The sequence below is a fragment of the Bos taurus genome, chromosome 2 (genome assembly GCF_002263795.3).
Source record: "Bos taurus isolate L1 Dominette 01449 registration number 42190680 breed Hereford chromosome 2, ARS-UCD2.0, whole genome shotgun sequence".
In the NCBI taxonomy this organism is placed as follows: Eukaryota; Metazoa; Chordata; class Mammalia; order Artiodactyla; family Bovidae; genus Bos; species Bos taurus.
This window is the reverse complement of record NC_037329.1, coordinates 23,587,704-24,090,178: the sequence shown is the minus strand read 5'-3', so window position 1 is coordinate 24,090,178 and position 502,475 is coordinate 23,587,704. Positions and strand designations below refer to the sequence as shown.

Genomic DNA, 502,475 nt, shown 5'->3' with positions numbered 1-502,475 from the left:
CCGGCAGTTGGTGCAGCAGCGGTTGGGCTGAAGTAGAAAAAAAAAAAAAAGCAGGAACGTGGAAGGGTTATTTGATGAGCTTAAAGCTGAAGTAAATGATTAAAGGCAGTTCCTCGAGCTCAAAGGATGAGTGGTCCGTCCTTTGGACTTCTGTAGTCCACCCTCTTGCATTGAGCCTCAAGGAGAGAAAATGAACTTCAGGATGATTTCAAGAGTGGCTACTGCAATGAAGCCAGGGGGCATCTGTTCCACCACTCGTTCTGATTGTGATCAAGTGGCAAATAACTTTTCTTTCTCTTAAAAATAGGTTTTGCCTTCTCTGGCCCAGCTCTCTGAGAGTGCTGTGAGCCAGTGGCTGAGGCCACGTCTGCAGAGGTGTTACCAACAGACCCATTTAGGAGGGAAATGTTACAAAGGGATTCCTGGTTAAATCCTGGACAGGTAGGTGAACTCTAAAACAAGTCAGGGAGAGAAAATGGGTCTAACACAGTTCAAAGTGGACCACAAAGGGAAAAGCTAACCGGGTGACGGTTGATGACTACACTGGAGTGAAGGAAAAGTGACTTTCATCAGATCAGATCAGTCGCTCAGTCGTGTCCAACTCTTTGTGACCCCATGAATCGCAGCACGCCAGGCCTCCCTGTCCATCACCAACTCCCAGAGTTCACTCAGACTCACATCCATCAAGTCAGTGATGCCATCCAGCCATCTCATCCTCTATCATCCCCTTCTCCTCCTGCCCCCAATCCCTCTCCCTCCGGCCCCCAATCTCTCCCAGCATCAGAGTCTTTTCCAATGAGTCAACTCTTCGCATGAGGTGGCCAAAGTACTGGAGTTTCAGCTTCAGCATCATTCCTTCCAAAGAAATCCCAGGGCTGATCTCCTTCAGAATGGACTGGTTGGATCTCCTTGCAGTCCAAGGGACTCTCAAGAGTCTTCTCCAACACCACAGTTCAAAAGCATCAATTCTTTGGCGCTCAGCCTCCTTCACAGTCCAACTCTCACATCCATACATGACCACAGGAAAAACCATAGCCTTGACTAGACGGACCTTTGTTGGCAAAGTAATGTCTCTGCTTTTCAATATGCTATCTAGGTTGGTCATAACTTTCCTTCCAAGGAGTAAGCGTCTTTTAATTTCATGGCTGCAGTCACCATCTGTAGTGATTTTGGAGCCCAGAAAAATAAAGTCTGACACTGTTTCCACTGTTTCCCCATTTATTTCCCATGAAGTGGTGGGACCGGATGCCATGATCTTCGTTTTCTGAATATTGAGCTTTAAGCCAACTTTTTCACTCTCCACTTTCACTTTCATCAAGAGGCTTTTGAGTTCCTCTTCACTTTCTGCCATAAGGGGGTGTCATCTGCATATCTGAGGTTATTGATATTTCTCCCAGCAATCTTGATTCCAGTTTGTGTTTCTTCCAGTCCAGCATTTCTCATGATGTACTCTGCATAGAAGTTAAATAAATAGGGTGACGATATACAGCCTTGACGTACTCCTTTTCCTATTTGGAACCAGTCTGTTGTTCCATGTCCAGTTCTAACTGTTGCTTCCTGACCTGCATACAGGTTTCTCAAGAGGCAGGTCAGGTGGTCTGCTATTCCCATCTCTTTCAGAATTTTCCACAGTTTAGTGTGATCCACACAGTCAAAGGCTTTGGCATAGTCAATAAAGCAGAAATAGATGTTTTTCTGGAACTCTCTTGCTTTTTCCATGATCCAGCGGATGTTGGCAATTTGATCTCTGGTTCCTCTGCCTTTTCTAAAACCAGCTTGAACATCAGGAAGTTCACGGTTCACATATTGCTGAAGCCTGGCTTGGAGAATTTTGAGCATTACTTTACTAGCGTGTGAGATGAGTGCAACTGTGTGGTAGTTTGAGCATTCTTTGGCATTGCCTTTCTTTGGGATTGGAATGAAAACTGATCTTTTCCAGTCCTGTGGCCACTGCTGAGTTTTCCACATTTGCTGGCATATTGAGTGACTTTCATCGTAGTCAGCAAAGCTTAAATGCCCTGACCCTGGAGCATCTCTTTATCAGGCTGCTTGTGCTGGAGTCATGAAGTGGGCAGAGACATATCCATGTTAGCAGGGGTCAGATAAAATTTCTCACACGCTATTGACACACTGTCCTTCTAGAACATCTCCAAGAAATCTCAAACTCTAGGAAGAGAGTACGCTTCTTTCCCTATCTCAAAGCCTAGCAGATAAGTATTCAGTTCAACAGTAACCAGCAGATTTAAGTGAGTGTTCTGTCAAGATCTTGTTATATGGAGATAGTTAGATGTGGTTTCATTATTTCCTTCCCAATTGGAAATAAAATTTATAGATATGTTCCCAGGCTCTGGGGACACACATACAAATAAGACACTGGCTCTGCCCTTTTACAGGAAGCTTATCCAAAACAACAGGTGGTACTGACGAACAGGTAATCTACTTTACATAAATGTGCTCAGTCAGTCAGTCATCTGACTCTGCAACTCCACGGACTGTAGCCCACCAGGCTCCTCTGTCATGGGATTTTCCAGGCAACAATACTGGAGTGGGTTGCCATTTCCTTCTCCATTACATAACTAGCAGAATTAAAAATCTTGTGTCAGGGTATCAGTGGTTGACTATCAGGTTAGTACCTGGTCCTACATGGGTAGAACTTGCCTCTAGAACCAACCCCATTCTTATAAAGTTGGGAGTAGTCTACTCTCAATCTGGGCTCCCTATTTAAATTCCTAAAAAACATTAAAAAAAAACAAAAACAAAACCCAGTGCCGAGAATTCATGTCAGACTGACTCCATCAGAAACTCTTCAGTGTGGAATCCAGGCATCCGTGCTATTTGAGGCTTCCCTGGTGACTCTTAATGTATAGCTAAGATTGAGAGCTGCTTCTAAAGCACTGGACGGCTTCTTCAATATTTATGGCAAGGGCTCTGCCCTCTGTGTGTAAATGCCTTATTGCTGCGTGTGAGGTTTCCAGTGCACCAGTAACAAGAGCTTGGAAGTTAGAGACATATTTGCCATAAAGTAGGAGGCAATGAATAGGATGCGTAAGAGTGAGGCTGCGGTCAGACTGCCAGGGTGTGAAACAGTTTCCCCTCTTATAACCCCCACGAGTGACTGACATGTCTGTGCCCCAGTTTCTCTATTTGTAAAGTAAGATTGATATTAGTACCAATCTCATGGGTTCTTAAAAGGAATGATGAGAGGATCAGAAAATGTTCACTAAATGTTAGTTTAATAATTACACTTGTTATGTAGAACCATAAAGTGTTAAAATAGGAAGGAAACATGGAAATCTAGTTCTACTTTCTCATTTCACAGATGGGGAAATATAGTTTACCTGTTGCTGACCTGTCTCCTCATCTAGGTTTTTCATACCCCTCGGTTTACCTGCTATAGCTACAGTCTGCAAGTGCGAGTAACCTTCACTAAAAAATGCTGTGAGCCTAACTCTTACGTTTAAACTGCTCGTCAACATAGGTCATTTTGTACAAGACTGACTTATGTCAAACTGTTTCAAACCCTTAATACAATGACCATAAGGCAGGCTTGGAGCATGCACACAAAGTCCATATGTAGGTATCTTGAAATTACTATGTACTGACTCATTGATTTTTTTTCTCCAGAAATGGAAGAGTGTAAAAAGAGAGGATTCTTTTTTGAACCATTCCTCAGTTCTTCACCCATACGATAGATTCTTTGGTTTCCTGCAGTGGGAAGGCATGTTGTAGTTTTGTTGCTTACGTACCTTTACTGCTGTGCAGAAGAGGAAGTGCTCGTAGGCCCATTCATGCTCAAGTTACATGACGTATATTAGACCAGATTTGTCAGTGCAAGAACAGTTGAAAAACTCCCTTTTCTTCTTTCCACGTGTCACACTGCACTGACCCAAAGACTCTAAAGTCCATAAAAGGGGAACCTTTCCCTAGAAAGATTGGGCGTCTGTTTGATTCCAAGGTGTCATCAAATTGCTGATGGAACTCAAGTTCTAGGGTGCTTACAGCCATAGCCACTTTGTTGTTGCTGCTGCTGCTAAGTCGCTTCAGTCGTGTCCGACTCTGTGTGACCCCACAGACGGCTTCCCACCAGGCTCCCCTGTCCCTGGGATTCTCCAGGCAAGAACACTGGAGTGGGTGGCCATTTCCTTCTCCAATGCATGAAAGTGAAAGTGAAGTCACTCAGTCGTGTCGGACTCTTAGCGACCTCATGAACTGCAGCCTACCAGGTTTCTCCGTCCATGGGATTCTCCAAGCAAGAACACTGGAGTGGGTTGCCATTTCCTTCTCCAGCCACTTTGTTCAGTTCAGTTCAGTTCAGTCGCTCAGTTGTGTCCAACTCTTTGCGACCCCATGAATCGCAGCACGCCAGGCCTCCCTGTCCATCACCAACTCCCCGAGTTCACCCAGGCTCAGTCCATCGAGTCAGTGATGCCATCCAGCCATCTCATCCTCTATCATCCCCTTCTCCTCCTGCCCCCAATCCCTCCCAGCATCAGAGTCTTTTCCAATGAGTCAACTCTTCACATGAGGTGGCCAAAGTACTGGAGTTTCAGCTTTAGCATCATTCCTTCCAAAGAAATCCCAGGGCTGATCTCTTTCAGAATGGACTGGTTGGATCTCCTTGCAGTCCAAGGGACTCTCAAGAGTCTTCTCCAACACCACAGTTCAAAAGCATCAATTCTTCGGCGCTCAGCCTTCTTCACAGTCCAACTCTCACATCCATACATGACCACTGGAAAAACGATAGCCTTGACTAGACGGACCTTTGTTGGCAAAGTGATGTCTCTGCTTTTCCATATGCTGTCAAGGTTGGTCATAACTTTCCTTCCAAGGAGTAAGCGTCTTTTAATTTCATGGCTGCATTCACCATCTACAGTGATTTTGGAGCCCAGAAAAATAAAGTCTGACACTGTTTCCCCATCTATTTGCCATGAAGTGATGAGACCAGATGCCATGATCTTCGTTTTCTGAATGCTGAGCTTTAAGCCAACTTTTTCACTCTCCACGTTCACTTTCATCAAGAGGCTTTTTAGTTCCTCTTCACTTTCTGCCATAAGGGTGGTGTCATCTGCATATCTGAGGTTATGGATATTTCTCCCAGCAATCTTGATTCCAGCTTGTGTTTCTTCCAGTCCAGCGTTTCTCATGATGTACTCTGCATATAAGTTAAATAAGCAGGGTGACAATATACAGCCTTGACAAACTCCTTTTCCTATTTGGAACCAGTCTGTTGTTCCATGTCCAGTTCTAACTGTTGCTTCCTGACCTGCACACAAATTTCTCAAGAGGCAGATCAGGTGGTCTGGTATTCCCATCTCTTTCAGAATTTTCCACAGTTTCTTGTGATCCACACAGTCAAAGGCTTTGGCATAGTCAATAAAGCAGAAATAGATGTTTTTCTGGAACTCTCTTGCTTTTTCTATGATCCAGCAGATGTTGGCAATTTGATCTCTGGTTCCTCTGCCTTTTCTAAAACCAGCTTGAACATCAGGAAGTTCACGGTTCACATATTGCTGAAGCCTGGCTTGGAGAATTTTGAGCATTACTTTACTAGCGTGTGAGATGAGTGCAACTGTGTGGTAGTTTGAGCATTCTTTGGCATTGCCTTTCTTTGGGATTGGAATGAAAACTGACCTTTTCCAGTCCTGTGGCCACTGCTGAGTTTTCCACATTTGCTGGCATATTGAGTGCAGCACTTTCACAGCATCATCTTTCAGGATTGGAAATAGCTCAACTGGAATTCCATCACCTCCACTAGCTTTGTTCGTAGTGATGCTTTCTAAGGCCCACTTGACTTCACATTCCAGGATGTCTGGCTCTAGGTCAGTGATCACACCATCGTGATTATCTGGGTTGTGAAGATCTTTTTTGTACAGTTCTTCTGTGTATTCTTGCCACCTCTTCTTGATACCTTCTGCTTGTTAGGTCCATACCATTTCTGTCCTTTATCGAGCCCATCTTTGCATGAAATGTTCCTTTGGTATCTCTAATTTTCTTGAAGAGATCTCTGGTCTTTCCCATTTTGTTGTTTTCCTCTATTTCTTTGCATTGATCGCTGAGGAAGGCTTTCTTATCTCTTCTTGCTATTCTTTGGAACTCTGCATTCAGATGCTTATATCTTTCCTTTTCTCCTTTGTTTTTCGCTTCTCTTAATTTCACAGCGATTTGTAAGGCCTCCCCAGAAAGCCATTTTGCTGTTTTACATTTCTTTTCCATGGGGATGTTCTTGATTCCGGTCTCCTGTACAATGTCACGAACCTCATTCCATAGTTCATCAGGCACTCTATATATCAGATCTAGGCCCTTAAATCTATTTCTCACTTCCACTGTATAATCATAAGGGATTTGATTTAGGTCATACCCAACACGGGCACATCATGGTTGAGAGATCTGACAGAATGTGGTCTGCTGGAAAAGGGAATGGCAAACCACTTCAGTATTCTTGCCTTGAGAACCCCATGAACAGTATGAAAAGGCAAAATGATAGGATACTGAAAGAGGAACTCCGTAGGTGCCCAATATGCTACTGGAGATCAGTGGAGAAATAACTCCAGAAAGAATGAAGGGATGGAGTCAAAGCAAAAACAATATCCAGCTGTGGATGTGACTGGTGATAGAAGCAAGGTCTGATGCTGTAAAGAGCAATATTGCATAGGAACCTGGAATGTCAGGTCCATGAATCAAGGCAAATTGGAAGTGGTCAAACAAGAGATGGCAAGAGTGAATGTTGACATTCTAGGAATCAGCGAACTGAAATGGACTGGAATGGGTGAATTTAACTCAGATGACCATTATATCTACTACTGCGGGCAGGAATCCCTCAGAAGAAATGGAGTAGCCATCATGGTCAACAAAAGAGTCCAAAATACAGTACTTGGATGCAATCTCAAAAACGACAGAATGATCTCTGTTTGTTTCCAAGGCATACCATTCAATATCACAGTAATCCAAGTCTATACCCCAACCAGTAACGCTGAAGAAGCTGAGGTTGAATGGTTCTATGAAGACCTACAAGACCTTTTAGAACTAACACCCAAAAAAGATGTCCTTTTCATTATAGGGGACTGGAATGCAAAAGTAGGAAGTCAAGAAACACCTGGAATAACAGGCAAATTTGGCCTTGGAATACGTAACGAAGCAGGGCAAAGACTAATAGAGTTTTGCCAAGAAAATGCACTGGTCATAGCAAACACCCTCTTTCAACAACATAAGAGAAGACGCTACACATGGACATCACCAGATGGTCAACACCGAAATCAGATTGATTATATTCTTTGTCACTTTGTTAGGAAGTCTTAAATCAACAAAGTGGTTAAAAGCCATCCTCCTCACACTTTAACATGCCTGAGAATCACCTGCAGACATTAAGCTTCAGGTGCTGCTTCAGAGAGCTTGGGAAAGAGCCTGAGAGTCAACTCTTCTAATGAGCTCCAGACGCTGCAGTCCACAGATTATACATTGGGTAGCAAGAGTCTGTGGAATCGATCTTCATTCAAGGTTCAAGTCACTTATCTGCCACTTTCTGTTTACCCCTAATGGTTTAATTTCTGCATCTGTAAAACAGTATATGGAAGGATTATAACCTAGGCTTCTAGAAAGGAGACACCTGTCTACTCACCTTTAACAACTTCCAATCCCTAACATCCTCAAATTTGCGCATAAAGAACAATCAGGGCACATTTTAGTCTTTGTTTTATGTGAGGATGACAGGATAGATAACATTCCTTTTAGGCTACTCTATGGGCCATGCCTTTAAGACCTGCTAGAAGCAAAATTCCATTTACAACTGAATGGGGAATAATCTGCCAGTTCTAGTAGCTGACCCACAGAAGCAGCGATATGTTGGTCTGGTTACAATAACTTCTTTAAGTCAGTAACAAAACATAAAGACTGCAGTAAAAGTCAGCCAAACTCTTAAACTTCTGCAATCTGACAATTTCTTTCTTAAGCAGCAACAGTTCTTCAGTTTCCCTTTGCCTGTTGCCACCGCAAAAAACCCAGCTACTCCTCCTAGGAAACAAATGAATAATGCCTAAGCCCACTGAGATAGATATCTGTGGATTGGCTTGCCAACTTCTATTCCACCCTTTTATTAGAAGGGCTGGAAAGCTAAAACTTCTCTTCCAGAGTCCCCTTGCAGCTAGGGGCTTTGCACATGAGCTGGATTCTGTGAATTATGTACCTTCATTTGCGATCTACAAGGTGGACTCAATGAGTGTTTCTACTAGCAAGCATGGCTGTGGAGACCTAAGGTTCAGTGTTGAGGGTCTTCTAGCTTTCTGAGTATTAGAAAGGGTTAACTGGTGGTGGTCTCATTCCCTGTTTTTGACTATGGATTGTAGCTACAAGTATTTTTCATCACCTAAATTTCCAGAAACCCCTAGATGAGTCATTGTTCTAGATACTATCCCCAGAGGCCCTGTCTAGAGCCTACTTTAGTCTGTGTTGTATACATGTAATTTCCTGAATTAAATCCCTTCATGGCAGTAATACCTAGAGTGGTTTTTACTTTACGCCCTGAACCCCAACTGATACGGCCACTCACCCAAAGAAAATGTTAAAAGATCTAGGAAATTAAAAGAGAAAATGCATGGGATGTAACTGCCTTCTAGCTAATGCTGGATTTAGAATATTTTTATTGCTTTTGACATCAACTTGATTCTCCAAGATATTAAATATATGTCATGTTAGGGTGAATCTTTTTTCTTTTTTAATTAATTTATTTATTTTAATTGGAGGCTAATTACTTTACAATATTGTAGTGTTTTTTGCCATACATTGATATGAATCAGCCATGGGGGTACATGTGTCCCCCATTCTGAACCCTGCTCCTATCTCCCTCTTCCCCATCCCATCCCTCAGGGTCATCCCAGTGCAACCGGTCCTGAATACCCTGTCTCATGCATTGAACCTGGACTGGCAATCTATTTCACATATAGTAATATACATGTTTCAATGCTATTCTCTCAAATCATCCTACCCTTGCCTTCTCCCACAGAGTCCAAAAGTCTGTTCATTACATCTGTGTCTCTTTTGCTGTCTCGCATATAGGGTCATTGTTTCCATCTTCTAAATTCCATATATATGTGTTAATATACTGTACTGGTGTTTTTCTTTATGACTTACTTCACTCTGTATAATAGGCTCCAGTTTCATCCACCTCATTAGAACTGATTCAAATATATTCTTTTTAATAGCTGAGTAACATTCCACTGTGTATATGTACCACAGCTTTCTTATCCATTCGTCTGCTGATGGACATCTAGGTTGCTTCCATAAAAATATGGAACACTTCATAAATTTGCATGTCATTCTTGTGCAGGGGCCATGCTAATCTTCTCTGTATCGTTCCAATTTTAGTATATGTGCTGCCGAAGTGAGCACTTGTTTCTTTTTTCTAAATCTCCTCTAAAAGAGAGTGGAAATGGATATGTACATGATCTGACTTAATCAGGAAATGAAGGGAATAAAAACATAAAAATGTGAAGAATCATTATTCTGTGAGAGAATGTCATATTTCATGGACTGTCTTCATTAAATATTACTGATTAATAGGAAAACATGCTACCAGTCTATAGAACATGGAAATAATGTGTTGTTTTTACCTCCAAGCATCCCTTTTTCAGGTGAAAGAAACTGCTGTTTCCTTGGGGATCCTTTCTTCTAATTCAGTCCCTGATGTTAGGTGTGTGTGTACCACCTCTCCACACCTACTCCCATTCTCCCAGCCTGGAAACATGGCCCCTGCCTGGCCAATCAGGGACAATCCCCTAGTGTTTTTCTGAAGCAATGAGAGGTGCTCATTAGAATTTTTTCCCATTGTAAACTAAAGCCTGCTGCTATTCTGTCCATTTCTGAAATAGGAAAGGAGCCAGCTTTGTGAAGTATATAAAGTGTCACAAGAAACCCCAACACAAAGAAAAGCAGAGCTGAAACATGGGGAGGAAGGAAGAGGGAGAGGAGAGCAGGACACACTGATGTTTTGGGTTTACGACTTGAAAAGTTTTTCAGTGACTTCAGAAAACAATGGTCTTTTACTTAAGGAAGTTTGAACTGGGTTTTCTGTACTTGAGTTGGCAAGAGTACTGCTTTGAGGCATAGAAGGAACATACCTCAACATAATAAAAGTCATATATGATAAACCCACAGCAAACATTATCCTCAATGGTGAAAAATTGAAAGCATTTCCCCTAAAGTCAGGAACAAGACAAGGGTGCCCACTCTCACCACTACTATTCAACACAGTTTTGGAAGTTTTAGCCACAGCAATCAGAGAAGAAAAATAAATAAAAGGAATCCAGATTGGAAAAGAAGAAGTAGAACTCTCACTGTTTGCAGATGACATGATCCTCTACATAGAAAACCCTAAAGACACCATCAGAAAATTACTAGAGCCAATCAATGAATATGTAAAGTTGCAGGATATAAAATTAATACACAGAAATCCCTTGCATTCCTATACACTAACAATGAGAAAACAGAGAAATTAAGGAAACAATCCCATTTACCATTGTGATAAAAAGAATAAAATAAAAAATAAAATTGTGATGAAAATGTAGGAATAAATCTACCTAAAGAAACAAAAGACCTATATGTAGAAAATTATAAAACAATGATGAAAGAAATCAAAGATGACACAAATAGATGGAGAAATATACCATGTTCATGGATCGGAAGAATCAACATAGTGAAACTGAGTATACTACCCAAAGCAATCTATAGATTCAATGCAATCCCTATCAAGCTACCAACAGTATTTTTCGGAGAACTCAAAGAAATAATTTCACAATTTGTATGGAAATGCAAAAAAACTCAAATAGCCAAAGCAATCTTGAGAAAGAAGACTAGAACTGGAGGAATCAACCTGCCTGACTTCAGACTATACTACAAAGCTACAGTCATCAAGACAGTATGGTCCTGGCACAAAAACAGAAATATAGACCAATGGAACAAAATAGAAAGCCCAGAGATAAATCCATGCACCTATGTACACCTTGTCTTTGACAAAGGAGGCAAAAATATACAATGGAGAAAAGATGATCTCTTTAACAAGTGGTGCTGGGAAAACTGGTCAACCACTTGTAAAAGAATGAAACTAGAACACTTTCTAGCACCATACACAAAAATAAACTCAAAATGGATTAAAGATCTAAATATAAGACCAGAAACTATAAAACTCCTAGAGGAAAACATAGGCAAAACACACTTTGACATAAATCACAGCAGGATCCTCTATGACCCACCTCCCAGAGTGGGACCTAATTAAACTTAGAAGCTTTTGCACAACAAAGGAAACTATAAGCAAGGTGAAAAGACAGCCTTCAGAATGGGAGAAAATAACAGCAAACAAAGCAACTGACAAAGAATTAATCTCAAAAATATACAAGCAGCTCATGCAGCTCAATTCCAGAAAAATAAACAACCCAATCAAAAAATGGGCCAAAGAACTAGACAGACATTTCTCCAAAGACATAACAGATGGCTAACAAACACATGAAAAGATGCTCAATATCACCCATTATCAGAGAAATGCAAATCAAAACCACAATGAGGTACCATCTCACGCTGGTCAGATGGCTGCTATCAGAAAGTCTACAAACAATAAATGCTGGAGAGGGTGTGGAGAAAAGGGAACCCTCTTTACACTGTTGGTGGGAATGCAAACTAGTACAGCCACTATGGAGAACAGTGTGGAGATTCCTTTAAAAACTGGAAATAGAACTGCCATGCGACCCAGCAATCCCACTGCTGGGCATACACACCGAGGGAACCAGAACTGAGACACATACCCCAGTGTTCATCACAGCACTGTTTACAATAGCCAGGACATGGAAGCAAACTAGATGTCCACCGGCAGATGAATGGATAAGAAAGCTGTGGTACATATACACAATGGAATATTACTCAGCTATTAAAAAGAATGCATTTGAATCAGTTCTAATGAGGTGGATGAAACTAGAATCTATTATAGAGAGTGAAGTAAGTCAGAAAGAAAAACACCAATACAGTATATTAATGCACATATATGGAATTTAGAAGATGGTAATGATGACCCTATATGCGAGACAGCAAAAGAGACACAGATGTAAAGAAGAGACTTTTGGACTCTGGGAGAAGGCAAGGATGGGACGATCGGAGAGAACAGCATTGAAATATGTATATTACCATATGTGAAACAGATCGCCAGTCCTGGTTCAATGCATGAGACGGCGCTCAGGGCTGGTGCACTGGGACAATCCAGAGAGATGGGATGGGGTGGGGGGAAGTAGGAGGGGGTTTCAGGATGGGGGACACATACCCCCATGGCTGATTCATGTCAATGTATGGCAAAAGCCACCACAATATTGTAATCAGCCTCCAATTAAAATAAATTGATTAAAAAAATAAACCAAAAATAGCCTTAGCCAACTTACAAAAAAAAAGAGTCCTGTTTTGTTGTTCTTCAGTCACTTAGTCATGTCCAACTCCTTGTGACCCTAAGGACTGCAGCAAGCCAGGTTTCCCTGTCCTTCACCATCTCCCGGAGCTTGCTCAAACTCATGTCCATTGAATCAGTGATGCTATCTAACTATCTCATCCTGTGCAGACCCCTTATCCTTTTGCCTTCAATCTTTCCCAGCCTCAGGGTCTTTTTCAAAGAGTCGGCTCTTTGCATCAGGTGGCCAAAGTATTGGAGTTTGAGCTTCAGCACTGATTCTTCCATTGAATATTCACAGTTGATTTCCTTTAGGAGCGACTGGTTTGATCTCCTTGCTGTCCAAGAGACTCTCAAGAGTCTTCTCCAGCACTAGACCTTGAAAGCATCAATTCAGCCTTCTTTACAATCCAGTTCTCATATCTGTACATAACTACTGGAAAAACCATCACTTTGACTATATGGACCTTTGTCTGCCAAGTGATGACTCTGCTTTTTAATACACTGTCTAGGTTTGTTATAGCTTTTCTTCCAAGGAGCAAGCATCTCCTAATTTCATGGCTGCAGTCACCGTCTGCAGTGATTTTTGGAGCCCAAGAAGATAAAGTCTGTCACGGTTTGAATAAGTAAAATCCGTCAACCCTAACACATCTCTAGAAGGATTATCAAAAGACATGTGGCTATTCAGATTTCCTTTCCTTAGATGGTTTATCCAATGAATTTCTCCCAACTTTTCCTTTAATTTCAAGCACACTTTACCTCCTACTTCACACACACAAATATGCAAATTATTACTGAAGAATTTTCTCAATTTCCTGCCTAGATTTGAGGCCTAATTTAACACATGTTCTCTTCATTAGGCTAACAGCTTCAGCATTGTCTATAAAAATAACCATTTCGTTGGTTAGTGCCTATCCCATAGAAAGTGCTCAGTACGATCATCAGTAAGAGTGAGCAACTTAGCCGAGGTGACGCATCTAGAAAGTGACGGAGCCTTGATTCCAGCCCAGGTCTGCCCACATCAATTGCACACATTTCTTTAACACACTGATAACACATCCCGGTCAGAGGAGTGTCCTTCCTCCCATCTGTGGGAGGAGAACTCTTCCAGTCCTCCAGGACCCTATTCTGGCACTTAACCTCTCCCTCTTCTTTACATCCAGCTTGCCTCGTAAGTTCTTCACCCCCAGCATTTAGACATACTCAAGACTTTCCCACTGTAAAACCTATAAATAAACCAGCTCCACCGTCGTCCTTTCCAACAACTGTATTCATAGTTGTCATCTCTACTTCCTCATCACTGTGCTCATGAAGCCCCTTGTTCCAAAGTCACGACCCACCTTTTGGCTATTAAGTCTAAAGCATACTTCTCAGTTCTCATTTTACTTGACTGCTGGAGGATATTTAATGATAGCCAATGCCCCTTCAATTTTGAAAGTGCTTTTTTCTTGGCTTCTACTATTGTCATCTCAAATATTTCTGCTGTGAGGGATTCTCTCTGGCCTCCAACACCCTTCCCAGGTGATCTCAACAATCCCAATTACCAGTAGAATTAGAGACAGTGGATTATCTCCCAACAGTCCTTCTAGTAAGAATTTTAAAAGATTGCCAATGACAGTGTCTTCTTATTCTTTGAAAATTTTATCTTAAGAGCTTGTCGATACCTTTAGATGGATGTTAATCATCTTATTCCTTGTGCATATAATAGGAAAATGTAAGTGAAATAAATTGGTTAAGATTCTCCAAGGACTTTTTCTTTATATTTTGAATCTTTCAAATTAACATTTAATTCAGAATAATATGCTTGCCCAAAAGTATTGTGGTGCAGCATTTCTGAGGAGAGCGCTCCACTGTTCAGGATTTTCTTCCAGACAATGGATACCCAGTCTGCAAGTTCTGATGATCAAACATCAGCAGTGTCAATACCCGTACTGATAGGAATTGAGGACCCTGACGATTTATGAAGTGTTAAAATGTGAAGGAAACAAAAAGGTATCAATGAAATATGGCAACTCACATTGCTCTGAAGAGGACATGAGCTTTTTACACAATTTCAGTTACAGGTTCCTGACAAACAGTGGGGGCACCCCCTCAGGCAGAACAAATGGAGAAGGACCTTTCCATGAAAACTTTCAGTTGGTCTCCTGACAGTGGTGGAGGCGGCTGGATGGACAGCGGCCAGGAAGCCAAAGACAAGCACTTCAGGCTTAACACTATGCATGCATGGCCTGTGGTTATTTGCAACTTGAGGTGATGACTGCAGTCAGCTCTCTGCTTTGAGGGAATCTTTAACAATCATAATCCAAAGTCCCACCTAAAGACTTTCTTGATGAGTTATGAATGAATGAAGGCCAACAAGCTTAGGGGCTTTGTGTCTTGCAGTAGGGAGGATAGGGTTTTTTGAGGCTTATGGTGGGAGGAGTCACATCTTTTTTCATTTTAGGGCCTCTGAAGGTCCTAATCTCAGAGTGACCTTTGCTGACCTCTGTAAAGTAGCCTCCATGCAACACACACACACACACACAGAGTGGTCTGTTTTATTATTGTTACAGCCTGTAGCACTCTCTGAAATAATTGTATACATTTATTCTGTCTTTAGCCATTAGAATGGACGCCCTGTAAGAGCTGCAACCTGGATGCCTTGTTCAGTGCTGTATGCCCAGAACCTAAAATCGTGCCTGCCCAGCACACAGCATGTTCAAGGAAACATTTACGGAATGAGTGAACCCCAGAAGTAGGTACCTAGAAAACCCAGAAGAAATGAAATGAAATAAATAAAGGGAAATTGATGGTGAAACTAGAAATTTGGACTTCCCACTCCAACAAAATTTTAAAGAGAACAACTTGAACTGTGCTGATGGCATATATAATTCAGACATCTGCAGACTTCTTGCCCCCAGAATTAGCTGAAATGGCAAATTCCAGCGTGTCCAGATCCAGAGACAGTGGACAGCGGACAATTCTCACTGTCCAGGTCTGTAAATTCTTAGGGGTTTTTGACCTCAGAGCCCCTTCAACCTAACCACTGCTTAGGCTCCTCAAGTGCAAATATTGCTCCAATTCTTATGCAAAATTCACCCTTTTTACCAGTTTGCACAAAGGCACAAAAGACCCAGTCTCAACAATCTTTTTTTTTTTTTTTTAAGTGAACCTTACTGAGGGTTCATGAAGCTCCCTCTTTTGAAACAGCCTTTGCAATCACCACCTCCCCTCTCCCTAAGCTCTGTAAAGTGGGTTCCTCTTCTAGATTCCTGCAAGTCTGTTCTAAAAGCGGTCCCTGGGGATCTCCCTCTCGACTCCAGCAGCTTATCAAATACCTTGTCCAGATAAATATAGGGTTTTCCTTGAAACAAGTCCTGGTAAGCAAGATGGCCTCCATGTCAAGGCACAGGTAATTACTTGAACGACGGTCTTCTTTAAACACAAAAGGCAAATGTAGGTAGAATACAATGCACTGTTCAGAGCACAAGTTTCTAGGGTGTCTGATTCTGATTCACTGTGCTTGAGCTATTTACAATGGTAAATTGTAGGTAATTCTTGCCTTATTCAGTTGCTAAGCTGTATCTGACTCTTTGCTGCAACCTCATGGACTGTAGCATGCCAGGCTCCTCTGTCCTCCACTATCTCTCGGAGTTTGCTCAAACTCATGTCCATTGAGTCAGTGATGCTATCCAACCATCTCATCCTCTGTCACCCCCTCCTCCTCTTGCCCTCAATCTTTCCCAGCATCAGGGTCTTTTCCAATGAGCTGACTCTTCACATCATCAGGTGGCCAAAGTATTGGAGCTTCAGCATCAGTCCTTCCAATGAATATTCAGGGTTGATTTCCTTTAGGATTGACTGGTTTGAGTTCCCTGCTGTCCAAGAGATTCTTAAGAGTCTTCTCCAGCACCACAATTCAAAAGCAATAATATTTTGACACTCAGCCTTCTTTATGGAGAAGGCACTGGTGACCCACTCCAGTACTCTTGCCTGGAAACTCCCATGGATGGAGAAGCCTGGTAGGCTGCAGTCCATGGGATCGCTAAGGGTCGGATATGACTGAGCGACTTCACTTTCACTTTTCACTTTCATGGATTGGAGAAGGAAATGGCAACCCACTCCAGTGTTCTTGCCTGGAGAATCCCAGGGACGGGGGAGCCTGGTGGGCTGCCGACTATGGGGTCACACAGAGTCGGACACGACTGACATGACTTAGCAGCAGCAGCAGCAGCAGCCTTCTTTATGGTTCAACTCTCACACCTGTACATGATTACTGGAAAAACCTATATTCTTGCCTATATCCATGCAAATATGTTCTATCAGTTAGAGGTGGAGGGTTCCTGACTCCTAAGGGGAAAAGCCAGTTTTATAGCCCTTTACAAATTCATTTCTGTAATCCTATGTTTTTTTGCCTTCCCCTTTGAACTGGTTGTAGTATCTTCTCTGAGTCTCTCATTTAATGAATTAAAATTTCAGTGTGTTCATTTTATTTTTTTCACCTTCTGCTGCTGCTGCTAAGTCACTTCAGTCGTGTCCGACTCTGTGTGACCCCAAAGATGGCAGCCCACCAGGCTCCCCTGTCCCTGGGATTCTCCAGGCAAGAACACTGGAGTGGGTTGCCATTTCCTTCTCCAAAGCTTCAATGAGATATAACTGATAAAATCATAAGATATTAAAAGTAGTACACACCGTGATAGAGATGTGTTCATTTTGTAGTTGCATGAAAGTCATGATTTTATCTCTTTTGAAAGTTACCTTTGTAAAGCAGCAGTTAGGGGTCTGGGGCAGGAAATGGTAGCACACTCAAAGGGGAAACTGAAGAGTGTTTTCAGGGACTATTTACAGAGGTGTGGGCAGAACAGAGATGGAGACAGTGAAGCACCCCAATCAACAGGAGAGGGAAACTGGTACCACCTCTAGGGCTCCCTGGGCACAGGAAGGGAGCTATGGCCATACTTAAAAGGGACACAAGTCATGGCCCAGCAGGAAGGAGCAGGAGAATGAATAATCACTTTTCTCTCCTCTTGTCCGCTGAGCCCCATGAAGCCACAGGATAAAGAAGACAGGGTGGCATAGTTCAGCTTGTTTTCTATTGCTTTCTACATGATTTTCAGTCAAATTAATCTGACAATAATCACAAAATCTCAGGGAATTTAGAGAATCCAGCCCAAGTCTGCTATAAAGAATTTTTTAGAGAGCCTTAAATTACAATTATACTTTATATGTACATAGTTAAATAATATAGCCCTTTGGTAAAAATTCATGAAAGATATACCACCCTTTGATCACTTTCTACCTTTGAATACATATCTTATGTATTCATATCACTTCATTCATATCTTATTCATTCATATCGCTTCCTCTAAAATATTTTTACCATAGTCTTAATAACCATCAAGTTAACAGATACCTGAAAAATATCTAACATTCTCTCCAGTTTCTGGATCCTCAGCCTTTGACCAAGAAGTGAAAAGCTGATGCAATTTTGTATCTGTTTTTATATACTCTTTCACTATAAGTTGGGTGGAAGTCTGGTGAATATACTTTGAAGAAAAGAAAACTTGGATTGGTTTCTGAGTGAACGAACCTTGACACAATAAACCCCAAGCTTCTGCCTGGCCTTTGCACTTTCACACAAGTTAATGTTCAGTTGAGCACCTCAACATGCTCGGGTGGAAAGCAGCAGAGTTGCAAAACGAGGCTGAGAAAGCCGATTATACTGTGCATGATAGTGTGAGGAGAATTCAGAGCTCAGGGAGTAATCTGGAAGGAAGGGGAGAAGGAGGAAGGCCACATGACTGGAGGCTGCAGGAGAGCTGCGGAACAGTTGACTATTTTAAGGATGGCTAATGTTCAGTTGTAAATTGTCTTCTACCAAACCTTTGGTAAAGTTGGCTTCATGAAAAATGTGTGTGAGCGGTTCTGATTAAACCTTAATAAGGAAATAATTTTTTTTAAAAACAGCAATAATGGTTTAAAAAAAAAAAAAAGACGGAATCTGAGTGTTTAGTATATCCTGGGCATTGTGCTAACAAAGGGCTACACTATCTATTCACAGTCACCTGCAATGAGACAGCCAGTATCCCCCCTTTCTAGGGAAGGAAGCTGATGCTCAGAAAGGTAATTCACTTGAGGTAACATATCCAGTAAATGAAAGAGGATCTGACACCAGAAACCAGGCTGTGTTCATAGCACCTCATGGCTTTGCAATCACCCTCCCCAGCCTCCTTAAAAAGCTGTCCTTTCGTCTCTGTCATTGACAAGAACCCCCTCCTCCTCTAAGGTCTCCCATTTCACAGTCAAAGGGCTGTAACCAAAGTTTTTCCACATGTGGGTGAGATCTGTCTCCCTACAGTTTCCATCCCCAAGTCTTCCATCTGCTGTCTGGGTCACTCAGAGCAAACATAATCCTTCCTTTATGGAGCAGGCTGTCTAATATTTGAAGATATGTGTAAAACTTCGACGGTGGTGGACTTTACATAATGTGCTTTCAACAAATATTCATAGTATAGATGAAGGAAGGCCACATTTGGAGGGTACAGAGTATGGCTGGTAGGACAGCAAATATATAAAAAAGATTTGATCACTTTCTCTGCTGCTGCTAAGTCACTTCAGTCGTGTCCAACTCTGTGCGACCCCATAGACGGCAGCCCACCAGGCTCCCCTGTCCCTGGGATTCTCCAGGCAAGAACACTGGAGTGGGTTGCCATTTCCTTCTCCAATGCATGAAAGTGAAAAGTGAAAGTGAAGTCGCTCAGTCACGTCCGACTCTTAGTGACCCCATGGACTGCAGCCTACCAGGCTCCTCTGTCCATGGGATTTTCCAGGCAAGAGTAGTGGAGTGGGGTGCCATTGTCTTCTCCGACTTTCTCTACCTATCTCATAGTCTTATGTTCATACTGCTTCCTCTAAGAAATTTTTACCAAAATGGTAACAACAACCAGGTTAACAGATATCTGAAAGAACTCTTAGAGGCACCACTTTTGGAAAATATGTTTAAGTGCTGCTTCTACCCCAACCCTCAACTACCTACACCTATAAAGGTGGTCAGTGTTTTTCTTCGAGCTAAACCTGTGGGACTAATGAAACTGAGGGCAGTCAACAGTTTGATCCCTTAAACTATAACTTTTGCTTAATCAGTAATATCAGTAACTTCACTGATGAAACTTGCCTTAACTGTTCCTGCACACTGCACACCCTTCGTCAGGTAGCTTAGACAATCATAAGACTCCTTTAGCTGTCCTCTAGAGGCAGTACCTCTGATGGGTGGATCACTATAGTAATGGTTTCAAAAGTTGTTTTTCAGGAACATGGAGCTAGTCTTGCCCAGTTCAGATCAGTTGAGACCACCAACCATTCAGCTGGGCCTGCTGAAGTGCTGGATGGAGAACCTCTTGACATCAGAAGGCCAAACACTCCACCCTTAGATGATACCACCCTGCCATTTTCTTCACCTTTTTCTTATCTCCAATCACCTTTCCCCAGGCCTCAGGTCACCCAACTTCTTTGTCCCATAAATATCCCAAGCTTTTTCTCTTAGGGAAGGTGAATTTAAGATTTGGTCTTCCTTCTCCTCTCTTGGCTGCCTCATGACTAATAAACCTTTCCCCTGCAAACCTTGGCATCTCAGAGTGTGGCATGCTGCATGCTGGGCAAATGAATGCAGTTTAGTAACACTGCTACTGCTGCTAAGTCATTTCAGTCGTGTGCGACTCTGTGCGACCCCATGGACTGCAGCCTATCAGGCTCCTCTGCCCGTGGGATTTTCCAGGCAAGAGTACTGGAGTGGGTTGCCATTGCCTTCTCTGTTAGTAACACTAATACACCCTAAAAAGACATTCATCTCATTCTTTACACATACATTTTTATACAATCCAAGATCCGAATATGGAGAATAGAACTGTTCTTCTAGACCAATAACTGCTGTAAATATTTATGTATATACATACACATATATATAAAATCTTAAAATTGTATAATATATAAAATATATATTTTAAATTAAACTACACACCCAAGGAAAAGTAATTTTGTTGGCATCTAAGACATAACAAACCACTGGGATTAGATATATGTAGAAGGAGCAGTGGCGAGAAGGGACAGTGGTGACTTTCACTGTAGACACCCTTTGCAGCTCTGAAAGATTAAATCGAAATTAGAAATTCTCTAGTCTTATATTCACTATTTGGAAACTACAAAGGTTGGAGCAATCAAACTGTGACGCTAAGACAGTTAAAGAGAAGGGCAGTCGGAGTTGTCGGAGCCTTTATATACAGTGCTGTCTAGGCCAAGAATGACAGTAGACAAAGCTTCAAGTTGAGCCGTCAATTCTCTTCTCTTGCGACGGGAGTCGTTGCGCTATTATTTAGGGCCACACTCTATAGTGCTCACCATGTGTACTTATGTATCACTGTTTGGCAAGGGTCTGCTCTGAAAATTTTGAGGGTCTCAGTTTGCTCCTCCGTAAAATATGGGCTTGTTTTTTGGAGCGTTTCTGGAACACGCTCTAAGCAAGACACTGTGGTGCCTGGAAGCGGATGTCGATCCTGTGCTAGAGGTTTTCGGCGGAGGACAGGAGACCTGAGGAAGCAGGAAAGTGGGCTTTGTTTCCAAAGGGCTGTGACTGTGCGCGCCACACCAGGAGAGGCTCGTAGCTGCCCGGCCTCCACGCGAAACCCCGCCCTCCCGCTCTTTCGGCCCCGCCCGGGGCGCGGGGGGCGGGACTTTGACTCGGGGGCGGTCCGCACGCGGTCCCCGCCTCCTTCTCCTCCCCAGGCCCCGCCCAGCGGCGCGGAGGGCCGGGCTCCGGCAAGGGGGGCGGTGGCCGCGGCGGTGACAGCCGCTCCCCGCCCCCGAGGCCGCCACGTCCCTCACGTACCACCCGGCCGAGCGGCGGAGCGGCGACCTGGCGCCCGGGGCTCCGGCTCCTCCGGCGCGGCTCGACATGAGGCTAGCGCGGCTGCTTCGCGTAGCCACCTCGGCCGGCCCGGGCCCCGAGCTGCGCGCCGCCGGCCCTAGCGTCAGCCGCAGCCTCACCTCGGACTCGGGCTCCGGCCCGGCGCCCGAACGCGGCGTTCCCGGCCAAGTGGACTTCTACGCGCGCTTCTCGCCATCCCCGCTCTCCATGAAGCAGTTCCTGGACTTCGGTGAGTAGGGCCCGGGCTTTGGGCCTTCCTGCGCAACCCTAGCCGGGATCTGCGGCCGCTAACCCGGGCCGGGCCCGGCCCGCGCGGGTACCCTTTCGTCTCCGGCGCGCCCCCTTCCTCAACGTCTCTCCTCCGGCGTTTCGGGCTCCTCCTCCGTCCCTCGCGGACGGATCCCTCTGCTCAGGTGCAGGCGTCCGCGCCCCCGAGAGATAACTGGGAGAGTGTGCCTTTTTCTCGTGTATTGTTGAAAAACAAGCCCGGGCCCAAGCTCGTTTCAGCGCACGTGTGCACCTCCGCGCTCGCAGCCAGGCCCTTTCGGAAGAGGCCAGCCCGAGTGAGAGGCGAGTGTGCTGACACCTCCGGGAGTCGCGTTCAGATTCTGCAGAGTGTTGATAAATGCTTAGTTTTGCATATGATGATTACATAAAAGTGGCGTGCTGATAGGGGAAGCAGGTTCTGACTGGCCCGGTGTTTCATAGAATGTTTTCCTTGCCACTGGCTTAAGAGTTTCCACCAACCGTACAATTCATTTCGTCAACAAGAGTTCGCAGCACGTGTAAAGTGCATGGGTACAGTATGCTGTGGGGTTTGTTTACCGAAGTGACTCTCCACTTTCCTCTTTCTCAAATGAGTGCTTCCTGGTTTTCTCTAGAAAAGATGCAGAGGAATTGCAAAGTCAGGCATTTAACTTTAACTTATCATAGCAGGGCGCTAAGATGAAATGGGAAAACTAGTCAAGTCAAAATTTCAAATAGACAAGAGTTATCTTCTGCATTGTGAGTGCGGTTTGGTCACCAACGGATCACTAGTGGCTTGAAAGATAGCAGCGTAGTTAGCCACTTAATCTTAAACTTGTGGTTTACAGTGTCGATTTTGTTTGGTTCAAAGCTCTTGGTTTTTGTTTTTACCTTAAAATGACTGTAGTGTTATTAAGAGGGTGAATTTGACCTCTTTCCCAACTATGCCATTAAACTTCCACAAGAAAATGTTTTCTTTTAATACGATTATTCCTATTGACAATCTCGTTTTTGCTATGGTTGTCTCTTGCTAAAAGAGCAAATCAGTGAGTTTAAAATGCATCACTGAAATAACATGACTTTTTAGTTTGACTTTAAATGGAACTGCTTGCCAAACGCGATTCTACAGCTGTTCTGCTTAGCATCTTGAGTAGGAGTGGAGGAAGGAGCAGATTGCTTTCCAGGAATCAGACAATTAAATAGAACCTACTGGGGGAGAAGCTTGAAGATGATCGCAGAGCAGGCATTGGCAGCTTTTGCTTTCTGTTGCCGGAAAGACTACTCTTCATTTACTCTTTGCGTATGGCAGTTAGTATAGTGGTTCTACCTGGACTCAGTGAATCTTCTCGTGAACATGTCAGAATTTCCACTGCTTCTTAGACAGGTTTTTCTTATAAACCTAAAGTTAGGAAACAAGTTTTTAAAACGATAGCAACAGGTTATATAGGATAGGCTTTTTACAGGTCCTACGTTAATCAGACTGCACCTTGCTCAGACTTGCCTAGCTTGTCTTAGTTCTAAGATGGGAGATGTGAATAATGGAGACAGGAAAATAACCTCACTGATGCTCTACAGTGTGGTTGGAAGGTGGTTCAGAATGTCGCACAGCCCTAGAGACTGGACTGTCTTGTCCCTTGCTCCTCTTCTTGCCTTGTCGTTATGGTGATGATATCACTTGACAAATAACTCTGTGTTTGTCTCTGCCTTATGGCTTCCACTTACTGCTGTTCACACTGTATTTGGTTTCAGGATCTGTGAATGCTTGTGAAAAGACCTCATTTATGTTTCTACGGCAAGAGTTGCCTGTGAGATTGGCAAATATAATGAAAGAAATAAGTCTTCTTCCAGATAATCTTCTCAGGACACCGTCAGTTCAGTTGGTACAGAGCTGGTAAGATTCACTGTTCTTGTGTTTGCAATTTGAGTAGTGTTGTAGACTTTACCCAGAGTTAAAGCAAGTACTTTTTTACTCTGCAGTGGTGTCTCAAGGTAGTAGCAGCATTCCTCCTCCTTTGTTGGGGTGTAGCTGGGCTTCAACCTGAATCCTGGACTGTACTACCTTTTGGTTTTGAAAAAACAATCAAATGCACAGAAATACAGACACTATATTTAAGATTTGTGTTATTAAATCTCCAAGGATGTTATTTTATAATGTAATAAAAATATCTACCATAAGTTGATAGTTACCTTTAATCCCTTCAATAACCTTGCCCAGTAGGCATCCGTTTTACAGATGAAGAAATGGAGGTACCTACAGATTAAGTCCTTTGCCTAAGGCAAAAACATTCCTGGTAAAGCTGGGATTCAAACTCAGATTTGTTTGTCAGAGAAGGCAATGGCACCCCACTCCAGTGCATTGGAGAAGGAAATGGCAACCCACTCCAGTGTTCTTGCCTGTAGAGTCCCAGGGACAGGAGAGCCTGGTGGGCTGCCGTCTATGGGTCACACAGAGTCGGACACAACTGAAGTGACTTAGCAGCAGCAGCAGCCAGTACTCTTGCCTGGGAAGTCCTATGGACGGAGGAGCCTGGTGGGCTGCAGTCCATGGGGTCGCTAAGAGTCAGACAGGACTGAGCGACTTCACTTTCACTTTTCACTTTCATGCATTGGAGAAGGAAATGGCAACCCACTCCAGTGTTCTTGCCTGGAGAATCCCAGGGACGGCAGAGCCTGGTGGGCTGCCATCAATGGGGTCGCACAGAGTCGGACACGACTGAAGCGACTTAGCAGCAGCTTAGCAGCAACTGCTTTATGTTGAAGTCAGATTAATAAAATGTGTTAAAGGGTATACATTTTTTTATAAACTAAATTTATCTTATTGAAGTATATCTTTATAAGTCACAGAAGTTAAAATATTTATTCTATCATTTAAAAACAGTTAGAAGTTATTAGTGGCAAGCCACTCCAGTACTCTTGCCTAGAAAATCCCATGGATGGGGGAGCCTGGTAGGCTGCAGTACATGGGGTTGCTACAAGTTGGACGCCACTGAGCGACTTCACTTTTACTTTTCACTTTCACACAATGGAGAAGGCAATGGCAACCCACTCCAGTGTTCTTGCCTGGAGAATCCCAGGGACGGCAGAGCCTGGTGGGCTCCCGTCTATGGGGTCGCACAGAGTCGGACACGACTGAAGCGACTTAGCAGCAGCAGCAGCAGAAGTTATTAGAATTGTGTAGAAACTATGATCTCTCTTCTAAAAATGACAGTGGAGCTATTAAGGGTGTGCATGCATGTGTGGCCACCTGTATACAGCCTTTCTTGTTAATGTTATTAAAAGTGTTACTCTGTTAACCACTATACATTTCAAACAAAAGAGTTTGCCAGAGTTCAGTCTTAAATGGAAAGAGTCTTAAATGTTGCAAGGCATTTCCCAATTATGATTTATGGAGATCCTAGCTTTCCTGTTGTAACCAATATAATTATGGGAGAAGCTGATATAATGTCAACTTTTTAAAATAAGTGAAAGAAATATGACTGCTCCATAATTGATAATCCGATACTCTCCAGTCCAAAAATGAAATAGTTAGAAATGTGGTTTAAGTAAGAGACATTTGTTTAGGAACTCTGATGCAGGGAGAACAGATAATTTTCTATGGAGGTTTATTCCTTTTTAAAAAAAAAATCATGAAAAGTAGAATATGTTATATTTTTTAAATATCGGTGCCTAACACATTGTAGATGTTGACAATTTGATGCCAAAAACTCTGCCTCTGTTCACTGGTGCTGAATTGAGCCTTGAAGCCAGTTTTAGGTGAAGTAGAAAAGAATAGCTTTATTGCTTTGCCAGGCAAAGGAGGACACAGCAGGATCTTGCCCTGAAAAACTGTGTGTCCCAACCCAGGGATGTTTGGTGAAGAGTTTTATAGCAGTGGTTCAAGGAAGAGGTTGCTGATAATGATCAGGGTACATGCAAGCCTTTAATCTGGCCTCAGGTGGTCTCCTGATGAGCTTCTTGAGATTATCAAACCTTCTGGAATGAAAAACGCTAATATCTTTCCTTTGTTGTGCATGTTAATGCTGTAAAAGAATTCAGAGATGTGTATCTCTTGAGGGGAAACCAGACTGACTCCAGGTTTGCACTGTTGTCTCTTGGCCGCTTCTCCCTTGTCTCTGCATCATCTCTCTTCCCTGATTAGCTCCTGTTTGAACCTGCCCTTTGGACCTCAAGGAAGGTCATGGAAACTGGAATCCTATTCCCTACAAATATGAAATGGGAGACATGGAAAGGCTTCTGTGCCCAGGAGCCCCACAAGGTCCTGCTTGGTTTCAGTATCTTCTGAATAAAAGCATAATTGTTCTTGCCAGTGAAGAGTAAGGGTTAAGTCATGACAGTAGACTCAGAATCACTAGACTTTGGAATGCCTTGGCATGCTGTAGGGCATATTGTTTGTCAGAAACAACTTTCCAAACCAACATGGGGATTTGCAGATTTTTAAAACACTTTCACTGCCCCTGGACGCCTACTAAAATATGGCAGCTGAAGGTCCGGCCAGAGCAGACCCTACACTAAAGAAGGTCATTGAATGATAGGTGTTTTGGCTCTGGCCCTCCACTGCCATTGTGCTCTGCTGCATGACCTTCAGAGAGGATTTGACTTTCCTCATTTTGCTCCTTTACCAGGTGATTTGCTCCATCGTATTTTTAGGTAAATTAAAAATGTGCATTTTCATGACTTTTGTGTTTTCAGTTGTTTAGAAGAACCATGTGTTAGATTGTAGACTTTCAATAAGCATCTGCTGACTGGACCTAACATCTAAAATTAAGGTTTTAAAACAAAGACATTTAAGTTAGATTCTTAGACCAGGGTAAGCTGGCCTCTGCATTTTACTGAGACTAAGACAAGTTAAAGTCATTTGCCCAAGATCACATAATTGTTGGTGACAGACTCAGTTCCCATGACCATCAGTATATTTATACTGTGATGTACAGTGGTAATTTTAAGAAATATAAAAACTACTTTGAGTAGAGAACTTTAAAAAAAGTAGGAAATTCTTAAATCAAATTTAACCTAAGCTTTTAGGAGAAAATGTACCTTCTAATTACTGGCAGGGACTTTGCTTGAATGTGAATGGGTATACAAATCCCACTTCAACCATAATTTGCTAAAAATTAATTAACAGTAAAGAAATGTTTAAAATGCCTCTTGATCATTTTCACAATATTAGACTTTCAAAATGTAAAAGAACAGTCTTACAAGGGGTTGATTTACATTTTAGGTATATCCAGAGTCTTCAAGAGCTTCTTGAGTTTAAGGACAAAAGTGCTGAAGATGCTAAAACTATTTATGAGTAAGTACAGTTGTTTTGCCTTATTTGAACATCATATAAAACATCGTCATATACTCTTTGAACATCATATAAAAATGTAAATGTATTGCTATTGGATCATTTTAGGGAAATTGATTAACTTTTGGTTTTTCACTGCTTTAGAACATATGATGGTATATGTTTCTTGTCACAGTCCATACAGGCCAGCCAGGTAACATAAATTCAGAAATTGGACTGGGCATAAGAAGAACTTCATGTTTCTCTTCACTCTAGTGTAAAGAAAGATGCAGTTCAAATCTGGTGATCTGATGTTGATGTGGTCTCAGGGCCACTTGGATGGTAGGAGACTGGTAAAGACTTGGTAATGAGCACTTGCTTCTAAAGGACAGCCTTTCAGCTCTACTGACCATTGCCGAGCAGAAACACTGCCCAGATCATATGATATGTGTGTGTGTTGGGGGGCGGGTATAAGAAAAGCTGCAAGTCTAGTTATTTTTGTTTTTTAAGTTAGATTTCCTAATTTTGAAAGATTGGAAACTAAACCTTCAACAAACACTGAAGGCCTGCAAGACAGAAACTTGTCTCTAGTTTATGAACTGTGGTCTGCGAGACAATGTAAGTAATGTGACCTATTAATAATCAACATACCAGGACTAATAAACCTCGTAATCCCCTAAGGCAAGTTACCTGCTTATTCCAGTGAATGTTACTCAGAACTTAAAGACTGTTTCTGTTGTTGTCCTCCAAGTCCATTACACATTTTTTTTTTACTGTCTTTAAAGGTGGTAGCAACATTTCACTTTTTAAACATGATTTTGGTTTGAAAATAACACCAAGAATTTGCGTAGGTATGCAGCAAAATTTACACAGATGATGTCACTTACTCTTTAAAATGACTCTACTGAAATAATACTATCTGTGCAAAAAGAGATGCTATCTGTGGACAAAAAGTCTTAAAATAGCATTAGGCTCACATGGACAGCAAATGGATTTAGACCCATCCAGTCTAACTTAAAAGTAAACCTTATGCTGAAAAACCTTCGGAAAATAGTCATTCAGACCTGAATTTTAAAAAAATATCGTGAGCAGCCAGGCAAAATAATACTACTTTGGTTTTGACAAAAAAAGAGAGATGTGAAATAAATGATTAAGAAGTAAATAGAAATGATGAATTGTTTTCAAGGAGTTTGTTGTTTGTATTTTGGATTAACAGTTTGGTTTTGAAACTAATCATAAACTAGGAATTCCAAAAATATTTTGAGCAATGAGAGCATCATTGGAATAGGTTAATAGTAGTCAAGATGATGTCTCTGAAGACTTTGAATGAGGAAGCAGTCATTTGGAAGTGTGAGTTCTGATGGCTGTATTACAAGGTAGATTTTGTTACTTCACAACTAAGACTTCTTTCCTCTTTTATTTACTTCTTTAAATTAGCCATGCAGTTCAGTGCACTTTAGTCACTGGGTTGTGTCCGACTCTTTGTGACTCCATGGACTGCAGCACACCAGGCTTCTCTGTTTATCACCAACTCCCAGAGCTTGCTCAAACTCATGTCCATTGAGTCAGTGATGCCATCCAACCATCTTATCCTCTGTCATCCCCTTCTCTTCCTGTCTTCAGTCTTTCCCAGCATCAGGGTCTTTTCCAGTGAGTTATTTCTTTGCATCAGGTGGCCAAAGTATTGGAGCTTCAGCTTTAGCATCAGTCCTTCCAAAGAATAGTCAGGACTGATTTCCTTTAGGATGGACTGGCCAGATATCCTTGCAGTCCAAGGGACTCTCTCAAGAGTCTTCTCCAACACCACAGTTCAAAAGCATCAGTTCTTCAGCGCTCAGCTTTCTTTATGGTCCAGGTCTCACATCCATACATGACTACTGGAAAAACCATAGTTTTGACTAGATGGATGTCTGTTGGCAAAGCCATGCAGTAGTGTCTTCAAATGACAGAAATAGAAAAGCTGGATGGCTTGAAGATTTTTCTATGAACACACATTCACCTTTTTTTCTCCCATTTTTTTAAACTCATAGAATGGAATTAGAATTCCTTTCTACTTTTCTTAGTGGCCCTTTCTCTCTTGAACCTGGGAAATGGTTCCAAAACACACAGCCTTTATTGGCTCATTCATCTTCATTCCTTACAGAGCATGTGTTCTCTAGAAGCAAGTGCTCTGTCTTCTCTTATGCTGGCTGTGCCTGGATCCCATCCTCATAGCAGGTGTTGAAATAATCTTAGTTGATGATAGTTAAAGAAAACCCTTCACATTTGTAGGATTGTGTTTTGTGGCAGCCTTACTTTTAGGAGTTCCAAGAAAATAATTACATTTTACAAGTTTTTTTTTTTGTTTTGGAGTTTCTTAACATCCCCATGGAAAAGAAATGCAAAAAAGCAAAATGACTGTCTGAGGAGGCCTTACAAATAGCTGTGAAAAGAAGAGAAGCGAAAAGCAAAGGAGAAAAAGAAAGATATAAGCATCGGAATGCACAGTTCCAAAAAATAGCAAGGAGAGATAAGAAAGCCTTCCTCAGAGATCAATGCAAAGAAATAGAGGAAAACAACAGAATGGGAAAGACTAGAGATCTTTTCAAGAAAATTAGAGATACTGAGGGAACATTTCATGCAAAGATGGGCTCGATAAAAGACAGAAATGGTATGGACCTAACAGAAGCAGAAGATATTAAGAAGAGGTGGCAAGAATACACAGAAGAACTGTACAAGAAAGATCTTCATGACCCAGATAATCACGATGATGTGATCACTGACCTAGAGCCAGACATCCTGGAATGTGAAGTCAAGTGGGCCTTAGAAAGCATCACTACGAACAAAGCTAGTGGAGGTGATGGAATTCCAGTTGAGCTATTCCAAATCCTGAAAGATGATGCTATGAAAGTGCATACTCAATATGCCAGCAAATTTGGAAAACTCAGCAGTGACCACAGGACTGGGAAAGGTCAGTTTTCATTTCAATCCCAAAGAAAGGCAATGCCAAAGAATGCTCAAACTACCACACAATTGCACTCATCTCACATGCTAGTAAAGTAATGCTCAAAATTCTCCAGGCCAGGCTTCAGCAATATGTGAACCGTGAACTTCCAGATGTTCAAGCTGGTTTTAGAAAAGGCAGAGGAACCAGAGATCAAATTGCCAATATCTGCTGGATCATAGAAAAAGCAAGAGAGTTCCAGAAAAACATCTATTTCTGCTTTATTGACTATGCCAAAGCCTTTGACTGTGTGGATCACAATAAACTATGGAAAATTCTGAAAGAAATGGGAATACCAGACCACCTGACCTGCCTCTTGAGAAACCTATATGCAGGTCAGGAAGCAACAGTTAGAACTGGACATGGAACAACAGACTGGTTCCAAATAGGAAAAGGAGTTTGTCAAGGCTGTATATTGTCACCCTGCTTATTTAACTTCTATGCAGAGTACATCATGAGAAACGCTGGACTGGAGGAAGCACAAGCTGGAATCAAGATTGCCTGGAGAAATATCAATAACCTCAGATATGCAGATGACACCACCCTTATGGCAGAAAATGAAGAGGAACTCAAAAGCCTCTTGATGAAAGTGAAAGAGGAGAGTGGAAAAAGTTGGCTTAAAGCTCAACATTCAGAAAACGAAGATCATGGCATCTGGTCCCATCACTTCATGGGAAATAGATGGGGAAACAGTGGAAACAGTGTCAGACTTTATTTTTTTGGGCTCCAAAATCACTGTAGATGGTGACTGCAGCCATGAAATGAAAAGACGCTTACTCCTTGGAAGGAAAGTTACAACCAACCTAGATAGCATATTCAAAAGCAGAGATATTACTTTGCCAACAAAGGTCTGTCTGGTCAAGGCTATGGTTTTTCCTGTGGTCATGTATGGATGTGAGAGTTGGACTGTGAAGAAAGCTGAGTGCCGAAGAATTGATGCTTTTGAACTGTGGTGTTGGAGAAGACTCTTGAGAGTCCCTTGGACTGCAAGGAGATCCAACCAGTCCATCCTCAAGGAGATCAGTCCCGGGTGTTCATTGGAAGGACTGATGCTGAAGCTGAAACTCCAGTACTTTGGCCACCTCATGCGAAGAGTTGATTCATTGGAAAAGACCCTGATGCTGGGAGGGACTGGGGGCAGGAGAAGGGGACGACAGAGGATGAGATGGCTGGATGGCATCACCGACTCGATAGACATGAATATTCGTGAGCTCTGGGAGGTGGTGATGGACAGGGAGGCCTGGCGTGCTGTAATTCATGGGGTCACAAAGAGTCGGACACGACTGAGCAACTGAACTGAACTAACATCTCTATAGAGATGGTATATTTTATTATCTGAAATATACTTAAATAAGTGTAAGAAAACATGCCTTGATGCTTCTTTTACTGAATTAGGCATTTCTTGTCTAGTATAATTGGCTAAATTTAGATTTTAGTATCACATTCACTTGCCAAAATATTTGGCTGTTTTGACAGACAGGTTTGTTTAGCTTTACAGACACTGTGATACGGATCAGGAACCGACACAATGACGTGATACCCACAATGGCTGAAGGTGTGGTTGAATACAAGGAGAGCTTCGGGGTGGATCCTGTCACCAGCCAGAATGTTCAGTATTTTTTGGATCGTTTCTACATGAGTCGAATTTCAATTAGAATGTTACTTAATCAGCACTGTAAGTGTCTGGAAGTCAAGAGAAGAAGCTAAATAATCTGTGTTGGTACATTTTACATTTATTTAGAAAACTTCCTTTTAGGGAGAATATTTACTTTTACTTTTTTTTTGTATTAAGGAAAGCAAATAGACTGCCATTGAAAGGAGGTTTTTAAATTTATGTTTAACGTTATGTAGAATGTTTATGTTTTAAGGAAAATACTTGTTCTACTGTTTGATACCAATTAGAGAAACAGTATTCAAATCCAGACAGCGGCATTATGTATTTTAGCATATTTTATTTGTTTTTTAATTTTTTATAGCTTTATTATTTGGTGGAAAAGGCAAAGGAAGCCTATCTCATCGGAAACACGTCGGAAGTATAAATCCCAACTGCAGTGTGGTTGAAGTTATTAAAGGTAAATGCGTTTCTCCTTTCAGGAAGAATGCCAATTCAGAACTGTTGAGTGCTATTAAAACAGTTATTTGAATCATGAGATAGAATGATATAACCCATGCATAGGTTTGAAAATGCCTTTATAATGCTAATTGTGCACTATGTATAGGATGAATGTTTTGTTGATGCCGTGCTTTATTAGGCAAAAGGTGAAGATATTATAAGAGTATCTATTTGACTTCAAAATATTTCCTTATTCCCTCCTTTCTAATAATTCATAATAGTTTGGCTTGTATCTTGCCACAGCTTTTTCTGTTTGAACCATATATGCTTGTGCACGCACATAATTGTTGGTCTTACATTGCTGTTTTTGGAACATGGGGTAGTTTGTGTATGTTTTTCTATAAATTTACAAACATCGTGCCATGTATAGTACACGTGGGTATACACCAGGTCTTTGAATGACTGTTAGGGATGTATCAGACTGTATTAATCCGTACTCCTATTGATGCATATTTCTGTTGTTTCTATCACCAACAATATTGCAGTAGACATCCTTATATATGTGCTGACTTTTGCTAGTATTTTAGAAGGCAGGGTTTCTAGAATTAAAAATATTTTAAATGTATTTAAAATTTTATAACTCCAAAAATGTATCAAACAATGAATGAAAGTGAGTATTCCCTAAACCCTTACCAACTCTAAATTTTATTTACATGTATTGTAAATATTTTCTTCAATCTGCTGGTTTTCTTTTTACTTTGTTTATGGTTTCTTTTTCCATACAGATATTTGAAAATTTTTTGGTAATCATATCTGTCACTTTTTGCTTTATACGGCCTTAGGCTTTGTCATGTCATACTTTAAAAAGACCGTCCCCAAACTAAGATTATTAAAGTATATTTTTTTCTGTAGAAAGCTTTAAAATTTCATTTGTCTATATATTATTGCCATCTTCATGAAGCAGAAGTAAATTTATTTAATGACTTTTTTGTTTTGATTCACACTAGATGGCTATGAAAATGCTAGGCGTCTGTGTGATTTGTATTATATTAACTCTCCCGAACTAGAACTTGAAGAACTAAATGGTAAGCCTGATGCCTTTTCCTAAATGATTAGTGTTATGATTACCTGAGAAGGAATGATAAGTTAGATGTGTTTTAATATAAAACAACTTGTTTATTGGATATGAAAGCTGAGGGAGAGAAATCATGTTAAAAATATTTGTATTTATGTGTTTGTACGTATATATGTATATTTTTTAATTTAGTTGGATTTTTTCTGAAAGACATTTTGCCTTTTTCTTTCCCATTTTCATTATTTTAATTGATAATATTGATTCTTTGCATATTTTTTATTTCCTGGTTAGTCACAGAAAAAAGTGATCCTCCTCTGGTGGCTCAGATGGTAAAGAATCTGCCTGCAATGCAGGAGACCTGGGTTTGATCCCTGGGTCGGGAAGACCCCTTGGAGAAGGGAATGGCTTACCCACTCCAGTAGTCTTGCCTGGAGAATTCCATGGACAGAGGAGCCTGAGCCTGGTGGGCTACAGTCCATGGGGTCGCAAAGAGTCAGACACGACTGAGCGACTAATGCTTTCAAGAAAATTACATCTGACTTTTATATGTACTTCATGGGGTCGCGAAGAGTCGGACACGACTGAGCGACTGAACTGAACTGAACTGAATGTAAGGTTTACCCTTTAAGATTTCTACTTCCTGAGTTTCAAACCAATTTTTTATTGTCGAGGAAGTAAAGACTGGAGATGTGAAAGAAGAAAGAAAGATGTCCATCTGTTGGAGACTCTGATTATTTCTGATGGTCTTCTTTTGGACACAAAAGGTTTAGATGCCTCGGAAGGAGATTGATGAGTCTCTCTCTGTCTTCCCTGGAGGTAGGGTAGTTTGACAGAGGGAGACATTACCTCAGTTAGAATGACTCTGTAAGAAGCATAAAATTAAATAGGCTTCTGCTGAGTTGTATTCTGGACCTTAGAGTGGGAGGGCAGTGGAAGAAGTTGCCCCATTGAAAATAGAGTTGCCTGGTTTTTCTAAAGCCATAATAGTACATTCAGTGAATAAGAACCACAAGGCACAAGTGACAGTTTGGGAACCTGAACTGCTGTGGGCAGTTTCCAGATGTACCATCTGTGTTTCCCAGAGCCAGTTTATTCATTGGAGAGTCTAGCTTATTGGCTGAATGAGAATTCTGAGGTATGGCGACTCTTACTCCTTTACTGAAAGTTCTGGTTTGCTTATTATCTGTTCTCTACCCCCAGCTAGGCTCCTCTTACATGTTTGAATGTAGAATTAGTGGCCCTTGATAAGTCAATGCTAGCTCAAAGTTTTTATTTGAATCTATATGCACAGAAATGCCCAAAATAAAACAAAGCATCCCACCTGGGTGAAACAATTAAAAAATGGCTTTTTAAAGAAAGAATGTATTTATGTGAGTTGGACCATGGAATTTAAAGACTTTAACACTTCTTTTTGGAAGGAAAAAATTCTGACCGTAAGACTGAGTGTCTTAAACAGACTCAACCATCATAGACAAGAATGGGAAGATGGGTTGGTAGATGGTTATGCAGGATTGCAAGAGTGACTGCAGGACTCATGTTGTCACAGGCAGGTATAAATTGTGTGAGCCTGGCATTCAAACACAGATACAGTAAAAAACTGGTGTAGCCCTTCTCCCCCCAGTAGTACTATCCTCCATAGTAAATGTTTTCTTTTCAGCACTACACAATATATTCTTTAAAATGCTTTAAGCACATCTCTCTGTACTTTCATATTTTTCTCTTCTGCTCTGTAGCAAAATCACCAGGACAGCCAATACAAGTGGTTTATGTACCATCCCACCTCTATCACATGGTGTTTGAACTTTTCAAGGTTTGTAACATAGTATTACATCACCTTTATCAGTCCTTTCCTAAGGTTAGGAATCTGCTTTGAAAGTTTAAATACTCTACCAGGTTTTCCTCAGTTTCATTAAAAGATGCCCTTTGGTGTTTCATGGCACATCAGTGCAGATAAGCTGTTGGTCAACACTGATGCCCTCAGTGTAGTGGTAAGCTCAGACCTGGGGCTCAGAAAGACCTGGATTTGAATTCCAGTTCTGCCACCTAAGATGTGTGTGACCTTGTGCAAGTCTCTCAACCCCAAGCCTCAGTTTCCTCCTCTGTCAAACAAGGATATTATTATTATCCAGGTTGTTACGAAGATTGAGAATAATATCCTAAATGTCTTATACAATGGCAGCACGTTATACGTGTTTGATACAATTTTATTTGTAGTTTTATAAAGCAAAATGTTTAGAAGAATGATTCTCCACCCCTAAAGGACCACAGTCCCACTGTCATACACATTGTTGTATGCATTTTTTTGGAGAAAGTCACTTACATTGACTTATGTGACTTCTGCTGTTATATTTGCTCTTTACAACAAAATTTGAAAACTAAATACAATTGTGCTCGTAATGTTGAGAGTACATTTTTTTCTCAGCACCATACCAAAGACAGTTGCTGGTAGACAGGAAAGTGTGTGATGAGGAGTATGGGTCCATGGGGCTGAAAATATTACCCCACATCAAGCCTGTAGTCTCTCTCAGTGTGGTTACCATGTCTTCAGCCAGGAGCAGGTGGAAGAGAGACGAGGTGGCTTTCAGCCTGATCATGAAAAAAGAAAAATACACTGAAACATAGAAAAACTGGCTGACTGTCTTAGAATAACAAAGATTGAAAAATGTTCTTGGTTCTAAGACAGCAAGAATGTATCTAATATTTTACAAAAATCTTTCTACCAAAGTGGTTAAATGAATAAATGATTTGCACTTAAAGGATTAAAAGTAATTTTTTCCTTGAAATTTCAGTCACCTAAAGATCTCATTCCCTATGATGCTTAATAAAAGAAACATTACCATATTATGTAACAGACTTTATATCATATCAGTAATAATGGCTTCCATCTGAAACCTGATCTTAAATGGCCTTCGGTAGAGATGACAGAATCTCTTCCTCGGGAGACTCTGTCCTGATTGGTGTTCCAGGGCTACACACTCCAAGTGCAGTCCAGCCTTTTGCCTTTTAAACTGTATCTAGTCTTGGCAGTTCCTGCTTCAACGCTACATGTCGTGTTATTGCTTAGTGCTTATGCTCTGTTGACATCGTGTACCCTGTGTCCTTTAGAAATTGGTCAAAACTGTTTTACTGTGTAAATAAATATTCTGGTTTCCAATTAGTAGAAATTAGATTTATTTCTACATCATAATAAGACTTGCTATTAGTACTAAATGAAAAAATCGCTTTTTCTTAATTTATGCAATTATGACAGCAGTTTATGACAATTAAAATGGTTCTTTAAAATAGAGATGAGACTGTTTTCAAAAATAAGATTTGCCCATTGTCTCCCAAATTATAAAAATATTTGGGTAGAATTTTCTGCTTTCATATAAAGCTGGTTAAAAATGTTGAGATTCTGATTTTAGAAAATATTCAGAATTTAGTTGGGATTTTTACCTACCAAGTCCTCCAAAACTGACTTATTTTTTAGAAGTAGTTCTTTAAATTTAGTTATGAATTACAATTCTTAGGCATGTTTTCATTAAAATTTTTAAAAATATCAAGGAGTGCATATATACTTGAAAATTGTACTTAATTTCTCTCCTTCTTTAAAGTTGTATCTTTAACATAACCCTTATGTATTTCAGAATGCAATGAGAGCAACGATGGAGCATCATGCTGACAAAGGTGTTTATCCGCCTATTCAGGTCCATGTCACACTGGGTAAAGAGGATTTGACTGTGAAGGTAAGTGCTGTTTTTTTAAATTTTTAAAAACTAATGTACAGACATGTACATGTTTTCCAGAAGACATAATTTATTCTTAGAAAGAAAGAAATCCTGTTCCTTCTAGATAATAAGCACATCATTTCATTTATCTGGCAGGTTATGAAATTTTCCCGTGAATCTGTTTCTGTTCTGACCCTTCATCCAGATGATTCAGGTTAAAGTAAACCCTGGAGACAGACAGTTTTGTAGAATCATGTCTGTCTAGTTTGATATCTACTTTGATAAGTAAAATCTAAAATATTTGGGTATTTACAGTATTATGTAGATAGTACATAATTTCTCCTTTTTAAACCATGTTTTAAAATCTGCTTTTAAGTGTTTCATTTGATTTTCCTAACAGCTCTTCAGTAAGGGGCAAAGGTAATTTTATTCTCAATTTTACAGAAACTAGACACAGTGATTAGCTCATTATTAAATAGCCAATAAATGACACAGGACAGGATGTCAGTCCTTTGACCCCTGTTAAGTTTCTGAGTCGTCCAACTCTTTGTGATGCCATGGACTCCTGCACGCCAGGCTCCTTTATCCTCCATAATCTCCCTGAGTTTGTTCAAATTCATGTTCATTGACTCTAGTCCCAAGCCTTTTCTACTACATTTTTCTTAGATAGCTCAGTTTCTTAGAGTATGATGATGTTTCTCTTTTTTAAATAATCATTTAAAATTTTGTATTGAATTAATAAATGCAGAGAGATGAAAATGAAATATGTCAGTTCCTTGCCACTTGTAGGTCACTACTCAGAGACAGTCTTTTTGTTATTTCTTTTCATATTGCTGTAGTTGAAAGACATTGTCTAATATTGCTGTTTATGAAATTAAAATTTTTTTAACAGCAAATATTGGCTTTTGGTTATGGTAGCTTAGGAGTTAGCTCTCTTAGAGCATCTCCCCTCTGAGTTGCCTAGCCTCAGTTGCCATTTTCCCAGTATTTAAGTCCATACGTGGAATTCCAGACTAGAAATAATCATCTTTCAGAGACTTTGAAGATATCTAGTGCTTTTTTTTAAATACACAATTCAGTGGTTTTTAGTGTGTTCACAAGGTTGTGTAACCATACCACTGTTTAATTTCAGAACATTTTTCTCAATCCCAAGAAAAAAACTAGTGCTCTTTAACAGTCACTCCTCATTACTCCCTCTCCCCACCCTTTGGCAACCACTAATCCACTTTCTTTGTATGGACTTCCCTATTTTGGACACTTCATAAAAATTCAGTCATACAATATGTAGTCTTTTGTGACTGACTTCTTTCACTCAATATAATGTTATAGCATGTAGCCATTCATTTTTTGTTGTTGTTGTTATTATAAATAATGCTGCCATTTGTGTATAAGTGAACATTGGTTTTCGGGTCTCTTATGTATATACCTAAAAGCTGAATTGTCTATAGGTAACTCTGTTTAACTTCTGAGGAATACCAAACTTATTCTAAAAGTGACTGTACCATTTTACATTTCCATCAGTAATGAGTGAAGATAGCAATATTTCCACATCCTTACCAACATTTGTTATTGTCAGTCTTTTTGATTATAGCCATTCTATTAGATGATAGCCATTCTAATATTTCATGGTATTTTTTTTTAAGTGTCAATTAAGATCCTTTGCTCAGTTTTTAAGTAGGTTGTCTTTTTATTGTTGAATTGTAAGAGTTTTCTCCATTTGTTTATTTTCTATTCTTGATACTAGTCCCTGATGAGATATATGATTTGCCAGTGTTCTCCCATTCTGTGGCTTACCTTTTCACTTTCTTGAGTGTTCTTTGAAACACAAAGATTTTAATTTTGAAGAATTTTAATTATTCTGTTTTTTTTCATTTATTGCTTGTGCTTTTAGTGTCACATGCAGGAAGCCATTGCCTAATTCAAAAGTCACAATAATATATGCCTTTGTTTCTAAGAGTTTTAAAGTTTCAGTTCTTACATTTAGGTCTTTGATCCATTTTGAGGTAATTTTTGTAAATGATTTGAAGTAGAGAATCCAGTTTCATTCTTTTGCCTGTAGATAATCTGGTTGTCCCAGTACCATTTGTAAAAAGACTATTTTTTCACATTCGAATTTTCTTGTCATCATTGTCAAAATTTAATTGCTTGTAAATGTATAGGTTTATTTCTAGATTCTCAATTCTATTCCATTGGTCTGCATATCTCTCCTTAGGAACATTTTGATTATTATTTCTTGGTTGTAAATTTTGAAATTGGCAAATTTCAAACTTTGTTGTTCTCTTTCAACGTTTTTTGGCTATTGTGGGTTCCACGCATTTTCATAAGAATTTTAGGTATCAGTGTGTTAGTTTCTGCAAAGAAACATCAGCTTGAGTTTTTATGGGGATCAAATTCATTGTTTAAATCAAGTAAGTCTTCCAGTTTGTGAACAACAGGATTTCTTTACACTTATTTAAATCTTTTTTCAAGCAATGTTTTCTGACTTTCAGTGCACAAGTCTTACACTTCATCTATTAAGTTTGTACTTAGATATTTCATTCTTTTCGGGGCTTTTTAAGTGGAATTGTTTTCTTAATTTAATTTTTGAATTATATATTGCCAGTATATAAGAATATAAGTGATTTTTGTGTATTGATCTTGTATCTTGCAACCTTGCCAAAGTCATTTATAAGTTCTTATAATATTTTTTGTGACCGCTTTAGGATTTTCTCTACACAAGATCATGTCATCTACAAATGGAGATAATTTTACTTCTTCCTTTCCAATCTGATTTTTTTTTCTTTGCCTAATTGGTGTGTCTAGAACCTCTAGTACAGTGCTGAATAGAACTGGTATCTTTTTCTTTTGCTGATCTTAGGAGAACTTTTAGTCTTTTTTTTCTTCTTCCATGTTTATTTTTGTTGTTCAGTCACTAAATCATGTCTAACTCTTCGATATAATGAGCTATTTTTTTATTATGCTATTAAGAACAAACATTTATTTACTTATTCAACTGAATTCATTAAGTATTTGATCTGGGCTTAATAACCCTCTCAATTCCCTGGCTTTTGGCACATTTTAGACACCACCCTTATAGCAGAAAACAAAGAATAACTAAAGAACCTCTTAGTGAATGTGAAAGAGGAGAGTGATAAAGAGGAGAGTGATAAAGTTGGCTTAAAATTCAATGTTCAGAAAACTAAGATCATGGGCATCTGGTCCCATCACTTGAACACAAATGGGAAAACAATGGAAACAGTGAGATACTTTATTTTTGGGGGCTCCAAAATCACTGCAGATGGTGACTGCAACCATGAAATCAAGACACTTGCTCCTTGAAAGAAAAGCTATGACCAACCTAGACAGCATATTGAAAAGCAGAGACATTACTTTGCCAACAAAAGTCTGTCTAGTCAAAGCTATGGTTTTTCCAGTAGTCATGTATAGATGTGAGAATTGGGACCATAAAGAAAGCTGAGTGCTAAAGAATTGATGCTTTTGAACGGTTGGAGAAGACTGTTGAGAGTCCCTTGGACAGCAAGGAGATCCAACCAGTCCATCCTAAAGGAAATCAGTCCTGAATATTCATTGGAAGGACTGATGCTGAAGCAGAAACTCCAATACTTTGGCCATCTGATGCGAAGAAGTGACTCATTGGAAAAGACCCTGATGCTAGAAAAGATTGAAGGCAGGAGGAGAGGAGAATGATAGAGGATGAGATGGCTGGATGGCATCACCAACTTGATGGACATGAGTTTGAGTAAACTCCGGGAGTTGGTGATGGACAGGAAAGCCTGGTGTGCTGCAGTCCATGGGGTCTCAAACAGTAGCACGTGACTGAGTGACTGAACTGAACTGATGCACACAGCTGGGGCTTCCCAGGCGGCACTAGTACAGAGAACTTGCCTGCCAGTGCAGGAGACTGAGAGACTCGCATCTGATCCCTGGGCAGGGAGGATCCCCTGGAGGAGGAAATGGCAATCCGCTCCTGTATTCTTGCCTGCAAAATTCCATGGACAGAGGAGCCTGGATGGCTGTAGTCCATGAGGTCGCAAAGAGTTGGACGCGACTGAAGGACTGAACATACAGCACATACATACAAGTTAGGTTTCCTTTAAAGTGAAAGCTTTCAGTCTTCATCACTAAGCGTGATATCAGCTGTGGGTTTTTTGTAAATACTGTTCATGAGGTTGAGAAAGCTTACTTTCATTCCTAGTTTGTTAAGTATATATCATGAAACTGGCTTCCCTGACTCAGTGGTTAAAGAATCCGCCTGCCAGTGCAGGAGACATGAGTTTGATCCCTGGGCTGGGAAGATCTCCTGGACGAGGAAATGGCAACCCACTCCAGTATTCTCGCTGGGAAATACCATGGACGGAGGAGCCTGGTGGGCTACAATTCATGAGGTCACAAAAGAGTCAGGCAGGACTTAGTGACTAAACAACAACTACAACAGTATCATGAGAGGATGTTGGATTTTATCAGATGCCTTCTCTGGGTAGATTGGGATGATTATGTGGTGTTTGTTCTGAAGTCTACCAGTTGGTGTATTAGAATGATTGATTTTTGTGTGTTGAACCAACCATGCATTTTGGGGATAGGCCTCACTTTCTACATTTTTTTGAGGATTTTCGCATTGATATTCATAAGAGATATTTATCAGTATGTAGTTTCTTGTGATATCTTTGTCTGCTTTTGATATCAGGTAATACTGGCCTTCTTGAATAAGTTGAGAAGTTCTCCTTCCTTGTCTGTATTTTAGAAGGTTTTGAAGGATTTGTATTCATTCTTTAAATGTTTGGTAGAATCCACCAGTGAAGCCATTTGGGCCTGTTCTTTTCTTTGTGAGAAGAGTTTTGATTACCAATTCAATCTCTTCATTTGTTATACATCTATTCGGATTTTCTATTTCTTTCTGAGTTACTTTCTGTAGTTTGTCTAAGAATTTGTCAATTTCACCTAGGTTTTCTTATTTATTGGTACACAGTTGTTCATGGTTTCCCATCATAATCCCTTTTATTTTCTGTAATTTTGGTAGTTGTTGTTGTTGTTGAGTTGCCAAATCATGTCCGACTCTTCGTGACCCCATGGACTGCAGCACACCAGGCTTCCTTGTCCCTCATCATCCCTGGAGGACACCCAAGTTCATGTCCATTCAGTCAATGATGCCATCCAACCATCTCATCCTCTATTACCCTCTTCTCCTCCTGCCTTCAATCTTTTCCAGCATCAGGGTCTTTTCCAAGTCAGCTGTTCACATCAGGTGGCCAAAGAATTGGAGCTTCAACTTCAGCATCAGTCCTTCCAATGAATATTCAGGATTGATTTCCTTTAAGATTGACTGGTTTGATCTCCATGCTTTCCAAGGGACTCTTAATAAGAGTCTTCTCTAGCACCACAATTCAAAAGCATCAATTCGTCAGTGCTCTACCTTCTTTATTGTCCAGCTTTCAAATCCATACATGACTACTGGAAAGACCATAGCCTTGACTCTGCGGACCTTTGTCAGCAAAGTGATATCTTTGCTTTTTAACACAGTCTAGGTTTCTCATAGCTTTCCTGTTTGGAAGGAATCATCTTTTAATTTCATGGCTACAGTCACCATCCACAGTGAATTTAGAGCCCAGTAAGAGGAAATCAGTCACTGCTTCCACCATTTCCCCTTCTGTTTGCCATGAAGTGATGGGACCAGATGCCATGATCTTCAATTCGGTTCAATTCAGTCGCTCAGTCATGTCCGACTCTTTGCAACCCCATGGACTGTAGCACGCCATGCCTCTCTATCACCAACTCCCAGAGTTTACACAAACTCATGCCCATTGAGTCGGTGATGCCACCCAACCATCTCATCCTCTGTCATCCCCTTCTCCTCCCACCTTCAATCTTTCCCAGCATTAGGATCTTTTCAAATGAGTCAGCTCTTCGCATCAGGTGGCCAAAGTATTGGAGTTTCAGCTTCAACACCAGTCCTTCCAGTGAATATTCAGGACTGATTTCCTTTAGGGTGGACTGATTGGATCTCCTTGGAGTCCAAAGGACTCTCAAGAGTCTTCTCTAATACCATAGTCACATGCATGGGGAGGCCATGATCTTAGATTTTTTTAATATTGAGTTTTAAGCTGGCTTTTTCACAATCCTCCTTCACCCTCATCTAGAGACTTTAGTTCTTCTTTGCTTTCTGCTGTTAGAGTGGTATCATCTGTATATCTGAGGTTGTTGATATTTCTCTTGGCAATCTTGATTCCAGCTTGTAACTCATCCAGCCCAGGGTTTTGCATAATATGCTCTGTGTATAAGTTAAGCAAACAGAGTGACAGTAAACAGCTTTGTGATACTCCTTTCTCAATCCTGAACCAGTCAGTTGTCCCATGTCCAGTTTTAACTTACGCTTTTTGACCTGTATACAGGTTTCTCAAGAGACAGGTAAGGTTGTCTGGTGTTCTCATCTCTTTAAGAGTTTTCCACAGTTTGTTATGATCCACACAGTCAATGAAACATAGGTAGATGTTTTTCTGCAATTCCCTTGCTTTTTCTATGATCCAGCGAATGTTTGATCTCTGGTTCCTCTGCCTTTTCTAAACCCAGCTTGAACATCTGGAAGTGCTCGTTTCATGTAATGCTGAAGCCTAGCTTGGTGGATTTTGAGCATAACCTTACTAGTATGGGGGTGCTTCTTTGGTGGCTCAGATGTTAAAGAATCTGCCTGCAATGCAGGAGACCCAGGTTTGCTCCCTAGGTCAAGAAGATCCCCTGGAGAAGGCCATGGCAACCCACTCCAATATTCTTGCCTGGAGAATTCCATGGACAGAGGAGCCTGTCCATGGAATCAAGAAAATCAGAGATACCAAAGGAACATTTCATGCAAAGATGAGCTCTATAAAGGACAGAAGTGTTATGGACGTAACAGAAGCAGAAGATATTAAGAAGAGATGGCAAGAATACACAGAAGAACTGTACAAAAATGATCTTCACGACCCAGAGAATCATGATGGTGTGATCACTGACCTAGAGCGAGACATCCTGGAATGTGAAGTCAAGTGGGCCTTAGAAAGCATCACTATGAACAAAGCTAGTGGAGGTGATGGAATTCCAGTTGAGCTATTCCAAATCCTGAAAGATGATGCTGTGAAAGTGCTGCACTCAATATGCCAGCAAATGTGGAAAACTCAGCAGTGACCACAGGACTGGAAAAGGTCAGTTTTCATTCCAATCCCAAAGAAAGGCAATGCCAAAGAATGCTCAAACTACCGCACAATTGCACTCATCTCACATGCTAGTAAAGTAATGCTCAAAATTCTCCAAGCCAGGCTTCAGCAATATGTGAACCGTGAACTTCCTGATGTTCAAGCTGGTTTTAGAAAAGGCAGAGGAACCAGAGATCAAATTGCCAACATCCGCTAGATCATAGAAAAAGCAAGAGAGTTCCAGAAAAACATCTATTTCTGCTTTATTGACTATGCCAAAGCCTTTGACTGTGTGGATCACAATAAACTATGGAAAATTCTGAAAGAGATGGAAATACCAGAACCACCTGACCTGCTCTTGAGAAACCTATATGCAGGTCAGGAAGCAACAGTTAGAACTGGACATGGAACAACAGATTGGTTCCAAATAGGAAAAGGAGTTTGTCAAGGCTGTATATTGTCACCCTGCTTATTTAACTTATATGCAGAGTACATCATGAGAAATGCTGGACTGGAAGAAACACAAGCTGGAATCAAGATTGCCGGGAGAAATATCAATCACCTCAGATATGCAGATGACACCACCCTTATGGCAGAAAGTGAAGAGGAACTCAAAAGCCTCTTGATGAAAGTGAAAGTGGAGAGTGAAAAAATTGGCTTAAAGCTCAACATTCAGAAAACAAAGATCATGGCATCCGGTCCCACCACTTCATGGGAAATAGATGGGTAAACAGTGGAAAGTGTCAGACTTTATTTTTCTGGGCTCCAAAATCACTACAGATGGTGACTGCAGCCATGAAATTAAAAGATGCTTACTCCTTGGAAGGAAAGTTATGACCAACCTAGATAGCATATTCAAAAGCAGAGACATTACTTTGCCAACAAAGGTTCGTCTAGTCAAGGCTATGGTTTTTCCTATGGTCATGTATGGATGTGAGAGTTGGACTGTGAAGAAGGCTGAGCGCCCAAGAATTGATGCTTTTGATCTGTGGTGTTGGAGAAGACTCTTGAGAGTCCCTTGGACTGCAAGGAGATTCAACCAGTCCATTCTGAAGGAGATCAGTCCTGGGATTTCTTTGGAAGGAATGATGCTAAAGCTGAAACTCTGGTCCTTTGGCCACCTCATGCGAAGAGTTGATTCATTGGAAAAGACCCTGATGCTGGGAGGGATTGGGGGCAGGAGGAGAAGGGGACGCCAGAGGATGAGATGGCTGGATGGCATCACTGACTCGATGGATGTGAGTCTCAGTGAACTCTGGGAGTTGGTGATGGACAGGGAGGCCTGGTGTGCTGCGATTCATGGGGTCGCAAAGAGTCAGACATGACTGAACAACTGATCTGATCTGATCTGATCTGAGGAGCCTGACGGGCTACAATCCATGGGGTCTCAAAGAGTCGGACGTGACTGAGCAACTAACACACACTTACTAGCATGGGAGATGAGTGCAGTTTTCTGGTGTTTGGACATTTTTTTAGTACTTCCCTTTTTGAGGATTGGGATGAGCATTGACCTTTTCCAGCCCTGTGGCCACTGCTGGGTTTTCCAAATTTGCTGACATACTGAGTACAGCAGTTTAATAGCATCATCATTTAGGATTTTAAATAGCTGTGCTGGAATTCCATCACGTCCACTAACTTTATTGGCAGCAGTGTCTCCCTAAGGCCCACTTGACTTCACGTTCCAACATGTCTGACTCTGAGTGAGAGACTGCACTGTCGTGGTTATCCGGATCATTAAGAACTTTTTTGTACAGTTGTTTTGTGTATTCTTTCATGGTTCACTTATTGCTGAAGCCTGGCCTGGAGAATTTGAGCATTACTTTACTAGCGTGTGCGATGAGTGGAGTTGTGCGGTAGTTTGAGCATTCTTTGGCATTGCCTTTCTTTGGGATTGGAATGAAAACTGACCTTTTCCAGTCCTTTGGCCTCTGCTGAGTTTTCCAAATTTGCTGGCATATTGAGTGCAGCACTTTCACAGCATCATCTTTTAGGATTGGAAATAGCTCAACTGGAATTCCATCACCTCCACTAGCTTTGTTCGTAGTGATGCTTCGTAAGGACCACTTGACTTTGCATTCCAGGATGTCTTGCTCTGGGTTGGTGATCACACCATTGTGATTATCTGGGTCGTGAAGATCTTTTTGTATAGTTCTTCTGTGTATTCTTGCCACCTCTTCTTAATATCTTCTGCTTCTGTTAGGTCCATACCATTTCTGTCCTTTATTGTGCCCATCTTTGCATGAAAAATTCCCTTGGTATCTCTGATTATCTTGAAGATATCTCTAGTCTTTCCCATTATATTGTTTTCCTCTATTTCTTTGCACTCATCACTGAGGAAGGCTTTCTTATCTCTCCTTGCTATTCTTTGGAACTCTGCATTCAAATGGGTATATCTTTCCTTTTCTCCTTTGCCTTTCACTTCTCTTCTTTTCTCAGCTATTTGTAAGGCCTCCTCAGACAACCATTTTGCCTTTTGGCATTGCTTTTCCTTGGGGATGGTCTTGATCCCTGCCTCCTGTATAATGTCTCCAACCTCTGTTCATAGTTCTTCAGGCACTCTATCAGAAATAATCCCTTGAATCTATTTGTCACTTCCACTGTATAATCGTAAGGGATTTGATTTAGGTCATACCTGAATGGTCTAGTGGTTTTCCCTACTTTCTTCAGTTTAAGTCTGAATGTGGCAATCAGGAGTTGATGGTCTGTGCCACAGTCAGCTCCCAGTCTTGTTTTTGCTGACTCTATGTAACTTCTCCATCTTTGGCTGCAAAGAATATAATCAGTATGATTTTGGTATTGACCATCTGATGATGTCCATGTGTAGAGTCTTCTCTTGTGTTGTTGGAATAGGGTGTTTGCTATGACAAGTGCGTTCTCTTGGCAAAACTCTATTAGCCTTTGCCCTGCTTCATTCTGTACTGCAAGGCCAATTTTGCCTTTTACTCCAGGTGTTTCTTGACTTCCTACTTTTGCATTCCAGTCCCTTATAATGAAAAGGACATCTTTTTTGGGTGTTAGTTCTAGAAGGTCTTGTAGGTCTTTATAGAACCATTCATCTTCAGCTTCTTCAGTGTTACTGGTTGGGGCATAGACTTGGATTACTGTGATATTGAATGGTTTGCCTTGGAAACAAACAGAGATCATTCTGTTATTTTTGCGATTGCGTCCAAGTACTACCTTTCAGACTCTCTTGTTGACTATGATGGCCACTCCATTTCTTGTAAGTGTTTCTTGCCCACAGTAGTAAATGTAATGGTCATCTGAGTTAAATTCACCTATTGCAATCCATTTTAGTTTGCTGATTCCTAAAATGTTGATGTTCACTGTTGCCATTTCCTCTTTGTCCACTTCCAGTTTGCCTTGATTCATGGACCTAACATTCCAGGTTCCTATGCATTATTGCTTTTTACAGCATTGGACTTTACTTCCATCACCAGTCACATCCACAACTGGGTGGTGTTTTTGCTTTGACTCCATCTCTTCATTCTTTCTGGAGTTACTTCTCCAGTGATCTCCAGTAGCATATTGGATACTGAATGATCTGGGGAGTTCATCTTTCACTGTTGTATCTTTTTGCCTTTTCATACTGTTCATGGGGTTCTCAAGGCAAGAATACTGAAGTGGTTTGCCATTCCCTTCTCCATTGGACCATATTTTGTCAGAACTCTCCACCATGACCCGTCCGTCTTGGGTGGCCCTACACGGCATGACTCATAGTTTCATTGAGTTAGACAAGGCTGTGGTCCATGTGATCAGATTGGTTAGTTTCCTGTGATTGTGGTTTTCAGTCTGTCTGCCCTCTGATGGAGAAGGGTAAGAGGCTTATGGAAGCTTCCTGATGGGAGAGATTGACTGAGGGGAAAGTTGGGTCTTGTTCTAATGTGCAGGGCCATGTTCAATCTTTAATCCAATTTTCTGTTGATGGGTGGGGCTGTGTTCCCTCCCTGTTATTTACCTGGGCCAAACTATGGTGAAGGTAGTGAAGATACGACCTTCTTTAAAAGGTCCCATGCATGCACTGCTACATTCATTGCCCCCAGCCCTGCATCAGGCCACTGCCAACCCACGCCTCTGCCAGAGACTCCTGAACACTTACAAGCAAATCTGGGTCAGTCTCTTGTGGAGTCACTGCCCCTTTCTCCTGGGTCCTGGTACGCAGAAAGTTCTGTTTATGCCCTCCAAGAGTTTGTTTCCCAGTTCTGTGTAAGTTCTGGCAGCTCTATGGTGGGGTTAATGGCAACCTCCTCCAAGAGGGGTTAAGTCATACCGAAGTCTGCTGCACCCAGAGCCCCTGCCCCTGCGGTAGTCCACTGCTGACCCACACCTCCATGGGAGCCATTCAAACAGTTCTGTCTCATCTCTGTGGGATCTCTGGGTCCTGGTGTACGCAAGGTTTGTTTGAGCCCTCTGAGCGTTTCTGGCAGGTATGGGGTTTGATTCTAGATGCACTTTAGCCCCCCGTGCCGTCTTGCTGGAGCTTCTCCTTTGTTCTTAGACATTGTTTGTTTACTAACTTTTTGAAACTAATTCTGTGAAGTCTATATTCTTTGTTGTGTGTGCTTTCTGCTTAGTGGTCAACTAATGATTGAACTGAAGTTTCCTTAAATGCCTTCGCCCAGTCTTTGTCAAGGGATTCTGTGTGCAGTTTGGAACACACCTTCAATGTTGAATCAGGTTGTTGACAATTCTCGACTTAACCTTTACATTCCGCTTGTACAGAGCTTCAAGGTCAGGTGGAGGTGAATGCTTAGACTCTCTCAGGTCCTTACTAAACATGGCCGTGAGCATGAGCATGACCATCTAGGTTCCCCGATATCCTTGAGTTTTTCTAAGCACCCATGGACATCTCATTCCTTAGCTTTTCCGACTAAGTTTTTTGGGTAGCCTGTTATTTGCCTTAACTGTTGTAGACTGCCTCAGGCAGCCATCAAATTAATCAGTTACCTCTAATTGTCTTTGATAGGTGTTTCTGAGGATGGGGAATAGGAACATGCAAGACTTTTTGCATTAAGGAGCTCAGAATCAGGTCAAAGGTCAAAGAACGAGTGTTTCCAGTGGCTGTCAGGCTGCTGGTTTCACTCTGATTGCAAGTTGTTGGTAGTGGGGATGGGAGGTCGGGAAAAGCCAAGTTAAAATACCGCAAAGCTCATTGTTGTTTTTCTTGAGTACATACTCCCCTTATTGCTACAAGCCTGTGGTTAATTTCCAGAGTTCTAACGATTTGTGCCTTTTTGCTTTGGTGCTTTGATGGGAGACTTTTTGGAGCTCCTTTCTCCACTGTTTCTGCTGACATTACTTCCGCTCTTCCTTTTGAGAAGACTTAACGCATTGGAGAAGGAAATGGCAACCCACTCCAGTGTTCTTGCTAGGAGGATCCCAGGGACGGGGGAGCCTGCTGGGCTGCCATCTGTGGGGTCGCACAGAGTCGGACACGACTGAAGTGACTTAGCAGCAGCAGGATTGCTTATTCAAATTCCTGTTTCTTTGTGTCTGACCAGTTTTAAGTGAAGTTTAAGTTCTTCAGCTCTGTTGTGAAATTTCATAATGATGTGACCTGAAGTGGCCTTTTTGTACCCATTGAGCTGGGACTTTTAGAATTTCCACTGTTTCCTTGGTACTTTCTTCTTTTCTGTTTATCTTTCTGATAGTTATATTTCAAAAATTCTGGGCTTCATGAAATGGCCCTCTAATTTATTCTTATCTTTTCCTCTTATTTTTATGTCTTTAACTTTTCATTCTACTCTGAGATTTCTTGACTTTGAATTCCCAACTCTTATTGAATTTTTATTTCTATTATTATAAATTTCCCAGGAACTATTATTTTTATTATCTTTTCATAGCATTCTGTCCTGGTTTCTTCTTTTATCACTCTGAGGATAGTAATACTAGTTGCTTTTTAAAAAATTAATATGCCTCAGCTCTCTCGACTAGTTCCTCTGAACTTTTTTCTATTTATCCCTCTTGGCTATTCATATAAAAGAATGGATCACAAATAAATATATGGCAGTATCATCTGTTAGCTAAAAAACTAATATGAATATGTCACTTTTTTCCAGTCCAGATGTTAATATGTGTATATTTTTTGGTTAGTTATGTGTCAGCTACTTGCCCATTAAGGTTTATTTGATTCAAAATAAGCCGCCTGTCTTCTGCTTTGGGACAACAGCTATGCTACAGCATGGTCTTTCTCATACCTTTTTCTGCTTCTGTTTCATGTGCTTTAGCATGCTGGTCTGCAGTTGCGTTCCATTACTTGTGGTCATCCATCACTTCCTGGATCAGTATTCACTGAGCTCTTAGGCTCTCAGAGACTCGTTCTGTGCTGGTAGACAGGCTTTGCTAAGGGAGTCTGCCTGTTTGCTGTAAAGAAATGTTCATGATAACCCAGCAGTGACACTCCTAGATATATACCCGCAAAGCTTGAAAACAGGTATTTAAGCAGTGAGTATTCATAGTAACATTATTCACAACAGCCAAGAGCTAAAAACAACCCAGATGTTCATCAGCTGAATAATAAATCAACAAAAATGTGGTATATAGTGGAATATTATTTGCCCATAAAAGGAGTGAGGTATTGGTGCATGCTACAACGTGAATGCTGCAACATTAAAAATATGTCGAGTAAAAAAAAACTAAACACAAAAGGCCGCACATTATATATGATTTCATTTATATGAAATGTCCAGAACAGACAAATATATAAGGACAAGAAATACATCAGTGGTTACTTAGTGTAATCAATAACGAGTCCCGGGTTTCTTTTTGAGGTAATGAAAATATTCTAAAATTGACTGGAGAAATGGTTGCACATACGTATGAATGCAGGCATACCTTGCCTTGTTTTACTTGATTGTGCTTTGCAGATACTGCATTTTTTACAAATGGAAGGTTTGTGGCAACCCTGCGTTGACCAAGTCTGTCAGTGTCGTTTTAACCAGCAGCATCTGCTCATTTCATTTCTCTGTGTCACATTTTGGCGATTCTTGCAATATTTCAAACTTTCTCATTATCATGTTTGTTATAGTGATCAATGATCTTTGATATTATTCTAATTGGTTTTTTGTTTTTTATTTTTAAATTAATGGATATGTACATTTTTTAGGCCTAATGCTTTGCACACTTAATAGACTACAGTATAAATGTAAACATAACTTTTATAGGTACTGGGAAACCAAAAAATTCAGGTGAATAGCTTTATTGCAATATTTGCTTTTTTGTGGTGTCTGGAACTGAACTTGCACTATCTCAGAAGTATGCCTGTTTGTTAAAAAGCCATGGAGTTGTACACTGTTTTGAAATTTTCATTGTTTATGTATATTTGGCTGTGCTGAGTCTTAATTGCAGCACATGGCATGCAAACTGTTAGCTGCGGCATTTGGGATCTAGTTCCCTGGCCAGGAATTGAACCCAGGCCCCCTGCATTGGGAGCGTAGAGTCTTAGCCACTGGCCCACCAGGGAAGCCCCTGAGTAGTACACTTTAAACAGGTGGATAGTATGGTATGTGAATTATATTTTCATCAAGCTGTTTTAAAAAAGCAAAGCTCATAAGGGTCTTAAACAGACTGTTCCAGAAGTGTTTGTAAATGGTCTTAGCTGCATTAGGCTCTACCTCTTCAAATCCAGTTTGCATGACTCATCTACCCTTGTTAGCTCTTTATATAGAGCTTTGAACCCCATCACTTACTGTAGACTTTCAGGATCAAGGCCTGGAATTTTTTTCCCCATTCTTTTCGCTGTTCAAATTACTGACATTTTTAACTTATTATGCCTCTGCTAAGTTAGAATTTTTTTTTCTAACTTACAAGTCTAACTGCTCTTTCAGACTTGTGTTTGGTCCAATTGCAGTAAGTGACATAAGTATTAGCACCACATATCTGATAAATTAAAACTTACACATCTTGGTTCATTCACTGTTGGCAATTTTTTTTTTACACACCTGACCTTGAAAAAGCTGTTGTATAAGAAACTTGGGGAGCTATGGGTGAGTTCAAGGTTAGTAAATTTCCTGCCTTCAGAACTGTCATCAGGTTAGTAATGATTCATTTCCCTTGGACCTGAAAATCCACATACATTAGCCAGGGAGCCTAGTGTTATGAGAAACAGGACATTAGGGATGGCAGGTCTCGGTTGGATGACATTGAGAAGTGGTGGTTTCATGCACCAAGGAGAAAACTTTAAAAGTAATTGGCAAACTTCTCTTCCTCCGCCTTCCTGTTGACATGACTCCACACCACCCTCCACTTTCACAATCTCTTCCCTTTCGCTTGGCATAGTCTTGTGTTTCTATGATTCTCACATTTTTCTTCAAATAGTCTTCAGAGGTTTTTAAATTTCCACATCTCTTTTACAATATATTTGTCATCAGAGTGCCGTTCTTGTCTTGAAGATACACAGACCAAATGTCTGTCTCTCTATTACTCCCTCCTTCCCTTTTCCCCAAAGAACTCAGGTTCTCTGGTATAAGATCTGTTAACAAGTTTCGTGGAAACACCTTTGACCACTTTAAAAACTGGCCCCAGGTTTGGTTGCAATGTATTATTACATTTTTGGCTACAGAGCAAAAGCAGTTACCTTTATCATTCTTTAACTATGCTCCTATGGCTTAGATGACCCCTTTACTTCTAATGAGATGACACTTTTCAAAGGCCCCTTTGGCCTTTCTGTTCCACTCTGCTTTTGTCCTACCGTCCCATGGCTAGAAATCACTTCTTGTGTCGTATCTGCTGGATTGCTGTACTGCTTCTGGCCAGAAGGTTAAGGAAAATCACTAAGTATTTATTGAACTGTACCTTCTTATCTTAGTATCTATTCTAATTTGTTTTTTATTTAATATTTGTAGAACCACGCTTCTGATTCATGTTACCAATAAATATGTAGCAGAGCATTAAATTGAAGGATGGATAATTAACAAATTGATGCATTTCAGAAAATACCCAGAGCCCTTTATTCACCTTACTAAAATAAAGCTCTTCACATGGCTTTGAATTCATAGCCAAGAACAATTTCAAGCATAATGCTACATACAAGTTCCTAATAATGTTCTTGTATATTTTTATAGTGTAATTATCTAATTATAGACATGTCAGAGGCCAGTCTTCAATGGCATTTCAAAGCAGATTTTTATTTTAAAAATTAAAATATCTGTGAATTTCTATTGTGAGACTAATATATATATGTGTGTGTGTATGTACACACACACACAGTTTTTTGACTCAACTGACATGAGTTTGAGCAAGCTCCAGGAGTTGGTAATGGACAGGGAAGCCTGGTGTGCTGTAGTCAATGGGGTTGCAAAGAGTTGGACATGACTGAGCGAGTGACTGAGCTGAACTGAAAGTTTTTGAGACTATAAAAACTCAACTATATGTTGTTACTGAGCAACTAACACTATAAGCCATTCAAATTGACTTTTTATTACATATAATTCAGTATGGTTTTTATCTATATGTCAGTACGTTAAAAGCAGGTTTATTTGAATATCACAACCATGTTAATATTATAGATAGTAGAATCAATTTAGATTTTGTGACTAGAAAATGGCTATAGTAGATTAGAAGATAAAGCTGTACAATGTGTTGTTGCTGTGTGGTTGCGAAGTCATGTCCAGCACTTTGTGATCCCATGGACTGCAGCACGCCAGGCTCCTCTGTCCTCCACTGTCTCCTGGAGTTTGCTCAAGTTCATGTCCAATGAGTTGGTGATGCCATCCAATCATCTCATCATCTGCCGCCCCCTTCTCCTGTCCTCAGTCTTTCTGAGCACCCATATCTTTTTCTGAGTTGACTCTTCGCCTCAGGTGGCCAAAGTATTGGAGCTTCAGCATCAGTCCTTCCAGTGAATATTCAGGGTTGATTTCCTTTAGGAATGATGGGCTTGATCTCCTTGCAGTCCAAGAGACTCTCAAGGCAAGCTAGGAAAATATGTTCCATGTTAATTGAAGAAAAACCTAATGAAGACAATCTGTAAATAAATTACCAAATTCAGTATAGCATATGATTTGAGTTGGAAAAGAACGTAAGAACAATACAAAGAACTATGTCCTTTATAACTCACCAGAAAGTTGTCTGGGAGACTATGCTGTGAAATTAGTTGTAGATGAGACTCTTAAAACACAATGAAATGGTTCTATTTTTTCCTCCCTGAAAATGAAAATTGTATTTTTTTTTACCATAATAGAAATAATTGTGGAAAAAAATTAAGAAACTAAAGCCCCTAAAGAAGAAAATCACTTATAATTCCATTGAAATAGAATTATATTTCAATATAGACTTCTGTCATTTTTATGGAATTAGAATGTTATAAATGCTTCTCCATCTTTTTGCTACTTAACAATATTTTATGACCATCCCATGCCAATACATACTAATATTTAATGGCAAAATAGTATTCTATTTTAGAATGTATATTAGTTTGATTAAATAGCCCGTTTAGGTGGTAATCCAGTTTTAGCTGTTCTACGCAGTGCTATGATGGATATTCTCATACATACTTTGCATGCTTTTCTCATAATTTTCTTAGGATAAGCATTAAGGGTCAAAGGGTACACGCATGTTTAATCAGATTGCCAAACTGCCTGCCAGAGAGGAATTACAAATTTGTTGTTATCCAAGATAAGCTAAACCTCTTCCCCATTGTGTGTTGCATCATTAGTGTACTGCAGGAATTACACAAAACCACAGCATTGAAAGCAGGCTTCGCAGGGGTCTCGGTGGTAGAGCATCTGCCTGCCAACCCAGGAGTCAAAAGAGATGCGGGTTTGATCCCTGGGCTGGGAAGATCCCCTGGAGAAGGAAATGGTAACCCACTCCAGTATTCTTACCCAGAGAAGCCCATGGACAGGGAAGCCTGGCAAGCTACAGTCCATGGGGTTGCAAAAGAGTCAAACATGATTTAGTCACTAAACAACAGCATTGAAAATCTATATCACAGTGGAGTTCTTTATGTCTTAAAGTTCCATGTATTAGAGGGATTAAGTCCAGCAGTGGGGGAAGTGTTTATGTTTGTAACTTGGATCGCATGGTATTCATTTTGAAAAGCAGGGCTCGTCAGCCACAGTTAAATGGTGACACAGCATGAATGGGTATTTTGCTGTTTCTGGGACTTGGTCCGAGGGCATAATCCTCTCTCTCCCTAGATGAGTGACCGAGGAGGTGGTGTTCCTCTGAGGAAAATCGACCGACTCTTTAACTACATGTACTCCACTGCACCCCGGCCTCGTGTCGAGACGTCCCGGGCAGTGCCCCTGGTATGTGATCAAAAAGCCGTGAAGTGGGTTTGTGTGACTTGCCAAAAAAGAGGTTACCACATAAATCAGTTAAGCCATTGTGTGGGGTTCACAAACAGGATGAAGGAAAGCTATTAGAGAAAAACAGCAACAAAACCTTCCCCTAAATTTATAGTTTTTGAAATGCTTTTTTTAAAAATGATGAGTTTTAGAGTTCTTATTGCCAAGCTTGATAGTGGTGTGTCAGTAGTTTCCATGTGGTAAACCACATTTTGATAAACTGTTATTAATGTGGAGTCTAAATTACCAGCTGTACTAGTATCTGGTCAACACTGATTGAATCTCTAGTAATTTTTTTTTCCCCTCAAGTACTTGTAATTAGAAAGACTACATATTTGAGGCTCAGAAGTGATACTAGAGTTCTAATCAATTTAATCGCCTGTGGCTCAAATAACAGTTGTGTTGATGGTTTAAAAAAAAAAAAAATCAGGCACCTCTTTTCAGGTTAATAAGATTAGCTTTTGAATGGACTCAGTCCTGCTCCTCCAACCCCCAGAAAAGTGCTTTGCCAAATCTCTCACCCAAATCTCTCGTTGCTCGAGGCTTTGAAGGTTCTCTGGCACATACCCTGGAGTTATTTTGTAGTGTGATGAAAAACAGTCTAAGATGGGTTTATTTTAGACTCTTTCCTAGGGAGTCACTGCAAGGACTTCATTCAAACTGCACAGCACATTCTAGTTAAACAGCACAGATTCTGTAACTATAGCTGCAATACGGTTCATGTCTTACCAAACCTTTTAAATGATTGCTCTAGTTGAGATATGGGTAGGCAGCCATGTGCCCGAGGACAGAAAAGGTCAAATAAACTTGAGTATCTTCTTAGATTCCAGTTTTACTGTAAGTGGAGAAAAGGGATATGCTCCTTTTGTAATAAACAAATTTCGTAGAATTTTTGTGGAGAGCAGCATAGCGTACTCATCCAGACTCTAAACTGTTCCATTCTCAGCTCTACCACACCCTAGCTGTTCAGCCTTGGGAATAGTATTGACCCCTCAGTACCACAATTTCCCCAGCCTTGAAGATTGAGTTATTGTGAAGATTGAGTTAATATATGTAAACACATTTTTTAATAGTACCTGGCGCGTAGTAAATGCTGTGTAAGAGTTGTTTGCAAGATTTATGTGAGTTTTTAAGAAAAACAGGAGGGTTGACATGACACAGGCTGCCCACACACCTACACAGCCTTCCCGAGGGTAAGCCTGTGGTGGTTGAGCTTTCACAGAGCTATTATGACCCCTGCTATTATGACCCCTTTGTAAGGGGACCAGTAAGCAAGCACTGGGGCAGCCATCCGGTCATGCTGATTACTGAGCTGCCTTCACGTGGGTGCCTTCAGGTGCGCATCTGCAGGGACGGAATGTCTTCATGCCGTAAGCCATTCAAAGAGGACTATCCACATTTCCCTCTTCCTCGTCAGTTATCCAGTTTTGTTCTTTCCAAGTCTCTGACCAGCCAGCCCATTTGCCGCTGCCCATGGGCCATGTAGGTGTTCCAGTTCGATTTCCACCCACTGGTAGGATTTGCTTTCAGTCCTGTCTTTTGGGCTTGGCCCCGAGAGAGGCTGTGGTGACAGGGCAGTCCATGTTTGGCTGGTGGGGGACACTGTGCAGACCCAGCAGTGGGCCAAGCCCACGATGTTAGTTAGCATTAGTTAAAGAAAGTTAGTTTCTTCTAACTACTTACAGGGAAGCCTGAGGGGTCCACAGGCGTGTGGCTGAGGGAGAGGCAGTGATGAAGTAGATTGGGTACTACGGGATCCTAAGCCACCTGCTCGTGCAGAAGTGGAACCAGTTAATGTACCCGTCAGAGTCTCACTTGGAAAGAGATAGTTCAAATTATGATGATTCATGAAAGGCTTATCTATAAAGAGACAAATTACAGAAAGAGGGATGGGATAGTATAGGAATCCAGGCTAGCAGCAGCAGAGCTGTCACCACCTGACTCAGGGAAGAGAAGTCATCAGAACCCGGAAGGGAGTGTTAGAGAGCAGCTGCTTACTCCCCAGGGCCTAGCCTGCCCAGGAGCAGGGGATGATGACCCTGAATGGCTCCCTGCAAGACTCCTGCTGGACTCCCCATTGGCTAGACACATAGGCAGAGGCCACAGAAGTCTGCTCCTGTCAACTCAGGCCAGCCTCCCAGGACAAGGGGAAATGTGGAGAATGGGTAGTTTATTTGGAGGGGCAAACAGAAACTCTGGTTTAAAAAGTCAAGTGAAAAATGGTGGCAATAGGTAAGGCCAGAGCCTGGATTTGTTACTAGCACCGATTCCTGAATCAACATACACTCTTCACTAAACTATTATATGAAATATCATTAAACACCTGAGTTGGTGATAAAAAAAATCTTTTTTTTTTACACTTATCCAAATGTTCTGCTTCATATTAAAGAACTGATAGGATTTATCCAGGTAAAGGCTATTCCAGATACCGGGAACAGAATGAGCAAAGACACAGCTTTAGCTGGACTGAAAAGTGGGAGGCACACACCTGGTCTTGTTGCATCTTGCGAGCTCTCTTTTAGAAGCTTGGATTTTTATCTCAAGGCAATGGGTTGGAGATGGTGAGGGTTGGTGGGTGTTGGGGTGCTTTGAAGATTTCTAACTGGGGGAGATGACCTGTCATTGAGTATTAAGAGAGTTGACCTATTAGGGATCTCTCCAGGTTCAGGACTCAGGCTGAGTATGGTATTCATGGTATGAAGTCGTGAGATGCATCTGTGAGGTTGCCACCAGGTCTTTCTACTCTTGCTCCTGAAAGAGAGAACATGTTTTAAATGATATCGCCGAAAGCAGTATAGGGATACTCTGGAGCAGGCCAGTAAAGAAGAGAGAAGCATCCTCTTTCTAGACCCCCACAGGTTGTTTTACAGGAAAAAGGAATTTCAAATGACCAGAGGGAAGCCATCTAATACAGTGCTCAGCTAGGCTGCAGCTTGATCACTTTCACTACTTAAGTACTAACGGGTCTTTTAGATGCAGGCCCTGATAGCCCTGGGATACTCCAGTAGCATTTATTTTAATTAGAGAAGTATTTCAGTGTGTGGGTTTCTGAATAAAATTTCATTTTTTCTCAAACAGGCTGGTTTTGGTTATGGATTGCCCATATCACGCCTTTATGCGCAGTATTTCCAAGGAGATCTAAAGCTCTATTCCCTAGAGGGCTATGGGACAGATGCAGTCATTTACATTAAGGTAAAGACCATAGTCTTCTGGACTTAATGGTACTTCTGGGACTTTTTGATTGTAAGATACCAGTATTTAACTGTAATGAGACTTTCTTCTACCTCATGCTATTAAAATACAAACATCTGTGTTTTCTCTTTTTTTTAAACAAGGATCTCATCTGTTTTGACAAATGATCTCTTTGTGGGAAAGAAATGCCCTTACCCATAGTGATCAGGACTATGATTGTTAGTAGAAGAAAAACTGGGTTAAAGTGGGCAGTCAAAAAGTTATGTTAAAATTAAATTTGTAGTTTAAGATACATGAATGGACGTTGATTGACCAGTCTTTGATATACTTGCTAAGGCCCTTCATTTGCATATGGGTCTTCAGATTGAAGTTTTAATTGTCTTTCTTACAGAAGCTATACCTACAGTACATTGTTTTGGTTTCTTTAATCAAAGAAACAGCCAAGTGCATAATCATTACTGATTTTTATGCAGTTCTTACAGTTGTCTTCTCTTTTTTGACAGCAGTTTTTATATAACTTTCCTTCACGAGTCTTTATGAAACGTCATCTTAGTTTTCAGAGAACCTTCCCCCCACACCACCCCTACATTTTTGTGTGCTTTGTTAAAAGCAATATTTAGATTAAATTACAGGGACAGATTTAAATATACTAACAAATTTAGGAACAGTTACAGGGGACCCTTGGTAGGCATATAGCTCACCTGGTGGAAGCAGACTTACCTGGGATGTTCCATGTGTTTATCTGACACATCAGTGTCTATTACAGGGACAGAAGGCCCTTAGCCCCACCAGCGTGCTGCATTGCTTCAGCCGTGGACTGGTGGAGGTGCCTCCGTTTTTAGTGACTCTAGTTACTCTTATTCTGGCCACTAGATGGCACCTATTTGATAGGAAATGCTGAAGACTACATTAGAAAAAGTAAATTTGTCTGAGAATGTTGTTCTTTGAAGATAAAAGTTTTCTTTCTCAACCATCTCAGTTGTGAGGAACTTAAAAATATTGCCTTCATGTTGCCTTTTTTATCATCAAATATAATGTTTTTATTTGTTTTGTTATAGATCAGGGGGTTATGGCAGTTGTGGCATAAAAAAAATATAAGTATAGGTGAAAGATTTTTAGCTCCATTTTGGAAAAAAATAGAATACAGGAGGTCTTACAGAATAATTAAAAATATTCTGTGTAATATTTTTATTATTTCCTCGGGTAAGAAAGGAGGATCTTGAGGCTGCGGGTGTATGGGGTTTGCCCGCAGCTGATTAGCTAATGTGACAGAACTTGGGAAAAGATCTTTGACCTATTACTCCTTAATTATGCATTTTATGAGAAACAATAGGATATGCCAGTGGATGATTTGTATTAGTTCAGTGTGTTACAATTTTTTAGCTTACAATTATACTTTTCTTGTAGTGATGAAATATTTTAAAATCCTCTGAATCAAAGTGTTTGCTTTCTTTCCTAAATGAAACATTTGTACAACTGACATAAATTTGATATTTTTATATATGAAACAACCCCCCCCCAACACACAGAATTAAATATTAAATTAAAATATCCTTCCTTACCATTACTGGAATTAAACTTCTAGTTTAATATTTTCTGCATCTTAGGGAATACCTTTTGCTTAAAGTTGAAATCTTAACAACATATCCTAATTTGAAGATAATGAGGAACATAGTTTATCTCAGTGATACACAGGAAGCCGAAATAGAACAGTGACTTAATGGCGATAATGTTGGAAACATGAAATTACAGTCTGCCCTCTATATCCCCGAGTTCTGCATCCATAGATCCAAGCATGAATCAAAAATATTTGAAGAAAAAAAATACCAGAACGTTGCAAAAAGCAAAACTTGCTTTTCTTGCACATCAGCAACTATTTACATATTTATCGTATTTGTATAGCATTTACATTGTATTAGCTATTGTAGTTAATCTTGAGGTGATTTAAAATCTGCAGGAGGATGTGTGTAGATGATATGCAGATACTGCAGCATTTTATATACGGGACTTGAGCATCGGCAGATTTTGGTATCCAGTGGGGTTGGGAGTGATGCCGAGGGTCAGCTGTGCATGATGTGGAAATCACATATGCTATAACTAAAATTGGTGACTTTAATGGTAGGAAAAGACACAGGCTCAAGCCCAGATTTCATTAAGTGCTTTTACATTACATATATTAAGGTACCTGTGTGAATTTTTGTGCTTTTACACTTAACTGACTTTTTAAACTTCTGTTGAAAATGAACTTCTGTTGATCAGATTTTATAAGAATGTCTATGACACTGTGTAAAACTCAAAACCAGCAACTTCTAGGCTGGTTAGAGAATACTGCATGCAATAAACTCAACATGCACGCTAAGCAGTTGCCATAAGCTTTTAGTAAGTAACACGTTTCAGATGTGTGCTCTAGTTTAAAATGTATGTAGATAGTTTTATGATTGATAAAATACAAATCCAATATAGAGTATGGTTTAATTTGTAGTAAAACTTTTTGCCATTGTAGATTTTTCTCAAATAATAGATTCCCCAAAAAGTGCCTGACGTAGTTCCTGCTTTTCCTCCCAGGCTCTGTCAACAGAATCGATAGAAAGACTCCCGGTGTATAACAAAGCGGCCTGGAAGCATTACAACACCAACCACGAGGCTGACGACTGGTGCGTCCCCAGCAGAGAGCCAAAAGACATGACGACATTCCGCAGTGCCTAGACGCACTGGGACCCCTGGGAAAATCCGGATGTGGCTTTTTATTAAATTTGGAAGGGGTGGTATCAGAACTACGTTATACCAAATACTTCATGCGTCGTGTTCGCAGTTAACTATTTGGATAGGTAGCATAGGTGGAAGATTAATTTCATTTACACTTGTTGAATCTCGTAAAGGACGAAGTTGTACCTATTTTACACCTATATTTTCACAGTTAACTGAACATATTTTTAAGCAACAGTAGTTTTGGTCAACTTTCTCTTTACGATAGACTTCAGAAGCGTGAAAGTCTGCATTTCTACAGGAAGCTGTGTGGTTGTTTTTTAAAAAATACTTTTATGTCTGCTAGAAACAGTTCCTTAATACTGAGTAGCCGGTTAGCCATCTTTCTGTTTTAGAGGAGTTCTGCCAGATTTTATTTAGTAACGACAAATGCGATACGAATGATCCTCAGACTGCGATTAAGGCAGCAAAAAGGCACCCTGTAAGTGTACAGCCAGCCACCTTTCAGCATCTACATGCATTGTCTTCACTCTGAAGTTAATTCATCATTTTTTAATTTTATTGCAAAGGATTGTAATGACTAGTTTCCTACGGAGTTAAGCCAAGATCATGGGCAGCGTACTTTGAATGTGCTTATGATTAATGCAGTGGGAAATTTTTGTACTAAAAACAACCAGCTGCTAAAATTCTAGATTGAATTTAAGAAATTGAGGGCAGAACATTGAGTCCTAGAAACTATACTAATGATTGTTGAGATTACCTGGGGGAGCTTTTGAGAAGGTTTTTCTGGGTCTTACTCTAGACATACAGAATCAGACTATAGCCGTAGCCCAGAAATCTCAATTTTTACAACACTTCCTAGATGAGTCTGATGCCTTGGCTAGTTAGAAAATCACACTTTTAAAGTGAGTAATGAAGATACCACATTTGCTAAAGCAACAGATCTGTAGGTTTTGGTATTCATCTATGGAAAGGTCAGACTTATGGACTCTAAGAGACACAAAATGTTGCAATTAGAAGCATAATTAGAAGCAGGAGACAGGTTGACAACAGGAGGAGAGTCACGGAACCAAAGGTTTAAAACCATAAATGCACAAGTATTGACGAAAAACATGTTATAAAACTTATCTATCTATACTTCCTCAGGATATCTGTACTTCCTCAGGAAAGAAAGTCACCTTGGGCTTATCACAAAAATCATTTGCATTCATATGGTAATTTGTAATATACAAATTTTTGGTATATCTGGTATATAATGATAACTCTGTCAGGCTTAAGAAATACCAAACAGGTGGTATCACCTTCATTTTGAGACTCAGAGTATGGCTCAAAGCTGCCCCGATAGAGTCAGGTCTCAAGCAATATCTGCCAATCACTGTCAGCCACCTAGCCGAGGAGACCAGCATGCCGCGAGACTTAAGTTGTTAGTCTTCCCTCATCTTTTAAGCTGACAGGGAAGTATATTGAGAATAAATTTTAAAGTAAGATTTTAAATGTTTAGAGAACAGCTATAATACTTAAATGGGGAAATTTATCTGGAAAAGACAAGTTGAGACACCTCATTCTCCAAAGGGTTATGTAAGCTTAACAATTCCACACAAATTTGTAAACGGGAAGGGACGTTAAAGGGCTGTTAGCCCTGGAGCCTCAGGTAAGAAGGAGGATCTTGAGGCTGCGGGTGTATGGGGTTTGCCCGGGGCTGATTAGCTAATGTGACCTATTACTCCTTAATTATGCATTTTATGAGAAACAATAGGATATGCCAGTGGATATTAGTTCAATGTGTTACAATTTTTTAGCTTAAAATTACACTTTTCTTGTAGTGATGAAATATTTTAAAATCCTCTGAATCAAAGTGTTTGCTTTGTTTCCTAAATGAAACATTTGTACAACTGACATAAATTTGATATTTTTATTTATGAAACAACCCCCCAACATACCCAAAGTGAAAATTTCTCTCTTTAAGAGGTAAGAAGTGGTGTTTTCAAAGGAGAAGTGAAATCTTTTCCTTTTTAGCTTCTTTTAAAGGTATAATGGTTTTTTACTTTGTTACTGTGGTTAAGGGACAGAAGATTACATACAGAAGTATTTGGGGAGGGGGTGCTTTCTCCTAGTTGGTTTTAAATTACTGTGCTAGTTTTTTAGAGTCTTACACTCTCTTTCCCACCAGCATTTAATATGATGCTTTGTAGATTTTTAAAATATACCGGAGGGTAAGAAGTGATACTAAGTGATTTTTGTAACCTGGGCATTTAATGAGTGTGCCAACATTTTTTAGGAAGAATCACAAAAAAATATTCTGCCCTATAATTAAAATATTAGCTGGCTTTAGATGTCTTCCTACTTAATCACTTTCTTGCACTGTGAAGTTTTTACATGAAGATGTTGAAGTGGCAGTCTACCCTATTTTTTTTAATAAAATGTTTTGTGTATGGTAATAAATTGAAAACATGGATCAACTCTTATCCTGAAAATAAAGTGACCCAATTTAGGTTTTTAAAAATATAATTGTTTTAAAAATAAAGGTCTCTTCTCATCAAGAGTCAGCATTTTGTAAATATACAAGAAGTAGCAGGTAGGTGGCTCATACTGCCCCTCACTACGCTTGGTAGAGGAAGTGTTTTGAACTGAGATTTCCAAATTCTGATGGCAAGAGCAAGTGGTAGAGTTTGTATTGTTTGAGTTATGTTAGATTTCCATTATCCACACATCTGCAGATGACTAACTTACTACATAAATGAACATCTTCTGCCATGTGATTTTTTAAGAGGTTAAGTGAGTGTACACTTTGAATAAGTTTTCACAGCATAAGTATACAGGAAAAGGCTTAATTTAACCAGCATTGCCCTCTGTTTGTACCAGCTGTATGTGAGTCAGAATTAAACTCCTTTAATCCAAGATAGCTCCCTGTCCTGTTCCTGATTGATGGGATGAGACCATCAATCTTCCCTTCATTGTTGAAACCAACAAGTTCCATAATAGGACTGTGTACGTAAAGACCAGGGAGAAGACTTCTAGCATTATGGGCCCGCTGTGGCCTTGTGAGCAGCCAGTTGGAGAGGAAGCCAAAGAACAAGTCAACCAACTTCAACTTGTACCTCCAATTACTGTGCCGTAACTGTGAAGTTCTAACAGATGAGTAATGAGAGTTGTGTTAGGCTGGTTTGCCCACAGCTTTTCTTGAAGAAACTTTTTTTCAGCATACTGTATGTGATTAATTTCTGGCCCCCAAATGAATTTTCTTATAGCTAAACCCAGTGCACTTGAAAAAATGTGGTGTGAAGAACTTTATATATATCAGAAAAGAACACACCACTGGTTGGTTGGTTCTGGCATTCTTAAACTACTGCACCTTTTCTTCTACTTTTTTGTTGTTGTTCTACATTTGGAGAGAATTAGGCATATCATACCACATACTCTGCACATTCCTTCAGCAGTCATTAACCATAGGCTTCTAACAGTAAGAGACAAGCATGCCAGTTTTTGAAAATTGTGTAACATGAGATTTAGTCTGTATTCATATATGCATGTGCTTGCCAAATAGTAAATAATATATTATCATCATTATTATTACTATTAACACTTTTCCTCACTGGTGCCAATATTATAATTAGTCCAACTATATTACCTTCAGAACAGAGGTTCCGTTTTAGTGGAGTTTGGAATGTGTTTCTAAGTCCTTTTATCCTGGAGCAAGATTGCCAGTTTTTGCTGCAGAACTTGTCTTGGAAAAGCTGTTATTTATACTGAGGAATAGTGGCAGCTATGTTTTACTTTGTTAGGAGATTTTTAAGCAAAACTATACAATGTTCATCCCAGTAAGGTCAACCAGAGAACTTCCATCTGAATGTTACATTCACTCAGTTAATTTTCTGCAAGTCTATGAGTCAAGACAAATCAAGACAATGTGCTACAGTTGTCACATAGAATATTGTCAGCACTTCAAAACTATAAAATTCCTATACCACAAAAAGTTTCAGGCCAATATCACCGATGAACATAGACACGAAAAGAATCAAAATACTAGCCAGTAAAAGCCAACAATGTGTTAAAAGGGTCATACACCATGATCACGTGGGCTTTATCCCAGGGGGCAGGAATTCTTCAGTACCCACAAATGAATCAGTATGGTACACCACATCAACAAACTAGAAGAATTAAAACCATATGATCATCTCAGTAGATGCAGGAAAATTTCCCAAAATTCAACACCCATCTATGATAAAACTCCAGAACATGGACATAGAGGGAACATACATCAACATGATTAAGACCATATATGACAAACCCACAGCTAACATCATTCTCAGTGGTGTGAAGCTAAAAGCATATCCTCTGAGATCAGGAACAAGACAAGAAGGTCTGCTGTTGCCACTTTTATTCAATATAGTTTTGGAAGTCCTAGCCACAGAAATTAGGAAAAGAAAGAAAGGGACTCCAAAGTGGAAAAGAAGTAAAACTCAATTTTCATAGATGACATGATGGTATACATAGAAAATTCTAAAGGTGCTAACAGGAAGCTATTAGAGCTCATCAATGAATCTGTTTGATAAAGCCAACCCTCTCTAGCTGTGGAGTGGCAAATTAAATTCTGGAGAAAAAGTTCCCTTTCATCTCAAAAAGGACCCTCAGTGACCAACCAAATAACCAGTAGGAACAATCATTAGATTGGTGATGGTTCATTTTCTGTGGTGCACAGCTGACCTTGATTATTGTTACTGGGTCCCAGTGTGTCTTCACAAGGACTTAGTTAACCAATGGGAAGGTAGAGCTAAGTCCTTGTAAGCAATGCCTGTCGAACTTTAATGTACACGTGAATCACCTGGAAATCTTGGTAAAACAGATTCTCATTCAGCAGGTCTGCAATGAAGTCTGAGATTCTACATTTCTAACAAGCTTCTAGGTGATACTGATGCTGCTGACCCATAGACCACACTTTGAATAGCAAGAGTTTTAAAGCCTGTGGGATAAACTGCTCAGCATCGAAAGGACCAACTGGAGAGGTTAAACTGGTTAAGTATGAGTAGGGAGTCAGATATAGCTAGTAATTTGATTATCTTAGAGTGTTAAGGGGTAGGAGTGATCCATTCCTGATATTTGGAGTACTTAGTGGGGTATACCCATGAGCTTGAAGTCCTATTTCTATTTGTTAACTTATTTTTGGTGAAATCTCAGTTTTAAGGATCTTACCCAGTGGAACATGTAAGTAATAAAAGTCCCAGTTAATACAAGGAAGTGATACGCGTGTGTAGTGTTTATCTTCATATCCACTTCACAGGAGGATCATGGGAGATAACAGCAAGTAATAGCAGCTCCACTAACATCCCATTATCTTCTGGTGGTGGGAAGCATGGACCCAATCCTGGGAGCTGTGGCACTTTTCAGCAATGATGGGGCAAAGAGAACTTGGGATGGCCCCTTAAGCAAGGTCCACGGGATACTTTCTCTGGTGATCCTAGATGGTGAACCAGTCTCCAGGATGTGTGTCCTGGAATAACACATCAAAGTCAGCTAGTAATAACCTCATATCAGTGACTGGAGCACTTCATTAGTGTTTTGCAATAATGCAGCAGATGATTGCAATGATTTAGCATAATACATGACTATCCTGTAAGTAGGGAACTGCTAAGGGTATAGTAAAGGAAATTTTGTTTATAATTTGGTTAGAAAACTGATGCCCTTATCACTATTAATGGAAAAAGATATTAAAATCAGTATCTGGGAAATTCCTACTGAGATTTTGGTTGTGATAAATTTATAGATCAATATGGGGAAATTTTACATCTTCACACTTTCAGTCTATGAACATAATATATCTCTATTTATTTAGATTGATTTTGGTTCCTTTCAGTTCCTACTACTGAAAGGAATAGTAGTTTTCAGCATACAGATTCTGAACATATTAGAATTAAACATAAGTATTTGATTTTTGGAGCTATTATCAGTTCATTTCAGTCGCTCAGTCACGTCTGACTCTTTGTGACCCCATGAATTGCAGCACACCAGGCCTCCCTGTCCATCACCAACACCTGGAGTCTATCAGTGATGCCATCCAGCCATCTCATCCTCTGTCGTCCCCTTCTCCTCCTGCCCCCAATCCCTCCCAGCATCAGTCTTTTCCAATGAGTCAACTCTTCACATGAGGTGGCCAAAGTATTGGAATTTCAGCTTTAGCATCAGTCCGTCCAATGAACACCCAGGGCTGATCTCCTTCAGAATGGACTGGTTGGATCTCCTTGCAGTCCAAGGGACTCTCAAGAGTCTTCTCCAACACCACAGTTCCAAAGCATCAATTCTTCAGCACTCAGCTTTCTTCACAGTCCAACTGTCACATCCATACATGACCACTGGAAAAACCATAGCCTTGACTAGACAGACATTTGTTGGCAAAGTAATGTCTCTGCTTTTCAATATGCTATCTAGGTTGATCATAACTTTCCTTCCAAGGAGTAAGCGTCTTTTAATTTCATGGCTGCAGTCACCATCTGCAGTGATTTTGGAGCCCAAAAAATAAAGTCTGACACTGTTTCCACTGTTTCCCCATCTATTTGCCATGAAGTGATGGGCCCAGATGCCATGATCTTCGTTTTCTGAATGTTGAGTTTTAAGCCAACTTTTTCACCCTCCTCTTTCACCTTCATCAAGAGGCTTTTTAGTTCCTCTTCACTTTCTGCCATAAGGGTGGTGTCATCTGCATATCTGAGGTTATTGATATTTCTCCCGGCAATCTTGATTCCAGATTGTGCTTTTTCCAGCCCAGCATTTCTCATGATGTACTTTGTATATAAGTTAAATTAGCAGGGTGACAGTGTACAGCCTTGACGTACTCCTTTTCCTATTTGGAACCAGTCTGCTGTTCCATGTCCAGTTCTAACTGTTGCTTCCTGACCTGCATATAAGTTTCTCAAGAGACAGGTCAGGTGGTCTAGTATTCCCATCTCTAAATATCCTTAAAAAATCTTTTTTTCCCAGTTGTTCATTGCTCATACATTTCACCCTTCAAATCTCAAGTATGTCTCCTCAAAAGAAATCGTGGCTTCTGGGGTTTTACTGAGGACTGGACATAGCAGAATAAGATAGTTCCATCTGTGTTGACTTGGTCCTCGATGTGGTTCATAATTGAGTAAATGTCCAGGCTAATGCTGGGCTGCCATGAACTTGACCATGCCTTTCCTTCTGGCCCTCTCCACCTAGACTACCCGTTGTTTACTTCACTTGGGAGGGATCAACAGTATCATTTTGCTTTTTCACCCCAGGGCTGTTTGAATTTTCTTGTCTTGTGCCACAATTTGGTGTGATCAGACTACTTTTCTAGTTCTGCTTTAACTGAGAATCTGGAGGTTTATCTTGATTATGTCCTTATCCAAGCATCATTTGGGGCACTCATCTCTGATACCCTCTGCCACTCATCTCCAAAATGACAGACAGGAGATGACATTATTAAGCAATTATAAGAGGTTCAAGATCAGCCCAGACCCTCTGAGCCAGATTATACTCTGTGTGAGCATAAAATTCTGTTATTATGGATATAAAACCACTTAGGGGAGGGAGCATCAAGATGGTGCAGTGGGAAGACCTAGAACTCACCTACCCCCATGAACCCATCAAAAATACACCTCCATGTAGAACAATTCTCCCATAAAACCAATTGAAAACCAGCAAAAGACCACTTACACAACCAAAGCTGAAAAAAGATTTTCGTGTAACTGGATAGGACCAAAAAATAAAAGGCATCAGGTTGGGATCCGCACCCCTGGAAGGGATCTGTGAAGCAGGGAAGGTCCACATGGGCAGGCTCTTGCCCTGGGGAGCCCCCTTGCCTGCTGGGAGGTCTGTGAGTCAGAGAAGCTGGAGTGGCCCGGACTCTGCTTGCAAGGCGTGTGTACATGTTGCCTTGCTAGCAATCAGAGTGGAGAGAGACCAGTGCTGACAGCTGCCACCTCACCACCCTTCTCAGTCCCAAAGGTGTGTGGAGCAGGGCAGCTAGAATGTAGAGCAGGTAGACATTAAATCTCCAGCATAGACGCCCTGGGATAGGACTCTGTCTAATTATGTGGAGACAACCTAGAGGGCCTGGGGTGTGGTTCAGGCTGAACCTCAGAGCCCCGTGTCAGCACAGGCAGAGGGGGACAGGTCCAGCATAGGAACCCACTGTCAGCGCACGTGGTGGGGGATTTTGTCAGCCCACACACAGGGCAGTGCCATGCATATCTCGGGGCAGACAGTCCCTGGAGAGGAATACGTAGTGGTTTGTTTCCCAGTGGGAGCTCTCCAGGGCCACCCACCCCACACTGTAACTTGAGGCCAGATCTGGGGTGGACAGGTCTTGGGAGAGGCCTGTGTGCAGGCAGCTTAAGTCCCAAGTGGTAGCACAGTCACCTCCATTCCCGCAGCCACAGCAGCCAGGCCCTAGCACCAGCCCACTCCACACCATAGCTGACAGGTTTTCAGCTTTTCTCTGTTGAGTATCATGTTGGCTATGTGTCTGAGGCCATATGACACCAAAGGAAACCATCAACAAAAAGACAACCTATGTAATGGGAGAGAATACTTGCAAATGATGCAACCAACAAGTGGTTAATATCCAAATAGCTCAAATGATTCAATATCAAAAAACCCAACCTATTCACAAAATGAGCAGAAGGCCCAAACAGCCATTTCTCCAAAGAAGACAGCCAACAGGCACGTGAAGACACTTGATATCACAAATTATTAGAGAAATGGAAGTCGAATCCACAATGATGCATCACATAACACTGACCTGAATGGCTATCAAAAAATCTACAAATAATTAGATGCTGGAGAGGGTATGTGGAAAAGGAACCCTTGTACATTGTTGGTTGGAATGTAAATCGGTGCAGCCATTGTGGAAAACAGCATGGACGTTCCTTAAAAAACTAAAAATAGAGCTACCATATTATCTAGCAATCCCAATCCCAGGCATACATCCAGAGAAAACTCTAATTCTCTAATTTGAAAAGATACATGCACCCCAATGTTCATAGCAGCACTATTTACAGTATCCAAGATAGGAAAAAAACCCAAGTACCCATCGACAGATGATTGGTTTAAGATGTGGTATACACGCAATGGAATATCACTCAGCCGTAAGAAAGAATGAAGTAATGCTATTTGCTGCAACATGAATGGACCTAGAGATTATCATACTAAGGGAAGAAAGAGAAAAATATAACACATGTAGGATATAAAAATAATACTTTTTAATTTTTAAAATTATTTTAATTAGAGGCTAATTGCTTTACAATATTGTGGTGATTTTTGCCATACATCAACATGAATCTGATGAATCTATATACAAAACCCAAAGAAACTAGAAACTAAACTTATGGTTACTGAAGGGCAAAGGGAAGTATGGATAAATTGTGAGTATGAGATTAACAGATATGATCTACTACACATAAAATAGATAAGCAACAAGGATTTACTGTATAGCACAGGGAACTCTATTCAATATCTTGTAATAACCTATCATGGAAAATAATCTGAAAATATATATAACAAATTACTTTGTTGTATGCCTAAAACTAATATTTTCAATCAGCTATATTTTCATTAAAAATACATAAAACATTTAATTTTGTGAATATCTTCATGGGTGGCATCTCTGGTGCCCCCTCTAAGGTAGGTCAATGGCTAAGCATACTTCCTGGGAAGTGATGCTGGGAAGAAGAACGCAGGCCAATTTAACAAGTGATGGAGTATATACTCCAAATAATATTGACTGTAGTATAATGACCCCCCAAAGATATGGTGTTGTTGTGAAACCAAGCTTTTGCTTGGTCTTCTGATAAAATGTGCCAAGGTCTCCTCTCTCTTAGGCTTAAATTCTCAGTCAGTATCCATGACATCCACATGGCAAGGAGGATGTAGTAAGTCATACAGTCATACCATCTCTTGAATGGCCTTCTATAGTTTACTAAATCTCCATATTATGAGTCGTGCTTCCTCAAGTCCTCTTTGCTGCTAGAAGACAGACCTGTGTGTTAGCAATTAGAAAACCTGCACTAAGAAACATGAAGAAACAAGTCCTACACAATGTCCCATATGCTACTGTGAATCATGGCAAGTCTGTCTGCCTTGCAGAGGGCGTCATGGTTGCAAGGAGCGTGTTTGTGAAATGGCATTGGTGTTCATGTGACAGGAAAGTCAATTTCCTAGATTTTAGTGCTCAGAGGTGGCAGAACACGGTGGTGATTTTTCCCTCTTTCCCTTTGTTGTTGTTGTTTTTACTTTTTTTTCTTGAGATGAAAGTCATGTAACCTAAAACTAACCATTTTAAAGTAATTCAGTGGCAACCAGTACAGCTGTACAAACACCACTTCTCTCTAGTTCCAGAACATTTTCATCACCCTTAAGGAAGCCCTGCACTATTAAGCAGTGGTGGTTTCTTTCTCATGTCAGTTTTGTAGTAAGATTTGGGATATTATTCCTGGGAGCTTATCCTAGAGTCATTTTCTGCAGTGGTAAATCACGTAAGATTGGAAGTATACAAGGGTAATCCTATAGAACAGTTTGGGTCTAGTTTTGTTTGTGGATGTTTTATCCCCCAGAGGAACGTTTTAAACCAGCCAAAGACTAAACCAATATGCTTACATTTTGGGTCCAATTTAAATTCAAAATCCAACATAGTGCATTTTTTTTTTTTAATTTTGTGTGTTTGGAAATACAATCAAACAACTGTGAAAATGTAATTGTGAAGAAAGCTAAGCGCTGAAGAATTGATGCTTTTGAACTGTGGTGTTGGAGAAGACTCTTGAGAGTCCCTTGGACTGCAAGGAGATCCAAGCAGTCCATTCTGAAGGAAAAGATCAGCCCTGGGATTTCTTTGGAAGGAATGATGCTCAAGCTGAAACTCCAGTACTTTGCCTACCTCATGCGAAGAGTTGACTCATTGGAAAAGACCCTGATGCTGGGAGGGATTGGGGGCAGGAGGAGAAGGGGACGACAGAGGATGAGATGGCTGGATGGCATCACCGACTTGATGGACATGAGTTTGAGTGAACTCCAGGAGTTGGTGATGGACAGGGAGGCCTGGCGTGCTGCGATTCATGGGGTCGCAAAGAGTTGGACACAACTGAGCGACTGAACTGAACTGAATTGGGTAAGTTATGTTTATAGATCTTTCTCAAATCCCTGCTGTTCATACTTTTCTCCAAGATGTAGTTTGACCCAGTCAAGAATGATGGCTTCAGCACACCCCTGGTTATCTTGGCATTCCTGGGTTTGCCTCAAACAAACATAAGATGCAGAGTTAGCCTGAGGCAAGCCAGCTCTCACTGCATTGGCAGTGTCATCACTGCGGCTACAGTCTGCCCCACGGTGCCAGACTACTGGAATGAAGAGAAGTGCGCTTCCCCAGCAGTCATGTGACGGTGAACCTAGGAGTATGGCACTTGGAATGAGGTTGGCCACACTCCAAGTAGAGGCTGATCCCACATCTAGCCATAGCAGGGCCAGCCCTAAATGAGCAGGTTGGGCAGCAGTCAACTTTAAGGACCTTGCAGGCAACAGGTGAGGGATGAGGAGCAGAAAGAAGGGGATCTCCCAGAAAGAGAATAAGAATTGGCAACTGACATTTGGAATCTGCAACTTACAGTTCAGGACAGCTTCCTCTCCAGTATGTTTCTTGGACAATTATCTAGAAAAAATTACTTTTGAAGGGAGCTATGTTCATAGTTGTCCAAGTCCTATGAGATGGTATGTAGTTTTCATAGTGTAAAGCAAAAATCTCAGTAATTATCTAAGGATTACTAATAGTAGCCTAGCTAATACTTGACTCACCTGAGGGTAAGATGCCTAAGGCAAAAAGGTCAATTAAAAAACTCCATAATACTTAATTGCATGTTTATGAGTCACTGTATTTTTAATCTGTCCATGTGAAACCAAATCCATATGTTTATCAAAGGCTGTTTTACCACCTCCAAACTTGTTTTTTTATTTATTTTGAATTTGTTTCTTTGCTTGTTCCATTTCCTTCTGTTTGATTAAAGTCATTAGTATTCTTTTGTATTATATAAGTCATCTGTATGTGAGGCACCTAGGCCTTTTGGGAAAAAATAAGAAGCTATTTGAATATGAAAGTGAAAGTGTTCATCGTGTTGGACTCTTTGTGACCCCCATGGGTTTTAGCTTGCCAGGCTCCTCTGTCCATGGAATCCTCCAGGCAAGAATACTAGAGTGGGTTACCATTTCCTTCTCCAGGAGATTTTCCCAACCCAGGGATCAAACCCGTGTCTCCCACATGTGTCGGCAGATTTTTTACTGTCTGAGCCACCACGGAAGCCAGGTGAATATGATTTGCTGTTTAATGAACATGTATTTTTTTGAGTGTCTGCTGTAGAGAAGGCTTAATGAAAGGCACTAGGCCTAAAAAGACAAGAAAAGTACCCTCCTCAGGCTTTTCTGCTGCTAAGTCGCTTCAGTCGTGTCCGACTCTGTGTGACCCCATAGACGGCAGCCCACCAGGCTCCCCCGCCCCTGGGATTCTCCAGGCAAGAACACTGGAGTGGGTTGCCATTTCCTTCTCCAATGCATGAAAGTGAAAAGTGAAAGTGAAGTCGCTCAGTCATGTCCGACTCTTAGTGACCCCATGGACTGCAGCCTACCAGGCTCCTCCGTCCATGGGATTTTCCAGGCAAGAGTACTGGAGTGGGGTGCCATTGCCTTCTCTGAGGCTTTCCTAGGTCATGGAATTAAATTTCTCTTTCCCAATATCATTGAATTGCCACTCAGTTGATTGGGTTCCTTTTTTAGTAGAACATTTGGAGGCTCATGGATAATTGGATATTTTCATAAACCACATTAAAGTGTATACTTTTAAATTTCTATAATGAAAAAAAAATATAAGTCCCAAATCATGGATTACTGTGAGTTATTATAAAAGCTGAAAATATTCTTGCCTCAGACCTATGTTTCTTCAAGTTAATAGTGGGAGCCTTTGAAAGCACCCTAAATGCACTTTTAATTTCCAATCAGCAGATAGCAGCAGTTGAATTCAAAACAAAGTTACAATAGTGTTCTGTTTAACACTATGATAAGTACACTCAGAATTTTTAGAAAATGATAAAGTGAAAACAACACATTCAAACTGAAGATTCTCCTATTTGTCTCAGAAGGGGGAACGCTGCAATTCTTTGATCAAGTATCTTTAATTGAACAAAGTAAAAGACTGATTTTACCACTCCTCAATGTACTCAAACAACTGGCCTTTTCCCTATTAAGTATCATATTAAACAATCCAAGATTTTCTTTTCAATAAAGGAAATAAAATTTACATTTTTGTCTGATTAACTTTTACCAGGAGCATTGTTATGAAGTTAATTTGATTTACTGCGATCTATAGTGTTACTGGAGAAGGCAATGGCAACCCACTCCAGTACTCTTGCCTGGAAAATCCAATGGACGGGAGCCTGGTAGGCTGCAGTCCATGGGGTTGCTAAGAGTCAGACACGACTGAATGACTTCACTTTCACTTTTCACTTTCATGCATTGGAGAAGGAAATGGCAACCCACTCCAGTGTTCTTGCCTGGAGAATCCCAGGGATGGCAGAGTCTGGTGGGCTGCCGTCTATGGGGTCACACAGAGTTAGACACAACTGAAGCGACTTAGCAGCAGCATAGTGTTACTGCTGCCAGCATTACACTAGCCAATGCACCCTATAAAATCAAGACCACACAGAAGAAATACTCCCAAATGATTCAGAGATGTAAAAAAGGAAACATTCTTGAATACTAGATTTATAAAATGAATATATGCATTTTCTTAAACGTTCATCATCATTGGAAGGCATGTTTATCTTGCTATTTGTATTTGTATATGAGACCAATACAACTGTAAAAATACAAACATGTATTATCTAGAGTGTTGGGGCTGCCCTGGTGGCTCAGTGGTAAAGAATCCACCTACCAACGCAGGAGACACAAGTTCAATCCCTGGTTGGGAAAATCCCCTGGAGAAGGAAATGGCAACCCACTCTAGTATTCTCGCCTGGGAAGCCCATGGACAGAGGAGCCTGGGGGGGCTACAGCCCATGAAGTTGCAAAGAGTCGGACGTGACTTAGTGACAAAACAACAACAACCTGGAGTATTATTTCAATAGCAGAAGATATTTCTATTTTCCAGACTCCATGTATGAAAGGACCTTGGGGTTTGAGTTGCATAAAAATTGAATCATTTACTCTCAATAATCTGAAAAGAGAACCAATAAAATCAGAAATTTGGGATGAAAGAAAGAAAAACAAGGCCCTCAATGTTACATTTAGCAATGGTTTAGATTCATGATTAACAAGTCCATGATAGTTAAATCCTGAGTAGAAGATACTTCACACTCTGCAAATGTCTCAAATTACTAGTAAAATCTGCATATTATATGTGACTCTCTTGTTTAATGTTTTCCTCTTTCCTTTAAAAACAGCCAGAGAAAAACTACAAAATATCAAAACTCAACTAGCATGAATTAATCTACATGATTCTTTAAACATGAAATTTGTAGCCTGAAAGCCAAAAAAGAATCTCCAGGCCCAGATTGTTCCACAGGAAAATTCTATCAAATGTTTAAGAAATTAATGTATGTTTTACATAAACAAATTAATGTTTTATATACTCTTCCAGAAAATAGAAGGAAAGGGGACACTTTCCAAATCATTTTATAAAGCCAGTATTATTCTGATACCAAAACCAGACAAAAACAGTACAAAAAGCAATCTACACACCAATTTCTCTCAAGAACTTAGATGCGGAACTTCCCTGGTGGTCCAGGGGTTGAAAGCCCACCTGCCAATACAGGGGAAACAGGTTTCACCGGTCCAGGAAGATCTTGTATGGCACAGGCAGGGCAACTAAGCCCATGTGCCACAACTGCTGAAGCCCAAGCACCCCAGAGCCTGTGCTGAACAATAAAAGAAGACACCGTAATGAGAAGCCTGTGTACTCCAACTAGAGTGTAGCCCCTGCTTGCCGCAGCTGGAGGAAGCCCATGTGCAGCAATGAAGAAACAAAAAAGAATTTAGATGCAAAATCCTCGATAAAATATTAGCAAAGCAAATCCAACAATTTGTTAAAAAAAAAAAAAAAGCATATACCATTACCAAGTGGCATTTATTCCACATAGGCAAGGATAGTTCAACATTAAAAAAACAAAAATCAACATAATCCACCATATAAAAAGGCTAAAGAAGAAAAATCAATGTTAGGAAAAGCATTTGAGTAAATCCAACCTCATTCCAAATAGTCAGGGATCCATACCTTGGGAGCTGGTAGTGTTGACTCCACTCTCAGGCAACTTTTCCTGTTCTTGATATACTCCCTATCGGGCTGCATCGCGAAGGCCTGCAAGCCTTGTAGTTGCCCAGCCTCAAGACCAAAGAAAGAGCCCAGAGATGGCAACCGAGACATCAATGGTTTATTGGATAGGGGATTTCACACCCACCTCTGAAGCAAAAGGTCCTGGAGCAACATCCCACTGTAGATGGCAGACAGGACATGGCATCTTCACTAGTGGGTGTGGGGGATAAGGAAGCTATCATTTACAGGCAGAATTGATGTCAGGTTGGCTCATCAGTTACCAGGGAAATCACCAGCTAGGGCATGTCCCTAAAATCTCCTCAGATTAACAACCCTCACAACCATCCCGAGGGCAGACATATCCCTTTAATAAACTAGCAGGTGGAGTCATTCTAGAACGATCGATAGGTGGCAGAGTGGGAGGGGAAATCATGTTCACCAGGCACTGGTCAAGCAGGGAATGTACAGAGAGCAAGAGAATAGCCATTCTGAGTATTCTACCTATATAGAATACATTTCTTATGTAGTACACTACATAAGAAAAATTTATTTCATATCCATTGACTCAGATTTCAAAAGAAATACATGAATGGAAATGGTATAAATCAAACACAGATTTATCATAATTTTCCAAGTCACGTGTTAGAAATGTGATTCTTTTCACCTAGAGAAAATAGTACTTTCTGTAAATAAATAAAGTAGTTACAAAGTTCATAATTACTCCTATGGTATACACTTTACTGGACTAAGCTACTGAGCACTGTAACATTTCTGTTCCCAAGATCCACCATTGTACATTAACATTTGAATGAACACATTCATTATATAGCCAGGATAGCAATTTCCAGATCTAGTACTAATGTACTTCCTGGCTAAAGCTGAAACTCTTAAGAGCAATTAACTAATTCATGAGTTAATATTGTTTAGACATCAGCCTTTAGAACTAAATGGGATAATGTATGTAAAATGCTTAGCACATTTCCTGCCATAGAGTCAGTACTCAATAAATGATAGCCACTAATATCAGTATTATCAAGTAATGATGCCGTGGGGTTTTCTACATTGAATATTACCACTTGTAAAAAAGTTTTTTTTTTTTTTTTTAATGTAAAGCATTTTCAAGCTATGGATACATTTCTCAAATCCATGGTCTTATATGATGGAAACATCTGCTTGCTTTCAAAAGCCCAATCACTAATCTATCAATCCAAAGTCAATTAAAATAGTTACTAATAATTTTTCCCTGTAGTGGACTTCAGTCATCTACATACTATATATGCATGTCACTAAAAACAAATGCCACTATCCAGCATTTTACTTAAAGATGCGTCAGTGGGTAGTAGGGGAAGCTGACATCAAGACAGAGTTAGGAGGGCAAAAGGCTGATTGAGGGGTAGCCAGAACAAAATTTAGAGATGAACTGGGGAGGAAACAGCACTGGGGAGAGAGCCTCAGACTATGACAGCGGGACTGATGGTCTTGGCTTAGAGCATAACGGGGAGCTCAAGAGCAGAGCTTGCCCGTGAGGATCCCCACTAACGGCAGAGATGGCCAGCACTTTCACCATGCCGAACCAGAGACCGAGGTCTATCCTGGGTGAGTGGCCTTGGTTTGAAGACTGAAGCAGAGTCTGAAGGCACCCACAGACGGAGCTTGTTGACTAACTGCACTTTTTACAGCTGATGAGAGATTCTTACATAATGAGGTATGGTGAAGTCATCCTGAGTTACACACAAGTTAACTTGAATTTTATGCTAACACATTCTGTTTGCAGCCTATCAAACATACATTGTACATCTGCTTTAATTATTAAAGAAAAAGGTGACTGATCAGCAGAGAAGAATGTCCATGTTGAAGACAAAGATTAAATGCCTCCTTTCCTGGCACGCCCATGCTGATTTTCGTTCAGTGATAAAACTCCCTTTCCAGGTGTCAAGGCCACACTGACTTGCTGTGTTTGTGCTGATCGGCTTTTTGTTTTTGTTTTTGTTTTTTAACATTTAAGGAACGTACCACTGACTCCTTTGATGTTCTTTGTTCTGACAAGATATACAACTGTACTGAAAAAAACATATTTCTCCAGAGTAGTTCTTCAGGGTTATCTAAGAGGCTGTCTCCTGGGCTATATTCTCCGTGTGGTTCAAATAAAACTCTTTCTTATTTCTGTTATAGATGGTTTGTTGATTATTTCTGTCGATCCAGCTAAGTGGTTAAGTTTTTTCTCTGGAGGGAGACCTGAACAGAACATTCCCGTAACATCCTTAGGAGACATACTGGAGAAGACATGTAGAAGTAAATCTCCTATTTGACTTTTTTTTTTTGGCTGTGCCAGGTCCCAGCTGCCAAATGCAGGATATTTAGTTGTGGCATGTGGAATCTAGCTCCCTGACCAGGTATTGAACCTGGGTCCCCTGCATTGGAAGCACAGAGTCCTAGCCACTGGACCACCAAGGAAATCCCAACTTTTTAAAATTTTTGCTGTCAAATGCCTTCCTTACTTAATTGGTTTCCCTAGAGAAAGGTAGTTTTTTCATCATGCTTCGGTGGAACACCTATCAGACAGAATTATGTAATAATCGCCTGTTTCTAATTTGGAAATATTTAGGAAAAAATCATAAAAATAAAGGTAATTGATAGAATTTTGTCAATATTGTTTTCTTCTAATGACATATCTGTTCACAAGAATTAGTACACAACAGTGACAGGAATAGCTATTTACACTTTTTCTTGAACATAGAATAAAATCACATCCACAAAACTATTTACTTAGAGTATTCATTTTATGTTAGAAAAAATCCTGCTAATTTGTTTGTTGGAATTAGATCCAATATTCATGTTTTTCTGAAAAAATGTTTAATTCTGAGAACAGAAGCACAATTTGCATTGTTTAGCTACTAGAACAAAATTTAGAACTCCTCTGTTGCTATTAAAAGTAAATAATAGAACTTTCCCAAAGATAATATGCAAAAATCATCTTTAACATAATCATATAAAGACTTTTTAAAATAAAAAATCCATCATGCAAAAGAATAACCTCAGTTATCAATCAGTCATATAACATTGACTATACAATGAAAGTAAAATACAATGTCATTGAAAAAGACTCTGATGCTGGGAGGGATTGGGGGCAGGAGGAGAAGGGGATGACAGAGGATGAGATGGCTGGATGGCATCACTGACTCAATGGACGTGAGTCTGAGTGAACTCCGGGAGTTGGTGATGGACAGGGAGGCCTGGCATGCTGCAGTTCATGGGGTCGCAAAGAGTCGGACACGACCGAGCGACTGAACTAAGCTGAACTGAAGGGAGTAGGGCCCATAGTTCTTTGTGATTAAACATCATTCTTAAATTAACAAGTACATCTCCTAAGTCTTATTTTGCTGTATGAGAATTCATCCATTTAGTCAACAAACATTTATGAAGTGCTTACAACGTAAGGGCATTGTAAGTAGACAACTATGAACAGGTGCTTTACAAAAGAAAAATGCAGGTAGCCAAATCACATACAAAAAAGTGAGCAATTTCTTTAGTAAATAAAATAGAAATTAAGACCCCATTTGAAATACTGTTGATATGTGGCTCAGATGGTAAAGAATCTGCCTGCAATGCAGGAGACCCTGGTTCGATCCCTCAGTCAAGAAGATCCCCTGGAGAAGGAAATGGCAATCCACTCCAGTACTCTTTCCTGGAGAATTCCATGGACAGAGGAGCCTGGCGGGCTACAGTCCCTAGGGTCGCACAGAGCTGGGCACTACTGAGCGATTAACATTACTACTAGATTAAACACTTGTCAAAGCCAAGGATGAGAATGGAAAAACATGAATTTTCAGTGTATATTATGATGTATAGTATGTGTAAATTTATAAGTCACTTTTAAAACTAATTTGGCAATTCCTTGTAAATCTACCTAGATTCCAAAATTCCACTCCTACATATACATTCTCGAGAAATTTGCACATATTTTGGAATGTTCATAGCAGCACTTTCTGTAGCAGCAGAAACAATTGGAAATATCCCCCAAATCCAATGACAGGAAATAAATGTTGATAGTCTATTTACTCAGTGAAGTAATACGCAGCAGTGAAAATCAGTGAACTACAGCTACCCATAAGGATGAGCCTTAGAAACATAATTTTGAGTGAAAAGCAATTCCCAGGAGATTCATACTATAATGAGACCACCACTCAAAAACAAACAAGACAAAATGTGTTCCTAAGGCATGTGTAAAACTATGTGTTTTCAAAAGTGAGAGGCTGATAAATGCAAAACTCAGGCAGATGGTTACATGGGCAGGATAGCAAGGGAGGAGAATGTGGGTTAATGTCAAATTTGAAGATTTTGTGCTGGATAACAAATTCATGGAGAGGCATAATATCATGCCACATAATTTACATATGTTACATATATGTTCTTTAATAACTTACAAATATTTTAAAATTATTTGGATACTTAAAAATATTTCTTTATCAAAGTATAGTTGATTTACAAGGTTGTTTTCATTTCGGGGTGCAATAAAGGACTCAGTTATACATATAAAAATTTGGAAAAAATTTAAAGCAATGAAATAATGCTACCTCTTGGATAGCCTATTTCTATATCTAAATTGGTTTATAGCAGAACTGACAGTGAAACCCAGATTTGTCTCCCAGGCTAGTTATCTTGAAAAGCCCACTTTAAACAGATTAGAACAGAATAGTTACACTACATGTTCTCACTGAAGTGCTCTTTTTTAAATTTATTAAAATGATGATTTGTTATTATAAAAATTCAAATACTTAAGAATATTAAATGAGAATAAATTCTTCTGTGCACTTCTCAAATCACACAATTCCATTCCCCAGATATGATTGCTGTTAATACACTAATGTTTTCCATGCATATATGAACATATGTGGATTTATATATATATATATATATATATATACACCAAACACATATCCTTTTAAAAATAAAAACACAAAACCTCTTTGCCTATAAATACTCTTCAATAACTTATTCTAATTTTATTTGACAATGACATTTTTCATGTCATGATTTTACCCATAAATCACCCTGAATATTTTTAAAGATTTTATGGTTTTCCTTTGTATTGGATACATTGGTTGAATTTAAACACTGACTTGACGACAGGTATGCCCCAACCAGTAACGCTGAAGAAGCTGAAGTTGAACGGTTCTATGAAGACCTACAAGACCTTCTAGAACTAACACCCAAAAAAGATGTCCTTTTCATTATAGGGGACTGGAATGCAAAAGTAGGAAGTCAAGAAACACCTGGAGTAACAGGCAAATTTGGTCTTGGAATACGGACTGAAGCAGGGCAAAGACTTATAGAGTTTTGCCAAGAAAATGCACTGGTCATAACAAACACCCTCTTCCAACAACACAAGAGAAGACTCTATACATGGACATCACCAGATGGTCAACACCGAAATCAGACTGATTATATTCTTTGCAGCCAAAGATGGAGAAGCTCTACACAGTCAGCAAAAACAAGACCAGGAGCTGACTGTGGCTCAGACCATGAACTCCTTATTGCCAAATTCAGACTTAAATTGAAGAAAGTAGGGAAAACCACTAGACCATTCAGGTATGACCTAAATCAAATCCCTTATGATTACACAGTGGAAGTGAGAAATAGATTTAAGGGCCCAGAACTGATAGATAGAGTGCCTGATGAACTGTGGAATGAGGTTTGTGACATTGTACAGGAGACAGGGATCAAGACCATTCCCATAGAAAAGAAATGCAAAAAAGCAAAATGGCTGTCTGGGGAGGCCTTACAAATAGCTGTGAAGAGAGGAGAAGCGAAAAGCAAAGGAGAAAAGGAAAGATATAAACATCTGAATGCAGAGTTCCAAAGAACAGCAAGAAGAGATAAGAAAGTCTTCTTCAGCGATCAATGCAAAGAAATAGAGGAAAACAACAGAATGGGAAAGACTAGGGATCTCTTCAAGAAAATCAGAGATACCAAAGGAACATTTCATGCAAAGGTGAGCTCGATAAAGGACAGAAATGGTATGGACCTAACAGAAGCAGAAGATATTAAGAAGAGATGGCAAGAATACACAGAAGAACTGTACAAAAAAGATCTTCATGACCCAGAGAATCATGATGGTGTGATCACTGACCTAGAGCCAGACATCCTGGAATGTGAAGTCAAGTGGGCCTTAGAAAGCATCACTACGAACAAAGCTAGTGGAGGTGATGGAATTCCAGTTGAACTATTCCAAATCCTGAAAGATGATGCTGTGAAAGTGCTGCACTCAATATGCCAGCAAATTTGGAAAACTCAGCAGTGGCCACAGGACTGGAAAAGGTCAGTTTTCATTCCAATCCCAAAGAAAGGCAATGCCAAAGAATGCTCAAACTACCGCACAATTGCACTCATCTCACACGCTAGTAAAGTAATGCTCAAAATTCTCCAAGCCAGGCTTCAGCAATATGTGAACCATGAACTTCCTGATGTTCAAGCTGGTTTTGGAAAAGGCAGAGGAACCAGAGATCAAATTGCCAACATCCACTGGATCATAGAAAAAGCAAGAGAGTTCCAGAAAAACATCTATTTCTGCTTTATTGACTATGCCAAAGCCTTTGACTGTGTGGATCACAAGAAACTGTGGAAAATTCTGAAAGAGATGGGACTACCAGACCACCTGATCTGCTTCTTGAGAAATCTGTATGCAGGTCAGGAAGCAACAGTTAGAACTGGACATGGAACAACAGACTGGTTCCAAATAGGAAAAGGAGTACGTCAAGGCCGTATACTGTCACCCTGTTTATTTAACTTATATGCAGAGTACATCATGAGAAGCTCTGGACTGGAAGAAACACAAGCTGGAATCAAGATTGCCAGGAGAAATATCAATAACCTCAGATTTGCAGATGACACCACCCTTATGGCAGAAAGTGAAGAGGAACTCTAAAAGCCTCTTGATGAAGGTGAAAGTGGAGAGTGAAAAAGTTGGCTTAAAGCTCAACATTCAGAAAACGAAGATCATGGCATCTGGTCCCATCAGTTCATTGGCAAATAAATGGGGAAACAGTGGAAACAGTGTCAGACTTTATTTTTGGGGGCTCCAAAATCACTGCAGATGGTGACTGCAGCCATGAAATTAAAAGACGCTTACTCCTTGGAAGGAAAGTTATGATCAACCTAGATAGCATATTCAAAAGCAGAGACATTACTTTGCCAAAAAAGGTTCGTCTAGTCAAGGCTATGGTTTTTCCTGTGGTCATGTATGGATGTGAGAGTTGGACTGTGAAGAAGGCTGAGCGCCCAAGAATTGATGCTTTTGAACTGTGGTGTTGCAGAAGACTCTTGAGAGTCCCTTGGACTGCAAGGAGATCCAACCAGTCCATTCTGAAGGAGATCAGCCCTGGGATTTCTTTGGAAGGAATGATGCTAAAGCTGAAACTCCAGTACTTTGGCCATCTCATGCGAAGAGTTGACTCATTGGAAAAGACTCTGATGCTGGGAGGGATTGGGGGCAGGAGGAGAAGGGGACGACAGAGGATGAGATGGCTGGTTGGCATCACTGACTCGATGGACGTGAGTCTGAGTGAACTCCGGGAGTTGGTGATGGACAGGGAGGCCTGGCGTGCTGCGATTCATGGGGTCACAAAGAGTCGGACGTGACTGAGCGACTGATCTGATCTGATCTAAGTTATTGCCTATTAGGGCATTAAATGAAACTTTTTTATGTCAGTTTCAGCTGAGGCTTTCAAGTCTGCAAATAAAACAGAAGGTGCCAACTACCCCTACAATCTGAAGTGATCTCCTAGAACTCTTAGGTGGGACTTGCAGAGGAGATCTCTATAAACTGGTTGGGGACCTGAAGTCATCATCCATCTTAAGATATAAAATTAGTGAAGTTTATATGATTGAAAAATAAAAGCTAAAACCTTAGTAGGAGATGACATTTTGAAAAACTATGAAGCAAGGAGTTGTTTTACTTTACTGAAAAGAAGATGGCCAAAAGGTACAAACTTCCAGCTAAAAAATAAATAAGACATGAGGATGCAATGCACAGCATGGTGACCCTAGTTAATACGGGATTGCATATGTAAAAACTGCCAAGAGAATAGATCTTAAAAAGAAAAATTGATGGCCAAGCAGACACTGGTCTAATATTTGGACAATGATGGTAACAAGCTATACAGTAAAGGTTAAAACACTCCATTCCTATTTTGCTTCAGTTTCATAATCATTATCAGACAGGAGAGAGTAGAAGTAAAATTGCTTCAAGAGAACTGAAGCCAAAAATGAGCAGAGTTAAAAAAGTGTATGCACCAGGAATCTCTAAAATAATGTATCTCCAAACCTGGAAAAATTATGTTTGATGCAGAATTATGAGTTCTCAAATTACAAGCTCAGTTATGTGGATGTCTTAGATTGGGTTTCCTGGAAACAGAATGAAATGGAGAACTGAGTTAGAAATTTTACTGGGGAGAGCTCATAGGAGATAAACTGGGAAGGAAGTGAGAGAGGGAGGAATGGGCAGAGCAGGAAGCTTTCCTGCAAAGTGGTTGCATTCAGCTGACTGGTTCTCAGAAAATCCTTCTGAGAATTCTAGAATTAGGCTGGCTCTTCAGAACTGTCTCAATCTGAGGTGAGATGGTGGGGCCATTTTATTCTTGCATCAGTTAGTACTGGACAGAGGTCACTTCCTGGAGTGGGGATGAGGGGCATAGGTTCTGAAGATGGTATTCCCAGCCGCTGGAGATTTGATGAACTGACACTAGGAAGGGAATCTGGGTGAAGTAACACAGTATCTACTTGTACTCACTAATTTCTGTTTAAGCCTCTATTTTAGTATCACTTTCAACTTCTGTGCTATGCTCAGGCTCAAGGGAAATCATTGTGCCATGTCCCAAGTTGCACTGGAAAGAGCAGGGCTTTGTGAGGCTATCTTTGGTTGCCTGGATACATCATTCAGATACTTCCACCCATTCTGCTCCTTCTGGGTAGGAGAAAACTCTCACGTCTTGCATCTTTCTCAGGGGCGCCCATGTTTTCTTCTGGTCTTGGATTTCCAAACATACAGAGGGTTTCTCCTTTCTCTTTCTAATCTGAACAAACTCATGTAGCTCAACAGACCACAGGTAGAGATGAAAAGAAGCAGGGGGTGTGACAGCAAGAAAAGCAGACTCTGACTACAGATAACACAACTTTCCCCATCTAATTTTTATGACCTGAGTTCCCTCTGGGCTGAGGGTTTTTTTTTTTTTTGAATGTCTAAAAGCATAAGCTTCAGAGATTTAAAAAGCTTTTTCTTTGCTTTTCTGCTGTAACAACCTGTCCTGGAGGCAATGAATGCATTGACTAAATGAATAAAGTCAAAAAGTAAAAGAAATTCAGGAAAGAAAATCTTAGGTAACATCTCAGAATATTATCCTGCCACAATTACATCCAAGGATCCTACCAGGACCTGTGGATGAGATCAATGAAACCTTGTAATAGTCTTTGATGGTTCAGGGAGAAAGAAAAAACGACCCAATGATCAAAGTCAGAGAAGAGTCTCCCTTAAAGTAGGAAGGAAGAGGATGCTGCAAACCATAGACTGATATTAATGTTCCACATAGAGAAAATGCCAGACAAAGCTCATCTTGGTTTTTTTTTTATTCTTTGTTTTGGTCCAGTGAAGGCCTTGAAATAAGGTATCTGGACTCCAGCAAATAACTGACTTGTCTCCTGAGATATCACTGTGAATAAGATGCATAAATGGGGACCAGAAAACAAAGGGCCTGACAAATTTATAACACAATGAACAACTATCCCCAGTGAAAACGGGAACATGGCCAAAGTCAAGTAGTCAAGATACAGTTGGTTAAGGCAACTATGACACACGCAGAGAGTTGGACAGAACAGAGGACATGATGCTTGAGGAAGTGGAACCCCAGGAAGCCAGGTCATCTGGAAGTGAGAAGCGTAGTGTCTGCCACGTGGAGGCTAATTGATTATCCAGGCAAGAACACTGGAGTGGGTGGCTGTGCCCTCCTCCAGGGGCCCTTCCTGACCCAGGGATCAAAGCTGTGTTTCTTACATTTCTTGCATTGACAGGTGGGTTCTTCATCACTAGCACCACCAGGGAAGCCCCAAAAGAAAAACAATCAGGGCAGATTTCTGACGGATAGAACTCTTCTTAAAAGCAAGCAAACAACAAAAGAAACCTAGGATGTTGTGAGGTGGTATGTTTACCAGCAGCATGGTGTCACGGAGATTCATTCATTCTACTAACAGTATCGATTGCCTGCGCTCCCCGTGGAAGAAATGGATAGGACCTGATGACTTCTAAGTGCCCCCTCAGCTGTGAGCAGCTCTGATTCGACTCTCAGAAAATGTGAATGCTAAACCAAAACCATCTGGGTTTTCACTCTTTTACAAAGATGTTTTACATGATTTACAGAAAAACTAGTGATTCAGAAAGAGTTTCATAAAAGCCTGTGGATACACTCAGAGTTGATTTTATGGCTCATGACTGGCAATATTAATGGAAGCACTAATAAAAGTTATGATATGTAGTCATAAAACACCTAAGCATGAATTCATAACTCATGTTCCAACAGGGTAAGGCAGGTCATTTCTCCTTTATGATTTAATGCCAAGTAGATTTTAAACTTAGCTTTCCACAGGAGACCTATAAACCTCAGTGTAGGTTAAGATCGAAGTCCAACTATGCTATTTCAAAGATAAAAGAGTAATGAACATATGGTTATGAGAAAAATCTGACATTCTAAACTTACAAAGTGGGAACGGTTTAGTCACCCCGTTCGATAGCATAAGTGTGCGGGAGGTTGCTCATTGGGTTCTCCTAACTTTGGTAAGTTGACTTTCCTTCAGCTCTACCAAGGGTCTAGACCAAAATTTGATGAGGAATTAAAACTTATACTAGCTTTGGTTACAGCTGTTAAATTTGGAGCTCACCTCCTTACACCGGTCATCTGGTATCAGGAGCTACTGATACCAGAAACTATTTCACTCAGGAGCTACTCCTGTGACACCTGTTGGGGAGGCAAATGCTAAGATCCTGGATCTTATGACTGAGGGTCCCTGCCAGAGGGTGACTCTGGCTGGCCAGAGTTCCCTTCCACCTTGCGACTGTTAAATTTGTATGCCAACCTGACTGGGCTAAGAGATGCCCAGATCGCTGGTGAAACACTATTTCTAGGTAAGTCTGTGAGCATCTTCAGAAGAGATTAGCATTTAAATTGGGAGACTAAGTGAAGAAGACCACCCTCACCAGCACAGGTGGGCAGCTTCCGATCAGTTAGGAATGGAGTAGATCAAAGAGGCAGAGGAAGGGCAAATTAGCTCACCCTGAGCTGAGACACCCATCTTCTCCTGCCCATGGACTTTGGTGCTTCTGGTTTTCAGGCTATTCGACTCATATTGGGATTTACATCATCACCCCAATCCTCAGATCTTTGGACTCAGAGGTAATTATAATATCTGGTTTAGTTAAACACCTGAGTTAATTAAAACACCTAGTTTTCCTGGTTTGTAGATGGCAGATGATGGGACTTCTGGGCCTCCATAACACATGAGCCAGTTCCTATATGAATCACCTTTTATGTCTCTATGTATATTACTGATTCTGTTTATCTGGAGAATCCTAATACATACCAGAACAGTGACTTCCCCCATCTGACCAAACAGGTCCAGAATCCTTTTCCAGGCATTATTAAGGATGCTAAGAGGAGGGTTGGGCTTCCCTGGTGGCTCAGTGGTAAAGAATCCACTTGCCAATGCAGGAGATGGGAGTTCAATCCCTGGGTGGGGAAGATCCCCTGGAGAAGGAAATGGTAACCCACTCCAGTACTCTTGCCTGGGAAATCCTATGGACAGAGGAGCCTGCTGGGTTACAGTTCATGGGGGCACAATAGAGTCAGACATGACCTAGTGACTAAACAACAATAACAAAGAGGAGGTGTAGAGGAGGCTTATCTCCTGAGATCATACAAGCACTCAAGTCAGTTTGAGTCTGGAGATGCTGGCAACCCATCTGTGTCACCACAAGGAAAGAACCTCCTTGGGAGTAAAGCAGGGGAGAGGAATCAAGAACTGAGAAATGGAAAGAGACAGGACTGAGAAGATCCTCTGAGTCTCTGAATCCAGCTATGACTGAGTCCATCTGAGCCACTGGACTTTTCAGATTCATGAAATAATGAATCTTTACCTATTTAAAATAGCTTGAATTCAGTTCTGTCACTTTGCCACTCAAAGGGTCCAATTAGCCGTATCAGAGTTACTTTTATGTTACTGGCTTATCCCTAGTACAATTTCTGGTAATTATCTTCAAAGAGTAACTTTGAGTAAGAGAAGAGATCTTTTCATTGACAACTTAGAGAGGACTGAAGATGTAGTCACTCATTTCATTTACCTATTTTAGAAGAGAGACCCAGACACACTAGTTTAAAAAGGATTAATGGTGAGCACCAAAACTGTCCTGAGATTTGTGCTTCTCTTTCAAATTAAAATGAATTGATCATTGTAGCATATTTTCCAAAAATGGCTGCACCAATATATTGGTCCCATCTCACATGTTCTTTGTGAGCTGTGGCTAACACCCCTCCCCACAAGAGAGGGCATGTAGGTACTCTTCTTTGCGTCTAGACAGGGCTTGCGACAGCCCTGGTCAGTGGGGAATGATGAAAGTGGTGATATGTGGCTTTGTAAGCTGAGCCACAAAAATGATGCAGCTTCAGGGACTTCCTTCGTAGTCTGGTGGTTAAGATTCCACATTTCCATGCAGGGAGGCTCGGGTTTGATCCCTGGTCAGGGAACTAGATCTCTCATGCTGCAACTGAAGATCTTGCATGCTGCAAGGAAGATCCCACACACAGCAAGAAAGATCCTGCATGCTGCAACTAAGACTCAGTGCAGCCAAATTAAAAAAAAAAAAAGATCCAGCTTCTGCCTGGCGCTCTCAGGACACTTGCCTTGGAACCCAGCTTCTATGCTGTGTGGGAAGTCAAACCAGATGTGGAGGCTCAAGTAAAGAGGACTGGAAAGCCTCAGCTGAAAGCCAGCATCAACTTCCAGATGCATGAATGAGCAAGCTTTTATATGGCTCCACTCCCAAGGCCTGGACTTCCAGCTGAAGTCCCAGACACAGTCACCATGCTTCCCACTATGCCCTGTTTGAATTCATGACCAATCCCCACACCCCCAAACTACAGGAGATAATAATAGGTGATTATTTAAGCCACTAAATTTTGGAGCAATTTTTAAAATAGTAATAGATAACTAATATGGTCATCTTGGTTGAGATGATATTTTGCTGAAAGAGAAAACATAGAAGTATCTAAGCATGGAAGTTAAAAATCTATTTTCTCAGAAAACGAAAGTGAAATGGAGCAGGACTCTGTGGTATTTGCCCCTCCCCACCCCCAAAGTCCTCTGCCCGCCTTAGTCTATGGGAAAAACTTAGCCAAAGAATAAGTTTAATCAGAGAAGTGAGAACATGCAGCAACAAAGGAAAACAGTCAAAGGAGACGAAATGATAATAATATAGTCATTAAGAATAGTCAAGGACTTTTAGTTCCTTCTCAAGGGCTATAGATAATTTTCTGAGTCACATTCTATGAGCTGCCTTGTAGATACTAAAACCCCCACCAGGTGGAGAAGTTAATTACATGATGACCAGACGGTAACCATGATGTAAGTTGCCACAATTCTGAGAACTGGCCTCAAGAAATGGAAACAAACTGACTCTGGAACTGAAGACTAACTGTACTTATAACAAGATGACGCTTTTCAGACCACCAATGACCAACTTCAAGATGACTGTCTGATTTGATTGCAGTTTCTGCAGGTAGCCCTACTCTGCCTACAAAGGCTCTAAAACCTCTTGCCCACTGATTGTCAGGAGGGGAGTCAGCCTCTGGACAGGCACCCCAGGCATCCCTACTTCTTACCCCTACTCCCACTGGTTGCTGGCATCCAAAATAAATCAAACTTTCCTTCCTACCAATCTGGCCTCTTTAATGGCTTTTGAGCGGCAAGCAGCTGGACCCTGCTTTCAGTAACAAAAGTAGGGGAAGAACTATTTGGGAAGCTGAACTAGACATTGTCAGGTAGAACAGAAAACATGGTATCTCCAAGTGATTGTTCAACCTTTAAATGCTCTTCCACCTAGAAAAATGGTGAAAACAAATGTATTAGTATTCAATTGCACCTAAGGATCTGGAGCTCAGCTTGGGAAGTTGAATCAATTTTGGCTGACACTAAAGCACAGATGATGCAATGTGCTCCTCAGCCCACTTCATTCTACTTATGGGCACATAGCCAACCCTCATTTCCCAACCTCCCCTGCATCTGGGTGGAGGTAACTGAGTGATTAATTGCTCACCACTGTGGCTAAAATTCAAGTAAGCCTTGGGGTCAAGTGTTCTCTCCCCACCCCACCCCCGACAGCTAATCAATCAGCCATCTTGGGGATTTACCTTTTCCATAAATCCTTTTTCTCTATCTTTGTGCTTTTATTTGGATTCCTGACAGATTTAATCGCTCTCCACACTTACCCTGCAGGCAGAATGTTGTTTGTGAAATGTTCATCTAATCATCCCATGCTTCTGTTTGTAACTTACTCCATCCAGTTTCATCTCCTGCTAGTCCCTGCTATAGCTCCCTGTGCCTGGAATGCATTCCTTTCACATTCTTTTTTCCACAGGATAGGGTCTGGCTCATCTTCCAGGGCTCTGCTTAAGTATCCCTTTATTCAGTAAGCCTGACTTGAATCGCTAGTCTAGCCTACTCTGGTTGCCTCTGCTATGAGCTCTCACAGTGTTCTTTATCTTAGAGGAGCATTTAATGACATCTTATTTAAATTCCTTAATTGTTTGTTTCCCCTCTCTGGATTATAAATGCAATAAGGGCTCAAGGGTATTGCATTCCCAGGGCCTAAAACAACTTATGGCATGTAGTAGGAGACATATACATACATATACATATATGTATACATATACATGTCCTATAAAGTGAAAGTGAAGCCACTCAGTCGTGTCGACTCATTGCAACCCCATGGACCATAGCCTACCAGGCTCCTCCAGCCATGGGATTTTCCAGGCAAGAATACTGGAGTAGGTTGCCATTTCCTTCTCCATATATATATATATATCATATATATGTGCTTAAATGACATGAATAAATCAGCAACGACAACAAAAAAACAAGACAAAGAACAAATACAAAACCCACAAAGATCTTCCTCCCTACAAGCTGTAGTAATTGACGTCAACTAGTTAGCAAGGCTGAAGCAGGTAAAAAATTTTCCTAAAATCTCTCAAATCTCAGTCATGTACTGAATTTGCTCCAACATTTTTTTCTTTTCCTGGCTTGGGAGAAGCGAAAGAATTATTTCAGTTAAGAAACCGGTTTTTTGTTTTTTTTTTCTTTAATTCTGAATTTGATTAATTGCTCAGGCTCTCTTGTCTGAAATGGAAATACTTAAAGTTTTCAATAGCCAGATATATGCTGAATTCCAGTTTGATTTTTATTTGGAAGTAGACTGATAACTGGGGCTTCCCTGGTGGCTCAGACAGTAAAGAATCTGCCTCCAATGCAAGAGACCTGGTTCAATCCCTGGGTCAGGAAGATCCCCTGGGGAAGGCAATGGCTACCCATGCCAGTATTCTTACCTGGAAAATTCCAGAGGAAGCTGATGGGCTACAGTGCATACGGTAGCAAAGAGTCAGATACAACTGAGCGACTAACACTTTCACTTTCAGACTGATAACTGGTAATAACGGTGGTGATGAATGAAATAAATTTGTATACCTAAAATTTCTACTAGCACATGATTGCCAGTATTCAAGGGGCATGCCTATTTTGAATAAGAGGAAAATAGTGAAAGAATGTTTAGAAATCCACAAAAACATTAATTTCCATTATTTTAAAGATCCAGTTTTAAAATTGAAGTGTCACTTCTGATTTCTGAGGTCATTAATTTATCAATATTTACACAATTTAAAAAATATTAGAAAGTAAGTTTACAAAGAGATCATGATAGTGCCTTAGGAAAGGTGCAGTAAAATACGAGTGTCCAATTATTTTCTTTTGCAGCTCTGAATATTCTTTAGTTCATGAAAGATTTACAAGATCAGCTTCCATAAAAAGCAAAAGAAATTTCCACAAACCCATTCCTACAAAGTTCTAAAGGAGGAAAAGGGAAAGAAAGAGGAGATAATCTTAAAAGCTTCACAATGTGGTAGGAATCAAATCCCAGGCCTGGCCACATGATTAGGTAAATCATTTCAGGTGCAGATGATTAACGGACACATTTGAGAAGCTTGTCTGAAAGTGTCTACACCTGCACCCGGAGCAGCCTCCTGGAATACCTGTGAAGTGCCACCAGCTCTCTTCTTCTTGGCCCTTTCTTCTCTCTGTTCTTACAGACTTAATTCAATATTCAGATATTTTCTGCAATACAGGTCTCATAAAGCATTATGTTCTTTTTTTTTATTTTTTATTTATTTATTTTTTTTAGCATTATGTTCTTTAGGGAAATATTGAACTGAAACACAAATCTGTTGTGTCAAAGTAATAGCAGAAATCAGCAGAGCCCAATATAATGAGTGATAAGCATGCCTCTGTTTAATTTGCATTTCTCTAATTGTGATTTTGGATCTTTTCATATACTTGCTAGCTGTTTAGGCTTCCTGATCTATTTATGTTTCTATTGGACTGTCTTGTATTTTTCTTATTAATTTTCTAGAATTCTTTTAACACTCTAGTTCTGCACTGTCCAGTAAGGTAGACACGAGCCATGTATGACTAAATTAAAATTAATTAAAAATTTAAACTGAGTTCTCAATTATGCTAGCCCCATTTTGAGTGTTCAATAACTCGAGGTGGGTGGTGGCTACCATATTAGAGAGTATAGATACAGAATATTTTCATCATCACAGAAAGTTCTATTTGACAGCACTGTTAAATATTAATCCCTGGTCAATTTTTAACATAGTATATATGTTCTTCCAAATGGTCATCAGGTATGAATATTATCTATTGCGTCCTTCACTGAATAGAACTTAATATTCATGTAGTCACATTTATTATGACTTAACTTTGTATATGCAGGTCTCTTACCCATTTGAAAGTCATCTTTATATGTGAGTAACAAAGTTTCAACTTTATTTTTCTCTATCCAATGGACCAAATAGCATCTTTTAAATAATCCATCCCTTTCAGACTGACTTGTGGAGTTACCTCTATCAAATAAGTTCCCATATATACCTGGGTCTATTTGGAGTATTCTGTTCTGTACATTCTGTCCCATTCCATTCCATCTTAATCGTATCCTCCTCTCTTATCCTGATCCATTCCTTGGTCAATTTGTCTGACTTGTGCCAGAAATACACTGAAGATTTGTTTGGTTGTTTATCATTAGAAGAGTATGTCCTCCTTAATACAGACTCTATGTATTCAATATCCATTCTCCCTTTCTTTTTTATAAATAGAATTCCAACTTTGTTCGGGATAGCAATATTCCCAGCAAAAATTATTTGTTTTCTCAGCCTCTCTTGCAGCAAGGATTAGCCGCATGGTATAGTTACAAATAATAAGATGGAGGCAAAATTCCCTTACGAATTTACTTTTCCAAGATAAAAGGGCTACCATTTAAAAGAGAAAACCATTAATCTCTTTTCCCCTTTTTCTTTTCTAGAATGTAGATATGAGGCCTGGAGGTACAATACTCTGAGGTGATAAGGGTAGGGAGAAATGTCTACACATTACAAACAGCAGGTCAGGAAAATGTAGAGTGACTTAGGGTCATTAATAGCATTGTTCAGTTTCAGTATCAACCCTTGCTGCCTCTGGATTCGATGCATGAGTTGAATCTTCCTCTGTGTAAGCCCCTTAAGAAGGGTGTTCTGATATTTGTAAATATAGTCATGAATCTATTTCTTACTGAATCTATTTTTACTGATGGTCTTCATTTCTCCTTCTTTTCCAAATTTCACTTAGACTTTTATGTTTTCATATACATTTTAGAATACATTTTCCAAGTTCCTTAAAAAGTTCCCTTGGATTTTGATTGGAATTGCATTAAACTTATAGATTAATAGAGGGAGAAATGGAACATTTACAATTTTAAGTCATACCAACCACAAAAAATGGTGCTGCTCTCCATTTATTTAAGTCTTCTTTCATAAAAAACTTATAAAGAGTTTTCCCAGTAAAACTCCTGTGCATTCTTTGCTGGGTTAATTTATGATGAATTTCTAGAACACCTGCTTATTGAGTGTTGTCAATTTGAAGATGTACTTTGTTTGGTTTTGCTCTATATTTAAATATCTTTGCAATCTGGTTTAATTTTCTTGGGCTCCAAAATCACTGCAGATGGTGATGGCAGCCATGTAATTAAAAGACATCTACTCCTTAGAAGAAAAGCTATGACCAACCTAGACAGCATATTAAAAAGCAGAGACATTACTTTGCCAACAAAGGTCCGTCTAGTCAAAGCTATGGTTTTTCCAGTGGTCATGTATGGATGTGAGAGTTGGACTATAAAGAAAGCTGAGTGCCAAAGAATTGATGCCTTTGAACTGTGGTGTTGGAGAAAACTCTTGAGAGTCTCTTGGACTGCGAGGAGATCCAACCAGTCCATCTAAAGGAAATCAGTCCTGATTATTCATTGGAAGAACTGAAGCTGAAGCTGAAACTCCAATCCTTTGGCCACCTAATGTGAAGAACTGACTCATTTGTAAAGACCCTGGTGCTGGGAAAGATTGAAGGCAGGAGGAGAAGGGGAAGAAAGAAGATAAGATGGTTGGATGGCATCACCGACTTAATGGACATGAGTTTGAGCAAGCTCCGGGAGTTGGTGATGGACAGGGAAGCCTGGTGTGCTGCACTCCATGAGGTCACAAAGAATAGCACACGACTGAGCAACTGAACTGAACAACCAAAACTGAAAATGTTCCCATCCACCTTGTCCCTTATTGGTGCATAAAAAATTGCTACATCAGACCATAGATTGTTTATCATTCAGAGAAATATAGTATATATTTTAATTTAATATTTTCTATTTGTTGCTTTCTTTCCCTTTGGTTTCTTTAGTCCATTCCCTTGAAACTTTTAATTGGTCAAAATAAAAGTAAAAATGGACTGCTGTTTGGAAATACTCATTAACTTTCCAAATTATTACAGGCACTACTTATTCTAACAATTCATAACATGAAGGACATATCTACATTTTTTGCAGATAGAACCAATCTATTTTCTTGTTTCACTTGTAGTTTTGTTAATCAAAAACATTTCAAAATAACAATAGATAAAAAAAAAGCTTCCATAAGCCAGCTTCCTAAGTTAACAAATACTGACATTTTATAATTGCTTTAATTAAATTTATTTTCCATTTAATAATAAAATTTGTTACTTAATTTATTTTGTTTAACAAAAAAATTATTATCACAAAGTTAAAGTTCCCCGTTTTTCCCTTACCATGCTCATTTCTCACCTTTCTCTGAGAAAACAAGTCTTGAATTGGAGTATAGCCAGGCCACATCTTGTTTGTCTGCTTCTGTTACATACAACTGGATTCACAAGCAATGTAAAGCATTGTTTTATAGATTTAAAACTTTTTCCTATATGACATTTATGGTACATGGTCTAATTTTCATCCAATATTGTTTTTTAGTTCTTACTGTGTTCATACATGTAGATTTAATCCATTTATTTAACCTCTGGATACTGTTTCATTTTATAAATCCTTTTGCTGAGAAACATTTGGGTTGCTTCCATTAACTCATTACAATGAATGCTGCAATGAACTTTAAACATATTTTCTTATTCATGTTCAGGTACAAAGAATTCCTTAACTACATCTGTTTCCTCAATAAAGGCAATCTGTTATTTAAAAGAAAAAAATAGATGTTACTTCATTCTTTTCAAAAAGTAAATATAATTGATAAAATCTTCAACAATATCTTTCCCTCTCCTTGTGTAAAATAACTGCTATGTGTTAGCATGTTATAATAAAAAGATGGTGATTGTTATTACATTCCATGAAAAAGCTCTTATCAGAATGTCAACTTTCTTTATTCTATTGGAAATAATAATAATAAAAGAAATTTCCCCTAGCCCCAAAGAAAGCACAACCTATCATTTTTATATATACTTCCTCTGGCAAATATAGAGTCGGATAATTGTTCCATCAGGAATATTGAAAATTCTTTATATATACTTACTGATGCTGCTGTTTAGTCACTTCAGTTGAGTCCAACTCTGTGTGACCCCATGGACAGTAGCCTGCCAGGCTCCTCTGTCCATGGAATTCTCCAGGCAAGAATACTGGAGTGGGTTGCCATGCCCTTCTCCAGGGGCTCTTTCCAATCAAGGGATAGAACCTGAGCCACCAGGGAAGCCCTTATATGTGCTTGCTGCTGCTGCTGCTAAGTCGCTTCAGTCGTGTTCAACTCTGTGCGACTCCATACACGGCAGCCCACCAGGCTCCCCCGTCCCTGGGATTCTCCAGGCAAGAACACTGGAGTGGGTTGGCATTTCCTTCTCCAATGCATGAAAGTGAAAAATGAAAGTGAAAGTGAAGTCGTGGCGACCCCATGGACTGCAGCCCACCAGGCTCCTCCATCCATAGGATTTTCCAGGCAAGAGTACTGGAGTGGGGTGCCATAGGTATACAATATTACTACATTGTTCAATATATAAACCTATTATGTATCTGAGTATTTCTATTATACCCATTTCTGTAGCAACAGGATAGATTTGCAAACTGTACATATACTTCATAGTAATGTTAAGTTGTACAAAAGTTATTACATTTCTAATCATCTGCAGAAGCTGTACTATAATATCTCCCCAACCATATATTAAAAAAAAATTTTTTTTAATGCAGCTCCTATCGTTTCCTCCTAGTCGGCTGTTAAATTCTCGAAATTTTTACAAGTCAGTTATTACCTACTGAATGGCATGAAATTAGCCATGGTGGGAGGATTTCTCCCACTGAGATCAGCAAACACTACCAATCAGGCTGTCTTCCCCCTAGAGAGGTATTTATCAGCACAACACTGATTACATGCAATAAACATTTGGAAGATGTAGCACTCTACGCAGCACAAAATAAGATGAAAATGAAGTTAAATATTTTAAATTGTTTACTGAGCTCTTAATATGTGTCTGTCTCTTTTAGGTGCTATATACTGTGCTACTAGAAGAAGACAGATTGGTACCTATGCTAAAAGATAGAAAAGCTTAGACAACGTCCAGAAGACCACGTAGGGTAAGCGTTTGTCACACCAGTGGTTAGTGTGACCATCTGTCTCTATCTGACTTTTATTTATCTTTAAGTACCTAGATTTTTCACAATACGTGGCAGAATGGATGTTTATTGGCTATATGATTGACTAGCTGTGTTCGATCATGCAATAATAAAATAAAATGTATAATTGGTTATATATCACATCAAAAAGTGATTTTTTAAAGGATTCATCTGACTGGTTGATTGAATCAGGCTACTGTGGATAAACTAGGCCAAAATACTCATGATTATCTTTTCTTTGTCTCTAAGCATGTACCTTTAATAATGAAGCAAATAATACCTAATTTTAAAACACTAAATAAAGTAGTGTGGCTGGAGGAAGCACAAGCTGGAATCAAGATTGCCGGGAGAAATATCAATAACCTCAGATATGCAGATGACACCACCCTTATGGCAGAAAGTGAAGAGGAACTAAAAAGCCTCTTGATGAAAGTGAAAGAGGAAAGTGAAAAAGTTGGCTTAAAGCTCAACATTCAGAAAACGAAGATCATGGCATCTGGTCCCATCGCTTCATGGGAAACAGATGGGGAAACAGTGGAACCAGTGTCAGACTTTATATTTTTGGGCTCCAAAATCACTGCAGATGGTGACTGCAGCCATGAAATGAAAAGATGCTTACTCCTTGGAAGGAAAGTTATGACCAACCTAGACAGCATATTAAAAAACAGAGACATTACTTTGCCAACAAAGGTCCATCTAATCAAGGCTATGGTTTTTCCAGTAGTCATGTATGGATGTGAGAGTTGGACTATAAAGAAAGCTGAGCACTGAAGAATGGATGCTTTTGAACTGTGGTGTTGGAGAAGACTCTTGAGTCCCTTGGACTGCAAGGAGATCCAACCAGTCCATTCTGAAGGAGATCAGTCCTGGGATTTCTTTGGAAGGAAGGATGCTAAAGCTGCAACTCCAATCCTTTGGCCACCTGATGCAAAAAGCTGACCTATTGAAAAGACTGATGCTGGAAAGATTGAGGGCAGGAGGAGAAGGGGACGACAGAGGATGAGATGGTTGGATGGCATCACTGACTCGATGGACATGGGTTTGGATGCACTCAGGGAGTTGGTGATGGACAGGGAGGCCTGGCGTGCTGTGGTTCATGGCGTCGCAAAGAGTCGAACACGACTGAGCAACTGAACTGAACTGAACTGAATCACACAATGAGTACTGCTTCAACTGGATTATTATAATTTATTGTGGGGTTTGCCATGGATAGATAATGTACTCAATTGATAAATTAAAACACAACAGGAAAGAACACTTCTTGTATATATCTATTGGAGAGTGATTATCATTGTACAAATACAGCTTAAATTACATGACAACTTAATTCCCACATACTCTATGTTTTTGTTTTTTGGCACTGTTTCTACTGTGAGGACACTGGGAATCAAAAGAAAAGGAAGTGGTGCTCTGTGTTGGAATATCTCTATCACTCTTTGTAAATAATAATCCACTTTTCCCCTCTAATTTGACAGCTTTATATGTGCACAGAATCACACGTTTGGAACAATTTGGATGATTCCCAAGAAGAAGATAGTAGTGGATGTGGGAATCTTTAGGTAAATACATCCCAGATGAAAAGCTTAGTCAACTTGGAGCAGCTGCTTCAGGCAGTATTTAGACCAAAGAGTTGAATTGTGATGGCCTGTCTGTGATTTTTACCAACTATAGTATACTGTGCTTCTCACATTTGAATGCCTAAGAATCCCCTGAAGACCTCATTAAAACGCTGATGCCTAAGTCCCAACCCAGAGGGTCTGCTTCCTTAAGTCTGAGGCCCAAGAATCTGCATTTCTAACATGCTCCCAGGTAATGCTGATGCTGCCAGCCTCAGATCTGACTTGGAGAAGCAGTTAGAGGCCAATAAAACATGATATTCCCTTAATCCATGGAATAGAAGTGATTTCTGTGCTCTAGGCTGCCATCTAGCAGGAATATCAAGGAGTGAGGACACTGTGATGCTGTGAGAAAGTTCCGCTGATTGTGGAGTCTGGTAACCATCCTGGGCAACCAGGGAAAATAGTGGAAACTGGGGCTGGGGGTGAGGGGAGGGGTTCCATGGGCTCAAGAGATGCCAGCACTGTTTAGCAGTGCTTTAATAGATTAACATGTGTGATCGGTGACTAACGGGTATCAATGCACCCATCTCAGTAAAATTGCTTTCTCTTGTATTGCTTATTTCTGAAAGCAATTGTGACCTTCTTAATCATGGCTCTTTCAAGTAGGCCAATGTCTCCTTTGAAATCTTATTTACACTGTTCATTTGTCACTGCCTCAGAGACACTCCTGACTCTGGCTCCAAACCGATGCCCCTGCTTAATGCGGCTGGCCCTGGCGGGAGCAGATACTTAGCTTCAGACCCAGGGACACCTTGGCCCTTTTTCTTGATGTCTGCCCAGCCTGCCTTTGCCCAGACACCCTCTTCAGTTCCTCTTTATTTCATACCCTGCAGTTGTGGGGGCTCTGCCCTGCTTCCCTAAACCCTTCCAAGCGAGGGTTTCAGCCTCACACTCATCCATGTGGAATGGGAGATAGAATAGGAATGAGTGGACTTTGCTTTCAAGGGCTCTAGAAAACGGTGATGTTAATAGACTTGATAATGGCATATGCGTGCCTGCGTGCTCAGTCACTTCAGCTTATCCGACTCTTTGCAACCCTATGGACTATAGCCCGCCAAGCTCCTCTGTTCACGGAATTCTCCAGGTAAGAACACTGGAGTGGGTTGCCATGCCCTTCTCCAGGGGATCTTCCCAACCCAGGGATCGAATCCAGGTCTCCTGCGTCTTCTGTATTGCAGGCAGATTCTTTGAAAAAAGACAAAAATGCGATTCAAACTGACCTTGGGGAAACAGTTGCAGAGATGATGGCCGTGCTCCTACAAGATGAGCAACGACAAGGGCAGGAACGGAAACTGACGTGTCATCAGGAACGTTCCACCGTTTTGACCAGCAGCTATGACTGGGCCTTATGGCGCTCAGCTTGATGCAGCTGTGCTCTTGCGGGTTCAACCCTCTTCCAACAGACCTCCAGGTGGCAGTGTGCTGGGGTCAGGCAACTGTTGCATTTTCAAGGATTCTTCAGTTTGGTTGTTCAACACAGCCACTATTCAAACTTTAACTATATACAATCTTACATAAATTATATAAAATGCTTATATTATATACAAGTTATACTATATTGTAATATATTAGATACAAATATCTAATACATAGCTGCAGTTAAATGAATTATATTAAAAACAAAGGTAATAAATAAAGTCAATCCCTTCCTGATTACCTTACCACATTGTATTACCACTCTTGAGGTTACTAAGTAACTGCAGGGAGAAAATACCATAGTATAATGTGTGCTGCACACCTCTGCCCGGTACCACATGTAGTGGCATCACATTGGCAACTTGAAATTGGCCATGGTTGGAGTATCTACACCATGGAAATCAGGAAGTTCTACGAATCAGGATTTGACTTGTTTTCTTTTTTGATTGTCTAGACTTAAGAACATGTCAGAGAAAATGATAATAAAGCAGATTAAACTAAAAGTGTATCCTGTCTATATCCATTACAATGCGAATGGCACAAAAAATTAAGAAAATATTCTTCCTATTATTTGATTCTGCAAAGAAGTCAATCACTTCACTGGTAAATGAGTGAAGTTCCAAAGTATGTCTACATTGTCCATCTTTTGCCTTACTCATTGTGCTGTGCTGTATTTAATCGCTCAGTCATGTCCGACTCTTTGCAACCCCATGGACTGTAGCCCACCAGCCTCCTCTGTCTAATGGGATTCTCCAGGCAAGAATGTTGGAGTGGGTTGCCATGCCCTCCTCCAGGGGATCTTCCTAACCCAGGGATTGAACCCAGGGATCGAACCCAGATCTCCCGCATTGCAGGAGGATTCTTTACCATCTGAGACATCAAGGAAGCCCTTCTTACTCATTAAAGTGCAAGAAAACATCAACTAACATTCATGGTAGAACTATTCTCAGAGCTGTAGTATTAAACATTTGCCAACACACCCCCAACAGGAGGCCACAACTCATTCTAAAAGTTCAATGTTAATCAACCAGTGGCACCTTCTGTGGATAGGTGGGAGCTTTTGTTCATTGAAGAAAATCTTAAAAATGTATAGATAAGCAGCAGATACACATTGAATGTGTACCCAGGTCAGGCACTGGGCCAGGGGTTGAGGCTATAAGGATGAACATGAGACACAGTTCTACCCACATGGAGTTTCCAGTTTATCAGGGGAGCTCTTTTAAAAGCTTACTAGTATGCATTCATTTCCTCTAGAAACTTCTCCTAGGAAGAACAAAAGGCATATTGCTGCTGTTGCTGCTGCTAAGTCGCTTCAGTTGTGTCCGACTCTGTGCGACCCCATAGACAGCAGCCCATGAGGCTCCCCTGTCCCTGGGATTCTCCAGGCAAGAACACTGGAGTGGGATGCCATTGCCTTCTCCAATGCAGGAAAGTGAAAAGTGAAAGTGAAGTCGCTGAGTCCTGCCTGACTCTTAGCGACCCCATGGACTGCAGTCCACCAGGCTCCTCCATCCATGGGACTCTCCAGGCAAGAGTATTACTGAGCTATAAAGAAGTACTTTGTAGAGTTATATTTGTGTTTTATTATTTTTCTTTTTTGTTTATTTTTCTTTTTAGTGGGGGTATTGTGTTTTTCATTGCAACAAATTGGGAACAAACCAAATAATTAACCATTGAAGACAGATAAAATAAACTATGATAATTTGTACAATGGCTTTATATGAAATCATTACAATTGAGATTTTAAAAGAATACTTAATGACAGTGGTATGATGCTCTCCAAGTGCTATTTTCCACACACATCTGTAAAAGATTGTGAAACAGCATTCCCTTATAACTTTACTCAATATGTATTTTATATATATATTTTATATATATATATATCAGCATTATTTCTGGGTGGGGAAAGTATACAGTTTCTATAAATCAGAATAAAATAATTGACATGAGTGCTCACTTTGGCAGCACATATACTAAAATTGGAACGATACAGAGAAGATTAGCATGGCACCTGCGCAAGGATGACATGCAAATTCATAAAGTGTTCCATATTTTTATACAAGCAACTCCTACAGCTCAATTCCAGAAAAATAAATGAGCCAATCAAAAAATGGGCCAAAGAACTAAATAGACATTTCTCCAAAGAAGACATACAGATGGCTAACAAACACATGAAAAGATGCTCAACATCACTCATTATCAGAGAAATGCAAATCAAAACCACACTGAGGTGCCATTTCATGACAGTCAGAATGGCTGCGATCCAAAGTCTACAAGCAATAAATGCTGGAGAGGGTGTGGAGAAAAGGGAACCCTCTTACACTGTTGGTGGGAATGCAAACTAGTACAGCCACTATGCAGAACAGTGTGGAGATTCCTTAAAAAACTGGAAATAGAACTGCCTTATGACCCAGCAATCCCACTGCTGGGCATACCCACTGAGGAAACCAGAAGGGAAAGAGACACGTGTACCCCAATGTTCATCACAGCACTGTGTATAATAGCCAGGACATGGAAGCAACCTAGATGTCCATCAGCAGATGAATGGATAAGAAAGCTGTGGTACATACACACAATGGAGTATTACTCAGCCATTAAAAAGAATACATTTGAATCAGTTCTAATGAGGTGGATAAAACTGGAGCCTATTATACAGAGTGAAGTAAGCCAGAAAGAAAAACACCAATACACTATACTAACGCATATATATGGACTTCAGAAAGATGGTAACAATAACCCTGTATATGAGACAGCAAAAGAGACACTGATGTATAGAACAGTCTTTTGGACTCTGTGGGAGAGGGAGAGGGTGGGATGATTTGGGAGAATGGCATTGAAACATGTATAATATCATATATGAAATGAGTCACCAGTCCAGGTTTGATGCACGATACTGGATGCTTGGGGCTGGTGCATTGGGACGACCCAGAGGGATGGTATGGGGAGGGAGGAGGGAGGAGGGTTCAGGATGGGGAACACGTGTATACCTGTGGCGGATTCATGTTGATATATGGCAAAACCAATATAATATTGTAAAGTTAAAAAAAATAATAATAAATAAATAAAATAATTGACATGAATGTGCTTATAATATGCCACAAAGTATCACAGTTTTATAGATTTTGATAAATTCTTTGTTTTATTATTAACATGAGTCTTTTTTTTAAGAGCAAAGCACAATGAACTAAAACAACACCCATGCCATATAGAATTATTCCTCTAAGAGAAAACCACTTACTATGGTTCTGAGAAAGAAGAATGGACTACATACCATTAATACTTATTTTATTCATGCTTTTGCTTGGTTTTATATTCATAGAAATCAATGTAATATCTTGCTAGTTACATATAATATGATGCTAGTTACACTTGTTTAAATGGTTTGTAACTGTAATAGTGTTTTGCTATTTAGGTCATGGGGAAGAAGCTATCTATATTGAGGTTATAAACCAAGAATTCTCCTGGTATAGAAGTAGCAATTTAAAATACAATTTCTTTCTTCTTCTGGCAACACAAATGACACAAGCCTGACTGGATGCCAACCAATGAAACTCTTTACCAAGGTTGGTTAACATCTAGTTGCAGCCTGTAGCGCAAACATCCAATGAGACCATAATTTCCGCCAAGGTGAGAGTAAGATGAGAGGTTAAAATAATTATTAAAGCAACATTAAGAAAACGTTAATACCTAAACTTCCGTCTCTAGCTAAGCAGCCAGAGTTGGCCACTTGAGTTCAAAATCAAATTGTGAAGGGTATATACAGTTTATTTAATTGGAGAAAATAATAATCACAGAGCTGAATCACAAGGTTTATGACTAACAGATAATTACTGTTTTGTTGTTCTAGGAAGTAGAGAAAAAAAAAAGTGGCACATCTGGGAAGTAATAAAGATATGACCTTGACGATTTCTCTGGGTCTCTTATGCTTTGTTTTATTGCCAAAAAGTGACGAGACCATCAGCTCAGGGTGTTGGAATTTTCCTAATTGCCTTAGCAGCAGCTGGCTTGCTGTGATTACTGATGCTTTGGAGACAACCAAATGTTGAGATTTCAGTCAGGCTTGCCATGATTCATCTTTGGGAAGGAAATTCAATAGGACTTTGAAAGTCCAGAAAGCAGAAGTGGGGAAAACTCTTCCTGGAACTTTCCTCAAATTCTCCAGAGTCAGTTGTTTTGAACAGGTTCCTGATTTCTGACTAGAAGTGAGATGCTTTACCTGAAGTTTATTATTTAGACTTTCTCAGGAGCAGCTGCACAGGCCTTTGCAGTGGTCAAAGCATGGTCTTACTGGATAACACAAAGCATTAGGAAACATGATGCCTATGGTCAAGTCCCAGTTTCATGACGGGTTATCTGTGCTGCCATTGGTTGCCTTTAATATTTTATTGAAAATCTCTATAGGATTCATTAGAACTTTCTTACTGAGGGCTTACAAGCCCAACACCAGGAGCTGTATTAGGATCTGTTGGTCTGTAGATTTTAGCATACGTACTAAGTGAAGAGCACTACAGAATATAGAATTACTTTATGAATTAGCTTGTATTTACCAAGAATACTTTATTAGATATTATTCACGGATGTCCCTGGTGGTCCAGCGGTGAAGAATCTGCCTGCCAATGCAGGAAACACAGGTTCAATTCCTAGTATGCCACAGGGCAACCAAGCCCATTCACCACAACTACTGAACCTGCGCCCTAGAGTCTGTGCTCCACAGGAGGAGAATCTGCCACAATAAGAAGCCTGTGCAACAAAGAGTAGCCCCTGCTTGCTGCAACTAGAGAAAGCCTGAGTGCAACAAGAAAGACCCAGCACACCCCAAAATAAATAAATAAATATGGAGAGGGTGTGGAGAAAAGGGAACCCTCTTACACTGTTGGTGGGATTGCAAACTAGTACAGCCACTATGCAGAACAGTGTGGAGATTCCTTAAAAAACTGGAAATAGAACTGCCTTATGATCCAGCAATCCCACTGCTGGGCATACAGACTGAGGAAACCAGAATTGAAAGAGACACGTGTACCCCAATGTTCATCTCAGCACTGTTTATAATAGCCAGGACATGGAAGCAACCTAGATGTCCATCAGCAGATGAATGGATAAGAAAGCTGTGGTACATATACACAATGGAGTATTACTCAGCCATTAAAAAGAATACATTTGAAGCAGTTCTAATGAGGTGGATGAAACTGGAGCCTATTATACAGAGTGAAGTAAGCCAGAAAGAAAAACACCAATACAGTATACTAACGCATATATATGGACTTTAGAAAGATGGTAACAATAACCCTGTGTACGAGACAGCAAAAGAGACACTGAGGTATAGAACAGTCTTATGGACTCCGTGGGAGAGGGAGAGGGTGGGAAGATTTGGGAGAATGGCATTGAAACATGTAAAATATCATGTATGAAACGAGATGCCAGTCCAGGTTCGATGCACGATACTGGATGCTTGGGGCTAGTGCACTGGGACGACCCAGAGGGATGGTATGGGGAGGGAGGAGGGAGGAGGGTTCAGGATGGGGAACACATGTATACCTGTGGTGGATTCATTTTGATATTTGGCACAACTAATACAATTACGTAAAGTTTAAAAACAAAATAAAATAAATAAATAAAATTTAAAAAGATGTTATTCACAGGAAACTAAAGTAAATGCAAAAATGTATATAATACCATTTTCTACTTTCTGGATTTGCTGCTTTGATGTCTGAGGCCTTGCTAACCCTGGAAGTATTGCTTCTCCCAGGGTTAGCTAACTCCTAGAGATAGCAGATAATTCACCTTTCATATGTAAACCACCCAATCCAGCCTGTACCCCAGCCTTCATTGGGCTCATAATTCTAGGCCACTAGTTCCCTGCCCTAATCACTCCAGGACGTGGTACCTGACAACAAGGTACAGCCCCTATGCCCCAGCACCTGCTAACATTATTCAAATTTGCCAGTCCTAATCCTGTTTACCCTGTCTCTCCCATTCCTCCCCACAGAAACCACAGTAAATACTCTTGCCCACATTTCTCCCTCGTTCTCTCTGTCTCCTGACCAACCCTGGTACTTCCCTATGCAGCCTTGCATGATGAGCTGTACCTCTATTTCTAGGGCTATGTGGGTATAAAAAGTCTTCCTGCCTGACAGTCATTTCTGTGTCTGCATCTCTTACCACACCCAATGAAAACAAATCCTGGGTACCTTTTTATAACAAAGGATTACTCAGAAATGAAGAAATCAAGCATAAACATCTAGACAGTCCAAGATCATAGATTTCATTAGAAAAAGAACTACACCCTACCTCAAAGTTTATCAAATTAATCCTTCATTCTGAGCACTCCCTATGTGTAAGGAATTCTCCTAGGGAATATAAACCCACATTGGGATAACAGAAGAAAAAGAGATTAAGCATAATACACCCCAAGCATTGTTCTATTTAACTTAGGCGTGACATTTTCTTTGAGGTTTCCTGTTTGGAGCCCTCTCATGGACCTCCTGTAACCTTCTTTCTGCTCCCCTGCCTTCTGTCTTCCCAAATTAGCACCGCCCTGTTCACCTCCCTCCGTCTGGAGCAGGTGTATGTCACACCATGGTGCGCCTGCTCCCACAGCTGGCATGCTCATGCCACGCACCCCTCACTGGTAGCATCACATGTCACCTAACGCCTGGATAAGCAAGCTTTGTAGTTCACATGGATGCATGCGTGCTCAGGTGCTTCAGTCATGTCTGACTCTTTGTGACCTCATGGACTATAGCCTGCCAGGCTTCTGTGTTCACGGGATTCTCCAGGCAAGAATACAGGAGTGGGTTGCCATTTCCTCTCCTGACCCAGGGTTCAAACTCTTGTCTCCTGCAGTGCAGGTGAATTCTTTACTGCTGAACCACTGGGGAAGTTCCTTGTAGTTCACCTAGTGAACTATGAATAAATAAGTGAATGGTAAACTTGGCTAGTGACTTGTTTTATGGGCGTAGCTTCCCTGGTGGATCAGATGGTAAAGCGTCTGTCTACAATGCGGGAGACTAGGGTTCGAGCCCTGGGTTGGGAAGATCCCCTGGAGAAAGAAATGGCAATCCACTCCAGGACTATTGCCTGGAAAATCCCATGGACAGAGGAGCCTGGTAGGCTACAGTCCCTGGGGTCGCAAAGAGTCGGACACGACTGAGCAACTTCACTTTCAAGCCTGGCTTATTTATAAATTATAGGTGAGATTATTATCAGGAGGAAGTACAAAATGAAGAAAAGTTCAGAGGCTATGAAAGAAAGGTATCTATGGGAATATTTATCATCTTCTCTGCATTCTTCTATGATGAAAACCTTGAGTCTCATTATATATAACTGATATACAAGGAATAGCAATATGCAACAAATTAGTGGATCTCTAGACAAGCTGAGCTGTGAAAATGACCATCTCCATAGCACAAAGGAGGAAATGCCTTAGTAAATCAAGATATTGGTCAACACATGTATCTCTGAACAGAGACTTGACAAATAGGGACTTAATCAAGAAAGACTTACATATCTTACATAAGCAGAAAGCTGAGAGTAAGCAATCCAGGGCTGATGCAGGCCCTCAAACTATCATCCTTAGCTTTTGACTTTTATCCTGTGGTCACAAGATAGCTATTCCCCTTTCAGGTATCATATCTAAATTCATGGAAGAAAAAAAGGAAAAGAATAGAAGGTACTTCCAGCTGAATCTGACCATTTTTACAAGGTTGAGACTTTCCTGCAAAGCCTACCCAGTAAATGTCTCCTTATAGCTCTTTGAATAAACCATGTCACCTTACCACAAGATTCTGGAAATCAAAAACTTTTTAATGTGTTTATTTACTTCCTCCACTGCAAACTGAACTTTTGTTAGCATGGAAGAATGAAAGATGGAAACTAGTAGTCAAAATCTCAGTGTTTGCCAAAGTCAATAAAAATTTAGTGGATGGACCTCCAGGTAGGTTCAGACAATGGCAGTAGTGTATCTATCTACTTTTTTCCTCATGGATTCTCCCCAAACAATACAAATAGCAAAAGAAAAGAGTGAATTTATACTCAAATCACATCTTCAGCACAACCAGAAGACAGAGAATGTCCTAACTTCAAAATAACTGTGGATAAAAAGAGAAAGATAAAACCCAGAGCCCAGTTTCTCACCCTCCCACCACCACCTTGCCCTGTCCTGAGGCTCTCGAGCAAGTGAAAGGAGAACCAGAAATGCAGGGAAGCAACATACAGGAGGTAGTGGGAAGCCTAAACTGGATTTTAATCCACAACCAGAAACACCACGTCTGCCCTCAGTCTGAAAATACTAAAAAAGTGTCCAGGCACAAGCATGGGCTTCAGGGAAGGAACTTTTGAAGTAAAAGTGATTTCAAGGGACAAGCGAGAATTAAAGGGGCAATTATTGAAACTCATAGCTCTGGAGAAGGAAAAAAGTACAAAAAAAAAAGGGGGGGGGTAAAAAATACCCTTTGGCAATTGGGTGGGGAGAGGAAAAGAAGAAAAGGGGGGAAAAAGAAAAAGGAGAAGCTTTAGGTTCCTGCAAGAGAAAAGAGAAACATAAGAGGACTCAGAGCCCTCCTTGCCCCAAGAAAACACCCCCTAAACCTAACAAAGTACCTTGACTTTGCTGTACTAACACGAGATGACGCCATTACGCCAAGAATCTTGAAAACACGCCAATACCGTAGAAATGAACACACGGAAAGTGAAACCCACATACAGCAAAAACAAGGAAATGGAATTTCATGCATATCAAACAGAGGAAAATTGTCCTCTGATAAAACAACCCATAAATACAAAGGAAACTATAAGGAAAGAAAATATAAAGAAACTGTAAGTTCACACATCAAGCAGAATGAAATATTCTCATATAAGCATTTGAAGATATGAACAACTATCTTAAATCAGAAATGTTGTTCATTGGCCAAGTTGTGTCTGACTCTTTAGGACCCAGTGGACTGCAGCATGGCAGGCCTCCCTGTCCATCACCAACTCCTGGAGTCTACTCAAACTCATGTCCATTGAGTTGGTGATGCCATCCAACCATCTCATCCTCTGTCGTCCCCTTCTCCTCCCGCCTTCAATCTTTCCCAGCATCAGGGTCTTTTCAAATGAGTCAGTTCTTTGCAACAGGTGGCCAAAGGATTGGAGTTTCAGCTTCAACATTAGTCCTTCCAATGAATATTCAGGACTCATTTCCTTTAGGATGGACTGGTTGGATCTCCTTGCAATCCAAGGGACTCTCAAGAGTCTTCTCCAACACCACTACTAAGCTGCTAAGTCACTTCAGTTGTGTCCGACTCTGTGCGACCCCATAGACAGCAGCCCACCAGGCTCCCCCATCCCTGGGATTCTCCAGGCAAGAACACTGGAGTGGGTTGCCATTGCCTTCTCTGCTCCAACACCACAGTTAGCATCAATTCTTTGGCCCTCAGCTTTCTTTATAGTCCAACTCTCACATCCATACATGACTACTGGAAAAACCATAGCTTTGGCTAGACGACCTTTGTTGGCAAAGTAATGTGTCTGTTTTTTAATATGCTGTCTAGGTTGGTCATAACTTTTCTTCCAAGGAACAAGCGTCTTTTAATTTCATGGCTGCAGTCACCATCTGCAGTGATTTTGAAGCCCCCCAAAATAAAATCTGTCATTGTTTCCATTGTTTCTCCATCTATTTGCCATGAAGTGATGGGACCAGATGCCATGATCTTAGTTTTCTGAATGTTGAGTTTTAAGCCAACTTTTTCACTCTCCTCTTTCACTTTCATCAAGAGGCTCTTTAGTTCTTCTTCACTTTCTGCCATAAGGGTGGCGTCATCTGCATATCTGAGGTTATTGATATTTTTTCCGGAAATCTTGATTCCAGCTTGTGCTTCATCCAGTCCAGCATTTCTCATGATGTACTCTGCATGTAAGTTAAATAAGCAGGGTGACAATATATAGCCTTGATGTACTCCTTTCCCGATTTGGAACCAGTCTGTGGTTCCATGTCCACTTCTAACTGTTGCTTCTTACCTGCATTCTCTGTTGCTCTCTTACAAAAACTAAATTTATTAAGCTAAATTTCTGTATATAAATATTGATGCTAAACAACATTTTTTTGATTCAACTGAAGCCACACGTCTAGTATATTAGATTTTCTTAAATATTTTAAACACATTTTTTAAAAAGAGAGAAAGAAACAATATTGCAGTGATTGCAACACTGATCAGTATATTTTTTTTAAGTGCGTATACAGTATATTTAGATTTTTAAGTTGTCTTTATTTCTGTTCTTATTATTTTTCAGATTTACTTCTCTAAGGTTATGGCAGGGATTGATAACCCTTTATTTGGGGCTTGAAGTGTTTGTGCCAAGGTGACTTACCTGAGTCCATCATCCAATTGGATACTCTTTGTGTAGCTGAACTTTATCCTTTGCCGTAGGAGTACAAATTGCTGAAATGATTGACTTTGATCCATCTTATGCACTTTGAATTTTTTTGTGTTACCTAATCTTTCTTTCCAAAAGGCTTATTTTCATAGTACAGGTAATAAAAACATACCTTTCTACCCTGTTTTGGGTATCATTTTTAAAAAACATAGATTTATATGTCTTCTTTCCAACTGTTGTTCTAAGTATCTTTCTTTTAAAATCATACAATGTAGGAGAAGTCTATTTTGTAACAATTTAGTCGTCCTAATCTTCATCAATTAAATCTAAAACTTTTGGACAAATTTGTTTTCTTTTTCACTAGTCATTATAATATTGAAGATTTTTTTCCAACTTTAGATAGCAATATATAAATAATTTTAAATTATAAATATTTGATATTTGATCACTGACTTTAATAGATAGTAGATATAATTGCAATTTTAGTTAGTTTCTGATCTTTAGGAATTTTCAAATCAAAATAGCCAAAAAAGATTGGATTACACTCCTAAGACAAGACCTTTTGAGTTTTTTCAAACTCAATATTTTTAGACCTCAGAGGATAATAATATTTCCTCCATCTGTTCTAGGGGGTCATTATAAATATTTATAACTTAAATTAGTGGCTGTAAAAAGGCTTTTTTAGACTAGGGTCTACATTATTATATTTGATATAAAAGCTATCCTTGATATAGTACATACTGATGATGTAATCAGACCAGTAAATCTGGACACAAATGAATAGCAAGGGGTAATTACATCTCTCCATGTCTGTGTGTCTATGATAAAAAACAACAGCAGAAGAGAAAGGGAAGAATCAATGTTTCTGTCTTAGAAGAAAATTCCGATAGCAGGAGTGGGCAAACTCTTTCTGTAAAAGTCCAGAAAAGAAATGTTTTAGGCTTTAAAAAAGAAAAAGAAAGAAAAGAAAAATTCCATTGTCATCCTCAGGAGATCCCCAGAAAATTAAAAGGAAAGTGAGGACAAATAACAGTTATTTGTAAAAAGTTAAATATATTTAAGAGGTGGAGATAAATGTAAACTTGAAGAAAGATGGATTCTCAAGAATTTTTATTCCTTGAATGAACAAATTAATTGAACAGAGTAGCAGAAAGTCAGGAGCATTTTTTTTTTTCTTTTACTATTTCTGTGGAAAACCTTGGGACTAAGATAAATACAATGAATTGGTTGAGGTTGGAGTATTGATAAAGAGAGTTTACCTGATTCTGAAAGAGATGGAAATTATTCTGTAGAGAGGAAGACAAATGTGGATCTTTTCTATAACTATTGATTTTACATTATTTATCTTTGAATCAGCTGAGACTTTCATACATTCCCCTGCCTTTTCAAGACGTTTAAAGTTTAAAACTAGCACCATTACATCAGAACAAAACCTCTTGCTAAGTTACCTTATGTGTTCAAGTTGTATTCTTAATCATAAATCACCAGATAACTCCTCTAGATGACATACCTTCTTTCCTCCACTCCTTACAAACTAAATTGGTTTTAGGTTTAAATGTTTGTTCTCTTCATAAATATAAATTTCAAGCATATTTCTATAATGCCACAACTATTAAGGCTTTGCAGTTTTAGATCATAACCCAGAAGGCTGCTTAAATCTCCTGATATTTTGCTTTTGTTTCCAAGTAATAAATGTTTTTCAGTTTTGGAGACCATATAGCATTTATATTTCCTCAGGCAGGAAGAAAAAATTCAGAGATTTTATTAGTTGGGGTATCAATATGCTATGCTTCTATCTTTCTATGCATTCTCCCTTTGTTTTCTGAAACCCATGACTCAGTGGTAAAGATTCAGTGAAAGAGACACAGGAGACATGGATTCCATCTCTGGGTCAGGAAGATCCCCTGGAGAGGGAAATGGCAACCCACTCCAATGGTTTTTCTGGAAAGCCCATGGACAGAGGAGCTTGGCGGGCTGCAGTCCATGGGGTAGCAAAAGAGCCGGACATGACTTACCAACTAAACAACAGTTCTGTCCTTACATTTCAACTGCTTGACTGGGTTTTGAATTCTATGGAAAAACTATCTTTTTAGGATTTGAAGAGAAGTCTCAGGATAACATCCGTGCAAAATATCCAGAGCAAATGGGTCTGAAATGGAACAGAAGGACAGAGGGTCTAGGAACAATGTTGCTATGGGGAAAGTCATCGGAAGAGTCTGAACATTTGGAAAAACTGTTGCTTATGCATTTCATAGCTCTGTTAAAGCACCTGGGGAAAAAAACTAAGGTACCCCCAAAATTAATTTTAAAGAGGCAATTATTTCAGAGAAAACAAAAAGTTATATAAGACAGTTAACAATGTCACAGTGAAGTACTTGGCTTAGCAATGCATGGTCAAAACAGGGTAAATATTGATTTTGAATTTAACCCCAAATTATATAACTGAGAAGAATGATTTTTTTCTTTAAGTAGCAGATTCAGTTACCATAAGTCTAAAGATAAGGAGCATAAGTCTAAATGCAGGAGCATTTAGGCAACAAATCATAACGATTCACTGTAAATATGGCAGTTAGATAATTTATCAGTAGAGATGCTTTTGACAGTGAAGAAAGCCACTGGTAATAATTATGCCAGGACAGCAGATATAAACTGTAACCTATGAGGAAACTGGGGATGTGGTCACCCTTATAGGCATATTATTTTAGGTGTAGCAGTAAATGCCAGATGAGACAGCTAATCAAGTTAAAAGTGGCTGTCTCTAGGGAGTAGATTGGTGCTGAGGAGAGAGTAGGATAGGAGATTGCTCACTTGTATTATGTTTTTAGTATTATTTAAAACAATGATTATGCATAATATTGACAAATTTAAATATTAAATTTTAGAGCAGATTAGTCTTGCTCTAAATGATAGGAATTAAAATGTATTTTTGTATGAATTAATATGTTCCTTACTGTCAGCAAGAGGCCATATCTGAGTTCTCCTGTAATACTTATTACCTATACTATTTATTTAATAGTATAGCTTCCCCCACCCACCACTACCCAAGAAAGACATGATTAGATAGTAGATAATAGATTCTACTTGTCTCTAAAATAAGGCCTCGGGCAGAAAGTAGGTGTTTAGTAAATACTTGTTAGTGAATAAAAGCAAGATTCTGTAATATTTTGAAAGGCAGAAGAACCTTCTAGATACTAGGTTCATTAGATGATATTTTCAAGTACAGGTGTATTGCCTAACGGGTGTAATTCCAGGCTTATTCTGAGTGTCTGGGATTCATCAGAAGGTAACCTGGAGGAGGGAGACCTTTTAATAAAACACAGCTCTACAGCGCAGAAAATAAAAATTTGACACTCTTGCAGAGATCCCCTTAAGACAATAGTACCTAAAATGTTAGTTAATAATAATATTATTAATTAATTATAATTAACAAATAATTAAACTTTCAGAAATCATAGGCTGTATTGTGTGCCTTTACAGATGAAAGTTTTTTGGTTTGTTTGTTGTGTTTTTACTGAAGAATCGATGCCTGTTAGTTTGTAAGTTGCCAAAATTTTCATACCCCAAGAGTCTTTTCTTTCTTGTCATTTAAATGACAAGATGAAATCTTGGAGAAAGCGGGGACTAAAAGCATTTTCAAAACCTAATGTACGATATTTACCAGGAGGGCTTGGATCAGTGACGACCACTAGAGGGTGAACAGCAGAGCGTTTGCAGTAGAAATATAACAGGTTGTGAAACTGCAGCTCATTGTTTCTCTACATATGAAATTATTATGGGAAAAATGGGGCAGGAGGCAAAAAGAAACAACAAAGAGGGCAGTAACACAGATACATGTGTTGGAAGCCAAATCTAATCTGATCTTAATTTTTAATTTGTTTAAAATTAATTTTTATTGAAGTATAGTTTCTTTACAATACTGTTAGTTTCTATTGTGTAGCAAAGTGAATCAGCTATATGCATACATATATCCCCATTTTTTAAAAAAATTTCTTTCCCATTTAGTTTACCACAGAGCAATAGGTAGAGTTCCCTGAGTTATACAGTAGGTGCTCATTAGTTATTTATTTTACACATAGTATCAATAGTGTATATATGTAGATTCCAATCTCTCCATCTGTCCCATTCAGCCCCCAATCGTCTTATTTTTTAAAAGCAAAATTCTCTGCCAGACACAAAAGTTACCAAGACGCACTCTCCTTAATCTGAACACATTTTTCCCCTCAACGCTTAAGGAAGCATTTACATCAGGTCCATTCTTCCTGGTGGAGTCTTCCTTGATGCCTCATGTCTACCCCAACATACAAAAATCTGGCCAGGTGCCTCTCACGTAGCACCCTCAGCCACAGCCTTTATCAGCCTCATATGTAATTGTCTGTTTACTTGTCAGCATCTTTCACTAAATTGCAGGCTCTGAGAAAAGGACCATTCTATTTTGTTCATCATTGAATGCCCTAGGCAGTGCTTGGCACATACTGGATGCTCGATCAATATTTGCTGAATAAATTTAATTATGCTATTCTTCTTTACTTTATATCTGCAGGAGCCACTGTCTGTGGCAACAACGTGGACTCGCTGAAGTCTTGACTCAGACAATAAATCTGTGAATTTGGCAACAGTCCAAGCTCTCCAGCCAGAGCGAACAAGACGGTCGGTATTATGACAGCCTGCAGGCATTTCTTCTGGCTTAGGAAGGCTTAAGGTAGGTCTCAGGAGCAACTGCAGAGGGCTCAGGGCCACTTAGCCAAAGAAAAAACCTTGGATTAACCTCAGGCGTTGACATTTCTCTTCCTTCAGTGACTGTTAGCTCACTGCCTAAACCATGAGCAACTCAGAGAAATATAAATTACGGCAAGAAACTGCATTCGATTCTTCTCCTGGCCACAGGCTTAGTGAGTCTGGCTTATTTCTGAGCTGGTATATGGTCCCTGGATATTGTGAGCTCTGTTGTTCCAGACTGTAATAACCATGAGAGTTTCTCCTTCTCTTTGGTAAGAGTTCTATAGCAGTCATTTAAATTAGCTACCATACTTAATTTATTGAGAGAGGAGGTGGGGACCACAGGGCAAAGGAACAATAGCCTTGAGTATTATGTAACGTGCCTCATTCCAATGAAAAAGACACTTCTGCTGCTGTACACCAGCAGACATTTACATTATGGGGTTTTACCTTATTAATTAGTTTTGATTTTGTGTTGTAATGGGAATAGAATTGTACCAAGCTATGGAGGTTGCTTTTTCTGATTCCCTTCGTGGGACTTGGCACACATTTAGGGGGTAGCAGTTCCTAGCCCCCTAACCATGGGATGGAGTCTGAATCAGCACTTACTAACACTAGGCCTTCCTCTCAGCTTCTGGCATTTATTCAACAAATGTTCAGCAGTTGTGATAGGGCCAGGCATTCTTTTAAGTATTGGGAAAGTAACAGTAAGTAAGAGAGATTGTATTTTAGTTGAGCAAAAAGACAGTGAACATTAAATAAGGAAATTACATAAACTATTTGAAGGCGGTAAGTGGTGGCAAAGAAGATGATCAAGGTAATGGGTAAGATGTAAGACAGCAGGATGTGGAGTTACAGTTTTAAATGGGGGAGTCAATGTCAGCCTTATTTCTTTCTTTTTTTTTTTTTATCAACTATCATGATCAAAATCTTTTTTTTTAATTTAATTTTATTTTTAAACTTTACATAATTGTATTAGTTTTGCCAAATATCAAAATGAATCCACCACAGGTATACATGTGTTTGCCATCCTGAACCCTCCTCCCTCCTCCCTCCCCATACAATCCCTCTGGGTCGTCCCAGTGCACTAGCCCCAAGCATCCAGTATCGTGCATCGAACCTGGACTGGCCACTCATTTCTTACATGATATTTTACATGTTTCAATGCCATTCTCCCAAATCTTCCCACCCTCTCCCTCTCCCACAGAGTCCATAAGACTGTTCTATACATCAGTGTCTCTTGCTGTCTCGTACACAGGGTTATTGTTACCATCTTTCTAAAGTCCATATATATGCGTTAGTATACTGTACTGGTGTTTTTCCTTCTGGCTTACTTCACTCTGTATAATAGGCTCCAGTTTCATCCACCTCATTAGAACTGATTCAAATGTATTCTTTTTAATGGCTGAGTAATACTCCATTGTGTATATGTACCATAGCTTTCTTATCCATTCATCTGCTGATGGACATCTAGGTTGCTTCCATATCCTGACTATTATAAACAGTGCTGCGATGAACATTGGGGTACATGTGTCTCTTTCAATTCTGGTTTCCTCAGTGTGTATGCCCAGCAGTGGGTTTGCTGGATCACAAGGCAGTTCTATTTCCAGTTTTTTAAGGAATCTCCACTCTGTTCTCCATAGTGGCTGTACTAGTTTGCATTCCCACCAACAGTGTAAGAGGGTTCCTTTTTCTCCACACCCTCTCCAGCATTTATTATTTGTAGACTTTTGGATCGCAGTCATTCTGACTGGTCAATGTCAGCCTTATTGAAGGCTGGCTCCGAGGAAAGTCTTGAAGGTGGTGAAAGAGTGAGTTCCCAAGGCATCCGGATGAAGAGACTCCAGCCACATGGAGGCTCTGAGGTGGGTGCATGGCTGGCACATTTGGGTAACACCAAGGCCACTGTGGTCCAAATGGAGAGAGTGAGGGGGAAAGAAAAAGGAGATGAGATGGAGAAGTAATGGGACTGAGATGGTGCAGAAGCACTGGGAGCCACTGTCAGAACTTTTACTGCGGGAGAAACGGGCATCTCCCTAGAGACAATGGGCAGAGGAATGACTTATTTTTGTTTGAAAGTCTGGCTGCTGTGGTGAGAACGAGCTCTTGGGAATATCACAGAGATGACCGGCAGGTGATCCAAACCTATTCTCCTTCTGCCACAGTATAGACTTGTCACTGGATGCAGATGGTCCCTTGCCCAGGGACCAGATTTGTTACCCCTCTTAACTTGCCGTATATGCTTAGGAGAGTAGGCAGCCTGAGTACAGGATGGCTGGCTGGCGAGAGCCGCTTTCAACACCTGGACCCAGCGCTTGACTGTTACAGAAGAAAGAAAGCAACTTGTTCTTTAAGCCAGCAGTCCCCAACATTTCTGGCACCAGGGATGAGGGCTTGGGGGATAGTTTTGGGATGATTCAAGCACATTATATTTCTTGGGCACTTTATTTCTATTGTTATTACATCGGCTCCACCTCAGATCATCATACATTAGATTCCAGAGGCTGGGGACCTCTGCTTTAAGCCACTGAGTTTGGTGGGGTGCGGGTGGAATATATCTGTTATGGCAAACTAGCTTATTCTAACTAAGACAAAGTGTTAGTTGCTCAGTCGTGTCTGACTCTTTGTGACCCTATGAACTATAACCCCCAGGCTCCTCTGTCCGTGGAAGTCTCCAGGAAAGAATACTGGAGTGGGTTGCCATTCCATTCTCCAGGAGACCTTCCCAACCCAGGGATAAAACCTAGGTCTCCTGCATTGCAGGCAGATTCTTTACTGTCTGAGCCACTAAGGAAGCCCCAACTAAGACAAAGGTTAAGGATAACAGCAGGAAGATCTATTAGGTAGCTACCGCACTAGTCCAGCTAAGAGACTGTGGTGGCCTGGAACAATGCAGTAGGAGTGAAGGGAACACAAAATGAAATCTTATTTTTGAAGGCAGAGCCCAGAGAATTTTATGACAGCTTGGCTGTGCAGTATAAGAGATAAGGGGGAAGCAAGTCTAACTTCATGGATTTGAGGCTGATTCACTGTAAGGTTAGAAGACAGCAGATGGAATCAATTTTAAGGGGTAAATTGGAGTGGAGTTACACATGTGTAAATCTGAGATGTTTACTGGCCTCTCAGTGAAGATATTGAATAGAAATGTGGATATATGAATTTGAGGCTCCAGGAAGATGTCTGGCCAGGGATATTAATTTGGATCATCAGTGTAGAGATTGTACTTAAATCATGGAATTGGATGAGATCAGTGTGGGAGTGAATATAGCTGCAGAGGTCAAAGGACTGAGCCCTGTGGTACTTTATCTGTAAGGTGAAGTTTAAGAGGTGGGAAAATGGGAAGAAACCAGCAAATGTGACTGAGTAGAAGCAACCAGTGAGCAACAAAGAGTGGAGAGTACAGTGTGCTGGAAATACTCACCTACTATGTGTGGAAGTGCAGAGCTCCATGCTAAAGATCAGGGCCCAGAAAATGGATCCTTGCCTCTCAGGAGCAGGAGAAAGACAAGTTAACCAGTGAGATTATTATGAGAGCAACTCTGGGAGGCCCATCAGAGGGCAGGAAAGTGCTCACAGGGCATAGAGTACGCTGGGGGCAGCCGTGGTAGGTTGGGAAACATTTGGATTCTATTCCTTGAAATGGAGGAGGGAGATAAAAATATTTTTTTGAGCAACAATGATAAGCAATTAATCCTATGTTTTAAGAGAGAACTGATGCCAGGGAGAAGAGTGTATTCTGGGGGGAAGATGAAAATTTTGTAGGTATTTCTGAGACCAGTAAACTAAGCTGAAGATGAACCCATCACTTCAAGTGGCCTTGGGAGTGACTCCCCAGTGATAGTAATCAAGCCAGAATTAAGGGGTTCACTGTGAATGCCACCTTCCCCTTCAGACCTAGTCCTTCACCTGTGTCCTTGATCTCAGCAAGTGGTATCATCAGGTACTCACTGGCTCACGCCAGATCCTAGTAGTTATTTTTAATACCTCCCGCTCCCTCACCCCAGGTCCAATCACTCACCTATTGCTGAAGATTTTGACTTCCTAAATATCTCTCAGCTTCATCTACTCTCCTCCATTGACTGCCACCTCTTCTTTTCACCTGAACCACTCCAAAAGCCTCCTCTTCAAAACGGTCCTGAGGGTTTCCTCTGTTCGCAGAGCCCATTAGAGGCAGAGGGGGGCCCTGTAAACCTTTTCACGACACTTCCCTGCGTAGCCCTTCCTGGGTTAAAATCCTGAGGCTGACCTTCAGAACGCTATGTGGTCTAATTTTGGCCAGCTGTGCCCAAAGAAACATTCACTAAGTGAATGAATGCACTATGCCTTGCTGTCAATAAGTTACTTAAATATCCTCTCAATTTCCTCGTCTGTAAAATGAGAATAATAATATTTTCCTTACTGCAATGATGCTAATTTAAACAACAAGGTACCACATGAATCACATGTGAGCATTTAGCTTTGCAGGATGCCTTTAATTATTGTGAATGAGTCAAACCAGCACTCAGTACAGAACCTAATGTGACACCCAACACATATTTGTTTGATAAGTCAGCGCTGTAGGGTTGTAATTATGTTGGGTGATTTTTATTTCCATACAAGTACCTATAAAGCTCCACACCCTTCATTTGATGCTGAACAGACAGCTGTATGTGGTTACTTGCAGCGTCTTACTGTTGCTCAGAAAATCTTCGTTGTCTCCAGTGACTATGAAGTCAAGTACAAATTCCTACCCTGGGTATTCACATTTCCAGGATGTAAATCTATGCTCCTGAGAAATTTGTCTCACAAAAAAAAAGTATTGGTTTTTTATACTATTTCTAGAGTTGTTAAGTACTAGATGCTGAAATTTAACTATGGAAGCCTTGTATGATGTAGAATACACAAATGCTGTTGCATTTAAAGAAGCAGGGTCCAAATTGGCCAAAATATCCTTCAAAAGGGATTTTGTTCTTTACACAAGTCTCTCGAAAGGTGTTGACAGGAATCCTGACCTTGGAATCACATCCCATCACCTATGGCAGCCACAGAGGCACATTGCTCAGATCTCCCTTTAACAGAGTGGGCTTCCCTGGTGGCTCAGTCAGTAAAGCATCTGCCTGCAGTGCAGGAGACTTGGGTTCAATCCCTGGGTTGGGAAGGTCCCCTGGAGAATGAAATGGCAACCTACTCCAGTACTCTTGCTTGGAAAATTCCATGGACTGAGGAGCCTGGTAGGCTACAGTCCATGGGGTCGCAAAGAGTTGGACATGACTGAGCGACTTCATGTTCACTTTCACTTTTCCCTTTAACAGAACCTGTGTCAGGGAGCAGAGTTGACCTACAGCCCTCAGCTGAAATAGCTCTGGAGTCTACACAGCTTTCTTGCAGAAGCCGTGCAGACAATGAATGGCCAGGTCAGTGCCCTGAGGGCGAAGACTCTTCCTCCCAATCTTTGCTTTCTCAGGTGTCAGATTTGCATCACCATCATGGTCTGAAGACTCTCTGCCTCCTCTACTCTCTCCTCCTTTGTCCTTCACTGGTACTTCCCCCAACAAACCTTTGGCATATCTGATCCCATCTTAGCATCTGCCTTCTAGAGAACCCAACCTAACACAGGCTGTACCAAGAGTGGTCCAAGACAACAATCTGTAACGTCTGAGGCAGGAATCCAACCAAGATCATGAACAGCTCCATCAAACACCGCCCATGGGTGTGGAAGAGTGAGCCGGAGGATAGGGTGACAATTATAGATGCTTTTGCAGCAGCATCAGTCTGGGATCTCTGAACCAACTTTGGGTAAGGGGATTCATCTCATCTCTGCAGGGTAACCACAGCAGAGAACTGTGAGGCCAGGAGACAGGGGAGGGCAGGGGATCTAGCTAACTGTTCTTTCTCTCTGCTTAGCTCTGTTTACCCTCAACTATAGGAAATGAGTTCTCCAGTCTCCAGAGTCAAAACTGTTCTTGATCCACAGTACTAATTTAAGAAAAATAGGGACTTCCTGGGCGGTCTAGTGGCTAAGACTCCACACTTCCAGTGCAGGGGACTTAAGTTTAATCTCCAGTCAGGGAATTAGATCCCACATGCCACAGCTAAAGATTCCACATGCCTTAACTAAGACCTAGCACAGCCAAAATAAAATAAATGAATAAATAAAAGTTTTTTTTAAAAAGAAAAGTATACTCTGCACTACCTTTAGGTAAGTATCCTTCATCATCCCAAAGCAATATTCTCAGAGTAGTAAGACCGAAAGAGACACCTGCCCTTGCCACCCTCCACACCCTACCCCACCCCCAACCAAGTAGTCAAGAATTTAGCATCCTGATTTTGTGTTTTGGCCAGGCATTATTAGGATCCTATTTCATCAAGGAACAAAACAAAAAGTGCAAAGATAGAAAACAAAAGAAGAACTACTCTATCCCACTGTGGAGGAAGGGGACAGAGAGCAGGACAGAGGTGTTAACTGTTGTGTGTTGAGGGCCATTATTTGTCAGGCTCTGCCTTATATTTATTTAAATGCACAGAACAATGCATTGTAGGGCTTAGGGGCTCATGGGCTCCTGCTTCATAGTTGGGGGAAATGAAATGCTGGCAGATTTTGTAAGTTACCTGTGTTGGACACTCTCTACAGTATCTCTCTTCCCCCCACCCCTCTGCCTCCATGATCCTGCTTCTGGTGTTCAAGCTTTTGTGTAACCCCCCTCTCCTTGAGTGTGGATGGGATCTAGGATTTTCTTCTAACCAACAGAATATGGCAGAAGTGATGGATGCTGCTCCTCCTCCTATGTGATGTTATGTGAGACTTCATTTTGTAGTTGACCTGTTCAAGAGACTCTCTTTGCTGGCTCAAGGAGTAAGCAGCCATATTGGGAATTAGTTAACTAAGAAATAACTAATATATTACCCATCACAAATAGGTTTTTAGCATGTTCTAATTTTCATTTTTTAGTGATATAAAATTCAACATAATAGCCTAAACTGTTGATAAAAGGCATTATTATAGAATATCCCTGGGACTTTGCTGGTGGTCCAGTTGCTAAGACTCTGTGGGGCTCCCCAGTTCAGGGGGCCAGGGGTTGATCCCTGGTCAGGGAACTAGATCCCACATGCCACAGCTAAAGATTCCACATGTCTTAGGGAAGATCGAAGTTCCTGTGTGCTACAACTAAGACCCGGTGAGCCAAAAAAATAAAAAGAATATCATTGACTGTGATCCATTTTGACTTAGCTGCTCTAATTATCTGCTTGAGAGGTTATTGTCGAGGAAAGCATGTGATGATCATAATATGCTTTAATATGATCACATAGGATGATTGACATATTAGGACTTAATATATTACTGATCTATTTCTTCCCATTTATACATTCCAACTATGTATAACATTCTTCACATTTCTATATAAAGAGTAGATTTAATTCTATTATTTTCTTTTATTTTTTTGTAGTCTTAACATTCTTCCAGTCAGTGACTTTCATAAGGAATCCTGTGGAGTTTCTCAATATCTACAAGATGATATATTCATGACATTTAAATATCCTTGTATGTATGAAACTTTTCTAGAATATTACATACCTTCAAATATAAATAATATATAAAGGAGAGGAAAAAGTGGTGATGTTTGTAGCAACCAATAAAAAATTCATGTTATGTAATATATCCTAATTTATTCCAATATCTCTACCCCAGTTAGCATTTTTCTGAGTTTCTCTACTAAAAGTACTTACTTAGAATTAAATATGTAGGCATAAATTTACCTAAGGAAAAAAAAGAATTGTACACAGAAAATTATAAGACACTAATGAAAGAACTCAAAGACAACATAAACAGATGGAGAGACAGTCCATGTTCCTGGGTAGGAAGAATCAATATTGTGAAAATGACTATACTACCAAATGCAATCTACAAATTCAATGTGATCCCTATCAAATTACCAATGACATTTTTCACAGAACTAGAACAAAAAATTTCACAATTCATATGGAAACACAAAAGACCCCGAATAGCCAAAGCAGTCTTGAAAAAGAAGAATGGAGCTGGAGGAATCAACTTTCCTGACTTCAGATTATACTACAAAGCTATAGTCATCAAGACAATATGGTACTGGCACAAAAACAGTAACATAGACCAATGGAACAAGACAGAAAGCCCAGAAAGAAACCCATGCACCTATGGGTACCTTATATTTGACAAAGGAGGCAAGAGTATACAATGCGGCAAAGACAGCCTCTTCAATAAATGGTGCTGGGAAAACTGGACAGCTACATGTAAAAGAATGAAATTAGAATACTTCCTAACACCATACACAAAGATAAACTCAAAATGGATTAAAGAACTAAATGTAAGACCAGAAACTATAAAACTCTTAGAGGAAAACTTAGGCAGAACACTTGAAGACGTAAATCAAAGCAAGATCCTCTATGACCCACCTCCTGCTGCTGCTGCTAAGTCACTTCAGTCGTGTCCGACTCTGTGCGACCCCATAGACGGCAGCCCACCAGGCTCCGCCATCCCTGGGATTCTCCAGGCAAGAACACTGGAGTGGGCTGCCATTTACTTCAGAGTAACGGAAATTAAAAACGAAAGTAAACAAGTGGGACCTGATTAAACTTAAAAGCTCTTGCACAGCAAAGGAAACTGTAAGCAAAGTGAAAAGACAACCCTCAGAATGGGAGAAAACAATAGAAAATGAAACAACTGACAGAGGATTAATTTCCAAAATATACAAGCAGCTCATACAACTCAATACCAGAAAAACAAAGAACTCAATCAAAAAGTGGGATAAAGACCTGAACAGACATTTCTCCAAAGAAGACATACATATGGCTAACAAACACATGAAAAGATGATCAACATTGCTCATTATTAGAGAAATGCAAATCAAAACTACAGTGAGTTATCACCTCACACCGGTCAGAATGGCCGTCATCAAAAAGTCTACAAACAATAAATGCTGGAGACTCTGTGGAGGAAAGGGAATGCTCTTGCACTGTTGGTGTGAATGTAAATTGATATAGCCACTATGGAAGATGGTATGGAGATTCCTTTTAAAACTAGGGATAAAACCACTATCCCAGCATGACCCAGCAATCCCACTCCTAGGCATATACCCTGAGGAAACCAGGATTGAAAAAGACACATGTATCCCATTGTTCATTGTAGCACTATTTACAATAGCTAGAACTTGGAAGCAACCTAGATGCCCATCAACAGATGAATGGATAAAGAAGTTGTGGTACATATACACAGTGCAATATTACTCAGCCATAAAAAGGAACACCTTTGAGTCAGTTTTAATGAACTGAATGAACCTAGAATGTATTATACAGAGTTAAGTAAGTCAGAAAGAGAGAGATAAATATCTTATTCTAATGCATATATACAGAATCTAGAAAAATGGTTCTGAAAAATTTACTTACAGGGCAGCAGTGGAGAAACAGACATAGAGAATAGACTATGGACATGGGGAGAGGGGAGAAGGTGAGATGTATGGAAAGAGTAACATGGAAACTTACATTACCATATGTAAAATAGATAGCCAACGGGAATTTGCTGTATGGCTAATAAATTCAAATAGGGGCTCTGTATCAACCTGGGCGGGTGGGATGGGGAGGGAGGTTCTACAAGGAGGGGATATATGTATACCTATTGCCGATTCAGGTTGAGGTTTGACAGAAAACAACAAAATTCTGTAAAGCAATTATCCTTCAATAAAAAAATTAAGTAAAAAAGCACTTATTTATTAAATAAGTAAATAATGGTCTATGTAAATTTGATAAACTTGTTACAGAAGATGTTTAAGAGCATATTTCCCAATTTATCATGACAATGATATTACCCTAAATAGGGAGGCTTCCTTGTATTAAATGTTACTCATTCCTGCCTTAAGGAAATCTAGTTCTCTCGCTTGCCAGCTCCAGCTGGGAAAACCTACTGGGCTAAAATCATTAAAGCAACAAATAATTCTGTGGCCAGTTCCCCAGACCTATGATTGGCCGGCCCTATCTGTACAGTCCCAGAAGGACACAACAGGATTAAATATTGCATTTAGTTTAAAATTTGCAGGCAAACTATCCAGGTAGAGTCCTACCCTTACTTTCTCCTGCTCATAAACAGCTTTAATGAGCCTCTGACATTTCCAGAAGAATATTTCCTCTGTAGATTTTGATTATAATGAGTATAGCACTCACCATATTAATCATGATGGATGGATTGAGCAGCTGTCTTCCCTATCTTTAGAATACGCTGCGCACTGATGCTCTAGATTCTAAACTCAACTCCAAATGTCCCTGCTAATAAATCTTCTAAGATGGTTAGAGATGTTAATTAACCCCAACAACTAAATTAGGTCCTCTCCAACATTGGAGATCCACTTAAAAATAATTAGTGTGACCTTACTCTTCCGATAAATATGTGTAATCCTCATCTTGAGACCACATGAAGGAAGAAATCTTCCCATTTCCAAGGTACTGGGTCCACTCAGCAGGAGTCGAACTACCTGCTTTCATTTATATTGTGTTACCACAGTTATTATTTTAGCAAAAACTGCATGGTGGAACCTCACCATATGCTCCTTGATAATGAGAAGAATCTAAAATACTGTTCAAAAAGGACTTATCATGGCAGCTCTTGGAGCACCTCATTGGAAAGTTGGAAACCTTATACAATGATCAGAAACTCAGCATTTGTTTATTCTGCAAGTACAATCCAGGGATGAGACGAATGGCCTTATCTTTGCCTCAGAAGACTTCCAGTTCAGTTCAGTCGCTCAGTCTTGTCCAACTTTTTGTGACCCCATGGACTGCAGCACGCCAGGCTTCCCTGTCCATCACCAACTCCTGAAGCTTGCTCAAACCCATGTCCATTGAGTCAGTGATGCCATCCAACCTCTGTCATCCCCTCTCCTTCTGCCTTTGATCTTTCCTAGCATCAGGGTCTTTTCCAGTGAGTCAGTTCTTCACACCAGGTGGCCAAAGTTTTGGAGTTTCAGCTTCAGCATCAGTCCTTCCAAAGAACATTCCTTTTCTCTCCCCAAGAATCTCCCTCATCTGATACAAAAAAGTATAACAGGTTCAGGCTAGTTTGCTAGTGTGACTCACTTCACCAAGGTGTGATCAGTACTGGGTCAGCTTATTATTAAGAAAAGCATCTTCATCAGCAAGGCCGGCACTTGTACCCACACTACAACAGAGCTTCCTACCCCCCAGGAAGAGAGCCCATCTAGCTCTATGCTCTCTCATTCCTAACTCCATTCTCCTGGCATTCTGGTTTTTAATATTCTTTTGAGTCTAATGGATCAAACTTGACTGTGCGAAAGTCACCTGGAGGGCTTGTTAAAATGCAGATTACTGGGCTCCACCCCAGAATTTGGATTCACTGGGGTGGAATGGGCCTGAGAATTTGCATTCGTAACTATTTCCTAGATGGTGCTGATGCTGCTGGCCCAGGGACCACACTTCAAGAGCCACTCGAAGTGATAGGTGATAGTGCTCAACCCTAATTACAAATTAGAACCATCTCTGGACATATTAAACAGATGCACATGACCAGGCTCCTCCCACAACTGAGTAAATCAGAATCTCACTGGGGTGTGTCCATGGTGCTGGGTTTTTAGAAGCTCCCAGCTGATGCTAATGTGGGGCCACATGAGAAGGGCTGCAAAAAGAGGGGCTGATAAATACATAAAAGTTGAAGTGAGATTTGACTCAAAACTCCTCTAGAGATTCTGTCTTTTCTCTTATGTGAGAAACATATTTTAATATTTTAGAACTGTTTAAAATATTTAAAAAGCCATTACACATCAGTATATGTCTCAAGTTCTCAGAATTTGTTGGTATTAAATACTAAAGAATTATAGTATGTAGTCATAATAACATAAGCCTTTCCTTTCTGTTTGCTGCAATGGGCAGGCATATATTCAATTAAGCATGATTTTGGCAAGATAAATGTTCCATTTTCTATGAGAGAATTAAAACTAGCAGGATATGAGCACAGCAAGAACTTAATAAATGCCAAGGAAAACTTACTCATCATCAAGAGAGTAATTGTCAGGAGACTCTACTGAGTAACACTAGAACTTCTCAGTGAATCTGAGCTATAAATAAATTTGGGCTTGGAAACACATCCCTTAGTTCTTGGATATCGTCAACGGAATCTTTCACGTTTTTTCCTGAGACACTGACTTTGCATACATACCTTGCCCGAATTGTTATTCTGACTATAAGAGTTAGAAGCACTACATTGGATTTCATTCCACGAGGCCACTAAGAGGCCACTTGAAGGATTCAGGTCACTGCGGCCTGTTTCCAGGCAGGTTCATTCTGTTCCGATTTGTTTTCCTCATGCCCAGCACAACACTTGGCATATAATAAGTGCTCCACAATTACTGATCTAATTTAATCAAATATTGTTACCCTATTTCAGAGGAAATAAACCTGCCTTTTTATTTCCCTTTTGAATTTTTGTTTGTAGCAAAGTAATAGATGTACATAATTAAAAAGTCATGGCTCATAACAAAAAAAACATCTCCTGCCTGTTCTATCCCCTTATCCCCACCCCCAAATTCTGCTCTACAGACACAGGCATCTTCTGGTTGGCCAGCTATTTCTTCTGATATTTCTATCCAAATTTGTATGTCAAAGTCCCCACAAAAAAATGTCTTGAGATGAAACTTTATTTTGATTAAAAAAAGGAAAAAAGCTGAGTTCAATAGAAACTTGACAGGCAGGTGGCAGCTACCGAAATGAGTTCAGTCCAGTGAGTTTCCCAAGGGTTTGAGCCCTTGGGGTGTGAAGGGTCAGTTGCAGAGGAGTTAGTCTTGGGTGGTTGGGCTGGGAGTCAGCAGGTGGTGTCTGGGCAGGGCTGGGAGGAGACTTGTAAATCCAAACACATTCAAGGCAATTGGTTTGGTACCTGAGGTGAGGCTAGTGGTTGAAACAGTGTGTAACCTATCTTTCCAGAGTTGCTGTTCAAGGAACTCTTGATGATACTGATACTGAAAGTGCAAAGGATGCCATGCTGCAGGCTGATTAGAATTTAGAGATGAGCCAAAACAGAAAAGACGCTTGTTTCTTATGGTCAGTTCTACAACAAGCGCTGTGTTCTTGATAATCTTTTTTTTACATAGAAATGAAACACTTTAACTCTCAATGTATCTAATGTTTCACATCATAATATACTAAATAAATACTACCTTTACTATTATTTCATTTCCCCACACATTTATAACTGATGGTGAGAAAGTTTAAATGTTCTGACAAAAATGTTGAAGGTCATGGAACAGTCATATTGTGAATATTAACGTATAGACAGTGAAGGTGGCTTTGCAGTTTCAGTTCTCACATTCATTTTTATGATCTCACCCTCCTGCTCAAGGCTAGGACACCAGTAAATGAAACCGAGCAAGGTCTGTTTCTTCTCTTTTCCCTATACCTGCCTGCCCTCTGCTGGAGGTGCCAAAGATTAATGAACTTGTCCAAAGACTGTCAAGTTATGCCTAGATGGTTAGCAACCTTTTTTTCTGCCCTGTCCTACCCTTCACTGTCACCCTTGAAAGATGGAAAGTGTTTCCCATCAGAAGCAAGGACATTCTAATTCTTGGCTGGATTAGTGGTTTTATGTACTGGTGGGGAAAGACTCTGACGCCAGTAAACAATCAGCAGTTACGTAACTGAATTCTCTTAATTCTGTGCTCAGAGTGTAGCCTTCCCATGCAAGCCTGTTGGAAGCAATGCCAGAAGTTATTCAATCCAAGGCTGGCTGATGCCAGCATCAACTAACATTTTTACTTTTACTGCATAACTAAGATATTGTGTTGTGTTGCAAATGTGAGCTCAAACACCATCATCATTAAGCAGAGATTGGATTTTTGACTTAGGCCAGATTTCACGTGACATTTTTTTCTCTTTGTTCTATTTCTGCGGTTGTCTTCACCACCTGGATAATTACTCCCAGAAATGTTTAGTGTTAATAGTCACTTAAAGACGTCTAGTGACTGATATAAATAGCTCTACAGCCGTTCAGTTTCTTTCCAGAATGTCCAGATCTGCTTCCAGACTGTATAAGTTCCAAGATATTGTATTAATCTCCTCTTTCACCCCCAATCCTGCACAGTTTATATTCCCATAGCAGCAATATCACTGCCCTACTCAGTGATTTAGCACAGGCTAAATCCATGAGAAATCCTGAATAAAATTTTTGTTAAATGTATGAATAAAATAATATTCCTTTTCTTTAGTGAAGGAACCAAGGTTAGTATCACTCAGTAATGAGAACAGAAACTGAAGTATGGGCAAATTGTATATCTATAAACTTACAGAAGACTATTAAAAACTCTCATCAAAAGAGGAGATTTAGGAATATAAACTTTAAAAAATTCTTATATCTGCTTGTCTCATATTTTTGTTGTTTTCAAAAGATGTGTTTATTTATGTAAAATATAGTCATGTTAAGACAACAAAGGGAATAGGCTTTTTAAAAGATAAAGTTAGAAAGTGTTGTCTTAAAGCTCTGAGATTTTTTTTTTTAATTAATTAAGTAATTAATTTTTGGCTGTGCTGGGTCTTTGCTGTTGCCTGGGCTTTCTCCAGTTGCAGGGAGTGGGCTCTACTCTTCCTTGTGGAGCTCGGGCTATTCATTGCGGTGGCTTCTCTAGGCTTCAGTAGTTGTGGCACACGATCTTGGTGGTTGCAACTCACCGGCTCTGGAGCATGGCTCAGTAGTTGTGGCACACGGGCTGAGTTGCCCTGAGGCATGTGGAATCTTCCTGGACCAGGGATCGAAACCGTGTCCCCTGCATTGGCAGGTAGATGCTTATCCACTGCGCTATGAGGGAAGTCCCGCTCTGAGAATCTGAATTATCTTTCTTGTTAGAACTCTTGGATACTGGGTGGTCATTTATTTTCAGATTCTTCTGCAATAACTTCTAACAAATATTAAAAAAGAACAAGGTAGTAAATGATTTTATTTCTAATCTGTCAGTAGTTTGCAAGTAAATTAACAATCAACGTGACTTTCTATTACACAGGGGATTTTTTTTTTGGCAAGAATTCTGCAGACATCTCTGACCATAAGGAGAGTTATTATTTCCATTTTATATTTAGAGAAATAAAGACAAATGAAGAAATTGAAAGAAATGCTTAGTTTTATAATAGATCTGGGAAGAGAACACTGGGGCCATTGATTTTATTTCGTTAGAGTGGTGAATTTTTTGGCTTATATACTCCCTAAAATAGTTTTCAAAAACAATGTGTCTTCTCAAACATTTTATGTTAACATCTGAAAGTTTTCCTCATAAATTTATATAGTAGCAAAGGCTGTAGTCCTATTATAATACTGAGGCTTTTAACAAAAACCTATTTATTGCTCTACTCTGTTGTAAAGAGGGGAATTTCCTTGCTACTCTTCTTGATTTTTTTTTTTTTTTGACTAATCTCGTAACTAAATTGACATAAGACAGATTAACAGGAGAATTTTTTAAAAAAACAGATATCACTCATACAAATGGAATCTTACAGAAACAGGACCTAAAAAGTGACCAAAGCAGACAGCTTTGATACTTTTTAGACAAAGAAACAACAAATTTGTAAGGAATGGACAGAACAAAGGAATTTAGGCTTGGATTCTTAATCAGTGAAGAATCTAAACAGAGTTTGGGTTTGGGGTAATAAATTAGCAAAAAAGCAACAAGGTTTATTTGTACAGGCTTCTCAGCTCTGAATTCCCTATCTCTAGCCATAAGGCTATGTCTCTACCTCCAGAGGCAGGGAGGGCACATTTCACAGGAGAGATTTATTTCCTGCTTCCAGGGAGACAGAGAGAAGGAAGGTCAGAGTGTTCTTGCACCAACTGTTTCTCAAACAATATAATTCAAAATAATCAATGTGCCATCATGGCGTATTTTGGGATGGCCTGCACTGAGACTTAACAACTCTTTTTAATGTAGACAATATAATCTAAATACCAAAGCAATTTTATATGCACTGTCAGTACTCCTAAAACCACATGAACATGCCATTTATGACACATGGATGGACCTTGAGGGCGTTATGCTAAGTGATAAAAGTCAGAGAAAAGGACAAACACTATGAAATCTCACTTTTATGTGGAATCTCTAAAAAACCTGAACTCATAGATACAGAGAACAGATTGGTAGCTGCCAGAGATGTGGAGCCAGGGTAAGACAAAATGTATGAGGTTGATCACAAGGTACAAACTTCCAGTTATGAAATAAGTCATGAGAATATAATGTATTGGAAGGACTGATGCTAAAGCTGAAACTCCAGTACTTTGGCCACCTCATGCAAAGAGTTGACTCATTGGAAAAGACTCTGATGCTGGGAGGGATTGGGGGCAAGAGGAGAAGGGGACGACAGAGGATGAGATGGCTGGATGGCATCACCAACTCGATGGATGTGAGTCTGGGTGAACTCCGGAAGTTGGTGATGGACAGGGAGGCCTGGCGTGCTGCGATTCATGGGGCCGCAAAGAGTCGGACACGACTGAGCGACTGAACTGAACTGAACTGATGGTGACTCTATTTAATAGTACTGTGCTGCATATTTGGAAGTTGCTAAAAGAGTAGATCTTAAAAGTTCTGAACAAAAGAAAACATTTCTAACTATGTATGGTGATGTTAGCTAGATTTGTTGTGGTGATCAGCTCACAAAATATGCAAATATCAAATTATGTTGTACACTTCAACCTAATATGTTATATGTCAATTATATCTCAATAAAAATATGAAGTCTCTTTTTCAACATTAGGAAAATTTACATTTCCTGTTCCCCCTTGAACTTGTATGTCTACTTTACTCATTGAATTTTTTGATATTTGAAAGTTTAAAAAGTGAATCATTTTATCATAATTTCCTGCAACAAAAATTATGTATATGCTGAAATTTAAAATATTTGCTTCCTGAAATGGTAAAGCCGAGTGTTAACTCTTTCTTCTAGATTAAATTATCATCACCATTATTGTAAGCAACTAAATATAATGACATAAATGCATTATTAAAATTGATACTGGTTATCATAATAAGTAAAATGTTACTGGAACTATATCTCTTAATGAGATGGATGGAGACTTTTTCCTTTTTAATTAGTCCATATATTAATAGATATGTATCACTTATTGCTAAAACATGACAAGATTCTGTGGAAATTGACAGCAAATCAAATGATTGGGTATTTTTACATGTTGAATTTATGAAAATCATATTAATGACTGTTTACAGTAGAATCCACAAATATTCTTGTTAAGCTGATATCTAACAAGTACATCATAGGGTAGAATAAACTGGTAGAAAGTGGCTAAGCAAGAAGAACCAGCAGGAAATGCATCCAAGTAAGAAATGAATATGCAGTGTCAAATTATGTTTATGCAGTAGCTTATCACAAATTTTCTCTTATGAGTCTGGATGACTGTACAAGAAGATATAAAACACTAATGCACTTCTGATACATGTTCTAGAGACTTGCAAATGTAATACTGATCAGCAGATAATCATGGAATGTTTATCTCTTCTTTCTTGAAATCACACAGCTGGGACACAAACCAGTGCTTTGATCAAGGCAGTGTCCCTGTAGGCACTCACAGCCTGAAATCAGGCCTGCTGGCAGGACTCCAGATGGGTGAGAGGTCTGCCTTATTTTAGGAAGTAGGATAGAAGTGACTGGGAGTGACGAGCCTGGAAAGACTAGGCACAATGCCTTGATCAAGCGTAAGTGCTCAGGCAGATCAGATTTAAGCAGAAGTAATACAGACTCTGAGCGGCTGGAAATCACTCCCCTTGAAACTGTCTAACATACTCTATTCCCGCAATTCCTGCACAAGCTCTAGTTTGAAGACCGCAGTAGAGACCTCTGAAATCCACAGTGTATTTTAAGTTTTAACTTTTTAGAGAGCCCAGAGACACAAAGTCTGGCTAGGAAGCTCACCAAGCTGCCCTGTGAGAGACCGTCACATAACCTTGAGTCATTGTATGACAATGGCCTTCCTCAGGGAACTGTGATCTTTCTGACTAAATACTGAGCTAGGATGGTAGGACATGGGGCAGATAAAGTCTGATGGATGACTATCCAGTGCTTTTAATAACTTTCTGTCTTTGGGTGATTGTTTATTTCCATAAGAAAAAAAAAAAAACTCGTTACATGTGAACTGGCTGCTCAAGTAGTATAATAAAAACCATAATGTAATGGATAAATTCAGACAAGGTCATAATCATGTTAAATATACATTTATTTTAAGATCCCTTGAAGGGCTGGAGTTTAACTGTTAAATGAACATTCTTTTAGTGTTCTAGAAATAAAACTATGATGCTATTTTTCTGTTATTAAATAAATGTGTATTTTACAATCTAGAGTATCATAATTGTGATTAATAATAGGTCATTAGAGAATATTTCATCACATTATAATGATTTTTAGCCTCTATTTTTAAATTGGCATAATTTATAAGGCATTTATAAAATTTTTGGAAAAAATTCAATCTGGTAGCAAAGGAACACAATGGACAACCTGCCCCTGAGATTTAGGAAATGAAGACAGATGGATGTGTAGATGGCACACTTATTAAGAAGAAGGTGGAATTATGTTGGAAACAAGACTTTGGTGAGTTCCCAAGATGGTGATATAGAAAGATCCTGAGCTCACCTCCTCTCATGGGCACATCAGAATTACAACTATTAACAGAAAAACTCCCAATTAAGAAGACTGGAACCTACCAGAAAAGATCTTCTACAACTAAAGGTGTACAGAGAGAACCACAGTGAGACGGGTAGGTGGGACGGAGCTGTGGCACAGTTGACTCATAGCTCCAGGTGGACCGCCCATAATTACAATTACAGAGAATAGTTATAATTGCAGAGGTTCTTCCTAAGGAGTTAGGGTCTGAGTCCCACTTCGCCCCTCTCTCCACCAGCCGCCCCCCTCCCCCGCCCATTAGAGCTTGCTTTTGGGAAACCCAGAAGGCTATGGGAAATAGAGACTCCATTCTTAAAAGATAGAGACCACATGGACACTGGGGCAGGCAGCCATCACTTTGGAGCCCTCCCTCTAGCTTACTAGCCTCACTGCTCACCAACCTGGGGACACCAGCATTGAGAGACACCTCAGGCCAAGCAATCAGATGATGAGACAGCCCCCTCTACCAACAGACAGGCTGAGCCCACAGCCGCACCTGGACATGGCCCTGCCCACCAGAGGGCACAAGACACAGCCCCACACACCAGCATGCAGGCACTAAACCCAGGACCCCCAGAACCCTGCAGCCAGAGACCCTGGGAACCAGTTCCACCCTCCAGCTGGCAGATGTCAGCCCCCATGTTCCCTGGGTCCTGGCCCTGCCCACCAGCAAGCCTGCTCGAAACTAGCCTCGACTACCAGCACTCAGACCCCAGCCCAGGACAACCACAGCCCCACAGCCTGCCAGAAGTCCAGCACCAGCTCTGGGTCTGGCTGGGCCCTGGCCCCTCTACCAGCAGGCCAACACCAGCCTTGAGACACTCTGGGCCCTTTAGATAGCTGCCGTGGGATCTGGCCCCACTCACCAGTAGACCAATGCAAGCTTTGGGGCGTCCCAGACCCTGCAGGCAGCTATGTCAGGAACCAGCCTGTCACCAGCTGTGGGACCACTGGGTCCTGCAGCCAGACCCCAGGACCCAGCTGTGCTTGCCAGTGGGCCAGCACTGCCCCAGCCTATATAAAATTTGAAAAACTATGTAATACATCTGAAACTAATATAATGTTGTAAATATTGTACATTAACTATGCCTCAATAAAAATTTTTTAAAAAAGAAACAAGTCTTTGTGTTTTTTTAAGTGTTTACTTTGCCCGTATATTCACCTTCATTTTCCTCAGTTTACACCATTTCCATACGCTTGGCTCAAATATACACTTATTACTCAAATAGCTGCTAGGTTGGCCAAAGTTGATTCAGTAAACAATTTTTTCCCCTATTTTCTAGAATTAATACAAAGTTGACCAGTTAACAATGCAGTGGTTGGGACACCCATGCCTGCACAATCAAAGCCTAGAAACAGGGACTTCCCCAGTGGTCCAGTGGTTAAGTCTATGTGCTTCCAATGTAAGGGACTTGGGTTAGATTCCTGGTCAGGGAATTAAGATTCCACATGCTGTGTGACAAGGCCAAGTATATGTTTGTATACAATTTTAAAATCATCTTTTTTAATGCACAGTTTTTAGTGTTCAGTTCATACAACATAAAGTTGTAGGACTACTATCATACTCAAGATATAGAATAGAATCATTTTCTCAAACATTTCTTTTGTAGTCAAGGAATCCCCAGTTATACTCAGCTCTTAGCAATCTTGGATCTGTTTTCTGTCTTCCTAGTTTAACCTTTTCCAGAATGTCCTATAAATGGAATCATACCATAGAATGAAGCTCACACACTCCCATCCCCCCAACCTGGAACCAATCTGGATTATTCCATGAGCAAGAAATAAACTTCTATTGTGATTCAGCTATTATACAGTTTGAGGCCAATATGTCACAGCAAATAGTCAACCCTAACTAATACACTCTCCTTTCCTTCCCTTGTTAGATCACCATGTCAATACTCTCTGATTACAAGTTTGTCAGTTATCTGTAGGTCATTCATAAGAAACATTGTTCCAGGTTCTTGCCATTCATGTGCAGATGAAGTTGAGAAGCCAAAAACTAGATGGGATTTCAAAAGAATTCTTCTTAAGTGTTGTAAAGATTTATCTTATGTACTGACTTCAAATTATTACTAATTTGCTTGTAGTGCTGTGCTGGGAAGTTTTCTGGGGTAGTGTCCAGGCTAATAGGAAAGAATACTGTGATTAATTATCAGTAGCCGTTACAAGCAAATGAGGTAAGAGTGATGGCACGGGTTCAAAAAATTTTGTCATCCCTGGGGTTAAGCCAATGCCTTGGATGCATTCAGAAGGCCTTTTCTAACAGTAGGTCCCAGACTTGTAAGTCTCAAGTAAGAGGAACTTATCATGAACTCAACATCTTTGCTATGACCCTTATGTATATGAATTTGTGTGATTTATTGGCAGCTGTAACACACGAACTTATTAAGAAAATTTAGTCTTTTCTCTGCCTAGATTCTGGTTGCTTAGTTCAGAAGTCAGGTATTTTCAGGACTTGAAAGTTCTAAAAACACTGTTGAAGGCACACGCACTGTTACCATTTGAACAGTGGCTAAGCAAATGATTTTATCCTCTAGGACTGTGCCTTAGTATCTTTAAATCTATGACCAACTGACTCCCTGTTTGGTTTACAGACCAACCTGGCAAATATAAGGAAATAAAGAATAGGAAACATTCCTTTTATATAGATCAGCCATGGGTGGTTAAGGGGCTTCCCAAGTGATGCTAGTGGTAAAGAACCTGCCTGCCAATGCTGGAGACATGAGACACAAGTTTGATCCCCGGGTAGGGAAGATCCCTTGGAGGAGGGCATGGCAACCCACTCCAGTATTCTTGCCTGGAGAATCCCATGGACAGAGAAGCCTGGTGGGCTATAGTCCATGGGGTTGCAAAGAGTTGGACACAACTGAAGTGACTTAGCACATGGGTGGTTAAAAAGCAGACGGACCCCTTCTTTCTGCTGCGGGACTTAGAGTTTACTTATAGTGGCTCTCAAGTGCTCGGATTTCTTAAGCTGCTTGTTCTTAGTTACTATTTTCTGGAGGACAAAATTATGAAATTCAGATATACATACCTGAGTGCAACAAATACTGCACCCAAACAAAATCTCAGCTTGATCTCTTTAACAAACACATTAAAGATTTTCCTATTTTCACAGGACATGAGAAAGAGTAAAATTTTTCTATGTAAAAGAAGATTGCTGAGTATAGCCAAGAAATTCAAGTCATTTCTAATCACGAGGAAAGAGTCAGACACATCTAAATTGAAGGATGTTATGCAAAATAACTGGCTTAGAGTCTTTAAAGTGGCCAATGCCATGAAAGAATTTAAAAAAAAATCACTGTTGAGGGGGTTGTTTTAGATCAAAAAAACTAAAGATGCATAACAACTAAATGCAATTTGTGACCCTTATTTGAATCTTGTAAAAATCAGAGACAAACAAGCAAAAGACAAAAATGACTCTTGCCTGGAGAATCTCAGGGACAGAGAGCCTGGTGGGCTGCCGTCTAAGGGGTCGCACAGAGTCCGACACGACTGAAGCGACTAAGCAGCAGCAGCAGGGAAATTTGAATATAAACTTTCCATTGGATAATAGGATGTAACAATGTTACATTTCTCAAATGTAGTAATTGTAGAAGGTAGAAGAATGTCATTGCTCTGAGATGATCCTTGTGATAGTATTTAGGACCATGGTGTTAAAGTGTCTGCCACTTACTCTCAAATGGTTGAAAATATGTGTGCATATTATACAAAGAGAGAAAAAAACAAATGGGGTGACAGTTGGTAAATCCAGGTGAAGAATATACAGGCATTTCTGTTCTAGTCCCCCAACTTTTCTGTAGGTTTGAACGTTTTCAAATGAGAAAGCTGAGGAAAATAAATAAATCAAGGAAAAATAAGGTAATTTGCTTTTATTTCATCAAATTCAATGTTTAAAATAGGGATGGCAATTGTTATTTTTAGATGTCTGAAATTTTAAAAATAAACAGAAAATTTGGGAAGTGGGGGGAATTACCCTATTATTTCTAACTCATGTACTATACTTTTCCTTTCCAATCTGTTCCTCTGTGCATAAATAAATAACATCACATTGTAATAATTTTCATCATTTTCCACCTAACATTACAATTTCAGCATTTCCTATAACATTACTACTTAAGCGCTTACAATGACTACTTTTAATTTGAGGGAATTCTTTTGAGGGAATAGGTATTTTCTTTAATAGTTCCACAATTTAGACTTCTAATAAACGTGCTTCAGTGGCATTTTTGTATGCAATTTTTTCTACATTGTGGATTCTAATTTTGATATAAATTTCCACAGGTGAAATTTCTGGATCAAATGACCATGTATAGAAGACTAGAAACACTTTGCTGTTATTCTTTTAAACTGCTAGTGAGAGTGGGAGCTTGATAAAAGTGACTCATTTCAGTTACATTTCTTTGAGCCTGAATATTTTTAGATTACTAACCCTCTTTCCTTGCCCCCATCCCACAACTAATTGGGGGAGCTTGAGTCTCTCTTCCCCACTATCTACTCCTTTAGATGTACTGTTTCAACCTAAGATCCTGGGCACCAAGAGGTCAGTGAGAGTGGTGGGGTGTCTTTAAGCTTTTCAATATTTTACCAGCCTAACAAAAATCATACATAAACTCACAATGAGGCTCAAGCGAGTGAGTTTAGAAGTGCAGTCTCGGGACTTCCCTTGCGGTCCAGTGGTTAAGACATGGGGCATTCAAGGCGGGGGCCATGGGCTCGATCTCTGCTTGAGGAAGTAAGATCCCACATGCCGCACAGCATGGCCTAAAAAAAAAAAAAGTGTAATATTTGGCCCCAGTCAATCCTGGTGATGACTACAACCCAGTTAACAGTTCATTGGCCATCTGAAGCCCTGAAGCAGAGCTCAGCTGAGCTGCTGTCAGGTTCCTCACAGATTATGCGAGATAATAAGTGTTTTTTGTTTTAGCTGTTGAGTTTTAGAGTAATTTGTTATGCTTCAATAGATAACCAATACAGACTTTGGAAATGGGATACGGCCTTAACAGAAACATAAAATATGGACAAAAGGATGTGAACAAGTACTTCAAGAAAGAAGATGTCTAAGTGATCAATGAGCAGATGAAAAGAAGCTTATCCTTTGTTGTCAGGACATAGCATGCTAAAACCGTGATTAAATAACTTTACACACACACCAGACAAGGCTGAAATGAGATCGACAATCTAAGTGTTGGTGAGGATATGGAGTAACGGGGACTATCACGCATCACTGGCAGGAGTATGAAGTTGGGGCAGTCACTTTGTAAAATTAATAAAGTTCATATCAACCTACCCCTATTAACCCAGAAAGTACACTCTTGGGTTTAGACCAAGAGAAATGATTGGATACGTTAAAAAAAAAAAAGTATATAAATATCCTTAGCAGCTTCATTCGATACAGACCTAAACTGCAAATAACCCAAATATTTATCAGCAGGAGAATATGTAACAAATTGTGATATATCCAGGAAATGAAATATTACCCAGCAATAAAATGTGAAATATATATATATCTCAATTTGGATGAATCTCAAAAGCATCATTTCAAGCAAAAGTAATTCACACTGTATGTTTCCATTTATTTAATATTCAAAAGCAGGGCAAACAAGTCTGCAGCGATAAAAATGAGAATAGCCATTGCCTCAGGATTGGTAAGTTGTATTGACTGGAAGACAGAAGGGAATTCTCTGGGGTGATAGAAATATTCCACATTTTGATATGGATGGTCACACAAAGCTAAACACATGTATCTTAGCCCATCTGGGGCTAACAAGGCACCAGAGACTGGGTAGCTTATATTGGGTTGGCCAAAAAGTTCGTTTGGGTTTTTGGTACACTACTGCAGACAACCCAAATGAATGTTTTGGCCAACCCAATTATTAATGGGGATTTATTTCTCACAGTTCTGGAGGCTGGATGTCTGCGATCAGAGTACAAACATGGCGAGTACCCTCTTCTGGATTACAGACTTCTTGGTGTATCCTCAAAAGGAAGAAGGTGACAAGGGAACTGTTCTGGACCTCATGTGTGTGTGTGTGTGTGTGTGTGTGTGTGGGCGCGCTCAGTTGCTCAGTGGTGCCCAGTTCTTTGTGATTCCATGGACTATAGCCCACCAGGCTACCCTGTCCATGGAATTTCCCAGGCAAGAATACTGGGTTGTCATTTCTTCCACCAGGGGATCTTTTTGACCCAGGGATTGAACCCACGTTTCTTGTGTCTCCTGCACTGGCAGGCAGATTCTTGGACATCATTTATAAATTAAATATCTGCCTTCATGACCTAAGCACTTCCCAAAGGCTCCACCTCCTAGTACCATCACCTTGGGAGTTATTTTAACGTATGTGTTCTGGGGGGTCGGGGGAGATACATTCAGACCATAGCAGTACATAAAAACATTCATGAAATTATACTCTAACGATTTATTAATTTTACTACCTAAATGTAAATTACAGTTCAATTATATATTGTTTTTTTTTTTTTTTAAAGCCTAAGTCTTTTCTATGGCCTATAAATTTCCAGGGATGGTGTCTTTGGCTTCCTCTTTGAGTTTATCCCTTGATACCCTTCCCCTATTCACTCCCCAAACCCACTGGCTTTCTTCTTGTTCCTCTAACACATCAAGTACATTGCCACCTCAGGGCATTTGCATCAACTCTTCTCTCTACTATAATCTCTGTCCTCAAATAACCTCTCAAATATCACCCTTCACTTTGTTCAGGTCTCTGATTGTCATAGTCATGTTTCTCTGGAAAACAGAGTCACAGGCAAGGACTGTTAGTGCTTTATTTGGGAGATACAACCCAACACAGCTGGTCACTCCGTGTATTAGTTTCCTAGAGCTGCTGTAACAAAATACCACAAACTGGACCCTGTAAAACAGCAGAAATAGATTATTTCACAGTTCTAAAGGCTAGTCATCAAAAATCAAGGATGTTGGCAGGGCCACCAGCCATCTGAAACCTGTAAGGGAGATCCTTTCTTGCCTCTTCTAGTTTCTGGTGTTGGCTGGCAATCCTCAATGTTCTTGTCTTATAGATGCATCGTTCCAATTTCTGATTCCACCAGCATATGACCATATTCTGTGCATCTCTGTCTTTTCTTCTTCTCACAAAGACATCAGTTGCATTGGAATGGGATCCACCCTAATAACCTCAGCTTGACCATTGACTACATCTGCAAAGACCCTATTTCCAAATAAGGTCGCATTCATGGGAGACTTCCACTTATCTTTTTGGAGAACATGATCCAGTCCATAGCACCCAGTAAGCGGGCTTAATCACACAGATTGACTCTAGATTGGCTGTATGGCAAAACCGTGCAGCCAAATAGTGCATCAGAGGGAGCAAGGGAGAGGGCTTATCTGCCTGGTATCCTCCAGTTTCCTGTCTACCACTGGTCAAAGTTCATTCAGGGGAATTAAAGGCTCTGCTTTTCTGGATGGCATCATTTGGCCCCACTGGCAGATGCTCAAGAAACAAGGCCCTGCAGTTTGGTTTTTCAGCTGAGTTTGGGGAGAGAAGCCATGTTCTAGGCCTGTGGCTGGGAAACCATGGGCTGTGGGGAACCACAGGGCTCTTCACCTGCTGTGGCAGCTGAGGAGGAGCAGCTGGCTGAGGATGAGACAGGTGGTGTGTAGATGGGTCCCATGCTCCGCTCAGATGCCACCTTGCCAGGGAGTTCTTCTTTGACTGCTTTATACTAAAGAGAAGTTCCATCTCCATCTCAGTATTCCTTTATTTTACTTAATTATTCTTCATAGCACTTCTTTCCGCTGGTCATACGATACATTTATGTGCTCGTTTACTCTCTTTCATGTTACCCACTGTAATTGCATTCATGAGAGCATTTGTTCCCTCAGTGCCCAGCACAGTGTGTGGCACATGGCAGGGACTCAACATATAGTTGCTGAATTGAATGACTAGGTGAATTGATGGGTGTAAAAAATGAAAAAGCCTCCACCTATCTCTCCAGTCTGTTGCAGGGTTACTGAGTGGGTGGGCATGGGGGCGATCTTGGCATAGTCAGGCCTGTTGTAAGCAGGTCAGGGCCTAGGTTCATGTGAAGGGAAGGCTCCATTTCCCGTGTTTAAATAGTGCAGCTTCCGGTGGAGGTGAGGAGTTGAGGGAACAAGGGCAGGGAGGTCTCTGGGTCATCAGGCAGGAAAGCAGACAGAGCTGGCACCTCCCTGGTGTGAACGTGGAGAGGGGAAGGTGTGTGGTGCCCTTGCCCTGCAGGTCATGCTGGGTAAAGAACCATGTCTTCACTTCTTGACCTCTTTCTCAACCTTCTGAGATATTTTCTGTTTCTGGAAGTGACTGATACTTTTAATCCAGAATTGCTGGTAAAAATCTTCTTGACTTGTATAGCACTACTAATTTTTGATGTGAATATTGGTGCCACCTAAGCAGAAGAGCTCAACTCATCATCAGGCTGTTGCCCAGTTAAGATGTGATGTGTACTGCTTTTAATGATAATGACAATTCTCTGTTTTATTTCTGTCAAGTTCCAGTGCTCTTGGTTTAATGTAACCAATAAGATGTTTAGTCACATTCTCTCTTTTCTATTCTTATTTTCTCTGTGGAATCTACAATATAAGTAATCTGGTTCTGAAATCTAAAGGAGCCCATACTGGGTTACAGATGAAGAAGAAATTACAACAAAAGCTAGGTGACTGTAATTCATTCAAAATTGCTTTTAATGGTAATTTTCTCTATTAATATGAAAATGTGTATAATAACACAGCTAGAAAATTTCCAAGCTGAACAATGTACCACACTTCTCTCACACAATATCAAGAGAGTAATATCAGCTCGTTAATTCACCAAAATTGTTATATTCCACTAGAAAATAGGCCTAAGATGAATGCAGTGATAATGTGACATTTTCCTCACCCCAAATTATTTATCCAAGTTCCTTAGTGTTACTTCACCACTCACCTTGAGGAAGTGGCACACAAAACACTTTCACATATAAAGGGACCTTCCTTTGGCCCACATGGAATGTTGCACAGATTGTAAGGTTATTCCTTACACCTAGTTTGGATCTGAGTGATGTGCATAACAGTGATTTTTGCTGGTCTTGGTTCCAGAGGAATAGTCTATTCTGGAAAGGTGGCCAGTTGGAGCATTCATGGTTTTTCACAGCTCTCTCCCACTAGGCAGGAAGTTCTTCTGTTGAATGAAATAACACAACAATGCCAGTCTTCTACATAGAAGTAAGTATGTTTCTCTAGTAGACAATTTTACTTCTGGAGCAAGAGATTTTTCTTCTTTTAGGACTTGCTTCCATAACTAAGTCACAAATTTTAACTGAATAATTTTTGAGACAGATGGTTCTTTTTAACTATACCTCTTGACTGTATACTTTATCTTTCTGTGAAGTGTGCGTTGTGTTAGACACTCAGTCATGTCCGACTCTTTGCAACCCCATGGACTGCAGCCTGTCAGGCTCCTCAGTTCATGGAATTTTCCAGGCAAGAATACTGGAGTGGGTAGCCATTCCCTTCTCCAGGGGATCTTCCCAACCCAGGGATCAAACCTAGGTCTCCTGCATTACAGGCAGATTTTTTTTTTTTTTTTTTACCATCTGAGCCATCAGGGAAGCCTGAAAAGCAGATCCACTTGTAGCAGAAGTGGGGTTCAAACCCACCATGATATAAATCCATTGGATCTTAAGGCCAATGCCTTAACCACTCTGCCTGGTACCTGCATCCTTCTGTGAAACAAGGGCCTAGAACCATATATAGACTCTTTACAGGGAGTGTAACCACTGCCAACTTAAACTTTTACATTGATCCTTTATGAATCTGGAAATTGAAGGCATATAATCCCAAGCTTATTTTTTCTTGATTTCATAATATTTTAATGTTTGCTTTAATTCCAGTGCCCCCCAAATTCACAAAGAAATGTAGTAGTACATAGTTTAGTAATGTAAATATTTGGGTCATTTGTGGTTTTGCCTTATGGATAAAATTTTTTAAAAATAATATTTGTTACTGTAGAAATTTTAGTCACTTTCCTATCCCCACTTATTGCTGTTTTGAGACTTTAATCCAAATATACTCCCCACCAAATTCACAAATCTTCAAAGTTTTAAATCAAAACCACAAAGTTCTTTATTATAACCCACAAATTGGGGCTTTCCTGATCAGATATTTTAAATCACACATTTCTTCTTTAGAAAACTCAGGGGACCAGTGAGCTGCACTTCCCTAATGAGTGTGGTATTCCTTACAACTCCCACATGGACAGCCTTGCCTGGAAAAGGCAATTGTCTTGGTTGAGTAGGCATTAATGTTGAAGGTATGAAAAAAGGAAGTTGACTCGATTCAGTTTTCACTGGCCTATCCAGATGCTAAATTCAAATTTCATTCGAGGCACCAAAATATAACAGATGTGAAATTCCAAAGTAAGGTGCCAAGAGGCAGAATTTCAATCAAATAACAAAGATCAGTTTCATGAGGCTAAACACCTCACCCAAAGGAGTAAATGAAAGTGTCTAGAAGTGGAAACGGAGGGAGGATTCCATGAGGAGTATTTTCTTGGTGAGAGCTGTGCTGTGATTCCCATCAAAGGATCAAGGGTAGGGAAGGGAGGGCTTCAATAGGCCACACATGAACAGTTCCCTACAGCTGAGGGTTGGTGGCAGTGGGGACAGGGGGCTGATGTCTGACTTGACTCTAGCCCTGGAAGTCTTAAAGATCAGGAGAGAGGGACTGGTGAGCATCTTTGGCAACGGTGAAGAGTGCTGTAATTAGGATTGGTCTGCATTCAATTTATTGGAGCCAAGTGGGCACGAGTGTTTCTATTGACCAGCTGGGGCCACACAAGAGAGAACCATCCTATAGCCACTTTAAGTCCTGCTCAGAGGACGCCTGGGATGTGAGTAGAGGATAAACTGGGACTCCTAGGGAGAAAGGGAGTTTGGAGGGGGCTTCAGGAGAGCCAGATCTGAATGGGGAGTTAGGTCTGTCACCAAATGAGTGACACCTGCTCATGTTCCAAGAGCCAGCAAGGAGGCTGCCCAAGAATACATGAAAGCATCTGAAAGACACCTTTGTCAGTCCCAGAAAATGTGATGACATCTTACAACTATCCCAGCCAAGTAACTGTTCCTTTCTTCACCTCCTCTCTTTACTCCTCTGTTCCTAGAAGAGTAAAAGCCAGCAGGTATTAAGTACGAACAGAGATGAGCAAGGAAAGAAGAAGCTGACCACATCCTCCTTCCTGAAGGCTGGACACCTGCTTGTGACCAGCTCTAGATGGTGGAGGAGGATAGAATTCTTATCTTTGAATAAAGACTGAGTGATAGTTGGTCAGTCATGCCTGACTCTTTGCAACCCCATGGACTGTAGCCTGCCAGGTTAGTAATACATTGGTTTGGATAGTCTCATAAAAGAATAATGCTTTATATTACCTATAAGGGAGAGAAAAAACTATATCCAGTGGCAAGGACAGAATTACCCTCATTGAGCAAGTTTAAAGGGACAGTGTCCCATGTCTGATTCTAACTGTTGCTTCTTGACCTGCATACAGATTTCTCAGGAGGCAGGTAAGGTGGTCTGGTATTCCCATCTCTTTCAGAATTTTCCACAGTTTATTGTGATCCACAAAGTCAAAGGCTTTGGCATAGTCAATAAAGCAGAAGTAGATCTTTTTCTGGAGCTCTTGCTTTTTTTATGATCCAGTGGATGTTGGCAATTTGATCTCTGGTTCCTCTGCCTTTTCTAAATCCAGCTTGAACAACTGGAAGTTCTTGGTTCACGTACTGTAGAAGTCTCACTTGGAGAATTTTAAACATTACTTTGCTAGCATGTGAGATGAGTGCAATTGTGTGGTAGTTTGAGCATTCTTTGGCATTGCCTTTCTTTGGGTTCAGGATGAAATCTGACCTTTTCCAGTCCTGTGGCCACTGCTGAGTTTTCCAAATTTGCTGACATAATGAGTGCAGCACTTTCACAGCATCATCTTTTAGGATCTGAAATAGTTCAACTGGAATTCCATCACCTCCACTAGCTTTGTTCATAGTGATGCTTTCTAAGGACCACTTGACTTCACATTCCAGGATGTCTGGCTCTAGGTAAGTGATCACATCATTGTGATTATCTGGGCCATTAAGATCTTTTTTGTACAGTTCTTCTGTGTATTCTTGCCACCTCTTTATATCTTCTGCTTCTGTTATGTTATACCATTTATGTCATTTATTGTGCCCATCTTTGCATGAAATTTTTCCTTGGTATCTCTGATTCTTGAAGAGAAATTTGGTTCCAAATTGGAAAGGAGTACATCAAGGCTGTATATTGTCACCCTGCTTATTTAACTTCTATGCAGGGTATATCAGGTGAAATGCTGGACTGGATGAAGCACAAGCTGGAATCAAGATTGCTGGGAGAAATATCAATAACCCCAGATATGCAGATGACACCACCCTTGTGGCAGAAAGTGAAGAAGAACTGAAGAGCCTCTTGATGAAAGTGAAGAAGAGAATGAAAAAGCTGGCTTAAAACTCAACATTCAAAAACTAAGATCATGGTATCTGATCCCATCACTTTATGGCAAATAGATGGGGAAAGAATGGAAACAGTGAGATACTTTATTTTCTTGGGCTCTAAAATCACTGCAGATGGTGACTATAGCCATGAAATTAAAAGATGTTTGTTCCTTTGAAGAAAAGCTATGACAAGCCTAGACAGTATATTAAAAAGCAGAGACATTACTTTGCCAACAAAGGTCCACCTAGTCAAAGCTGTGGTTTTTCCAGTAGTCACATATGGATGTGAGAGTTGAACTATAAAGAAAGCTGAGTGCCGAAGAATTGATGCTTTTGAACTGTGGTGTTGGAGAAGACTCTTGAGAGTCCCTTGGACTGCAAGGAGATCCAACCAGTCCATCCTAAAGGAAATGAGTCCTGGGTGTTCACTGGAAGGACTGATGTTGAATTGAAACTCCAATCCTTTGGCCACCTGATGCAAAGAGCTGACTCATTTGAAAATATCCTGATGCTGGGAAAGATTGAAGGCAGGAGGAGAAGGGGATGACAGAGGATGACATGGTTGGATGGCATCACCGACTCAATGCACATGAGTTTGAGTAAACTCCGGGAGTTACTGATGGACAGGGAAGCTTGGCATGCTACAGTCCATGGGGTCGCAGAGTCAGACATGACTGAGTAACTAAACTGAAATGAACTGAACTGAAAGGGACAGTAAGAGAAAACATTAAAACTGCTATTATAACTTCATCTGGAAAATACAGTTTCTTCCATGAATAGGTTATATCAACAGCCGGAGTGATGGTTAGATGTTTTTTAAATAACCCACCATCTATGAGGTACCTAAAACACGGTGAATCAGATTCTCCCCTTACATGGATAGGAGTGAATGTTCAATCTTCAATAGAATTCTCAGAATGGAATTGGTGGCTCAGATGGTAAAGAATCTGCTCACAATGCAGGAGACCCGGGTCGAACCCTGGATCAGGAAGATCTGGAGAAGCGAATGGCAGCCCACTCCAGTATTCTTGCCTGGAGAATTCCACGGACAGAGGAACCTGTCAGGCTACAGTCCATGGGGTCACAAAACGTTGGACACCACTGAGCGACTAACACTTTCACTTTCTTTTTTTCAATTACTGCGCTGTTGATCTATTAATACACATTGCAATAACCTATAGCTGTCCTATGGAAATAGTAGAGCTAGGCTTAGACTGAATGCAGGAAAGATTGTGAGATTAAGTTTAAAGAAGTCCTTGGAAAGCTTTGCTGTTTCTCTAGGAGGCACATTTATCCCTTGTTCTCTACACAGTGATCACTTGCAATTTACAAAGGTCAAGGCCCTTCAGTATAAGTGATCGCAATTGATAGTCACCAAATCCCTGTAAAATGCAGCAGGCAGATTCTATTTATCTTCATTGTACAGAGAATAATAATAATAATAGCTAAGAGTTATTGAGTGCATACCACATGGTTGGCACTTATGTTAAATGTTTTACAAGCAACATATTCATGTATAACATCATTAATTTCTCCACTTTACAGGTGATGAAATAGGGTCTTAGGCTAAGCAATTCATTTTAAGTGTTTACTTAGTAGAAGATGTGGAGAAGGCAAGGGCACCCCACTCCAGTATTCTTGCCTAGAAAATCCCATGGACGGAGGAGCCTGGTAGACTGCAGTCCATGGGATCTCGAAGAGCTGGACACGACTGAGCGACTTCACTTTCACTTTTCACTTTCATGCATTAGAGAAGGAAATGGCAACCCACTCCAATGTTCTTGCCTGGAGAATCCCAGGGATGGTGGAGCCTGGTGGGCTGCTGTCTATGGGGTCGCACAGAGTCGGACACGACTGAAGCGACTTAGCAGCAGCAGCAGCAGTAGAAGATGAAGCTGGAATTTGAACTCAGTTGTCTGTCCTCAAATTCCTAACTTTGAACCTCTTCTCAGATGAACAAAATGGAACTCAAACATTAAGGAACCCATTCAATGTTCTACAACTAGTAAAACAGCATTAACACCCCTGGGTCTTACCATTTCTCGGCTCATCTCCTTAGAGATCAACAGTGGAGATGTTTAGCTCTCTAATTGAAGGCTAAGCTATAGGAAGGAGATTAAGCAGATTTTTGCCAATCAAAATAATAGGCCTCAAAAGAAAGTGTTACTAAGGGAGTAAATTTTAAAAGTTTTCATCAAAAAAACCACAAAACTATAGCTGTGTGTGGTACTGTATGTTACTAGACACTGTGGCGATCATTTGCAATGAATACAGATATCAAATCATTATGTTGTATACTTGAAACTAATATGTCAATTATATCTCAGTTTTTAAAAAGTTTAATTACATCAATATGTTGGAATATTTCATAGCCAGTAAAAATTTTTAATGAAAATTTCATTTAAACACACAAAGCATTTTTCCATTCCAAGTAGAAAAAGTAGCCTATAAAATAATGCTTTCAAGTCTGTATGAATACATGTATTGATACACATGTATGGGCTTCCTAAGTGGCAGTAATAGTAAATAACCCACCTGCTAATGCAGGAGCTAGTAGAGACACTGGTTCGATTCCTGGGTGGGGAAGATCCCCTGGAGAAAGAAATGGCAACCCACTCCACTATTCTTGTCTGGAGAATCCCATGGACAGAGAAGCCTGGCAGGATGCAGTCCATAGGGTCACAAAAAGTTGGACATGACTGAAGAGACTTAGCATGCAGGCATACACTTATGTACATACTTTTTTTCATATATACATGCTTGAATGTAAGCAGCAAGTTATATGTATGTGTTTATGGGTGTATGTGTGATTTTATCTTTTAAAAATAGAAAATATAGAATGAAATGTGCTAAAACATTAGCAGTGTTATCTCTAGATGGTGACATTCTCAGTAATATTTACTTTTTATCTACACTTTTATTTATTTTCCGCCTACAGATCAATACATGTTCTTTTTTCCTTTCCCCTACTGGACAGGTTTATTATTTTTAAAATTATCATGAAAAACAATTTATAATCATTTTACTCTTATCCCCTGAGCAGTCATTTTTGACAAGTCTTCTACCCTTATGCTATAGACAAAACCAGTTACACCACTGCCCAGTGCAATGGGGGTGGAATCAGACAGACCCAAATCCGATTCAAGGCCTCCTGCTCCAGTAGCTAGGGTCTCACCAGCAAGGTATGAACCCCTCTCAAGGCTCAGTGTCTCAGTGAGTATATTGCAGTGACTGGAGCCTACATCCAGGGCTGGATAGGGACATGTGCCTGTTCAGGGAAGTCAGTGATTCTTGGTGCTCCTTCGAAAGGATCCTTTGAATGATCGTTTAATTTCTATTTAGAGGAAAGGCAGGGTCCCTGAAGGGCAAAACAAAGGCCTTGTAGTTCATCAGACCACAGTCCCTAACAAGCATAATAGGGGCCTTGGGCTTTCCCTCCCACTCCAAGTAGCTCATCAACATCTTCTTTCCAAGCCAGTCAACACTCTCCCTGGAAGTACTGATAAACAATTTTCTCCAGTTCGTTACATTTTCAAAGACGTTTGTCTCTCCTTGTAGAGTAATCCTGACATCTGTCCTTCTGACTGCTTCATAGAATGTTCCGAAGATTAAACAAGGTAACACATGTAGAGAACTCTGCACAGCACCTGACACTCAGCGGATGTTCAATAAACGATGACTATTATTAGTATCATAGCTAAAAATGATAGCAACTCCAAGCCTCCAATAATGATAGGTCATGCGCAGTCCTTTTTTCCTCTAGCTCCTTACCTTTAAATATTCTCTGAGTAAAGGCATTTTGAGAAAGCATTTGGTGACCTTGGAATGTTCTCAAGAGCTCTCTGATGCCTTTATAAGTGAATCTTAATAAATACAGGAGACTCATCTCCTTCTTCATACCTCTGTCATGAAAAAAAGCAACAACAAAAATACCTTTGGCATACTATAACATTGTATAGTATAACATTTTAAATGTTATTTACCTTCAACACAGTAGAAATCCACAGGATGGAGGTTACCTGAGGGATAAGCACTGAACCAGGCGATGTTGCTGAGGGAACAGAGGTAGGTCTGAGACCAGATCCTGGCTAGGGAGCAGAGGGGAAATGGTGATTCTTTGGAGGAGTTGTATTGGGATAAAATGCACCTGCTTTTATTAGGATGCCAGAATGCACCTGCTGTTTCATTCTCTTCAGTCCCCTTGAACATCCTTTGAGCAGAGGAATGAGAGGAGAGTAGGAGAGAAAAAAAATAACAGAGTGAGGTTAGCAACGCTCTGTCTCCTTCCTCATTGTCTGTTTCCAAATGCACCATCAGTATCAAAACACTGCTTGGTAGTAGTCTAAAAGATTTAACTTGTCCCCAAATTCCTAAGCAACCACTGGTGTGTAATTTGATTTTTGACAGAGTGCAACTGAACTTCTAAGCATATCATTAGTTTTGTACACCTACCAGAGACAGGTGTAGTGACCACCCCTTCCACACTCCAGACACGGAGTGAAGGACACGTGGGGCCAACCACTCAGGTTACCCCAAGGGTGGTGGGAACTTGGTCCCCGATCCGAACCACAGTTCTGCCCTGGCCCCACTGCTCGCCATTCTTAATTGTGTGCTTGTGTGTGTTTCATTGAGTAGGTGATGGGAGCCCCAGCAACTGCAAGGTTCAAGGCCTCAAACTTCAGTTTGTCAACCCTTCAGTCATGACTTGAAGGAAGGAAAGGACAACCCACTCCGGTATTCTTGCCTAGAAAATCCCACGGCCAGAGGAGCCTAGTCGGCAGCAGTCAATGGTGTCCGAAAGAGTCGGACACAACTTAGTGATTAAACAACCGTCACCGCTGGTCACCATTCTGGGCCCTGGCCTACCCTCTGGGCTTCCGGCCGTGCCTGCACTGCCTCTCCGTTCCATCCCAGGCCTCCCTCAGCTCCCAGGGGAGACTGGGACCCCTGACGGTGTCTCCAGGCCAAGTCAGATAGTCCTCCTCTCCATCCCTTTTTGAAGGAGAAACAGCAAAGGTGAGCAGGAAACCGCCAGCAAGTTTTGACAGCTGCTGAGGGAGACTAATGGGTTTCTAAGGAAACCGAGAGGCAGCAGCCATTTTAGTGGCATTTGCTGTATGAAAAATATATAGACATTGACATCCGTCCCCGTCCCACAACCCCCACCCGCGGCGCCTTCCTTCCCTCCCCGCTCCGGAGGCCCCGAGGTGAGGGGTGCGGCCCAGGTCTCCCGGAGACGCAGCAGCCACCTGTCGCAGGTGCCTGCCACCCGGCGTCGCCCCCCAGCCCCCTCCCCGCAGCGGGCGGGACCGCGGGACTCCCCACCCCCGGGCGCCGCAGTGCAGCGCGGTCCCCGCGGCCCGCCCCTCGGGTCCCCTCCCTTGCTGGCCCCCCGCCCGGCGGGCCGCGGGGAGGGCGGGCGCGTGGCCGCGGCGCTGGGCGCGAGGCGGGCGGGGAGGAGCGGGTCCGCGCGGCTGGCGAGGCGCGGGTGAGGCGCAGGCAGAGCGAGCGCGGGAGGTCGCCGCAGCCTGGGGACACCGCGCGCCGCTGCCCATCATGGTCGCTGCGCACGCTGCCCATTCTTCCTCCTCGGCCGAGTGGATCGCCTGTCTGGATAAAAGGTACCCGGGGAAGGGCCCCCGCCGGCCGGGGCTCCGCGCGCTGTCTCTGCCCGGAGACCGCCGCGGGGACGCCCGCCGGGGCCGCGGGAGGAGGGTCCCTGAGCGGGGAGGGAGCGGAGGATCCGCGCCTGGGACCAGGGGACGCAGACCCCGGTCTCTCTTGGGGCACCGGGTGCGCGAGATTTTCACACGTGGTGGAGAAATTGAGGCGCAGTGAGGGGAGCCCCAGCCCCTCCAGGTCCCCCTCGCCCCTCCTTCAAGGTCTCCTCGCCCCCTGCCCCTCTCGACTCCCGGCTCGGCGCTCGGGTCGGGGGTTTATTTTCCTAGGCATCACCGGAGAGACTAGATTCCTACCTCTTCTGGCTGTTTAGATCCTTAGGGGTAAATAAGTTTCAAGGAGGGTGGGTGGAGAGGCAGGTGCAGAGTAACGTGCTTTTTTTTTTGTTCCTGAAAGCCAAGTGTGAAGGACCCAGTTGAGCTGTCAAGTGCCTTCTGAAATTCTCAGCTTCTGCCCCCGCAGTCGCTCGCTCAAGGTCTGTGTTAGGAAGGTCACGCGGGAGACTGCTTTCGTCTTAATACCCTACCTCTCGGGAAGAGACCCTTACTCTAACAAAATTAAACCCGTAAAGCACTGTAACTCCCGACGACAGCCCTGTGTAAGGAGGGTGCAGTGTAACAGCGGACTGCAGTTGTTTGCAGGCTCTGACAGCATAATTTTCTGTTTGTCCAGATTGTGGGTTTAGCAGTAAACATTACCCAGGATGTTAGCAATTAGTTTATTACCCTGATTAAAAGGTGATGCATCTGAACTTTTAAGAACTGGATGAGAGATCTTGCAGAGTGAACTGCCTCTGATTTTTCCAGTTTGATGCAGCAGGGCAGTGATTCATGTCTTGCAGTTATCTGCATGACATCTCTATTTGCATTTGGGGGAAATATTTTGCACTCTGCCATATTGAAATTTTTACAATTAGCAGATTCGTAACCAGATCAAACTTGAAAATCTTAAGTGTGACGTGCTTTGCATACTTTACTATATAGGCCTTTGTTGAAAAAATTAAATAATTTGAAAAAAACTAAATGTGGCTCATTTGAATAACTTAATATATCTGAGAAATAATTTTGCCTTTCAATTACCACACAGTAGCAAGATTTTTTGGCAGGCACTGCCCTATTTACATCTAAGATGATATGTGCTAATATTAAAAGAGTTGTGTGCAATAAATAGTAAGAGAATTGAAGTGACGTTTAAATCATAGAGAATTATGTAGAGAAGCTAAGTGAAGAGACTGCTAATGTGATAAGTAATCTAAATTTAATAGTTTAGGAAAGACAAATTATCAAAGAAGAGAAAATCAAGCTCTTGTCCTTATAAATAATGGTACTTCCTCATGAGTGAATTGTTTAGATAATAGACTGCATATTTCCATTTGCAGAAATTCATGGCATGCCATTTTTTGAACAGTCAGTAATTCACTGGCAGCCCTCTAGTCAGTAAGTACTTGTGGCAAAAATCATAGAACAGTACTAACACAAGTGGGGCATATTTGACTCTGTCTTTTCATAATGTGTATTTGCCCAAATGATTTTTGTTTGGAATGGATTTTTAGAACATACTGTCACAATTTATTCTGATACTACAGAATGTTCAAGGGTAGAGTTGGGGGTAGAATCCTCCATAGATACCAAGCCTAATTTTCCTGGAGTGCTGGAGAGTAGACAGATCAATTTAAGATTTAACCCTTAATCAAATTAAGTGTTTTAGGCCTAGAGCTGTCACCAGCCACAAGCTCTGATCTTGGACATGTCACTTTTATTTCCTTGAGTGACTGAAAAATGAGGCTAATGCTATCTGTCTTACCAAGGATTAGTGGGCCAAATGGGAAAAAAAAATCGTGAAAGTAATGTGAAAACTGTGAGGTGCCATGTGGCATATTATTTTGTAGTGTTAAGAGAACCTTGCATTTTCCACGGTGTTGTTGCTAGAATTTCTTTGAAGAAGAGTTTAAGAGTGGCAGTCTCTTGATAAGAGGGCCTTGAGATACTTGTTTTGAAGTGTTTGTTTTTTTTTTTCCAATTTTTAAAAATCTAACCATTTTTACTTAGATTGTCTGCTGACTTTTTAGGGGAGGAGGGAGATTAAGGATGCTGATGGAAGTTGGCTGGGGAAGCCCCCTGAGTCCTTCCTTTTGGGACACTGCCCTCAATATTTCTGAGAAATGCAATCTTGATGCTCTATTCCAGGCACTGTGTTGGGCATGGGGGAGGCAGGGGAAAACAAGAAAAGATGAAAGTTGTTTATTGACTTAGTGGGGTGGGCAGGTGGGGGTGGGACAGTTACATAAACAAGCAAGCGCAATGCAGTCGTAAGTGCTTTAATGGAGATGTAGGAAATGCTTTGGGGATGCAGAGGAGAGCCTCGGCAGATCTGCCACAGATGCTTCCCACAGGTTCCTGTCCTTGGAGGTTGAGGGGAATTTTCTCAGGCAGAAAATTCTGGGAGCAGTGTGAACAAGGACACTTAGGTGTGGCAGATAAATATGCTCATTTCATCTCAACCTCAAATTCCTCTTGTGACCAAATCAAGAGTATAAAAACATATGCTCTGCTTTTCTAAAACTCTCGATTATGGACTTCTGCAAGCACACACAGAAGCAAAGAGGAAATGGTACAGTGATCCTTGATGTCCTGTCTGGGGAAATGATGCTGGGACCTTTTCCACAGCTGGGAAATATAGTTTAGATATATGTATCATTTAAGCATCAACTGTTGTGGACAGCTAGAAAAAGAGCAATGGAGGGTTGGAAATAAAAAGGGGAGTTAAAGTAGAAAGTCTGCAGGAGTAAAGGATGTGTAATGAAACAAATAAACAAAAACAAGGAAAATAATCCAGTAGAAATATTTGTTAAGTGTGCCTAGGAAGTTGTCATAGATAGGCAATGCTCTATAAGCTTATGTATGGGGAGGGAGGTTAAAAATATGTAGATATGTGGATTAGGTTGAAGAAACAAAATCTAAAGCTTTTTATGTATCACGCATCCAAGTTCTTGGACTATGGTACAACTCAGAAGGTGAGAGTGTATGAATACTAATTGTAAAAGTCAGAAAGCCATTGAACATTTGGATGAATAAAAATACATTGAAAAAAGTCTCAACAGAAAACATTGTCAAAGCAAAACAAGCTTAGCATTGCCTCATTTATCTTACGAATTTTTTTTGAGCAGGGATGGTAACTAGAAATGTATTACACAGTACCCCACTATTTGGCATTTAAGATATGTAAAATATATTTTTATAAAAGATATTTTATATGCAAAATGCCTTTTAAAAATGTGTTGACCATTTTTAAAAATATTAGTGAAAATATTTTTCCCACAAGCTTGTAAGTTTTGCCACTTGAGAATTTAAGAACTGTTATATATCATAATTCTCATGGTTGGTAAGGGCGTGTTATGAAGGGACCACACACATTCACAGTATGTGTAGTGAACTGTTGCCAGTATTCATCACTGTGGAGCAGGAATTGGCAAACTATGGCCCATGGGCCAGATCCGGCAGCTGCTCGTGTGTCTCCTGAGCTAAGAAGGTTTTTCACATTTCTGAGTGGTTGGAAATAAACCACAAGATTAATCTTTTGTGACCCATGAAATTTATATGAAATTCAAATGTCAATGTCCACAAGCAAAGTTTTGCTGAAACACAGCCATGCTCATTTGGCTACATATTGTCCATGGCTGCTTTCACAGCACAATAGCAGGACACTGTGGCTCACAGCTTTTGAAGTATTTGCTCTGTGGATATTTGAAGAAAAAGTTTGCCATCCCCTGTTACAGGTCAAAGAATCTACCTAAGTGATCAACAGAGAAATCACTGGAGATGAAAGTTGTTCTTTGTCTGGGAAGGAGTTGACAATGTTTGGTTTCTTGTTCTTCAGTTAAAAGTATAGTGTGGAGGGAGGTCCTTGGTTGATTAAATTGTGGACCACCTAAGCAGAAAAGGAAGTTAATATAGTATGACTATGTGAAAAATGTTGTCATCTTTCAAAACAGCCAAAGAGTTTTAAAATTATTAATTTTTCATTAAAAAATGCCCCTTACATAGTTCTTGCATTTGACTTGATTCCTGAATAGACGTTGAGTTAGCTATTTTTGATGGGGTTGAATGAGAGTGAAAGAAATCAAGAAACAAATTTGTTAAAAACGAGCATGCTTTTTAGCAGACATGGTGAAAGAGGATGACTCAGCTATCAAAGAAGCATCAGACACAGTCCCAGCCTTAAGGAATCTAGAAGATCAAAGAAGCATGCACAGCAGAAGGCAGGGGAACGCTGATGTCTACCTAGGCAGGTTCCAAGGGATGACATTACCCAGGATTCTGGGCTGGTCTTATAGTCTTGAAATTCTGATTAGTCAGCACATCAAGAATTAATGCATTTTTTCCAGGGATAGATATATAGGCACCAAACTCTCAGAACCTATAAAAACCAGAAAGTTTATTAATTTGATAATTCCAGTAGTCATGTACAGATGTGAGAGTTGGACTATAAAGAAAGCTGAGCACCAAAGAATTGATGCTTTTGAACTGTTGTGTTGGAGAAGACTCTTGAGAATTTCTTGGACTGCAAGGAGATCCAACCAGTCCATTCTAAAGGAGATCAGTCCTGAATATTCATTGGAAGAACTGATGCTGAAACTGAAACTCCAATACTTTGGCCACCTGATGCGAAGAACTGACTCACTTGAAAAGACCCTGATGCTGGGAAGGATTAAGGCAGGAGGAGAAGGGGACAACGGAGGATGAAGATGGTTGGATGGCATCACCGACTCGATGGACATGAGTTTGAGTAAGCTCCGGGAGTTGGTGATGGACAGGGAGGCCTGGTGTGCTGCAGTCCATGGGGTCATAAAGAGTCAGACATGACTGAGCAACTGAACTGAGCTGAACTGCACTGAACTGAGCATCAGAGAAGTGGATACTGCCATCCTTGGGCTAATATGTTCCTTCTCTAGGCAAGCTGTATGGAAATCCAATTGTTATTAGAAGGCCATGTTGTACATTTACGATGAGAGGCAAAGCTGCCAGGAGATCAGGACACTTACAACTTCTGGCCAGCTCATCCTCTTCCTAGAGCAACAGAGCTTGGGAATTGAATTATAATCAGAAGATAGTTCTGGGAATTCTTCAGGGCAGTTTGGTCATCACCTCTTCCAGTTAGAGGATCTTCTGAGTGCTCCCATAGGACTCTTTGTTACACTTTGTCCAACAATGTAATAGCACGACTCAGGCTTCATCACAGTTGCCTATCTACTCCTTTCTGTGCATCTCTTGATGTTGTATTGTATTGCTAGGTTGTATTGTAGTCATCATTTTACCTTCAGCTTCAGGGCAGCTCCCTAATTGTAGAAAGTACTTTTGGGACCAGGGTGAGATGTCCAGAGGCATCCTCTTCCTCAGGGATGAAATAGCCTCTGCAACTTTTAGGGCAAGTCTTCACACTGGGCCCCTCTGCCATAGAAAGGGCTTGACTGGGCACCAGCATCTGCCTCTGATTTTCCCTTATTTTCTTGGCTGATGTGAATACTTTAAAAAAATGATATGACATGGCATAGCTCTATTCTAATTTTTATTTTTTGAAGTTTATTATGGAAAATTTCAACATATGTAAAAGAAGAGAGAATAGTATAATAACTCTGTTGTTCCACCCCCTTTGCCTCCAACAGTCATCAACTCACATTCAATGTTGTTTTATTTATACCCACTTGTCCCCCAGACCTGTGGCCACTGCTGAGTTTTCCAAGTTTGCTGACATATTGAGTGCAGCACTTTCACAGCATCATCTTTTAGAATTTGAAATAGCTCAACTGGCATTCCATCACCTCCACTAGCTTTGTTCATAGTGATGCTTTCTAAGGCCTTGACTTCACATTCCAGGATGTCTGGCTCTAGATGAGTGATCACACCATCGTGATTATCTGGGTCATGAAGATCTTTTTTGTACAGTTCTTCTGTGTATTATTGCCACCTCTTCTTAATATCTTCTGCTTCTGTTAGGTCCATACCATTTCTGTCCTTTGTTGAGCCCATCTTTGCATGAAATGTTCCCTTGATATCTCTAGTTTTCTTGAAGAGATCTCTAGTCTTTCCCATTCTATTGTTTTCCTCTATTTCTTTGCCTTGAATGCTGAGGAAGGCTTTCTTATCTCTCCTTGCTATTCTTTGGAACTCTGCATTCAAATGGGTATATCTTTCCTTTTTTCCTTTGCTTTTCGCTTCTCTTCTTTTCACAGCTATTTGTAAGGCCTCCTCAGACAGCCATTTTGCTTTTTTGCATTTCTTTTTCTTGGGGATGATCTTGATCCCTGTCTCCTGTACAATGTCACGAACCTCTGTCCATAGTTCATCAGGCACTCTGTCAGATCTAGTCCCTTAAGTCTACTTCTCACTTCCACTGTATAATCATAAGGGATTTGATTTAGACCATACCTGAATGGTCTAGTAGTTTTCCCCACTTTCTTCAATTTAAGTCTGAATTTGGCAATAAGGAGTTCATGATCTGAGCCACAGTCAGCTCCTGGTTTTATTTTTGCTGACTGTATGGAGCTTCTCCATCTTTGCTGCAAAGAATATAATCAATCTGATTTTGGTATTGGCCATCTAGTGATGTCCATGTGTAGAGTGTTCTCTTGTGTTGTTGGAAGAGGGTGTTTGCTATGACCAGTGCGTTCCCTTGGCGAAACTCTATTAGCCTTTGCCCTGCTTCATTCTGTACTCCAAGGCCAAATTTGCCTGTTACTCCAGGTGTTTCTTGACTTCCTACTTTTGCATTCTAGTTCCCTATAATGAAAAGGACATCTTTTTTGGGTGTTAGTTCTAAAAGGTCTTGTAGGTCTTGATAGAACCATTCAACATCAGCTTCTTCAGCATTACTGGTCAGATATAGACTTCAATTACTGTGATATTGAATGGTTTGCCTTGAAAACGAACAGAGATCATTCTGTCGTTTTTGAGATAACATCCAAGTACTGCATTTCGGACTCTTTTGTTGACTATGATGGCTACTTCATCTCTTCTAAGGAATTCTTGCCCACAGTAGTAGATATAATGGTCATCTGAGTTAAATTCACCCATTCCAGTCCATTTTAGTTCGCTGATTGCTAGAATGTTGATGTTCATTCTTGCCATCTCCTGTTTGACCACTTCCAATTTGCTTCGATTCATGGACCTAACATTCCAGTGTCCTAACAATTCCTAACATTCCTGCAATATTGCTCTATACTTGTCAGACCTTGCTTCTATCACCAGTCACATCCATAAGTGGGTGTTGTTTTTGCTTTGGCTCCATCCTTTCATTCTTTCTGGAGTTATTTCTGCACTGATCTCCAGTAGCATACTGGGTACCTACTGACCTGGGGAGTTCATCTTTCAGTGTTCTGTCTTTTTGCCTTTTCATAATGTTCATGGGGTTCTCAAGGCAAGAATACTGAAGTGGTTTGCTGTTCCCTTCTCCAGTGGACCGCATTCTGTTAGACCTCTTCACCATGAACCACCCGTCTTGGGTGGCCCCACACAGCATGACTTAGTTTCATTGAGTTAGACAAGGCTGTGGTCCATGTGATCAGATTGGCTAGTTGTCTGTGATTATGGTTTCAGTGTGTCTGCCCTCTGATGCCCTCTCTCAGCGCCTATGGTCTTACTTGCATTTCTCTTACCTTGGACGTGGGGTATCTCTTCATGGCTGCTCCAACAAAGCGCAGCCCCTGCTCCTTATCTTGGACGTGGGGTATATCCTTATGGTCGCCGCTCCTGACCTTGGACATGGGGTAACTCCTCTCAGCCGCTGCTTCTGACCTTGAATGTGGGGTATCTCCTTTCGGCCACTCCCTTCTGCACTGTGCACCTGCTGCTCTGTGCTCCAGATGTTCAAGCTGGTTTTAGAAAAGGCAGAGGAACCAGAGATCAAATTGCCAACATCCGCTGGATCATCGAAAAAGCAAGATAGTTCCAGAAAAACATCTATTTCTGCTTTATTGACTATGCCAAAGCCTTTGACTGTGTGGATCACAATCAACTGTGGAAAATTCTGAAAGAGATGGGAATACCAGACCACCTGACCTGCCTCTTGAGAAACCTGTATGCAGGTCAGGAAGCAACAGTTAGAACTGGACATGGAACGACAGACTGGTTCCAAATAGGAAAAGGAGTACGTCAAGGCTGTATATTATCACCCTGCTTATTTAACTTATATGCAGGGTACATCATGAGAAACGCTGGGCTGGAAGAAGCACAAGCTGGGATCAAGATTGCCAGGAGAAATATCAATAACCTCACATATGCAGATGACACCACCCTTATGGCAGAAAGTGAACAACTGAAAAGCCTCTTGATGAAAGTGAAAGAGGAGAGTGAAAAAGTTGGCTTAAAGCTCAACATTCAGAAAACTAAGATCATGGCATCTGGTCCCATCATCACTTCATGAGAAATAGACATGGAAACAGTGGCTGACTTTATTTTTTGGGGTTCCAAAATCACTGCAGATGGTGATTGCAGCCATGAAATTAAAAGACACTTACTCCTTGGAAGGAAAGTTATAACCAACCTAGACAGCATATTAAAAAGCAGAGACCTTACTTTGTCAACAAAGGTCCATCTAGTCAAGGCTCTGTTTTTTCCAGTAGTCATGTATGGATGTGAGAGTCGGACTATAAAGAAAGCTGAGCGCCGAAGAATTGATGCTTTTGAGCTATGGTGTTGGAGAAGACTCTTGAGAGTCCCTTGGACTGCAAGGAGATCCAACCAGTCCATCCTAAAGCAGATCAGTCCTGGGTGTTCATTGGAAGGACTGATGTTGAAGCTGAAACTCCACTACTTTGGCCACCTGATGTGAAGAGCTGACTCATTTGAAAAGACCCTGATGCTAGGAAAGATTGAGGGCAGGAGGAGAAGGGGATGACGGAGGATGAGATGGTTGGATGGCATCACCTATTCAATGGACATGAGTTTGAGTAAATTCCAGGAGTTGGTGATGGACAGGAAGGCCTGGTGTGCTGTGGTTCATGGGGTCTCAAAGAGTGGACACGACTGAGTGACTAAACTGAACTGAACTGTCCCCCACCACTGCCAGGATTATTTTATCACAAGTCCCATATAGTATCATTTTATCTGTAAATATTTACATATATATCTCTAGTACCTAAGGACTCTAAGTATATTGTCACATATTTTAAAATTAACACTAATTTCCTAATATGATCAAATATCCAGTCACAGTGCAGACTTTCCCATTTCATCATCACTTTTTCTTTTTTGCAGTTTGTTTTTATTTGGATCCAAACAAGTTGTATTTAGTTGATATGTATCTAGGTCTTTTTTAATCTCTGGATTTTCCCTATAGCTCTCTCTTTTTATTCCTTGTAATATATTTGTTGAAGAAGCAGGTAGATTTTTACAGTCTGAATTTTAATTATACCTTCATGGTGTCTTTTAATATGTGCCTTTGGCCCTTGTATTTCCTGTAAATTGGTATTTGGCTCTAGGGCTTGATCAGTTTTATTAATTGATTTGATTTTTTTTTGACAACAGTCTTTCACAGAAGGGTTATATACTTGCATTATGAGTGCATGTCAAGTGATCTCTTTTTGTGATGTTAGAAAATATACTGTTCTTGAAATTTAAGTACTTGGCCACTATCTTATCTACAACTTCTTGAGGGACATCTCATGGTAGCTCCAAAACATGGGACCGTATGTGTGGAGCATTTAGAGAACATCACATCCTCATGTGTAATCAGGATTAAGTTCTGTGGTGCTTATTTTACCTGTGCTTTTAGGATTTAGGCAAGGAAAGGTTCAATAGGAACTGGACTCCCTCAGATCAGAGGCACATGGGGAATGGTGTGCTTGCAAAGCAGTAGCCCTGAGAAAAAGGTACCTGGTTCATCTCACCCTGGTCCTACAGTCTGGTCTCCTGAACACAGACTGGAAACCTAAAGAGTCATCAGGGAGAGTCATACTCAGCAAAGCAAATTTGTCTTGTCTTAGTTTGGCTTCCCCTAAATGGACTTCATGCTCCTCCAGTGAGGCTAGGATGGGCAGATGCTCTTTAGTTTGAATTTTCTATGGGCTTATAAGATTTCATAGCCCTTCTGGAGTAGCTGCTTCTTATCTTTTTTCATCTCCCTAAACCCAAGGCAGCTACTTTCTCTTTAGATAGATTTAGATCCATTTTTATGTACTTGAATGGTGGCAGTGAAGAGTGAGATTTTCTTCCAGTACTTTAATTCATGGGCTTCTCAGGTTGCTCAGTGGTAAAGAATCTGCCTGCCAATGCAGGAGATGTGGGCTCGATCCCTGACTTGGGGAGACCCCCTGGAGAAGGAAATGGCAACCCACTCCAGTATTCTTTCCTGGGAAATTCCATGGACAGAGGAGCCTGGTGGGCTACAGTCCATGGGGTGACAAAAGAATCGGACATGACTTAGCAACTAAACAACAACAACCTTTAATTGAAAATTGAAGGAAAGAGAAAGGAGAGACCGTCTTGGGAAAACTGAGAGACTGAGGAAAGAGAAAGAGGATGGAACTAACTGGGTGTAGAGGAGGACAGGGAAAGACCCAGTCACACATAGGAAAGCAAACAATCTGACTGGCTGGAGTAGAGGCGCTGGGTGCCGTGTTTACTCCTCCGCATCCATGTGTGTTACTTGCTTTCCCTGCATGGACAGAAAAACAAAGCACCGTCACTACCCTGTGTTCTCTTCATGCACATTCTTCTTAGAGCACCAATGCATTCCTGTGTTTTAACTGTGCACATTGCTTACATCCTGTATCCATGGTCTATCTTCTAGACTAGATGCCCTTTTGTTTCCCTGTCGGATATTCCCATATCAAATATCCCATTAATAATCTGGGGCAGATATTGTTTTCCTTCACCTACTTCTGCTAGAGAGGTTAGAAAAAGACAAAATACTTATCTTTCCAGCCTCTCTAGAGGCTTGGTGCCCATGGGATACACTTCTGGCCAATAAGACATAGTAAAACCCTGTTAGAGGCTTCTAGGATAGCTTTTGCCTTACTGATGAAAGATACAGATGTGTTTGACACTACTTTGTTCTCTTCCTTCCGCCTGAAATTACTACCTTAGGCCTATGGTAACCATATTATAATGCCAGAAGGAAGGGCCAGGAGAAGCACAGACTTCAGTTCTGACTTTGTACAGCTGCTGAATTTAAATCAATAGTTGCCTACCTTCAGCTCTCTTGTTTTGTGAAGAAAAACGTACTGTATTTCTGGAAACCACTCTGTTAGGTTTTCTATCATTTGCTGTCAAAACTATCCTTGGCCTAACAAGTTGATTTTCAGCTTGTCTAAAACTGATTTCATCTTTCTTAACTCTCTTCTCCATCAGTTTTTCCTCCTTGCTTTTCTGTTTTATTAATTAATCATTCTCAAAACTTTGCATTACCTCTGTCTTGCATTTCCTATGTCCCTAACCAGTCACCAGTTCTTCTCTTGGTCTTTGAATTCTACTGCTTTGTTTTAGGACCTTACCATCTAGATCTGGATCTTCTCGTTTCCTTATCCAATCTGGAAAATATGGTATTTTCAGTTCAACCTTGTTTTAAGGTCTGCCAGACCTGGATTCAAATTTTGCCACTTCCAACCCTTTAGCCCTGTGATCTTGGTGACATTATTAATTCTTCTGAACCTCTGTTTCCAAAGCATCAGATGAGGCTACAAATACATACTGTAGTGGTTGTGTTGAGGTTTGTGGCTAATAAAAATGTAGCTGCATGCTCTTCTCTAAGTAGAAAGTTTAATGTAGGGGTTAAGAGTTTGGGAGCCATACTGTTTGTGCTCAAATCCAGTTTTGATTTTATTAATGGTGCAACTTTAGGACAGTTATTCAGTTTTAGTAGTTGTTTTGTAGATTCCTCAGTATTTTTATCTGGACAATCTTATTGTCTGTGAATACTGGTACTTTTACTTATTCTTTCTGATCTTTATGTTTTTTATTATGTATTTTTCTTGCTTTGTTGCATTGGCTAGGATTGCCAGGACAAAGTTGAACACAAGGGGTAAGCATGGGTTTCCTTGAACCAGGAAACATTTCCTTTTTCTCTATTTCCTTTATTTTTAAAAGGGTGGTATAATATTGATGTTGTACTTCCCAGGTGGCACTAGTGGTAAAATAAACTGCCTGCCAGTGGAGCAGATATAAGAGACATGGGTTTGATCCTTGAGTAGCAAAGATCCCTGGAGAAGGAAATGGCAACCTGCTCCAGGATTCTTGCCTGGAGAATCCCATGGACAGAGGAGCCTGGTGGGCTACAGTCAGACATGACTGAAGCAACTTAGCATGCGTGCATATTGATGTTACTTCCTCTTAAAATGTTTTATAGATGTCTTCTGACTGGGAGTAGTCTTTGTGGGAAGCTTTTTGATGACATTCAATCTGTTTAATAGATAGAAGACTACTCATGTTTTCTGTTTCTTTTGTGTCCATTTTGAAAAGTTGTTTCAAGCAGTATGTCCATTTCATCGAAGTTACCAGACTCATGGGCATAGCATTGTTCCTAGTATTCTCTTATTATCCTTTCAATGTCCTTAGGATATATAGTGATGTTTCTTCCTTCATATCTCATACTAGTATTTTTTGTCTGCTCTCTCTTTTTCTTGACTGACTTTGCTAGGAGCTTCTCAATTTGTTAATCTTTTAAAGGAACCAATTTTTAGTTGATTTTCTTTATTATTTGAGAAATTCAATGATTTGTGCTTTTTTCCTCCTTTTAGCCTACTTGGTTTTGGTTTAACTTGCTCTCTTTTTCTGGCTTTTTAAAAAGGAAACTTAGATAATTAATTTTAAGCTTTTCTTCTTTTCTAATATGAGCATTAAAACTGTGATTTCTCATGGTCAGCACAAAAAAGGAAGCACAGTTATTTCATTATTCAGTATTTACAAATGAAAATTATTTCTGCCAGAGAAGAACAACTAAGTATATTACAATATAATAAGTAAGTATGGCTTCCTCGGTGGCTCAGATGGTAAAGAATCTGCCTGCAATGCAGAGATCTGGGTTCAATCCCTGGGTTGGAAAGATCCCCTGGAGAAGGAAATGGCAACCCACTCTAGTATTCTTGCCTGGAAAATGCCATGGACGGTGGAGCCTGGCATGCTGTAGTCAATGGGGTCACAAAGAATTGGACATGACTGAGCAACTAACACTTTCACTTTCATATTAAATAGGATGATACTGGAACCTGTTGATCTCCTCAACCTCATGGAGAAGATACTGTGCCGTGTGATGAACAATATCCCCCACAACATCCCAGTAGTGAATTCAGTAATGCGTTTCATAGGGCTCTCAATATATCTTGATAGCATAATGCCAAAGGGACATTAAAGGAGAGTATTTCTCTGAGGGAGCCAATATACAGCTTTTTGATTGTTTAAAACTTCCCAGGTGACACTGGTGGTAAATAATCCGCCTGCAATACAGAAGATATGAGAAATGGGTTCAGTCCCTGGGTTGGGAAGATCCCCTGGAGAAGGGCATGGCAATCCACTCTAATATTCTTACCTGGAAAATCCCAGGGACAGAGGAGCCTGGCAGGCTACAGTCCATAGGGTTGCAAAGAGTTGGACACAACTAAAGTAAGCACACACAATTTAATACCAGGATAGATTTTAGGCTGTTTTAAAAATAGGTGGAGTGCATCTCTTTCAGAAAATTTTCCACAAATATTGTTTTTCACATCTAATGATAATTAATAACATTGGATACCAACGACTTTGAAGTAATATTTTTCAGTAGATACCTGGAGTACTGCTGTTATGTATTGTTGGTTAAATGGAGAGTTTTATGACTTTGGACTTAGCCAAACATGGAAGATAATTACATCCTCATTTGATAGCCAAACAAGACTGTATGTCTTAATGGTGGTCCTGCCCTTCTCTGTGAAGTGGTAGGGGCAATGGTGTATTCTCAAGGAGGAATGTTGGTGCCTCTCTAACACACAAATGGTGGTCAAGAGCCTGGCCCGGTCATTGTTACCATGGAAACTAAGGAGCATGTGTTAATCATGCTGAAGCATTCTTAAAATGAGTAATATATCAAAAAAAGTGGGGTTATGTGTATATGTGGGCTTCCCTGATAGCTCAGTTCGTAAAGAACACATCTGCAATGCAGGCGACCCCATGGACTGTATAGGGTCTATGGGGTTGCAAAGAGTCAGACATGTCTGAGTGACTTTCACTTTCACTTTCATATATGTATGTATGACTGATTCACTTTGCTGTATAGCAAAAATTGGCATAGTAATGTAAAGCAACTATATGTCAAAAAATAATTTTAAAATGAGTAATATAATTTTCTGAAAATATTTTATGGGATACAATTATAAAACGTAAGCATATTAATTATGATCAGTTGCTCAATAGGATTATTACCTATAAATTGGCTGAAAGTTCAAGAGCCTCTCTCCTATTTAATTAAGTGGAGAAGTACTGTTAAAAGCCCTTGTTGTTGTTCAGTCCCGAAGTCATGTCTGACTCTTTGTGACCCCGTGGACTGCAGCATGCCAGGCTTCCCTCTCCATCACCATTTCCCAGAGTTTGTTCAAACTCATATCCATTGAGTCGGTGATGCCATCCAACCATCTCATCCTCTGTTGCCCTCTTCTCCTCCTGCCCTCAATCTTTCCCAGCATCAGAGTCTTTTACAATGTGTTGACTCACTGCCTCAGGTGGCCAAAGTATTGAAGCTTCAGCTTCAGCATCAGTCCTTCCAATGAATATTCAGGGTTGATTTCTTTTAGGATTAACTGGTTTGATCTGCTTGCTGTCCAAGGGCCTCTCAAGAGTCCTCTCTAGCTCCACAGTTCAAAAGCATCAATTCTTCAGTGCTCAGCCTTATTTATGGTCCAACTGTCACATCCATGCATGACTACTGGAAAAGTCTCTCCATAGCTTTGATATGGGCCTTTGTTGGCAAAGTGACGTCTCTGCTTTTTAATAATCTGTCTAGGTTTGTCATAGCTTTTCTTCCAAGGAGCAAGCATCTCTTAATTCTGTGGCTGTAGTCCCTGTCTGCAGTGATTTTGGAGCCCAAGAAAATAAAATCTGCCACTGTTTCCACTTTTTACCCATCTATTTGCCATGAAGTGAGGGACTGGATGCCATGATATTAGTTTTTTGAATGTTGACTTTTATGCCATCTTTTTCACTCTCCTCTTTCACCCTCATCAAGCGTCTCTTTAATTTCCTTCACTTTCTGCCATTAGAGTTGTATCATCTGTGTATCTGAGGTTGTTGACATTTTTCTTGGCAATCTTGATCCCAGCTTGTGATTCATCCAGCCCAGCATTTCACATGATGTACTCTGCATATAAGTTAAATAAGCAGGGTGACAATATACAACCTTGATATACTCTGTTCCCAGTTTGGAACCAGTCCATTGTTCCATGTCTGCTTCTAGCTGTTGCTTCTTGATCTGCATACAGGTTTCTCAGGAGGCAGGTGAGAAATCTCTTTTGGAATTTTATTGTCTGTTGTGATCCACAGTCAAAGGCTTTAGTGTAGTCAATGAAGCAGAAGTAGATGTTTTTCTGAAATTCCCTTGCTTTTTCTATGATTCAGCGGGTGTTGGCAATTTGACCTCTGGTTGCTCTGCCTTTTCTAAATCCAGCTTGTACATTTGGAATTTCTTGGTTCACATACTGTTGAAGCCTAGCCTGAAGGATTTTGAGCATTACTTTGCTGGCACATGAAATGAGTGCAAAGGCCCTTAGAAAAGGGTTAATTGTTAGACATGTTAAAAACAAACAAAAGACCTTTGATGGGAAGTTGACATTGCTTGGAACTTGATAATTTGATTCTTGATGTTGTATGTGGCATTTCAATTCTGTTTAAACCTCAAGTGAAGACATTAATGTCTTCCCTGGTGTTCAGGCTCTGACAGCCTTTTTCTTCTAGTCACTGATTGCTTACTTATTGAACATGTTACAGAAACAAGTTAAGTTCTTAAACTCTAGATGTTCTCTTTATACACTCTTTAAACAGCCATGCGATATAGGACAGTTCTATCTCCAGTGTCCCTTGCCACTCCTGTCACCACTCTAGCTTTCTCTTTTTCCCTGTTAATGCTCCTTTCCATCTTCCTCAGCCCAAATGTGTTCCTTAGGAAAAAGATACGATTTTAGTCCTCTCCTTTCCTACTATTCATTCATTCAGGGATTTTACTCTCCACTTTCCATGTGACATTCTTACTGGGGATAGGTTAGTAAGAAAATCTGACGTGGACTCTGACCTCACGAATTTAAATATTCATTGGGAAGACATTATTTAATTCAACCAGTCCTTCAAAAAGCTGTTGATATCTGTTGAGTACTTGCTATGTGCTGGATACTGTTCTAGGCAGTAAGGAATACAGTGGTGAACAAAACAGGAAAAGTTAGGTGGTAAAAAAAAGGTTGTTAGGCCAAAGGTAAAAGGATAAGGAGTGGTGGAGTAGGGCGACAGACAAATCTGTATCACAGTGTCAGAAAGTGATTAGACTAATGCAGGAAGACAAAGTAGAGAACAGGACAAGAAACTGAGGGTGCTCGTATTTTAGGGAGGGTGGGCAGGTTTTTGTAAAAGCCAGATATGATCAAAGGTCTTTAATGAACTGAGAGACCATGTGGTACGAATTGAAATCAGTATAATCCATTCTTTACTAAATAGGTGGTTGGTGGCTGAGGTATTGTAGAGAACATGGGTTAGGCTAGCGCCTGTGATGGGGGCTGAATACACGTGATAGTGCTCTTTTGTTTGGTTATGAGGCATTATTTTGTGAAAGTCACTGTAAGATTTATATACACTATCATCCCTGGCCCTGTTCCTGGCACTGAGCTCCTAAAACTCTTGTCAGTTCCTGAGTGATAAAAACATTGTCCTATTATTTGTCTTTGACCCTGTGTCGGACATAGGGCTCCTGAAACCCTTGTAAATTCCTAAGTGATAAAAGTACTAAGATCATCTTCTGTCCTAAAGAGGCAACTCTGGGTGGGCTCCTAGATGGGGTCTGGTCACCAGAAAGACCAAGCCATGATTAGAAGCTTAGAATTTTCAGTCCCACCCCCTCCATCCTCCAGGGAAGGGAGAGGCTCTGAAAATGGATTTAATAATTGACCATGGCACAAATAGCTGTGAAAAGAGAAGCAAAAAGCAAAGGAGAAAAGGAAAGATATAAGCATCTGAACACAGAGTTCCAAAGAATAGCAAGCAGAGATAAGAAAGCCTTCCTCAGCGATCAATGCAAAGAAATAGAGGAAAACAACAGAATGGGAAAGACTAGAGATCTCTTCAAGAAAATTAGAGATACCAAGGGAACATTTCATGCAAAGATGGGCTCGATAAAGGACAGGAATGGTATGGGCCTAACAGAAGCAGAAGATATTAAGAAGAGGTGGCAAGAATACACAGAAGAACTGTACAAAAAAGATCTTCATGACCCAGATAATCACGATGGTGTGATCACTCACCTAGAGCCAGACATCCTGGAATGTGAAGTCAAGTGGGCCTTAGAAAGCATCACTATGAAACAGAGCTAGTGGAGGTGATGGAATTCCAGTTTAACTATTTCAAATCCTAAAAGATGATGCTGTGAAATTGCTGCACTCAATATGCCAACAAATTGGGAAAACTCAGCAGTGGCCACAGGACTGGAAAAGATCAGTTTTCATTCCAATCCCAGGGAAAGGCAATGCCAAAGAATGCTCAAACTACCGCACAATTGTACTCATCTCACATGCTAGTAAAGTAATGCTCAAAATTCTCCAAGCCAGGCTTCAGCAATAAGTGAACCGTGAACTTCCAGATGTTCAAGCTGGTTTTAGAAAAGGCAGAGGAACCAGAGATCAAATTGCCAACATCCGCTGGATCATGGAAAAAGCAAGAGAGTTCCAGAAAAACATCTATTTCTGCTTTATTGACTATGCCAAAGCCTTTGACTGTGTGGATCACAATAAACTGTGGAAAATTCTGAAAGAGATGGGAATACCAGAGCACCTGACCTGCCTCTTGAGAAACCTGTATGCAGGTCAGGAAGCAACAGTTAGAACTGGACATGGAACAACAGACTGGTTCCAAATAGGAAAAGGAGTTTGTCAAGGCTGTATATTGTCACCCTGCTTATTTAACTTCTATGCAGAGTACATCATGAGAAACGCTGGGCTGGAAGAAGCACAAGCTGGGATCAAGATTGCCGGGAGAAATATCAATCACCTCAGATATGCAGATGACACCACCCTTATGGCAGAAAGTGAAGAGGGACTCAAAAGCCTCTTGATGAGAGTGAAAGAGGAGAGTGAAAAAGTTGGCTTAAAGCTCAACATTCAGGAACTAAGATCATGGCATCTGGTCCCTTCACTTCATGGGAAATAGATGGGGAAACAGTGTCAGACTTTATATTTTTTGGCTCCAAAATCACTGCAGATGATGATTGCAGCCATGAAATTAAAAGACGCTTACTCCTTGGAAGGAAAGTTATGACCAACCTAGATAGCATATTAAAAAGCAGAGACATTACTTTGCCAACAAAGGTCTGTCTTGTCAAGACTGTGGTTTTTCCAGTGGTCATGAATGGATGTGAGAGTTGGACTGTGAAGAAAGCTGAACACCAAAGAATTGATGCTTTTGAACTTTGGTATTGGAGAAGACTCTTGAGAGTCGCTTGGACTCCAAGGAGATCCAACCAGTCCATTCTGAAGAGATCAGCCCTGGGATTTCTTTGGAAGGAATGATGCTAAAGCTAAAAGTCCAGTACTTTGGCCACCTCATGCGAAGAATTGACTCATTGGAAAAGACTCTGGTGCTGGGAGGGATTGGGGACAGGAGGAGAAGGGGACGACAGAGGATGAGATGGCTGGATGACATCACCGACTCAATGGACGTGAGTCTGAGTGAACTCAGGGAGTTGGTGATGGACAGGGAGGCCTGGCGTGCCGCGATTCATGGGGTTGCAAAGAGTCGGACACGACTGAGCAACTGAACTGAACTGAATGTTAGGAAGCGTCATAAAATTCCGGTAGTGGGGGATTCAAACATATCTACACTGGAGCATGACACACCTCACCTCAATGGGGACCTTCCAGACTGTGCCGTATGTATCTCTTTATCTGGCTGTTCATCTATATCCTGCATCATATTCTTTAATAAGCTGGTAAATGTAAGTAAGTGTTTCCCTGAGTTCTGTGAGTTCCTTTAACTAATTAATCGAACCCAAGGAGAAGGTAGTTGGCACCTCTGACCTATAGCTTGATTGGTCAAAAGCAAAAGTGATAACCTGAGTTTGCCACTGGCATCTGGAGGAGGGGTGGGGGAGCACAGTCTTAAGGGACTGAACCCTGATCTGTGAGATCTGACCCTATCTCCAGGTAGATAGTGCCAGAATTGAGTTACATTGTAGGACATCCAGCTGTTATTGGAGACTTGCTTGTTGTTTTGGTGAAACCCACCCCACCACACAGGGTGACCAGAAATGTGAGAGTGAAGCATTCCACGTGAGTGTTAAAGGAAAACCACAGGAGAGAGAAACATGGCAGTGAAGAAGGACAAAAGCTGAGTTTTTCATTTATAGAACCTGCCTGGAAAATCCCATGGATGGAGGAACCTGGTAGGCTGCGGTCGCTAAGAGTCGGAGATGACTGAGCGGCTTCCCTTTCACTTTTCACTTTCATGCAATGGAGAAGGAAATGGCAGCCCACTCCAGTGTTCTTGCCTGGAGAATCCCAGGGATGGGGGAGCCTGGTGGGCTGCCGTCTATGGGGTTGCACAGAATCGGACACGACTGAAGCGACTTAGCAGCAGTTAGCAGCATAGCATATTATTGCTTTTGTGGATGTAATAGACAAAGGTTATTTCAGACAATGGTGGAAGGAATAAATCCTGAAATTTTGGTTTATCCTTCAAATATTACTATTTAAAGATATTTAAAGTGCTGTTCACTTTCATTCTTCATTATAATAATTGTTGAGAAAAAACAGAAAGCTGTCCCTAGAGAATTGACGAGCTGCATACAAATCAGGAAAAGTACTCTCATTTAAATGAGTTTCTAGAGAAACGGTGGGTGTACTTTTGACCATGGATGTTGATGGCTGACTCACGGTGTATCAGCATCCCATCCTACTCATGAACTTTTGAGTTTCATATTTAGCCAGTTTCGTTTTATCAGTGGTGAATTCACTTGGTACCTCTGTGGGGTCTGTGTTCTCTGACAGCAGGCCTTTCAGAAAAATGCACCTCTCAGAGCAAGATAATGTCCTGAGTACCTATAAACTCCAGTGCTTTTTCATGTTGAGGATTTGTTCACTATCCTAAGGAACTTTTCTATCATTAGTCTATCACTTGCCTTTTGATAATGTTTTTGTATTGATTCTTAAATTTTCCTCAGCTCATTAGATGATATAGCAAAATGCTTATACATTTTGTCATGTCAAAAATTAAAGCCAACTTGAGAGTAGTTAAGTGTCTGCTGATGTTAAGGTACCATGCATGCAGCAACCTCATTGTAAAATCTTCCTTGTTGGTATTTGAAGATCTGATTTGTGAGAGTTAGAGCCGTCTAATCAGTAACAAAGTTTTACATTTTATTTGTGGAAAATACTTAGACCAGGAGTCCCTGTTTAATTATCCAGGTAATCAGAGCATAATTGGGGAGCCCCCTATTGATACAAAAATGTGTGATTACAGAGAATACCAACAGGATCATATAAAAAGGCAGCTTTACTCTGAGGCAGATCTCCAAAGCATAGCCAAACGTAGAGACCAACTGGTTGACTGGGAAGAGAATACAATTTTATTGTGCTCTTTCATCTTCGGTACGTTATCAGCTTGTGAATGCACCTTATCTTTTCCTCAATTGAGTTTTACCTTATCTCTATTGCTTTGCTTCTACCTTTTCAGCACTTCATAGGATATTTATCTTAACAACCTAAGAGGTTCATTTTAGAATTCAACATTCAACAGATTATGGATATTAAAGTAAATCTCATTTTAAAAACACCCTTTGTATTTAGATGGTTAAGTTTTTTCTTCTTTGGTCTCTATCATTAGAAGTCCTAATCCAGAATATCCACAGGAGAAACAAGCAATGTCACTGCCCCTCATAGAAGCTTACATAAATCAAAAGTGGATGTTACTTAAGCTTGGTGTTATTTGGGTTTACCTGAAAGAGAACTGTAAAGCAGTCAAATTGCAAAATTGAAATAATTAAAAAATTTGTATACTTCATTCATCACTTTTAGGGAAGGAGTATAGGTATTAGGGAGAGTGAACAGTAATAAAGTAAAACAAGAGGATGGAATAATTTTTTCAATGCTGGAAAATTATCTAAAAGGGAGCTTCTCTTCTTTCCATTTTAGTTTGGCTAACCTTGATTTTCTTTTATTTATTTACCTACTATTGATTTTTACCTGCCTGTAAAGAATTTTGCAGTCAGATTCTGCAAGAAGAATGCCTGTACAAATAGAATAGCTTTGAATTTCTTTCCTTTGAATGAAAACAAGCAACACAGGCATAAAATTGTTTTGTGTGCTGAATTCTACTTATAAATATACAGTAGAAACTTAAACAATGGGAGTTTTATCTTACAGAATGAATTAAAAAGGGATTTTAAAAAGTGAGTAATAAAGGAAATTACAGGAGAAAAGAAAACAGACAACAGAAAGCCCCACTGACGCTTAGATGCTGAAGCAGGTATTTGAGACAGCAGCACGACTCCTCCGTGTGACACTTGAGCGGTGGCTCCCACTACATCCTTTTCTCTCTTGGTTTGCGAGAGCTGTTGCTGGCTTGCAGCTGAGCGCTGACAATAGGCGCACACACCCTGCTTCTCTGTGAGAATGTTACAAGTTGACATATACTGACACGTCTTTCTCCTTCCCAGAGGGAATGACAGGAGCTTATGAAAGGTAATGAACTGTGTTGAAGTACATTTTAATTGGGGCCAAATCAAAGCATTTCTGGCTTATAATTATTAATTTATTTCTACAAATCCTATCACCAGGAATACATGGTCATAAAATTTTAGTGTGTTTTCCTACAGGATTTTTGGCATGGGTATTTTTTAACCTGTTTGAGTTCGTACTTTAAGATTTCATGCCTCTTAAAATTAACCTTATAGGATGATCATTTTCCTAGATTATTAAAATTTCTTTGTAAATATAATTTTTATTGGCAGAAATCAAGTGGATCCTGTGGCATTGTTTTTTTCTTGTTGTTGAACGATTAAGACATTTAAGATGATTATTGCTGTTATCAGTGATGCCATCATCATTTATATGCAGTTGTTCCTTTGTTTGAGATTACTTCCTTAGGAATGAGATACCCATAGAACTAAGGTATGTGTGTGAAGAGGTTTAAGAGCTTTGATACATATCTTCAAATTAGTTTTCATAAAGACTGTAGTATAGCTGGTATTATTTGTATCTTACAGATAAGGAAACTGTGGTTTAGAAAAGTTAAATTATTCATCCGGGGCCACAAGGCTGGTATGTGCCATGGACCAAGATGGGATGAAATACCATTCCCTCTTCACTATACTGGTGTTTCAAATATGTTCCTTCTAATATTAGTAGCAAACTCAAGGGGAAAAGGCTTATGATAGAAAATGTGGGAAATGTTATTTGTGTCTTCTAACCTAGCCTATGGAGAAGGCAATGGCACCCCACTCCAGTACTCTTGCCTGGAGAATCCCATGGACGGAGGAGCCTGGTGGGCTGCAGTCCATGGAGTCTCGAAGGGTCAGACACGACTGAGCAGTTTCACTTTCACTTTTCACTTTCATGCATTGGAGAAGGAAATGGCAACCCACTCCAGTGTTCTTGCCTGGAGAATCCCAGGGATGGGGGAGCCTGGTGGGCTGCCGTCTGTGGGGTCGCACAGAGTCGGACACGACTGAAGCGACTTAGCAGCAGCAGCAACCTAGCCTACCTACCTAACCTAACCTAATCCTAGCATACCTCCCCAGGACTTATCATTCCCCAGATATTTTGGCCAATTAAGGATTTTCTGTCCATGTTTTGTAAATTGTGATAACCTCAAATTACCCAGAGTTCTACAAACCTGCTGAAATCTTTAAGTTGATCAGACTGCTCTGCTTTAGAACCCAAGATTTATTTCTGGATACCCAGCAATAAACAAATGGCCAAAAGCCAAATGGGATAGCTATGAACAGTGAGTCTTCAGTTATTCAGCATCACACAGAAGTTAATTTCAACTTTAATTGGGATGAATATCAAGTTTATTCCAATTAATCTTCCAAACTTGGCATAATTTAGTAATTCTGATAGAAATGGCATTTAATGGTATTTATAAGTGCTATTTAATGACTGCTTTCCTAAAGTATGCTGGGTATCATTTTCCTTTTAGTTAATGATTGAGGCTCAGTGCATTGAATGTGTTAGTATCCTGTATTGTAATATGATGATTTTGAAGTATGTGTATTATCTGTTTCAACATCAAGTGCCTCAGTTTTGCTTTTGTGTTTAAGTTCTGCCTCTTTTTATTTGCCCGACTCTTCCCGACCACCCGGAAGTGGTCACTCCTTGCTTGCTGCTCTCTAGGTGTCTGTCCTATCTTCATACATCCTTCTTCTGCCCCTTTGGACTTAGAATCCAAGTTAACCAAGTTTACTGGAGCTGTGTGTATGTATGATATGGACTTCCCTGCTGGCTCACTGGTAAAGGATCCACCTGCTGAGGCAGTAGATGCAGGTTCAATCCCTGGGTCGGGAAGATCCCCAGGAGAAAGAAATTGCAACCCATTCCAGTTTTCTTGCCTGGGGAATCCCACCGACAGAGGAGACTGGTGGGCTGCAGTCCATGGGGTCACAAAGACTAGACATGACTTAGCGACTAAGCAACAGTATGTATAATGTGACGAATGCACATTGCCCCTGAGGATTTCCCTTTTCTGAGTAAAGTGTATGAATTTCAGGGACTTCCCTGGTGATCTAGTCATTAAGACTCCATTTTTCCAATGCAGAGAGTGCTGGTTTGATCCCTGGTCAGGGAACTAATTAGATCCCGGGTGCTGGTTTGTGGGGCCAAAATTAAAAATTTAAGTAAAAAAAAAATAATTAAAAAATAAAATAGTCTACTTTTCATATAAATCAAATCCTATTAATTTTGGAAGTTGGCTTCTCTCCCCTAGTCCCACTAAAATGTATATGAATCTCAGAGTTTTTGTATATTTTAGGCCTCAATTTTGGTTATACACAGCCTTTTAAACTTAGGTACTAATGACTATGCCACAAAGACAGAAATATAGATCAATGGAACAAAATAGAAAGCCCAGAGATAAATCCACGCACATATGGACACCTTATCTTTGACAAAGGAGGCAAGAATATACAATGGATTAAAGACAATCTCTTTAACAAGTGGTGCTGGGAAAACTGGTCAACCACTTGTAAAAGAATGAAACTAGAACACTTTCTAACACCATACACAAAAATAAACTCAAAATGGATTAAAGATCTAAACATAAGACCAGAAACTATAAAACTCCTAGAGGAGAACATAGGCAAAACACTCTCTGACATACATCACAGCAGGATCCTCTATGACCCACCTCCCAGAATATCGGAAATAAAAGCAAAAATAAACAAATGGGACCTAATTAACCTTAAAAGCTTCTGCACATCAAAGGAAACTATCAGCAAGGTGAAAAGACAGCCTTCAGAATGGGAGAAAATAATAGCAAATGAAGCAACTGACAAACAATTAATCTCAAAAATATACAAGCAACTCCTACAGCTCAACTCCAGAAAAATAAATGACCCAATCAAAAAATGGGCCAAAGAACTAAATAGACATTTCTCCAAAGAAGACATACAGATGGCCAACAAACACATGAAAAGATGCTCAACATCACTCATTATCAGAGAAATGCAAATCAAGACCACTATGAGGTACCATTTCACACCAGTCAGAATGGCTGCGATCCAAAAGTCTACAAATAATAAATGCTGGAGAGGGTGTGGAGAAAAGGGAACCCTCTTACACTGTTGGTGGGAATGCAAACTAGTACAGCCACTATGGAGAACAGTGTGGAGATTCCTTAAAAAACTGGAAATAGAACTGCCTTATGATCCAGCAATCCCACTGCTGGGCATACACACTGAGGAAACCAGAAGGGAAAGAGACACGCGTACCCCAATGTTCATCGCAGCACTGTTTATAATAGCCAGGACATGGAAGCAACCTAGATGTCCATCAGCAGATGAATGGATAAGAAAGCTGTGGTACATATACACAATGGAGTATTACTCAGCCATTAAAAAGAATACATTTGAATCAGTTCTAATGAGGTGGATGAAACTGGAGCCTATTATACAGAGTGAAGTAAGCCAGAAGGAAAAACACCAATACAGTATACTAATGCATATATATGGAATTTAGAAAGATGGTAACGATAACCCTGTATACGAGACAGCAAAAGAGACACTGATGTATGGAACAGTCTTATGGACTCTGTGGGAGAGGGAGAGGGTGGGAAGATTTGGGAGAATGGCATTGAAACATGTAAAATATCATGTATGAAACAAGATGCCAGTCCAGGTTCAATGCACGATACTGGATGCTTGGGGCTAGTGCACTGGGACGACCCAGAGGGATTGTATGGGGAGGGAGGAGGGAGGAGGGTTCAGGATGGGGAGCACATGTATACCTGTGATGGATTCATTTTGATATTTGGCAAAACTAATACAATTATGTAAAGTTTAAAAATAAAATAAAATTAAAAAAAAATAATGACTATGCCAAATCCTTTGACTGTGTGGATCACAATAAACTGTGGAAAATTCTGAAAGAGATGGGAATACCAGAGCACCTGACCTGCCTCTTGAGAAACCTGTATGCAGGTCAGGAAGCAACAGTTAGAACTGGACATGGAACAACAGACTGGTTCCAAATAGGAAAAGGAGTACGTCAAGGCTGTATATTGTCACCCTGCTTATTTAACTTCTATGCAGAGTACATCATGAGAAACTCTGGGCTGGAAGAAGCACGAGCTGGAATCAAGATTGCCGGGAGAAATATCAATAACCTCAGATATGCAGATGACACCACCCTTATGGCAGAAAGTGAAGAGGAACTAAAAAGCCTCTTGATGAAAGTGAAAGAGGAGAGTGAAAAAGTTGACTTAAAGCTCAACATTCAGAAAACGAAGATCATGGCATCCAGTCCCATCACTTCATGGGAAATAGATGGGGAAACAGTGGAAACAGTGTCAGACTTTATTTTTTTGGGCTCCAAAACCACTGCAGATGGTGACTGCAGCCATGAAATTAAAAGACGCTTACTCCTTGGAAGGAAAGTTATGAGCAACCTAGATAGCATGTTCAAAAGCAGAGACATTACTTTGCCAACAAAGGTCTGTCTAGTCAAGGCTATGGTTTTTCCTGTGGTCATGTATGGATGTGAGAGTTGGACTGTGAAGAACGCTGAGCACCGAAGAATTGATGCTTCTGAAGTGTGGTGTTGGAGAAGACTCTTGAGAGTCCCTTGGACTGCAAGGAGATCCAGCCAGTCCATTCTGAAGGAGATCAGCCCTGGGATTTCTCTGAAGTGAATGATGCTGAAGCTGAAACTCCAGTACTTTGGCCACCTCATGCGAAGAGTTGACTCATTGGAAAAGACTCTGATGCTGGGAGGGATTGGGGGCAGGAGGAGAAGGGGACGACAGAGGGTGAGATGGCTGGATGTCATCACTGACTCAATGGACGTGAGTCTGAGTGAACTCTGGGAGTTGGTGATGGACAGGGAGGCCTGGCGTGCTGTGATTCTTGGGGTTACAAAGAGTCAGTCACAACTGAGCAACTGAACTGAACTGAACTGAACCAAATACACAGTTGGTACTCAAAGCTGAGAAATTGAAGAATATCAAGAAAATGACTGTTAAATAGAAGAGGACCAATTATTAAGTACTACTATCTTCCTACAAGGGTTCGGGGGAAAAGGTGTAACCAGCAAAAGAAACTGTGTAAGAACGACTAACCAGGTGGGAGAAAAACAAGAGAATATGGACTGTGTCTCAAAAGGCAAGTGGAGATGTTTCCAAAATGTTCATCATGTAGATCATATCAATTTGACAGAACACTGGAAAAAAGAAAGACCACAGTCTGGGTTTGCATTTGATGTTTTATATTTTACAAATGACATGGCTAATAGGCCTACTTTTCCAGCCTGGTTAACAGTTGGGTGAGTTGCATTCAGTGCTGGTTCTTGGAATGTTGTTGTTAGGAAGACAGCAGGACCGAAAACAAAAATAAAATATCTCACACACAAGGTGCAGGGCAAATGCTTAGCCTGTGGCTTAAACTCGAGTGAGATCATCCACCTAAAATGTAGGCAAATGGCAGTGTCCAAGGAAGGAAAGATGAAAAATCCAGGCACAGAGGTGCAGAGGACAAGTGGTAGGATAACACGAGTACAATTAGGAACACCTAGGGCGTTATTTCTCTGTAACAGATGGAGAGAAGAGCAGGGAGTCAATATCACTACGATAAATACTAAACAGCAAGGAAGCAAAGTCTCACAGCTGAGGCATGCAGGCTGCTGTGAAACCCAGAAGTGATATTATCAATAAAGCCAGAGTTGGCAAGTGATTAACAAATAAACAACATATGGCTCATTGGTTGCCATGTCCCTGGAAACATCTTGTCTCTGGAGATAGTGTGCCTCTGTAAATGAGTTCCTGGTTGGTGCACATTTGCTTCTGGTACAAAAGACAGTTGTGAAATTGTAACTACCTGGTTACAAATGCTGCTAAGTAGACAGCTATAAAGTTCTGGTTTTGGACAAATGGACTCAATTCTCCTCTTTTCTCCCACTAAGTGCAACTCTAAACCCTGGACATTATATGTGAAACAAACAGAGAAAAGACTCTGTGTGGTGGAGAGAAGGCAGACTGACACAGGACCTTTTTGTCTGAAGGTCTGAGCTGAAGTGGTGAGTTCCTTGAGTTTTCTTTTTTGCCTCATGTATCCCAGACTGGGTGCTGGAGGAGACAGTATTCCAGAAATACCACTTAATACAGACAAAAATAATTCCTCAAGAAAAGCCTGCTGTCTCCAGGACAAGGAAAGGGGGAGCCCAGTAAGGCAGAAAACGTTTAGATAATAACTTCTCACTTTAAACAAACACTCCAGAAAAACCTGCAGGCTTAGTCCCGTTCCTCTCAAGATCAAGTGTGCAACCTACACTTTCGCTCTTGTCTGACTGTGATGAAGCAGTCCTTCCCACCTAGATTTTAAAGTAGCGATCATAAAAATGCTTCAGTAAGCAATTATGAACATACAGGAGAAAAGAGAATGTCTAAGCAAAGAAATAGAAAGCCTTAGCAAAGAAATAAATACAGGAGACCCAAGTGGAAATTTGAGAACTGAAAGATATACTAACTGAAATTAAAAACGCAATGGATGGCTCAATAACAGAGTGACATGGCAACCAATGAGCTCAAAGACAGAGGGGAGCATTAGTGAACTTGGAGACAGAACAATAGAAATTACCCAATTTGAACAACAGAGAGAAAATAGACTGAAAAAAAGGAACAGAGACTCAGAGGTCTGTGGCAGAAGATCTAACATTTATGACCCTTAGACTGGAAGGAGAGAAAGAAAGATGGTGCTGAAAAATTGCTAGAAGAAATAATGGCTGAATGTTTACTAAATTTGGCAAAAAAAAAATAACCCTACTAATTTCAGAAACTGAGTGAACCTCAACCAGGGTAAACCCAAAGAAATCCATGCCAAGTTAATCAAAATTCTGAAAACTAAAGACAACGTGGGGAAGAAAAAGCATCAATACAGAAAGGATACCTTATAGGGCAAAAACAATTAGAACGACAGTAGATTGCTCGTGGAGCCCAGAATGAAGTAGAATAACATTTTTCAGGTGCTGAAAGGAAAGAACTGTCAACCCAGATTGCTATACCCTGTGAAAATAACCTTCAGGGATAGAGGGGAAATCAAGACAGTAGGATTGTCATTGTAGACCTATTCTGAAAAAGTGGCTAAAGGAAGCTGAGAAAGAAAGCAATCTTGGAATATGAGGAAGGAAGAAGGAAAAAATGGAAAGAGTAAAAATATGAGGCCCAGGAGAAAAGTGTTTGAGTTGAAGTTGAATGACCCGAAAACAGAAATGCATGAGATTGGTGGATACTAGGAAGATAACTCGGAGAAGGCAATGGCACCCCACTCCAGTACTCTTGCCTGGAAAATCCTATGGGCGGAGGAGCCTGGTAGGCTGCAGTCCATGGGGTTGCTAAGAGTCGGACACGACTGAGCGACTTCACTTTTCACTTTCATGCATTAGAGAAGGAAATGGCAACCCACTTCAGTATTCTTGCCTGGAGAATCCCAGGGACGGATGAGCCTGGTGGGCTGCCGTCTATGGGGTCACACAGAGTCGGACACAACTGAAGTGACTTAGCAGCAGCAGGAAGATAATTCTCAATGCAAGTGCCCTCCTGCTTCCACTGTTTTTTTTTTTTTTTTTAAGAACATGTAGAAGATAGGAATCTCATCTTTTAAAGAAGCCATCCAAAGATGCTCTTGCACTACCACTTAGGGTATATGAGTGATGTTAATGATAGATGTGTACAGCCTCTTCTGTTCCTTATCTTATATCCAGCAATCTTCCCTCTCTAGCAGTCCAGCCTCTCCACATGCAAGCTCACATGCTGAGACTACCCTTACCTTGGCTTCCCTTTTTCTTCTTCCAGACTGTCAGGATGGTTACACCTTCACTAGCAACCACACACTTACAGAGTCCCAAAAGTGGTTTAAAAAATGTTCTTTGGTCAAGGGGCCTCCTTCCAGTCAACCTTCATTCTCACTCAGCCACTTCAGGTGATAATTATTAATTACCTGGGGTTTTTGGAATCCCAGAGTCTGAATTTTTCTATAGAAAGAGGCCTTCTGTCTGGGACTGGGGCTCCACTTGTCCCACGTTAGAGACAGTGGACAGAAGAAGACAGGTGGCCAATAATAGATACTCCCAGCTGGCAAGTGACAACTCCAGCTACCCCATGGCTTCAGGCTTCCATTGTCCCCACCTTGTATATGCACCGTATCAGTGTCTAACACAAGATTGTAGATGCAAATCTCATGGTGTAAATTGGACAGTGGACATCTTTGCCTGTGTGTAGACCCACTGTCTTAGTTGATGCGCAGACAGAGAAAGAGCAAGTGGATCAGTGACAGAACCTTGGCTCTGTACCTGGGAAGCCTCTGCTCTGAGTGACCGTGGGCTATACAGGGAGGTAACTACATGCCTGGGAGCCATGGGGGCCAGGGTACTGAGTGTTGCTCTTGCCTTCTAGTTAGTAAAGAAAGAAAGGTTTTAACTTGTTTTTTCTTTTTTTTTTTGAAATTGAGATCTCCCAGAGGAGAGCCTGGTATGAGTGTGTGGATGGCAAGGTAAACTGTATTCTAACTGGATGACCCTATCTGTAGGAGAAGTCCTGGGAGAAGAAGGAGGCCTCGTATCCCAGAACTGCTCTTGGCCCCATGTCTTCCTCAGTGCACATCCTCTGCCATACCATCCATTCACCGTAAAAACCACTTAATCCTTATCTTGACTCACACGACAAGAAGGAAATAAATTTTGCAAGAACCCTTTATAAAAACCATTGTGCTATGCATATGAATCCATTGATCTTAGGAGCAATGCACTATGTGTGACCCTAATGCTTGGGGCTCATTCATGCAAAGGGAACAGAAAACATCAGGACCCAGACACCAAATGCGTAGCCAGAGGAGTATACAACGTATTTTCATACATGGTGTGAAGTACTCATCAGGCTCTGAGAACATGAACACAGGTCCTGAGTCTGAGAGATCAGACCAGATTTCCCCAGAGTGGGTGGTGTGAAAACAGTAAACATAAGCAGGAATAGACGAGAAAACAAAAGAGGGTCACATATATTCAACATGTTTGAGTATCATCTCATGCAGGTGATACATTCCCTGCTCCTGAGACCAGGTATACATAAATTGTGAATTGACTGGACTCAGTGAGATGTGGATTAAGAGAAAGTGACCCATTAATTTTTAGGGCTAGATGATACAGGCAGGTTGACTTGCAGGATCTGAGTTTCCTAGCCAGGGACTGAACCTGCATCCTTGGCAGTGAAAGCACAGAGTCCTACTCATTGGGCCGCCAGGGAATCCCCAAGCAGATATTTTGAAGGAATTTGTTTATAAATAATTAATGTCTACTTCTCCAGTTTTAATTTCCCTGGTGGCTCAGACGGTAAAGTGTCTGCCTACAATGCAGGAGACCCGGGTTCAATCCCTGGGTCAGGAAGATCTCCTGGAGAAGGAAATGGCAACCCACTCCAGTATTCTTGCCTGGAAAATCCCATGGACGGAGGATCCTGGCAGGCTACAGTCCATGGGGTCATAAAGAGTTGGACACGACTGAGCGACTTCACTTTCACTTTTCTCCAGTTTTAATGAATGAAACTCTAGTAACACATATATTATCTAGTTTGTCCTTTTCAAAAAATCTTTGTTTGATGATATATGTTACAACATTTTAAGTGTATACAATCACATTTCCTTTTGGGGGATGTGTTTTGATCATGCTAAGAAGGAAACTCTGTACATAATGTAAATACTACTCAACAATAGTAACTACCATTACATGATTCAAGTCTTTCTAATTCCCCATTAACGTCACTTTCTTTCCTTACATACTTACTCCACAAAGTAGGTGCCAAGTAAAACTTTACTTGATGGTTGAATAAACATGGAACCTGCAGAAATACCACCCCCCAAGTCCTACAGGACTACATAGGTTGTTGAATTCCCTACTTTTATTTTGTTTTGTATTTCACTGGGAACTCAAAGAGCAGACGTGATCTCATTTGTCCAATAAAAGGACAAGAGGGAGTGCTGCTGCTGAGTCACTTCAGTCGTGTCCAACTCTTCGCGACCCCATGGACTGCAGCCTACCAGGCTCCTCTGTCCTTGGGATTTTCCAGGCAAGAGTACTACAGGAGTGGGCAGATCCTGTGAAATACAGCAGGAAGTCTTCGTTTTGACTGCCTATGGAGAGGACCTAATTTATGACTTTGCTGAACTTGGGCTTCCCTGGTGGCTCAATAGTAAAGAATCTGCTGCAATGCAGGGGACACAGGTTTAATCCCTCAGTGGGGGAGAGCCCCTGGAGGAGGGCATGGCAACTCACTCCAGTATTCTTGCCTGGAGAATCCCATGGACAGAGAAGCCTGGCAGGCTACAGTCCATGAGATTGCAGAGAGTTGGACATGACTGAAGTGACTGAATTTAGGAATACACTGACCTGCCTTTTTTGTGGGAAGTCTTGGAGAATTATGCTGGACATAGCATCTGTCTAAGGTACTTCCTCCTTGGTCATGAAGGCTGACAAAAGGCTTATTACTTGTCCAGAGTGTTTTAAGTTTCATAAATAAATTGGCACCAGGCAGAGTTGGAGCCAGCCCTGGATGATGGCCTGTGAATTGAATTTGTGCTGAAATGGAGAATTTCTGTGTGACCATGTGTTAGTTTCCTCCAGCTGCTGTAGCAGATTACCAAAAACTGAGTGGCTTAAAACAGTAGGCGTTTGTCTTTTCACAATTCTGAAGGTTAGTAGTCCAAAATCAGGTGTCAGCATGGCCACGCCCCTTCTAAAGCAGCAGTCCCGAACCTTTTAGGCACTGGAGACTGATTTTGTGGAAGACAGTTTTTCCACAAATGGGGTTGGCAAGGATGGTTTTGGGGTGATTCGAGTGCATTTATTGTGCACTTTATTTCTAATCTAATGCTGCTGCTGATCTTATGGGAGGGGAGGTACCAGTCCATAGCCTGGAGGTGGGGGACCCCTGTAAAATTTCTGGGGGAGTTTGTTCCTTGCTTCTTTCTGACGGTTGCCAGCAGTCTTCTGCTTCCATCAGAAAATGGCCTTCTTTCCTCTGTGTCTGTCTCTATGTGTCTTTTCCTCTTATAAGGACAGCAATCATATTGGGTTTAGGGCCCACCCTAGTTCAGTACCACCTCATCCTAACTGATTGTATCTCCAAGGATACTATTTACAAAAAAAGTCACATTCTGAGTTCTGGTGGACATGAATTTTTGAGAGACACTATTCAACCTGGTATAGATAGTAATAGAAAAATTCAGAAAAGAATTTACCTGTTTTTGAAGACCTCTGTTTAATATTCTGCAAACCTAACTTCTATTCCACTCATGTAAGGAGAGGGAGAACTGAGATGATCTTTTTGTGCCCAGTGCCTTGCCATCTCTCAGAAACAGAGGATCCAGATCAAAGGATCAACATGGCACTGGGGAGGCTGGTTGTGAGATGAAAATGTTCAGCCCATTTGAGTATTCAGTGCTGGATGCTGAAGTTCTATGTGTGTGAGTCTGGGTCTAGCCACAGCCAATGACTTCCTCATATCTTTTCTTGATTTGAGGAGCATCAGATGTGGGCACGTCCAGCAGAGTTGACCAGAGAATCCGGAGATATTCCGTATTCCATGAACAGATATCCCTACTGTTCACGGGCCAGGTTCCCGTCTCTGTGTCTGGCTGCCACTGTTAGGAGGGAGGAGTGGAAGAGCCAGCTGAACAAGCTGTGGGTGTTTGTAGGGAATCTGCACGTTGTTAAGGAACTTTCCCTGTTTCTTCAGACCTTGGGTTCAGGTTGTGAGCCTAAGGGGAGGATGTGAAGTAGCTGTCAGTTCTGAACCCTGGCACAGCCAGCCTTGTGGAAGGTATTTTCCTGGACTGGGATCTGAAGGCTGTTTTATTTTCCAGTGCTCCATGTGAATTAGAGTTCTTATCCCTTTGCAGTGGGCTTATCATTTTAATGAAACAAGTTATTTTACAAATTTATTATATCCTAGAATATTTTTTAGTTCAGTTGAAGAACTGAATTCTTCACTTTTGTTTTAGTACGTGTTTATCAAAAGCAGATTTGTTGAGGTAGAAGTTCATAAAATAAAGTACACATATCTAAATTATACAACTTGTACATTGTGGCTTATGTATACACTCATGAAACCATCACTACCTTCAATATAAATCCATCACCCTAAATCCTCCCATGCCCCTTTATATTCTCTGCCTCCAACCCCTCCCCAGACCCCTCACCCCAAGCAACAGCTAATTTGCTTTTGTCACTACAGATTAGTTTGCATTTTCTAGAGATTTATTTAAGTGGAATTATTCAATCAGTAGTCTTTTGTGGATGGCTTTTTTCACTCAGCATAATTGTTTTGAGATTTACCAGTGTTGCAGTATGTATCAATAACTCATATCTTTTCATTTTTGAGTAGTACGCCATTGTGTGGATATACAGAATTGATTTCTCCAAACATCTGTTGGTGGACATTTGGATTATTTCCAGTTTAGGGGCTGATACAAGTTAAACTACTATGAACATTCATGTAAAAAAATACAACAGAGAGGTGTAAAAATAAAATATGTACATCAAAGAACCCATATAACTCTTATTTTCCCAGAGAAGCTACTCTGGCAAAGGTTCCCTATGAGCTTGTTACTGCTAAAACCAGGTAACATTTTTAGGTCCTTATGTTAATATTACTTCTGTAGCATAAAACTGCTTGACCGTTCCTTCCTGCTGACTCCTCCACCCACAGCTTCCGTCACTCTCTTTCTTCTGACTCTTCCCTAGCCAATGTTAACTCATTCTCTGTCTTCATTATAGTTCCTACATGTGCTTGTTCCTCTTCTTTTTTTTTTAATTTCCTTCTTTAGTGTTTCAGACTTCTTTTCACTGATTATTGTATTCCTTTTCTCTTTTTCTCAGTTTGTGTTTGAAATTCATTGATAGCTGACTTTGAGACAAAATTTTAAAAATTCATGTCTATAGACACTTATTTCCAAGATGTTGAAAAAAAAATTTTAAGACATTTAGTTTTGGTTGCACTGGGTCTTCCTTGCTGGGTGTGGGCCTTCTGTAGGTGGAGTCAGCCGGGGCTGCTCTCTAGCTGCAGTGCACTGGCTTCTCATCGCAGCAGCTTCTCTTGAGGAGCGCGGGCACCAGGTGCAGGGGCTTCAGCAGCTGCAGCTCATGGGCCCGAGAGCGCGGCTCAGTAGTTGTGCTGCACCAGCTTAGCTGTCCCATGGCATGTGGTTCTGCCTGGACTAGGGATAAAACCCATGTCGCCTGCACTGGCAGGCAAATTCTTCACCACTGAGCCTCCAGGAAAGCCTCTAAGGTGTTAAAATTTTTCTGAAAAAAACAAATTGGCAACCTGATCTTTGTTTTCTAAGAAAGCAAAAAAAAAAAAGTGTTTCATGGAGTTCCATTTTCAGCTTGTTTATCTCATTAGACAATTTTCTCTCTCTAAACAATCTCATCTTCCTCACGGATTTGGCTAACATGTGCCTGCTGATGACTCCCAAGTCTGAACCTCCAGCCCAGCTCTGCAGCTCTTCAGACTTCCTGGTAGTTCTGTTGTCTCTCGTTAAGATGTATGTTGTTGAAAATTCATAGCCAACTTTTTTTTTTTTTTGTATTTCTTTTTAAATTTTATTTTATTTTTAAACTTTACAATATTGTATTGGTTCTGCCATATATCGAAATGAATCCGCCACAGGCATACATGTGTTCCCCATCCTGAACCCTCCTCCCTCCTCCCTCCCCATACCATACCTCTGGGTCGTCCCAGTGCACCAGCCCCAAGCATCCAGTATCGTGCATCAAACCTGGACTGGCGACTCGTTTCATATACGATATTATACATGTTTCAGTGCCATTCTCCCAAATCATCCCACCCTCTCCCTCTCCCACAGAGTCCAAAAGACTGTTCTGGACTCTGATGCAGAGCCAACTTTTATGTGTTTGTTCATGTGTTTGTTTTTAACCCTCAGTCAGTGTCCATGTGAATATATGTTTCGTTTACATACGGATTTAGTTTATATACGGATTTGGGAAAAATCACTTATGTTCCTGTTTTTATCCAGCTGCTTTATCTTGTTAACCTCTGTCTTTCAGCCAAGGTTTTTTGAGCACAATTTGTTGTTTGATGGAATTGCTTGATAGGAACATCTTTTCACCTTGTCTGCCTCTTTTTCGGCCAAAAAGAGATTTGGGCAAAGCTGTTATGCAGTGTTTTTACCACATTTTCTTCTATCCTGTGAATTTTACCTTTCAAGATAATCCTGAAACCATTCACAAAGAAAGCTACAAGCAATTTCTGCATTCTCTTGTTTGGTTTTGGTTTTGATTGTACTGCTTTTAGCCAAATCTGCTGTCACGAGCTGCAACAATTCTGGCAACTTTCCTTCAAAATGTGCCTCATTGGCTTTTGGATTTTATTATGAGAGTCATAGTTTTGTACAGTTATAGCTCAGGATTTTTCCCACCTAAGATATAAAAAGGTTTGAGCTCGTTTGTATCTCCACAAAGATAAACCTTTTCTCTGAAACAAACATATAAATATATCCTCTGCTTTTTGGGTCTAGTTTTGTGTGTAGCACAAAATAACCGTGGTCCGGCTCTGCCGGCATCTTCACTGTTGAGTTCATTATGGAAAGTTATGGGGTGACGTGAGGTGGCATGGTCTTCAGTGATTCCTAGTTTTTTGATGCATGTGTTTCTTAATGGACTAGGACAAAATGTTTACACTCTGTGTACATAGACAGGTCCAGTTCTCTCCCGGGTAAAACTCTGGGAGCTCTTCAAGTCAGGGAGCTCAAGGTCATTGAAGGAATGAAATACACCAGCAGGCAGTCGTTCCTATCAAAATATGTAACGGCATTTTAAAATGTAAAGAAAAAATATCATTTTAAAAACTCTTGATTGGAGTTATCTTATTGGGACACTCACTAAACAGAAAATGGAGCTATTGTAGTCTTGTGTTTATAAACAAAATATTTGACTTACCACAATTCTGGTAGGAAGCTGCATTGATTTGAGAGAGCCAGTAGGTTATTTTTTTTTTGCAGCCAAAAGGGAAAAAAAATAAAAAGCTTCTATGGATTCATCAAGAAATCACACTTCCTGGCGTGAACATTCAGGCGGAAGAGTGCCAGCTGTACGAGCTGGTGACGTTAGCATAATCAGGTCCTGCCAGAGATGCTGCTTACTGTTCCTGCACCGCGGTGCTGATGCTGGGGATTCCCATCTAAATCTAAAGTACCAAATGTGCAGTATTTTTGCCGCACATAGAAATATTTATGGCCTACTGGTTTTCAAGAAAAAGCTTGACATTGGCCAGGACAAAAAGCCAGAAATCTACTACATATTCATGTGATAAGTCCTTTAAAAAATTTCAAAAATGCAACTTTTCTTCTCAGAAATCTTTCAGTAAAACTGATGCTCAGGGTAGAAGCATCCTCTTTGTCCTGCAGCTTTCTCTGTGCATCCTCACTTAGCATTGAAGGCCACCTGGGCTGATGAGCGCTGTCCAGAGAAGCACAAACAGCAGTGAGGGACACAGGCTTGGGTCACTATTTCCATTTCCTGTGTGTAATGTAGATGAATCTGCGTAAAATTTTATTGAAGCATGGTTGATTTACAAGTTGTGTTAATTTCTGCTGTACAGCAAAGTGGTTCAGTTATACATATATATTCTTTTTCATATTCTTTTCCATTATGGTTTATTACAAGATAATGAGTATCCTTCCCTGTGCTATACAGCTGAACCTTGTTTATTTGTGCTATATATAATAGTTTGTGTCTGCTGATCACTACTTCTCAATTCATCCCAATCCCACCCCCACCCCCTTGGCAACCACAAATCACAACACTTCCCTGATAAAATGCAAGATACCTAGTTAAACTTGAATTTCACAGGACAACACATTTTAAAATGTTTTGATCATCGCAATAAGACATACTAAAAATGTATCCATTGTTTATTTGAAATTCAAATGTAAGTGGGTGTCCTGTATTTTTATTTGCAGAATCTGGTAACTCTAGGCTTACCAAACTCCACACAAAGAATGTTGTTCAGTGGTGGGAAATTCACTTTAACAGGGTGCTCATGACTGACCACAGACAGTTTTACTCCCTTCTAAAGAAAGTGGCACTGATTAAATGTAAGCGTAATTTCTGTTGGTGTTGTTCTTGGCGGGGTGTGTGTGCCCGGCTACTTCTGTTTGTTGAGCAGGTGTGCAAATACGGGCCGTTGCCGAATTGCCTGAGGGAGCAGCGGTGAAGCTGAAGGCTGCTACCGGCTTGTCCTCCTCCTCTGCCCTCCTCGAAGCCATGCTAGGCCTTTCTGCTAAGCACACAGTTGACTCAACAGTCAGAGAAAGCACACAGTGTTATCAGTTATCGAGCAGCCTGGAGCAGTCACATGCTTCTGCGTGGCCCTGGTTGAAAATTTGGGGAAGAGTTTAGTCAATGGACCAAGTTCCAGGTCTCAGCTACCCCTACAGGCTGAGGTTTGGGGGGTTACTGAACACTTCCAAGCTCAGTCTCCCCATCTGCAGGATCATAATACTTACCTTATAAGGCTAATGGGAGGGTTACATGAGTTAATATATATAAAGCAAGTAAATTGATTGAATATACTTGCACATACCCTTCGTGGATCAGAGCCTTGTTGTGGCAAAGGAGCTTGCATAATTCAGTGAAGCTATGAGCCATGCCATGCAGGGCCCCCCAAGACGGGTGGGTCATAGTGAAGAGTTTGACAAAATGTGATCCACCGGAGAAGGAAATGGCAACCCATTCCAGTATTCTTGCCTGGAGAACCCCATGAACATTATGAAAAGGCAAAAAAGATTTGACATTGGAAGATGGGTCCCCCAGGTCAAAAGGTGTCCAACATGCTACAAGGGAAGAGTGGAGGGCAATTACTAACAGCCCCAGACAGAATGAAGTGACTAGGCTAAAGCAGAAATGATGTTCAGCTGTGGATATGTCTGCTGGTGAAAGTAAAATCTAATGCTGTAAAGAACAATGTTGCAAAGGAACCTGGAATGTTAGGTCCATACATCAAGGTAAATTGTAGCTGGTCAAGCAGGAGATGGCAGATTGAACATTGACATTGTAGGAATCAGTGAACTAAAATGGATGGGAATGGGTGAATTTAATTCAGATTACCATTATATCTATTGTTGTGGGCAAGAAAGGGAGAAGAAATGGAGTAGCCCTCATAGTCAACAGGAGTCTGAAATGCAGTACTTCTGTGCAATCTCAAAAACAACAGAATGATCTGGGTTCATTTCCAAGGTAAACCATTCAACATCATAGTCATCTAAGTCTGGGCCCTAACCACTGATGTTGAAGTTGAAGCTGATTAGTTCTATGAAGACCTACAACACTTTCTAGAACTAAAACCAAAAAAGATATCCTTTTCATCATACAGGATTGGAATGCAAAAGTAGGAAGTCAAGAGATATCCAGAATCACAGGCAAGTTTGACCTTGGAGTACATAGTGAAGCAGGGCAAAGGCCAGCAGAGTTTTGTCAAGAGAACACCCGTAGCAAACACTCTCTTTCAACAATACAAGAGACAGCTGTACACATAGACATCACCAGATGGTCAATACTGAAATCAGATTATTATATTCTTTGCAGCTAGAGATGAAGCAGCTCTGTGTGGGTGCTGTATGCTCAGTTGTGTCCAACTCTTTGTGACCCCATGGACTGTCACCTGCAGTCCCCTCTGTCCAAGATATTCTCCCAGCAAGAATACTGCAGTAGGGTGCCTTTTCCTCATCCAGGGGTATCTTCCCAACGTGGGGATCAAACCTGTGTCTTTTTAGTCTACTGCTTTGGCAGGCGTATTCTATACCACTAGGATTACCTGGGAAGCCCACAGTCAGTAAAAACAAGACCTGCAGCTAACTGTGGCTCAGACCATCAGCTCCTCATTGCAAAATTCAGGCTTAAATTGAAGAAAGTAGGGAAAACCACTAGGCCATTCAGGTATGACCTAAATCAAATCCCTTATGGTTATACAGTGGAAATGACAGATAGATACAAGGGATTAGATCTGATAGACAGAGTGCCTGAAGAACTATGGATGGAGATTTGTAACATTGTATAGGAGGCAGTGACCAAAACCATTCAAAGAAAAAGAAATGCAAGAAGGCAAAGTGATTGTCTGAGGAGACTTTACAAATGACTGAGAAAAGAAGAGAAGTGAAAGGCAAGGGAGAAAGGGAAAGCTATACCCAGCTGAATGCAGAGTTCCAGAGAATAGCAAAGAGAGATAAGAAGGTCTTCTTAAATGAACGGTGCAAAGAAGTAGAGGAAAACAATAGAATGGGAAAGACTAGAGAACTCTTCAAGAAAATTGGAGATATCAAGGGAACATTCCATGCAAGGATGGGCACGGTGAACGACAGAAATGGTAAGGACATAACAGAAGCAAGAGATTAAGAAGTGACAGGAATACACAGAACTATACAAAAAAAGGTTTTAATCAAATAACCACGATGGTGTGGTCACTCACCTAGAACAAGACATCCTGGAGTGGGAACGCAAGTGGGCCTTAGAAAGAATTACTATGAACAAAGCTAGTGGAGATGACAAAATTCCAGCTGAGCTACTTAAAATCCTAAAAGATGATGCTGTTAAAGTGCTGCACTCAATATGCCAGCAAATTTGGAAAACTCAGCAGTGGCCACAGGACTGAAAAAGGTCAGTTTTCATTTCAGTCTCACAGACGGGCAATGCCAAAGAATGTTCAAACTGTACAATTTACTCATTTCACATGCCTGTAAGGTTATGCTCAAAATCATTCAAGCTAGGCTTCAGCTGTATGGTGAACCAAAATTCAGAGGTACAAGCTGAGTTTTGAAGAGGTGGAGGAACCAGAGATCAAATTGCTAACATTCGTTGGATTGTGGAGAAAACAAGGGAGTTCCAGAAAAACATCTATTAATACTTCTGCTTTATTAACTACACTAAAGCCTTTAACTGTGTGGATCACAACAAACTGTGTTAAATCCTTACTGAGATGGGAGTACCAGACCACCTTACCTGTCTCTTAAAAAACCTGTATGCAGGTCAAGAAGCAGCATTAAGAACTGGACATGGAACAACTGACTGGTTCCAAACTGGGAAAGGAGTATGTCAAGGTTATATGTTGTCACCCTACTTATTTACCTTCTATGCAGACTATGTCATGCAAAATGGCGGTCTGGATTAATCATAAGCTGGAATCAAGATAGTCAGGAGAAATATCAACAACCTCAGGTTTGTAGATGATAACACTCTAATGGCAGAAAGCAAAGAGGAACTAAAGAGCCTTGTGATGAATGTGAGAGAGGAGAGTGAAAAAGCTGGCTTAAAACACAACATTAAATAAAAAACTAATATCATAGCATCTGGCCCAAATAGAAGGAGAAAAGTGGAAGCAATGACAATTTTATTTTCTTGGGCTCCAAAATCACTGTGGATGGGACTGCAGCTATGAAATTAAAAGCCACTTGCTGCTTAGAAGGAAAGCTATGACAAACCTAGACAACCTATTAAAAAACAGACACTCTTGCTGAGAGAAATCTGTATAGTCAGTGTTATGGTTTCTCCAATAGTCATGTACTGTGGATGTGAGCTTTGGTCCATAAAGAATGCTGAGCACCAAAGAATTGATGCTTTCTGATTGTGGTGCTAGAGAAGACTCTTGAGAGTCCTTTGGACTGCAAGGAGATCAAACCAGTCAATCCCAAAGGAGATCAACCCTGAATATTCATTGGAAGGACTCTTGCTGAAGCTGAAACTCCAATACTTTGGCCACCCAATGTGAAGAGCCAACTCATTAGAAGAGACCTTGATTCTGGGAAAGATTGAAGGCAAAAGGAGAAGTAGGCAGGAGAGATGAGATGATTAGATATGGTCTCCAAATCAATGGAAATGATTTTGAGCAAACTTGTAGAGATAGTGGTGAACAGAGGATTCTGGTGTGCTACAGTCCATGAGGTCGCAAAGAATTAGACACAACGTAGCGACTGAAGAACAACAGCAATATTGATTGGGCCATAATAAGAACACTAAATGCCAATTTTATTTAGGTGTTGTGAGAGGGCATCAGAGGGCAGACACACTGAAACCATAATCACAGAAAACTAGCCAATCTGATCACATGGACCACAGCCTTGTTTAGCTCAATGAAACTAAGCCATGCCATGGGGGGCCACCCAAGACGGGAGGGTCATGGTGGAGAGGTCTGACAGAATGTGGTCCTCTGGAGAAGGGAATGGCATTCCACTTCAGTTTTCTTGCCTTGAGAACCCCATGAACAGTATGAAAAGGCAAAATACTAGGATACTGAAAGGGGAACTCCCCGGGTCGGTAGGTGCCCAATATTGCTACTGGAGATCAGTGGAGAAATAACTTCAGAAAGAATGAAGGATGGAGCCAAAGCAAAAACAATACACAGTTGTGGATGTGACTGGTGATAGAGGCAAGGTCTGATGCTGTAAAGAGCAATATTGCATAGGAACCTGGAATGTCAGGTCCATGAATCAAGGCAAATTGGAAGTGATCAAACAAGAGATGGCAAGAGTGAATGTAGACATTCTAGGAATCAGCGAACTAAAATGGACTGGAAAGGGTGAATTTAACTCAGATGACCATTATATCTACTACTGTGGGCAGGGATCCCTTAGAAGAAAAGGAGTCGCCATCATGGTCAACAAAAGAGTCTGAAATGCAGTACTTGGATGCAATCTCAAAAACGACAGAATGATCTCTGTTCGTTTCCAAGGCAAACCATTCAATATCACGGTAATCCAAGCCTATGCCCCAACCAGTAATGCTGAAGAAGCTGAAGTTGAATGGTTCTATGAAGATCTACAAGACCTTTTAGAACTAACACCCAAAAAAGATATCCTTTTCATTATAGGGAACTGGAATGCAAAAGTAGGAAGTCAAGAAACACCTGGAGTAACAGGCAAATTTGGCCTTGGAGTATGGAATGAAGCAGAACAAAGGCTAATAGAGTTCTGCCAAGAGAATGCACTGGTCATAGCAAACACCCTCTTCCAACAACACAAGAGAAGACTGTACACATGGACATCACCAGATGGTCAACACCGAAATCAGATTGTTTATATTCTTTGCAGCCAAAGATGGAGAAGCTCTATACAATCAGCAAAAACAAGACCGGGAGCTGACTGTGGCTCAGATCATGAACTCCTTATTGCCAAATTCAGATTTAAATTGAAGAAAGTGGGGAAAACCACTAGACCATTCAGGTAGGTCTAAATCAAATCCCTTATGATTATACAGTGGAAGTGAGAAATAGACTTAAGGGACTAGATCTGATAGACAGAGTGCCTGATGAACTATGGACGGAGCTTTGTGACATTGTACAGGAGACAGGGATCAAGACCATCCCCAAGAAAAAGAAATGCAAAAAAGCAAAATGGCTGTCTGAGGAGGCCTTACAAATAGCTGTGAAAAGAAGAGAAGCAAAAAAGCTAGTAAAAAAGCAAAGGAGAAAAGGAAAGATATAAGCATCTGAATGCAGATTCCAAAGAATAGCAAGGAGAGATAAGAAAACCTTCCTCAGTGATCAATGCAAAGAAATAGAGGAAAACAACAGAATGGGAAAGACTAGAGATCTCTTCAAGAAAATTAGAGATACCAAGGGAACATTTCATGCAAAGATGGGCTCAATAAAGGACAGAAATGGTATGGACCTAACAGAAGCAGAAGATATTAAGAAGAAGTGGCAAGAATACACAGAACTGTACAAAAAAGAGCTTCACGACCCAGATAATCACAATGGTGTGATCACTCACCTAGAGCCAGACATCCTGGAATGTGAAGTCAAGTGGGCCTTAGGAAGCATCACTACGAACAAAGCTAGTGGAGGTGATGGAATTCCAGTTGAACTATTTCAAATCCTGAAAGATGATGCTGTGAAACTGCTGCACTCAATATGCCAGCAAATTTGGAAAACTCAGCAGTGGCCACAGGACTGGAAAAGGTCAGTTTTCATTCCAATCCCAAAGAAAGGCAATGCCAAAGAGTGCTCAAACTACCGCACAATTGCACTCGTCTCACACGCTAGTAAATAATGCTCAAAATTCTGCAAGCCAGGCTTCAACATTACGTGGATCGTGAACTTCCAGATGTTCAAGCTGGATTTCAAAAAGGCAGAGGAACCAGAGATCAAATTGCCAACATCCGCTGGATCATGGAAAAAAGAAGAGAGTTCCAGAAAAACATCTATTTCTGCTTTATTGACTATGCCAAAGCCTTTGACTGTGTAGATCACAATAAACTGTGGGAAAATCTGAAAGAGATGGGAATACCAGACCACCTACCTGCCTCTTGAGAGATCTGTATGCAGGCCAGGAAGCAACAGTTAGAGCTGGACATGGAACAACAGACTGGTTCCAAATAGGAAAAGGAGTACATCAAGGCTGTATATTGTCACCCTGCTTATTTAACTTCTATGCAGAGTACATCATGAGAAACGCTTGGCTGGAAGAAGCACAAGCTGGAATCAAGATTGCTGGGAGAAATATCAATCACCTCAGATATGCAGATGACACCACCCTTATGGCAGAAAGTGAAGAGGAACTAAAAAGCCTCTTGAAGAAAGTGAAAGAGGAGAGTGAAAAAGTTGGCTTAAAGATCAGTATTCAGAAAACGAAGATCATGGCATCTGGTCCCATCACCTCATGGCAGATAGATGGGGAAACAGTGGGAGCAGTGGCTGACTTTATTTTTGGGTGGTCCAAAATCACTGCAGATGGTGATTTCAGCCATGAAATTAAAAGACGCTTACTCCTTGGAAGGAAAGTTATGACCAACCTAGATAGCATATTCAAAAGCAGAGACATTACTTTGCCAACAAAGGTCCGTCTAGTCAAGGCTATGGTTTTTCCTGTGGTCATGTATGGATGCGAGAGTTGGACTGTGAAGAAAGCTGAGCGCCAAAGAATTGATGCTTTTGAACTGTGGTGTTGCAGAAGACTTTTGAGAGTCCCTTGGACTGCAAGGAGATCCAACCAGTCCATTCTGAAGGAGATCAGCCCTGGGATTTCTTTGGAAGGAATGATGCTAAAGCTGAAACTCCAGTCCTTTGGCCACCTCATGTGAAGAGTTGACTCATTGGAAAAGACTCTGATGCTGGGAGGGATTGGGGGCAGGAAGAGAAGGGGACGACAGAGGATGAGATGGCTGGATGGCATCACTGACTCAATGGACGTGAGTCTGAGTGAACTCCGGGAGTTGGTGATGGACAGGGAGGCCTGGCATGCTGCGATTCATGTGGTCACAACTGAGCGACTGAACTGAACTGAAGAATTTATTTTAAAATTCATTGCAAAGTGAATTTAATGAACCAATAATTCATTAACTATTTAGCATGTTTGCTGACTGAATAAGTGATAAGCAAGCACCTGTGATGTGTTAGGCACTGTGCATGTCATTTGTGGCCCCGCTGCTAAAGTTGCCCAGGGTGGGGGGAAGAGTTGTTTATTTTCTTATCATTTTGTGTTCTTTATTCACTTGTACTGGTTGAGTTCTAAACCCAGGATTGCTAGTAGTGAATTGCAAGGAACTGCTTTCTGAATCTGCTCAGCAACCAGGTTTCCTAGGAAATGTCAGCAAGCACCCTTTCGTCTCTTGGTTTAAACTCACTAGGTTGGCTTCCACTGGAATGGCTGGATTGTTCTTCCTTTCATTTAGTAATCTTGGCCCTCCCAGAAATGTAATGCCACATTTTGCACATTTACATTGGGTTCTTTTCAAATGCAGAAGTGAATTTATTCCTGATGTGATAATGTTACGCAGCCAGACCTGGACCCACTCACACACTTGCAGCAAAGTGGTCCTGCTGACACTGGGTTGCGGTGAAGGAAAGTTCAGTGTTCACCGCAGGGTACCAAGCAAGGAGAACGGACAGCTCATGCTCAAAAGACCTGAACTCCCTGATGGCTTTCAGGGGAGGGCTTTTAAAGGCAGTGTGAGGGAGGGGGCCGCAGAGTGTGTGATCAGCTTATGCACAGTTCTTGGATTGGTTGGCATGAAGGTGAAATTTAGAGCATCATCAACCTTCTGCTTCCAGCCAGTCTAGGATCTTTGTTCTTGTGGTCAGCAGTTTTTATCTGGTGGGGGTCTGCTTCCTGTAGAAACAACTCAGAAATGTGTGTCAGGCCTTCATCCATATCTTTCAGGGAACTGGGAGTTTGGTGTTTCTATGTGGTGGATTTTTAGTCTAAACTCTTACCAGCTTCCCTGCCCAACAGCTGTTCTTTATTTCTGCATTTTCATGTTTCCTAGTCATTAACTCTGAGTCAGCCTTTTACTTCAAAGGACTAGGACACAGGGGCTTGTACATGGTTTCAATAATTAGCCATCTTCTCTCTTATCCAGGTAGCAATTACTCTTTTAATATATAATACAGTATATGCAGTGTTTAAAAGGTGTAAGTTCACCTAAGTATTGTCAGAACTTTTAAGAAAAACAAATATTTCTTTTGAAAAAATGGAAGAATTAAAATGACAAGGGTAAACCAAATTACTAATGTACTCTAGGAAAGAGGCTACATTTGCATCCTGAACTGCTTACAGATCTGCACGAGGGGGACAACCATGTAAAACTCTGATAAAGACTAGTCCTAAAGGACAAGCAGAGGACCAAATTATGAAAAGAACTGAAGATTTCTTGATGAGAAGTCTGCCAACTGAAAAATTCATTTAAAATTCATTTAATCCTCACTTATTAATAACAGTGTTCTCTTACCTGTAAATACCTCCTTTATTCCTGCTTAGAAATGACCATAGCATTTCTAAGGGGAGGGAACCATATCCTTAGATTTATTTTAAGCTATATTAAATTTACTAAGCTATATTAAATAAATGTATTAAATTTATTTAAGATCCATGAAGATGCAGGATCTTGGAAACACAAAAAAAATCTGGACAAGTTAATAACTCTATTAGAAAGCCTGCAGTCGGTCTTAATGGAGATAGAACTGAAAGGTGATTATAAACAGAACTGTCCCAGCCACTAGGATTTCTCTGCTTTATGAGTCCATCACGCTTTGTCAGAGCACATGGCTCAGTGAAAGCAAGACCACAGGAAGCACAGAAGTGTGGTTTCTCTCCAGTACAAACCTGCTGAGAGGTTTGCAGGGGTTCCAGCCCAGTGAAGGTCCCTTCACATTCAACACAGGAGGAGGGGCGCCCAGCACAGTGTGCCCGTGTCTCTGTCAGGTGGACAAAGGCCATACCCCATTCTTGGCACTTGGATGGCGTGTCCTGTGGATAGATCACCTTATATTTGGGTAGAAGGTTTGGTATGCAGAAGTCTTTACAACAAACAGGGTGGATGTGTGGTTTGGATCCTTCCTTTTCTGGGTTTCCGTCATCTTAGCTGTGATGATTCAGACATGCAGAGGACCAAGGAGAGCACTCTGAGATGCCTTTTGAATTTTTCTCTAAAAGTTCACAGGTATCTGAAAAATCCAGATTTTTTTACTGCATACAATGGCATATTAGTATTAGAAGGAATTAATATTGTAAGCAAGTGATCATGCCACATGAATAACAAACCATAATTACATTATAAACACATACTGTAGAGAACTTACTATTTTAATTAAATAAAAACTACAATAAAAATGATCTGACACCTTTCATGATTTACATATTTGTTTCTGAACAGCATTGTAATTATGAGCAAATGGTTCATATGATGTTCAAATAAATGACTGTAATTAGGATGACTTTCCTGTGGTCAAGCTACATTTTTAGTTTTCCTTATTCAGTGTACCCTTTCATCATCTTCGCACACCCACTGACGCTTGCAGATGAGAAAAGTCATTCCGGAACCTTACTCATCAACAGCTGGAAGGGCCCTTGTTTTCCATGGCTCCCTGCCCCAGCCTTGAGGATCCTCATGTCGTCTTCCTGCACCTCCTCTGCCATCCCGCCTCCACTCTCCAACACCAGCATCTTTTCAGTCAGAGCTACCTCCTGCTCTGGCCCCTCCCTGCTGTCCAAGAGCTGGGGCACAAGACTGCAGAAGCTCTAAACCCAGAAGAATGAGGCTTCAGTGTCAGAACAGCCTTAAAAGCCAACTGTGTGTGTTTTGTCACTAAGTCACGTCCAAATCTTTAGACACGCCATGGACTATGGTCCGTTAGGCTCCTCTGTCCATGGGAGGGAGACAAACATCACATGATTGCTGATCAGTGAGTGTAGGAATTGGCTTTGCATCCCTGATATCTAGCAGAGCACCTGCTGAGAGGTGGAATGAGAAAGGCAATCCAAGAAAGGGGCGTGTATAATAACTTGTCCAAACTAGGACACTTGTGAGAGTGAATGGGGACACTGTTAATAGTTTCACTGGGCCTGTAGGTATATCTGTGACTGTCCCAGGAAAACCTGGACTTAGTGTCACCTTACTTCTAGGTGGGCATTACAGGGAGAAGGAGAAGAGAGTTATGGCTATTACACCTGAATGAAGGTGGCAAGTGGAACCCTAAAGCTCTGTTTAATTAGTCCCCTTAACTTTTATCCCTTTCTCCTCCAGTTCATTCCCTGCTCGCAGACTGATTTTTCAAAATGATAGCTCTGATTTCTTTAGTCTCCTTAAAATCTCTGCTGGTCCCCCCTGGTTAGCAGATTAAAGTCTGTAGACTCACTGGCTGGCATTCCAGCCCTGCCCTTAGTAGGGATCCAGTCCTGTTTCTTAGTTTTCCTCTTTGAGAGGCCATTGGAACTTCAGACCATTGAATCTGCTGGATACTCTTGGCTTATAATTTCTTACCTCCATGGCTTTGCTCATGCTTTATCATCTTGTTAGACTCTGTTAGATAAAGAATCTGCCTGCAATGCGGGAGAATCTGCCTAATGGGGAGACACAAGTTCAATCCCTGGGTCGGGAAGATCTCCTGGAGAAGGGAATGGCAACCCACTCCAGTACTCTTGCCTGAAGAATTCCATGGAGGGCTACAGTCCATGGGGTGGCAAAGAGTCAGACATGACTGAATGACTAACACTTTCAGTTTATCATCTTATTGCTTGGAAACCTTCTACCCTGTGTTTGTGCTTATACAATTTCTGTCCACTCTCAATGACCCAGCTCAAATTTCAGCTTAAATGCTGTGGGAAGCTGAAAGTTGGAAGGAAAAAGTTCTCTGTGAAGCCTTATCCACTCATTCCTGTTTCATCTAGCTCTGAACTCCTAGGAGTCACTATATAGACCTCTGTGGATCTTTATATGGACCCATATGACTGCTTTCATCCTTGCATTTTCATCATTTATATAGAGATTTTAGATCCTCTTGGAGATCAGAAGTGGTTTTAGGGCAGAATGAAAGTCTTATTCTTCCTGTAATTCTCAGAAAACTTTTCATTGTACTTTGCACTTGGTTAACATGCAGTAGATTTGTTGGATGAGAGATTAGAGTCTGAAATTCAGAATTCTCATGCCTTTTATCTCTGCTTGGGTGAAGAAAAGCTATAGAACAAAGGTACTTCGTGTTTTGCTTGCGTGGAGACTTGGGGCTGGGATGGTGTTAGCATCTGATTCTTGTTGGTTCTGAGGACTGGCTCCCTACCCTCCAAGGAGGACTAGATGAGGTAGACCAGCTTCTGGCATTTAGGAAATCTGTTATGATCTCTCCAGCTAGATCTGTCTTTGGCATAGATGGGGAGTCACAATATCCTATTACTAAATGGACCACACACAATTGTGACAAGATCCCTTTCTGATATTGGCCTTGTCCAGCTACTGGTTCTTTGGGAATTCAGTCTCCAGGCATCTTATTGCCTGAGTAGTCATAATGCTGGATGCAATAATTCAAATCTTGCCTGAAATGATATGCAAGGCCGGCTTTCTTTTTATTAAATCAGCGTTCTAGATACCCACCTACCTGGCCTGGACTATTAATTCTGATCACTTTGAAAACTGAAATGACTAACAACAAAAAGAAAACCTGTCAAATTGAATCTTCATCCCTAACTAATCATAATACCTGCCATATGCCCTTGGCACGAATCATGTTGCTGCCTGGGGCGTTTCATTCTCTACAGTGAAGCGTGCTGGAAATGTGTGTTCGTGTGGACTGCTCTGGCCATTTTACACTCTGAAGGGGGACCCAAAGCTGTTTCCCAAAAGAATGAAATTTAAGGCATCTGTTTTCCCTGGCATTTGTTGTGTTGAAACTGTGGAAATATGCTGTCTTAGACTTAGTGAGTATGACGAAAGGCTTTAGTCTAACAAAAACTTATTGTTAAATTTTATTCAGTATTTTCTCTACTATCCAACCCTAGATTTATTAAACAGTCTTCTCACTATTAAAGCCTGAGTACTGTGAAAGGAGTGTTTGACTCTATCTGTAAAAGCTATATCCTACCATGCCTTAGGGAATCTTTGGTTTACTAAGAACTTTAACTAATGGTACCCTCTACCCTTGTGTAGGCCATGGCCAACTAAACCATACAGAGAACATTATTCCAACCAAACTCCTGAGTGCATGGTGCCTTAGCCATAGATCTGGAAGGCCCAGTCTCATTTTGGTTAAGATATTTGGAGTCTGAGCCACAAAGTAATTATAGGGCAACACTTTTCATTTTACCCTGATTTATTTTTATGTATTTATTATTTGGGTTTTTCTGGTGGCTCAGTGGTAAAGAATCTGCCTGCGATGCAGGAGGCTTGGGTTCGATCCCTGGGTCAGGAAGATCCCCTGGAGGAGGAAATGGTAACCCACTCCAGTATTTTTGCCTGGGAAATCCCATGGACAGAAGAGCCTGGCGGGCTACAGTTTGTGGGGCTGCAAAAGTCAGACACGACTTAGTGACTAAACGACAGCAATTTATTTATTGTCTCAGTATATTACTCCTCTTAGAACATAGGCCTTTCTAAAGATGGACAGAATTTCCAAGATAATTTAGGCTTACAGCTCCCTTTTGGTTATGAAGAAGCCAAGGCCCAGAGAGGTTAAGCAACTTGCTGAAGGTAATGCAACTTGATAATATAAGTGACATAGTATCATTTCTACCACATTCTACTGGTCACAGGGTTAGCCTGGATTCATTAGGAAGGGAAATAAGTCCCACTTCTTCTTTTAAAAAATAATTTTATTTATTTATTTGACTGAACTGGGTCTTCATTTCTGTGTGGGCTTTTCTTTGGTTGTGGCGAGTGGGGGCTACTCTCTAGCTGCAGTGCACAGGCCTCTCATCGTGGCGGCTTCTCTCGTTGCGTTCGTGCTTCGGTTCTTGCGGTACATAGGCTTAGTTGTCCCATGGTGCATGGGATCTTTCCAGATCAGGAACCCGTGTATCCTGCATTGGCAGGCAGATTCTTTACCACTGAGCCACCAGGGAAGCCTGGTCCCACTTCTTGATGGAGATCATGACAAAGCTTTTGTGACCATCTTTACTACACTATCCTCATAAAGTAGAAATTTTGTTTCATAACAGTTTAGGCTCTCTGGAGGTATATGCTGTCACTTTAATTGGAAAAATTTCAGCCATTCTTTCTTAAAAAATATTTTTTTTCTTTCCTATCTTCTCTCTGTTTTTCTCCTGAGACTTCAGTTGTCGTTCAGTCACCCAGGTGTGTCTGACTCTTTGCGACTCCATGGGCTGCAGTAAGCCAGGCCTCCCTGTCCCTCACCATCTCCCATAGTTTGCCCACGTTCATGTCCATTGCATCAGTAATGCCATCCAGCCATCTCATCCTCTGATACCCTCTTCTCCTTCTGCCCTCAATCTTTCCCAGCATCAGGGACTTTTCCAGTGAGTCAGCTGTTCGCATCAGGTGACCAAAATGCTGGAGCTTCAGCTTCAACATCAGTCCTTCCAAAGAGTATTCAGACATATATATTAAACTTTTGTTATTATCCCCCATCTCATCAAGTCTCTGTTTAATTTTTATCCTTTTTTCTCGCCATGTTTCAGTTTTGGTCACTTTCTACTCTTTGCCTTAAGGTTCACTGATTTGTTTTCCCACAGGGCCCAACCTCCTCTTAAGCCCATCCAGTGAATATTTCTCTTTTTCATATTTTGTATTTTTCAGTTTTAGAATCTTCATCTGCTTCTTTTTAGATAGTGTCTGTTTCCTCTACTGATATTCTTCATCTCTTCACTCATGCTAATCTTTTCTTGTAAGTCCTTAAACATAATAGCTGTTTTAAAGTCCTTGTTTGGTATATTTGCCATCCCTATCATCTCTGGGTCTGTTTCTATTGACTTTTTTCCCCATTATGAGTCACATTTCCCTGTTTCCTCATATATGTGGTAATTTCTGATTGTATGCTAGACAGTATGATCCTCTCATATTAAAGAGTCTGGAGTTTGTTACTTTCTTTAAGTCATGTTACCTTCTGTTTCCATAGGCAGGTAACTCATTTACTGATCAGTAAGTTTCTATTGAGGCTTGTTTCTGCTGAGGTTTATTTTTCAGTCTTGTTAGGGTAATTCTAGGTTTGGGGCTAGAATGGTCTTTTTGAGTCTCAGTTGAATGTCCAGGGTGATCGGTGAGGTCTGACTCCTCTGGCTGGTCAGGGCTGCTATATCTCTCAGCACTGTGTGACCTCCAGAATCTCTGTTCAACTTTTACTTCCCAGAAGCTGTTGCCTGCTGGGCTTCTGCATGAGTATTGGACTGCACATTGGCAGCTAATGAGTCAAGAAGACCCCTCTGCTAAATTTTGGAGCCCTTTTTATGAACAACTTCCCTCTTTCGGGGTCACTTCACTGCAGATTTCAGCTACTTCAGCATCCCTGAATGCCAATAACTGCCCCACTAGCCCCGTGATACTGCTGTGCTCTACTTGGTCTCCCTCCATGTCTGTGTTCCAGAAAGTATTTCCAGGCAAAGCGTCAAAGTTATTGTGTGGATCACCTCTTGCATTTCCATCCGTCCTAGGATCGTAGTCCTGCATTACCTGTTATCTAATGCCTGAGAACAGTTGCTTCCTGTATTTTGTTCAACTTTTAAATTGTTTACTGTGCACCAGTTACTCCATCATAGCAGGAGTGGATGTTCTCTTCTCTTTGTATTGAAACAATAGATTTTTTAATAAATAGAAAATTCCATATATTTAAAAAAAATTACTGTTCTACATGTTGCTCAACTGATCAATCTGTGGCATCAGATATAGAGATGGTTTTGTTAGTGAACTAAAACCACCAATAAGGCTTTTGTTGACTGTTGTCTAAGTCTTTCTTTGACTGGGTGTTCTTCAGTAACAAGTTGATAAATTGATGAAATAAATTCTGGTTGAAAATTTTTGGTTCTAGGTCAAAATGTTGCCCACCTTGACATACTAAGTCCTTTTTCTGTCTCTTTTGAGCTCTTCACAGGAATTCTTATTATTTAGTCCTCCTGCCTGCATTCTAGTTCTTTATGAGAACTGAACACTCAAGCTTCCATGATCCCATCACTAATCTGGAGATGTGTCTTCACTCAGTGTGCCTAGAAACTTAATTTTCTACTCCTATCTGTTGTTTATCAATTAAAGTAAAATGCAGGCCTGCCCCCTCCAATTTAAATATCCTTATATCCATTACAAGTATTGTGGGGCAGGACAGATTAGTTACCACACGAGCAGCCTAATTACCTCCGCACAAGGATGATAAACTCTCTTGTAGTTGCTGGTGCTGTTCTGTATACTTCACTTTAGAACTATTTTCTGTTTGTGCCTACTTGAATGCATTTGAGTATATATCTCAAAAAATGGTACCAATCTCTGTTTCAGGGCTACAGCTTTAAACTACATTATTTCCATTCTCCATATGGTTTTTACATTCAGGAAAGGCTGAGTAATATCCCATTTTTTAATATTTAGATGTACTAAATTAGTCATGAAAATTAGCATGGGTTCACATGAAAAAAATATAAATGGATCCCACAAGAAACTTGGTCAATAATTAAGCTGCTGTTAATATAAAAAATGAAATGATTCTTTCTGTATTCTTTCACTGGGAACACTGAAAGTGTGAGGATTTATTATCACTCTAATTTGGTAAGTGTGATCAAGAAGAACAAATATTTTACTGATAGTTTCTTAACCAAAGTTAAAGTGAAAATGTTAGTCACTCGGTTGTGCCTGATTCTTTGTGACCCCATGGACTATAACCCACCAGGCTCCTCTGTCCGTGAAATTCTCCAGGCAAGATACTGGAGTGGGTAACTATTTCCTACTCCAGGGGAATCTTCTCCACCTGGGGATTGAACCCTGGTCTCCCACATTGCAGACAGATTCTTTACCGACTGAGCCACCAGGGAAGATGCTTCTTAACCAAAAAGTAATATAATTTTCTCTGAAATGTTCTTCATTTTCAATAATAAATAATAATACATTTACAAGTACAAATACAAAAGGCACAAAAGTGTATTTGTTCTTTCAACAGTGTTCCAGACACTGTTCAGGGTGCTGGAGATATGTTAATAGCTCAGCATGTCTGACTCTTTGTGACCCCATGGACTGTAGCAGGCTCCTCTGTCCATGGGATTCTCCAGGCAGGAATACTGGAATGGGTTGCCATTTCCTCCTCCAGGGAATCTTTATGACCCAGGGATCCAACCCACATTTCTTATGTCCCCTGCATTGGCAGGTGGGTTCTTTACCCCTAGAGCCACCTGGGAAGCCATCCCTGGCAGGAGTAATAGTTGTTGCAAGGCTCTCAGGTGGGGCAGAGGCTTTTAAGGGGCAACAAAGACACCTGTATGTCTGGAGGAGACTAGAAGAGGCAGTGTTGCAGAAACCAGTACTTGAGAAACCAAGAACCACACTCGGAGGGCTGGAGAACTCAGGTCTATTACGCCGGTGGGCCCAGAGAAGTTAACGCTCCAAGCTCTGAGCCCCGAACAAAGGAGTTACAGAGTTTTTATAGACAGACTATAGTGGGCAACACTGGCTGCTAATAGGCTGGTTTAAACTAAGGGCTTTGGGGCACGTGGGAACCGCAGTCAAGATGGGAAGGGGGATGCTTGACCTTTACACAGACAGGCATGATTAAGCAGGTTTGCAGGGGCTGGGGGAGAAGGCAATGGCACCCCACTCCAGTACTCTTGCCTGGAAAATCCCATGGACGGAGGAGCCTGGTAGGCTGCAGTCCATGGGGTCGCTAAAAGTCGGACACAACTGAGCGACTTCCCTTTCACTTTTCTCTTTCCTGCATTGGAGAAGGAAATGGCAACCCACTCCAGTGTTCTTGCCTGGAGAATCAATCCCAGGGACGGGGGAGCCTGGTGGGCTGCCGTCTACGGGGTCACACAGAGTTGGACATGACTGTAGTGACTTAGCAGCAGCAGCAGGGGCTGGGCAGTTGCAAAGAGCAGGACAAGGGTGAGTGAGATAAGCTTCAGTTCCTAGCATTGTAAGTCCCCACTTTCTGAGACTACGTGACCTACGTGATCCAGACTTTGCAAGGAGCAAGCTGAGTTACAGAGGCAGAAGGAGCAGGAGGTTATGTAAAATTTTAACTTTTCCTCTTCAGAAGGGCCAAAGGAAATAGGTAGCTAGAGTGGGGCATGGGGACCAGATTATCCACTATCATGGTAGCATACCCAATACCCTTTTTAAAGCCAGAGATTTTCAACCAGCTAATCCATAGAGGGGAAGGCATTTTCAAACTGCCTGCTCAAAACGCATTTCCCTCTGCTGCTGCCCATAGGTTGGAATGCATAAAAGCTTAAAAATAATGTCCTCCCCACTCCCCCATCCTCAGCCTTCCTTTTTTTTTCCACTTTGTTTCTCCTTCAAGAGTCTCCTTCTTGTTGCCCAGGAATAAAGAGCACTAAGAAAAGACTTATCAGAAAGATCTCAAGAGATTCCCATTTCCTTTTTTCTAATCCTCACAACCTAAGGGTCTTAGGTCTCTTCGGGTGGTTAGTTGTTGCAGTGGCAATTTTTTAAACAGCGTCATCTCAAAGTTGAATGTAGCACTAAGTATTGTGGAATGATTTTTGAGAGCATCTGTATCTTATGGTGCAAATTGCATGAGAAAAAATAAAAGCCGTCATTTCAGACTTCTCTACAAAGCATTTTTAAGGAGGCATCAGTTATGAGTCATCCCAGAAGCCATTTTAAAAGGTTAAGGAGCCAAAAGAAATTATTTTTAACATAAGGCTAATGGAGCAAGTGTATCATCTGAGGAAAATTAGGAAAGCATTCTACTTGATGTGATGCTTGGAGTCCAGTAAGCATCCGGTTTGGCTGGAATCCCCTGACTGCAGTGTGTAGTGGAGAGGTGTGTGCCCAGCTTGATTATTCCATCCTGAGGTCAGACACTCATGCAGTCAGAGAAGGTTTTTGAAAAGGGTCTGTTAAAATTGGGCCAGGCTGTACTTTGATTTTGTATTTGTCATGAGAGGACCTGTAGCACACTGAGCCTGGTCAAAAGGTTTCCCTTTCTCTTTTCACTAATAATTGCAGGGTTAGCCTTGTTTAGATATTAGCAAGACTGATCCTGCCCTCAGCCTGATGACAGGCTTTTTCAACTGTCCAAGCAGCCCTGGGCCCCAGAGCTGGCATCTCTCTCTCGTGAGACTGATGACACACTGGTTGGCAGTAAAGGAAGGTGGAGGCATTCTGCCCCCTCTATTGTCTGCTCAGGGCCACAGTGGTGCTCCTGGTGACCTCCAGTCCCAACTCTCTTATTTGGGACCCTTGGGGGGCCATTTGTTCTTCACTCTTTTATGGAGACATAGAAGCCAGGGGCATGATTTCTAAATAGAGAGGCATTAGACAAGGAATTTGCAGACTTAACACGTTCTGCTCCCCGGCGGCCGATGCGCAGGCCATATTTTGGGAGTGTCACAGAGGTCATGGTGTGCACTGTGACAGTCAGTCTCAGCTGTGGACATAAAAAGCTGCAGCTGCACCTGGGTCTTCAGAGCCATCAAGCGGTTTTTTTCTCAGAGTCACCCTGAACACAGGCAGACTCAAGAGACGAGAGAATTTTGGCCATTGGTTGAGCTGAGGGATGTGCTCAAGTGTATGTGTGTGTGTGTGTTGTTAATGAAAAAGGTGTTCACCGACGCTTATTAAAGGCAGTAAGCAGAGTTTATTTAGGACTGTTGTGGTAGCTATGAGGACCCCTGCCATAGGATTTTACAGTGGGGCAGAGGGATTGGGTTCAACTCTGAATGCAGCATGGACAAGTGGGAACTTATAGTCAAGGAGCAAGGTGTGTGTGTGTTAGGGAGCTGGTCAGTGGATGGAAAATTACCAAGAGAAAACATCAAGGGTAAGAGAGATTCTGGGTAAAGTGACCTGACTGGATTTTTACTGAAGACAAGGGTGGTTAGGTATCATCTGGGGGATGGTGGAGGATGTGAAACCCAATCAGATATGGAGGGTGGTCAGATATCAAGAACAGAGGGCTCTGGTTAAACTGACTTTTTAAGCAAGGTTCTTGCTAAAACTGCCTTTTACAAAGAAGTACACAGATGGGTCTAGGAAAAGATTCAGGAGTCCAACTCCAGTTTGGTCAACAAAGAATCTTTGTCATTGTGTATGTGTGTGCTTGTGTGTATGTGTTTGTACATATGTATATCTGTGTGTATACATATCTGTATCTGTGTGTGTGTGTGTGTGTGGTAGGGGGCTGGTGGGCAAGACATTCACAGACAGCAGAGTCGGTAGAGCGGGTCTCTAGGGAGAGGAGCCCTAGTGACTCACCACATTTTTAGGAATAAATGATGGAACAGTGGTGGTACAATAGAAATTAAAAGAGAAACAGGGAAGAACTGACTCGAGGAAGAGTTTGCAACTGTGCCTTCAGGAAGTCTTTGTAGAATTCGCATTCACCAGTGATACCTGTTCTTCTGAATTCATATTTCCTTCTTTCCTATGTTAATTGCCCTTCTTACCACATATCACCTTGATAATTGCTGGACATGTACAACTCCCGCTAACTCAGCTTGAACTTCCTCTGTGCAGGAGCCATGCTCTTTGTGTCACCGAGTCCTTTCTTCTCTTGTACAGACACTCAGTAAATGTTTGCAGATCAAATGAATGCATTTCAACACCTTCTTTCTGAATTTTGTTGATGTTGTTGGGAAAACTTGTAATTAGTAAAGAGTCAACATTTCACTTTCTAAGTGGTTAATAATCATATAATTAAAATGCTAACATGATAAGTGGTAAACATCTTGAGTTTCAAAGACTTTTGAAATATCCATGTCATCACTGGCTCTATAAACACATGATTTTAGTATACTAATACTTACCTAGTCTCTGTTATAATGTTTTTGCTGGAAAAATAGATTTCATAATACTTGCTTCATCTAACAAGGCTGTGATGATGAATATTTCAAAGCCCTTTAAGGAGTCAGTAGTGAAAGACTGATGTTATCAAGTACATTTGTTTGAGATTTTACTGTTGTTATAATAGAGAAAAATATCCATGTACACCTATCTATAAACCCTTCCAAAAACACAGGAGAATTTCAGTATATGTTTTTAAGCACCTTATTCATTCTTTTAAAAGGTCTTTGTGGCAATGATGACAATGAATCTGAAGGTACTCATAATAAGAATAGCTTCTGTAGCCCTTTATATAAAGCTCCATGTATTATCTCGGACTCAACAGTTCAGTAGGAATGGGGACAAGCTCTTTATAACCCTAAGTTACTGTTAAAGCACAAAGAATCAAAACAAACTGCAAAGTCATTTTAATGCAAATGTATTCATTTAGCTTTATCCCCAATGTTCTGAAATACGTTTATTTGATCTTCAGAAGGCATCTGGAAATTTAGAAAAAATATAAAGGAAGTAGTTATTAAGCATTCCATACGTTCCCACGAGATGACGGTCCTATTACAGCCTGTTATTGTCCGTTTCTTGGACGAGCCTTCTGTTCACGACTCTGGGAAGGCACCTTGGCAGAGAGCAGCCTTGCCTTCCCCTCCGCCCTTTCCTTTCCCTCTTCATCTACTTCCTGCACCCCTGCCCCAGGTCTGACTGCTGGGTGTTGGCACCCCCTGTCCTGGAAGGTCCCCCTGAGCTTCTATGGGATGTAGCCCAGGGTGGGGGTGTGCTTACTTAGCAGATTGGTGAAGAGGGGGGCCCTCCTCGAGGCAGAGGATTCACAAATGTCTATTATCATATAGTCAAACAACAGAAGTCATCTGAGAGGAGATGTTTTGCTGATTTTAAGGTTATTGTACATTTTCCCATGAAGATGCCTATGTGTTATTATCTTATGATCTGACTAATCCAGAAACTGGTTCATTGGTCCCTGCTGCTGCTGCTGCTGCTGCTAAGTCGCTTCAGTTGTATCCACCCTAGATGATCCCAAATTGACTGCATTAAGATTTAAAACCATATTAAAATTTCACATTGCATAATGAGTGTGGCCAGCAGGTGGAATCCAGAACCTTTGCTCTCCCTCATATACCTGACTTTGGTGTTTTCCATGTTTGTATTCTTTGTAGTAAAAGAAGGTCCAGCCCAGAACCTTGTGGGCACCATGTTCCCATGCTTACCATACAGTGTTCTAATTCTGGTTTTGGAGCGCCCTTCCCCACTGGAGTATGAGCTCCTTGTGGGTAGGGTTGGCTTCTTGTTCATCTCTGTTATTCCAGGGGAAGATATCTTATATAAGTAGGAAAGCAATATAGTTTAGTGAATGGATAATTAAAATGAATGTGCACTCATGAAAGCATGTGTTTGGCAGAGAGTCATTTAAAATTTCACATGCTAAGTTGCTTCAGTCATGTCTGACTCTGTGCAACTGTATGGACCACCGCCTGCCAGGCTCCTCTGTCCATGAGGATTCTCCAGGCAAGAATACTGGAATAGGTCGCCATGCCCTCCTCCAGGGGATCTTCCTGACCCAGGGATCAAACCCAGGTCTCTTATGTCTCCAGATTTTGATAACTCATATTGCAAAGTTAAGTCTTGTTTATTTGAATGCCATTAATTTGAAAGGTAGATATGGTAAAAAGTTATAAGTATTAAAACCACTCCTTTCAAGATCATAAACATATTCTAATAAAATGTTCTTTTGTGGTACTGCCAATAGGCATTATTTGCCATTATAATTTATGTAGTACTCAAAAGAATTTTATTTTATTGAAAATGTTTTTGGTTTGTGTCTTTTTAACTTTAGAGGAATTAACCTCTGTCTGACCTTGCTGTCTGATTTAGAAAGTTTTTAATAATGGACAGTGAAATTCATCTTGTAGAGCTGAAGAGCCACAAGAAGAGGAAAAAGCAGGAAAACAGTGACTCGGGAGATAATAAAGGGCTTTCCTGGTGGCTCAGCTGGTAAAGAATCTGCCCGCAATGTGGGAAACCTGAGTTCGATCCCTGGGTTGGGAAGATCCCCTGGAGAAGGGAAAGGCTACCCAACCCAGCATTCTTGCCTGGAGAATTCCATGGACTATATAGTCCATGGGGTCGCAAAGAGTCGGACACAGCTGAGCGACTTGCACTCACACTCACCTGTAGACAGTCCCACCTCTGCAGTTTGCAATTTGTCTTTGTTCTTACCGTTGTACTTCTGACTGACCAGCTGTAAACTGGAGATTCCCACGAGCCCCTCTTTGTGTGATGAACTTGATAGAGCTGTTCACAGAACTCAGGAAAACACTTACTTACTAGACTTCTTATAAAAGGGTATATAGTTCAGGAGCAGCCAGGTAGAAGAGAAGCACAGGCAAAGTATGAGAAGGGGCACAGAGAGGTCATGCCCTCTCCTGGTGCCACTCCCCACATTTCCAAGTGTTCACCAACCTCAGTCCCACCGTTGAGGGGTTTTTATGGAGGGTTCAGTACTTAGGCGTGCTTGATGAAACTGATTGGTCATTGGTGACTGAACTCAACCTCCCGCCCCCACAGTGCTGCTGAAATTTCCAACCCTCTAAGTCACATGACTGGTTCTCCAGGCAACCAGTCCCCATCCTTAGGTTACCTAGGAGTTTTCCAAAAGTCACTTTGTTAATATAAACTCAGTTGTGATGGAAAGGAGCTTGACACCCATTTCACCTTTATGACTGTTAAGCATTTCAGCATCTGAGGACAAAAGGCCAAATATAGCCAAAGATACACCTGTGATGCTTATATATGAAATAGCAAGAGTTTTAGCTCTGTGCAAGGAACAGGGAACAATTTCTTACAATTTTGTGTTTTTTATTATAAGTCACTATATCATACCATCTGCAGTCATTGTGACTTTTCACCTGCAGTCGTTTAGGGTGAGTAGTAGACAAAGGTCTGGAAATATTTTCTTTTTTTTATTGGGGTTTTACAGTGTTGTGTTAGTTTCTGCTGTGCAGCAAAGTGAATCAGCTGTGTGTATACATCCGTGCCCTCCCTCTTGGGCCTCAGTCAACCCTGCCACCCATCTCATCTGTCTGTCAGAGCACCAAGCTGAGCTTCCTGTGCTATACAGCACGTTCCCACTAGCTCTCTGTTTTATACATGGCTTGCACATATGTCAATCTGTTTCCCAGTTCATCCTCCCCTTCTGTGTCCACAAGTCTGCTCACTACATCTGTCTCTATTCCTGTCTTCCAAATAGGTTCATCTGTACTATTTTTCTAGATCCCACATATATATGTTAATATATATTTGTTTTTCTCTTTCTGACTTATTTCACTCTATATGACAGACTCTAGGCCTGGAAATATTTATAATGGTTGTAGAGGAATCAATATTTGCAGTAAAATACTTGCAATTCGTATATTTCCATTACTTTGTTTGTATTTAGAATAATAATGCATGTGGACTCAAGTAAGTTCTTTCTGATACAGCTTTGTGCCTTTTCTCCCCTTTATAGACCACTGGAACGATCCAGTGAAGATGTGGATATAATCTTCACACGGCTGAAAGAAGTTAAAGCTTTTGAGAAATTTCACCCAAATCTCCTTCATCAGATTTGTTTATGTGGTTATTATGAGAATCTGGAAAAAGGAATAACATGTAAGAAATGCAACTCCAGTGATGTGTTTTCATATATAAGTTTGTGATCATCTGTGGTTATGCTGTGGGGATGGATAGCAAATGGGGTATCTTTGTGCCAAACAGTTGAGCTCAATCAAAGGTATGAGGTTGACATTTCTCTCTCCTTGTTTATTCAGTTCTACACCAGCATTTCCTTAACTCCTTTGTCCATAGCATGTAAATGGTTCTTCCAGGGCAGCCTCCTTTTCAGATGGAGCCGGAAGGATTTATATATTCGGCAAGATCCTTGGAAGTTCTAATATACAATTATTTTCTGTAACCCTAGAAATATGGGAGCCAATAGGATATTAAATGGGCTTCCCTTGTGGCTCAGTGGTAAAGAATCCTCCTGCCAATGCAGGAGACACAGGAGTCTTAGGTTCAGTCCCTGGGTTGGGAAGAACCCCTGGAGAAGGAAATGGCAACCCTCTCCAGTATTCTTGCCTGGAGAATCCCATGGACAGAGGAGCCTGGTGTGCTATAGTCTATGGGGTCATAAAGAGTCGGACACGACTTAATAACTAAACAGCAACAGCAAAAGGATGTTAAATAAGATAAAAGGTCTCAAATAATGATAATAGTCATTTTAAAAATTAAAGCACAGCTGGTTTACAATAGTAATGTTTTGAATTAACCTCACTGATAACATCTATTCCAGATGTGACTAAGGGGTGGGGGGAGTAAAATGATAGGTTGACAGCTGCATTTAAAAAATATACAAGTACATTTTCATTAAAAAAGTAATGCTATTACCATCTGTTGGGATGCTTTATACTTCGGTAACAGAAAACTCCCATCCAACTGGTTTGACTATGTTTCCTATAAGGAGGGAACATCAGTTATCCACGTATAAGCAGTCCTGAGGTAGGATGGCTTCAGGACTGATTAAGTGGCTCAATGACGTTATTAAGGTCTCAAGTTTCTCTCATATTTTTGTTGGTTTATTTGTTTTTGCTGTTCAGCTTGAGGTGTCGGCTTTTGTACTCAGATTTGTCCCAAGTGGTTCTGAGGCAACTAGCTGCAGCCGTTGGAGGCACTGCATGCTGATACAAAACATTCCTGCTGAAGGACCTCTTTTTCAGAAGTCCCCCAGCAGACTTTCTGTATTGTTTCAATGAGAACTGCATCATGTGCCTCTGATTAAACCAATCACTGGCACAGAGTATGGGACCACATGATTGATTTAGACCAATCATGGTTACCCCGGTGGAGCTAGGGAAGAAACTCATATGCTCTGAGTATTTGGCCTTGTGGAGGAGAGTGGGAACTTGTATATAATCCATGTTCAGGGCATGATTTCAAGTGGGAAACTAGCAGGGTTTGTCACAACAGCATTGTAGAAAATTTAGAAGACAAAACGAATATCACCTACAATCCCCAAATCCAGAGATTGCTGTTTATGTTTTGTGTGCATCCTTCAAGATATCTGCCTATGTGCACACAAAGCACAGTCACACTTCTGTTTAAAAAATCATCCGTACATATTGTTTTCAAACCAATATTTTTTATTCTTACTTGGTAGGAACATTATTTTTTTAAGAGATAAGACTCTGTCTTCTATTTCTTACAGCCATTTTCAAAATGAGTCTTCTATGATGTGTAATGTGAATTTGATTGGCAAGTGATAATGTCTCTGGGGGCCAAGAAGTTCATGGAAGGCAAAGCCCTAAATCTAAAATAAGTCACTTACAAAGGCTAGGAATAGCAGAGTCACTGGCGAGGCCAGCTATAAACTCATCAGTCCCCCATCTTAAGCTTGTCTTCGCACCTGGTGGGACACCATTGTTGTCCTTGCCTTTCCCCAGCATGCTTTAGTCAGAGAGTTTAGAACAGCTTGTCATCATTAATTATGGCTCCCAGAAGCTTCCTCTTATGCAGTGAGCCCTAGCCTTGCCAGAACTCAACTTTCCCACTGAGTTGTCATGTGATTTTTCATTGAGCTACTTGACTTCTGAAGTAGGATTCTGTGAAAAGAATTTTAAAATATCAAATCATTCCATCTAGTTATTTAGCTAGAATATTTAAAAGGATAGTTGGGTTTGCATGAGATTTTTGAACCAGTGTTTCAAAATGACTTTCCAAACTGTTGGTCTTAACTAGGACATGGGAACTAAGATTCTCACTAAATAACTAAATGCTTTGTCTCTGAGATAACAAAAGTAAAGCAAAACTGAGTTCAGAAATTTCTGATGAGAATCATTTCCAAAGAGGTAACTCTTGATGCCTAAAAGCAGTGAATTTATACAAGAAACTAGCAAGTGGACAATGACAATATGGTAGTTAAAACTTTTTTAACCGATTTTATTTTTCTTAATCAGTCATTGGTTAGCTTGAAATGAGACATTCTATTCTGGAAAACATGTTGTTTTTTAATATAAATAGATTTGTGAAATTGAGGGTGGTGATCTGGTTTTGTTGAGTCACATAGTTTTTTAAACACATACCCCATCTAGAGTAATGATTTTCCAAGTATCACAACACAATGAAGTGCACTTAAGACAAATTACAGAGAATACCAGACAATTCTTCTTACATTCAAAGAATCTTATAGCCTTTAGGATTAACATCCCTTATTGCTACTGTATAAATATAAAAGAGTTCTGTTTAATAGAGTTCTGCTTCATGGAATGTTAAATAAATAGGATATTGCTTTGTTGATAGAAGAGGGAAAGAAAATTATGGTATGCTCTGGTGGGAATACATAGAGGAATCTCATCTAGGTCCAAGTTAGGCTCAGAACAGTCAGTGAGAAATTATCAGATTACGTGGTAAAACCAACTTACATTTGGCCTGCTTACCTGCCTGTTTCTTTTCCAGTATTTCGCCAAGGTGATATTGGAACCAACTGGTATGCTGTCCTGGCAGGGTCTTTGGATGTTAAAGTTTCTGAGACCAGCAGTCACCAGGTAAGATACCATATTCTTTTTATTTTCTTAAAGTAAGATTTAGTATTGTTATTTTTAATGATACATTATCCCTCTGTCTTGAATGCTATCAAAATTACATTTTCAAACCCATTTATCTTTCCCGTAGTTCAGAGTTCCATAGGTATGTGTTGAATTCTCAAGAAACATACATATTGAGTGTTTTCCACGATTTAAGTATGGTGCCAGGTGTGGAAATATGAAATGCAGAATGCCCTCCAGGAGCCTGCTGTCTGTTAGAAAAATGCAAACAAGTCCGCAGCAGTGGGAAACTGCCATTGTGTGAGGTGAAACGTGAGCAAAGGGGAAAGAGAAGCAAGTCTTCCGAGGTTCCTCCTTAGATCCTCCTGAATCTGGTTTCCTGGCTTTTCTCTGTCCTAAAAGTGACCCCCTTGTCAGCTTCAAAAATTTTTTATTTATTTTTGGCTGTGCTGGGTCTTCGTTGCAGCGTGGGCTTGTCTCTAGTTGGGGCGAGCAGGGGCTGCTCTCTGCTGTGGTTTCAGGCTTCTCATGGCAGTGGCTTCTCCTGCTGCAGAGCATAGGCTCCAGGGCACATGGGCTCAGTAGTTGCGGTTGCTGGGCTCCAGCGCATAGGCTCAATATCCGTGATGCATGCCATGGGCTTCATTGCCGTGTGGCGTGAGGGGTCTTTCCGGATCAGGGATTAAACTTGTGTCTACTTCATTGGCAGGCAGACTCTTTACCACTGAGCCACCAGGGAAGCCCCTCTTATCAGCCTTTCGTGAGCTCCAGCAATGCGGGAAACGTGGTCAAGGCAGTCTCCCGAATACCGCTCACTATTTAAGACAAATTACATCTCGTTGAATGTGGAGGGCCAAGAAACATGGGCTTACTTTATCTTCATTAGTCACCTCTGAGGAGCATGGTGTCCTAGTAGATAAAACTCATATTCTTGCTGCCTCCTCCATCATATTTGTGAGTTTGAAATGGGTCCTAGATTCTCCTTTCACATCTGCAGTGACCCTTTTGCCATCATTATTCCACATGGCCTATATGTACAGAACCTTCCTATGTAGAGCCAAGAACCTCTGGTCTCAAAAGGACACCCCTCTAGAGGCTGCCGTCCAGCTTCAGTATGAAAATGTTCTGAGTCTTATATTCACATGTATCAGAATTCAGATAAAAACTGAAGGAAGAGAATCGGCTAAGTACAAAATTGGAAAGAAATATCAAGAAAGGTCAAGGAATTAAAGGGACAAATAATCTCCAGCCAAATACCATGTTTAAGATAGTGCTTCTAAGCCTTTTCCACATGTGGCACACTTCAACTGTGAGAAACATCTATGACATACTCCATTTGAGGTTTAACTTTGTAGGAATTTGTGTGTATATTGGAGTTGTGGGCAGTTACCATCTAACAAGTGGATTGTTGGTTAGTGGACATTTGGAGTTTGGAGTACAGTAGCCTGTGTTCTGCCCATTGTCATGGAGGGTTAGGGTCTCAGGCCAGTACCCAAGTCCTCCTCACCTGAGAGTATACCTTTGCAGTGCATCCGTGCATCAAAAGTTCCATGAGGAACTGCCTGGAATCTGTGCCTGCTGGCCTCGATGGTACTGTCCTCCTGCCCTCTCTTGCAGGGCCAGTTCCCTCTTGAATTTCAGAGTGGCCCAAAGAGGGAGGTGAGTTTTTATTCTTATAAGTTGCCTCAGTTTTCCAGTGGGACTGAGAACAGCTAGCAGTTCTTGGATATTTGTTATGTGCTAGGCAATGTTCTCAGAGAAGGCAATGGCAACCTACTCCAGTACTCTTGCCTGGAAAATCCCATGGATGGAGGAGCCCTGTGGGCTGCAGTCCATGGGATCACTGAGGCGGACACGACTGAGCGCCTTCATTTTCACTTTTCACTTTCATGCATTGGAGAAGCAAATGGCAACCCACTCCAGTGTTCTTGCCTGGAGAATCCCAGGGACGGGAAGCCTGGTGGGCTGCCGTCTATGGGGTTGCACAGAGTCGGACACGACTGAGGTGACTTAGCAGCAGCAGCAGCAGGCAGTGTTCAAGCACTTAACTGTATTTACTTGCTCCTTTAACCCTGTGAGGTGGGTCACATTACTGTTTCATTTTACAAATGAGGAAACCAAGTCTTTGTGTGGCGAACTAACTAGTTTCAACTAACATATCTAGAAATTAGGGGGACCAGGATGAATAAGCAGTTAGGCATTTGAACATATGCTCTTAGCCAGCACTCTGTACTGTTTGACTCAGAAGAAATATGATGAAGCAATTCCCTCTCTCTTGGCTGTTTCTCATCCTTTCAGATCTTCTCATGCCCTGTACCTCCACATACCTTCTGCCTGCAGACTGCTGTCCAGGTGGGTCCCCTCCAGACCTTTTTGCTCAGAGTTGCTTCTGACGCTAACCTTCACCTGCTCTTACCTGCATGGATGTGCGGAGGGGACAGGGCCTAGAAAAGGATGATCTTCCTTCCTCCTCTGTCTGGTTGTTAATGAGTAATGAAGGTGATTCAGAAAAGCTGAATAAAGAAAGGTGAGGAAAGAGGAAAAGGAAGGAAGATGAAGATTAGGAAGGAGAAAAGTGAGAAGGGAAGAAAAGCAGGGAAGAGAGATGAGGAAAGAATTTGAAAAGGCAGAGGAAGTGTTCTTAAGGGAAGATAAAGATCAGCAGCAGCAATGTGCTGACACCTCAGATGCTAAGCTGGCATGAGATTTTGATGGTATTAATATAGTATTTGGCCAGGGGCTGCCAGAGTATTGCCCTTGACCAGTTATTTCTCAGTGTGGGGTGCTCCCCAAGAATAGCTGAGCAACAGTTGTGGATTTAAAAAAAAATTAGTAAACTTTAACTTTAGATTCTAGCTATGGCTTTGACCTCAGCCCCAATGAAGAGAACTTTCCTAAGTTGAGCTTTGTTGTTGTTCGGTCACTAAGTTGTGTCCAACTCTTTGTGAGCCCATGGACTGCAGCACACCAGGCTTCCTTGTTCTTCATTATCTCCCAGAGTTTGCTCAAACTCACGTCCATTGAGTTGGTGATGTTATCTAATTATCTCATCCTCTGTCGCTCACTTCTCCTTTTGCCTTCAATTTTTCCCAGCATCAGGGTCTTTTCCAGTGAGTTGCATCAGGTGGGCAAAGAATTGGAGCTTCAGCATCAGTCCTTCCAATGAATATTCAGGGTTGATTTCCTTTAGGACTGACTGGTTTGATCCCAGTTTGATCTGTAGTCCAAGGGACTCTTAAGAACCTTCTCTAGCATCACGATTTGGTAGCATCAGTTCTTTGGCATTCAGCCTTCTTTATGGTCCAAGTCTCACATCTGTACATGACTACTGAAAAAAACCATAGCTTTGACTACACAAACCTTTGTCAGCAAAGTGATATCTTTGCTTTTTAATATTCTGTCTAAGGTTTGTCATAGATTTTCTTCTAAGAGCAATAGTCTTTAAATTTTGTGGCTTCAATCACTGTCTGCAGTGATTTTGGAGCCCAAGAAAATAAAATCTGTCACTGGTTCCACTTTTTTCTCTTCTGTTTGGCATGAAGCTGGGCTTAGTCTTCTCATATTCTCATATTAGCTTTATACCAAAGCTGGCTTATCGCTTCTTCTTCTATGTACTTCACAGAATCCAACCACAGTCCCAGCCAGAGTTTTCTGAATTGATTTGTAGAGTCCCCAAGAAATAAGGAAGAGAAGACACATTGACCTCTATAGCCTCCAAACTTCCAGAGAAATAGACAGAAGACCAGCCTTCCAGCTAGCTCTGATGGACAAGATAGAATTCCAACCACATGAGAGGAAGGAGCTAAGGAGAATGAGTGAGATGGCTGACACTTCTCTCATGGCAAGTGACTCAAAAGACAAAAACAAAAAGGTCATTGCTATCTGCTCTGGCCTTGTAATGGACTCTGGGTCTCTTCCCAGTAGTGATGTGGCCAAATCAAGGCAGTGGGTTAGCCAATCAGAGTGGTACCCTGTATAAGTCAGGGTTCTCCAGATAACCAGTGTCAACAGGTGATAGATAGATATATAGATGGTAGACATTTCCTTTAAGAAATTGGCTTATGTGATTGTGGGCACTGCCATGTTGGAAATCCTCAGGGCAAGCTGGCAGGCTGAAATTCAGGTGAAAGCAGATGATGCAGACTTTACAGACTTTAATCTTAAAGTTGGAAATTCAGAGAGAATTTCTATGTTGCATTCTGGAAGCAGAATTCCATCTTTGGGAAACCTCAAGGGAGACATTGGCTTTTAAGACCTTCAACTGATTGGGTGAGGCCCACCCATGTTATGGAGAGTAATCTGTTTTAAAGTGCTGCTTGTAAATGTTCAGTTCAGTTCAGTTCAGTTCAGTCGCTCAGTCATGTCCGACTCTTTGCAACCCCATGAATCGCAGCACACCAAGCCTCCCTGTCCATCACCAACTCCCAGAGTTCACCCAAACCCACATCCATCGAGTCAGTGATGCCATCCAGCCATCTCATCCTCTGGCGTCCCCTTCTCCTCCTGCCCCCCAATCCCTCCCAGCATCAGAGTCTTTTCCAATGAATCAACTCTTCACATGAGGTGGCCAAAGTACTGGAGTTTCAGCTTTAGCATCATTCCTTCCAAAGAAATCCCAGGGCTGATCTCTTTCAGAATGGACTGGTTGGATCTCCTTGCAGTCCAAGGGACTCTCAAGAGTCTTCTCCAACACCACAGTTCAAAAGCATCAACTCTTCAGCGCTCAGCCTTCTTCACGGTCCAACTCTCACATCCATACATGACCACAGGAAAAACCATAGCCTTGACTAGACAGACCTTTGTTGGCAAAGTAACGTCTGTGCTTTTGAATATGCTATCTAGGTTGGTCATAACTTTCCTTCCAAGGAAATGTTAATCACACCTAAAAAATACTTTTACCTCAGAATCTAGGCTATTTGACTAAACAACTGGATACCATAGTCTAGCTAAGTTGACACATAAAATTAATTATCATATGCCCCTATCGTGGGGGGCAAAATGGGTTTGGGCAATGGGCCATGGGAGGAGAAGCCAGAAAAGACCTGGAATTCCCAGAGACCAGCACCGGCACTGCCCATTGCCTTCATATGCCACACTGTGCTGGGGTCCCCTGGGTATGCATTGACTTCATCTTTTATGCCCTGTTTTACAGGAGCTTGAAAACAAGGCTCAGTGACCTTAGGTATAACATTCCCAAACGTGTGGTCGCTCAGTTGTGTCCAACTCTTTGTGACCCCATGGACTGTACCCTACAAGGCTCCTCTGTCCATGGGATTTCCCAGGCAAGAGTACTGGAGTGGGTTGCCATTTCCTTCTCTAGGGGATCTTCCCGACCCAGGGATGAACCCGGGTCTCCTGCATTGCAGGAAGACACTTTACCCTCTAAGTCACCAGGGAAGCTGCAGGGCCACACAAATGTACATGGCTAAATTAAGATTTGAATTTCTATCAGACACACTCCCAATTTCACATTCTTCTTGCTTCTCATACGCAAATGAAAGGTGGGTGGGGGCCGAAAAAGAAGAAAAATTTAAAGAGACTAAGAGAGAATTAAGGAAATAGAAGTGAATTCTATTTAATTCCTTGAATTCCTTAATTAATAGAATTAAAGAAATAGAATTAAGCAAAGACTCAAATCTTTAAAAGTGGATAGAGCAGCGTTTCTTGCTAGCCTGCCCTCCACTTACTTGCCTCAAGTCTCACCCTGCCCTGCATGCCTCTCTTCTCATCTGAGAGTCAGGAGTCAGAGGAGATGGTGGAGATAAACTTCCAAACTTAAGCTCTGAGTTTCGGCTCCTCAGTGGGGTTTTAGCTGAGCCAGAATGGTGAGATGAGGGCTGAAATGGCTAATGGTGGCAGAGCGCTCACTATGAGCGGCTTTATGCAAAGCACTTTACAAGCTTTATTTCACTGGCTACACCCTACATCGCCTTCCCCCATTCAGTACTATGATTAGTCTCATTTCACAGATGCTCAATAACTTGCCCCAGGGCACACAGCCATTCAGTTTAGTTCAGTTGCTCACTCATGTCTGACTCTTTGCAACCCCATGGACTGCAGCACACCAGGCTTTCCTATTCATCACCAATTCCCAGAGCATGCTCAAATTCATGTCCATCAAGTCGGTGATGCCGTCCAACCATCTCATCCTCTGTCGTCCCCTTCTCCTCCTGCCATCAATTTTTCCCAGCATCAGGGTCTTTTCCTATGAGTCTGTTCTTTGCATCAGCTGGCCAAAGTATTGGAATTTCAGCTTCAGCATCAGTCCTTCCAATGAATATTCAGGACTGATCTCCTTTAGGATGGACTGGTTGGGTCTCCTTGCAGTCCAAGGGGCTCTCAAGAGTCTTCTCCAACACCACAGTTCAAAAGCATCAGTTCTTCAGCGCTCAGCTTTATAGTCCAACTCTCATGACTACTGGAAAAACCATAGCTTTGACTATATTGACCTTTGTCGGCAAAGTAATGTTCCTCCTTTTAAATATGCTGTCTAGGTTTGTCGTAGCTTTTCTTCCATTAGGTTGTTGTGATTCTAGGACTCAAGTTCTCGACCATTGTGCTTGTACAGGTGCCATCCAGAGGATGTGAGAGGGAAGGGATGGAGTGAGGGCTGAGCCATTTAGGAATGATGTGGGGAGGAGCAGCTTTTCCCCTGAAGCTCCTGCAGCCACCGTCCTGCATTTTGGATTCCAGCTCAGAGCTCCATGCCTCACCTCCAAGCTCCTCCTTTCAAGTGTTTGCACTCCCACCCCCCCGCCCCTCTACCCACCAAGGCCTACTGTTGGGGAACACCTGCTTTAGACCCAAAGACAAACAGTGAAATGAGCATGGCCCATCCCTTTAAAGGGTTTCTAAGTTGGAAGGTGGGATTGAGAAGTAGGGGTGATCAGGGAGGGAGATTTAGGTGTGGTATATACAAAGTAGAGGTGAAACGGGTATAATTGGTGTTGATGGGATGGGGGGGGATTGAGAGAAAGGGAGGAGCCTGACTTGGATGAAGAGGTGGGTGGTGATGCCACTGCTTGAAATAAGGAACATGGAAGAAAACGCATCACAGATTCTGGTACAGTATTTTCATATTATACATTTATTAGGTATTATTCATTGAATTTTTCTGAAAAAAAAAATCACTCTTCTACATGATACGAAGATATAACTTTCAAGAACACACAGAGCAGAAATATATTATCTTTGGCTCATAAATTCATATTACCTTCCTGCCTGTCTCAATATATTACTTTTTCTCCCCATCACCCTTTATATTAAACTTTTTTGCTCCCTAGGGTAAGAAAACATACGTCTCACTCTCTGTATGATTGGTTTGACAGATCCTCCTTGAATTTTTTGGACCCCACATGGAGGGTCATACTTATGTCTCATTGGCAATACCCTCTGAGCAGAGTAGTATTAAATCTCATCCTTTGCAAAGCATTTCACTTGCCCTCTTTCATTTGAGCTGCCCTGTTAGGTTGACCCAGCTGTGCTGCATCTTGCTAAGACACAGGTGAGTGAGTTGCCCACCCAGGATGACACAGTAGTAACCCGTAGCGCTGGAAATCACCTGACTTCCTTGCCCAATCCAGTGCTCTGCTGGTACCTCACTTAACATTAATCACACGTGCGGTGCATCCAGCTACCTGGGCGTAGGGGAGGGGCTATAGATACAAAGGGCGCATGCTCCCGGATACTGCCAGGATGCGTGGTGGTCACAGGGTGGTGGATCTTTCTGCACCCCCTTGGATCACACTGATGGCCAGCATTATAACAAAGAAAGCCACTGATTCCTCATTTGGGAGAACGATGAAAACACAAATGTTCAGTGAGTAGTAAGGTAAACTTCAGGCCCTTTCCGTGCAGGGGAGGGGGGAGGGGAAAAGCTACTGGGCTCGCCTCCCAGTTTTGCTTGGGATCAGCCCAGCAAAACACTTGCCAGTCAGTTTAGAAACAGTCTTTGCTAGCTGGGGAGGCAGGACCTTGTCTACTGACCACAGCCTCACCCTGTGGGTCCGTTCCTAGCTCAGGACCGGCAGATGAGGGTACAGAATCCTGCTGAGAATTGGTTGGAACCAGCTTCTCTGCTCTCATGCAGTAAGGCCAGTGCTCAATTCTGCTTCCTTGCCTTCTCCCAGTCCAAGGCCTCAAGCGTGGGCTGGAGGGGAGAAACCCCAAGCTCTGGATACAGAGAGGGATGTGGCCCGACCTCCCTGAGAGCCTCCCTGAGGAACTGGTCTCATGGTGCTTTCATTTCTTATGTTATAGCTGTGAAGCTGTGTGTGGGTAAGAACTTTGGGAAATACATGGATTATCCTGTTCCTATAACTATGGTGAACTTTTTAGAGTCTACCATCCTTGGAAATGCCTTCCTATCAACTATATCAATTGATATCCTTTATATTGACTCCACTGCTCCATAAAACAAAACCTACCTTGGAAGTACTTCTACCCTGTGTCCCTGAGCAGTTGTCGGAGGCATCTCTCCCAGCTTTGCAGACATTCTCCTGCCTGCTCACTCTGTCTTACCCCATGAAACTGAGAACGCCCAGCAAGGGGCCCTGCCTGCAGACCACTTCCCCATCCCAGACCAGAGCGTCCCAACTTGGCTCATGTGCTCATGTAGATTTCTACTCGGCATCCCAGGTTCTGTCAAGGATGAACCCTTCAGTTCCCAGCAAGACCTGCCCCCACTCTTGGTCTCTAACCTAAGTCTAAGCAGGACCTGTGGGCCTTCGGATATCCACAGCTGAACTCGTGTGCTCAACAGCCTGCCTGTCTCCAGTGCCTATTTAACTTAATGGGCTAAAAGCCAGAGATTTACATTCCTATTAGAATGAATAATACTGTGGGTGGACTATTCCTCATTAATATTTAGGTAGATTTCAGGTTAGAAGTGAGCATTAGAACAGGTTATAAACAAATATTAAGCTTTAAAACAATAGTTTTATAAAGCTCATTATCTCAGACAATATCCACTTCGTGTGAGTGGGAGAGGAGAGACAAGGTCCTGCTATTTTCTGCAGATTTTGTAAGTGGTATGGTAACTATTTTAATCTTGCTTTGGTAAGTATTTAAAATCTAAACATAAAGAAGGTTAAACTAATCTTTACACCAAAAAAGTATAACATTTCCCCAGTCACATGAAACGATTTCTGACGGCTGCAGAGCAAATACAAGTATATACTGAAAAATAGGGAATAGGATGGTTTAGTAATTAATATAACTCCTATCTATATTTCTGTAACAGATGTTTATTTAAAATGTTAATATTTACCTAATGCAATGCACGATCATGTAAATCTTTTGAAATTCTCAGAGCCACTTAATTACTATGTGACCACAAGCAAGTTAGAGTATGTGTAAATTGGAGATACTAGTCCTATCTTAAATAAGTTAATGTGTATAGAGCACTCAGTATGAAGCTTGACCAAGAGCAGGGGTTCCATGATTTTTTTCTTACTATTTTTAAGGAAAAGGTGATTGGCTAAAGTGGAGTGCTGTAGGTTGCAATGTTGCCATTTTACCACAGGAGGGCAGTGCTAGAATAGAAAAAGCAGGAAATGCGCATTGTATTCAAAATAGCAAGAAGTTTAACAGTGGTGTTCAGCCATTTCATGGGATCAGAGAATGGGGCTGTGTTTTGCCTTGGTCCTCACTTTATTCATCCTCTCCTCCATCTATAAAGTTCTATGGCAAGTTTTGGAAAATGATCTCTTACTGATTTCCCCCCTAAAGTAAAATGTGGGGTTTTTTTGGTTTGGTTTTTTTTTTTTTAAACCCTTTTTGTTTTAAAGATGTTTTTAAGTGTTGCATACTTGTAAAATTTGGAGGACAGGCATGTTTCTCTGTGTTGTTGCTTTATCTTTCCCCTTCTTTCTGTTTTTGCCAGATTCCTTAATACATTCTTTTGATCCATTATTTTCAGACATCGCTATCATCAGGAAACATTCTCTGAACCCATGTCTCAAGCCAGTAAAACCTGAAAGGTGCCTTGTCCACAGTGGTTGCTTGTAATCTTAATATTTGTCTATGCTCAGGTCACTGTCTTTGTTGAGACCTGATCAGAGTTTGTTTAGCATCCAGCCTGGGACCTTGGCGTACTGGGCTGAGTTTTGTTGCCGTGTAATTCTTGGTGTAGGCAGAGGCAAGAGAGAGCCCTGGTGCAGGACAGACTGGCTGCCCCTGAGACAAGGCTGGCCTCCCTGATTCGGTTATCAGATGCTAATACTGGGCCTCCCTGATTCGGTTATCAGATGCTAATACTGGGCCGTCTCATCAAACCTTCCTGCAGCCAGCTTGCCTGATCTTGTTAAGCTGTGTCTAATGCTGATTCCAGGGAAGAACTTGTCTTTGCTGTTTGTCAGGAAGAAAAGCACATTTGTCTTAGAAGTATTTTGCCTTCCTGCTTGGTAGTAAATCCTTTAGACTGCACATATACTCTAATGTCTTGACAAATTTAGAGATTAGGTTCCATTAAATTTTTATTTTCTAAAAGGACTTGGAACACTCCTTAAATTCAAGACTAAATTCAAGCTCATGAAACAAACCCTGCACAACAAAACTTAATGGAAAGTATTGCCTATAGGTCTAAAATATGTAAAAGTATTTGCTTTGTAAAAATTTATTTCAGGGTCTACAAACTTTAAGGACCAGTTTGTTCCTTGGCATGAACCCAACAAGTATCCAAAGCAATAAATATGTGGTAAGACAATTAACTCTTCTTGAGCCATTAATAAGGAATTGGTTAAATATACAAAATAAAATGGGCTTCCTAGGTGGCTCAGTGGTAAAGAATTTGCCTGCTGATGTAGGAGACTTGGTTCAAGCCCTGCATTGGTAAGATCCCCTGAAGGAGGAAATGGCAACCTGCACCAGTATTCTTGCCTGGAAAATTTCATGGACAGAGGAACCTGGTGAGCTACAGTCCGTGGGGTTGCAGAGAGTCAGACACAACTGAGTAACTGAGCATGTATGCAATGCATACATAATAAAATAACTGATACTCCTTAAAATTACAGGACAGTCAAAAATCGATGTAATTACCACAGAAAATCCTTCTATTTTATTTTAAATTTCATCAGAATGTCTAACTTGTGTAAATTGAATTTCTGTGGCTGCTTATAAATATCATTTGCAAGGTCCATGTGTATTAGCTTGAATTCCAGTGACACATAATCATGGCGTTTCTTAACGCCATTCCTATGTTCATACTGTAGCTATGTAGCTATGTTTGTAATGAAACAAACAAAATGCTTCATACGAGAATGCCTACTTTAAGAAAACCTAGTATACCATCTTCCAGACATACAAAGCAGATAAATACAGGGGTGATTAGTTGCAATACAAAAGGATTCTCTGATTTACAGCAGGATTCGTCAGAAGGGTTCCTTTGAATACATGCTCCCCCAGAGAGCTGAAGTGTTTTGCAGATCATTCAAACCACTTGACATCCAGATTGGGGGACAGAGAAACTTGGAATTTAAGCATTGAAAAAGCCATCATTAATTGGAGATTAACACAAAATGAATACGAGATTCTCTGTTACTTCAGTAGTAGAAAAACATAACTTGCTTTAGAAATGTAGATAGCCATATGTATATATATGCATAGATTAAGTTAGAAATAATATTTTCCTTTTTTTTTTTTTTTTGTGGAGCACCTGCGTGCCAGGAACCATGTAGGACTATCTATTATGTATATTGAATTCTACTACTAATCTTGTGAGAAAGATTGCACCATTTTGCAAATAAAAATACTGAGGCTCCTGGGAGCATTCTGCCCGAAGCCGGGGACTAGTAACTGACAGAAGTGAGTTTTGAATCTAGGTCTGCAAGGTGCACCGTCTTCTCCCTTTGCTGCCTCCAAGGGATTCCTACCCTCACTCTGCCCAACCCTTCCTATGCCTGATGCTCCCTGCCTTCCCCTCTACCCCGCCCCGGACCAGATTGTTGACATCTTTGATAACTCACCTAACACCAACTTTTATGAGTGAAGATAACCAGACTCCACCTATTCTGCTGAAACACATGCTGCTGCTGCTAAGTCGCTTCAGTCGTGTCCGACTCTGTGCGACCCTATGGACGGCAGCCCACCGGGCTCCTCTGTCCACGGGATTCTCTAGGCAAGAACACTGGAGTGGGTCGCGATTTTCCTCTCCGGCTGAAACACAGCAGTCCAAGACACTGTTCATGACTTCAGTTGGTGCCTTGCTGGGCAGGAGTGGGTAGAACCTCCTCTTCTAGATGACGGTGGGCGCCATCTAGAGGCGTATGCAGGCAGTGCTGGTCAGGAGGTAGGAAGCCAGCGATTGAAGCAGCACAGCCCAGCTTGTGACCCAAGCACAGGTCAGCTTGGTGAAGGATTGAGGCAGGCCGTTTAACGCGATGATAGGGCTGGGTGCTGGACAGGGAGGCAGGAAACAGGCTCCGTGATGGAGGTGGGTGGCCAGGCAGGCTGATGAACAGGCCGGGTGTCGGAAGGATGCCAGGAAGTGCTGTCAACAAGGCAGTCTGCCACTTTGAGAAGAATTAGGATACCAGATGCAGAAAGACAGAAACCCAGTTTCTCCAACTGAAATAGGAACTCCGTTAGAATGGGGCACCTGGTGCTCAGAGTGGGAAAAGCAGTAATGCAGACACGCTTCTCAGTTCTGGCTTTGATTGCCTCCCTTTCTCCTGATGAGGAAGAGAAGAGCTAAATGGATTGCATCCTCTAGGAGAGGGTCAAGTGAGCCCCAGTATTGGGGCCAGAAGGTGAGAGGGGGAGCACTGCCAAATGTTTTGTATTTTCCTGGTGATTTGGAATGATTAGGTAGTCAATAAATCTATCAATTGGCTGGTTGAAAAAAGAACCTGTATGGCTAAAATTAATACTTAATCAAAATTAATCAATTTTCCTACTGAGCCTTGGAAAGAGGTTCTTTTTTATTTTTAATTGATTGATTGCTTTACAGTTTTGAGAAGTATTTAAAACTATCATCAGTAAGAATAGCTTTATTCAGCGTTTCTTTTGAATCACCCATTGTGTAGAGCACTTAAATTATGTCCTTTAATTGTTGTGAAGAATTAATGAGACATCATAGTCAAGACGCCTGGGGCGGTGCATGGTGCATAGTGTTCCAGCCACACACGTGGAGATCCACATGCATACAGGATGCACAGGAGATTAGTACTGTTCAGGGTGAGTGGGTCATTAAGTGTTTAGAAGGTAGGAGAAGGACTGATTTAGTGGAGTGATAGATGAGAGAGAGCTAGGTCAGATAGGAGGGAGAAACCCTCCGATCGTCTCAGTATCATGCCACAGTTAATTCTTTTTCTGAGAGCCCATCACCACTAGTTACATCGTAGGACTGGGCTCAGAGACCCTGTATCCTCTACAGGAAACACAATGAGGTCTTCCCAGGTGACACGCAAGGGATATTGCTCTTCGGGTGCGTCTGATGCAAAGTAATCAGTGATAAGCTGGCCTCTGCTGCTATTACAGAATCTCTTTGGGGATGCAGCTTTGGCCCAGTACCTCTCCAGAGGTCTCAGTGTAACTTGGGACTCACAGGTCAAGATTGGTTTAGCTAATCCAATCTCGTGTTTATCCAGAAGCCTATCTGGAGACAAGGATTTGGCTGCAGTGGTTTTTATGGAGGACACCCCAGGAAGTGTTGTAAGGAAGTAGGGGAATTGAGACACGGAATGAGGAATGCCAATAAAAATGTGTAGATGAGGAGTTCAGCTGTGGGCAGCTGGGCTCACTCCTTCCAGGAACCCTCTAACAAATTGTGTCAGGTAGAAGCCAGGGTATTTATCTTCTACTGTCATGCCTCTTTGGAAGATGTACCCGGCAAGCTTTAACTTGTCCGGTGTCCAGCACTCTGCCCTTAAGCAGAGCAATGCAGATGAAGAGGGAAACTGCAAGTATGTGCCGGAACTGTCCAGAAACCTATGGATGCTTCTGAGGGTAAGGCTAGGGTGGGAGAAATGGGTGGGGAGGATCTGGTAGGACTCCAGCAGCATCTGCTAAACCCACCTTCATCCCTGAAAACACGCCAGTTTTTAAATCGTTTCATGTTTGAAAATCCTCAAAATAAATGGCCATCTTAATATAAAATGGGACATTTCTTCACTGTTGATGTTTCACAGTTTGTGCTGATTGCTTTCTTCAGTCTTTGTCACTGTATATATTTCCTTTCAGTAGCCTTTCTGAACATTAATTTGCAAATGAGCAGAAAATAAAAGTCTCAACAGTCCCTATTTAATAAGTAGAGAGACATGAACAGATCTCCAGTGGATGTGTGAGTTTAAAGGAATGGTAGTATCCTGCCTTTGAGTGTACATACTGAGCAATGCATATTGATTCTGCTGCATTGAGAACATTGGAATGGGAGAACATTGGAATGTAAATGTCTTTATTTGAGATTTATTTCCTAAGCACATTGCAGGTCCCGGCCTGGAATTCAGATATAAACAAGGCCTGACCCTCAGGGACTACAGAGACAGTGATTCATCTTTAGGGTGAAAATGTTCTTCTCAAGACTTCTTCCCTGTGCCCAGTTATCCCAGTGCCCAACCCACACTTCCCCAGTCCATTCAGATTTCTGAGTAAATTGGTCCTGAGCATACTTCGTCTGCTGAAAGTCGAGTTTGAATTTGCAAGCCGCCCTTGTTTCAGGTGAGGTTTTACAGTCCTACTTTCAAGACCGAATCTTGTATCTGTGACTCCCTGTCCTTACATGTGAGAGGATGGAGGATGAAGGAGGAGATGAAGGCGGGTTGGCTCCCACCCTCAGCCCTGGTGGGAGAGCCGGGGACACTGGGAATGAGCAAAGGTGCTGGATGGAATGACGGGGGCCGGTGCCCCTCTGTACAGAGGTCCTGACGCACAAGGCTTTGTTGAGGAGAGCGCTTGGCAGCACTAACATGACTAAACGTGTTATGTTTAGGAGGAGGCAGGGGTCACGTTAAACTCTCTGGGGAAGACCAAGAAAATGTTCAGTCTTTTGTCTTTCTCACAAGAGCTGCTCGCTAGCAAGAAGACGGACTCATGTGAGTGATTTTCACAGTTGGACTTTCAAAGCCTGTGTCTTTGTATTTGTTTTGGTGACACACGATGACAGGTGTCAGGGATAGGAGGTGAGAAATGGAGGAAACAACTTAGTCTGTAAAAATCTATAGCTGGCTCACAAATAACAGATCTTCAGATCTTCAGAGTTCTTTCGCATTATACTTTGTAGATAATCGTAGAAAATTAAGCTACAGGGATAGTGGCAGGAGTAATAGGTATGGTTCATCCCTGACAGGTTTTTAAATAGATATTTACACTGGAGAGTGTAAATTAGGCTAAAAGAGTTCTTTCTGAAAGATTCAGATGATTTTTTAAAAATGAAGTAGGCTAGTGGGATCTTTGAGAAAACCTAATAATCTAGAGAATTTGTGAAAGTCTGTGATTCATCATAATCCATCTTGTGTTTTTACTAGAATTTGAAAATTACTCAGAAGTATCTGACTTGCTGGGTATTAATATTTCAGTTCTGGGGATATTTTTCTGACTGAGTTTGTTTGTAGCTGCCTTTCTGGAAAATTTATTAGCAGGCCATTTTTGTTTCCCCTTGATCTCTCTTTCTCTTCTGAGGTATTATTTTATTTTCCTGAACACAGTTTTATATGATAATATCTGTGCAGAAGCAGTGTGCTATGGTTCAAGGAACTGGATTCATAGGGGCATTTGTCCTGCTAATGTGGTTAGAAGGTCACTAATTTGATCTTAATAACTTTCCTGTTACCATGTATTAGATGCATGAAAGGAAAACTACGCCTTCTAGCTCAGGATTGCCTATATGTATCGACCTTAGTTGATAATTCCTTGCAAAATGAATAGCCAGGTGATTTCAAGGGTTTGCATTGCTTGAGACTAGTTAGGATTAACCCAAGTATTATCACATATGGTGCATGCAGAGAGGAAATTACTTGTGTAGCACACCTTAAACTTTAAAATCATTGATTCAGAACATTTGATAAGCTTCCTGCACTGTACTTCGTTGGATGCTGTTTTTACTATGTTGTGGCTGCGGGAGGCAGCATAATACAAAAAGCTTGGAATCTGTAGTCAGAGAGTCACAACTAGAATCTGGCTGTGCGTTATTTGCTATCTGTGTACCAGGGCCTCACGAACCAACCATGGTCACCTTCATTTTCCTCGTCTCTTTAAGACAGAATGACATAACAGTATCCCTATTTTGGCTTTTTATTTAAATACTGTAATTGAACTCTCTCACTTGGGAAAAAAAGCAAGTTCATCTTCAAAAAATGTCCCACATTTTCTTAGAGATAGTAATGCTCAGTCACTCTGTCATGTCTGACTCTTTGCAACACCATGGACGGTAGCCCGCCAGGTTCCTCTGCCCATGAAATTTTCCAGGCAAGAATACAGAGTGGAGGGCCATTTCCTACTCCAGGGGATCTTCCCAAACCAAGGATCGAATCCATGTCTCTTGTGCCTCCAGTATTGGCAGGCAGATTCTTTACTACCAATGCCACGTGGGACACCTTGAGATAGTAGTCATATAGAAAGATAACCACGCACACAAAAAGGACATGTGCAAGATTGGCAGCAGCCTTATTCATAATATGCCCAAACCAGAAATAACCCAAATGTCCACCAGGAGGAGAATGGATAAGCAGACTGGGGCATATCCATGCAGTGGTCCACAGGTCAAGGAAGAAACAGCTGCTCCACATGACAACATGGATGAATCTTATAGACATTATGTTGAGCAAAAGAAGCCAGACACTAAAGAGGGCATATTGTCTGATTCCTTTTAGGTAAAATCTAAAACTGGCAAAATTCCTTTATGGTGATAGAAATCAGAAGATCAATTGCCTCTGAAAGGACGGTCTTGACTTGAAAGGGGCATGAGGGAAGTCACAGTAGTGACAGAAATGTTCTGTCTTGATTTGGGTGATGATTACAGGGTGTATATATTTGTCAAAGCTTGTTAAACTGTGCAATTGAACCGAGTGTTTTACTGTATAGAAATGAGTTGACCTATGAACAGGGCAAGTTTGTACTGTGGGGGTCCACTCATAGCAGAGTTTTTTCAGTAGTAAATACGACAGTATAAGAGAGTGTGTGGCTGGTTGAATCTGTTGATGTGTAGGAACCACGATATACTCCCGATTTTCTACTACATGAGGGGGTTGGCACCTCTAACTCCCACGTTGTTCAAGGGTCAGCTGTCCACTTCTGAGAAAACACAACTCATCCACTGATAAGATGTCGACTTTTCTAACAACTGGTTTTTGGGGTTCTCAGGACGCAGTGACCATCTGCACTCTGGGAATTGGGACGGCCTTTGGAGAGTCCATTCTGGACAACACCCCACGCCATGCGACCATCGTTACCAGGGAGAGCAGTGAGCTGCTCCGCATCGAGCAGAAGGACTTCAAGGCACTATGGGAGGTGAGCCTCAGGGCGGCTTTGTCAATTAACGTGGTTGCAGAGAAGAAAGGGAGTACCACGTGGATAATGGCATTTAGTCAAGCCTTAATGTGTTCTGTTCTCAGCCAGTGGATGGAATTTAATTTTCAAAACTTGTTTTTGAAATGAGTGAGTGAAAAAGGCATTTTGACACAAGACATCCTTCTTTTTTTTATTTTTTAATTTAGCGCTTGCTCAATTTCCTGTGGTTTGACATACATGATAATTATTTCTTGAATGACCATAGAGTGTTTTATGTATTTCCTCCCTCCCATTCCACAAATGTATTCTTAACCATAGAACAAAATACTTTGACATTTTCTTTGGCATTTTCAAAATCATCATTGACATGATCCCTGGAAAAGTGGGATGAATGGGGTTAACATCTGCTTCATTTAAATGCTTTTAAAAATGAAGTGCCCTGTAATAAGGTATGGGAAACGAGGGACATAAAGATGGCTGGTTACCTGCTAGCCTAAAATGCACGGGTGTCACAGCAGTGGCTGGAGCAGCCAGTCCTGGCGGCTGGTGCATTTCCTGCTGCTGACCAGCATCCCTTAGGGTACCACGCTCATTTACAAAAAAGGACGGGGAATAAATCTTATATGCAGTCATGGCAAATGGAGCACTTAGGCCCTCTCATCTTTTATGCTTATTCCTTTTCAGTTCTTGAAGCTTCTGATTTTTACCTGTGGGTTGTTCCCTATCTTTGTCCTGGGCTCAGTATGTCCAAGTGTTAACCCATCGAGCTGGCAGGCTTTACCACTTGTCCCAGTGTGGCTAAGATTTTAAACTTGATCTAAAAAGAATTTTGTGTAATCAAATTGCTTCCTCCAGAGCCAAACAAATGCCAGATGCATTAAGGGAGCAAGCCTGCAGGTGAGTGAGTGATGCTTTGCCTTGAAAGTCCTGCAAGCCTTGGAAGGCCCCGGTGGTGAAACCTGGTACTTTTATTCTTGGCAGTAGTGAATAAATTGCAGGGTTACTTGTTTGAAATGTTCCTCTTAGAAAATATTAAAGAGCTCCAACTGCTCTGTAAAGTTCAGAGACAAAAGCGAGTTTTAGGAAGGCAAAGCCAAAGTAGGTTTGCGTGAGGTTTGTGCGGAGAGGTTTTCTGTCAATTAAAAGGGCCCAGGCTTGAGGCAAATAAGCTGCTTTTTGGATCTTTAAAAGGTAAACCAAAAAGTCTTTTCCAAAAGAAAATTTGGAAGACTGGTTTAAGAACAAAAAATGACTCCTGCTTGCGGTATGTGTCATTATAACTGCTTTCATCTGTGATGACTTATTCAAGTTGTTGGTCGAGGATGGTTTGCGGGCAATAATTAAAAATTTATTTTAATTAGGAGGTCCTAGTGCTGTGAAAAGTTCCTGAGAAGTTGCTACCTGTGAACATTCTACAACATTTATTTAAAACATTTTCGAACATACAGGAAATCAAAAAGGATAATACAATGAAAGACTGCAATCTCACTTGGTCCAGCAGTTACTAGCATTTAGCCATATTTGCTTCATCTTTTTCTGCTGAACCACTTTAATATAAATGTCAGGCATCATGACATTTCATCCTAAACATCAGCATATATCTCCAGACAGTCAGAATATCCTGCTGCATACCCCTAATACTGTTATTTCACCTATAAAACTAAAGATAATATCCTAATCTGATACCCAGTGCACAGCTGAAATTTCCCCATAAATACCCATAAATTTATCCCATGGGTATTTTTATATCTGTTTTATTTCAAACGAGGCTCAAATCAAGAACTGTGCATTACATTTGATTGTTATATCTAAGTCAGTCTCTCTCCTCCTCATGGCTTCCCTGTCTCTGTCTCGCTATGGCATTGACTTGTTAAAAAGGCCAGATTAGTTTCCTCCAAATTCGAGGTTTGTCTGATTGTTTTCTCATGGTATCTTTTTTGTACCTCTACTCCAGGGTTTCCTGAAAATGAAAGTTGGTGCTGAGGGTTTGATTAGGTCAAGTCAAACCGTTTTGGCAAGGAGAAGCCAAAGATGATGCTGAGTACATTAAGGTGCTGCTAATGCCTGGATGCCTCACTGTTAGTGATGTGTTGATTTGACTCATTTGATCCCTCGGTTGGATTGTATTTGAGTATATTTTAGGGTGGGCTGTTTTTTGCAGAGATTTCCCTTAGAGGAAGATTGTTAAATGGGGGTATTGATGTAGAAGGTGGTCCTTGGTTTCCCAAACCTTGCCATGTGATTTTGTAATGCAGTGGGTCCAGCCCTTCACCTGTAACCTCACAGCATGATTCTGGTCTCCCCTGTCAGTGAGCAGAAAAGGATGGAGGGAGTATATAGTCTGACCTCTTATTTTACAGGTCAGGATGTGGAACCTCATAGTGAGCAAGAAGTTAATAAGATACTTTACTTACCTGTTCATGCAACCAAGTGCAAAGTACAAATTAGGTGCCTCTCCAGCATTTTAACTGACTGAAGTGAGAGTACAGGGGACTCCATTATCTAGCTGCCTGTGTGAATCAGAACTTTATTCATGGGCACACTTGTGCATTTATAGTGCACGATCATCCTAAGAAATTGTGAAACTCTAGATTACCTTCTGAGGAATAAAGATCAACTTCTGTTTATTCTACTGTTCGCTTATTCAGCAAACACTTAAGGAAGATCTCCTGTGTGTCAGGCCTGGCAAGAGCAGTGAGCAAGATTGACAGAACTTCTTTTTGCTGGGCCAGGGCTTCTGTTCTGCTTGGAGGAGACAGAAAATAAACTAGCAAGTCAATAATATTATTTCAGGGTATAATATATCATTATCGTTAAGTAAAATCTATTTCTATTATTTGAATTTGGGTGATCTATTAATGGCATATGTAACACTAATCTGCTAGCAAAATATTGGATAACCAGAACACCTTTTCCTTGATTATGTCAGATAACAGAGTTGGTAATTCAGCCATTCATTACACTGGTACATAGTATCTGTAAGCAACATTAAAACTGAAGCTCATAGTGCCAGCTGAAGTCTGAGTTCGATCTGATAGCCAAATATCAAAAGTGAAGGAGGACATAGCTTCAGGATTCAGGGAGAAGCCTCACTGAACCATGAAATGGCAGGAAGAAGGCAGTAGAATGGCCAGCTGGATGCTGCTGCTCCTGTCAGTGTGGCAAGAAGCTCACTGTTAGGCTCTAGTTCCCACACAGTAAAAATTAGTTTGTCTGAATCATGGGTCTAAAGTCACGTGTTCATCTCATCTGCCTGCTCACTTTTGAGGACTGGCATGGTGGGTCCATTGTGTGGCAGGCACTCTCGGAGACTTCCCTCCTTATCTATGGCTTTGATGCCGTTTAAAGCAGTGAGGGTTGGATGGTATCGCTGACTCAACGGACATGAGTTTGAGCAAACTCCAGGCGATGGTGAGGGACGGGGAAGCCTGGCGTATTGCAGTCCATGGGTCACAAAGAGACACAACTGAGAGACTGAGCAACAAAGTAATTGACAAGGACCAGGAGTCTGAGGTCCTTCTAACTAGGAAATTATGGTGTCTAACCAGTAACAGGTAGCCCAGTCTAAAGAAGCTGTTTAACAGGCTGAGTGAATTATGTTTTAAATCTTACAGTTGGGACTTTAATGCCAACAGAGAGCTTGGTAATCCTGCTTCCTTTCCTAATCAGAGGCAAGTGTTCTCAGTTCTCAGCAAATGCACACTCAGAGACCTACGTGTGAGATACTGAAATTCTACTTAATTTCATCAAATACTCTTGCTTTATATTATCATTAATGTTGTAGGTCAAACTGATAGCACCCAGAGTATTTTTAAAAATTATTATCATACTTTCAGAACAAAGTTACGGCTGCCAGGCAGTGGGGAGAATGTTGTAGGGGAGCAATAGTTAGGGAGTTTGGGATGGACGTGTACACACTGCTGTTTTTAAGATGGATAATCAACAGGGTCCTACTGTACAGCACATATGGATACATATTTATGTGTGGCTGAGTCCCTTCACTGTTAGCCTGAAACTATCACAACATTGTTAATTGTCTATACCCCAACACAAAATAAAAAGTTTTACAAAGTAAAAAATTTAAAAATCAGAAAATTCACATCAAAAAATTGTCATAAATGTGACCAGAGCATTCTCTCAGTCATTTATCAGTTCAGTTCAGTCACAGGGTTGTGTCCGACTCTTTGCCACCTCTTGGTCTGCAGCACGCCAGGCTTCCCTGTCCATCATCATCTCCCTGTCAATCATCTATACAAATATATAAAATCAAAAAAATATTCCCCAAGATATAACTGAGGTAGCAGCTTGATGCTTCTTTTGTACCCTATATCTTTCCTGATAGCTACTTTCCTAATGAAATCTTTAAATCTTTCAATCTTCCCTAATGAAAGCTACTTTCTTTCCTCTTTCCGTGCTTCAGTTGCCAATTTATGGTCATATCCGAGGGTGCTAGGTTGCTCCATCTCAAAGTCAGGTCATATTTTCTTAGCTTAGGTGAATTACAGTAGCTTTATTCAGAGTTGTCAATAACACATCCCTCTTTTTTCATGCTTCTTTGATATTAGAACTTAATACAAATATTAACTAGGTTATAAAACATCTCATTTTTTAATAGCATCTTGGAGGGGGGAGGGAAAAAGTAAGAGTGAAAGGAGAAAGTTATGTTTTTGAATTTCAGAATAAAATTTAAAAAGTTGAAGTACCATTTTTTAGTTCTTGAGAATTGTGATTTAAACTCTGACTCTAGAGGCATTGTATATCCTCGGTAAGGCAGTTAAATGGCAAAGCAGTTTAAATGTTGGTTTGGGAGTTCTAAGCCATTATTAATACTTGATCCAAGATTATGAGTATTTATGACTGCTGGTGGCTCTTGAAATAAATAAATACCAATTTACTGTCCAACTCCATGAATTCCTTCTGAGCACACACAGTCTAAGGTTGTCAGCGATTAGACCAATAACAAAGGGTTTTTTTATTTTCTTCCTGACTTTCCAGCTGATGTTTTGGATGAAGATGCTTTCAGGTTTACAGCGCATTTTGACATCTTTACAGGGAATATTCCAAATACATGGACTTGAATGAGGATATGAGTCCAATATGTTCAGAGAAGTAGACTGGGGAGTCACTCTCCATCAGACTCATAAAAGATGCCACTGAGAGGTACTTGCACTGGTCATCTACCAGCTGTGTTCCAACTGCATGAACATCATTCTGGGCAAAAACTCTCCTTCATTGCAAGCTATGTTTGAACATGTTCAGAGTAATACATACTAGTGAATAAATTATTTGACCTTTAAAGATAGCAATGAAACTAATTTTTATTTTATTTAAAATTTTTATTTTAATTTTTTAATTTTAATTTTATTTAAAAATAAAGCAGTATTTTAAATTTGTAGTCTGAGCCATGCCACCGTAAAAGTGGCTTTTTGGCTGTAATAGTTACCCAGAAGCTCTGTGATTTTATTCTAACCAAGACCTGCTGCTGCTGCTGCTAAGTCGCTTCAGTCGTGTCCGACTCTGTGTGACCCCATAGACGGCAGCCCACCAGGCTCCTCTGTCCCTGGGGTTCTCCAGGCAAGAATACTGGAGTGGGTTGCCATTTCCTTCTCCAGTGCATGAAAGTGAAAGTTAAGTCTCTCAGTCGTGTCCGACTCCTAGCCACCCCATGGACTGCAGCCCACCAGGCTGCTCCGTCCATGGGATTTTCCGTGCAAGAGTACTGGAGTACTTCTCCCAACCAAGACCTACAGTATCACAGAGAACTGTTGCTCAGATGCAGTGATTGATCCAGTAGAGTTTATTCGCCATACATGTCTGTGGCCTCAGTAAATATTGTTGGCTGATGATTTTTTATGCTTTCTGAGATATAAAATGGAATGGTGAAAATGAGAGAGATGTGCATGTTTCTTTCTTAGGAAGAGAATACAGCTTGTAAACAATATTTCTAAGAGTAATGAATATTGCCAAAGAAATATTTCTGTATCTGTCTCTATTCCCTAATTTTCAGTGTTTTATTTCTCGATTCTACCAGATATATTGGCAGTTGTGGGACTGAAAAGCTTTTTAGCCATTTCTGTTTACTGCCTCTTTTGGACTATGCAGAGAGAAAAAGCCCTTTTCCATTAGTAATCTTTCAAGCCACTATGAGAATAGGAATTATGGAAATAACAGCAGCTTAGTCTTTGCTGATGCACTTTAAAAACCATATTGGAATAATATACCTCTCAGAGGCATCCGCTCCAGCTTGAACAGATTTGATGTTCCTATCTGTCTTGGGCTGTCAGAAAAATTAAAGCCCAATACTTAAAACATAGTATCTTAGAACATAAAAATCTCAGAAGCCCTTTGTGTGGGTTTTAATACTTTATTTAGCATGCAAGAAAAATTCAGGTTGTTTTACTTTTGCATTAATGGTAGCCTTTCAAGGTAGACTGATATTTCAAATAAATGCATAGATGTTGAACTCTGGGTATAGCTGTTGAATTCTGCGACCCACCCTCAGGTAGGCCGCCCCTGACCTGCCTGTTAATATGCAGGGTCTCCCCCACCCCCAGCTGAGGATTAACCAGAGCCTAAAAGCCAAGTGACCTGCTTTCTCCCAAGTCAGAGGCCTGTACTGACTTTTTGGCAACTTCGGAGCTTGTACTGTAGGGTTGCTTCCCAGGCCAGAAATTTGCATCAAAGGACTAAGAAAAATACATCCAAAAATAAACATGAAAGCCAAGACTTCGTGCCAGGAACTCCAGCCACACACATCCTGTTGGTTCTCCCGCCTCTCTGCTCACAGTTCTGCTGCTTTTAAACTGAGCGGAAGCCTGCTCGGCTGACTAGGGCTTCATGTCTGCCCCAGGCTCTCACTCCTCTGTCCGCCAGCCTTTCCACGGGGTGGCAGAATGATTCAGATCCAGAGGGGAAGGGAGTGAAGTTACTAGGAGGTAACTAAAGTTAAAAAGATCTATATACACATAGGCAGTCAGAGGCAATCAGAAAAGACTTCCTGAGCTTTCCTAGAGAGGCACCAGCCCTGCTTCTCTCTCGGGACTAAGATCCTCTTAACAGTAACAGATCCTAACAGGAAATTATCGGCGATGAAGGTGCATTTTGCTGTCCGGATTCAGGACAGCTCTTCACTGGATGTCTGAGAACACTGAGAAAAAGGAAAAGAAGGACGCATGCCCTGCAAGGTCAGGATGGATTCTTATCTATTCTTTAGTGGGGAAATAATTACATGTCGCAGCTTGCAGTTTGGTTTTATACTCTAAGACATCTCTGGCTTTTCTAATGAAGTTCCACCAGACCTAAATATGTACCATGGCACTGACATAATTTGATTTCATCTTTATTTGTGGGGAGAGAGTGGTAGGGGGGAGTAGTGACTTGTGTTTCTGATGGTGAAGGATTTGTTTATTTAGCCGGATGATCTTAAATGTTTCTAGAAGATAAAAATATTTGTTCTTAATTAGGCAGAGTTACATTTATCACATTAATATTAAATACATGTATTTAGTGAATGGCATCTATTAAAAATGAATTTGGGGCAAGGAAACAGATTGAAAGTGATGGTATTTCACCCTCTGAATGCCTGCAGCTCTCAGACTATATGAAGTCCTTAGTGTTTATGGGAAACTCTGCTACATTATTGATGACTTGCAGTCCCACCAGCTCTGAAAGCTGTGATCTCACTGTTTCTCAGATGATGACCAGGGGGTCTGAACAGATCAAGGCTTGGCTGGCAGGTGCCAGAAGTGCCCAGATGTTGCTGGTAGGGCTGTTGGCAGGGTGCCGTAAGCAGTGTCATTCCTTCTTAGCCAGTGTTCCTTTGGGTGTTCTGAAATGAACAGTGTGCAGTGGACGTTCATGTCTTCTAGGAGTTGCTGTTGGTAGAGGCTTTGGAATCCTTCCTCTGGTTGTGCCTGTGCCAGCATGCCGTTGACAACTCCCCACCCTCTCCCTACACTTTAACCTAGCAGTATCCCTCTTCTCTCTCTCACCTGTCAGGCTGCATACTTGCTAAAGAGATGCTCAGGTCAATGTTAATTGATGCTTCTTGGGAATTTCTCTAGAAGTTTCTGTCATACTTAGCAAGCAGAGTTGGCTCGCACCATGGGGAGATACAAAATGCACCGTATCTGTCTTTCTGGCTTAGGATCTAGCATAGAAGACAGACAAACATGAACACAAATCACCCTGATACAAACTGAAAGGTACTACAGGAAAGATAGAGGGTTCTGAAGGGTGTATGGGGGCGGGCGGGGAGAGATTCATTTCCATGCAGGCTATCATTTCTTCCAAAGACAAAGAGATCTGGTGAATTCTTGTGTGGCTAACAAGGCCGTTTTTCAGCTTCCCTGAAGGACTGGGGTCAGTTAACCAAATTATAGTGTTTGAGGCAGCCTTGTCCCAAGGGACTGACCACACAGAAGAGGTTGGACTTACTCGCTTGTGTCGTGCTGGCCGGCCTTCTCCCGTCCTGGGCTGCTTGTGCCAGCTTGTTTAGGGGTCTGCCTGCTCCCTTGAGGGTGTCATGCGTTATACTTCCAAATGTCTGGCTTTGTGTTTTGTTCGTTGTTCAGTTATCACTGGAGAAATCTGTTCTGAAGTTTAATGGGTCCCCCAGGCAAAGGCAGTGTGAGTTGGGAGAACTTTTAAGACTTGAGATTTTCAGAAGGAACTCGTGGTGTGGGCTGGGGATATTGTTAAGCTCTTTATGTGTCAGGAGCCCTGTGGTCATGGGACTTTCCTACTCTCATCAGACCGAATTCCACTCCTGTGTAGTCTGCAGGCCCCCGTGGAGAGGTTAGGGCCCAGTCACCAGGGCAGGGTGTCTGACACTGAGGAAGGAGCAGCAGGAAATCCTGCCCCAAAGTCGGTAGCTCCAAATTCCTGCAGTCTTGCTTCAGTTGCTCTCACTGACCTCAGTGTTTTGAGCTGTCTAGCTCAAACCAATAAATGCAAGACAGACCTTCTGAAGGCTCTTGATGTGGTTGAGTGTTCTGGCCTGAAATTCTGAACTATTCCTGGTTTCACCCAAGTTTGCTGAATGCCTTTTTGGAAGGCTTCCTGGGCCACCTATTTGTAAGATAAATATACCTTTACTGAAATCCTGCCTTGCTGACAGCAATGGTCCAAGTTAATGTTGAATGTTAGGTGCCTTATAAGTTGAACAATTTAGCGCCTTCCACTTGTCTTTTGGTTTGCAAATTCAAGGTGGCACAGCCACAGATTATGTGAATGGAAAGAATAACGTATAGGCAGCAGTTGATATAATATCAGAATATGTGACTTGAAAAGCAAGAACTTTTTGGTTTCTTTCATCATTTATAATTGTAATTCATAAAACTAGTTTCATGTTAGAATTTCCTGGGAGTTGTTAGAAAATTCCCATGATGGGCCATCTCTAGACCAGTGAAACTAAGGCCTCTAGATGGTAGGGGCTAGGCATCAGAGCTCCTTAAAACTCCCCAGCTGGATCTACCGAGAACCCCTGTCTTCCAGCACCGGCCTTAGGTATCCACTCTGCAGCTCTGTGCTCGCTGCTCCTGTGTGACCCTGCCCTGTTGCTAAGGCTCTACGACTGAATGATATGTTGGTTCCTTACTAGTCTGTGCTAACTTTTCCAAGTGCTGTTATTCCTTCCCTTTTGCAGACATTCTGCTTCTAAATTAGGGTTTCTGCCAGATTTAAGTGATAATGGCCATCAGAACTTTAGAGACCGAGTGAGTGGCATTTGTTTGAGGCTTTTTGATTAGACGTTGCCTATGTGGTCTGGTTATTAAAAGTGCAAGAATTAGGTGCAAAATCACCACCAAATTCCAGTCCTACAAGCACATGTTTGCTTAGTTGTCAGAATAATGATATCTTCATATACCACGTAGCTGCTGGAAAATTTCACTGTGACCTTGTACGAGATAAGAGTGAAAAGGGCAAATTGTATCTTAGTGTTATTATGAAAAAAGTTTTGAACTCATGAACCCCTAGATCCCTGATCTGTCCCTGGACTATACATTGAGAATCACTTAAGATAAAGTCCCAGAAAAAGAAATACTAGTTGAAGGGTATGAAAACTTTTATGGCTCTTGATAAATATGATCACATTTATTTTCAGTGGTTTTTATTCTGCCACCAAGAGTATTTGAGCATTCCTATTACATCCGGCCTTGGTCAGGATGACCATTTTATATATGTTTATTTATATATATGTGTATATACTTATACACACACACACTCTCTTAGCTCAGCTGGTAAAGAATCTGCCTGCAGTGTAGGAGACCCCAGTTCAATTCCCGGGTCGGGAAGAGTCCCTGGAGAAGGGATAGGCTACCCACTCTAGTATTCTTGGGTTTCCCTGGTGGCTCAGATGGTAGAGAATCCACCTACAATGCAGGAGACCTGAGTTCGATCCCTGGGTTGGGAAGGTCCCTTGGAGGAGGGCATGGCAACCCACTCCCATATTCTTGCCTGGAGAATCCCCATGGACAGAGAAGTGTGGTGGGCTACAGTCTTTGTCATCTCAGAGTCAGACACAACTGAGCAACTAAGCACAGCACATGTGGGTTTTTATTTCCATCATATTGTTATTGTGTTTGATTACTGCTGAGATGGTAGAGATTTTCTTCAGTATTTCTTTACTGATTATACATACAGCCTCTTTCAGGACATGTTACTCATATATAGATTGGCATTTATTTATCCATTTATGTGAATGCTGTATTTTATCAAGACATTGACCCTTTCTGGTATTTCCTTCAAGTATTTTTTTCTTGGTCTGTTTTCATTTTTCATAATATTTAATGTATATAACTTCTAAATCCATTAAATCTACCACAGTTTTCCATAAATACCAAAGGTTTTGTCATAGGAGATGGAATATTAAGCAAGAGGACCATTAATAATTGAAAATTAATAAAGTAAAATCCTTACATGAATTCCTAATAATAATTGCACTACCTGGTGAGTCCTGGTATTGTTAATAATTTTTTGGAGATGTTTTAGCACAGCTGGGAATTAATCTCCTTCATATTCACTTTCTTGCTTTCTGCTTTTGCTTTATATTTTGTTATTCCTCATCCTGGCCTCTTTTACACACTTCTTTTAGGTCTGAAATGTCAAACTTGTCTCTTTCCTCTTCTAACTATTTATTCAAACTTTCAAACATTCAGAAAAACTGAGAGTTCACTGGGTCATGACGAAAGTCTTGGTCTTGCTTCCAACCAATTCTGTGTCTTCAGGAATGTCACAATCTTCCTAAACCTCCTTCATAAAAATAATTTTTAAAAAAGGGTGAGGAAGACAATAATCCTATCACAAATGGTTGGGAGGAAGAAATGAGGTGATGTAATCTATCTCTTAGCCCCAGAGAAGCATCCAGTAAATGGCCTGGGAAGCAGTGAAGGCTGAACACACAGATGGAGGAGCAGTTCAGACATGCGGGCCTGCTCAGTCACATGGTGCTGCTCTCACTGCTGCCTGGGGAGAGGTTCAAGCTATCTACCTTGGCATTCAAAGTTCTCTAAATTTGAAGGATGAGAATTCATCCTTTTCCAGCCATATTGCCTCTACTAATTTATACACATGCTCATATCAGCCTGAATCATGCCAGCAAGCATTAGCTGTGCATCCACTAAATGCCAGGGGCTGTGCTAGGCATGGGGACAAAGATCTGAACAGGCTGTGGCCCTCAAGGAGCTTGCAGTCTAATGAAGAGAAATATATGAAAATAAATCTTACAGTATGAATAGACATGAGCTCCAGCAGAGGCTCATGCAGGGGCTGGAGCTGGGAGGAGAACAGAGTATCTGCCAGGGACAGTTGGAGAGTTGCCAGAGTAAAACCTCCTCTGTGAGCTGCCATCGTGAGGCTGATACCAGTGTGATTGACAGAAAGATGCTGCCGGACACAGGCAAAGGATCCAGGTGCCACAGATGAAACACACCTGTGTTCTGATGGGACACAAGGGGGTCATAGCCGGTCTCTCGGTGAGAGGGCAAGCTTCTCTCATCCTCAAGTTCTTCATGGAGACAAGAGCCCATCAGAACCTCCTGGCCTTTCCTGAGAAGAGAACAGGGTTGTTTTGTTTTTTTTTCATTTAAGTATAGTTGATTTACAATGCTTCATTGATTTCTGCTGTACAGCAAAGTGATTTAGTTGTACATATATATACACTGTTTTTTATATTTTTGCATTATGGTTTATTATAAGATATTGAATATAGTTCTCTGTGCTATGCAGTAGGACTGCATTGTTTATCCATATGGCAGAAAGTGAAGAGGAACTCAAAAGCCTTTTGATGAAAGTGAAAGTGGAGAGTGAAAAAGTTGGCTTAAAGCTCAACATTCAGAAAACGAAGATCATGGCATCCGGTCCCATCACTTCATGGCAAATAGATGGGGAAACAGTGGAAACAGTGTCAGACTTTATTTTTCTGGGCTCCAAAATCACTTCAGATGGTGACTGCAGCCATGAAATTAAAAGACGCTTACTCCTTGGAAGGAAAGTTATGACAACCTAGATAGCGTATTCAAAAGCAGAGACATTACTTTGCCAACGAAGGTTTGTCTAGTCAAGGCTATGGTTTTTCCTGTGGTCATGTATGGATGTGAGAGTTGGACTGTGAAGAAGGCTGAGCGCCGAAGAATTGATGGTTTTGAACTGTGGTGTTGGAGAAGACTCTTGAGAGTCCCTTAGATTGCAAGGAGATCCAACCAGTCCATTCTGAAGGAGATCAGCGCTGGGATTTCTTTGGAAGGAATGATGCTAAAGCTGAAACTCCAGTACTTTGGCCACCTCATGCGAAGAGTTGACTGATTGGAAAAGACTCTGATGCTGGGAGGGATTGAGGGCAAGAGGAAAAGGGGACGCCAGAGGATGAGATGGCTGGATGGCATCACTGACTCAATGGATGTGAGTCTTGGTGAACTCGGGGAGTTGGTGATGGACAGGGAGGCCTGGCGTGCTGCGATTCATGGGGTCACAAAGAGTCAGACACGACTGAGTGACTGATCTGATCTGATCTGATATATAATAGTTTGCATGTACTAATCAAACTCCCAATTCATCACTCCCCAACTCTTCCTCCTATTGACAGCCACAAGTCTGTTCTATACCTGTGAGTCTGATTCCTAGATAAATTCATTTGTGCCATATTTTAGATTCCACATATAAGTGATATCACAGGGTATTTGTCTTTCTCTTTCCGATTTATTTCATGTAGTATGATAATCTCTGGGTCCATCCTTGTTGCTGCAAATGGCATTATTTCATTCTTTTTTATGGCTGAGTAGTATTCCGTTGATTATATGCACCACATCTGCCTTGTCCATCCACCTGTTGATGGACATTTAGATTGTTTCCATGTCTTAGCTGTTGTGAATAGTGTTGCTATGAACATAATGGTGCATATCAGAACACAGTTTTTTATTTCTTTCTTCACCTTCCTGAAGTCCTTCTCTAGCTTTTCCAGAGACTAGCTGTGTAACTGTTTGCTCCCTGGAGCAAAAACACATAACAAACCCAGAGACTGAAGGTAACATCTTCAGTGTAACAGCCCCTAACAGACCCCAACTTCAGGTTTACTAACTACTTCTCCAATCCTGCCTTCCCAGTCTCTTTGCTGAATGTTCCCTTTGCTTCCAACCACCTGTTTCTCCCGCTGTCCCATGATCCAGCCTGGACGATGTCTCCTCTGACATTTCCCAGCCCCCTCCCCTAGATCAAGTGAACAGCATCAAGAAGGAATGACAGCAGCCCCTTCACATAGGTGTTGTTTCTTGGCAGTTCATTTTCTAAATCAGATCTGTCTGTGACTGGATGGCTGGGAGCAGTCTGAGTGTCCTCCTGAGGAGCTGGGGATCCAGGTGATCAAAAAAACAAGGATGCTGAGAAGGACAGGTTGAGATCAGATCAGGGGCTGGGCATCAGGACAGCCAGCATCTGGGCTTGCTGAAGTTCATGGGAAATGAAGGCCCAGAGCATTGCCATTCTTCAAGCAGACCGAGAAACCTGGGAGCCGAGAGGCGCTGGGACCAAGAGACCCCTGAGCAAGAGGCCAAATGTGGCTTCAAGACTGACCCAGAGTGAACTAAGGACTATTATAGACACACTTAGGGGGTCCACTTGGCTTCTCCTGGGTTTGGAGGCCTGCAGGGCTTCATGAGTTAGGGCTTCCAGTGGGGGCTCTGCAGAACGGTGCAGCCAGGGTTCCTAGTGGCTATCAGGCCTGGGTTCTTGGGTCACAGAAGGTGGCAGTGAAGATAATAAACAATCAGTAATAAGAATAGAAGAGTTTTATTTGAACCAAACTGAAGACCAGCCCAGAAGCCAGCTCCTAGGTTACTCTGAGATGCTGCTCTGGAGATGCAGGGTTTTCAGCACAGTTTTATGTCTTGTCAGAACAAAGAACATTAAACAAGTCAGGGATATATTTCTTGTTCAAGGTTTCAAAATAAGCAAACCAGACTAGCACATGTACATCCAGTCAGTGTGGGCTTGGCACCTGGGAAGGGAGTCTTATCACTGAAGGAGAATCAGCATTAGCGTCCCAGGAAGGGATGCATTTAATCTTTATCTATAACATGGACATTCTCTTCTAGTTAATGCACCTTTTTATTTAATAATTAGAGCAGATATACGGTGTTTGATAGTCTGCAAACAGGCGATTTTAATTAGCATAAAATTCAACTTAAGTCGTGCGTAAACCAGAATGACTCCCCTATATCTCAACATGTGAAAACGTCTTTTATCAGAGGCATAGAATGCTCCACATCACTCCATGTGTTCTCTCCGGGGCTTGGGGGAGTCTTCTCCCATCTCATGTAGGAGGAAGGTGAGCCCCCTAGAGCATCCTATTTGAAGGGCCCATGGCATCTGTCAAAGGGGCAGATCTGCATGAAAAACATCGTGGTTATTAGTATTTTGCATTTGCGTGGTGGGTCTCTCTGTGTGAATAGTAACTAATGATAAAGGGTGAATTTTATTGACCATCAACTGAGTGCCAGCACTCAGTCTCATCTTTTTTACCTATTAATTATTTAGCATTAAATTAGTGCCAGCTTAGTCTCAAGAATATAGTTTAAGTATCCTGAATTCAGTTGTGGGGAATTCTGGCCTAAAAAGAGCTTTTCGTTTGCTTAGGAAAAATTTAGGGTTACACCCAAATGTTTGTGTTTTGTCCTGAAGTAGTAGAATACCTTTATTTAGTCCATTGGCACAGAGGTCTGTGGGTAGAGTCAGGAAAGAGGAATCGTCCGGAGCAGGTGCTTCTTCTCTGAAATTTGTGAGCCCCGGGAGTTTATGGAGCAGTTCCTGAGAAATCTGCAAACCTGATATTTTTTTGTGCGTACATTTTTCTGAAAAGGCCATCCTAACCTGAAAGAGTTCTGTTACTTCTAAAGAAATTAAGGACCAATTTCCACAGAGTCAGAATGATCCAGACCAGATTAGATAGCATGTTTATGTGGGAGAATGCAATGAACCTTTACTCTTAATTTAATGCATCTTTATAGACTTAGTGATGGTGCAATTGGAGATAGAAAAATAATTTTCACTGTGGCTCTAGGTTTTGCCATTGTTATCAAGAAACTTTTTGTAATGAAAAAGAAATAATTAGAAAAAATGCCAAGTTCTGTGGTCAAAACGAAAATGCTAATTTATGGATCCATTGTCCCTCTAAGTAGAGCATATTTGAATATTTTGTATTCAGTTCCAAAATGATTGAACTTTAATAATTTTTCATGTAAGTGTGGTTTTGAATTCTCAGTTCCATATAGCACCCCCCCCCCGCCCCCGCCCAATCCACATTTAATGATGCCCATAAAACTAACAGGACAATTTTAGACAATGGTACTTATATTTTTTTCTTTCCCTCATTCTTTTTAAAAAAAATTTTTTTTTGGGTATAGTTGATTTACAATGTGTAAGTTTCAGGTATACAACAAATTAAATCAGTTATGCATATATCCGCTCTTTTTTTTTCCCTTAAGATTCTGTCACATATAGGCCATATAGGTTATTCCCTGGTAACCACAAGCTTGTTTTCTATATCTGTACTTGTATTTTGTAAGTTAATTTGTACCCCCTTTTCTTAGATACAACATATAAGCGATATCATATGATATTTAACTTTCTGTGTCTGACTTACTTCGCTTCGTATGACAGTCTCTAGGCCCACCCATGTTGCTGCAAACAGCATTTCGTTCTTTTTTGTGGCTGAGTGATATTCTTTATCCTTTCCTCTGTTGATGGACATTTAGATTGCTTCCATGTCCTGGCTATTTTACATAGTGCTGCAGTGAACACTGGGGTACGTGTGTCTTTTCCAGTTATGGTTTTCTCCAGGTACATGCCAAGGAATCGGATTGTAGGTCATATGGTAGTTCTAGTTCCAGGTTTTTAGGAACCTCCATGCTGTTCTCCATAGTGGCTGTATACCGATTGACATTCCCATCAACAGTGTCAGAGTCTTCCCTTTTCTTCTCTCCAGCATTTATCGTTTGTAGATCTTTTGATGGCCATTCTGATGGATGTGAGGTGGTATGTCATTAGAGTCTTGATCTTCAGTTCTCTAATTAGTGATGTTGAGCCTCATTTCATGTGCTTTTTGGCCCTGTGTATGTCTTCTTTGGAGAAACGTCTATGTAGATCTCTTGCCCATTTTTTTATTGGGTGGGTTTTTTTTTCCTTTGATATTAAGCTGCATATGCAGTTTGTATATTTTGGAGAGTAATGCCTTGTCAGTTGCTTCATTTGCAAATATTTTCTCCTATTCTGATGGTCAGGCCGTGATACTTTTAAAAATTAGCTAAAGCATGGCCCATTATGCAAAGTAAAAAGACTATCTTATTTTTTTATTTTAGAGAAATTTAATTTATTGAGACTAGGGAACACATGCATTTGGTAAAAAAAAAAATAGTAATAATTCTAAAATTAGGGTAGGGTATCTATAATGAAAGTATAGTTTTCTCTCACCCCTGCCCCCAGCCACAGCTATCTTCTGCAGTAGCAACCCCCTGTTTTGGGGCATCTTCTATAGAATATTTTATGCAGAATATTCTTTGATTGATTACTGGGCAAGACTTACAAAGCTGATAATTGACTTTTTTCTCAACCCCTTAAAGAAAGAAAAAAAATTTTTTTAGTTCTAAAATTTCAGGATATTTTGTATCACATTCGTTACACAAATTGACCCTAGCATACCTGCCAGGGTTTTAGTTTACTGTCTCTGTTTGCTTTACTATTTCATTAAATTCCAACAACTTGAATCCCCTATCAGCATCATCTAATCTTTTAAATTTGAGAACTTAATTGCAAAGTGTAACCATGGTTCAATTCGAAAAATTCTAGCCAAGCATGTAATAGGCTTTGTGGTAGAATATTAGTTTTTCATTATTGAGAACTGAAAGTTTGAAAATTCAAACTAATACACATGTTTAGCAATATTAAACATATGAAAAGTGTAAAAATGATACTTCCTTCAATAGAGAGGTTTAATTATGATGACTCTAGGATATCAACATTGATATCTTGCTAGTAAATAAACCATGGGGAATTCTTTTGGTATTAATTTTATAAGAAGTTATTTCTGTTAATAACCTCTATTTTTGCATTTCCTGAGTTGTTGTATGCGTACCAATGAAGGCAAGCGTCCCCTGTGGTGTATATGACCTTGTATCCAGGGCCCTTGAGAGAGTAAATATTTATGTTGATAGTGCAGCTGTCATGAATTGAATTCATAAAATTGGGCTTGGGTTTTTTAATCTGACATATTATTCTTGCTTAATTTCTTTGTGCTGACTATGATTCAAGTGCTATAAATCAGTGAGTGTTTTGCCCACAAAAGAAAAAGAGAGTAGGAATAATATGAAATATGGCCTTTGTTTTTAGTAAAAACATTTCTTCATTTGGGTACCTGTTTTTTTTTTTCTCCAGCTGCTAGCCCCCAGATCTTGTCATGTTTTTTTAAAACAGGTCTATGATGATGATTTGAAGTAAGGGGTAGCATAAAACTCATAAAACTAAAATGTGAAAGAAGAGAGTGGTATGGTTTAAAAAAAAAAACTATTCTTTTAAAATGCAGAAGTAGGACATATGTATACAAAGTCAAAGAGTATAAACAAGGCTGACTACATAATTTGTGGGGCCCAGTGCAAAATAAATATGTAAGGTCTCTTTCCCCAGAGGAAAAAAAAGGGTACTAAAATATAAAGCTTTTTCCTTTCTTCTTTCTTCTTAATCTGAACTCATCATTTTTCTTGTTTACTCTATAATGTTGTTCTAAGTAAAGACAAATTTTGAATTTAAATTATTAGCACAGATTTACTCTTTATCTTCCTGCAGTGCAGTGCTAGAAAAGCAACACTAAGAATATTTAACTTGTATGTGGAATTAGTGAAATTACACAGTTAGTGTTTCCTAGTTCATACATGCATAGGTGTTTCATTTTTTAACCAGAAGAGTGGAAACCATGCACAAAGCTGACTCAGCCGTTTTCATTTCTTCAGTTGATGCACACACCTTCTGCCCACATTTGCCCCCTTTAGCTTATGGATAAGTAAGGGAAGACTGAAAGGAAAAGGACTGAGTTGTCCTAGCTTTCCTTTCTCCTCCTCATTATTTTCAGTGTAAGTGGCTGGCTAATCTAGGGAAGTAACACGAATAAGGAAGGCTAAGATAGCATTCCTTTGTCAGTGCTTTGGCATTCTTACTTGTTCAGAGCAAGTCTGGTTATCCCAGAAAACTGGGACTCTGGCTGTAGCACCAGGATTTGCTCATTGGAAGATGTAACATGCTTACCTTGTACTTAGACTTATGTTGAACTCCCGGGCAGCAAGAGTCCACCTCAATTCTGTCCTCGGGAGGCGTGTGAATGCTGTATGTAACAGGGCATCAGGGAACAGTAGGCATGCATACTGCACTGTCTCCTTCATCCACACACATGCCCCGCTGTCCCATTGGACTTCACTTACAAAGCACATGTTCAAAGACAAAATTATCAAGAACTTCAAGATGGTGACAGCAGAGCATTAAACTTTCCAGAGCCTGAGTGTGGGGCTCTGTGCCAGCTTCCTCACAGTTCTCATGCTCATGGAGCCAGCCCTGAGTATAGAAAGGCATGAAATAGAAAATAAGTTTCTTCCTTTTCCTTTCCCACGCACATTCCCAGCTCTTCTTACCAAAGGAAATCATCTTGTTTCTTTCTTTCTTTTTTTTTTTTGTTTGTAAAATTAAATCACTGTCACCCTTTAAGCACTGCATTAAAAAATTCCAGCTTTTCTATAATCATGACATAATGCCCACTATGATATTCAGTGAAAATAAAATAAAGATGCTAACTCCTTGAAACCTACAGGAATGTGCCACATTCACTTTTGCCTGACTTTTTTTTTTATTTATTTTTTTATTGAAGGATAATTGCCTTACGAATTTCGTTGTTTTCTGTTAAACCTCAACATGAATCAGCTATGGGTTTACATATACCCCCTCCCTTTTGAACGTCCCTTCCATCTCCCGCCCCATTCCACCCCTCTAGATTGATACAGAGCCCCTGTTTGAGTTTCCTGAGCCATACAGCAAATTCCTGTTGGCTATCTATTTTACATATGGTAATGTAATTTTCCATGTTACTCTTTCCATACATCTTACCCTCTCCTCCCGTCTCCCCATGTCCATAAATCTGTTCTCTATATCTGTTTCTTCATTGCTGCCCTGTAAATACATTCTTCGGTACCATTTTTCTAGATTCCATATATATGCATTAGAATATAATATTTATCTTTTTCTTTCTGATTCACTTCACTCTGTATAATAGGTTCTAGGTTTATCCACCTCATCAGAACGGACTCGAATTTATTCCTTTTTATGGGTGAGTAATATTCCACTGTGAATATGTACCACAACTTCTTTATCCATTCATCTGTCAATGGGCATCTAGGTTGCTTCCATGTTCTAGCTTTTGTAAATAGGGCTGCAATGAACAATGGGATACATGTGTCTTTTTCAATTTTGGTTTCCTCAGGGTATATGCCTCGGATTGGGAATGCTGGGTCATATGGTGGTTTTATTCCTAGTTTTTTAAGAAATCTCCATACCATCTTCCATAGTGGCTGTATCAAGTTACACTCCCACTAACAGTGCAGTACTCTTGTCCAGCGAATCCCATGGACGGAGGAGCCTGGTAGGCTGCACTCCATGGGGTCACTAGGAGTCGGACACGACTGAGCGACTTCACTTTCACTTTTCACTTTCATGTATTGGAGAAGGGAAATGGCAACCCACTCCAGTGTTCTTGCCTGGAGAATCCCAGGGATGGAGGAGCCTGGTGGGCTGCTGTCTATGGGGTCGCACAGAGTTGGACACGACTGAAGCAACTTAGCAGCAGCAGCAACAGTTCAGGAGTGTTCCCTTTTCTCCACACTGTCTCCAGCATTTATTGTTTGTAGACTTTTTGATGATGGCCATCCTGACTAGTGTGAGGTGATATCTCATTGTAGTTTTGAGGAAATCATCTTGTTTCTTCATGAACATTTCAGATACTTAAAGCTGGACATAGCTATAGATAGGTAGATGCATACATGTGAAGTGGTAGATTAAATATGACCACAGATTCTTTGCAGCTTTTCCAATCTAGAGATGGAGTTTGCTTTTCTCCTTTTGAATCCAGACTGGGACTGAGATGTGCTCTGACCAATAGAATGCTAGGGGAGTGATTTGACTTTGCATGTTGGCCTGTACAGACCCTATAGTTTCAGGCTTGTGCTCTGGGAGTGTTTCCTCCCTTGTGCAGAGATGCCCAAAATGAAGAACCACGTAGTCCAGTCTAGTCATTTCAGCCCCACCAGCTGAGGCCCCGGAGAAGTGAGTCCATTTTACCTCCTCCCTTCACCCCCACCCCAGCTGACTCCAACTACCTGAGTAAGCTCCAGTGATACCAACAGAAGAACCACCCAGAGAGCCCAACACAATTATAAGAAGTAAGTCATTGTTTTAAGCCATTAAATTTTGCAGTGGTTTGTAATGAGCAATAATGATATAATGATATATACATTAAAAACATTTAAATTTGCATACTTCCATAAACGGGATTACATCATTCACAGTGTCTATAGCTTGCTTTTTTCCACCGAGAGACCCTTCTGTCTCAGGCCATTCAGATTAACCACGTTATGCTTCAGAGTTTTCTACTGGCTGGATTATTCTAGTTATTTAACCTATCACCCTGTTGACAGACACTTATGTTGGTTTGTGTTCTTATAAACAGTGCTGCAATGTCCATGTGTATGGACATTCTTATACATATATCTGGATGTACTTTTGTGGGGTAAATACTTACCTGTGGAATTATATGGGCATTATGTGAAATTTAAAATCTGGTGAGTATTTTCTGATTACACTGCAGAAAATCTACACTAGTTTATACTCTTCTCAGTGTATAAGCATACTGTTTTACCATTTCTTCAACACTAATTTCAAAGTTTGAGAAATTTGCCAGGGAAAAAGGTGGAATCTTAATATTATTTTGTTTCCTTAATCATGGGTGAGGGAAAGCATCTTCGTTTTTAGCATTTTATTTATTTTTAATTGAAGGATAATTGCTTTACATTATTGTGTTGGTTTCTGCCATACATCAACGTGAATCAGCCAGAGGTGTACATATGTCCCCTCCCTCTTGAGCTTCCCTCCCACCCCACCCTTCTAGGTCACCCAGGTTTGAGCTCCCTGAGTCATTCAGCAAATTCCCACTGGCTATCTGTTTTACGTATGCATTTGGTACAAGGTCTCTCATTCTCTTTAAAGATCTGATACTTTTTGTGGAGTTGTAGAGTTGGAGTTAAAAATCTTGGATAAAGGGTTGAAGTAATTCTACTTTTGTTCCAGGATCTGATCATTCACAGGTGCTCAGTGCATTGCCCATTAGTCATTCCATTCTAGAAAAACAGGATCAAACCAAGTGTGGAAGACAGCAGAGGCAGCTTCAGAAACCTCAGAGGAAGGAGCATCTAAGACAGGGTGTATGGGGACTTCCCTGGTGCTCCAGCGGTTAAGACTCCATGCTTCCACTACAGGAGGTGCAGGTCAAATCCCTGGTTGAGGAATGGAGATCCTGCATGCTGCATAGTGCAGCCAAAAAGAAAAAGTGATTTATAGAATATCATTTCTACATTGTTCCTCAAGCTGCAATCACATTCTGTCCTAATAGGCAAGTTCATAAATGAATAGAGGGGACAGTTTTTCAGGTGGAAAGCACATGGCCTGGGTGTCAGACAGACTTGGGTCAAATGAGATTTTATCACTTGCTGGCTGTGTGATATTGAGCCAGAAATTTGCACCCCAGTTTTCTCACCTATTAATGAGATAAAACATAGCTTGTATTGTTGAGAGAGTCTGAGTGTCTAGTGCATAGGTAAACACTGAACAAAAGAATTTCATTAACTTTAGATATATAATTTGATTTACTATGTTTTATGAGCATAAATCATTAGAGTACATTCTCAGTGTCTGTGAGAAATTAAACATTGATAAATTGCTTTTTAAAAAACACACAATTCTATAATAATAAGATCTCTTAGCCATTGTCCATTTCTTCTTCTAAAGTCAGAGTCTCGGTGGCAGTGGAAGATTGGGGTCATGAAAGAGTTAAGGCTAGAGAGGTTTTCATTGTTCTAAGGTTTCCATTTTCAGACTGGAGTGTGGGTTGGGTCTACAGCTGGAAAGCGAATGAGATTGAACATCTTTCTTCCAGCTTTCTCTGACCTTGAATGAGGGTGATCTTTCTGGCCATTCTAGACCTTCTGAACAGCAGTGAAAAATGGGGTAACTCCTGACTTATATTATGGAAATATACTCTCTGTGCAATTAAAGATGTCACACCTGGGTGTAGACTTGACTTATTTGAAAAACGAGAATTGATAAAGAGCAAACAATCTTGGCAACAAAACTTTTCCTAGTAGCTTTCTTCAGGTGCCCAAAACTGCTCATGTTTGGACATGTACGTCTGCATAAATAGGTGCAAAATATACTCACTTCTGCCTCCCGGCACTGAGTTCTGCACCAGAGTAACTGTCACTTCCAAGAGATATGCCAGAATAAGCTGAACCTCTGTGCTTTGAGGTTGGAGGTTTGGTGCTTTGAAACCACCAGACATCACCTGGACAAGGGGTCAGTGGAACGGGCCCTTGGTTGTATTAATAGCTCTTTGTCACATGATGCCTGAAATGTGACACCAGGGTAAACTCACAGCCCGTCTTCCTTTCTGATGGGGTGATTAGACATGCTGTGTTTGGGTGTTGCCGGGTAGTTGAGAATAACAACACTGCTTTGGTAGGAAGGGTATTGTCCCAAGGTGTGGCATCCTTCTGACTTCCTCCCCCACCCCCACCCCCAGGGGAGTGCTTCCTGCTTCCCATCTGAATGATGAGTCATGCGAAGAGCTTGAGGACGTGACACACGAGATCACTCAGGCCATAATTAGTTGAGTGGCATGTATGACAAATTGCTTTTGTGTGCACATATCTCATCCAGGTAGAGCCAGGAAATGCATGAAGGGCTGAAAATAGCTCATGGCTACATGGGAGTGTCTTTGATGCTCGTGCTTTCAACATCCACAAATGTTGCATCAAAGCAGTCATGTTTCCTAGCATTCTCATTGCAGATCCAAAGATGCTGATGCTTTCTATGTCTTATGATTTCTGACAACCAGGAAACATTTTTAGAGTTAACACTGAGTGAGAGACTCATCAGGTGTTTGATGTATGCCTGAGATAGACCTAGGCATGAACTCCCATGGCACAAAAAACCATGTGGCCAGGAGAACTGTCATGTGAGAGAACTCCATGGGTTATGTAAGGAAGATGGCTCATGTGTATTAAACTGTGTCCTTCTAGAACTTGAGCATTAGCATTAATTATATGCCAAGAACGATGGTAAGTGCCTCTATGTATTATTTTGTCTAATCCTAACTCTGACAACAAGTCCATTCTGAAGGAGATCAGCCCTGGGATTTCTTGGGAAGGAATGATGCTAAAGCTGAAACTCCAGTACTTTGGCCACCTCATGCGAAGAGTTGACTCATTGGAAAAGACTCTGATGCTGGGAGGGATTGGGGGCAGGAGGAGAAGGGGACGACAGAGGATGAGATGGCTGGATGGCATCACTGACTCGATGGACGTGAGTCTGGGTGAACTCTGGGAGATGGTGATGAACAGGGAGGCCTGGCGTGCTGCGATTCATGGGGTCGCAAAAAGTCGGACACGACTGAGCAACCGAACTGAACTGAACTCTGACTTAATGAGGTAATAATAAACATAAGATTAGCTACATGCCTAATGTTTACTGTGAGTTTGTCAATATGCTAAGTAGGCATCATATATATTGTTGTCTCATTTAATCCTCCTAATAACCCTGGCCAGTAGGGATTATTAATCCATTTTATAAGTAAGAAGTCTGAGACTTGAAGAGATTAAGGAACTTGCCCAAGCTAGTACAGTGAAGAGGTAGGAGTTAAGCTAGTCTTCTCTGACTTCACACCTCATGATTTGGGCTGTACTGTTTCTCTCTTACTGTCCTGTGATCAAACAATGTCAGCAACAAACCAACCAACCAGACAGACAAGCCAATAAACAAATAAACCAACCCCCAAAAAAACACCCCAATTTCAACCCTGTTGCATGCAATATATGTAAGAAAAATACTTATATTTACTCAGCAGCGGCCTAAATATGGTGTAGTGTTTCATTCTCACTGACATTTATGAAGAAACTGGAATCTATAACATCAAGTTAAATTCAACAAATACGAAGTGGCTACTGTGCTGGTCATGCTTCTTAAAAGACCCTGAGGTGAAAAATCAAGAGATACTTCAGAAAAACCTAGAGATACTTTGTATAAGATATCTGGTTTTATTTTAGCCCTTCCTGTTATTTCCTACATACATATCATTGGAAGGTCTTCCTTCTGTTTTCCTGAGAGATGAGATATGTTTATGTCTCTGTAAAAATCATCATGTGAAAGACCATCCACCTCAGAAATGTCTTCCTCATTTCAACCTCAGCCTACTTTGTAGGGATCTCAAAGTCCTGGTTGGTCCATCGTACCAAGATGATCAAATAATCCAACCTCTAAATACACTGGGAAATTAGAGTGAAAGATAATCTACCATTTTCCACCTTTGTTTTGCCTGAAATGTGTTTTCATTCTAAAATGATCAATTTAGAGAAAATGAAGTAATATACCATTATATATCAGCTTTTGATTATTTGATTTACGACCAAAAGGAAGAATCCTGAGGCAGCTTTGTCTAAGGAATCTAATGCATAGTATAAAGCAAGTATTTAAACTTAAGGTCTTTCTGAACATGCTGGCGATGAGTACCATATTTAGTTTTTACTGCATGAAGTGAAGTGAAGTCGTTCAGTCGTGTCTGACTCTTTGCGACCCCGTAGACTGTAGCCCGCCAGGCTACTCTGTCCATGGGATTCTCCAGGCAATAATACTGGAGTGGGTTACCATTTCCTTCTCCAGGGGATCTTCCCGACCCAGGGATCGAACCTGGGTCTCCCGCATTGGAGGCAGACACTTTAACCTCTGAGCCACCAGGGAAGATATGCCTTTTTTAATTTTATCATAGGGTTGGCTTTGTCTGGAGGTGATTCCGGAAGACTTTATATACACATTTTTAATATAATTTGGAGATACGGGACACCCCAAATACTTTCTCTGCCCTAGGCGTTTTGTTCACACTTGTACAAATTTATCTCAAGTCTAGAAAGGTATGTCACATTTACCAAACACCCAGTCATGGGGGAGAACCAGGGGAAAGAATTGCATGAAACACGCACGTATTGGAGAAAACCAAACCCAATTTACTTGTACCTAATGTTGTTCTTTACTGCACTTATTTTTTCTTAAGCACAAATTAACCACAGCTCTTGAATGTGGGCAATCAAGAAGACTGTCTCTTAACCCCTACCCTGAGCCCCACACACCAAGCAGAGAAAAGCCCCTTCCTTGTGTAGAGCTCCATGCCCCAACCTCAACTTAGCAGCAACAAACTGAGAATCTCCATTTATACTTTTACTTTTAACGAAAGAAATATACTGAGGATATTATTTGTGATAATTTAGAAAAATGGTTCAGCTTCCTTATAAAGCCAGGTCCTTGATTTACTGACATTTTGGGCTTTAGTAGGAAACTTTATTTACTCATTCATAGAATATTACTGAATATTTAGTAGGGTCACATCATCGTTCAAATGACATCCAGAAAATATGACATATTAAGTCTTATATATACACACACACATATATATTTAAAAGTTTAAAAATACTAACATTAAAGGAGACAATGGATGGACCAAGAAATGATGAATAATGTCATATTTTCATCCTCGTAAGTGCTTAGAACCTACTTTTTGGGGGGTTTTGTTTTATCTGTAACTCAAAGTTTTTGTAAAGTCATACTTCCCCTATTGAAATCATTGAGCATGAGAAGAATTCTGTTCAGATTATCCTTGGGTCCAAATTACTCATTATATGTCTTCCGTTCCATTAAGCCTCTGTGTTTGCTTGCTTTTTGTTTCTGACTCTCTATTCCTATGAGAGCTGGTTCAGAGGTTCTGGGAAGGAGAGTATCTTCTTCTGTATGTCTAAAGAGTTTCCTCTAGGGAGGAAAGCTGTTCTCTTAACCGAGGATGCAAGTCTGGAAGGCAGAGGAGCAAGTGGGCCCTCACCTTGTAGTGCAGATTAGCCTAATCAGCCTGGTTCATGCGTAGTAAGTACCCTGTGTCTACTTGATCTTTTGCACGATCCCTATTCTACCCATTTAATGATGAATCCTTTGGTTTTGGGGTCTTTTGTGCTGTTAGTTTTTGATATTTTTATTGTCCACTTTATCTTCTAGAATTCTGTGCAGTGTTGGAGTGGTCTATTTAGTAATTTCCAAGTCTCAAAGACTGAGTGGGAAATTCATAACCAGTGATTGTCACATCATAGGCACTTAAAGTTTATTAAATAAACAGTTGTAAACACAGATACATATTTTAATCAAAATAGTATTGTTCTTTTATAGGAAAGAAAATACAGTGGAAAAACACCAAGTGAGGTAGCCCTCTCCTTCCACCTTAGGGCCTTTCTTGGAGAAACTGCCTTGAGATGTCCTGATGGCTCTAGTGCATCCCCCCATCTTTACAGTAGAGTAGATCCAGAAGCAGGTCCAAGGAGCTTATCAGGGTTTCCCCAAGGCCACCATGCTAGGCAGTGGCCCAGCCAAACCTGCTTTGGTATTTCCCCATTGCTTGCCTTAGAATACAAATACATACACAATTTTGTATGTAATTTTAGGCATGAACTTCATGAAGCCCATCCAGTGACAACCACGGAGGGTACATGATCCCCAATTTAAGAAGTCCTGATAACAGATCGTATTTGACAGGAAACATTCTGCCCATCTCTAAACCCTCCCGTATTCTAATTACGCTTGAGGAATTACACGACCATAGAACATGGATAGTTACTGCCACTTCTCAAAATTCCTGTATACAGTTTAATTATTAACAAAGGAACAGTTCCCAAAGAGACATATAAATCTACATACAAATCTACACCAACTTGGATGAAAACACATGCACATACTCCTGAACTTAAACAGTTAATTTAAAAAGCATCTACTTTACTCAGTAGAAAAGCAGTTTAAAGTCTTGAAAAGTTTGAATTTCCTACTGTTACCTGATCCTCCATTTAAAGATAATTTTTATTGTCTTTTTTCCTATTTTTTTAATATTAAACATGTGTCATGATATCATGTAAATACCTACTATGCGCATTTTACTCTGGAGACTAGAAAATTATCCATTGATATATATATATATATATATAGAGAGAGAGAGAGAGACCTCCTATTATGTGTAAGGTCTTCTGATAAGTGATAGCGAAGTGTTCTCAATAAACAGAGGCATGATCTTCTCTTTCAAGGAGAGTATGGTCCATTATGGTAGGTCTTTATTGAGTGCTGTTAAAGCTTCAAGCAAGAGAGAGACAGAGATCATTTGGGGTGAGCTTAAGATCATGAACAAGGTGAGATCTGTACTGGGCTTTTGAAAGCCAGGTAGGATTTGAGAAAGCCAAAAAGAAGGGGAGGGCATTTTAGTCTATTCCGGTTACCTATTGGTACATAACAAACCACCCCAACATAGTCACTTAAAACAATCATACTCTTTTCTTTTGCTCATGAATCTGCAACTTGGATCAAGCATAGTGGGTAGCTGGGCAGGGAGATGGGAGAGAACAGTTTGTTTCTGCTCCATGTAGGATCATCCAGGGCAATTCAGAGGATGGTTGGGGGCTGGAATCAACTGAAGACTGCATGTCTATGAGCTGATGCTGGTTTGTCATCTGGGATGAACTGGCACTTATGACCAGAGCGCCTACACATGGCCTTTCCACATGTCTGCTTGGCTCCCTCTTAGCATGAACGCTGGGTAACAAGAGCTAGTATCCCAAGAGAGCCAGGCAGAAGTGCTTTCAGTTTGATGACCTACCTTAAGTCATCCATTGCCACTTTGGTCATAGTTACAAATGCACCCAGATTCAAGTGGAGGGAATGTAGACTCAGCCTTTGACACATTAAAGTCGCAGTATGGGAAGAGTAAATGGTATGGAGATACTGTGGTGACGGTTTTGTAGAACAGTCTGCACCCAGCTCATGGCAATATATAGGGCTAAAGTTGCAGAGGTGGTTAAGTTAAAGGCATTTGAGGGTTATTTTGGGTGGAAGCAGAGAATTTGTGGATGGGAATGTGGGCAAGAATCTAAGCCAGTCTGGAATCTGGACTTGATCCCTTGGACACTGATGAGTCTTTAGAGTTTTGATGTCAACACAGTGATTATAAATGAGAAAGATCTGACAGAAAAAAAGTGCAGGATAGTTTGAGAGGGAGGCTGGAGGTTGTATGTGAACTGGGAATTTACGACAGTGGTCTCGCATGCCAGGATAAGCCTTACAAGGGTGACTGAAGACTAGAAAAAGGTGACAGGTATGAGAGGCATGGCCATGGAATATAGGATGGAAAATATAATTAGATAAGAGGAGTAAGGGCAAAGAATAAGATGGGTCATGTCACTCTTTTGAGCTAAGTAAAAATGTAGACTCAACTCTCAAGGACAGGAGGTCACTTTTTGTCTCTATTTATCCCACTTAGCATGATTGCATTGCTGGCTTTTCATGTGTTTGAGATTGTGGCTCTGAATACCCATTTTATAGATGATAATACTGATGCTCAGAAAGTTACACAAGGCTCCCACAGCAGGATCTATTTCCTGGCCAAAACATTGAGACCTTCTCTGTGACCACCAGATGGATCTCAAAATAGATACACATGAAATGTTTGCAGAAACAGACCTTGCTCTGACACCAACTGGTTGGTTAGCTTATCTCTGATGGCTGCTAGTATTTTTGCCATTAGCTTGTAAATCCTTTTCAGTCAGGGTCAGTGTGGCATCTTTAGATTTAATGCAGTTGGTATAAATGTAAGGCAGAAGCTTTCATGCACACTCCTCAAGGTAGGCTGTATCTTACAGTTGGTCATTGTGCACTGCCGGGACCGTCAGGTGCCCTGGGAGCCTCGGAGCAGGCACAGTCTACCAAGGCCTGAGTGCCGGTGGCCTCGCTCTGTCCTCTCCGGGAAACCTCATCCTAATGACCTGACCTGGAGCAGAGTCTGGGTTAAATCTCTTACACCTGTAGATGGTTTTCAGGTGCCACCTGGGAGTGTGGGTCCGAGCAGGGACGGACACTCAGGCAGTAAGGACAGGCTTCCATCGCTGGTTTGTCCACTGTGTGGGCAAGCTCTGCTCAACGTAGGAGGGAAAATTACTCCTGGGTTTCTGACCTCCTCTCATGCGCTTCCTTCGTCTCCTCCTCCTCACCGTGAATCAGCTGTGTGCTTCTCAAGCATGAGATTCAATTACTTTTATTGTTGGGTTTGGCTGTGATTATCTTTAATGGTCAGAAAATTATCCAGTGTCTAAAAAACACAATTTAAACATTCAGCCACAGTGTGTTCCTGTGATTTTGGGCTGGCAGTAAGGATTTCTTCTGAGGAGGTCTTTTAGACATTTGGCATTTAGTACTTGCTCTCCAAACACTGTTTCACAACTGGAAACCTGAAAGGTTTTTTTTTCTAGTTCATTCAATACCAGGCATATTTTAAGCAATTCTAAAATGAGAGTATCAGTTTAATGTCATCTTTGAGGTAGAAAATATTTTACAGCTCAACATTCTTACTTCCTATGCACAGCAATCAAATACATGAATCCCGAGCATGTTCAGACCCTGGTTCTAGCTCTAAATCAGTGGGCATCTATGGGCAACTGACTAAATTCTTTAGCAACTGTCATCCCATTGGGGAAAAAGGAAAGAATGTTTTAATACACCCTTCAGATTGTCTGATAGAAATCCTGCTGCTGCTGCTGCTAAGTGGCTTCAGTTGTGTCTGACTCTGTGCGACCCCATAGACAGCAGCCCACCAGGCTCCCCTGTCCCTGGGATTCTCCAGGCAAGAACACTGGAGTGGGTTGCCATTTCCTTCTCCAATGCATGAAAGTGAAGCGTGAAAGTGAAGTTGCTCAGTCGTGGCCAACTCTTAGCGGCCCCATGGACTGCAGCCTACCAGGCTTCTGCGTCCATGGGATTTTGCAGGCAAGAGTACTGGAGTGAGGTGCCATTGCCTTCTCCGGATAGAAATCCTAAGGCCAATGATATTGGTGAAAGAAGTAATCCAGGAATTATCATTGATCCCAGCGACCTAGGACATTTTCCATAGGAACCACATGGAAGTGATTCCAGGAGAGGCGGGCTTTTGGGTTCTGTGGAAACAGGCAGCCCTAGAGCCTTGTGGACCTGCAGAATTTTTGACTGAGCAGCAGGTATTTCATAATACGGTATGGTTAAATTCATGCCAGGAGGAGTCACTGCCTCCTACACTTTCAGGGAGTCAGGAAGCCTCAGGAGCAACACTTAATGACATGGTCTGACAGCTTGGGAACGTCCCTTCCTGTGTTGTTTTGAATGATGCCAGCCAGTTTCAACTGGGCAGGATTAAAATGCAAACCAAGCCCAGGTTTTTTTTTGTTTTTGTTTTTTTAATTAATATCTGATGTTTGCCAACCAGGAAAAAATGAGGAGAGCATGCAGCAAACAAATTGCTGAGAGCTATGTTGTCACCTGGACTAAGACATCCTGACACGAGGCGGCTGGGGACAGCAGCTGGCCCCTCTGTGGCTACTGGGGAATGCATTTGGCAGATGGAAAGGAAATGTGAAAATGTTCCTCAAACATGGCCTTTAAAAAAAAGGAGATGTATACCTGTGGCGGATCCATTTCGATATATGGCAAAACTAATACAATATTGTAAAGTTTAAAAATTAAATTTAAAAAAATTGAGGTAAAATACACATAACATGAAACTTACCGCTTTAGCCATTTGAAGGTGCAATTCAGTGGCATTAAGTACATTTATAATATTTTGCAACCATCACCACTATGTAGTTCCAGAACTGATTCAACACCTCATAAGGAAAGCATTCCCATTAAGCAGTCACTTCCCATCCCACTCCCTCCAGTCCTGGAACCACTAATCTGCTTTGTGTCTGCAAGCAGACTTTTTAGGAAGGGGGATGGAAGGCCCTGAGGGTGGGAATGAGCAGATGGGGTGGGGGTTCTTTCAAATCTGGGCTTTTTTGTTTTCGCAAACGTAGCAGCCCCTTCATACCAGCATGAATATAAATGTATAACTTATGACTCCTCTTATAAAACTTTTAAACAACTTTGAGGTATATTTTAAATATCATAAAATCCACCCATTTCAAGTATACAATTCAGTTTGTGTCCAGGGTGGTACAGCTGTCACCGTAGTCCAGTTTTAGAACAGTTTTATCCTTCTGGTAAGAACCCTCATACCTAGTTATAGTTCGTCTCATTCTACCCCCAGCCCCAGGCACCACTGGTCTACTTTCTCTCTCTCAAATTGCCTTTTCTGGATGTTTCTTATCAGGGGTACCAGATACCATGTGGTCTCTGTGTCTGGCTACTTGCCCTGAGAGTGAAGCTTTTGAAATTCATCCAAGGTGTAGTATGTGTCAGGAGTTCTTTTTTCTTGCCAAATAATATTTCATTGACTGGATATACACATCATATCTATCCATTCCACCTGCACACATTGCATGGACCCAGCACACTTCCTCTGTGCAGATATTTTAAAATAAGTCTTTTATCTATACATTCTAGAGGGGCGAATTATCAGATGACCTCTGAGATCCTCACTAGCCAAGATTCTGTCCCCAGATGTCCCAGGGGCAGGTCCAGATTCTTAAATCATTCATTTATTCAGCAAACACTTCTTGAGCCCTCACAGCACACCAAGCCCCCAGCACTCTTGGAATTTCTGCTCTAACTCGAGAGACAAAGCTCTTTCATGTCAGGCACTGCTCCCCTTCTGGTGGGTTGGAGGGGTGGACACGTTCCAATGGGACTGAGGTTCAGTCACAGGCGGTTCCCTCTGTCCCCTCCCCTGACTGTCTTGCTCCTCAGATGCGAGAATTCCATCCTCTTTCCAGCACACTATTTTGTAATTCTTGTTTGTGTGTGTTGCCTGTCTGTGGAATATGGGCAGCTTGAGAACAGCGACGATGTCTTGCTCTGTGCTCTGAGCACAGTGTAGGGCCCGACATGTTGACAGTGAAAGAGAGAAAGTGAAGTCGCTCAGTCGTGTCCAACTCTTTGAGACCCCATGGACTGTAGCCTACCAGGCTCCTCTGTCCATGGAATTTTCCAGGCAAGAGTGGGTTGCCATTTCCTTCTCCAGGGGATCTTCCCCACCCAGGGATCGAACCCGTGTCTCCCTCATTGCAGGCAGACACTTTACCATCTGCGCCACCAGGGAAGCCATGTTGACAGTGCCTGGTGGTTATTGGATGAATGAATCCCGCTTTGGCCAGGGGTGGGATCAGATAGGAGGAGAGGCCTCAGGTCAGTTCATGGCTGCCTCTCCAGAGAGAAGGCACAAGTCCAGAAGAGAAAATGGAGTCATCTGGAGTTCTCTCTGCTCCTTGGAACACAGGGTTGACACCAACTCCTTCCCACGGTCGTGAGTATTATAATAGTATACCTAGGGTCCCCCTGAGGGCAGACTCTTTAGCGAGACCGTGTGAAAATGGCCTTGTGTGGCAGGTGACTGGATCCAGGTGCCAGAGGCGGTGACTTAGAATGACTTCTCCAGGGCCCTCCCTGCTGTGCCTGGCCACCACCCGCTCCTACTCGTAGCTTCTTCCTTGACGATTGCCCTGGGTCACCCGGCCTGACCGGAAAGCCAGGAGCGGAGAGGACGGGACTCAGCTTGTGTGTTCCTGAGGAGCACTGGGCTGGAAGAGTGAAGACCCAGGAGGCTAAACCAGGAGAGGTGCTCCATGTGGAGAAGAAAACAGGTGGTTCTTTGAGGGCTTTTCTGCTTGCCAGTGCTGGTGGCTGGGGTCTAATCAGAGTCCCATTACAGATACTGGGACAAAGCATTAAAGAGAGAAGTGATGTACTTATGTCTAGTCTCAGAGAAGACTTGAAGCTTTCAAAATAGTCTGTAATTATTATATTGTTCTGTAGGAGCAAATACACAAGTATAATCTACTTTAATAGGATCATGCTTTAGCCTTGTCCATCTCAGGATAGTTCTGGAGATTTTCCTCCCTCTCTGGGCACCATTATTTCCATATTTATCGACTGGGGCCCATTGGTTTGCTCCATCGTACACATGTATGTTTGGTTGGTGGCTAGCATAGCTGTGGAGGCTCTCCTATGGGTCACCATGTTCCCCTAACCCCTAGGAAGAACTCTTAATCCGTGTGGGCTACAGTCTGCTGGTTTCCCTTTCTTAATGGTAGAAAAAATTTGAGATGCTAGTTGGAGAGAAATTACCTTTGGTTTGGGTTGGTTCTAATTTTGCTTAGCATCCTTACCATTTAAAATACATTAGTGCTTGAGGCACCCCAAATGCATTATATCAATACTAAATTCATGCACAGAAATATTTCTCTTTGAGCTTGTTCCAATGAGAATACAGTTATACCTGGTCCTAATCTGGTGAATCAAAAAGCAGAGCGTACGTTAGTTTTTTTCCCTTCTTGGCACTTTGCCTTTTAATTCACACAGGATGCCTTCTGTTGGGTTAGTAGTTTCATTTTAGTATAGAAATCAAGTTTAATTAAAGCTTACTTGCCATTTAAAGTAATAATTTGTTTGACTTAGCATTCTTAATTACCCCAAGTAAATTGCCTATAGAGGCTCACCTAATTCATTTGTTTGCTCAAATTATTACTGTCATTTGCATATTTTGAACGACACCACTTTAATGAAACACCAGGGTGGAGTCAGGGCAGATGATACTTTCTGTGGCAAATGCTAAGGAGATGATCTTTCTGCCCTAGTCTGTTTGTTCAGCTGGAAGGTTTTTATTATCCTACTGAATTTTCACAAAAGATCAAAGTTTTTAAAAGCTTTTGTGTTGGAAAATCATTAGTAATGAAGTGTCTAGGAGGGGGCAAGTAGCAGTATAATAAATGTGAGTAGCATTCGTGTCTAGCCAGGGACTGCTACTTATGTATCCTCATTTAGCTTCTTACAATGCACATAGGTATTCATCTCCTTAATCCCAAGATGTATTCTTGCAGATGTGAGGGTACACGTAAAGGAATCATATTTCTAATGTATTTGAGGAACTTACAATAATTTGTTGGAAAGCTTCTCTGCTATTAGTGGAAAAAATGTGATGTTGAATCCAGGCAACAGTTTTATTATTCTGTGATTATTGTAGCCAGAAATCAATGTTAATAAATAACCACCTCTAGGAGAGGTTTTAGAGAACTTGTCTTGATAAATAGTAAGAAATATTTCTTATAGCCTATCCATTATTTTAGATCTTACATACGGATTTTTATGTATGTAAAAGCCATGAGTGCTCTCGTGACTGTTCTTTGGGAGTTTTTCTTTTTTTTTTTTTAGTGGAGAGGAATGAGGGATACCTTTATGATTCTGGACAGGTTTGCAAGGCAATTTGATTAAATCAGTCTCAGATTTATTGATTCTAAGTAATTCCAGAACCTAATCATTGGTTTACCTATTAAACTTTAGAAACTGATTTATAACTCCCACTATAGAGGGGAAAAAAAACAATATGATAGATCATAGTAGTACACATTGCATTAATTTAAATTTCTCCAGGTTTCCTATTGCCTGACCAAAATGTGGAAAACATTCTAACAAGAGACCTTCATTAGTGTGAATTATATACTAAAAGCATCTCTGAGTGATGTGGCCAGAAAGCACATCTCGAATAGGAAACCTTCCCTCTTCTGTACTAATGGATTATTTGTAGAGAAAGTGTATCTGCGTCTTATGGAACACTAGTAATGAGAGTAAATGAATAACAGAGTCACTTTTTGGTGTTTGCAGTCCAGGTTGAAGGTCTGTGATAAAGGCAGGAAGATGACTCTCTTCCGCTCCTTGTCAAACCTACATCCTAGTATATACTCTGTTTATGAAGGCATATCCCCTGGTCCAGCACCAATAGGACCTTTTAGACCCTTTCTCCATCATCGTAAAAAGGATGCTACCCGGGGGCTCAAGAGACCTGCTGTGTTCACTTAGTAACCCTGCAATCTTGAGCAAAAAAGTTATGTCTGTAGACTTCTGTTTCCTTACCTGGAGAGTGGTTGGTTGTCTGTGGATGAATTAAACATTTTCTAAGGTCATTCTGCTTACAATTCTGTACCTCTTGAGATGATGGGTTGTCTCTGATCTGGATTCGTCTCCATGATCTCCACGCATGCAGGGGTAGGAGTAGGGGAAACCAGTTCCTGGATTGGTTCAGAAGTCAGAAAGCGTGAATTAGGGTGAAGTGGGCTCGCAGGAGCATCAGGACCTTCACTGTCTCAGTGCTGTCTATTCTAATGAGCCTACCTGAGAAGACAGACTGGAACTTTGACCTGACCGGGGTTTTTAATTCATCCCCATCAAGTGCGATGCTGGGAGGGATTTTAGGGGCAAAAACATCTGGAATATGCTCTTGATGTCTAAAATAAAACTACCTTTGTTTAAAGAACACAAAGGAAGGGTCCTTTTCATCTTACTTGACTTAGGAAACAAATACTCTAGTGTTGATGCATTTTTTGCTTCTGTAAGGAATTTATTTTTTTAATTACAAAGTAAAAATATCAATATTTTTAAAAATTCAAACTATGCCAAAGATATTAAGTAAAAAATTAAAGTCCTTTCTGCTCCCACTATCTAGGGCTCTCTACTACTAATTAACACTTTTATTTGGGTATTTCCAGAAATTTTTCTATGTACATCGCAATGCAGTTATCATATTTGCATATCTTTTTTGCATTGAAAATTATGTTATAGTGTAAATATACTATTATACAAACTGCCTTTTTTTCACTTCAAGTCTTTCATGGATATTCTGCCAGGAGAGTACTTACATAGGTCACAGCAAGTTATTTTCTCATTAGACACAACTGGATTAGTTTATATAATTTTATACACATAATAGATCACATATAAAATTGTAACTCTGTAGACAGTAACAAACTGTAACAAACAGTCTGACCTCCATAACAAACTTCATCTTCCTATTTTAGGAATGCCAGGACTGATCATTCTCTAGGCCTCCCAAGTATTATTTGCCCTGAACCCTTTCATAACCTTGGAGAAGGAAATGGCAACCCACTCCAGTATTCTTGCCTGGAGAATTCTATGGACGAGGAGCCTGGTGGGCTACAGTCCACGAGGTCGCAAACAGTCAGACACAACTGAGTGACTAACATTTTCATAACCTGGACCACCGACCAAAGATAATCTTTTTCCTTAAAGTAGCCTCTCTTTTAGCTATTCTGACAAATTAATCTGTACTTGTTGTCAATAAGCTAATATGTAACACTCCCAGATTTTATATTTAGATGTATTTAAAAAAATTTTTTAATGCATATAGTGCTTACTAGGTGTCAGGCACAGTTCTGAATTTAAAATTTAAATTCATTTGATTCTGATAACAACTTTATGAGATAGGTACTATTCACTAATTTCAGATTTCTTAACAATTTTTCTATGAGGGCTTCCCTGGTGGCTCAGCAGGTAAAGAATCTGCCTGCAGTGCAGGAGATGCAGGAGACTTGGGTTCTATTCCTGGGTCAGGAAGAACCCTGGGTTGGGAAGATCCCCTGAGGAGGAAATAGCAACCCACTCCAGTATTCTTGCCCGGGAAATCCCGTGAACAGAGGAGCCTGATGGGCTACAAAGGGTCAAAATCAATTAGACACGACTAGAAACAATTGTGTTATCTGCAAACAGTGGAAGCCTTCGTTGTCTAAGAAATTTTTTGCCTGATATAGACTTCTAGCTTGACAGTTTTTTCCCGTTGGTGCTTTAAAGGTTTCACTATGTTATCTTCTAGCTTCCATTACTTGTGATGAGAAATTAGTATTGTTTTCTCCTGTTTATGGCATTTTTCCCGGGTTGCTTTCAAGATTTTCTCTTTATCTTTGAATTTAAGCAGTTTGAATATGATGTCCCTTCACATGATTTTTTACTTTGTTTTGTTCTTTATTTATTCTATTTGAAGATTATAAGAATTTTTGAATTTGCAAACTTATGCTGTGTTTTAAACCAAATTTTGGCAAAATTGGATTATCTCTCCAAATTTTTTTTCTTGCCCATTCTTTCCTCTCCAATTTTTCTGGAATTTCAGTTAGAACATGAGGTTTTTTTCATTTTTAAAGTTTTTTTTTCACTTCAGATTGGATAATCTATATTTTTCTGTCTTCAAGTTCACTAATACTTATTACTTTCCTCTGTTTGTTAGGACTAGCCAGTGAAATTTTTTTCAGATATTGTATCTTTTAGTTATCAAATTTCCAATTGGTTCTTTTGTTTTTTGTAATTTACTTTTCTCTGCTGTGAATTTAAAAATATCCTTTAGCACGGTTATAATAACAGATTTAAACTCTGTTTGCTAATTCTAATATCTTCAACATCTCAGAGTTGGTCTCTATGAATTACCATTTCTTTTAAGGACAAGTTACATTTTTCTGATTCTTTGCATAACTAGTAATTTTGGAATGTACTGTGGATACTATGAGTGGAATGTTATAGAGCTTCTGAATTTGGTTATATACCCATCAAGAATACTAAATTTTTTATTTTAACAGGTAATTAACTTGATGGAACTTGAATTCCAAATTCCAAATATGTCTTCCCTGTGACAGATAGTAGCAGAATCTGGTTGGTTCTTTTCACCTTAGCTGGACTGCTTGAAATCTGTTCCACATATATCTAGTATTGGCATCAGCTGTAAATTTTATCAGATTTTATATATTGAGTTTGGAGCTTCCTTTTCTCTCTGTATTTCCTCCTTCATTTTGTCAGCTTCTGTCTTCTCTCTGAACTCTATCCTCTGATTCTCCAACCAGTAAGATGGCAAGTTCTACCTGAGATATAGCGACTCTGCAGAACTGACCAACTGGGCCCGCCCTTAGTTGTAAAGCAGTTTTTAAAAATGGGTAATTTATGGAGAACTGTTCTTCCAAGTGTCAGCCTCCCATGAGTTTCTGCCTGCTCGTGGTCACTCTCCAGTGCCTTCAAATAGTAGTTGTTTTTAATATTTTATTTGAAGTTTATAATTGTTATAAACTGAGGTGTTACATACATGACCAGAAGCAGAACTCTCATTATCCCACTTTACAGATAAATTTAACACACCCATGCTACAATAAGTTTAAGTATCTTACCTAAGATCATACAGCTGGTAAATGGCAGAGTTGTGAGTTGAACACAGTAATTTGGTTTCAGAGTCTTAGAATTTCTTCCAAGGGAGGTTTTAATGGTATAAATTATTTGAACAGTGGCGAGAAGAATAGCACATATTGTGGGATTCATGGGCCTTGTGGTGTCAATTCCTAACACACTGGACTATGTCAAGGCTTCATTAGTGGATGCTTCATATGTCTTTGGGACTTTACATTATTTTATGTATGAACATACATACAAGTTGCATGAAAGGATCATGTTGCTCTTGGTTAACTGCACAGTAGATCTTCAAGTTATGAAAAAGCCCATATTTTCATGGTTCTGTGTTGTTGGGCTCCTTGGCCATCTTATTTAGAAACTGATGAAGTTTATAGTTGTTTTGTGATGAAAATAAAGAGAACTTTTGAAAGAGAGTAATATCAACAGTAATATAATGAAAATCTAGGAATTATTTAGGAAGAATCCCATAAACACAGTCACGGAATAGCTGATTTTAAAAAACGTAAGTCTAATTTAGCTCATGTGAGCCACAGACCTTGGAAGCCTAAGAATACCAAGCTTGAGCAATACTTATTTTGGAGTTTCTTCTTAATTGTTTCTCCTTTTCTCCTGTAGCCTGTCAGTTTCAGTTAACATTCATCCAATGTTTAATTTCATCTTATTGTTTTTACTCTTGATTTTATCTTCACTTTGCATGTTTGAGTCTGACTTGCTTCATATTGATTTTGTCATAGTTTATAAGCTGATATGGAACTAATAAGATCTTATTCATGTATGTTACTTTCAAACTAAAAGAAAAGGTCCATATGTTTGCTTTTGGAGTTCTCTCAGCATCCCGTACTGGTGCTCGGATACCATGCTCAGAGCTGACTGGCCAGTAAAGAGCAGGGGTTCAATACTTGATTGATTGATGGTTCTGAATCCCAGCCAGTCAGTTCTGGGAAGGTGGGCTTATCTTCCGAGTGAAGTAAAACTGAGTCCTTGAAGGCTGTGATAAAGATTTTGGCTTTCATCCTAAGAATAATGGGAAGCTATGCAGAGTTTTAAATGACTGAGTGACAAGCCCAAATTTAAAATTTTAAATAATTACCCTGGATGTTTGTGGAGAAGTTCAATATAAACCAGTTCTAGAGTGTAGAAATTCATATAAATGTGAAAATTTTAACCCAGAGATACAATCTAGAATTGATACTCTGGATAGTCTTCAAGGAACCCTCCTGAGTGTGCTGTCTTGACTGCAACTCTGAAAAGAGCTGGGAAGCAGAAAGTTCGAGATTAAAAAATTTTTTGAAGGGGTTGGAGGGGACAAAAGGGCCCAGAATATGAGTATTTTGCGTTTCTGACAACAGACATAGTTTTAATAATGAAAAATTGAAGCAATGCAATTACCAAGGAACCTGAGAATTTAATATTCTAAATCTATGAAAAGTGGCAAGTCTATATGATATGTCTGTGTCATAGTTTATTAATTTTCAAAAGCAAAATTAAAGATGCAGTATACATGTTTAAAATTATTAAAACAATGTTTTAACAAAATATCCCAAAATAAAGATGAAACTTACTATAGTTACCCACAAATGCTGCTGCCTAACAGCTGTTGAAGTTTTGTTGCTTCAAATGTGAAAACAAGCCTGGTAGTATTCCAGTAGTTGTTGGAAACCTGAGTTAAAAGCACTGAGGTGCTGCTGAGATGTCAGCATTTTCAAGAGATCAAAAACCTTCCTATGAAAATTTATTGATATGTTTCCTCTTCCCAAACATTTGTGGAGCTGGAGAAAATTTTAAATGTATCTTACAGGAACTGACAACTCGTGAATTACATAGAGCATTGTGCTCCTGCTTCAGCTAGTTTGTTGATAGAAAGTTATAACAAGGTTAATAATTTGTTTGATTTTTTTCCCTTCCATTTTTTATAGGACTTCATGCTTCTTGTGTTCAACTTGCTAAATCATAGCACCCATATTCCACATTAAATTGAACGTTGAAGCATGTATAAAATAAACATTAGTGGGGAAAGGAAGAGATTTCTCAGGGGCAAAAAAAGGCACCGAAAGGTGTGCTGCACCCTGGGCAGTAAGTGGGGGATCAAGTTACTCTGTTGTGGTAAATAGTGTCGATTCTGTATTCTAGACTGAAAAACCAGCAAATGACAGCTTTCTCTAGTAAGTCCTGAGGCCATCGGCCCCGTTTTAGAGAATAAGTCATAAGTAAGCCTCTGAACTAAGACAGTCTCGCTGGTCCTCTCCTTTTGCAATTGTCTTCCAGTCTCAATGGGATACTGAAGAGAAGGCTCCATAGAATAAACAGTGGAATCCTTGTCCGGGAATGACTGCCTGGCAGTTGTTTCATGGAAAACAGGGAGGGGTGGGGGACAACAACCCTTTTCTGTTCACTGGCTCTTTAATTTAGATTACCAATGATAAAGCCCGGGCTACGGCTCAAGAAAGGTAGGATGCAGACGCAGGAACATTAGTGCTAATATGCTGCAGAAAGACGAGATAAATCAGCCCAGCTCTCATACATCACTGAGGGAGAAGCTGATTGCAACTTGACCATGTGCCTGAGTAGTCCCCTCAGTGAGAAGAGCAGAGCATGGATTAAAAAAATCTAGAATGTACCTTTAGGGGCTCCTGCTGAGCTGGACCTGGGAGGAGAGTCTGTTGTAAGTTTCAGCTTGTTTTATCCACGTATTTGCCAGTGTGTTCCCATGCAGGGAGCTTGTTTCTCTTTCTCTGTTTTCATGGAAGCCTCAAGCATGTTTATTTACAGTCCTAGACTTCATTTTGTATAAATGGAATACCAACCTAATAAAGTTCTTAACAGAGAACAGTTAAGCCCAGGGTTTATCCAGAAGAGAAATGTGAAAAAGTGATGTGATCATTACTGTCTATAGCAAGCCTGTGGGTGAGTTTTTGGGGTTTTGGTTTTGGTTTTGTGGGGAGGTGAGGGCTAGAGGGATAGATTTTAAACTGAAAACTCAGTTCTTTTGCCATTCATTTGAAAAGACGGATTGGTAACCCAGCTTTTTACTCCTCCTGTGGTCTTTTGTTTTGAATAACTGTTTGAATATGTAAACCAGACTGCTTGAAACGCATTATATTTTTATGACTGGGATGTTTGTATTGTTTCATATCTGTTATTAGACAAAATAATCATAAAGGGTGTTTTCTATGGACCTTTTTATATTCCAAAATTAAGTACAGATGGTAATTTCCAGCAGTTTTAAAAATTTGTCAATTATTTAATTTAGCATCACTTAAGCATCTGCACAGGGAGAAAGCTGAGATAGTACAGAAACTGAATAAGCATTGATTGCTCGTCTGAATTGCATCTTTAAAGTTTTTGCTTCAAATCTCTGATTTCACAGTTTATTTTTACCAAATTAGATTATCATATTTCATTATCAAGACTGTGAATGGGTGGAACTCTCTCAGATAGCCTACATTTCCCGTTAGAACAGCGCGGAAGGCACTCACTGATTGTTACTCAGAGGGAAATTCTCATGCCGGCTTCACCGAGGAGATTGCTTAAATAATGCATGGGCAAGAGCGAGGCAAGATGGAATTTATGGCCCAGACACTGAGTTCAGGCTTTTGTTCAGAGGAGAGACCACATAAGTGTGAGCTTATAGCATCCACCAAAGCTCCAGGGAAAGGGCGTAACTGAGTGAACTTAGTGGCCACATGGTGCTGTCCACGTTATTTTCAAAACAAGCCTTGAGACAGTCCATTCAAGCCTCCGTTGTGGTTTGAAGTGGGGAGGAAGGGGAAACTGGAAACGTCAGTTGCAAACAGAATCCCCTTCCTGCAAATTCTATGGGACAGACCCAGTGCATGTCATGCAGGGAATGGGGTGGCCCTGGGACTGAGGGGCTGTTGGAGTGATGGAAGACAACATGGCAGTCTTGTTAGGAAAGAATAAACCTTGACCAAACTGCAGCATTCTGTATGCTGTATCTTCCATCTTGTCCTAATTAGAGGAATATGTCTGCTGAATCCTAATCTCTTTAATTGTTGATAGAGCAGGCACGCGATTTGCTATAAATACACACGAGCATTCATTTCTGAAATAATGGCTGTTGCCAAATATATTAGACCAACAGGAGTCCTGGACTGGGGCAGGCTGTGCTGAATAGTTGAGTTTTGGAGGTAATGGACCAGTTGAGAATCATTGCACAGCTGGGCCAGCAGCTGCACCCAGTGCTCTGTCGAGTTCGGCCTCCAATTTCCTTGAACTTGTCCTTGTTTGCCAAAATGTGGAACGTAGCAAGAACTTGTTTCAAAGGAGCCCACCGCAAGTGAAAAAGACCCTTTCCAAGGGGTCTTTGTCGAGGTGTGTAGTCCACAGCAGCAGTGGTCAAATGAGGAATTGGTGAGGCAATGGGAAGTTTGAATAATCATAAAAATAAAAACCAAAGATAAAATTGTAGAGTGAGGTAAGCTGGCAGAAGCCCAGTGCACTTTAAAAGGCTGCAATGGGTCGTCACTGTCCTAACTAAATGATATATGGAAAAATCCCATAATAATATCCAGCAATAGTTATCTTGTTGTTAGGGAAAAATAAATAGGTCTGTGGCTGGAAGGCAGCCCAGTAATCTCCACGTCTTTTTTTTTCCCAACAGTGTATTGTTCTGATATTCTTTGGGACTGGGTTAGGAGGAAGTGCCAGAGCCCTTTATATTAAGAAGCATCCTACGACAAGCCAGAAAGAGACTAGCAAACTCCTTCCATTCCTTGGTCCTGGCTTGAGCAAGCATTTATTTAGCATGTGCTGTATATCCAGCATGTACTAGATGCATACTCTGACCAATTAGATTATAAATTCTTTGAGAGCAGGCTCTGATTTCTACTTGTCTGGTGTAAATCCCATCTCTTGCCAGTCATTGCCCTTGATGTAATAATAATTGTACATATGTCTAATTCTTTGACTTTAAAGAGAGTAAATATCAAATCTCCATTCTGTTAATGCTTTATTTTTCTGTTACGACACAGACAAGTCTTCCCTCTTCAAATTTAAGGGCCAGTGACTGGAACACTTACAAGTTGGGTGATTTGGGACAAGCTGCTTAACCTTTGGGCAAGTCAGCTTCCTCATTTATGACATGAGGAAAGTCACATTTATCATGCAGGACTGTGAGAATTAAGAGGTGTGCCTAAATGCATAGGAGATGCTTTCCCGCCCTCACAGGATATTTTAAGCAGGATAATGGACCATATGGACTGAGTGTGTGGCGGGGCATGGGGATGGGTGTGGAGAGGGGAGGAGGGTGCAGGAAAGCTGGCTGGGAGAGTGTAAAAGAACCTTCGATGGCCTGTGACAGGATAGTGCCAGTGGGAAGTCAGAGAAAAAGATGGACCTAAAATAGATTTTAAAGGGAAAATTGACAGAATGTGGCAGCTGATTATATTAAAGTAGGGTAAAGAGAAAGAAGGAAGATTATAAAGAAGAAATAGTCATGGTGCTGAAGGGGAAAAGATTATGGGTTTGTGATAATGGCAAGGTATCATGTGTGTGTGTTCTCCAAAACTCAAAAAGCTAAAACAGTGTAGTCCTTCAGGGACTTAAAAACTAAGAAAACAGAAGCGAGAAGAGAAAATTGGAGTGCCTAGTTAACTTATGTAAATGGAAGTGAAAAAAAATCAATAATAAACCAATAATACTGAACTATTGCTGATAATAGAGTGAGAATTCAAAGGAATTGCTTAAAATGGCAAATCTCTGTTTGGAGTTTTTCCCAGACAAGACCCACAATCATCAAATAATAAGGCTCTTCTGCAGTCTTGGAACTTATTTAAGTTTTCCTGAGTCAAAAAAAAAAAAAATGCCACTGAGGGGATACGAATAGTGTCAGGGTTGGGAAGAAAAAGAGCATGAGGAATGGAAATTCTCAAAATAGCTTGGTTTTAAAGAGGAGATGGGAGCCAAAAGATGGCTGGTTGATCTTTCAGAATTTAACCATTCATTGTGACTTTTCAGAAAGTTTGGCAACTGTTTTTCCTGAAATAACTTATTGTGATTTTTCAGGAAATTCAAGCAGGAATTGAGACTATGCCAAACCCCAGCAAATAGGTTGTAGTCCAAAAGTTCCTTTTCAAATCCTTCATCAGAACAGTACTGTAAACATCTTTGGGCTACTTTTCAAAAGTCGACCCAACTCATCCTGCTGTAGAAATCGTGTACCTTTGTAATAAAATATTAATAGCAGAAAGACTTATGTTAATAATTAAAATATAACCAATAGTCTAAGAATGGAAAATGTGTAGAATGCAAGTACTTGGGAAAATGCAGTTTGATTATAAGAAGGTATGGGCTGTGACTATTTTTAAATGTATCCATTTTCACTGACTGTAAGAGACTTTGACTTCTTTAGTTTTGAAATGTAAGGATTTCCTGGTCTTCGTTGCAGACATATCATGAATTTCATCTTTAGTGATATCTGCTATGGCCAGGATTATTTTCACCAATTGAAAATGGAAAGTGAATGAGGATGAGAGATAAAGGAGAAAGAAAGAAACCTATGGTAGCTAGGGCAAAAGTTTATAAACAAAGAGGAACAGCAGGTTTAAAGAATGAATGAGAAAGATATTACATGCAGGGAACTTTTTTTCTTTTTAAATTAGCTTTTATTGGCATATAGTTGCTGTACAGTGTTGTGTTCTCTATTAAGGGAGTTTTGAACATTGAAAAGAGGAATATGTGCAGCCCTCCAGGTTCCTTATCTGCAGATTTGGAAGGCTGACTCTACTTCACCGTTTTATATAAGGTATTTAAAGCATCTGCACATTTTGGAATCTGCAGAAAGTTGGGAGTGTCCTGGAACCAATCCCCCATGGATACTAAGGGATGAGAGTATATAAGGATGTGCTTGTTGCTCTTGGTAAGAACTAAAGGCCAATACTGGGCCTAATAGCTTCTTGGATCAGCTGCTGGGGGGTGCTTTAAGACTCAAAGTTTCTTGAGTGGTGATACTGCTCATGTGACTGGTAGACCTGAGAAATCTCCTAGGAACCTTTGGTCCCCTTGACTTTTCCCCTTTCAGCCCCCTCTTGTCTCCACTTCCTTCCCTATTAATTGTGGACACCATGGCCTGTTATTTCAACACCTTCTTACCAGTATTTTCAGTTTTCCTGTTCATCCAGTCAATAAAGGTCTATTGAGCAATTCCTATTTGTCAGGCATTATAGTATTGGATACTTAGACATGAACCTTTCTAGTACTGGGAAGTTAAAATCTTAACACTTACACGGCGGGATACCAATGCTTAATCCAGTTGAGTGCTTTCTCCTTCCAACCATACTGCTAAGCACTTTCAGAGAAAAACCACTGTCCAGATGGTTGCTATGGTAAAGTTTTGACCTCCAGTCTCAACTGGACCCCTCAGTATAGCTCAGTGATTCTTCAAGTGAAGTGAAGTCCCTCAGTCGTGTCCATCTCTTTGCGACCCCATGGACTGTAGCCTACAAGGCTTCTCTGTCCATGGAATTTTCCAGGCAAGAGTACTGGAGTAGGTTGCCATTTCCTTCTCCAGGGGATCTTCCCCACCCAGGGATCAAACCCAGGTCTCCCGCATTGCAGGCAGATGCTTTATCGTCTGAGCCACCAGGGAAGCCCCCAAAGTGATTCTTAGGTTTCCCTAAGACACTCCTGCCATTCTCCCCAACACTCATGTGAAAACTTCTCTACTTTCTCCCAATCTTTGACCAAACCACTTCCTTACCTCGCATTCAGCAGACAGTCTCACCTCTTACTATGCAAGATCTAAATTTCCTACCACCAAATCTTATTACCTACATAACCTGGAGTAAGGCCAGTTGCTTTGAGGACAGTTCAACATGGTGAAAGTGTAGCATGACCCAGAAAGCCTTGGAAGACAATGAAGGTCTTTACTGAAAGGTTCTTAAGGAGTTAACCAAGATGAAGAGGAGAACTAATCTCAGAACACATAGCTGGATTTTCTAACAATTGTTTTTACCACTCTTTCCCCCCAGAGTCGGCCCCTCACGGCAGCTGTCAGTTTTTTCTCTTCCTCTGTTCTCCCCAGCTTCACACAAATTCACCCCATCTTCTTACTCCTCTCTTCTCTCGTCCCTTCATAGGTGGAGCAGCTAGTCTCTGTGGTGTGGGTCATCTTCCTCCCACCTCTCACCACAGTCAGCACAAATCAGAGAGTTCAGCAGACCAGTTATCCTTTTATCCTTATGTATTCTAATATATATTAATTAAAACTGCCCATTTGTATTCATACATCCTACCTTTCCTCCAGTTAGAAGAGGTTTTCCTCTTCTCTTCCCTCCACATGTGTACAATTTCCTCTATTTCCTATATATCTTCCAGATTTTCATGTCTAGGGGGTCCTTCTTATCAGAGTGTAGAGGGCCAGTCCCATCTTAAAAAAAAAAAAAAAAGGACAAAACCTTTATCTTTGCCACATACTCTTTTATCTCTTCTCATCCTTTTCTCCCCCTTTATAGCCAAATGTCTTAAAAAGATTGTGTACATTTTTTGGGTCCGTTTCTTCCCTTTCTTAACACTCCCAAACCCACTGTGATTTAAATTCTACTCCAGCCACTTCATGGAAATCCCTCTAGGTAAAGCCATCCAGAGCCTACTTGTTCTGAATGTGCTGTCCTGTTTCTTGGTCTCTGTGGTCTTATCTTTCTTTATGTGCTATTAAAATATAGGTGATGTTTGGGATCACTGTTTGTTTCTGACTTTGGAAGGAATAGCGAGGGGTTTCTATCCATTCATGAGCCTTCTGTTAGTGTTTGCATGCTCTCGCATGCCTTCCTTCTTGGGTTATACTAACCCTCAACTCAGGATGCAAGATGGAGATTTGATGCCCCCTCACTCATCTGGGATTTGACCCCATAATGGAGTGGTCAGGGGCTGGGCCTCTTTCTTTCCCTGACCCATACCAATAATTTGCTGAATTGTTCTCTCCCCAAACACCTCCCTCAGACATGCCTTGCCACCACCATCAATTCTGTTGTATTGATCTCCTTTGGGGATGAAACACTAACTCTGAAATCATACATTCTTCCCTACTTTACTGTTTATAGTGTAAACCTCATAGAATTTGTCCTTCAAATTAAACCAAAGTTTGGGAACTCAAAAGCCTTTTCTGTCCCCAAAATGGTTAGTAAAACAAAAACTGCTTTGACTTTCTGTGCTTTGGATTAAAAAATTTTTTTATTTAGACACTCAGTTGGCTTTTTTGTTTCCCTCAGGTCTTCCTGTGTCCTTGGGGAAACACTGACTGATTCTGAGGCAGTTCAGCAAGGGAAGGGGGCAGAATGTCACAGCAGCAATAAGATACACACTCTTTAATATTTTAACCTACAACTGGAGTAAAAGTAAAACAAGTTGATTTTACTTGTAGCCCGAGGAATCACCAAGAGAAAAGACTCTTGAACCTAAACACAGAGATCCAAGAACATACCCCTTTGCTTCATCTCAACAGATTGCTCACCACCCACATGTACGTATATTACTTTAAAACCAGAAATGATTGGAAAATTCTGACTTTTCAGCACTTTGTGAGTAAAATGGATTTATGGGATTATGAGAATATAGCTATGTGTTGGGTCTTTATAATAAATTGTGGTGAGACAGGGAACTCAATCCATTGTCCTTTTCCGGTTTTGTCTTGATTAAATCGGCACAGACTAATGTCCCTCCCTGCCAATCTATAAAGGTAAAGGGGGTAACGTTTAAGAAATTGTATTGAACCTTTTAAGCTCTGACTACATTGGGGAAAGGTTTATGTGACATGGAATAACTTGGCTCAGAAAATTTTTTACATTTTTATTAAATATCTTGAAAGCCATTTTTGGCTTGAAGAATCTAGAATATATTTGAACTTCATAAGAAGGAAGATAGTGGAATATGTTTCATAAATTTGTATCATGTCATACCTAAGTTAATCCAAATTTTAAGTGGCAGTCAGTGACAGAGAAACCGGGGTGGGTGTGCCGTGCTTCAGTGGCCGGGCTCTTGTCCTGCAGCTTTGCAATTGCCTTGTGAACACATGAACAGATTATTGGACCACCTAACAAAACAAGCATCCCAGGAATCAATCCCTGAAATAATAAAAGCATAAATTAAATATTCTTTGATCAATATTACTCACAAAACTCATATCCTTAATGATAACACTTAACTGAAAGAAAGACCTGTGCTTCAAGGTTCATTTGCAATCTACAGAAAACTCTACATTTCTTTTGACATCCCAGTGCTTCTGGAAAATACGAATCTTGTATTTCATTTCGCAAGATTAGAGCAGACTGCCTAATAATATATGCCTACAGAGGGGAAGGAACCTTTGGGTGGGAGTAGGAGTCATGTGTATAATTCTCCCCCATTAACTGTGCTCCTACTTTCTTTAAAGGTGTGCCACTTATGCAGAGATCCAAACCATGGAGGCAGCTATTAATTTGAAGCTGACCCTTCCTGTTAATTCTGAGGACTAAGTTTATAGTTCCAGTTTCATCTTGACTAAGCGGGGTTCTATAGTTTTCCTGTTCCAGAAGGGGAACATAGGAAGAGCTTTGAACTCTTAAAAGCAAAAAATATAAATTTTAAAAATCAATGGTGGTCAAAACTGTGAGTGTCTGTTGAGCCACATTTGGAGCCCTGCAGAAGGAAAGATTTTCCCAGAATACTAGTGTCAGGACAAATCTATCAGCAGCCTCAGCTCTCTTTGCAGCCAAGTGGTGTGTTGAGCTACAAAGACAGGCAACTCTTCTCCAGTACTTACTGTTTCCAGCTAAATTTAGCAGGGTTGCAAAACGAGTCCTGTGGTCTTCAGACCATCCTATGAATGGGAGTTCTGCCAAAGACTTGAGCAATGCTATAATCATTCACAGGGCTTCCCTGGTGGCTCAGTGATAAAGAACCTGCCTACTGATGCAGGAGATAAGAGATATAAGAAACATGATTTTGAGCCCTGGATGGGGAAGATCCTCTGGAGAGGGAAATGTAGCCCACTCCAGTATGCTTGCATGGGAAATCCCATGGACAGAGGAGCCTGGCAAAAGACCATGGGATCTTTTGGACCATGGGGTCACAAAGACATGACTTAATGACTAAACAACAACAATAAATTATTGTTGTGAATTATTATTATTATTGTGAATAAATTATTCACACGTGTCATTCTGTCTTTAGACCTGTGTTCATCCACAGGAGTTTTTGATATGTTCAGAAATTGGATGGTAGCTGATTGGAGAAGCATTTCTCCAAATCCATACAACAGTTGAGAGCTGGTCCTAAGTTTGAATAAGACAGCGGCCACATTATCAACCACAGTTCATGGCATAAAGCAAAGATCTTTAATTTTCGAGCATAACAAGCACAGCATTCCTCAGCTAATTAGCATTAGCCAACTAACTTCTTTCAGGTGTGAGGAGAGGCTATGGCATCTTTGTTCTTTGAGATATTCCTCAGTCTTGGAGGGACTGGCCTTGGTTACCCCGTGTCTCTGTAAGCTACTCCTTTGCTTGTTTCCATTCATCCATTAACTCCTGTTTGGCTTATCCTAGGCATATCTTTTGGAGAAGGCAATGGCACCCCACTCCAGGACTCTTGCCTGGAAAATCCCATGGACGCAGGAGCCTGGTAGGCTGCAGTCCATGGGATCGCTAAGAATCAGACACAACTGAGCAACTTCACTTTCACTTTTCACTTTCATGCATTGGAGAAGGAAATGGCAATCCACTCCAGTGTTCTTGCCTGGAGAATCCCAGGGATGGGGGAGCCTGGTGGGCTGCCATCTATGGGGTCGCACAGAGTCGGACACGACTGAAGCGACTTAGCAGCAGCAGCAGCAGCAGGCATGTCTTTAGAGCAGTGGGTGAGACAGATTTGTGATGATGGTGAACTGTCCACCTGGAAAAGCCTCTTCAAAAGGCACTTTTACTAACAAATAACTCTATATCACCACTTTATATTGTCCTTAGCTTTTGTGGGCAAGGAAATTTTTCTTCATCTGAGTCACATAGCATAGAGGGAACCAGGAGGTTTAACCTTTGTTTAAAAAAAATCCCAGAAATGTTTCTTCAACTTGAGGCTACACAAGGACACTTAAGTGACACAGCCCAGGTCTCATTCTTGTTTCTCCTTCTTTAATATGAACAACAATTGAAGGAGCCTACATGGAGAAGAGCTTCTCTCCAGAGACTGTTTTCTAAAAGCTGAGCTATATTCTTTTGATGCAACTGAATATCGTGACTCCTGAGTTTTTGCACACTTAAAGAAAGGCTTGACTTCCTGGTCAAGTGTTTGCCAGAAGATGAACAGTACCACAAGGAAAACCCCCTAATCAAGGGCCTGGCATCTTGTACGTGCTTAATTAGCTGCTTGCACGTCAGAATCTGAAGCCAGTCAGAGTCTATCAGAAGCCAAAGGTTAGGTTGAAAAACAGAACCGGGTTTCCTCCCCTCTAAGCAAGCCTCTAGAACAATTCATTTCCTTTTCGGTAAAGTATGAATGCTAATTCTCACCTCATGATGTTTTTAGAAGCCTAAATAAGATAACACAGGAAAGTTCTTCAGAAACAGTCACATTCTCTTCACATAGAAAGTTTATCATGAAAAATAAGATGAGCTGGAGGCCTCGATAAATTCTTCTATATTGTGTTCTTGTTGAAAAGTGATGAGTTTAAAAATAAACACTAGAAGGTACTATTTTGAACCCCACAAAGTCACCATATTGAAAACCTTTTTGTTAAAATTTCTTTCCCTCTGGCTAATTTTATACTTGATTATTTTGAGGAAAATAGTAGAAAGCAAAGGAAATCCAAACTCTTGAACAAACTTAATGTTGGATTTTGTGTTGAAAATCATGAAAAATTGATTTCTAACGTTTAGATATCTTCACCCATCTTTACTAGGTGACGCTAGTGGTGGAGAAGCTGCCTGCTGATGCAGGAGACATAAGAGATTCAGGTTTGATCCCTGGGTCAGGAAGATCCCCTGGAGGAGGGCATGGCAACCCACTCCAGTATTCTTGCCTGGAAAACCCCATGGACAGAGGAGCCTGATGGGCTGCAGTCTATGGGGTTGCAAAGAGTCAGACACGACTGAAGCAACTTAGCTCCCATGTTGTTGTGGGTGGAATATGGGGTTAGGGAATGTACTTGAAACAATTTGCCTCAATCTTCAGGTTCTCAGCCCCGTCTCTAAGCTATTTGGCCCCTCACTGCATTTTGGTGATTTATATTAAGTTAAACATACAAAATGGCTGATGTTCAACCACTTCTGATTTCCAAACATGGTAATTTCGCATGTCCAGCCTAATATAATTTTATTGCTGTTATTGAATGGGTGCTCACTTGTTTATCCACTCAGTCTGATGTAGGCATCTGGAGGGCAGAGGTTGTATCTGATACCTAAAGGGAAGTCTAAGCTCAGATAGTGTATGATATGAAATGTACAAGTGAGGTGTCTTTACATGTGAGCTGCATATGCCATCACTGACACTGTTCATGGAGAAAATACAGAGGAAATCATAGGTGCTTAATAGTTGGGGATTCCCAAGGGTGAACTCTTCACTCCCGGGAAGGTGTTCAGCTCAAATCAAGAGGAGTCCCAGGAACTGCAGTGCCCTGGCTGTGCTGCATCGCCCTCAGGTCACCTCCTTCCTCACTCCTCTTCCTTCCCTATGGCCTCACTTCCCTCTGCTGTTGTTACCACTGTGCAGTAGCTGATGATTTTGCCTGCAGCTTACTTAATTTGCCTGTATATTGTCACCCTGCTTATTTAACTTCTATGCAGAGTACATCATGAGAAATGCTGGGCTGGAAGAAGCACAAGCTGGAATCAAGATTTCTGGGAGAAATATTAATAACCTCAGATATGCAGATGACACCACATTTATGTCAAAAAGTGAAGAGAAACTAAAGAGCTTCTTGATGAAAGTGAAAGAGGAGAGTGGACAAAGCTGGCTTAAAACATTCAAAAAACTAAGATCATGGCATCCTGTCCCATCACTTCATGGCAAATAGATGGGGAAATAATGGAAACAGTGACAGACTGTATTTTCTTGGGCTCCAAAATCACTGCAGATGGTGACTGCAGCCATGAAATTAAACGATACTTGCTTCTTGGAAGGAAAGCTATGACAAACCTAGATGGCATATTAAAAAGCAGAGACATTACTTTGCTGACAAAAGTCCGTCTAGTCAAAGCTATGGATTTTCCAGTAGTCATATATGGATGTGAGAGTTGGACCATAAAAAAAGCTGAGCACCAAAGAATTGATGCTATTGAACTGTGGTGTTGGAGAAGACTCTTGAGAGTCCCTTGGACTGCCAGGAGATCAAACCAGTCAGTCCTAAAGGAAATCAATCCTTAATATTCATTGGAAGGACTGATACTGAAGCTCCAATATTTTGGCCACCTGATGCAAAGAACTGACTCATTGGAAAAGACCCTGATGCTGGGAAAGATTAAGGGCAGGAGGAGAAGGGGACGACAGAGGATGAGATGGTTGCATAGTATTGCCAACTCGATGGAGATGAGTTTGAGCAAGCTCCAGGAGCTGGTGATGGATAGGGACCAGAGAAGCCTGGTGTGCTGCAGTCCATGGGGCTGCAAAGAGTTAGACACAACTGAGCCACTGAACTGAGCTACTTAATTAGAGGAATTTAGGGTATCTTCCTGCACTGCTTTTCCAGACTTTTAAAAATCATATTCCATGATATGATAACCCATAATAGGAATATAGTTCATATCATGACACTGTATGCTATAATCTATTATATATTCTGTATCTATCTATATAGATATATCTGTATCATATACATATACAGCCAAGCCAGTTCCCAGCTTTGAGAAGCTCTCCATCATGTCCTTTTTGAAATGAGGATCCAGTTAAACTTGTGAAGACTTTTGTGCCTCATGGGAGAGAAGAGAAAAAATGCCAGCTCAATCTTTAAGCTTTTTATCCGTCTTAAGCAGCTGTGTGGTCTGTATTAGTTTATGTCAGGATTTGTTTTCTTATTCCTGTTCTGGAATGGCTACAGCCTAGCAAATGAGCCCCAAGATGGGGCTATGGCTTCAGTAACGAAATTCTGAAACCATATAATTAATTCTAGGTGGTAATGGCTCATTTCAGTTGCTATGGAATGTTTTAGAATAACCACAGATATCACCAGCAATCTGCTGCTGCATTCATGGATATAGCTGGGTGAGGTTATTTCTCTTTATGCCTGTTTCTTATTCCTAAAATAACTTTATGGGTTTTGTCTTCTCTATAAGCTGAGATTTAAGTTTATCAAAAATCCTATGGAAAACCATCTAATTGAATGTAGCCTAGGGATTGTGCTAGCAGAATCAGCAGCTTGGAAATACTTAGGGTTTGATCAAAACTTTTGAAATGTTTTGAAAAGAGCTATAGCACCATTAACTCAATTTTAAAATTTGGTATAAAACTTGTGTATTATTCAAATTAAGAAAAATTCTATTAGAATTAAGGAAAATATATATTACTTGCTGACTTAAGATTCAGGTAACCTACTTATATGTGACTTTACTAGTGGCTCACTGCTTTTAATTCACAGAGAATCACATATTTCCTATGAGAAAAAAAGAGACAGTTACTGCTCTCTGTAGGGCTTTATCATGTTCAAACCAGCCTGTATGCTATCTGAAAACCTGCTAATCAGAAAGGAATGAGAGGCATGAATAAGACTTTCTTACTTCGGTGACTTCTGAATGGATTCAGAATTTTGCTCAAAAGAGAGACCTGTGAATTAGCCTGCCTTCCCCTGATTTTTGAGGTGTCAAGGCTGTCAGCAGAGTATTTTGATGGGTATTGGCATCCTGTCTGCTGGGGAGAGAGCTGACTCAAGGGAGATGTGGCAGTCACAGGAAATTTCTTTTCAAAACTTGGAGAAATGCCTCACAGAGTCCGGAGTAAGGTGGGGTGTAGTGGAGGGCAGGGCAAAACATCTAGGTGATTTATCTCAGCTTCTGACCTGTTTCATACCCTTCACCCAATCATTTAATTCCTCTGCGCCTCTGGTTTCAATTGTAAAATGGCAATAATTTTCCCATTTCAAAGACCACAAAAATGGATATTATACATTTTGACAAAAGGAAGAAACTAACTGCTTTTGGCACTGAAGGCAATTGTAACAGAGAGCTGCAACAAAATTTTGAAATAACCATATTACTGAAATCAGAAAATGGATATCCAAGGCAAGTATGTATTAAAACTAGGATAAATCCTTCAGATCCAAAAAGCTTTCATTGAGAAACTTCTGTCTTCCAGACACTTTGCGGTTTACTCTTACATGGTTGCTTAATCCTCCCAATAGTGCTGGATGGCAGCTGGTTATTGTCCTGTTTGCGATTTTTATGAATAAAGAAGCTGAGGCTCAGAGATGTGAATCTATTTGTTCTGAGTCACACAACTGGAAAGTAGCAGAACCCAAGTTCAAGTTCTCCAGTGTTGGGTCCAGCATCCTTCTCCTGTACATACCCTGTCTTTGATGAAGTATTAAAAGATGATAGAATTTCTCTATCTAAAATAAATCCCATTTCTGGGAAAAAACATAACTGAAGTACCTGTATTTAGTTTCTAAATGGTATCTGCTTCCAAATTCGCTTCATTCTCTGCTGAAGGCAGCTATTCTTCAATGTGTAGATTATTCTCTTGTTTCAACCTTATTGTTTCTATCAAATGCATTTGTTAATTGTTAAACAGTTTTTACTGGCACTTTTAAGCATCTGTTAACAAAACTCTTCAGGGACTTATGTGGACAATATTTTTATTCTTTTTTAAAATATGTGACTGCCTGACTTCTAGTGAGTAATCTTTGTTATGCCTATTTTAATAATTTACAGCTTTTAGGTTAAGGAGTGTTTCAAGCCAGCTGGATGGCCTTCTAGTTGCCAAGCCCTGGTTGCATATACTTACGATATATTATTTAATACTTAATGGGGGTTCTGTTGCAGTTATATTGTCCCCCACAAATTATTATATCACCAAATATGCCCTCCCGTTGTTGTGAGTTAGATGTCACATTTTTGAAATCTTGTTTGAGGGCATCAAGTACTAAGGCTGTTGTTGCTTTTCCTTCCAGCTTCACAAGCAGCAGTGATGTAAACCCTCTCACCCAGGCTCTCTTTGTCTAACAACAGTTCAGACTGACTGGAGCACATTTATTGAATGGCCATTACTTGGGTGCATTAGTCAAATGCAATTGATTGTTCTAATACACCACCAGCTCAGGCGAGGTAATTGGGCTCTTTAATTGAAGATGCTACTTTAGAGGACAGAGTGTAAATCACTGAATACAAAGTCCAATAATTTTTTCACGGTAAATACAATGTGTCTATGATTGAATCCTCAGTGCAGCCAGACAACAGAGAGATAGATGGCTGATATTCATGAGCAGGCTTTGGGAGATTCCTCAGAACTCTAAGAATGATCCTATTTTTCATATTGCCTTGAAATAGTCTCATGTTTTCTGCTAGAATTTTGAATTCAGAGGGATGTTGCTATGTGTGTGCATACAAGTATATTTAAAATTACATTTAAGATTGCAAGTAAAATATGAGAGAATTTATTTGAGGATACTTAGGAAGCCAAGACGTTTCTACTGTCATCCATTTGTTACAACCTTGGCAGAATTTTGAGACTGTACTTAGTAGAAACTATCAGAGTGCCTACAAGTCTTTCTCCTTGGCCCTTGAGCTGCTATCTTCTCTTTCCTAATCCACCCATAACATGCAGTGATTCAGCACGGAGTAAAGATATGTACAGATGCAATGGTTTAAAGTCTTCCTTATCATCACCATTGAGTTTAAAGAAAAGAACTCAAGACCTGGACTATGCGCTGCTCTTTACTCCAGCTGAGCCTTGCTCTTCCAGGCTTCGTCGTTCACCCTGATGGGCTATAGCAAATCCAGACACAACCTGCTCACCCACCTGGGACGGACCTCTCAGGTCAAAGACTTCTCCCTCTTTCCTGGCTACCTGCCCCCTGGGAAACATCCCGCCCAGCGCTGGTCTGCAGCCTTGTCTTCGTTGCTACTTTTCAGCCCCGGAGAGCATTAGCTCTGAGGGACCTTCCACCTTGATTTGAGAGCAGTGAATCTTTGACCCGTTCCAAAGTTGGTGCTATGTGATTCCAAACATGCTAGAGGTCTGAGATATGAATAGATTCCTGTTATTTATTGTTCTCTCACTCTACGATGATTACTAAGAATAGAGGCAGATAGACTTGAAGAAACATTGTCTGTGACCCCTCCGTGACTCAGCCAGCATTACTAATTTGCTGTGGGAGTTAGGCTTTGAATCTGTTAGAACAAATTACTGAAGTTAGTACTCTTTGCATTAGAATCTGCACTTCCAGTGAATTTATTATGCACCACCTTATGTGAAAAGCAAAGTGTAAGGTTAGAGAGGTGGTCACACAACTAGAGGCAGAAAAGTGACTGTGGTGATTTTGCCTCCGTCATATTTGTCTGGGTCCTTTTTGCCCAACCTCTTAGTGCCAGAGTGGTAAAGAATCCGCCTGCCAATGCAGGAGACACAGGAGATGCAGGTTCGATCCTGGGGTCGGGAAGATCCCCTGGAGGAGGAAATGGCAACCCACTCCAGTATTCTTGCCTGGAGAATTCCATGGACAGAGGAGCCTGGCGGGCTTTAGTTCATGGGTTAGCGAAGAGTTGGACAGGACCGAGCACAAGCACAAAGTTTATCAGCAACCTTTTCTCCCCCAATCATTTTCTTTTCCCTGGTCCCACTCACTCACAAAGTGATGCTGAGTGGTGCTGACAGACCCATTCACGTTCTCACCTGTTCCCTTACTTCAGGGCATTCTAATGTCCACGTGAGGTTGTATCCAGAAGGATTCTGTGTGTGCTGACTGCAGGGAATCTATTTTTAGTCTGTTCATTTCTAGGAAGGACTAAAATTACAGCTGGTGTATATGGTAACTTTCCAGATTGCAGTTTGATTATTTCTGTGGTTGACATTCAAGTTTGCATCACCTGGATGAGAAGGCTTACAAATTACATTCCCCTCTAAAATAAAGAAATCAAGTATCTTGTCAGTCAACAAGGAAAGGCCACTAGCTAGAAAAAATAGGTAACCAAAATGTACAGGCAGTTCAAAAAAAAAGAAGAAATGTAAATGGCCAATAAATATGTAAAGGGTTTCCCAGATGGCCCAGAAGTAAAAGAATCTACCTGCCATTGCAGGAGCCACAGGAGATGTGTGTTCGATCCCTGGGTCAGGAAGATCCCCTGGAGGAGGAAATAGCAACTGACTCTAGTATTCTTGCTTGGAAGATCCCATGGACAGAGCAGCCTGATGGGCTAAGTTCATAAGGTTGCAAAGAGTTGCACATGACTCAGCACACATGTATGCAAATATGTAAATACCGCTAGTAGTCAGGTAGCGCTAGAGGTGAAGAACCCGCCTGCTAATGCAGGAGATATATGTCACAGGGGTTTGATCTTTGGGTTGGAAAGATCCCCTGGAGAAGGGAATGGCAACCTGCTCCAGTATTCTTGCCTAGAGAATCCCCAGGGACAGAGAGGCCTGGTGGGCTATAGTCCATGGGGTTGCAAACAGTCAGACACGACTGAAGCCACTTAGCAGAGCACACAGCAGAGCACAATTAGAAAAACATAAAACAGCAATTAAATATGCTTTCTTTTCCCGACAGATTTGTAAAAAGAAACCGGAAATAACTGATAGATATTGAGGGTTGAGGAGGTTGTGGGAAAGCAGGTATTCTCACACTCTGTTGGCAGGGTTACAAGTATGAATCAAAATTTGTGGCTGAGTTGGCAGTATCTATAAAATTTGAAATAAAACCATTTGGGAGAACTGTTTCCAGATCTAGATACTTTCCTCCAAAAATACTTTAACATGATGGATAATCAGCCATTAAAAAAAAATGAAATTTTGCCATTTACAACCACAGGGATGGACTTGGAGGGTATTATGATTAGTCAAGTAAGTCAGAGAAAGACAAATACTGTATGTTTTCACTTACATGTGGAATCTAAAAATAAAAGATGAATGAATATAACATAACAGAAACAGACCCACAGATACAGAGAACAAACCAGTGGTTACAAGTGAAGAGGTGTGAGACAAAGGTAGGGGATTAAGAAGTTCAAGCTACTAGGTATAAAATAGGATACAAGGATATAATGTACAGTACAGGGAATATAGCCACTATTTTACAGTAACTTTCTATCAAGTGTATAGAAATAAAAATAAAATATTGAATCACTGTTCTAAACATGAAGCTAAAATAGTATTGTATGTTAAATATAATTCAGGAAAAGAAAAACAAAAACAAAAAAACACACATATTCACAAAGATATTTATTTGAGTCTTTTTTTCAGTATTGTTTGTAATAGTGCATCACTGGGAAAGCCCTAAGTGTCCAGCAGTGGAGGACTGGTTAACTAAATTAAAATTACCCATAACTTGAAATACTGTGGAGCAGTTTCAGAAGCTAAAGATCTGTATGTAGTGATATAGAAGGGTCTTCAGGCCATAGTGTTAATTTAAAAACAGGGAGCTGCAGGACAGTGCATGCTGATGTGATTCCATGTACTTTAAAAATGAGCCTAAAGCCATGGATTGGTATGGATACTTAGATATGTAAGCAAATGCACAAAGTTCTGGAATGATATATACTAGACTATTAACAGTGGAGCTGGCCAGAGGGGTTGGGGTGAGGAGGTAAAGTGATACTATTACTTTTTACTCTGCATACTTCTGATCATTTGATTTTTTAAATAATGAGAATGTATTATTTGTATAACTCATCAAACATACATAAAAATAGGGAGGTTGCAACTAGGATTTCTGGGAAAAGTACACTGAATTGCTTCCCAAAGAGGCTATTCAGGAAACCAAAGGTGGGTGTAATGGAAGTTTTTCCCTTTTTATTTTGGTAGTGGTTGGTTTATTTATATAACGAAGCGAGAGAGGTTTTTTGTTTGTTTTTCCATATACTTTTTTGGAAAACATACCTGCATAGCCTGAAGATGGGGGAAGGGCATTATACACAGCTGGTCAAGGCAGCTACATACCAGTATATTGAAGAGAGTGTGCGAAACTCATATTCCCTTGCTGACCAGAACCAGAGACTCCCATCGTTAAATATGGGAAACCTAAGGGTTACTCACGCTGTACTGTCTACCTCCCTGCCTGCCGCCCCCGGAGCTTTGCTGGACTTAGGGTTCAGGGAAGTTTAGGGAGGCTCAGGGGTCAGGGCTGTTGTTAGTTTCACTAGTGCTCACACTCTTTAAAAAGTACGGGTCTAGGCTGCTAACTACCAGGCATAACACTGCATCTTCCTTGACACCAGACTTTCCTTCCATAAGTGCACATTGTGCAGTAATTCACTGTTGATAAGTCTGTCTTCCTCCTTCCCCGTTAGCTTCTTCGGTGCAGGTGTTGTGTTTGTTCATCTTTGTGTCCTCAGCACCCTGTACAGTGTCTTGACACACAGCTGATGCTCAAGAAATGTTGGTGGAATGAATGATGGAAAGCCTGAATTCCAAATGACTAATTGATAAGTAAACTTTGGAAAAGTGAGGTTTCCTCTGGTTGGCTGTACGAGGCCAACAGTTAGAAACCAGCACAGTGGACTCTTAGCCAAATGGCCCCTTGGCTCCATGTGTTGACTTTGGACTGAATAGCCTATGTTCGAATCCTGAAACTACCCCTAACAAGCTGGTGACTTGGGCAAATTTCTTAAACTCCCCGTGTCTCAGTTTTCTCATCGGTGAAATCAAGAGACCAAAATAATCTACCTTGTGCTCTGGTTGTTAGGATTCAGTGAGACAATTAATGCAGAACTTCAACAGCAAAGCCTGGGCACACAGACAGATTCATGCATTGTTCATCTGTAGCAATTGATATTGTCCAGAACCTTTGAGACATGAGTCATTCTAGTTGGTCACATTGTCCAAATACCCCTTCTAAACACTCAGGTGTTTCTTATGTTGCTGCTGCTGCCGCTGCTAAGTCGCTTCAGTCGTGTCCAACTCTGTGCAACCCCATAGACAGCAGCCCACCAGGCTCCCCCGTCCCTGGGATTCTCCAGGCAAGAACACTGGAGTGGGTTGCCATTTCCTTCTCCAATGCATGAAAGTGAAAAGTGAAAGTGAAGTCGCTCAGTCGTGTCCGACTCTTCGCGACCCCATGGACTGCAGCCTACCAGGCTCCTCCATCCATGGATTTTCCAGGCAAGAGTACTGGAGTGGGGTGCCATTGCCTTCTCCATTCCTTATGTTACTAATTTTTAAATATATATTTTAAAAGTGGATTCTATTCCCGAAACACAGTGATGAGCATCTTGATGTTTACCTGGAGAGTGTGATCCTCGGCAGGCATTATTGTCCGGTGTGGAGCACAGAAGTACTGGGAGCTTGTGGATGGGTGTGTGGGTGTCATGGCTCCCAGCGGCTCTGCTCTTTGCTTCTGCTTCCTAAATGGTCAGCTGTCAATTCTTACTACTCACAATGGCCCGCTTTTAGCCTTTTCTCTCACCTTTATAATTTTCTTCTCTAATATGATGTGTTCTTGGGAATCAGACAACCAAGCATGTTTTACTTGTATAGGAGCTACTCGATGAGGCTTATTGAGCTCTTTAATGACTAAATTGAGTGACTTTTGTAACTTGTGTTATCTGGTTATCTCCTATTTGACATCAATAATCAGTAGATTTAAAACAGATGAAGTCCTTGCCATCCATGAAAACATTTCATTCTCTATCCTATTCTACAGTTTTAGCTGGAAAGCAACATAATGCCCTTGCACTGGACTAGAGCTTGTAGCACTTCTCCAAACAGAAGGAAGCAGCCTGTGCTGCTGGGTTCATGTCCTGAACCAGCCACTCAGTTTCTCCTTTTCTAACAAGGAGCGTAAGACTTGCTCTCAGTTGTCAGTGGGGTTTACATATGATACTATGTGTTAATATAAGTGAAAAGTGAAAGGGAAGTCGCTCAGTCGTGTCCGACTCTTAGCAACCCCATGGACTGCAGCCTTACCAGGCTCCTCCATCCATGGGATTTTCCAGGCAAGAGTACTGGAGTGGGTTGCCATTGCCTTCTCCCAATATAAGTGAAAGGGCTTTGTTATTCTAAAGTGCTGAAATTTTATAGCTAGCATTGCTATTACTCCAGCACATTTGCAGTTTATTTTTTTTAATTGTACTTCCGTGGATCTGGATTGAGAGAGAATACTGTGTGTGCCTTATCAGAGAAATTCATCAGTGGCCTCTCAATAAAGTACCTTCATTTAAAATATTTTATGAAACTTTGTGAAGCTGCTGTCTAATGGATCACGGAAAACGGTGGGCAAAAGGTAATGAAAATAGCCACCCTGTGGTGGTCAATGAACCGAGAAGAGGGGGAGAGATTCCTTATTCCAGTAGATTTTGCTGATAAACTCTTTGGTATATACAGATGGGAAAGTGTTAAAAATATGTTTGTGGTGTGTTCATGGGTTTCAATAAGGGGCTGTTGATAATTAAGTAGATCTAGTATTTTTCTTCTAAATGTATATTAAATTTCTCAAATTAGATTTATTAGATTGATTTCTGCCATGGTGTGCACAGTGTGAAATGCTTAGAGAACATTTAGCTAATATTCTTTTCCCCTCTATTTCAGATTTGTTTTAGCTGACACTTTTCTCCTCTCTCTCATATTTACTTCTTAGTCTCTTTCAACCTTTATGGGTATCCACCTGAAATGAATTCCTCTTTGCATTCCTGTGTTCTCTGCATGTGTGCTAAGTCACTTCAGTCATGTCCAATGCTTTTCAACCTTATGGCCTGTATCCTGCCAGGCTCCTCTGCCCATGGCATTCTCCAGGCCAGAATACTAAAGTGGGTTGCCATGCCCTCCTCCAGGGGATCTTCCCAACCCAGGGATTGAACCTGCATCTCTTATGTCTCCTGAGTTGGCAGGTGTGTTCTTTACCACAGGTGCCACCTGGGAAGCCCCCTGTGTCCTCTGGGGCTAGCTAAACCCATGGATACCTTGAGTATAGACCCAGTTTTGCCTTCTTTATATAGTTAATGAGGCTGGCTCAGGGCCTCTTTAACTGCTGTTTAATGGCGTGCAGGACTTTGGAGTGATTCTAAGGCTAAAATTCATGTATCTGAAAGATAAGGTTTAATTTCAACCACAAGGAAATTAATAAGTGCACTGCGAGAAGTTGCCAGAGGAGGAGGAAGTAGGAGGCCACGTGATATGAGGGAAGAATCTAGAATCTCAAGGTCTGCGCTTATATCTTCATCCTCTGGTTTATAACCGTGTGAGTCACTTAACAATGTGCAGGTCCCTTCTTCTCTGAGATGCGTTTTTCATCGGCAAAAATAAGGATATCTGTGCTGTTAATAACTGTATTGTAAGGTTGAGTAAAGTTTAAATGAGGTAACATGTGAAGGTGCTTTACAGATTATAAGGTTCTAGCAAATATTATCCTCATTGTCATCACCACTATCACCAGCTCCATCATCGTCATGGTAACTGTTGTTAGGAGCCATAAACTAGATCCAAGAGTTCTGAAGTGCTGCCTACTTGGAGCACCAGACTGTTTTCCTGCCTTTAGTTGCTCTGTGTCAAATTGTTGTACTTACTCATATTATATCATTAAATCTTGACTTTATTAACTGCTAATTATTTGATGACTTGGAAGGATGGAGTTGGGGCAGGGTAGCAGATGACCAAGCACATGGAGGAGGCCAGTTTTAAAAGCAGTGTGTTTAATATATCTAAATAATATGTTCAATATGTATATAAAGAAGTTAACCCAACCTTAAGATATATTTCCTCTGCCAAGAGGCCCAAAACATTCATATCAGAGATGGATGAAGACGCTTGAAAGACCAGCTCATTGGTCAAACATATAATAGAAGGAAAACAGGACTAGACATTAAGAAAAAAGTCTGCCAAGAAAACAGCAAACTTCTGTAAAGCAATTATCCTTCAATTAAAAAATAAATACATTTTTAAAAAAGAAAAAGTCTACCAGGTAAATACCTGGTGAAACTTTTAACCAAAAGATATTTGAATCCTCCTTAAGAAAAGGTGGGGTTGATTGGGCGCCTGCTCCCATTAGCAATGTCTGAATCAACTCACAGTTGGTTCTCAGGACCGTGGAAAACCTAACCCAGCTCTTACTTCAGGTGGTGTGAAATGAGATGCAAAATATGGTGTGGAAGAAGGCAGGAGTATTGAGTGCTTCCTTAACTTGTATTTAGGTTAGTAAAAAAGAACACACCATGTATGAGAGTCATTTTTGAGTCTAGAAGGGGAATGATGTATATATGGTCCGTGAAATAACTGGGCTCATGGAGTCAGACAGGAGCTGTGGCACCAGACCAATTTTTGTCTTCATCGATTAGGCTTCTTCTAGTAACTAAACTGCCACCACAGCAATTTTGCTTCAACAGTGACCTGTGATCACAGTGTTTAAATTCTCCTCTACCCGTGTAACTCTACCCCAGGACCAGGGAGCCAGCAGTGAGCTGTTAAAATGTATGAGGCTGTTCCTTGCTGGGATGACACTCCGAGAGCACTGTTTCCGAGTTGGAAGCCGTGAAAACGGTTTGAAATATTTTACCTTCAGATACAAGACCTTAATCTCAGGTTGACCTTGGACTGTAATTTGGATAACCAGTACTTTTATTCCCCATTTACAGTGGGGAGGTAGATTGGTTAGAAAACCTGTGTTTGCAGTCAGTAGATGGTGTTCAGATGCAGAATCCACATACCTGTCTGGGGTTCACATGTGCAATGTCAGTGCTCATCAGATATGCTTTTTCTTTAAGGAATTCACCCAAGATCACCTCTGACTTCCTCATGCCACTCTGTTGGGCAGCATTTTCTTATTCATACATTTCTTATCCATTATCTAACTGGAGACCCAGAAGCTTTCCCCCTTACATGGAAATTCTGTGCTTGCCTTTGAGCCGTGCCCACTCTGTTCCTACCAACAGAAGCGTCTTTAGGAAATGTGGCGGGACTGGTATTCAGCTAGTCCACGCCTGTGTGTGTTTTTAAGGTCAAGGTCCGTTCTAAACGGTCAGAGCCTTTGCTCTTCAGTTGTTAAATATTCCGAACATGGCCCCTGCGTCATGAAGGTAAAATATATATGAAATACATTTCAGTTTAGCATCCTTCAGTCTTTGATAGAAAGGGAGAGATTTATTTAAGAAATGTTGACAGAATTTGAAAATCATTTGTATTTTTCTTACCTACTCTGATGAAACGGAAAACTTACTTGTAGCAAAGGTAATTGACAGCTCACTCCATATACCCTTGGCCCATTTCTAAATTCATCTGCAGCTGCGGTGGCCTGTCTCCCGCGCTCCCTAACCCCCCCCACCCTCAACCCCCCACCCAGACTGTTGAGGAATCTTCACAGCTGATGAGCCAGCTCAAAAGTGTCAGGAATCTCATGCTCCCGGGGGCAAGTACCAGTGACAAATACCCCAGCTTCTACAGTCCTCCCTGGGACAGTGTTGACCTGTGTTCAGCTCACTTTCTCAATGGGCCCCCAGCAGTAATTCAATCACCAGTACACCCACTATTGGCTTTTCTGCCCCACCCCCGTCCCTGGCTCACTTTTCCCACTCTCAGACATGTGCTTCCTGAGATCACCTCCCAAATACATTCCTGGAAGCGAAGACCTTTCTCAGGGTCTGTTTTTGGTGGAAGCCAAACTAAGCCTGACCTAGTGATTTAGGCTCCCAGCTGGTCTCCAGGCGTGGCCTCTTGCCACCAACACCTCTGAATCTGTTAGAAATGCAGACTGTTCAAGTTCTGCCTGAGTTCCAAACCTTTGGTGGTTTCCTCTTGCCTTAGAATAGAATCCAAGATCCCTGACAGCCTGGCTGCTTTTCCACTTCAGCTGCATCTGAGATGTACCTTGTAAAGCATTTTCCAGATGTTCCCCACCCCTGACCCGGGGCTTCCCTGTATCGGTCATTCCCCACTCATCCCTGCTTCCCTGCAATGCTATTCCTCTGTCTGGGTTGTTCTTCCCTGCTCTCTTGTTTGGGCTTCCCAGGTGGCGCTAGCAGTAAAGAAACTTCCTGCCAATGCAGGAGACATAAGAGACAGGAGTTCAATCCCTGGATGGGGAGAAAAGATCTCCTGGAGGAGGAAATGGCAACCCACTCCAGTATTCTTGTCTGGAGAATCCCATGGACAGAGGAACCTGGTGTGCTACAGTCCACAGGGTCGCAGAGAGTCGGATACCACTGAAGTGACTTAGCATGCGTTCTCGTTTACCCATTCCTCCTCACTGGAGCCTTCTTGGACCTGTCCATCTAACCTGCCTTTCTAGAGAACCCTGTGCCTTTGAATATAGGGCTTTGCATATTTGCAACAATGTAACATATTTTCAATGATGCCTCTTTTTCTAAACTAGGGATGTGTAAACAATTACAGCTTTATTGGAACAGCCACACCCACTTGTTTGCCTGTTATCTGTGGCTTCTTTCCTGGTACAACCATATAGTTAAGTGTTTGCCACAGAGACCCCAAGGCTCACAGTCTAATATATTTACTATCTCAGTTCAGTTCAGTTCAGTCGCTCAGTCGTGTCCGACTCTTTGTGACCCCATGAATCGCAGCACGCCAGGCCTCCCTGTTCATCACCAACTCCCGGAGTTCACTCAAACTCACGTCTATTGAGTTGGTGATGCCATCCAGCCATCTCATCCTCTGTCGTCCCCTTCTCCTCCTGCCCCCAATCCCTCCCAGCATCAGAGTCTTTTCCAAGGAGTCAGCTCTTCGCATGAGGTGGCCAAAGTACTGGAGTTTCAGCTTCAGCATCAGTCCTTCCAAAGAAATCCCAGGGCTGATCTCCTTCAGAATGGACTGGTTGGATCTCCTTGCAGTCCAAGGGACTTTCAAGAGTCTTCTCTAACACCACAGTTCAAAAGCATCAATTCTTTGGCGCTCAGCTTTCTTCACAGTCCAACTCTCACATCCATACATGACCACAGGAAAAACCATAGCCTTGACTAGACGGACTATCTAGACCTTTACCAAACGTTTGCTGACCTCTTTTCTAGACTGTGGACTCTCTGACAGCAGTCTCTGTTTCACTTCTGTGACTTGGCGCCCAGCAGTCTCTGACAGAAAAAAGCCACAGTAATAGATGTGTACTTTTTTAAAAAACTGTATGACTTGAAACAAAGTTTCTGCAAGTGTTGCATTTCTTACTTCCTTATTATTTGCCCTTGTGAATTTTTTTTTGGGGGGGGAGGGGCAGTGCTTTGCCTACTAAATAAAACATTTCCTATGGAGGTATATAGTACCATTTTCCTATAACTCTTTATCAGACAGAAGTCAGATTCCTCTCCACTGTAATGGTTACTAGTTTTATAGGCAATGCTTTTACTAAAGAGGTAAAGCTGTTACTATTTTTTTTGGCCAGGTGTTTCAGACCAAGTGGGACATGTGCTATGTAAGTGTTTTCCAGATGCTTACTTGGTTGAAAAGAATCCCATTTCTATATATTCTTGGGAAAGCATGTCCCAGCTAGATTTAGGGCTTCCCTCGTAGCTCAGTCAGTCGAGTCTGCCTGCAATGCAGAGGACCTGGGTTCAATTCCTAGGGTGGGAAGATCCCCTGAAGAAGGAAATGGCGACCCACTCCAGTACTCTTGCATGGAGAATCCCATGGACAGAGGAGCCTGGCAGGGCTACAGTCTATTGGGTGGCAAGAGTCAGACACAACTGAGCAACTAAGCACACGCTAGATTTAATTTGAGGATGTCAAAGTACAGTGAAGTAAAGAAAGCTAATAGGTTTTATTTTAATAATACAAGATATGAAAACGTCCGTATACGATGATGCTATTATTGTTTTTAGCATACAAATGTTGTCATCTCATTCTTTTACTAAAAGTAAAAGTAAAAGTAAAAATGCTATTTCTCAAGCATCTCTGTAATGCCCATTGGAACTTCTTCAGTCTGGTTTCCAACTCGCCTTTGTATTCATATCTCCTGTTATGCTCTATGATAGGAGTTATAAAGCTATGGCCTCTGGGCCAAAGCCATACTGCTGCCAGTTTTTATAAAGTTTTATTGGAACATAGCCACATTCATTTATTCACATATTGTTTATGGCCGATTTTGTGTTATAGTGGTAGAGGAGTAATTGCAAAGGACACCGTATGGACTGCAGAGCCTAAGACATTTTTTTCTCTGTCTCTTCATGGAAAAAATTTTTTCTGCTGATCTTTGTTCTTGAAAACTCTTATATTAAGCATGGCCATCTGCTCTCATCATTTCTTCTGCTTACCAGATTTTGTCACGCCTCTGAGCCTTTGCACATGCCTTTCCTTCCGCCTGTGAGACCACTCTCCTCTTTCCTGCTTAGAAAACTCATACAAGCTATTAAGCCCCACCTGGTTTTTAATCTCTTTTGTAAAGCTTCTAAATTTTCCCCCATTTTTTGCTTTTCTGAGCTCCCAGGGCACTTTGTAGAAATATTCCTTAAAGCACTTATTATTGCTACATGTATCATAATTCCTGCTGCTAAGTCACTTCAGTCGTGTCCGACTCTGTGCGACCCCATAGACGGCAGCCCACTAGGCTGCCCCATCCCTGGGATTGTCCAGGCAAGAACACTGGAGTGGGTTGCCATTTCCTTCTCCAATGCATGAAAGTGAAAAGTAAAAGTGAAGTCACTCAGTCGTGTCCGACTCTTAGCGACCCCATGGACTGCAGCCTACCAGGCTCCTCCGCCCATGGGATTTTCCAGGCAAGAGCTTCATGTTAATCTCCTACTAGAGTATGAGGTGTAGAGGATGGGACTCTGTATCTTTGTTCAGTGCATCACCCAGGTGCCTGACCCTAAGTAGTTGCTCAAGAAGTGACTGGCTAATATTGAAATGTTGTGTGTTAAAACCCATGCACAGGAAAGGTGTGGGGTTAATCAGAAACATGTTCAGCAGTTGGAAGAATTATAGACTTTTATCTGTAAAGTTGTTCGGTCGCTCAGTTTTGTCTAACTCTTTACGACCGCGTGGACTACAGCACGCCAGGTTTCCCTGTCCTTCACTATCTCCTGGAGTTTGCTCAAAGTCATGTCTAGTGAGTCAGTGATGCCATCCAACCATCTCATCTTCTGTCACCCCATTCTCTTCCTGCCCTCAATATTTCCTAGCATCAGGGTTTTTTCCAGTGAGTCAGTTCTTTGCATCAGGTGGCCAAAGTATTGGAGCTTCAGCTTCAGTATCAGTCCATCCAGTGAATATTCAGGGTTGATTTCCTTTAGGATTGACTGGTTTGATCTCCTTGCAGTCCAAGGGACTCTCAAGAGTCTTCTCCAACACCACAGTTCAAAAGCATCAATTCTTTAGTAATAAGCCTTATTTATGGTCCAACTCTCACATCTGTACAACCGGGAATTACTTTGTCCCACTTTTCCCCAGTCATGCCCTTACAAATGGGCAAAAACCTAGGCTCAAAGAGGGGATGTTTCCAAGTTAACTGAGTTCTCCTACATCTCAGTGCACTGATTCTTCAACTGGGCAGCACCACCTTAGAGACCCTCCAGGGTAGGCTGACTAGACACCATGTGTAAATTGGAGAGTTAAATGCTTAGTAAAAATCATTAACATTTATTTCCATGGTGAAACAAGGAGGGTGTTTGGTGAACTGGCATCCAGCAGGAGGGAGCAGAATAGAGAATTTTAATATTAGCTCCACCTTTCACTTGCACACAAATAAGTTGATTCTCTCTTCAATTTTTCCTTTTGGAAAATAAGGATAATTCTCAGTCTTTGATGTTGCCTCTATCTTATCTATAAAATGTGAATGTTGTTACAGCTATTCTGAATCCATAATGGCCTTTGCAATATCAATTTAATGATCTTACTTGTTATGATCAGCCTGATATTTTCCCCCTTTTCTACGAAAGAGCGAATTAAAAATGGAAAACAGCCTTTTTCAAGAGTTCCCCATATTTATCTGAGTGATAGCGATTTCATGTTGCTAGAGCAGCTAACTGCTAGCTGCTTCATATTCTCCAGCTGCCTGATAGGGGAAATTTGATCTGGCAAAGAGCCTAGCTGTCCATCTTCCTGGGGCTGGTAACCACTTATGGGGTAATAAGCATGAGCATTTATCCACTTCCTAGATGCCTCCTCACTGAGGGGAAGGAGAGAGGAGGAAAAGAAAGAGTCAGTGCTGATGAGCAGTTTCTGAGATTGATAGGCAATTTGGACCTAGTTTTAAATACCAGGAAAATCATATGTATCATGTCAAAAGTCTATTTGAGAACTCACAAACTAGAATTTCTCCTTTAATATTTATAAAGTTAATGTTTTAAGGGTTGTGGCACTCCTTTTTTTTGCCTTACTACTTAGCTGGAAGAGATCATGTAACACTGTCTACTTTCAAGTTAATGGGCTTTTAACATCTTTGAGCATGTTTTATAACGAAAGAAGTCCATTTGTACTGGACTTCCATTGTTCAGGCTTTGGCAATAATACTTATGCATAGTAATAATGTCAGTAAAGAGGTCTTGTTTGCTTACAAACAGATTTCAATTGGTGAGAGACCAAATTGTGTCCTGTTGCTAGAAACATGGGCAGTATTTGGTCTCTGTTCATCCAGCTACTTTGTAATTAGGATCGCGTCCAAATACCAAGTGCCTCTTCTCCCATGGACGTCATTTCCACTTGCAATTTCCACTGACAGAACAAGGTTTCACAAGAGGACACGTCTATACACAAGGATGAGCTTTAATCAAATGGACGTGAATATACATATATTCAGGCTAACCAGTGTATCTCTGTTTCTATCTGCCTTACTTTTAAATGTTAATCAGCAAGGAAAAATTAAAAAGTATGGATAGACATTTTGTAAGATTCAGAGCCAAGCCATTTATTTAAACTTGTAGATAATGTGTCTTCTCTTAGCCAATTTTGAGAAGGAAAACATCCTACCGTGTGCAAAACCATTTCAGTTGGACTGTGCATCTGTGCAGTCTGGGGGGAATGCCCCCCAAGGGGCACTGGATATTTTTCTTTAGCCCTAGGAGAAAAAAAGGAATGCTGTCTTAGTGGTTTACAGCTGTCAAGTTAAAAAGCCACCAGGGTGAACTCCTGAGGACTGAAAGCAAGACTGGAAGACACATCCTGGTGGCAAACAGTGACTTGAGAACCGCGGGAGGAAGGAAGGTCCAGTCATCTAGAGAGTTTTTATTTTGGCAGCTGGAGTTCTGACGCCAGACTCCTGGATTTATCCGAGGAAAGCTGGTGGTGACATTTGCAGTGGCTCTATTTAAGGAGAGGAAGTTTGATGACTGATAAGAGTCAAGGCTCAGAGTCAGGAATTGGAAGCCTGGCGACAGCATTTCCACAGTGGTCCCGGGGGACCAGTGGGAGCTTGTTGCCTCTTGTGCTTTTTTTTTTTTTTTTTAAGAAAAGTAGATTTTTAATCAGGCGGTATTACAGATGACTTTTAAGGCATTTTCCTCAAGGTGAAGTTAGGCTGTAGATGAGTAAATCTTATTTTGAAGGGTAATCATCAGTTATTTGGGGGAGTATTATTTTCCCACTTCTGCCAATAAGGAAGCCAGGGAAGGGGGTTTAGAATCTCACCCATTTAGAATCTCATTCATTTAGAACTCTGTCCATTGAGACTTCCTGCGCTCAGCACGAATCAACCAGCGTACCAATTCTCTCCTGCATCTCTGCACCAATCCACTGGATGCGTGTGACAAGGAACATGGAGGTCTGAAATTCCTCCTGTCTTTAAACCAAGACAGGTTAATGTGGATCCATAAGAAGGGAGGGAATGCTTTGAGAATGTTCCTGCAAATATTTTCGTGCTGGGCTTTAGCCTACAAAGGAAAGATTTTGAAATCTCACAGTTCCTATTATTTTACTCAGGACTAGATACAAAATTTGTGGGGATCCAATGCAAAGAGAAAACGTGGGGCCTTTGTTTAAAAATTAAGAATTCCAGGATGGAAGCAGCAGAAATTAAAACCAAGGACAGAGCCTTTCTCAACACTGGGCCGTGTGTGACAGCGCTTGGTAGGACTTCCAAGAAATCAGCCCTGATTCTCTGTCCTCTGTTACCTTCTTCACTAACGTCTTCCATGACCTCAACAAATACTGCCCTGTGACATCTGACAGATATTAAATTTCAGGCATGTGTCCCTGGTCTTTTCTGATTTCTCTCATTCTTGATTTATATTTTTCTCCTTTTTTTTCTTCCTATTTTCTCCCTTCCTCTTTTTTTCTATTTATTTATTTTTGTAAAATAGATTTTTTTTTAAGAACAGTTTTAGTAGCTCTACAGCAAAATTGAACAGAATGTGCAGAGATTTCCTGTATACCCCCTGCCCTCCCCACACGCATTAAAGTTAAAGTTAGCTGCACAGTCGTGTCCGACTCTTTGCAATTCCACGGACTGCAGCCTATCCGGCTTCTCTGTCCATGGAATTATCCAGGCAAGAGAACTGGAGTGGGCTGCCATTTCCTTCTCCAGGGGATCTTCCTGACCTGAGGATCAAACCCGGGTCTCCTGCACTGCAGGCAGATTCTTTACCAACTGAGCCACTAGGAAAGCCCCCACATGCATGGCTTCCCCGTTATCAACATCTACACCAGAGTGTTACGTTTGTTTCAGCTGATGAACCTTCAGGGACATATCATAATCACTCAGAGTCCATAGCTCAACACATTGTGGTTCTCTCTTGGTGTTGTCCATTCCATAAACTTGGACAAATGTATCAACATGTATACATTATGATAAAGTATTTTGCACTGCCCCAAGCCCTCTCTGTGCTGCTGCTGCTTAGAAGACATTTTCTTTAGAAGCCAACTTCAATTTCTGGTTTTATATCCCTTTTCCTCATCTCACTGCCATGACATCTGTTTATCTCAAAATTCTGGGCCAGTATTAAGCTAAGAGGCTCATGTTGGAAAAGTGAGACTGATTGCAAGAAACAAAAGGGCCAAATTCATTGACAGTTGTTCTGCGTGGTGCTAGCAGAAGCAGATGGGCTGCATCAATGGAGGGTGCACGTGCGCTGGGGAGGGCTGGGTGGGTGCCTGACGTCACCTGCACCAAATAAAGAAACAGTGTGCTCAGAGGTTCAGGTAAAAAAGAACAAAGGCACTGCGGTTGGTCTGTCCTTTTTCTAACTGGCATAGAAAATTCTGATGACAGTGCCTACAAGGAGCTTTATCAGACATACTTGCAGAAAGCTAAGCAGTATGTGTTTACTGTCGTTTGCACATAGAAGGCAGCATATAAGGTAGATGGGAATTCTTTCTAATCAATTATCAGAGCCCAAGAGAGGAAAGGGGAAGCGATCTTTAAATGATTGAATTTAGTCCGATCAGCAAGCCCCTCCTCCTCTCTCCTTTGCTGCTACCTTCACTGCAAGGAGGTCCAACCAGTCCATTCTGAAGGAGATCAGCCCTGGGATTTCTTTGGAAGGAATGATGCTGAAGCTGAAACTCCAGTACTTTGGCCACCTTATGCGTAGAGTTGACTCATTGGAAAAGACTCTGATGCTGGGAGGGATTGGGGGCAGGAGGAGAAGGGGACGACAGAGGATGAGATGGCTGGATGGCATCACTGACTCGATGGACGTGAGTCTAAGTGAACTCCGGGAGTTGGTGATGGACAGGGAGGCCTGGCGTGCTGCGATTCATGGGGTCGCAAAGAGTCAGACACGACTAAGTGACTGATCTGATCTGATCACTTATGTTTATAAAATAGTCATGGAGACCAATTTACAAGGTGAAAAGAAGTCACAATGAGTGAGAGGAATGTTGGGCAATTCTCAGCCCTTGGCCCTGTGAATGACTGGGGATGAAAAGAAATGTGGAAGGTAAGAGTCAGGGCTGGTTGGGGTGGGGGGAGATTAGAAATCTTGAATATTACTAAGCATCAGCTGGAAGATTATCGGTTTTTTTGGGAACTCTGTCCCCAAGGCCCAGCTGGGACATCTTCATAGCCTCATTAAGCATTTTCTTTTTATCAGTTAAAGTTGCTCAGTCGTGTCCGACTCTTTGCACCCCCATGGACTGTATGTAGCCCACCAGGCTCCTCTGTCCATGGAATTCTCCAGGCCAGAATACAGGAGTGGGTAGCCATCCCTTCTCCAGGTGATCTTCCCAATCCAGGGATCGAACCCAGGTCTCTCACATTGCTGGAGGATTCTTTACCAGCTGAGACACCAGAGAGTTAATGAATTGTATTTTGGAATCAAGTTTTTAATTTAGCTTCATCATCCAGAAGTACATGATATAAGACCCTAACTATTTACTTATGCTGCCCTTCCCCTAGCCATGGTTAACCGTGAGCTGTGGCCCACCTTCCATGTCAGCTGCAGCTGGATGGACAGTTCCTGTACACATCCGTGCCCCACCTCAACTATGCCCTGCCTCACCGCTTCTTTCTAAACCACAAGAATTTGTACAACCTAACCTCTGGATAGTTCGGAAGTTTGGGGGCACAGAGTGCCTCTGGAAGTAGCCTTGAATTAATGGGGATGGGAATCTGCAGATAAATTCCCCAGACCGGTCTTTTGGAGGCAGGATTCTGAGATGCATTCTACATGGGTCCCCAGGGGGCTAACCAACCCAGTTACACAGCCTGTATTGTCTTTTCCTCCTTCCTGGTCTGTTTTCCTGCTCTTTCCTCCTGCTTCCTGGGATCACTTCCCAAATGAGCGGCATCCAAGTCCTCATTTCAGGCTCTGCTTTCAAAGGAATACAAATTAAAGAGGTGCATAGAATGAATGAGTAGGATGTGGTGTTGGCCAGGCTAGCATGCATGTATGCCAACATTCCATATGGCTTGGTTCAGCTGTGGCATTCTTTGGAGTACAACTGTGAACTGATAACTAAAAGAGAAAATTGGAAAATTAAAAATATTCTCATGATGAACATTCTCCCATGTATAGATGGCAATTCATTATAGATTCATCTATGCAATTGGTGACTCAGATGGTAAAGATCTGCCTGCGATGCAAGAGATCCCTGGAGGAAGATTCGATCCCTGGTTCAGGAAGATTCCCTGGAGAAGGGAATGGCAACCCATTCCAGTACTCTTGCCTGGAAAACCCCATGGACAAAGGAACCTGGTTGGTTACAGTCCATGGGGTCACAAAGAGTCGGACAGGACTGAGCTGACTAACACTTAATGTAATCAGCTTTACTGAGGTCGCAGCTTTTGTCAGTTACCATGCTGCAGGGTGGTGTCAGAGAAATAAGGTACTTTGCTGCTTAATGGGAATGTATGACCTCTCAGAGATGATGCTAGAAGTCTGCCCAGAGTATAATAGGACCCAATGGTGATGGTTGATCATACTTCTGTGATTAGAAGCTGTGACGGATAAATGGGTGAGACCCAGCAGGAGAGACCAAGTAAGGGCATGGCCCGGCAGGAGAAAGCCAGAGCACAGACACCAACAGCTCAGCCCTAGGGAAGAACGGCAAGGATTTTTTTCCTGTGGTCATGTATGGATGTGAGAGTTGGACTGTGAAGAAGGCTGAGCGCCGAAGAATTGATGCTTTTGAACTGTGGTGTTGGAGAAGACTCTTGAGAGTCCCTTGGACTGCAAGGAGATCCAACCAGTCCATTCTGAAGGAGATCAGCCCTGGGATTTCTTTGGAAGGAATGATGCTAAGGCTGAAACTCCAGTACTTTGGCTACCTCATTCGAAGAGTTGACTCTTTGGAAAAGACCCTGATGCTGGGAGGGATTGGGGGCAGGAGGAGAAGGGGACAACAGAGGATGAGATGGCTGGATGGCATCACTGACTCGGTGGACGTGAGTCTGAGTGAACTCCGGGAGTTGGTGATGGACAGGGAGGCCTGGTGTACTGCAATTCATGGGGTCGCAAAGAGTCGGACATGACTGAGCGACTGATCTGATCTGATCTGATTAGAAGATGAGAGCACTTCCCTGATGCCCCTTTCAAAGACAGTGGAAGCTGGTGGGGGACTAAGAAAACACTCCTGAAACCTTGTAACAAGAGCACCTGCATTCCTGCTGCCCTCTGCATCTTACAAAGCAGACCCACAGATTGCTGCCCCAAACCATGGGAGGTGAGCACAAGACTTTTGACTCAAGATTCTAGACTCTTTTTCTTTTTAATGTTAAGACAACTTTATTTCTATTTTTTAAAAATGTCTTTTTATTTAGCTAGTGTCTCAGGGCCATATTAGCCACTGTCATATTCAATATAATGCATTTCTTTGAGGCAAATCTTAACATCCTTGTCTTCTTCAGAAGAAAGTGTTCCAAGAATGCCTCAAAGACTTGAAGAAATATGCCTCTAAAGTACCTTTATTGAAACCTGATTCCTTTCATCATGGCCAGATTCCCTGCTACCACCAGTATGGTTTTCACTTCCAAGTGCTCCTCCAATCTTCACCTTCCTCAGTGGCACACTGCATTCACAATGCTACAGTCCGATCCTTGAGGTCCAAGGCAGAGAAAAGTTTGCTCAAATGCTTGGTAACAGTGCTGCTTATCTGTGTATCCATAGTACACATCATGGATAAGACTCATCACAATTGTCAGTTGTACATCGTTTCTAGGGTGATCCATAGCCTTGTCCCCATAAACGACTATGCTACCTTCTTGCTGCTGCTTCCACCGTTCAGGGAACATGCTTACTGCCTGTTTGGTGTAGAGTGATCTACAGAGAACGTTAGAGTCTGATGAATTCTATATATGGGTCTGTGGAGAGACGTTTTAAGTTCATTCATAACTTCCTCATGGATGAAAAATAGACACTTGACAATAGTTCACCTCTGATCAGCGATTTTAGGCATTTTGCACTATGTAATATTGCTTTCCTATTAAACTGACTTCCAGATTCTTTATGTAATTGTGATATAATTGACATACAACCATATGTATACAAGTGTGCACACTCACACCACATTTTCATTATCCATTCACTCATTGATGGACACATTGTTTCCACGACTTGGCTAATGTAAATAATGCTGCAATGAACATGGGCATGCAGGTAACTTTTTGAGTTAGAATTTTTATCTCTTTTGGATAAATACAAAAAGTAGAATTTCTGGATCATACCATAATTCTACTTTTAATTTTTTTGAGCAAACTCTGTGCTGTTTTCCATAGTGACTGCCTCAACTTAACATTCCCACCAAGAGTGGGAGTGCACAGGCGTTCCCTTTCCCCCACATCCTCAGTGATGTTGAGCACTTTTTCATGTACCTGTTGGCATCCAGATGTCTTCTTTGGAAAAATGTCCAAACCCTCTGCCCATGATTTAATTGAGTTATTTGGTTGTTTTGTATTGAGTTGCATGAGTTCTTTATAAATTTTGGGTGTTAACTCCTTATCAGATATAGTATTTGTGGATATTTTCTCCCAATCTGCAGGTTGCCTTTTCATTTTGCTGATGATTTCTTTTCCTGTGCAGAAGCTTTTCAGTTTGCTGCAGTACCACGTGTTGATTTTTGCTTTGCCTTTGCTTTGACTTTTGCTTTTGATATTAATTCCAAAAATTATCACCATGACCATGTCAAGGAGCTTGCTGCTTATATTTTCTTCTAAGAGTTCTGTGGTTTCATGTCTTACATTCAAGTCTTTAATCCATTTTGAGTTAATTTTTGTGAATGGTATAAGATAGTGATATAGTTTCATTCTTTTGCATGAGGCTGCCCAATTTTCCCAACACCATTTTTCTGAGAAGACTATCCTTTCTCCATTGTATAGTCTTGGTTCCTGTGTCATAAATTAATTGACCATATACATGTGGGTTTATTTCTAAGTTCTCTGTTTTGTTCCATTGATCATTGTGTCTGTTTTTATGCCAATACCATACTGTTTAAATTATCATAGCTTTTTAATATAGTTTGAAGGAGTATGATACCTACAGCTTTGTTCTTTCACAAGATTGCTTTGGCTATTCAGAGTCTCTATGATTTCAGATATATTTTAGGTTTGTTCTATTTCTGTGAAAAATGCCATTGGAATTTTGGTAGGGATTGCATTGAATCTGTATATTACTTACAGTAGTATGAACATTTTAACAATATTAATTCTTCTAATCCATGAGCTTGGACTGTCTTTCCATTTATTTCTGTCTTCTTCAATTTCTTTCATTATTTTCTAGTAGTTTTCAATATACAGATCTTTCAACTCTTTGGTTAAATTTATTCCTAGGTATTTTAGCTGCAATTGTAAACATGATTGTTTTCTTAGTTTTTCTGATACTTCATTATTAGTGTATAGAAATGCCACAGATTTCTGTGTATTGATTTTGTATCCTGCAACTTTACTGAATGTGTTTATTCTAACAGTTTTTTGGTGGCATTGTTAAGGTTATCAGTTCAGTTCAGTTCAGTCGCTCAGTTGTGTCTGACTCTTTGCAACCCCATGAATCGCAGCACACCAGGCCTCCCTGTCCATCACCAACTCCCAGAGTTCACTCAAACTCACGTCCATTGAGTTGGTGATGCCATCCAGCCATCTCATCCTCTGTTGTCCCCTTCTCCTCCTGCCCCTAATCCCTCCCAGCATCAGAGTCTTTTCCAATGAGTCAACTCTTCGCATGAGGTGGCCAAAGTACTGGAGTTCAGCTTTAGCATCATTCCTTCCAAAGAACACCCAGGGCTGATCTCCTTTAGAATGGACTGGTTGGATCTCCTTGCAGTCCAAAGGACTCTCAAGAGTCTTCTCCAACACCACACTTAAAAAGCATCAATTCTTCAGTGCTCAGCTTTCACAGTTCAACTCTCACATCCATACGTGACCACTGGAAAAACCATAGCCTTGACTAGACGGACCTTTGTTGGCAAAGTAATGTCTCTGCTTTTCAACATGCTATCTAGGTTGGTCATAACTTTTCTTCCAAGGAGTAAGTGTCTTTTAATTTCATGACTGAAGTAACCATCTGCAGTGATTTTGGAGCCCAAAAATATAAAGTCTGACACTGTTTCCACTGTTTCCCCATCTATTTCCCATGAAGTGGTGGGACCAGATGCCATGATCTTCATTTTCTGAATGTTGAGCTTTAAGCCAACTTTTTCACTCTCCTCTTTCACTTTCATCAAGAGGCTTTTTAGTTCCTCTTCACTTTCTGCCATAAGGGTGGTGTCATCTGCATATCTGAGGTTATTGATATTTCTCCCAGCATCTTGATTCCAGCTTGTGCTTCTTCCAGCCCAGTGTTTCTCATGATGTACTCTGCATAGAAGTTAAATAAGCAGGGTGACAATATACAGCCTTGACGTCCTCCTTTTCCTATTTGGAACCAGTCTGTTGTTCCATGTCCAGTTCTAACTGTTGCTTCCTGACCTGCATATAGGTTTCTCAAGAGGCAGGTCAGGTGGTCTGGTATTCCCATCTCTTTCAGAATTTTCCACAGTTTATTGTGATCCACATAATCAAAGGCTTTGGCATAGTCAATAAAGCAGGTGTTTTCTGGAACTCTCTTGCTTTTTCAATGATCCAGCATTATATATGTATATAAATGTATATCATATGTAAATAATAACAGTTTTACTTCTCTTTTAGGGTATGAATGCTTCTTTTATTTTTTTTCTTGCGTAATTGCTTTGACTAGGACTTCCAATACCATGTTTAATGAAAGTGGTGAGAATGGGCATTCTGATCATAGAGGAAAATATTTCAGCTTTTTATGTTGAATATGATATTAGCTGTGGGCTTGTCGTGTATGGCCTTTATATTGAGGTGTGTTTCCTCTATACCCACTTTGTTGAGAGTTTTTTATTTTGAAAGGATGATGAGTTTTTTCAAATGCTCTTTCTATATTTGTTGAGATGATAATATGATTTTTACCCTTCATTTTGTTAATGTGGTGTATTACATCAATTAACTTGCTAGTATTGAATCCGAATTTTAAACTACCTTTTACTATAAGGCTTACAGTAGAAAATCAGGGCTAAACTTTATCCTGGTTATAATTCTGGTTCTTATGTTTTTCTTCCTTGCCTTCCTTTCCTTCTGCACCCCTTCCCACTTCCCTTCCTTCTAGGGAAAAGGATTCAGTGAGACAGAGTAGAAGAGTCACTTTGTAAAAAGCCAAAGATTTATTTTGGAAGTGCACGTAAGTGACTCTGGAAAAGTAGGGGAAAAAATGATTCATTCATTTCAGTCTGAATAGGAATTTAGTCTGCCATGAGCTTTGAGACTGGCTGCAAGAATAAAATTTTAATGAGAAGAGAAAGCTCATCTGTGACATTGTGAGAGGTGGGTGCTGAAATCTTTGCTCCAAGGGGGCATTTCAGAGAAGCCCAAAATAATGGCATAGATGTCTTGCCATCTGTTTTCTTATACCAGTGTGTGCCAACCTTTTGAAAAAAGCTCCTACTTACTTAGGCATTTGCACACACTATTTTGGCCTCTAAAGTGGGCAATGAACATTATATAATAATTATCACAAAATTGGACTTGAACTGTCTTAAACTTTCTGTGTGTTCATTGACTGATTGATGCTTTGTCCTCTGAGCATCTTCAAAGTATACCAAACAGAAGAAGTGTGTTTTGAATTTTCTTTCGAGCTCTCCCTATGGCTTCTGGTATGTGAGGGAAGGTGGCAGAGAGGGGAGCGATTTGTTGTTACTTTCTGTGTCTGTTTTAAATGCTCCCTTGGCAGCATCCCTGCGACCATTTTGCTTTAATGTTTTCAATTCTTCTTTGTTTTTAATCTTTTTGAGACAACAGCTGGATTCTGCTTTTAGCACTTACTCTTGATTCCCTGTCCTGTTGTGAGCCACTCTGATTTTTTTTTAAGGGATGTGGCATCCTACTTTTCCACAGTATTTAATTAAAACTTCGGCTCTTTGGAACTTGTCACAGGCAACTGCTAGAAAACAGAGCCAGGGAATATTTTTTAAGGCATCTAAGACCCTTTTTCCACCTTTGCAGCCTCCCCTACCCAAGAGTTGAGTGTTCACTTACTCCTGGCTTTTGGTGAAACTTTACAATGCCTGCTCTACCTGAGATTAAACTGTATATATTGATTTGTGACCTATATGAACTTGCCAAAAAAGGTGTATTTCCTGAGTTCCATTCATAATTTTCTGTGATTTTAATTATCACTAAAATGGTTTAATTCTCTGAATAGCAAACCTACGTCTGACTCTGTTCTCTGAGACTGCCAATTCTGAACTTTATGCTGATGTAATTTGTCCCCAAGATATATATGCTTAGGTTACCAAGGGCATTCAGAGATGAATATCTTGTTTTGTATAGGGAAGGAGGGAGTTAGAAAGGCAAAGGATAAAAGTAACACTTTCTCCAAAAAAAACAAACAAACAGAATTTGCCCCAAAGCCATTTAGAATGATTGACTTGTCCAGATTTTGAATTTATAGAATGAGCTGTATATTTATGACAATTAAAAAAAATTAAGCCACTGTTGATCAGATTTCTCATGCTCCCCAAGGTCATGGTATTCCCTTCTATCATAGCTCTGTTTAGAAAAAATTATAGTGAAATGGAGCCCTTTCTTGGAAATATCCCAGTAGTGAGGAATAGATACCATTAAAACATTTTTTGAATAGCCAAGTTCTAAACTTTTTTTTTAAAACCCTCCATTTCATGCCAGATTATATGAACTGCTGAACTTCACACAGAATTTAACATACAATAAGAAAACAGCCTATTGAAGCCGTCAAGATTTATTAACCTTCCGTCTGAGGTCTTTGATTTGAAATGTCCTTATTGAGGCAGGACAGAATGAAATTACCCAGGGAATGAAGTGTTTTAGGATTTGTGAGAAAAGTTATCTTCATCAGTTTTTTAATCTTTCTTTTTGAGATAACATAATTTTCAGGATAAATTATTACGGCACACTGAATTATAATCTACAAATTAGAATATAATTGTGCAATTTGGGTATCATTCTCTTGCTCACATTTTATATTAGGCTTATTTCTTTGCAGACTTACAGTATTGTGAGTTTTTCATAAACAGCTATTTAAAGCCATTCACATAATCAAAATAATATTTATAGATATTCAGAAAATGATTAATCTTAAAACTGTGGCAAAGCAGAAAACCTCACTGTGTGGGTTTGCCACCTCCCCCAACAAAAATGCAAGTTTTGGTTAAGTTCCCTGAATGAGTGTAGTGAAAATTAGTTTCTTTTGGAACGATCATACAATTGAAAGACTGATTTAAATTAGGAGGGCACACCGGGCTTGGCAGAGGGCATTGTGTGAAAGCAAAGCATAATTTTCCTCTAAACAAAGACAAGCTTGTTGGAGAGCATGCTTTATTGCCTGGAAATTCTATATATATGCAAAGTTGCTCATCAATTCACTGTTGGGTTTTATGTGCTTGGTTTCTCCTTTTGTTTGGAAAAATCAAATGCTGAAAAAAGTGGGCGTAGCTCTGCATGCTATAGGCATCAAGAAACCTACACATGCCAATCCTCTTGGTGTGCAGTGTTCCTGCGTGGGGAGCTGCCTGCAGGAGGGACGGTCAGCCTGGGGCTTCATGCAGGTAAAATCAGGGTATATGCTTCAGCAGAGCCCACCCAGGATTTCTGGAAAATGACATCTTTGTCTGATCCCTCCCTCCGACAGCCAGGTGGATATAGTGGGTAAGTTAGGGTCACATCCTGTAGACCATTTAGGGTTTTCTTTCTTTTAAGCAGCATTAATGTGACACAATACACAGACATACCATTTGTCCACTTACAGTGTACGACTCAATAGCTTTTAGTATGTTGTACTACCATTACCACAATCAATTTTAGAACATTTTTGTCACCCCAAAAAGACAAACCACACCGCAGTTAGTGTTCTCTGCAGACTCAGCTTTGGGTAAACTAATGAAATGAAGGTGGACATTCTCTAGGATGCTTTTAAATAGAAATTCTCATCTTTGGATTTGCCTTCTCCAGTTTGTATCTTAGCTTCATGGCATAGCAACTGTATTTAATACTCAGAAATAGCATCTGTATGGCACTTTACAGTGTGCAGAGAACTCTCTTGTCAACTGCAGCTGAGAAGCATAAATGGCAGCGTGACAAGTTTGGGGCTGAGATGTTCAGAGGAACCATGTTATTTGGCAGCATCAGAGGAGTGGGCCTGCAGGCTGGAAGCTGGGCATTGGAGCAACCTGAGCCCAACTGTGTGGAGTCTGGTGTGGGATGGGGATAGCAGGAGAACCAGTGGCCAGAGGTGGATCCAAGCTGAGAATAGGGATGTAGGTACCAAGAGGATTTCCATATAGGAGATTGGGGGTTTAGAGGTCAAACATCAGGATGGAATATTGTCAAAACAAGATCATGACAAGGATCTGAAAGGGAGGTGGAGATCACCATAGATAACCAGATGGCAAGGAGGGCCACACTTGAGAAGGGAGGAGCTGGGGTCAGCGTAGAAAAGCCAGGAAATCCAGCATGGTTGCCAAGTCCTGTACCTCTGAGTGCACCCCACCAGCCACCCAGCACTCCCCCACACACACTCCCCATCACCTGGCTCTGAGTCACTCTGTTGGTGCTTTCTTCTCTCCACCCTCCCCCACAACTCCATACCTTTCTCCAGGCCCCCATCGCTCTGTGGGCCCATTTGGACAGGCCCCCTCCAGTCAGCATTTTCTTTTAGATTAATTTCCTTCCCTTTGACGGGCTCCCTACACCCATATGTGCAATGAAGAGGCACTTGGGCAGGAGTCCCAGCTCTTTGGGATGTAGACAGGCTGGACTGACCCATCTCTGCTTGGAGGAAAGAGCAAAGATGAACCAGAATGTCGTCATTTGGTAGGGGGTTGAGGGTGGGCAGAGAAGGTTCAGACAAGACTCTTTATGGGTCCCGGGGTCCAGATTCAAGGTCCCTCACTTGAGTGCCCTCCTCATGGGCTGTCCCCACATCTCTCCTTAAAGGTGCCATTTTCAGCTTGACATTTTCACTACAGGAAGAATCCTTTTTTGTCCACATCAGCTGTGTGCTGTGTGGAAATGTAGTTGGCAGTATCTCCTCTCCCAGTGAGGCGTATAAGGAATATTTAATAAGGTGCCCCTCTACCCCCTGAAGGTTTTCTTTCCAAATCGTTCTACATCTCTGATGCAATGTGCTTTAGTTTTTTTCTCCCAGCCTAAATATACCTCAGTGTATTCAATGAAAGTAGTGTGAAAGTTATTAGTTACTCAGTCATGTCTGACTCTTTGTAGCCCCATTGACTGTAGCCTGCCAGACTCCTCTGTCCATGGAATTCTCCAGGCAAGAATACTGGAGTGGGTAGACATTCCCTTCTCCAAGGGATCTACCTGACCCAGGAATCAGACCTGGGGTTTCCTGCATTGCATGCAGAGTCTTTACTGTTTGAGCCAAAAACCATGTCCGTATGTGCTGTGCTTAGTGGCTCAGTCGTGCCTGACTCTTTGCGACACCATGGACTGTAGCCCACCAGGCTCCTCTGTCCATGGGGATTCTCCAAGCAAGAATAGTGGAGTGGATTGCCATGCTCCCCTCCAGGGGATATTCCTGACCCAGGGATCGAACCCAGGTCTCCCACATTACAGGAAGATTCTTTACTTATCTGAGCCACCAGGGAAACCCCATATAGATTGGGGCAAAATATGATATTGTTAAATCATCAAGAATTTTATTTAAACCTGTAATAAAATCAAGAATATTTACATGTTACAAGTGTTGGAAAACACAAATTCGTGTTTTATACTTTGGGTTTTCATAAGCACAGCACGCTTGTATCATTGTTTAGATTTTGTGTTGATTGGTGGAAAGGTGGTTTCTTTCCTTGCAGTGCTAGAGAGAGAATTTATAGGGAAGTCCAGTGTAGCTATTTTCTGAGAGTTGACATTTGAAGTTGAGTTTCTAGATTGCAGCAGAAATCAGCCTGTGTTTGTGTGTGATCAGAGGTTACTCTGTGTGGGACAGCTGGACTCCTCAGCTCTGCCTGCACTGGAGAGGGAACAGCTGGTGTCCTCAGGCCCCAAGACAGCCCGGAGTGGAGAATACAAGGAAACAGAAGGCACTTCCCGGAAAACCTGGGCACAGAAGCTGGAAGGCTGACCCCTGAGGGCTGTGGCCAGCAATCAAAATGACTACTCGAAGAGCCCAGAAAAGACCCCCTTGATCCAGGATGGCATTGAGTCTGGTGGCTGGGGCCTAGAGGAAAGTTTGCCAGCAGAGGAAGAACAAACGAAAACTGGGCCAAGTGATTGCATTGCAGTTTAGGGTCGTCGGTCAAGGTTGGGCAGTATTCCAGCCTAGAATTAGAGATACAAGGGACAAGAAATACCTTCCAGGGAAGGGGCAGGCGAGGACAAGCAGGCTGCGGACTTCACCGAGGGGCGGACTTGAGTCCCAGCGAAGGAGTGAACACGTACGAAGTCAGGGTCAAAGCCCAGCAACGGGACCAAGCACACCCGGTGGGATTCTGGGGAGGCTGTGACTCTGTAGCCCTTTCCACCTCCTCACCCCTCCGCCCCACAGGCTACATACCTAGACACCCAGGGGCCGCCCCGAATTTCCCAGCTGGTAGGGACAGGGCTTCCGCTTCAGTAACCATCCGCGGGAGAGGCAGAGGCCGCTGGACCTACAAACTGGGGGCGGAGCCTGTAACTGAGCTGAGTTGGGGGAGGCTGATGTTGACAGAATAAAGGCACCAAGTGTGTCCGCTCGGGAGTGTCCGACTCTGTGGCCCCAGGGACTGTAGCCCGGCAGATTCCTCTGTCCATGGCATTCTCCAGACAAGAACAGTGGAGTGGGTAGCCATTCCCTGCTCCAGGAGATCTTCCAGACCCAGGGGTCGAACCCAGGTCTCCCGCATTGCAGGCAGATTCTTTACCATCTGAGTCACCAGGGATGCCCCCAAATGCCCTGAGAGTAATCATCTAGAGTTTCAACTCTGATTTCTTGTCATTTCTTGGAAACTTTTAATTTTATTATTATTTTAAATATACTCAGAATAATATGAAGTATTCCCCTAAGCCTTTTGTTTCAATTCTGCCAATTATTTACATTTTGCCCCATTTGCTTTATCATTCTTTGCCTCTTTACTTTTTTCTGAATCATTTGTAAGTTGAGACATTGTACTCCCTTTATTCCTAAATATTTCAGGGTATGTTCCAGTAGAACAAGGACATTTTCTTATATAACCCATAACACTGTTATCAAAATCAGTAAATCTGGTTCCTTTTAACACTAATAATATTCAGCCACCATCCATAATGTTTTATAATTTCTGTTCTATTATTTTAAACTGTCAGAGATTGAAATTTAATTAAATTTCTTTTTTTCTTCTGACAGTCTTGGGGGAGAGAGCACAGGCAATGTTTTTTCTTCAAATGTATGACATGGGAAGCCTTTGCCAAATTTACAAAAAAATGCAGTTGGCAGTCAATGGAGTTACAACATAATGACACCAATTAGATAAAGCCATCAGAAAGATCAAAGACATTTTCTGAGTGATATGCTTGCATATTTGTTGGCCTTGGAATTAAATTTTTACAGTTCTATCTCATTGTCAAGAATACAACTGAAATCACCATGTGATAAGATCTGTGTATATGATCTTTATCTTTTTGCCTGAAGCTCAGAGAAGATCTGTTGCCAATGCAGACTCAATTTATTTTCCAGATTTCCCCCAATTGGGCTAAATGGGAGTGTAGCCAAAAAAAATAAGGTGTCTAACAAGAAAGCAATAATAGTAAAATGTGTTCTGATAGCAAAAGCTATCCAAAATATAGTATTGGAGAGGGAAAAAAAGGACTAACTGTAATGTACCATATGATCCACAGAAGAAGTGAGTGTCAGCAGTGGTTAACTCAGCGGTAGCGGGGTAGGTCGGAGAAGGCAATGGCACCCTACTCCAGTACTCTTGCCTGGAAAATCCCATGGACGGAGGAGCCTGGTAGGCTGCAGTCCATGGGATCGCGAAGAGTGGGACACGACTGAGCGACTTCACTTTCACTTCTCACTTTCATGCATTGGAGAAGGAAATGGCAACCCACTCCAGCATTCTTGCCTGGAGAATCCCAGGGACAGGGGAGCCTGGTGGGCTGCCGTCTATGGGGTGGCACAGAGTCGGGCACGACTGAAGCGACTTAGCAGCAGCAGCAGCTGGGTAGGTCTGTAGGTGGAGGGGAGTGAAAGGGGAGAATCGTTTTTTTCATTTTACAAACTATGTAGTTTAAATTTTTTAGCACGGGCTTCCCTGGTGGCTCAGAGGTTAAAGCGTCTGCCCAAAATGTGGGAGACCTGGGTTTGATCCCTGGGTCGGGCAGATCCCCTGGAGAGGGAAATGGCAACCCACTCCAGTGTTCTTGCCTGGAGAATCCCATGGACGGAGGAGCCTGATGGGCTACAGCCCATGGGGTCGTAAAGAGTCGGACACGACTGAGTGACTTCACTTCACTTCACTTCACTTTGTAAATTTTATAGTAATAACAATTTTTATACTAGAGAGGAAGAGTGGGAGATAGAGATGGTAGTTAGAACGAAATCAAAAGGCAAACTTATTTAAAAATGTGGTTTAGAAAGCAACAGCAATAGGCAGAAATATGAAAAAAAAAATGTTGGATATATAAAATGAATCATTTTCTACCATCATCTATTTATATATGGCTGCCAGTTTTTTCCAGCTAGATTCATACATGGGTCTCTTAAAACTAAATTTTCACTAACGAGTGCATTTTGGTGCTAATTCTGGTAGAGCAGACTGGCTGCTCTATCCCACTGTATGTTCTTTTAAATAACAAAATTGATTAGTATTTAGAGATTTTTGATGAGTTGAGTTTAGGTCTTGTTTTATCAGCATCAACTGATCTTCATGCTTCTCCTGTCCCTTCTTTAAAAGCAAAAAGTTCAGGACGATCTAACATGGAGAGATGACAGGAACTAGGAACCACTCAAGGGATTCGAGGGGTACAGTATTCCATAAGAGACAGAAGCTTCCAGAACTACCAGGGCTGTATTACCATGATTCCCCAGATATAGGCAGTCAGAGTGTGTTGGATTAACAAGGATGTCTCAAGGTTGTGTACTACAACTTGGAGCAGAATAGAAATGTTACCTGTGAAGGGAGATGGAGAAAGTAAGGCACCGTGTGAGCAGAACGTTGCAGGAGTTAGGAGTAAGTTCAAATACAAAGGCTCCGAAGGTCTAGCGTATGTGAAGCTGGGAAGTGGCCGACTCCAGGCTGTGGAGCTCCGTCAACATCCGAAAGAGGAAAAAGGCACTGCTGTTGTCCATTCGTGAATGCGGCAAAAGCTGGAATCCTGTATGCCCCCTGGGCTTTCAGGGTAGGATTGGGATTAAGGAGATAGGACAGCTGGGAAGCTGGTGGATGCTTCAAGAGGAAATAAGCACAGAAATGCATAGTACCTGTGACCCAGTGGTTTCAAGTTTTGAGGGACAAAGTCAAAAACTAAAGAAGTGCCGCTCAATTGGGAAGTTAGGTATCTGTTTGGGCCAGGAAAAGTCCTCCTACCCCACTGTCTTAGTCTGTTCGGGCTGCAATAGCAAAATGGCACAGACGGGGTGGCTTTTAAACAACAGAAAATTATTCTTCCCAGTTGTGGAGGCTGGCAGTCTGAGGTCAGGGTGCCAGCCCTCTGCTGAGGGCCCTCTCGGGATGCACACTCCTCCTTGTGTCCCCATCTGGCGGGAGGGGCTAGGGAGCTCTCAGAAGAGCGCTGATCCTTCATTCTCACACTTAAACACCTCCCACAGGTCCTACCTCCTAACAGCATTACGTTGGGTGTTAGAATTTCAACATATGAATTTGAGGGGACGCATCCAGACCATAGCACCTTCTGAATCACTCCTCACCATCCGCCTCCTGCTCTGCCTGCTGCCCTTTATAAAGTACATTGTAGAGCAAGAAAGCAAACCAAAATGTTGGTAGCTTCTTCTGTGTTCTTATGACAGTCTCAGGCTATTACTTTCTGTGAAATGATCCTTTATTTTAGGTTTTTAAATTACTGATGCATCCTAATTCTGTGTCAACATTAAACACTTACTTAAACAGGAAATTTGCCTGTTCCCATGATATGTTTTACAATATTCTTGTTAGTTTCATAAGCACTGGGCTTGATCATTTTAATTAAGAATGACTATATATCCATCACTTTGAAGACAAATATGGTTAAATAAAATGTCAATCAGTAGGTTTTTCTATAAACAAGGAGGCAGCAGCTATGTAGAGACAGTGCTCATAATCTCATTTATACAGTAGATGGACTGTGGTAAGTTCGGGCTTAGCAAAAAGAGAGGTGAGGAGGATTTCCTGTGCAGTAACAGCTCCAGCAGAGAAGGCAATGGCACCCCAGTCCAGTACTCTCGCCTGGAAAATCCCATGGACGGAGGAGCCCTGGTAGGCTGTGGTCCATGGGGTTGCTAAGAGTCGGGCACGACTGAGCGACTTCACTTTCACTTTCCACTTTCATGCATTGGAGAAAGAAATGGCAACCCACTCCAGTGTTCTTGCCTGGAGAATCCCAGGGACAAAGGAGTCTAGTGGGGTGCCGTTTATGGGGTCGCACAGAGTCGGACACGACTGAAGCGACTTAGCAGTAGCAGCAGCAGTAACAGCTCCAGAGCCATTATTTTATGACTAAATTAAGTAGTATTGACCTACTGTGTGTATCTGCATCTCAGTTTGAATGTTTCTAAGAGAAGCTCATGGCTAACTCAAAGTTGAGTGGCTAACTGAATCACATGGCTAACTAAATCATACTCAAAGATGCAGGGTGTGCACTAACTTAGAATTATTAATATAATCATTCCAGTGAGCCCCCTGAAATCCCCCAATCTTTTAGTCATATTAAAAGTGCACGTGTGTTGAGCATGCCTCAACAAGAAATCTGAGTCTTTATTATCAGTAAGTCTAAGTGGTTGGAGATTGTTTGGCCTTGAGGAACAAAGCGTCTTTACCACCCTCTGTCCACGTTCCTCTGTCTTCCTTTTCCCCCAGACTCAGGCCCCTTTGAGGGGCCATATACAGGCCTGTCCTCCCTTTAAGGGCTTAATGCCTTTCTTGTTTTCCCATCAAAACCGTTCTCCACACAGCAGCCAGAATGATCTTTTAAAAACACATACCTGCCCTTGTCACTTCTCCACTTAAACTGCTTCCAGTTGTACGAGGATAATGTTCCAAACCTCCATCATGGCCTCCCAGCCTCGCCGTTTGGCCCGAGCACTGCTCTATCCACAGCGACTTCCCCTCTCTTGCCAGACACACTTCTCTGTCTCCGCAGCACCCCTGTTCCCTCTACCTGGAAGGCCCCCTGGTTCTGACCTCCAAGCCTCCTCAGTCTCATATTCCATGTCCTTGCCCGGAGCCCCATGTCTGAACTTGCCCCACGCTCCACCACCCAGCCACATTTTCAGTGTATTTTTTTCCTTCTAGCTCCTGCACTGAGATGACTGTATGATCAGATGAGAATGGCTGTCCCCTCACTAGATGCAAAGCCCATGAGGACCCCTCTATGAGGACCCCACTGTGCCTCTCTTGTCCCCTTGACTAAGTGAATGCATTTTCCCTTCCTTTCCTTCAGGGCTAATCTGACTTCATCTCTGTGATTGAGCGAGGGCTGCCTAACTGTATTCTTTGCAGCCCTGATCTCACCTGAGAGTACTTGAGGGTCCCTCCACCTTTTGGTTGGGATCTCTGCACCTTCACAGGCCAGTAGGAGAGAGAATTTCAAACAGATTTTGGAGGGAGACTGTATTTGCTCACTTGCAGTGTCATCTTACTCAGGCTTTACTCTAGGATTCCTAAGTGATTCAGGTTTGGAAAACTTCCTCCATTAGAGCTATTGTTGTCATTATCACCTCCAAACTATAGCTCTTGCAGGCTGCTTATGAATTTAAAATGGCCATGAGTTGGCAAGCAGAATTTTGCCTCCGTTTAGAAATAGGTGTACTAGAGCCAAAGGATGAATTAAACATCATTGAAGAAGAGGCGATGAAAGTTCTTTGTGCCCTGTGAGGTCAATGCCATAGAAATCAAGAAACAAGGAAACAAAAGAAGTTGGCATAAGAGGTGACCTGGTCCAGCCAGTGACCTGCTGTGAGAGCAGCAGTCCATACGGCTCTAAAAGGGTAAACGGGGAATTCTCCTGGGAGATTTCCCTTTACAACCGCTTTCTGTTTCCCCCCTCTCATCTGTGCTTCACACATTTAAAAATTCTCCAGACTCTGGGACTTTAGAGCAGTGTGCTATGTCCATTTCCCCACCATATCTTACATAGCATATGGAAGTTGTAAAGAAATAATCATTGCCAAGAAACAGACAAAAAGGGGGGAGCCTAAATTTTATATCCCTGTTCCAAGTTATTCTACCACATACTCAGGGCGTTTTCAGAGAAAGTCCAGGTGACCTGTTTGTCATTACATTTCATGAACTCAGCCTTAATACTTTGGGGGAACCTAGTACAGATGTAATGACTGGTACATGATGGCAGGACATATCCCCACACCACCGATGCAGTGCCCTCTATTCTTCCCCAACCCTGGACACTGCCCACCACGGGCTGTCAGGAGCGTGTCCCTGTTCTGAGCACACGCGAATCCCTCCTACCCTCAGGTGTTTATAGCCGGGCCTGTCCATAGTCCTCATGACTTCCTGTTTGTTATGTTTTTCTAGTGCTGATATCCCAACCTATGGACGGTATTTATGCTTTTCCTACAACTTGATGATCTCCTAGGTAGATGGAGTTGGTGGTGAAAGGGGACAGTTGCTGGGAAGGCCTGTATTGGAAGCCGAGGTCTCTGCCTGGCTGCTGGGAATGTGGTGACCGTGGCACACCGGCAGCCTAGATGCCTTGGCAGCGGGCAGCAGCTCAGAGAACATCTAGGAAAGGCCTCAGTGTGTTAGGAAGGTCTCGACCTCCAGGGTGGGGAGTTCTGCCCTACAGGGATACCTTCTTCTCTTGTCACAGAGGATTCAGCCAGGGTTCAAGCTGCCTGCCTTCCTTTATTCTCTGTGAGTCCGGTTTGGCAAATTTTTAAGTTGTTTTTTTTTTTTTTTAACATGAACCATTTTTAAAGGCTTTATAGAATTTGTGACAATATTGCTTCTGTTTTATGTTTTTTTTCTTTTGGCCACAAGGCCTGTAGGATCTTAACTCCCTGACCTGGGTTGCAACCTGCACCCCTTGCATTGGAAGGTGAAGTCTTAACCACTGATCTCCAGGGAGATCCCCTGCTTGGCAAATTGAGACTGGCCTTTAGAATGTGACGTGTCTCTACTATGCCTGCTCCTCCAGCACATGCCGCCCGACTTTTGTATCTGGCTGCTGGGCTACAGCTGGGCCATGTGGAGCCACTGTGTGGAGAAGTGTTCCCTGTTTGGGGATGGAGCAGCCCAGGCTGGGGCTCCAGACTCTGGAGCAGAGTTGGGTGACCCCCAGCCGCCCTTGGCCTGGTGGCTGCTCTGACAGCCTTCCAGCCAGCGTAGCTCAGTGGCCTTGACGGGATAGTGAAGGAGCTGAGACATGGACCAGGTTTTAACTTTCCTAAGACTGTCATACTTTGTCTTTTCTCAGCTTTCTCAGAAAACATTAAGATAGCCAGTGGCACATCTCTCCCCTCCATCTAGGACAGCCTTCTAGCCTCTCTAGCCTGAGAACTTCTTCCATGCACTGACTTTGCCTTATAAACTGGCCAATTGTAATTTAGAGAATTTTTTTTAAAGATTTGGTAAACCAAAAACTGTTCTGATGGCTATAAGGTTTCACTGATTTTTGTTCAGTTATTTCTGGGTTTACTCTCTTGTGCTCTTCCTTTCTCCTGGGACTAATTTACCATGTGGGTATGAAAACAGGCTGCTGCTGCTGCTAAGTCATTTCAGTCGTGTCCGACTCTGTGCGACCCCATAGACAGCAGCCCATTAGGTTCCTCTGTCCCTGGGATTCTCCAGGCAAGAACACTGGAGTGGGTTGCCATTTCCTTCTCCAATGCGTGAAAGTAAAAAGTGAAAGTGAAGTCGCTCAGTCGTGTCTGACTCTTAGTAACCCCATGGACTGCAGCCTACCAGGCTCCTCCGTCCATGGATTTTCCAGGCTAGAGTACTGGAGTGGGGTGCCATTGTCTTCTCCAATGAAAATAGGCGGTATATAGTAAAACGACTTAAGAACATCTACTCTTTAAGATGTTGTTTTTACAACTCCTTTTAGTAGACAGGTCAGTGGATGTATTGTGGGTCTTTATGTTGTGTGTGTATCAGCGGCCTCAGTAATAAGAAGTCACCCACAGAGTATTCTTCCCTAAAGCTGGAGACTCTGTCTGGGATATATCATCAAATATATTGGGATTTGTTTGATCAATTCTTGATTGTTGTTTTTTCTTCTCCTCTTCCTCATCATTATCATTATTATTTTTATTATCATCAGCAATCATTTAGTAAGTCCCTAATATATGCTGGGCACTTCTTTAGAGTTTTTTTCTCATCCCCCCACTGGCCCTGAAAGATAGATGATATTATCCCAAGTTCCTTACCCAGGAAACTGAGGTAACTTACTTAAGTTCACATAGGTAGCATGTGGCAGAATCAGAATTGCCTCCACTCTTGTGTGATTCCAGCATCTGCATGCTTTCCATTACATTAGAGGCACTTGAGTTTTTCCACTGAAGTTCTCTGAATGCAGAGGAAATCAATACATAATGCCCGGGGTCTAGACCCTTTGTAGCTAGAAGCAGCCAGCAGCAAGCTCAAATTTCTTTGAAGTTGCATGCTTTAATCTTTAAAATGTATGCAAATTTAGTTTTCTGCTCCATAATATAAAAGTATAAAAGTAGTCCTTTCAACTACTTGACATAGAATAAAATTTAAGCTCTAGGGAGAGCTTCTGTTAACCCCTGTCACACCTTCTCTTGTCCTGCTGGGTGCTACACTGGGGGTTTGTACACCTCACTTGGAGAAGGTCAGCATTGCACTATGATGCATCTTAGTTAAATTCTTAGTTCTTCCGATTCTGTTGGTAACTTGTCATTTGGCCAGTCTACAACCATAGATGTCTAACCCTTTTTTTTTCTTTTTTTAAATTTGGAGTATAGTTGATTTACAATGTTGTATTAGTTTATGCTGTGCAGAAAAGTGAATCCATTATACGTATACATATATCCACTCTTTTAAAAATTCTTATCCCATGTAGCCCATTACAGAGTATTGAGTAGCATTCCCTGTGCTCTACAGTAAGTCCTTATTAGTGATCTATTTTATGTATAGTGGTACGTATGTGTCAGTCCCAAATCTCCCAATTTATTCCTCTCCCCCCCCCAGCACTTCATAGGCAAATCCTAATTTGGTCTTTGCTGATTTCTTCATGGAAGAAGAAATGCCTTCTCTGAATAGCATCTTTCTGGCTGGGAGTTTAAAGATTATTTACTCTTGTTGTTTGTAGACTTTTAGTTTTCAGAAGCAAAAGTCATCTTTCAAATGAAATTACTCTTGGAACTCTAAATTCTATATCGGCTAAAAGTGAAGATACTCAAGTTGCCATAGGAGCTGAAGGCTCTGCTTATGTGTTACCTTGCCTGAGGGTCCTCTAGGAGCTCCGGGTTCTGCAGAAATAGGTTTTAAACCCCATTTCACCTATGCTTCACCCTCCACCTCTGGCAGTCACCAGTCTATTCTCTGTATCTATGAGTTTGGATTTTTTATATTCATTTATTTTGGATATTAACCCCTTATCAGATATATGATTTGTAAATATTTTCTGCCATTTAATACCTTGCCTTTTCGTTTGTTGATTGTTTCCTTTGCTGTGCAAATACTTTTCAGTTTAATGTAGTCCCACTTACTGATTTTTGGTCTGGTTGCCTTTGCATTTGGTGTTTTTAAAAAAAAAAAAAACTGTTGCCAAGACCAATGTCAAGGAGCCTACAGCCTATGATTTCTTCCAGGGGTTTTATGGCTTCAGGTCTTTGAGACTTTCATCCACTTTGAGTTAATTTTTGTGTAAGATTGTGGTCCAGTTGATGAAAGTGAAAGAAAAGAGTGAAAAAGTTGGCTTAAAGCTCAACATTCAGAAAACTAAGATTATGGCATCTGGTCCCATCACTTCATGACAAATAGATGGGGAAACAATGGAAACAGTAGCTGACTTTATTTTTCTGGGCTCCAAAATCACTGTAGATGGTGATTGCAGCCATGAAATTAAAAGATACTTACTCCTTGGAAGGAAAGTTATGACCAACCTAGACAGCATACTGAAAAGCAGAGACATTCCTTTGTCAACAAAGGTCCTTCTAGACAAGGCTACGGTTTTTCCACTGGTCACGTATGGATGTGAGAGTTGGACTACAAAGAAAGCTGAGTGCCGAAGAATTGATGCTTTTGAACTGTGGTGTTGGAGAAGACTCTTGAGAGTCCCTTGGCCTGCAAGGAGATCCAACCAGTCCATGCTAAAGGAAATCAGTCCTGAATATTCATTGGTAGAACTGATGCTGAAGGTGAAACTTCAATACTTTGGCCACCTGATGCGAAGAGCTGACTCATTTGAAAAGACCCTGATGCTGGGAAAGATTGAAGGCAGGAGGAGAAGGGGACGACAGAGGATGAGATGATTGGATGGCATCACCAACTCAATGGAGATAGGTTTGGGTGGACTCCAGGAGTTAGTGATGGACAGGGAGGCCTGGCGTGCTGCTGTTCATGGGGTCGCAAAGAGTCGGACACGACTGAGCATTCTTTTGCAAGTGGCTGTCCAGTTTGCCCAACACCTCACATTTATTGAGGAGTCTGTCCTTTCCCCACTGTATATTCTTGGCTCCTTTTTTGTAAATTAAGTGGCCATGTATGTAGGCCTGGGTTTATTTTGGGGCAGTCTTTTCCGTTCCATTCGTCTATGTATCTAATAAGTTATTTATAAATTCAATTCAGCAATGACATATATAAAGCAATTAGACATTTGAACCTGACTGAATATTATGGAGATATTACATTTCTTAGTTGAGATAATGGTATTATGGTTTTGTTTTGGGGGAAAAAAAGAATCCTTACCTTTTAGAGATTTCTATTGAAATATATGTGGATTAAATGATATGATATCTGGAATTGCTTCAAAATAACTCTGGAAGGGGCAAGTGGATCGGATTGTAGATGAAATAACATTAGTCATGAGTTAACAGTTATTGAGGCTGTATGTTAAGTATGTGGTGTGATACTCTATTTTTATATATGTATGAAAATTTCCATTCACATTCCAAAAGCCAACAGATATATATTAATTTTCTATTATGTGCAAGACAGAGTACCCTGTACTGAGTACAACAGTACTGCTGTCCTTAGGAGATTGATGCTTTCGAAGTGCAAAGGGCCCTGCCCATTCTCTGCAGGGAGCCCAGTGTCGAGGGCACAGTGAGGGCACAGTGGGTGCTCAGTGCATCTACATGCTGAAACGCAGCCCGTACTCTGCTCCCTGAATGGCTGCTCTGTCTTCCCTTCCCAGGAGTGACTGCTCTGGTATCACGCTCCATGAGCAAACCCTAGACCCCATGCTATGGAGCTGAAGGGAGGCAAAGTCCTGTTCACTTAGGAGTCAGGAATGTGCTTCCGTGGAGTTCATGGAACTTGATTTTGAGGTGCCCAAGACAAATGCATTCGCTGCATCCAAAACAGCATTTCTAAGCCAAGCAAAATTGCTCCTTTAATTTAACATGAATTATTTCTTTCAGGAGCCTGTTAATGGAGTTGCTAACAGTGAGAGGAATACCTCAAAAGACTGTGCGGGGTCATAGAACCTTCTTTGAACATAACCTAGCCCCCATCTGCTCTCTCTGAGCCTGTTTTTTCAGAGTCCAGCATAATATTATGCACAGAAGTGTGCTTTGCCCGGTGCTTTCTCATGAGGAAGAAGAGTAGATGGTATCATAAGAAAAAGGAAAAGCAGAACGAAGAAATTATCAAAGGGAAATGTCAGGAATTCAGGGTGATTGATTGGTCCCATGGGTATGTTTGAGTGATTAGTTAACTCAGAGGCAGAGAGAAATCATGATTTTGAATGTCTGCATGCAGGTGTTAGTATAGTTGCCTCAGAAGGAGAAGAAAAAAGGATTAAAAAAAAAAAAGCTAGTCACATCTTGACTAGAAGAAGGCTCTTTTGAGAGCTCATCAATGTTACATTACAAACACCATTCAAATCTACCAAATGGGCCAGATGGCTGCTCAAATACTGCATGCTGCCAGCTGCCCATTGCTACAGATGAAGTCTTTTCTGCTGACGTTTGTGTAACCCACAAGCACATTATGAAGTGTTGATTCTTTTGATGCTGTTTAACATTTATGTGCCATCATAATTATAAACCATAAATATACATGACACCACGCAACAAATAAAATTGCCCAGCTTTCATTCTGCAAGGGGAGGAGGCTGTATTTATTACCTGAGAAGAGAGAATGTCTCACACTCATATTCCATTCTTCATAAATGTCACTTCTGTCTCACTGGGAGCTTGATCTGCTTGCTGTATGCTCACCAAGCCTTATTCCTTCAAAACAGCACAGACTCCCGGCGCTAATATGTATCACTGAGCCTCAGGTTTTAAAGCACGTCTGGACCAAAAGTCAGAGGGAGAAAATTCAGAAGGATCTAAATAGTTCTAAATGAAGCCAAACTATTCTATTTGACAACATCCCACAGGTTCTTTGGAGGTCACATAACGGGCAGGTGTACAGTGTAAAAGGAAGCTGGCAAATAGTAATGAATCAGCTTCTTTCACATCAGACACTTTCCAGAGATGCATTTCTTTTTGCTTTGAAAGACGGCCGATTGAGTGCCATTCACCTGTTAGGAAGGTGGCACTTTTATTTGTATCTGCATCTATAAAAACCAAATGTCTTTTTCCTCCACAAAAACCTGAGCACATGTTTGAGAGAATGAGAAGCCAGGCAGGAGGTGGAGGGGAGGGCAAAAGCCCACACTGTTTGGTTAATCAATCACAAACCGTGAAGGAGTGGGTTGCAGTAGAAACCCCTCCCGAGGCAGGGGCACTTACAGTCTCATCCGGGAAGACCTCTTTAGAACACAGCATTTTTATTTTAGGCCACAGAGCCCAGACAGCACGCTTCATGGCTCTATAAATACAAGACTCAGATGCTTACTGACATCCAGCTTTTCTTCTTTTTAACATGTAAACACATGAATGCTCCAAGTGAGTAAATATCTGTGCACTGAGTTTACAATCTTGTCTTTCAGAAATATCGACAGTACATGGCAGGACTTCTGGCTCCTCCTTATGGTGTTATGGAAACGGGCTCTAACAATGACAGTAAGTGAAAAATGTGAACACTTGTATCTAAAAATTTGTCATGCGGTATGTGTTTTCATGTGACAAAGAAAAATCTGTCCAACACCAGCTTGACAGAATAAGTCTCCAGACTCTTTTATGGATAAACAGACCCTCCAGCCCATTCTTGGGTTATTTTAAAAAATTGTTCCTACAATATAATTATGTGGCCTTAGCTGATAGAGGGAGGTATGCTCTGGTGCTAGTTGGAACTTCAGCATGCTTTCTCAAAGGACCTTCATCTTAAAGTATGGTTTGAAGGTTCTTTTAAAATGGGATTCATGAACTGTGCTTATCTCAGTCACATGTAGACACCTGAGTGCTCCACCTCTTGCTTATTTTGATGCTCTTAAGGAAAGAAGCAGCACGAATCATTCTTTATTCTTCTTAAATCGTGCTCTCTTCAAATTCCGAGCCTTTTGTAGGAGACCGGTCTCTGGCTGCTCATAAAAGAAAGGAAGTTTTTCTCTGTGATACTCTTTCCTAATGGGTGCCCACTAGACTCAAAGTAATTTTGTGTCCTGAGTCTATCTGTTCATGCATGTTGGAAACACCTTTTTAGCACTCAGTACTATCCCTGAGAGTTGCTTGTTGAGGCTCTGGGTCCCTTGACTTGGCTCTTGTCCATGTATGTGTGATAACGCAGCAAGCCCTGGGGTTTCTGATGCTGTAGCACTTCAATGCTGACACACTGATGGATCAAGCAGTGCTTCCACTCCAAGCATCTCAGAGCCAGAGTCACCCTCATGTCTTCTTGAATACCTCCTTGAATTCCCACTCTCACTCAAACAGATCGCTCTCCACAGGTGACCCTTCTCGCTTGATCAGGATCTGAAGTGAGCTCCCTTTCCCTCTGTTTCATGTTTCTGGGCAGCCTGTGCATTCTCCTTCTCAGTTTCTTTTCTGTCCTTGGAGAGGTGGATGTTGGAGGACGGATCTTTCTTTTAGTTTCTTCTCCTGTTCTTGATTTTTCTCTTCTGGCTGATCTAGGGATGATCAGTAACCAAGTTGGAAATCCCAGTTGTGCTGTTTCCTAGCTGTGTGGCTTCTGGCAAGGCACTTAATGTCTCTGCGCCTCAGTTTCCTCATAGGATTGTTTTGGAGACTGAAAGAAGAGCACGTGTCAAATGTTTAGAAGGGTGCATGCGTGTATGCTCAGTCATCTCCAAGTCTTTGCAACCCCATGGTTTGTAGCCCACCAGGCTCCTCTATCCGTGGGATTTTCCCAGCAAGAATACAGGAGTGGGTTGCTCTTTCCTCCTCCTGGGGATCTTCCTCACCCAGGGACCAAACCCACATCTCCTGTTTCAGCAGGCAGATTTTTAACACCGCCCCACCTCGAAATCTCCATTTAGAAGGGCACTGGGCGTATAATAAGAACCCAAATGATGTGAACTACTATTTTCTCAACACCAGTGAATCTTTAACCCTTCAAAGTCTGACTTCCAACTCGAACCATCTAAATTCTCCAGTGACCAACCAATAACCAGACTCAGTCATTACTATTCTCCATTCTCTGACTGAGTAAGAGTTTCCATGTTCAGTCTCCATTCTCCCTTGGGTCCCATGCTCCACTGAATTATCCTGGTTTTCTCATGGCCACTTGTATTCTTGTCCCTTTCATGGGTACTTCTTCCCCTCATCTGGAAATTCAGTCACTACTCAAGTCCAGCCTTGGCTGTTTTTCTTTTTTTTCTCTATACTCTCCGCTCGATCGTTGCATCCTTTCTTGCAACTGATACAGATCCTTCCTGAAACCAGTAGCTCCATTTGAGTCTTACAAAAGGCAGCCTAACTTTCCAAATGACTGCTGGTTTTCTTCCCACCAGGTAGTCCTGCTGGTCTCATGCACTCACAGTGTTGATAATGGAGCACATGGTGATTCCCACAAACCGTCCTTCTGCTGAAAGCCTATTTCCATTCATAACTTCACTGTCCTCCCGTACAAGGTGCTAGGCCTCCACTGTTTGGAGCCCTCTCTTCTCTCACCGCCACCCACTGAGGTTAATCACTGGTCTGTCCCTTGCTCCTTCCTCTCTGGTGCTCATACTCTTTGCTTTCTCTCCCTGCTGCAGCTGCCTGGCTGAGGGCCTCATCACCCTTGACCTGAGAGCAAAGATGGCTCAATGGCTGTGAGTCTTCATTATTTCACCCAAGGTTTACCCTACACCTGACTTACACAGAACTTCTTCAATTTACGTTTTATTATGACAAATTTCAAACATACAGGATGATACAGTTAACACCTGTATTTTCATCGCTTTGATTTAATTAATATTTAATACTTGAATGTGATTTTTATTAACTTGATAGGTATTTTCACATAATCATTTTGCCATATTTTCTTCTTCTAGTCATATATATACATTTCAGCAGACGTTTTTGAAAATGTAGACTTTTCCATGCAAAAACCACACCATTACCACGCCCAATTGCTAGGATGATTTTCCTTAATAACAGCCCCCACCGAATCCAAGTCCAAATTTCCTCAACTGAATGTCTTTGGACTTCAATCACGGACCCATGTCATTGTCTCCAGTTTCTGTATCTTAAATGTTTTTTAATTTTGAAAGTCCCTTCCTTTCCTTTTCTTGTTCATATCACTCTGTTGCTCTGAACCTTTAATGATAGTCCACTGCCCGTCATAGAAAGTGAAATTCCAAGACCGCTAATGCCTTAGCCCAACTTTCAGGTTCCTACGTGTCCTGAGATCACCTTTTCAATATTGTTTCTCTTCAGATACCCTAATTTCTATCCACTCCAATATGAGGATTTGTATAACTGCATTTGTCTTATTAAACCTCCTAGAAAGTAAGCTTCTGTTACAACCTCATTCTGTTACAACCTGTATCTCCTCATTCTGTCAAATCTAGTCTTTTCAAGTGGTTGTTGGATGGGTGGAGGGATAAATGGCTAGATGGATTCAAGATGAATTTCTGAATGCTGACCTTGGGATACCCTTACTGTTTTTGAGAGATCTGGGAAGTGATGGCAAACATGTTCATTAATACTCTCTGCTTGAGAGAACAACCCTCTCCATCCGCTTGTTTTCTGTCAGAGCTTTAATGTCCTGATACTATGGTGGTCAAAGTTTAATTAGGGTGTGTTTCCTAGTAATCTATTCCTTTCTTCCCTCTCCTGCTTACTGCTGCCTATTAGGATGGGCGCTTGGTGCTTTTAATGCCAATATTTTAAGTGCTGTGTGGCTCCTTATTAAAAATATTGGGTGATTGAGTGTTAGTTGCTCAGTTCTGTCCGACTCTTTGTGACCCCATGGACTGTAGCCCGCCAGGCTCCTCTGTCCATGGATTCTCCAGGCCAGAATACTGGAATGGGTAGCTGTTCCCTTCTGCAGGGGATCTTTCCAACTCAGAGATCGAACCCAGGTCTCCCACATTGCGGGCAGATTCTTCACCATCTGAGCCAATGTTTGTAAATGAGTGAATGGATGAATGATTAACTTATTTGCTAAGAAGACTGAGACATCTCTGGAAATAGCCATTGCTGTGCTCACACCTGACTTGAAAGAAGCAAGAGTTGGCTGTGCCCAAGATAAAAATTGTGTGCTGGTGGTTTTTATGTGCAACTTGCCCCCAAGTTCAGATCCCTGAATGGTGTGAGGTGGTTTGCCTTGTAAAAATATAACAATTGCAACTTAAGAGTGTGATGTGTTTTTCTAAAATTCTGAGTGTTCTTGTGCTCAAGACAGAGGAATTAGTTGCTCACATGGTATAAAATAAGCAAGGATGACTTTTTACCTCTAGGAGAGTAAAGCATATGGTAGAAAAGCAAAATAAGCGTGATATTTTGTTGTCTGGCACATAGCCCTGCTCTGATTCATTGATTTGTTTATGTTACAGATTTTGGTAGGTGCTGCTTTTTTTCCAAGCAGCAGTATGTACATTTTTATGGAAAGACAAATTGAAAACATCAAATTTTTACTTGGTTTGATTCAGCAAGGGATTTAATTTCCATTTTCCAAGCTGATCTTCTAACTCATGTTCTTTCTCTCTTTCCTTTTCTAGGGATTCCTGACAAGGAGAACGTGAGTAACTACTCTTTCTCTGCCTAATTTCTAAAAACTGTCATAAGGTAAAAAAAATAATTGTGGTAACTTTATCAACAAGAGAGCTCTTTATCCATATTCAACAGAGTCATAAATATTTTTCTAATCTTATTCTGGCATCTTTGGGTGAGTCACTGTGAAATATGAAGGGGAGAAGGCCAATGGCTTTGACATGGTCGTCACATGTCCTTGATATTAAATCGTACGAAGAAAGGTTATCCTAGAGGGAGACGTTGCTAAGTGTTTCTTTCTCCCCTGATGCATACATGGCAGTAGAGCAAATCATTAGTTTAATGGCACATAGAAAATAAACTGTTTTTCCTTAATAGGAATATAAAATATGAAATTTGAGGCCAGTTGATTTTATAAATGCACCCAAATACATTAACGTTTCTCTTTGGAAGTTGAAAATAATGAATTATCTAATTGGTTAGGGCAAACAGGTAAGAGCCTAGGTGGTTTAGGATAAACCTTTTACCAAGAACCAGTGCCAAGTACTCCTTCTAAGGCTGGTAGTGGTATAGTGGCGTTGTCTTTGCATGCAAATAATAACATTAATAATATGAATTGGCATCTAAATTGAGACAACAGCATGGGAGGGTTAATGTGGAAGTGTGTAAGGATTAACCTCAAGTGGTGCTTGGTGGCTCCGGGATGTATCAACTTCCTGTGTACCTCAGTTGCTGTAGCCGGTGGCAGTGTTACAGAACTATCACCCTTTCCTATTTTTTTCCCTGCTTTTGGTCCTGTGTCTGTGGTAATTTCAGACTGTTTCTGTATTGCTTTTCAAAGGTCTGACTCTAGCTTTCTTTAGGTCTTCCTGTTTTCATAATGCTGGTTTTAAAGGGCTGGTGGGGAATTCTGACCCACTGCTGTACCACCACAAACTTGGGTTCAAGACCTAGCAATATCACTTCAAATGTTACATCAAATCCTCATTGGGTGGGTTCAGCAGAGGACTTCAGTTCCTAGTTGTGGGGCTTTGTGCAAGCCTCTTGACTTCTATAAGTATCCTTGCCTCATCTTTAAAATGTGGATGTTGGTTGTAACTATCTTAAGAGGCCATCATGAATATTAAATATGATCTGTGGCAAGAATAGAGATTCATACAGTAGAGCTCAGTAAATGTGAAGACTGTTATAATAATTATTTTATCAAGTCTTATATCATTTACTACCTATTTTTTCTCCTCTGAAAAATATCCTACCTTTTATAAAGTAATTATCCTTTTACATCTTATGGCTCTCCTTAACCTTGAAAGACATTTGGTCCTATTGAAAGCATCCATGGAGACATTTGGTCCATGCCAAAAAGACTTTGTTATTTGTCCTTTCCATAATCACTTGTCATGGACCAAATATGCTTATGTGCTTTTTTGGATATAACCAAATTTCAAGGACCTTTTGATGTGGACCAAGTGTCCAGAGGACATTTTTGATATAAACAAATGTCTCCTACCCCTTCTTAAAATACCTTTGTTCAGTAAACCTTTGTAATGATATTTTGGTATTAAAAATACATCTTTGTGTGTTGAGTAAAGCTCTAGGTTCATGGAGAGTCTAAAAAATAGCCTTTAGACTCTAAAGTGATCGAACTTGGCATCATTTTGGACATGGATATTCCAAAGCACACTGTGACAAATAATATGTGGATCATGAGCTAAATAAAGATGCTAAAAGGGCCTGGTGCCTCCCCATCAAGGAACGTTCAGTGGTGTGGAGAGCACACCCAGAATGGCCAGCCCCTAGGAGGTCTCAAATATTCTAAACTTCAAAGGGAAGCTCGGTCTCTCTTAGACACCCGGTGACCTTTAGGTTGGACCTCCCTGCAGTGGATCAACAGACACAGCGTTCTAAGTAGAGAGCCTACCAGCTGTCACGTAGCTCACTTCATGACGAAAGAAGAATTTGAAGTTCACAGAAAGTCAGATACAAGGATTTTAACAGCATCTTGCCCTCAAAGATTTAAGGGGCTGGCCAGGTTATCTGCCCAGTAACTAGTCATCATACATGCTTATTTGTATTTGTTTGGGTCATTCTATGTCAAATTCTCTAGTAAAAGGAAGCATACTTTTCTCTATCAGTAAGTAGAGTGGATAGAATGTCACTGCTTGTTATTCAGAAAGCTCTCCAATGCCATCAGTCAAAATAAAGCAAATAAGATGAAAAACATTCATGAGTAGGGTTGAAGCTCTAGAAAGATAAAAGGAAGCCTAAGAGCCTTAAAGTGGTGTTAATTGAATTATTTCCTTTAAAAGAGACAAGTTGTGTTCGCATGATTTCTTTTATCCTTTACCTTCTTTACATGTGGGGCAATATTATAGACCCTTTATGTTTCTCTAATAGCAACAATATGCCTGTGGACTGAAACAAAAGCACTTAGGCTATTTTCTCAGGGTCCAAACAGACTCTTCGTATAAAGAATATATTCTCTTTTCTAGCTCCTGCTCTTGATTTTGTTAATCACCATGTTTAACTTTTAATCCAATATCAGACATCAGTAAGTGGTGTTTTTAGCTGCCTTGCCAGCTGTATTTTATTTTCAGACCCAGGCTTACCTTTCATAAAAAGAACTTTCTTTTCACAAGTTGCACTTTTCATAGAAACAAATAGGCTGACAGCTAACTTGCTGGATTCCTTTGCTTACTGCTTACTATAATTAGTAGGAACATCATTCAGCTTTAGATCACACCAGATACTGGAACCTGTAAAACAATTAATAACAGTATTAGAAAAATGACCATTGAACTAATAAAGCAAGGAAACTATTTTGGCGTGGGTGCAGTTGTTTGAGGCCTTTGGTTTTATAGATTCTTCTCTTTGATCTGTTTAAGTTTTCTTTTTGTCTGTCACCTGTAAGTGCCATACCTGGCTGACGATGTTTAACACAGAAGATAAAAATAACCACAATGAAAAGAAAGCTTTCTAGTTGAATGTTAGGATTGCCCTTTGAAGAAATGAGCTTGTCTATACTATTTTCTGCTTAGATAGACTTTGTTGCTTATTGTGCTCCATTCTTTTGAGAGGCAACTGCTAAGGAGTTTTGTAATTTTAGAAAGTTATACATTTCTTCCTCAGTATGGAAGGAACCAGAAAATAGACTCAGGAGGATATTAAGAAAAAAATCCCATTTTCTGATTTACAAACATCTTGTTTCTAAAAGGATCATTTGAGATCTTCATGTTTTAGGCACTGACAGTGTGATTAGCAAGCTTCTTGTGAAGTATGCAAGGATACTTTCCCAATACAAAGCACTGTCAACTCAGAGCTCAAGGATTTCCCAAGGCCTGGAAGAAATGATGCCAGCAGTTAATAACAAGCAAGCCTGGGGGTCTTGCAAAACTATTTGGTAGGTCTCTTTTTAAGTAGATTACTTAAGCTTCCCAAACTTAAAAAAAGATCATGGGTTATTTATATGAAGAATACTTTTGGAAATTATTATAAAGACGTAAGCTTTTAAATGGCAAATGGTAAGGACATAGTTTATGTGCTTTGTGAAAATTCTCATTAAGGAGAGGGCAGTAGAAGAATAAATAGCAAGTAACTATTAGGGTCAATAGGTTAGCAAGTTTAGGAATTTTTAGGAACTATAATAACATCTCTACTGTTGCTTTTCTTCAAGGTTAGAGAAAGCAAATCAGAGTGTTTTCCACCAATTAAATGACAGCATCTTATTTTAGCATTATAGATTGGCTGTGATTCTAGGCCAGATGAAGAGAAAGGAAATTGTGTATTCTTATACAAACTTAAAACATATTTAAAAAAAAAAAATTTAAACTCCATAGAGAATTCCCTGGTGGTCCAGTGGTTAAGACCTCATGTTCCAATGCAGCGGTATAGGTTAGGTCCCTGTTCAGGGAACTAAGATCCCACATGCCTTACAGACAAAAATCAAAACATAAAATGAACAATATTGTAACAAATTCAATAAAGACTTTTAAAATGGTTCACATTTTTTAAAAAAATCTTTAAAAAATAAAAAAGATCTCATGTTGTTGTTATTCAGTTGCTAAGTCATGTCTGACTCTCTGTGAACCCATGGACTGCAGCACACCAGGCTTCCCTGCCCTTCACCATCTCCCGGAGCTTGCTCAAACTCATGTCCATTGAGTCGGTGATGCCATCCAACCGTCTCATCTTCAGTCCCCTTCTCCTCCTGCCTTCAGTCTTTCCCAGCATCAGGGTCTTTTCCAATGAGTCAGTTCTTCACATCAGGGGACCAAAGTATTGGAGTTTCAGCTTCAGCACCAGTCCTTCCAATGAATATTCAGGGTTGATTTTTTTTAGGATGGACTGGTTTGATCTCCTTGTTGTCCAAGACCTTTCAACTCCAGCTTTCAAACTGAATTCAAACCAATGGTATATGGTGGAACACAGTTTTAAAATCCTACTTTAAAACATGACTAGTAGACTATGGTTTTTCCAGTGGTCATGTATGGATGTGAGAGTTGGACTGTGAAGAAAGCTGAGTGCCGAAGAATTGATGCTTTTGAACTGTGGTGTTGGAGAAGACTCTTGAGAGTCCCTTGGACTGCAAGGAGGTCCAACCAGTCCATTCTGAAGGAGATCAGCCCTGGGTTTTCTTTGGAAGGAATGATGTTAAAGCTGAAACTCCAGTACTTTGGCCACCTCATGCAAAGAGTTGACTCATTGGAAAAGACTCTGACGCTGGGAGGGATTGGGGGCAGGAAGAGAAGGGGACAACAGAGGATGAGATGGCCGGAATGCATCACCGACTCCATGGACATGAGTCTGAGTGAACTCCAGGAGTTGGTGATGGACAGGGAGGCCTGGCGTGCTGCGATTCATGGGGTCTCAAAGAGTTGGACACGACTGAGCGACTGAACTGAACTGAACTGAGTAAGCATCCAGAACTTATCAGGACACCTTGGCCAGAGTTCACAGCTTTGCCCTAGGAGCCATGTCTCTCTGTTCTAGGGTGAGAATGGTTTAACCAGCACTGTCACACACGGAAGCAATATACATATGACTAGCTGAGGGTGCGACGCTCTACACAGGAGAGCAAACCAACCAAATGCTGAAAACAGGAAATCCCAAGCTGCTCGTTTTCATTCTGAGGGACAAGTTGCTTATCACCAAAGTGAAAACTAGATTTAGCAGTATCGCTGGCCCCAAACTATGAATTGTGCAGTGTGTAAATACTCATTCCTTAGCTAGCCTATTAGAAAGCAGAGCTCAGTGAGCAAAGACTGACTTTGCACCACCTCTGGGGAAAAACAGCCTCTTAATATCCAAGGTGCCAAGGACAACTTCAGTTCTTGGTCTCTGAAGAAATGTTTGTGTTTGTGAGTTATGTATTTTATGGGGCAGGAGGCCATTGCTCAATTTCTTTCTGCTGCTTATTCCATCTCTTCCTCTCCTCACATAAAAGCTGGTCCATGCTTTTCTCTCTCTCTCTGTGTCTAGCTTCTGCAGTGGTATCCTAATTGAATTTTTTTTTTTCTCTTTTTAAATTTTATTGGAATAGAGTTGATTTACAATGCTGTGTTAGTTTCAGGTGTGCATCAAAGTGATTCAGTTATACATATATTCCTTCTTCTCAGATTCTTTTCTATTAGAGATTATCACAGAATATAGAGTTCCCTATATACAGGGAACGATGCAGTGTGCAGTAGAGTAGGTCCTTGTTGGTTACCTATCTTATTTCCAGTAGCTGTGTGTGTGTTCATGCCTAGCTCCTGGTTTATCCCTCTCCCACCATGTTTGTCTCCCTATGTGTAAACATAAGTTTGTTTTTGATATCTATAAGTCTGTTTCTATTTCTGATTGAGTTTTTAAGATGATGTATTGTTGTCCTTCCTCTGCAGAGTAAATGGTTAATGCAGGGAACTCTCTGATGATCTGATCTTCTGCTGTCAGTTAAGCCATGTGTTTGTAACCTCTGAATGTTCTCCCCAGTGCTCACAGGACTGGCTTGCTGTGAGTTTGCTTGATCAAAGGGTATCTTTTAGGATGTATTGAGGTGATGGTTCCTTATATATTTTAGACTTACTTTTGTAGTATTATGAATGATATTTGGTGACTGATTCAGTGCTCTCATGTTAGTGTGTCTACATTTTTATGGAGCAGAGCTTTTGAATGCTGCAGTCATGCTAATGGTTTCCTAGGGCTGCCACTGAGTTATACCATGTAACCCTGCTTTGAATATGTTCTCAGTCTTTTCTGTAATCAGAATTTGACCTGAGCAAAATATCACAGAGAACCTGAGACGTGTTTAATGGTTGAAAGTAATAATCATTAAAGAATAAATAAATATCATAAAAGAAATGATATTCGCCAGTCTCTCCAGCCGCTAGCCCCTGCCTGCTCTCCCTTTAACAAATGGCACGGCCTTGAGGGGAGGCTGCTCGGTGTTGGCTGTGCTGCTGAGAATTAGTTCCACTCTCTGCCGGGCAAGGAACATGATGTCATGTTGATAGTTAAGACACTACACTGCTGATTCCAGAGTTATGGGTGAGTACATCGCTGTCTTCAGAAATATTTTATCCTGTGCTGCAGGCAATTATATTCATCACCAGTGAAGTGAAGTGAAATCCATCAGTTGTATCCAACTCTTTGTGACCCCATGGACTGTAGCCTACCAGGCTCCTCCGTCCATAGGATTTTCCAGGCAAGAGTACTGGAGTGGGCTGCCATTTCCTTCTCCAGGGGATCTTCCTGACCCAGGGATCGGACCCAGGGATCGAACCCGGGTCTCCCACATTGTAGGCAGACGCTTTACCCTAGTAACTGGGTGCTAATAGCGTGTTATCTCAATTGACTGTGAGACTAAAATATATATAGTATCATTTGTTTGGTGTACTTGAATTGTTATTGTCCTTGTTTTGACAAACTGAAATCAAATTATTTGCAAAATATGTCTTAGGTTTAGGAAAGAAAATTGTAGTATTATCAGATTGGATAAACTAATCTAATGATTACCGATCATTTAGAATTTGGATTCTTTTCTAATAGTTATTTGGTGTCAAACATGTTCCCCTGAGTTGATAATATTAAAATACTCTATAGTTCTCTTTCAGTTATTTTAGTTCAGTCACTCAGTCATGTCTGACTCTTTGCGACCCCATGGACTGCAGCATGCCAGGCTTCCTTGTCCATCACAAACTCCCAGAGCTTACTCAGACTTATGTCCATAGAGTTGGTGATGCCATCCTCTGTCATTCCCTTCTCCTCCTGCCCTCAATCTTTCCCAGCATCAGGATCTTTTCAAATGAGTCAGTTCTTCGCATCAGGTGGCCAAAGTATTGGAGTTTCAGCATCAGCGTCAGTCCTTCCAATGAATATTCAAGACTGATTTCCTTTAGCATGGACTGGTTGGATCTCCTTGCAGTCCAAGGGACTCTCAAGAGTCTTCTCCAGCACCACAGTTCAAAAGTGCTCAGCTCTCTTCAATTCTTCGGTGCTCAGCTCTCTTCACAGTCCAACTCTCACATCCATACATGACCACTGGAAAAAATATAACCTTGACTAGACGGACCTTTCTTGGCAAAGTAGTGTCTCTGCTTTTTAATATGCTATCTAGGTTGGTCATAACTTTCCTTCCAAGGAGTAAGCGTCTTTTAATTTCATGGCTGAAGTCACCATCTGCAGTGATTTTGGAGTCCAAGAAAATAAAGTCTGTTACTGTTTCCATTGTTTCTCCATCTATTTGCCTTGGAGTGATGGGGCCAGATGCCATGATCTTAGTTTTTTGAATGTTGAGTTTTAAACCAACTTTTTCATTCTCCTCTTTCACTTTCATCAAGAGGCTCTTTAGTTCTTCTTTGCTTTCTGGCATGAGGGTGGTGTCATCTGCATATCTGAGATTATTGATATTTCTCCTGGCAATCTTGATTCCAGCTTGTGCTTCATCCAGCCCAGCATTTCTCATGATGTACTCTGCATATAAGTTAAATAAGCAGGGTGACAATATACAGCCTTGACGTACTCCTTTCCCAATTTGGAACCAGTCTGTTGTTCCATGTCCAGTTCTGTTGTTTCTTGACCTGCATACAAATTTCTCAAGAGGCAGATCCGGTGGGCTGGTATTCCCATCTCTTTCAGAATTTTCCACAGTTTATTGTGATCCACACAGTCAAAGGCTTTGGCATAGTCAATAAAGCAGAAGTAGGTGTTTTTCTGGAACTCTCTTGCTTTTTCCATGATCCAGTGGATGTTGGCAATTTGATCTGTTTCCTCTGCCTTTTCTAAATCCATCTTGAACGTCTGGAAGTTCACGGTTCATGTACTGTTGAAGCCTGGATTGGAGAAGTTTGAGCATTACTTTGCTGTCATGTGAGATGAGGGCAATCGTGTGGTAGTTTGAACATTCTTTGGCATTGCCTTTCTTTGGGATTGGAATGAAAACTGACCTTTTCCAGTCCTGTGGCCACTGCTGAGTTTTCCAGGTTCGCTGGCATATTGAGTGCAGCACTTTCACAGCATCACCTTTTAGGATTTGAAATAGCTCAACTGAAATTCCATCACCTCCACTAGCTTTGTTCATAATAATGCTTCCTAGACCCCACTTGACTTCACATTCCAGGATGTATGGCTCTAGGTGAGTGATCACACCATCATGGTTATCTGGGTCATGAAGATCTTTTTTGTGTAGTTCTTCTGTGTATTCTTGCCACCTCTTCTTAATATCTTCTGCTTCTGTTTGGTCCATACTGTTTCTGTCCTTTATTGTGCCCATCTTTGCATGAAATTGTTCCCTTGGTATCTCTAATTTTCTTCAAGAGATCTCTAGTCTTTCCCATTGTGGTTGTTTTCCTCTATTTCTTTGATCTCCCAACAATCCTTTTGCTCTGGGTATCTGGGAATCACCATTTTGTCTATGAGGAAACTGAGGGTCATGTTCTGAGGGTCTATGAGGGTCATGTTCTGAGGGTCATAGTTCTCCTTACCTTTAGATAAAATTACACTACAGATGTACATATATACACATGTGTACACTTACAGACATGTACAGAGGTATTATAAACTTATGTTTAACAATTTGCATTCTTTAGAATTCCTTGAAAAGAAAATTGTAACACCACTTTAGTAATATGATCTGGCTTTGTTCAGAATTCTGATTTCCAGTTTCTATAAATGTGTAGATTCTCTTCGACTTTGTTTTATTTTCTGTTTTCCTTCAGTCAAAGAATGATTCAGAAATTCCCATAGAATGCCATCTAATTGTTTGAAAACCTTTCATTGAATGCATATGGATTGATCCATCCCAAGCCCCACGTGGGGCTCTGAAAATAAAGTGTGGCACCTCAGTGAGCTGCAGATGGATGGAGGCGGCATGTGAACACAGCAAGCACAGGGCCGTGCTGTGGGCACACGTGGTTGGGCGGGTGTGGCGTGAGGGCATGGCCTCAGAGGCTTGAGTCAAGTCCAGCTCTGCTGCTCACTAATCAAGTGAAGGTGGCTATGTCAGTTCATAAGCTTTCACTCCTCGGTTTCCCATTTCCAGAGTAGGAGTTATAGCAGTGTAGGAGTAGTAGGTGCAAGCAGGGGGGCTTCCTGGAAGACTAGTGAAATGACACAAGCGAAGCCCTCCACCGCTAAGTTCTCTCAGGAGACACCAGGGGTCAGTGGGGTTCCCAGAAGGGGAGGGCTCAGGGCAGGCCTCCTGGAGGAGGAGGAAGAGCCTTCATGCCCTCTTGATGGAAAGTAGATGTTGCCCCTGTAGAAGGGAAAGAAGAACGTTGCATGAACAAAGGAAGAGAGTACCAGAACTTTTCAGAATCTTTTAAAATAAAAAACTTTTCATTATCTCAGACTCTCATTTGCTAGGAGACCTTGCAAAGTTGTCAGTATCTGGCTTCTAAGCTTCAGGCATTTCAGGGTTCCAACAAAGCACCATATTTTTTCCCGTAAAGGTTGATCTCTTTTAAATGTAGTTGGGGAATCAGCTTGAATTCCCCCCTATTTGTCCCTCCCAATATCATGCCTTCCTTTTAGAAATGACAGATCTAGAGCTGGTGCCTTTGAAGCCTATTGTTCACTCTGATCTCCAGCTCCGTTTTTGCTATAATTGCCCAGTCAGTGCTCTCTGATTTCTGTGGTTCTCCTTTGTTTTTTTTTTCCCCCCTCTTCTCTTGAATGAATCACTCTACAAAGCTTTCTATTGAATTTTGACCTCTTTTTCCTTTTCCGGTTGTCAAGGTCACTTTAAATTTCATTCCAGTTCTCCTAAGTGCCAGCCACCCCCACCCAATTGGGTATCATTGTCAAGTTTAATAAGAATGCTTTTGATTCCATATTCAAGGCATTAATCAACATGTTAAATCTAGCAGCATTCAGCAGAGGACCTAACCTTGTGAAATTTAATTTGGTTTCTGCTAATTTATTTGCATACATTATAAAATTACCCCATCCGAACATGAAAAAGAAACTTAGGAAAGCATACCATGAAAATAACTAATAAAACAGGTGCAAAGTCATTAAATTTGCTTGCGTCTTGCTTTCTACTTACTTATAGTTTGACAGAAAAGGAAGGGGAGAATTTTATTTGTCTCAGAAGACACTAGTATGACTGGATTCAATACTTGTTCATTGTTATAATCTGTGCCCTCAGAGGTATACTGACTTCTGTCCCTGACACTTAATAACCAGCAAGACTGAACAAGTCTTAGGTATATGACCCTCAGTTTCTTCATCGATAAAATGGTGATTCCCTGACACCCACAGCAAAAGGATTGTTGGGAGATCAAAAAAGATAACTCAGGGGGAGAATTCCCAAACTTGACCACTGCCTGCAAATATAAAACATTACATCAAGCTTTCCTGAAACTTCATTCTAAATGAGATGAGACCCTTGTTCATAACCTCAGCCTGGGGACATTATCCTAGCGTGGGGATCACTGAGGTTGTCCAGTGGTTTCTAGTTTGGGAGGAGACTGGGTCTGAGAAGCTTTATGAAGGTGCTCTTGCATCCTGGTAGGACTTGGTCCAGTGCTTAATTCTGGGAAGACAGCAGGATGCCAAACGAAAAGTTGTTCATCTTAATGTCCTTATAACTTGGCTCAGCCAGGAGAAGGAACAATTCCCAAGTCACACCAAGCACTGATTTAGTGCTGTAATTTGATAGCCCAATCCCAAACAAAGTGAGGAAACCACACCCGAAGTTGACTGCAAAGATGAATAGGGTAGAGAGTAAGCGCTGTAAGAGAGTAGAGAGTAAGACGATAAGCTGAAGAAGGCGCCTGGATTGTTTTGGGGCCCAGAGAGAATTATGGATGTCATCATGGCAGTCTACCCAGCACCTTCCAGTTTTAGGGTATGTGAGCCTTTTAATATTATGTTTAGCCAGTTCTTCTATTTAAATTGTCAAAAGATAACAATGTACAACCACCTAGAAAAAGAATTTGTAACATATTGCAAAAATGGCACTATCATTCAACAAGATATTCTTTTTACTGAAACGGATAATGATCCCTCCCCACATATGCACCTGTCCCCGCTCCCCAGGTTCATATTTTGTGTGTTTCTGTCTTTTTCTCTGTGCTCTCTGGTACATTCAGAAAAACACTTGGGCTCCCTCTGGTGGCCATTCCAATGTTTCTGCCTGTTTAACTTTATAGCTGAAGGTTTAGTTAACATGGCACAAAACGTGTGGATGAAAATGGGAATATTGACAGTAAATGTTATTTTCTTTTGTAAGATGACTTGGAACTTGGGAACCTCCAATTAGCCAAAATATCCAACTCATTCATTCATCCATTCATTCACACATGTCTTCCAGTCTAATATGTTGTCCATAGTTTCACTTTTCTAAATGAAGGGGTATCTGGTCTGCAAGTCCTTAGAAAGACATTGAGTTCCAATTCTGTAAGTCAAACAGAGTTTCCGAAGAAGTGATTGTATTGACTAGCATGCTTTTATAGAATGATGGCTGTATTTTAACTCAGAGTTGAGAAAGATTTTGTTGCTTACTTTAAAAATATATGAATAAACTCTTCTTTAACAGTTGTCAGTGTTGTACTATTTCTTTTTCTCTTTTCAATCATATACCCGTTCTATTTACCCCATAGAATTTTATCCTATTGTAATGAATCTTTGTCCAGGCCTGTTTACTTTTTAATAATGCCCATATTAGTCAATAAACAGATTTAGCTACACTAACAAAGACCCAAACTTAAGTAAGTGAAGTGAGTGAAGTCGCTCAGTCGTGTCTGACTCTTTGCGACCCCATGGACTGTAGCCCACCACGCTCCTCCGTCCATGGGGCCCAAACGTAACAGTGTCTAAAACAGAAAGTAATTTTCCCTCTTGTTAAGTGTCAAAATGTGAGCTGTCCAGGATTCACGTTGCGCCTGCATGTTGTAATGTACTTTTGTGACTGAAAGTCTCTGTTGATCGTCCTCTGTACTTTGATGTATCAAAAATAAGTATATAAGTTTAAATCTTGGTGTTTTAAAATTTCTAATGACCGTAAGTCTCCTTTAAAATGTTTCTTGTCAATGTAGTAATAATAGTAGTAGACAATTGCTAAAACAAAATAAATATTTTATATATTTTTAGAAATCATTATTAAATATTAAAGTAAATTATAACTGGAAATGCATTAATGAATGATGGGTGCTTCCTAAAAATGAATTTGTTATCTATAGGCAGCAAGGGCTTAACATCAATTCTACTCCACTTCTTGGTTTTTAGATATGTAAACATAAATAAGCAGAGGGAATGGAAATAGTTTTAAATAGCAATGTCACTAAATTCTTTGACTCCTAGGCAGCTAGCGTGGTACCTCATGGAGAAAGAGAGATATTGTGGTTACACTGAAGGTTGTAGCAAGTGCGGCATTCTGGGTAGATTTTGAAAATGGAGTCAGATTTTCTAATGAGTTAAAAGTGAAGTGAGAGAGGAGGGGAGAAGTCAGGGATGACTTCAGGGTTCTTGGCCCCACCTCGCAGAAGGATGCAGCTCAAACAACTAAGAAAGGAAAGACTGAAGATGAAGTGAATTTGGAGACCTAGTTTGAAGGTCACTATATTAGACAGTATGCAGGAATGAGGTGTGATTAGGCTTTTGTACTATACCCCTATCCAGTCAACAGTTAATGATAATAAATATCAGAGAGTGATAATCAGATTTGATTTGGGGTATTTATACTGAGTAGCATATGCCTAGGGCATGAATAAAGTTAGAATGTATCTGAAGAATGAAAAATAAGACAAAAATAAGCAAGAATTGTATTATGGTTGGCTCTCCCCACCCCTGTTGTATTTTGTAGATTTTTAAGAGAATTTGTGTTTGTGAGCAAATTTTGTATATAACTGCAGGTATTACCTTTCAAACAGAAGGTTAATAACAGATTGATTTATGGAATATTTTCAAGTAGAAATAGTAAATGAATCAAGCTAACAAAGTGTGACTTAATTGACATCCTCAGGGACCCACTTTAATGAATAGGTAGAGGGATATTATTTGTAACTTAGCTCACAAATTATTTCTATATGATTTAAATGGCTGTGACCTGCTTGAAACAATTTGTTAATTAGTTTAATCATTCTCTTTATAGTTTCTTATATTACTAAATGGGCTAACAGCCCCCTTTTTCTTAACTAAATTAATTTTTCTAGCCTAGCCACAAATTTCCAATTAAGTTTGAGGGAATGAAGTAATTCCATAATAGGGGCAAAATGATCATATTTAATTCTTTTAAAATCAACACTTATTAAGTGCCTACTCTGTGCCACGCAGATACATACTTTGATTCTGGAGATAAAGTCCAATAAAACCAATTCTTGACCTCAAAGAGCAAACAGCCTAACAGTTTAAACTGCCTAGGACACAGATGAGTAAAGGAATAATTATATCAGAATGTAGTACTGAGAGAGATTGGAGTTAAGTACCAAAATAATGCACAGGTTGTAAGAACCATGTCCCTTGAACCCAAAGGATTTCTGTGAAAGTTTCATTATTTACCACTGTGAATGTTTTCCTTCCTAATAGAATACAGTTACTAAGTTACTGTATAACTTGAGACTGTGGAGGATACAGGCGGTAGGAACCCATTTTAAGCCACTTTAAAAGTAAAGTCCACAGGAATAGCAGGTATGGCACTGACCTCAGGATAACAGAAGCCAGAGACTGCTTCCACTTCTCCTCAAGCCTGAAAACATGGCCACCAAGAATTCCTGGGGTTTCCCCAGCAGTTGCTGTTAGAAAACCTTGGGGAAGGACACGGACATGTGATCCCTCTACCCCAATATTGAGTCAGTGTGGGTGAGATACCACTGTGGGCTCAGCTCTGACCATGGGGCTATCTATGCGTGGAAGAACGGGGGACAGGAAATAGTAGCTGTTCACTATCCCACCCAAGTGAGCACATTCAGCTGACTGCTAGGAAAAAAATCAGCCCCCTTCCTCTGGTGTACTCAGATAACATCATAATGCAATCAATACCTCATTTGAGGGTTAGTCTTCATCCCTTGTTTATGAAGAAATAGGACAGAAGCAGTTATGAGAATAATGTTGACATTACATTTTGCAATAGCTTTGATTGCAGGAAGCATTGTGCTTTAGAAATTCCATGCATTCCATTCAGTCAGAGTCGTAATTTCTTTTTCACTGTCTTCTTAACATGTATGATGTGGAAATTAACAGGATTTGATCTTGTTAAGTCTTTTGAGATACTTCGGTGTGGGTTCTGAGCCAGTAGATGATAGTGGCAATCCTATTTGTCCTAGGATATTACAGGAATTCTTCTTTATCTATTTCATTCTAAGTCTTTAGAGTCTGTGAGCCAAATTTACATTCAGATGAGTCATTGAAGCTTATATTGTGTGCCTAAAAGGAAATGTTTATGCCGAGAGTCTAAGATGAAGTCTAGCAAGACAGTGAATTTTTAAAATCATGGTTATCTTTCCCTGATCATGAATGTAATAGTGCTTATTTTGAATATTTGGAAACATAAAACTGGTTTTTAAAATCTCCTATAAATGCCACCACCCAGAGCTCCAAGTGTTTCTATATTTAATACATAGTAACAAAATTTTGTTTACACTGTATATATAGTTTCATGTCTTTTTTCAGTGAAGTTTTTTAAAGGACTTTAATATTGTCTCAACAATATTACAGAATGAATTTCCTCTGAAATATTGTTTTTTCAAACAGCTATCTATATCTTGTAAAAGTTAGTATTCACGTCATCCCCTTCCCATTTTTTGGAATTATTTTTGGTTACATTGCTGTTCTTCATTTCTGATGTTCTAAGTTTCTGACTGGTATCATTTCCTTTCTGACTGAAGAACTTCCTCTAGAAATTCTTGTAAGACACATCTGCTGGCTACAAATCTGCTAACATTTTTCTTCATTTGAAATGTCTTTCCATTACCTTCATTCCTACAGGATATTTTAAAGGATAGAGAATTATGACTTGACAGCTTTTTTTAGCATTTTTTATGAACCAGTATTCATTCATTCATTCATTCACAAAAGAGTCCGAAGTGCAGTACTTGGATGCAATCTCAAAAATGACAGAATGACTTCTGTTCGTTTCCAAGGCAAACCATTCAATATCACAGTAATCCAAGTCTATGCCCCAACCAACGCTGAAGAAGCTGAAGTTGAACCGTTCTATGAAGATCTACAAGACCTTTTAGAACTAACACCCCAAAAAGATGTCCTTTTCATTATAGGGGACTGGAATGCAAAGGTAGGAAGTCAAGAAACAACTGGAATAACAGGCAAATTTGGCCTTGGAATATGGAATGAAGCAGGGCAAAGGCTAATAGAGTTTTGCCAAGAGAACGCACTGGTCATAGCAACACCCTGTTCCAACAACCCAAGACTCTACACATGGACATCACCAGATGGTCAACACCGAAATCAGATTGATTATGTTCTTTGCAGCCAAAGATGAAGAAGCTCTATACAGTCAGCAAAAACAAGACCGGGAGCTGACTGTGGCTCAGATCATGAACCCCTTATTGCCAAATTCAGACTGAAATTGAAGAAAGTAGGGAAAACCACTAGACCATTCAGGTATGACCTAAATCAAATCCCTTATGATTATACAGTGGAAGTGAGAAATAGATTCAAGGGACTAGATCTGATAGATAGAGTGCCTGATGAACTATGGACGGAGGTTCGTGACATTGTACAGGAGACAGGGATCAAGACCATCCCCATGGAAAAGAAATGCAAAAAAAGCAAAATGGCTGTCTGGGGAGGCCTTACAATAGCTGTGAAAAGAAGAGAAGCAAAAAGCAAAGGAGAAAAGGAAAGATATAAGCATCTGAATGCAGAGTTCCAAAGAATAGCAAGAAGAGATAAAAAAGCCTTCTTCAGCGATCATTGCAAAGAAATAGAGGAAAACAATAGAATGGGAAAGACTAGAGATCTCTTCAAGAAAATTAGAGATACCAAGGGAACATATCATGCAAAGATGGGCTCGATAAAGGACAGAAATGGTATGGACCTAACAGAAGCAGAAGATATTAAGAAAAGGTGGCAAGAATACACAGAAGAACTGTACAAAAATGATCTTCACGACCAAGATAATCAGGATGGTGTGATCACTCACCTAGAGCCAGACATCCTGGAATGTGAAGTCAAGTGGGCCTTTGAAAGCATCACTACGAACAAAGCTAGTGGAGGTGATGGAATTCCAGTTGAGCTATTTCAAATCCTGAAAGATGATGCTGTGAAAGTGCTGCACTCAATAGGCCAGCAAATTTGGAAAACTCAGCAGTGGCCACAGGACTGGAAAAGGTCACTTTTCATTCCAATCCCAAAGGAAGGCAATGCCAAAGAATGCTCAAACTACTACACAATTGCACTCATCTCACACGCTAGTAAAGTAATGCTCAAAATTCTCCAAGCCAGGCTTCAGCAGTATGTGAACTGTGAACTTCCAGATGTTCAAGCTGGATTTAGAAAAGGCAGAGGAACCAGAGATCAAATTGCCAACATCCGCTGGATCATGGAAAAAGCAAGAGAGTTCCAGAAAAACATCTATTTCTGCTTTATTGACTATGCCAAAGCTTTTGACTGTGTGGATCACAATAAACCGTGGAAAATTCTTCAAGAGATGGGGATACCAGACCACCTGACCTGCCTCTTGAGAAATTTGTATGCAAGTCAGGAAGCAACAGTTAGAACTGGACATGGAACAACAGACTGGTTCCAAATAGGAAAAGGAGTTCGTCAAGGCTGTATATTGTCACCCTGTTTATTTAACTTATATGCAGAGTACATCATGAGAAATGTTGGACTGGAAGAAACACAAGCTGGAATCAAGATTGCCGGGAGAAATATCAATAACCTCAGATATGCAGATGACACCACCATTATGGCAGAAAGTGAAGAGGAACTAAAAAGCCTCTTGATGAAAGTGAAAGAGGAGTGTGAAAAAGTTGGCTTAAAGCTCAACATTCAGAAAACAAAGATCATGGCATCCGGTCCCACCACTTCATGGGAAATAGATGGGGAAACAGTGGAAACAGTGTCAGACTTTATTTTTCTGGGCTCCAAAATCACTGCGGATGGTGACTGCAGCCATGAAATTAAAAGACGCTTACTCCTTGGAAGGAAAGTTATGACCAACCTAGATAGCATATTCAAAAGCAGAGATATTACTTTGCCAACAAAGGTCCGGCTAGTCAAGGCTATGGTTTTTCCTGTGGTCATGTGTGGATGTGAGAGTTGGACTGTGAAGAAGGCTGAGCGCCGAAGAATTGATGCTTTTGAACTGTGGTGTTGGAGAAGACTCTTGAGAGTCCCTTGGACTGCAAGGAGATCCAACCAGTCCATTCTGAAGATCAGCCCTGGGATTTCTTTGGAAGGAATGATGCTAAAGCTGAAACTCCAGTACTTTGGCCACCTCATACAAAGAGTTGATTCATTGGAAAAGACCCTGATGCTGGGAGGGATTGGGGGCAGGAGAAGAAGGGGACGACAGAGGATGAGATGGCTGGATGGCATCACTGACTCGATGGATGTGAGTCTGAGTGAACTCCGGGAGTTGGTGATGGACAGGGAGGCCTGGCATGCTGTGATTCATGGGGTCACAAAGAGTCGGACACGACTGAGCAAGTGATCTGATCTGATCTGATTTGTGACCCCATGGACTATAGTCAATGGAATTCTCCAGGCCATAATACTAGAGTGGGTAGAAATTCCCTTCTCCAGCGGATCTTCCCAACCCAGTGATTGAACCCAGATTTACCCACATTGCAGGCAGATTCTTTACCAGCTGAGCCACAAAGGAAGCCCAAGAATACTGGAATGGATAGTCTGTCCCTTTTCCAGTGGGTCTTCCTGACCCAGGAATCGAACCGGGGTCTCCTACATTGTAGGCAGATTCTTTACTAACTGAGCTGTCAGGAAAGCCCTGTACCATTTGCCATCTATTTAATTTTCTAATTCCAGCATACCTGTGTAGTGGTTTTGATTACCTGTACCCATATGTTATAAGAGGAAGGAATAGATGCAGCAAAACCTATAAAACAAAAGATTTTGACATTTTTGAGGGGAGGGCATTCTGAGCAATTGGAACAAGAAGGAGAATGGAAAATGAGGCTGGAGAGCTAGGCAGGGGAAAATTATGAAGAGCCTTTAGAATAATGTTAAGAAGTTTGGCTTCATTCCAGGAAGAATGGGAAATTATTGAAGGGTTTTACGTAGAAAAGCAATATGATCAGATTGACTTTGTAAAAAAAAAATCAGTCTTACTTCAGAGAGAAAAAGGACAAGGACATTACCCATAGAAGGCAGGATAGAATGGTGGTTAACTAGAGGATTCCTATACCAAAGCTGCCACCTGCCAGCCATGTGACCCAAGATAAGAGGCTTAACCTTCTGTAAGCCTCAATTTCCTCACCTGTGAAATGGAAATAATCAGTTGAGTTCAGTTCAGTCGCTCAGTTGTGTTCGACTCTTTGCAACCCCATGGACTGCAGCACACCAGGTCTCCCTGTCCATCACCAACCCCAAGAGTACTCAAACTCATGTCCATTGAGTCGGTGATGCCATCCAACCATCTCATCCTCTGTCGTCCCCTTCTCCTCCCACCTTCGATCTTTCCCAGCATCAAGGTCTTTTCCAATGAGTCCATTCTTCACATCAGGTGGCCAAAGTATTGGAGTTTCAGCTTCAACATCAGTCCTTCCAATGAATACTCAGGACTGATTTCCTTTAGGATGGACTGGTTGCATCTCCTTGCAGTCCAAGGGACTCTCAAGAGTCTTCTCCAACACCACAGTTCAATAGCATCAATTCTTTGACACTGAGTTTTCTTTATGGTCCAACTGTCACACCCATACATGACTACTGGAAAAATCATAGCTTTGACTAGACAACCTTTGTTGGCAATGTAATGTCTCTGCTTTTTAATATGCTGTCTAGGTTGGTCATAACTTTCCTTCCAAGGAGTAAGCATCTTTTAATTTCATGGCTGCAGTCACCATCTGCAGTGATTTTGGTGCCCCCAAAAATAAAGTCTGCCACTGTTTCCACTGTTTCCCCATCTATTTGCCATGAAGTGATGGGACCAGATGCCATGATCTTAGTTTTCTGAATGCTGAGTTTTAAGCCAACTTTTTCACTCTCCTCTTTCACTTTCATCAAGAGACTCTTTAGTTCCTATGCGCTTTCTGCCATAAGGGTGGTGTCATCTGCATATCTGAAGTTATTGATATTTCTCCCAGCAATCTTGATTCCAGCTTGTGCTTCATCCAGCCCAGCATTTCTCATGATGTACTCTGCATATAAGTTAAATAAGCAAGGTGACAATATAATAATGGGAATAATACAAGTATCTCATCAAAGCAGTAACATCCTATCCTCATCAAATACAACTTTGGTAAGATAATCCATGTGAGTGAGTGAGTGTTCACTCAGTCGTGTCCAACTGTTTGTGACGCCATGCACAGTAGCCCACCAGGCTCCTCTGTCCATGGGATTCTCCAGGCAAAAATACTGGAGTGGGTTGCCATTTCCACCACTTAGCATATGTGTTAGTTGCTCAGTCATGTCCAGCTTTTTACGACCCCATGGACTGTAGCCCACCCAGCTCCTCTGTCCGTTGAACTTTTCAGGCAAGAATACTGAAGGGGGTTGCCATTTCCTTCTCCACGGAATCTTTCCAATCCAGGGATTGACCCTTGGTCTCCTGCATTGCAAGCAGATTCTTTACCATCTGAGCCACCAAGAAGTCATATCATACTTAATAAATATTTGTTCTTATCTTCTCCTGAGCCCAAAATAGTCCCTTATAGGGTGAATCTGCAAAGCTTCCTTCCTCCTCTTCTTTTCTGGAATCCTATTCTGAAACACCTTTAACCTATGAGATGAGGAAAGAAGTGAACAACTTCTCCCATCCAGCAACCCAAGACAGGGAAACCACTTTCACCGCCTTGTCCTTCACTCCAGTATGTGTGTGCCTGTATATCCTGAGAACAGTTTTTATATGAACTATGTAGTCTCAAGGTTTTCTGTGCTCTTTATCTTCATAAAGATTCCCATGTGCTCCTTCTTTAAAAACATGCTAAGATTTCTGAGGTTTAAACTCCTAATGATCAAATAGTTCTCAAAGTGGCTACTTAAATCAGAAAAAGCAATGATGTTACCAGTTGGTAACAGACCATTTATTTATGGTGTTTTCAGGCCTAGTGAATCATTCAGAGCATTTTACTTGCAAAGTTTTGAAATAAGATAATTTAATACAAAGAATAAATCACATGGAGAAGTATTTCCCTCACTTTTGGCCCAAACATATGAATATCTGAAGCTGTCCCCTTCCTCTTCTTCTCTGTTTCTGGTACTTCACCCACATCTGGGACTTCACAGGTGGTGCTGGTGAGAAAGAATTCACTTGCCAATGCAGGAGACATAAGAGATGTGGATTTGATCTCTGGGTTGGGAAGATCCCCTGGAGGAGGAAATGGCAATCCACTCCAGTATTCTTGCCTGAAGAATCCCATGGACAGAGGAGCCTGGTGGGCTACTGTGCATGGCGTCACAAAGAGTCTGAAACCCTCATCTGCATCCTGCAGGGAACCCCGTTGTGTAAAAAGAATAAAACTTTTGGTTCTTAAAATCTCTTTCGGATTTTAAACTGTAAGACACTAGCATATTAAAGTTTACTCTATTTGGAAAGGCGATTTACTTTAAAATGCAGCTTATCGTTTCTTTAGTTTTTAAGCTGCACAAGACAGAGGGTTGTAGCGTTTCCAATGCCAGATAGATGTAGAGACAAGAAAAGAGGGAAGCAGTGGAGTTTGTCTTGGGTGGGTGCCCAAAGCAGTCTGTGTCACCACTATATCAGGTCATGACTACCTGCCCACGCTTAGGCTATTTCATGGCTGCAAACCCAACCCTTCTAGAATCTGGAACCTCATGTAATTGAAGCAGATGGGAACAAGATACTTGGTGCTTTCTCTCAAAACAGCCAGTTAATCACTAAATCTTATAATGATTAACCCCAGTCCAGCTGAAAGCTTTAATCAAGGGGCTGTTGGAGCTTTGTGATACACAGCCAAACATTTCTGCTTTCTTGAAGAGATATTGTGAAAATCTGTCCTGAGGGTGAGCAGTAATCCTCATCTTATACCTCCCCCAAAAAATTATGTCCACAGTTTAAGTTTCTAGTCAATAAAAGAACACAATAACATTTGATTCCTTCTCCTTGTATTTGCAGATGTTTCAAGTATTTCTAAAGCCTTTCAAATTACTTTGAATAAAAAACCATAACCCTGAGGTAGAAATGCCAGGTTTCTAAAGTATGCTTAAGCCTCCATTGGCTTATTATACCTCCAGTAATAGTAAGGTTTTAAATTTGAGGTTTTTCTTTCTCTTCTTATGCACACTCTAGAAAATTAGAAAAATACAGAGAGGGGAAGAAAGAAAAATGTAAGTGCAATCAAATTTTTTAAAGTTTAATATATCACGCTATTTATTTCTTTGACCTTTTAAGATACACCGTTTGCATATCTAATTAAAAACATCATCTGCATTAGAGCAACTTGATTTTAAAAAAAGGCCGTGTTTGGGGAACCTGGTTTATGAGCCAGATGTGAGACGAGCTGGGTATCTTATATAGTATGTTACTTTTCTGCCTGGTTTTCATATTTTATATGATATGCCTTTTAGGCCTTTGATTATTTTTGTTTTGATGAACTTTGTAAAGGCTTAACGGGCTTGTTGAAAACATTAATAGGTGTTTGCTGTTATAGGAGTTTTGCATAACAAAGACTAACCATATTGCCACTCTATGCTCTTGCCCTGTACTGGTGCCAAGATTGTGTATTTTGTAGCTTTAGTGTACTAGGTTGTTTGAGGTTTAAAAAAAAACAACAACTTTTAAAATTTCCAATCAATATAGATAAATACACCTACACACAGAAGACTGTATAAAAGTCAATTGAGTGCACAATTTCCATTTCAAGGAGTAGGACAAAGAACTCTTTTTCTCAAGGTAATTATCTTACCTTTCCCAACTGGGAGTTGCTATGTTATTAAAATAATGGCTTAAGGCATTTTGCAAAGCATGTATTTTGAACCTGGCTAAATGTATTTGTGTTTTCCTGTTGGAAATTCTTTGTCTTAACTGATTAATTTGTCCTACATTAATATTTATTAGTCTTAAGACAGAAGCCAACAGCTACATTCAAGAGGCCAAAGATAGATCATTTTTCTAAAGTTTATCCAGAAGAAATGTCCTATCCAAAGTTACCTTCAATGCAGGCTTCATAATTTATCAGTTTGTGGCAGGAACCAGAATCTGTGACTTAGGTATTCTACTTCTGGGAGTTGATTCTGAGAAAATAAATATGAGTAAGGGGGACTTTTTACCTAAATTCATAGCATATTTATATTAGAATCTTACTAAAAACAATATAAAGATGAAATGACAGGAGAACCATTAAATTATGCTATGTGCATTTAATGGAATGTTTCCATAATAGTTACAAAGAGTTTGCAGTAAGATGTGAAGTTGTTTATGGTTTAATATTATGTTAGAAGATACAGAATTTTATCTAGGGTATGATTGAGTTAAAAATAAAAGCAAACCCACACTTAAACAAAAGAGATTAATGCTACTCATAGTTATCTTTGAGTAGTGGTTTGTATGATTAACATTTTTATACAGTCCAGTGAACTTGTGTTATTTTGTAATTTAAAAAAAGATGAAAAAGGTAAAAACCATTAACTCGGTGTATGATTTTACTGCAGTTGATAATCTGACATTTCAATGTCTTTACCTAAGTCTATAGTGTCTTCACATGTAGCATCTTGCTGCACTTTCTTTCAACTTCTCCAGCTCCAGTTTTCTGCTGCAGCCTGGTTAGGGCACTCAAGCATTCAAGAATACCTTGAATTCTGCTCTATGATTTTTGGCTTCAGCCTACAGTGCCATTCTGCTCCCTGTCCATCCATCAAATCCTCCTAAAAACTTCATTCAAATCCTGCTGCCTTTGGAGAGGCTTCCCTGAGTCACCCAGGGCAGCTGTGGCCCTCTGTCTCTATAAAATACCTATGCAAATGGGGTTCAGCTAACTCTGACTTTCATCCATTTGTGCCCCTTGAGGATTGCACCAGACATGCCTCTGACTTTGTGAATCCCACCTGCTAATTTCTTCGTGCTGACACTGGCCGGTGACACGTGCGTAAGGATGACCTGGAAAAGTATATGTGTTTCCTGACTGTTAACTTAAGGAAAATCCTTTGTATAAATGGGACCTAGTTAAACTTAGAAGCTTTTGCACAGCAAAGGTTTCCTTGACAAAACAAAAAGACAACCTACTGATTTGGAGAAAATATGATATAACCAATAATGGGTTAATATGCAGTATGTATGGATAACTCATATAACTCAATATCAAAAAGGAAACAACCCAATTAAAAAATGAGCAGAAGACCTGAATAGATGTTTTTTTGCAAAAAAGACATGCAGACGGTCAAGTTCAGTTCAGTTAGTTCAGTTCAGTTACTCAGTTGCGTCCGACTCTTTGTGACCCCATGGACTGCAGCACACCAGGTTTCCCTGTCCATCACCAACTCCCGGAGCTTACTCAAACTCATGTCGATCAAGTCGGTGATGCCATCCAACCATCTCATCTTCTGTCATCCCCTTCTCCTTCCACCTTCAATCTTTCCCAGCATCAGGGTCTGTTCCAGTGAGTCCATTCTTCGCATCAGGTAGCCAAAGTATTGGAGTTTCAGCTTCAACATCAGTCCTTCCAATGAATACTCAGGACTGATTTCCTTTAGGATGGACTGGTTGCATCTCCTTGCAGTCCAAGGGATTCTCAAGAGTCTTCTCCAACACCACAGTTCAAAAGCATCAATTCTTCAACACTCAAGCTTTCTTTATGGTCCAACTGTCACACCCATACATGACTACTGGAAAAATCATAGCTTTGACTAGATAACCTTTGTTGGCAACGTAATGTCTGTGCTTTTTAGTATGCTGTCTAGGTTGGTCATAACTTTTCCTTCCAAGGAGCAAGCATCTTTTAATTTCATGGTTGCAGTCACCATCTGCAGTGATTTTGGTGCCCCCAAAAATAAAGTCTGCCACTGTTTCCCCATCTATTTGCCATGAAGTGATGGGACCAGATGCCATGATCTTAGTTTTCTGAATGTTGAGTTTTAAGCCAACTTTTTCATTCTCCTCTTTCACTTTCATCAAGAGACTCTTTAGTTCCTATTCGCTTTCTGCCATAAGAGTGGTGTCATCTGCATATCTGAGGTTATTGATATTTCTCCCAGCAATCTTGATTCCAGCTTGTGCTTCTTCCAGCGCATGCTTTATCCAGCCTGGCATTTCTCATGATGTACTCTGCATATAAGTTAAATAAGCAGGGTGACAATATACAGCCTTGATGTACTCCTTTCCCTATTTGGAGCCAGTCTGTTGTTCCATGTCCAGTTCTAACTGTTGCTTCTTGACCCGTGTACAGGTTTCTCAGATACAGATGGCCAGGAGGCACATGGAAAGATACTCAACATCACTAACCATCCAAAAAATGCAAATCAAAACCACTATGAAATATAACCTCACACCTGTCAAAATGGCTGTCATCAAAAAGAACACAAATAACTTGTTGGTAAGGGTGTAGAGAAAAGGGAACCCTTGTGTACCCTGCTGGTAGGAACGTAAATTTATGCGACAACTGTGGAAAACACTACGGAGGTATCTCAAAAAGCTAAAAATAGAACCACCATATGACCCAGCAATTCCATCCCTGCATATATATCCAAAAAAGCAAAATACTAATTCCAAAAGATACATGTACACTTATGTTCATAGCATCATTATTTACAATTACCAAGAGTGATCTCCCAGAAAAAGGTATGCTTTGCCTGATATAGCTAGTATTTAAATCAAATAGCTGTGAAAACATTACTTTTATGCTGACTTGCTGTAATACTCTCTTTGTTTTGATTTTTCATGTATTTACATACTTTTGAGGCAATAATGATGTCTTAAGTGGTGGAGACTTGACATTTGCAGTCAGTATTCCAGACTGTTCCAGAATCACTAAATGAACGAATCTGTCTAAAGGTGCTAGGTGGTCTAGGCTCACTCTTTAGCCAAGTCTTGAAGGCCGCCCTCGCTAGAGGTTGCTGGTGCTAACATTTTTGCCAGGTGCTTTCCATGCGTACAAACGTATTATGCATTCTCTTTTTTCCTTTGAGTCAGCCTTACAGGAGATTTAAGGGTTACAGACTGCTCTGTGTCAGGATCATAAAGGACTAGATGCCACTGAAATGCTGTTTCAGAATTCCGAGGTCTCCTTTACTTCTTTTCTATGTATAATGGAAGGTTGGTAAATATTTTCCTGATTTTTTATAACTTTATTTTTATTTATCTTTTGGCTGTGCTGGGTTTCTGTTGCTGTGCGGGCTTTTCTCCAGTTGTGATGAGCAGGGGCTCTTCTCTGGTTGTGGTGTGCGGGCTTCTCACTGTGGTGGCTTCTCCTGTTGCGGATCATGGGCTCTGGAGTGAGTGGGATTCAGTAGTTGCGGTCTATGGACACTGCAGCACAGGTTCAGTAGTTGTGGCACATGGCTCAGTTGTCCCACAGCATGTGAGATCTTCCCGGACTGTGGATCGAACCTGTGTCTTCTGTATTGGCAGGTGGATTCTTTACCAGTGAGCCACCAGGGAAGCCCCTATTTTTTTTTTAACGAAATTAAGTTATTTTCTTACTCTAAAACAGGTGTTTTCTTCTAACTTTTTTTGAAAGTTAGCATATACATTTTTTAAAAATGCATGTCATTTAATTCAATACATTTTCACAAACACACCCAGGTAAGCAGTACTCAAATCAAGAAACAGAACATCACCACCACCCCAGAAGGAAGCTCCTGTTTCCTTCTAGCCACTCCTCCAACTAAAGATAATCTGTCTTTATACTTTAAGTAGATGAAATCACCTGGTAATACCTTCCATATCCAGCTTCTTTCCTTTAATATTGTGTTTGTGAGGTTTGTCCACCTGCAGTGCCAGAGACCCAGGTTCAGTCCCTGCATTGGGAAGATCCCCTGGAGGAGGAAGTGACAACCCACTCCAGTACTCTTGCCTGGAAAATCCCATGGATGGAGGAGCCTGGCAGGCTACAGTCCATGGGGTCGCAAAGAGTCAGACACAACTGAGCGACTCCACTTTCTTTTCTTTGTGAGGTTTATACACATTATTGTATGCAGTTGTAAATTGTTTCTTTTCATTCCATTATGGGAATGTGCTACAATCTATTGTCTATTCTGTGGTTGGTAAGCTATTGTGAACGGCTGTGCTCTGAACATTTACTGTATGCCTCTTGGTGAATATATGTACATATTTCTTTTGGGCTTTTGTCTCGCAGTGGATTTCTGGAGTATTAGGAATATACATTTTTATATTTAGGATATGTGAATGGACTTCTGAAAGTCTGTTAACTATATGTAGAATTTTGGATGTATGTATGTGGATCTTGGAGGTTCCATCACTTGTATGAAATTTTCATAAGTGCCTAAAAACATTCAGAAATACTTAACAATACAGGGAAAACTAAAAACTGATCTTGCGTCTATCAAGAGCAAAATGAGGAAGCCAAGATGACAAAGAAGGATGGTTTCATGTGTCTAGGACAATCTGCTTTCAAGAACTTCCTTGATCTAAAGGAAATACAAAAATGTCAACTTTAAATTAATCTTTCTCCCTTCCGATCTTAAAATACAGTTTTACAGATATGAACTGAAAAGAATTGTTATTCTTGGGAAGGAAGAAGAAAAAGTAAAATAGTCCACAAATTATCAGCTAACATCCAATAAACTTAGCCTTTCTGTATCTAACCATGAAGAGTAAAACTGAAATTTCAGAAATGAAAAGGGGAAAATTCTTCCCATTCTTTTAATATCACAGCCAAGTAAAAGCACCTCAGAGATTTCTCCACATAATAAATAAATATGTAATGCATAATTTCTGTAAACAAAGCACTATGGGGATTCTGAGATAACAACACAATTTTTTATTTTAAGGAGCTTGTCTTGCACTTGGGGAAAAATAATGTAAATAACTGTGGTACAGCCATTGAAAAATTTGCAATAATGGGAATTTAGGAGATGCAGAGGGGCCCAAAGGTCAACTCAGGACATAATTGATGTCTGTAGGGAATGTGATCCATAGATCTCTCAAATCAAGAAATTCAGAAATACTCTTACCTGATCACTGATCTTCCCAAATGGTTCTTTTTTACTTATTTATTTTGGCTGTACTGGGTCTTCGTTGCTGCTCGCAGTCTAGTTGTGGGGAATGGGGAAGGGGGGCTTCTCTTGTTGCAGAGCACGGGCTCAGTAGTTGTAGCACACAAGCTTAGTTACTCCACGGCATGTGGAATTGTCCCAGATCAGGGGTTGAACCCATGTCACCTGCATTGGAAGGCAGATTCTTATCCACTGTACAACCAGGAAAGTGCCCTAATGGTTCTTTGAATCATTTAATTTAATGTTCTGATTATGAATCTTTAAAGCACCCAGATGAGAAAAATCACCTCTAGTGGACTGATTCAAGCAGTCTTTATAACTTCCCAGATTGTATCAGAGGTGTCTCTCTAATTGGGTCAATCTCATTTTTAAACATTTTGTAGCCCAAACCTAACACACTTATCCACACTGAGCATCATTCAGCAGACTAATCCCCTTTGAATTCTAATGAATCAGCTTAGCACAGCACAGAGGACATTCTCAAATGTCTGTGGAATAAGTTGATATTTACTCATGTTTTTATTCAAACTAGAATTATATAACATGATAGTTCATTATATTATAGGTTGCTGTGTATATGTATGTTATTATAAGTGTATGATTATGTTACATAATTTTGAGGATTAATCTCTACCAAATGGGCTTGCAAAGAGTTATTTTTAAAAATACTTCCAAATTTTAAGAGATGGGAACTTTGCCTTTCTTTCAGAATATATAAGATAGCTGTAATCTTGATTATGTGTTACATAAGTGTGCATGTTTATATTTACAAATCTGTTCCCTACACTTAGATTCTAACAACCCTGGTTGGTGCCATTTCTCCCTTTTTTGGGGTAGGGTGGGAATGTGAACTTCAGGGTTTTTCAAAGTCTGGGTTTTAGAAGTCCAGTCCTACAATTAAAACCCAAGTATGTGACCCACACTGCCTCTCTGCAGAATCCATCTTTTGGTGAGGGTAGCAGGGGAGAGGCTGGGTTTGGGGTGAGCGGTGGCAGAGTTTCCGGCATCCACCCTGTGTACTTTGTGAGCAGCAGTGATGCACCGTGGCAGAGGCCATGAGGCTTGGCTTGAGGGAACCTGCGGTGTGGTTTGAGCCTTGTCCCCAGCTGAGTCACCCCTTCCCCTGTCCCTATGGCTCTTCCAGAGTTTTTTCCTTATTAAGAAATCCCTATTCTGCCTCCACTAGCTAGAATAAGAATGCAGATTGAGATACCCAGCAAATTCTGAAAATACTTTATGCTACTGATATTCAGATTCTCATTTTAAACACTCCTTCATTTTCGAATACTAATTTCATAAATATTGAATGTGACTTTTTCACCTTATTCCCTGAGGAAAGTAATAAAAGGATCATGTTGTGTTATACCTATGCTTGAGAGGCTTTATTAAATATTTATATAATGAATTTGGTTGAGATAAGTTATTTGTAATTTAGAAATTGTGAAGTATGTTATTTGTGAATATTAAGTATAGCATTCAAATAACTCTTACAGGCCAAATTAATTTTCTTTAATAAATCATAAATATTTCATTTTCCTGTGAAATACTTGAGTATTCAGAAAATAAAAAAAGTGGTTGGAAAATGATTCATTTAACCAGAAAACATACTGGTTTATTTGGGTAATATTAATCTTGTTAGGTGATGACCTTATCATTGTATCAACTAGACTCAATTTTTAGGAAACACTGACATTTTTCTTTCACTTTTCTTCCATTAGGAAGGAAGGAGTTATGAAATTACAGATCCAAAAGATGCTACTCATAGTTATCTACTTCCATGATGCTTAAAGTGTGGTTCACAGACCAGCAGCATCAACATTACTAGACAGGAATGGAGAATCTCAGGTCACACTCTAGACCAATGGAGTAAGAATCTGCATTTTAATGACATTCCCATGTCATTCATACAGATATTAAAATTTGAGAAGCACTCATTATATTCCTCATTTTATCAAACACAAACGCCAGTACTTTTTTTAAAAGAAGGCAGGAAGCGAGGCATTATTTAATGGTCCTCTCTCTTAAAAAGCTTATACTCAGTTGCAAGCCCTTGAAATCATTTCTTCATGGCAGTGGAAACCAGCAGTCATTTCCTTCTCAATATCCCTTCATATTAGTTATCCCTCACCAGCTCTCATAGAGAGTTCTCTCTTCACTCAAACACTGATGGCCTGCTAGAGCAAATGAACCCATGAAGAAATTCCTTCATTCATTCAGTAAGCACTTGAGTAGCAGCTGCATGTCATGAGAGGGGGTAGAACAGTGAGCAAAACCAAGTTCTTGCCTTCATAGAGCTAACATTTCAGTGGAGAAAACAGATAAGAAACAAATACGTAAAATGTCAAGTATGATAAGCACTAGAGGAAGAGGGATAGAGAATGCCAGATTTGGGGCAGTGATCCTTTATACCCTAGGATGGGCAGGACAGGGCTCCCTAAGAAGGTGTAGAGACCTGGAGGAGGTGAGAGTGTGAGCCATGGGGGTACAGGGAAGAACGTATCCAAGCAGGAAGTAGAGTGGGGAGTGGACTGAGCAGAGGAAGAGAGAGTGGCGTAACATCAGAGAGGTGACAAAAAGCCAAACTGACTGTATATTGTATGGAATTTAGCTTTCACTCTGAGTGGGAGGAGAAGCCATTGCAGGGGTTTAGGCAGAGTGACATCTGACCCATATTAGGTGTAGAGTCATACTGGACCAGGATGGAAGCTTATAGACCTCTTAGGAAACTCTCATGGTCCTAGACAGAAGCAGACCATGGCTGAGACAAGACATGTATGCTGTTGAGTACTTGAAACATTGCTAATGAGACTGAGAAATAAATATTTTTTATTTTAATTAATTGAAATGGCAGTGACTGCATGTGAGTAGTGACTAATATATTGGACAGCACAGGCAGAGAAATAATAGATAATACAGTCGTGTCTTTTATTTCTACAGCAAAATTAGTGCTGTGTTGGACAGATCAGTTCAGTTCAGTTCAGTTCAGTTGCTCAGTCGTGTCCTACTCTTTGCAACCCCATGAATCGCAGCACACCAGGCCTCCCTGTCCATCACCGACCCCCAGAGTTCACCCAAACTCATGTCCATCGAGTCGGTGATGCCATCCAGCCATCTCATCCTCTGTCATCTCCGTCTCCTCCTGCCCCCAGTCCCTCCCAGCATCAGGGTCTTTTCCAATGAGTCAACTCTCCACATGAGGTGGCCAAAGTATTGGAGTTTCAACTTTAGCATCAGTCCTTCCAAAGAAATCCCAGGGCTGATCTCCTTTAGAATGGACTGGTTGGATCTCCTTGCACTCCAAGAGACTCTCAAGAGTCTTCTCCAACACCACAGTTGAAAAGCATCAATTCTTCAGCACTCACCTTTCTTCACAGTCCAACTCTCACATCCATACATGACCACTGGAAAAACCATAGCCTTGACTAAACAGACCTTTGTTGGTAAAGTAATGTCTCTGCTTTTGAATATGCTATCTAGGTTGGTCATAACTTTCCTTCCGAGGAGTAAATGTCTTTTAATTTCATGGCTGCAATCACCATCTGCAGATATATTAGAGCCCCCAAAAATAAAGTCTGACACTGTTTCCACTGTTTCCCCATCTATTTCCCATGAAGTGATGGGACTGGATGCCATGATCTTTGTTTTCTGAATGTTGAGCTTTAAGCCAACTTTTTCACTCTCCTCTTTCACTTTCATCAAGAGGCTTTTTAGTTCCTCTTCATTTTCTGCCTTAAGGGTGGTGTCATCTGCATATCTGAGGTTATTGATATTTCTCCTGGCAATCTTGATTCCAGCTTATGCTTCTTCCAGCCCAGTGTTTCTCATGATATTCTCTGCATAGAAGTTAAATAAGCAGGGTGACAATATACAGCCTTGACGTACTCCTTTTCCTATTTGGAACCAGTCTGTTGTTCCATGTCCAGTTCTAACTGTTGCTTCCTGACCTGCATATAGGTTTCTCAAGAGGCAGGTCAGGTGGTCTGGTATTCCCATCTCTTTCAGAATTTTCCACAGTTTATTGTGATCCACATAATCAAAGGCTTTGGCATAGTCAATAAAGCCGAAATAGATGTTTTTCTGGAACTCTCTTGCTTTTTCCATGATCCAGCGGATGTTGGCAATTTGATCTCTGGTTCCTCTGCCTTTTCTAAAACCAGCTTGAACATCTGGGAGTTCACGGTTCACGTATTGCTGAAGCCTGGCTTGGAGAATTTTGAGCATTACTTTACTAGCATGTGAGATGAGTGCAATTGTGCGGTAGTTTGAGCATTCTTTGGCATTGCCTTTCTTTGGGTTTGGAATGAAAACTGACCTTTTCCAGTCCTGTGGCCACTGCTGAGTTTTCCAAATTTGCTGGCATATTGAGTGCAGCACTTTCACAGCATCATCTTTCAGGATTTGAAATAGCTCAACTGGAATGCCATCACCTCCACTAGCTTTGTTCGTAGTGATGCTTTCTAAGGCCCGCTTGACTTCACATTCCAGGATGTCTGGCTCTAGGTGAGTGATCACACCATCATGATTATCTTGGTTGTGAAGATCTTTTTTGTACAGTTGGACAGATAGGCAGTGCTTAATAGGTGGATTAATGATGAGATCATTTCTCTGCTCTTTTTGCCTTAAAATATCTATGATTCTGTGTACCCAAGGTAGCTTTGGGTCATTTTTGACATAATGCTTGTAATTTTTGATAGCTTTCTTCCTAGCTTTCATGAAAAGATAGTCCAGGCTCATGTTATGCATTTCTTATCCCTGGAATCAGCCATTTCTCTTAAGAAGACTTGATTTCAAAATTCAAGATATTCATTGCTACTGGTTGGTCATTATTTCAAAGCTATGTCTTTTTTTCTTCCACAATGAGCATCCTGGGTTTTTAAGAACACAGAGATGATAAAAATAGGGTATCCCATAATTTCTCATCTGGGCTTCCCAGGTGGCGCTAGTGGTAAATAATCCCCCTCCAATGCAGGTAGATGTAAGAGACATGGGTTCCATCCTTGGGTTGGGAAGATCCCCTGGAGGAGGAAATGGCAACCTACTCCAGTATTTTTGCTTGGAGAATCCCATGGACAGAGATGCTGGGCGGGCCACAGTCCACGGGGTCACAGTCAGACACGACTGAAGACTTAGCATGCACACACGTACAGTAGACTCATGCACTGTGTTACATATTTATCAATAAATTACTGTGAAGCAAATTATAGCATAACCATACAATAGCGTACCATGCAGTTACGCAAAAGTGCATGTAGCAACAAAAAAAAGGATGAGGTAGTTTTTTATGTTCTAATATGAAAAGCTCTCTAAGAGATATTAAGTAAGAGAAGCATGGTCAAGCCAATGTACGTACATACCATTTTGAAGTGGGGGGGGGAGTAATGGACAGAATATGTGTTGGTATTGGCTTGTATATGCCAATTAGCTTCTTCAGTACAAAAGCTTTTTCGGAAGCACGTTACGTAAACCACTTACCTGCCTTTGGAGTGGACCCAGCAGGAGCCCTGTTCCCTGGCTTCCAGGAAAGTGGAGTTTGAACCATAGCTTTTCTGTATTCATCCTATTTTTAAATATTAAATAAATGTTATCTTCCAGAATCCACCATGCCCAAATTGAAATTGGAGATTCTAAAAGGAAATGTGATGGTTTTTTATTAGATTTGTATATTAATAAGCACCAATTCACTAAAGTTTCAAGACCTGAACCATGTCTCTGAATCTTGTATTCACTGTTTCCCAAAAGTGCTCAACACACTGTTCCCAAATTTGGAATGGGAAAAGAGGCAGTGCTTAATTCTGGACTTTGCTTTTTTATTCAAGTATGGTTGATTTACAATGGTGTGCCGATCTCTGCTGCACAGCAGAGTGACTCAGTTTTACACACATATGAGTGAGTGAGTGAAGTCGCTTAGTTGTGTCCGACTCTTTGTGACCCCGTGGACTGTAGCCTACCAGGCTTCTCTGTCCACGGGATTCTCCAGGCATGAATACTGGAGTGGGTTACCATTTCCTTCTCCAGGGGATCTTCCCGACCCAGGGATCGAACCCAGGTCTCCTGCATTGGAGGCAGAAGCTTTAACCTCTGAGCCACCAGGGAAGCCCTCTTTTTTGATATTCTTTTCCAATATGGTTTATCCCAGGAGATTGGATATTGTTCCCTGTGCCATCAGTAGGACCTTACTGTTTATCCATTCTAAATGTAATAGTTTGCATCTATCAACCCCAAATTCCCAGTCCATCCCTCACCCTACCGCCTGGCAGCCACAAATCTGGTCTCTGTTTCTGTTCAGATAGGTTCACTTGTGCCGTGTTTTAAATTCCACATATAAGTTACATGATACTTGTCTTTCTCTTCCTGACTTACTTCACTTAGTATGATAATCTCTAGTTTGATCATGTTGCTGCAAATGGCATTATTTTGTTCTTTTCTGTGGCTGAGAAGTATTCCATTGTGTGTATGTGTGTATGCACATATACACAGCACCTTCTTCATCCATTCATCTATCTATGCCCATCCATTCATCTGTGGGCGCGTAGGTTGCTTCCGTGTTTTGGCTATTATGAACAGTGCTGCTATGGACATACAGGTGCATGAATCTTTTTAAATTATGGTTTCATCAGGTATATTCCCAGGAGTAGGATTGCTGGATCGTATGGTAATTCTATTTTTAGTTTTTTGAGGAACCACCATACTGTTTTCCATAGTCACTGCATCAACTTACATTCTCACCAGCAGTGTAGGAGGGCTCCCTTTTCTCTATACCCTCACCAACATTCATTATTTGTAGACTTTTTAATGATGGCCATTCTGACTGGTATGAGGTGATACCTCAATGTAGTTTTAATTTGCATTTCTCTAGTAATTAGTGATGTTGGGCCTCTTTTCATGTGCTTACCAGCCATCTGTATATCTTCTTTGAAGAATGTCTATATAGAACTTCTGCTCATTTTTTGATTGGGTTCATTTTTTTTGGTGTTAAGTTATACGAGCTGCTGGTCCAACTCCGGACTTTGTGGACAGAATTTCTTGTAATGGGAGAAGGGATGAATGACGAGGCCAAGCTTAGATTTCTAAGCAGAGGAGGGAAAGGGGGCTTACTAATCTATCACACAGTTTATAGTTCCATGAAAATTATGGTTGGTGAGGGTAGATATACCACAGTGGACAGTGGCCTCTGTGGAATAATATGGTTAGCTTATTTTGCATCTCTTAGCTCCTATAGCTGAAATGAAAGTTTAATAGTAATATGCTGGTATGACCATGAAGAGAAAATCTGTGCCTAATCAGGCCAATTTATAAGGAAAAAATGAACCACTTTGTGTAAGAACTTTAAGAGAATACTCCAACTGTTAAGAATGGGTGCCTCTCCAAAAAATTAACGTTTGGTTTTTGCCACCAAATATCTGGCTTAGGCATGTCTAGTAGATGTGTAGGCATGCCTCCTAGGAAGTGAACGCTCAGAAGATCTCATATATTGAAAGAAAGATTAGTATCTAACAGAGGATTTTACCCACCACCAGATGAAATCAGAAGCAATCTTTACCATAGAATAAAGCTTGCTCATCCTACAAACATACCATCTTCCAGCATTGCATTAGGAAGTGCTGGGGAGGAACTTGAACCATTTGCTAGCACCTGCTAGAGAATAGTCCTCCCGGCCCACTCAGCAGAAGCATCTGGGCAGCACTTTTCTTGTCGTGACCTCTTTGTTCCAGTTTTATGGACTCCCCAAGCAGCCTTTAGTACACTTAAGTTTCTTTTGCTCTGTAAGCCTGGCCAAATAGTCAGACTCGGAGACTAAACTATAGTGAGACTAAACTGTAGACTTCAGTTCAGTTCAGTCGCTCAGTCGTGTCCGACTCTTTGCGACCCCATGAATCGCAGCACGCCAGGCCTCCCTGTCCATCACCAACTCCCGGAGTTCACCCAAACTCATGTCCATTGAGTCGGTGATGCCACCCAGCCATCTCATCCTCTGTCATCCCCTTCTCCTCCTGCCCCCAATCCCTCCCAGCATCAGGGTTTTTTCCAATGAGTCAACTCTTCGCATGAGGTGGCCAAAGTATTGGAGTTTCAGCTTTAGCATCAGTCCTTCCAAAGAACCCCCAGGACTGATCTGCTTTATAATGGACTGGTTGGATCTCCTTGCAGTCCAAGGGGCTCTCAAGAGACTTCAGTTACCACAATTTAAAAAAAAATATGAACGTGTTTATTTATTTGGCTGGATTGAGGAGTCTCAACTCAGTGATATATACACATGAAAATTATAGTTGAAATAATCCCATCTCCTAAGTAATCACTCTTAACTGTGTTGAGTTAAATATGTTCTTTCCCACTGGTACTTAGCAACCATAACAACATTCAGTCTTAATCCATAGTTTTTTTGTCACTTTAGGCCCTAAAAAATATTACTTCAGTTATTAAGGATTAGTCATGTCCATTTTTAAATTAAGACTTTTTTTTTTAGAGAAGCTTGAGAGTCACAGCAAAATCGAGGGGAAGGCACGGAGGCGTCCCCATACTCTCTGCCCCTGCACATGCATATCATCCCCTATTAGCATTTCCCACCAGAGGACACTTTTGTTACAACTGATGAACCTACACTGACACATCATGTCACCCAAAGTCCGTAGCTTACATTAATGTTCACCCTGGCTTTGGACGAATGTATAATGACATACATTCATCACTGTGACATCATACGGAGTATTTTCACTGCTCTAAATATCCTCTGGCTCTGCCTGTTCATCCGTGCACCCAACCCCTAACACCTACTCATCTTTTCATTGCTTCCTGAGTTTTGCCTAAGTTTTTCCTTAGTTTTGTCCAATCTAATGGACTCATATAGTTTGTAGCCTTTTCAGATTGACCTCTTTCACTTAGAAATATGCATTCTCCCTGTCTTTTCATGGCTGGATAACTTATTTCCTTTTGTGTTGAATAAAGATATACCACAGTTTACTGATACATTCACCTACTGAAGGACATCTTGGTTGCTTCTAAGTTTTGGCAGTTATGAATAAAACTGCTGTACATACTGCATGCAGGGTTTTATGTGGACATACACTTTCAACTTATTTAGGTGAATACCAAGGAGTTTGATAGCTAAATCATATGTGATAAGAGCATGTTTAGTTTTGTAAGGAACTGCCAATCTGTCTTCCAAAGTGGCTACAGAATTTTCATTCCCATCAACAATGAATTAGGGTCCCTGTTGCTGTACAAACTTGTCAGCATTTGGGCTTGTCAGTGTTCCGGATTTTGGCCATTCTAATAGGTGTGTGGTGGTATCTTTTTGTTTTAATTTGCATTTCCCTGGTAACATGTGATGGGGAGCATCTTTTCATTTGCTCATTTGCCATCCGTATACCTTCTTTTGGAGAAGGCAATGGCAACCCACTCCAGTACTCTTGCCTGGAAAATCCCATGGACAGAGGAGCCTAGTAGGCTGCAGTCCATGGGGTCGCTAAGAGTCAGACACGACTGAACGACTTCACTTTGACTTTTCACTTTCATGCATTGGAGAAGGAAATGGCAACCCACTCCAGTGTTCTTGCCTGGAGAACCCCAGGGACGGCGGAGCCTGGTGGGCTGCTGTCTATGAGGTTGCACAGAGTCGGACACGACTGAAGTGACTTAGCAGCAGCAGCAGAGGCATCATACCTTCTTTGGTGAGGTGTGTGTTAAGGTCTCTGGTCCACTTTTTTAAACAGCTTGTTTTCTTTTTCAGTGTTGAGAGTTCTTTATATAATTTGGGTGACAGTCTTTTATTATAGGTGTTTTTGGCAAATATTTTCTCCCAGTCTGTGGCTTGTTTTCTCATTCTCTTAACATTGTCTTTCACAGAGCAGATTTGTGTCTTAATGAAAGTTCAGTTTATCAGTTATTTCTTTCATGGCTTATGTGCGTTTGGTATTGTATCTTAAAAAGTCATTGCCAGACTTCCAGGTTAGTGAACACACAGAGATTCCAGGACAGTGGTGCACCCGGAGAGGGTATGGAAACTCTTCACCACTTCCCTCATACCTTGCTCTATATATCTTTCTTGCCTGGCTATTCCTGAGGTATCTCCTTTCATAATAAACTGGTAACCTAGAGATCCCAGGGCATGGTGGGAAGGCAGGCGCTCTGAGACTGGACAGTCTTGGGCTTCAATCCTGTCCCCCTGTTCACAGCACTGAGGCTGTGGGCACCCTCCTACTCTCTCACTTTCCTCCGTTGTAGGATCCTTGGGTGATCTGTCTAGTGTATAAAAATAATCAGTAGATGATAGGCACTCTAGATTGGCTGACCCAACCTCAAAAAAAAAGGGTCATTGCCATATCCAAGGCCATGTAGGTATTCTCCTATATTACCTTCTAGGAGTTTTATTTTAGCTTTGTATTTTATGTTAATTTATGTTTATTTTGAGTTAATTTTTGTGAAAAATATAATATCTGTGTCTAGATTCATTTTTTTTACATATGGACATCAGTTGTCCTGGCACCATTATTGCAAAGACTATCTTTGCTCCATTGTTTTGTCTTTGCTCCTTTGTCAAAGATCAATTGACTATATTTATGTAGGTGTATTTCTAGGCTTTCTGTTCTGTTGATCTATAGGGTTGGCAAAAAAGTTTGGGTTTTTCCATGACATTGTACAGAAAAACCTGAATGAACTTTTTGGCCAACTCAACATTTGTCTTCAGCTAATACCACAATGTGGTTCCAGTAGCTTTATAGTAAGTCTTACAGTGGAGTAGCATCAGTTCAACTTTGTTCTTCTCCTTCAAAAATGTGTTGGCTATTCTGAGTGTTTTGCTTGTCTACATAAACTGTAGAATAAGTTTGTTAATCTCCATGGTACCTTGCTAGGTCCATTTTTTTGAACTCTTAGCTTTTGGTGGGGTTGACTCTCTGAAGAGGCTGGGCTGGTGGCTCCAGCACTGTTAAGGGGTATGGCCTGCCTTCTCTAATTCCCATCCACCTTCTGCTCTTCCTTCTCTGAGGTTGGTCTATGGAGGAAGGAGAAGGAAGGAAGATGTCTCTTTAAGTTTTTCTTCCTCTGCTTATGTTACACAATGTATTTTTGCATATTGCCTACTTTTTATTAGTATTATTAATGGAATACTACTCCATAGTTAACATATTAATCACAGTTCATTTGAATTTCCCATCTTACAGTCCCAGAATTTGTGTCACATCTGAGCCTGGCTCTGATGCTTATTTTGTCTCTTCAGACTCTGTTTTTCCTTGACTTCTAGCATGCCTTGTAATTTTTGGTTGAAAGCCAGGCATGATGTATTGGGTAATAGAAACTGAGATAAATAAGCCTTCAGAGTGAGGTTTTATGTTACTCTGGCTAGGAGTTGGGCTGTGTTTAATATTTGCTATAGCTATATAGATTCCAGAATCTTCTGATTCCTTTTTGTCTTCTCTGCTGTGTTAGGGCTTCCCTAAGATCTCCTCCTTAGATAGAGTCTGAATAGAAATGTCTGTCAGCTGTAATCCACTATGTTTATATTGGCATGGTGAGGGGCATTTGTGGGAAGAGCAGTCCTATAATCTTATGGTTAAATCTCAGTCACTTGGTAGGCCTGTGTCCCTGCAATGGGACTTTCACAACTATTTCTTAGCTGCTTTTTCTTCCCTTAGGTGAGACAGGAAGGCTGGAGGAGGCTAGAGACAAAGAAATGCCCTTCCCCCAGGTAGGATAAAACTCTCAAAGTCCTTGGAGAGTAGGCTTGGTTATGTTATATTTATTTGGATATATATCATAATGCTCACTCTTCTCCTCCCCCTGCCAGAGCCATGAGAATTGTCGCCATAAGACTCCTGTGGCGTTCCCGGGGGTAAAACCCACGAACTTGTGGGGCCCACCTAAGATCACCCCCCAGAAGTTTCTCAGTCTCAAGCTACTCCACATTCAACTCCAGCAAGTTTCACTAAAATTACCATAATTAAAAGATAAACTGAGGCATAATAAAAATGTTGAGTTTATTTGAGCAAAAATTGATTCAAATCTGGCATCACCAAACTGGAAGTGGTTAGGAGCACTCCAGCAGTGGGAGCTTGAGGCGTAATTTTATAGAGAAAAGGAAGGCAAAATTAGGAAATTACTGATCGGCCATAGTGTAAAGCCTGCTTGGCTATGGTTGGTTGTCCTTGAGTTTCAACCTTAGAACCCGGAAGCAGTTACAGGCTGAGATTTTGATTTGCTTACACAGGCCTCTAGGCATTAGAACCACCTCAGTCTAGTAGCCTCCTGGTTTAGTTTAACACTGTTTAAGTATTCCTACCTATATGTGGCTCCCAATCCAGGCAGACAAATGTCAGCCATGACTGGATTCTCCTATTTTGCCAGATTTCAGGGTGACAGTTTTCTTGACATAGTCAGTTCTCTGATGAGCCTGAGAGAAGTTGTTATTTTCACTTTTTCAGCTTTTTCTTGTAACAGCAGAAGTGACAGTTTTTACAAGTTGAAGTTGGAAATCTACAAGTCAATTTTGAATTAGGAAAAACTTAAAAACAACAACAACCAAAAAACAACAAAACCTGTTGATAGACGCCAAAGAGGTCTATTGATGAATTTTCTGTTGTTTAACAAATGGGAAACTTACAGAGTTATTTCAGAGTGATGACATTGGTATGAGTCTGATTTAATTCTTTTATTTGTTTTTTAAATTAAATTTATTTATTTTAATTAGAGGCTAATTACTTTACAATATTGTATTGGTTTTGCCATACATCAACATGAATCCGCCACGGGTGTACACGTGTTCCCAATCCTGATTTAGTTCTTTTAATTTCATCTGCTCAACCAAAAAATGGTACTCATCATAATTATTGTGAGACATACATTTCTTTTTTATTTTTAATTGGTCAGAAATTGCTTTACAATTTTGTGTTGGTTTCTGCCGTATGACAATTATATTTAGTCATAATTATATATATATCCCTTCCTTCCTGAGCCTCGCTCTCCTCCCCACATCCCCCAGCTCTAGGCTCTAGGTCATCAGAGAGCACCAGGCTGGGCTGCTGTGTTATTTAGCAACTTCCCACTAACTATTTCACACATGTGAAAGTGTTCATCGCTCAGTTGTACCCAACTCTTTGTGACCCTATAGACTGTAGCCTGCATGGCTCCTTTGTCCATGGGATTCTCCAGGCAAGAATACTGGAGTGGGTAGCTCTTCCCTTCTCCAGGGGATCTTCTTCACCCAGGGATCAAACTCAGATCTCCTGCATTGCAGGCAGACTCTTTACCATCTGAGCCACCAGGGAAGCCTGATTTTACACATGAGAGTGTATACGTGTCAGTGCAGCCTTCTCAGTCTGTCCCATCCTCACCTTCCCCTACTCTGTCTACAAGTCCATTCTTTACTGGGCTCATGAGTACTGCTTTTCTAGATTCCATATATATGTATTAATATATGATACTTGTTTTTCTCTTTCTGACTTACTTTACTCTGTACAAGAGGCTGTAGGTTCATCTGCCTCACTACAACTGACTCAAATTTGTTCCTTTTTATGCCTGAGTAATATTCCATTGTATAAATGTACCACAGCTTTTCTATCCATTCATCTGTCAATGGATATCTAGGTTACTTCCATGTCTTGGCCATTGTAAATATTACTGCAATGAATATTATGGTACATGTCCCTTTTAGAGTTGTGATTTTCTCAGGGTATATGCCCAGTAATGGGATTGCTGGCTCATGTGATATATTTATTCCTAGGTTTGTAAGGAATCTCCATACTGTTTTCCATAATGGCTATTACCATTTACATTCCCACCAACAGAGCAGGAGGGTTTCTTTTTTTCTATGTCCCCTCCAGCTTTTATTATTGTGTGTAGATTTTTTGATGATGGTCGTTCTGATTGGTGTGAGGTGATACCTCATTGTAGTTTTGATTTCCATTTCTCTAATAGTGAATGTGTTGAGCATCTTTTCATATGTTTATTGGCCATCTGTATGTTTTCTTTGAAGAAAAGTCTGTTTAGGTCTTCTGCCTATTTTTTGATTAGATTGTTTTTCTGATATGAGCTTCTTATATATTTTTGAGATTAACCCTTTGTCAGTTGCTTCGTTTGCAATTATTTTCTCCCATTCTGAGGGTTGTCTTTTCATCTTGTTTATAATTTCCTTTGCTGTGGAAAAACTTTTAAGTTTTATTAGGTCCCACTTGTTTATTTTTGGTTTTACTTCCATTAATCTAGGAGGTGGATCATAGAGTATCTTGCTGCGATTTAGAGACACAAATTTCTAAGACTTCAGTTGTATTTTTCCACAATGCCAAAATAAAGGAATGTAACTCTTAAAAAGCATATCATTTTCACTAAAAAAAATTAAATATGTTTCTTCTTACTTCCTAAAGATTTTCTCACCTGAACTGAGAAAAGATGAATTTAAAATCCATTTATTCATTGACTCAGATTCTCGATAATTGTTTAACTCATAAAAAGTTCTACTTTCCCCCAAAGATCTAGGGCACATTTAGACCAGGTACTTTATCAGAGTCTGTCCTTTAGCCGAGCACATTGCTCTGCACACAATATGCCTTCATTAAATACGTGAATTGGATGTGGGCTTATATGACTTTTTATTACGCTGGGTTGCCAGAGTTCTGCCATGAGCTTTGTGTCCCAATCTACCTTGTTATTCTTATCTCTTGGCTTAAAATGCTGTGCCTTGCAAAAGGCTTCTATGAGCAAATACTGGAGTAAAAAGAATTACACCCTTTGAAAAGGGCCTGAATATGGTTTTTCATGAGGCCTATTACAGTGCCTTATACCTCATTATGATCTACTGGAGAGTTATTGTGCATCTTGTAATAGAGGCTAAATTCGTATTTTCATCACCTGATTAGTATTTCTGAATTGGCTCTGGTGCCAAAAGGAATATTTTCCCTTACTGCCTCTCCTTTTCAGTAGTAATATAAACATAATAAAAAGCACTAGAATGCATCTCCTCTCCAGAAACAAACAAAAACCAATTACGGTCACTCCTAAGGGAAGTCTTCAGGGGAGAAAGCCAAGAAAAGCAGAGAGAAAGCTGAATACCCCTGCCTTTATCTGTCCTCTCTGCCTAGCTTTTGAGGATCATGTTTTCACAGCCCAATTCAGATTCTTTCATACCCAGGTAGGGAGGAAGAATTTTTGTCCTCAGAACATGATTGATGTATTAAAACGTATGACATTTAATGGGAGAGGGGGTCTGTTTCTTCTAGGGTTCATTTGTGATATACATTTTCTGGCTTTAAATCAAACTATAGAGCAGTCCTGGGAACCAGCCCAGGAAGCATCAGTGAAGGTCCACTCTGTGCTACCCACTGTCCACCTTCCTTGCCTGAGCCCAGCAGGAAGTGTGGCTGGGAAGACATGGAAGAAGAGAGGGTGAGAGAGCTGGAGTGGAACAGGGGGCGGCCCTACGCCCACTCTGTGGTCACAGCAAACACCCTCTGTGGGGGTCCTGGGCTGTTTGTCCTCTAAGCAATACTTTGCCCTCTCTGTGCTCCATTGTGCATCACAAGGAGGCTGAACTCCGCAGGTCCTTGGTTTTGCCTTTAGAGTTGGTTTTCTAGCTTTTATCATCTCAACAGGCTCCTTCTTTCTCTCTTCTGTTTAATCATTTATAAAATGAAAATTTTCCCTTATTTCTCTGGTTTATGGTTAAAGGGAGATTGAATGCGGGACAGTCTTGCACTCGTATGCCTGGTCCTCTAGGAAGGGATGACCCTCGGAGATCCAGCTCCCACCAGACATCTGACTTTGGCTCTAGTAACGCTTCCTCCTCCTTCTGTCCCCAGTCCTGAGGGCTAACTGCTTGGCTAGCAGCTCTTCCACCACGTGTGAAGCTAGTTCCTAGGGTTAAATTCCCTCCACGGGAATAGACTGCTCTCCGTTTACCTGCTTGGACTTTGACTGCTACCTGTGTTCCTTATATATTTGTCTCAGACCTAGAAGGGCAGTTCCTAGATGCCAAATGTTTCATTTTCACAAAATTGCTTTTTAAAAAGTCAGTTCAGACCAAGCACGGTACATGATGCTAACGTGTCATTTCAGTAGGACATTGTGAACACTTATTTCTGGAAATACATAAGATTGAGTCTGGTTCCTGACAACCAAGAAGGGCATAGAAGCATTTTTCTCAGTGAACTTTAATTCAGCAGAATATTATCTCTCCCACAGTGTGAGCCATGATGTCTGTAGGAGGAAAGAGCAGGTGGCATGGGTTCCTACAGCGTAGACACTGTGATAAAACTGACATGGATTCACCTCCCAGCTCTTCCAGGTGTTAGCTGTTTGAGCTCAGGTCCATTTTGTTGCTGGCCTTCGTTCTGTCAATAAAACATTGGTGTAATAAGAAGATAACCTGTGTAAAAGGCTGACACAGGAAATCCTTGGTCTTGCTTTTGGGGCTGCTTTTCTTGTTTGGATTCTCACTAATCTCCATATTCCTGCTTCTTTCCCTCTCCTGTTGTTCTTCATCATTTATAAACTGAAATTCCTGTCCTCATTTTGCTAAAGCTCAGCTAAAGTGAGGGCTTCCCAGTGCTATAGAACCCGCCTGCCAATTCAAGTAGATGTAAGAGATTCCAGGTTCCATCCCTGGGTTGGGAATATCCCCTGGAGGAGGGCATGGCAGCCCACTCCAGTATTCATGCCTGGAGAATCCCACGGACAGAGGAGCCTGGCAGGCTACAGTCCACAGGGTCACAAAGTCGGACACTACTGAAGAGACTGAACCTGAACACAAAAGTGAAATTCTCAAAAATAAAAACTTTACTTGAAAGTGAAGGGAAACTAACAAGGAAACAAGTAAGCAGATACAAAAGCAGAAAAGTCACAGTCACTGTGTAAGGGGCCCCTGAACAGGCATTGGCAATGACTTTGTGCCCCAGGGACCCAGCCTACCTGTCACAAATGCCCCCTACCTCACAGCACACAGCTGCTAGGCACCAACACAGCTCTTAGGACCTAGAGGCTTGCCTAACTGAATACAGAGTCCCTTTCAAAAACAAGTTTTTATCTCCCTCCACCACCCAAATAAAACTTTCTCTGCTTTCATGCTGCATTTGTTCCTTGGAGGCTTCATTCAAATAAAGAGACTGTTCCCCTTCTCAAAGCGTCTATTCATTATGTTGCCTCCAAACCTGAAACTTCTGAGCCAGGGAAGGCTCTGAGAATGCTGCCTTTCAACAGATTAAACAGCCTCTTGGTCCTGGAACTGGCACTAAGATTAGCGTGCTAAAAGGAAATCTTGTGTATATTTTGCCCCGTTAGAAGTTGCAAATCAAAGGAACAATATTGGTTGAAGTCCGATGTTTCCCCAGCTTTGGTAGTAGTTTCTTTTCAGAGTTCCAGGAAAGCAAAAAGGGAACTGTCCAACCAAATAGATTACCTAGGGACTACTTGCTAGCATTTTAAGTGTAGTCATTGCTATAGAAACAAAAAGATGCAGTCTTCAAATAATGTTTCATAGTGCCTACCAAAGAATAAACACTCATCATTAACTCTCGAGCATGGGCATCTTCTTGACCTCTGGCTCAGCCAGCCTCTCAAAGACCACTGCAAAGGAAAAATAGATATTTTTTTCCCCCATAGAAAAGAAGCTTATCCTCTTCCTGTCTACTCTAGACCACATGTACCTGCACTTCTCTTTCAAGACAGGAAGAAGAAATGGGTTTCTGCTATTATTTTCAAGAAAAACCAGAGGCTTCTACAGTTTGGGTTTATAACCAGGCACATATAAGCTAGACATAAGCCAACCTATGTAATGTAAAGAGACAAGATACATGAATACTGGAAACTCATGGCTCAGAAATAATCAAGAGTTTTGATTGCACACATTGCCAGGGCCCTCATACATGCTGTCTCCCACTTTTGAACATGTTTCCAGGTGATTTGGCATCACAGAATTCTCTCCTGTCTTTTTTGAGGATGTGGTACAAACACAGGACTCAGAGCTCATGGTCCCTTTCCTATGAAAGGTCTTCCATAAAAGACTGTGGGCTATGTCAGAACAAAGTCAGGCTCTGTTCAAAACTGCTGTTGCATTGGACCAGATTTACATTCCTTGGTCTATGCTGGTTGCAAACAGAATGCTGCTAAAATCCTATAACATTGTTTGACATTTGTGCTCTAGTGATTTCAAGAGGGAAAAGATGTCTACTAGATGCCAGCAAGGTGATGAAAATGTTTAAATTCACTGCAATTTCATTCTAAACAAATCTTTCTCATCTATGGTTTTCTTAAAACATAGGATTCTTTTCCCTTTTTTTCTTAATTCTGTTATAATATTAAAAGCAGCAACTCATCTGAAATTTACTGTTGATAAAAAAGGTATATGTTTATACATGCATGACGTGAATACATTTATTTTAAATTAATATTGATTTTTATTTTCCCCATTGATTATATTTTTTAATTGGGACAAAAGAAAACCCTACTAATTTATTTTCAGTGTAATGGCTTCTATTTGCAAAAAGTAAGGGTTATTAGGGTAAAGTATAATAATCTGTTATTTTTCTGTGGCTGCTGTAACAAATTGCCACAAGCTTAAAAAAACAGAAATGAATAACGTTATGGCGCTATAGTTTAGAAGTCTGAAATTAGTCTCTGGGCTAAAATCAGACCCATTCCTTCTGAAGCCTCCAGAGGAGCTCATGATTATATGTTGTTGTTTTGCTTTTTCCATGTTCCAGAGGCTGCCCTCGTTCCTTGGCCCTTGGCCCATGTCCACCTCCACCATCAGAGCCAGCAAAATCAGGCAGAGTCTACTCCCACTGTTATCTCTCTGGTTCTAACTTTTCTGCCTCCCTTGTCCATCTTTTAAGGACCTTACAATTACATTGAACCTACCTAGAACCATCAGGATAATCTTCTTATTTTGAGCCTTAACTTAATTACATCCACAGAGTCCCTTTTGCCATGTAATCGAATATATTCATAGGTTCTGAGGATAAGGACATGAACATCTGTGAGGGCTATTATTCTGCCCACAACAATCTTGTATGTAAATCTGCTGTCTTCTCTTACCTTTTGGAACTAGCATAAACAGCATTGTATTGATGGTTCTACCAGTCTTTGATGGAATGTGTCTTTCTCCTCTGTTTGGAAACGCCATTACCAGATATTTCAGAAAAACAGAGCAAAGAAGATTAAGTAGGACTAGGGGACTCAGCTGTGTAGCTGTATAGCAAGTCATTTCCCTGGAATTTCAATTCAACACCTTCAGCTGAAGAATGGATAATTATAAGCGCTTTCTCTAAATCCTAGAGCAGTTCTGACAGTCACAGAACCTGAAAACTTTGTATACCACTTTGTAAGTGGAAGAGATGGTAGCCTAGCTGCCCCAGTGGGTTCAGGGAATGTGAGTGTGTTAAACCATCAAGAAGCATCATTTAAAAAATTAAAACTTGCTAAAAATACAGATTTCAGGAAAAGAATCTTAACTGCATGAGAGAGGATGAAATCACTCATTTCCATTCTTAAACAATCCTTTCTCTCTATCCTCTGAGATAGATCATTTTAATCTCTTTTCATGTTTACCTTGTTTTGCTTTTTCTTCTGCCCTGATGTTTGTTATGCTTTGAGTAGATATTGATTCCCTTCTCATTAAGCCTACAAACATCTAATCATTCCTGTTTGGTTTTTTCATTTTTAATAATTTATATTTAAATTTTGGCAAATAGAGTGGTCTAACCTTGCCCTTTGAATGCCTGTGCATTCAAGTTCTTTAGGCAGGTTTTATCTCTTGTTTTTTTAATTCTATTTTGAGTTTTATAAAAATAGATGTTTCTTATTATCCCCAACCCATAATTTTCTTTAGTGAACTTTTGTTTAATTTTCTTTTGCTTTAACATTTTATTTTTCAGACACCTCTCATTGAACCTCACGTTCCTCTTCGTCCTGCTAACACCATTACCAAGGTAATGGGATGTAGGTGGGTTGATGAGCCGTCAGAGCTAGTTTCTTAAGTAACTATGAGAAGTGGTCCATATGTCAGAGCAGCACATCAGGAAACTGCAAATACACTTTCTAGAAACAATACATATCAGTGTGTCTTGGTTCTCAGTATAAAACAGTGACATGTCACACAAGTGAACAATGCATATGTATGAATGAACTGTATTTTTTAAGCACAGAGTCAGATTGAAAAGTGATTTAAAGATTTATCTGGTTTGTTTTCCATCTATAATCTCTCCTCCTTATTTTCCCCCTCCTCTCACTTGATGAAAATTCAGGTTCCTTCAGAGAAGATCCTCAGGGCTGGAAAAATTTTACGAAACGCCATTCTCTCTCGAGCACCTCACATGATAAGAGATAGAAAATACCACCTAAAGACATACAGGTATGTGTGATATAAATTGTGAAATTACAACAAACTTGTGTTTCCCTGTTTTCCATCTACAGGCAGCATGTTTTATAATCCTCCAGGGTCTAGAATTTCTGAGCTTGCCTTGGATCCTCACTTAACTCTAATTAGCCTTAATATTCCCAGGAATTACTCCTGAACTAATTTGCTTAGACACTGGTTTAAGTGTGATGAACAAGGAAACGAAAACCTTTATTTCTGTTTGCCAGTATATTTTAGGAAAACTACTAGATTTAGATGAGATTCAACTAACATTTACTGAGTGTTCATTTATACTTGAAGCCCTGAACAAGAAAGACCACTCTCCATACATTATCTCATTTCATCCTCATCACAACCTATAGGGGAGATACAGGGCCACTTTTCAGATGATAAATCTGAGACTCAGAGAGATTAAATAGTTTTCCTTGATCAAGTCACAAATCTAGTGAGTGGCAGAGCCAGGATTTAAACCAAGGTTAATTGACTTCTGAGTTTCTTTCATTCATTCTACACATTTGTTAAGTACCTACTGGGCATCAAGCATTATTGTGTTTCAAACTCTAAGGATACAGGAGGGAAAAAAATATAAAATACCCTTTACATAATTTACTTTCTAATGTAGGATTTCATTGTAGTATGAATATAGTAAGATATTCAACTCTTTCACACCTCTGATCGTACAGAATAAAGACTCATTATGGCTGCCACTGGAGTTAAGAAATGATTAAGACTGGGGCCATGTGATTTAGCTGACCTTCTGAGATGATTGAACCATAGTGGGTCAATGAAGGATTCATGTCTCACCTTTAACTTTTGATTTTATCAATTCAAAAAGGATTCAGGAACTAGAATGGCCTGTTTATGGCACATAAGCCTTCACTCTCTCTCCCTGCACCTATGATTCAGACTCACAGTCCTCTTTCAGCAATTGTAGGGCCCTCTGTCTCATTTAGCCTAGACATGATCTCAGAACCCATTAGACTTAGCATGAGTCAAAACTGATTTGATTCACATGAACCAAATTCATAAAACAGTGAAAAGTTAGAATACAAACTTTAAAGTTATCACAAAGGATATATATCTTTCTAGCTATTGTAAACCATGATAGAACTTATAAAATTATTCCTGACTCACTCTACAGTGAATGTTTGAATATATTGCCTCAAAATCCAGTCTCTTCCCAAGGAAAGCTGGAAATGCATGGCAAATTCTTCCTCTTAGGATCACTTTTTCTGCTTTCTATGCAAACAGTCTTCTGCTTGCATTTGTCATGAATATGTTTATAAGACCAAAATGATTTGTTACTTTTTTTTTTTTAATTTGTTGGCCACGTTGCAGGGCATGTAGCATCTTAGTTCCCCAACCAGGGATTGAACCCACATCCACTGCATTGGAAGCACAGAGTCTTCCCCACTGGACCACTATGGAAGGCCCTATTTGTTACATTTAGAATGGCCTCCTCTTAATAGAATTCTGGAATTCTATTTGGTGGGATCTGAGAAACATTTTAATCAGTAGCATGTTCTTCTTGGGACATGTTCCATCTCTAAGGACAGATTGCGCCTCTTGCCCTTATAATATGGATATTTACCAGCTACCATTTTGGATGATTACATTTGGAAGCCTTTCCTTCAACTCTGGAAGTTCATCCTTTTTTTTTAAGTCTATAGTTCCTACACACTGCTATAATTTGGAGGGAAGTAGAGGTTCAAACACCTGTCTGTGGCCTCAGGGAGAGCGCTCAACCTCTTTAACTAATCAAGTGACTCTCAGAGTCTCATACAGCTGAAGGACCTTTTACTTTCTAATTTCTTTTCCTTAATTTAAAATGTGATTATGCTTTCGCAAGTGTTGACTTGCGCTAGGGAAATTCCATTAAAGATGTCATCTTTGGTGACAAATATTGGAAACTAGAAGTCAGAAACCATAATCTCTTTCTTGCTCCATAGCAGTAAGATTTTAAACCCCTGAAACATAGGTGTTAACTCTATTCCACACCCTATGACACAAATTAATGATCTGTTGATAATGACCCATGAGGCATGATTTCCTTTTCCTGCAGGACATTTTGAGTGCCTGGTCCCAGATCTTGGTTCCCGTTTCATCCCCTCCCCTACTCATGCTTCTCCCCACTTCTATCATGACAACAGCATTAGGGGTCAAAGTCTGCCCAGATGCAGTGTCATCCCCAGTGGTTACCACACCAGAGGTCAGCTGTGAATCTTAAAATAACTAAATGTCATTAATCGAGAGGAAACCCATGATTCCATCAGCTACAAGTCGCACCACCATGTGTCTTTGTTCTGAATACAAGATCCTTATTCCCTGTCCCAGGGCCCCAAAGCCCTGGGATCATCTCAATTCCATGTGCTTTTTTTCATAAAAGTAATCATTGACTTAAAAGCCACATTAAATTGATTTTTTATACTTTTACATGACTTTTCCCATTAATAAATTCTCAAATTAGAAGAGGAACACGACAGATCATACATTTGGTTCAGGACAAAGAGTAACTAGGTGCCTCTTTGCCCATTGAGGCTCTAATGTGTAATAGTCTGTAATCAGAGCAGTCCTGGAAATCTAATAGTCTTCTCAGGACATCTTCCTTGTGTGGTGGGTCAGATCCAAATTAGAACATCCCAGGATCTCTGATAGATTTCAGAGTTCCTAGAATCTTAGAAACGGACGTGGCCTTCGAGGCTATCTTTCCCTCTTCTTTTATTTTATAGATAAAAAAAAAATTAAGAACCAGAAATTTGAAACGATATAGACAGAGTCATGCAGCTAATATGTAGCAGACCTGGTGCTGGAGCTCATGACTCCTCCCGGGCTACGCTCTTCCTAGAATGGACCAGCACCAGGAATCCCCTCCAGTTCAACTAGAGAGGAACTCCCTGGGCTGGAACCAGCCTCAGTGCCTCAAAGATGGTGGCATCCTCAGCACAGGAGGTGAGGCCACCAGTGACCTAGACCCAGCTGTAGGCAGCCAGCTGCTTGTAACTCTCTGCTTGTCCTTCTGTCCCTTAGGGTTCCTCCCTCAGACTACATCATCCCATCTCCTCAACTGAATGGTCATGCCACAAACACGTCTCTCCCCACAGAAGCTTTCCTAACGTGTGTATGTGTGTGGTTCTGTGCTTCCTAACTAATGTACATATTAATAGTTTGCCCATCCTGACCATCTTACCCCCGAGGGGCATCATAGTGATGAGTATGTGCCTATACAGAAAGCATTTGGAGCTCTTCAGATGACAGGCTCTGTCAAAGTGTTGCTGTTCATTACATTGAACTTTTTTTTCAAAGAGATTTGCATCACTAATTGCTTGTTTCTCCCAACACCCCTCTGAGGAAGCTCAGTAGTATTACTTGAAAATAGAAAGTGGTATATAATTTTGCACTTATCCAGAGCCTGTCACAGAGCACCTCCTAGGGCCTCACAAACCTTAACCCATTCCTCACAAAGCTCAGGGGAAAGAAGTCAGAATTATGCTTTGCCTTCACTTGACTTCCCTGGTAGCTCAGTTGGTAAAGAATCTGCCTGCAATGCAGGAGACCCAAGTTCAATCCCTGGGTTGGGCTATCTCCTGAGGGAGGGAATGACTGACTACCCACTCCAGTATTCTTCCCTGGGGAATTCTATCCTCAGAGGAGGCTGGCAAGGTACAGCTCATAGGGTCAAAGAGTTAGACACGACAGAGAGACTAACACTTCATTTGACCCTGAAATTTTCTGGGACCAGCTTTAGAATTTCTGGCCCTGGGATTCACCTGCCAGATGATGCTTCTTGCCTAGCAACCCTTCTGTCTCCCCTGGGGCTGCAACTTATGATGCTCTTTCGAAGTTTAGCCAGCCTTGCCTAGAAGGTTGCCTGTGAGTTGAGTGGTCTTGTTGATTTGTACAACAGTTTGAGAACCTGTGCCCATATCGTGTGGTGCTTTGTTTGCCAAAGGGTAGAAGGGCACCAAGCCCTTCAGGAGGGGCTCCTCTCAGAAGCCGTCTCCCATCCTTCATCTGCAAGTGGGTGACCTCCCCTCCTTTGTGTCCCGCCACTCTTCAGACAGTGCTGTGTGGGGACCGAGCTGGTGGACTGGATGCTGCAGCAGACTCCATGTGTTCACTCCCGAACGCAAGCTGTGGGCATGTGGCAAGTCCTGGTAGAAGACAGCGTTCTCAACCATGGTAAGATGACACGCGGTCCCTGGAAAGCCCTCAAGAAATGCCAAGCGTGTTTCCCTGGGTTGGTTGTGGCTGAACTCCCACACGGGCCAGAAAGAATTATGATCTCTTTAGGGACCCGCAGAGCTGGCGTCTTCATTTAGCAATACAAATGCAGCAAATGGATGCCGTTGATTGCAGTGTTCCACCACTGTACCTTCCTAACTTGGGAGAACGTATGAAGGGAAAATGAAATTGCAACCCGAGTGCATTAGTTCCAATTATGTTTATTAGTTTGCATTCATGGTTCATTGATAGCGTGATTATACTCTGAGCATCGCACAGCAATCCTGATGCAGCGGCCAAATGAGAGCAATGAAGTGTGTGGCCAGGCTGATGACATGAAAGAGTAATGAATTCAGAACCTGCGTTTTCTGGGAGAGCCAATTTGTGTACCCACGCAATGACCGTATGTAAAATCATGCGTGCTCTATGGTTGTAGCCCCTGATATCTAAGCAGAGTAACAATTCAGGACAGGAGTGGGACTGTGGTTTAACTCTTCATGCCATTTGTTTAAGGATCACTTTTCCAAACAGACAAACTACTAAAATCTTTCCCTTAATACCTGGGAATGTAATGATGGTCTTGCCAGTGTTTCACAGACTTTACTGTGTATCCAGAACACCTGGAACTCTTGTTAAAATGCAGACTCTGATTCAGAGAGTCTGCATTTCCAACAAGCTCCCAGATGATGCTGATTCATATTTTTGAGCAGCAAGGATTTATCACTCCTTATCTTTGGACGGTGTTGATGCTCCCTCCTGAAAAGGAGCTTAAAACTTTAAGACACATAGATGACAGATTATAAACCAAGTTCATGACTTTGTCTTTCAGAGATCTAAATCTTCTGGTTTAAAGGCAATATGATTAAAAAAAAAAACTCTTTAAAACTTGAACTAGAAGGAAATTATTATTAGATACTAGGGGTATATGACCTAGATGGTTGGTCTTGTCAGCTTTGCTCAGACAATTTTATTTTAATTTTTAAAGTGCAGACAGACATGGTTATAAACAGTAGATATAAAAAGAAAAAAAATCAATTCTGATGCTGATAAAGTCAGGTTTTTTTCAGTCTGTACTTTGACAAAACCACTATAGAGCATGATCTGGCAGTTGGTCATTTTCCTCTTTGGGATGTGTAACCCACACACTAGAAAATGTCATCAAGGCAATTTCACTGGTCAGAGGGCTCATCTCAGGGAAGTTGGCCGGTTCTCATAGGAGAGTCCTAGGGCAGCTCAGGAGATGGGCGGGTCAGAGAGAGCTGTGAGGTGCACGCCTGCAACCCGGAGGTCCCGTCTTCCAGCTGCAGGGCCCTGGGCGAGGCCACGGGAAAAGGGTGAGGAGTCCCACCGCCTCGCTGCCACTTGGCTGTCTTGCCCGACACCATCATTCGTTTCTGGCAAACGGGCTGTGAGGCAGAGGTGCCCACGGCTGATGCTTGCCCCCATGTTTCCCGTAGTGGATCAGGAGCATCACTTCCAAGACAAATATTTATTTTATCGGTTTCTGGATGATGAGCATGAGGACGCCCCTTTGCCTACGGAGGAGGAAAAAAAGGAGTGTGATGAGGAGCTGCAGGACACCATGCTGCTGCTGTCGCAGATGGGCCCGGACGCCCACATGAGGATGGTCCTTCGCAAACCGTGAGTGAGAGCCCTTAGCTGGTCACTGGGGCCACCCTGTGCAAGGCTTGTCCCTGCGCGGAGGGAAACGTGGCTGACTTCAAAAGTCCTGGCCTGACTTCACCCAGGGCCAAAGGAGAGGCTGCAAAGGGGCAATGCAGCAGTGTTTGCCTCCTGTTATGTTCTTCTATGTTTGAGCCAGATAGTTCCATTTCCCTTATTGCATGAGTTAAAACTCTGGAGACTGTTAGCAGTCGGCTCAGGATGTCAAAACGGAGTCCACGTATTAAACAACCTTTGGTCCATGACAAACAGAAACTGCTCTGCTTCTGTGCCAGCCTGGGGCAGCCCCCTTCTTTCTAATGCAGCAGGACAGAGGATGTCAGGACTGTGGACTTCATGCCTGTTCTCCTATGCCACATTCATTCATTCAGCACATTCTTTTGCCCCATGCAGAGCCTTCTCTCCTTAGCTTGAAGACACATTCTTTTTAAAAAAATTGAAATACAGTTGATTTACAATATTGTGTTAGTTTCTGGCACACAACAAAGTGATCCAGTTCCATATATTTTTTCAGATTATTTTCGTTATAGGTTATTGCAAGACACTGGCTATAGTTCCCTGTGCTGTATAGTTAATCTGTTGTTTATCTATTTTATGTATAGCAGTTTCCATCTATTAATCCCAAACTCCTAACTTATCCTCCCTCTCCCGTTTCCCTTGGTAATCATAAATTTGCTTTCTATGTCTGTGAGTCTTTCTGTTCTACATATAGATTCATTTGTATTACTTTTTAGATTCAACATATAAGTGACAGCATATAACATTTGTCTTTGCCTGCCTTACTTCACTTAGTATGAAAATCTCTAGGTTCATCTATGTTGCTGCAAAGGGCATTATTTCATTCTTTTTATGACTGAGTAATAGTCCATGGTATCAATATATATGTACCACCTCTATCCATTTATCTGTTGATGGGCATTTAGATTGCCTGCATGTCTTGGCTATTGTAGATAGTGCTGTGATGCACATAGGGGTATACGTATCTTTTAGAATCAGGGCTTTCATCTTAAAGACACAAGAGGACACCACTGCTCTGTTAACTCTTCAGGGCCTCCATTCGTCCAGTGAGGTGCTCCCTCCCATCCAGCTCAGTGGAAACCTACCTGAGCATCAGTAGCAACCTGCTCGCTAAAGTTGAGGACCCTCAAGTGTTTAATCAGATCAATGCAGAAAGACTCTGTTGCTCCCTTCCTCTGTTTCAGTCAGTCAGGTCAGTTGCTCAGTCATGTCTGACTGTTTGTGACCCTACGGGCTGTAGCACACCAGGCTTCCCTGTCCGTCACCAACTCCTGGAGCTTGCTCAATCTTGGGTCCATCGAGTCAGTGATGCCATCCAACCATCTCATCCTCTGTCACCCGCTTCTCCTCCTGCCCTCAATCTTTCCCAGCATCAGGGTCTTTTCCAATGAGTCAGTTCTTCGTATCAGGTGGCCAAAGTATTGGAGCTTCAGCATCAGTCCTTCTAATGAATATTCAGGACTTATTTCCTTTAGGATGGACTGGTTGGATCTCCTTGCAGGGCAAGGGACTCTCCAGAGTCTTCTCCAGCACCGCAGTTCAAAAGCGTCAGCTCTTCAAGGCTCAGCTGTTTAGGACACTCCACGACCCCCGTGGGGCACACAAAGAAGCAAGTGCCTCAGGGAAACCTTCTCACTAAAGGCTGACTTGGCACACGGTCCTGCAGCCACTGCACACAGGGCTTATGTTTTTCTGCTGGAAATGAAATCCCACTCCACCCAGCAACTGGTGCCAGCCAGCTGTGGGTGTCGACTCTGAGTCACTGGCTTGGCCAACCTCCATTTACCAGTGGCTCTCGACAGAAGCACTGCCCTTTAACACATCTCCATGTCCCTCAGACCAGCTTCCTGGTGTGGGCCCCACCTCCCAGCAGCCTCTCACTGCACCCTCCTCCCCTTTCCCCAGGATTCTTCCCTCTCCCTTGCCCTTACTCTGAGCTGCAAGGAGGCTCTTCAGCATAGCTCATTTTTGGTCACAACTTTCTCTTAATTGCACACCATGTGTTTCAGAGGCCTTCCCTCTACCCAATCAGCATCATCATCCTTAACTCCACAACCATGATTCTCAGTTCCTTTAGCTTCAAAACCCTCTCTTCAAACAAAAATTTTGCGGGAAAGTCCAAAATTACCAAAGAGAAAAGCCAGAGCTTCACTGATCTCATCATGAGTTGTACTCAAGAAACCTGCCCAGCAATTGATGTTCTCTGAGCCCTGAAGGACCATGAGGTGGGGCAGTGGGGGCGGTGGGTGGACAGACGGGAGAATCCCCTGGATTTGGGGAACTCAGACGACGGCCCTCACGCTGCACTGTGCTCTTGCCCTTAGACTGCTTCTCTCCGCTCTTCCCTGTGGCCCGTGTCTCACTGTCCCTTGTTTACCTCCGCTTCATGTCCTGGCTCCATCCCTTCTTGCTGCCACGTTCATTCAAGCCCATATCACACTGGTTCTGAAACAGCTGCAGGCCAGCCCCAAGGGGCAGGCATCAGAAATTGTGGGTTTTGGTTGCCACACTGCTGGCATTTGCTGGGCCGTGGCAGGACCTAGGGATGTTGAACACACTCCACTACCTCAGTTCAGTTCAGTTCAGTTGCTCAGTCATGTCTGACTCTTTGCGACCCCATGAATCGCAGCACACCGGGCCTCCCTGTCCATCACCATCTCCCAGAGTTCACTCAGACTCACGTCCATCAAGTCAGTGATGCCATCCAGCCATCTCATCCTCTGTCGTCCCCTTTTCCTCCTGCCCCCAATCCCTCCCAGCATCAGAGTCTTTTCCAATGAGTCAACTCTTCACATGACGTGGCCAAAGTACTGGAGTTTCAGCTTTAGCATCAGTCCTTCCAAAGAACCCCCAGGACTGATCTGCTTTATAATGGACTGGTTGGATCTCCTTGCAGTCCAAGGGACTCTCAAGAGTCTTCTCCAACACCACAGTTCAAACGCATCAATTCTTCAGTGCTCAGCTTTCTTCCTAGAACCCTACAAAATAAGAAGCTGCCCTAAACAGAAAGCCTCTGTTGAGAAACATTATTGTAAAAAAAAAAAAAAGAGAGAGAGAAACATTATTGTAAACTGAGTTTCTTAAAGGCAAAGGCATAGCTCATTTTATTTCATTCATTTAGTCATTTAACCAATATTTATTGAACATTTATTTTGTCCTAGATACTATGTTAGTTGCAAAGGCTGCAGCATTAAACTAGAGGGTCACACCCCCAGCCTGAAGCTTTCTGTCTAGGGCAGGAGCCAGACCATTAACAACTAGTTATGCAAATAATCATTTAATAACAGCTGCATTGCATGCTACAAAGGAAAATGTAGTACATATCGATAGAACATGATCTGAAGAGGGAAACTGAACTTGATGTGGAAGTTAGAAAAGGGCATATCCCAAGCTCTGTGCCTTATGCCAAGCCAGCTATCAGCAAACCTTTGCTGAGTGATTGAATGAACAAATGAACATAAAGCCCCAGCTCTGATGTCCCTCAGCTCTCAGTTGCTTCAAGGGAGACAGAAATGCCATTCAATTCACATGTATTTTTGAGCATCTGCCAAAGAGGTTTTTTGAAAGTAGTGAAATAGTTCCTGCCTTTGGAGAGTTTGTAATCCAGTGGAATGTGCGTGCTAACAGCATGTTAAGTCGCTTCAGTTGTGTCTGATTCTGCGACCCCATGGACTGTAGCCCCCCAGGCTCCTCTATCCATGGGATTCTCCAGACAAGAATACTGGAGTAGCTTGCCATACACCTCTCCAAGGGATCTTCCTGACCTAGGGGTGGAACCCATGTTTCTTCTGTCTCCAGTATTGGCAGACTTGGCGGGGCGGGGGCGGGGGGCGGGGCGGGGGGGGGGGTTGGTCTTTGCCACTAGCGCCACCTGGTGGGGATTCAGTTCAGTTCAGTCGCTCAGTCATGTCCGACTCTGCAACCCATGAATCGCAGCACGCCAAGCCTCCCTGTCCATCACCATCTCAAACTCACATTCATTGAGTAGGTGATGCCATCCAGCCATCCCATCCTCTGTCGTCCCCTTCTCCTCCTGCCCCCAATCCCTCCCAGCATCAGAGTCTTTTCCAGTGAGTCAACTCTTCGCATGAGGTGGCCAAAGTACTGGAGTTTCAGCTTTAGCATCCTTCCTTCCAAAGGACACCCAGGGCTGATCTCCTTTAGAATGGACTGGTTGGATCTCCTTGCAGTCTAAGGGACTCTCAAGAGTCTTCTCCAACACCACAGTTCAAAAGCATCAATTCTTCAGCGCTCAGCTTTCTTCACAATCCAACTGTCACATCCATACATGACCTCTGGAAAAACCATAGCCTTGACTAGACGGACCTTTGTTGTCAAAATAATGTCTCTGCTTTTCAATATGCTATCTAGGTTGGTCATAACTTTTCTTCCAAGGGGTAATTTCATGGCTGCAGTCACCATCTGCAGTGATTTTGGAGCCTAAAAAGATAAAGTCTGACACTGTTTCCACTGTTTCCCCATCTATTTCCCATGAAGTGATGGGACCGGATGCCATGATCTTCGTTTTCTGAATGTTGAGCTTTAAGCCAACTTTTTCACTCTCCTCTTTCACTTTCTTCAAGAGGCTTTTTAGTTCCTCTTCACTTTCTGCCATAAGGGTGATGTCATCTGCATATCTGAGGTTATTGCTATTTCTCCTGGCAATCTTGATTCCAGCTTGTGCTTCTTCCAGCCCAGCGTTTCTCATGATGTACTCTGCATATAAGTTAAATAAACAGGATGACAATATACAGCCTTGACATATTCCTTTTCCTATTTCAAACCAGTCTGTTGTTCCATGTCCAGCTCTAACTGTTGCTTCCTGACCTGCATACAGGTTTCTCAAGAGGCATGTCAGGATGATCACACCATCGTGATTATCTTGGTCGTGAAGATCTTTTTTGTACAGTTGGTGGGGATTAGGCACTCCCAAATTAGATTTGGATGCCACAAACATATTGAGCGTTGGCTGTGTGGAAGGAAGACAGCATGCTAGGGATATTCATGCTAATTGTTTGATTCACCCTTGCAAGAGCCTGAGAGCTGATGTCATGAGTCTCCCTTAGAAAGAGTAGCCTGTATTTCTTTTCCTTCCATACAGCACTAACTCAGAGATCCTTCAGAGAAAGTTACATTACAAAGTTTGGACTTTTCCAGCCCATCTCTGGCTGTAGAGTACAGGTTTCATGAGTATCCCAAGATACATCATCTTGGGTGCCCTTAGGATTGTCCCATCTTTTCAGGCTTTATGAAACCTCAAACATTGAAATTAAACTGCTAGTTCTTCTTGTGACTCAGTACTCTTAGCTTTTATTTCTATGTGAATGACCGTCCCTAATAGATGGAAAAGTGAAAAAGAAGGAATCTAATTTTATGAGACAGACTTCCGACTCTACACACACACACACCCCATTTTTTTTATCAGATAATAACCTTTGAAACTTCTACTGTACTTTAAGTGGAAAGAAAATGAGCTGAGTTCATCAAGAATTACTGGTGTCTCTGCTGTCCTTGCAGAGAACAGCTGAGCCCTTAGCTCCTGGGAACTTGATGGTATATTCACTGGTCCTGGAAATGTTGACTTTTGACTGCCCAAACTGCCAAGTCACTAGGAAATGTGGAGGCATGAGCTGCACTGGTTCCATATTGACCGGGGCAGGACCCCCTAATATTGTAACTCAGCACAGCTGCATTTTATAATAGTCACCACTGCCAGGGAGGTTGCAGAACTCTGATAATTACTGGGAAAGAAATAACACAATATTCTTTGATGAGAAGATTACTTTGAGAATTTGATTGTATAATGAAGATGTTGCTTTGAAAGGTACTTCCTATTGTTCTGAATCTGAGACTCGCTAGCAAAAAAAAAAAAAGTGTCACTTGTTTTGACAGGCTACTTAGAAAAATTCTCTGTTTATTACATTAACTGCGGCATTTTAACTGTCAAACTATGAAAGAATGTTCTGTAGTTTAAAAAACAGAATAGAGCTTCAGGGGAAATTTTTTGGCACACTCTTGTTGCTATTGGTATTGAAAAAAAACATATATTCTGAATGCGAAATTAGCTTTTTATGTGGTGGCAGGCAGAGTGGCTCACAATGCCCACCCAGCCTCACAGGTGCAGACCTGGGCGGTTTTGGGGGGTAAGTGCTGTACAACAGTGAGAGTTTGATGGCGCTGTTGTTGCGGCTTCCAGACAGGGCCAGCAAACCTAAAATGAGCTTCTGCAGCTTACTGTTTTGATTTTGCTTTGTTTATAAGTCTAAAAACAAGAGGGTACCCTACCGCAAATAGATACAGTAGAGACCCTTACCAGCAGAAACATACATTCTGGCTGCCTTTGAGCAAGTACTTCGGAGAGGGACTGGAAAAAGAGATGTGGACTGAGCAGGTAAACAGAATGTTGTAAGCTTGAGGCCGGCTGGACGAAAAGAGGCTTCAAGGAGACAAAGAAGGCTCTTGCCATACAAGGCTCCCAACTTCCTCTTTCGAGGAAAGTGAGACCTAGCTCTCCACTGGAAGCTGTCAATCAGAAAACAGCCTCAGGCAGGAGGGAAATGAGTGGATGCCATTTCCCGAATCTAATTCTGGTCTGTCTGAAATTTTGAAACTCCCTAAAAGCCTAGAAGCTTGTCAATTGGGCCTGAGCAGAAGGGGGGGAAATGAAACTTTATATATGTATATATATTTGAGTTTTATATGTATTTTATAAATTATATATAAACTTATGTGTAGTCAGTCACTTCAGTCATGTCCAACTCTTTGTGATCCTAGGGACTGTGGCCCGCCAGGCTCCTCTGTCCACGGGATTCTCCAGGCAAGAATACTGGAGTGGGTTCCCATGCCCTCCTCCAGGGGATCTTCCTGACCCAGGGATCAAACCTGTGTCTCTGAAGTCTCCTGCATTGCCAGGCAGATTCTTTACCGCTGAGCCACTGGGGAAGCCCACATAAATTTATATTTGTTGTTGTTGTTCAGTTGCTCAGTTGTGTCTGACTCTTTGCAATCCCATTGACTGCAGCACACCAGGCTTCCCTGTCGTTCACCATCTCCTGGAGCTCGCCCAAACCCATGTTCATTGAGTCAGTGATGCCATATCATCTTGTCCTCTGTCATCTCCATCTCCTCCTACCTTCAATCTTTCCCAGCATTGGGGTCTTTTCTAATGAGTTGGCTCTTCATATCAGGTGACCAAAGTATTGGAGCTTCAACTTCAACATCAGTCCTTCCAGTGAATATTCAGGATTTATTTCCTTTATGATTGACTGGTTTGATCTCCTTGCAGTCCAAGGGACTCTCAAGAGTCTTCTCCAACACCACAGTTCAAAACCATCAGTTCTTTGGCCTTCACCCTTCTTCATGATCCAACTCTCACATCCATACATGACTACTGGGAAAACTGTAGCTTTGTCTATATGGACCTTTGTTGGCAGAGTAATGTCTCTGCTTTATAATATGCCATCTAGGTTTGTCATAACTTTTCTTCCAAGGAGCAAGCATCTTTTAATTTCATGGCTGCAATCACCAGGAAATATATACAAATATATATATATATATTTATATAAATTATACATGTATATTTGAAATGCTGGCAGGTTTAGGTCTACCAAATGGTCGAAACTCATAATCTTAAATTCATTTATTTCATGTGCTTGAGTAATATTTTCTAACATATACTGTGGGACATAAGATTGAAAGGAAACAATTTAAGATAATCAAGTGATACGAGAAAATACCAGAAGGAAGAGTTGTTTAGACAGCCACCACCTGCTGTTCCACACATGTGCTCTAGAGGGCACGTGAGAGGTTGTGTGTTTTCTCTTCATTAGCAGAGCCTGTTTTTAATAGTCTTTACCTGCCCAAGCTATTTTTGGAGGGTGTGATATTTGAAATCCTGATAGTTATAGGAAAATTTGTTTCTTCAGTGGAACCCAGATTAGCAAGCCTAAAACCATTAGTGCTTGGGCTTGTGATTTCTGCTGGGGTATGCCAAGAGAATGTTCAGAGTGAAAAAAAGTCCATCCTCAGATGCAAATCAAATGAAAACAGAAGCATGACTAAAAGAGCTGATCCTGAGGAAATAAAAAAAATTCACTATGGAGTCTTTTCCTTCAGCGCATGATGAACTTTGCCTTTGTTTTTCCTGAAAAGACAGCTGTGCCCTAAGTGTAAGTTTCTGGAATTTACCAGAAGAAATGACTGCATTAAGTGGGCTGTTTCTAGAGTTTAGATTTGCCTTCGCCCTATGAAAGCAGTTTACTCCTTGTTTCTCATATTTACATGCCCAAGAACCAACCTATGGATTGATGCTCTTAGGACCCAGATTTGGGATAGAAAAAGATGGATATAGCTGCCGTTTACAGTTTCAGTTCAGTTCAGTCGCTTAGTCATGTCTGACTCTTTGCGACCCCATGAATCGCAGCATGCCAGGCCTCCCTGTCCATCACCAACTCCCGGAGTTCACTCAGACTCACGTCCCTCGAGTCAGTGATGCCATCCAGCCATCTCATCCTCTGTCGTCCCCTTCTCCTCCTGCCCCCAATCCCTCCCAGCATCAGAGTCTTTTCCAATGAGTCAACTCTTCGCATGAGGTGGCCAAAGTACTGGAGTTTCAGCCTTAGCATCAGTCCTTCCAAAGTACATCCAGGACTGATCTTCAGAATGGACTGGTTGGATCTCCTTGCAGTCCAAGGGACTCTCAAGAGTCTTCTCCAACACCACAGTTTACAGTTTAGGCATCATTATTAGATTGCCTCAAGATTGTTATGCCTTTTTAATGTTCAAGTTGATCTGTTCATTGCATAGAAAATTTGGAAAGTACTAAAAAGAGTCAAAGAAGAATAAATAACACCTGCCAATCACATCTTCCAGAGATTATTATCATTAACATTTTGGTACCTATCCCTTGATTATTCTTCAGTTCCTAACTTTTTACAGTTAATAATATAGCATGGCATTCTCCCTTAACCATAAGTATTTTTTAAAAGGTGGGACTTTTAATAGGTGCATAGTAGTCTATCCTTTGAAAACTCCTTAGTGCGATCAGTTTGTCACCGTTGGGTGTTTAGGTTGATTCTCAAACCCTTTCTTTTTAACCACAGAAGAAAATAAGAAGTGCCCTTCTTCCTAGAACGAAGAAAGAATTCCTAGCCTAGCAGGGGTGCAGGGGTGTGTGGGGCCAGAAAAATGTCAAGAAAGTTCCAGTAAGGAGCCAAAGGAGTGCCCCCAGAGCAGGCATGTGGGTAAATGTGGCTGGAGAGTTAGGCTGAGGCCAGGTTGAAGGGGGTCTGCTTCTCTGTGTGTCTGTGTATTATTTTATAGCCATTTGGAGCACTGTTGACTAGTTTAAAGGGAGGTGTGGCATGGCCAGCTTTGCAGTAGGTAGGTTTCTCTGCTATCTGTAGAGAATGGATTGGAGGGCCCGAGACTAAAGACAGAATGCCGGATACTGAGTTTTTTTGAGAGGAGAATTAATGGTATTTTGAGAAATTAATGACAGCTTTTGAGATACATGCATTTGACCTAAGAGTCTGCTAAATAAAGTGAAAGCCATACTAAGCACAAGAGCCCTGGATTCTGGTCTTACCAAGTTACCAGTAAGTCCCCCAACATCGTCAGATTACAAGTCTCTTAAACTATAACATGAGTTTAATACCTGCTTACTCTCATCCCCTGGAGAAGGAAATGGCAACCCACTCCAGTATTCTTGCCTGGAGAATCCCATGGACAGAGGAGCCTGGCGGGCTACAGTTTGTGGGATCGTAAGAGTCGGACACGACTTAGCGTTATCTTTGGAGAGGGCAATGGCACCCCACTCCAGTACTCCTGCCTGGAAAATCCCATGGATGGAGGAGCCTGGAAGGCTGCAGTCCATGGGGTCGCTGAGGGTCAGACACGACTGAGTGACTTCACTTTGACTTTTCACTTTCATGCATTGGAGAAGGAAATGGCAACCCACTCCAGTATTCTTGCCTGGAGAATCCCAGGGACGGCAGAGTCTGGTGGGCTGCCGTCTATGGGGTCGCACAGAGTTGGACACGACTGAAGTGACTTAGCAGCAGCAGCAGCAGCAGCGCTATCTTTCTTACTCTCTCCCAGTTTCACAAGGGATTGTAAACGGAAAAACAACTACAATAGTATTTAATTACAGCCAACGTTTACCGAGCACATGTGTGCTAGGCACTGTGCTCAACAGCTGTCTGATTCTATTCTTTCAACAGATCTTTGAGGTAGTGATTAATATTATCCCCATTTTATGAATAAGGAAGATGAGGCTTATGTTAAATCACTTGTTGTTTATCCTGAAAGAGGAGGACTCGGGATTTGGTCCAGGTCTTTCTGACTTGAGCCTGTGTTCTGTTCTGCGGTCTACCACCTGTCCCAGGCCAAAAAGGCTTCAAAACGGTCTCTTGGCTTTGTTCTTTGAGCATTGTTGAGGAAACATGTCATGGAAATCTGATTTTAAAATAGTTACTACAGACTAGTCTCAGTTCATTAAATGATGACTATATCGACCTATGCTGTGCTGTGCTCAGTTGCTCAGCCCAACTCTTTGTGAACCCATGGACTGTAATCCACCAGGCTCCTCTGTCCATGGGTTTCTCCAGGCCAGAATACTGGAGTGGGTTGCCACGCCCTCCTCCAGGGAATCTATTGAACCCAGGTCTCTTGCACTGCAGGCAGATTCTTTACCATCTAAGCCACCAGGGAAGCCCATATAGATCTGAATGAAGTTCAAATATATCATCTACTGTAGAAAAAATTCATATCAACACACAAGTCAGGATCACAGACAAACGTAATAATTAAATATGCTTTGCACTATACCTTTTATATATAGTGACCTCATTTACATCCCCTCTTTGAACCTCAGCCTAACTGTGCAAACTGAGTAGTGCTAATGTTATTACCCACAATTTACAGATGGAGAAACTGAGCTTAGTGGATTCTGAGTGTCTTCTTCATCACGCAGTAGTATATGTAGCTGAACCAGAGACAGAACCCAAGTCTGCTTACTCCAAATCCAATTTCATTCTTTTTTTTTCATGAATAATAATATTTCATCTCTAACAGGTAGCTTCAAGTTCTCTGGTGGATTTACTGAACAAGCAGTGGAATGCAAAGAAATATCTTTCTGTCCCTGATTCATGAAGAATTAATTTTTATAAAGGAAAAATAATGTACCCACATAGCATCTCCTCAAAAAATGTTTGCATTTTCTATCTGATATATATGTCTCATACACAAATACAGGTAGCTATAACTATCTGCTTCCATCCAAATTTGCTTTTCTCAACTTGCTGCTTAGGTATTTTAAAGGAAAATATTTGTGGCTGTACCTTTGAAAAGGTTTAATGGTACACTTCTATTGTGCTCTGATAGTAAACACTTTTGCTGGAAGAATTTCTGGCATATTTAGCTTCTGAACTTGAAAAACCTCAAATCACAATGTCCCCAAACACTTAGGCCTCAGAGGCACTGAATTATGGAATCTTTACCCCATGTCCTGATGATGAGGACATGAGGTAAAGAAATGAGGATGACCTCATTTCTCCCAAATTTCTCTCCAAAGGCTTTTACCCTTAACAGCAGGCTAAATCACATTCATTTCTGACTTCACAAAGAAGGGAAGAATCCTCATGTACACAGGGTTTGCAGTCAGACCTAGACAATGTCTAATTGTATCTGATAAGCTTAAAAGGGAAAAACAAGATGGCAGAGGAGTAGGTGGATGTGGAGTACGTCTCTTTCCACAGATATGTCAGGAATACACCTTCAGATACAGAAATGCTTGCAGAACTCCAGCTGAGAGCAGACCAGAGTACCTGACCACTGGAAAAGAATATACAGAACCACGGAAAACTTGAGAACAAGCCCTGAGCCTTTGGAGCAGGAGCACTGACTCCAAGACTCTAGACTACCAGAGAACTAACCCTGCTGCTGCTGCTGCTGCTGCTGCTGCTGCTGCTGCTAAGTCGCTTCAGTCGTGTCTGACTCTGTGCGACCCCATAGATGGCAGCCCACCAGGCTCCCCCTTCCCTGGGATTCTCCAGGCAAGACTACTGGAGTGGGGTGCCATTGCTTTCTCCACTTGGCTTCCTAAGTATCCTCTAATAAATTCTCTCATACCTGAAAAAGAATTCAGAATAATGATAGTAAAGATGACCAAAAACCTTGAAAACAGAATGGAGAAAATGTATCTGATAAGCTTAAAATGTCCTTTTCTGGGTTGAGAGTAAGGTGAGAGGGTTGTGGTGTAGCAGGGAAATGAGCCAACAGAGTTGGGGAGGATACCTTAAATGGCCCATCACCAGGCTCTGGGAATGTCTCAAATACTTAAGAGCTAACTCTTAAGAAGCAAGTGTCCTGGGAGGTGAAGAAAAGAAGCAAACACGTTGTGCTGGTTTGTTAGACAAGGGGGTGGGAAACCACACCAAACTTTAAGGGAAGTGGAAGAGTTGAATCTCAAGAAAATCTTTTAAGAGCATTGGAAAGTGACCCATGCTTGAGAAATGACTTGAAAGCAGGAGAATCAGGTGGACTGAGGTGGAGTGTTACCACCAAAATAAAGCATTCCAGCCCCAAGAAAAATATAGTAAAGCATTTCCTTTATTTTGGTGCTTGACCAGGTCTTACATATTTATAACACTGACTTTTCTGGGTATTTTTCCCATGCGCCAGGGAATAGGTCTACTGGGTGACAAATCTAGAAGAGCTGGGTTATTTGTCTTTCACCTGCCCGGGTTACCACTGGCCATGCCAGCATGCCTGCTTGGTGCCGGGTGAATCCCTCATTTTATCCACGTTCCAATAACCAAAGAGCTGTGTCTCTGACCTTGATAAATTCCTTGATAAAACTGTATTTACCAGCAGCTTCCAATATCACCTGAGCCCTTCCATCCTTTAATGTAGAAAATGCCTCTCCCTCTATCCCCGTTTATTATCTTGTCTGTAACTAGACATTGCCGCCAGAATGCGTCCCCTGCAGAAACTAGGCCTTTCCCCAGCAGGATCCTACAAATCCCCATCAATGTGGCACCACGCAGGTTTATAAAGAAGCAGGGATGCCTAATGCCTCTCCCTGTGACATCTGGAGAAGGACAAGTAAAGACCAGGTACATTCACGTGCTGCCACTCAGAGCAGCCAGAGAGCCGATTCACTTCCCTGGCCTCACAGGTCCTCTGTGAAGGTAACATGTGAGGTCCCTCCTCCTGCTCGATCGGGGCACAGTGTTCCCTTGGCTCTTGAAAGCCAGATTGCCTTCAGCCCTGGGGACCCTTTCATGACTCTTTGAACAGGCTGGGAGCTGATTTGTGGGATCCCTCTTCCATTTTTCTTTCCTGTCTGCCCCTACAAGGACCAAAGCATGAGAGGTACTCAATGCCACTGTCTGCCACAAGAAACCTGCTTGTAAAACGCGACTTTGTTCAGTGGTGATGGTGGGGAAGTAGGTGGCGCACACGGAGGGGAGAAGCTTCGTCTGAGGCCAGAGCAGAGAGGTCTTTTCCGAGGCACCAGATGGCACAGCAGCTCTGAGCCGGCGTCCCCGCCAAGGCTCGGCCTGTTCTGTTGCTGCAGCCACAAGCTCTAGGGCCGCTGGGCTGGGGGAGGGGCTCCCGTCTGACTCCCACTCATGGACACGGGATGGTCACACCGACCTCGGCTCCATCTGGCCTCCTCCCCGGGACCTCCCTCAACCTTCAACCCTAACAACATGTTGATGGAAACCCCTCACGGCACACCTCCAGTGAATGCTTTTGTTGCTTTTTCAGCTGTAAAGGTGTTCATTTTCTAAAGCCAGTCTCTGCTCACCTTGCCGTCCTGACTTCTCTCACCTCGTTAAAACATGTGCTGTAAACAGGACCAAAAGGACGGTTGCTGTCTGGGTGGATCACCCAGCGACAGTGGCCTGCCCTGTGATGACACTGACCACTGTAGACCACAGGCTTGTTGTTGTTGTTGTTCGTTTTTTTCCCCTTTCATTCAGAGTGGTATTTAGGACTCAGAGACTAAACTGTTTCTAGGCTTTGTTCCATTTGGTTTCACATGGCTGTCATGGGTTTCTCCGGGGCATCCAGCAAGCCCCATGGAAGTCTTAATTTCTTGGTTTTGTTACCGATGAATGGAGGACCAGGGGTAGAATGAGTTCCACGTGGGTCTCTGCAGATTGGCCAACAGCACCCCAACCCCTGAAGGCAGTGGGGGCTGTGCTTCAGGACAGGCCTTGCTTCCTATGAGAGACACATGGGGAGCAGGCAGGCTGAACCCCTCCCTCCTGTCCTCCCACCAGCTGCCAAACTCAGGAGGCTCTCCCAGGAATGGAGCCCTTCCCAGGAAGTCCCTCCTGGGAGAGCTCCCACTTCTCCCCCTCCTCTGTGTCTGGCAGGAGGGCCCAGGGCTCCGCTTCCTTCTCAGGCCCTTCCTGGACATTTGTCTTGGCAGGTCTCAAGTTGGAGCCTGGGCAGCCTGCTGCTCGCCAGCCCCTGCCCTGCACGGGGCAGTGATGCGATGAACCCCTGGGACCTTCTCCTGCCCTTGTCTTATCAGCAGCGCTATCTTCCTCCTGTGTGGGTTTCCTTCTGTGAGTGCAGAGCTGTGTCTGCCTCCAGGCCTCTCTCAGCCATTCTGTCCGCATCTGCTTCCCATCACCCAAGAATTCCCGAAACACTCTGATCTTGCTGATAGCACTATTTTAGGGTTTGTCACGGTGGTGTGACTTATTTTCAGTGCTGTTTTGGATTTTAAAACATCTTTCCTATTATATGTTTAGCATGGCAGACAAAATTCTGACCAAAACAAGGATCCAGTCCAACAGGTGTTGCTTGGTTTTTGACGGTCATCTCTTTTTAGGCCCCCATTGAACTTGATTTAGACGGGGTAGCTTTAGCTGATAATTTCTTAAAACTGGATGAGTATGTTGGTGGGAATGCAAACTAGTACAGCCACTATGGAGAACAGTGTGGAGATTCCTTAAAAAACTGGAAATAGAACTGCCTTATGACCCAGCAATCCCACTGCTGGGCATACACACTGAGGAAACCAGAAGGGAAAGAGACACGTGTACCCCAATGTTCATCACAGCACTGTTTATAATAGCCAGGACATGGAAGCAACCTAGATGTCCATCAGCAGATGAATGGATAAGAAAGCTGTGGTACATATACACAATGGAGTATTACTCAGCCATTAAAAAGAATGCATTTGAATCAGTTCTAATGAGGTGGATGAAACTGGAGCCTATTATACAGAGTGAAGTAAGCCAGAAAGAAAAACACCAATATAGTATACTAATGCATATATATGGAATTTAGAAAGATGGTAACAATAACCCTGTATATGAGACAGCAAAAGAGACACAGATGTATAGAACAGTCTTTTGGACTCTGTGGGAGAGGGAGAGGGTGGGATGATTTGGGAGAATGGCATTGAAACATGTATAATATCATATATGAAACAAGTCACCAGTCCAGGTTCGAAGCACGATACTGGATGCTTGGGGCTGGTGCACTCGGATGACCCAGAGGGATGGTATGGGGAGGGAGGAGGGAGGAGGGTTCAGGATGGGGAACACATGTATACCTGTGGCAGATTCATTTTGATATATGGCAAAACCAATACAATATTGTAAAGTTAAAAAATAAAATTAAATTAAAAAAAAAACTGGATGAGTAAATTTATAATCCTACCAAAAAAAAAAAAAATTTCTATCTTTGAATGGGATTTGGAGTAAGAGGTCAGGTCCAACATTTTCATCCTGTCTCCTCCCTCCATTAATAATTAACTGCTTACCATGTCACATATGTGTACTATAGTCAAAGAGAATGGGGTCATGGGCATCTTGTCTTACTGGACCTTCAGTGGGGAGGATAACAGAGCGTAAGGCCTTCAGGATACAGAACAAGAACTGGTCCTTGGTACTGCTGCCACCTCCCCCGGGCAAACCCTGAGTTCAGCAGAAATCGCGAGAACTTGTGCATTCATCCAATGAGACGTATTGAACACCTCCCACTTTATCATGTCATCCTGCATGAGCACCATATTTCCAGTGTATCAGTGCTTTGTGTATATTAGCTCATTCGATCTTTACAACAATCCTATTTATTATCCCCATTTTTACAGATGTAGGAACCAAGCATTAGACCAATTGGGTACCTAGGAAGTTCCTATTTTAGATCTCAAATCCTGTTTCTGATATTAACACAGTGCCCTTTGTACTACCAGATGCTGCTTCTCTTGAGAAGAGCAGTGTAGAGTCATGGATTTCTAAGCAAATAACATTCTGCATAGTATGTTTCAATTGCGACAGCAGTTTGACCATGTGCCTTGGAAGAGTAAATTTTGGAGAACCAGTTTTGCCTCAGAGAGGGGACAACTGAGCTGGGCTTGTAGCAGAAAACACATATCCCAGGCAAAGAGAAGAACATGTGAAGAGTCTTAGAGGTGTGAAAGAGCACTGCATGTTTTAGAACTGGAGACATGTCCGGTTATGCCTCGAGCACAAAGCACGTTAGCCAGGAGGAAAGGTGTGAAGAGAGGAGAGATGAGTCTAGAAAGGTCCACTGGGACCAGCTGAAAAAGTTTTGTGTGATGATGAGGGAGCACTTCTGGACAGACTGAGTTTATGGGTTGTCTGGGAATTGATGGTCAGAAAGCTATTGGAGCTCAAGAAATAAATCTGTTTGGAGATTAAAATTTAGGTCTCAGCATCACATAGATGAAAGCTGGGGACTTTTCCCAGGGAGACAAGGTAGAAGGAAGTGAGAACAGAGCTGATGACAGCTTTGGGGCACAGCACAATTCATGAGGTGAACAGAGAAACAACAGACCATGAAAGACATGAGGAGAGATGCCTGGCAGACAGGAAGCGAGCCAGCAGGGCACATTGTTCATCATATTTTAACTCTTGGATGAAATTCAGTGATTTTTAACATAATGGGATTTGTTGATCTTAAAGGCAGCACTTAATTTTTTAATCTGTAAGACTTGATCAGTGTGGATTTCATGTTGATACTATGTGAACCCTCTTCCTAAACTTGTAGACATCTGCTCCCCAAATTTCAACTCTGAATCTAAATTCAGAGGTAGATTTTAGAGCTAAATTCTGACCTTTCTTTTCGCAGATAGGTTTTTCTTCTCCCTCCGTAATAGCCCCCCACTCCCGCCCCCCATGGAGGTGAGAATGAGACTTGGTGACTGTTTTCTCCTTTAGCCAAGCTTCTAGGAGGGTCCATGCTATTTGCAGCTGATGTCAAGAAGCAGGAACAGCAGGGCTGCTCCTCATGCTGAAGAGCCATAATCCTATTACGCCCACCTTGAGGCTTTCGCGTTAGCTGCCTCTACAGCAGTAGATGGACTGAGGTGACTCAATTGACTTTTAAATCTCCAAGGGTCCCAGTTTCAAAATCCCCATGTCTAAGTCAAGTAGTAGATTAGGCCCCTTACTAAGAAGGCCTGGCTCCTTCAGAATCCCTGTGGCCATAGCTTTTCCTTCGGTGTCTGTGGGTCCCCCTACTTTCTGCGTTCCACATGTGTCCTTAAGTGATAATCCTTGGCAGGAGGTGAACTTGGCTGGCATCTCCCTGGTTCATGGATTTAGTACCTGTCTTTGTACAGGCAGGATTAGGAAATATAGAAACAGTCCTCTTTGTTTCTGTAAGAGAAGGCTATCGTATTCTTTGGTTCATGTTAAAGCTGTCCTTGAGAACGTAATGCCCAAGGTATAAAAAGAGTTTTCTTTCAATTAGCCCCCTTTTGATCCGCGATATGGTTACAAATTATCTAACGCAACTATTTTAGAATATTTATAATTCACTTTCAATAGCTCAAAGTACTTATCTAACAATTGACTAAGTTCTAGATATAATTTGTTGAACCAAATGTCATACTTAATTTTTAAGTTCATTTTTCTTATGCAAGGGCTTGAGTTTTAGATATCAGGCTGCTGCTTTTTTTTCACTTACACAAATGAATATGCAGATACCTTCCTATTTGCTGCTTCCTTTAGCTCTCACATTACTCTCACAAAGATATTGTCCCCAGTTTACAGAAGAAACTGAGTCTCTGATGTCACATGACTGGTCAGGGGTTGCACGAGGGTTAAAACCTGATCTTCAGACTCTAAATTCAGTGCTCTGCTCAGTACAGCAGCAAGACTTTCTGAATTTACTTGATCAAGGAAAGATTTACTTTTTTTTTTTTAATTGCCATGCCACATAGCTTGTGGATCTTAGTTACCTGACCTGGGACTAAGCCCAGGCCACGTCAATGAAAGGAAAGCATGGAGTCTCAACCACTGGACTACCAGGGAATTCCCAAAGAACATTCTTTATAGTAGTGTAATGATGGAACACCCCTGGTAGCTCACTGAGGTTTATAAGTTTTGTATATTGTAACATTGAATAATACTATAAGTTACTGAAATTTTGGGAGAGTGTATAACACAGGTGATGATTATGTAATAAGTAACACTCATGACTACAATAGTCAGCTGAGAGTAAATGCCACCTGATCACCAATGTGGAGAGTGACTTCCTAGAGCTCTCAGAATTAATAACACATTTGTTTGTTTGTTTGTTTAGTTTCAAAAACATTAGGGTTCCTTATATTGCAGAGAGCAATAGAAGGTCCAAATTACTAACCAATCATCCCTTTTCCCATTGATGTAAAATTAAACACGAGTCGTGATTTCAGACAAAGGTCTGTCTAGTCAAGGCTATGGTTTTTCCAGTGGTCATGTATGGATGTGAGAGTTGGACTATAAAGAAAGCTGAGCACCAAGGAATTTATGCTTTTGAACTGTGGTGTTGGAGAAGACTCTTGCGAGTCCCTTGGACTGTAAGGAGATCCAACCAGTCCATCCTAAAGGAGATCAGTCCTGGGTGTTCATTGGAAGGTCTGATGTTGAAGCTGAAACTCCAATACTTTGGCCACCTGATGCGAAGAGCTGACTCATTTGAAAAGACCCTGATGGTGGGAAAGATTGAGGGCAGGAGAAGAAGGGGATGACAGAGGATGAGATGGTTGGATGGCATCACCGACTCAATGGACATGGGTTTGGGTGGACTCCAGGAGTTGGTGATGGACAGGGAGGCTTGGCGTGCTGTGGTTCATGGGATCACAGAGTTGGACACGACTGAGTGACTGAACTGAACTGATTTCAGAATAACTACTGACATGAAAGATGATCAGAAATCCTCTCAGTCCTCCCATGCCAAGATGTCCATAATGTGTCCAAACCTCATTCTTAAAGGCAAGGTATATGACAGTAGTTTTAGACTAAATTACAGGGGAAAAAAAAACTGTGCCTAGTATACTGATTAACATCTCATGGAAGAGTGGTAGACCATGGTACAGAGTTTGGGGAATGTGAGGTATTCTTCCCTACTTTCCCTTTCTTAATAATTCCACACACTATTTGCCTTCTGCTCATCTCATGTCCTCACCTCCAGAGGGAGGTGAGAAAACATTGTTTATATAAATCCTTTAAGTCCTGTGGTAGAAGCACATTACACAACCCGGAACAATAGTGATAGCAACATTATTCTTCTAGGCTAAGATACCACATAGGATCCTAAGAAATTTGTGTCAGTCATCAAGTTGATTGAACCAGCAGTTCCTGGTGATGTTAAAAGATAACTTTGTTGATCTTGATTAAGGTAGTAATGAAAGGTAATTTTGCAGAATCATCATCTACAAAGTAAGAGATCTAAGTTAGCCAACTATGATGTGAGCAGAGATGTTCCTCCCTCTGAGGTTGGAAGGGAAGGGGATTAGGTGCAGTTTTGATTTCTTCCGTGTCCTTCCATCAAGGAACAGGTCATGTCAAAATTCCCTTTAGGAATTATCATAGCATCATCTCTCCTCCTGCCAGGGTCTTTTTATCAGGATTTCTCCTAAGAATTCCCTGAACATGTTTTACTGGCCCCTGAAGCCCCTTCTGTATTTCAAACTCTAGTAATGACTTTTAGCTCATTATTTCCTTGTTACTTTTTTCTTTGTAGACCTGGACAGAGGACCATGGATGACCTAGAAATTATCTATGAAGAACTCCTTCACATTAAAGCCTTATCCCATCTTTCTACCACAGTAAGTTGTCTCTTAGCTGAGCATGGTTGGGGGCACTTTGAATTAAATGCACTGTTAGGACTGGGGGGAGAGGACTATAGTCTGAGGGAGGAACAGGGATGCCTAAATTCTACCTCATAAATCACCCCTTCTCACTCTCCTGAGATGCTAAGGAAGTTATACCTACATGCAATCACCAAAGAAGGATCAAGTATTACCATGTTATTAGGAGTTGCCCTAAACATTAGAGCAGCCTGATGTGAGTGGAATTGGAGCATATACTTCAAACTTCCCGAGCCTTGGAACCTGCCATAATTCAGCACAGAGCCAGGCCTTAAGATAGGTTTTCAGTCCCTTGCATGAAATAAAGAGCCATACCGGGCAGCAGTGAGAGAAATCAAGATGACCTGGCCTGGCCCAGGGGGCCACTCCACCCAGGTTTGCTGCCAAATTGAGAAAAGAAGCAGAAGGTGCCAAAGCGCATTGGTTCAGGTATTTTAGGGCATAAGAGCAACACTTGCTGGTAGAAAATGGCCCAATGCCTGTATCTGACTCTGAACGTTTACATGATTAGGATATTATAGAAAAGCAGTGGACAGAAATGCCTCCTGCCATAGGAGGAACACAGAAACATGAGTTCCAGGCAATGTACGTCTCCTATATGGTAATAATTAATAATAATGAGGATGATGATAATAAAAAGTTGTTTCAACATCTACAGATTATATGCCATGTTTGCAAATGACATGCCAGGCTCCTCAGCGGTGTCTGCCTGCCTTGCTGGTCTTTCATTCCCAGCTCGCGAGGTGATACCACGCTGTGAGGGTCACTTGGTGGCAGCGTCTGCAGTCCCCGCTGTGGGCTGTAAAGCCCGGGTCTCTGCTGAGAGCAGAGAGGCACTCCCCACAACCCCAGGGGGAGTGCTGCAGACCTTCCCCTTTAACCCAGCCAGGGCTGCCTTCACATGCTCCCTCTGCCTGCATTCCTCGGGTCGGGAAGCTTGCTCACCTACCTGGGGTATCCAAGGGTCTGGTCCAGCCCACCCTCCCACCACCACCCTGTCACCATCACTCTCTCCGTGGTGGGATACATCCAGCACCCAGGGGCCTCACCCAGGGAACTCCCACATCTGTAGGGGAAGCAGCGGGGGCCCCACAAGCTCATGCTGGAGAGGGGAGTGCAGGAGACCCCTGTGCCCTACCTGCTGTGTGGGTCTCCACCCTGCATGTATTCTGACTTCCGCTGCCTTGGAAGAACCATGGGTAGTAGAGAGGAGGGGGAGGCTTCTACCTCAAACTCCAGGTCCCCAGGCACTGTGGAAGTTCTCAGGTTATTTGGTTCTTAGGGAGACAGAGCCATAATTTGGGACCATAATTTGGAATTTAAAAAGAAACAGCTATCAAAATCTCCACACAGGGACTTCCCCCTTGGGGTCTAAGACTCTTTGCTCCCAACGCAGGGGGCATGGGTTCGACTCCTGGTCAGGCAACTAAATCTCATAGGCCACAACTGAAGATGCCATGTGCCACGACTAAGACCCAGCAGAGCCAAGTAAATAAATATTTTTTTAAAAATCTCTTCCCACATTAAGCTTAATCATTCAACTTCAAGACACTGAGTTTTTCAACATGTTTGCACTTACGCATGATGTGTGATGCAAGGAAGAACCTCCCGGAGCAAGAGTTACATGATACTGTGGATGCTCTCACCCTCTCACCAAGACAAAAGATAGGCAGAGAAGCTGCCTAGGTCTCATGCACGTGCGACCACGTTGTAAACAGTCTCTGGGAAGCTGAGCTTGTATGAATGAGCATATAAAATAGCTTTTGTAAAAGTGTCAAGAATCTAGTGGCACAAGACACAGAAGCAGCCAAACTGTTCATGGACAAGTGTGTGACTAAAGAAGAGGTGGTATGCATATGCGATGGAGTACTGCTCAGCCACAAAGAAGAACAAAATCTTGCCATTTGCAGCAACATGGATGAACCTAGGGATTATCATGCCAAGTGAAGTAAGTCAGACAGAGAAAGGCTAATGTATCATATGTTACTTATATGTGAAACCTAAAAGAAGTGATACAGAGGAACTCACTTATAAAACAGACACACAGATGTAGAAAATAAACTTATGGTTACAAATGGGGAAGGGAAGGAGGGATATGATTGGAATTTGAGATTGACAGATACAGTCGTGTCCGACTCTTTGCAACCCCATGGACTGTAGCCTATCAGGCTCCTCCATCCATGGGATTTTCCAGGCAAGAGTGCTGGAGTGGATTGCCACTTCCTTCTCCTGGGGATCTTCCTGACCCAGGAATCGAACCCAGGTCTCCCGCATTGCAGGCAGACACTTTACCGTCTGAGCCACCAGGGAAGCCCAACAGATACAACTACTACCTATAAAATAGATAAATAACAAGGTCCTACTGTATAGCATGGGGAATTGTATTCAGTATTTTATAATAAAATAAAATGGAAAATCAGAAAAAGAATAGATATGTGTATAACTGAATCACTTTGGTGAAATATTGTAAATCAACTATATTTCAGTTAAAAAACAAATCTAGTGGCACATGTCATGGAAGTGGTTCTAGGTGGGAGGAGCAGCCAGGCAGAGTGGGAGGCGGCTGGGTGGAAGTTAGCGCTGTTCAGAAAGAGAGCAAGTCCCTTCCCCACACCCCGCAATCTGCCTTTTCCCTGCACTTTTTCTCTTTTTCTTCTAGGTGAAACGGGAGTTGGCAGCGGTTCTCATTTTTGAGTCTCATGCCAAAGGAGGGACTGTGTGTAAGTGAAGGCTGTAATGGTGCACGGCGCCTGGCTTGCCCCGTCCCGAGCATGTGCCCCTGGAGCCTGACTGTAAATGCTCCCCTTTCTTAGGCCTGAGACAGACTTGCCAGGATGTCACGTGGCATGTTTTTGTTTTTCTGGACCCGTGATTATTCCCAGCATGGCTGTGGCTTTGCAGCCTGGTGGGTGTCAGGTACCAGCCTGGGAGCGTTTACCAGCCAGCATCTCTACTTGCTCCCTCCCCTGCTGGCTCAAGATCGTGTTTAAAGAGGGTGGGATGAAGTCATACTGTCTTCAGGGAAAACCTTCACACAGTGACCTCACTTCAATTTTGTGGCTTGGGAAGACCTAATCTGTCTCTTGAGAGGCTAGTTAGAATAGCGTACTCTCCTGCTTGCTTCTCACGCTTCCACTATCAGCTGCAAGCCTGAGAGAATTTCTTTGCCCAGATATTTATGCAGGACTACTATGTAGTGGAGAAGGAAAATGGCAGCCCACTCCAGTACTCTTGCCTGGAAAATTCCATGGACTGAGCAGCCTGGTAGGCTACAGTCCATGGGGTCGCAAAGAGTCGGACACGACTGAGCAACTTCACTTCACGTTCACTATGTAGTATCTCTCCAGTAAGTACGTCGTAGTTTAGTTCTATGACCATATATGGGAGCAAGAAATTGAAAGTGAAAGTCTTAAGTCGTTCAGTTGTGTCTGACTCCTTGCGACATGGACTGTAGCCTGCCAGGCTCCTCTGTCCATGGGATGCTCCATGCAAGAATACTGGAGTGGGTTGCCATTTCCTTCTCCAGGGGATCTTCCTGACCCAGGAGTCGAACCCAGGTCTCCCACATTGCAGGTGGATTCTTTACTGTGTGAGCCCACTGGGGAAGCCAGAAGGCCTCTTAAGAAATTGAAATTTCATATTATAAATGTGAGCAGAATTATTTTGACTAGCATTTCCCACTCATCCTACAAAACCATTCTTGGAAAACATGGTGAGTGGGGTATTCAGGACACGAAATGCCTCCTCTAATTTCTCTTGGAGAATTGTAAGACACAAGCATGCTCTGTTTCTCAGGAGTTCTACAATAAGGAAAAATTTCACACCACTTAAACTGATACCGCCTTAACCTAATGAAACATAGAAAACATTTTTAATGGATACCTATTAACTTTTCAAGAGACCATCTTTGGAAAATCTTGCTCTTTCTTCAGATTGAGCTGTGTTAGTCAAATAAACAGAGACCATGAATTGTAAAAGCAAAAAGAGTTAACATCGATGTTTCAAATATTTTACTTTTAGTCCTCAAAAGTGTATATCTAATATTGCTAGTTACTTTAAAAAGAATGTTTTTTCTTTACTTTTTAAAGGTTCACATTAACATTTAAAAAATGTTTATATTACTGGTGACTTACAACTTCTTTTGTGCTTTTCCTTCTATCTTTCTGACAGTTTTCATTTTATTATGAAATATTTAAGTATTTCAGACAAATCACTAGAGATTGTTACAAACCCCTTTTTATTTATTTATTTATTTTTACAAACCCCTTCTTAAAAAACACTTTTATCAAGTACTAACCTGACACTCTATTTTTTAATATTTTCATTTTTTATATTTTCTAAAAAATGAAATCCTACATTTGAAGAGTCTCTGTTTCCTTTTTTATCTCATTCTTCTCTTTTCCTCTCCAAGGTAACTCATACCCTATATCATGTGATTATCATTCCAACCCATTTTTTAAAAATATATGTAGATATGTATCCATCAACAATATGTAGTGCTGATTTGCATGTTTTCAGACTTCACATTGGGCTTCCTGGTGGCTCAGTGGTAAAGAATCCGCCTGCTGATGTAGAAGATGTGGGTTTGACCCCTGGGTCAGGAAGATCCCCTGGAGAAGGAAATGGCAACCCACTCTAGTATTCTTGCCTGGAGAATTCCATGGACAGAGGAGCCTGTCGGGCTACAGTCCATGGGGCCGGAAAAGAATAAAACACGACTGAGCAACTAAACGACAACAAATTTCATGTTATTGGTCAGATTACTTTTAAAAATGATGTTCTATAGCTTAGTAAGTTTTGATGAGTTGTGGGGGGAAGTGGATTGCTTTAAGGAATGGATTGCTGGAGAATTAATAGTAAATATATATCTGTAGGACATAGCAAGGAGTGCAGTGTTCCTGTTTCTTTCATGTTCTAAAGAAAAGAAGTAATATTCCACCTGAATAAGTTAGCATTTGCTAGTTTTTTTTTTTTTTCCCTCCTGGAATTAAATGCATAATTCTGAGGCCTTTAAAATGATGATTTGATAAGCTGTAATTTATATTGATGTGCTTCTATTCTTGTCATAAGTCTTTTTTTCTTTTTGTATCTAGTATTTAACCAAGGGGAAGAAGGCACCTCCTGGTACATTATTCTAAAAGGATCAGTGAATGTAGTCATTTATGGCAAGGTATATATTTTTTTTCTTTTGAAACTTTATTATGCTGCCTTTACTACTGGCTCTAAGTATTAAGAATGTAATGCTACAGTTAAACTTGCTACAATATTGGTACTCAATGTAGAAAAGACATTATAGCCTCTCTAATCATATACTATCTAAATTTTTATACTCAGAGTAGCACTGAACTTTCTGGGACTCATGGATTATAATGTATGTATGTAAGTTAGGTCCTAGCACACGTTACTCAATGAAAGAAAAATGAAACACTATAATTTAATTTTGTGATCCCCTCCCCCGTGACTTCTCTGGGTACAGCCTGTTGATATATATTCAGTGTTTTCGGGGCAGAGGGGCTTGTGGTGTGAGGCGGGTGGGTGTGTGCCCTGTTCCAGGGATCACCTTCATCTGCATGATTTGTTCTCTCCAGGGTGTGGTCTGTACCCTGCATGAGGGCGATGACTTTGGCAAGTTAGCCCTAGTGAATGATGCCCCAAGAGCTGCCTCCATCGTCTTGAGAGAAGATAACTGCCATTTCTTAAGAGTAGACAAGGAGGATTTCAACCGGATCCTGAGGGTGAGTCTGAGGTGCAGTGTGGCTGAGGGGCTCCCTGTTTCCACTTTTGCCTGATAAGTGAAGGGTTGATGGTAGTGTTATTCGAGCAGCGCAGTGACTAATGAGTGCTCTAGGGCCAAAGAGCCTTGCTTACAGACCTGGTATGTTCAGTGTGCTGGTGTGGGTTCTGGGGTTCAGGGGTGATAGTCTAGTAAAGCTGTAAATATGTCACACTGTTCCGGACCAAATAACCTGCACACCCCTGAACCAGTTCATGAGCATTAAAACACAGAGATGCCTTAGCAAAATATCACAATCTGAGACATTTCTCTTTGCTATCCTAGGCTCCCCCTTCTGCGTCTGTCCTCTCCTCCTTCTCCATATGTTTCTCTATCCTAAACCTCCTATCTCTTCCCAGATCTGAACCTTATATCCTCTCCCACCCTCTGAATTTATTTAGTGACTACATGTTAGCGGCAATTAATATCCACCATGGTTATTCCACGAAGCGTTTTCCTTTCAAGTGAATCAAATTGATTCACCCTCAAGGAATTTCAGACTTCAACAAGTAGATGAAGAATAGTTCTGTGGTAGATGGAAACTTGTGACAGTATTAGTGAGAGTGGGTGACATTTAGAATAGATGATCCCTGGGTTCTCGCTATCAGCCAGCTCCTGGTCCCTTGGGAGGGCCAATCCAACTTAAGTGGTAGAGGCCTGACTGTGGATTGCTGGGCATCTGAGAGCGTGCCAGCGGTCCTGGCCTTTCAGGTGGCCTGTGGTCTCTCCCCCTCACCCAGAGAGACTGTTCCCTCCAGGATCACTTTGCTCTCATCCCTGCCAGCTCACAGAGCAGGCTTCCTCCTCTGCCCCTCCCAGCCTGAGCATCCTTCTGTATCCTCCGCTAAAATCCTCAATGCACCTTCTATGCTTTCTGGTACCTTTGGTGTTATTTAATGATGACTTATAATCTCATTCCCATTCTTTATGTGTGGACACCTATCCCTACTCTTTCATGGCAAGATTCCTGACAACAAAATTTGTCTTAGGAATATATTCTCTTAATGTGAACAAAATTAAGTTAAAATAATATAGGAAAAAAAAATCCACCATATGGAATTTGACTTGGTTGTTATCCTGTCTCTTCAAATAGCCAAAGGATGAGAAAAAGCATACTAAATTTTTTTAATAAATTATTTTAAATGAATTTGAAATTTGAACTTTACACTTTTCAAAGTTTACACACATGGAATTTACACTCAGCCACAAAATTCTTTGAAAGAATCAGATTAGGACCATTATCATGGATGTACTTGAAAAATATTTTTAACAAGCTTCAAACTGGTATTTTTAAAAGTCTTTTGATTTTTAAAAACATGCCACTCCTAAGAAAACTATATGCCCTCAGAAGATAATCAGAATGCAAGAACTCTGTGGAGTGGAGGGCTATTTGCCACATAGCTTTGTAGAGACTAAGCGGCTTGGCTCCTGTCTCTCCGCTGTACCGCCCTCTCCCAGAGGTTCCTCTGAGCACAGCCACTCCTCTCTCCTTGGCTGATTTTCTGAATCGTGGGTAAAAGTAGCATTTTAAAACCACGTGCCTCCAACCTCATCTGGTCCTCTCTGACCGTTCCAGCCCTTGACTTTGAAAATGACTTAATTTGTAGACGCAACAATTAGCATCACAAGCAGAAAATGAGTTTCTGAAGCATTTGAAATTTTTGTCATTGTCTGAGAAAACGGCAGCATCTGTATGTGGTGTAATTTGTATTTGCAGGACGTTGAGGCGAATACAGTCAGACTTAAAGAACATGACCAAGATGTCTTGGTGCTGGAGAAGGTCCCAGCAGGGAACAGGGCTTCTAATCAAGGAAACTCACAGCCTCAGCAAAAGTAGGTTTGCCTCCAACACTGCAATTGCCAGACTATGATTAACCTTTTCACATGGTATCATCATCTCTACAATAGCACGTTCTCCTTTTTTTGTGGAAGACGGCAGCCTGTGTGACTGTTTTTTTCCCTCTCTATTGACTAATCACACATCTTGTGGAGGATAATATATCTGTTTCTGGCACTGCGTCGAGCTTGGTGCTGCCTAGAGTAATTCCGGAGAGAATATTCCCCTACTCTAAGAATGCTTCCTCTATACTATGTTCAACTGTGGTAGCTTTGGAGCAGAAGGCATCGGTAAGAACAATAGGAACAGGAATGCCAGGCAGCTTGAGGGATACACAGGCCCCTGGGTATGGAGAACCTTTGGCATTTGAATTTCATATGTAGGATTTCTCAAGAAGTGTTTTCATCTTGTTATCTGCATAACTATCTTTGATGGAAACCCAGACTTCAGATATAAAACAGTCTATTGACTGTGACCTGGAACCATACATTAGACCTCATCCATAGTTATTCCTGCAAATTTCAGAAGGGTATTTGCTTCCCATTTAACATCAGATCACCCATTTAACTGATTCTTTTTCAGTATATGTGTACTCAGTTCCATCTTTTGCTGCAGCTTCTTTTTTTTTTTTTTTTTTTGCTACAACTTCTTACATGAGATTTAATCAAATGTATCAACATTTGAATAGTAAGACAGAGGAATTAGGAAATGTGGCTCTAAGAAATGGAAGAAAACTACAGAATCTCATTTTAAAAATAAAGATTAATTTTTAATCTTAGAGTAATAAAAACACCAATTCTGTAGCTAAAGACATGTGGCCAAAGACTGTGTTGGAAAAGAATGTATCCCAAGTATTTTTCTTTGTTTGCCAAGTAAATGGGCTGTTCCCATTAATCAGTCCACTCACCATAAATGATGAGTTTTTATTGTTTAGACTGAAAGCCTAAGGCTCAGACATTTCATCTAGATGAGTCAACATATCTGCAAAGAAGAGAGGAAGGAACAGAATGTTATTGAAGAGCCATAGTGTATCTTGCATATTTTATCTAATCCTTATTACAACCCCTTTTAATGAATGGTGGAAAATTTTAGGCTCAGAAAAGTAAGTTACTTGCCCAGGATTACAACACTGGTAATGGTAGAGCTTGCATTCAAGTCCAGCTTGACCAACTTCTGAGTCTGTGCTCCTTTAGCCTCACAAATTACTCTAACAAAATATACTATTAATATATAAATATATCTTTAACACTATCTAGTAAATGTTGCAAAGCAGTATATTTCAAAAGGGCTGACATAAAATAGACAATATTACAAACTTTTCACTTACAAACCTATAAAATTACTGTCCGGAATTCTTTATTTTTCTACTTTTCACTAACTATAAATTCTTGAAAAATGTTCTTGCGCAAATGTTTTTCAACAGTTGTCCTTCCAGCTGACAAAGGAGGATAAGAATGAAAACATTTTTTTTTTTTAATGTGAAGGCTGGGACTACCCCCAGTGATTTTCTTTGTTGCTCTTAAATATAACAGTCCATTTTATGTGATCATCTACATCTTTGATAATGCCTCAGATGTCTCAGGAAAATTTTGTTACCTGCAAAAGTAAGCCTTGAAAATTCCCTGTAACCTTAAAGATGTCCTTGGAAGGCCCCCTTCCCTCACCTCTTCATGGTGTGGTGGGAGCAGTGATCAAAAGGGTTTGCAAATTACAACAGCACTATATTCAGAGTGCTCTCCAAATATAGATTTTTTATTAACTCAAACTAAAAGGAAAAAGAGAGCCCACATATATTGATTTTATTTTTGGCCTGGATCTGATTTCTATTATAATTGGATTGGCCCAAAATTTCATTCGGATTTTAAACCCAAATGAACTTTTTGGTCAATCGAATACCTCCTTATTTGTGTCTGGTAGACCAATTTGTATACATTTCTTATATAATTCAAAGACATGTGCATATTCACAGTACACCGTTTGGAAATAACAGGCATACAAAACAGTGCACCATGCCAATCCAGAAAAGTAAAAAGCCTCTCTTTCAAGGGGTCATTTTCCAGGTTGAATTTTCCCAAGCCAAACCAGAGTGGAAAAGTGGGGGCCACGTAAGTGAATTTTGACTGATGTTCTGGACAACTTGGAAAACATGGGAACAACCATGTCTATGGGTGGACTTAAAGTTTAGGATCCGTTGGGACCTCTGTATCCTCAGAAATTAACTTTTTTCAGCTCAAAGAGGGTCACCATGTTGGTGCTGATAACGTTATTTTTCTGATTCACTTTTACCCTGAGAAATCCAGAGCAGTTTATGCATACAGTTGGCCCTCTGTATCTTTGGTTTCCACATCCACAGATTCAACCAAGCGCAGATGGAAAATACTGGGGGAAAAAATTTCCTAAAAGTTCCCAAAAGCAAGACTTGAATTTGTCATATGCTGGTAACTATTTCAATAGCACTTATATTGTATCTACTACTATTTATATAGCATTTACATTATATTAGGTCTAAAAGCAATATAGAGATGATTTAAAGTATACAAGAATATGTATAGATTATATGCAAATACTACCCCATTTTATATAGGGAACTTGAGCATCCGTGGATTTTGGTATCTGTGGAGGTCCTGGAACCCACTCCCTGCATTTTAAACTTTGAAAGCTGCCTGACTCTCCTCAAACCACTCAACTCTGAGTGTGATATTAAAATGTCAATAGCGAGACAGTACTTCTCATGATAAATAAACTATATGAAGCCCTCAAACATTACCATTTTGGGTATCTTCCACTGTGTGGTTATGTGGTTGTAATAAGAGGGAATTTGAAATGACTACTCCTGTTTCTGTTAACGTGTTACATTTTCTTTAGACTATCAACCACCCAGACATTCAGCTCCATCCTATTTGCAGAAAGACGGCCTCTTTCAGGCACCCTCCTCCCACCTCTTTTTTTGTTCTAGGCACAGGCAGAAGTGTCCGCATTTCCAGACTTGGTATCAGAAGATTTTCTGTCACAGGTTTAAAACCTCACAGCTTGGATAGCCTAACCAGTCAGGGTTCTCTCTAACTTGTACTAGAGTAACTTCTTCATGCAGTAAACTGAAAAGAGCTGTACCATCTGGTCTTTAAGTCCTCCATTTAAACAAAGGTCAAGCAATAGGCATCTGGCAGCATCCAGCCTGAAACAAAGCAGTAACATGTTTCAGCTAAGCCCGGACCTGCCAGATCACAAGCCAGAAGCTCCCTGCCCCCTTCCCAACGTCAGAGTCCCCTGCTCTGAGAGAATGTCAGCCCCTTCTGCGGAGCTGCAGAGAGGGAAAGGATAAGATCAGGCAGCTGTACCACTAGAGAGAGCCTTTGGCAGAAACAGATGGATGCCCTAATGTCTCTGACTGACAGCTGGGCAGAGTAGAGACACCATTTTTCTCTCACTAGTGGGATGATAGCATGAAGGACTGCCACCCAGGTAAACTTTTATTCTTTTTGACCAGACAATACACTCTAGCTAAGGGATGTCCTAACCAAGAATACCAGGATGGGAAACCAACATTCTATCAGAGTTAAACTTTTGACAAGGGAGCCAATTTCAAACTGATCTGTGAGTCACATGGCCAGCTATAGAGCTGGAAGCTTAGTAGCAACAGCTGCCCAAAGCCAAGTGGAATAGAAAGTAACTGGTTTATGTAATGTAGCCCTTGAAGTATTGAAAGTCATTTATAGTATGCCCTCTCCTTCCCTCAAATGAAAGTGAAAGTGTTAGTTGCTCAGTCATGTCCCACTCTTTGCAACCCCACGGACTATAGCCCCCCAGTCTCCTCTGTCCATGGGCTTCTCTAGGCAAGAATACTGGAGTGGATAGCCATTCTCTTTTCCAGGGGATCTTCCTGACCCAGGGATTGAACCCAGGTCTCCTGCATTGCAGGCAGATTCTTTACAGTCTGAGCCACCAGGGAAGCCCTCAATTAGTCATTGCCTATAAGAGGAAAAAACCTTTGTCTTCTACCCTGTTTACTTTGAGAAGAGGGTCAGCCGTTTGAAGGAGACTTTTTTATTCCCGGCTCCTCCTGTAGGCTGCAAAGCCAGATTCTTTTCAAAGATTGAACTCTTCGGCTTCCTTTTGGCCCTGAGTGCAGGCACACATACGTGTGGGCACACACAGCACACGTGCATGCACATACTCAACAAGTGTAAGTAACAGTGACCTCCCAGATGGGGCTTCCCTGGTAGCTCAGATGGTAAAGCATCATGCAGGAGACCTGGGTTCAATCCCTGGGTCAGGAAGATCCCCTGGAGAAGGAAATGGCAACCCGCTCCAGTATTCTTGCCTGGAAAATCCCATGGACTGAGGAGCCTGGTAGGCTACAGTCCATGGGGTCGCACAACTGAGCGACTTCAGTTTTTACTTTATCTCCCAGATAGACTGAGTTTGCTACCTCATTCAAAACCAGGGTGGTTTCACTCACTGCATGTTCATATGCACAGAGCCGTATGTTGGATTGCCTCTTCTTCCCTTCCTCAGGCAGGAGGATAAGACCCTGAGATTTCATACATTAGAAGAATTCTTGGGATCTCAACACCCTTCCTCCAGGGTCTCAAGCAGGCAGGGAAGGGATATTGGTGAGGAGAAGAAAACGGAGTTCTCCTGGAACTGAATCCCACCACTGCTTTCTAAACATGAGAGAATTTTATTTTCAGTGTTGTTTTCCTTTCTTGTCATTTTGCTGTAAGTGTAAATGCCAAGCAGAGAAGCAAAGTCTGAACTTTGGAACAGGACCACCCAGATCACCTCAAAGTATTTTGCCTATGACCGTCTTGAATATGACTTTGAAATAACCCACACTCAGTTAAAAAAAATACATCCTCCCTTGTTGATTAAACGGTTTCATGGCTGGATCTCCTGATATAATGCCTAATACCCCCCACCCTGCCAAATAATTTATCTTTGACATTGAAACTATATGGACGTTCTACTGCAGATTTATTTCCTGTTATGGGAGGTTGTTTGCTTGTTGGTGTTTTAGGGATTCGTTTTCTCTCATTTTTAGCTGCATTTCCAAAGTACATTCCAGTGTACAGTTGGGAGATATGCAGCATTCCAGAAATAGGCAGGGGAATCCAGTACCGGGCTGAAATTTTGCAACAAGTAACCCATATATGGATAACCTAGTTTATTGTCGCTTCCCCTTGCCCTGAGCTGCCCTGGGATTTACATGTTCCCTTTCATTCCCCGTGGAGCAAGGCTGACGTTCCCAGCTTGCTGGAGCCACTCTCCAAGAAGTTTAGTCTCATGTATGGAAAAAAAGAAGAATGTTTTAGTAACTACTTCAATTGTGATTTTTCTGTTGCCTTCCTGTGTGATTTTGATGAGGTACATGATCTTGTTTTTTTTACCATATGGGTCATGAGTTGAGTCAGTATGGTTCTCTGGGATCTCAAAAAATCTTTAGATATGTAAAAAGTTATATATCAATGATTGATTTGCCCACTTTTGAAAAATTGAAATTAAATTAAAAATTGAAATTAATTGAAAAATTAATGATGGTTTTATTTCTCATCCAGGTATACTGTGATGTCAGGAACACCTGAAAAAATTTTAGAGCATTTTCTAGAAACGATACGCCTTGAGCCAGCTTTAAATGAAGCAACAGGTAAACACGTAGAAGAGTTATGGCCATTAAATCTGGGCAGAGCACTGTGAAAAAAAAAACATTCTGAATTCATTCTCAGTAGTGTATCAACAGCAGTTTTAGAAATGGGTCATGTGTGAGATCATTAGAAGAGCATCCTGCCAACCCTACTTTGCCTCCTCATCCTGGCTGTGCTTTGTAGATGGCCCAGTCTCATTCATACATGTTAGGAGTAGCCTTCCAAAGGCATTTCTTAAGTTATCATTTAAATCCCATCTTCCGTAGGTAACTATTTGGTTATAATTTAAATTCTGTCTACTCCCACGAAGGATTAGAAGCTGCCTTCATAAAAGTCACAACCTTGCTCCAACTGGGAGTAAAGTGGTTTTTCCTGAGATTCTTGGACTGCCACAGAGTGGACCTATACACATGTTAGTTTCCTAGGACCGCTGTGACAAAGTAACACCATCCAAGGTGGCTTGAATGCCTCTCAGTCCAAGAGGCTAGAAGTCTAAGATCAGGTGCCGGCAGTGTTGGTTCCTTCCACAGGCTGTGGGGGAGAGCCTGAGATCTCTCGCCTGACGTCTGGTTGAGGGGTGGGTTGATGGCACTCTTTGGCATCCCTGGGCTTGTAGAGGCATCGCTTATCTTCATCTTCACACGGTATTTTCCCTGTGTCACTTCACATCATCTTCTCTCCATGCATTTGTCTCTCTGTCCAAATTTCGTCTTTTTATATCATATTGGATTAGGTTCCATATTCATTATCTTAACTAATTACAAATAAGGTCACATTCTGAGGTCCTGGGGATTTGGACTTCAGCATATCTTATGGGGAGGAAAAAAAAATCAACTAATAATACCACTGTTCAATGAACTAACTAGCCATGTTAACTATTACACAGAGATTTGATGGTGAATGAGATAAATCTCATCAGTGAACTGTTACTATTAGAGCTTGATATCCTTCTCTACTTTGGTCACCATCTTATGTGTGACTTTGGAACAGCCCACATTCAGCTCTTTTTTTAAAAAATAATTTGCTACTGTCCTGTCTCTCAGAATAATAGGCTAATATTTTAAGTGCATTGAGATCCATAGAAGATTTCTCACTAAAAGAAGTTCAAATATTTGTCCAAAAATCTTAGTGGTGGTTCAAAATCTGTTTCTGTCATCTTTGCAGTATATTCAAGGTAAAGTCAGCATTATTGTTGTTATTATTATGCCTTCTAAAAGTATTTTACCACTGGCTACCTTCTTATTTTATCTTCTCATTCTAGTTTCTTATTTTGTGTAAATAGACTATCTGAGGTTTTTAATGTAGTGAATTAATTGGGGAGTAGTAGAAAAGTCAGGATCTGTTTCCAGAGCACTTATTTTCAGTTCAATATTTGTTGAGGATCTTCTTGGGCTGGCGCTAAGCTGGATGCTATGGACAAAGCAGTGTGAATAAGAAACCACCCTCCTGTCCTCAGAAAGCTTATAACCTCCTGGAGGACAAAAAGGAATATGCAAACAACTTGATCAAAAGTCTGAGAGGACCAGGCAGAGTGTCACAGAGGAAATAGCTTTGAAATGTCCCTGAAGGAAGGCTGGTAATCAATGACTACAGACTGGAGATGGAAGCCTTCATGCTAAGGGGCAACATGAGTGCTGACCCAGAAACAGACAAGAAGGACCAGATGCTCTGGCTTTGCTAGACTGTCATATACACCAAACTGTCAGAGAGAAGATGGGGCCTAGGAATTAGGGTCCAGATCTTCAAGTATGTTAGATGTGAAGCTAAGCATGAGGAAGTGGTTGAAGATGTCTGAGCAAAGAGAATGTGGTTAACATCTTTTCTTGAAAAAGGAAATCCTTAAGGGATCAGTTACAAGGGGATAGCTTACTTCCAAGAAGCAAACATAACCTCAAATAAATCATATTTCTAGGACCCGAGGTCAGGAAAAATACGGCAGATTTTTCCCCTCTGATTAACTGTTGCCCAGAATGTGTGATTGCATAATACAAAAAACCAGCATCTTCTCTAAAGTGATTTTGACCAAAAAGGAACATTCTAGTATATTAGAGATGATGGTATCTAAGAAAAGATCTGTAAGACTTTTACTACCCATGAAGAACAAACATATTCTTCCTTTTAAAGTCACTTCTGAAAGAGGAGGGGACTAGATGATTGCTTCTTAAAAACTTGAAGCCCAGAAATCAGTGCATGGTATGGCTGTCACATAGGCTGTGACTCCTGACCATTCCATTTTTGACATTAGAACTAAGTTCTCATCATATTTTAATACTGAACTTCATTTCCTGTAGTTTTTTTCTCATTTTGTTTTTAAGTATAATAGTATTGTGTGGCATGACAGAGATATTAACTAAAGCTAAGGTGGTAATCAGATTGCAATATATACATGTATCAAATCAATACATTGTGTACTTTAAACTTACATAATGTTGTATGACAATTATCAGTTTTTTTAATGAGTGTAATGATTAAACCTTTAGTCACTGATTCCAACTTTGATAATATTTGTTAATTTAAAACACAGACATTGGAAATGCAGTATATATAGTTAAAATTTTTGCATTTCTCACCATTTTCTATTTGAAAACTTATGTGAGTTTCACAGATCTTAGCCATGGTGGTTCATTTTTTAATTGAAAACCCCCGTAGCATCTTGGATTCCGAAACTTTAACACGTGTACTCTTAAGGCTTTTAGATCTGCCTTTACGTGCTTTCCCCTTGAGGTTGCTTGGATAATATTGTCTTTGCAATGAAGAACCAGCATCAGATTCAAAATGAAGCATATCTGGGCGGACTTGCCTTATTTCTTTTGCCATCTCCCTGCTTACCTATCTATAAAACGGCTTCAAATATAAGACATATACCACTTTAATCTCCCAGAGAGCTTTTGTTTTGCTTCAGTTATTGCTCACAGTTTTTCTTTTCTTTTCAACTGCTTTTGTTTCCCTCACCAGTTCTCTGCTCTTATCATGTCCTTTTTCCATAATCCTATCACCCTTTCGTCTTTTATTGCTCCTTCTAGAAATAGAAAGTAGAAAAGAAATAAAGAAAATAGACATTGACAAAAGACAGATGGTGTAAAATAGACAAAGAAATGACCATATCTTAACTCTGCATACATGGTACTGCCCGTGTGTGGTTTCTTAAATTATATATATATATATATATATATATATATATTTTCATTTATTGTGGCTAAGGTGACCAGTACCATTATTACAAGTCTGTCTCTTTTTAAACTTACTGTACTTTTTGTCCACTGTCCTAAGGAAATTGAGTTTTGATCTCAAGCTCTGTTAATCTTTTTATTTTCATATGCCATGCTTCTTCATATAGTAAAACCACAATACCCCAAGCCAACATATAACCATTGGCCAAGAACAAACGAATAGATACTCTTGCTTTCCTCAACATTTCTACAAGAATGTAATTTCTTTTTCTGCTTTGTTTTCCTCCCCTGCAGATTCTGTTTTAAATGACTTTGTTATGATGCACTGTGTTTTTATGCCAAATACCCAGCTTTGCCCAGCTCTGGTGGCCCAATATCCTTTTGTTGTGAAAACTCTATTCCCTTGACGACACCCCCCATGTCTAAGGCCATTATTTCCTCCCATGCTCTCAAGGTAAGTCATGACTGGGGCAGAATTATGCTTTCTGCCCTTGTCAAACTCTGAAACATCAGCAGTTTCCCTGTTTCACCACCCCCTACACACACAGATTTCTGATCTCTCCTTGGCATGGTTTTCATGCGCCGTGTTTTAAGGATTTTCTCCTTATCACCTGTGTAGAGAAACATGAGCCAATTTACCTAAGGAAGGTGATGCTGATGAGAAATATACATGCCTGGGAAGTAGACTACAGAAGGTGATGGTGGAAAATATTATTAGGGAGTATTATTAGGGATCGCGTCCTAGGCTTGGAGACAGACTCTGCACCTCTGTCAGGATGCCTGGCAGGATGGACTGTAATCTGTTCGTGTCCCTCTAAGCTGTAGTTTAATCAGACCACGGACCTGCTGAGATATATACAGGATATAATTGTGGGGCCACTTTTCTTTCACATTCATCATAGTCAACCCTATCCTCTAGATACTGGTATTTATCCCTTTGTGGCTGTTTTTATTATTATCCCATCGACTTATGTCAAGGACACAAAACTTGAAATTCTAATGGCGTTTCCTCTAGGTAACTTGACCCTGAGCTTATTTGGGGGGCAGCGTTTCAGTGGTCTCTTGAGTTGACCAGCTGGTGCACAGTGTCTGGCAGAGGGAACATTCAGAAGACAGAAGCTGAATAAAAGAAGTGAATATTGTTAATGAGTGGAACCCTCAACTTTGGGGGAATGTGAAAGTATATTTTCCAATTCTGCTTTATTTTTAAAGCAGCAAAAATGCAGGCCCCCAAACACTTTGGCCTTTTTGAGCAGCTAAATATATGGAAGGAGAATAACTTTCTTTTTTTTCTAAGCAATCCAATCAATGTTGGCATGTTTTCCTTTTTCAGAATTATAATTGCCCTACCTGATTCTCATTTCCTTGTTCATAATTCTTTTTGAAGTCAACAGAAGGTGTAAGAATAGGAGATTGGAGTTGAATATGCTATTCAGAGAATGCTGCAAGAGTGAGATTTGGGTGTTTATTTGCCTGGAAACTATCTTTCCAAGTAATGACAGTTTAATGAGACTTAAATATATTATATATTCTTTCTGGCTCATATTCAGTTTTTCTCAAGTAAAATTAACACATTCAGGATCTCTCTGTGCTCTTTTACCTCCATGCATGGTAATCATTATTAGACCTTTGAGATTTTTGGAAGGAAAAATGAAAACCACCATTGAGTGTAGACTTTTTTCTCCCCAACAGTTAGCATGTTGATAAGCTTAAGGCAAACGAAACCAAACGAAAGGTGAGGGAAGGTCATGGGCCAAGTTATATCATCTTGACAGCTCAGAGCCCCAAATACTAAGCTGATAGTCTTTTTGCAGATTTTTATTTCTTCACTTGTTAGTTTGTTCTCCTTCAGAATTGATTGAGAACATTCACAGTGTTGACCTCTGTATTGAAAGTAGAAGATCCCAGAGGGAAAGTTTGCGCCATGCCTCGGTGTAGAGGTGGGGGGTAATGACGTGGAGGGGAGGCGAAGGCAGGAGAAGTGGACAGTAGGGTCAAGGGAGGCCTGTGGTGTCCAGTCCTAACTTTTCTCAGAGATGGAGGCAGTCAGGATGGTTGGGTACCATCCACACTACCTAAGTCCTCAGGCCACCCCCCTCACACCCTGCCCCATGAGAACTCAGATTCTCTTAACCGTTCTGTTTTGAAACAACCCTTTACATGCCAGGCACCACTGACCCATATTATACCTCTTTATCCATATAGGAGTTTATTGGGTTAGTGTCAGTTTTATTTAAAAGTGAGAATTCTGAGCCTCAAAAACAAACATGTCTAAGGCAAGTGGCAGAACTAGGATTTATCCAGGTGTTAGGATTCCAAGCCTGGGGTGTGGCACTTTTTTCCTTCACAACTTACTCTTTCAGAAGCTTATCCTTTAGAGTTTCGAAACATTTCTTGGAAATTTATTGCATGATACATGTTTATTTGTGCTTCAGTTGGCTAAAATAAAAGTGGGCCTGATTTGTTGAAACCAAATAAAGTGTCTGATAGAACTTTTTTTGTTTTATAGTGATGGATATGTTCTGTATCTGTGCAGCCCAGTAGCCACTAGCCTTGAAATTGGGTTCTATGACTGAGGAACTGTATTGTTAATTTTATTTAATTTCAGTTAATTTAAATGTAAATAGCCACATGTAACTAGCGGCGGCTATATAGGACAGCTTAAGTCCAGTCCTTCAATTCAGTTCAGTTCAGTTGCTCAGTCGTGTCCGACTCTTTGCGACCCCATGAATTACAGCACGCCAGGCCTCCCTGTCCATCACCAACTCCCAGAGTTCACTCAGACTCACGTCCATCGAGTCAGTGATACCATCCAGCCATCTCATCCTCTGTCGTCCCCTTCTCCTTCTGCCCCCAATCCCTCCCAGCATCAGGGTCTTTTCCAATGAGTCAACTTTTTGCATGAGGTGGCCAAAGTACTGGAGTTTCAGCTTATAGATACTGGGAATAAAACAAGAATTACTGTCCTGTAATGCCTGCAAGGCCAGGAAGACATCCTGCTGCAGGCAAGCAAATGGAAAGGGCTGTAACTTTGAAGGTCATGTGTGTGTAAGTGTGTTTAAACCATGCTAAGGACTCAATTTCTAGTGTGTTTGGCTCCAGAGAGATGCTATATAGCTTCCTTACATAAGCTTCTTTTTCAATCATAAGTAGCATTAACAAACCGTAACTGACTTAAGCAATAAGGGAATTCATCAAAAGGATGGGGTAACTCAGAGAATGGAAGGAATCCTTAGAGCCCAGGCCTTAGAAAGGAACCTTGGGGGCAGCAACGAAGGAACAGCTGCTAGACTAAAGTGAAAGTGAAAGTTGCTCAGTCAAGTCCGACTCTTTGCGACCCCATGGACAGAGGAATCTGGTGGGCTAAAGTCCGTGGAATTCTCCAGGCAAGAATACTGAAGTGGGTAGCTGTTCTCTCCTCTGGGGGATCTTCCCAACCCAGGGATTGAACCCAAGTCTCACACATTACAGGTGGATGCTTTACCAGTTGAGCTACCAGGGAAGCCCAACAATACTGGAGTGAGTAGCCTATCCCTTCTCTAGGGGATCTTCCCGACCCAGGAGTCAAACGGGGTCTCCTGCACTGCAGGTGGATTCTTACCAGCTGAGCTTCCTGGGCCCTTGCCTCATTCCCACATCCCTGGGAGTAGCCCGGGTGACTGGTGACGTCTTGGTCAAAGGAAGGCAAAGCACTTTACTGAATAGTTTTTCAGAGACTGCCTATAAAGAAAAATGGAGAAAGTGGAGAAATAGAAGATGAACAGTCAGGAAAAAAAAAAAAAACAACACATAAACTGTTTAGCATCATGTCCTCATGTGACAGGGAGCTAGAATGTAAAACTGAACAAGTAGGCTAATACCCATGTTGTTATGGGATTTAGGGATAGTAAAATACTTAACTGCGTTCCATTAAAGCACTTAAATTAAGTGCGTTGATTTGGCTGTGTGTTTTTAAAGTACTTATTAATATATGTGACTTTTCATAGCAGCCCTATGAAGAAGTCAGTATTTTCACTGCTCTTTTTCCAAATCAATAAACTAGGATAATGAAAAATTATGATTTGCTCAGAGAAAGGTAATTACTAGTACAGAAAAGACTTGAGCTCTGAGCCACTGGCGTCTGTTCTGTCCTTAATCCACATTGTGCGTCTCCTCCAATTTTGCTTTTAGCATAGGAGACGATGGTAGAACTCTGTTTAACATTAATATTTCAGGCCTTTTATGTGCTAATGAGAGAGACTCTATTCATTAGATATGCTTGGGACATGATTTGGCCTGATGAATACAAGTGCTTTATAATGAGTTTCTTAAATTATATTTGTTCAATTTCTGTACTTTTCATCTCTAGTTTCTTTAATCTTTTAAAAATCTGCACTTAAAATACAGTTCAATTTTCTGTTCGTCTTTAAAAAGAAAATTAACCCCTGCCCTTTATAACCTTACCAGGTATTACTGTGGTTAACATTTTGATATGTAGCCTTTCAGTCTTTTTCCTATACATTTAGATATATGCTTTGAAACATAAGGATGGGTCATACTCTAAATAATTATGTATGTTTTGTTACTAAACAAACAGAGCCATTTTTCTGCCATTAATTTTTTCATATCATTTCTCTGAATATAGATGGCTTGGTCATCGTTAAAAATAGAACATTCTCACTGTGAAAAATTCAATTTACAGAAAAAGAGAACAAAGTTCACCTGATATCTCACCGTTGAATTATGAAAAATCTTTCAGAACTTATATACATGTATAATCTTATGTATGTGAGATCATGTTATACATGCTTTGTGAAAATATGTGTTCTTTCATCTATCAGTATATGCTGTAGATCTTTTGAAATCAATATATGCAAATAAAACGCCATCATTTTGTTCAGATAATTCCACAAATGCTTACTGAACACTAAGTCTTAGCTAAAACTGCCTTATATGGAGTAAATACAATAGGTTTCCTTATTGAAAAGGCAGGGTATCCATCTCTTATTTCTTTGTGAATATGATCTGGGGATGTTCTCTTTATAAGCTGACTTGGATTCTCTAAGAGGAACACTAACCAAAATTTGTAAACCAAGATTTACAAAAGGGTATCAGATTCTTAAAGCCATGTTTTTAGGGATATTCTTTGCATTTCTAAGGAAAATTGTCAGCTTCAATTCTGTTGAAGCCAAATTTTATCATTCTAGTCCCTTACTTGGTTTCTGAAAAAATGTTTGATCTCTGTGTCACTATGAGAGCAATTTAGTCCTGCAGATATACAATTTGAGAATTTATTTCAAATAAGAAGGCGTAGTTTGGTGATGCTATGAACATAGTATCCTCTTTCAAAGAAAATGACTATATTATCAGATGTTCTACAAAATATTTTATATGTATCTTTCTCAGCCTCATATTAACACTGGGAGATGTGTACTCTTTTTGCATTAAGGAAGTGAGACTGAGCAGATGAATAATGTGCTCCAAGTTACCTACTAGTAAGGGTTGTAGATCATGACAGACTGTGCAAAACTCTGAGAGAGATGGGAATACCAGACCATCTTACCCGTCTCCTGAGAAACCCATATGCGCATCAAGAAGCAACAGTTAGAACCCTGTATGGAACAACTGACTGGTTCATGGTCAGGAAGGAAGTACAACAGGGCTCTCTGCTGTTACCCTTTTGGTTTAAAGTGTATGCTGAGCACACCATGAGAAATGCCGGGCTGGATGAAGTATAAGCCGGAATCAAGATTGGCAGGAGAAACATCAACAACCTCAGATATGTGGATGACACCACTCTAATGACAGAAAGTGTAGAGGAACTAAAGAGTCTTTTGATGAGGGTGAAGGAGGAGAGTGAAAGAGCCGGCTTAAGACTAAAAAAAAAAACCAAAAAACTAGGATCATGGCATCCAGCCCTATTACTGCATGGCAAATAGAAGGGGTAAGGTGGAAGCAGTGGTAGATTTCCTCTTCTCAGGCTCCAAAATCACTGCGAATGGTGACTGCAACCATGAAATCAAAAGACAATTGCTTCTTGGCAAGAAAGCAATGACAAATCTAGACAGTGTGTTGAAAGGCAGAGACATCACTCTGCCGACAAAGGTCCATATAGTCAAGGCTATGGTCTTCCCAGTGGTTGCTTACGATTGTGAGAGCTGGACTATAAAGAAGGCAGGACACCAAAGAATTCATGCCTTCAAACTGTGGTGCTGGAGAAGACTCCTGAAAGTCCCTTAAGACAGCAAGGAGATCAAACCAGTCAATCTTAAGGGAAATCAACCCTGAATACTCCCTGGAAGGACTGATGCTGAAGTTGAAACTCCAGTATTTTGGTCATCTGACCTGAACAGATGACTCAACGGAAAAGTCCCTCTTGCTGGGAAAGATGGAGGGCAGAAGGAGAAGAGGGCGTCAGAGGATGAGAGGGCTGGACAGCATCACTGATGCAACGAACATGAACTTGGGCAAACTCCAGGAGATGATGAGGGACAGGGAGGCCTGGCATGCTGCAGTCCATGGGGTTGCAAAGAGTAGGATACGACTGGGTGACTGAACACCAACAAAAAACAAGGGTTGGGACAGTATTTGAACCTAAGCAATGTGTTGCGTTAGACCAAGTCCTAGCTGCTCTGCTATGAGTACAAGCCCCTGCCTAAAACTAAAAATAGCCAAGAACTAAAGACTTGTAGAAACAGAGAATTCTGAAAATCAGTGAGAAAAAAAAAAAATTCTGAGCAAGAAAATAAGAAGTAGGAAGAGCTTCTGTGAGCTCCAAGTTAACAGGTACACACAAACAGAGATCAACCCAGGAATGCCAGGTCTTGTGAAGAATTCCAAAACCATCCATTTCCAGACTCTGAATTATTTCCAGAGGTAGAGCAGTAATAATATTGATGATCAGTAACCTTTAACTGAGCAGCTGGTATGTCTGAGATATATTCTGCATGGTTCACCAGTATTGCCTCATCTCCTCCTCGACAGCTATCCTAGGAAGTTTACTGATGGAGAGACTGGTCTCACAGAAAAGTGGGGAAGCCACAAGATGAACCCAGGTGGTCTAATTCCAGAACCTGAGTTCCCAAGCACACGTTGCATCAAGGAAGGAACAGACTTAGTGCTCAGGATGGGGGAGGGGAGGCGCTTCAAAAGGCAAGCTGGGTAGTAAAGAGGCCCATAATACAGTGGGAAGAACAAGAGCTCTGAAGTCAGGAGACCCGTGTTTAAAACCTACATCCTTTAAGCTATATGCCTTGCAATTATCTTTAACCTCTCTGAACCCTGCCTGTATAATAGGGGTAATTACACCTGCCCTACCCTCCTCACCAGGTTGTTGTGAAGATCAAATAAGGCTATGTGTGTGAAAGTACATGATAAACCTTAAAGCCCCTTATAAATATTGCCCCTCTATAAACAAATGATTGTACACCACGAGACGGACATAGCATAAGGTAAAGAATATAGTAAAGCTTTGTTGAGTCAGTGGGCAGATGACCCCCAAAGTTTGTTTTCAGCTTCAAGCAGAGATCTTGCATGCAAAGCAGGGTTTTAAAAAACAACAACATTGAAGAGTATCAGTTTGAATGTTGATAAGTGTTTTATAAATAGCTGCATAATTAGCATGTACTTACTGCAAAAAGTATACATAATATTTTATTCCCTGTTGTAGGCTGTAATGAATCTGCTGCCTCTACATCCTAGGAGGTTTTCACTTACTTTCCCCATGATAATTTTAATACGTGGAACCATTATTAGCTGAATTAAGAATAAGTAAATGAGCAGTAAAAAAAAAAAAATACAGAAAAATTACAGGTGCCTGTGGTGAGTAAGATAATAACTAGGTAAAAATATATGAAATAATTATAGTGTTTGAACAGCAGAGCCGGCATGAGGAAAATGACTCAATGGAATATTAAACCTGCTGTTGGCGGGGTAGAAAGGCTCTGTGGCCTTCACCTCTTCTGAGTCCCAGCCCAAATACCTCGCTGAAAACAGATCCAGTTTGTCCTCATTCATGATTTTGTGATGTCAAAGGAGTTGGTCTGATTCAATGAAGATTTAGTCATTCTAAAAGCCTGTGGGCCTGTAGACTAAGTACCCAATAACTGAAATATTCTATTTTAAAAATATACCAGAAGTTGGTATTTGTTGTAGACCTAACCTGGTGACATTGAATATGAAGTTATTTAGAATATATCTATGATTTGTATTGAATATCTCAACAAAATGGAATTAAAGGTAATTTAGATAGTTCTAAAGAGCTTCCCTTTAAAGAGCTTCCCCTGTGGCTCAGCTGGTAAAGAATCTGCCTGCAGTGCAGGATACCTGGGTTCAATTCCTGGGTTGGGAAGATCCCCTGGAGAAGGTATTCTGGCCTGGAGAATTCCATGAACTGTATAGTCCATGGGGTCGCAAAGAATCAGACACAACTGAGCGACTTTCACTTTAAAGAGCTGTGGATTGGGGTTAGGGGGGAGAAGTATAAGAAAATACTATTATATGTAGCACTCCAAACAGTGTCATTGAATAGTTTAAGGTAAACATTCAAGGCTTTTTATGTTTCATGTGCCCAATCCTTTATTAGGAAATGCAGAGATTCACGAAGAGTTTAAGACATGGTTCCTGCTCTTAAGGATTCCATTTTTTGTATTTTTCACTTTTTTCTTCTTGAAGAATAGTTAATTAAAGTATTGTTTTAGTTTCAAGTGTAGAGCAAAGTGATTCATATATATATATATATATATATATATATACACACACACACACACATATATACAGGCTTCCCTGGTAGTTCAGCTGGTAATGAATCTGCCTGCAGTGCAAGAGACTGCTACTCAATTCCTGGGTCAGGAAGATCCCCTGGAGAAGGGATAGGCTACCCACTCCATTATTCTTGGGCTTCCCTGGTGGCTCAGATGGTAAAGAATACGGGTTCAATGTGGCATGGCAGAACTCCATGGGCAGAGGAGCCTGATGGGCTACAGTCCATAGAATCACAGAGTCAGACATGACTGAAGTGACTAAGCACAGCATGTTATATATATATATATACTTTTTCATATACTTTTCCATTATAGGTTATTAATAGATGTTGAATATGCTTCCCTGTGTTACATGCTGCTGCTGCTAAGTCGCTTCAGTCGTGTCCGACTCTGTGCGACCCCATAGACGGCAGCCCACCAGGCTCCCCCGTCCCTGGGATTCTCCAGGCAATAACACTGGAGTGGGTTGCCATTTCCTTCTCCGAGGCATGAAAGTGAAAAGTGAAAGTGAAGTCACTCAGTCATGTCCGACTCCTAGCCACCCCATGGACTGCAGCCCACCAGGCTCCTCCGTCCATGGGATTTTCCAGGCAAGAGTGCTGGAGTGGGGTGCCATTGCCTTCTCCACTGTGCTACATAGTAGGTCTTATTTATTATATATGTATATATATCTATCTATATATATATGTTGGGCTTTACCATCTGAGCCACCAGGTCTTATTTATGTTATATATATATATATATTATATTATATATATATGTTGGGCTTTACCATCTGAGCCACCAGGGAATATGTTGGGCTTCCCTGGTGGCTCAGATGGTAAAGAATCTGTCTGCAATGTGGGAGACCGCAGTTTGATCCCTGGGTCAGGAAGGTCCCCTTGAGAAGGAATGGCAACCCACTCCAGGATTCTTGCCTGGAGAATTCCATGGACAGAGGAGCCTGGTGAACTACAGTCCATGGGGTCACAGAGAGTCGGACACGACTCAGCAACCAAAACACACACACACACACACACACACATATATTAATCCCAAACTCCTAATTTATCTCTCCCCATTCCTCTATCCCCTTTGGTAACCATAAGATTGTTTGCTATTTCTGTGGGTCTGTTTCAATTTTGTATGTAAATCATTTGTATCATGTTTTTTTTTTTTAGATTCCACATGTAAGTGATATATTTGTCTTCCTCTGTCTGACTTACTTCACTTAATATAATAATCTGTAGGTCCATCGTGTTGCTGAAGGATTCTGATTTAATGCTCTTGGAGGTGAAAGGTCTTATTACCATAATGAGAAACCTCAAGTTAGGATCTGAATCATCAGTAATTTTAACACTGCTTTCTAAAGCAACAGGCATTGGACAAGAGAAGTGGTTAAAACTATAGCAGAGAGGGTCTAGTTTAGACCCTAGGGATCCTGCCTTCTTGGCTCTCAGATCGCAAAGGCTGCAACCATTAAATCTTAATCTTCTATATGTGCTTTGTCTTCTTTGAGGGCTTTGGGGGATAGGTTCTATATCTCAGATGGGTTTTTCCATTATCCAACAAAATGCTAAGTCACCTAATTCTGCTGCATAATGTATGTTTGGATAAAGAAACAATAATATTAGACACACAATAACATAGAGAAGTCAACAGAGTACTGGAAAGGGAGGTAAGAGAATTGAGTTCTAGTTCTAAGAATTCCATTGATAAATTTCAGAAAAATCACTTTACCTCACTCTACATGTTTCTTTGCCTCTAAAATGGTGGAGTTGCAACATCACTCATTATCAGAGAAATGCAAATCAAAACCACAATGAGGTACCATTTCACGCCAGTCAGAATGGCTGCTATCCAAAAGTCTACAAACAATAAATGCTGGAGAGGGTGTGGAGAAAAGGGAACCCTCTTACACTGTTGGTGGGAATGCAAACTAGTACAGCCACTATGCAGAACAGTGTGGAGATTCCTTAAAAAACTGGAAATAGAACTGCCTTATGATCCAGCAATCCCACTGCTGGGCATACACACTGAGGAAACCAGAAGGGAAAGAGACACGTGTACCCCAGTGTTCATCGCAGCACTGTTTATAATAGCCAGGACATGGAAGTAACCTAGATGTCCATCAGCAGACGAATGGATAAGAAAGCCGTGGTACATATACACAATGGAGTATTACTCAGCCATTAAAAAGAATACATTTGAATCAGTTCTAATGAGGTGGATGAAACTGGAGCCTATTATACAGAATGAAGTAAGCCAGAAAGAAAAGCACCAATACAGTATACTAATGCATATATATGGAATTTAGAAAGATGGAAACGATAACCCTGTATGCGAGACAGCAAAAGAGACACAGATGTATAGAACAGTTTTTTGGACTCTGGGAGAGGCAAGGGTGGGATGATTTTGGAGAATGGCATTGAAACATGTATAATATCATATGTGAAATGAATCACCAGTCCAGGTTCGATGCATGATACAGGATGCTTGGGGCTGGTGCAATGGGATGACCCAGAGGGATGGTATAGGGAGGGAGGAGGGAGGGGAGAGGGGGGTTCGGGATGGGGAACACATGTACACCCATGGCTGATTCATGTTGATGTATGGAAAAACCAATACAATACTGTAAAGTAATTAGCCTCCAATTACAATAAATAAATTTATATTTAAAAATGATAAAATGATAGAGTTAAAGGAGAAAAAAATCAAAGGACTTTTACAACTCAGATTCTTTGATTCTGTGAATCATCTGAAATCACCTTAGTATATGAGGTGGCCAATTTGACTATTCTGGCTTTTTCTTAATTGTGTTGAAAATAACAATTCAAGGAATAATTCCAGAATCTCTTACAGACTTTAACCTAGCACTTTATGAGGTACGAGAATCAGATACCAGAACCATATTATCTTTCTGTGACTCTTTTCCCCATGAATTCGAGTAGCCATATTGCTTCTTAACAGAACCCAGCTGTCATGATATTATGAGCCATGACCTTATTCTTATTCTATACATGTATTTCTTGATAATAAATCATTAGATTATCATATATTTTATATTCTTTACTAATCCACTGTTAGCATCACTATGAACAAAGCTAGTGGAGGTGATGGAATTCCAGTTGAGACATTTCAAATCCTGAAAGATGATGCTGTGAAAGTGCTAGACTCAATATGCGAGCAAATTTGGAAAACTCAGCAGTGGCCACAGGACTGGAAAAGGTCAGTTTTCATTCCAATCCCAAAGAAAGGCAATGCCAAAGAATGCTCAAACTACCGCACAATTGCACTCATCTCACATGCTAGGAAAGCAATGCTCAAAGTTCTCCAAGCCAGGCTTCAGCAATATGTGAACTGTAAACTTCCTGATGTTCAAGCTCGTTTTAGAAAAGGCAGAGGAACCAGAGATCAAATTGCCAACATCCGCTGGATCATGGATAAAGCAAGAGAGTTCCAGAAAAACATCTATTTCTGCTTTATTGACTATGCCAAAGCCTTTGACTGTGTGGATCACAATAAACTGTGGAAAATTCTGAAAGAGATGGGAATACCAGCCCACCTGACCTGCCTCTTGAGAAATTTGTATGCAGGTCAGGAAGCAACAGTTAGAACTGGACATGGAACAACAGACTGGTTCCAAATAGGAAAAGGAGTACGTCAAGGCTGTATATTGTCACCCTGCTTATTTAACTTCTATGCAGAGTACATCATGAGAAACGCTGGACTGGAAGAAGCACAAGCTGGAATCAAAATTGCCGGGAGAAATATCAATAACCTCAGATATGCAGATGACACCACCCTTATGGCAGAAAGTGAAGAGGAACTCAAAAGCCTCTTGATGAAAGTGAAAGTGGAGAGGGAAAAAGTTGGCTTAAAGCTCAACATTCAGAAAACGAAGATCATGGCATCTGGTCCCATCACTTCATGGGAAATAGATGGGGAAACAGTGGAAACAGTGTCAGACTTTATTTTTCTGGGCTCCAAAATCACTGCAGGTGGTGACTGCAGCCATGAAATTAAAAGACGCTTACTCCTTGGAAGGAAAGTTATGACCAACCTAGATAGCATATTGAAAAGCAGAGACATTTCTTTGCCAACAAAGGTCCGTCTAGTCAAGTCTATGGTTTTTCCTGTGGTCGTGTATGGATGTGAGAGTTGGACTGTGAAGAAGGCTGAGCACCGAAGAATTGATGCTTTTGAACTGTGGTGTTGGAGAAGACTCTTGAGAGTCCCTTGGACTGCAAGGAGATCCAACCAGTCCATTCTGAAGGAGATCAGCCCTGGGATTTCTTTGGAAGGAATGATGCTAAAGCTGAAACTCCAGTACTTTGGCCACCTCATGCGAAGAGTTGCCTCATTGGAAAAGACTCTGATGCTGGGAGGCATTGGGGGCAGGAGAAGAAGGGGACAACAGAGGATGAGATAGCTGGATGGCATCACTGATTCGATGGACGTGAGTCTGAGTGAACTCTGGGAGTTGGTGATGGACAGGGAGGCCTGGCGTGCTGCGATTCATGGAGACGCAAAGAGTCAGACACGACTGAGTGACTGAACTGAACTGAACTTAATCCCTCTTGAAATAGACATTAACTAAGTATGTATCTTCAGTAGTGTCCTTCATATGTTAAAAATGTGTGTGGTATGCATTAATAATCCTTTTAAGCTACTATTTGTGCTGGAGAAGACTCAGATTTTTATTCTACATTGGACTTTCTCCATCAAATGGTTAACACATTATAACTCCAACTTTAGCCACAAAAATAATGGTTTCTGGACCCTTTCAGATGTATGTGAATTTATGAACATATTATTTGAAATGTTACTCGTTAGGGTGCATTTCTGACATCATATTGAGACAAGGGCCCTGGTGAGATGTTCTTTATTCTTCTGATTACTGTCTGAAGGGAATATAGTTTTTTCTCTCTCCACTTGTTTTTTGTAGGAGTTAAATAAAATCTAAAAATCACATTAATGTTCTAAACATCTGGATAGATTGTTATGGGGATAAACAGAAGCCCTAGTACCTCACCTGTAACCATCTAATCAATTACATGTAAAGTCCTGTCTGTGTCCCCTGAGAATCTGGTTCAGCAGACTGTTGATGAATAGAAGGGTATGTTGTCTGTGGAGGGGCCGAATCCTTGAGCACATACTTGGATTCAGCTATGAAAGTGCTATTAACTCCCATCCCATCTTAGTTAAATATATACCTGAAAGAGGAAAGGTAAGACTTGGTGAAACAAATCAGTGCTTCCTTTTGTTTATTTCCAGAGGCAAACATATGTAACTTTCACAAGAAAAAAGGGAAAGCCTCTTCCTGGTCCCACTGGATTCAGTCAATTCTAGCTCCAGGAGGCTATGGAGTATACGTGAAGAGAGGCAGGCAGTCAGCCCTTGGTTTCAGGATTGGATCGGCTGAGTCATCTCTAGAAACCTAGGAGCTTCAACAAAAAATTAAGGAAGGGAGAGAGAAGGAAAAGAGAGAGGAGGAGAAATCTCTCCTGTTAGGATTTTTGCTTCCCAGATGCAATTACTCCTAATAATTTCATGAACCTGAGCACTAGTGTGGAGTCACTAGAGCCACTGTTTGGGCCATGAGGGTGGTGATAATGGAAAGAGCCCCTGTCTGGATTTGTAAGCCCTGCCATTTACTCACTGAGCAACCTTGGGCAGAAGTCCTCTCTGACCCTCAGTCTCCTCATCTGTAAATATTTACCCTTCCGGTTTGTGGAGAGCATTACATGACCATGTAAGCACACAACATATTTCTTATAAACTGTAATGCTCTACACACATTTGCGGTGTTAAACATGTTAATCCTTCCAGTTGTGTTCTTCTATCTTTTACTGTAGACAAAAGACAGATTTCCCCAGCAAGAGAGAAGACAAGAAGAATCTTTGCCTGACCCACAGAGACAATGACAATTTAGGCATTCTACACTAAAGCCCTCTAGGTTAGCCACAGGTGTGCAGCTGATGTTTCTGGATCCAGTACACAGGGGTTTGTGTTGCTTTCTTGATCCAAGTCAAGGTAACCTAGAAAGTTAGAATTATATCATCTTGCTATCATTTTGGTATTTCAAACATTTCAGCCTCATACAAGTAGAAAAGAGTCTGTCTCTCTCTCTCACTGATTTGTAGATGAACGAATACATGGTTTTCAATCAGCCAATTACCCATTTGGTACCCACCACGTGCCTGACTATACTGCAAGGTACTCTAAAAAGTCTTAGTAATGGCCAGCATTAAAATTCTTTGGAAAGAAAAACTGAGTTATGTGTGCCTACAAGCAAGAGATCAAAGGGTTAATCAGAAACGAAACAATTTTCACATAAAGTGATCTTTCTTCCCTGTTTTATTGTAAGCTCAAAGAGAATTGTAGCAATACAGGTTGAGCAATTTTCTTTTTTTGTGAATCCCGTGCTCAATTTATGAAAGCCATTTTGCAAGCCATTTACATGCAGTAAACCTTTGCTTTAAGATTCTGTCATTTACCTTGATCATTATTTATAGTCCCTTTAGAAAAGGCCCTTGACTGGTTTAGCTCCCAAGTATAGCACTGCCACGGGACAGTTTTCTTTTAAGTCATGGTTGTAAGCTAGGACATGCTCAGTCTTGTAGCCAGGTATGAGGCATGGCGATATTGTGTAATGGGGACTAAGCTAGTTGGAATGAGGAGTCTTGGATTTAAAACCAGTCTTGGACTTAAAACTCACAATGTAATCTTGGTCGTTTACACTCCTTTACTGTCAAGTTTGCTAACTTGTAGAAAAAGCACAATGTCTTTCATCACAAGACTATAAAGTAGGGCTTAACTGAGGTACTCTGTGTGCAAGTGTCAGTTAAAAAGAGGAGATTGTTTTATGAATTAATTGTCTATAATATGAACTACTATAAATCACTGAAAAGGGAATGGTATGTCTAATCTAAACTCTTTCTGGATCACATATTCTGTTCTCTCTACTGTAATCCACAGAAGAATGTAAACAGAGCAGGGACCTTCACAAGACACAGAGAGTAGACATTCTATCAATATCTGTTGTATTAATGGGTAAAATTTCCATGTAAGCCTCAGTATGCTGGGCATGGTTTAGAATATAAGAAGAATAATGTATTAACCTAGCCTCAAAGAGTTTATAGTTAAGATGACTAGCCATTCATGCATGAAAAGCCAATGTGAATTAAATTATGGCTCTAAACAAGAGAAGAAAGCATGCATAAAAAGTGTGTCTGAGTCCCTCACCGGAAGATGGATATAGCAGGAAAGTTTCCTCATCTCAACCCTCAGTGAGTTTATCTATCTTCAGCCTCACTTCCTTCCCATGTACTTTTTATATCAGTCACAGTTCCAGGACCAGATACCCACTTGTAAGGGTTTGACTGAAGTGCATATAATATAGAGATGTGTCCAGAATTGTGGGAGCCAAAGAGAGTTGGTGAGGCCCAACGGCAGGAAGCGTTACCACCCACAGAGGTGAAGGCAGTGCAAGGGGCAGGTACGGAGTGTGATGGGAGCCAAAGCTAGGCGCAACGAGAATCTTTATCAACACACAAGTCCAGTAGAGCCGTGCACGTCTAACTCTTTGGGCTACTATCAAGGCAAAGTCTGCTGGGTTTGTATGCATTTGGTCCAGAACTTTTAGGCAGGTGGGGCTTTTCTTGAGGGCCTAAGGAAGAAATTCCATCAGTCCAAAAGGCCTTCCTGGAGCTGGGATCTGTCATTCTACCTTTGCTTGTAGCACAGTGAAATGGCTAAATGTTCTTCCTTGACTCCTTGGTACTTACCATGCACAGCCTTCGCAAGGTACAGAACAAGAGAAAATGGATTATGCCCTCAACAACAAGAGGCGAGTCATCCGCCTGGTTTTGCAGTGGGCTGCCATGTATGGAGACATCCTACAAGAGGATGACGTGGCCATGGCTTTCCTGGAGGTAGGTGGGGATCATCCCTTCCAAGAGTGTGTCTTTGTCCTACAATACAGGGACCACCCACAGGCATGGCAGCTTCCCTAGAGACAGAGTAAGCGCAAATTCTAGACTTTGTTAACATGTTCATTCATCAGAAAGGTACTATCAGAAAAGTATAAAGAAAAGCATCATCCATTATCCTGCCAGTCTAATTCAGTAACTGGTAGTAGCATTCCGATGTATTTTCATTTATTTGCTTTCTTTGTTATATTTTCTGTAGTTATAACCAACATAGTACCCATCATTTCACAGGATGCCTTTTCTACTTTATGTAAGGATTTTTCTATGTCAGTAGAGTCTAATAAAATTTTCTGATGGCCTTTGAGTAGCTATGCCACAGATATATTTATTTCTTCCCATATTGTTGAATATATCATTTCCATTTTTACTTTCCTAGAAGAGCATAATGAACATTTTTGTACAAATAGGTCTATTTTTGGTTCTATTCCTAGAAGTGGGATTACTAGATCAAATGGTGATGCTTTTGAGTACAGTGGAGCAGATAACTTTATTAAAGAATTCTTAGGTCCACGAAGTGGTTCTGAAGGGCCATGATTTACTTTGTAAACACTGATTTAAGCTGAACTTCCTTTTCCTTCCCATGACTCCAGCCCACGTTACAACAGTGACCTGAGCATTTAATCCTTAATGATTCACTCTGTCCTCAGAAACTGAGATGAGGACCTTACTTCTGTGCAGGCGAAAGGCAACATGATTTCTGTTTCAAGCTTTATCAGTCTGTCTGTTTAAGAATGAATTATCCAAAAGAAACATCCCCACTCACTCCTTCTTAGTCATATCATTTGGCAGGCAGAGAAATGAGGCTGGGAGGAAAGGTGGATAATGAGAGTCCCTCAAGACTATGGAATGAAAGATTTTGAAGATGTATAGGAATAATAGTCACTTGGGTCATTGGGTTATGGCTTCTACCCATTGCTTCGAGTAAAGGACCACTTTGCAGATGAGTCAGAATGATGGTGATGCTGCTGCTGCCAGAGCTCTCGGCTTCTACTGGGGAGCCCACTGCCCCCTGCACAAAGCAGGGCAGGGACTCTGCTGCTCAGTGGGTGGAACCATCGCAGGACATCAGTGAAGAGTCCTGAGTTAGTGACATAAACTCCACAAAACTTCAGTGCAGTGCTGAAAACCATGGCTGTACTTTTACCACCAACAGTTAACCACGACTAGTAGTAAATATTAAATAAACAACAAATACTAAAATAATATTCAAAATAAATATTAAAATTCCCCTGAAAAAAAGATTAAGGTGAAAGAAGTGCTCTTAAAGACCATAAAATAACCCATTCCAGAATACTGCGTTGCTTTGCCTTCTGTATAAATATCATATAAACACTTCATTTGCGATTTAAATTTTTTAAATTTGTTTATTGTGGTAGAACACAGCAATCATAAAACTTGCTATTTTAATCATTCTTAAGTGTACAATTCAGTGGCATTAATTATACTCACAATGGAACGCATGCATCAGTACCATCAGTTTCCACAATTTTTTCCTCACTTGCCATGTTGAATTTAGACATGCTGTAACATTTTCTTATTTGTCCCTAGTCCATGAAACCATGGTCTGGAGATGCTAGTGAGGCAGATGACATAGGGACATGTCTTTGTTGCTCTTTGCAGAATTACGTACCTTTTGCAGTTCTTGTTAAAAGCCTGTGACCTTTGCCAATTACAGGAGTTTTATGTGTCTGTATCAGATGATGCCCGGATGCTTGCCGCCCTCAAGGAGCAACTGCCTGAGCTGGAGAAGATTGTCAAGCAAATGTAAGGAAGGGCTTGGCTTTGGGGTGAGCTTTCACCAAGTAAGTGTCTGCTGACTCTCAATCACATCATCATCCAAAAAGTCCTTTGTCCCCACAAAGGGTGAAAGCTGATTTGAGTGGTGTGGGCCTCAGGCGAGGGGGTGCAGTCAGGCCAGATGAACAAAAGGGTGGAGAATCTGCTCAGCTGCCTTCTGCACCGGACAGCTGCCCAGAGAAAGCCTGGGGAGCCAGAGATCCTCCTTGAACGTCTGACTCAATAAACCTGGGTCCCTTTGGTTCAAGGCAGGGAATCCAACACCACAGTGGTCAGTGGAATTTAAGCAAAGTTTGAAGAGAATTTCTTACCTGGGAAATTCGCGTTACGCTGCCAAAGCTGTTAATGGTGAATACTCGTGTCCTCTAAGTGGAAACACAGGTTTGCACATGCTGTCCTTTGAGCCACTGATTAAATACTGGCTCCTAGATAGACTTTGAGAGTGAGTAATCCAGGCTTTTAGCCTCACTTAGACCAGGGATCTGCCTGGGACAAAAGCTGATCTCTTAGCTGTCCCCTCTGTGCTTTGGCCTCTTGGTGTTGAAATAAGGAGGCTCAAATTGCCCCCTGAAGGGATGCTGTGATTTCATTTCTAACACAAGATTAAAGTTATATACAAATGAAACCATTTAATAGTACCAACAGTATTAAATAATGTGCTTTCTCTGTTTCTCGTAGTTCAGAAGATGCAAAGGCGCCACAAAAGAAGGTCAGTGGCAATGGATCAGAATTCTCTAATTATGCCCTGTAGACTGACAGTTCTCCAGAAATACAACATCGCAATATGTGACAGTGATGTCTTTGTAAATACAAAATATGTTTTCTTTATTTCTTGACTCTGCTTCTCAGGCATGTGTCCTCTGAGTTGCAGATATTCATCTGTCATCCTCCCCTTATGGCAGCTACTATTGTTATTATTTTTACAGCACAAAGTTCTTTTGCAACAGTTCAACACAGGCGATGAGAGAGCCCAGAAGCGCCAGCCTATCCGTGGCTCTGATGAAGGTGAGATTTCTTTTCCAGCATGTGTAGATTATTTAAAGTCAGAATGAAATCTTCCCTCTGGGTGTCACCCCTTGGGCCCACAGAATAGCTTTTCTTGGCTCTCTGTGCACTCCAGATGGTTTGCTTGGAGGTGCCCTTTGGCATTCCAATTATTTTTGTCCTTGAACTTGGTACCTGGAGCCAAGGTGCTTATTCACACTTCTCTGATTCTGCCTCTACCCCACTGCCACCTTTCCTTGAAGGAGAGAAAGATTATCTCAGGGGCCAGTTGTCAAGGTGGCTGGAAGGTGGTTGGTGTTTTGCAGATGCCTCTCAGAGGTGGAGCACCAGGGTCAGCTGCTCACCTGCCGAGCAGGGCTCCCGCCCAGGAAGAGTGCCCCCAGCCCTGAGCACTACCTCGTTAGCACCCATCGGGAAGGCCCAAATACCAGCTGCTATTGTTTGCTTGGTTAAGATTTCTTCGAAGAGTCACAGGCAAAATAAAATGATCATGATGAAATTTTCATCTTCAGCCACAGATGAATGTTGTAATTTAGGGGTGCCCCAAACTCAAGAATTACAGGAGGTGGAATTACTTCCAGGACTTGTGTGTTCAGAGCTGAACATGTGGATAACCACATGCAGATTTACTGAACTGAACACCACCCAAGCCATGTGCCCAGGCCTCAGAGTACATACACCAGTGGACAAGTGAACAGGAATCTTAGCGAATGTTCATGACCCCAGGCAGAAGCATTCCTGTTTGCAAGAGTGTTCATGCTGACTCCCTACCACTGAACTAGGCAGTGGGAAACTAGTGATCTGCCTGCCACATAACACTCACAGACAAGGGCAGACCCTGAAAACTTGCCTAAACATGCCTCTCATTCTTTCCCCATGACCTGTGTGTGGGCTTTCCACAACTATCTGTTGTGGTTTTTGTAACTGGGATTGGCAGTCATGGACTGTTCTAAGGTAAGTTTTAGAGGAGGACAAGTGTAGGCATCCATGAGCACAAATCAATACAAGTCATAAGAATGGCAAGGCGATGCACATTTTGGAGGGTGCGTCCAAACATTTTGCATAGCTTAAGTTTTTTTTTAAGAACTCCCAAGATCAATTCATCTTATTGTTGCTCTCTTCCCAATAGTTCTGTTTAAAGTCTATTGCGTGGACCACACCTACACAACCATCCGGGTACCGGTGGCCGCCTCGGTGAAGGAAGTCCTCAGCGCCGTTGCCGACAAACTGGGCTCCGGGGAAGGCCTGATCATCGTCAAGATGAGTTCCGGGGGAGGTGAGAGCCTTCTGTAGAGGGGATATGCCAGCAAACAGAACCCTGGCAGGCAGTTAGTGGGGCCTTTCAAGCTGATCCAAAGGGACGAGTGGGTGCCGTGTGTGTTCCCACAAATAACAGAAATGAAGGTGGTTAGAAGTGGGCTGGGCTAGTGTCTTAATATCCCCTATCCAGTAGGTGCCCACTCTGAAGCAGAAAGAGATGAAGAGGAAGCTGGAATGAGGTCTCTGGTGTGGATGTCAGCCTGGAGTTTTCCTATAAACCCTAAACAGAAAAGCTTAATGCTGTAATAACCTATAATAGGAAAGAATTGAAAAAATATATATGTGTGTGTGTGTGTGTAAAAATACCTATATACATGTAACTGAATTACTTTGCTATATACCTGAAATAACACAACATGCTTAGTTGTTCATTCATGTCTGACTCTTTGCAACCCCATGGGCTGTAGCCCACCAGGCTCCTCTGTCCATGGGATTTCCCGGGCAAGAATACTGGAGTGGGTTGCCATTCCCTTCTCCAGGGGATCTTCCCGACCCAGGGATCGAACCCTGGTCTCCTGCTTTGCAGGCAGATTCTTTACTATCTGAGCTACAAAGGAAGCCCCAAAATAACACAACACTATAAATCAAATATACTTTAATTAAGACCAAAAAAAAAAAGAAGTTTAAGGCCTTGGAGCTCTGAGACATGTGGACCCCAAGAGGACACCTGGCTTTTCTGGCTAAAGGCTACAGGTTTTCATGAGTCTGAAGTTAGCAGTGGTCACAGGCTGGTTCTTTTTGGCTGATGATGTCTCCCTCCTTTCCCAGTAGAAAGGGCAGGAACTCAGCTCATCGACAAAGTGAGGAGTATTTTCCCCCACAGGATTACTTGACTACTGCCTGCTTTTATCCATCATGTATTTTTGGCCACTCAGTGTGGCTGTGACACGAGGGGAGGTGTATGCAGAGCCTGTGCCTCCACGTGGCTCAGAGGCTGGCGAGGAGGGAGACAATAAACAGTCACCGTCCAGGTGACGAGAAGGGTCTGCACGCGTTGCAGCGAGAGGCTGTGGGAGGGAGCCATGAGGCTTGCTTATCCAGCAATGATTTGATACTCATTGGAGCATCCTTCAGGATCCGAGGGAGGCCATTTCTACCGCATTTAAAGACAAATTATTCCACTGAGGCAGACTTTTTAAATATATCTTGGCTCCCCAAAATATCCCCCTCCATTTCTGTTCCTGGTGCACATGACCCAGGACGTCTGTCTGTCCACCATGAGCCCTCGGGCACACTCTCGCCATAGTTTTCCCAGGTGCCTCCTTCACTGCCTTCAGGTTCTCCTGTCGTCGTCTCATGGAGGCCCCCTCCTTCCTCTCTTTGATTCCCCCTTATCCATCCTTCTCTGCTCCCTCCCTGCTCTATTGTTGCCTCCTCCTCGCTGCTTACTCTCTGATGCATTGTCACTGTCTGCATCCCTCACTACGATGTAAGCTCTTTGGGGACTATTTTGTTGTTGTTGTTGTTATCATTCCCTTCTGTATCCTCAGTGTCCAGAGCAGTGTCCAGCATATAGTAAATGCTAAATAAATATCTTTTGTATGAACTATTTTAAATATAAGAGACTTTATCTAATAATGCAGTTGCCCTCCAAATTAGGGAATGAGTGAAAAAAATAGTGATAAATTTTACCTCGAAAGTCATGTGGGATCTCAGAAAGCCCCCTAAGTTTTCTAAAAGTGATACTGTCATCTCCAAAGGGCTGGGCGTTAATCACCATCTAGAAGCAGAACTTGTTTTTTAAGTAGCAGGTGCGGTTTTTGTATGCAGAACTGGGTAAATGACCCTCGGGTATTTCATCCCTGTTTTGGGGTCATTTCTGATGGCATCCTGAGTGTTGTGTGCCTGCGTGATTGCTGTGTCTTTTTTATTCAGTGGATCCCTTCAGTACAGTATTTTGTGCAGTCACTCCGCATGTTCCAGTAATTCACCAAGCTGGCAATTTGTTGGTGTGATTAGGGCAGTACAGCAAATCTCAGATGCATTTAATAGGCAATCTCATGCTTTTTATGTTCACAGAAAAGGTGGTGCTCAAACCTAATGATGTTTCAGTATTTACAACGCTCACCATTAATGGACGTCTGTTTGCTTGCCCGCGAGAGCAATTCGATTCACTGGTAGGTGTGGATGGCCGCCTTGGAGCAGCGTGTGCAATCAGAAAAACTTGTCTGGAGCTTAATTTTGCAGTCACATTGAACTCAGTTGCTAAAAAAATTCTTGAATGCTACTTGTCTTTTTCTTTTCTCCGGTCTATTAGGTAAGCCTCAGGTGTTCATTTGAGACGCTCTGAGCTTTAGATTTACCTTTGTGGAAATTCACCAAGTTGCACTATGATTGGGGCATAATTAAGCTTTCAGAACTCTTTGTAGTAATTCACCTCCTTGAAATGTCCCTGATTTAAATACTGATATTAAAAAACATGAACACTTAGAGACCAGGACAGAAATAATTTTTTTAAGGCAAGACATTGCGATTTATCCTGCTCCTTAGGGGGATGTAGAAATGCATTATGAAAGAGCCACTCTACGGTCCAGGGAAAATGCCATTCCCTGAAAGGGCTCTCTCCATCTTGTGCGGGAAATATCAGAGGCCAGCTGTCTTCCCTAAGTCTCCAAAACACTGTTCACAGCCCCACACAGCTCTCTGAGTAAAGGCTTAATCAACTGTGTTAACAAGTGTGGCCCTCTCTCCTTTATGCTCTGGTGGGGTTCATTTCTGTTTCTCCTTCAATAGTTAGGCATGGAAATGAGTAGCTACTGGAGTATCTTCGAGAGCCCGTGGGGCCAGCTCAGAGGACTAGTTTCTTCCATCTGTTAGACACACAGGGCTTCTTTACTAAGAAAAGTGCGACACAAGCACTATGGTGTGTTGCATTTTGTTGCTGTTGTTTAGTTTCCAAGTCATGTCTGACTCTCTTGTGACCGTCTGGACCTGCCAGGATCCTCTGTCCATGGGATTTCCCAGGCAAGGATATTGGAGTGGGTTGCCATTTCCTTCTCTGGGGGTCTTCCCAACCCAGGGATCAAACCTGCGACTCCTGCACTGGCAGATGGATTCTTTACCACTGAGCCACCAAGGAAGCATTTTAGAGGGGAGAATTTAACTACATGAGTGATGCATGAATACGTTCAGTGTAATCAGATCAGATGTTGTAGGTAAATCAAGATTCCCCTCCTTGGACTTTCTAGAGCTTGCTTAGCCTCATTGTGATTCTGACCTTCTGACCTGGGGAGAGCTAGTTTGTGCAGCTGCACAGGTTAAGCAGATTTTGTGACTTCTTGAATTCACCTGGAGAGGAACTTTGCAAAGGGGGCATGAGTTCTCCTGACCTCCCTCACCCACCAGCACTGTCTGATCTGAGTCTGTTCACAGTCCTTTAAATGGATTTTTCATTATCTACATCCACTGCTTTCTGAAAATAAATACTTCCCAGTATTGAGAGACTGGGAGGGAAATGGCATGAATGAGTCATACTACCCTCTCCTGGTAGCAAAACCCAGCAAAAGCCCGTTTAGTTGCAGACCTGCTGAAGGTGCTGTGTGATGCGTTTGCCACTTGGGGCTTGGGCCTCTCCTGCCAGCTGGTTCTTGGCCGCAGTATCTGGTGACATGGTGTGCAGATGCAGAATGTGGACCATCTCCAGCTCTCTGTGGGAAGATACTAACTTTTTAAGCCTCTGTTTATTTGCACACAATCCTGCAGCCTCACAAGTTGTCAGTCCTTCCTAGTCTTCCATTTTAAGTCATGCGTAATTGCAAGGAGCTTGCTTTGCAGCAAGTATCTGGACGTGAACATGCTTAACTTCTTCCCTGTTGGTGTTCTGCCACTCCCTGGCCTACCAGTTATGCCATCCTTTCTAAGGAGTGGTCACAAAACTGTAGGCATGAAGCTCTTTTTCCGGCTTTCTAAAGATTTGAGGACAGTCCATCCAGGAAGAGTCATACACAGAATGACTCTGCAGGACAGAATGCTGGCCAGACCTTTGATCCATCAACACATACTTAGTATGAAGTGCCAGCATCTGCGTGACACTGCACCAATGTCCCAGAGCCTCTGTCCTGACAATAATCATGGTCAAATTGGGAGATGAAACTAACACAAACAGCCTGGAACAGAACAAACCATAGTGCCGAAGTGCTGTCTAGAATTAGCAGTGCCAGCAGTTTGTTCTTGTCGCTTAAGGGCTCAGATTCTAGAGCTTTACTTTCTTGACATTTTAAGCATAAATGTTAGTACAGAGCAACTTACAGTAAAACGTCATTGTACTGTAATTGGCTTCTACTTTTATCCATTCACTAGCTCCTTAGGTTCTTCTTTGGGGCCTAACCTATATCTTTCCTGGTGTCGTGGATGATTCTGGCTCTAACATGGTCTTGAAAATAGATCCATCACGGTCCTTGCACCTCAGGGAGCTCATAGTGTAGTGTGGGACACCAGAGTGTGATGGCATCCAGTATGACAAATGCCATTGCAGAGCTGGGTACAGCATGTGGGAGCCCGAGGAAAGAGGACGCTGAGGTGGCAGCTTGCTTTAGCCATCTGTCACTGACAATCAGCACATCCTTTTAATATCTTAGTTTCCTCATCAGGACACTGGGAGCATAAGAGTGCTATTCTCCTAATCACTCCGTCCAAGCTTAACAGAGCAATCAGCTCTCAAAAAGAGCAGTCAAGTCTATAGGAGTTCTTTGCCTCTGTGTGGGACTTTTCAGATCTGTATGTGTAATGCAGACCCTACATAGGTTCTTCTGTGCTTCACCTGTAGGAAATTTCCACAGGGATATCTAGGAGAAAATGGTCCAGGAATCTGCTTCCTGCGGGGCCAGCATGTAATTCCCCCTTCAGATGCAGGAGCCCTCTGCACTGCTCAGATTGCTCCCTGGTGGTTCACGGAGGGAAGCAGTCAGCCTGCCCTTTGCTTGGTGAGCCCTGTTCACTCATAAAAAGTAGAGATTCAACAGGGGGTTCTATTTCTCTCAAAAGAGATTCAGGATGATATACTAGCATCCACGACTAAAAGTATTCTATGGCATCTTCCCTGTTGTTCAGTCACTCAGTCATGACCGACTCTTTGCGACCCCATGGACTGCAGCACACCAGGCTTCCCTGTCCTTCACCATCTCCCAGAGTTTGCTCAAATTCATGTCCATTTAGTTGATCCTTCCATCCAACCATCTCATCCTCTGTCGTCCCCTTCTCCTCCTACCCTCAATCTTTCCCAGCATCAGGGTCTTTTCCAATTAAGTCAGTTCTTTGCATCAGGTGGCCAAAGTATTGGAGCTTCAGCAACAGTCCTTCCAATGAATATTCAGGATTGATTTCCTTTAGGATTGACTGGTTTGATCTCCTTGCAGTCCAAGGGACTCTCAAGAATCTTCTCCAGCACCACAGTTTGAAGGCATCAATTCTTTGACGCTCAGCCATCTTCCCTGTAGTTGGGCTAATTTATCCCCTCTGTGAAAGCTGTAAGACCTCAAGGGAAAGAGATGAGGACTCAGACTGAGGAAAGAGCAAACCCAAGGAATAGAGGACAGGTCCAAAGCAGAGCAAACAGGCAAGAGGGAAGGCAGGATGTGGACAGTCAGCCAGAGCCTTAAACAGAGTCCTCCTGCTGAGCGTGTAAGAGCTTCCTGACATTCCTACCTGAGACCTACCCTGCTTGAAACCATACTGCTTGTTTCCATAAACGACCTGCCCATTAGCTTCAAGTCAGTTCCCTAAGTTTTGAACCTTTGGAATAATGATTTTTCTTCCATGTTCTGTGTGCCCTGCTCTTCCTGCCCTAGAGTGAATCAGCAACAACTGTGTTTGGCTCGTACATACAGGTGCTGCGCTCCTCACTCTTCCTGTGCCTCTGCATTGGCACAGCACAGCTGGGAAGGTGGGGCCACCTCTGTGCTGGGCACTTGCTCACATGCCACACTTCAATTATTCCCATCCTGTTCTCCTAACAAGCCTAGGTACTAGGTGGTGGTGGTTGTTAAGTCACTAAGTCGTGTCTGACTCTTAACGACCCCATGGACTGCAGCACACCAGGCCTCCCTGTCTTTCACGATCATCTGGACTTTGCTCAGACTCATGTCCATGGAGTCAGTGATACATTCAACCATCTCATCTTCCATCGTCTCCTTTCTCCTCCTGCCCTCAATCTTTCCCAGATCAGGGTCTTTTCCAATGAATTAGCTCTTAGCGTTAGGTGGCCAAAGTATTGACGCTTTAGCTTCACGATTAATCCTTACAATGAATATTCAGGGTTGATTTCCTTGCTACCCAGGGGACTCTCAGGAGTCTTCTCCAGCACCACAGTTTAAAAGCTCCAGCACCAATTATGTGGCACTCAACCTTCTTTCTGGTCCAGCTCTCACATCCATGCATGACTACTGGAAAAGCTTTAACTAAATGGACCTTTGTCAGAAAAGTGATGTCTGTGCTTTTGTCTAGGTTTGTCATAGCTTTTCTTCCAAGTAGTAAGCGTCTTTTAGTTTTATGACGGCAGTCACCGACCATCCACAGTGATTTTGGAGCCCAAGAAAATAAAATCTGTCACTGTTTCTACTCTTTCCCCATCTGTTTGCCATGAAGTGATGAGACCAGATGCCATGATCTAGTTATTTGAATGTTGAGTTTTAAACCAGCTTTTTCACTCTCCTCTTTTACCCTCATCGAGAGACTCTTTAGTTCCTCTTCACTTTCTGCCATTAGAGTGGTATCTAGGTACTAGGTAATGGGTCCCCAACTCATAAGAGCTAAAAACAGTCAACAGATTAGGGGATCATCCAAGTCTATGTAATTAGAGTGGGTCTGCTGCTCTCTGAAACAGGCACTAACCCTTCTGTTACAAAACCCTAATTCCCATGGAGCACTCCAAGGCTTTCTAACATGGTCCATTCTGTTCCCCTGAACTCTCTGTTCCTGCCAAGCAAGTCTGATGATACATCCCCACCTTCATGCCTCTGCTGCCATCCTCCAACCTAAGACCCACCATCCTGGATACTCAGGGAAAACTTTGCCCTTCTAAACCTGCCCAGTTTCATCTTTTAAAGCCCAGCTTCTTTTTCTAAGAGCCTCTTAAGGCTACGTATTCATTCCAAATGCCCACTACCTCTCAAAAGCCCGTTCACATTTCCTCACCTGTTTTTCCATATATCTGGGAGTCAGGTGTTTGTTGATGTATGTATAAAGTCTGTCCCTTTATACATACATGCAAACAAATGCCAACAGCTGATTCTTTATTGACGTGCAGTGCTGTACTCACAGGTCAGAGCTGATTCCTCTGTTAAACTGCAAACTTTCAAATGCCCAGAAAGCAGCAGGATTTAGAGAATGTCAAGGTTATGGGTGATGATGACAATGATGCATAATGATAGAGTGTGAACAATATTAGAACTTCCAACCTAAATACTGGATATCCAAATATGTTTTGTATCATGCTGGGGAAACTATCTTTTAATTCATGTGACTTTTATAACTTTAAACTGTTATCATAGATCAATGGGTTTATAAGTAAAGTTTCTAGTATATACAAATCATTCATTTTATTAAGGAAAAGCACCCTAATTCATTTCTCGTAAAGTAAAAATCAAGTACATAAATTGGATGGAAAATTTTGACCAAGGGTCTTCCAGAAAGTAGCAGAATTTAGTTTTCTGATGCCTAGGTCCAAACACCATGACCACGTGACTATCATTCCTGGCTCTACATCTCTCAGAAAGTGGAGGAATTGAACATCACACATAATCCCATGTAATCACAGATCCTTCTTTCACCGAGTAGTCCAGGCAGTGTATTATGAGAGATGGAGATGCAGAGCTTTACCACTGTCACCAGCCCCTGCCATAGTAAGTAGCTAAACGCCCAAACCACGAAGCTAGTACCTGCTTTGGAGCAGCCTCAGTGGGAACCAGAACTTCTTCTATGTTTGCCGGGGAAATGGAATTGTTTCCAGGGAGCTCCCAGGCCCAAGCAGAAGAGAACCTCCATAGGTCAGTTGTCACTGAATCTTATTTGCCATGGTCCATGTTTTTCAGTCAGTGGAATTGATTAGAGGGATAATGGTTACTATAAAAATGCATGGAGGCAAGTGAGCATTAAGAGCAAAGACTTTTCTCTCCTCTGGGTAAAATCAAAGTTTCAAGGTATTCCTTAAAGCATCTTCAGAATCCTCTCCCCTCCAAGTCCCAAGCATTCAGCTTGTCTGTTTTGAGATTCTGATATATTTCCATATTATTATTCACAGACTCCCTTGCCAGAACAGGAGGGCCCAACTGTTGGAACAATGGGAACTTTCGAACTGATGAGCTCCAAAGATTTGGCCTACCAGATGACAATTTATGATTGGGAGCTCTTCAACTGTGTGCATGAGGTAAGGTGCTCCATTGAGAGCATGCATTCATAGGTATCATGGCAGTTCTGGTGTTGCCTGCAAATGTGAATACGTGCTGCAATGTTAAAGCCACATAAGAGGTTTTTTTTTTGCACAAAATATTGAGTATATTAATAAAGCCTGTTATGAAGCCTTTGAGAGTAAAGACAAATCTTTATGATTTGCAATAAGCTCTGTCTTCCTGAGTATATTAATAGCACCTAGTTTATAGTTACAGTATTCAGCAAGCCTCATTGAGCCCTTGAGGTCTTCAAGTTGAAGTTCAAGTTGAATGCCAGTCAGTGATTGTATTCATGTTTGCTGACCAGTGTCAATTTGCCACGTCAAATGGAGGAGCAAGCTGGTGTTTTGATTTAAAAACAAAGATGTGACACTGTTTTCCTTTCTTCTAGCTGGAGCTAATCTATCACACATTTGGAAGGCATCATTTTAAAAAGACCACAGCAAACTTGGATTTGTTCCTGAGGAGGTTTAATGAAATTCAGTTTTGGGTTGTCACTGAGATCTGCCTTTGTTCCCAGCCTAGCAAGCGTGTTCAGCTCTTAAAAAAATTTATTAAGATCGCAGCCCAGTAAGTATTCACTCGGGGAGAGAAAAACATTTGAGCTGTGGTTTCATTTTGTCCCCTTAGATTACACCTTAAAAAGCAAAGTGAGATATTAAATCTGTTTATGCACCAGCTGACTCAGATGGTAAAGAATATGTCTGCAATGCAAGAGAGCCAGGTTCGATCTCTGGGTCAGGAAGATCCTCTGGAGAAGGAAATGGCAGACCACTCCAGTATTCTTGCCGAGAGAATTCCATGGACAGAGGAGTCTGGTGGGCTACAGTCCATGGGGTCACAAAGAGTCTGGGAACATGACTGAGCAACTAACACACCAACCACAGGGGCTTAAGAATTACTGAACTCTTGTGAGAGCTGTGCTTTGTCTAGCTTTTGTAACAGTGACACCAATATATAAATTAACATCCTACAGGACTGATGCTCAAGTTAAAATCATGACCTCTTTTTGCTCTGAACTACTGAGACTGTGTGCCTCCTTCAGTTTAAGGGCTCTGTCAGCAAAGTTCTGCTGCAAAAGTTCTGTTTTAAAGGCTGGGCAAGTCGAGGTCTAACTTGACACCTTCTTGCCAGTAGAGGGCAGTGGGAACATGCATGTAAAACCGTGCTTCCAACTCAGCCAGGATAAAATCCATAAAATGCATAAAGACGAGCTAACCTGGCCCATGAAAATCATCTCCACAAACATCAGAAAAAGCGAGCGTCTTATAAATATTCTATTTAACAGCACTTCGTGGGAAACAATTTATTTACTGCAGGGGCCAGTTAGATTTCTCCCTGACATGAATTTAATCTTCTCCTGCTATTTAGATATGCCTGACAACCTCCTGTTTACTTCCATGTTTTTGGTATCACCACGGTGCTAAAAATAAAATGCTAAATGCAGCTTGTGGCTGGGAGATGTCTTTCCTTTCTAAAAGCAGGGAGCTCTAGCCTAGGAAGGTGGGGAGCACAAGTGACCCCAGCTGGGCAGTTTGCTTGAGCCAAAAACTTTAGATCCCATACAGAGTCTAATTTCCAGAGCTAAACAAAGAAGCAACCACTGCTTGACATTTCGCACATGCCAGCTTGCCAAATGCCTTGAATTATTTTGCCAAAAATTTGGGAGTTCAGCAGGATATCCAAAGCCCTTGGATTCAAATGCTGGTATCTCTTAATTTGGAAAAAAATATGCCTTTTGAAAGAAAGATTTGGTAAAATGTTGCTTATGCATTTCTGGTTCAGAGTGCAGCCACTTTCCCAGGAGCCTTGAATCGGCTGATTGCAGGGGCAGATGTCTCTATCTGGAAGGAGATGACTGTGGAAGCTGTGAGAGTATGTGCTTCCCTGTTCTCTAGGGCACCTCCTCTCCTCACCTTAGCCTGGCAGGGCCGTGTGCACCAAGGGAGGAGAGGAAGTCTGCACACAGACATGGAGATGGAAAACCTGTAGGGGCCTGACGCTGCTGTTCTACACAGCAGCATAGGAGAGTCTTTCAGGAACTCAGGAATTTTTTTTTTTTTTAATGTTTTTGCCTTTCTTATCTCTCTCTTCCTTCTGATTATGGGTGAATTTAGCCTTCAGGATAAATTGACTTCTGTTATTTAAATGTTATTTAAGCTGCACTATCCCACACAGTAGAACTCTTCACACAATCCAGCTGGAGAAGACTGTAGACTCAGAAACCAAGATCTTCACGCATTAGATGTAAACCTCGTGGCAGGAAGTATGTTTCGCGTGCTATTTTCGGAGAACTTCCATATATTCTATTGAAGCTCTTCGGCCTGCCCAGAGCTTTGTGAAGTTGGGGGTCCAAATGTTATCCTTGCCTTTTCCAGGGGAGGGAGACTGAGGCAGAGAGAAATTTCGTGACTTACCTAGGGTGATCAAGTGACCAGAGCAGTGAGCACAAAAGCAGGTCTGCAGTCCTGCATGTCCTCTCATGGGCACACACGTAGGACGAAGGCAAGCCGTGTCCATGACCCTCCTCGCCACCTTCAGCCTGGGGTCTCTGAAGTTGCTCTCAGCCCCTGACCAGCCCGCACAGATAAAGCCCCACCGCTTCCCCCAGCACTGCGAGAGACAAGCCATAGCTTCTCTAAATCTGTTTTCCCATTTCCACACAGACCATTTATGAAGCACTCTGCAAGGAGAACACAGGGAGCAAATGCAGCAATTTAATTAGCCTCTTGCAAAAATGCTAATCCAAACAAGATTTAATTATGATGTAGTCAACTTAGATAACCATATTGATTTGTGGTAAAGGATTTGTGTTCATTGCAAAATGAATTCTTCTTTCCCTTTGCAAGGAGCGGGTATGAAGAAGTTGAAGATTCCTTTTTTTCTTTCTTCTTAAGTTAAACCAAGCACCTAGACTAAATGTTGCAATTTGGAAAGAACCCTTGGTCTTGTTCCAAAATATTCTTATTCCCAAATATATATTCATAAAAGCTAATAATGGCATAAGTACAGATTCAAAATGATCGGCTTCATCAACATTGAAAAATTACAGGAAAAATAAGGTTATTTTTTGGTCATTTGTTTAGGTTATTAGCTGTGTGTGCGTGTGTTCAGTCATGTCCAACTCTTTGCAATCTCAGGCTTTCAGGCTCCTCTGTTCATGGAATTTTCCAGGCAAGAATACTGGAGTGGGTTGCCATTTCCTTCTCCAGGGTATCGTTTGACTCAGGGATTGAACCCCGGTCTCCTGCACTGGAGGGATCATGATTTGTAAATTGATATTTTTCAACGAATCAGAAGCATTACATGGCAGCCGGAAGCCCTGGCGGCTGCAGCAGCGTCATTTCCTTATTTCCCTCTCTTGCTACCACAGCCTGAGGTGTCCAGCATTGACCTGGAATTCTCCAAGGACATTTTGCTGTGTCTCTTCCTAGCCCATGAGATGTTTTCCTCCAGGTCCACAGGGCTTTTAGCAAGCTTTGGGATTATAATAGCAATGCCTAGTGTAGGTGTCTTGAAATTCCTTCTCAAAACCTGAACCTAGATGGCTAATATCATCACCTTTCTAATATTACAGCAAGAAAAATCAAACAGCAGATCATGGTCACCCAAGTGGAACCTAAAGCATTAAATCTATCAGTGCCTGTTCTTGTAAAGGAGTCCTGACGACTATTAATGACCATCAGAAAATAGAACTCTAATTTGTTTATCTCTCTCCAAAGTGGCATTTTACTACAACATGTGCCTCTTGTGTTTCAGCTGTAAGGAGTACAAAAATCTGAATTCCTTTTTTGCCATCGTCATGGGACTAAGTAATGTAGCTGTGAGCCGCCTGGCACTGACGTGGGAGGTAAGCACCAGCAGAGACCCAGCTGTGACTTTTGCCTTAAGAACAAAAGCACAAGCTCACCAGTGAGCTCTTTTTAACAGAAGTATCGCTCACACTTATGTAACAGTGGAAAAGGTGGGACACTTTGAGGGAGGTGATCTGTCTCCTTTTGCATCTGAGAGTGAATTTTAAATAAATAAATAAAAGGCATTGTCCAATGCAGTGGGGAGAGAAAGAGGGGGGTCTGAGTTTCTTGCTGTATACAATATAAATAATAATAAGTCTAGTTCCTAGGTGTAACCGGAATCAACAGCATTGCTTGCTTAACTTCAGAGGTCTTGCTCACAGATCCTGTTCTTCTCTGGTGTCTGCCTCTTGCTTTTGAAATAAGCTGTATCTGTAATTAAGAGAGGACAGAAGATCCATTTTTATCCAAGTAGTCATCTTGCTCCTGGGCGAATTAGCCAGAAGGCCAACTGTTTGGCCCAGCTTTGACCAAGTATCTCCTAACTACCTGGCAGACCTCTGTGGGTAGGAAGGAACAACAGTTGGCTAGAATTCAGTTTGGTGCCAAAGTTAAGCAGGTGTGTGGTGAATTTCTATGGCGAATACAATGAAAGTTTTGTTGACAGTTGGTTATTCGTGCTAGAGAACAGCTTCGTTTTTAATTAGCCAAGTACTCAAAATATGCCTGACCCCTTACATGTGGTATATAGTCAAAGAAATACTAATCTCTTATAGAACACAGACACAAAAATAGGCTCTTACTAAAAATAGAAAATGTGTCTGTAAGTGGGACACAAAAAGAGGGCAAGGAGTATACGAGAGAGACTTAATTCGCAAGGATGCTTTAAAAAAGTCCTGAAGTCAGCTGTTTGCATCTCTAAATGTTTTCCTTGAAACATTTTCCTCCCCACTTCCCTCTTGAATCTGTTTTTCTCCCTCTGTCCCGCCTCTGCATTCCCACTGTTTATAGAACAGGTCCTTACAGGTCCTTCTGTCTTGGGTTTCTCTGAAAATTCCAGGCAGATGCAGCACCCAGCAGCTCATCCCCCGAATATAGGAATGAGGGAATTGGTGAGGCCCGTGTGCCACACATCCCGGGCATCTTCCAGCTAGTGAAAGTTAATGCTGTCAAGAAATCTGAGCCGTGAAGCCAGGGTGCAAGCCTCTCCTTCTTGTAGCCCACGGCTCTTGGAATCTTTGGAAATCTAGGGTAACCTCTCAGAGAGTCTGCTTTCCTTTACCTGTTTCCAGCATTTAATCCTCTTGCAGAGTCCAAATGATTTGGTTGGGAAAATCAAAGAAGGTATGAAGGCTCATGGGGGTCGGGGAAGGCCAGGTCTAGGTATTCAAAATAGGAGCTAGACCTTAAGGCTGTAGCATGGAGGAACACCCTCAGAGTTCCCTTTCCTGTGGTCTAAAGAGAAAAACAGGAGGCTGCTTGGGGCGGGGGGTGGGGGTGGAGGGAATGGGGTGCAGGCAGCCAAGACAGGGAGTTGCATCATCTAGTCCTTCATTCCACAAGGAGAGGCAGAAACACATCAGTCTGTGAGCTTGTGTTCCCACCCTTGCATGCTGCTGCAAAGAGGAGAGCCCCCTCGCATCGTGTATAAGCCTTTATCTGTTAAAGTGAAATGGAACTGGGTCATTCTGCAGGGAGAGCTTTCATTCTCAAGCATCTCTGATTTGGGTTCATCTTCCTGGACTTGCCGACCCCCTCCCACGCACTTCCCACACCACAGCAGTGAGCAGCAGCGGCAGCCTGAGGGACAGTGCCTGCCTTCCAGGAACTAGAGAGCAGGTGGGAGGCAGTCCAACAAAACAGAAAATGGAGTGAGACCATGTGGCATAGGGGATGCTTCCACATAGAGGAGAAGACTCATCTGAGATAAAGCCAGTGGGAGTGAGGACCCAGAGCCGAGGTTCTCGGCCCCAGTGGTAATGACTTTGGGTAGCATCATTCTTTGTTGTATGCATGAGGGTGGAGGGGCCTGTCCTGTGCCATGGAGGGGGCTAAGCAGCATGCACGGCCTCAACCTACTGTATAACCAGTAGCACCTCCACCCACCCCACTATTGACATCAGGAAAGGTCTGCAGATATTACCAAATGAGGGTTAGTAAAAATTGACTCCACTTGAGAACCCCTGCTCTGGAAGCATGGGGTGTGGATTTTGTTATCGTTGCTGTTGTTCAGTCACTAAGCCGTGTCCAACTCTGCAATCCTGTGGACTGTAGCCCACCAGGCTTCTCTGTCCGTGGAATCCTCCAGGCAAGAATACGGAGTGGGTAGCCATTTCCTTCTCCAGGGATCTTCCCAACCCAGGGATTGAACCTATGTCTCCTGCACTGGCAGGCAGACTCTTTACTACCGAGTCACCAGGGAAGCCCATGGGGTGTGCACAGATAATAGTACAGAGAGACACAAGTTTTATTCGCATGTGCACTCCTGCCTTTGACCCAAAAGCCAGCTAAGTAAAGAAAGAACTAGAGTGACTGACGTAACCAGAAGTCCCGTCAACTCCTCATTTTATAAGTTGTCTGTGTTCACGGAAAGTTATCACTGAGCACGGTGATTTGAATGCTCCATGGGGCATGAGACTCTTGTATCCCTTGATGTCCATGCCAGCCTTCGTCCCTTTGAACTTCCCCACTAAACAAGGATATCAAGTTTCCCTGAAACCCAGCTTGAAAAGAGGCACTAGAACAATGAGTTTATTATGAGGGTACTAGTTCCTAGAAACAAAAGAAGATGTTCTACAGTGTTTAAGGGCTTCCCCAGTGGCTCATCAGCAAAGAATCTGCCTGCCCAGCAGGAGAAGTGGGTTTGGTCCCTGGATCAGGAAGATCCCCTGGAGAAGGAAATGGCAACCCACTCTAGTATTCTTGCCTGGGAAATCCCATGGACAGAGAAGCCTGCCAGGCTACAGTCCATGGGGTTACAGAGAGTCAGACATGACTCAGCAACTAAACAAGAACAGTGTTTAAATGGGAATAGGTCAAACCCATTCACAGAAGAGAGAGAAAAGAGAGAGGAGCTTTGAGGGGATTGCAGAGGCCTGACAGGCGAGTCACTTGTTGCCAGTGGACGTCACTGGGAAGCAGAACTGAGCGGGGCATCCGAGGCTGCCGACCTGGTCAGCACCTTCGTGGTCTTGGAACAGGGAGCATCACACTGCTCTTTGGGTGGCCCTGTCAGAAAAGTTCAGCTTCACTATGGGCTCAGGACCTAGCAAAGTGAGAACCAACAGATTGAAAAATGATTCCTCACTGACCTACTGGTGTAAATGTACGGCTACAGTCAGTGGTTTTGAATCATCTGCCAAGATAAAACCATGAGAAATTACTAAATTGAGAGAACTACCAATTTTTGTATTAGAGCAGGGCTGAGAAATCCTGTGGGAGAAATGCTTGTGTAGGAAAGCGTAGCGCAGAGAAGAGAAACGAGAAAAGGAGGCAGGAGACGTGAATTACAGAGGCTCTGACCATCACCAGCTGTGTGACTTTGGCATGTCATTTAATCTGATGGTTAATTTCTTCTGTCTATAAAACACAGTTTTAATCTAGCCAAATAAATATGTATTGAGCATTTACTATGTACCTGACATAGTGCTGCTACTCTTTTAGGCCCTGAGAATACAGCCGTAAAAAAACTGATAAAAATCCCTGTTCTCTTGTAGGTTACATAGTAAAGGAAGAGGAGGGTTGAACTAGGTAGTTTCTAAAACTTTTAATTGTAATAATCTCTAAATTCTTCATCGTGGGAATCTGAGAGTTTAAAACAGTGTGGGGGGCAGGGGGGCAGTTAATGCCAAACCACTTGTAGTCCGGGAATACAGCCCTCTTTATGAATAATCCATTTCAGAAAACATTATAGAAAGCAGTAAGACCAAAAGCATCCATAGTTAATTTAGGTTCAACTAGGTTAAGACTTTTAAAAGATGAGATCCTTAAGATTATCCTCAAATGACAAGACAGATTACAGTCTAGCCTGTCTTAGAGATGTTTGATTAAGAGCCAAAAGAAGTACATTTCCCCTCGAAATGGTAACACACGATACATATCTAGATATTGAATCTGACATATGAGTGTGGCATTTTCATTTCATTAACAGAAACTGCCAAGCAAGTTCAAGAAGTTCTATGCAGAGTTTGAAAGTTTAATGGTAAGTGACAGTGGCTGCTTTATTCCATTCACTGTCTGCATTAATCCAATTTCTGATTAGCTGAAGTTCTCATTTCAGGAATTTTATCTGTCCTTGTATGACTTTAAGAAGTTTATGATCCCATTTTAGTGCTGCTAAAACAAGCATGTCTGACTAATGAATGGCACTCTCAGGTCCTAACTTAAAGAGGACTTATGTCCCACATAAGGTCAATTTGTATAACTAAGAAAAGCAGTGTAATGGGATCCTTTCCATCCAGCACAGGTTGGCCAGGGTCTGGAAGCTGCATTTTCCTTGGCTTGCCAAATTATTTTTCCCCATCGGCAGGGAGGTGTTCACAGAAAAGGAGTGAGTGGGACTTGGCAGGAGTCATAGGAGAGTTTCAGAGAAGGCAAGTCGAGACTGGCAGTGCAAAGCAGCTAGGAGGGTGAGCTGGACTCCCCGGAAGGAGGCCGTGCTCCCAGGAGAAGGGGACTCTTGTGGTTGGGGGTTGTTTAACATTTTGTGTTGGCTCTCAAAGGGGATATTTTCCCTAGATCCCTGGAGGCGTGTCTTCCTTTCAACAAAGAAAGGAAACAAAAAAATCTATTTATTTTCCTGTCATACGGGAAGTTGTTTTAAAACAAAAATCCATTTGTTTAACTAAATTTACCTTTCTTTTGTAGCTACACTTGATTCAGAACTACCTGATTGGGAGATAACAAGGCTGGGTTGGGTCAGGAGGTAGAAGGGGGTGGTGTATATTTCATTCGTCCTTAACCAGCATCTCTGTTTCTCTAAAGGATCCTTCAAGAAACCACAGGGCCTACAGGCTGACAGTAGCCAAATTGGACCCTCCTCTCATCCCCTTCATGCCTTTGCTCATTAAAGGTAATTCCAAGGAAATGCACAGGACGAGCCAGTGATGAGTGTATGGGGAAGAAAAGGAACAGGTGCCTAATCAGATTGACCTCCTTGGGAAGAATGATCCGAGTTTCCCACCTTCCTTGGCGTCTCCCCTCTGCCCTGACTTTTCTGAAAGGGTTGGCAAGATTATTGCAGGAGCGGGAGTCTGTGTGTGGTTTGGAAGACTTGAGAGTGAAACAGAGGGTTAGTTTGGAAATTTTAACTAAGCTCAGGTAAAATGCTTTTAGAAAGTTAAACACCTAACATAAAAGGAACTATTATCGGCTTTTTTCAGCTGCAGTGTTATGCAAATCCTTCAGCATAATCTAATGGTGCTATTGTGGTTTCTTTGTATGACATATTTCTGTTAGTGATTAGAATGTGACTTTTATTTCTTTGCAGATATGACATTTACTCATGAGGGGAACAAGACGTTCATTGACAATCTCGTAAACTTTGAAAAAATGGTACGTGTACAGTATTGTTAACCTTAATGACGATGTTTTTTTAAAATAAAAATTTGCATTTGTACTAATAAAGGAAATAATTTCCATATATGCTGCCACCTTGAAAAGCTAGTTACACATAAAGGAGTTTTGAAATACTCGGTTCAAATTGGCTACGTCGTTTAGTCTGTCAGTCTCCTCTGTGACACTGAATGGTGTTTGTGCTGCGGCCTCAGCGGCAGCTAGCTTTTTTGCCGTGTGCCTCGTCCTCCGCTGCCTGTTGCTAAAATGCACGAATGTTCCAGAGCGACTTCCCTGTTGTTTTGTTGTTTGTGGAGCTAGACCGCCGCAGGATGCCTTTGAAATGTTGATATGCTGAGGCTGACTTCAGTGCATGTAGGTAAAAGGCAGCTCTACAGAAGCTCTTTGTTACAGAGCAGTCAGTCACCTGAATGTGTGCTCCTTAGTCCAGTAAAGTTCACCCAAGTTCAGGGCGGGAACTTGAACATCTTAACCGAAAACAAAATTTTTTTAGAAGGGAACAGTTGTGTGGAAGTGGTGCACATTCACTGTTTTCCAGCCCCTCCCACACCACCCCCCAGCCCCCCAAAAAAGCATTCATTACTTTGCAGTTAATTTTCTCATCTTCTGTGAAGCAATAAGGCAGGTCTTGCCAAAGCCTTTCTTTAGCGACATAGTGCATGCTCATGGCATGCTCCATTGTCTTCTAAATCCTTTGGCCGCAGCCCGCATGGATGGGGAGGTGCGATATTATCTCTGTGTGGATGAGCATGTGCCCGGGGTATACTTTGCAGCGGTGAATGTGGCACCACAGGAAAAGCCCAGGGCTGAGAGTTCAGGAGGCATGAGAGTCAGCTTCATCACTTTGCAGCTGTCCCTTAAGTTCTCCATGGGTCAGTTTCCCCTACAGAAAATGGGGTGGTGCCCCCCACCCCCCAGCTACCCCTGGGGAATCACTGGTAGGGCCAGGGTATTTAACTATTCCTGGAAGTCATAGAGTGTTATAAGCATTCTTACCAGAAAAATTGTTCTGTTTCCTGAAATCCAGCTAATATGTGGGACTCTGGGAGAATTCAAAACATCCCACAGTCATCCTGTAAAGATCATACTATTCAGCCTTGAGAATGAGCTTATCGCAAAGCTCAGCCTGGTAAAGAACAGCAGCAAGTGCTGGGCACCAGGGCCTGCATCTTAAGCTTCTTAGGAAATGGCACCTGAGTCCACACTCCTCAAGGACACTCTGTGGGGTGGTTTAGTCACTAAGTCATGTCTGAGTCTTGTGACCCCACAGACTATAGCCCACCAGCTCCTTGTTCAGGGGATTCTCCAGGCAAGAATACTGGAGTGGGTTGCCATTTCCTTCTCCAGGGGAATCTTTCCAACCCAGGGACTGAACTCAGGTCTCCTGCATTGCAGATTCTTACCAACTGAATTCGCCCTCTGGTACAGATTCTTTAAAGTCTGTGCTAGAGGGCAAATATTTCTTAGCAGTCTCCCCCTCCACCCACACCAAGGGTAGGGTATGAACATCTCTATTGTTGTGTCAGTTGAATAATTCTATGATCAAAGTAAAAACATTTGTTCACTTATTAGTATGGAGAATTAAACATAGTTCCCTAATTTCTCAAGAGAAAACTTGTTTTCCAGAAATGAAAGATATAGCAAATAGGTAAAGAACCTTCCAGATCACTTAGGCAGAAATACAGACCAAAGGGTGGTTAAGCCAACCATTTGACTATAAAAACACATGTGCACAGAGGCGTAGAAGTCAGTCTCCTAAAGAGTTGATTGAGCTTTAGAACTTTTGATTATTAATGTTAACTGAACAGAACAAACAAGAAAAGCAAAAATACCTGTCAAGGAGGATGAAATTTGTCTCATCTGGATCTTTAGATCTTGGTGTCGCATCTGTAACCTGGGAAGGAGAAGTCAAGACCGTATTTAATGGACATTAAGGGAGTTCCCCTGCCCCATCTCTGTACTTCATGCCCACAGCAGTGTGTTCGTACATGCCTGGCAGTGAGGAGAGAGGTCCTTCACAGCCTGCTCTGACAGAGTCCACTTTTGCTTGAAAGCAACTGAAGAGCTAAGATAGCAGTTCAGCTGCAATAACAGAAGCCCGAATTAATGATGGGTTACGCAAGATAAGTCTATTCCTTTCTCACTTACATGTCTAAGTGTGGCAGCTCTGCTCCAGGAAGCAGTCACAATTCCAGCCTTCTTCTCTTGTGCCATTTCACCATCCATATGGTCCAAGATGGTGGACCAGCACCACCCCCATTCCAGCTAGAGGGAGGGGGAAAGGAAAAAGGTGAAGACCTGCTTCTTCCCTGTAGGGATGTGACCCAGAATTGCACGTAACCACTTGGCTCACCTTTTATCAGACAGAAAAAACATAGTCGCATGAAAAGAAAGAACATGTAGCCCTTATTTTGGGTATCCAATGCCCCACTCAAAATTAAGGGGTTGTAATTACTATGAAAGAAAAGGGGAGAAAGAATACTGCAAGAGCACTATTATAATGGTTCTCTGCTCCAGCAGTGATACATTTTATTTCATTTGCTAAATCACAGTGTGAGAAAGCTGAATTTTATAACTGCCCTTCCATGAGTTAGGTGTTACTGAAAAATGAACTGGAATTTCAAAAAAGGATTTATGTTTTTTAAACCTGGCTTTGACCAGCCTGGCCCTTGGTGCCAACTTTTCTAACCTTTTCTCCCCATAAGCTAGCCCACCCTGCTCCCATACCACCACCACCGCCACTTAACTCCCACTAGTGACTGCTGTTAGTACTGTATTCCTGGGGAAGGACGTATCTGTTTCCCTTTCCAGGTTGATATGTGCGCAGCTTGCCCCTCATTCATCAGCGAGGCCACGGTGGTGAGCAAAGCTGGCAGCCTTCATGGGGCTGGTAGGCTGTATCCCTTGAGGGAGTCCCTGCCCGGGGCAGAAGTCACCTGGGTAGTTGGGGACACAGATGCTTTTTTTTGGTGGCAGCATTGCACAGTCACAGTGAGCTGCTGTGCCAATCCTAAGTATTTTTATTTTGAACCTCTTCACCCTTGGGGTATGAAATGAGGATTAGAGAATTTGTTGCATATTGGTTTTCAGGATTTATGAGTATGAACAAAAGAGAATTCACACTCTGATCCTATGCAAAAAAAAAAAAAAAAACAGACATTCTTTCATTTGGGGGAAACATAAAGGAGTATTCAAAAAAATGTTTGAATAAAGCCCTTTGTAGCTTTCTATGGCATACATGAATATTTATAACATTTAGGAGGTAGACTAGCAATGGATCAGAGGATAATATGCTGGCCGGCTGCCACTACCCCAGGCTGCACGAAGCATGCTGATAGCCACAGTTGCTGCTGTATTAGGAGGTTGGTTCTATTTCAGACATACCCATATCTAGGTGAATTTATTTATTAATATTATTTTAAGATAGTCATTTTATTTGGAATGAGAAGTCTGAGGAAAACCTCTGTTCTTCTGGAAACATTAACAGAAGCTAATTTATAAAGGAAGAAAAATGTTTTGAATCATTATATTTGGGTATTGCTAATCATGCCGTTACATTATTAGCAACAATTTTCTATCATCAATAACATTATTACAAGATTCATGGTGAGAGCACTGGACTTATATCAAGCTATGGAAAAAAGAATCTCCACGTAAAACTCTATAAGTGTTCAAATCTACCCATTTCCCAGACCTTTTCAACACAATAGAAATCTTTCAAAGGACTTTGAAAGTTTACTTCTTTATACAGAATACATGATCTGGGCTAAATGTAGATTTTCCAAAGGGTATGTTTCAAAGCAATTAAATATGTGTTGAGTGTCTAAGCAAAAAATTTTGCTAGGAAATATAAAGAAAGTCCTTGGCTTTTAGATTATATGCAGTTGAAAATAAAACATAACACATAAAAATCAATAAAAGATGTAAAACTAGTTCAAAACAGTAATAAAAGAGATGTCAGAATGGAGAAAAGACAGTTTCTTCAGCAAGTTGTATTGGAAAGTCTGGGCATCCACATATAAGTCAATGAACTTCGAACAATCCCTCACACTATACACAAAAACAAATTCAGAATGGCTTAAAGACTTAAATATAAGATATGACACCATAAAAATTCCTAGAAGAGAACAGAGGGAAAGCATTCTCTGACATAAATTGTAGCAATGTTTTCTTAGGTCAGCCTCCCAAGGCAATAGAAAAAGCTAAAATAAACAAATAAGACATAATCAAACTTACAAGCTTTTGCATAGCAAAAGAAACTATAAACAAAATGAAACCTAAGGAATAGAAAATACTTGCAAATGATGCAACTAACAAGGGCTTAATTTCCAAAATATTCAAACCGCTCCAACAACTCAAAAACAACCAACCAACCTGATTAAAAAAAAATGGGCAAAAGACCTAAATAGACATTTCTCCAAAGAAGACATACAGATGGCCGACAGACACATGAAAAGATGTTTAGCATCACTAATTATTTGAGAAATGCAAATCAAAGCTACAATGAGGTGCCACCTCATACCAATCAGAATGGTCATCATCCCAAGATCTACAAATAACAAATGCTAGAAAGGGTATGGAGGAAAGGGAACCCTTACACACTGTTGATGGGAATGTAAATTGGTACAGTCACTATGGAAAACAGTACAGAGGTTCCTTAAAAAACTAAAAATAGAACTACCATATGATCTTCCCTGGTGGCTCAGAGGTTAAAGCGTCTGCCTCCAATGCAGGAGACCAGGGTTCGATCCCTGGGTCGAGAAGGAAATGGTAACCCACTCCAGTATTCTTGCCTGGAGAATCCCATGGACGGAGAAGCCTGGTGGGCTACAGTCCACGGGGTCACAAAGAGTTGGACACAACTGAGCGACTTCACTTCACTTCACCATATGGTCTGTCAATCCCACTTCTGGGCATATATCCAGAAAAGATGAAAGCTCTAATTAGAAAAGATAACACACACCCCAATGTTCATGGCAACACTATTTACAATAGCCAAGACATGGAGACAACCTAAATGTCCATTGACAGATGAATGGAGAAAACAGATGTGATATATATGTGTGTGTGTGTTAACAGACTACTGCTGCTGCTACTGCTAAGTCACTTCAGTCGTGTCCGACTCTGTGTGACCCCAGAGATGGCAGCCCACCAGGCTCCCCCGTCCCTGGGATTCTTCAGGCAAGAACAGTGGAGTGGGTTGCCATTTCCTTCTCCAATGCATGAAAGTGAAAAGTGAAAGTGAAGTCGCTCAGTCGTGTCTGACTCTTAGCGACCCCATGAACTGCAGCCTACCAGGCTCCTCCTACTCAGGCATAAAACAGACTACTACTCAGGCTTAAAAAAAGAATACCATTTGCAGCAACACAGATGCACCTAGAGATCATACTACATGAAGTCAGTCAGATAAAGACAAATATCATATGATATCACTTACATGTGGAATCTAAAAGTGATACAAATGAACTTATTTACAAAACAGAGACAGACTCAAAGACATAGCAAACAAACATGGCTACCAATGGGGAACCAGGGTTGAGGGGATACACTGGGAGTTTGGGATTAACAGATGCACACTAATATACATAAAATAGATAAACAACAAAGACTGTATAGCACAGGGAACTATATTCAATATCTTGGTAACAGACTATAATGGAAAAGAAAAAATATAGACTTATACATGTATATGCATAGCTGAATCATTTTGTGTACACCTAAAACTAATACTGTAAATCAACTATACCTCTATTTTTAAAAAGGTGTGAAAAAGCAAAATGCAAAGGAGGTAGTAACTTCTTATATCAGAGAAAAATAAAACCATGTTAAATACAATATAATATAATCAAATCCAGACTTGTTACTCTGAGCACCCATTCAGCCTCATCTCACACTTCATCTTCTCTGTACTCAGTCCAAGTTAGTGAGACCAACCTGCTTTCCTTCCTTTCTGCCTCAGGGCTTCTGCACTAGCTGTTACCTTTGCCTGAAACTGTCTTCCTCCAGCCTTCACCAGCCTGACTTTCACATCATTCAGGTCTCAGTTCACGCGTCCCTCCCTCCAAGCAGGCCTCCCTGACCACTCTTCAAATGTTCTTCTATGCTCCACACCTCGCCAGCCAGCTGATTCTCAACAGATAACCTTGCTTCAACAACTGGCTTCACGTTTTAAAATGATCTTTTTTATTGTCTCTTCATTGCTTATCTTCTCCACTAGAATGTAAATGTCCTAGACCAGTTATCTGATCTATTCCGTTCACTGATATTTCTCTAGCACCAAGAAAGGTGTCTGGCATGTCATAAGTATGAAAGAAATATTTGTTGCATAAAAGAATAATCCTATTCCGGTGTTAGATTTAGCGAGATAGGACAACACACTAAAGCATTTATAAAGGAATTTATGTAACGATTTAACCCAAATGCATTTTTCTGTCTTATTAGAAAACCTGATAAAGCAGAATGTCCCAAGCATCTTCTATTACCAATACGTTACCTCAGTGGACACTATTCTGTCCACCCTCCTCCCTGTGGTGCTCTGTCGGTCCTTGAGTGCCCTTCCCTGCACACAGAGATGCACAATACTCTGCAAGAGCCCACAGAGACATCTGCGCTGCCATGGCCATGGCCATCGTATGTACAGTATACCATGAGCATCATGCTTATTACATGCTTGTATCTGTATGCCACTCACCTCTTAGATATTAAAGATCTGTAGGATGAGACAGGAGCCAGGATTCTTCCTCAGGGAAACATATAGTGAAGACTGGCTCAGCTCCTGGGCCATTTTATCTTTTATCTCTGGTCCTCACCATGCATTTATTTCCACTTGGTTGCTGTCATGGGCACAATCTTGGCAGGTGAGAGGCAGATATACTTCTACATATATACGTGGAAAAAAATTATTGTCCCAGTATATGAGGATCTGAGTGAAATAATCAGAATGGTGTGAATGTGGTTTTACACATGGTAAGCTGGGAGTAATTGACTGAGGTCCTGTATCTGACAGGATGGGGGCAGAGTCAAGTCAGAAGGGGCAGAAAGAAGAAAGGAGAGAGCAGTCTGGCCAACCTTTAAGAACAAGGTGGGCAAAGGTCTCAAGGGGCAATAGAAGGAAAGACATAAACTGTTGAGGGCAGGAGTGCCTACTTAAGGGAGCAGGGAGGGAGCTTGGCCTGAGGGAGGAAGGCTGTTTCCACAACTGCTATGAAGGGCAGGAGGTCAGGAGAGGAACAGTGCCAGGTGCTACCGCCCGGAGGGCCTGCTGGCCTGAACCTGAAAAGCAGACAAAGGAGTCTGCTCCCCTCCAGGGACAGGAGAGTGAAGGGAAAGCTCAGACCCGGCACAGGAGTCAGTACAGAGCTGGCCAGAAGAGCAAGATGGCTGGGGAGAGCTGGTGGGCTGTTGGCCATCTGGATAGGAGTGATGGTGTAAGGTGGCCAGCCCATCCCTGAGGGGAGGGTGCCACAGAAGGTAAACAGGGAAGCCCAGACCCCAAGGACCCATCTGAGAAGAGCCCTCTCTGACACCTCCTTGGATTCAAGGGAAAGGAATTACTTGCCTCCTAGTTGGAGAAGGTGATGGCATCCCACTCCAGTACTCTTGCCTGGAAAATCCCATGGGCGGAGGATCCTGGTAGGCTGCAGTCCATGGGGTCACTAAGAGTCAGACACGACTGAGCGACTTCACTTTCACTTCTCACTTTCATGCATTGGAGAAGGCAATGGCAGGCAACCCACTCCAGTGTTCTTGCCTGGAGAATCCCAGGGACGGGGGAGCCTGGTGGGCTGCCATCTCTGGGGTAGCACAGAGTTGGACACGACTGAAGTGACTTAGCAGCAGCAGTAGTTTGAGGGAGATCTGCACTGGGAAAGGAAACGGCAACCCACTCCAGTATTCATGCCTGGAAAATCCCATGGACTGAGAAGCCTGGTGGGCTACAATCCATGGGGTCGCAAAGAGTCGGACACGACTGAATGACTGAAGGACTTTGTGTGTGTGTGTGTGTGTGTGTGTGTGTGTGTGTGCGCGCGCGCGCGCAGTGGGGACCACAGCCTCAGAGCCTCTCACATGGGCCAGGCATGACTGCCCACAGCTGTTCACTCCCTTGCTAGATGGCATCTTTGTGCTGGTCACTCTGCAACTCAGACCCTAGGAAGGACATCTGCCTCTGGGTCGCTCTGTTTACAGCTTGATACAGAAATACTACTAATGTTACTATATTTTATATATATAATGTATATAAATAACATTTAATACAATCAATAAATACCTGACACAGGGTCACTGGGTATGCACTGTCTACACCTTTATCCAGACCAGACTCTCACATTGGTCAGCTGTCCCACTGACCTGCCCAATAGGACAGGCCCAAAGCCTGGGAGGTGCCCTTAAAAGGGTTGGTCTTGTTAAGACACATTACCAGGTTATATGTGAGTTCTTTGGACTACTCTTGCAAATTTTCTTAAAATTTGAAATTACTTCAAAATAAACACTGAGGAGAAAAAAAAAAAAACCTGAGGGTAGTTACAGAAACCTTGGCTTGCTACCTCATTTTTCCTTCCTGAGCTTCCCCGTGTGAGTTGACATCCTGAGGGAGATTCATCAGCTTTCAGTTGGGTCCTTGTCTCATCCCTGTAGGTGAGGAACTGTATAAACATAATTCTTGCAAATAAGTTCTGAAGACCTGTACTTAGAATTAGTCTCAAGGAAAGTCTCAAGGAAATTTGGAATGTGGATTCCCAAGGGGAAGCCTGGCATTCTTGGTTTGCATCCACCAGCGTAGGCTGATGAGTGAACCCTAAGTGGGGCCTTCCCAGGGCAGGGGCTGGGGGGGGTGCTGTATCAGAGTCAGGGCAGGTGTAGAGAAGGACTTGCTCTGCCCACCTGCTCTGATCCAGGTGCCTTCTAAAGCAGCATGTTCTCCTCACTTCGTCCCTGAATTACAAATCATTGTTTTAACAAGCCAGTTGCTAATAGGAATGTGTCATAACCCTGGGTTTGCTGGGATGGGAAAAACAAAAAAAGATGAGAAGCTCTGCTTTGGAGTGATCAGGTATTTTCCCACTGGCTAGCATTGTAGGAAAGTTGCCTGGCCTGCTCCAGGCAGGCCAACCTGCTCCAGCAGGGCCCCAAAGCCTAGGGTATAATTTTTGGCTTCATCCCTGCTGTGGCAGTTGGATAATACAGCCTATATCTTTTAACCTTAGTTTTTGCCAACTTTCACTGAGAATAGCAATGAATAAACAGTCACCCGCTGTCAAAAATGACACACAAGACTTAAGTCTGCAGAAGAACAGAAAGACTAACTGGATGGCTTTTGGTGATGATAAATGCAAAATTCTCCACATTGGCCCATGAAACCACCTGCACATCTACAGAGAAGGAAGTTCAGTGAAGAGGGCTGAGAGGTTTAATTAATTCACTAGAAGTTCAAGTATCAGCAATGTGGCTTTTTTTTAAATTGTGGACTTCAATCTAGAGAGCTGTCTAGAAGAGACCTGAGAAATTGTTGAAGAAAATGGGGATATTTAGGCTGAACCAGAATAGATGTGGGGGTGAAGAGAGGGCCATGATAGTATCTTCAAGTATTTGAAGAACTGTCCTAAAAGAACTAAACGTGTTTGTTGTGGCTTCAGAGCTCAGAGATAGGATGCTAGGATAAGCGGGGTGAAAAACAGAGGGGCAAACACTTGGGCTCAAAATGATACGGAAATGTCTAGTAGTCATAAATGTTGAAAAATGCAAGGGGTTGACCTTGGAGGTAATGAGTTCCTTATTGCTGGATGCATTCAAACAATGAGGGGCCAGTATCTGTAGGCAAGCTTTGATGGCATTATGCCCCTGGAGATAGTTAAGGGAACTTCTGAACTCTCCTGCAAACCCAGGAAAGCACCTGTAGCATATTAAATATTGCATTCCATGGGTCAGTGGGTACAGACGAGGGTAGGGTTATCAAGTTAACTCTTCTTTGGCTTTGAGAAAGCATTCTGTAGCTGCAGTGACCAGCAGAGCTAATGGAGTCCGGGCTCTGCTACTGCTAATGTTACATCTTCTAACATTATTGTGCAGCCATCTCAGAGAGAAAGAATGGGCCTCGTTGCAAAGCCAGATTTGGATTGCAAAGTTAAACTGAAGTTATCTTTGAGTACAATTAAAAGGGATACGTCAAAATTAAAACCATTGTTAAAATTAATCAAAGATTTAGAAAGGGAGAATGAACTCCAGAGCTGGAAATTACTGATTTAAACAATTGTTCTCACATTTTAAACTACATAATGAGCTAAAAATTATGAAGCCTCAGAGTATAGCTGTAAAGAGTAGTCTTAAAACCAAAGTCAGAATGAAATGTTTTAGCTTTCAAAACTAAAAAGCAGAACAATTACTCCCTACAAAATGGTATAGGAAGAGGTTTCTGACCCCTGCTAATTATTTTATTATTCTTCAGAGGGGCATACTGGCAGCATTTCCCAGGCTTCCTAGTAATTACATTCCATTCAATATCTGAAGAATTACAATAATTCTACATGGAATATACTTGTGCCCTTCGGATGCAAAGCCTTTGGAGAAGTGAAAAAACAACTTAAAGTAAATTAGCAGGAAAATTATCGTAGTTACTGTTTATTTCAGGGCTCCATATATCAGAGGCTAATTATACATTGTATGTTACGTTTTCTTGGAGGTATTTGTAATATATTTCTCGTGCTGATCAACGGATGTGCTGGTTTTCAGGATCCTTTATGAAAGTGAAGCTCAAACTTTTCCGATTACTTCTTTGTGTATGAGAAATTACCCACTGCAGACACATGTCCCTTCATGCTTGCCAGAGTCCTCAAAGCAGTAATATTCAGCGAGGCATTATGAACGTTCACCTGTGTGTACTTGTAAAACTTCAACTCTTCTATGAGAAAAATTCCCTCCCAAAAAAGTTTATTTTTTTAACACTGTGTCAGTTTTCTCAGAGTCATCTTCTAATTTTGGCAAGCCGAGGTTTCAGTGAGAGAAGAAAGTAAGGACTGGAGTTAAATAGCCACTCAGAGATTAGAAAGTCTCTTTTCCTGGCCAGAACCTTATCAATTTTCTGCTCGTATTAGAATTAATCCACCATCTCTGAGGGACAACCTTGAGAAAAGTATCCCTGAGATGTTACACAGAGACTGAGGGTCCCAGTTACCCTCAGAATGGCAGGAGCAAGAAACAGTGGCTCAGAAACAGTGCTTTAGCCTCGTGTCTTTCCTCAGGTTTCTGTCCATTTCTTTCCTCCTTTCTTTGTTTTTAACTCAGTTGAGTGCAGTTCAATAGGTTTCCTTATAAGTTTTTATGGTAGCCAAAATTTAGGCATTAAGATTACTTAATGACAAAATTAACAAAGGTTAAATAAATTATGATCCATCCACATGACTGAATACCTGGTTATTTTTTAAAAAGATTTTAAAGTGCAGATGGCATGGAAAAGTCATAATGCCATATGAAACAATTCAAATCAAAACAAAAATATATGACTTCCATTTTTTAAAAACTGCTTATATATATTTATTTTTAAAATATTAGAAGGGAATGTACCAAAATATAGCTGAAATTACTCTGTGAAGCAATATTCTGTGTGATTTTTTTACTTAGTTCTCAACATTTTCTAGATTTTGTGATTTTTCTAAAATGTGCATGTGTTACTGTTATAATCAGAAAGGATGAAGGAGGTGAAGAGGGAGGGAATCACATAATTAAGGTTAATGTTAAAATACACACTTCTGCTGGAAGATGGAAAAGGCTAATAATGCTTAGTGTATAGAAAACTGTGGAGATAGAGTATCTATGACTATTCTGTCAAGATCATCGAATATCTCATTACTGTTTACAGTGAGGAACTTGACAAGCTAAACCCTCTCCAAACAGCTACAAATTCTCTTGCAAATTCACAGTGACCTCAGGAGAGGATGGTAAGAACTGGTCCTGAAGAGTAAGGTTCAGTCTCAGGAACAACGGCCTGCTTTTTACATCCTAAGGAATAAGCAATTAGACTAAAGATATGCCAGTAGTATTCCTCACTTGACAAATACCTTGTATGTGTATGTGGGTGGTAGGGGGTGCCTCTGTCAAGTAATTAAACAGGTTATATATCAACCAGTTGCCTCCAGATGATCAACAGATCAGAACCTGCTATTTTTCATGGTCCCAGGTATCACTAAAGTAAATAATGGTGTGGGGTTTTTTTGTTTTTTGTTTTTGGATTCTACACTAAGCTTACCTGCATTTCAGTTTTTTTCTTTTTTTTTTTTTTTTTAGCGAATGATTGCAAATACTGCCAGAACAGTGAGATACTGCAGGAGCCAACCCTTCAGTAAGTTAAATGCTGCCACAATATGGATCTTGGTGATTAAGTCCTTTTTAATGGGCTACAGAGACATTCTGGAAGCCGGGACAATATTTGATTGTGTCAGAGACGCTTTGAATCGTGAATCTCATTGGACAAGGGCCTTGTGTTTAAAGATTTTCTAGCTGTAAAACTAGAAAATAACCGTAAGAATATTATTTTATGAATGAACTCAGAAAGTTCATTTGCTCTTTTCAGAATGGATAGAGACAGCTAAGGCACGAATGCCAACAAACCCTGCCTCTAACCAACTCTCTTTATGACTCACTGCTTCATGTTAAGAAACTTACATCAACTCATGATGACTCATTCCGTCGTTTATAAACTGGGAAGGATAATATTTATTGTCTCTTGGAGTGTTGAGAGACCGCCTGAATGTGTATAAGCACACTTGTAAAAGGTCCCTTAGCAGGAATTCATATTATATTTCTAGTATTTCGAGGTGAATTAAGGTGCTTTTCTTAAATCTGCACATTTAGTACAACAGCTGGTATAATAAATGCTTTAATATGAAACTGTCACTGATAATAAATAGCAAGTTTAAACTGTTGGGAGTTAAGTGGCATCATCGCACCAGATCATCGTGCTGGGCCAGTGCTACTGTTTCCTCAGGGCTGGGACTTTGGGTGGAGCTTGGAGCCTTGGCTCCCTCCAGCTGGTCTGGGAGTGAGAAGGTGGCCCCTGTAAAGTTTTGTGCCAGCTTCATTGTATGAGTCACTTGAAGCCATTGGGCTCATTAATTTAACACGATAGTCTGACATAGACATGACTGCGAGGCTACCAGTACCATCCCCTCCAATAAACCTGGTGCCCAGGGACTAAAGTTTCTCATTCTATTCATCAGAGCCATCTTTGCTCTTCTTAGCACAGGGCTGGCCCAAACGAAGGGTTTGCTAACACAGGATACCAGAATTGCTAAACATTTATTTTGTAATGCCTGGGGGTTGGGGGGTCTAGGAAAAATAGTCTTGTCTTAAGGAGCAAGATCCTTAAGAAAAAATTTTGTTCAAGTGATTATGTCTCCTCTTTCTCCCAAAACGAGAACAGTTTGCACATCATCACTTGTTCTTATGTGGATTCTGCCAAAATTAAAGTGTCTCGTATCTCTTCATCTAGAAATGTACTATATGTATAAATACATGGTCATAAAGCAGTTATACAAACAAGTATGAAAATATATAGGTGATGACTACAACAAGGGTTCATAACCTAGAATCCACCGCCCTTCAGGGGGGTCTAGGAAATTCCTGAAATTAAACACAAAATGTCTAAGAGGGTTCAAAGCCTTGAGAAGGTTCTCCATGAGGTCCAAGAACCAAGATAGAATATATTTTGTTCTATAAGCTCCTTTGGAAGTATAATCCTACATTCTCCTACATCTCCTAGAGACATGGTAGGGGGATATATATATATCTCCACTGCATTTGTTGAAGTTATCAGTAACTGCTAGTAAACAACAGCTGCTCGGCTCTGAAGTCAACAATCTATAGATACAGCTATAGGAATAGATTCATAAACATTGTGGGAATATGTACAATGTAATTATAGTATATTGTACATGTAGAGTACACTGCCAGTGACAAGCAAGGAAATTAAGCACTGTGGTATTATTTATATGTGATAATTATACTGATGAGTTTCTTCTTAGAGCAAGTGGGGCCTTTGTATCTTCTCTCTGCTTTTCTGTGTTCAGACCTGCAACACTCCCCTTCACCCCCCCATGCAGATGGCATTCTAATTGTCTTTGGGAGTGGTGTGTGGATCTAAGGAGAACAGATGGACGGCAGAAGGCAACGTGCTATGGGAAAAAGGACGCTGGTCCAGAGTCCAGGCTGGCTCGGCCGCCCCTGGTGTCCCACACTGGCATCCGTGGGTCAGAGGCCACCCAGGGACCATGGCTGAGATGTTGGATCTAAATGGAGCATTTTTCCCCTTTTATTCTGAAATAATGTAATCATTCAAAAATGGAAGAATTCCCAGGGAAGAAATCCAGATTTCTCATTTCTCTAGAAAAATAGGAAGATCCGCCAACTCAGGATACAGGAGCCAGATAGTCACTTCTGAAGGGAACTATCTTTCCCATTCACCAGAGGTCAAATGACCTTCCTCATTCACATCTATTCCCTGTATAGGCATCTGATTGGGCATTTTATTCTTCTTTCAGCCTGGTTTTAGGGAAATTGGTTGACTTCTGATCGCTCTGGTGCTCAAATGCTTTGGGGAGTGGATGAAACTAGAATGGTAACTGGGATTTCAGAACAAATAGCATCAGAGAATTGAAAGTCTAGTAGAAGTCATGACTTCAGCCTGAGATTTTTTTTTTTTTTCCCCTGAGTATGGACAGTCATACAATCTACGGAGTAATGCTGTATGTTGTCTGCAAGTATTAAGGGCAAGAGTCGCACTGGCTTGCTTCAGGTCAGCTCAGGTGTTAAGTGCTTTTGTTAGAAGCTAATGAGAACTATGTCTTTTTGCCATTAGTCCTCCTCTGGGTCAAAGGGAGTAGAGATCAGTGATATACTCTGGGGGATGGCAAGGGGAAACAATTTTAATATATAACCAGGGTTGTCAGGTGACGCTTTCATTTTTATTTGGTGTTTTTAAAACAATATCTGATGCAAAGGAAAATGATCAAAATAGGCAATAGGGAAGAAAAGGGTGGGAGGGAAGAGATGGAACATCCAAGTAGAAACAGTTCAATGAATACAGTGTGTTGAAAGGTCTTGATGGAAACCAGGAATCCATGATAAATGTAATAGGCTGAAGAAAATAAAGCTGTATCTTATATGCATATATTATGCAATGCCAATCCTACTCTTTGCTCTTTTGATAGATCCTGATGCAGCTCAAGCTAATAAGAACCACCAGGATGTCCGGAGTTACGTTCGGCAATTAAATGTGATCGACAACCAGAGAACTTTATCACAGATGTCACACAGACTAGAGCCTCGTCGACCATAGACATTTCAAGTGCCCAGAACAACGTTTGCCTCCATTCACAATCTTTAAAAAATGCCATTTATGCTACTACTGACCATACTGTCACTAGAGAATTCTATAAAACAAGCAAAAACCCATCCTGAGACATCTCAGGGCTGCATTCAGCTTACCAGCATCATGACAAGAGAAGAAATTCTTTGACTTGCATACAGCTTGCACACTCTAACTTAGAAATCCCCTGTTCATAGTCACCTTATTTTATTTCCAGTCGTGCCATCTTCTTTGCTGAAACATAAAATAAGAGCAACATGAAGAGTATGGTAGAAATATCATTGTCAAGAGAAGTATCAAGCTCCTGATATTTTTTCTAGGAGTATTTACAGGATGAGATGTGCTACAAATGGTATTTATTTGGCTACATCAGTGGTGGTATAGTTTCATAATTTCTAACTCAACATCTTGATTTGAGCATGGGGTTTTTGGAAGGTGTTGAGGAATCCATGTAACTCCAAACTAGAGGCTGTATTCTTCCATCTTCATAGTCTTACCTCTGAAGGAATTGTACCTGACCACATTACTATAAAACATTCTGGCTATTTATGTAATTTTAGGGAAGACTGGTCTGTAATTTCTGAATGACTTACAGAATAATATTTATGTTTACAATATAACTTTTTAAAATTTACAAATCAGGATTGCATATATAAGAATTCCACTGAGAAACTCTAAGGTTCTTAAAATTGCCAGCGTTAAGATTAAAAAAAAAATGACATTTCAGAAGAGCACAATATGCACAAAACATTTTTCAAAATTATTTTCCTGGGCATTAAAAAACCTTTACTATTGGCTAATTATTGTTACTGATTTAAAAAACCCACATATTTTCTGGACTTAAATGTTATTACAGATACCTTAATTTTCAGCAATTGTTTTGCACTTTCAAATAGATTGTAAATAGTTCATTCAATCAATGGTATACAGTTATTTATTTGCTACATAATAGATATTGTGCCAAATAATTACTTTTTATTTATTTAGTATGTAATTTTGGAGTACATTTTTTCCTGTTTCCACAATTAGGCTACATTATGTGCAGGAATTGTATGTATGTATATCTTCTGTAAATAACAATTAGTATCTTCATTAAATATAATTGTGACAAGAAGTATTGTTCTCAGTTCCTATAATATAGGAGAGATAACCACTTGGCATGGTGGAGTCCTGTATATTTTTTTTAATTGAAATAAAATTCACATACTCTAAAAGTCACCTTTTTAAAGTATACAGTTCATTGGTTTTTAGTATATTCATAAGGTTGTTCAACATCATCACTATATAATTCAGGAACATTCTCCTTATCCCTTAAATGAACCCCATACCCTCTAGCAGCTGGTCCTCACTTTCCTCTCTCACCAGTCCCTGGAAACCACTACAGTCAGCCCTCTATATACAAATGAGTTCTGGTCTGAGAGTGCATTTATAAGCCTAATTTTTTATAAGTCCAACAAAATTAGCCTAGCTACCCAACTAACAATCAACTACATAGCTTTATAATAGGTACTATACATATACTGTACATATAATAGGTACTGTACATATATTAGATATATAAGTACTGTAATAGGTTTATACTATTTTTCACACAAATATCTAAAACAAGCACAAAAAATAAAGACAACATTTTTAATCTTATAGTACAGCACCTTGAAAAGTACAGTAGTAGTACAGTAAAACTAGCATACAGGGGCTGGCATCAGATGAACAGGCAAGAAGAGTTACTGACTGGAGGAGGGCAAGGGGGTGGGAGATGGTAGAGCTGAACAACACTCAGCAGAAGGAGACTAAGGGCAAGTTGCAATTTCACTCACGCCTGATGCTGATGAAACACATGTTCACATCTTTGAAAGTTCTCAAAGATTCATATATAGGGGACTTACGGAGTCTGCCGTGTCTATGAATTTACCTATTCTAGACATTTTGTATAAACAGAATCATATAATGCAGAGTCTTTTGTGTCTGGTTTGTTTCACTTAGTATAATGTTTCAGGGTTCATCCACATTGCAGCAGGTATCAGGACTCCATTCCTTTTTATGGCTGTATAATATTCCATGATATGGATATGTCACATGTTGTTTGCTTATTTATCAATTAATTGTTGATTAATTGAAAACTAGGTTGTTGCCACTTTTTAGCTGTTAGGAATACTGCTGCTATGAAGAGGCACTGGATTTTAGAGCTATTATGGGTCCTACACCACTTTTTTAGTGATTTGAGCAATTGGTATACTGCTGCTGCTGCTGCTAAGTCACATCAGTCTTGTCCAACTCTGTGCGACCCCATAGACAGCAGCCCACCAGGCTCCCCTGTCCCTGGGATTCTCCAGGCAAGAACACTGGAGTGGGTTGCCATTTCCTTCTCCAATGCATGAAAATGAAAAGTCAAAGTGAAGTCGCTCAGTCGTGTCCAACTCTTAGCGACCCCATGGACTGCAACCCACCAGGCTCCTCGGTCCATGGAATTTTCCAGGCAAGAGTCCTGGAGTGGGGTGCCATTGCCTTCTCCAAATTGGTATACTACTTGATGAAAAAATTTCCAAGACAATTTAATTCCCCAACCCATGTCTGTTTTTTAATGTCAGCATTTTCAGGCTATAATCTCACAAGTTCACAAACTGTTCCTTCCAAAACACACACAATTGCAGAACGAGACACAAAACCAAGATGACATCTTCAAAAAATTGGGAAACCATAATATAACCCCTTCTTAGAAATGATTCCCAGTGTTCATTAACATAGTCAGGGCTCTGAGAAGTCCTGCTGTAATCCCTTTTCACATTCACAGTCAAAGGCCTCTTTGAGAAATGCCACAGCAGCCAAATGCCTTTCTGTGTTCATTCATGTAATAATTCAAGGTCCCCAGGCACAGGGGTGATGTTTTATGTAACATTATGCCTTCTATCCAGAGTCGAGCTGAAAGCCTAGAATTTACCAGAGAATTTTAAGTCACCAAATAAATTTTATTGAAGTTATTATTCTTCAGCATTATACCATCTCATAGACCTTAGTATCAGCTGCAGTTTCCCTTATATAATGTGTAATGCTTTCCCACTATTATATAGTTTTCTTTCCTAGATAATTTTAAAAGCTGACAAAATGAAGCTGATAGCCTATCCCTTGGGCATCTTTGCTCTTGTTTACTCTTCCTTACTCCTATCTTACTTAAAAGCTGGTATCCTACATGACATCCTTCCTTTCTTCCAATTCCATGGTGACTGACCCCTTTTGACCTTATTTTAATTTGGATCCCACATTATTCAAAATTAATACATACTCTCCCATTATATTCCCCTTGGTCTTCCAAACGAGAATAACTATTGCTATACTTAATAAAGATAAGGGATGTTTAATTATGTCTGGCTTCTTTGAAAATGCATTAAATGCCATTATTCAAGGTAGCGATGGTGAAGTAAAAGAATTCACCCAGCAAAAACAGAGTAGTAGCCAAGCAACCCTCCCTGAAGCAGGAGATGCAGTTAATACTTTAAAACTTGCAAACAAGCCAAGAGAAAATGAGAAGCCTACAGGGTCACAAGAAGGATAATGAGGTTTTCTAGAAGATGTGAGAAAGAAGAAAGAATGTTTTTACCAAAAGCGCCTGCAGAAAATTATACATTTAAGTGTTTAACATACCTGCTTAGCACAGTGTACAGAAACTAAGCAATTTTTGAATGCCATGCAGGTTAAATAAATTTCTCCTGAATTCAATGGCATTTCCTCTGAAATATGAATACAAATCAATGACTACCAGTGTGGGGAAATTAAAAGAAGTGTCATTCTGATTTCACATTGGGCTTCTAATTTTTTTGAAAAATAAGCACAGAAAATGCAGTGTTGTAAAAATGAACCCCTACCTCAAATAGTTTTCCTTTACCTGTTAATCTAAAATGTACTGCCTTTCTTGCTGTGGAATAATCTTCATTTCCTCCCCTTGTCTTACATAGAAAAGAATGTGGTATTAGATGATCAGAGCATAGCATCAATGACTTAAAAACTGGAGAAGAATCTTTAACTTATTAATAGTTCAATATTGTTAGTTATCTTTCCATTCATTCATTCATTAGCTAGTAATGATTGAAGGGCTTATAAGTGAGTGCCAGGCCCTCAATGATCTCAGGATTCAATGTAAGGAAAAACTAGAGGGTCTCTGTTCTCCTAGAGCTTATCATCTACTGACGAAAACTAAAGAGTAACCAAATAAACAAGAAAACATAAAGACACTTCCAAGGAAGGATGTAGAGTTGCTGGAACACGTAGTAACAGGACTTAACCTGATCTGAGGTGAGGAAATGTTTTCTGTGGAGGAACAGTTGATCTGAACGCTGAAGGATGAAAATGCTAACTCAGCAGAGAGAGAGGAGAGAATATGTTCTAAGGAGGAAACAACCTCAGCAGCATGAAGAACAGAAGGTGAAAACCTCACTGTGGAAGAGCAGAGACAGCAAGGATGAGCAGGTACAAGGTGCGCTGGAGACCTGAGACAGGCTCTGAGCGGGCAGAGCCTTGCACGGCCTTTATAAGGACCTTTGTCTTTTATCCCAGAGCAGTAGGAAGCCTGAAGTGCTCAAGGCAGGGGGTTGCATTTCTAATAGCAGCTCTTACAGGCCAGGGCCATTGCTTTATGATATCTCACTGCGGATGACACACGTTGTACCTAATTCCTTAATTACTTATTATACAGGCTTAAACGTAAGGCAGAGAGAATTGTGCATAATGGTAAATACTAGAGTAGTGGCGGGCCTAGATACCCACACAGAGTCAAATACCCTTCTTCCTCCTGACTTGGTCCATACTGGGCTACTTTTTAATTTTTGGTTGTGGTAAAATATAGATATTATAAAATTTACCATTCTGACCATTTTTGAGTATACAGTGCAGTGGCATGAAGTACATTCACATTGTGCAACCATCACCACTATCCACCTCCAAAACTTTTCATCAGTCTAAACTGAAAACCCCTATTATGTAACTCCCCACTTCCCCCTACCCCCAGCCCCCAGAAGCTACAATAGCAAGTCCCATACACATGAATAAGTTTCGGTCCAACAGTGCGTTCATAAGTCCAATTTGTTCATGTAAGTACAACAAAGTTAGCCTAGGCACCAGCTAACACAATATAGTACTGCACTGCAATAGGTTTATAGTACTTTTCACACAAATTACACCAAAAAAAGACAAAAGACAGAGAGAATATTTTTATTCTTATAGTGCAGTATGCTGAAAATCACAGTAGTACAGTACAAAAGCAAAAACCTAGACAGCATATTAAAAAAGACAGACCTTATTTTGCCTACAAACGTCCATATAGTCAAAGCTATGGTTTTTCCAGTAGTCAGGTACAGATGTAAGAGCTGGACAATAAAAAAGGCTGAGCACCAAAGAAATGATGCCTTTATTTATTTTTTTTCTTTCCAGTTGTTTTTTTTTTTTAATTTAATTTTATTTTTAAACTTTACATAATTGTATTAGTTTTGCCAAATATCAAAATGAATCCGCCACAGGTATACATGTGTTTAAACTGCGGTGCTAGAGACTCTTGAGAGTCCTTTGGACAGCAAGATCAAACCAGTCAATCCTATAGGAAGTCAACCCTGAATATTCACTGCAAGGACGGATACTGAAGCTAAAGCTCCAATACCTTGGCCCCTGGTGCAAAGAGCTGACTCATTGGAAAAGACCCTGATGCTGGGAAAGATTGAAGGCAGAAGAAAAAGGACGGAGCATGAGATGGTTGGATGGAATCACCGACTCATTGGACATGAGTTTGCGCAAACTCCAGGAGACAGTGAAGGACAGGGAAGCCTGGTGTGCTGCAGTCCATGGGGTCGCAAAGAGTGGGACACAACTGAGCGACTGAACAACAGTACAACTAGCATACAGGACATGTTCATACCTTTGAAAGTGTCAACTTGAAGGTTCGTATGTAGAGGACTTACTGTACCTCCCTTCTATGGATTTGGAAGTTACCTTATCTAAGTGGAACCATACAATAGCTGTCCTCTTGCAGATCCGAGGAGAGGACTGGGGTTGGGTGCACGGAGATGGGCCAAAGGGACTGGAGTGTGGTCCAGGCCACAACCAGGGATGTGCACAGGATGGAGCCCAGGTTTGCCATAAAAGCCCCACTGTTGACCTGCATATCAAGGGAGGGGTGGGGCCCCACCATATCAGCCCCTTAGCACACTCACAGTGGGCATGGCTCTGCCTCTGTGAGCTCTGGGAGCGTGCAAGCAGCCATGAAACTAAAAGGAGCTCCCAGTAGGAGCACTCCAGTAATATCTACCTCATACTGCAGCTCAGAAATGCATCTGAGGGCTTCTATTTCAACTTGGAAGCAGACCCTGACCCTAACAGACAACCCCAAAGCAAAGAGGAAGCCCTGCTCAGTGTCCAGAGTAGTCTCTGTTCAACACAACACCAATTGCACACCCTAACAAGGGGATAATGGCCAGCACACACAGAGAAAAGAGGTGACAGGCATCCATACCAAAAACAGCCCTCACGGTAAAATTATTACACTCACACAGGCTACACTGGGATGCTCCCACATAAAATTGCCCTTTAAGATCAAAGTAGATAACTGTTTCTCCTACATCCAGAGAAACTAAGAAAGTTAAGTAAAATGAAAAAGCAGAGGAATTACTCCCTAACTAAAAGAACAAGAGAATGTCCTTGAAAGAATAATGAAACAGATGTCTCCTGTCTACTAAACACTGAGTTCAAAATGGACGTAATATAAATACTGAAGGAAAGAAAGGGCTATCAATAGAAACAGGGAGTTCCCTGGTGGTCTAGTGGTTATGACATTTTACTGCTGTGGCACAGGTTCAAACCCTGGTCAGAGAACTGATATCCCACACATCTCATGGCATGGCAAGGGAAAAAAAGAAAAAAGAAATATAGATCATTGTAACAAGGAAGTAGAAACTATAAACAGAAGCCAATGAAAATTTTAAAACTCATTTGCCAAAACAAAAACTGAGCTAAAGGCAATAAGTAGCAAACTAAATAATACAGAAGAATGAACAAGTGATCCGAAAGCTAGAACAATGGAAATTATCCAATCACAACAGCAGACATAAAGATAAGTGAAAAAAAAAAATGAAAGCAATAAGCAAGACCTCTGGGATAATTAGAGTGAGCCAACCTATGCATAACTGGAATCCAGAATAAGAAGAAACAGGGGAATATAAAATATATTTGAAGCAATTATGGCTGAAAATTTCCCAAACCTAAAGAAGGAAAAAGATATCCAGGTACAGGAAGCATAGAGAGTCCCAAACAAGACGAACCCAAACAGACCCACACCAAGAACAGTATAATTAAAATGACTATTAGTTAAAGTTAAAGATAGAAAGAGTCTAAAGGCAGCAAGAGAAAAACAGAGTTAGTCACAAGGGAACCCCCATAAGGGTATCAGCTGATTTCTCTACAGAAACATCACAGGCCAGGAGGCAATGGCAAGTATATTCAAAATCCTAAAAGGGAAAAACTACCAAATGAGGATACTCTTATCAGCAAGATTATCATATAGAATTGAGGAAGAGGGAATTTCTTAGACAAGCTAAAAAATTAAAGAATATAAGTGAGACTAAGCCATCCTTAAAAAAACTACTGAAAGGTATTCTCTAAATAGAAAAGAAGCAATAACACACAGGAAAGAGAAAATCATAATAGGAAAGTGAATCATTTAAATAAGCCAGTATGTAGATTTCTAAAGTTTTTTAAATTGTGAAAGCAATTGTACGCATAATGAACAGCAAAAGGATAAACATGAAGATGTAAAAGAGGACATCAAAAGGTGGAAACAAGACGCCAGAGTAGAAGGATGTGACCTCACTGCTTCAGACGAAAACACCAAATCACAGCTGACTGCTAAGCAACCATCAACGGAAAAACACCGGAGCCTATGAGAAAGGATACCCTACACCCAAAGACAAAGCAGCAGCCACAACCAGGCGGCAGGAGGAACACAGGCACAGTAAATTGAATCCCATATCCTACAGATGGGCAACCCACAAACTAGAAAATAGTTATATCAAAGAAGCGCTCCCACAGGGGTGAAAGTTCTGAGCACCAGGTTAGACTCCTCACTCTGGGGGTCCAGCAATGGGAAGAGGAGGCCCACAGAAAATCTGGCTTTGAGGGTCAGTGGGGTTTGACGGCAGGAATTCCAGAGGACTGGGGGAAACAGAAACTCTACTCTTGGGGGTGAACACAAGGTTTCTTGCACACCAGGACCCAGGGGAAAAAAGCAGGGACTTCTTAGGATTCAGGGCCAGGTTACCTGCTGGTATTGGAGGGTCTCCTGTGGAAGTGGAGTGAGAGGAGGTAGCTGCAGCTCACTGCAGGAACAAACACAGGGACAGTGGTAGTTCTGGAGAGCATTCATTAGCGTTAGCTCTCCTGGAGGCTGCCAAGATCTGGAACCACTCAATAGCCTATAGGGTTCACTACTGAAACACCACAGGTCAAACAACCAACAGGGCAAGAATACAGCTCCACCCATCAGTAGACAGGCTGCTTAAAGTCTTTCTGAGGACACAGCTGCCCACTAAACATACCCTTTGACATGTCCCTGCCCAGAGGAACAAGACCCAGCTCTACCCACCAGTGGATAGGAAGCAGTACCTCCCACCAGGGAGCCTATACAAGCCTCTTAGACAATTTCATCCACCAGGAAGCAGACTGTAGAAGCAAGAAGAATTACAGCCAACCCTGCAGCTTGCAGAAGAGAAACCTCAATCACAGCAAGTTAGACAAAATGAGACAGCAGAGAAACGTGACCCAGAAGAAGGAAGAAGATAAAATAAAACCCCATTTATTTTATAAAAAAATAAATGAACTGGAGATTAGGCAATCTACCCAAAAAAGAATTCAGAGTAATGATAGTAAAGATGATCCAAGATCTCGGAAAAAGAAGTGAGGCACAGATTGAGATACAAGAAATGTGTAACAAAGACTGAGAAGAACTAAAGAATCAACAGAGATGAACAATGCTATGCTATGTTATGCTAAGTCACTTCAGTCGTGTCCAACTCTGTGCGACCCCATAGACGGCCTCCCACCAGGCTCCTCTGTCCCTGGGATTCTCCAGGCAAGAACACTGGAGTGGGTTGCTATTTCCTTCTCCAATGCATGAAAGTGAAAAGTGAAAGTGAAGTTGCTCAGTCGTGTCCAACTCTTAGCGACCCCATGGACTGCACCCCACCAGGCTCCTCTGTCCATGGGATTTTCCAGGCAAGAGTACTGGAGTGGGGTGCCATTGCCTTCTCTGAGATGAACAATACAATAACTGAAATGAAAAATACACTGAAGTAGTCAATAGCAGAATAACTGAGGCAGAAGAATGGATAAGTGAACTGGAAGACAGAATGGTGGAAATCACTTTCATGGGATAAAGAAAAAAGAATGAAAAGAAATGAAGACACTCTAAGAGACCTCTGGGACAACACTAAATATGTCAATATTTGCATTATAGGGGTTCCAGAAGGAGAGAAGAGAGAAGGAAAGGACCTGGGGGAATATTTGAATATTCAAAAAATTTGAATAGCTGAAATATTCAAAAATATTTGCAATATTCAAAAATATTTGAATAGCTGAAAACTTCCATAACATGGGAAATGAAACAGTCACCCGAGTTCAGAAAGTGCAGAGAATCCCAGGCAAGATAAACCCAAGGAGATACACGTCAAGACACAAAGTAATCAACTGACAAAAAATTAAAAACAAAGAATAAATATTAAAAGCAAAAAGATGAAAGCAACAAACAACATACGAGGGAATTCCTACAAGGTTAGGAATTCCTACAGCTTTTGGTTTCTAGGCAGAAACTGCAGGCTAGAAGGGAGGGACACCATGTATTTAAAGTGATGGAAGAGAATAACCTACAACAAGAATACTCTATCCAGCAAGGCTCTCATTCAAATTTGATGAAGCAATCAAAAGATTTACAGACTAAAGCTAGACTAACACCACCAGACTGGCTTTGCAACAAATGTTAAAGCAACTTCTCTAGGCAAAAAAGAAAACATCACAACTAGAAACGAGAAAATTATTAATGGAAAAGCTCACTGGTAAAGGCAAACGTACATTAAAGGTAGGAAATCATCTGCACACAAATAATATATCAAAACCAGCAACTGTGAGGAGAGGAGAGCAAAAATGCAGGATATTGGAAATGCATTTGAAATTAAAAGACCAGCAACTTAGAACAATCTTGTTTTTATAGGCTGCTATATAAAAACTTCATAGAAACCACAGCCAGAAAAATACAATAGATACACACAAAAAAAGAAAAAGGAATCAAACGTAACACTAAAATTAAATCAGCAAGTCATGAACAAGGAGGAAGGGAAGAAAAAACATCTACAAAAACAAATTGAAAACAATTAACAAAAGGACAACAACTGGAACATCGCTGTTGTTGTTTAGTCACTAAGTCATGTCTGACTCTTTTGCCACCCCATGGACTGTAGAGCACCAGACTCCTCTACCCATGGGATTTCCCAGGCAAAAACACTGGAGCAGATTGCCATTTCCTTCTCTAGGGGAGCTTCCCAACCCAGGGATTGAACTTGGGTGTCCTGCATCGGTAGGCTGATTCTTTAACACTAAGCCCCCAGGGAAATAAATAATTACCATAAACATAAACAAATTAAATGCTCCAACCAAAAGACATAGACTGGCTGAATGGATACAACAAGAGCTGTATATATGTTGTCTACGGCTCAGAGGTTAAGGCGTCTGCCTGCAAGGCGGGAGACCTGGGTTCGACCCCTGGGTTGGGAAGATCCCCTGGAGAAGGAAATGACAACCCACTCCCGTATTCTTGCCTGAAGAATCCCATGGACAGAGGAGCCTGGTGGGCTACAGTCCACGGGGTCGCAAAGAGTCGGACACGACTGAGCGAGTAGGAAAAAGAAAAACGAGAGACCCATTTCAGATGTAGGGACACACAGAGACTGAAAGTGAGGAAATGAAAAAGGATTTCTGTGCAACTGAAAATCAAAAGAAAGCTGGAGCAGCAATACTCATATCAGACAAAATAGACTTTAAAATAAAGAGCATTATAAGAAACAAAGAAGGACACTATATAAAGATCAGGGGATCAATCAAAGAAGATATACCATTGTAAATATGTATGCACCCAACATAGAAGCCCCTAAATTAAAAGGAAAAACTAACAACCATAAATGGAGAAATCAACAGTAACACAGTAATAGTAGGAGACTTTAACACCCCACTTTCATCAATGGAAAAATCATCCAGACATATAGTGGATAAGGAAACATAGGCCTTAAGTGACACATTAGACCAGACAGACTTAATTGATATTCATAGAGCACTCCGTCAAAAGTCAGCAGAACACACATTATTCAAGTGCACGTGGGACATTCTCAGAATTGATCACATGCTGGGTGACAAAACAAGCCTCAGTAAATTTAAAAAAACGGAATCAATCATCTTTTTTGACCACAATGCTATAAGATTAGAAATCAACTACAAGTTAAAAACTGTAAGAGAAAAACAAAACCCAGAACATGGAGTCTAAACAATAATGCTACTAAACAACCAACGGATCACTAAATAAACCAAAGAGGAAATAAAAAATTACTGACAGACAAATGAAAATGAAAGCACAGCAATCCAAAACCTATAGGAACTAGCAAAGGAAGTTCTAAGTGGGAAGTTATAGCAATAAAATCTTACCTCAGGAAACAAGAAAAAGCTCCAATAAGCAACCTAAGCTTACACCTAAAGCAACTAGAAAAAGAACAAACAAAACACAGTTAATAGAAGAAGTCATAAAAAGAGAGAAGAAATAAATGAAATAGAGATTTAAACAATAGGAAAAAATCAATGATACTAAAAGTGGTTTTTCTGAAAAGACAAAAAATTTGACAAACCTTTTGTCAGACTCATCAAGAAAAAAAAGAGAGGGGGCTCAAATCAATAAAATCAGAAATAAGAAAGGGGAAGTTATACTGGACACAAAAGAAATACAAAGGACCATAAGAGACTACTACAAGCATCTATATGCCAATAAAATGGACATCCTAGAAGAAATGGAAAAATTCTTAGAAAGGTACAGTCTCCCAAGGCTGAACCAGGAAGAAACAGAATATAAACATAAACAGACCAATCACAAGTACTGAAATTGAAACTGAGGTTTAAAAACTCCTGACAAACCAAAGTCCAGGACCAGAAAGCTTCACAGGCAAATTCCATCAAATGTTTAGAGAAAAGTTAAAACCTATCCTTCTGAACAGAGAAGGCAATGGCACCCCACTCCAGTACTCTTGCCTGGAAAATCCCATGGATGGAGGAGCCTGGAAGGCTGCAGTCCATGGGGTCGCTGATTGTCTGACACAACTGAGCGACTTCACTTTCACTTTTCACTTTCACGCACTGGAGAAGGAAATGGCAAGAACACTCCAGTGTTCTTGCCTGGAGAATCCCAGGGACGGGAGCCTGGTGGACTGCCGTCTATGGAGTCGCACAGAGTCGGACACGACTGAAGTGACTTAGCAGCAGCAGCATCCCTCTGAAATTACAGAGGAAGGAACACTCCCAAACCACCATCAACCTAATACCAAAATCAGACAAAGATACCAAAAAAAAAAAAAAAGGAAGAAAATTACAGGCCAACATCACTGATGAATATACATGCAAAAATCTTCAACAAGATACCAGCAAACTGAATCCAACAATACATTAAAAGGATCATACACCATGATCAATTTATGGTGTGGAATTTATCCCAGGGATGCAAGGATTTTTCAGTATCCACAAATCAATCAGTGTGATACATCACATCAAGCCACATGATCCATTGCAATAGATGCCAAAAAAAAAAAAAATCTTTTGACACAATTCCACACCAATTTATAATAAAAACTCTCCAGAAAGGAAGACATCTCAACATAATAAAGGCCATATGTGACAAACCTAGAGCAGACATCATACTCAATGATGAAAACCTGAAAACATTTCCTCAGGAACAACAAAAGGGTATCCACTCTCACCACTTTTATTCAACATAGCTTTGGAAGTCCTAGCCATGGCAATAAGAGAAAAAAATCAAAAGGAATCCAAATTGAAAAAGAAATAAAATTGTTACTGTTTGCAAATGACATCGTATCACAGGTAAAAAATCCTAAAGATGCTACCAGAAACCTAAATACTAGAGTTCATTAATGAATTCAGTAAAACCACAGGATACAAAATATATAGAAATTTTAGCATTTCTATACACTGACAATGAAAGACCAAAAAGAGATATTAAATAAACAATCCCACTTACACTGCATCAAAAAGAATATATAGAAATAAATCTACCTAAGGAGGAAAAAGACCTGTACTCTGAAAACTATGATTCTGATAAAAGAAATTGAAGATGATACAAATAGACACATGCTAGCAAGGTAATGCTCAAAATCCTTCAAGCTAGACTTCAGCAGTACATGGACCAAGAACATCCATATATACAAGCTGGATTTTAAAAAGGCAGAGGAACCAAATTGCCAATACCCATTGGATCACAGAGAAAGTGAGGGAATTCCAGAAAAACATCTACTTCTGCTTTGTTGACTACACTAAGGTCTTTGACTGTGTGGATCACAACGAACTGTGGAAAATTCTTAAAGAGATTTTACCTATTTTAGGAAAAACCTGTATGCAGGTCAAGAAGGAACAGTCAGAATCAGACATGGAACAACAGACTGGTTCAAAATTGGTAAAGGAGCACATCAAGGCTGTATATTGTCACTCTGCTTATTTAACATGCATGCAGAGTACATCATGTGAAATGCCAGCCTGGATGACTCACAAGCTGGAATCAAGATTGCCCGGAAAAATATCAACAACCTCAGATATGCAGATGATACCACTCTAAAGGCACAGAGCAAAGAGGAATTAAAGGGCCTCTTGAAAGGGGTGAAAGGGGAGAGTGAAAAAGCTGGCTTAGATTAAAAAAACCAAGATCATGTCATCCGGTCCCATCACTTTATGGCAAATAGATGTGGAAAACGTGAAAACAGTAACATATTTTATTTTCTTGGGCTCCAAAATCACTGTGGACAGTGACTAAAGCCATGAAATTAAAAGACACTTGCTCCTTGGAAGGGAAGCTATGACAAAACTTTTTTTTTAAGTCACTCAGTCATGTCTGACTCTTTATGACCCCATGGACTACATAATATAAAGTCCATGGAATTCTCCAAGTCAGAATACTGGAATGGTTTCCCTTCTCCAGGGGACCTTCCCAACCCAGGGATTGAACCCAGGTCTCCCACACTGAAGGCAGATTCTTTACCAGTTGAGCCACAAGGGAAGCCCAAGAATACTGGAATGGATAGCCTATCCCTTCTCCAGCTGATCTTCCCAAGCCAGGAATCAAACCAGGGTCTCCTGCATCGCACGCAGATTCTTTACCAACTGAGCTATTAGGGAAGTCCAATGACAAACCTAGATAGCATATGAAAAAGTGGAGACATCACTTTGCCAACAAAGGTTTGTCTAGTCAAAGGTATGGTTTTTCCAATAGTCATGTACGAATATGAGAATTGGACCATAAAGAAGGTTGAACAGCAAAGAATTGATGCTTTCAAACTGTGGTGCTAGAGAAGTCTCTTGAGAGTTCCCTGGACAGCAAGGAGATCAAACCAGTCAATCTGAAAGGAAATCAACCTTGAATATTCATTGGAAGGACTGATGCTGAAGCTCTAATACTTTGGAGCTTGGCTACCTGATGCAAAGAGCTAATTCACTGGAAAGACCCTGATGCTGGGAAAGACTGAGGGCAGGAGGAGAAGGGGGCAACAGAGGATGAGATGATTGGATGGCATTATTGACTCAATGGACATGAGTTTGAGCAAGCCTGGGGAGATGGTGAGGGACAGGGAAGCCTGGAATGCTGCAGTCCATAGCATCGCAGAGAGTCAGACGTGACTTAGTGACTGAAAAACAACAATAATAAACAGATGGAAAGATATACCACATTCTTGGATTGGAAGGATCAATATTGTTAAAATGATCATTCTATCCAGGTGCTATGCAATCCCTATCAAATTACAATGGCATTTTTCACAAAACTGGAACAAAATATGGAAACACAAAAAACCCTGAATACCCAAAACAATCTTGAGACAGAACGGAGGTAGAGGAACTATGCTCCCTGACTTCAGTCTATACTATACACAAAACTACAGTAATCAAAACCACAGTACCATCACAAAAACAAACATAATGATTAATGGAATCAGGATAGAAAACCCAGAAATAAATCCATACACTTACAGTCAATTAATCTACAAAAAAGGAAGCAAGACTACTTAATGGAGAAAAGACAGGCCTTTCAATAAGTGGTGCTGGGAAACCTGAACAGCTACATGTAAAAGAATGAAATTATTAACAGCACATTCTTTAACACTGCATACAAAACTCAAAATGGATCAAACACCTAAATATAACACTGAATACTATAAAACTTCTAGAGGAAAACATAGGCAGAACACTCTTTGACATAAATCACAGTAATATTTTTTTTTGGATCCATCATGGAAGCAAAATCAGTAGTAAACAAACGGGACCTAATTAAACTTAAATGCTTTTGCACACTAAAAGGAAACCATAAATAAAACAAAAAGACACCCTATAGACTGGCAGAAAATATTTGTAAACAATGTGAATGGTAAGGGCTTAATTTCCAAAATATAAAAACAGTTCATACAGGTATACATATATACACATATGATTTATACACCCAATCAAAAAATGGGCAGAAGACTTGTTCCATGTTTTTGCTCCAGGGAGCAAACAGATACAAAGCTCGTCTCCGGAAGAGCTTGGGAAGGGGTTTGGAGAGGGCAGGAAGGAGATCAAAACGCTCTTCTGACATGTAGCCCAGTGTTCACAGCAGCACTGTGTACACCAGTCAAGATACGGCAGCAACCGAAACGTCCACTGACAGATGAATGGATAAAGAAGACATGGTATTTAAATGTATACAATGCAATATTATTCAGCCATAAAAGATGAATGAAATAATACTGTTTGCAGCAACATGGGTGGGCCTAGAGATGATCATACTAAGGGAAGTGACTCACAGAAAGACAAATATCATATGCTGTCACTTATATGCAGCATTTAAAAAGATGACACGATTGAAGTTATTTACAAAACAGAAACAGACTCCGACAGAAAACAAACTTATGGATACCAAAGGGATAAATTAAGTGTTTGGGGTTAGCAGACACCAACTGCTATAGAGGAAATAAACAAGGTCCTACTGTGTTACACAGGCAACTACACTCAGGATCTTGTAATAAACTATAATGAGAGAAACATGTATACGTAGCACATCAAGGTAAATCAACTATACTGCAATAATTGTCCTTTTGTGTCTGCCTCGTTTCACTTAGGGCAATGTTTCCAAGGTTTATCCACATATCAGAATTTCCTTCCTTTTTAAGACTAAAAAATATTGTATTTCATGTATACACTATATTTTGTTTATCCACTCACCCATCAATGGACTTTGATTTGTTTCCATCTTTTGGCATTGTGACTAATGCTGCTGTGTACATGGGGGCACAAATATCAACTTTCAGCTTTTAATTCTTTTGACACCTACTTAGAAATGGAATTGCTGAACTTGTAATTCTGGGCTTAATTTTTTGAGAAGCTGTCATACCGTCTTCCACAGTGGCTTCCCCATTTTATGGGCTGTATCTGGCATAGTCCACGGTTTTCCATGTTGTCTTAGAGATGGAGGCTGACAGTGCATGGCATGGCTGCTAGGAAAAGCAATGACTAGAGGACCCAGGGCTCAGTGTGCGGGTGTCCGGGCATGGACAGGAAGCCTCCACTTGCCACTGTGCCCTCCTTTAAGCCATGAGAGCCCAGAGGCAGTCACAGCTCCAGAACCGTGGTCTGCCTTGCTGCTCTGTTGGCTAAGTTATCAGACTACCGTCGCCTTTTGCTTGACACTAAATGATGGGAGATCTGGAGGAAATGTTACTAACCCCAGAGAATAAGAGCGTGGGAATGGGAAAAGTGCCTGCCTTACTTTAGCTCCTTTTGCACGTGCTTTCCCAGCAGCTAGGGAAGGTCAAGGTTACAGGAAGCTAGGATCTTTGTTCTTGAGGCAATTTAAATGTGGAAACATTGGGTCCAAAGACCTGCTCTAAAGGGAAGTGAGCACAAAGCACAGTGAGTTTGTGGGCACTGACTAATACGGGAGAACCTCCAGACTTAGAGAGAGAGAGAGAGGCTGGGGCCAGGGCATGTAAGCACAGCTGGTTTCTGAAATAGTATCCTCCACTTGGCACCGGTGGGGAGGGTTCAGAGTCTTCCTCGGCAGGGAGAGTTGAGAAGAGTGGACCCCTACAACAGGAGGACAAACGTAAGAAAATAACGGGAGCAAAGGTTTGCATAAAATTTTTCAGAATAGGTTCTAGTCCTCTTCTACTGTCAGGTACTGCAAGAAGACCCTCCTGAGGCCTCCATCCCCTCCTTTAGCCATAGGCAGGGGCAAGAGTTTCTAGTGTGTTAACAACAGGGACCTGGAGGAATGGAAATGCATTGATGGTTTAGTCTTCTTGGCAGGATAAAAGGCTGAATGTAAGAAGATGCAGCAACTCTGGGGGGAGACAGGTTCTGGACCGGCCAAGATGCAGCAGTTCTAGTAGGATGAAGAAAGAAGTGGTTCAGTGGAAAGATAAACTACATCAGCAAGTGTATCAGTTATTGTATGTATTAAACAAGTTTCTTCCAAGAAGTAGGACCAATAAAATGTGTATATACATAGGAGATCTATTATGAGGAATTGGCTCACACAATATGGAAGCTGCAGTGGGGCCAGCATGTTGCAGACACAGGAGAGTTGATAGAGCAGATAAAGTCCAAATCAGTGTGCTGGGGAACTCCCTCCTCCTTTGAGGAGGCCAGCCTCTTTGTTCTATTCAGATCTTCAACTAATGGGATGAGGCCCACCCAATTATGAAGGACAATCTGCTTACTTGAAGTTTACCAACTTACAAATTGCCCATAACATTTTTCACAGAACTAGAACAAATAATTCTAAAATTCATATGGAACCATAAAAGGCCCAGAATTGGGTCTGAAGAAAAAGACCAAAGCAGGAGGCATAATCTTCCCAGACTTCAGACAATACCACAAAGCTCCAGTAATCAAAATACCATGGTATTGGCACAAAAACAAACAGATCAATGGAACCAAACCGAGAATCCAGAAATAAACCCACACACCTCCAGTCAATTAATCTTCAACAAAGGAGGCAAGAATATCCAATGGGAAAAAGACAGTCTCTTCAGCAAGTAGTGTCGGAAAAGTTGGACAGCTGCATGTACATCAATGAAGTTGGAACACACCCTCTTACCACACCAAAAATAAACTCAAAATGGCTTAAAAACTTAAGCATAAGACATGATACCATAAAATTCCTAGAAGAGAACATAGGCAAAGCACTCTCTGACATAAACCATACCTATATTTTCTTAGGTCAGTCTCCCAAGGCAGTAGAAATAAAAGCAAAAATAAACAAATGGGACCTAATCGAACTTACAAACTTTTGCACAGCAAAGGAAACAGAAACAAAATGAAAACACAACCTACAGAATGGGAGAAAATATTTGTTAACAATGCAACCAACAAGGAATAAGTTTCCAAAATACATAAACAGCTCATGCAACTCAACGACAACAAAATAACCCAATCAAAAAATGGTCAGAAGACCTAAATAGACATTTCTCCAAACAAGACAGAAGGCCAAGAGGCACATGAAAAGATGCTCAACATTGCTAATTATTAGAGAAATGCAAATCAAAAACCACAGTGAGGTAGCACCTCACACCATTCAGAACAACTGTTATTAAAAAGTCTACAAATAACAAAGGCTGGAGAGGATGTGGAGAAAAGGGAATCCTCCTATATCGCTGGAGGGAGTTTATATTGTATACTATCTTGTAAGCTGGTGCAGCCACTATGGAAAACAGTATAGCGGTTCCTCAGAAAACTAAAACTAAAATTACCCTATGATCCAGCAATCTCACTGCTGGGCATATATCCTGAAAAAATTATAATTCAAAAAGATACATGCATCCCTATGTTCACAGCAGCACTGTTCACAATAGTCAAGACGTGGAAACCACCCAAATGTCCACTGACAGATGAATGGCAGTCCAGTGGTTAGGATTCAGCCCTTTCACTACTGGGGCCCAGGTTCAATCCCTGGTCAGGGACCTAAGATCCTGAAAGCTACATGGTGTTGCCAGAACAAAAACAATAAAAACAGATGAATGGATAAAGAAGATGTGGTACATACGTACCATGGAATACAACTCAGCCATAAAAGCGAACAGTATAATGCCACTTGCAGCAACATGGGTGCAAGGAAAGATAATCATACTAAATAAAGTAAATCAGAAAGGAAAACAAACACCGTATAACATCACTTGTACATGACATCTAAAATACGGCACTAATGAACCTATCTGTGAAAGAGAAACAGAATCATGGACATAGAGAACACACTGGTGGTTGCCAGAGGGGAAGGGTTTGGGGGAGGGATGGAGTAGGAGGTTGTGGTTAGCAACTGTAAGCTTTTGTATATAGAATGGACACACAACAAGCACAGAGGACTGTGTTCAATATTCTATAATAAACCATAATGGAAGTAAAGAATGTATATATGCGTATAATTGAATTACTTTTCTGTACAGCAGTAATTAACACAACGTTGTAAATAGACTAGTCATCAATTTAAAAAACAGTTCACCAATTGGAAGGTTAATCTCATCTGAAAACATCCTCCAATGAGACATGTAGTTAACTAACACTGTGTATCAACCACTCCAAAATTAGTGGTTTAAAGCAATGAGTCCATGGGTCAACAGGGCAATTCTGCCACCTGAGCCAGACATAGTAGGCTGGGCTCCATCAGGCACCTGCAGGCAGCTGGTACAGGATGACCTCAGATGGACTGCTTCATCTCTGCTCCGTGCAGTCTCTCATCCTCCAGCAGGCTAGCCTGGGCTTATTCACTTGCTGACTAGGAAGGATTCCCAAGGAACAAGTAGATGAACAGGAGCTGTTGAGGCCTGGGCTCAGAATGCATGTGCCATCACTTCCATAGCACTCCACTGGCCAACGTGGGTGAAGAGCCCAGACAAGATTCAAAGGGTGGAGAAGTAACTCTGTCTCTCCATGTACAGAGCTGCAAAGTCACAGCGCCAAGGCTGTGGATACAGGAAAGGGAAAATTGCTACCATTTTTGCTGACCGTCTGCTAAAGTGAAGGCAGCACACTCTGTGAGTGTCTGGAAGTGTTGCTGCTCTTGTTTAGGGAGAGTTTTCAGGGCCTGGTGCTGTCAGATGTTTAAAATGCTTCTCTTGGGTGAAGTTAGTAGATTTGGGGGAAGGAACACACAAGAGCAGAAATACACTGGGCTTTAAAATCAGGGTTTGACTCAGTCAGAGCCCTCTCCAGTCCATACAACACCTTCACTTGTGTTAGGACAAGAGGCAACCCTTCTCTCCGACTGGCACTGCCCCACTAGAGAACCCCCACTGTATGCAGTAGCCCTCGCATTTGAACACTGACCAGTGTATCTCATCGGAGCTTCAATTTCCACATCTGCTGATGAGAATTATAACACCGCCCTCACACAGGCTGTGGTGAGGATTAAATGGGTTTAGGTATATAAAGTGTCTGGCATATTGAGTACTGGGTTCTCAAAAACTATGAATGCCTTTTCTGCCTCTCTGCCATAAGAAGCCACAGTGAAGAGAACTTTAGAACATTCTAGGATGCCTGAGAGTTTCCAGTCAAACCAATCACGAAAGGAGGGGAAAGAAGAGAAACTTACACGAGGGCATTGAGTTCTTGAACTTGACCTGGGTGGGGGAGCAGTTCAAGAGGCCTGTGCGTTGCTCATCCTTTGCACCCCAAACTTGGGTTACTTGAGTTTTACTAAAGGAGTACTGCAATAATTGAAACAGAGGATAACTATCTTGTCTATACCCAACCTAAAAGTTATTTTCAGAGGAATAGAAAACATTTCAAATTACTGAATGAAAGAGTGGGGAGATGAAAATAGAAGAAAAGCCTCATGCTTCTTACCAGCAGAGAAAATGGTCATATATGTAAGAATACATGGGGGCTTCCCTGGTG

At 41.2% G+C, this 502,475-nt stretch overlaps 2 protein-coding genes, 1 long non-coding RNA gene and 3 other non-coding genes across 10 annotated transcripts; 3 read left to right on the top strand and 3 right to left on the bottom strand.

Annotated features, from left to right (window-relative positions):
• Positions 1–9,274: 9,274 nt before the first annotated feature.
• Positions 9,275–9,381, bottom strand: LOC112443693 (U6 spliceosomal RNA). The gene has a single exon (XR_003032101.1). It is a non-coding gene; the product is annotated as a U6 spliceosomal RNA (small nuclear RNA).
• An 11,876-nt stretch (positions 9,382–21,257) lies between these two features.
• Positions 21,258–63,529, top strand: PDK1 (pyruvate dehydrogenase kinase 1). 3 transcript variants are annotated; one of them, NM_001205957.1, is made up of 11 exons: positions 21,339–21,540; positions 23,307–23,448; positions 26,776–26,847; positions 31,297–31,481; positions 31,783–31,878; positions 32,867–32,944; positions 34,668–34,744; positions 36,561–36,659; positions 54,940–55,050; positions 58,168–58,281; positions 60,847–63,529. In NM_001205957.1, the coding sequence occupies exons 1-11, from the start codon at positions 21,339–21,341 to the stop codon at positions 60,985–60,987; spliced, it is 1,317 nt and encodes a 438-aa protein (NP_001192886.1). In that variant the 3' UTR covers positions 60,988–63,529. The 3 variants fall into 3 exon arrangements, 2 of the variants coding, with proteins under 2 accessions (XP_024831073.1, NP_001192886.1); XR_009490589.1 differs by lacking the exons at positions 58,168–58,281; positions 60,847–63,529 and adding an exon at positions 50,029–50,234 and having other exon boundaries at positions 21,258–21,540; positions 54,940–55,027; XM_024975305.2 differs by lacking the exon at positions 32,867–32,944 and having other exon boundaries at positions 21,258–21,540; positions 60,847–63,527.
• A 15,143-nt stretch (positions 63,530–78,672) lies between these two features.
• On the bottom strand, positions 78,673–78,745 carry TRNAG-UCC (transfer RNA glycine (anticodon UCC)). The gene has a single exon. It is a non-coding gene; the product is annotated as a tRNA-Gly (tRNA).
• Positions 78,746–102,558: 23,813 nt separating this feature from the next.
• LOC112443700 (U6 spliceosomal RNA) lies at positions 102,559–102,665 on the top strand. Its single transcript, XR_003032108.1, has one exon. It is a non-coding gene; the product is annotated as a U6 spliceosomal RNA (small nuclear RNA).
• A 49,613-nt stretch (positions 102,666–152,278) lies between these two features.
• RAPGEF4 (Rap guanine nucleotide exchange factor 4) lies at positions 152,279–482,497 on the top strand. Of its 3 annotated transcripts, NM_001192902.1 has the most exons (31): positions 152,378–152,442; positions 214,150–214,292; positions 217,131–217,219; positions 234,515–234,661; positions 332,667–332,739; positions 336,783–336,802; positions 384,375–384,428; positions 384,744–384,850; positions 388,914–389,035; positions 390,535–390,718; positions 410,780–410,864; positions 413,566–413,626; positions 416,000–416,076; positions 416,495–416,641; positions 418,397–418,512; positions 424,072–424,160; positions 427,623–427,701; positions 443,835–443,985; positions 445,718–445,806; positions 446,518–446,548; positions 446,766–446,844; positions 447,974–448,120; positions 450,184–450,281; positions 456,401–456,526; positions 456,940–457,118; positions 460,308–460,398; positions 464,493–464,543; positions 465,326–465,413; positions 465,831–465,895; positions 478,196–478,250; positions 481,117–482,497. In NM_001192902.1, the coding sequence occupies exons 1-31, from the start codon at positions 152,378–152,380 to the stop codon at positions 481,242–481,244; spliced, it is 3,036 nt and encodes a 1,011-aa protein (NP_001179831.1). In that variant the 3' UTR covers positions 481,245–482,497. The 3 variants fall into 3 exon arrangements, with proteins under 3 accessions (XP_015330435.2, NP_001179831.1, XP_010800209.1); XM_015474949.3 differs by lacking the exon at positions 384,375–384,428 and having other exon boundaries at positions 152,279–152,442; positions 481,117–482,492; XM_010801907.4 differs by lacking the exons at positions 152,378–152,442; positions 214,150–214,292; positions 217,131–217,219; positions 234,515–234,661 and adding an exon at positions 241,475–241,845 and having other exon boundaries at positions 481,117–482,492.
• On the bottom strand, positions 459,252–467,994 carry LOC104971159 (uncharacterized). The gene is made up of 2 exons (XR_804759.4): positions 467,749–467,994; positions 459,252–460,774 (listed from the first exon to the last, which is right to left on the bottom strand). It is a non-coding gene; the product is annotated as an uncharacterized lncRNA (long non-coding RNA).
• Positions 482,498–502,475: the final 19,978 nt, after the last annotated feature.

Coding starts and splice junctions, on each gene's coding strand:
- RAPGEF4 (NM_001192902.1), top strand. CDS start 152,378: ATGGTCGCTGCGCACGCTGCCCATTCTTCCTCCTCGGCCGAGTGGATC. Junction 424,161..427,622: donor AGCTTTAAATGAAGCAACAG/GTAAACACGTAG, acceptor CCTCCCCTGCAG/ATTCTGTTTTAAATGACTTT. Junction 443,986..445,717: donor TGGCCATGGCTTTCCTGGAG/GTAGGTGGGGAT, acceptor TGCCAATTACAG/GAGTTTTATGTGTCTGTATC.
- PDK1 (NM_001205957.1), top strand. CDS start 21,339: ATGAGGCTAGCGCGGCTGCTTCGCGTAGCCACCTCGGCCGGCCCGGGC. Junction 31,879..32,866: donor TGTGGTTGAAGTTATTAAAG/GTAAATGCGTTT, acceptor GATTCACACTAG/ATGGCTATGAAAATGCTAGG. Junction 34,745..36,560: donor TGGTGTTTGAACTTTTCAAG/GTTTGTAACATA, acceptor TATGTATTTCAG/AATGCAATGAGAGCAACGAT.